The 576,716-nt window shown below is 37.4% G+C and overlaps 7 protein-coding genes and 2 long non-coding RNA genes across 10 annotated transcripts; 5 read left to right on the top strand and 4 right to left on the bottom strand.

Moving 5' to 3' along the window:
* Positions 1-40,769: 40,769 nt before the first annotated feature.
* Positions 40,770-56,429, bottom strand: LOC135083173 (uncharacterized). The gene is made up of 11 exons (XM_063977908.1): positions 56,280-56,429; positions 55,432-55,614; positions 54,853-55,005; positions 54,315-54,493; positions 53,569-53,675; positions 47,049-47,158; positions 43,980-44,051; positions 43,304-43,575; positions 41,944-42,055; positions 41,452-41,608; positions 40,770-40,927 (listed from the first exon to the last, which is right to left on the bottom strand). Exons 1-11 carry the CDS (start codon positions 56,427-56,429, stop codon positions 40,770-40,772), a joined length of 1,653 nt encoding a protein of 550 aa, XP_063833978.1.
* Positions 40,770-73,009, bottom strand: LOC135083172 (ADAMTS-like protein 3). The gene is made up of 17 exons (XM_063977907.1): positions 72,943-73,009; positions 67,663-67,787; positions 64,626-64,871; positions 60,307-60,427; positions 59,975-60,096; positions 59,398-59,479; positions 56,849-57,016; positions 56,202-56,393; positions 55,432-55,614; positions 54,853-55,005; positions 54,315-54,493; positions 53,569-53,675; positions 47,049-47,158; positions 43,304-43,557; positions 41,944-42,055; positions 41,452-41,608; positions 40,770-40,927 (listed from the first exon to the last, which is right to left on the bottom strand). Exons 3-17 carry the CDS (start codon positions 64,739-64,741, stop codon positions 40,770-40,772), a joined length of 2,214 nt encoding a protein of 737 aa, XP_063833977.1. The 5' UTR covers positions 64,742-64,871; positions 67,663-67,787; positions 72,943-73,009.
* Positions 61,707-63,108, top strand: LOC135083502 (uncharacterized oxidoreductase dhs-27-like). The gene is made up of 2 exons (XM_063978266.1): positions 61,707-62,544; positions 62,650-63,108. Exons 1-2 carry the CDS (start codon positions 61,750-61,752, stop codon positions 63,097-63,099), a joined length of 1,245 nt encoding a protein of 414 aa, XP_063834336.1. The 5' UTR covers positions 61,707-61,749; the 3' UTR covers positions 63,100-63,108.
* A 33,603-nt stretch (positions 73,010-106,612) lies between the features above and the next one.
* Positions 106,613-534,953, bottom strand: LOC135083170 (ADAMTS-like protein 3). The gene is made up of 10 exons (XM_063977905.1): positions 534,666-534,953; positions 468,650-468,687; positions 284,040-284,066; positions 204,534-204,624; positions 165,512-165,607; positions 151,774-151,917; positions 125,313-125,495; positions 124,875-124,991; positions 106,791-106,935; positions 106,613-106,731 (listed from the first exon to the last, which is right to left on the bottom strand). The coding sequence occupies exons 4-10, from the start codon at positions 204,573-204,575 to the stop codon at positions 106,613-106,615; spliced, it is 846 nt and encodes a 281-aa protein (XP_063833975.1). The 5' UTR covers positions 204,576-204,624; positions 284,040-284,066; positions 468,650-468,687; positions 534,666-534,953.
* LOC135083413 (uncharacterized) lies at positions 127,339-128,259 on the top strand. The gene is made up of 4 exons (XR_010259597.1): positions 127,339-127,469; positions 127,612-127,701; positions 127,872-127,935; positions 128,006-128,259. It is a non-coding gene; the product is annotated as an uncharacterized LOC135083413 (long non-coding RNA).
* Positions 172,105-177,370, top strand: LOC135083171 (cilia- and flagella-associated protein 298). Its single transcript, XM_063977906.1, has 4 exons — positions 172,105-172,372; positions 174,095-174,265; positions 174,835-175,078; positions 176,690-177,370. The coding sequence occupies exons 1-4, from the start codon at positions 172,166-172,168 to the stop codon at positions 176,944-176,946; spliced, it is 879 nt and encodes a 292-aa protein (XP_063833976.1). The 5' UTR covers positions 172,105-172,165; the 3' UTR covers positions 176,947-177,370.
* On the top strand, positions 263,312-267,396 carry LOC135083324 (inverted formin-2-like). The gene is made up of 3 exons (XM_063978060.1): positions 263,312-263,427; positions 265,334-266,918; positions 267,200-267,396. The coding sequence occupies exons 1-3, from the start codon at positions 263,355-263,357 to the stop codon at positions 267,297-267,299; spliced, it is 1,758 nt and encodes a 585-aa protein (XP_063834130.1). The 5' UTR covers positions 263,312-263,354; the 3' UTR covers positions 267,300-267,396.
* On the top strand, positions 356,056-356,784 carry LOC135083528 (uncharacterized). The gene is made up of 2 exons (XR_010259634.1): positions 356,056-356,107; positions 356,316-356,784. It is a non-coding gene; the product is annotated as an uncharacterized LOC135083528 (long non-coding RNA).
* Positions 520,017-524,283, bottom strand: LOC135083285 (uncharacterized). Of its 2 annotated transcripts, XM_063978026.1 has the most exons (3): positions 521,293-524,283; positions 520,629-520,715; positions 520,017-520,432 (listed from the first exon to the last, which is right to left on the bottom strand). In XM_063978026.1, coding segments are annotated over exons 1-3 (492 nt in total). In that variant the 5' UTR covers positions 521,295-524,283; the 3' UTR covers positions 520,017-520,029. The 2 variants fall into 2 exon arrangements, with proteins under 2 accessions (XP_063834096.1, XP_063834095.1); XM_063978025.1 differs by lacking the exon at positions 521,293-524,283 and having other exon boundaries at positions 520,629-521,039.
* Positions 534,954-576,716: the final 41,763 nt, after the last annotated feature.

The raw sequence follows: 576,716 nt of genomic DNA, 5'->3' as shown, positions 1-576,716 counted from the left end.
TGGGCGATCCATGTTTAGTTCTATCATAGCCATCAATATACAGGGTGACTTTTAAATCGTTGGCATCCTTTTAAACTAAGACTACTCATGGTACATAGTACATTCCCCAAATAACATACAATTCAAAAGATAAGGAGACATGTAAAGTGCCCCATAAGGGCTACCTTTTCTTTTTTTATTATTTTCTATTAAATAATAAATAAATAAATAAATTCTTTATTGAATAACTTATTGACAGTTTTTAACAATAGACTAATATTAAACTATAATAGGTAAAAGTACATACGTGCCTGAACTAAGAATTATAATTCCTGTATCTCAGGCAAAAAAGAGGCTTACATTACTTTATTAATAGAACTATTTCCAGCAAAATATATAATCTAATATGTATACATAATAATATTTAAATTAAAAATTAAAATCTACACAAGTTACATTTAAGATTCAAAATCAATACAATGTGCTACATAATATTGCTTGTTCTACATAATTTATTAAAAACATCCAACATACAGTGTCTGCGTAAACAAAAATAATAAACTGGGTCACAGTCAATGTTGCAGAAATCATACAAATTATTTATTTTTACTCTAGATATAAATGCAATTCGGGTTTGTTAAGGTAGATTTGATAAAAGGTTAGTGGGACAGCTCTGTGATTAATTATGGAGTTAACTACTAGTAGGTACTAATGGTAAAAGTTAATTTAAACAATCTAGGTAGTAAATTAGCTAATGATAAAACTGACATCAAGACAAACATAAACTCGCAGGGGGCGCTCTTAAGCGCCTTCGTAATCTATGGTGTTAATATATCTATTTTCTGCTAGCTTCTTAGCAGGGCATTCAGCGTCACCTGTCTTGTGATTGTTGGGCTTTTTGAAGTGCAAGCAGGTCGCACATTTTGAGGGCTCATCCTTTTTCTTGCAATCCTTTAATGCGTGACCCACTTCTCCGCAGTGGCCGCAAGTGATATTAGCTTCACGACAGGTCTTAGCAGCGTGTCCATACTGCTGACACTTGTAGCACCTTGTCACTAGGGTAAAGTCTCTAACAGGGCACGATGACCAGTTCACAAAAACTCTGTCATTTGCTATCAAGGTCTTCCGTATTTGAGCTGTGACTTCAATTCAATACTCAATACTCAATACTCAATAGTTTATTGCTTCCATAATGTTTACAAAAGGTGTTATTGGTAAGGTAAGATACAATTATGGACCCTGTCGGGCACTGCATTTTAGGAGAGAGGAAGATTTTTAGATTTATTGCATTAATTATTCTATGATTATTAATTATCAAATTTATTTTTAATCTGTATTTATTATTATTATACTTATTTAATATTTATTATTCATTATACTTATATTTATATTTTCATCTAAATTATTGCACTTAGGGCTACTTTTTTTGGCAGGATTTAGTTTTGGTATGTTATGTATATTATATCCTATTATATTAAAATTTATATACTTAGCATATTTATTTATTATTGTATTTACTTATTATTGTATACCTGGTATATTTATTTATTTAAATTATATTATAACACACAAAAACACACTATGTATGTGTAAAACACATTATATTATATTTTACCATACATACTTAGTTGCATTTTTATTAGAACTTGTCTTCTAAGTATTCTTTAATGTTGTAATAGCTTTTATTAATAAGGAAGAGTTTTAATTTCTTAACAAAGATATTCAGTTTTGTTTCGGTTTTGAGAAAATTGGGAAGCTTATTAAATATTTTTATAGACATTACCAACGGACCGGAAGAAAACATTGACATTTTGGAATAAGGTAAGTTTAATTTATTTCTGTGTCTAAGTTGATGGGTGGTTTGGACATGTTCTCTTTTAGTGTAGAATTCAGGGTATTTAAAGACAAATTTACATATTTCTAAGATGTAGATACACGGTAAAGTTAAAATTTTAAGTGTTCTAAAATGTGGTTTGCAAGTGTCCGTCTGTTCTATATTTACAAGTATTCTAATTAATTTCTTTTGTAGAGTAAAAATTGTAGGTGCGTCAGTGCTATTTCCCCATAATATAATTCCATAGGAGAGCCATGAATGGGCATATGCATAGTAGGTGGTTAATGCTGTGGATAAGTCTGTGGTCTTTTTAATTTCACGGAGGGCATATGAGAAACTGGATATTTTTGCTCTTACTTTTTTTATATGGGGTTTCCAACTAAGATGAGTGTCTATTGTTAATCCGAGCAATGTAAACTCGTTAACTACCTCCAACTGAGCCCCTTCAAAGGTGAAGTTTATATTTATAGGTGGCTTTTGATGTGGATGGAAAGACATTAATTTAGTTTTCTTGAAATTTATTTCTAGATTGTGTTTTTGCAGCCAGTTTACTGTTGTGGTAAGTACATTCTTCAGAGTTACATCTAGATTTAGGTTTGTTTTACATGGGAGGAGCAAGGATACATCGTCAATTACATAATTACAGGTTTCTTCAATTACATAATAGAGGACATGAACGCTTCCAGTGACGTATTTTGAAGTTTGTCGGCTAGGTTTTGATGGTATATGCATTTAAATACCTCAGTTTCATCCATGGCAGCAGGAACTCCCAGTACTATAATCCTGGGCTTCCGTTTCTTCGTCTCGTCTATGATGAGGCCAGATGTTCTTAATTGCGTTGACTGCTTTATCTTCTCGATGTCGTCTTTTGAGTTGGTGCTGATGATAACGCCGCCATCTCTAGTTTTCCGTAGACCTCTCACGTGCAATTTCATTTCTTCGGGCTTAATTATTTTTTGCACTAGGGATTTGGTTTCCTCGCTTGACTTCATTTTATCATTCGGGTAAATCGCCACAGAACTGAAGTTTTTGGGCTGAATAAAATTGACAGGACTCTTTTTAACCATGTCAGCAAAGGAAAACGCTCCCGAGATAGGTTTTGAGGTCACTTCTATGCTTTTTTTGAGGTCTTGAAGTTGCTGTGAAACGTCTTGATTTTCTTTAAGGACCTGTATGTTGCTATGAGCTTGAATGGCCTTTTGCTTTAGCGACTGGTATTGCACGGCCATTTGGGATGTTCCATGGCTCACCCTTCTGCACAGGTTACTAATCCTCAGTTTCTGGTCAGTGTTGAGCTTTCCTTCCGATGAGATTATGCACACCTCATTCAGGCACTGCTCGATGCTCTTCATCCAGTTCTGGAGTTCTGAAGTGGCCACCACTTCGAGTGGTTCCATGACGTGCTCGGCGGGGGCGGCGGGCGGCGCGCGCTGCGAGGGCGTGGGCGGAGGGCTGCGCTGCGTGAGCGCGCTCCGGTTGAAGGGACTTCCTTCCATATTATCAAGTCTATACACAAATCATTATAAGTTCAGTGTTCAATTAGAAATAAATGACACAGATAAAACACTTCCGAGTTTCGATAATGTAGGTCGCGATTTTGCTAGTGAATAGTGAAATTAAATATTTATTTTCATAGCGCTGACACGTCCGATCGAGTGAACGGCGAGAATACTAACTATATTGACGTTCATAAGTGCCACTTGTGGTCTAAACTGAATAAATATTTTTGATTTTGAATCAATACAATCTTTCTTTCTTTCTTTCAAATATGAGACAAATCTGATGAGTTAAAATTTCAAATATTAGAACTTGTACAGACGACAGCGCATCAAACTAAACACTGTGGCATCTTATTTCGATGTACTAAGTGTTATTTAGAAACAATTGGTTTAGGCTGATGTGCTGTTAACTGTACAATCGTATTAAACTCTTTTTAAGAGCACTAATACAAATAAATAGTAAAATCTCATATTCAGGGAATGTACTATGTATCATGACTAGAGTCCTGGTTTAAAAGGATGCCAACGATTTCAATGTCACCCTGTAGTTTCTGCCTCATGGTGGCACCATAGTTTTTAGTCTAAATACATAGACAATATTGGCAAAAAAACTACAATTACAAGAAACACAAATTTTGGAATATGAGCCTACAATTTAGGCGTCCTTATCGCTAGATACCCTGGGGTTCTCCACATGATGGGTATACCTACCCTTCTGGAAGGGTTCTTCCACTTCCACTGGGTGGTTACCCAGAAGGGTAGGTATACCCAACATTGATGAAACAAACGCTGGCCCTAACAGCGTATTACACTTGACAATTTCGACGGGTTCATCCAGTGTCTAAGTAGCTCAGTTGGAAGAGCAGTTGCCCGGCAAGCAAAATGTCGTGGGTTCAATTCCCGCCTTAGTCATGCGATTTTTTCAAGTTATTTATAATTTTAAAACCCTGGGGAGAGCTCAGCAGATTGTTTGAAGATACCTAGGCGGTGAAGAAATACCTAGGCACTAAGGCTGAGTTGCACCGTCTAACTTTAACCGTAACTATAACGATGACTGGTGTTTTTTATATGGAGTTTGACAGACTCTTGACGTTTATTAAAGTTAATGTTAGATGGTGCAACCCAGCCTAAAATTACAGTATAAATATTATTTGATCATAGCTCAATGTTCAAAAGCTCTTAGAAATTGTCATTATATTTTTATCGTCAATCGTCTAAATTGAAAGAAACTTATTACATAAAAATACTTATTTTAAACAGGTACCTTAATTGATTCAGGGCAGATAATATGTACCAACCTAGACTGCATCTCACTTAACACCAGGTACAATTGCGGCAAATACTTGCCTTGTTTTACATTTAAAAAAATATCTGCTCTTATAGAGCTTTTTGATACCTCCCTCATAATCTTTTAGCCCTACCAACGAGTCTCGCATAACCCTTCTACCTATTCCAATACCTGTGCCCTAAGTATTTCTCCTCGTTAATAACAAATTCCAACTTACCTGGACAGCATTCGAGAACTAGAGATGTCGTGCTCGAAATACCTCAGAAGGCAGAGCGCCTTGCATTTTTATTTTATTGATTTACTAGCGACCCGCCCCGGCACGGGGTGCTAAGTATACATAAAAACCTTCCTCTTTTATCACTGTATCTATTTAAAAAAATCACATCAAAATCCGTTGCGTAGTTTTAAAGTTCTAAGCATACATAGGGACAGACAGCAGAAAGCAACTTGTTTTATAATATGTAGTGATTCAGAGTATTCAGACACTTGTAGACTTAGAGCTCAATACTCAATACGTTTATTGCTCTTTCTTTCTTCTTTCCATGGAGACATCCTGTTTTTTTCAGGGACTGATTTTTGCAGGATTCTGTTCAGTAGTACGTGGTTTCTTATTAACATTCACACGAACATCCTGTTTGCAGTGTCCCGAAAAAAAAACGAGTTAAAACCAAAACCTAAACTTAGCAACTTTAATAAGCTGTTTAGTACGTCATATCGTTGCGTTGCTTCTAAATGAACTTATGAAGAACCATCTGAATTTGTAAGAAACAATTATTTGTGTTCACACGACAGTCCAATGGGATCCTGTTTTACTGGATCCTGCTAAACTTGATTGCCGTTAACAAGTCCTAATAACGACCACATACAAAGGCAATCCTTTCAAACGTTAAAGGCTTTTGAAGCGTGTTCTGCTGCAAATCTTAATTAGGAAGATATCCAGACAGACGAATGCATTAAGAAGAAAACAGGCCGCTAAATAATAACCCAGCACAATGGGGACGTCTGACGCCAAACCGGTTTTCCGTACAAAGAGACCCACCTTTTCACTTTAAAATGTGAAAGCCTGCACAGAGTAATACATGGCTACAGAGAAACTAAATAAAACTTATAATAATTTCAAAATGCACCTGACCCAAAAACTATACGAGTTAATCATCATCATCATGGCAGCCATAGGGGGCCCGGGGCAAACCCGGGACGAACTCTGGTTTAAAATGACATTTCCATACTAAATGTCAATTTAAACCAGGGTTCAAACTGAGTCTAACTTTTTGTAATAAGGGGGAGGATGTCCACTGTTGAACATAGGCCTCCCCAGTGATTTCCACATTTACTGGTTGATAGCGGCCTGCATCCAGCGCCTTCCCGCTATCTTTATGAGGTTGACGATAATTATACGAGTTCAAAGTAATAAATGTAAGTATTTATGCATTTTGTTTCAACATTTCGGGATCTATCAACTTCTAAAGCCTAAAATGACTAACTAAGCAAAAAAAGTTTTGTGAATATAGACAGCGTTTATAAAATTAAATATTTATTTCTTTTCAAAAAGGCCACTCACGCACGAATTCTGCAGTAAATGTACTTGAGTAATTTCCCAACTAAATGTCAATTTAAACTAGTGTTTTATTTAATTCACTTTTAACATGATGTGGTCAATTTTTCAATATTATAATTTGAACTTCTATTCACTCTCTGTTTTGCATTACTCTGTACAAATTAATGCAAGAGCCGGTTACGGGGCTCCCTCAGATCAGATTTTGCTTTCACACTGAAGACCGCCAAAGGATCGCAGACGGAACACCGTTTTAAGGAAATTAAGAAAAAACGCAACAAAATCCAGCACTCTGGATATTAACTGACCGCTTTTACGTTTAATGAGAAACAGACCAAATAGGTTGGTTTGGAAGGAGCTACTTTGCGAATTAGAGCGGATTTCATCAATAAACGAAATTAATTCAACTTAGTTTAAGAGCTGTCATTGTCGTGACAACGGATTGTTTGCAAGACGGAGGTATAGTGAAGTGTCCCAGATATGACATTGACAGAAGGGCGCTAACTATCAATAGGTACTGGATTATATCTGTTGTAGAACTACCCATTCATAAATTCAAAGCACATATTAAAAGTACCTTAATGAAAAAGGGCTACTATAAAGTCGATGATTATTTAAAAGATAAAAATGTTTGGGATACGTTACTGCCTAGCTCGCATAAATATTTATAACTTTGTACATTTTAAAGCATGTAAACCTTTGAAAAAGAGGCTGACAATAGTGACTGAGTTTCTTGCGCTGCTTCTTCTCAGCACTGGCCCATTTATTGTCCTGAAGCAGTGGTAGGGTTAATACTGGGACGTGTAAAGGTGCTTTTTTTAAGCCTATTTACAGAAATAAATGAGTTTTAATGAGTTTTTAAGAGTTTTTTTTTATAAGTCCGATTTTTGCATGTGCATGTGGATTGAGTGATCCTTGCATAAAATGTCTCTTAAAAATGACATTTTCAGGAAAGCCACCCACCCACTAACGGGTTACCTACGTGAGTGCGACAAACGTTACATCGAATTTTGTTTCTTCGAAAACCTTTCTGCGAAGTTACTATACTGCGACGCCTTGTTATATCGATGCCTTGTTACTGCGATGTTACGTTACATCGAAAAACTTTACTGCGAACGATTTTACTGCGAAGCCTTCTTTATTTGACTTAGCAGATAGATAAAAAAATGAAATTACATACATACATACATAGAATAAAGTGGGTGGTAAAAAATTATAGATGAAATAAGATTATAAATACATTACATTTTATTTACTTATTACATATATTTAACAGTTACATCTTTGATTAAATAACATAAGAATAGTAACATAAATATAAATAAATTATAAAATACGACTATAAAATCGTTCGCAGTAAAGTTTTTCGATGTAACGTAACATCGCAGTAACAAGGCATCGATATAACAAGGCGTCGCAGTATAATAACTTCGCAGAAAGGTTTTCGAAGAAACAAAATTCGATGTAACGTTTGTCGCACTCACGTAGGTAACCCTATCAATACTGTTTATAATTATGACATTTTCAGAAACGCTGGATTTTTGCCACGTTCTTGACGTTTCTGATTCAAATTCAAATTCAGAACGTTTATTTGCCAAAAACACATTAATACAGGGTGACAATATTAAAATAGGATCATGACTGTGTTTAGTCTGCTCGCATACGTGCAAAACGTTCGTTGGTTTAGATAACAATTGAGCATCAAGCTAAACTCTGGCATCTTATATTGTAATAGGTTCTATCCTATCCTACTTAATACTATAAATGTGAAAATGGTGACGATGGATGGATGTTTGTTACTATTTCACGCTTATACCATTGATCCAATTTTTGTGAAGTTTGGTATAGAGATACTTAGTTTGAGATACAGAAAAAAAATTGGATAGATTTTTTTTTATCTTGATTTTTCGCATGACACAAGCGCGATTATGCCCGCGTTACTAAATGTATCGAAGTTGGAAATATTGAATTTTTTGATAGATCCAGTTTATTACCATCAGTGTGCTTACTATGAGTTTACGTTAGGTGTGCTCGCTAGCGAGTACACATCAAAAATCTATGAAGATTTTAGATCTTGAAAGTAACCGTTAGGGGCGCTGTAAAACCTGTCATATATTTTAAATTTATGTCAGTTTTCACTTAACGTAAACTCATGGTAAGGACACAGTAACCAGTTTTTCGATTTCTTTATGGTTTAGAAATAATCGAGTGAGATCACTTATCGTTTCCACCCTGTATCACGCCTGTACATTCTGATGTGCTGTCGTCAGTACTACCTACTTCTTGTACCCATCGCCCAATGGGCGTGCTACTGACACGTCCCAACTTGCCCCAAGTTGGTCTATTAATCAATTCCCTGGCCCAACTTGCCCGGCATAGTTTGTGGGATTATGTTTAGCCATTGTTATTATGTGTGTCTGTTTTGGGTCAAATTCTTATGTCGTAGAAAGTGGGAAAAGTTCGATTTTCATTCTTGATAAAGGTGGCGGAAATTGTAGACATAGATAAAACACTTACTTTATTATACACCACACAAAGAAAGTGAAGAAATAGACAAAAGAGATTATCATTAATGAAAAATGTTGCAAAAACGGGAAAAAATTAGGCTGATTAGACTGATTAGGCTGTTTTTTTTTTGTGAGTTTGACTTTTGTTAAAATTAAACTAAGATGGTACAACTCAGGGTCTAAGGATGTTCTTTACTCTTACACGCGGGCGAAACCGCGGGCAAAAGCTATTTATCTTTAAAATGGTAATAGGTCATAGAGTGGCGTAGTACTCTAACCCCCTTACCAATAAAAAGTTAACTGTGTAACTTGAAAACTGTTTTAAAATGACATTTCCATACTAAACGTCACTTTAAAACACTGTTCAACGAGCGTGTAAGTTTTATTAGTAAGTAGGTAATTGTCTACAATTAAAATTACTTTTTATGTCATAGATTTTGTATGTCAAAGGAAACCAGTATTATTCGTCTCTAGATTTCTCCAAGAATAAGGCCAAAACAATTGCTAGCGACTGTAGATTCAAGTCACGCGTTTGGCCCCAAACACTGTTTAGAGGACAGAGGACAGAGGACAGAGGACAGAGGCCGACAGGGACTGATGGTGGACCCTAGAGTACATATTGTGTCCAAATATTGTCGAAGAATCGCAAACAGCCTTTTGCGTTTCGGTGTAATTTTACGCCCGTATTCACTTGACAAACATTACTATGAGGTCTCACAGTGCGCGTGGACCTACAGGGTCACACACGAACCAATCTAATTAACACTGTGCGTTCGATTTGCTGCTTAACTTAAGCAAGCATCGTTTGTGTCGGTGTCGTCACGTAATCATGTTGGTTTTTGAGGTTCGTTTTGGAGATTTGAAACTGCATGTTCTGCAAAGCACATAATAAATAATGACACATAACAATAAAACTCATTTTTGGTAAGCTAAATAATAAAATTATGTTTCAGATTTTATGTATCCTTAAAGTAAATAAACTAATCCAAATTGGGTTAGTAATCCAAACTAGAAAAAAATGGACTTATTTAAAAGATCGTAATAACAAAACATGTTTACTATTCTCAGGTGGGAATTGAACTCACAATCTACAAGTATATTATTTTCAAAAAGTGCTAAATTTTAACTTACTTTAGCGATTAATTGCTTGTAAACACAAAATTTATTAGCAAGTGTTTACATGCAATTTGATCATTTAAAATTAAGTTTAAAAGTTACCTACTTATTACGTGTAATCATTTAATACATTTATAATATTAATTTCATTATATTATTAGCTCAGACACTAAGTAGATATTACAGCCCACACAATAATAAATGAAATCTTCAAACGGCATAAATAAGTTGTTCAATATTATAGTAATTAGATTACGTACATTTCTCTAACCCAATTTGAATAATACTTGCCTTCCCACCTGTATGATAGATAATTCTTACTTGATATCCGAATATTAATACGGGGTATTTAGTTACGCCTAATTAATTTATATACCTACTTACCTACATAATTGTTCCGCCTTTCCAACTAAAAATAGATGGCATTATATTGTAACTAGCTTTTGCACGCCGATTTCACCCGCGTGAAATTTAGTTGCTAATGTATAAATTATAGCCTAAATTATGTTATTCTGGGTTTATATCTACCTATGCTAATATTATAAATGCGAAAGTAACTCTGTCTGTCTGTTTGTCTCGCTTTTACGCCTAATCCACTGAAGCGATTTGGATGAAATTTGGCATAGAGATATTTTGAGTCCCGGGAAAGGACATAGGATAGTTTTTTTCCCGGTTTTTGAAACAGAGACGCGCGCGATAAAGTTTTTCTGTGACAGACAAAATTCCACGCGGGCGAAGCCGCGGGCGGAAAGCTAGTAAACACTGTAAAGTTTCATCAAAATCCGTTCAGTAGTTTTTGCGTGAAAGAGTAACAAACATCCAGACATCCACACAAACTTTCGCATTTATAATATTAGTAGGATAGTAGGTTAATGAATTATTACGCGATTACATAATATAGAACCGTTTCTTGGAATTAATGATGGTTCAAAGATAATTAATTCCAAGCTTACGTAAATAAGTAGGTTATTGTTTGGTATTACTACGTGGATGCCAAGTTTTTAACCGACTTCAAAAAAGGAGGAGGTTCTATGTTCGACTGTATGTATCTAATTTTTCAATCTAGTTAAGAAACGTATAAGAACCGTTTCTGTGGTCTAGTGGGGGCAGATTTTTCTGTTCGGTTTAGTTGGTGGTAGGGCTTGTTCTAAGTCCGCCTGGCTAGCTACCACCATCTTACCTAAGTCTGTCGCCATAACAACAATGTTAACAGCATTGTTGTGTTCCGGAAGTTAGAGGTAAGATAGCCAGTTCCTCCGTGGTTGAGGATTCCGGGTGAAGCTTGCATTCACCTTCGGCCTGATCGTCACTTACCCTCAGGTGAGATACAGGCCAAGAGCTTCTTTGTTGTGGATAAAAATGAAGAAGCGTTTTCGTATAGTATCTTTTTATCTCTCGATATTTCAATGATTTTAATATAATATAGAGCAGACCGATGACTTGTAACTTTAGTCCTTAGCGAGGTTCAAACCCGTAATCACCAAGTCAGGCGGCCTAAAAAGTATTAAAATAATAATTTCCAAAGGCACCAGGCCTCGTGGAAGGCAAACTCCGCAATTTACGAGGCGCTGGCGGCCTCGCGCGGCTCGCCGGCGGATCCTACATATTCTTCGATGCGCCAAGCCAAATAGAATTTTTGGCAATATGTCTGAAGAGCTGTTAAAACCATCTTATGTATACAGGAAATAAATAAAAGTAATGGTCAAAATATTCGGATTTGATTCCCAGTGGGGGCAGAATTTTCTGTTCGGTTTGGTTGGTGGTAGGGCTTGTTCTAAGTCCGCCTGGCCTGCTACCACCATCTTACCTAAGTCTGTCGCCATAACAACAATTTTAACAGCATTGTTTTGTTCCGGCAGTTAGAGGTAAGATAGCCAGTTCCTCCGTGGTTGAGAATTCCGCGTGAAGTTCGCTTCCACCTTCGGCCTGGTCGTCACTTACCCTCAGGTGAGATACAGGCCAAGAGCTTCTTCGTTGTGGATAAAAAAAAAGAAGCGATTTCGTATAGTATCTTTTTATCTCTCGATATTTCGATGATTTTAATATAATATAGAGCAGACCGAGGACTTATAACTTTAGTCCTTAGCGAGGTTCAAACCCGTAATCACCAAGTCAGGCGGCCTAAAAAGTATTAAAATAATAATTTCCAAAGGCACCAGGCCACGTGGAAGGCAAACTCCGCAATTTACGAGGCGCTGGCGGCCTCGCGCGGCCCGCCGGCGGATCCTACATATTCTTCGCTGCGCCAAGCCAAATAAAATTTTTGGCAATATGTCTGAAGAGCTGTTAAAACCACTTTGTGTACAGGAAATAACTTGTGAAATTAACGGTCAAAATATTAACAATAATAATAATTTTTATGGTCACTTAACCCAGTGGTTCGCTTACTATACCTATTTTAATTTGCGTTATTATACTCTTGACAGACTTGTCGTGGTCGTCTTATGTTGTCTTTTGTTATGAACGGATCTTGCCTTGCGAGATCTCTCTCTGTCAACTACATAATTATTATTATGTGGGTTTATGTTAAAGTTCACATCACAGTTGGTCTATTATACTTTTACACAATTCTCCATAATCTTTTGATCCTTACGGTCGTCTGGAAGAAATATACTTCAGTGGGGGTTTTGACTTTGCTAGACATAAACGTTTGTTTGATCAGCAAAGTCGTACGAAACTCCTATTGAGTTTTTTAAAAAATACATTAAAATTTATCTGCAGGGAGAAAACACTTAAAAAAATTAATTCTATCATAACACGGTGGTTTTAACAGCTCAGTACAAATCCGCGGGCCGCGACGTCTGCATTCGCAATGCACTCGCTATTAGATTTACAGCTCGCGCCGAGTCAGCGCCCGCTACATGTATATTCTGGTATACAGGGTGTCGCGACATAGTAATGCACGGACGTAAAATATGACCACTACTTGACATTGTTGTAATGTTGGTAAAGGTACGGTGTTGTTGGTATTATCATCAGGCCATTTAATCTCCATTGCAGGAACATGACCTTTTGCCTGATGCTAGTATATTTGTCCCTGTCAACGTCAACCCTCCTTTTCTAAAGAACGCTTGGAGGACCAAGTTGAAAATATAAATACGCAATCACAAGATTATGAGCTTTATTTTCTAACACTTCGCATGGAAATCAAAACTTATACCTAGAATACTTTCGATAGATCTACAAATTATGAAATCCAATCGCAACCTACCTACCAATAGCGATTTATGGAGGCGAAATACAAGTTTCTACGAAACCTTCGTTGCGCGAAACTGACTCGCACTTGACCGGTTTTTATCATTTGAATAGGCATCTTTCTAAGTAAAGCTAAGCTTATTCATTAATTGCCAATAATCATAAAATTGTGCTTATCCTTCATTTTTGCTGTCATAAGACTTTGTCAAAAATCTAAGACACCCTGTATTCACAGAATATGCTTATGCATCGAGAGCAGAGCATTGCTAGTAAAATATCATTGAAGCGTTTTATTTATTGTATTGCTTGCTATAACAAACTATGACGTGTTGTATTTGTTGAGACAACCGAATTTTGGCCGCTTGTTTTTTAGAAGTTTTATTTTGGACTTGCGCCTAAGAGGGTATAAATAAATATGAAGGGGTTTCTAGACTATGATGTCATTCATTGGTTGTATAAGTCTAGCCACCATTGACTTTTAGTTGGCCGATAGTTGGGTGGGGCTGTTAATCAGTATGGAGTTGTATGAAAGTGCGCACATTACACCGATTTGGTACCGGCCGATTCTTCATACAAATTACAATCGCTATCGGCCGACTAAGAGTATGTAGTCTGCTGGGAGTCTAACACCCGTATTCACTAATGATGCTTGCAACGCTATGCGAAGTCGAACGCACAGCGTTGAATCATCATTCATCATCATTTCAGCCATAGGACGTCCACTGCTGAACATAGGCCTCCTCCAAATGACTTCCACATCGCACGGTTGGTAGCGGCCTGTATCCAGCGCCTTCCTGCTACCTTTATGAGGTCGTCGGTCCACCTTGCGGGTGGACGTCGCACGCTGCGTTTTCCGTTACGCGGCCTCCATTCCAGAACCTTGCTGCCCCATCGGCCGTCAGTTCTGCGTACTATGTGCCCTGCCCACTACGTTGAATAGAGCTCTGTGATTGGTTCGTGTCTGTCACTCCGCCAGTCAAGTTTTGTCTAAGAATAGGTTTTTGGGACCCTGCGCGTCCGCGTGCACTATGAGACCTCATAGTAATGTTTGTGGGGTGTTAGTTATTTTTGTAAAATAGTTCTTTGTCGAAGTAATTGCAGTATATTTTTAAAATCTCAATTTGTGATGCTGCATCGCGTTAACCTACTAACATGGAATATTCTCCCATTATTTATCGAGAAGTAGGCTACCTATTTACTTCAAGATACCCAAAAAGGCCAGCGAATACGAGAATTTTGGCAAATTTCCACCTGACTCCGAGTACAATAGGAGCAGATACAGAATGTTCTATGTAGGTTTGAAGCACCATGTTGCAATGGAGATATGTTAATAAGACTGTGATAAAATAAGTACGTTATTGCATCAGCATCAAGCTATATGTCATTTCAGCCGAAAGACATCCATAGCTGAACTAAAATCTCCCCATGTATTTCTACAACGACTGGTATTTTTATTTATCCACAACAAGGAAGATCTTGGCCTGTATCTCATCTGATGGTAAGTGACGATCAGGCCGAAGGTGGAAGCGAGCTTCACCCGGAATCCTCAACCACAGAGGAACTGGCTATCTTACCTCTAACTGCCGGAACACAATAATGCTGTTAACATTGTTGTTATGGAGACAGACTTAGGTAAATACTTCCCGTGATCTTCACTGGATCGTCGGTTCACCTGCCTATACTACGTCTTCCGACCCATGGTTGCCACTCGAGAACTTTTTTGCCCCAGCCATCAGCTCTACGAGCTTTGTACCCCGCCCACTGCGACTTAAGTTTGGCAAGTCTGCAGGCTATGTCAAGCTATAATGTATTATGCTTTATCTTAGTGTAGTTAGTAAGTATAGAATTAGAAATGGAAACGGGGAGTAGGATAGTACCATAATATTTCGTAGGTCGAATCACGAAACTGATTCACTGATTTTTATCAATTTTACAGGAGCGACATTTAAAGATAATTTTAAGTATGGAAAATGCATGCATTTTAGGCCCCTTTTAACTGTCAATACTGGCTTTCTGATAAATAATTCAGTTACGATCTTTTGTGAGGTAATACAATGCACGGTTTTTCAATAAATAATATGGTGTGTTGAACTCAATATCGTAATTTTGTTAGATAAGCCTTTTCGTGACCCACGATTTGTTTCTGTTTTGCAATGAACAGCAAACTTACTGGTATTCTCTTGTACTATTTGCTATAAGATCTGTCTTGCCTACTTAGACCGAATTCAAGTTTCTAATCCGGGCTACAATTTAATGAAACTGTTGCCTTGGCGACATTTATTTGGCTAGCAGATTGGGCTACTCCAAGATAACATGAATGCGCTACAGTTTACTTAATTTTTTCCTCTGAAGTATAAACAGAGTCGTACCTAGGTTGAACGGCTTGAACGCTGGCCGTAGCTATTTGATTTTTAATTCATAACATAGTTCAACAATCAAATGTTTTACTTGATTTAAATAAATGAAACTGACTTCGTACGCGTGGATCCCGTTTTACCACCTTAGGGATAGAGTTTCGTAAAATCCGTTCTTAGTGAGCACCTATGTTCTAAAAGGAACCCCTATGTAAAATTTGAGACTCCTAAAACTTGTATTTCTGAAATTTCGTGATGAGTGAGTCAGTCAATCAGTGACCTTTCGCTTTTATAAATGTAGATTTACACTTTATATGCTTAAGGTGTTGCTAAGGTGTTATTTATGTGCTTAAGCCTTGTAATAAATCCTCTTTTTTACTTGTGATTTGACAGATTATTTTCATAAACTCCACTAAGACTTATTTTATAAGTTAAATACGAATATTTACGAAAAAAGGTCGCCAAAACCTAAATTACATTTCCAAATAAGTTGTTCAACCCGAAAACAAATATTTTTCGTAGCAGATTTTATGATGAAACAAAAAATTTAAAGTAGGTATGGTGAAATCCTTAACTTTTTCAATTTTTACCTAGAAACATGTTCCGACCTGGCTTCCTCGTCCCTTTTAAAACAAGTACGTCCCCGTTAGTAAATTCCTCCATATATCTCCACTGCATCGCTAAAACGCCACGTCTTAATACATTACCACTCGTGACTGCATGCGAGTGGTATGTCGCAGAAGCAGTTGCATCGGCCAGTTAATGAAGTGACTAGATCGTTTATTAAATGCCGGTGTTGTATTGATTGCTTAGATCGGTCGTTGTTATAAGATCACTTAACATTGGGTTTGAATTCAATTTCAAAATAAGGTAGGCTAATTTTATGGCTTTTACTTAGCTCAGAGTAATATCTTTACTTAGTTATTTTTTATTATTAATTTGTTTAATTTACTAAGTAAAAAGTATGTATAGAGCTGATTTAGAATTAATCGCCCAGATAGACTGTGTTTTCCTATAGAGCGTAATACCAACATCGCTGATAACTGTCATAGTTGAAGTGAATTTGGATGAAAATAAAAACGGTACAAATTACCAGTTAGCACCAAAATAGCGGTTAAAGTAAAAGTTTTTGTCATAGTTAGCAGTTACAGTAACACTGGCTTTAACGGTTACAACAAAATAGGTTGCACCAGCGAATTCATCATCATTAAATCGTTAAATTCATCATCAAAGTCATCATCAATCATTGACTTGTATTTGAATTGTAACATTTATTGCGTTATAGATTTTACTACCTATTAATTTCTTAAAATGTAATTTGACCAATCCTGTATCTTTCCATTATTGTATGCCCATTGCCCATGCGGCGGAACACAGCTGATCTATTATACAAATTTTATGACCTGACTTATGTACCTGTGATTCTACAATAAACACAATTTGAAGTTGAATTTGAATTCATTACCTTTGTAAGAGGAACAAATTAGAACAATAACGACATCGCATTCAACCATCTTTACGATCAACAATCGATCTCAGCATTTAATTTATTGCCGAGTTTAACGAATGACCTAGCCAGTTAATTAAATGGCCGATTTAACCAGTTGGCAGCGACATGTATTTTGTCTTGTACAATCAGCAAAAATAACTAACAAAAAAAAATGTGCTCGAAATTATTAAAACTGTTTATTTTTATTTCTCAATTTCGTGACAGTATAATATTTTGCTCTCATAGTATACTTGGGTAAATGAACGCTAACTTATAAAAAATTAAATCAAAAGCAATAAAATTAGCTTCGTCAGTGACGTGCACTTTTTATAATTTATTTCCTGAAATAAATAAAAATAAATAAACGAACGCACAGCGTCGAATAGAGCTCTGTGATTGGTTCGTGTGTCACCCTGCGCGTCCACGCGCACTGTGAGACCTCATAGTAATGTTTGTGAATACGGGCGTAAGTGTGGCCGCCTCTACATAGCTCTTGTATTTGGATATTAGGATCCAATTTTGTATATGTCAACGTGAAATTGTGAACTCTGTCATTTTATAATATAACGCGTGAGATTGTAAACTAACAGTGGGTTAGGTTAAGTTAGATTGTAATCTAACTACGTCAGATTATAATCTGACGGAATTCACAATTAAAAAAAAAAAAAAAAAGTTTAGATTGTAATCTAACTACGTCAGATTATAATCTGACGGAATTCACAATATTACGGTGACATATACATGCAACTTCAGTTTATTTGATAAACATCAAAAAATAATTGTATGCTATACTTACCTACGGCTGGTTTTGCTGTCGCTCCATAACTGTCAGTGCTGCCCCGCAGCGTATCAGCGCCATCTAAATCGAATCCCGCGCCGAAGCGCTGTTGCAGCGCTGCGCAGCGCTTCGCAAATCCTCGTGAAGATGCAGCGGTCTTATCTTTGCGCTTGCTTTTTAGATAAGAGTTTTTAAAGGAAATGTTTTATTTATTGCCTTTAGGGTGATTTTATAATTCAATCCTCCAAATAATTTCCTCTTTATAACATTATTATAGATATTATATACCTAAATCGTATTTATTTAGTACATACAGTACAGTCGACATAGCACAGTGGACAGCATTTTATCATAAGTAATCAGAATATTTTTTTATAATTCTTTTCACAATTTCCAAAAAATAAATTACGCTCTCTTGTACTAAACATTTTAACCCTCTAATGGTAGCAAAGTTCAGTCAACTGAAAACTAACTACAATATTATTGTACTGCTACGCCGTAGAGCTCGTAGTCGGTTTCGTAGCATTGTACTACGGCTCGTAGCCGTCGTAGCCAGGGCTGCTAAACTTCGGTTTGTAAGCCCGAAAAATATTAAGGAAACTTTTGGCTTAAAAGTAATTTTAATGCTTTTTCACTTTAATAAATTAACATTTTTTTAACTAAAGGACGCAGCACACTTATTTACCCGGAAAGGGATCGTAGCGTCTTTCCGTTCTATACATAGCCAGAACGCAAGGGTGTGAAACTAATCGAGTATAGTTTGGAGATGACTTTTTTTTACTAAGCTCCTCCAAACTATACACGACCAGTACGCATATGCTGCGTACTGCTCGCGTATACTTTGTAGTGACTTAGGTCAATTATCTTACTCCAAAATATACATCGCCAGTACGCATACGGACTAATCATGTATGTATTGTAATAAGTGCGTGATTACAATTTATACGCGAGTAGTTGCATGCTAGTCATTTTGACTTATTGACCTCTCTTTCTATTACATATTAATTCATATCTGCGTGTCTACTTTAAACATTGAATCATCTTTCGACACGTATTCTGCCATATAAAAGATATTTGTTTTGGGGCTGATGTTTAATTTTCACCAATTCTCGAATAACTCTTAAATTAAGAATTATGTAGGTATGGAAATATTATTATGTCAAAATGATTTTGTTCTTGAGATAAAAGTTAATAAATAAAATAAATAATAAATAAATATCCTTAGACATTTTACACTGCGCTTCTAGTCCCAAACTAAGCAAAGCTTGTACATAATACTAAGTATTAAACATACATACTTAAATACTTTTTTTTTGTAAATGCATAGTTACTATACATAGAAAACACCCAGTCCAATACAAACAAATATGTTCATGCACACAAATGTTTGTACTGTGCGGGAATCGAACCCGCTCCCTCCGGAATAGTAGTCCGTTTCGAACCACTACACCAAACGGCCGATAATACAAACCTAGCATTTAAAGTCTCGCATAATGTATTAATAATGCACGTTTAATCGAATAAATGTAATTTTAATCAATATCAACTAAACACACTCTAGTCAAGTGTAAGTGGTGTAGTAGAAACTAATCGAGTATAGTTTGGATATGACTTTTTTTACTAAGCTCTTCCAAACTATACACGATCAGTACGCAAAATTCGTGTATAGTTTGGAGTCACAGATTTACAAACGGGCACTACAAAATATACACGAGCAGTTTCCTATGGGTGCGTTCTGGCCATGTATAGAACGGAAAGACGCGGGATCGTAACCGTAGCAACTCGAGGCGGTCAGAATTTTTTGAATGAAACACGGTATTGATCCCTTTCCGAGTTGATAAGTCTGCTATGATGTCCTTAAATTTTGTTTTCGGTAAGCACTGACCAGCTGATATTATCTGAAAATATGAGTCAAAAGTTGCTAGCGCGCAGGTAATTTGATTTCTGACCTGGCACCCCTGGTGGCCATAGCTTTAAGACACCTTTTTATTATCCGAGAGGGTGTAAAAGCGCCGTACGTTTTCACTGTATGCGGTGTAAAAAATGTTTTACTACTACAGTACGGGTATGTTCTGTCATGACAATAAAATGCAATGTGTGGAGGGATGCGAGTTAATTTACGTAGGAATATTTTTTAGTTTGAGAAGGAATATGGCGATAAAATAATTTGTAGGCTAGAAAATTTTGTGTCGGTATATGTGAGGGCAATTTGATAGGGAACTTTACTGAAGTGGCAGTAGGCGGGATACATGGCTCGTAGAATTGGTGGCCGTTGAGGCAGAAAAGTTCTCTAATATAATATTCTCTCGACTATGTACCGAAAAACGAAGTGTAATGACATCTCAATATCATCAGGGCATTTAGTGTCCTCTGTAGAAGTACCTACGACCCTCTCTAATGTACAGATGCAAATTGATATTTGGTGTACTCGTACTCCCCACACTGGCAATGGTCTTAACTAAATTATTATCACTCCTTAGACTAGGCTCAGCACCGACTTTTAGTTGGCCGAGTCCAGTTTTAATTTGTATGAAGAATCGGCCGATACCAAATCGGTGTAATGTGCGCACTTTCATACATCTCCATACTGATTAACAGCCTTTTTTTTTCGTCAGGAAATGCATGAAATTGCATACCCACTGGCCCGGGGGAACCAGTGGGTTATGTGAGGCTCTCCCTGCCAGATGGGCAGGGCCTACTCACTAAAACCTGACGGTGTCCTCCCGAAGTCTTTGGGACGGTGCTGCGAGTTATTGTCCGAGCTAGACGGCCTAGACATACTGATTAACAGCCTGTCTCAACTATCGGCCAACTAAAAGTCGGTGGTGTGCGCGTAGTCTTAATAGTGAATCTAGGGCAATCAAATGGTCATCCAACCGATGCGATATATCGGATCATAATCACAGTATCGCGTTGGTCACAGGTATCGCGTTGGTCACAGGTATCGCGTAGTTCACAGGTATCGCGTAGGTCACAGATATCGTGTAGTCCACAGAATATCGAGTGACACGTATCGGTCGCTATCGAGCGTGCGTTTGGTTGATTGATTCCCTCAGTGAATTGGTTTTAACGACTGGACCGCGGCTTGACCGATGGCGAATGCGATGTCTTTTAGTATTTGTCTATTTGCACACTTCTTTTCAGCTACTTTTAAGCTCATTAAGTTCGTAAACAGAATGTAGTTGAAAACTCGAGCATGTAAATGGGATGCTTTTCATTGGCTGATTAATATTGAGACCAGAACCTTATGACTGACACTAAAGTCCGGTCGACGAGTACGTAGAATTTCGTCCAATGACCCCGAGATACCCATTCTTTCTTATGACTCGCGCGTAATTTTATTGCTCTCGCGCTCGCACACTCACTGCAGCCGCCCGTCGCACGTTCGCGACAGCAACATAATTACGCGCGAGCGATAAAGATGGGTAGCTTGGGGTTATTGGACGAAATTCTACGTGCTCGGCGACCGTACTTTAATTGGACCATAGACTAACCAAGACTGAAATATACGAGTAGGTGTTTTCGTATTTTTACAAGTAGATAACTGTCTTCACATCCGTTACACAAATTAAAAGCTGAAAGCTATTTTTGGGACGTGTATAAGCGCCATGGAAAGGACCTAAGTGCTGAATAAGAGCTTTGACTTTGAAATCAGATTAATTAAATGTCAAAATGAGAACACTAATTTTGACCATTTCCTTTAAAGTTACAAAGAATTTAAGTATCTAATTTTCTAGGTTTGGTAAATAACTGAAGTCATTAAATTAATTATCCATTTCTATCCGCTATTCAGGAAGCGGAAGCCATACATCAAAAGCTCAGCCTTCCACCGGATGCAGTAAAACGTAGAACAGTTGGGAAGTTCCAACTATTCGATTGAGGAGATATTTTATTAGAATATTAATCAAGTTATTGGATTCACCCATTTATGTTCGACCAATCTGGTTTCAGTTCGGCACTGGATTATCTCATAAAGTTAGGATTGTAAAAGAACTAATGAATGTGGAACAGTCAAATCGAACCAATGTATACAGGGTGATATTGAAATCGTTGGCATCCTTTGAAAATAAGACTCGATTCATGATACATCACATTTGGGGAATGAAGATTACTTTGAGTATATAATATCATTATACAAGCTTTGCTTAGTTTGGGACTAGAAGCGCAGTGTAAAATGTCTAAGGATATTTATTTATTTATTAGCGGTTTTACCCTCTTAGGGGTGGAGTTTTGTAAAATCCGTTCTTAGTGAGCACTTACGTTCTAAAAGTAAACCCTTTGCAAAATTTGAGACTCCTAGCACTTGTAGTTTCTGAGATTTCGTGATGAATGAGTGAGTGAGTCTATCAGTAACCTTTCGCTTTTATAAATAAAGATGAGTAGAGTCTTATCTTAAAATGATACCAACGATTTTAATTTCATCCTATAGTCCAGTAGAATTAGCTTTTAAATCGGAAATAATTCCTACAAAAGATTTTATTGTTTTAATGGCTTCATTGGTTGCCCATTAAGATTCTCCTAAGTTTTCGACTTCGACGGAGTTGTGCTTAAGTGGTGGGGGCCCCCGAAAGAGGCATTTTTTCAGTTTTCCGGTTATACCGCGTAAAGGACTTACCCTATCAAAAAGTGGTCTTTATGACGGTTGAAGGGCACTTAATCCTGCATTGAATAAGACCAAATTCATATGTTTTGGACAAACCGTTCTCTCGCTAAAGTTCGGCAAAGTAGAAAATATACGTATAATTAATGACCCTCTCCACGTCCAATGGTTTGTTACCCACAGGCTTTAAGTCTTGAAAAGGGCCACCTCAACCAGTGTAACCCTATCAAGGCTTACGAGCTTGATGCGCTTATCCTTGTTCGTCCCAGCCGTTCCTTAACTGCGGTTGCTGCACCTCTTCCTGGCACTCACCTGAACGACTCTGTGTTACCTACTGTGGCTGCCCCTCTTCCTTGTATCCTCCTGCTTGACTACGTTGCCTAGCCGTATGCCTGGTCTAAGGTTCGACGCCAAAAATCAACAACAACAAGTTCATATTAAAACGCTGAAGAGTTTTTTGTTTGTTTGTTTGAACGCGCTAATCTTAAGAATTACTAGTTTGATTGAAATCATTATTTTTGTGTTGAATAGCTCATACATTGAGGAAGGCTATAGGATATATACAATCACTCTACGACTAATAGAGGCGAAGCAGTAAAGAAAAATGTTGCAAGCACGGAAAATAGTATTTAAACTATTTTCACGCGTACAAAGTTGATTTTGTGGCGTCGAACCTTGGACCAGGCATATAGCTAAGCAATGCAATCGTACAGGAGGGTACAAGGAAGAGAGGCAGCCACATTAGGTAACACAGAGTCGTTCAGGAGAGTGTCAGGAAGAGGTGCAGCAACCGCAGTTAAGGAACGGCTGGGACGAACAAGGATAAGCGAATCAAACTCGTGAGCCTTGTTAGGGTTACACTGGTTAATGATAGATCGCCCGGTGCTTTGTCCTGCTGGAAGCTCTTCTGGAAGGACTGGTCTTTTGTTCTAAACGTCCTGCCAGAAGATTATCGCAAGTCCTGCCCGCAGTACGCAATTTGTACGTGTTTGCTTGCTGGTCCTTCCAGCAGTACGGTGACCTTCAAATTTGAACTCATCCTCACCAGAAGTAGTAAACACTTGGTTAGTGTTTATTAAATAAAAAGTCATGTCGTAGAATCATTTTGTTTAACCAGTATTTTACTTTTCTTAATATATTATAAACTTGTTTATCTTCTTTCAACTTAACTAATAGGAACTATAATAAGGAACTTTAAATTAATTACTTTGGTACGTCACTTTGTATTAGAAATTACACCTATCACTTACAAATACACTACAAATTAAAAACAAAAACAAGAAATAAATTATAAATGTTTGATTAGGCTGGAATACTTCACATTCATTATAATATTATCGCCAAAATGTTGCCGACTCCACGCCCGGTGCGTCAAAATGTGTCGCGCGAGCGCGAACGCGCTGCCCCCGTGTATACTCGTGCGCCATCGGGCTCCGACTAACGGTTAGTCGCGTTTTTCGATCTTGGGCACTATTGGGTGAAAGAGAGAGAAACACTCTATTTTTTCGTGTAAATTTGAAATTTGTACAATGTATACTTACGAAACTGTGATCTTTTAATTTTGCGTCCTACCGGAAGTACTTTAAGTCCTGCTGGCAGGACTCCGGGCGATCTATCATTAAGGCGACCCTTTACAAGGCTTGGAAGCATGTGGGTAACAAGCCATTGGACGTGGAGAGGGTCATTAATTATACGTATATTTTCTACTTTGCCGAACTTTAGCGCGAGAACGGTTTGTCCAAAACATATGAATTTGGTCTTATTCAATGCAGGATTAAGTGCCCTTTAACCGTCATGAAGACCACTTTTCGATAGGGTAAGTCCTTTACGCGGTATAACCGGAAAACCGAAAAAACGCCGCTTTCGGGGGCCCCCACCACTTAAGCACAACTCCGTCGAAGTCGAAAACTTAGGAGAGTCTTAATGGGCAACTAATGAAGCCATTAAAGCAAAAAAATCTTTTGTAGGAATTATTTCCGATTTAATCAATTTTTGTGTTTAATTCTACTGGCCTACTATATAAAGTACAATACAAGTACAATCTGTTATTTTTAGGGTTATTTTCCTTATTTATATTAAATCTGATTTTATTTCCCTGGGATTTTTAAATAATTGGCTCTCACGGTAATTAGAGGAGGAAGTTCATTAATTTTATTGATGACATCGTGTATCTCATCCTTATTATGTAAATCAAATTAAAAAATATATTTCTTAGAAAGTAAAATGAAAAAATATTTATTCAGTTTGACTAATATTTTGGCACTCATGATGGTGAATTCTGCTGAAAACGCTGGATGCAGGCTGCCACCAACCGGCCATTGTGGAAATCATTGGGAGAGGCCTATGTTCAGCAGTGGACGTCCTATGGCTGAAATGATAATGATGATGGTAAATTGAATGAAACTTTCTGTTCAAAGTTTGTGTCCCACATTTGTTTTCCCACGGTTGTTTAATAATAGCAGAAGTCCTAAAATAACTCCAGCGATTCACAAGCATTCTGTCATTCATGGTGACATACACACCTTTATACTAACTGGTGACTGAGTTTGTTGCGGCGCTTCTTCTCAGCTCCAAATGTTGGTCTCGAAGCGCTGCCGCGCTGGTAGGTTAAATCAAAAAGATTATGAGACATGTGAAGGCTCCATAAGAGCGAAACATTAGTTTTTTTTATTAGTCTTTTATTTTAATATTTGACGATTTGTAAGCACTATTTTGAATAGTCCATGAAAATAAAGCAATTTTGACTTTCGCCCGTATTCACGAACGATGCTTGCTCTTATGCAAGCAGCAAATCGAACGCACAGCGTTGAATAGAGCTCTGCGATTGGTTCGTGTGTCACCCTGTGCGTCCACGTGCACTGTGAGACCTCATAGTAATGTTTGTGAATACGGGCGTTTGACTCAGTGCCCTCAGTGATAGTATTACACTGTAACACATCAAACTAGTAGTAGCCCTAGGGCCTCAGAATCAGGAGCGCTGTTTGAGGCGGTAATAGGTTGTATCTCGTTAGGCCGCCCACAAAGGCTCGGATACACCGGTATAAACGCATTAACGGTGCAAGTTATAAGATTAAGGTAGGTTCTTTTAGGTTTTAGGGTTCTGTAGAATCATTTTACACTTTCGATTTCACTGAAAGTTTTGACGTTGTGTGTAAAGGTAAAGGTCAAATTGCAATATTTTGCAGACATTTTTGTCATGACGTATCTTAGTGGAAGATGCGGATCTAATAAATATTTTACGAATATGATTGTGAGTCATAGGCATTTCATAAAAATAATAATGTTTTTTTAGTTTTTCTAACTATAGTCATATTTTTGCTAATTAGTTGATGACTTCAATCTACTTTTATGGATTAAACTACGCTTAAATACGATAAAAATAAATTTTGATTAACTTAACTTTTTTTTAACTGTTAATTTTATGTTTTATTGTTTCTCGTGTCCTCTGTGCCTATACGTTTTACCTTCATATAAAATAACAATACAGCTGTAATTGTACCAAGTTTCGTTAAAATCCGTCGAGTAGTTTTTGTTTCTATAAGGAACATACAGACGGACAGACAGACAGACAAAAATTTTACTGATTGTATTTTTGGCATCAGTATCGATCACTAATCACCCCCTGATAGTTATTTTAAAAATATATTTCATGTACAGAATTGACCTCTCTACAGATTTATTATAAGTACTAGCGGCCGCCCTCTATCTCGAAAACGGTTCGCCGTATAAAAAAATTTTTTGGACAAAATTTGTAGAGAATTTTGTATTCTACAATATTAATAATAAATACAAATAGCAAAAAACCCATAGGAAATGAGATATTTCCAAAAAAAGCGCAAAAAAACGATTTTTGTGACCTTTGACCTTAAAATTTAATAGTTGCTTACACCCTACCATATGTAGGTTTTGAGACAACTTTTAGGGTGTCAATATACAAGTATTTACAGACTTACAGCTGGGTATCTCGAATTCCGAGATTCTTACCTAATTTAAGCTTAAATGACTGGACTATATCTCTGCCGTCTATAAGCTAAAAGGCCGCTAAATGACATTTGGTCATTTTTCACTTTTTTAATGTAACGGTAATAAAAAAAAATTCTCTATCGATCTGTCTAGGAACGGTTATTCTATCTTTTACCGTTCTCAAGATATTTGTTTTCAAAAGGCAGCTAAATACAAAAAACAAAAACCTTACATCGCTTAAAGGTCGTTAAACGGCACAACTAGATTAGAAGGCAGCTATACTACTTTAACGTTTGGATCGATTGAACATTTTTACTATCAATGCTTAGCTATAAAACAGTTAATATTCAACAGTTAACTAAAAGGTAGCAAAAGTATTTTTGCGGCTTTTTAGCTTGGTTACGTCGGAGTATAATACCTGGCATATACTTAACTAAAAGGCGGTTATACGCTCTTACCGAACTAAAAAGCAGTTAAAATAATTTTGCGGCCTTTAAGCGTTGTAGTGTTACTACTTTTACAATTAATATACTATTATAGAAAGCCTTATTATACCGTACGTAAAGTAAAATAAATATTTTCCTCTGTGTCTTGCATAACAAAAAAGCCGTTAAATAACAAAACATCGCTAAAAAGCCGCAAACTACCCATCTCGCTTGTAAGTATAGTTCACTTTGTGATACCGGACTATTATGTATTCTGTGATACCGGACCAAATTTTAGTATGTTCTTAAGTATGTCTGTCGGAGCCCATCTGTAAAACGTCTGGTCCCGGAGAAAAGACATCGTCAAAACAGCAGCTGCAACATTTTGATAAATGCAAAGGATTCTGTTTCTATGAATCTTACATGCATGTGGGGGGTGTCAAATGATACCATAACTGTTTTATAAAGGTATGATCCGCAATATCAACTAAATAGTACAATAATGAAAATATTTCAAATTAAATGAAAATTACAGCTATAAAAACCAAATATTTTTAAATATAGCATCGAAACTATACAAGATAGACAAAAAATACATGCGGCAGACATAACAAGCTACTCATTAGCTATCCAAAGAAAAAAACTGTGACTCGATCAAATTGAAAATGTCTTAGTTACATCGTTGTTAGTAAGGCGCTCCCTCTACTTCATGCGCGTGTAGTTTGTTAGTTTTAACTACTTTCAGTGGGAAATAAGACGAGTGAATGACAATACTGTATGTTTATAAAACTTATAAGAAAAAAGAAATGCCACAGTATTGAAATGGATATAATAAAAAAAAAACATTAATAAAATCGATTTAAAATACAAAAATAAATCAGTTTTTCCTCGAAATCGACAATAAAATAAACTTGCTAGTAACCACCGTTTATATTTTGTAATAAATAATTTAAAACTTTGCTTTGGAGTACCTACCTAAGCTTATAGGAGTCTTTATTTAGTTACATAATAGGCCAGTCAATGTCGACATCAAAACATCGTAAACACGCTTTTTTACAGTATTTATGATGTTGTTAGGTCCCTTTAGAGTTTTTACCTTTATTTGCAACAATGCGCCAAAATGTAACTTTGGCGCTTTCTTCACTGTTTTGGGGAAACTACCACAAGAGAGCGTTTTGTCGATATCGTTGCTTCATATTTTACTAAATTTAATATAGTTTGCCACCGTTTGAAGTTCATTCCAATGCTCTTAGTCAATTTTTTTGGAGATACAGCAAGTCAAAGGAAATAATTTATAATACTGAATAACTCAGGCGCTTATTTCAGTTATTTTAAATATAAAAAATGTTTCCAGGTGTCTTTGTTTAATAGTTTTGTAAAGTCAATTAAATTTTCTACAATTTGAGCTTAATCTAGCATTCTAGAACCATAAAGATATGCCTTGTCAGAGATAAATTTTTTTTTCGAAAGTAAACATCTCAGCACGGTCATTTGCATAAATCATGAGAGAGAAGTTGAAGAAAATATAATTACTTTTCATTTGATTTCAATAATATGGTATTTCTAGGTTTCATAGAAACATAAGTTTGCTCAAGAATGAAAACAGTAATAATGATAAAAACAGTGTACTGAATAATGTTGGTATTATATTTAAATTTAAATTTAAGAAACATAAAATACTATCATTCACTCGTCTCCTTTCCCACTGAAATTAGTTGAAACTAATAGAGTACAGCTGTCTGGAGTAGAGAGCGCCTCACTGACAACTATGTAACTAAGACATTTTGAATTTGATTGAGTTAAAAAAAACCTGAATAGATAATGAGTTGCTCGTTATGTGTGCTTTACATATTTTCTGTCTATTATTTATATTTTCGAGACTGTTAATTGAAAATATGGACTTGAGATTTTATTTTGATAAATATTTTCGTAATTGTAATTCAGCTGAGGTTATTACACATATTACAACATTATATACCACTTAATTACATTTAATTTGATACCCCACACATGCAAATAAGGTTGTTAGAACTAGAATAAAGGCAATTTTTAAAATGTTACCCTAAGAGAATGGACTATTTTATTTTGTAATCACCATTCCCGATAGTTTTGTGGAAAAAAAGAACTTTTCTTTGCAAAAACTTAGTTTGATTTTATAAGTTAACGTTTAATTTTGCAGGATTCGAAAAATACAGATGTGGACAGTGCTAGCCTAAAAAGCAGTTATATGAAAAGGTTTAGTAATTAACTGCCTTTAAGTTATGCATAACTGTATTAAAAGTTGTTAAAAATTTTTGGAAGAGAAGTTAAGCGATATCTACTTGCCTAGAAGGCGGCTATGTGTAATTAGCCGCTTTTCTGCTATGGATATGTTAATAACTTCCTGTCTTTTCTGGCAGTTATTAATAAATCCATAACATAAAAGCAGTTATGATTCTTTAGCCGCCATTTAATTCTGCACACTTGAAGCAAGCCTTAAAATTTTACAAGGTTAGAAAGGAAAATGTACATTTATTGAATTAATTATTAATATTTTACAAAATCAACTTACTTCATGTGAAAGTTGAAAAAAATACCTTTTTTTTGGTATATGACAACATGACAAAATGTTTGTAGATACTGAGCAGCATCGGTTTGAAAATTTTGCCGCTTTTTTCTGCTCTAGCTCAAAATTAGATTTTGTCATTTAGCGGCCTTTTAGCTTATAGACGGCAGATCTCCAGGGCTGTCAAAGCTAGGCATCGATTACAAACTTAGGTATCTCCCATTTAGTTTGGTTCTAAAACTATCTCAATGCTAAACTTGATTTGACGTTTCATGGATCTAGAATCTTGGAATCATCTAGTAGAACCTGACAAAAAATATTGCATTTTTAATACATACTTAGTTATTTAGTCACCTAAAAAGAAAATAACTTGAAAAAAACTGAATTGTCTAAAGTGGGAATCGAACCCATGTTTCGCTTGCCTGGCGACTGCGCTGTATGTAAATGTAGCATGCAACTTTTGTTTTATAATCGCACAAAAATTATCATTTTTTTTTATTTTAATATTTTTTGTATCCCCATGCTAATTTCATAACCATTGGGTTGTTCAAATGTCCAATAATTTAATTTTCATTTATTTGTCTATTATTAACGAGTAGACTCATAACATATTACAAGATACATTCAAGATAGCTACAAAATTACACCAAGCAGAACTAATTCGTTCAAAACTTGTCACCGGAGCAATATTGGTATGCAATATTATTTGGTTCAACGAATTTCTAATCTGTGAGCTCCATAGACTAAAATGGGCAGACAGATCTAAGCCTTGTAGATATTGCATTTAGGATAGTCCTCCAATAAATGGAGTTGGACTATTTGGATTGAATAGATGAGAAATTGATAGATGTCTATTTTGAGGAACAGAGAAGGTGAAAATAAACATTAGTAAAAAAAACAAACAAAACTTACCTGTAAGGAAAAAATATGAGCGACATTTCCACCTGCTTTTTATGCCGGAGGTAAAGCCTTATAACCTTTCTTTTTATTTTATTTTAATTACGTTTTTATGTGGTTTGCACATAAAATAATATAATGCTGACAGTTATGTAAACACGGGTATAATGATTCTAAGAAAAAGTTGATAAATTCTTATTCAACAACATTTTTCTTAGATTTTGATCATTCAAATCAACATTTTTAATTAATGACAGACAATTTTCCTCCCTTTTCCCTTAAATTTAAATAAAGATATTGTGAATCCTAATGCTTGGTTGCACCGTCAAACTGTCAAACTCCATACAAAAAGCACTGGTTATCGTTATATTTACCGTTAAAGTTAGGTGGTGCTTGAATGAAATCTTCTTGAAGAGAGAGTGAGAGAGAGAATTATTATCTTAATGTTGCTGTTATTGTTTTTGCACGGACATAATACATATGTACCTATTAATATGGTTAGTAATCCACCATTGTACACAAATCTTAGGCTGAGTTGCACCAGCTAACTTTGACAGTAAATTTAACGATAACTGGTTTTTTGTATGGAGTTTGACTGATTTTTGTTAAAGTAAGATGGTGCAACCCAGCCTTAGAAAACAAACGAAACTGCCAAACACTTTTACTTCACCAAGAAGTTTCACCATTCTCTTCGTTCGTAGTCTGTGGGCCAATCAGCAAGATTGTTGATTAGGCCAATAAGCGCGCGCTCGACGGAGCGCGTCGCAGCGCAGCGGGCCAATCAGACGCCGCAGACGAGCCGGTATTATGAAATGGTGAAGCGATTAATAACGATAGACGTTGTGGATTTTGGTAGTACTCGTGTAAAACGAGTCAGTTGCTGAATTACGACTGTCTTTTATTTTCAAACTAGCGGCCGCCCGCGACTTCGTACGTGTGGATCCCGTTTTACCCCCTTCATCTATCTTACGCGGTTTAGATTTTTTCATACAAATGTTTTTTCCCGCTAACTCCCGTTCCCGTGGGAATTTCGCAATATCCTGTTGTAACTAAGCTTCAAGTTTACTAAGGTACCTGCATGCCAAATTTCAAGCGTGTAACTTAAGCGGTTTAGATTTTTCATACAAAAGGATTTTCCCGCTAATTCCCTGTCCCGTGGGAATTCCTAAGTATACTATAACCTGCCCAGGAGTATGAAGAATAATTGTACTAAGTTTCGTTAAAATCCGTCGAGTAGTTTTTGTTTCTATAAGGAACATACAGACAGACAGACAGACAGACAGACAGACAAAAATTCTACTGATTGCATTTTTGGCATCAGTATCGATCACTAATCACCCCCTGATAGTTATTTTGAAAATATATTTCATGTACAGAATTGACCTCTCTACAGATTTATTATAAGTATAGATTTGAATTTGACACACACCATACACATGACATTTAGGTCCACATAGGTATCAATAGATGTCTCTATATACTATTTTGATGTTTTAGTGTGTTCTCGAGGGATAAATTCTAACTCACGTAGGTAACCCTTTTTTGACACATTTTACCTGGCGGACCTTAGCTAGCTACACTAAAAAATTTGTTTTTAGTTTTCCTTTCTTTTCCTTTTGTCATTTTTTAAAGAAATTTGCAAAAGATACGGCACTTTGCACATTTCTTTCTTCCTTTCTTGCTAAATTACTTGTCAAGGAAAGATTATGAGCTTTTGTTTCATTCTGCCATTGTGACGTTGCATGCAATCTCAATTTTGCATTGCTGTATCTTTTAAATCCATTTGTGCAACACCCGAGATTGGCTCATACATACTAATGAGTGCTAGTGGCTTGGCTATGCACGCTGGAGGGATCACGACAGCAAAAGGTTTGATTTTCTTTCCTTGCAAGTGATTTTTTAAATTTTATCTACTGGAATAATATGATTCGGTGCTTCCGAGGGAACATCAAACGTTTTAACGTACCTTTCAGACATTTATAGAGGCATGTCAGACACCAAGGTTGTTGTTTTATTTAGTATATTGATTCTATTATATATTTAAATACAGATGAATAAGGTAGTAAGTTTGTAATGAAAAATAACCAAATGTTATCAAATTAGTAAAAAACAAGTCAATAATCTTTTCTTCTGGAACTTGAACCCCGGGTCGAGAAAATTCAATTCTCTATTCACTAAACGGAGTTATATGTATACAGGGTGGAAACGATAAGTGATCTCACTCGATTATTTCTAAACTATACAAGATATTGAAAAACTGGTTACTGATCCTGAAAGTGCTTCACGAGCTCTTTCAAACGGTACCAATAATAGGTTACAGAATAAACTGGAACTATCCGAAAATTCAATGTTTCCAGCTTCCATACTAAATGTATGACAACCACACAATATTAGAAGTGTAATTTATTTTTGTTAAATAATAAACTTAAAAAGTCGGTTAAAAAAACTCGTAACTTGCATCTTATTTAAAATTATTTGTGGAAAACATTAGTTTTAGGCTTTACTTGCTATAATATTATCAAGAGATGAGTGCCATGACTGTGATAGTACTAAATGTATGGAAGATGAAAACATTGAATTTTTGGATAGATCAAATTTATTCTGTAAGCTATTGTTGATACCGTTGGATAGAGCTCGTGAAGCACTTTTAGGATCAGTAATTAGTTTTGCGATATCTTGTGTAGTTTTTAATATTATGTAACTTTACCAAATGTATGGAAGCTGGAAACATTGAATTTTCGGATAGTTCCAATTTATTATGTAACCTATTATTAGTACCGTTTGAAAGAGCTCATCAAGCACTTTCAGTATCAGTAACCAGTTTTTTGATATCTTGTATAGTTTAGAAATAATCGAATGAGATCACTTATCGTTTCCACCCTGTATGTAGGAATACTATACAGTGTGAGTCACGTTAAAGTGTACATATGAAAATAGATGAAACTAGACCTATTTTATCGACAAAAAAGAGGTCAAAAAATTTTTGAGATTTTTTAAAAAAAAATTATAGAATTTTTTTTCTTCCAATTACTTTGCAACGGGGCGTCATAGCTAGCTCAGTCTGACACCCCGCTGTTTAGTACTAAGTCCCAGTTCGCCTTCTGCGATGAGGGATGTGTACCTATCTAGGATGCCTACAGGGATATTGACCAAGGAAACGCACAATCAATAACACAATGACACTTTGTATTTCTAGTTCCACAATGGTTCCTTATTCTAACTTCACTGACTCTAAGTTTATTATTACTACGAGCGAGTACTTTACAATTATAAATTAATGGCAATGAGAGGAATAGCGACACGCCCGGTTCGCGTCCCGAAACTAGTTTACGTATCCGCGAGAGGGGCGGCGCCCTGTGCGAGGTTTAGCGAGTGTTAGTTTGGATACTTATAATTAGGGGGGTAGGATGTGGTCCGATTAGCTCGAGCCAGAGACTGAAGCCTCGATAGTGAGCGCGACCACTGGGGAAAGGCGTTGGACCTACGGGGCGAGGGGGTGTGAAGTTCAGGAAGGGTGGCAGCAGGATTGCTACCGCAGGTTCGGGATGAGTATCACATGCACTACTCGGTAAGGACGAGAATAGGTAGCTATCAAGCTGTTATTTAGCATTATTACTGTTTTATTTGATCAGGATATACAGCTTAGTTTAAAAGTTATTACGTTTTCTTTACAATAAGTAATTGGAAGAAAAAAAATTTTATAAAAAATTAAAAAAAAATCTCAAAAATTTTTTGACCTCTTTTTTGTCGACAAAAATAGGTCTAGTTTCATCTATTTTCATATGTACACTTTAACGTGACTCACACTGTATTTTCAGCTACTTACCTGAATTATAGTAACACCAAAACGTAACCACGTATGAAACAAGGTAGAAAATGAAACAATTTATATTCAGTAACTTACTTTATATATTTTATATTTGAAAATCTTGGTACAATGTACAATTTCATTTAGGGTTCAACTCTCTGGGTCTTATAATATATTTGCGATATCTATTACAACAATATAGAGAGATACACGAGTAAAGGAAGAGAAAATCAGCGGTTTGAAAATTCCAAAAATCCAATACTTTGACAAATATGCCTTATTTCGTTAATTTTATAAAGCATTTATTTCAGTTTCAACAAAAATCTGTTGATCAACAAATATTTGATTAGTTATTTACCTATCCAAAAGACAAAGATTTAGTTAAACTAATAAATATTTGAGCTTATGTTGGTATATTTGTAAATATGTTAACAGACAACGTAAATATCGTTTCACAAAAAGCAAAGCTTGTTATTCATATATTCAAGAATGGCAGTTGAATTTGATATGGAACATTAATTTCAGATACATTTTGAAATCATTCGAATATTATTTATAACTATAATTTATATTCATCTTCTGAAACACCCAAGTTTTCTAATTAAATAAAGCAATATTTAGTAAGTGTTATTTAGTTATGTACTGGCCTTTGAATTTGTTATGTACACAGTGGTATGTATTAGAATCTAGCCACATCAGTCAGTCGTGTTAAGATATTTATTTGAAGCTAGCTTCAGACTATTGTATGTCACTCGATCATACATATTATTAGTTCTTGATAGCTTAAATAATATTTGGAAAACAGACTTTTCATACAGATTTTGTAAAATTTCCTTATCTATCCTTTTAACGTTTTTTTTGACAAAAAGGAGCATCTGCTTTTGTTTAAATTCAGTGCAGTAGTTTAAACAAACAACTCGAACTGTTTTTTGTTAGTATTTAGAGTTGTAGAGTTAAATAAAAGCAATAGTATCTGTATTCGGACCAAGTTAAAATGTAATATTGAGTTTTTGTCTGTGATAGGAAAATGTAATTTATTTATAACAGCGAATATTTTTTCTAATACCGTATCTTTGGACTTTGAAGTAATTAATTTAAAAAGGGAAATTGGATTCAAATTAAATGATAATAAACTGTACTCTAACATCCAAAAACAAAAGATTTATCGGTGTAGCTTGATCCTAAAATTTATGCATCTAACAATTGACAATAAATCGTGAATATAACAATAATATTTTTCTAATATTACCATAATTAATACTGCACCTCATAATTGCTATCAAATTGATATAAACCGTTAATTCAAATTTGAAATAAAATAAATTCAAATAAAATTACAATTGATTTAATTTTATGTTCTATTCCATGAATAGTTTATAACAATGCACTTTATTCTATAATGCATTTATATACAATTTATTTTCCAAGCGAACTGTATTGCTTCATAATTTAGAGATATCGTTATTTTTATTTTATTAAATTCAATTATAACTACGTTTATATAATCGAATATACATACAATTTTCTATATATATACGACTATCTACGATAGCCGGGAAAATGTGTATTTTATATGTATTTTACTAAATTGACAATTATAATTATGTATAATTTAGATTCGCGTTATTCGAATAAGTTTACATTTTCACTTAGTTTGCATTTTTGGCAATTTCACTACAACTTCTATACATTCATTGCATTTAACTATAATCTGTGCAAACTCTTTAATTTAAGTTACATATTATAAAACTAAGCAGAGCGCACTGTGCACAATTTGTTATATTATAATAATATTTTATTTACAATATATATTTATAACTTTAGTGTATAGTACAAAACATTTTACTAAATATTTTGATTCCTACTTATATTTAAATCAATTCGAGGACAATTTCCATATTTTGAGGTGTTAAATATTAGTTTCTTTTCCATTTGTATGACCTTTATATCGTAGGTCCCTTTTACATTATGTGTAACGACTAGAGCTAGATTTATAATTATATAAATACCTCCTATCTAACACTGTTTTACCATGTTGAATCTTAATACATAATGATTAAAATTAAAATTCCAATATAACCTTTATGTCAGTTAGGAGGTATTCACACTCAACCGATTTGTTTTTCTTAAATATTAAACAAAACACTCACAGATACACACACACCTCTTTATAGTAAAAATATTTTGTTTAATGTAAAAATTAAGTAAAGTTTAGATGGAATGAAAAATGCGGAATAATCAATGGAAACAGATTAATAAAGTTTTGAAATAAAAACAAACAAAAAGCTTACAGTAGCGTTTGAGTCAATTTAAACAAAAAAGTTACTTAAGAATTATGGTGCGATTAGTTTTAATTTTAAATGCCTCATTCACGATCAAACTTGATACTTCGATTGAAAAAAAAATGAAGTCTAGAAAATATTGATCTATTTCCATCAATTTCAACACAAACATAAAACAATGAAATTATTAATCTAATCCTCAGATCTTTATTGGAATCGTTTATGGTTCCCATTCAAAAATAGCTTCTATCTTGTTTTATTTAAGTTTCAAATTCAAACTTTTGCTATTGAATTATATCACGTCAAACATAAAGGTGAATGTAGACCAGAGCATTTACTTGTAACAGAACAACGAGCCGATCTATGAAATGTTCTACGAGTAGTATCAGTGTCAGTGTCGCTCTTTCATGAACTAAACATCGTAAGTACCATTTATCTGTATTGTAACATTCTTAAGGTTACATTACATATTAACGCTCTAGTATAAACTCACCTTATAATAAACGATCCCAATCCGAATTTAAAATCATCAGACACTCCAGATCACTTGAACACTATATCACGTCACGCTGCACAAAACTCAATTGCAATTCCTTAACAGTCCATTTTCCCTTGCGTCTTACCACGGAATGTATTGCAAACTCACCCTTGCACCTTTGACTTAGAGTTCATTGCGGGTAGTTTTATTCCGTGCAAGTTTTGCAACACTGCTCCTTGTAGCGCCGGAGGGCACACATGTTCATGGCGCGCACATTCTCGCAGTATCGCGATGTGTCTCGGCACACCCCGTCTAAGGAAATGAAAGGGAAAAATTAGGTAAGGTCAGCAAAAACATGTTTTTTCTTTGGTTGTAAAGAAAACAATGATGTCTCTATGAGAAATAGTAATTAAATAATAGACTCTTATGAGTCTAGGACTATTCCTGGATTAAGAGTTACATTATAAATTATATCATTAATATAAGAAGATAGAGCTAGTGAATGAGAGATCCCAAAACGTTTTCTAATCTTTGAAGTGTCTATGTTTATCCTTGTCAATGATCATTACTGTGTTTTTATTAAATTCTTAAAATTCATCATCAGAGAATTTAGTTACACGATTGAAAATTGAGTATTGAGCACGACCTTTTCTAACTGAGTAACTCCTACTACTATTTTGCCAAAATCATACGGCCAAAAAAAGTGTTTTAAAAATACTGTAAACGTTTCTGCCAACGGTACAGTTTGCGAGATTGTTCCGCGCTCCTTTCAGGCAAAATAAAGTTCGTTGAACAAAACCATTGTCCTGCTGGACAAAGGTGTTGGCCAACTCTAATGAGACTTGTATCGGAGTAATGCGCGTTGCAATCGGAGTTATTGGATCTAAAGTTTATGTGAGGATTAATAACATTTATAAAGATTATTAAGGCTTGCATGATGGATCGAAATTAATGGTTAGGCTGAATGTGAAAACGAGCTTTACCTGAAGCCTCCACCATATTGGAACTGCCTCTTTTCTTCCGTTCTCTTACCTCCATTGTCAAAACACAACAATGCTGTTAGCGTAGTTGACGGCGATAGACTTTAAGATGGTGGTAGCCAGGCTTTTAGTGGATATTCCCCATCTTTGTCAGGATGGAGTAGCGCTTTTCTCAGGGGGCCGGGAGTCCCACACACAACCCTGCTTTCCAGCAGTGGTGACGGCGCGCAAAAAATTTCCTCCACGTCAAAAAAAGGCGAATTTAGAACATACCCTGCCACTTACCAATTCTGGGTCTCAGAAAGGCCGTCTTACCACTAAACTACAAAAGCATTTAAAATGGGGGAAATGGGGAGATGGAGGGCTTAGGAGAGAAAAGAGTATTACCTTTGGTGACGCACGCGTGCACGTCACAAGCGCGTGCTACGAGCGGCCGCCGCATGCGCGCGCACGCCGCCCCCGCCCCGTGCTCCTTTCCGCGAAACTTGAACGTTCATCAGTTGGCGCCATTATAGATGCATTAAAAACAAACCTGTAAGGACTTTCTATGTGAACACCCCTTACCTTTGTTGACGCACGCGTGCACGTCACAAGCGCGTGCTACGAGCGGCTCCTTGCCGTGAAACTTGAACGCTTATCAGTGGCGCCGTTATACATACATTAAAAACAAACCTGTAAGGACTTTATATGTGAACACCCCTTACCTTTGGTAACGCACGCGTGCACGTCACAAGCGCGTGCTACTTAGCGGCCGTCGCTTGCGCGCACGTCTCATTAGAGCTTTGTCCGGCCAGGAGACAATAATTGTGCAAAGGTTGCAAACCTAAACTTGGCCAAGCAGAGAAAGAAAATGAACCATTGTGTTCACTAGCATGTGCTTAATGCCACTCGGTTCTAGTGCGGTCTGACCTTAAAGTTACCGTTATTGACGCACGCGTCAGCCGATTGCAAGCACGTTAGTCCGATACAAGTTACAAACATTTTCTTTCTTTTTTCTCTTTCGCAGTCGTGTCCACGTCGATTGTAGAGACGCATACAGCTCCTCGTTTCCTTGCTTAAGCTATTGAACAATGTTGGGAAACACACGCCCTTACCTTTATTGAAGCACGCGTGCACGTCACAAGCGCGTGCTACTAATGGCCGCCGCATGCGCGCGCACGCCGCACCCGCCCCGCGCTCCTTGCCGCGAACTTGAACGCTGGTAAGCGTTCTAAAGCCTGGTCCGTGAGTACGTAGAATTTTGTCCAATGACCCCAAGCTACCCATCCTTATCGCTCGCGCGTAATTATATTGCTGTCGCGACTGTGCGACGCGCGCCCGCAGTGAGTGTGCGAGCGCGACAGCAACCTAATTACGCGCGAGCGATAAGGATGGGTAGCTTGGGGTTATTGGACAAAATTCTACGTGCTCACGGACCAGGCTTTAGCATGAGCTTAATGCCATTCGGTTCTAGCGCGGTCTGACCTTAAAATTACCTTTATTGACGCACGCGTGCACGTCACAAGCGCGTGCTACTAATGGCCGCCGCATGCGCGCGCACGCCGCCCCCGCCCCGCGCTCCTTTCCGCGGCGGGTGCGCGCGCGCCACACGCAGCGAAGCACGCGGTGCTGGCGGCCTGGGCTGCCGCATGCGCCTACACACTGGGATAAAAACACGATTTAAATTCAAATTCAGTAAATATTATTAGCAATTTGTATATTCCATCTTTTAGGTTGCATAAAATAGGTAATAATAATAATAAATAAATCTTTGGACAATTTCACACAGCGCCAGCTAGCCCCAAAGTAAGCAACTTAATGCTTGTGTTATGGGTGCTAGCTTAACGGATATACTACTTATATACTTTTTTTTTAAATACATAAATATTATACATAGTCACACCCAGACCCGTCACAGAAATTAAAATTCATCATTTCAATTTCTGCCCGGCCGGGAATCGAACCCGGGACCTCTCGGCCTATTAGTCCGTTCTGAACCACTACACCAAACGGCCGACATAGGTAATTCATTCTTGGGGAAATGTATTACCATTTAACAAAATACCACACAACCTTGTCGAATTGCCAATAAACAAATTTAAGATACATATAAAAAATACCCTTATGTCCAAAGGGTACTACAAGGTTCGAGACTATATTGATGACAAGGATGCGTGGTCAGTTCAGTCTGCACATATTTGATGTACTCGAATTTGGTTATTCCTACCGTTAGATAATTCCTGGCAATTAGTGGTGACTGAGTTTGTTCCGGCGTTTCTTCTCAGCACTTGCCATATGTTTGTCTCGAAGCGCTGGTAGGGCCCAAAAGAAAAGGAGACATGTAAAGTGCCCCATAAGGGCTACCTTTTCTTTTTTTATTATTTTCTATAATAATATTTTGACGTTCATAAGTGCCACTTGTGGTCTAAACTGAATAAATACTTTTGATTTTGATTTTGTATTACACAAATTACTAATAGTCCCGTTAGCCTCTCGTGGTAAGCTAAATAAGCTTGTGTTACGAGTGGGCTCGCCACAATAGTCGAGCGGCGGTGGGATTCGAACTCGCGTTCCTCGGATCTCGAGTCGGCCAGTCCGACCCCTTCACCGTTCGGCTATCGTGGCTATGGCCTTTCCAGGGCACTTATACAAGTCCCAAATATAGCTTGCCCTACCACCACTTCGGGACAATATATGGGCTGGTGGTGAGAAGTGGCGGAAGAAACTCAGTCAGTTAGGTCTACTGCTCATAAAGTAAATAATTTGTAGGAAGTCAAGGAGGTAGAGATCAATCTGACAAAGGCAGCCGCAGTTCCCTTCACTCGGCTAGGTATGACCGTTTATGGTTGATATGGAAATAGTGGAGAGATGTCCATGGAGTGCACGATACTTGGCAGATAAATCCGCATGCATTTCTCATGATTCAGCCACATTATCTTCTATCTTGGTATGGCCGAAGTTGTTATGGAAATCCTTGGGGGACGCCTTTGTCCTGTAGCTTTGTATTTGGTATGGCCAAGCGCGGTTGGTTCATAAACGCACATTTTTGTTTTGTGCTTGGTATATTCCTGCTGAAGACGTTCACTATTGCATAAAAACCTCCCACCCACGGCTCCCACAAGAACTTCCAAAAATGTTTAAATATTAATAGTCATTCAAGGGCCATAGAAGTCTTTCCTTTCATAAGCTATAGTAACTTAAAAACAAACCAAGGTTGCTCAAACCCTTACCTTGCTCCAAGGCCCGACAGACCAGGCCGGCCTGCAGGGCGTGGCCTCGCGCCGGGTCTTCTCAGGCCGCGCGCTGTACTCACAGCTGGTGTCGGCCTGTATAGTCCCGTTCTCGCTCACACACTCCACTTTGCGTCTGCTTACCGCTGTTGAGAGGAATTTGATGATAGAATTCAAGATCTTGAGCTATCATTGTACCACTACAGGAGAACTACCCTCTCTAGTTACCAGAGCAAATGGAGGATTTGGCTTACATTTAGAACGTGGCCAAAGGAGGGGTTGGAACATTATAGGCCTCCCTAATGTTCGCATATTTTGCCCCTTAGTCGCCTCTTACGGCATCCACGGAAAGAGTGAGAGCAGTCCTATTCTAGCCTGCTGGAACCACTGTCTTTCATACCCTCTTCTCCATTGTGTCATACACATACCCAAAATATTCACCACGCGCAGGATTGTTTTATCTTTCTTGTATTTTTGTGCTTTTCTGTGTGTTATTTCTCTTCTCATGGACGTCGAAAAGGCAAATAAGCAAGTCCCTTTAACCAGCCTACTATAGGCCAATCCTCTTTTTGTCCAATCAATGAAAGAGGCTCGTCCTCTTGCAGTGGAAATTAAACAAATGACCTGATGATAACTATGATTCTAAGTAAAGAAATCTGCATCATCTTACCAGTTCCGCTGGCCAAGCACCGGATGGGTGACCACGCGCTAGTCCTCCAGCTGGCACAGCTATGGCTTTTGCAAGGACGCAGCACCGTAGGAGGTGTAATGCCCCGGGACGTGCACTCATCTGTCTCCACCGTGGTGGTGGAATTGGTCTTCTTGTGCTGATGGTTTGAATTAGTTCGTTATTTTTTTAATAGTCATTACAACTTGTAAAGATTCAACCACACCAACGCGTGCAGATCATTGGTCTATGATCGCGCCGTGATTGCGCTGGCGATGGCGATCTGCATGCATTGGTGTGGTTGAAATATTATGTCAAAATGTTCAGACAGCTTGCACCAAAGATAGGCTAAACTGCGAAGCAAGGGATGTGCTTACTACAGTACTACGGTTCTTTTACTATGCATAATATGTGCGAGAGACGCAAATATGAAGTTCACCACACTTCTGGCACATCTTTGGTGGAAAATCAGCCAAAGATAAGTAAATGATTTACCTGGCACACAGCCCCTCTGACTTCATGGCCAGTCTGGCCACAGGGCGCGTTGCAGGGTGACCATTCTGTGGTCATCCACTCATACTCGTGTGCGTCCAAGTACTGGTTCATCCTAGGACAGAAAAAATGTGCAAAACTTTGGCAATCAGAAATAAGTGAAAAAACTCTTAAAAATACTTTTATTTTTGCAAGTAAACTTTTAAAAAGTACTTTTATACGTCCCAGTATTAACCCTACCTACCGAATTTATTGTGAAGTATGAAGATACTTTTTCTATCGTATGTGCTCAATATTGATCAGATTTGGCCCAATCAGAATCGAATTTCAAATGGAGTTCAATTGCTTCAGAATCGAGGCTTGATATGCCCTCCGAAGTATAGAATCAAATTTCGTTTTTGCATAATAAATTGAGTCAAGCTTGTCCTCCCATATTACTCGTATATTTTATCCAAACGGGGAATCACAAAAAGTGTATTTTTGATTATTTTACGTTTCCCACATAAGAATTAAATTCTGAACTGGCAACATATACGACTCTAATTTTGATTGAATTAAATTACAGTTTTCCTTTTAATGCCACTTTAACACGGCAACCACATCTCATATTCTAACCTAAACCAAACGTACAATAATAATAAACTATAATCAGTAATACATCACGACCTTTTGTGAATTCTCCGAATTGAGCCATGGTCAGGTTATAATTACCTTTAATATCATGAAATAGAATTTCCCGGAACATGGATTATGCAAATACTAAGTAAATAAGCACTCATTACTGCCCTCAGGCAATAAAGGCTTTTGCATTAGCATATTGGTGGGAAATGACGATAGATCTGGCCATTTCGTTCGTTCGTTTCAGCCGAAAGACGTCCACTGCTAGACAAAGGCCTCCCCCAAGGATTTCCACAAAGATTTTCCGGCTCGTGATTGCCACTCAAGAACTGGCCATATATGTTGCTTTAAACTAAGTATTATCTTCTCCATTAATGATTTACAACTTTTTCTATTTTTTAACTAGATTTTTCCCGCGGCTTCTCCTGTACAAATTTCGGTCTGTTATCGCGATTTTCATCATTATCATCATCATTTCAGCCGTCCACAGCTGAACATAGGCCTCCACCATGATTTTCACATCGCCCGGTTGGTAGTGGCCAGCATCCAGCCACCTTTATCAGATCGTCGGTCCACGTTGTGGCGCAAGGTTCTGGAGTAGAGGCCACGTACCAAAAACCGCAGCATGAGACGTCCACCCATAACCCGATAGACCGACGACCTTATCGCGACTTTACCTTTCTAAAAATCGTGGTAAAATCTATCCTATGTGTTTTTTTATATCTTAAACTTTTTAATGACTTACCTGTGATCTGTAGTTGTCTCAATATCATTAACTTCTTTTAATTCCTGAGCTGTGGTATCTTCAATTGTATTTCTATTATAATCATAATTTCTATTGTAATCTTCATTGACTATAATGATATCGGAATCATCATCTTCGGGGAACACTATTTGCTTATCTTCGAGATTGATCACTCTGGTTTTGGAAGGGACGCCGTAGTTCTGATACATTATTATGGGGTCTACCATCCTCTGTCCCCTGGAGTTGCCGAAAGTCTGGAAATTCCAAAACATCTGACCATATCAATTATATGAGCTCAATTTGTCGTAAAACTTGCAATGCAATGATATCATCGAGTCCCAAGTTAATTTTGATGAAGATGAATATCCATACTACATCCATGATAGTAGGTAAAAACCGAAATATATCAGTGCGATATTAAAAAATTAAACCCCAATGTTCGGTTTTGTTCAATTACATGCGTAAAATAAATCAATTAGTAGATATCAAATCAATACACAACCAAAGGTTAAACCAAATAATATTTCATTAAACGTAAATGTCCCCAAAACGTGCTAAAATAACAGAATTAGTAAACCAATTAAACCCAAATGATGTATGGGTACAGCAACATCCCGAAAACGGCGCATACGAAGAAACGTGTAACCCAGAAGTCTCTATTTCGGAATTTCCTCACCTGGAATTGCATTACTATGTAATGTAGGCAGGGTAGCAGTCGGTTGGCACTGTTGCGCTTCGGGGGGAGTATCTGCGAGGATATAGCACTCTCCTTAGGTCCCAAGCGGCGTGCGAAGATTGTCACGTTATATTTTTTGGAAAATTTCAGGTTAGAAGGTTCTGCGGTGTGGCGTAGGTGAAGTGTCATTTTCGGTGTTGGAGCATTTTGGAATGTGGAAGATATTGTTGGTTATTTGTGTCGTTATTCTTCTGTAAACTTTTTCCTTATTTTACTATCAATATGAGCCGATTGCTAGATAGGTAATCATACATCTTATTTGTTTTTTTTTTCATTTATACAATATCTGATTGGAAAAATCTATTGTTTTATCCTCAACCTACATAGTGTGGAGTCAAGTTTGCTATTTTCTAGTGTTGAACAGGCTAAAACTTCAATATAAAATTCCCAGTCTAGAACAGGGAACGTATCTAAAGTGCATCTTTTTATGTTCAATGAAGATGCAAGTTCTAAGATAGTGACATGTTTTCTTTTAAGGTGCGTTTAGACCGAACTAGAAAGGTTTTAGGAATCGTAAGCCAGTTTGAAAATATTATATGACACAGACATTGCATGAAGAGATTATTTTGGTCCAGTTCAATTTTAATACACTGAATCATTGGGTAATAACCCAAGCTACCTACAAATAACCTTTATTATGTGAACAGAAAAAAATTATCACCGTTTTTTGGATACACGCAAGTTGTATTCAGCTCAAAAGATCTTAAAGCTTTGGTTAAAAGCTCTGGTCATAAGTTATTGACAGCTGCGGTAATAGTAATTTTTTGGCGTTACTAAATTCTAATCTCCAACAACTCACACGATATAAGAAAAACCACATTGTGTTGCTAACAAAGTTATTATATGTACGAATTCTACCTCTATTTCCCTGGTTGAAAAGGCGAATGTCTATAAAATTATTTTATTCTTATACTAAATCTTAATATTAAAAGTTTTTGGTCTACTTCTACGTTCGTGTGGTCTAAACCCACCTCAACAGTGTATGCTCTAGTTGACTAGAGAGCAGTGAAGCAATGGTTTGATCGCCAAGACAAAGACACTTAGTTCTATAGACAGAACAAACGGGTTTTGTGTAGGACAGTTCTATTGAGCTGACACAAACTATAGCGTTTCAAGAATTGGGTAGTTGACACCATTTAGCAATAATATCAGGACAAATTCTGGAAATAGGTCTCGAAATCAAAAAATAAATAAATATCCTTGGACATTTTACACTGCGCTTCTAATCCCAAACTAAGCAAAGCTTGTACTATGGGTACTAGACAACGGATATAAACATACTTCAATACTTTTTTTTGTGCGGGAATCGAACCCGCTAGGTACCTCCGGAATAGTAGTCCGTTTTGAACCACTATACCAAACGGCCAACGATAGTCTCTAGTAGATAGAATAGTCCATCAAGTTTGCAAATTGGTGACCATAATGTAGTGTGTCAAGTATCTATCCTATTTTTCGTCTATTTTTTACGATCCTTTATCTGTGCCTATAAAAGATTATGGCGATAGAACACCTTTTGGATCTATAAAAATCTGCTGTGCAAGTTTAATGATCTAATATCTCGCTACATGGGCATTTTACGACAGTTTCAATTTAGACGCTTCATGTCTGACGCCTGCCGCGCGCTTGCTATGCGTTTGCAAGACCGCACACGGTAAATCTATATCTATAAAAGCGAAAGGTCACCGATTGACTGACTCATCACGAAATCTCAGAAACTACAAGTGCTAGGAGTCTCAAATTTATCTTGAGGGTTCTTTTTAGAACGTAGGTGCTCACTAAGACGGGATTTTGCGAAATTCAACCCCTAAGGGGGTAAAACGGGATCCACGCGTACGAAGTCGCGGGCGGCCGCGGCCGCTAGTTGTATCGTATTATAACTGCGTCGGACTAAAATTGACAATTACCAATAGTTTGTGTCTTGCGAACGCACGGCAGACGCGCGGCAGGCGTCAGACACGAAGCGTCTAAATTGAAAGCGCTCTTAGACTGTCCCTTTATAAACCAATGAATGAGTTTCAAAAACTCAACTTTTTGACCCCAGTTTACATTTCTCTAACTTTATACGTCTTTGAGAAGTCCTTTTAGAAGGACATTAAAAATGTCTGCCCCAATTCTATACAGTGAAACATTGCAAGTCGTCGGGTAATTTTGCAAAGTTGAATTTAAGGCCAGTGACCGTACTTACCTTTAATTATACTTATTAATGTTTCAAGTACGGATCCCGGTAATTACACCAATAGATGGTAAGTTCAATTGTGAAATGAGCGTTGTAAACTTTACGAGCGATTTTACGTCGGCAATAAAACTGTAATAGCAAAATTTACTTTAGGTTATTTGTGATACATTAAATCTATTTCATTGTTTAGGTCTTAGGTTTACGAGGGCTGAGAAACGTTTTAGTTTAATGGATCATCTATTAATTACTTTCTTGGAGTAGGTAGGTATTTAGGGACAAGATTGAGCGGTATTTTATTACTACTTTAATGTGAAGCTCGAGTTCTTTACTCAGTGACGCATCAGCAGACAAGAAAAAGACAAATCATAATTATTATTAGCCCCATTAAAGAGTAGGTAAATAGGTAATTCTCGTTTAGAATAAATGAATAATTTGGAATAGGTAAATAGATAGATACGAACTTCTGATTTGACTCATTATGGTCTTGATTAGGTCTTTTATACTTATGACATAGATGTTCAATGTAATAAATGTGCTAATCATGATAGAAGAAAGTTCTTACGAATATTTTTTTCCTGAAATATCTAAGCGAATTGAGAAAAATATTTTATAAAATATAGGTATCTAGAGTAACTTAAATTTTTCAACAAAAATAATAAAATTAAATGGAAAAACTCTTTCATCCTATAATAACCATCACCTAGAAGTTATACCATTTCGATAAATGATAACAATCACCTTATGACGTCTGAACTAAGCATTCAAAATGCATCATCACCTACAAAATGCTCCAAAATGACGCTCCACCTATGTTCAGTGTGTAGTTCACTCACCTCATTTTCATCGTAGATATCCCTGGCTTGAGAATTATAGCTGGGAGCTGCTGTAGTGCTCGTGGTAGCTGTGTTTCCGTACAGCGCGTCTCTCACTTTGTCTATTTTACCTGTAGGAGTTAAGGCGATTAGAGTCCTCAATGACCTTGGGCGTTTGACCTTCACGCCGCGATCAACACCCGCGTACCCCGCACCAAAAACTCCGATTTGACACCGATCAAAAATACACGGGCATAGGTAGATACAGAATAGAAGCTCTTTCTTCATACATTACTGCCTATTATTTTAAACTTAAATTGATGAACCTTGATGTCGGTGTCATTTAACTCAGGCGTAAAGGTATTTAATAAAAATAACAAAATCCATGAACATTTTGTACGGGATAAAATTTTATTTTATTTTTCGTAAATTTTCTAATGCTTTTGTCGGTTCAGTCGTTCTCGAAATTTGAACAAACCCGACTTTATTACAAGCTTTTATTTAACTTGCAATTTATGATGTATGTAGGTAATTACATAAATGTTTGTTCGGGTGGAATCTTGCAAGCTGAATTAGTTGCAAGCTGAATTAGTTAGACCAAATTCCTGACGACAACTAGGCTAGATGACAAAATTTCAATTATTTGTCCGCCAGACAGATAATTAGAAAATATTAGACTCATATTTTTTATTTTCTTTCATAATTAAATAATAACAGTGCTACATCGAGTTGAAATGGCGCGATACGCCACGCTTGAGTAGAATTTTTACTCAAATGTGACGTCACGCGACATTTCAACTCAATATAATACTGTAATTATTCGATTATGGAAAAAATTAAAAAATATGAGTCTAATATTTTCTAATTATCTGTCTGACGGACTAAATAGATTTCATTACCCAGTCATCATCCCTATTGGAACGCATTAGTACCTACCTATTATTGTCTATGGCCTAAAAAAGCAAATGTTTCTGCTTTTGTCTATCACTTATGAAGAATAAACTGAAAATGTATTTGTCTTTTTATTAGAAATCCTTCAATAAGAAATCAATTGATTGAGTTCAATTTCGGATATACATGTAATTCGGGTGACAATGCAATATTGTGATGACATGGAGCTGATCTGATGGTAGAGCTGGAATGCCAGTGGCCCCATAGCAACTCCGGGAATAAACGATTCCATCGAGTTTAGGCTCGTTTGATTTGTATTTATTTATTATTATACCTAAATAATTTCATTACAATTTTCTAAAAATGCACAAACACTTAAAAATCTTGAAAACGGTGATATTTTTACTGGGGTCAAAATTGGACGTTAGGGAGACCATGGCGAGGCCTATCGATGGTTGAAGGGTTATCCATTGTTTTTGGGACACCCTGTATAAGCAAGTACCTAATGTTATGTAAGTAGGTACGCTACTTTGAAAATCATGAGTCTTCAATTCTCTAAGGGAAACTGCAGGGTCTGATGATGGAGCTGGAATGTGGCCATAGGAATAGGCTTGTTTCTTTAAAAAAGACTTTTGGTCCGTCAATTTTACATTATCAAAAAATATTGGACACAGGATATTTTTATTTTTCAATTAAACAAGTAATTACGAAGATAATGATGCAATGAAATTCCGCGTGACGACACAAATCGCCACATTTTTAAGCATGCCTTGACGTCATGTGCCTCATCTTCTGAACTTTGGTGCGCTTCATCTCTTTAAATTTTCATAAGTTTAAAAAAGTGAAAAATACATTTAGAGTTTTTTTTTGGTAAGTTCACCGACGGTCTTATTCAAACTCTTGCTACTTTCTTGCTTTATCCACGAAACATCCCTATTCTTCGAAATTATTACGATCTACAAACGGAAAATCTCTGCTACTACGCCGCAGTAAATTCCCCATCATAAATAAAAAGATTTTTTTTAAAACAAGCTCTTTTATGCTAATAATTTTGGTTTCATGACATGCTCCTAAAATTCATCACCTTATAAGAGGATTTTAGTTTTTATCTGCGAAACTTTTTAATAATATAGGTACGTTTCATGGTTTGGTAATTTAGGGAAGTTTATTTGCACTTAACATGAAAAATATGGTATCAATGTACTGAGTACCTATGCACCTTCAGTGGCAACAACAAGGTCTACTGGGTACCTATAGTCTACTAAAGGCATGAAATAGATTAATTTCACTAAAAATTAAAACCAACTCCAAAACGAATCACCAAAAGGTAGGACACCGACACTGACTCCGAAAATGGCTAATTTTGTAATCAGTATCCAAATTTTTAATAAGCTCTATAGAACAATTCAATACCACTTTATCTTAATTTTTTTGTAATGTGACAGGAGGCAAACGAGCAAACGCATCACCTGTTGGTAAATGATTACCGTCACCCATAGACACCCGCAGACCCAGGGGCGTTACAGTTGTTATTTTTAATTGTGGTATTTTCGCGAAGAAACATATTTAAAATCTAATTCTAATAAGTATGAAAAATATAAATTGTTTTCTTCACGTAAATCGATTAAGTTACAGATTCTGACTAGCTCCTAATTTGGATACTGATTGCAAAGGCCTAGTAAATAAATAACGTAATAATTTTTCTACTTGTATTTATCTAGTGCAGTTGTTTTGGAGTCAATTATAGTTTTTTTACACTAATAGATTCTATTCAGGTAGAAAATAGCGTCTGAGCGCATCATAATTCAATTGTATTGTCTGACTGCACGTACTCTATGAACAATTCTGACATAAAATCTATTGTCGAACAAAAGCTGGGTTGCACCATCTTACTTCAACTTTGACAAGCGTCAAAAGTCTGTCTAACTCCATACAAAAAACATCGGTTATCGCCAAAGCTACGGTCAAAGTTAGGTCACGTCAGGTGGTGCAACTTAGCCAAAGAAAAAATTCATTTTGATCGCTAATGTCAGTTTGTAGCGAGTGACACAACCTCCCCGTCTAAAGGCCAGCGGCCGACTGCCGCCCGCACCCCGCGAAGGCCCCCTCAACAGCAAAACGTTCGGAATTTATCAAAAGTAAAATTTATGAATGAAAGTAATGTTCGATTGAAAAACGCAACGTGTCATTTAAAGATTAAAGAATTCCCAATCTATTCGTGCAAAAATCTTTTAAATTAACATAGCCGTTTTGGAGGAGTAGGGAATTTAAGTAAAAAATCGATGTCCCGTATTTATTTTTTTAATCCAAAACAAAGAGACGTAGCGAAAATTCAAACGTCACAAATGTAGTCCTTGAACTGTTGTATAACATATATTTTTTTCAACTATTTCTGTCCAGCAGTAAAAGAGGAGTAGGCTTTACAAAATGCCCATTTGGCGCGGATTGAGGACACTAATCGCCTTAAGAATATTTGTTTTGAAAATTAAAACTTTTAGCGCACGCTAGGCGACTCGTGACGGCGACAGCTCGGCGACTAAAGCCCGTTCTCCGAGCACGTAGAATTTCGTCCAATGACCCCAAGCTACCCATCCTTATCGCTCGCGCCTAATGATGTTGCTGTTGCGCGCACACACTCACTGCGGCCGCCCGTCACACAGTCGCGACAGCAATATAATTACACGCGAGCAATAAGGATGGGTAGTTTGGGGTCATTGGACGAAATTCTACGTGCTCGGCGACCGGACTATAGACACCTATTATAGACAATTTCATTTTGGTCGTCGCGACTCCGCGACTCTGATGCCAAGGGTGCGAAGCATTGAACAAAATATATGAAATTGTCGGCCACAGCCTGTCGTCGCGTCTAAGTCGCCGAGCTGTCGTTGTTGCATCGCCTAGTGTGCACACTACACTTAATGCTGCAACGACTAAGTTCGATCGAGCGTCATTTTCAAACTACATCTCCACAATGCCGTTACCTTGTCAATGTACCTAATACTAAAGACCGGATTTTTCCTCATTCTACGCACTTTATCTCTAATTAGGACGAGCGAGAGCTCTGCAAACACTTAGGAAATACTTGTAGAGATGGGGATTTCTTTACAATATTTTCCTGTAGGATTTAAGGCAAGTTTTTAAGGAAAGTGATAAAACATTTTCTACTATCTATGTAGATATCAAGAAAACCAATGTTTTCCGAATTATGGAAAATAGTATTATATAGCCTGACCAGGAACATAAAAACCCTGGCATAGAGGCGCGTCAATTGCATTTGATAGTGCAACACTGAGTACAGTCGTACCTGTGTTAAATTGGACGTCAATACCTAAAGAACCGTTTAAGGCATATTTATGAAATTTGAAGCTGATGTATATCTTGCAAGTCTCAACATATGAGCCAAATTTGAAGTGTTAATGCACAGTAATTTTTGAATGATGAGGAGTCAAAAGTGGCTACAATTGGTTCGTCTAAATATACGCACGGTGCAGTCCCTTCCCTGGAACTAGGCTTAACATGCTCCCGCATGTCTATAGTGTTTGCTCAATGTTGATTTAGTCGATTTTCTCCTGATAGGAACATATAAGACAAAAATAAAATTTCCAATTTTACAGACCTTCTAGAGCAGATGCCGCAAAAACTATACAAGATATAGAAAAACTTGACGGTCTCGCCTGTAGCAAATTGAATAAGCTTTATTTGGTTCATAGTAGTCATGTCACTAGGACGCATAGTTTCCGAGGATTAAGCGAAAAACCGAAAAGTGGTACCTTTAAACCAACCTCACCCCGCCGGCTCAAGGGCTAAGGGCGGGGACTATTGCTATGTTCACCTCCTAACTAGGCTAAATAAAGTCCCAAGGTCAGAAATTGTGTTCTACAGTTTTCCATCTATAATGCTTTATTGACTGGACTAACACTTAGAAAGTGACAAAAAAATTTAAAATAGGTAGTTGAAACAAACCACAGCTAATTTTCATAGTGGGCTGTACTATACGATAAACATGTCAGTCAATTTGACAACCTTTGTCGGAAACATTATTCAATAAAAATATTGTCCGAACCCTTAGTATTTCTCTTCGACAAATACTTTAACACATTGTGAACCACTTTTCTTTCACGACTATAAAAAGATTTTAGCAATTTAATTCACAAAATCAATTGCACACATTTAAAATAAAGTTTGTTTACACTTTGACAGCAATAGACTGACATGCAAGGTGACATGTCAATGAAGTTTTCAGTTACTGTTGCCATTAAAAGAAATTAGTACCATTAGTTTTCCGCAACATGGCGAGGGATTTTATGTTCCTGGTCGGGCTATACAGTGTGAGTCACGTTAAAGTGTACATATGAAAAAAGATGAAATGAGACTTGTTTTTATCGACAAAAAAGAGGTCAAATTTTTTTTTAGATTTTTTTTTTATTTTTTATAGAATTTTTTTTCTTCCAATTACTTATTGTAAAGAAAACGTAATAACTTTTAAACTAAGCGGTAGATCCTGATAAAATAAAAACAGTAATAATGCTAAATAACAGGCGATACTAAAAAAAATACACAAAATACACAAAAAAGGCCAACAAATAATAAAAAATGATACTTTTCGAAAAAAAAACTGCTTAAAAATTCGTGTTTTTTTTGGTTATTTGATAAATTTCTCCAAAAAATGCCCGTATAACCGGTGGTTTTTATTACTTTTTATTGTTCTCTATCGTATTATCTTTGTAAAACCAAAAATCGCATGCCTCTATCCCTATCACAACATTTGCTATGATCGTTTGAACAAAGGCCTGCCACAACATTATTCTCCGCTACAGGTAGAGACAATTTTAATTTTAACTAAAATGCTTATGTTACTTCGAAATCTTTTGTTTTTATTTGAAATCTAACTTGTCTTTATCAAAATTACAAATCTAGAGCCATTTTCAGTTTTGTTGTTAACGAAGCGTTGAATGGCGCGCCCGGAGAGGCTTAGTTCAACCGATCATTGCAAACGTTGTGATAGGGATAGAGACATGCGATTTTTGGTTTTACGAAGGTAATACGATAGAGAATAATACAAAGTAATAAAAACCACCGGTTATAGGGGCATTTTTTTGAGAAATTTAACAAATAACCAAAAAAACACGAATTTTTAAGCAGATTTTTTTTAAAAAGTATCATTTTTTATTATTTGTTGGCCTTTTTTGTGTATTTTATGTATTTTTTTAGTATTGCCTGTTATTTAGCATTATTACTGTTTCTATTTTATCAGGATATACCGCTTAGTTTAAAAGTTATTACGTTTTCTTTACAATAAGTAATTCGAAGAAAAAAAATTCTATAAAAAATTAAAAAAAAAACTCAAAAATTTTTTGACCTCTTTTTTGTCGATAAAAATAGGTCTAGTTTCATCTATGTTCATATGTACACTTTAACGTGACTCACACTGTATAATTTTTACGCAAATAATAAATCGAAATTCACGAAGGCCAAGTTCACGTCTTTTGATCAGTTCATAGTTCATAGTGATGATGATTGTGAACGATGACTTGATGCTGAAATTCATCAGGGTGACCATTGTTTTTCCTATTTGGCTTAACAATGGAACTGGCCGTTGTCCTGGGGCTATAGTGATGATGATGATGATGTGATTGTGATCGTCACTCACCCCGGGAACGGTTCTTATAGGTCTTCTTTTGGTCCCCCGGGCGCTGCTCATGGGACTGGTCGTCGGATGCGCTGCCAATCATAGCGCGGTACCGACCATCCGCGCGGCTGCGGAGAAATACAGTTTTTAACCGACTTCAACAAAGGAGGAAGCGTCTTTATGGTTTTCAGATGTCAATAAAATAAAAATATAAACTTGCTGCCTTAGGGCGACGGTTTTAAGTACATCATCTTAATTTTATTTCATCTAGAAGAAAACATGTACGGCCGTGGCTCGACTAACAGCGTTATTTGGCGTTAAATTCTTCAGTTAGCTAAAGAGGATGATGGTTCTTCTAAAACCTTAGTTTTACTGTCTCTTTTCTAGAATAAAACTTGACGGCTGCGGTTGACCAAATCGTGAGGTTGTGTTAAAAGGGACGATCGTTTCAACCTGCTTTGATGTTATCTACTCTCTGAAAGAAAACATGTAAGGCCGAGGCTTGAACCACAGCGTGACGTTACTTGTCAGCTAAAGGGGACGAGGGTTCATCCAGCGCCTTGTGCCGTTCTATCTCCTTGCTGGACGGGAACTCGCCAGGCCGTGGCTTGACCAACAGCGTGAGGTTACACGTCAACTTACTAGTCAAAGGTCAGCTACACAACCTACCAGACAGCTAAAGGGGACAACGGCTCGTCCAGAACCTTAGTTTTATCTCCTAGAAGAAAACATCTAAGACTGTGGCTTGACCAACAGAGTGACGTTACCTGTCAGCTAAAGGGGACGACGGTTCGTCCAGCGCCTTGTGCCGTTCTATCTCCTCGCTGGACGGGAACTCGCCAGGCCGTGGCTTGACCAGCAGCGTAAGGTTGGCGCTTGACCGTCCCGCCACGCACGTGTACACGCCGTGGTCGCGGAGCGAGAGAGAGGTGATGCGGAGAGCGCCCTGGTGGGAGAGGGATGGAAAATTAATGTTATTTCCATAACTATCTTATATCCCTAGTTAGTAGTAGAGTTATAGGGTATGTAGTCCAAATCCTCCATTTTGCTCTGGTGAATTGGCATATTCCTTCAATGGAGACCTGATGATAAACTCATAAAAACTTATTTATTTTTGCAAATAGGCTTTTAAAAAGCACTTTTACACGTCCCAGTATTAACCTTACCACTGTTTCGGGACAATAAAAGGGCCAGTGAATTGTATTACCATGAATTCCATTATGTATTTTTTGCACTATAAAAGCTAAACTAAAATCAGGTAAATCTTTGCCTAAATTGTGTTTTTTATATTTATTGTGTGCTAACCTTCTTCGAAATCTTGTACTTCTTAGACTTGGTGATGATCTGATGGTCCTTCGCCCACTGAATCTTGGTCCTGTTGTAGCCCTTGACCGGACACTTGATCTTCACCTGGGTCCCGTAGAAGATCGTCGCCGAGCCCCCCACTTTTACAGTCACCTGTTGAAAAGTCAATCCTTCATTTTAATGCCGCACCAACTAGCTATGTAACAATAATATTTGGATTCAAATCATGTGACTTCTGCTGTGTGGTCTGAAAAAGATGGAGACATTTGGGATTGTTAGTTTCTTCAGCTAGCAGAAAATTCTTTTGAGTCAAAATATTGAAACGATCATGATTGATTCTCCAAATCATGATGACTGAGAAATGAGAATGACTTATATGAATGAGATAGACTTATAGGTAGAGCGAAGTAAAGAAAGTCTTGTTTACTTTGGACCTATGCCTATATTAGAGCGCCGGCATTCCAGTCTTCATGTACCCAGTAAACTAAGAACTGGTTGAGTTGTTTCTATCCTAATTCATGTGTACATAATTTGCATCTATCAAGACTCTCTTTAATCAGACCAAGAAAGCGTACATACCTTTTTCTTCTTTGGATCATGCTGTATATACGACGAGTTGGCCAAAGATATCTCTGGGGACGCAGTGTCCAGGAGACAAGGCCTTGTGTTGCAGGACTTGGTGGAGGCTGGTCGAGGGGAGCTGCAGAGAGAGGCCGGTCTCTCCACCACGTGGGACTGTGCCATCACTTGCTTGCAGTCCACCTGGTGGAAGAAGGAAACGTTATAATTAATGGTATAGATGAGAGAATCTCTAGACTTTAGAGCATTGGTTCCCAAAGTGAGGGGCGCGCGGGCCATCTGTAAGAAACCTGCAACCGCTGAGAGAATGCATTCCAGACTGCTCGATACGACCAATAAATAATCTTGATTGGAGGAGGGGGGCGGAATTTTTTGTGTGGTCGAAAGGGAGCGCCTCTCAAATAAGCTTGGGAACCAATGCTTTAGAAAATTAATGGCTGGTCTCTCTACCATACTTGCTTGTAGTCCACCTAGTAATATTATGATTTAAATTAAGATCTGGGAAGTTTTACAATGAATAAATCTAGAGTGTTCTTTTATCTCACTCTTTGACGCCGCTGCAAGTTTTGGAGCACCACTACTGTGTTCGAGACTCCCTTTGTCACCTGACAGAGGAAGTTAGGGAAATAAGACTTACCTCCCTCTGCTTAATGCCGTCTACAAGTCTTAGAGAAATTGGTCCAGCATCACCTCTGTATTCGGTCCTCCTCCTATCACCTAAAGAGGAGGAAGTTGGGGAAGAAGATCCTCCTCTTTCTGCTTTATGTTACAGTAGAAGACCGCTTAGTTCTAAGTTGTTCGAAAAGCTCCTTCGTCTGCTCATCATCATCAGCTGTAAGGACCCCCACCTCTCTCTGCTTGAGGCCGCCGCCGCAGGTCTTGGAGCACTTGGTCCACTCGCCGGTCTGCCAGCGCACGGGGCAGTCCAGCACGTTGCAGTACTGCCGGTCCGGCGGGGGAGGCTGGGGACACATGCTGTTCGGCACCACCACTGTCATGTGTTCGTGCCTTCTCTGGCACCTGGAGGAAGTTGGGGGGAGAAGACCCACCTCTCTCTTTGTTGACTCCATTGCAAGCCTTGGAGCACTTGGTCCAGCACTACCGCTGTGTTTGAGCCTCCTTTTACTATCTACAGAGGAGGAAATTGGGAGAAGAAAACCCACCTCTCTCTGCTTAACGCCACCGCACGTCTTGGAGAACCACCACTGTATTAGAGACACCTCTTGTCACCTGGAGAGAAGGACCAACTTCCTCAAAGGAAGGTCTTCTTACCCAAGGAAGAAGACCGCCCTCTTTCTGCTTTGTGTTGCTGTAGTAGACCGCTTAGTTTAAAGTTAATTGCTGAAGAAAGTTCAAAATGCTCCTTCGTCTGCTCATCATCATCACCATTATCACCATCAGCTGTAAGGAGCCCCACCTCTCTCTGTTTGAGGCCGCCGCCGCAGGTCTTGGAGCACTTGGTCCACTCGCCGGTCTGCCAGCGCACGGGGCAGTCCAGCACGTTGCAGTACTGTCGGTCCGGTGGGGGCGGCTGGGGACACATGCTGTTCGGCACCACCACTGTGTTCGTGCCTCCCCTTGTTACCTGGTGGGGAAAGTTGGGTTATTGCAGTATAAACTGGTATATGAGTAGGCTAAATAACAGTAAAAAGATCAGCTGAATTACGCCCGTATTTACAAATAATGCTTGCTTAAGTGAAACAGCAAATCGGGCGCACAGCGTTAAATAGAGCTCTGTGATTGATTCGTGTGTAACACTGTGGGTCCACGCGCAGTATGAGACGTTTGTGTCTTTATTTAGTGAGTTAAGGCTGAGTTTCACCACCTTATTTTAACCGTAACATTAACGATAACCGGTGCTTTTTGTATTCAGTTTGACAGATTTTTGACGTTTGTCAAAGTTAAAGTAAGATGATGCAACTCAGCCTAAGTTAATCTCTGCTATCAGTTTTGCAATGGTTTGAACCCAGTTTAGAAATAAATTGACACAAGTGGCACTCAATTTCCAAGTTTTTTTCTTTGAGCCGCAACTAAAAGGCATTTCGTTTATTTATTTCGTTAATCAATTTCGCAGGATCCTGGTTAGTTGTCATATTGTTAACTGAATGTAACAGCCGTAGCATTTTGAAGTTTTTGTTAGATAAGTTCTTCAGATAAGGCCATAATCTAGATTAAGGTACATATCCAGAACGTGTTTCGAGCAGCACAATCTAAACAATGTCGCATTGTATCTACAATAGCATTACATGCTTAGTACCGCTGCAATCTAATCACGCGTAGATGCTATGCAACTCATCTCGCCCCATGACGTGTTAGAAGCGAGCTATGCAAGTCACAGCATCTCATGACTCCTAATTATTAGCAGCTGTGATGCAATGTGTCAGTTTGGTTGTCAAACTTTGGTGGAGATCCTGAACGTGTTTGCAAAGCATGTAATGTTCTTACTAATATTATAATATCTGTCAGTCTGTTAGCTTCTCACGCGTAAGCCACTATACTGATTTTGATGAAATTTTGCAACTAGAGATAATCTGAGGCCCAGGGAAGAACATAGGATAGTTGTTATCCAGGTTTTTTAAAAGGTTAAAGTTGTGTGTTTGAGCAGTCCTATCACACCTTAAGAGAATGTCCGTTTCATCTAAATAGACTAATAATGTTTTAGTTGCATGAAGGCAATTCTATACTATTATGTTGACTATGTAAAAAGTTAATACAATAAACAACTTCTTAGTCTAAAATACGAATAAAATGAATACTATTCTTGCGCTGTGAGTGGCAAGTTTTGCTTACGTAAGGACGTATTCAGACTGAAAAACAAATAACGAATAAGTAGAGTAATACTCTTCTCCATACTGATCGAACTGTTTTTCTAATTCTAGAGTGAGAAAATTATTACGTTATTATTGAGTGTTGTGATAAAAAAATAAGTCACCTTATGATTTTTAATAATAGCAATAGGTATTCGAAAATTGTCGTCATAACTTGTTTTTGCCAAGACCAGGCCTGGCTCACTCCGCGCGGTACATCCGATAATTACCTACAGCGAAGCGCCCCGCCGGCTGGTATTATATCAGTCGAGTGTCACGCGCGCGCCCGTCAGGACGCTGGCGTGCGTTGTAGTATGATTACAATTCTATGATCGAAGTATTATTTAAAAATGGACATAAAGAGAAAGAAATATTGTGCGGCGTTCGGGTGTTAAAATTCGAAAAGAAATCTACCGGATTTAACTTTTTTTTTCGCTTCCCAAAGATGCTGAAAGGTATGTTGGCCATGTAGGTAATCAATAATTCTTAGGATAGTATAGGAACCTAACCTACCATGACTACTGCTCAGAATTCGTTCGTTCGTTTCAGCCAAATGACGTCCACTGCTGGACAAAGGCCTCTCCCAAGGTTTTCCATAATGAATGCATACTTACCTACATACGTACCTCATTACAAATAAGTAGATTAATTATTTTCTTACTAGACACTACTAGACAGCAACCCTAACAGCGTAAGAAGAGTTCAGAGGCACGCGATAGAAAGAGACAAAACTTGTAGGTGAATAAAATTGTAGGTACGTAGTGCTGTGCGAGCCGAATTCCACTGTATCGCGTCGTAGCAAGACTCGCATTTATTTAAATCGTCTTGCGGAGTAATCCTTCTGTACCTGTACTATTACTTATTCTGTGCCAAGACATAGGTACCTACTTGAGCTGTTAAAATATTTTCTTTAACTAGTGCTTTCGTCTAATCGAAGTACTAAGCTACAGAGTCGACTGAAAGAAAGAAAGATACATTTATTACATGCTTTTGTTGACTGTATGGTCAACAGAGGGGACACTGATATTCTTCGTGAAAAAAAAACTAGCACGCAATTTTGTTCAATCCGATTACTGATACGGTCTCAACACTGGGGCTCACACTGATCCTGCTTATATTCAACACTGGTGTGAACGCCGCCTAACATGCTAACACTCACCTCGTGTATGCACGTCACCTCCCTGGTTTGTATTCCGATGCCGCACGACTTCGTGCATTGAGAAAACTCGGTGTAGTTCCATCTACAAGTGAAATGCATTGTGTGAGAGAGCTGAGTGTTATTGAAAAATCTTGTATTGTAGGGTAGATAAATAATAATAAAAATACCTAATACGAAATAGGTACAAACAGGCCTGTGATCAGGCATTAGGTGAGTTTTAATTTGTAGGGTCTGCATTAACAGAACAACGTTGTGGCTATATGCCATGTCAATCAATCATTCAGATCTGATGCACGAATGCTAAATGGTCTTAAATTATAAAAGGCTGATAATAATTTTTAACAAGTTCTTAAATTTTCTATCGAATTTTATTTTATGCATTTTAAATTACACTCTGAACAGGTACATTCACTCATTAATCTTCTAGTTTTACAGAAACAGTATCTTTTACATTGAAGAATCTTAGAAATTAACAAAAGAAGAGACAAAAATCATGAAATCAAGTTCGGGATATTGATAAAGTTTTGAGCACGAGTCTCTACTACCCTGTACCTATACTCAATATCAGAAAGCTTACCTCGGCGGGCAGGGGTGGTCATTGCAGGTCCTCACTCTGTTCTCGGGCTTGGTCAGCGGGTCGCACATGTAGGGGGAAGCGTTCTTGCCGTCTTCGTCTCGGACGCACTGGATTATCAGCTCCTGGGTGACAAATATAGGATAGTTTGTTATGAGAAAACATTGAAGAACTAGGCAAGAAACATTGCAACTGGTATAACCTGATGGGACTGACGTAAACTCAAAAAGTTCCTTAGCTAATATACCTCTTCTTCTTCTTCCTTGAGCTCTTGGAGATATCCTGACCCAAACGTCAAACATTATCAACAACATTTTCCATTCAAAAGAACAAACCTGAACCCCACTAAGGCAAGAGGCACTGCAGCTGGTGTACCCCTTCTCCTTCCAGGAGTATGACTTGCCCGGAGACCCTGGGGCTACCCTGATGTTGCTTGATGTTCCGAAGATCAACGACCTGCTGAACAAGTTTCATTTAAAGTTTTATTAAACCATTTCAGCGTTGAAAGTTGCATCTGCTACTGATGATCTAGCGGCTAGAGATTTTGACTTGTATTGGATTCGATTTAGTGAATTTTATGCGTTGGTTAGACTAGTTTGGTTTTGACAACGCACTTGCTCTCAGCACTTGCCAAATGTTTGTCTCGAAGCGCTGGTAGGGCAAACAATAATGATACACGTAAAGATCTCGATGACTTGCATTTCGTAACATTTTTAATTTTGAATTCAGATTACGAACATGAACATGTTGTATGGCAACATGAAAAAAAGATGCGTAGGTATTGTTTGTATGACCTACATTATTATTCTCAGTCAGAAGTCTCTGGCAATTCATAAAATCGGAAATTAGGTACTGTAATACGGTAGAAAAATAAAAAAGCATAACCCTCCTTCTGGCGCAGTCAGGTAAAATTAACTAATTATTGCTAGAATTAGCTAGCTACTAATTCAATTTCGCCCTAACAGGAAACTTTTCATGAAAATACCTATATTAATATCCATGAATATGTCTGGAGTCATTCTGATACCTTTAACTTGTTTAATGTTCAGTGAACACTATAACAGATATTCGTATTATTTAGTACATATTTCATTTAATTAAGAAATCTCAAATAAATTGCACTGAGTAATATAAATTTGGTCAAATTACCACTGTATTTCTTAGTGAATATTCTCGGTAATTTACATGTCAAACAAACAACTGGACGAAGCAGCTATAAAATAACCGTTTAAAGTAAAAATAAACTTGCTAATAAAAATGCAGCAAGCTCCGCCTCGCTTCTAAAACTTAATATACAGCGCTATTATTTTTACTAATAAAGATATACACGTCATCTAATTGGCACTTTGGTGGCGCATTTTTTCTTGTTAAGCGTAATTAATGTTGCCGCGCTGAAGTGAAATAAGTTTACTAACCTTTTTGGTTAGATCAGACACTGACAAACAGAGGGCAATACTTTGAATGTCCTGGGTTCGATGCTCTAAGGTTGCCAAGAGGTTTCAGTAAATCCTTCAAGTTAATTTATTACGTAAATAAGAAAAGTCATACAAAAATAATAAATAATTTAGGTTTTACTACTTGCTAATCTGCCATTGCAATTTAATGTTATTAAAGAATCCTGTCCAAATTGATAACTTTGATTGGAAGCAGACTATCATTCACCTTGTTGACCTGACGTAATAGCTAACACTGATAATCTTATCAAATATTTATCCATATCGATAAATTACTCAAAATGGGTGTCATTTCACTGATAGTCGTGATACAAAACGCTCAAAATGTCTTTAGATGTAAATATAAGTGAGCCTGAAGAATTTGACTGTGTAGAACTTCATACTTGTCTGAAAAGTGTAGCGGAAAGATTGGGGATTGGAAATTTTGAATACCACGTGGATTACATCAGTGGAGGACGTGAGAATTTTGTGGCAAACATCTTTAGGGTCGTGATAAGAGATACAGATAAAAACGAAATTCAAAGTGTTATAGTGAAAACATTAGTGAATACAACAAGACAAGAACTGTTCCATGATATACATAAGCGAGAAGTGACTGTTTATAATGTGATTTTACCGAGGTTCAAGGAAGTGCAAGAAAAAATTGATGCTGAAAAGAGGGTATTGCTTCCTGAATGCTTGTATTCTAATGCAGATAGAAGTAAGGAAATTATAATATTAAGAGATTTGGGAGAATCGGGCTTTGTCGGCGATGACACTTTAGCAGAGTTTAAAGAATTGAATCTTAATCAAGTTCAGCTAATTTTGACTGAATTAGCTAAATTCCATGCTCTCTCTTTCGTACTAGAAAACCAAGATTATGAAAATTATTGCAAAATCAAACTCAAGTTTGAGGATATACTGTATCAAGAAAATTTTCTTTGCAAAAGCAAGCTAAGGAATTATTTCTTCGAGTCTTACGATATGTCGGTGAATTTGGTAACAGATAGTGAAGCTAGAAAAAAATTGGTGAAAGCCAGACCGAAGTTATTGGAATTGTTGAAAATGTATAATCAACCGTCGAAGCACAGTGTCTTATGCCACGGTGATTTGTGGGTTAACAACATGCTGTTTAAAAAGGTAAGTTTATCCAGAAAGAGAGAGGGAGAGAGAAATTTAAATCAATTTAAGTGGCCTTTATCAATCTATTATTGGTATTGCAGTCATAATTTTCAATTGTTTCAGGAATCAGACCACTCCAAAATCTGTTTCATAGACTTCCAAGCAATGCGGTGCGCCAGCCCAGCTACCGACATTGTGTATTTTATGTACCTCTGCACCACCTCCAAATTCAGATCTGAACATTTCAAGCAACTTCAATTTGATTACTACGACACGCTAAATTCAACTCTAAAAGATTATGACATAGATGTCAATTCAGTGTATCCTAGAGACGAATTTGAGAAGGATGTCCGAGAAAATTTGCCGTTAGGCTTGTTGATAGCGTTGGTGGAATTGAGGATACTAACTTTGACACCTGAGGATGAGGCGGTAATGAAAGGTAATGCGAACATACCTGGGTGGGATTGGATACCTGGTGAAGTTGAGTTGTACAAATATAGAGTCAATGATGTAGTTGACGAATCTGTTGAGAATGGTGTGCTAGAACTACTTATGAGTAAAGTAAATACATAAATACTGAAATTGTATTTCATTAGAGCCAAATTGTGTCGACTTTTTTATGATTGATTTAGTCAAAACGTATACAATAATGAAATCTGCAAAACAATGTCTCAAGCAAACTGTTGATACCAAAAAATTTTCACAAGGTTTTTATGAACCAAATTATAAAAACCTTTCAGTTACTAGAAGAAAAAAGACTCCAATAGTAAATAGGGTGCAATTCTCAAATCATTAGATCACTAATAGAACATAAATCTAGTGAGTGTATGGTGGGTGTCTAACGTTAAAAAGTTTTATCTAAAATTGAAAATTTTATGCTCACGCCACTTCATTTCGCTAAAGAAAAAGAAAAATATACTCGCCTGAAGTCTTTAAAATTTTAGAGCGCACTTCACCTTTGTTCCGTAAAAAGCGGAACATAAAAATATAAAATTGAGTGCAGCTAATGCAAGCTTTTAAAATGAGGGACGATTTTTGAAGGAAAATCTCTAGTTTACGACAATTTTTAAAATAAACTGAAGGTTACCTTGAAATGGCAGTGACATGGAGTTATATTTAATAAAAAGTTAAGTTGTTTTGTTTTTACGAGTATAATTTTGAGTTGAGAGAAGTTGATTTCTTTCATTGCATGATGTAAGTAAATTAATAACTATTTTTAAGTTTTATCTACACTAATATTATAAAGAGGAAAGATTTGTACCTATTTTTGTATGTTTGTAATGAATAGGCTCAAAAAGTACTGGGCCGATTTAAATAATTCTTTCACCATTCGAAAGCTACATTCTAAGAAACACACACATAAGAGGCACCTTTAAAGTGAGACCTATCCCAGCTAAATTGCAGGAGAGCCGTCTGCGGTGGTACGGACACGTCATGAGGCGACCACCCGACCATATGACCAGAAAAGTGCTAGACATCCAAACTAAGCCCCGCGGACGAGGAAGACCCCGAATTACATGGATGTCCGTAATCAATAACGACCTTAAAGAAGCCCAAGTTAACAGTAAGACAACCCAGGACCGAGCCGCCTGGAGACGCATGACGCGGAGGGCCGACCCCAAATAAAATGGGAATGGGCCAGGCAAAGTAGTATTCGAAAGCTACATTATCCACAAGTAACATAGGCTAAATTTTATTTTGGAAAAACATAGGGTTCAGGGGTCCACGCGCGCGAAGCCGCGGGCGGAAAGCTAGTTATTATTATTAAGGGACTGTTAGTAGCTCTGTAGCACTCAATTTGGTTTGAACCGCAGCGTCCTAATTATAGCTACAATGGATAGTTTTGAATTAAAATGGTTAACGGGTCCCATTCCTAGTTTCAGACTTTATGAACCGCCTCAGGCGTCTGACATGGCTGAATTGGAAATCAAGTAGATTCAAGCCTGCAAGTCCCTAAAACACTGGGAACAAATTATTTAGCGATTTTTCAATAGGTTCTTACGTACTCTGGATTGAATAGTCATTCTCTAACCACTAGACTATGGAATATTGTGTCATCTAGATAAAAACAGTCTTAGTTCAACTATTGAAAAGCTTACCTGTCGCCCCCTCGGTCGTACGAAGGCACACTGGAATCTCCAAACGAGGTCCCATACGCCATGGAACACGGTTCCATCACGCATCTCTCCGTCTCTTCCGCTGGCTTCGGCCCCATACACTTACTATCTGGAAGCTTCGCTATAGTTCTAGAAAATTCTAGAAAAATCTTGCAGTGAACTTCTTTCTTCCTCCAACCTTCACCGCACGTCACACTGCAGGGGCTCCATTCATCATCCTTGATGTAGCTATTATAAAAAATATGGATGTTACTTCTTCTATTAATAATGTTATGACAACAAAATCTATAATACTAATTGATTTATCTATTAAGATCACGCATGGATTCATGACATGCTAGGTGCTTAGGATCTAAGGAATCGAAATCCTAATTATCGAAAATCTGGCTGGTTTATGTAGAAGTATGTGCACCAGTGTTTATATGTATGTATCTACCGCCAATTCACCTGTAAACCTGTGTACAAAAGTCAACTTTATCAGAGTAATAATAAAAGCGTAATCCGATTGGAGTTTGCGAATATTTTGGAAAAAATGTAGCAGTGTCAGTGTTGGTGCCAGAAATGTTTAGTATAGGGAAACTTTCAAAGCAAAACAAATAGATGCAAGACAAGTTACAGTGTAGTAATGTGCAGAGAAGTTAAAACTTTATTGTGCAGTGCATAGAGTAGAAAATCGTATTGATGAAAGAAATGGTGTGAGTGAGAGTGTGGGGATTGATTTAAGTGACAGTTAGGGTTCCTGTGCATATTTCAAAGTCGGTGGGGGTAGTATATCTTTTACTACGGTCGTTGTATTGTAAGTGTGTCCATATCCACAAAAACAACACTCAGCTAAATTCTAAGACATCTCAGGGGTTACATTCTTAGTCACGTTCACTCAGGTTTCGGAATCTAACTTTACGACTTCTATAAAAGTTGGGATTGAGGGGGTTCGTTCAAGAATCGTCCTTAAAATCATGGGGGAAGAATCCAAAGTGGGTTTTGAGGACGATTTTGAACTATCTATAAAATAAGCTAACAAACAAAATAGCTAGCGGCGATACGTGTCAGATGGGTCGGGGTAATGTCATTCCTTGTAATAAAATGTGTGATGTTTCAGAATTCAAAAGTGAAACCTTGATCTTAGAAGGTACAATACCTTACATACAACCAGCCACACGCAAAGAATATTTTGAAATTGCTGAAAGAGACAACAACAAAATACTCTGAGCCCTTGACAGACGGAAAGAAAGGCCGTTCGCTGCGTTGAGGAGTATAGTTCTAATATACTGAACTGTCCTATCCGTGACATTGACAGCGGGGCGCCACCGTCAATACCGCATCGCTGGTTCCGATCTTTGCGATGTTGGAAACTATAATAATTTTAAACGATGGTGGCGTCCCCCTGTCAATGAGTTTGGTGGGACAGTTCAGTTTAGGTCATCTATATTATGCAACTGCATATTCGAAATTTGGAATAAATATGGTTATTATTCGAATAGTCTACAGTAATGCTCTTATTTGGCTTCTACCCATAACTGCATTAAATGTGTGCCATTTACACGATTTATAGTAGTAAAGTAAATTATTTTTGGCTGCTGAATTTCAACTATTAACCACATGAAACGTTATTTTATAATATACTCGAATTTCTTATTAAGACTTATATTTTCACATGCAGTAACATAAAATTAGTGTCGATTAAGTATGTCGTTACAATATTTATGCCTTTACATGTGGATACGACATTACTTATTAACGAATATCGAGCCTAAGTTAATTCCAAATATTTTAGTAAGTATAGGAAAAAATACTTCATTCAGGAAAGGGCGAATTGTATAAGTTGTAGACAAAATAATTATTCAAGATTAGGAATCATGCTAATTTAACAAACATAAGACAGTCGGGAAAACTGATATTCATTTGTTTAAATTCCTGAATGAATAAAAAGAACGTTGAAGAAACAATTGAACATCACAGAAACTTCGGAAGCCTGCTCAAAGCAACGGTCGGCCTGAGGCAGTTTAAAACAAACTTAAATATAACAATAATTGAAGTATTTGTTGGTAATTTGAAGTAAAGTGGTCGGTAAACAATGGAACACAAATTAACGTTCACAACTACGGTCAACTACAGTTTAAATGGGTGGAGGCAACAACTTTAAATAATATTTAAACTCACAGGGATAAATTAGTTTGTTCTTAGAATACGACATTGTACAAGAAATTTTATAATTTGGTTCGTTTATTTCTGTTTTGAAGTTGAAACTTTTATAATTACATTTTAAATTAGTGAGCCTTTAAATACCTGCTTCCTTGAATTTAATAATTAAACAGGATCACTTGGAAAATATTTTTTTATATAAAGGAAAGACTTGTCACTTGTTCTTACTTTGTGAAGTTTCTCATTAACTTTTAACTGACGTAGGTAAGTAGGTATAATTAATATAATAAGGTACGTTTAGCTATGTTACAGGTATAAAAACTCACTTCAAAGAAATATTAAGAGTATAATGGCAGAATCTCTTTTTTTAATTTTTCACTATGGAACAAACTCCTAAATATTAATATTACACTTAGCTTACCTGGAGAGATTATGAATATTAGTGTTTATTCTGTTAAAATAGGATAGGTGCTAAGTAAAGGTACAGTCAGTCAGTCAATATTTCGTGCAATTTATATGTTGGGATTGAGACAATAACTGAAGATTTGGCTGAGTTACACCATCTTATTTTAACCGTGACTATGACCATAACCAGTGTATTTTGTGTGGAGTTGACATACTTTTGACGTTTGTTAAAGTTAAATTAGATGGTGCAACCCATCTTAAAGCTTCAACCACATCGGCGATGGCGATATGCACGCGTCGGTGTGGTTGAAGTATAAGTTACTCAGATAGTGAATCTGGGTAGGTATTTGGTACTTGTTAAATAATTTAATAAAAAACTTATTAACTAAAGGTAGATACTGGGACTGTTTCTTAATAACTAGACAGTTTGCCTCCACCCTATCTACAGAAGACGTTTACACACAGTACTTACGTGGCCTCAACCGGTACGTCGGGCTCTCCTATGAGCCTCTCCGCCTTAGCCTGGGGGGGAGGGTAGGGCTGGATGAGGGGCTGCGTGTGGTACACCACCCCTGGGAGAAGGTCTTCGATGTCATCCTGGGGAAAAAAATATTTTACATTGTGGATGGTGGTGGAAAAATAGATTTTAGATTTGAAACTTTCATGTTCCATTTCAATACCATAGAGAAACACGGGTCTCAACGCGATGTTTTTTATACGAGTTACATACCTAATACACTCACGGTTTGACGTTTTTGATAACAGCCGAAACGTCAAACCGTAACATGTACCTAACTCATATAAAAATTTCGCGTTGAGACCCGTATTTCTCTTTTTTAGTTGAAATAGATGATAGTTAAAAGATTATTAAGTTTATTAACCATTTTGTAAGAAATGAAAACCTTAAAGTGTTTATTTACCTGCAAGGTTTATAACAGCTTGGCCTCATAATAAATTTTTTACGTAACTAAATATTTATTTTTTCTTACCAAAAATAAATGTTGAAGATAAAAATGTTAAGCGTTTGTAATAATATAAAAATGACAACTAAAGCACATAAACAATAAAATATTACTTTTTTGTTAATTATACAGAAGAAACAAAAGTTTTCACTTAATACCGATAATTTTCAACACCACTGCGAACAAAACAAATGACGGTATCACAATGAATTGAAGGTAATTTTCTCATAAAAGAAAAAACGTGGGCTTGCTGAAATTACTGGCCAGCAACAATGATAAAGAGTTTTTATTTTAAAACATTATTATTATTCAATTTATTTGATGTTTAAAAAAATATGCTCCAAAATAAAAAAAATCGGATAGCAACAAAATTAACATACCTACTAGGGTGGAGCGAAAATTTTTTTTTCAGATATCTGTAATGTAATAGTCAAAATTTTGTGCCTTTAGGGCTTAAATGAAGTCATGCAAAATATTAATCAATTCGGTTTAGAGTAACTGCCTCCGCATCGACACTGAATTTATAAAAAAAGTTGGTTTTAGACCTCACTTAGGCACCACATATCTCTGCAATATTTAAATAAAAATACTATTTTTTTATCACAAATCGTTTACTGATATGCTATATTTTCAATGTAAAATACACAAAAAAACCAGGCTTTGGGTTTATAATTTTAATAAGGGCGTGAGAGAGCGCGAGAAGAGAATTTTTCTGGCCCTTTTCGCGACTCGCGTCTTTGTCAGATAGTCTACTGGAAAAGCTCTGGAAACATGTGAGAAACTGCCTATCTATAAATTTGAACAAATTGAAGGACAAATGTGATCAGAAATGGCCAATTATCTGAGTACTGATCAGCAGAACTTGCATAAAATTGCTTCGGCGGTAATTAGGCGTATTCTCACAAAATCTCGCAATAATTTCTCCTGGTGAATTGTAACATGCCCGTTAGATCACACGAGCGTACCGAATACTACGTTTGTATTGTAGAAACTTAAAATCCAATAGAAATTTTGATACATCTGGCTACTATTGTGGTTAAAGTCTATGCTTCTTCCTGGTTTTTGATTAAGACAAAACCATCATGCAAAGATGGCACCCGTCATCTGTTTAAAATTATTATGGCCTCGAGAGGCCTGCCAGATACCCTATGAAAGATTAAAGAACTAGTTACCCGGAGAAAAAGCTATTACGAGTATCCTGATAGCAGTCTTCTTACGATGTCAGAGAGCTGGCCGCTCGTCGCATACTACAGTCACACAGTACGAGTCACCATTCAATACCTAGAATTTTTCAAGTACTAGTGATACACTTTAATGCTATTTTATATATTTATTTAATTTACTTAACCAAACAGCCGCTTTTGAAATATTTATTTGACTAAGAAATTCAGCACATTGTCAAATCTGGTGGTGAGAGCAAACCTTTGTTTTAAGGCTTCTCTACCTCACTCAAGCTGTTGAGGGACCTGTGAAGATTACGATCAAAGATTCTATTTCTCACTGCATCCAGAAAGTCACTAATAAGGTGCAATAAAAGTCAAGTTGGAATCGCAAAACGTGATGCCTAAATTTTGATCAAAAAAGGATTTTCAAGCATAATAATTAAAGTAATTTATCTAATTCTTGTATGTATTTCTTGTTATATTACCTTAGTAAATATCTAATCTATAAATTATCTGTCATTTAATACCTTCTTACTAATAAAAAAACTTTTTTAAAAACAAGCTTTATCCTGAAATGCAGTTGTACTAAAACGAAAAAAATAATTGTATGCTTGGTTCAAAGAATTTCGAAAGCTTGTATCGCGCATGGAATTTATTCCTCTTTTTTTCTGTTTGCGCTACAAGCTTTCGAGATTATTTGAACCAAGCATACAATTATTTTTTTCGTTTTAGTACAACTGCATTTCAGGATAAAGCTTGTTTTTAAAAAAGTTTTTTTATTATAATTTTATTTTACACTATTTAGTTGTATCTCAATCTCTGGGTCATTATTTAGCACCAAAGTGCTCGAGAAGTCGAATCCAACGAACCCAAACTCGATAAGATTCCGCCGTTTCGTTTAGGAGTTCCTATGGCCACCTCCTGACTCCATCATCAGGACCCTGGACATCATCTAGCACCCATTCTTTTTCATTGTACGTCAATGACATCCCCAAATATCCGAATACGGATTTAGCCCTCTTTGCGGACGACACCGCACTCTACAAGTCCGGACGTAATCGGAATTACGTCATCTTGGCGATCCAACGCGCAGTCACACAATTAGGCGAATGGTTCAGGAAGTGGCGTATCGAGGTAAATCCCGAAAAAAGTGCAGCAGTGTAGTTTTCTAGGGCTTTGTCTGCGAAACGTCCTCCGGTTCGCACTCGTCCTAATGTCCCCACCCATCTCACCTTATTTGAACAAATTATTATTTGGAAGAGTGAGGCCAAGTACTTAGGTGTCACCCTCGACCAGAGATTATCGTTCGCTCCGCACCTCAGACGTGTCTTGAGCCATGCGAACCACTTCACCCACCGACTCTACCACCTAGTTGGAAGGAAAAGTAAATTGTCACTTAGGAATAAGTTGACAATTTACAAAACCTGCATTCGTCCAGTGTTGACTTACGCCCAGTCCGGTGTTTGCTCACACGTCCTGCACAGTCCTTAAGAAATTCCAGACCCTCCAAAACAAATTCTTACGCCAAGCCGCGGATGCCCCGTGGTTCGTGCGTAACACGAATCTCCATAGAGATTTCGAGATCCCATCGATTGATCACTTTATGAAAGAAGCCTCTCGCCGCTACTTTGATAAAGCGATCAACCACAAGAACCCTCTTATCGTTAGCGCCGCCACGTACACACCCCAGAAAGATGTCGCTGCCCAATACCGACAACCTAGGCATGTCCTAGACGACCCGGACGATCCTATTACCGAATTTCTGAACACAGACATCACTGCCTTAAGCACGCCAACTACTCCACAACACAGTAGCTCGTTACACCGTACTCGCCGGCGAGTACGAGGCCCTGCCTTCCATTTCGGACGGTACAGACATGTACCGGGCCGGTTCTCCCCAATCCGTCCCCCGGACACGGCCTGAGCCGAGGTCCGAGCCTACCGTGGCGCCCTCAGGCCGCGTCCGTAGTCCCCCTCGATCGGGCCCACTAGAGTGAGCCCACCGTAGGCTGGACTTTGGTCCAACACCGCGGTGGGCAACCCTCTAGTTGGGTTCGCCACTGATCGGGCGCTTTATGCGCTCGATACTGCCCGATCGCGAACGTCGGTCTGCGACGAGCGCGCGTCCCTTCAAAAAAAAAATCATCTAGCACTAAACTGCTTGAAAAGACAAATCCAACGAACCCAAACTCGATGAGTTTCTGCCTTTTCGTTTAGGATTTCCTATGGCCACCTCCCAAATCCATCATCAGGACCCTGGAAATCATCTAGCACTAAACTGCTCGAAAAGACAAATCCAACGAACCCAAACTCGATGAGTTTCTGCCGTTTCGTTTAGGAGTTCCTATGGCCACCTCCTGACTCCATCATCAAGACCCTGGACATCATCTAGCACTAAATTGCTCGAAAAGAAAAATCCAACGAACCCAAACTCGATGAGTTTCTGCCGTTTCGTTTAAGAGTTCCTATGGCCACCTCCCTAACCCATCATCAGGACCCTAGACATCATCTAGCACTAAACTGCTCAAAAAGACAAATCCAACGAACCGACACTCGATGCGATTCCGCCGTTTCGTTCAGGAGTTCCTATGGCCATCTCCTGACTCCATCACCAGACCAGCTCAATGGTACCATAACATTGCATTGTCATCGTACTTACATAAGTATACCAAATTTCAGCTCAATCGGTTGAGGAGAAGTGGTCTTAAATTCAGTTGCAAGATTTGTCCCACACATACTAACAAGTGAAGTCAATATAAAGCTTGTAAAAATAGAGCGCAATATTTCACCTTAGACGACTTTCAACTGTAAATAAAATTTTAAAATTTTGAAGTCACTGCGGAGGCAGAAGATATTCATTAAATGGGATAAAAAATTACAGTTATTTATACTTTCATATAAGGCACAAATCCCCCCCTATCAGAACTTCGAAACTAAAAAAAAATTTTTTCCCATACAACCGTGCTCCACCCTAATACCTACATGAAAAAATACGTTTGAATAATATCATGTTTTAAAATTAAGTAAACCCTTAAATGCGGCTTTTGTTTCAAAATGAATAAAACATTGTATTAAATTGTCAATTTAAAGCGAATCCTGAATTATTTCGCTGGAAAACTGCTTTAAAATTGGAATATAATATTAATTCAATACATTATTTTAATCTTGGGTTTTTCATCGTCAATACTTATACCCATATATTCCGATATTTCATAGTGGACCGATGATCGGGTGAAGGCCGCGGGAAATACCTGGATGCGGGTAGCGTAGGACCGATTGTGGAAATCTTTGAGGCCTTTGTCCAGCAGTGGACATCATTTGGCTGAAACGAACGAACGAACCTATCTCCGGTGTCTGAGTTTGGAGCAGGCGCGCTTGCCATTACGTGGCTTCCACTTCAAAACCTTGCTGCCCCATCGGCCGTCAGTTCTGCGTACTATGTGCCCTGCCCATTGCCACTTCAGTTTGCTAATCCGTCGGGCTATGTCAGCGACTTACCTCTGGAGCACCTGACACTATCCTTCTGGATGAACAGCTATTCAAAACGCCTTCCGCCGTCATGGTGGTGCTGACGGGGATAGCTGGAACCACTGAGTTAGTTTTGATCAGGTCAGGATCATGACTTACCTCTGGAGCATCTGATTCTATCCTGTAGGACGGACAGCTGATGCCAGTGGAGCAAGGGCGGGATATCTCAGGCGGTCAAGCTGTAGATCCTGGCTACACAGGAGTTGCAGCGGTGGGGACGAGAGGTGGGACTAGTCCCGTTGTATAGACAGCTGATTCCAGGGGCGGAATATATTTTACCTGTTGGTGATTCTTCTGTGGGGTTTCATACCAAGACATTGCGTATATCTGGCACCTACCTCTGGTGTGTCTGATTTTATCCTGGGACGAAGAAGTAATTCCGGTCTTACAGAGTGGGTCAAGTCAGGATCAAGACTTACCTCTGGAGCATCCGACTCTATCCTGTATGATGGACAGCTGATGCCAGTAGAGCAAGGGCGGGATATCTCAGGCCTGTTGGCGGGGTCGCAGCCACCACCGGCTGGAGTGCACTCCACTCCTCGGACTTGGACTCCTTCGCCGCAGGATACTGAGCACTGGGGTGGAAAATACATAATTACGTATAACTTCCAAATAAGACACAAACTCCTCCATATACTTTTAGGCTGGGTTGCACCATCTTGCTCTAACACTGACAAACGTCAAAAATCTGACAAATTCCATACAAAAACACTAGCTATCGTTAAAGTTACGGTCAAAGTTAGGTGGTGCAACTCAGCCTTAGTAAATTAGAGAGGTCCATGCTCCTGCGGTGGGGACTAAACGAACTGATGATGATGATGATGATAATAAATGTGTGTAAAACCAAAGCAATAGCCCAATTATGTTTAAGAGATTCGAGGAACGAGGATTTGTACCCAGTCGCCACTGGAATAAAATTTGTGATGAACTCATCCGTGACACAAGCATATTTAGCTTACCACGAGGGGTTAATATATGTATTTATTATTAATCTGTATATTCTTTTGTATACCCATCGTGGTAAGCTAAGTTTTAAGCTTGTGTTACGAGTTCACCACAATATTGCAATAGTCCAGCGGTGGCGGGGATCGAACCCGCGTTCCTCGGATCACGAGTCGGCCAGTCAGACACCTTCACCGTTCGGCTATCGACGTACATAATGTAACACGTACATAATAATGTGCGGTAAAATAATTGAATACGAAATGGCCAGTAATATTATGTTGAAAATGATAATAAACCTAGTTTTAAACTACATTAAATAACCCAATTTGCAAAAATAATCTGTTTGAATATTAATTATTATTTGTATTTGAATAACTGAATATGGATGATAGTAAAATTATGTTTTGGAGCTACAAAAATATTGTGTGGGCACATTTGAATATAAAAAATGTTTATTATAAGGTTTTCTTTTCATTAGACTTGTAGCTTTAAAAGCTTTTACAAAATTCAAATACTTTCTCTGTAAGTTTGAGTAGGTATAAAATTGAAAAATGTCAGAACCAAATCGAGTTTTCAGTTTGAATGAAAATACATTACGATAATAATATAATGTATTTGAATTTCTGTTTTAATTACTTATACAGGGTGTCCCATCTTCATGGGACTGGCCAAATTTAAGGAGAACAGGTATAGACTAATAAATGGTCGCCCATCTAATAGTGGACAAAAGAATGGCCATAATAAAGTATATAACCGCTTCAAATCTATAAAAGCAAAAGGCCACTGACTGATTGACTGACTGACTCACTCACTCATCACGAAATCTCAGAAACTACAAGTGCTAGGAGTGTCAAATTTTGAATGGAGGTTCCTTTTTGAACGTAGGTGCTCACTAAGAAAGGATTTTACGAAACTCCACCCCTAAGGGGGTAAAATCGGATCCACGCGTACGAAGTCGCGGGCGGCCGCTAGTTTTAAGTATACAATACTCGACTTAAGGTCCTATGTCCCCTAGATGGGGCAGTGGGCGTCCAAAACAGTCCTCCATCGCGTTCGGTCTTGAGCTTCGCGTTTGATCGCGGTCCAAGTCTTGCCGAATATACAACAACAAGATTTGGGACCAAAACGGTGGATTTTCAAAAATGTTAAGAATAAATCATTTCTCTGAAACGGTGCCATTTTTACCAAGGTAATTTTTTTCTAGATGGTCATTCACTAGTCCATCTTCTCCTTAAGTTCAGCACGATTTTTAACGACACCTGTATATATTCGTTTCAAAACACTTAATGCACTTAAATGCTGTAAAAAACCTGAATAGCCAATTTTCCTGCTGCAGTCCAAAAAAATCGCGGTTGCAGTAAAAGTTTATTCTCGGACTTTTTCTCACAATCGCCGCTCCGAAGTAATTTTATTAGGCCAATGAATAGGTAGACTAGTTGTTGAAATTGTCTTTTACACGATTCAGCTAGTTTTAGGGGTCGGTGGGGAAATAAATTAATTAATAAAATATTGGAAGATTAATTTATTACGAGTGTTCATTTAAGTTGAATAACAATTCATTTCATTTCGCTCGTAACAATTTAATTGAAAATCGACTGAAATGAATCTAGAAGATTTGCAAAAAAAAACTGCAACAAAACAAAAGATACTTTTTTGAAAATTAAATACACATTCATTTAGTTGCTTAATTTATAACCAACTTTATGCTTCTTTATAGTCTATCTGGGACGTGTAACAGCGCTTTTAAAAGGCGTTTTGGAAAAATATTATGATGTCATTAAAAACTGAATTTATCCGATTGAATAGTTTGTTTACACAATTTTTTTACCAATTAATGACACAAATTTCTCATTATTACTCTAGTATTTTTTTTAAAGATTATAAATTTGTATTGCACAAATTACTAATAGTCCCGTTAGCCACTCGTACTAAGCTAAATATTTAATTACATACGGAACCTTCCCCATTAGCCATCGTCACACTTAACCACTCCAGCGTCTGCAAGCCTTAATGAATGGATCGCCACTGGAAGTTTTACCCTGTTCCTTTATAGTTGGCACCGGTGAGATTGAGCGTTCTTTTAATACACTTATTTCCTTAGAAAGATTTTTACATTTAGAATAGGGAATTTTTAAATGTTTCATCTCTGCACTAAGTGGAGAGCTTTGGTAGAGGTGGCTCGGTAGTGAGTAGGCACGAGTTTTTAGGCAACTTAAATTTTTGTTTGCACAAGTAAAAATTGTTTCAACAACTATTCAAATTAGCTAACAATGACTGTGGCTCAATGTTAGATTGAAGCAACAATAGTCCAGTGGTGAATGTATCAGACTGGCTGACTGGAGATCCGAGAAACGCTGGTTCAAACTCCGACGCAGCTGGACTATTGTGATGATTCCACTCGTAACACAAGCATACTTGTATTGTTTTAAACTTTCATGGTTACTAACAGAATAATTATTATTGATGGGATTGCTACCATGTACCTTTATTTCGGCATTGTTACTGTACTCAGTTACTCTGTAATCATGGTGCTTGCAACAGTGCTGAAATTAAGGTACATGGTAGCAATCCCGTCAATAATAATTTATTCTACAAACATACTTGTACAATTTGTACATAGCTTACTGCGAGGGGTTGGACATCACTGACAACACTGTTTTTTGTCGCATAACGATTCAGAATCGTTGGACTATAGCATTGACTATAGTAGAATTTTCCCATACAAATTACTAATAATCTTTATTTTTAAAAGGATAAAATTGTCAATCATAGAATAGTTTATCATAGAGACTCAGAATCATATAGATGTTAGTAAGCGTCGTTACACGCACTAGTTTGTCTATCCTTTAGTAAATACTAACAAATTGCTTGTGTGTGCTTTTCTTAAACGAAATTCCCCGAATTGGATCCAGTTAGCACAAATTGAAAGAGTACGTGTTATCACTACTAGAAGACTCGAGTACGAAAACATATCGAGGCGTAAACTTTAAAGCGTATAAAAGTATTCAGTCTGACATTGTTGAGAACCAGGTACAGAAAAGAACTTCAAGACAAACAGCGACTTATTTAGTTGTAATACGAGCGATTTTTCTACAGATATTTGGCTTTATTCTGATGCTGTTGCACGTAGACCACTTTGTGTGCGGTTTTAGAATGTTTGGGAATGTTATTTTGAATATATTTAGGTGAGGAAAAATACCTTTTAAACTAGACTTTTCTTTGTTTTCTTTAAAGGAAAAACTGAAATTCTACTTTTCAGCTAATGCTGGCCGTCTTCTTATGATACGTCTGTATTCAAACGATGCTTGCTGAAGTGAAGCAGCAAATTGAACGCACCACGTTGAATAGAGGTCTGTGATTGGTTCGTGTGTCACCCTGTGCGACCACGCGCACTGTGAGACCTCATAGTAATGTTTGTGAATACGGGTGTTACTGTACACCCCTGAACTCTACAAGCCGAAATTAAACAAACTCTACACCTTAGTTAAATTACATATGTGACACGGTCGTACCGCTATTGTCACAACAACATCGTAAGGTAGAAAATTTTGTTCATTAGGTACTTTTTAAATATGTTCTAGTAGTATATAATAACTAGTGCTTCGCTCTGCTCATCTTGGCCCCACACTGCTGTGCCCTCAGATTATTACAGCCATTTTAATATTTTTACAAGCTTAATTTCGACCGAAATGACACTATTAACAAACTCAAAAACTTCCATAATTCGTGTAACATTTCAATAAAAATATCGGTTCCCAAACTCTTAATTAGAAAACTGTACGCGAACTAAACGAAGTTGGGCGAAAAACGTTCCAATTAGCGAAGTTTGGTGTTTTTCAGTTCAGCCGGTGTCATCGTGCAGCTTGTTAGTAGTTGCTGCGGCGCGTCGGTCTGTGTGTATCTTTCGAACTGGTGTTTCTCAAACTATCTGATATAAAAACCCCAGCGGGTTTTAAAATTGCGAAATCTCATATTTTTCAAAGGATCAGTGTGGACTCTTGTTTCTTTTACGTTTGCCTATCACTTAAATGCTTATACGTATGTTAATATACGGCTTAATTTAGTTGAGTGTAAATTAAAATTACTTGGAAGATTACTTGTCGCTTTCCAGGTGAAAGGAAGGATTTACTAGTTTGTTAGGCCCTTTCCAGGGTGCTTATACACGTCCCAAACATAGCTTGGTGGAAGAAACTCAGTATAACTAAAATATCAATTTTAAAACCGTGATTAACATTCATTTTCGGCTGGTTTTAGTGTCACGCGGACCGTCCGGTGCGGACCCACTCCGCACGGCCGATCTGTATGAACTTCTAGGGAGCGTTTTAGAGTAATGCGGTCCGGAGGAACCGCTCCGCTCCCTAGCAGTTCATACAGATCGGCTGTGCGGAGCGATCCTTCACTCAGTAAACACTTTTTTTTCCAGCAATGTCTTTGTTTAAATTTTTTAAAGTTTTATTTGTAAACTGTTAAAATCTGATCTTACAGGGGGGAATAAAAATTTAGGTTGAGAACCGATGACAAAACTTGTATGAAAGACGGATTTAATGTTAAAGTTTTCTTGTAATCTGTTGTGTCAGATGTCTTGTGGTAATAGTTGTGTGGCGTTGTTGGTGTAATAATTAATTACTTACTAATTAGCTATGTATAATAAAGTATTTTGATGTAAAATGTTGCCAAGATGAGATCGTAATGCTAGATTTGTTAAAAATTATCAGATGGCTGGCCTGCATGGGGAGTGTAAACAAAATTCTCCATTTGTTTCTGGCAAATTAGAGAGGGAATACTCCTGCAGTGGAGACTAAATAACCTGATGATAATGATATTAATAAGATTTACGAAACAATACGCGAATAATCTGCCCTGATCAGCGTGAGGAGTGTAAGTCAAATCCTCCACTTGCCTCTGGCATTATAAAAAAAAAATAAAACCGACTCCAAAAAACCTACACTAAAACGTAGAAAAATAATTACTAATTACCTACTTATTTATTAGGACGAATTATTAATATTTATGTAGGTATACCATGATTGATACTTCTGGAGTCGGTGCCAAGATTATGAAACATGTAAAGTTTGCCTGCACCGACTCCAAAAGTATCAATCATGGTATACCTACATAAATATTAATAATTCGTCCTAATAAATAAGTAGGTAATTAGTAATTATTTTTCTACGTTTTAGTGTAGGTTTTTTGGAGTCGGTTTTATTTTTTTTTTATAAAATTTTACTTATTTCTTGCTTTTTAGTTAACTAATTATTACCTTGATGTTACCACTGAAGGTAGGCAGTACACTGAGACCAAAAAAAAATTGGTTCATAATCGGCGGAGATATTGCGTATAAAAAAGTTCATCCCCAATTTTCCACCCTTGGGGGTGAAATATTTTCTTCAAATTCGCATGAAACCACCCTTTTGATAATACCTATTCAACAAAAAAATAATCGTTCAAATTGGTTGATAATCGGCGGAGATATTGCGTATAAAATAGTTCATCCCCAATTTTCCACCCTTGGGGGTTGTTTTTTTTATTATTAAATTTAAATGGGACCACCCTTGAGGTATTACCTATACGCCGAAAAAAGATTTGTTCAAATCGGTTCATAATTGGCGGAGTTATCGCGTAACAAACATAGAAAAAAAAAAAAAAAAAAAAAAAAAAAAAAAAAAAAAAACATACGGGTCGAATTGAGAACCTCCTCCTTTTTGAAGTCGGTTGAAAATGAAAGATTCTGTAGTGGAAACTAAATGACTTGATGAAGATGATAATAATAATGATGATAATAAATTCTTAATCTCCTTAATCCTAATGGTAGCAATTCCGTCAGTATTTTCAACCGACTTCAAAAAAGGAGGAGGTTCTCAATTCGACCCGTATGTTTTTTTTTTTTCTATGTTTGTTACGCGATAACTCCGCCAATTATGAACCGATTTGAACAAATCTTTTTTCGGCGTATAGGTAATACCTCAAGGGTGGTCCCATTTAAATTTAATAATAGAAAAAACAACCCCCAAGGGTGGAAAATTGGGGATGAACTTTTTTATACGCAATATCTCCGCCGATTATAAATCAATTTGAACGATTATTTTTTTGTTGAATAGGTATTATCAAAAGGGTGGTTTCATGCGAATTTGAAGAAAATATTTCACCCCCAAGGGTGGAAAATTGGGGATGAACTTTTTTATACGCAATATTTTTAATTTTTAGTTTTTTTTTGTGTTCACGCATTTGAAGTCGGTTTTATTTTTTTTAAAAGTTAATTATTTTTTAAATAAATTCTTAGATCTAGGAACAATATCTACGCCCTGTGGGCTGAGTGTGAGTTTACATCAAACGCGCTCACTATTAGTGAGCGCGTTTAAAAAATGTATGAAAATCCGTCATACATTTCTAGTGAGCGCGATTGATGATAATTAACTTTTAAAAAAAATAAAACCGACTTCAAATGCGTGAACACAAAAAAAAACTAAAAATTAAAAATATTGCGTATAAAACAGTTCATCCCCAATTTTCCACCCTTGGGGGTGAAATATTTTCTTCAAATTCGCATGAAACCACCCTTTTGATAATACTTATTCAACAAAAAAATAATCAGTCAAATTGATTTATAATCGGCGGAGATATTGCGTATAAAAAAGTTCATCCCCAATTTTCCACCCTTGGGGGTTGTTTTTTCTATTATTAAATTTAAATGGGACCACCCTTGAGGTATTACCTATACGCCGAAAAAAGATTTGTTCAAATCGGTTCATAATTGGCGGAGTTATCGCGTAACAAACATAGAAAAAAAAAAAAACATACGGGTCGAATTGAGAACCTCCTCCTTTTTTGAAGTCGGTTGAAAACTCACAACTCACACTAGGCCCTCTGGTCAACGTAGGGAGTGTTGACCAAATCCTCCATTTTTGCCTCTGGTAAAGTGAAGAATCGAGCTCCTGCAGTGGTGAATTGATGATGATGATGAAACTTACCCCAGACCAAGGCCCGGCCACCCAGGTGGGGCAGTCGTGCTGGTTGCACGGCTGGGTGGACCTGGGGGCTGGAGACACGCAACCCGGCTCTGAGCTCGATCCTGTAGGACAGATGGATTAATTAATTATTTTTTTCAGTAGTCATCAAAAATATTTTGCTATAAGCTAGGCTGTAGATAATAGCTTGGAATATGGCCACCAGTCGGGCTAGGGTGGAGAGAACGTCGAGATAAAATTTTATAGAAGATTTTTAGACGACAAAAGCCCATAGGCTTGAAATCGATAAAAGATTATCATCATGTGAAACGTCACGTCATGTATACCTACCTCTATTTTGTAACACCACTATAATTGTACGTAATGTCATATCGAATAAACGATTTGAATTTGATTCATGGGGCGCATCCCGCTTTCATCCAAGGTGTAGCAGTGGGAACTCAAAAGATTAAAAAAAGTAGTAAATTGATGATCATTTTTAGTAATTGTCACCAGGTTGTTTAGAGAATTTCAGGCTTGAAATACTTAATTAATTTGCTTGTCAATTATTTCTGATCGGAACTGACTTAGTCCAATTCGGCCAAAACTAATGTTAAGCAACTCATGGATTCTGACATTTGATAGCAGCATCGAGTTTCCAAACAGCTGAATGTTGGTGCTAAATTAACCCTATCGCTCTAAAGAGTTAATTGGTTTTACTTTACACTTAGGCGTTTTATAAGGTTACTATAACGTAACTGGAGTCGCTTGCCAACAAAATGCTGGAGGTTAACTCGATTGGTGTCCGTTTGGTTGCCATGAAAGCAGACTCTATTGGATTACCTCGGACAACTTTACCCTTTAAACTATTAGTTAACTAGAGTGACGTTTTTACAAGTTGACGCAGCGTTTCAAGGTTGGTTTACAGTAAACTGACAAATGGGAAAGTTAGTTGCAAGCATCCTTTACACATTGGTCGATCTCACAGAATACGATAACAAAAAATTACACCGCAAAGTCAAAGTCAAAAGTCAAAATTTCTTTATTTGTTTAGACTAATAAATAGCTCTTACAAATCGTCATATGCTCTTAAGGAGCCTCTACATGTCTCATAATCTTTTTACCCTACCAGCGCTTCGAGACCAACATTTGGCAAGTGCTGAGAAGAAGCGCCGCAACAAACTCAGTCACCACTGTCTGCCGGTTAATATAAATAAATAGAAATAGTAGTAGTAGGTACATTCGATTCAGGAGCAGTTCACTGAATTTACCATGCATTCTTGTATGGTGTATCATAAGAATGGGTATACAAGATTGCGTGGTATATTAAACAAGGTAGTGACGTGCTAATATCTAGACTTACATATTAAGGTACTAGTAGAAATGACTCGCATACATAAATTTGAATAACTTGGATTGACCAGTCCCCGAAAGCAGCGCCTGTTCACAGACATGACGAGTGAACCAGCCATCGCTTCACTCGACCATATTAGAGGGAATGTAACGACCCGCCTCACTACGCCACCACCCCAGAGACATTTTAGTGAGAATGACAATGCCAAGTTATCTCTTAAAAAAAAAACTAATAATAAAGCTAAGTAACAGTCCAGATTGAGAAGCATGACACTATAACATTTGAGAAATTATTATTAGTTTATACAATATTACTTTTCATTTTAATTCTTTTTAGTGCGAGCATGAGAGGACCATAATCCTACTCCCAGGATGACTTATCATTAAGAAAATCTCGAGTTGTATAATAGGCTTTTTTAAGCATGTGATCTTTAACTATACCTTTAAATTTATTATACGGTAGCTCTTTATATTTATCAGGGACTTTGTTATAAAAATGGATACCTTGTCCCATAAAAGTGGCAAACACTTTATTAAGTCTAAAAGCGGGTATAGCCAATTTATTTTTATTTCTAGTGTTAATTTGGTGAATATCACTTTTCTTTTTGAATTCGTTAATATTTTGTTGAATAAATAGAATACAGTTTAAGAGGTATTGTGAAGCAGCCGTGAGAATGCCAATTTCTTTAAACAATTCTCTAAGGGACGCTCTTGCTTTCATTTTATACAAGTATCTTATCGCACGTTTTTGCAAAATAAATATTGTTTCAAAATCTGCAGCTTTGCCCCATAGCATGATTCCATATGACATTAGGCTATGAAAGTAGCTAAAGTAGACTAAGCGAGCTGTTGAAACATCGGTTAATGACCGTATCCTTTTTATTGCAAAAGCCGCTGAGCTGAGCTTTCCCGCCAGAGTTTCTATATGGGGGCCCCACTGGAGTTTTGAATCCAGGGTAATTCCCAGAAATACAGTAGAGTCTACCAGATCGATTGCATTATTATTAAGTTCTATTTGGGTACTAACTGTTTTTACGTTAGGCAAAGAGAATTTTATACATTTTGTTTTCTTTGCATTGAGTTGTAAATTATTTGTAGTGAACCAACTTAAAACTCTTGTTAGTGCATTATTTACATCGTCAAAGTTATTTTTACTTCTATCAATATTAAAAATCAAAGATGTGTCATCAGCAAATAACACGATTTCGCAAGAGTCCTTAACAAAATATGGTAGATCATTAATGTATATAAGAAACAAGAATGGACCCAGAATGGACCCCTGCGGAACTCCCATTTTCACAGGTGACCCAGAAGACAAAACACCATTTATGTCAACTTTTTGAACTCTAAAGTTTAAATAGGATTGTATTAAATCCAAAGCAGAGTCCTTCACCCCATAATAGTGCAGTTTGCGAATTAGCGTTTGATGTTCTACGCAGTCAAAAGCTTTTGAGAGATCACAGAAGACCCCTAGTGCATTTTGAGAATTCTCCCAAGCCTCGAAGATATGTTTAAGTAGTGCAACCCCGGCATCGGTGGTGGAACGACCCTTGGTAAAACCAAATTGTTCACTATGAAATAGTTTATTAGAGCCAAAGTGAATCATAAGTTGCTCCTGTATGATTTTTTCAAAAATCTTGCTTAGAGCGGGCAAGATAGAAATGGGTCTATAATTGCCAGGGTCGGTTTTGCTACCAGACTTAAATAATGGCATTAGTCTACTATGTTTCATGAGGTCGGGGAAGATGCCCTTCTCTATGCAATTATTGAATATTATCGCTAACTGTGGGGAAATTATATCAATAATGTGTTTGACTATCTTGACAGAGATGCCCCAGATATCAGTTGTACTCTTTACATTTAAAAGATTAAAAGTTTTAGTGATATCTAATGGAGTAATATGTTTAAAAGAGAAGTGCGAGTCACAGGGTGTCACGTGGGTTTTCAATATTTCTTCAGCCTCGGAGGGAGATGACTTTAAGTTGGCAGTTGTTGCTGAAGCTATATTACCAAAAAATTTGTCAAAAGCTTCCGCTACATCTTTATCTGCAGATATCAAATTATCGTGAACTTTGAGAGAAAAGTCATTATCTCTTGGTTTTAGTTTACCAGTCTCTCGGTTGATAACATTCCAAGTTTCTTTTATTTTATTACTGGCGTTCCCTATCTTGTCCCGAATATAAAAAGACTTAGCCATGAAGCAAACTTTCTTAAAAATTTTTGAATACTTTTTTACATGCTCAAGAAAAGATACACTATTATTATACTTTTTCATGCCATAAAGTTCATATAACGTATTTCGACTTTTGTATATTCCCTTAGTAGCCCAGTCACTAAACTTACATTTGGTATTTGGTTTTAATGGCTTTACCGCGATTCATAATTTCTTATACACATAGGGATCTTCTGCGATAATACACGAACAATTATATCTTTTTATTAGTAAATCTGTTTTTATTAGTATGGTGGTTTATATGTAAAGTCTCTCACTAAAGCGATGGCTTTGAGTGCTGCCTGGATGACACTCAGTATGTAAATATTGCGCTTTTAGTACGCCTGTTCTATATTGTTTAGTGTACACATGATTATAGCAAGTTTTCAGCTTGAAATACTGTTGCAAACCTCCCAAAGCTTTCACTTTGCTCGAATTGTTTAGAATAGACGCCCGCTCTCGTTCCAGAGTCCATCTTAGAGCCGTCAGTAAACCAGATTAGGTTGTCTTGTTAGGATCTTGCTCCTCTTTTTAACCGACTTCAGCTTTTTTTAAATCTGTTTTTATTTAGGGACTTTTTTCCAACATGTGTCCTCTTTTCCAGTCATCGCTTGTCGGTGTCATAATCTAAGGATCTATTAACAAGTTCTCACCAGGCTCGTAAGTGTCGGCCCGCGTGACGTTGGCGGAGCGCGCGCACAGCACGCGGCGCGTGCGCTCGCCGCCGCCGCACGACACGCTGCACGACGACCACTCGCCGACGTACCACCTGATGAAAAATTGATGATAATTACATGTCAAGGTCTTAAGAGGTTTCAATATTTTGTTTAGGCTTAAATTCAGCTTAGGGAATGCATCTGTATCTGAATTTCAGGATTGACTGTAATAGAAAATTATGCAGTGAAGGTTGAGTAGTTTCGGGGATAGTATGACTTTCTTAGGCCCGATTCGACCAAAATTTTATCCGAGAATAACTCCTGGTATAACTGGCACGTTGACAGTTTCAGTATGGAAAACATGTCAAAACTGACGATTTATTCTGAGATTAATATTTAGGTACTCTTATTTGGTCGAATCCCAAAATTTTCCCATTTAAAATAAAAATCGGAAAATCCATTTTATTAGCCTTGTCACTATCAAATCTTCTACGTGTGTTAGTTGGAATGCTATGTGTTTGCTGCTCTTAAACAGGTGAACCGATTTGGAAGAAGCTTTTTTTTTTGTAAAAGCACGTTTTCTAGCAGACATTAGACGACATGTTTATTTCAGTAATTTCTTGTTTTGATCTTCTCTTGGTCAGACTTCAGTCTTTGACGATACAAAGTTAAAGTTGTTGCAGATTTTTTGAGGGGTACAAAATATTGCATTTGCATCCATCTTGTATCGCAAATACTCACTTGTAAGGACAAGGGTGCGTGTTACACCTGACGACCGACGCCTGCGGCTTGCTCGACGCGTCGCAGAGTTGCGTCGGCGCATCCGACCCGGTCAGCCGGTCGCGGCACACTGCCAGCGACATCTTGTAGCCTGAAATAGACTCTGTGTTAGACTGGTTTGGGTTTAGTTTTGGATTCTTTGACATCTTATAGCCGAAAACAAACTTTGGGTTAGACTTGATCAGGTTTAATTGTGGCTTTTGTTGCATGTAGTGTTCATACCCAAGGGGATCCCATATTTATCTTACTTATGAGTAATGCACAGAATTATATAGATCTGGATTAGTTCTACTGAATTATGCTGTAAACAGAATTTACTATACGAGTATACTTGTAGCCGACTCTTGATAATGAACCTTTTTAAAGTTCAATTTAGTTTTTTCCTTCTGTATGTACTCGTATTACTATTATTATTAAGAAAATGAATGTAATGAGATAGTATTAAATTATGATAGGTTTACCAAACTTCAACTCTGGTTTCAAATGTATTATGCCTTCAATAATGCTTACTTCTTGCATTTTTACCATATACGAAGTATTTTCGTAAGGGGTATTATTAAAGTTTTGTACATTTTTTCACAACTCAATTCCAAAAACCATTGAAAATCACTTCAGCGCTCCAATCTCACGCTTTTTAAGCTCCAAATCTTTAAAAATAGGTGTTATACGACCATTCACCCTAAATCCAGTGCTCGAGTTGCCATTCTAAGGCTTTTGGACACTCAACAGCTATAAATAGTCTCCAATAAACGTCGCAGTCGGCCCTCGAGGGGCGACGAGTGGGCGTTTTAATAATAATAATAATATAATATAGTCTTTATTTCAGGCTTTTACATCCCATATCTTAATAATAAATTTTCAAAAAATGTAGGTTGTCACGTTGGAGACAATAATTATAATTTACCTAGTACATAAAATTTATAAAATTTAAAAGTTATTTAAAAACATGGGTAAAATTTAAAAATACGATTATTTAATAAATTAATGGATTATTGAATAATTTTTAAACTGTAAAAATGTAAAATATTGTTTTATTTCCTATTTGCGCTCCGGTGAACATCCAACCAATGTGAGAGGAATGGACTTTTATACAGGTCATTGCTGACCACAGTTAGCAGCTCGTTAGGTGAGTCACGAATCCTCTGCCAGAAAGAAGCTATGCGTTCTCTCAACAGGGCAAAGAAATCCGGAACGCCGGCCTCCGCGAACATAGCAGAAGCACTGCAACATCTCGGCAATCGCATCATAATACGAAAAGCATTATTGTACTGTACCCGAAGGGTGCCGTAGGACTTTCTCTTGTACTTGCGCCACAGCTGACAGGTGTAAAAACATGTACAAAATGCTTTAAAGAGAGTCACCTTGACATCCCTCGAGCACTTCGCGAACCTGCGCGCCAACATGTTGCAGCGCACGGCCAGCGCCCGGCGCTCCCGCTCCATGTCGGCGTCGTCGTCCAGGTGCTCGGTGAGGACGTGACCCAGATAGCGAAACTGCTTCACAACCTGAACCGGCGAGCCATTCAAATACACCGGCGGAACCCTCTCCGGACCCTTGCCAGCGCGAAAAATCATTAATTCTGATTTTTTCACATTGTATTTCATGCCGTGTGTGGAGGCGAACCTTTCACAGACGGCAAGAAGTTTACGCAGGCCACCTATTGAGGGACTGAGAAGCACCATGTCGTCGGCATAGCTGAGGTTGTTGAAACAAACACCCTGCACATGACAACCGAGTCCGGTGCCTCTCAGCTCCTCAATCAGGTCATTTACGAATAAGTTAAACAGGTCCGGCGAGGTAAGTCCACCTTGACGAACTCCGCACTCTAGTCTATAGGCACTAGAGTGCGCGTCGCCCCATCTCACACAGTTAGTTTGGTTCCCGTACCAGTATCTGAACAGGTCCACTATACGTTTAGGCACGTGCGATTGTTGCATTTTTGACCACAATAAATTATAATTTACCAGGTCAAAAGCGCGGCTTAAGTCGAGAAAGCAAGCGTATACTGAGGTATCACGGGTGTTATAATAATTAATCGCGTGCTTTAAACATAATATAGCGGAATCCGTCGCGAGGCCCGGACGAAACCCAAACTGAGCATCACTCACGCGTACATATTTCGCCAGCTCAGGCTGCATTAGCCTCTCCAAAATCTTACCTATAACTGTACCCAGGGATATAGGTCTATAGTTACTAACGCTGGACAGGTCACCGGTTTTGTTTTTTGCAATAGGTACTACTACCGTTTTCATCAGGGCGTCAGGAAGATAGCTACTATCTAAACACATGTTATATAGTTGACTAAGTAGGAGATATATCTCACTACTTGCATACATAATATGTTCCAAGCTAAGACCGTCGTGACCGGGTGACTTCCCGCGCTGCATCGCGCGCACCACCCGCGCCACCTCCGCGGGTGTAAAGGGCCCGGGCGGGAGCGCGGGCGGCGCAGGCGACGGCGCGGGACGCACGTCCGCACGCGGCGACGGCGCAGTGCCCAATGACTCCTCTACCGGGACCGGTTCCGCTTTAAAATGATTACTAAACAAGTCAGCGATAGCCACAGGATCACTGACATTGTTTACATTATTGGGAAGTCTTTGCTTATGCTCGGTAGATTTGGTCGCGCGCCAAAATTTAATAAAGTTTTTATTAGCCCTGTGCATAGTTATTATATTCATTTTTATAGACTCCTGATTTTCCTGACACCACTTTAATTTGTTCTTAAAAGATTTTCGAGTTTCACGCATATTATCGTATAAAATACCGCTCGTAGGCTTACCATACTCCAGCCATTCCCTGAAACATGTCCTAGCCCTATAGTGCAAACTACTGACGTGGTAGTTCCACCCGGTGACCTGCCCACGGCTAGTCCTACCACCGGAGCGCGAAGAGGAAATTGAAGCTTCCTGTAAAATAGAGACTATATTATTGTATAAATAATCAATATTTTTAAATATATCATTTTTGTGACTAGAAACTGACTTTAATTCATTAAAATGCTTAAAACAGTATTCCCCATACTCATTAATTTGGTCAATATTTCTACGACCCCATATTATACCCTTTCTATTATTATTATCGTATTTTGGCATATCATTACATATCACAGGCAAACCAGTCACATTACATGATACAATCAAAGGGAAGTGGTCCGACCACTGCACATCACACATAATATTCACTTTTTGCACGGTATCATAGGCAGACTGCGTAACCAGGCAGTGGTCTAACCACCTTCTGGACCCGTGGGACTCGCTGATGAATGTAAAAGTTTCCGAGTTGGTACCCAGAAATTCCACATCCGCACATGTCCACAATTGTTCCGCACAGAACGAGAGCAGTTCGCTACCAAACCTAGATCCAGGGTGTGCATTGAAATCTCCCATTATATAGGCTGCCTCAATTTCGCATTCCTCAATTATTGCACTTATATTTGCCAGGATATCCGTAAATTCAGTCAGATTTTCTTCTTCGTCGACAGGCATGTAGATGTTAAATATCAAGAAACGTCGTTCTCCATTTCCAACCTCTATAGCAGATATTCGATTTGAGGTACAGTTAATAATTTTTACCTCTTTACATACTGACGTTCGCCATAGGATAGCCAGGCCCCCATATGGTCTCCCACGCAGCACCCCAGCTCCACTATCGACCGAGGACTTAGCGAATGCTCCAAAGTCAGGGTCTATGTTCTGGACAAAGCCAAGGTCATGCTGAAGCAACCATGTTTCCTGGAGGACGACTACATCCACGATCTTACATAGCTCACGTACATATTCAACTGAACGCTTCACACTTTTACAGTTGAATGTCGCTATATTTATTGTACTATTATGCTGTGGTGTACTATTCATTATAGTTGTTTTGTAGTGCGGTTAGAAACGTAACGCTCCTTATAACGCCTGAACACCAACCCGGATGGCCAGAAATCCCCACGCAGAAACCTGTCAAGTTTACTGCTGAGAATCTCAATTTTAAACGAGTTAAACGTTGTCTCGCGGCTTTGCTTAAGCATCTGTATACTACGGCAATCCTCGCCCATATCCCGAATATGGCATTTTATATCATCCTCAGAAACATCCTTTGTAAATCTTGAGACGTAAATACAACTTGTTGATTCCGCCACTCGTATTCTGTTGCAGTTTTCTAACGTTCCTCTCATATTGGTTATTCGCTTGCTGCGTTTTTTGTGTATAACTGCCTGGAAGTCAGAATCGTCACTAATGCGTATACATTCTGAGTCTAATTTCCCTTGAGTCAACTTACACGCCGGCTGAGTCTTCACTATAATGTCCCTATAGGTAGGTATCGACGATCCCTCACCGTGCGGGCCGTGCGCTTGCGCCATAGCTGTTTCACCGCTTGCGCGGGACGGTTGTGCAGGTGTCTTTGAGTGATCGCTGTTCATAGAACTCGTACTCGGGACACCGCAACATGCCTCCTCCATTTGTGATGTCGTCATTGAGTATGTGGATGTGCGTTTGGAACTTTTTGGTGTTGACTTGGTCACTGTGTTTCTAGCTAAACGTAATTGTTTTGTCTCACTTCTACAGATTTGACCGAGTGTACTTTTGTTCTTGTGTTCTGAGAATGGGTACGATCGGTTTTTGAGAATTGTAAGTAGGTACATGACATCTGTAGGTATATTTAGACATTATTAACTGAATGTCACAAAAGTTAGTTCTCTTGGCCGTGATTTTTAAGCCTAGGCGCAGACCACCGATTTTTCATCGGCCGATAGTTTAGTCGGGCAGTTAATCAGTATGGGCATGTATGGAAGTGCGCACATTACACCGATTTGGTATCGGCAGATTCTTCGTACAAATTAGAATCGGGCCCAACTATCGGCCAACTAAAAATCGGTGGTCTGTGCCTAGGCTAAACGTGTTGATATTGTTTTTCAGAGCAGATTTTAATACATTTTATAAATTACCCACAACGAGGAAGCTACATGAAAAAAAAAGCCTGCATGAAAAAAAGGTAAGTCTGTCACTATAACAATGATGTCAGCATTGGTGTTTCCGTCAGTTGAAGGTAAGATAGGCAGTTCCTCTATAATTGAGGATTCTGGGTGAAGCTCGCTTCCACCTTGGCCTGACCATTACTTTCCATCAGGTAAAATGCAGGCCAAGAGTTTCCTCGTTATGGATAAAAAGTCCCACTTGAAAAAACATTGTGTAAACATGATCTTTACCTAAGTACTTACGCAAATTGCAATTAATCAGATTTTTCAATGCTCGGAAAATCTTTCATTTTTCCCAGCCTAAACGTTTCCTTTATAGGCTTTTGAGGTATATTAGTTTACTTAATCACCGATTAAACACCAGCGAGATGGTTCCCTTTGAATAAATAAATACATAAATATGCTAAGCGACCCTATTTCGCCCGACTGGCGTTGAACTTCGAACTTTGGGTTTTTGTGCGTGTACCGCGAAATAGCGGATTTGGTTTACAAATTAATTGAAGAATATTTGGTTTTAAGCATTATAATATTGATAGAGCTATTATGGCCTTCTAGCTTATAGCTAAGCAGTTTTTGCTTGAGTTTTATTCGTAACAGAAACGACTATTAATCATTTTCGAAATATTAAGCAGTCTTTAAGAACTATGAAGCTTAAAAACTGCGTCTCTATAACTATTAGATTTTTTCTCAAATAAATTACTTCTTCCTTCAAAGAAAGCGGGGCTCCTTGTACGTTCAACAGCACATTAGACTACATACTTAGTGTATTTTTTAGCTTTATAATGTGGTCATCTCATTTGTACTTGGCAACTGCTCATTTCACTAATAGCTGCCCTAAGTGGGATTCGAGCCTGCAACCACTGCGAGCCTTTTGGTTGTGCTACACAAAGCACAATGGTGATTTTAGTGTGTTTATAACTATTATTATGATACGATAACTGCTCAAATTGCTAATAGCGGTTAGAACTAGTTATCCCATTTTAACCCTATCTCACTCGTGTGCGTATCAAATGAGCCGTGAGTGGGTTGGGGTCAAAAGCGGAGTTCGGCGGTCGCATGCCTCGTTTCAGCTCACTCACTCAAACCACTCAAAACTAGAGTGATCACTCAATAGTTTCCTGACCGAGCAGTTGGATCAGATTTCGTTTGTGTTTAGGATCGATTGCAGTACAAATTGATTTTGTTATTTAAATTTCGATGACTCTTTTATAATGCGAACAGCTAGGGACTGGAATTCGTTGCTGCTGTCTTTCCCGAAGACATATAATCCGGGCCTTTTCAAGGCTAGAGTGAATAGGCGCTTACAGGGCAGATATGTACCATCCTAGACTGCATCCCACTTAACATCAGGTGCGATTGTGGCCAAATACCTGCCTTGTTATGCACAATAAAAATCTAAGGCTGAGTTTGGCTTTAACTTTGACAAATGTCAAAAATTTGTCAAACTCTATGCAAAAAGAACCGGTTATTGTTATAGTTACCGTTAAAGTGGTGCAACTCAGCCTAATACATTAACATGTTCTTGACATTTCTATCTATCTTTATGTTTTTTATGGAAAAGAGCTTTCATACGTGACATTAAAATAAGATATAGGCTCTTTTCTACATAAAGGATTCAGGTCGCCGTACTATTCAATTCAATTGCCAACCACTATCATACCTAATCCACAGTATTATAGGGTTAATTGTGAACGCTTAGAATCCGATTGGTTGGGTCAAATATCCATTGTTAGCGTCCGCAAACGCTAACCCTACCCTTGGATGGGGTCTGGGAAACCCGCCATTCACAGGGTTAGGGATGATACACACTGAACGCTTTTGTGGAATAAACCATTCATGGCATTAATCCCTTTTCCCATCAGTGCAACTACTGTAGTCTATCAACAGCTTAGCTGTTAATGAAATGAAAGAGTAGTCCCGGGGATGGCTAACTGTTTTAAATCCAGAAACGAATTTGGTCAGAAAGTCAGAATAATGTAGCAGGATGAGGAATAATGTAGCGGGAAGAGCCTGGATGCGGGCAGCGTAGGACCGTATTGTAGAAAACCTTGTGGGAGGCCTTTGTCCAGCAGTGGACGTCGTTTGGCTGAAACGAACGAACGAACGAACGACTGTAGCAGGTCAAAGTTTGTACTTTTAACTGCTACGTTATTGTCCATGGAGTTTTCTCTGACAATCTGATAAGGCATGAATCTTTAGTATCATGAAGATATTGATTAATTCCTCATAAACCTTTATCAGTCCATTTATTAACATATTATGGAGAAATGGCGCGTGTTGAAAGAGGCCTATATTCGGTTGATCGCATCCACATTCTGCCTTTTGCAAGTCATCACTCAGCTAGAGAACGTCCTACACTACGCGTCAATTTATTAACATTGGTAAACTGCGGTCATACTGATAGAAGAAGAAGTAAGAACTTCTAGAAGATTGCATTTTTATAGTTTGACCGAATAATTTCGGCTCATTACTCACTGCTACGTGTTTTCTCTTTGACCTCAACTATTTCTCCGCTATCACAAAATTACGTAACCAATTGACAGAACTAAAAGAACTACAATTTACAGCACCAGTGTGAGCTGAACTTTATATAATCCAATTGTTAATTCAGTGTCGGGGCCCATTGATAAATTGGAGCTGTCACACCCGGCTGTCAGGATTACACGCCGCCAGAATCATTGTTGCTGTTTTTACTGATGGATGAGGGTACTAACGGTCTTTATTACCGTGCCTAGGCAAAAATGGGCATTAAAGCTTCAAGTTCTGTATTAAAAATAAGAAGATCACTTCACGCAGCAGTGTTTGTACGTTTCAGCCAAATGACGTCCACAGTTGTACATCTTTTGATCTGCATCTCAACTAATGGAAGATGATGATCAGACTGAAGGTGGAAGCATAGATAACAAAAATATAAATAACTTAGCCAACGCTAAGAGATGTGTTAACATACCTGAATAGTTTCTTAACATTGTGCCAGAATTAAACCTGCAATTTCTGGCTTAAGGCGATTAGAGTCCTCAATGACCTTGGGCGTTTGACCTTCACGCCGCGCGAAACACCCGCGCACCCCGCACGAAAACTCCGATTTGACACCGATCAAAATTACACGGGCGTAGGTAGATACAGAATAGAAGCTCTTTTTTCATGACATTACTGCCTATTATTTTAAACATGAAATGATGAACCTTAAAGTAAAGTATTTAATAAAAATAACACAATCCATGAACATTTTGTACGGGATATATATTTTTTTTTTCGTAAATTTTCTAATGTTTTTGTTGGTTCAGCCGTTCTCGAAATTTGAACATGTAATATGTAGGTAACTTCGGGTGGAATTTTGCAAGCTGAATTTGTTAGACCAACTTCCTGACGACAACTGTAGGTATTGGAACACATAGTAGTATTGTCTGTGGTTTAAAAAAGCAAATGTTTCTTCTTTTGTCTATTGTCATTCTCTTTGTGTCACTTATGAAGAATAAACTGAAAATGTGTTTAATCTCGTCTTTTTATTAGAAATCCTTCAACAACTGATTGAGTTAAAATTTTGGATATACATGTAATTCGGATGACAATACAATATTGTGATGACATGGAGTCTATCTGATGATAGAGCTGGAATGCCAGTGCCCCATAGCAACTCCGAGATTAAACGATTCCATCGAGTTTAGGCTCGTTTGATTCGTTCGTGGCTCGTTTGTATTTATTTATTTATATAAATATAAGTAAGTAATATTATGTAAGTAAGCTACTTTAAAAATCACGAGTACCTACCTACTTCAATTCTCAAAGGCAAACAGGGTCTGATGATGGAGCTGGAATGTGGCCGTAGGAATAGGCTAGTTTCTTAAAAAAACTCTTTTAGTCCGTCAATTACACTATCAAAAAATATTGGACACGGGATATTTTCATTTGTCAACAAACAAGTAATTACGAAGTTATGATGCGATGAAATTCCGCGTGACGTCAGAAATCGCAACAATTTTAAGCACGCCTTAACGTCATGGGCCTCTTCTGAACTTTGGCGCGCTTTATCTCTTTAAATTTTCATAAGTTTAAAAAAGTGAAAAATACATTTAAAGTATTTTTTTGGTAGTAAGTTGACCGACGGACTAATTCAAACTCTTGCTTTACCCAGGAAACATCCCTATTCTTCGAAATTTTTACGAGCTACATAACGAAAAATCTTTGCTACTGTTGTTATTCCAAATAAAAATAAAAAATACGCCGCAGCAAATTCCGCATCATAAATAAAAAAATAAATTAAAAGAAAAAACCTTTTTTTAAAATCAAGTTTTTGTATGCTAATAATTTTAGTTTCATGACATGCTCCCAAAATTCATCATCTTATAAGAGGATTTCAGTTTTTATCGACGAAACTTTTTAATTATTATAGCCTATAGGTACGTTTCATGGTTGGGTAATTTAGGGAAGTTTATTTGCACTTAGTTAACATGAAAAATATGGTATCAATGTACTGTGTACCTATGCACCTTCAGTGGCAACAACAAGGTCTATTGAGTACCTAGAGTCTACTAAAGGCATGAAATAAATTAATTTTCACCAAAAATTTAAACCAACTCCAAAACGAATCACCAAAAGGTAGGCTGTCACCGACTCCGAAAATATCAATCATGATATACGGGCATTTGTAATCAGTATCCACATTTTTTAATAAGCTCTATAGAACAATTTATCAATACCACTTTATCTTATTTTTTTTAACTGTGGTATTTTCGCGAAGAAACATATTGAAAATCTAATTCTAAATGGCCCATTTGCGCCGAGCCTAAGTATGAAAAATATAAATTGTTTTCTTCACGTAAATCGATTAAGTTACTGATTCTGACTCGCTACTAATTTGGATACTGATTGCAAAGGCCTTGTAAATAAATAACGGAATATATTTTCAACTTTTACTTATCTAGTGCCGTTTTTTTTGGAGTCGATTTTTTTACACTAATAGATTCTATTTAGGTAGATAATAGCGTCCGAGCATGCCTTAATTCAATCGTATCGTCTGACTGAACGTGCTCTATGAACAACTCTGACATAAAAACTATTGTCAATCAAAGACTAGGTTGCACCATCTTATTTTAAATTTGACAAAAGTCAAAAATCTGTCAAACTCCATACAAAAAAATACCGGTTATCGCCAAAGCTACGGTCAAAGTTAGGTCACGTCAGGTGGTGCAACTCAGCCAAAGAAAAAATTCATTTTGATCGCTAATGTCAGTTTGCAGCGAGTGACACAACCTCCCCGTCTGAAGGCCAGCGGCCGACTGCCGCCCGCACCCCGCGAAGGCCCCCTCAACAGCAAAACGTTCGGAATTTATTAAAAGTAAAATTTATGAATGAAAGTAATGTTCGATTGAAAAACGCAACGTGTCATTTAAAGATTAAAGAATTCCTAATCTATTCGTGCAAAAATCTTTTAAATTAACATAGCCGTTTTGGAGGAGTAGGGAATTTAAGTAAAAAATCGATGTCTCGTATTTATTTTTTTAATCCAAAACAAAGAGACGTAGCGAAAATTCAAACGTCACAAATGTAGTCCTTGAACTGTTGTATAACATATATTTTTTTCAACTATTTCTGTCCAGCAGTAAAAGAGGAGTAGGCTTTACAAAATGCCCATTTGACGCGGATTGAGGACTCTAATCGCCTTAAGTCTTTACCAGCGCAAAATGTCACCACTGCCCTAACAAAGCATTAACTACCATTTGTTTTTAATTCACAATAGTGATTAACAGCAGCCCGCCGCGCCCGGTCCAATACATTACAGCAACATTGTTAATTGCCGGGCCTCGTAATTTATATCTAGAAATCCGACATTAGTCGAAGCGTCCGATAAATCACGGGCATTCCTTTTGTCTCCGACTAGGCGCCAAGCAACAGTTTCTCAAGGGGGCGGTGTAGACGAGCTACTGAATTTGACAACAATATGATTTTCACTTGGAAAAGTCAATTTATACGGGACTATTCCCACCTCTCGTTCCTACCGCTGCAATTCCTGTGTAGCCAGGATCTACATCTGAAGTCTACTGTTTGAAAAATGGGTAAGCTCCGATACCCAGTCCAATTAATTCTACCATGCATTGATGACCAGTGTGGGAAGTGTAGGCTAGATCCTCCATTTGCTTCTGACAAAATAAATCAATCACCAGGTCATAAGACGTGTCCACTGAAGGAGCAGGGCCCCCGCTAATTTACTAGAGCTACCACTAGCCAGGGGGGTTGGCGAGTCTTGAATCTGATGTTCACATACTCGTTTCCTAATCGTCTCTTATGACATCCATGAGAAGAGCAGGATAACCCTGTTCTACTCTGTGCTGGAACTGTGCAAAATTATTTTTTACAAGATGTTTTTTAGTATAATGAGCCCCATTATTTATACAAATAGGGTAAAAACTAACGACCTTCGAAGTTCGAATTCAAGACTGACACCGTTGGGCTATTGTTGCCCCAGCATTTGGCAACTATTTCAAAAATTCTTCGTTTACAATCGCTCGTCTGCCCACCCGTCCGCCGGCTAAATTTGCGAGGCCCAATTCTAATTAAGAACCCCTGAAAGATGAATTCCCCGATAAGAATTAGCACTTGAGGCGATGGAGTAATTTGTTTTGCTGCCCTGTAGGGCGGATTGAGACGCTGATCCATTGATGCGAGTCTATTTTGATGATGAAAGGCTGCCGAAACAAAAGCTTTTGAAAACAAGTAAATGGAAGCAAATGGTTTATTTGAATGCGTTCAGAAATGGTTGAGTATCTTTGCTTGTCAGTTGGATTCCTGAAATAACTTGAGGAGAAATAACTGTTCTTTTTCTAGCTGTCGGCGCTCTATACTCGGGTAGCAGGGTTCGTAGGTTCTTATAAATAAAAGTTCATATAGACTGGTAAGACGGTAACTGTATTGTGTAAGCGCGAGGATGGGCCTTCAAGGCGTCCGACCGGTACCGAGGTTGCGTACTGACTGACTAAACTAAACATTGGTTTTTCTCTCGACGGTCGGCGGCCTTTTCAGGTAACAATCATAAAACAAAGTGAAAATAACACGAAGATACTAACAAAACAATTAGCATGAAACACATGGCAAAGGTTGGCACAAACATAATACAAAGTAAACAACAAACAATAGAAAGACATTACAAAGGTTGGTGTTGCTTGATACACAGACACCTGCAATAATTGCATAGATCAACAATGGACCACATGTTACATCGGCGAAACACTAAAAAGATTTGAGTTAAACATTCCGACAATAAAATCCTAAAATTGCAGGTGCGTGAGAAACTAAAATTACCATGCTCTAAAATTAACACGCTATAACTAACAAAGCATTTACATCTTAAGTTTGTACAAGAAGTATTACAATTAAGTATATTTTAATTAATTGGTATGAGGCGTAAGTGGGACGTAGTCGCCACAGTACCCCCCTACCAGTGATTTAGATCACGAGAACAAAAGAGAACAAAAACAACAATCGCGATAAGTAAACTATAAGTGATATAAATAACGAAATAACAAAATTACAAAAAAGAAGTTATAATTACGTTTGATTATCACAAGCCTGCTTGGTAGTAGTCTGGAAAACGAACGCGTCTACCAGAACGGCGAGGGAAGTCACGTCCGTCAGAGGCAGGCGGTAAAGCTGCAGGTGGAGAACCTGAACTAACATTAGAACCTGTAGTTTGACCTAGACCACTTTCAAGAGTTACCTCCAATGGTATACTGCTGTCAGGATGGTTGTTTGGATGGTGTTCTGCATCTCTCAGAATATAGGCAGGTTTCAGTCTTTCGATCGATACCGTGACTTCGCGTCCACGTATATCGAGTACGAACGTTTTGTTTGTCCTGCTTATTACCTTATATGGCCCTTCGTAGGGTTGTTGCAGAGGAGCTTTAACAGCGTCATTCCTTACAAATACATGACTGGACGACAGCAAATCTTTGAAACAGAAAGTACTCTTAATGCCATGGCGCGTACCGTCGATTGGCTGTAACTTATTAAGCTGCTGTCGTAGATGGTTGACGTAATCGCTAGGCACTGGGTTGGGCGTAACACTCTTACACAAAAACTCACCTGGGAGGCGCAAGCTCTGTCCGTATAGAAGTTCAGCAGATGTAGCTTGTAAATCCTCCTTCCAGGATGCTCTAATGCCTAACAATACTGTTGGTAATACCCGCGTCCAACTCTCGTCGGCATGACATTTAATTGCGCTCTTAAGTTGCCGATGAAAGCGTTCTACCATACCATTTGAAGACGGATGATAAGCAGTGGTGCGTAGGTGGTTCGAACCTAGTAGAGCGTTCAGATCTCTAAATAGGTGCGACTCAAACTGCCTGCCTTGGTCCGTTGTGATTCTACTTGGAATGCCGAAACGTGCAAACCAATTCGAATAGAACGCGCGTGCTACTGTTTCTGCCTCTTGGTTGGGTATCGGTACCGCCTCAGGCCATCTTGAAAAGCGGTCGACGCACGTGAGACAGTATCGATATCCCTCAGAGTAAGGCATAACGATAATGTCCAAATGAACGTGGTCAAACCGAGAAGATGGTGGTGCGAAAGTGCCAGGAAGAGTGATAACGTGTCGTGACACTTTAGAACGCTGGCAGCCCAAGCACGCTCTCGTCCATTTTTTGCAGTCAGAATTCATTGAGGGCCACACGAATCGTTGTGAAACGAGTTTCGTCGTTGCACGTGCCCCGGGGTGTGAATTCTGATGAAGTATGTTAAACGCTACCTTTCTGAAAGGCTCTGTAAGGTAGGGTCTGGCGCGTTGAGTTGATACATCGCAATAGACTGGTGTGTCGCTATCTGGCAAACTAAGAAGTCGTAATTGCAATGACGAGTTATTTGAATCTAACAACGACTTAAGATGAGTGTCATTTTCCTGTGACTTCGCAAGAGATTCCCAATCAAGGCCTTTACGAACGCTCTCTATACGCGAAAGTGCGTCGGCTGGCACGTTGTCTTCGCCATTCACATGACGTATGTCTGTTGAGAATTGACCTATTAAATCCAGGTATCTAAACTGCCTGGGTGAACATTGTTGCTCTTTTTTACTAAATGCATAGGTTATCGGCTTATGGTCAGTAAAAATTACAAACTGTCGTGCTTCAACGTAATGCCTAAAATGTTTGACTGCAGCATAGATAGCGAATAGTTCGCGGTCGTACGCTGAGTACTTTTGTTCGGCAGTAGTAAGTTTTTTAGAAAAGAATGCGATAGGGTGCCAATCGTTACCTACTTTTTGTTGCAGAGCTGCTCCAATGCTATTGTTTGATGCGTCACAAAAGAGGCCTAACTCGGCGTCGTCCCGAGGATGGGCTAACAAAGCTGCCTGGGCTAGACTCTCCTTACAAACATCGAAATCTTTCCTCGCCTGATCCGTCCACGCAATTGGAGTTTTACCTTTTATGTTACCATGCAGCAGCTCGTTAAGACTAGATTGGCTAGCGGCTGCGTTAGGTATGCACCTTCTATAAAAGTTTAGCATACCTAGGAACCGTCGTAGCTGCTTTGCTGTGGTCGGAAGTGGGTACGTCCGTATTGCTTCAACCTTTTCAGGGAGCGGACGAGTACCGTCGGCTGACACTAAATAACCTAGGAATTCGATCTCTGATTGGCCAAATACACATTTCTTAGGATTAATCACTACACCATATTTTCTTAACCTATTAAATACTGTCTCTAAGTGTTTTAAATGTTCATTTTCGTCACTGGATGCAATTAAAATATCGTCTATGTAGCAGTAGCAAAAGTCTAATTCACTTAACACTTCGTCCATAAACCGCTGAAACGTTTGAGCTGCGTTGCGCAAGCCGAACGTCATGAACTTGAACTCAAATAAACCAAACGGCGTTGTGATAGCAGTCTTTGGAATGTCTTCTTCAGCGATAGGGATTTGATTGAATGCACGCACTAGATCTAATTTTGAGAACACTTTACTACCACTTAAACACTGTGCGAAGTCTTGAATGTGACGCACTGGATACTGATCGGGCACTGTTCTTGCATTCAGAGCTCGGTAGTCACCGCATGGACGATGTTTTTCTTCAGTCTCCTTTTCACTTCCGGGAATCGGTGATGAACTGGATTCTGGCGTGGAGGATGTGGTCGTCTTGGTTACCATAACTAACGGCGCTGCCCACGGGCTTTTCGATGGACGAGCGATGCCAAGTTTTACCATCGAATCAAACTCTTTCTTGGCAGCTCTAAGACGATCGGGAGCGAGCCTTCGCGGTTTGAGTGCTACGGGAGGTCCTGGCGTCACCAGTATGTGGTGTTTCGTTCCGTGCTTTACCTCCTGCATGGCTCCGTCTGGTCGTGTTATCGCAACATACTTGGACAGTAGATCGAGGTAAGGTGATGTTCCACTTAAAGTTTTCACAGTGAGTTGCTCACACTCAGCCACATGTCCATTGACCGTAAGATGAGTGATCGCGTCTACCAACCTCTTATTTTTCGCATCTACCATCAGGTTGTAGTGAGCGAGGAAATCTACACCTATAATGGGTTTCTGTACATCCGCTACCACGAAAATCCATGGGAAGTCTCTTCGAAGCCCGAGGTTCAAGGTCAGTGCGATAGTACCATACGTGGTTATTGAAGTTCCATTGGCGGCGACTAATCCATAGGCAGAAGCTTTGCAAGCCGTAGGGACTAGTGCTTTAGGGTATACGCAAAGGTCGGCCCCTGTATCAATGAGGAACGTTACATTATTGGCCTTGTCGGTAACGAAGATGCGGCGTGTAGGTGTGTGGGAAATTGCGTCACCCGCCGTTAATGACTCCCGCTGGCGTTTCCCTGCTGTGGTTTGTTGTAGGGGCATGGTTCAATGCACTTCCTCGCTTGTGCACCGTAGCGATGATGGTACCAACACAGCCAGTCCGCTGGTCTAGTTCTAGACCGTGATGGTGTTCGCGAGCGTGAGTTCGCACGACCGCGTGGCCTGCTACTTCTCACATCTACCTCGCTTACTTGTGCCTGTTGCAAGTTCTTTATGAGGAGCGACATGTTTTCTTCCAGCCGGCGTAAACGCTCATCAGTGTCGTGTGTGGAGATCGCTGCTACCGGGGGCGATGGCCTCGTGCACCGTAGCCTAACGTTTTCTGCTACGAGGTCTGCAATGTCGGCAAGTGCGTCGAGTGGCGTATCTCTCTTGGCCACGACAGCTGCTTGCATGTCGGTAGGTAGGCCCTTCGTCCAAATAACTCGCAACACGTCTTCAGGCATAGCGCTGCCAGCTAATGATTTGAGATGCCGCAGGAACTGTGACGGCGTTCGGTCACCGATCTCCTCTCCTTCCAGAAGCCTCTGAGTTTTCACTGTCTGGGATTCGCCGAACCTTTTAATTATCCTCTTCTTCAGATCTTCGTATTGCCCCACTGTGACGACTGAGAGGCCAGTTATGAGGTCTCTTACCTCTCTGAGGGCGTGAGAGTCCATCTTGCTTATTATATACAAGCACTTTTCCGTTGGGTCTGTCACCTTTGACATACTCAAGAAGCTCTCCGCGCAATCCATCCAAGATTCGGGGTCCGATGTGTTGAACTGTGCCATCTGCAGCCATGGGAAATTCTTGGCGGGCCCGTTGACATTGGTATTTTCATGAGCCATTTTAACGTTACGCTGTTTACACTCACACAATCACGAAGAATGTCAGTAAGTCTATGGATTGTCACTGCGCGAAACTATCACTGCGCGAAATTATCACTGCGCGGCGCGAACCTGAACCCTGATAAAACCCTAAGCGCACAATAAAACACGTAAGATCACGTCGGGGTCACCACTGTCGGCGCTCTATACTCGGGTAGCAGGGTTCGTAGGTTCTTATAAATAAAAGTTCATATAGACTGGTAAGACGGTAACTGTATTGTGTAAGCGCGAGGATGGGCCTTCAAGGCGTCCGACCGGTACCGAGGTTGCGTACTGACTGACTAAACTAAACATTGGTTTTTCTCTCGACGGTCGGCGGCCTTTTCAGGTAACAATCATAAAACAAAGTGAAAATAACACGAAGATACTAACAAAACAATTAGCATGAAACACATGGCAAAGGTTGGCACAAACATAATACAAAGTAAACAACAAACAATAGAAAGACATTACAAAGGTTGGTGTTGCTTGATACACAGACACCTGCAATAATTGCATAGATCAACAATGGACCACATGTTACATCGGCGAAACACTAAAAAGATTTGAGTTAAACATTCCGACAATAAAATCCTAAAATTGCAGGTGCGTGAGAAACTAAAATTACCATGCTCTAAAATTAACACGCTATAACTAACAAAGCATTTACATCTTAAGTTTGTACAAGAAGTATTACAATTAAGTATATTTTAATTAATTGGTATGAGGCGTAAGTGGGACGTAGTCGCCACATAGCCTTTTGTGGATTGCCTTTTGTTTTTGCAATCAAGTAAATAGGTCTAAGTAAATCTACCTTTCACAATAATTCTTCAGGTTCGTATAGTGAGGGACCTTCATACAACCTTTCAACCCCATTCACCCCCAAGGTTTGAAGTTTGAAAATTCCTTGCGTATTTCTCGTAGACCTAAAAAAAGCAGGTTCTCAGGTTCTATCAGATTAATCTATAGGATCTGAAGAATTATTGTGAAAGTACATCTACCAATTTTATTCAAATATAACTCGATGGTTTTATGAAATTCGAGTTTTCAAAATGCGATATCAAGTTTGCAAACGAAAGAGGAAAGTAGAATGTTATGGATTATTACTAGGGTAATTTCCCCACACCGGGGAAAAAACGCCACTTACATTTGCGAAAACTCTCATTATAATAAAAGAAACGAAATATGAAAATGTAATGCAGCACGAAGGGGCGCAATAACAATAATATAAACCTTACGAGATATACAGGGTGGTAGATACATCAGACTTTTAAAGCTTTCCTTTAAAATACGTACAGAGATACGACTTTATTTTATAAACTTTCGTCTGTTTACGTATAATTTTCACCTCGTATTTAAATTAGAAACTATACAAATTTTGATTATAACAGACTGATTTTTATTAGTTTTTTCAAAAGGAAAAAACGGAACCCTTATAGGATCACTTTTTTTTTTTTTTTAATTTGTGGCAACCAAACCTCTCTGGGAGGTTTATTTCTGCCAATGTCGAGTGAAAAATATTGACATAGTTATCAATAGAACGTGGGTGTTTCAGTTCTATTGATTTTTCATGGATTCCGTGGAGTTAAGTATGCCCGTAAGCAGGTTTCGAGACGCCACCGGGTCCAAAGCGGGTTGTTCATACGACAACCCACTCGACACTCGATGCGCGCTCAAATTCGAAGTATTTCAATGTTTTTTATAATTTATCACTTCACTGCACTTTAGAACACAAAATAACACCAAATTTGTACACTAAAGTCCATTAAATAATAAATTGAAACCATTAAAACAGATCGACCATGCTTCCCGTTCAACTACCCTCCACGGAATCTAGGATCACTTTGTTGTCCGTCTGTCCGTCCGTCTGTCAAGACCCTTTTTCTCAGGAACGCGTGGAGGTATGAAGCTGAAATTTATATCAATTACTCAGATCTACTGTCCCTTGAAGCTGTGAAAAAATCAAACTTCTAAGCCAACGCAATCAAAAGATACAGCCGTTTATGCCGCAAATTTTCGACACTTGCAAGGGAATCAAAACCTACAGGGTGCTTCCCGTGAACTCAGAATCTTGAAATTTGGTACGAAGCAACGTCTTATAGCATAGATAAAGGAAAAATTACGAAAACCATAAATTTTTAGTTACATCACATAATATATTTTTTTTTAATAATTTTAAACTTACTACCCATTTCCTCATAAACGCGTAGAGGTATTAAATTGAAATTCATACCAAATACTCAGGTCTATAATACCTTTAAGCTGTAACAAAATCAAACTTCTATGTCAACGCAATCAAAAGAAACAGCAATTTAAGCTGCATATTTTGAAACTCGCAAGTACTCGCAAGGGAATCAAAACCTAAAGGGTACTTCCAGTCGACCTAGAATCTTGAAATTTGTCATGAAGCAACGTTTTATAGCACACATAAAGGAAACATTCCGAAAACCTTAAATTTTTAGTTACATTACAAAATATATATTTTTTAATAAATATAAACTTATGAATTTCATTTTGCAATAAAAATACCATAGTTATGACTCGATTGTCGTAATGAACGAACTTTGTAAACCTTGCAGGTTTGTACGGAACCCTCGGTGCGCGAGTCCGACTCGCACTTGGCCGGTTTTTTAAACGCGGAAATATTTTCATTAGTCACCTATTTTCCATAGCAACCCATCTTAAAACATTTTAAATGAGGGAAAAATGGTAATATTACACTATAAAGAAGATCAAAGGTCGTCTTCAGTTTCAACAAAACTAATTTTGAGTTCGTCCTAGTTTCAAGATATATGCTCGAATTAAATATTGTGCCGTATTTCCAAGTCAATAACCGATTTGATTTGATTTTAATATCAAACGATTAAACATACCTAAGTGTAAGTGTTACACCCTGTATAAAAATTTCAAACTGCACTTTTTAATTCAAAACTAGCCAAGGGAAACAGCAAGAAAAATCTCGATATGGGTTTTAAATATTTAAGCTTGAAAAAGCAGAGTTAGCGGAGCAGAATAACATTATTACCGTGCTTGGTGGTTCTCCCGGAATGGCAATCGCTTGGTTTTCACTGAGGATATCGGAATTTCCCCATTTAAAAGATTTTTCAGATATAGGGTTGTGTAAGTATTTTGTAATGTTCAATAACATTTTATATACAGATCCTTTTATATATTTAGACTAGCGGCCGCTTCACCCGCGTGGAATTTTTCGGTTTTTTATGTATCCTATGACACTCAGCAATAATGTAGCTTTCTACCGGTGAAAGAATTTTTAAAATCGGTTCAGTAGATCCCGAGATTACCCCTTACAATTTAACAAATATACAAACACACAAACTTTACCTCTATAAAATTAGTATAGAAGTATAGATGACAGACGTGGGAGCTAAGAGACTCGTTTATATGAAATGAAAAAGAAATATAGAAGGAGTTTTTAGGTCTGGGTATAATACACCTATTCGTTAAATAAAAATAAGGAACGCGGTAGGTAGGTAAGTACGTTCTTTCTGGAGTCGTATTTATGTGTGAGTTTTCACTGTCAAAAACTTTTGATTGAGATTAGTGCATGAAAGGACACGTCTGTCAAATTATACCCTTAATATACTTCACTAACGCTACATTGTATAGGGTAGGTAGTTCATATTCCATTTTGCTAGGTACCTGTTTTCTAAGGTCATCCTGCCCTATCCTTGCCAAGATTAATTCGAGAGCTCATTTACTCCACTTTTCATCGATTCTGATTTTTTTACCCGACTGCGCTAGAAGAAGGGTTATTTGCTGATTTCTTTTGCTTGCTACTTTTGGACTATGTCAATTACTCGTACTTTGGCCTTTTGCACTAAGGTGTTTAGTACCGGGTTATCCCAAAAACTCACTGAAAACCAGCGCCGTGGCCTTCGTCACGGCATATGCTGAGTGGCATCTTGTTGGTGAATGGGTGGCACTGCTCAGTTTACTCTTGTTTTTATTTTTTCTTCTTCCATTATTATGTGCCACTGTCATGTCTATGTAACTGCCTTTATTTGTGTGATGATGTCCATTGTAATAAAATTAAATGTATCTTTCTTTCTTTCTTTCAAAAACTACAAATAACTTAAGCATTTTACCAACCTCCACCGCAGGTAGCCGAGCACAGCGAGCCCGGCGTGGCCAGCCAGTGGTAACGAGGGCGGGAGCACGTAGACCCGTCACCACCGCAGACGCCGGCAATTGGCAATTTTGCGACTGTATCGATGCAGCATCGCGAGTTCGCGACTTCATACGTTCGGACGCGGTATCAGAATTGCGCGTTGTGACAACTGCTGTCGCTGCGTGGAGCTTTGGTGTTTTGCGCGGTGTATAATGTGTAGTGGCTGCATTCAGCTTCTAATGCGGCTAAGTTGCCGATTGCCGATGCTAAAATTTAAGACCATTTGTGCTGTGGCTGTGGCTCTAACTAAAGTCATTTTACCAACCTCCACCGCAGGTAGCCGAGCACAGCGAGCCCGGCGTGGCCAGCCAGTGGTAACGAGGGCGGGAGCACGTAGACCCGTCTCCACCGCAGACGCCGCACTCGTCAACCCGTCGGGTCGATCCGACCCGTAAGTCGCACCCGACGCGCTGTGGACAAAAATACATGATGAGATAAGGTAAAAACAAATTAATGTGTGATGTATACGGAGCTGAGACGTGGTCGCTTACTATGGGCCTCAAAAGAAGGCTCAAGGTCAAACAAATAAGAAAAAAAATGATCGAATCAGAAATCAGGAGATACGTACGAGAACCAGTGACTGAAATAACCCACAGAATCGCTAAATTCAAGTGGCAGTGGGTGGGGCACATAGCTCGTAGAGCTGATGGCCGCTGGGGCAGGAAAGTTCTTGAGTGGCGACTACGAGTCGGAAGACGTAGCGTGTTCAGGTCTCCCACTAGGTGGACCGACGATCTGGTGAAGGTCGCGGGAGGTGCCTGGATGCGAGCGGCGCAGGATCGGTCTTCGTGGAAATCCTTAGGGGAGGCCTTTGTCCAGCAGTGGACGACTTTCGGCTGAAACGACGAAGCGGGTACAACGGGGTCCACGCGTACGAAGTCGCAAGCGGCCGCTAGTTCAAAATAAAAATCTTTATCATTATAGGTCTAGTCTACTGCATAATTATTGAATCAGTTCTCAAAGTATGGGAGCGGCAGGTCACAAAAAGGTTCTTTCTGTGCAGCTCCCTTAGGTACCTCAAGTACTGATGACTGAGTTAAGACCGTATGTACGCCTTTTCCTGGGCAAGTGCCCTAGTATAGTATAAGTATACTATACATGTCCCAAATATAGATTTCCCTACCAACACTTCGAGACAACATTGGTGCTGAAAAGAAGTGGCGGAAAAAACTCATGCCCGTTTTCACCATCAATCCCTAATTTTTAAGTGACCCCTATGACACCAACATTCCTGTTATGTATTACTATGGTAATACATAATAGGAATGTTATTATATATGGTAATACATATGGTATGTTATATACATATATGGTAATACATATAGGGGTAGGGGTCTCTTAAAAATTAGGGATTAATGGTGAAAACGGGCGTCAGTAATCTTCACTATAAGAAGATTCAAATTTATTAATCTGGTGACCTTTCGTGTATCAATGATTAATGAGGGTCATAGCACGTCATAGCTATGTCAGCAATCTGACTTGTATGTAACCCTTGATCCCTGACGTCGTACGTCCCTCTGAAGCTCCAAAACATATATTTTTCCAGCCTTTAATATCCTAACCAACTCTGAACAAAATGCTAACCAATCCATAACATTCTTCACCACTTTAGCCAAATCGGCAATGGTTGCGAATTTATGCTCCAAAATACGAAAAATCAGTTCTATCTACCGTTATAAATTACCTCTATATGTACCAATGACATAGCTCATCACTTATTCGTAGTCTCTGAAATCGAGTAGAGAGTCGCTCCGCACAAATGTGGTGAAATACCCCGATTATCATAATAAAGTAGGGTGCTCCGTCCCTTTTTGGTCCACGATCTGCCCGAAAGTGCGAAAAGGCTGGGTAGTATCGATTTTGCTTTTATTTTTATTGGCATAGTAATGTATTTTAAATGTAGGTTTCGCTGTTAAAATAAAACATTACAGTGGTTTTTGGCTCGTGAATATGTGATGGGCTTTGTCTTTTTAAGATGTTTTTAGTTCGGTCGATCTAAAACTAACTGGCTATTTCGAGGACCGCCGATATCGACCGACCTGAATGACTTTGTTGCTGCCATAAATAAATAAGTATGATACAGATAATGGGTCACTAAACTTTGCCCAATCGCCCGGAATTAATGGAGTACATTATTTATTGCTTGGTGTAGGTATATAGACCCGCTTGAGGCCACATAGAGTGAATTCAATAGCTTTTACTGTGGGTTACTCCACGTTATCCTATTGTAATTTTTAAGGTCTGAATTTTAAAGTACAGCAACGAGTTCTTTTATCATTTAGGTTGGAGTACATTTTCTGACAAACTTGATACACCACCTTAGCACCAGCATTTAGATCCATCTTAGGATGATTGAGACCGCCACAGTATAACTAGTTCTCTAAATGTCTTCAAGCTTGCAACGTCCCAGCCAAAGTGGACTACAATTTGTTATGTGAACTTCTTGGCATTCGAACTTATAACCTTCAGATTGAGAGCTCCAGCATCATCATCAGCCTTTTATAGTCGTTCAGTGCTAAATACCCGCCACTTTACCCTGTTTTCGGCTTGTCACTTCTAGCTTCTGGCAGCGACCTTAGTAAGGAGTCTCTGTGCAATGGAGGGAAGTCGAACCTTAACTTCGAACTCCTCCTATGTTCTTCTGATCAATTTTGTTGTGGGTCCAACGACAGTTTAACTTTCCCCCGGGACAAACTTGACCTTCACTGGTTGGGTTTTTATTGGCGGTCAAGCTGTAGATCCTGGCTACACAGGAGTTGCAGCGGTGGGAACGAGAGGTGGGAATAGTCCCGTTAAGTCGTCATTTTACTTAGCTGGAGGTCGTCCTACACTACACTTGTAGAGTCCTGAGGATCTAATCTTGTGATCTTAGGTTAGATGGACAATAATGATTAAATGCAACTGTAGGTAGCCATGTTAGGGCACAATGATAGGACAGCCCAGCGTAGCCCTCTTATTGCGGACTAAAGGAATTTTGTGGTAGTTACCGTAGCCAAAAGCGGCTTGGGCTATAATGACTTAATATTGAGTAAAATCATAAAGAATACAAAGTTTCCTGCCTAAATTACGAAACACGAAAAGTACAATATTTGAATTTTACAACGGCCCTAAAATTATGCCACGTTACTGGTACACCCCCGTTATGAAGTCGCGTCGAGTGTGTACCGGAGCGGCATACATCAGGCGCTCAACTTGCGCTGCCTTACGTACCGCCATAGAATATTCATGGAGAACAATGTGCTGGCTTTATGATTTTACAGATTGGGAATTTAAAATTTAGGTGCTTGGTTTCTTAGCGATACCCCGCAGACGTCAGACTTTTAGCCGGCCGATAGTTGGGTCGGGCTGTTAAGCCTAGGGCGCAGACCACCGACTTTTAGTTGGCATATAGGTAGGCCCAATTCTAATTTGTATGAAGAATCGGCCGATACCAAATCGGTGTAATGTGCGCACTTTCATACATCTCCATACTGATCAACAGCCCGACCCAACTATCGGCCAACTAAAAGTCGGTGGTCTGCGCCTAAGCTTAGTCGGCCGATAGTTGGGTCGGGCTGTTTATTTATTTATTTATTTATTTATTTGAACACCAACAAGGTTACATTGAGGCTTCACAAAAGTAACTATAAAAAATGACACTTGTTAAATGCAAACTTAATTATAGGTGAAAACATCATGCGTTAGAGACTAAAGCAACAGCAATTAGGGGTTAAAAACTGAAAATATTTAATATGGTGTTAATGAGTATGGACATGTACCTATGTAATGTAATGTGCGCATTACACCTATTTGGTTTCGGCCAATTCTTCATACAAATTGGAAGCCGACCAAACCATCGGCCGGCTCTGGTCAATATTAATTTGATTTCGTATTTTTAGATACTTTTCAATTCAATAGAGACTTACTCTGGAACTTATTATAAGTTCTTATTAAAATATTCATTAATAACTTAGAATATTTCTTTTTAGTTAGTTCTATTTAGTTAGATATTACTTTAATATCTAACTAAATACTTAGCTACTTATTTAAATTTTGTTTTCTGGACTACAATTCCCATTAAAGAACATTATGAGAAAGTTTTCCAAATATACCTAAGGTATTCATTAATAAATACTTAAATCGCCAAAGAAATATTCTAAGTTATTCATGAATATTTTAATAAGAACTTATAATAAGTTCTAGAGTAAGTCTCTATTGAATTGAAAAGTATCTAAGAATACGAAATCAAATTAGTTAATGTTGTTTGATAAAATTATGTACCTACTAATTGATTCAAAGTAAATAGTTGAAATATTGGAATGTATTTTAAAACTTTTTTGCAATTAATATGTTTAATGGAGTGCCATTCAATGAAGCAATAATGTAATTATTGTAATTTTATGCTACCATGATTTATTAGGAAAAAGACAAATAGTATAGACCTAGAAAAATCCTCGATACAATCAACCTTATTTAAACCGTAACTATAACAATAACCGGTGTTTTTGTATGGAGTTCGATAGATTTTTGACGTTTGTTCAAGTTTAAGTAAAATGGTGCAAAGCCTTAGTTTCAAAATAACTACTATAGTAGTTATAATAGGAATAGGAGAGGAGGTAGGTTCCCCTATTTAAAAAAAATCCTTGTCATTAAGTAGTTCCACAGGCCTCAGACTTCAGAATTCCATCAACTGTCCATTGTATCTTTACACTCCTGATCTCACCTGCCATCTCTTCCCACCTGCCCTCCACACTTCTAAAATAAAGTCTCCCGGTAAACTTCCCAAATTAGTATTCGTCCGCCATTCCCCGTCAGATTATGCAAACGACTCGAAAGTTACCACTTAAATAATATATAAAATTATGCAAAATATAACCAAGAAAGTCACAGGCGATTTTTGAGTTTTATCCCTTTTGAGAGCTTCCTTTGAGAGCTTCTGACGTGACTCGCCGACTCGGAATAAGTTCAAAAGTTTCTAGGGTCATCGTTATAGGCAATATTTTAAGATACCGCCGCCAAAATAGGTCTTGGAAATTCCCTGATCGGAGCTTTTGAATTCTTAAAAGGACAGCTGGTAAGTTTTTGGAAAGTTTCACGGTTTACGACAGCTTCAGATTTAGGTTTCGATCTAGGAAGAATCGTTTGCTGAAATTTTTTGAAGAACGTTAAGGATTGGACTGGAGCTTGTAAGCAAATCTCTTTTGAATGGCACCTGCTGAAAAGTAGCCTAGCTTTTAGTTTTAAATTAATATCTAGGCGATCAAAGTGGCTGCTTTCGGGGACTGGTCAATCCAAGTTGTTCCAATTTATGTATGCGAGTCATTTCTACTAGTACCTTAATATGTAAGTCTAGATATTAGCACGTCACTACCTTGTTTAATATACCACGCAATCTTGTATACCCATTCTTATGATACACCATACAAGAATGCATGGTAAATTCAGTGAACTGCTCCTGAATCGAATGTACCTACTACTACTATTTCTATTTATTTATATTAACCGGCAGACAGTGGTGACTGAGTTTGTTGCGGCGCTTCTTCTCAGCACTTGCCAAATGTTGGTCTCGAAGCGCTGGTAGGGTAAAAAGATTATGAGACATGTATAGGCTCCTTAAGAGCATATGACGATTTGTAAGAACTATTTATTAGTCTAAACAAATAAAGAAATTTTGACTTTGACTTTGACTATCCAATCATTAACAGACATTTCTTCGATCACCAGGATCTCGGAATATGTTGTGTTAGATTATTTAAAGCGATTTTATAAAGGCTTTAGCTTGCAATTGCAAATCATATTCTTTATCATCAAAACTTATGTAAATCACTTCAGTTTGCCAGTCATTTCTTCTTCATTGAATTCCTTTTATGTTCGACTGACTGTCACAATCCATCACTTCACCACCCTAGGCATCTCCCAGCCTAAATCACCCCCAAAATTGTAAGCTCTAAAGCAAATTTCCGAATAATCTACCCTCGACTCAACGAGGCATTTGCGTCAGTACCAAAAGGACGTGCTCTGGGAATCCTTCAAGCAAACAAAGACCTCTCTCTGCTGAACAAAAAAAGGTATTGAAACCTGGTAACACAATGGCGGATGCGACCTGACATCATCAGGGAATGGGGCCGCGAAATAATAAGGCTCGGTTTGGGCGCAAGATGGCGGCGGAAGCGGGATATTACTCAAAATTGATCCCAATCTCCGACGCCTGATTTGTTTCTATAGCACCATGTTTCTTTAATACCTTTTAACTGATTATACATTAGAGCTTTTGGAAGCTCTAATACTAGATTGATACTTTAGATTCCTAATTATTGGGAGTTAGGAATCTAAAATATCAATCTATTTGAAAATAAGGACCGTTTCTCCCGAGGGTCTTGTGCCAAACTGGTGGCACAAAAATGTATGCCAAAATATACTAATTTTATTATATCTTGACTAGAAAAAATCCAAAATGCAATAAATTGAAAACAACTTTTGTGTATTTAGGGCGAAGTTTAAGGCCAGGGCTCTTGGAATTATTATTTAATACTATAAACGGTATCAACTATCCTACTGTACGAACCGAAAGGCGTAGTATATGCAGGCCTCCACCGAGAGGACCGACGAAGGGGTGAAGGTTGCGAGAAACGCCTGGACGTGGGCATTTTAGAACTGATCCTTGTGAAAATTCTTCTAGGATTCTTTCGTCAAGCATTTGATGTCTTTCCGTTGAAAAGGTATAAAGAAGTTCTAAGTCTCGAGGACCGCTTAGGTGATCTTATCCATGGGTGATCAAAGGACACCAAAGAGTCGCCTGGAGTCCACTTTGATCACGTAGGTGATAAAATCCAGGTGATCAAAGTGGAATATACCATTGAAAAGGACCCAATTTAAACTCGCTCCAGTCCGTGACTTGCACCATAGCGCACAGCGTTGGTGCTCGGTGCGCCTTTGTCTAGCACGATGTTTGCTCCCGTTTTTAAAATTAAAACTATGTGGGCCGGAATTTGAGCCACGCTATTTCGTTTGCCCTTGATGAAAAATGGCTCAACTTTGAATGCCATGCAATAGCAGAAAATGTTGGATTTTGGGATTTAATCCTTCTGATCTGTCTCTTTGAGGCTCACTTTGTCAATGCTTTGTATTTGCGATGGCCTTTTGAGTTTCCCGTTTTCTGGTTTAAAATTTTCCATTCACATTGATACTTTGGAAATCTTGGCAATATTTTCAAATATTAAAGTTTTATAAATATTATAAATTTTGCAAATGAAAAAAACTGAGTAGATGATTTTTTTTTGCAACACTTAATGCAACAACATCAGATGCTACAGTGATTAGCTGGATGTACCGTCGTCTGTCGCCATTTCGCCAAACAAATTCTAAAGATTTAACTATGGATCTTAAATACTACTACCGAGTCTATTTTGGTTCCTGCAAGGATTCTACCATTATTTCGGGTTTACAAAAGACGGTGGAACTAACACGATAATTTATTTATATCCATCTTGTTAGATTTGCGTTGGTGGTGAGACGTGTAGGCGTCGATACAATGAAAATTTGGCCAAATATTACGTAGGCAGTGTAATATAAAGTTATTGTGGATAATAATATAATTTCGTAACAGTTAACTTTTTAGAGATAAGGCTTTGAAGGTCAGTGGATCACAGCATATATTGGGGTAGTTATATTTTTATAACAACCGTTATGCTCAAGGATAATTATTTATAATTAGGTACCTATTTTTTTTAGAAGTCCTATAACTTACTCGTAGTTTAGTCCCGTTAACCCCTCCATGGTAATATGCGAAATATAGTTACTTGTTTTACGAGTGGGTTCACCACAACAATCCCGCAGCCTTTCTATTATTTTTTTAAAATACATTAAGCTCTACATTCTTATATTTTAGACTAGTTAATTACTATACGACTTTTTTCTTTTTTTAACTATTTTAAAAATAAGTTTTGCAACAGCTCAATAAACTTTTGATCCCTTCGCGAGTATCATTCTCACTCGCCAAGAAATTGTATTCCAGGCGTCAAAAGTTAAGCGCTGTCAACCGCTCCAAGCAAGCCGCATCTCGGCATTTACATACCAAGTCTCGGGACATCGGGAATTTGATTATCATTTCTAAAACACAGCGATGTTTGCGAAGCTGTGGGTGGAAATTGTTTGATGCAAATTGGAACGATTGAAAGTCTTCTTGGATTTGTTAATTGTTTTGTATATCGTACTTATATAACTTTTGAGTTACACACTTGATTTACTTCGGTTGCTAATGTCCCTTGACTTCCACCTGGATTGCTATCCAAGTCAAGGGACTTTAGTAAACCGTAAACCCCACTATTGGAATGCCAGGTAACACTTTAAAAATCATGTTAAGTCGCTGGTTCATATCCGGCTCGAAGGACCAATGTAAAGAGCAGGTGTTGACTTTATCATGAAATAGTAAATAATAGTTGCTGGTGTTGCAATTATACAATTTATTGACTCGCTCACAATATACGTTAATAGCACAAAAACAAGAAGAATGTTGCTAGTAGTAAAAAAAATAAAATTTCGATGTTGCCAATATGAGTGTTCGTGACCACAACAGATGCTTTCGGTGTCACAACAACTGAGTCATTGTCATCAACACTAATAGGAAGAAGTTGTAATTCCAGAAGAAAGAAGGTAACCTAATGATGCTTGCAACTACAAGTGGATGAGTGGAACTGTCATTAGGATCTATAAGTATAGATGACCCACACTGAACTGTCCCACCAAACTCAATGACAGGGGGGCTCTACCATCGTTCAACTAAATGGTTTCCAACATGGCGAAAATCGGAAGCAGCGATCCGGTATTGACGGTGGCGCCCCACTGTCAATGTCATGGATAGGACAGTTCAGTATTTTGAAACTATAACGATGTTGACTACATGTGGCGTAGAATTTCCAAGGATTCCATTTAGCCTTAAGCTAAAGGCTTATGTCTTCTAAAATTCGACGCCAGCTTCACACCGACTCGACATCATTTTAATATTGGCTTTTTACAGAAATACAAACGCTACCTTAATTCCACCAACGCTATTTTATTAACAACCTTGTGAAATAACGAGAAATTGTTGCTAAATTTCAAATTTAAACCAAAACACAGAAGAAATAAGCCAAGTTTGTAATTATAATCAAATTTGCCAATGTCTCGCCGCGGAACTTTGACTATGCAAATTATTTAAGCTTCCAGAGGCTGTGGCTTGACTGCCAGCGATTAGAATACATTATTTGGAACTGTTGACGAGTTTGCGATAGTATGTTAGCTAAAGGAATTTGAGAGATTCGGCTGGTTCCAATATTATTTTCAACTTAATAATTATCTTACGAAAATTCTTGGTAACTAAGTATGTAGTAAGTAAGTAAGTAGTGTGAAAATGTAAATTGAATATTGGAAGGCGCTGGTATTACGAAATGCAAAAGTATTAGCAATATAATAATAGCCATAGATATTTAATGCCAATTTAATTAGATGTATAGTTTAGAAAAAGGACTGTGTTCAAACACTTGAACCGACTTTTCAAGATACATTGCGAGTCTGTTTTTCACTTGAAAACTAGTACCTACACTTATTGTAAAGGCTAAGCAAACGGGCTATCACAACCACTACATCGGCCAGCACCATACCTATTTAAAAAAATGTATGCTGTTCTTTAATTTTATATTTTTTTATTAAAAAGGAGTTCATTTCCGGTTTGAACAACACAGCTGTCAGTCAGGCCACGTCTGAAATGGCTTGATTGCCAAATGAGTGAGTAAAGATTGTTCCTGTCCTAACGAGGCAACTTTGTTTCGTGCTGGGGTTGAGTGAATTTGGTTTAGACATCTTTAGAAATGTTGGCCAAAATTTTTCACCTCAAAAAAGTATTAATATTTATTTTTTTCTAAAAGCCGCCGTTGCAACTCCTGTGTAGCCAGGATCTACAGCTTAACCGCCAATAAAAACCTAATCAGTGAAGGTCAAAGTCCCGGGGAAAACTGAAAAGATTAGTAATTTGCCCTTGTTACCCATCGTAGTAGCTAATATTGTGCTAGTAGTACGAGTGAGTCACCACAATAGTCCAGCGATGGCGGGGTTCGAGCCAGTGTTCCTCGTTCCTCAAGTCCTCAAGTCGGCCAGTTTGGCACCTACACCCTTGGGTTATGTTCGCCTCAATTGTTCCTAACATCTGCCTCAGGCTCAGTAGTACCTCTCCTCTCTTCAGAGTGTGTTTAAAGACCAGTGGGACACCTCTGCTTCATCTGCCCCCTAGACAAGTTGCACTCTTTGAACGAATCGAAAATCGAATCCGTCATGACTCCATACAAAAAAGGGCCTTTCGACCATTTTTCGACTGGTTTGCGAATTTATTGTACACCCCACAGGTGAAGCTACGTTTCAATACTTTTCTTTTTTCTGTAGGGTTAGTATCCCTAAGTATAAATTAAAATGTACTAACATTAAGGAACCTGATATCCGAAAATTATTTGAATTTGAAAAGCTTATGAAGTTTGAACTTTACCTATAGCATAATAATAACGAACTTTGTAAAGGTCAGATTAATCTTACAAAGCGCTAAAGGTCACATCTCGCAAGGAATTCTAAAGATTTTCTCTCAGTTTTCAGCAACCTGCAATGCAGAATTGGCCCGCATGCAGTTGCCCCGATTGCAAGCATCTTCATCTTGTTTGAATTTATGCGGCAACACTGTGATATCTTATAAGCACAGATCACCAGAGAAGCTAAATATTAGCTTTCTGTCTCAGCATAACTGAAGCAAGAGCGCTGCTATAATAACTTACTTCATTTATTTTTGCTAGGTCTCACAGAAAAATATTTTATCACGACCAAAATCACTTTATTTATACCAAAAGCACTGCCCTTTTAGTATTATGATCTTCAAATTTTAGTTAGGCCTTCAAGGCATGGTAAATTGGCATCTGGGTAATCTCGCTTCATCATAGAAGGCATCTGATTTTGCATCCTCCGGATGAGATTATTATCAAGAGCCCATCATCATCATCATTTCAGCCATAGGACGTCCACTGCTGAACATAGGCCTCCCCCAAAGCTTTCCATGTTGATCGATTGGTGGTGATCGAATCAGAAATGAGGAGATCCGTAGGAGAACCGGAGTGACTGACATAGCCCGCAGAATCGCTAAAATCAAGTGGCAGTGGGCGGGGCACATAGCTCGAAGAACTGATGGCCGCTGGGGCAGGAAAGTTCTTGAGTGTCGACCACGAGCTGGAAGACGTAGCGTGGGCAGGCCTCCCACTAGGTGGACCGACGATCTGGTGAAGGTCGCGGGAGGTACCTGGATGCAAGCGGCGCAGGACCGGTCTTTGTGGAAATCCTTGGGGGAGGCCTTTGTCCAGCAGTGGACGTCTTTCGGCTGAAACGAACGAACGAACGAACGATTGGTGGCGGCTTTGGTACAAATCTACACTGACTGTCTGGGTTATGGGAGCGTCACGGGACATAATATGACAGACCATACAAACATACTGATGTCTCGCTGACATAATGACGTAACAAAAATACCTTCCCATGCCACTCCCATACCCCGGATACTGTCTGAGTTAAACGCTAGACCATAGTCAATATTACAAGAGAGTTCCAATGTTCACAAGAGGGTAATAATCGATAGAATCCGCTAAAATAGAAAATCTTTCCACAAAATTTTCCTGGAATCTCCTTAACAAATATTTTGCAGTCGGGAGAGTCGCTGTTTTTTTTTTGCTTATTTCTTAGAAACTCCAGTTAATATGCATGCTTTCGCTATTTTTCTTTCAAAGAATGTTGTAACTTAATACGGCTGAGAAATATTCCATCATATTATCAAAGTGTTCTTGGAGCGTGCAATGTTAACGTGCACTCGATTATTCTTTGCATCGTTGTTATAATATTTGCTATGGATACGGGTATTTCTGAGACTGTAGTTGTTAGTTGATTAATTTTTAGTTGATTGTTTTTCTGTTATTGTTGTATCTACCTGAGTCTATTAAAAAGAAAGAAATAAAGAAAGAAACATTTATTGCCATGGACATGACAAAAGACAAAAATAAACAAAAAGGCAATTAAGACAGAGGTAACACATAAAACATACAATGGAAAAGAAAGTAAACTGAGCAGTGCCACCCTGTCGCACAGCGATGCCCATCGCAATGGGACCTCACTCAGCATATGCCATATTACACTAAAAATAATTTTGATTGTTTATTTGTATTGAATAGGCTCCAAAACTACTGGACCGTTGTCCGTTATTCACCATTATTAGAATCCTACGTGATTTTTGATGAACATAGGCAGTACAAAGTTCAGTTTTTATCTTGAATGTAACAGTAAATAGACCATGTACTGTAATATTTTTGGAGTAAATAAATATCATTTTCATTTTTACCTATATTAAGCATGCCACAAGGTGGGCCGGCGACTTCATGAAGGTAGCAGGAAGGCGCTGGAGGCAGGCCACCATCAACCGGCTATTGTGTAAGGCAAAAGCTTTTCCTATTTAAATTTATCGGATTTTGGTTAATTACACTAGATTCCCATCAATTAGAATAATTAATAATTGTCAGACGCAATCTCGGGGTATTTGTTGGTAAACAAAGAAGCACTCTGTCTTTTCAATGAGGAATCAAAACTGGTGCCACCATTTATAAATCGGCTTCGGTCGAGGCGGAGTGGAAACAACGGGACACACGAACGGTGAGATTTGCAAGCTAAAATAATAGTCTTTCAAGATTTTTACTATTTGAGCTGGTACTTAAATTGCTCCAGAAGACTAGAAGGATGTCCGAAGCAAAAAATTATACCATGTTTTCAAACCGCAAAGGACTCAAATAAGTATAGCGTCTCCCTTTTTTTAGGTAGTTAGGGAAGGGTCGTACTTCCAAAAGATAAACCTATACTACCTACTTAATAATCTGATGATGACAATCTGCTGAATTTTGGGGGAAGAAAATCGGATTGGTGAAATGTATTTTAATGTCCAAAATAAGTGTTAAATCAATTTTATTATTTGAATTCTTGGACCACCGCGGCACCGTTCAAGTTCGCAAAATCTTCTAAGAGAGATTTTTTAAAATTCATAACTATGCACTCTAGTCTAACACCTCTGGTGCGCTTCTTCTTATCAAGAAACTGTTTTGAGTAATATTTCCTGTTTGTGCAACATTTTTCTTTACTGCTTCGCGCCTATGTATGTAGGATGATATACCCCAAAGACTTCATTGATAAATGGGCTATCCAATACAAAAATAGTTTTTAAGTCGGGATTAGCTCGTCCAGGCAAACAAAAGACTTCAGCTCTTCAGCAATAATCTATCGAATCTATACTAAATAGATTCACCAGATGTTCTCCGAACTTCCCCATCAGTGTGTCCCAAAATCTCTTTAGTAGAATCCTCCGAATAGATTTGAAAAGACAGGGAGTGCCGGTAAACCGGCAAATTAATGTTCGGCAATGATAATTCGAAATCGAACTCTCGAGCGATGTAACGTGTACTCTCCAGTTTATTTAGTATTGTGAACGCCTTCTGAATTGATCTTGAGTAAAGATATGGTTAATTTATCAAACTAGTTTTAGTCCGCAGCTTCGCCCGTGTGAATTTTGATCAGTCACAGAAAGATTACGTCATAGCACACGTATCAACCCGGAATGGGATCAACTTATAAGTTTTGCAGATTTTCAGAGGTGAAACATTATTTCACTTTGAAATAAAATATTAATTTACTCAAATAAGTGTTGGTCAAAGGTAGTGTAATGTTAGTTGAAACGATATTAAAGTTTAAATAAATAACTAACTAAGCTCGCTATTAAAATATTATGTTAAACTATATTATTATATTTTCATACTTTGCATTATCTTGGCCTCTAAAAGTAAAACAATAAAAAGATAGAAAGCAGGCGCCAAAAGTCATAAAAGTAAAACTTATACATTAATCCTATATTCTGGATGATAAATGTGTCTATCCTTGAACTTTACTGCGACAACATAAGACTCAAAATCGAGTGGCAATTTTTTAAAGACGTTAGATTGAATGACAAAGTTTTATTGGGCGCGTGTCACACCGAAAAGAGCTTTTTAGTGTTCGATATTGTAAAAATTACTTTCCTGGAATGTTACATTATGTTCTATTGTTTGGTAGTTGTAACTTCTTTCTTGAGTGAAAAGTCCTAGATTTGATTCCCAGTGGAATGATGTACACATACAGTTATTCTATTTTATCCAGTCTATATGTAGTTCGTTAGGTAGCTGTTTTTGCGGACTTCAATTTATCTGATTAGAATCACGAGGAAAACACGGGAAGTACAATTGTTGCAATTCACGACGGCGAGTGAGCTTTAGGTACATGTGTGGTGGCTCGCTACTGTTCGTTTTTAATAAGTTTTGATAGACATTACAATATTGTTAAATGCATGTACACATACACACACAAGTAAAGCTCACTCGCCTTCGTGAGTTGCAAGAACTGTACTCGATCATTAAAAATTATGTGTAAATATTATAGAACTGACAACACTACGATGAAAGATAGAAAGAAAGAAAGAAAGATACATTTATTACAATGGACATCACACAAATACAGGCAATTACATAGACATGACAGTGGCACATAATAATAAAAGAAGAAAAAATAAAAACAAGAGTAAATTACTGAGCAGTGCCACCCATTCACCAACAAGATGCCCACTGCAACGGGACCCCACTCAGCATATGCCGTGACCCACGGTGACGAAGGCCACGGCGCTGGTTTCACGGCGACGATGAATTTCATAGAGCTTTGCTACGATCTACGATTGCATTGTAGTAATTCTCGTAGCAGTACAAACTACGAGACATACTGATACCGAACAATTTTAAGTATGATTTTGAATGGTTGGATTTGTCATGTTATATTTTTTTATAATATTATTATTTCATATGTTATAATATTATTTTGAAGTGACAATAGCCGACTAGACGTATACTACAAGTGCTAGGAGTCTTAAATTTTACATGGGGGTTCCTTTTAGAACGCATTTCCGCAACGTTTGTTCCGGCGTTTCTTCTCAGCACTTGCCATATGTTTGTCTCGAAGCGCTGGTAGGGCCCAAAAGATAAGGAGACATGTAAAGTGCCCCATAAGGGCTACCTTTTTCTTTTTTTATTATTTTCTATTGACGTTCATAAGTGCCACTTGTGGTCTAAACTGAATAAATATTTTTTGATTTTGATTTTGATTTTGATTTTGCAGGAGCTCACTAAGACGGGATTTTGTAAAATTTAACCCCTTAGGGGGGCGCTAGTTACTAATCTATCTATCTATCTATGTCAGCCTTTGGGTTCGCCTTCGAACATAGGCCTCCTCTTCAACCCTCCACCGACTTCTGTCCCTGGCCACACGCATCCAGTTCACTCCAGCCTGCTGCCGGATATCGTCTGTCCATCGTTTAGGCGGTCTTCCCCTGTCGCGGGTGTTGGAAATGGGCAGGGCACATTGCACGGATGAACCAGGATCGCTGGGTCAGAAAGACCCTGGAGTGGAGACCCCGCAACAACATAACTTAAAAAATAAAGTGCTAAGTAACGGTGTAACAGTCGTCCAAGCCAGCCCAAAATGGTTCAATTCTTACCCGTGTCAATACTTATATAAATCCGACAGCCTTGATTCAATTTGTCTAGGTATTCAAATCCAGCCGCTTTCCCTTTTGTTTAGTAAACTACATACGGATTTCTTTTGCCACAGAATATAAGAGAACAGACATCTTTATGTGGTTGGTGGAAATAAATCTTTATTAATTATCTTAATATATCTATACCTATATTTTTATTTTAGGTAGAAGTAAGGTCATAGCAGACTTATCAACTCTGAAAAGGATCATCACCATCATGTCCCAATCTGTTGCGGATTCGAATCCCGCCGAGGCCATGAATAAGAATGTAATTTGTACAGTTTTCTTTAGCCATCTTACTCAAAGTTCTTTGTAATTAGTTTTGATTTAGCTTGTTGGTAGAAAAAAATCGTGGATCGATATAAGTTTGAAAGAAAATCGTCCACAATATTGCAAAAAATAAAATTGCAAAACATATCAAAAATGACTTCCTGAACATGTTAAGCAAACAAAGAGTGAGTGTTATTAGTACAATAAACCCTCGGTTTTATGGTGTTTTCATAAAACACCATGATATGCAAGCAGTTTCGGCATTTACCCGGCATTTTTGCGATGTACCCGCAAAATAGTTTACTCAGATCCGAGACCGTAACTAACTATAGTATACTGCTTTATGTTGTTGTTACAGTCATTATTATGCATATGATAAACTTGCCAGGATTATAAAATAATATATAGGTCGCGCAACGAAAGTTGAAGCTATCAACACAAGCAAAGATTTTTATTTATACAGGGTGGAAACGTTAAGTGATCTCACTCGATTATTTCTAAACTATACAAGAGCTTCACAAGTTCTTTCAAACGGTACCAATAAAAGGTTACATAATAAACTGGATCTATCCAAAAATTCAATGTTTCCAGCTTCCATACATTTAGTAAAACCACATAATATTAAAAACTATACAAGATATTCAAAAACTGGTGACTGATCCTGAAAGTGCTTCACGAGCTCTATCCAACGGTACCAATAATAGGTTACAAAATTAACTGGATCTATCCTAAAATTCAGTGTTTCCAGCTTCCATACATTTAGTACAGCCACAGTCATGGCACTCGTGTCTTGATAATCGCGATTACGGCGCGATCAATACTCAATACTCAATACTCAATTCTTTATTGCATCCATAATAGGTCGCGCGACCTGTCGTTGGCCTTTGGTCGTGCCAGCGATGGCGATCTGCACGCATTGGTATGGTTGAAGCTTTAATGCGCTGCAAAATTACGAATCTCTTATGATTGCCACTATCCAATCACTAAGTATTCAAAATAATACCCAACAGAACAATTATTATAAAACGAAATTGGTCCATTCACATTCCGCTAAAACAACAATCAACTAAATGTTTCCATATTGCTCTGGCTCAACTAAAACAATTACCATGGAAACTTTTGTATTACACCACACATTGTGCACACGATTTTCAGCTTTAATGCATCGACTTACCACCCAAGGATTTTCATGGGATACGGGAGCTTTGGAATGCATTTAATTCTGAACTTTACATCTGTACATTTAAAGACGAAACAATTTTCAGGATCATGGAATTCTACACATTCCAGAAGGCGTCGGTTGCCGCTTTTGTAGTTATGTTATGAAAGGATTGCACTGAAAAGCGGTTTACCTTGCATTTATACGGGGTGATTTATCTTTTGTTAACCGTCAATAAAAGTGAGGAGATGCTTTTTAATTTATATGTGTGAATTTTATTCGCGCATAAGTTGCAGTAAAGTAATAATTAGCATAAGTTCTCGAAAAATGGAAAAGGGTTTTTCTTGAAGAATTAAATCTAGTATATTTTTGCCCATCTTTCCATTACAATCGATTATGCAAAGTATTTCAGAGAATGTTTGTTTTATGTTTTTTATGTGACAGATGATGATGATGATGATGACTATTTAGTTTCTGCATACTTTTTTCACAACTTATAGATTATTATGTGAAGTATCTCAAACATAAGTTCCATCCTAGGTTCCATCTTTCGAAAGATAAGACAAAATTGCATTCTTAAATGGCCCCCATAACGGAGTCCTCCTATTTCTTTAGTTATCCTTAAAACGTCCGACTGTGTCAGAGCAAGGAACGGACGCTTTCTAAATTACTCCATTATTTCCAGATTAATTTCCAGGTCGCCTGGAAGCCGGTCTGAATTCTTAAACTATATTACATTTCATAGTACCCCTTACAAAGTATTCGCACGAACCGTCGCGTGATTTTTTTATTTGGCGAAGAAAGAAATAGGATTTTCTTGCAAAGTTTTACCACAGTTCTACTTTATAATTATTACTTCATTTTTTCATAGTACTATAATGTTATTGTTGTAAGTATGCAAACAACGTTTGCTCTAGTATCATAATACTATGATTTACCAAACCATTATCTTTAAATCAAACATTGGACAAACCTTGGTAAGAGTGACGTGATTACGAGGCTATCCTTGGATAGGCAGGATCTACTTGTTAGCTTCGTCGCGAAATAAGCCCAAAATTAAGTGGACACATTTTCTGTTGCAATGCGCAGTCAAAATGAAAGTGACAAAGTGAAGCCACCATAGCCGAAGGGTGAAGGGGTCGGACTGGCTGACTCGTGATCCAAGGAACGCTCGACTATTGTGGTGAGCCCAATCGTGACACAAGCATATTAGCTTAGTACGAGGGGCTAACGGGACTATTAGTAATTTGTGTTCTTTCTACGGTACAATATAGGTAGAACAAACTTACCTGACACCGCCCATCTATGCACATGTCCAGGCTGCCTGGTCTGCATCTGGTGCCGTCAGACACCCTCGCTGCTAGTACAGCCACCACCACTCGGTCTTCTTCGTCCAGTGACACCGTCTGGGGAAAGACATGAAAGATACAGGCTATCCAAGTAGTCATCCTAAATCCTAATTTCCATGTCCTGCAGGGCATCTTTTTCTCGAGAAGCCATTAAGGCTTCATGGATAAGGCCAGACAGAAAATGACCTTACTTAAATTAGTGCTTTCTGAAAAAATCTGGGATCCAAATCAAACTTAGCTCTAATATCTGAAAAATGAACTATGAAAACGATCTGTTGGATATTTTTTTGCACATTTTTTTATTTTATAACATAGGCGGAACAAATAAAATAAACGATGCTTACTCAAGGATGGAAACACAAACAAATCAAAACTTACCGGCTCAATACTCTGACCAGAATGCTGAGGAGTGCCTCTGCAAGTCAACGCGCAGGGTTCAGCATCATCTCTATGAGCTGTCCAATGGAACAGCTCTCCACCATACGGGGTACTATCGTGGGCGCTGCACTGCTGTTCTCGCCAGATGTCTTCTTCAAGGAGGGATATGTTGCCACGGCATGGCTGCGGAAGAAATTCTTGGTAAGTATCACGTAAAGTAGTAAGCGACATAGCCAGCAGAATTGCTAAAATCAAGTGGCAGTGGGCGGGGCACATAGCTCGCAGAGCTGATGGCCGCTGAGGCAGAAAAGTTCTCAAATGGCGATCACGGGCTGGTAGTAGCGGCGTAAGGGGGGGCGCTGGGGGCGGGCGGTCTGCCCCCGGTGCCAAGCATCCGGGGGTGACAACAGTCGCGCAGATGAGTACTCACTGGCGCATCTGCATGGCAAATCTGCGGTCTATGTCATGATACGGGGGGGGGGTAATCGGTAGTAACCCCAAAATCCTGGGGGGTTCCAGGGGGTGCCTTTTGGACTTATGGCAACCCATGCTTCGCCGCCACTGCGGGCTGGAAGACATAGTTTGGGCAGGCGCCCCACTATGTGAACCAATGATTTGGTGAGGGTCACAGGAGGTGCCTGGATGCGGGCGGCGCAGGAACGGTCAATGTGGAAATCCTTGGGGGAGGTCTTTGTCCAGCAGTGGACGTCTTGGCTACGTAACACGCTATGTGAAGATCATTTGATACTCATGATGTGATGTTGGGCGAAAATCGAAAGTAGTCTGTAGCACTTTGGTTAGTGAAATGTAAAAATCAATTGCAAAATCCATTATAATCGCCATGGATATTATCTCATTGTATGAGCTAAATGAACAATTTTTATTTTCTTCTCTATAAAGAGAAAAGAGGATCTGTAATGCATGAAAAACTATTTTTTGCCGGTAGCTTCTTCTATGGATTTCGGTCTGTAACAAGTTATGTTCAACACATTTAATACTCTTAAAAAAGTAAGTTATATGACGGAAAAATATACTTTCTAATAATAACTTCAAACATCAGCGTTTCAACTCGCAAATGTCTTGCAAAACTCTGATTATTTACTTTTATGTCAGCGTGGTTATTCAATTCTCTGTCAATAACATCGGTATTCCAAAACATGCCTTCATTAATATATCCTTTAATATCAGAAAATCAGGAGTTTCGCATAATCCCCTTATAATGATGTGAAATGTCAGTATTACACAATACATTTCGGAGTTCGATATCATTAATGGGGCAGGTTTTATGCCCTTTGAGGCACGAGTACCGTTTCGATGCCAACAATGTGTTATTGATACTTTTTCCCTGTACAGATCCGTAATTATAACGAGTGTCTGTACGTTGATTTTCCGTTTCGGGCTATGCACATCAAAGTGGGAAATGTCTTTCTTGGAAGCCAGAAATAATGTAGATGGTACTTGTAAGTAAGCGTCTTAGTTATAAGAAAAGATTCCTTTTCCTTTCCAGCAGGATTGTCCATATTACGAAACAGTGGATTAAAAAGTACCTTTAACGAAACATTTATATTACTTAAGGGGGTGCAGCGCGGAATCTTTACAATTGACGTATTTTTCAATCACCTGTGCTCTGCGATTAGTGATTGAACTACATCAAAAGAACTTGTCTAGGGTAGCCCAATCCTTGCTTAAGGTCGCCGCCTTTTCGAAATTTTAAACAAGTACGTATAAAATTAATAAACAGTATTTTAAGAAGAGACATATCAAAATTTTATTTCTTCGAGAACTTTGTTAATTTAACGTATGAAGCAATAATTCTTATATGGAAATGTTCAGATTAATATTTTGAAGGTCGCCCCCTTCTTCATTTTCGGTATTAATGCATTAATATTGAGAATTTTTGATTTTCCTAAAAAAAACATTGCCGTGAAGAAATCACTAGGAGTTTTCAATTTTCGTAAGCTGTCAACTACTGTCAAGTGTCATCAAGTGACATTTTCGTAAATTTAGCTAAAGGAAATACAAAAGAAATTACACATTTTTTGTGTTTTTGGTGCATTTGCAATTTAAAACTTGAGGGAGGATGGGTAAGCAGAAAAAGAACCATTACCTAAATGGAAAAACAAAAGGAATTTACCGTAAAAATGCTGCTAAAATGTGGTATGTACTAGACTATATTGGATGTTATAATAATGTTGTTATTGGAGAACTTTAAGCTACATTCTGTTAGCTTTTTTAACTCGCATTACAACTAGGTACATTGTGTTAGAATTGTTTAATAAACCCTGAATTATGTTTTCAGGCAAGTAATAAAATCTAAAATTGCGAAATCTGCGGACGAATCAAATCCCTTACAGAGTAGTGCGGCCGCAGAGAGTGCAGATGTAAATAGGTACTTATCTATTCTTATATCTTCTTATGTAGTGACTTCAGTTGTTACGATAAAAATCCATTTTCACTAGAAAGTCTAGAAACTCTTGCAACCTTTATTCTGCCTCACAACATACCATATCCATTCTCTGTTCTTTCCATAATATTACTTATAAATTCATCTTGTTTCAGTCTACCAATGTCAGAAAATCCATTAATGAGCTCGGGTAATCCAGACAATGAAAACTTTCAAAATGTAAATATTTTAAACTGTACATCGTAGTAGGAAAACAAATTGATTCTATTACATAAATCTTATTTTTTAGGTTACATGTAATCTTATCGACGAGAAAGAAGAAAGAAATGAACCGAGTATAAAAGGCTATCGCATTGTTGATTTCATGTACATGTTTGAGCAATGCAAAGAACTTGCGCACCACAATTCTCCATTTGGTTGCAATTTCAGCAATTTAAAAATTACAGGAGAACAGAAAAACGGTTTTCATTCCAACTTTAACTTGGTATGTCAAATGTGTAATGCAAAATTAAAATTGGAAAATTATAAATGTCTCAAAAGCAGCAAAGAAATCACACTCAACCAGAATATCGTGAGCAGTTTTATGTCTGTAGGTATGGGATTCACTGCCCTAGAGCAAGTCACAACTTCTCTTGATATACCTTGCATGTCGGAACATCTGTATGCTAAATGTCATGCTAAGGTGTGTGAACTCTGGGAGCTAGCCAAAGAAAAAAGCATAGAGGAAGCCGCAAAGGAAGAATTTGAACTAGCTGTAAAAAATGGCGATGTTAATGCAGATGGCGTTCCCATGATAACAGTAGTAGCTGATGGATGTTGGAGTAAGAGATCATACAGAAAAAACTATACAGCTTTGTCAGGAGCTGCAGTTATAATTGGATACAGAACTAAAAAAGTTCTGTATATGGCTGTTAAAAATAAATACTGTATGATCTGTGCGAGAGCACAAAATCACAATCTTGAAGTTCCTGAGCATGTGTGCTATAAAAATTACACGGGATCATCTAGTAGTATGGAATCAATGGCCATATTAGAAGGTTTCAAAAATTCATTAAAAACTCAAGGCCTCATTTATTCCAAACTCATAGCTGATGGTGATTCCAGTACTTATAAAAATATCTTAGATGCCAAACCATATGGCGCTCTTATTGTTGAAAAGATTGAGTGCTCCAACCATCTCCTCAGAAACTTCTGTACTAAACTGGATGAATTATCAAAGAACACATGTTACCAGTTAAAATGGCGAAAATTACTCGGACAAAACATATTGCGCTTGCGACGATCTGTCAAAGGTGCCATAAATCACATTAATTCTCAAACTGATAAATCTTTTGCTGATAAAGTAATAGATTTAAAACAAGACCTTTTAAATGCACCTAATCATGTATTTGGTGATCACAGCACGTGCAAAACTTATTTTTGCAAATCCAGCTCCATGAATGATACAAATGTTTTGCCAGAAATTAAGTCAGATCCTATCTTTGCTGCTATAATGAAAATAATTTGTCGATTGATCAATAATGCCAAAAGTTTGATATACAATGTTAATAGTAACATTGCTGAGGTGTATAATAGTATCGTTGCTAAAATAGTTGGAGGAAAACGACTGAACTATTCACTTAGGCAATCTTATTCAGGACGTTGTGCTGCATCTGTTGTGTCATTTAACTCCAAAATGCCACAAACATATATTTGCAAGAAAATTCTTCATAAAAGTCCAAATCGATTAGTCAGTCGGTTAGAAAACAAACGTAATATTAAACGATTGGCAAATTTAAAACGCAGACTTAATAAAAAATCGTATTCCGTCAAAAGTAATACAGAAAGTAGCGATAAAGATTATGGCGACATGTGCCAAAGACCTGATTTAAGTGAATCAGATTACAATTTTGCCAAATCAATGCATATGGCTAAAATACAGCTTTCTGACGTGGATCGCCGTGCACTTGAGCGGCGCACTGTATTACAAGCCGATTCGGTTGAATGGCTTCAAGAGCGAAAGCTACGGCTTACTGCATCTAACTTTGGAAAAATTTGTAAAAGAGGCCTTATAAAATGTGGACCTCTCGTCAAAAATCTTTTAAACCCTAGAAGTGATCTAAGCCACATTAAAGCCATTCAGCATGGAAAGGAAAATGAACCCGTGGCTCTTAATGATTTAGGAAATATATTGAACGAACAGGAGGGATTTGGTTTCAATATTGGTAAATGTGGCCTTTTTATCGATCCAGATTTACCTTTCTTAGCTGGGAGCCCAGACGGATTGTACAAAGATGCTATTATTGAAGTCAAATGTCCTTACTCAGCAAAAGACATGACGGTAGCAGAAGGTATAAAAAAAAAGAAAATATGTTTTTGGAAAGAGGATAAAAGTGGGACTGTTACTCTTAACAAAAATCATGACTGGTTTTACCAAGCTCAGGGTCAGCTTCACGTGGCTAGGAAAAACGTTTGCTTTTTCGCAGTTTGGACTAATAAAGATATGAAAGTTGAGAAGATTCTGAGAAATGATGAATTTTGGAAGAAAAATATGGAAGAAAAGTTAGAAAAGTTTTATTTTAATTGTTTATTGCCCGAAATCATAGATTCGAGACTCGACAGAAAAATGGATATCAGGGAGCCTGATTATATATTAAAAGCACTCGAACAAAAAGCCAAAGCAAAAAAAAGACAAACTATAACAAATAACGTACAAACAACAACCAAACGTCGTAAATGTGATAGTTAAATCCTTCGCGCACTCCTAGCACTTAATAAGGCTAAGTTTAAAGAAGAATTGACGTTACCTTTCGACGAGAAGAGCAGCCCAACGAGAAGTACAGTTTTGTGGTGTCAAGTACTAATTTAATTAATCAATACAAATAAAAAAAATGATTGTAATTTTGTTTTTTATTTGAAGTAATAAAATTATAAGGTACATAATTAATTTACACCAACCACAATTTGTCAGTGCGCCTGCCTATCTATACAGGGTGGAATTTTGTAATGCCACCTGGAGGGAAAGTACTTTTAATATTGTAGATAGAATTTTTTTCTCAAAGAAAACATTCCTTTATTTTTGAAAAGAAATAGAACTGCATTCAAAGATTTCCAAAAATTTGCTTGCCACACCCGAGAATCGAACCAACTAAAATCTGTTAAAAATTACACCCTATATTTTTATTACATTGATCGTTAGGGTTAAGTATAAGGATGAAATCTCTCTAACAAACTTGATAAATCAAATGAAAGGAAAACCATGAAATCTTCATTTTTTTTAAATTATATACAGAAAATTGTATGGTATGGTAGTGAATATTCGAAAAATTTTCGAAAATCTTTGAATGCAGTTCTCTTTCTTTTCAAAAATAAAGGAATGTTTTCTTTCAGTAAAATTTTCTATCTACAGTATTAAGAGTACTTTCCCTCCAGGTGGCATTACAAAATTCCACCCTGTATAAAATGATTTTGTTGTATGTAAAATGACAATTTATCAGGTGTAACAAAAAACTAATTTTCTTGTAAACCGTCTTAATTTCAAAATTTACCAATATAACAGGATAGAGAAAAATGAGTACATCTTTATTTTTTCTTTACCATTTTGGTGCATTTTTAAAGCAATTCTATTGTACTGTGGCACGTACTACACATACCAATTTTCCAAGCAACTGGTCATCGCATTATAGTGTACGTAAATCTGGTAACACTGTTTTATGCGGAATTTACACAAACGGGTTTTTGGTTTTGATCGGCTTTGAAAACTAGTAACATCTAGCGAATTAAAAATAGTTGAAAAATACACATTTCAGGTTTGGCAGGCGTACGGACATTATTATGTAGGTATAGTAATTAGTAATTTAGGAAATTAGAATGAAAGAAAATAATTTTGTTTATAAAATAAAATTAGTGAAAATACTAATCTACATAATATTAACATTCAGTAATATAATACATTAAAATTATAATATGTTTTACTCTGTGTTGAGTCTACTCTGTAAATCAGTTTGCTTGAATGTCTGTTTAGTTCCATGCGCCACCGCATACTCGGCTCTCAAATCGTAGTTTTTCGTCCGCGCTGCACCCCCTTAAGTTATTGGGTATATCAGCGTCTTCCCATAACTTGAAATTGTAGCCATGTTTTTGTTTCATAGCTCAAACAGAAGAGTAATATCCTAGTACTATCCAACTCTACCTTTAAGTTAAAACTTGACCTTCATTGGTTGAGTTTTTATTGGCGGTCAAGCTGTAGATCCTGGCTACACAGGAGTTGCAGGGGTGGGAACGAGAGGTGGGAATAGTCCCGTTTATGTAAAGTAAAAGTTTTCACACCATCTCCATTCACTCCATAAACGTTACAGAAAACAAAACTACCCACAATTCCAAGATTTCAAACAAGACCAAACTTTTTACGGGACCGATCCAAAACTTCGTCTTGTAAGACGTAGATTTCAAATGTAATTTCAAATCAAATATAATATTCACAAACTATTTCCCTGAACAAATAAAAAATAAAACACTTCTTTCTTGAGACAATTGTCCGACCAAGTTATTCAAATTCAGAGAAAAGGGAGTTACCACTTTTGAGTTTAATCGCCTCCGAGAAAGGGGGTAGGGGGGATGTGAGAGGAATGACAATGAGACTAGTGATGTTACTATTTTGTATCGGTAGGATTACCGCTGGTATCGATATGGTATTTTGGTACTAGCTATGGCTTATTAAATTGTTATTCACGATTGATTTAGACCGGGTTTAATTAATTTTGGGTACATATTTGATTTCTTTCGTGAAATAATAATAAAATATTCTTAAAATCCTATCCTAATAATATCTAAGTATATTAACTTAGCGCTTTTGCTCTCTAATTCCCACGAAACACCTAAAATGTTTATCATAACTTTTTAAAAAAATAAAACCGACTTCAAATGCGTGAACACAAAAAAAAAACTAAAAATTAAAAATATTGCGTATAAAAAAGTTCATCCCCAATTTTCCACCCTTGGGGGTGAAATATTTTCTTTAAATTCGCATGAAACCACCCTTTTGATAATACCTATTCAACAAAAAAATAATCGTTCAAATTGATTTATAATCGGCGGAGATATTGCGTATAAAAAAGTTCATCCCCAATTTTCCACCCTTGGGGGTTGTTTTTTCTATTATTAAATTTAAATGGGACCACCCTTGAGGTATTACCTATACGCCGAAAAAAGATTTGTTCAAATCGGTTCGTAATTGGCGGAGTTATCGCGTAACAAACATAGAAAAAAAAAAAAAAAACATACGGGTCGAATTGAGAACCTCCTCCTTTTTTGAAGTCGGTTGAAAATATAAACAAAATACACAGATAAGTTAGTTCCCTAACCAATAACATTAAAAAGCTTCGTTAGCGTTCTTGTAAGGTACAAGAATAGGTTCCTAAAACCAGAGTAAATACAAATGAGTAGGTCATCTTCATAGAAATGCACGGGCGCGGTTTGTATGTGAGCGCGCCAACACGTATGCGGCGCGCACGCACAAACTGACAAAATTTAGCGGGGATTAGCGGTGAGGTGCGCCGAATTTTATCAGTGTGTGCGTGCGCGCCGCATACGTATATTGGCGTGCTCACATACAAACCGCGCTCGGTGCGTTTCTATGAAGATGACCTACTCATTTGTATTTATTCTGCTAAAACATAGTTGCTGAACATCGATATTAAACTTGTCGATAGTCACACATCACTAAATCGGTTCCTTTCTTAGTACATAGAGGGCGTATACCTCGATTTGTGTTCAAATCTCTCGATAAAGTCTGTTTAGAGTTGGGTAAGTGGGTGATATATTGAGGCAATTGTAAGCGAATATGAATGACTTTTGAATCAGGTATTCCTAAAGCTCAAACCAGTATTTTGTTATTCAAGCCTTTCTACAGTTAGTTGTTGGGATGTTTATTTATCGAAGGTTTAAGACCTGCAAGTAAAATACTGTTTTACCTTGTAAATTAGCAGTAAGTATAGTGCAAAAAACCAAATAGGTAGCAGGAAGGCGCTGGACGCAGGCCGCTACCAACCGGGCAACATGGAGAGCATTGGGGGAGGCATATGTTTAGCAGTGGACGTCTTATGGCTGAGATGATGATTACGACTGAGGCAGTAAATTATTCCATATGAAAAAATATAATCTTTACCTTATTCAGAGAATTAGACACAGTTTCCTAGTCTTCTGCCGGATTGGATTCCCATTGAAATCACTTTTATTTTCACTATCTGGTACGAAACCTCCTTGTATTGTCAACAATATTTACGAAGTAAATGAGTAAAGTGACTGACATAGCCCGCAGAATCGCTAAAATCAAGTGGCAGTGGGCGGGGCACATAGCTTGTAGAGCTGATGGCCGCTGGGGCAGGAAAGTTCTCGAGCGGCGACCACTAGCCGGAAGACGTAGTGTGGACCGACGATCTGGTGAAGGTCGCGGGAGGTGCCTGGATGCGGGCGGCACAGGACCTGTCTTTGTGGAAAACCTTGGAGGAGGCCTTTGTCCAGCAGTGGGCGTCATTCGGCTGAAACGAACGAACGAAATGATTAATCGTCTTCGTTTCTTAATTTACCGTTCCATATTTCCTTCATTCCGCTGTATTCCTTCAACTTCAAAACGATTCAATTTCTTCTCAAACACGGACTTTAAAAGAATAATTGAATACCAGCTCGTTCTAAATGTATTCAACGTTTCTGCGAAGTAACATAAAAGTGTAAGACAAGTTATCGAGTTCGAATGTGATTCTCCGTAAAGTAGTTCTTTCTTCCACAACTTATATTAGAGTAGTTCGTTGTAGAACCTTGTGTTAGATTTTGTTACTTAGTTTATACTATATGGAGTTGTTTGGTTTGTTATTTATAAACGTATTCCTTGGACGTTGCTTTATTTTCAACCGACTTCAAAAAAGGAGGAGGTTCTCAATTCGACCCGTATGTTTTTTTTTTCTATGTTTGTTACGCGATAACTCCGCCAATTATGAACCGATTTGAACAAATCTTTTTTCGGCGTATAGGTAATACCTCAAGGGTGGTCCCATTTAAATTTAATAATAGAAAAAACAACCAAGGGTGGAAAATTGGGGATGAACTTTTTTATACGCAATATCTCCGCCGATTATAAATCAATTTGAACGATTATTTTTTTGTTGAATAGGTATTATCAAAAGGGTGGTTTCATCCGAATTTGAAGAAAATATTTCACCCCCAAGGGCAGAACTTTTTTTTTAATTTTAGTGTTTTTTTGTGTTCACGCATTTGAAGTCGGTTTTATTTTTTTTTAAAAGTTAATTATTCTTTACCTGGTTGAAGACACAGCCAGCGTCTAATAGTAGTGACACCTTAAGTAGCCAAGAGTGACACCACTTTTGAATGAATGTTTGCTGACTGTACAATCGTAGTTTTCTTGCAGTCATATGGAAGACTAGCGGCCGCCCGCGACTTCGTTCGCGTGGACCTCGTTTTACCCCCTTAGTTCATAATAGCAAAATCTGTTGTAAGATATCATGTTGATAGATAGCGTTTCACGTTCCCCCCTCATGAATATTTACGAACGTCAAAAACAATAGTTTGTCCAGCGTTGTAGATTTTAACCAATGACGATAGATGGCGCTTTTTAGACACGTCTTATTTATTTATTGAAATTTATTTGTCACGTATCATCATAAATTATAGCCTATATGTTAATCTGGGTTATAAACAATAATACTGTAAAGTTTCAACAAAATCCGTTCAGTAGTTTTTGCGTGAAAGAGTAACAAACATCCAGACATCCAGACATCCACACAAACTTTCGTAATTATAATATTAGTAGGAATTAGTAGGATTTGTTGTCTCTTATTTACCTGTTACGACATGCATCGGAAGAGTGGAATAGGTCCAATTCTACTCTGTCAAACACACAGCATTTGCTCGCGGTTTTGTCCGCGTGAAATTCATCATAAAAGTAGCAGGAAGGCGTTGGGCACAGGCCGCTACAAACCGGGCAACATAGAAAGCATTGGGGGAGGCCTATGTTCAGCAGTTGACGTCCTATGGCTGAGATGATGATGATGAACAATAAAGTAGTTTTTCTGTGACCCAGTAACAAACATGCATCCATCCTCACAAACTTTCACATTTATAATATTAGGATAGTTCTGTGTAGTTAAAGGGGTGGGTGGATTAGTCAATAGAAAATTTCTTGGAATTTTTGCACCGACATTGTTTGTTTGAAAGCTAATCTTCGTAACCACGAGTATTGATCTGATTCTTAGAACTATAATTAACCCAATCTAATAGACGAAAAAAGAATTCGGTAAACGGAAATCGAAATTGGTAAAGGGGCGTAGTATCTAACTTGGCGAAGCTTTTAAGGTACTTACTTGTGTTTGATTGGATTTAGGAAATAAAAATAATCTTTCAGCAAAAAGTACTTTGTGAAGTAGAATTTTTTTCTTACAAAGGAATAGTTTCATGTAAATCTTATGTCTGTGGGCCAATATTGTTCTTTTAGGCGCAGACCACCGACTTTTACTTGGCTGATAGTTGGGTCCGGTCGGGCTGTTAATCAGTATTAGTCCAGTCATTATAGTAAGTTCACCTCGGAATTCGAGATACCCAGCTGTAAGTCTGTAAATACGTGTATATTGACACCCTAAAAGTTGTCTCAAAACCTACATATGGTAGGGTGTAAGCAACTATTAAATTTCAAGGTCAACGGTCACAAAAATCGGTTTTTTGCGCTTTTTTTAGAAATATCTCATTTCCTGTGGGTTTTTTGTTATTTGTATTTATTATCAATATTGTAGAATACTAAATTCTCTACAAATTTTGTTTAAAAACTTTTTTTATACGGTGAACCGTTTTCGAGATAGAGGGCGGAGAGCGCGCGGTCACTGCATCACTTCAGGTCTACTTAAGCGCTTTAGATTTTTCATACAAAAGGATTTTCCCGCTAATTCCTGTGGGAATTTCGGGAATTCCTTGTTGTAACTAAGCTTTGAGTTTACTAAGGTACCTACATGCCAAATTTCAAGCGTCTAACTTCCGTTAAGCGTTTAGATTTTTCATACAAAAGGATTTTCCCGCTAATTCCTGTTCCCGTGGGAATTCCTAAGTATACTATAACCTGCCCAGGTGTATGAAGAATAATTGTACCAAGTTTCGTTAAAATCCGTCTAGTAGTTTTTGTTTCTATAAGGAAAATACAGACGGACAGAATTCTATACATGAAATATATTTTCAAAATAACTATCAGGGGGTGATTAGTGATCGATACTGATGCCAAAAATGCAATCAGTAAAATTTTTGTCTGTCTGTCTGTCCGTCTGTATGTTCCTTATAGAAACAAAAACTACTAGACGGATTTTAACGAAACTTGGTACAATTATTCTTCATACACCTGGGCAGGTTATAGTTTACTTAGGAATTCCCACGGGAACAGGAATTAGCGGGAAAATCCTTTTGTATGAAAAATCTAAACGCTTAACGGAAGTTAGACGCTTGAAATTTGGCATGTAGGTACCTTAGTAAACTTAAAGCTTATTTACAACAAGTAATTACCGAAATTCCCACGGGAATTAGCGGGAAAATCCTTTTGTATGAAAAACCTAAACCACTTAAGTTGACCTGAAGTGATGCAGTGACCGCGCGCTCTCCGCCCTCTATCTCGAAAACGGTTCACCGTATAAAAAATATTTTTAAACAAAATTTGTAGAGAATTTAGTATTCTACAATATTGATAATAAACACAAATAGCAAAAAACCCATAGGAAATGAGATATTTCCAAAAAAAGCGCAAAAAACCGATTTTTGTGACCTTTGACCTTAAAATTTAATAGTTGCTTACACCCTACCATATGTAGGTTTTGAGACAACTTTTAGGGTGTCAATATACAAGTATTTACAGACTTACAGCTGGGTATCTCTAATTCCGAGATTCTTACCTAATTTAAGCTTAAATGACTGGACTATATGGACATGTATGAAAGTGCGCACATTACACCGATTTGATATCGGCCGATTCTTCATATAAATTAGAATCGGGCTCAACTATCGGCCACCTAAAAATAGGTGGTCTTCGCCTAGGTTTACGAGTATACTTTTGAAATATGTCGTCTACATTTTCATTATACCTAAGTAGGTACACTATCACATTTTCAAAATACACTACGAGTATTACCAATACAATATATACATAATACTAATATGTAAGTAACCCTGTTCCCTCGTGGTCCTACTATTTGTCCTACTAGTAGGACCACCAGGATGTCTAGTTCTTCGTGGTCCTATTATTGTTAATATGCTTATACCAGGGAATCTATAAAGCCAACTAACTCTTCCGAATTAGAGCTACTAAAGCCTGGTCCGTGAGCACGTAGAATCTCGTCCAATGACCCCAAGCTACCTATCCTTATCGCTCGCGCGTAATTATGTTGCTGTCGCGACTGTGCGACGGGCGCCCGCAGTGAGTGTGCGAGCGCGACAGCAACATAATTACGCGCGAGCGATAGGGATGGGTAGCTTGGGGTCATTGGACGAGATTCTACGTGCTCACGGACCAGGCTTTAGCTTATTTAAGCTCTTTCTGTAAAAGCCATATCAAGCTTTCCGAGCCCAAGTAAGTTTGATGTAATCACGCGCATACCCTCCATTAATAGTCCGGTTCTAACTAGTTCAAACGTCACTTCGTCATATACTCGGTCGTGGTGCCACAGTAAAGGAGAAATAGAAAAGCATCTTTGTACAAGTTCGTCCGGGTGGCCAATATATTATGTAGACTCTCGTTTGAAACCTTACCTCAGCAGGTGGCAGATCAGATGGTGTTTTGTACTAAATTATATTTAGGAACACTGGATTTAAATCATGAAAATGTCAGAAAAGGATTATGTCCCTAAATATCTTTTGACAGTCTTACTCTTCAAAAACTACTTTGTTTGTAAAATCATTCCTGTTCCACTTAAAAAACACACTGTTTTTACGCAATGAACTTCTAAAAAGGAACAGGTGAAAAAACTCTTAGGGAAACTCGGTATTTACTAAACCGGTTACTTAATTATTTGATCACTATCCTTTGTTATTGGATATTTTCTATGGATTAAGATGACTTAACAGAAAAAAATATTAACGGATAAGATTATTATGTTCTTGTTTATTCCTTCAAGCTCTTTCAAAATCAAGATGACGATAAATTACTGTTCACTTTTACTATAGCCACACATCGGAGCATATCTGTTATTACTTGTAAACAAATTTAACCGATACCGGGGTAGTGGTGTGTAATAACGATGTTCGCAACTCAATTAAAACTTATCGATTGAAGCATCGAATGATAATTGAATCGCGGCGAGTGCTGCGATTGCATTACAACTTGACGCTTTCAAAACTGCAACTGTTGCATTAGTGGGGACTAGGTTTTGTTTTCAGTTTTGCCTTTTGGAACAAACAAACTTTGTAGTCCTGTTATTTTGAAACGATGACAACTAAAGCGTACGCGCATTACAGTATTAATTAACCTATGACAGTTTTAATGATCTTTATTTTATGAATATTTTATGTTTAGAAAACTGGTTTAAAATGTATTTATGTAGGTTATTTTGTGTGTAATAGTGACTGAGTTTCTTGCGCTGCTTCTTCTCAGCACTGGCCCATTTATTGTCCCGAAGCAGTGGTAGGGTTAATACTGGAACGTGTAAAAGTGCTTTTCAAAAGCCTATTTGCAAAAATAAATGAGTTTTATGAGTTTTTAATTGTTAATCTAAAATAATTTGAAATTGATTAGGATTATTGCAGGTTTGAGAAGTTGAAAAAAGTCGTAACAAAGAAAATATGACCTCTGGACAGTACAGTTTTTTGAAGTCAGATTTTTCGCTACCCCGTGTTATTCTCATCATAGAAGACAATTAATAATTGCTTAATATTAGCATACTCACTATTATACTATGATATTAGTTTTGTCTAGCTAGAGTCATCTCATTATTTTTACCTTGAACAAGTCTGTGCGATCGGTCTAGGTTTTGAAGCAATATCATAGAACCGCTCGTCCAAATAATACAGTGTGAGTCACGTTAAAGTGTACATATGAAAATAGATGAAACTAGACCTATTTTTATCGACAAAAAAGAGGTCAAAAAATTTTTGAGTTTTTTTTTTAATTTTTTATAGAATTTTTTTTCTTCCAATTACTTATTGTAAAGAAAACATAATAACTTTTAAACTAAGCGGTATATCCCGATAAAATAAAAACAGTAATAATGCTAAATAACAGGCGATACTAAAAAAATACATAAAATACACAAAAAATGCCAACAAATAATAAAAAATGATACTTTTTGAAAAAAATCTGCTTAAAAATTCGTGTTTTTTTGGTTATTTTATAAATTTCTCCAAAAAATGCCCCTATAACCGGTGGTTTTTATTACTTTGTATTATTTTCTATCGTATTATCTTTGTAAAACCAAAAATCGCATGTCTCTATCCCTATCACAACATATGCTATGATCGTTTGAACAAAGGCCTGCCACAACATTATTCTCCGCTACAGGTAGAGACAATTTTAATTTTAACTAAAATGCTTATTTTACTTCGAAATCTTTTGTTTTTATTTGAAATCGAACTTGTCTTTATCAAAATTACAAATCTAGAGCCATTTTCAGTTTTGTTGTTAACGAAGCGTTGAATGGCGCGCCCGGAGAGGCTTAGTTCAAACGATCATTGCAAACGTTGTGATAGGGATAGAGACATGCGATTTTTCGTTTTACGAAGGTAATACGATAGAGAATAATACAATGTAATAAAAACTACCGGTTATAGGGGCATTTTTTGGAGAAATTTATCAAATAACCAAAAAAACACGAATTTTTAAGCGGATTTTTTTCAAAAAGTATATTTTTTTTATTATTTGTTGGCCTTTTTTGTGTATTTTATGTATTTTTTTAGTATTGCCTGTTATTTATCATTATTACTGTTTTTATTTTATCGGGATATACCGCTTAGTTTAAAAGTTATTATGTTTTCTTTACAATAAGTAATTGGAAGAAAAAAAATTCTATAAAAAATTAAAAAAAAATCTCAAAAATTTTTTGATCTCTTTTTTGTCGATAAAAATAGGTCTAGTTTCATCTATTTTCATATGTACACTTTAACGTGACTCACACTGTATATACTTATATACTAATATTATAAATGCGAAAGTAACTCTGTCTGTCTGTCGGTCTTTCTGTCTGTCTGTCTGTCACGCTTTCACGCCTAAACCACTGAACCGATTTTGATGAAATTTGGCATAGAGATAGTTTGAGTCCCGGGAAAGGACATAGGATAGTTTTTATCCCGGTTTTTGAAACAGGGACGCGCGCGATAGAGTTTTTCTGTGGCAGACAAAAGGCGGGCGAAACCGCGGGCGGAAAGCTAGTAACTTATAAACAAGAACCGTACGAGCATACATCGTTCAGCCTATAGTAAGCACGTCAGACTATACATTTATATTACAAGCTCACCTCTATTACAATTAGAATAAGATGCCATGCAACGCTTGATGTGCAGTCTTATGCAGCTTTTGCCATCTCGTCTCTATTACAACAGAAATAAGATACTACATATTCTGTATATGCGCTCGTTAATCATACCAAATGGAGATGCAAGCCACTCCATTTAACTGTCAAGAGGCGCATGGAGGATACAAGACACCGATGTAAGATGCAGACAGACATTATACACATAGATGAACATTTGAGACGAGCATCCAAGATGATTGAAATACCTCCTTCCACCCATAGAAACTATGAATTTATAATATATGGGCAAGCAAATAAATAAATAAAATAATGCCATATAATAATAATAGGTACTTATCAGGATACTTCCTAATTCATTGATACCTACAGGGTGGGCCAAAAATTTGTGCAAATAGTAACGCTTGATTTCGGTTTGAGGTAGGGACGCGTGGGGAATGGAAAACTTCATGGAGCGCTTCATGAAACAACATCGTGCTTTTGTGTAATTGTTTTTAAAGCTGCCACGACCAGCATGAGCAAGTACCCAATGGTCTTTAAAAAGACTTTTTATAGCGTAACGTGAGGGCTATGATTCGATCCCTACATATTTTCTTTAGAGATATTAGATATTGTTTCAAATCCCCCCCCCCCCCCCCCACATTAAAAATAAGAAACAAAAAAAATAATGTAATTACCTCTAGGTATGTTTTTGAACCTGCCGTGCAACAGTTAACAGGCTTTTCTTTATTTGTTATACAGACCTCCATTTGACAAACACGAAGTTATTAAGCGTAAACCGATTTATGTTTCGATAACTCATTGATACCTTATATTAACTTTAAACGACTGAAATTAACGATAAAAACTTTCAATATTTAACAGCAATTCAATTTTTAAACTCACCGACTTACAAAGGAAAACCACAGAATAACTAGTTCAGCCGTTTATCAGAAAATCTGTGACCATCTACCCAGTAATGCTGTTTCACTCCGCTGGAGTTGACTGCATTTATTTAATAACATTCAGTGCTCTCTCGACTTCACTGTGACCGTACAGTGCGGGACAATGAAATCGCACAAAAAATATTTTTTAAAGAACTCATTTTTAAAATGATCCATAAGTATAATACAGTTGTAGGAAATATAACAGCTGAATTATACCACAGTAACAAAATCAGTTTACTTGCCTTGTGTAAGTTACAAAAGCTGTCTTTTACCAATAATATAATCTCAAAACTAACACGTAAGTATCTATGTGATTATATTTCTGATGTTTATGTCATTTTTTGAAAAGCACAACATTAAAGTGAGGAGTTCGTTGTCTTATATTAAAACTAGCAGCGCGACTCCGTACGCGTGGATCCCGTTTTACCCCCTTAGGGGTGGAGTTTCGTAAAATCCTTTCTTAGTGGATGCCTACGTCATACATCTACTTCTACCTGCATGCCAAATTTCAGCCCGATCCGTCTAGTGGTTTGGGCTGTGCGGCGTCTTTCCGTTCTATACATGGCCAGAACGCGCCCATAGGAAACTGCTCGTGTATATTTTGTAGTGCCCGTTTGTAAATCTGTGACTCCAAACTATACACGAATTTTGCGTACTGATCGTGTATAGTTTGTAGAGATGAAACGGATAGTGGTTTGGCCGGATACCGGATACCGGATATCCGGCGAGCTGCTAGGCCGGATAGCCGGATATCCGGCGGCCGGATAGTTGGCCCATTGTCTCGTTGTATGTCGTGACGAGTTTAACGCCGCACAGATTCTTCGAACGCGATAAGTGGGTCTAGTAGACTAGACAAGTCACACTTTTCGAAAATCGAATTCGTCCGAATAGAATGTCAGATTTTGCCACTTGTCTAGGGGGCAGATCAATTTGGGCGATTTCGGTTGCCATCGTGAGTCTGTGGTTGAATAGGGAAAATTACATTAGTTTACTTGCTGCTTAATCTGACAGAACTGCATCCTGCCTGTCATTAGACCATCAGTGAAAAAAGATCGCCCATTTTAATTGGCTATATTTCGACATTAACATATACATATTTATTTATTTAGTATTTGTCATTAGAGTGAATAGCCCAGAAAAAGAAATTAGTTTTTTGAAAGGCCTTAATATGGCTTTTTTGCAACTTTTTGGACTTTAAATAAAAGCCGTCATTATTATAAGCCTTTTTATTGATATTTTACCTCAAAGATTATTGTATTTCATTTTATTATAGGAAATTGTCGTAGATTTTTAATATCCGGTATCCGGCCGGATAGTAAATTTAGGCCGGATATCCGGCCTACCGGATAGTTACCGGATATCCGTTTCATCTCTAATAGTTTGGAAGAGCTCAGTAAAAAAAGTCATATCCAAACTATACTCGATTAGTTTCTACTACACCACTTACACGTGACTAGAGTGTGTTTAGTTGATATTGATTTAGTAAAATATGGAATTATATTTAAAATTACATTTATTCGATATTATTACATAAAATATTATTATTTTACTGAATCTATAATAAATCTAGATTTTTAACACTATTGTAAGTGGTTTTTGAAATTAAATTGATTAGGTAGCATGGACCTATAAAAAAAGGCGGACGGAACTCGCGCTACAACAAAACTGTGACGCAAAATTTTGGCGTTTGTCTAATGTGTGAGTGAATTTAGGGATGCCATGTTAGCCAAAACATTTTACCCATTTATCTTAAGAAAAACATAGATGGGCAGATATGTTACTTGGAAAGGACATTGGGAACTTTAATATGAGAAAATGCCCCACGGCGGACAAAGATGAAACGTATTTTATTTCAAAGCTTTATACTTGTAGGTATATTCACTTAAAGCGCTATGTTGTGAGATATGGGAATTCTGAGATATGACGAGTCTAAGTTGAAAATATATTTGCCTAAAATGATTTGATATTTTTACATGTTATGTTGTTTGGCATTGCAGAGTAACCAATAAAAGTAAATAAAATAATATAAATAAATAAAAAATATAAATAAAATAATATAAATAAATAAAAAATATAAATAAAATAATATAAATAAATAAAATATTATAAATACTTAAATTAATATTAGACAACATCTCATATATTACTCCAACCCAAAATAAGTAGCTAAGGCATTTGTGTTATGGAAATCGGGAACGACGAACTACAACACACCCAAACCAGAGACAATGTGAAAATATCGTTTTCTATATTGTCCCGGCCGGGAATCGAACCCGGGACCTCAGGATTGGCCCGGCACACCTTGAAAACCGGTGTGTGCGCCTCTCCGCCACGGAGGTCGTCAAAAATATTACCTAAATGTAAAATAAAATAAAATATTAAAACTTCATTTTCTCAATATTCCCATATAAGAGAGAAAAAAAAAATGCACGGAAATTCATTGGATATTAGTATGTATCATCTGTGATAGGTTTCGTTTGTGTCCGCTACTTTTCGAAAAGTGGGGCAAAAAGTTCCCAATGTCATTTAGACGAAATTATATCGTGCCATTTGAAAAGGATGAAAGATGAATACGTTGAGGTAGACGCGAAATTTTCAAATTTTCTTACTTTGTTTGCAAGTCAGTGTCAGGTACGATTCACGCAGTTACAAATGATCAATCTTGTGTACCTACGTAATCATAATCTTATGTATCATCAATATTATTATCTCTGATAGATTTTAACATACCTACAACCTGTCACTGACTTGCAAAAATATAAGAAAATTTGAATTTCGCAGTTCCACGCCCTAGGGAAGGATCAAATCTGCCTACGAAAATATATCCCATTGAAACACAGTTATTATGATAAATTATTTTATTTCAATAGTATGCGTAATAAACATCTAAAAAGTCTTAAAATTATAGATTTCCCACTTATCGGGTAATTTTCCCACGTAAATAACTGAGAACACTGGCCTTTGACGTATTATTTTGTCGGGTGATTGACGTTTGATTTTAATATTTTAATGTTTATAAAATCGGGGAAATAAGTGATTAGATTATTAGTTTACCTGTGAAATGTGATTCCTTGATTTTTGTTCGTTCGATCAGAACGGTTTTTACACAATTTTACCACGCAAGACATGTCGTATTTGTGTTTTTTTTTCGCCGCGTAAATGTGTCAACTGTGTGAAGTTTGCACTCGAAGTGGTGTATCAGGGTATGAATGTGTGCGTGCCGGCCTGTACGTACAGGCGAGCTGGTATATCCTAATGTCACAGTATTTTGTTGATGAGAATCCGTCCGACTTTTTTTATAGGTCCATGTTAGGTAGATTTCAAATTAAATAACAATTATTAGTGTAATCATAAATTCATTTAAAATGAGAGAGAGTGAGAGAAGAAAGTTCAACGTGCATTATTAATACATTATGCGAGACTTTAAATGCTAGGTTTGTATTATTGGCCGTTTGGTGTAGTGGTTCGAAACGGACTACTATTCCGGAGGTAGCGGGTTCGATTCCCGCACAGTACAAACATTTGTGTGCATGAACATATTTGTTTGTATTGGACTGGGTGTTTTCTATGTATAGTAAGTATGTATTTACACAAAAAAAGTATTTAAGTATGTTTAATACTTACTTATTTTACTTATTTTATTTATTAACTTTTATTTCAAGAACAAAATCATTTTGACATATTTCCATACCTACATAATTCTTAATTTAAGAGTTATTCGAGAATAATTGGTGAAAATTAAATATCAGCCCCAAAACAAATATCTTTTCTATGGCAGAATACGTGTCGAAAGATGATTCAATGTTTAAAGTAGACACGCAGATATGAATTAATATGTAATAGAAAGAGAGGTCAATAAGACAAAATGACTAGCATGCAACTACTCGCGTATAAATTGTAATCACGCACTTATTACAATACATACATGATTAGTCCGTATGCGTACTGGCGATGTATATTTTGGAGTAAGATAATTGACCTAAGTCACTACAAAGTATACGCGAGCAGTACGCAGCATATGCGTACTGGTCGTGTATAGTTTGGAGGAGCTTAGTAAAAAAAGTCATCTCCAAACTATACTCGATTAGTTTCACACCCTTGCGTTCTGGCTATGTATAGAACGGAAAGACGCGGCTGTGCGTTGATAGAATACTATGTCAGTCAGTCAGCTTTGAGTTATATGTATTTAGATAAGTTTAGTTACTCAAAAGATTTAATAGTAGAAGGAAAATTGTTATAAAATAACCCTCCTTCTGGCGCAGTCGGGTAAATAGGTAATGCTAATGAAAGTGGTTGATAGTTTACATAAAAAGTTTTACAGTCTACTCTTAATACATTAAACTAAACATAATCTAGTACAGCTCCGAGCTAAGTTAGCCATTCCGCACAAATCCACTCAGGCACATAATATGAAATATCTAATCAAACACCGACCCAGACGTTCCTCTCGGTTCACATTATTAGTTTGCATCTTGAATTCCTAGCTAAACCATTCGATACAAACAGAGAACACAGTTTAATAATGACTGTCTCATAGGGTGGAGCGTCATTGTATGGTTAAAAAAAAAAGTTACGTAAACGAACTTGAATACCTGCTAAAAGTTGCATGAGAGCAAGATAATAACAAGGATATTTTTATTTTATTTTTAAAATGTATTTTTTAGCCCTCTACCGTCGTTTTAATTTAATTATTTTTTATTGTATGGCAATTTTCTAAAATCTCTGTATTATTAAACAGAATAATAAAAATAGAATTAATTTAAATGTGTTTTGTAAATAAAAAATAAATTTTATGAATTAAAAAGTTTTATTCGAAAAAACACTATTAGAAATAATTAAAAAATATATGGAAAAATCACAAAATTTAGATTTTTTTGAAATTTTATTTAGAACATTGCAATTCTATTGGTATTGAAAGATGCCATTATATTGCTCGTTCAATTGTTTCCAAATCCATCTTTTGCTTTAGAAACATTCACTATTTTAAAATTAATTCATATCAATGAAAGGTTAACTTCGGATTTTTGAATGCTCTAATACTCCAGGTACTTTGTTGTCTTTTCTTGCTGCCATTATTTGTCTCAAGCTCTCTGATATGCATAATTGTTTTTCATAGTAAAGTCGCGGAATGAAAAGGTTCGTCACCTTAGTGTCGGTTTTCGCTTGCACTGTAAGAGTCAAACCTGCCAACATAACAGTGCAAGAAACAGTGCTGCTAACATTTTAATAAATATGGCGTTTGCTAACGAATAAGGTTTTGCTTGTTTATTTTTCTATCCCATCAGTGCAATGCAATGGTGACATTGACCAATTGACAATAGTTTTTTTTATTTAATAGAAATAATAATGGCAGGTTGAACCAACAAGGTTTTAGTTTATCAATCATAATAATCTTCTTGACATGATTAATCGTCAAACAACTTTAATCTGAATAATTTTGAACTTTACTGACGAACAGTTAAAGATTATTTTCTCTAACTCGAGATTATTCTGTAACATAGTTTCAAAAGGTAATATGTGTTCGCGATTCGTTGAAGGAATCAATTTGAAAACTGACGAACCTTTTCATTCCGTGACTGTACATCAAAGCTAACAAAAGATGCTTATGGAGTGCAAAAAACGTGACTCTTTGAATAACTCGTTTAATAATTTTCTTAACATTTGATTCCAAGGACTAATAATGTAATCAATTTCAGTCTTGCTTTGCTTGATCTGATCTAAACTTCCTGTTGCTATTTTTCTAAATTTTTCTGATCTAGTGAAAATGCTCTTTCTAATAATGTTACTTCTCATCTTTTGGACAATTACAAGTGCTCAAATTACTAGATTTATAAGAAAACTATCTAATAGTTCTTGTATGATTTTTTTCCATTGCTGTAGTTTAGCGTTGAAGTTATCTGATTGTTTTGGTTATGGAAAGCGAATGAAATGTGAATACTTACCTATTAGAACAACACTTTAACAATTGTTTTATTCGTTGTATCGTAACAACAGGCTAAGAAGTCTTAGTTTCGACTAAAATTTGAGAAATACAACGGGCTGTTTACCTTTTTTTTATTTTATTTCCGATTATCGACCCGCCCCTGCTTCGCATAGGTAGGTACAATGTAGGTAATGTATTATACTTAAAAACCTTCCTCTTGAATCACTCTATCTAATTTAAAAAAGCAGGTGTCAGTGGTAACACTGTTTAAGGTACAAAACAAATAAGGAGATCCTAAAATAGGTCACTACGAGTGCTTAATTTCGATTTTATTTTGACTTTGGAACAATAAAATTAGACAACGCAATTACGAACTATCTACTTGATTAATATCAGTCAACTAAAGATAAAGACATAAGACAAAGGTAGAAAGAAGAAAATAGGTAACTGGACTAATTCTGATGTCAACAGTTCAAGTTGCAAAGTTACGCGCTGACTGTGAGTTTTGCTTAAAATCGGCACTTTTAATAATGTATTGTTTTAAGTTTATGACAAGCTTATAATGATATACAATTATTTTTTACGATGTGTATTATATTTAAAGTTACAAAAATATATTATTTATCAAATAAAAACTATTCTAAGGTAATTTATGATTTTTGCAATAAAGTCCTATTTTTTCATTTTTATGAAATATTCAAAAGCCAGTAGAGGGCTAAAAAATGGTCGCAATATTTTTTTATTTATTTTTCTCGTAACCGTTGCAACAAGATGCAACTTTTAAGAGGTATTCACAAACGCAAATGTAAAAAAAAATTTTTCGCTCCACCCTACAGTGTCTCAGTTCCTATATTAGCTCTGAGTTGGTTTACCGCTATTAACTTCTTTGAAGTAAAGCTGTGCTCACGCAAACTGAGGGCTTGTGTGAGTTTACATTAAACGTCGTCACTAGTGAGCGTGTTAAAAAATATATGAATCCAAATATATGCTCCTAAATCGAATGTACCTACTACTACTATTTCTATTTATTTATATTAACCGGCAGATAGTGGTGACTGAGTTTGTTGCGGCGCTTCTTCTCAGCACTTGCCAAATGTTGGTCTCGAAGCGCTGGTAGGGTAAAAAGATTATGAGACATGTAGAGGCTCCTTAAGGCCTCAGCCTCGAACTTAGCGGGCAGCGGGGCGGCGGCGGCGGCGGCGCGGGAGCGGCAGGATCTTATGCGTAAAATGAAATGGACCGGTTCTCGAAAACAGCGGCGCGGCAGCGGGGCGGCAGCGGGCAACGAGCGGGCAGCGGCGAGGGAGCGGGCATCGAGCGGGGAGCGCACTCCTTCTTTTGCCCACAATAAATCGAGCGTTAGGAATAAATTTGAATCGAAATAAAATTGTCGCCGTTGTTCAGAAATTTCGTTTGCGAATAAAAACAAATATCTCGACAACACAACCCCGAACACAACACTTCGCCGCTAAAGCGCCGCGCGAGCTGCCCGCTGGTTTCGAGAACGGGTCTGCGTTACCCGCCCCGCTCCCGCGCCGCCGCCGCCGCCGCCCCGCTGCCCGCTAAGTTCGAGGCTGAGGCCTAAGAGCAAAATGACGATTTGTAAGAACTATTTATTAGCCTAAACAAATAAAGAAATTTTGACTTTGACTTTGACTTTATGAAGATTTTAGTTCTTGAAAGTTTCCGCTAGGGGCGCTGTACAATCCGTGATATATTTAATGACACTTTTTACGTACCTAGTCGACATCGAATGCGTTTGACGTAAACTCACACTACGCCCCCTGTTTTCAAGAAACAATTCAAATCAAATCAAATTTCAGATACATATAACTTCAGAAATCCTTGTGTGAATTTATTTGCCTCTTTGCAGTAAAGAATAAGGTCTTTGTGAATTTACTTTTATGCGTCTTTTAGTCTTAAAATGAGACTGCTAAAAACAATAGAGGCGAAATAAATTATAATCAAGTCCCTTAGGGCATTACATTAGATGCCTGAAGTAAAATGATAAGAACTATATTTTACAGTCATGTTAAATTAGCTGATGGGGAAAATACCTACTGAATAATTTAAGTTTTTTTTTCAATGCACTAACTTCAATCGATGATTAATTTTTTTCACTGTAAAAGACACTACCTGTGGTCGCGATCCTCATCAGTGAGGGACCGAGAAAGAAGAAGAAGAAAATACAAATAATATAATTTGTACCACTTTTGTGGAAACGCACACTTGAAATTGAATATTCCGTAAAATGTGGAGGCAGCTTTAACTTCCCCGATCCAAAGCCACTTGGAATTAAAAGCGTTACAGTAAAAAGCTCGGGAATCCCATTATCAAGAGTGACATTGACAATGTCGTCAGTCTATCGAGCTTTTTCCCTATTCGCTTTTATCTCAAATACCGATGATTAATGAAAGTTATTTAAGAATTTATATGGTGGTAATGGATTTAGCTTTACAAAGAAAAGTTCGGGAAGAAAATTTGCATTTAATTTTTTGGGAATTAGGTCAGTTCTGATGAGAAGACGATTTTTGTTTGAAAACAGATTAAACATCCCTTTCTGCAGTAAGTAAATTAAAATAAATATTTTAGCTGACTTTTTTATCTCTTTCCATTTCATTGTTTTGTCTTTCGTCCTCTGTAGAGTCCAGCGCGAAATAAGTTCTATTTTTTAGGCTTTTTGAACATTTAAATTTTGCCCAAAATGGGAGAAAATGGGAATGTTTCAACTTCTTAAGAAGATTCAAATGTGTTTTTTAATGAAATGTAGTTCAAACTTAAGATTCCCATTTTCATTCATTTGGGGAAACCTGTCGGGGGAAAATGGGAAATTTTCGTCATCATAGCCCATAATTCTGTCCCGCAGTGTACATACGGAACCAATTATCGTGGAGCCACGAGTGCGACAGTTTGATTGCTTGCTACATTGTTACGTTCGTTTGCTAACATTTCTGCGTCCAGAATAAAAGGTTTAATTAAACGCATTTGAGAAACTGGAACACCGGAAAAATGTGACAATGTGAAAAAAATTACTCGTGACTTTTCCACAATTATTTTATATTTAAGATTTAATATTACCGTAAGTAAATACAGTTCATAAATCTTCGAGGCGGAGCATCACTCATGAAAAGTACGATTGATTTGAATTATTTAGCTTTTGAACTAGAATACGCTCTCTGTCACAGTACGAAATCCGTAAGGATAAAACTGAGGGTAAAGCTATTTTAAGAGCTATGTAGGTACATAAAAGTACTTTTCACAAGACTCTTTTTAGGGGTCCGTACCTAAAGAGTAAAACCCTGCTAATAGACAGTTGAAATTTTTAAAGATCGCCAGACGGAGCTACTGGGATACACCACGGAACTATTCCCACCTCTCGTTCCCGCCGCTGCAACTCCTGTGTATACAGGATCTACAAATTGGCCGCTAAAAACCCAACCAAGATAGGTACTAAAAACAGAATAAAATAAATATTTCGGGAGGGCTGCGACCAGCCTTCACTGTGCTGGGAGTGGTAATATTTGATATACTTTCGTTTTAGCCAAATAAGTAAGTAAGTAAAGTAAGTAAAAAATGTTTTATTTGACGATAATAATAACGTTCACTGCTAGACAAAGGCTTTCCCCAAGGATTTCTAAAACGAATGGTTCTGCGCCGCCCGCATCCAGGCACCTCCAGCGACGCCCCCAGATCGTCGGTCCACCTAGTGGGGGACTGATATACACACCTGCATGTTACAAATCTTGTACCGCACGGGTTCCCCCCTACAGCCAGCGGGGGAGGAGCAGGTCCTCAGCTGCCGGGAGACTCCTCCGTCGCAGGTCCGGGAACAGAGGGACCACTCGCTCCACTGCGACCAGCCTCCGCGGTCCTGGGAAAGAATAATAATAATAATAAATACACTTTATTGCAGACCAAAGATAAGAAAGAAATGATTTGATTAAATTCGTTCTGTTACAGATTTTCTTTGCACCATTTCTTGCACATGACATTCTCATTTTGCCCACTCATCAGTCTTTATCCATAGTCCATGATCCCTTGCGTCCAGTCTTTAACCTTATCCTACCATTCGAGCTAGACGGCTGTCTTAACCTTATAATCAGCTGTCATTTTTTTAAACCTAATCCTCTTGAGGCGCAAAACAGTTCGTTTGTTCATTCAGCCAAGTGACGTCCATTAGGACAAGGGCTTCTCCAATCTGGACAAAAGCATCTTTCTTTATGATAATATAATATTATGTTGCCGTATTGCTCTTCTATTTAAGCTTTTAGGAAGGGTTCAATATATTTTTAAAGCGAGAGCTTTACGTTTAAAATAACTTTTTAATTTGATTTAATTAACCCTTTGAGTGACTTTCCGGCCAAGCGCCATTAGCCCATTTTAAAAAAGATACAAAAATAGAAGATAAAAACCTAGCTTGTATAAAACATTAAAGGAACACCTTGCGAACAGCTAGGGACTGGAATTCGCTGCCTGCTGCTGTCTTTACCGAACACTATAATCCGGGCCTTTTCAAGGTGAGAGTGAATAGGCACTAACAGGACAGATATGTACCATCCTAGACTGCATCTCATTTAACACCAGGTGCGATTACGGTCAAATACCTGCTTTATGCATAAATGAAAACGTGTAAAACATAAAAATGGTTCTCTAACAATTCCTATTAAGATGAATGTTGTTTCTTTCTCGCATCGATCACAAAGCCTCCCTGAATGTATAATAAGGCACAATCCTTCATCCATATTTCCGCGACTCAATCCCGTCACATATCCATATGCCACTTTGTCAAAACCTCTGCGAAGCATCGATCAGCGTAAAGGCAAATGGATCACAGTTTGGATACAAATAACATTTATTTGTTATGAGATGTAGGTATCTATTTATGTAATAACCACCGATGGATTTTTTTTACAGAAAATGCTGAAAAACTGATATCAAAGTGGCAAATGAGATGCAACCATCATTATTGCATGATTACTGCTATTTTATTTATTTATCGTGTCGACAACAAACCTATACAGCGTCAGCCCAAAACTCCGCCACAAGAGTGGCGTTGTCAGTAGCCTTCATTAAATCTTCCTGCGTGCAGTTGTTTGGGCACGCAGGGCACGACATCATGTGTTTCGTCGACTGGGGAACAAAACTTAACACTGACCTGTATACACTTGACTGGATGCTGTCATAATATTTTTGTGCCTATTTGAGTTTCGCTATTTTGGCACTGTAGGCCATACTGTAGGCAAATACGATTGTCCATGGACTAAAATTAGTGAATTTCTTTTTCGCTTACTCCTATGGCTACTCCATAGGCATAATGTACGTCAAAATTAGCTATCGGGACAATCGTTGTGGCGCTTCAAATTGGCACACAAAATCAGCTGTCATTTGTATGAGACAGCCTGTTCACTACTGTCCAGTGTGTGATCTCTAGTCAGTGACTAGTGTGCATATTGCAAAGGTTACTTCAATAGTACCAAATAATCTGCTATCGTAGCACATTTGGCAGCAAACCAGTTATTATTTGCACTCATGTAACTAGCGCTACATACACGGTTACGTACGATACGTATGTTGTTAAGCGTTAGCATTGATAGCGTTGAAAAGTATTCATCTAAAAAGGTGACTGACTGACTGACTGACATAGTGATCTATCAACGCACAGCCCTAACCACTGGACGGATCGGGCTGAAATTTGGCATGCAGGTAGATGTTATGATGTAGGCATCCGCTAAGAAAGGATTTTACGAAACTCCACCCCTAAGGGGGTAAAACGGGATCCACGCGTACGAAGTCACGGGCGGCCGTTAGTTTTGTATGAAAATAGAACCATTTCATAGCACAGAGATTGGGTATTTTTTTAGCTTATAATTTAAATACTTTTTGAATCTTCAGAGATTGACAGTGAAAATCCAGTCACAATTCCGACCATTGATAGCGACAACGGTGGTGATGTGGTGTGAAGGTATGGTCGACTCGGGATCCTAGGAACGTGGGTTCGAACCCCGCCTAACCTGACTATTATGATGAACCCACTCGTAACACAAGCATTTAGTTTACCACAAGGTGTTAACGGAACTATTACTGATGAAAATGCACAACAATTTAAAAAAATAAGTCCTTGAAAGTATAGGACTCAATATAATTCTAGCACTACAGAGTAGTATATTTCGTCTCAAAATCATTCTTCTTCTTTTATATTCCTTCACAACTCCGAAACAAACGATTTTTGGCCAAATTTTATTATATTTATAACAAAATACCCTATGACGGGATTCCGTGCGTGACTGTTTTTGCATGCGACTGACCGGAATATTTAAAAGGTCGACTCTGGAGGTGTACTCTCAAACATGTTCGTATTTTTCGATAGTTTCATCCCTCTTATCTCGAGATTACATGCGACAGGTTGATGTTGTGCAGAAATATTAATTTTTATAGACCCTGCCTATTTTATGTTTGAAATGTACTCCTGTGGTCCAGTATTAATTTATATGAATTTTTATTTATAGTACGTTTTCAATTAGGAACTCATTAATTTTCATTTATTCATTTTTATAATAATTTTATATTCAATTCAAATTCAATTCAAATTCAAATTGTTTTTATTGTGAAATCACAGGTAAATACATAAGTCAGGTCATAAAATGTTTGTAATAGATCAGCTGTGTTCCGCCGCATGGGCATCCCAACTAATATTATAAATGCGAAAGTAACTCTGTCTGTCTGTCTGTCTGTTACGCTTTCCCGCTTAAACCTCGCAACCGATTTCGATGAAATTTGGCAGGGACATAGTTTGAGTCCCGGGAATGGACATAGGATAGTTTTTATCCCGGTTTTTGAAACAGGGACGCGCGCGATAAAGTTTTTCTGTGACAGACAAAATTCCACGCGGGCGAAGCCGCGGGCAGAAAGCTAGTATCATATAATAATACATTAACTTAAAATTACTTAAAAACTAAAATTTAAAAATTACCTACTAATGATAAAAAATTAGGTATTTTGTAATTATTGTTTTCGCATTAATACAACCACGAGAGCTGACAAAAAAGGTGGTGGTCGCAAGGTGGGGTAAACGGGCTCATGCACAGAGACCACGTCTTGGAAAACGTAGCGTAGGACCTGCTCAATGGACTGATGATCTCAAGAAGATTACCAACAGGGCCTGGGCAGTTAGATGATAAATACCTATAGGAGAACGTGATTTGTGGCTGTCTTTGGGAGAGGTTTACGTCCAGCAGTGGCCTGCCCTTAACAGAAATGATAAATATTATCTTGAACCGGGAATTTTGAGACACGTGACATAATTATTTCATACAGTTTATAGCAATATGGCTTTCAAATAGAGTCTAAAATTACAGAGTAGGACCCCAGGTCAGCAGGTTTTTAACGCTTTAGTTTCAGCTGAATTTTGGGATGCTATTGGGATTTGAGTTATGTGTGATATGTGAAACGGATTTAGATGAAACCAGGCGTTTTGTCAAGGGAATGTATTGCTAGTAAGAAGTATAGCCGTACCATTTTTCATCTGTGTACTTTCTTTTGTCCGTATTTTTGGGGCAATTATATCACTGTGATGGAAGAATATAATAGTTTTCTTCTATCTTGAGGTTTTAATTACAAACTTACAATCAAACTATACGCTACCATCAGGACCTGATGAGGTCAAACGAGATATTTACTACTCTGGTGTACTCTCAACACTATCAGGCCATTGAAGCGTATCTATAATAGAGATGTTTCTTGGGTAAAAAGCAAGATAAATACTCGCCACGTATTTTCCACTTATTCAAACTAATGAAAATGGAAAGAGATAAAGCGCGCCAAAGTTCAAAAGATGAGGCCCGTGACGTCAAGGCATGCTTAAAAGTGTAGCACTTTGTGACGTCACGCGGAACTTCAACGCATCATAACTTCGTAATTACTTGTCTGACAAATAAAAATACACGTGTCCAATATTTTTTTGATAATGTTATTGACAGACTAAAATAATAAAAGCGTAGTATTGAGAATGTAGCAACTACTCTATAACGTTGTCAATATTCATATAAAAACATTCCTAAATCTAAGTTAAACTGTATCCAAACGCATTCGCACTAAAGCGCCAATTTCCGTTTTTTTGCGATACAAAGAGAAACAAGCAACCATTTAGGAACGTTTTCTCACAAAATAAGTTACGGTAACGAGAAACAATGTTACAAAGAAAAGGTGTGTTATGTTATAAATATAACATACAAAAAGGTGTTTCTCAAAACGAATGTTCGGTGCGATTTTTGCTACATATTTTGCCTTTCTTGATTTACAGATGCTGTTGCGTGCATGTCTCTGAAGAAAATAACTAGTTCTATTTATCAAAAGCACAAATTGAAATACCTACGTTTCCAGGTCGCTAACAGTGAGGTTGATTGGTTCTTCATAGAAACTTTTGTCTTCATCCTTTAAAACTTTTATTTTTGATGCAATATAAGTATTTGTATAGTTAGTACCTACTGTATGTTTAAACTTGTTTATCAGTGAATTAAGTAAATAAGTATCAACTTTGTCTCTTTTTCTGACATAAGGTGACCATCATCATCATCACTTCAGCCATAAGACGTCCACTGCTGAACATAGTATAGGCCTCCCCCAATGATTTCCACATCGTTTAGTTGGTAGCGGCTTGCATCCAGCGCCTTTCTGCTACCTTTATGAGGTCGACGGTCCACCTTATTACTTAGTTCATAAAAATATATCTACATACTCATAAGTTATAAATAGACAAAGTCAAAATATAATGGACGAAAATACCTTGGTGACTAATAAATCCAAAGAGAAATTGGAGCCATTACCATTTGCGACAAAAAATCCGTCTCCAAACATGAATTCAAGCTCAATGCTGAATCAAAACTCACAAACCCATTCAGGTGTTCCACCATACATTCTTTTAACTGACACCTACCACTTTATAGATCGAGCTCAGAGAAAATGGCGGTGGAAATACGTGACACTAAATAAATAACGGCCTGAGTGAGATTTTGTGGAGGCTGTCATTTTTAGGGGTCCGTGGGACAACGTGAATTTGTGCTCTGAGCTTTCCACCTGGTTATTATGGTGGTTTTGATGAATGGTTTTTAAAATGGGCTGAAAAAGCTAGCATAGGAAGAAAAGGCTCTTCGCCCTTTGGAAAAGAACATAGCATCACCATTCTGATGGACAGACGTCCTGATTAAACACATTAGAACTTGTATTTCATATTTGGGTCTTTGGGAACTCATTTAATTCAATCTGACATAGATAGTACTCTTAAATTCTTTGTTTCCTATAGGTCGTCTAAGTGCCTAGTACTGAGCACTGATTTTGATTTGATATCAGGTATTAATGATCGCTTATGTAGGGCGTTATCGTTCAAAATTTGCAATACTTTGCGGTGTTGTTCTTAGAAAAAGTCAATATTCTACACCCCCCCCCCCCCCCCATCATAAGTCCAGTTTAGTATACATTTATAGCGGAGGACTAAGGCACCCCAGTTGCGATGCAAGGATGCCCTGGTGTGCCTCCCAGGATATTTTGGTACCCATTTGAAGATGTAAGATCCATCATACCATACCATCTTAAAATAAAAATGTTGCAAGGTAAAATTCTAAAATTGTTACTAAGTAAATAAATACACGCTTCTGCATACGGAATATCCACACCAAGATGCTTTGCGCACTTCACAGTCACATTTGACTGAGAATTTTGTCGCAGTTACATGCAAAGCAAGTCGTCCACATGTTGCGTTCTTCTGGCGTGCGTTTAATGCCACAGACTTGCAGATTCGAAACAGAGAGAATACAGGTACGAAAACCTTTGATAGGTGTAATTCCTTGATAGGTGTTAAAGTAGAGCCTATTTGCAGTCATTTAAGTCATATGACACCATGTCCGAAACTTGTTCATTTCTGAATTATTCAAGATTTAAGTATTTTTTAAAAGATCTCAAATTTTTATTTACCCTTGTAATGAAGAATACGGAATAATGTTAACTTTTCCTACAATTAGTTTTGTATTTCACTAAATATCTAAAAAAATATTTTACTAAAGAAATACCTACCTGTATTTTTGAAAATTAAAAAAATTTAAAAATTAAAATTAAATTTATAAAATTCATAAAATTCATTTATTTTTGCAAATAGGCTTTAAAAAAGCGCTTTTACACGTCCCAATATTAACCCTACCACTGCTTCGGGACAATAAATGGGCCAGTGCTGAGAAGAAGCAGCGCAAGAAACTCAGTCACTATTGTCAGCCTCCTTTTCAAGGTTTTACAGTCTTTAAAATATACAAATTATAGTCATAAGTATTAATGCGAGCTAGGTAGTTAAACATTCCAAACATTTTTATCCTTTATATAATCATCAACTTTATAGTAGCCCTTTTTCATTAAGGTGCTTTTGATATGTGCTTTAAATTTATGAATGGGCAATTCTACAACAGTTTGTGGTAATTTATTGAAAAGTTTAATACATTTCCCCATAAATGAATTACCAATCTTGTGCAGTCTGAAATTTGGAACGGAAAGTTTATTTTTGTTTCTTGTATTGAACTTGTGTAAATCACTCTTTCTAGTAAATTGCTCTATATTTTTGCGAACATATAAAAGGTTTTCATAAATGAACTGTGAAGCTACTGTCAGTATATTAATCTCCTTAAAGAATTCTCTCAAGGAAAATCGGGGTCCAAGGTTATAAATGGCCCGCACTGCTCTTTTCTGCAGAACGAACACAGTTTCAATGTCCGCAGCTGAGTATACTTAAACTTTCTTCTTTCAAAAATAATTATTATTTATACAGCTTATTTCTCTCCTACTTGGTGATCATTATCAAAAGCAATTTATACGTGTTGGAAAAGATGGGGAAGAGTTAAAAAAGGGTTTTTAGGAATTGACTCCACGTCAATTCTAATGGCCGTTTACATGATAACGATACATTAAGCACAAAGTTTTCAAATTAAGAAGCTTTACAGATTACCTAGAATAATCTCAAGATTAGCGTTATTCTTAGCCCTTCCTTGCCTTATGCTATCTTAAAAATCGCAGGTCTGTGTCACCGGCACCACACATCCACGCTGTACATTATATTGTATTATTTGTAACGCACATTCACATTTCATGTTCAACCCATTTTCCCCATTGTCGTGTACGTCTCCCTTTATTATAGGCATTGTTGGAAATTTCCCCGCTTTATGGAAATATTTTTGCGTAACGGAGACTATTTTTTTCCATTTTCCCCTTTTCATAACGGAGATACGGAGCTGTGAACAACCGATGAATGAGAGTAATCGAATACGTCGATAATGATGTTCGATTGAATGTGTTTAGGGAATAGGATTGTTGAATAAACCCATCAAATGTTGAACGTAATAAATCAAAACCCCCGCCTTAACAACTTTATGTAAAATTTTGCCAAGACAATTATGGGTAACACTTTGAAAAAATTATCAGATCTTATATAGAGTCAAGCTTCTAATGCTACACGATATGACTCTATAAGCCCTAACTTCACAAACTCAACACCTTTAGTCAAAATAATGTGACTTGACCGTTTAGATAGCGTATTGGTAGATTTGTCAAATAACACTCTATCACGCGGCGTTCCATTGACCATAAGAATGTAATCCAGCAATTCCAGCATTCATCTTCATATTCATTTTTGTCTCAACTAGGAAAAACTTCCACATTATTTGATGATTTTGCCAAAAATACTGACTCAATGTGGAAAGCTAGGGACTGGTATTCGCTGCCTGCTGCTGTCTTTCCCGAAGACTGTAATCCGGGCCTTTTCAAGGGGTGTGTAATGTATGATATAACTACATATCATATAATACTTAGAGGATATAACATCAAATTATATAAAATCATTTAATATAATAATTATTTACTATAAAAAACGAATAATATAATTTTAAAACGAATAATTTTCAGACAAATAACTATTAACTGATATAAAATGGTTTGATATAATGAATATTTTCTATAAAACTGACAATGTATAAAATTTAAAACAAATAACATTCAAATCATATAAAAATAAAGTGTCGAACAATCAAATGAGATAAAATTCTTTTCCTATAAAACTTAAATCATATAACAATAATAATTTTATATAAAGTTCAATTGTTATAATAAGCATTGCATGCAGCAAGCAAGCAAGCAAACAAGCAAGCTAGCAAACGAGCAAGCAAGCAAGCAAGCAAGCAAGCAAGCAAGCAAGCTAGCATGCAAGCAAGCAAGCAGGCAAGCAAGCTAGCAAGCAAGCAAGCTAGCAAGCAGGCAAGCAAGCAGGCAAGCAAGCAAGCAAGCAGGCAAGCAAGCAAGCAAGCAAGCAGGCAAGCAAGCAAGCAAGCAGGCAAGCAAGCAAGCAGGCATGCAGCATGCAAATTTGACTAAAAACTTGAGACTTCTGTCACGGCTCCGGCACTGCGGGGCTCTGGCGGTCCCTCGCGTGCTAATCGTCGCAGATGGCTTTCGCTCGACACCGCGTCTTCGGCTTGTTGGCCGGCTTCGCCGGCCAGCCTCAGCCGCGGCGCCTCGCTTCCAGCCACCTGCTCCTCAGCCCGCGGGCCGCCTCGCCCCTCCGTGCCTACGCGCTTCTAAATTACACTCTAGGGGTAGGGCAGACAAGACTACGTGGAGTCGGTTTTACGGCGATTCGTTTTTGTCACTAAAGTCATTTATAAGTCAAGCTAAAGAAGAACATACTAAAAGTTATATCTATCAGAAATTATATCAATTAAAGAGTATACCAAATAGTCGTTATAACAAATAATATTTATTTTATGTAATGGTTATATGAAATATTATTTATATTAAACAAAATTACATCAAATGAGTCTTAGATTAAGTAAGGTTTATATCAAATGTCTTTATGCGTTTTAATTGGTATCTGAAATGACATTATTAGAAATGATTTATTATATGAAGTAAACATTATATGTTAAAAAATTATATCAAGTGTTATTATAACATACGTTTATTATACAATATGAACGTTATTGAAATGAATTTATATCATATAAACTTATATAAACTGTCACGCACCCCTTTTCAAGGCGAGAGTGAATAGGCACTTACAGGGCAGATATGTACCATCCTAGACTGCATCTCACTTAATACCAGGTGCGATTGTGGAGGACAAATACCTCCCTTGTTAGGCATAAAAAAATAACATTATTGGATGCGACTTATAACTAAGATACAAGTAATTCTATGAGTACGTTGTCAATAGCCAAGTCGTCCCACATATCTCCACAGAATTTAATTAAAAGGCTTCATTTCAAAAAACGAATGATCACGCCAATAAAACCCAACAAGATTATATTATCAAGACCCAATACGAGCAATTCAATTCGGCGGCGCTAAACAGCCCAATAAAACAGCGCGTCCGACATACCTACATTCGAATTTACAATCAAACGTAGCCTGTGTTGAAGCCGGGATGTGGTGTAAGGCACAAGAACTTCGCTTCGAAATAACTGTATAACATCATCATTCCAGTCACAGGACGTCCACTAAACATAGGCCTCCCCCAATGACTTCCACATCACACGGTTGGTAACGGCCTGCATCCAGCGCCTTCCTACGCCTACTTACGGTAGAACCTAATAACATGAAACAATCTAATTGCACCAGCCCCCGCAGATTAGCGTATCATCTGAATCATCTCTACATTGTCGATATTCCACCAGCTCGCTTTTATAATGCGAACAGCTAGAGACTCAAATTCGCTGCTTACTGCTATTTTTCTCGACAGCTTAGTCCGGCCCTCTTCAAGGCGAGAGTGAATAGGCATTTAGTGGGCAGATAAATACCACTCTAGACTGCATCTCACACATCGGGTCTCATTCTGCTTAGAAAAAACATTATGGGCCTAAAATTTCTTGTGGTTAGATCCATGCCAGTCAGTCAGAATTTTGCTAGATCTAAGTGAAACTAGTACACCCAGAAATTTCTAAAACAATGGACACTAAACTTAAGGAAAAAACTAGCTGGCCCAGCCAACTTCAGCGAACTACGAGTATATATGACAGCTGAATATCCTAAAACTTGCAACAAAACTTATCAGAAGTAGAAGCAAGTTTGTGAATCTTCAAGTCATCGCTCTCTCTTGTGTTTGGCCCCCCCGCGTGCCACTATGAAACAACAACAGCATATGCTAATTCGTACCGAGGCCAACTCCAATTTGTCAACTGTGGCCTGCTATACCCGCTTTAATCCCGTAACCCTTAACCCAAAGGGGTAAGGTTCAAAATAGCAATCCCCATCACGTCGGCGTCAAAGAAAAGCATGATTGTGGATGTTCCAGGCTTTCCCTTAGTTTTTTTGGCGTTTGGTTTTACCTTTTACATTGGAACTGGCTTTGTAATGGATTGACTTTTACCAATATGATTGAGCTTAAGTGCTGTTTATGTCTGCTTTAGTTTCTTCTTCTTTTTTGATGATGTTGGCAATACACGTCGAGGTCGAAAAAAAAATGAGACCAAGTAATGATTTAATGAAGGATGATAGACCCCTTCCCACCCTTTGAGTCTCGTTATGATGCTTTACTGAGACCTCATATGGACTACTTGAGAGAACCCGAAGAATCACGATGCACTGTTTTGTTTCATTTGCCCCACACACACTCATGCACGTTCATCAACACATAATGGTTATGGTAGGTATCTACTTAGTACTAGTATTTTCACAATAGCCAATTTATCAATACAAACAAATGCAGGTAATGGAATTTTGAGCCAAATTGTATCTCGCAAGGTGCAAATGCTTGTGTAATGAGTTTGTGTAATAATCATGACTTACATTTAACATTATTCACATTAACTAATCCACTGTCTCGTCGCCATTAATACCGACTTGTAAAACTGACAAATTGTATGATTATTTGTGAAAATTCCAAGTATAAAGCCGCAAATTAATGTTCTTTAAAACAGACACAATATGACATCACCAGCTGTGGCGTTCTAACGTAGTTTTAATCAATCTGAACTCGTATTTATAAAAGCGAAAGGTCACACACTCATTATGAAATTTCAGCAACTACAAGTGCTAGGAGTCTCAAATTTTCCATGAGGGTTCCTTTTAGAACGTAGGTGCTCACTAAGACGGGATTTTACGAAACTCCACACTAAGGGGATAAAACGGGATCCACGCGTACGAAGTCGCGGGTGGCCAGTACTTAATAGGTTATGCAGTCATCATCATCATCATCATCATCATCATTTCAGCCATAGGATGTCCACTGCTGAACATGGGCCTCCCCCAATGCTTTCCACGTTGATCGATTGGTAGCGGCCTGCGTCCAGCGCTTGTGCAGTAACAGATCTTAAGTATTAACATGAGTCCCTTATAACCTGCCAATGGGACTAATAGGAGCAAATTAATCATTTTTACAACGGACCCAACATCAGGTGAACATTATGGCGTTTTTACGGAGTTGTAATGGGAGCTATTTTGCTACAATATACATCGATGTGCTTATAGGGATGTTATGGATATGTAGTTTCAGTTATGGATACGGTTACGGATATAGGAATAATATTATACCGGTTTCGGTTACGGTTACGGATATTTAAAATCTTTGGACAAATCTTTGGACAATTTCACACAGCGCCAGCTAGCCCCAAAGTAAGCAACTTAATGCTTGTGTTATGGGTACTACTAGCTTAACGGATATACTACTTATATACTTTTTTTTTAAATACATAAATATTATACATAGTCACACCCAGACCCGTCACAGAAATTAAAATTTGTTTATTTCGGATATCTCAAAGTTTCGGTTACGGTTACGGATATCTGTGCTTTAGAATGCAAATAGTTGTCCAACAAGGTTCATTCAAAATAATGATACTAGATGGCATTATAAAGATAAATCAGGCTGTTATGCCTTTACATATTATTATAATGCTATACAGAAAAACAATTTAAACTGCCTACACCCGAAACTATCCGAAACTTTTGAATCGGTTAGGGTTCCGGATTTTTTATTTATTTAGGATATCCGAAAGTTTCGGTTACGGTTACGGATATACATAACATCCCCGGGTCTTACTGTACATCGAATTGATCTCTGTAACACAAGACACATGTGTCACCACAACAACTCATGCTGGGAGTTGAAATTCAAGCGGCTGTTGAGCACTTCAATCACTCTGACGTCACAGGGTGTCGAATGACGACTGTGACAAATTACACCCGATCCGAGGGCGATTTACATAGAGAGGTTGTAACATAGTTGATAGTAAAGGCACATTCCGCCTCTGTGGTCTAGTGGTAAGACCACCTGCTTCAGACGCAGAGGTCCCGGGTTCGATTCCCAGTGGGGGAAGATTTTTCTGTTCGGTTTGGTTGGTGGTAGGCTTGTTCTAAGTCCGCCTGGCTAGCTACCACCATCTTACCTAAGTCTGTCGCCATAACAACAATGTTAACGGTATTGTTGTGTTCCGGCAGTTAGAGGTAAGATAGCCAGTTCCTCCGTGGTTGAGAATTCCGGGTGAAGCTGATCGTCACTTACCATCAGCTTCCTCGTTGTGGATAAAAAAATCAATGGGATATTCAAGAAGTTATGATAGTTTGAGTGATATCAAAATAAAAAGCTGTCATAAATAATGGAGATTATGGTAAAACGGAGGGTTATTCCCAAAGGTCCACAGCTCTCTTGTTTCCAAAAAGTGTAACTTCATACTTTGATTCCCAATGGGTCCACGACATTAAAAACAGGGGTTTACAGCTTATTCCTTGTTAGATGGTTACCTCTTTAGTAATATTTGCACAATAAAAGGAAGATTGAACATAAAAGAAACGATGTTGACTAGATTTCTAGAAAGAGTAAATAGTGAGATAGTACTTACGTTACTCAAAAGTGGGATTTTATAAGTATACCAGTTTTTGCTCCAAGTTTTGTTCTCGTTAAACTTTGGAATCCCTTTCGGGTCGGTTTTAAGGGTCATCATCATCATCTCATTTCAGCCACAGGACGTCCACTGCTGAACATAGGCCTCCCTCAATGATTTCCATAACGATCGGTTGGTAGCAGCCTGCATCCAGTGCCTTTCTGATTATACTCAGCATTATTACAGTTGTGTGTTAATAGATCATTCATCCAGTATAAATGACTTTGATACCTCATCATCATCATCATTTCAGCCTTAGGGCGTCCACTGCTAAACATAGGCCTTCCCCAATGATTTTCATGTTGATCGATTGATAGCGGCCTGCGTCCAGCGCCTTCCTGCTACATTTATGATGTCGTCGGTCCACCTTGATACCTACTTATAAAAAAATAAATAAAGGCCTATTCAGACCTAAGCGGTATTCGCTACCGTCTGCGGCAGAGAAAACGCTTTAGCCGCGGTACTTGATACTAAATACCTGAGCGAAACCCGCGCGGTATGTACCTCTACCTACAGCGGCAGCGAATATCGCTCAGGTTTGAATAGGCCTTAAAGCAGTCATACCTTCCCATGGTGCGTGGTGTTGTCATGCGTCTCGATTAGCTCCGGGTCTTCGGTAGAAACATCATGACCGTGCCTGTGCGAGGCAGCTGTCAGGACCTGGAACAACGAAGACAATGTTTGAATTCTAAATATTTTTGTTGCAAAGTCACCCCTATTACAATCACGTAAGATGGCACAGTGTGGATGTTGATGTACCATCGTCTGTAATTTCTAAGCTATTTTAACATACTCCTTGACAGGCGTTTGAGGAGTCACAAGCACCCTTACAAGTGCCAATTTGAAGTTTTACGAAAAAGGGCGTTGTTATCATGTCAAACAGGAAACAACGTATACTCGTATGTGTTGATTTTTATTTTTAGAACAGCTGTGGGCGCTGTGGCCTATTTGCACGCCTCATATAAATGAAAAAATTTAAGAAAAAAATCTACGCGGTTTTATCGATGGAAGACATATCTTCCAGACAACCTTAGGAGACGACAGTTCTTCATAAAAGTCATTTATGCAGGTAGGCTTTTAAAAGCACTTTTACACCATTAAAGTAATATTACTACATTATAAGTCAATGTTTTACACGTCCCAATATTAACCCTACTACTGCTTCAGCAGGACCCTACCAGTGCTGAGAAGAAGCAGCGTAAGAAACACAGTCACTAAGTATTGTCACTATTGCTTGTCTCATTCATCATCATTTACTTGTAAGAAAAGCGCTTATTAGAATACGTCATTGGTAGGTACGTATAAATGATGGATAATGCGTTAAAGAGTGAATTTATCGTTTATAAGTTCGTAGCTAAAGAGAGTATATAGCGCAATGTCAAAACGTTTTCTCATAGCTAGAGCGAGCGTAAACTGCATCAACAAAACTTATCCCAAATAGCTCTTTTTTAAAAACTCATTTATAGATGTTTATTTACAGTGACCTCCGAACTCTGATCCGAACCATTTTAAGCAAGTAGGTAGGTATGCGGCAGTGCACTGGCTTCAAGCCAAACTTAGTGCATGAGATAATGCAGTATTTCGTCCAGATTATTAGATAAGAAATGGAACGTGCTAGGTGTGGAGATGACAGCACCGATAGCGAATAATATTTTGAACTATAACAGTTTATAGGACTATTCCCACTTATTCTGTTCCCGTTGCAACTCCTGTATAGCCAGGATCTACAGCTTGACCGCCAATAAAAACCCAACCAGTGAAGGCCAAATTTGTCCCAGGGGAAAGTTAAACTGTCGTTGGACCCGTAACTTTCTTTCCCGTAACGTACTTTCGATTCGACGCGAATACTATAGTAAGTATCGAGTATGGGACAAAAATATGACAATAGCGACTGAGTGTCTTTCGCTGCTTCTTCTCTGCACTGGCCCATTTATTGTCCCGAAGCAGTGGTAGAGTTTATACTGGGACGTGTAAAAATGCTTTTTACAAGCCTATTTGCAAAATAAATGAGTTTCATGACTTTTATGCGAATATTAGGCATCCCCAACCTGCCTAACCAGCGTGGAGAGTGTGGCCCAAATCATCTATTTGCCTCTGGTGCAAAAGAAAGTTCTGCTCTTGTATTTTAGACTAAAAATAATGATTCTGAAGTATTCATGGGCATGTCTATTTTCATGTAGAAATGCATCTCTTGGTAATCGTAATCAATGCATTTAATTATTAATAGTAAAACAAAAAGCTAGGTATCATTCGTAAAAATAATATTCATTCCATATTTCGTTATTCGGCAAATACAAAGTTTACTGCACAACAAAAACCGATAAGCCTATCGCCGCTCACACGGTTGCACCTAGGGTTGTCATCTACAAAATTGGCAAAATCTGAAATAGTAGTTTAGCTATTAATTTAGTAGAAAAAGAACATGATATTTCACTTGAAATAAGTTAACTATTCAGAATGACCTACAGCGTCACCCAGTTGGAAAGTCCAACATTGGGTAAAATAGGTTAAGCCAATGTTTTTAAGACAATGTAAATATCATTAATATTATTACTACAGCAATTGTTTATTTTGTAATCCTCGTTTGTAAACAAAGAAAATTTCACAAAACTTAAATAACTGAAACTTGAGATTACTGAGCTGAGACGTTTCTATCTCTGTTTGAGTCTACTTTATTCCTTACTGCCTTTATTCCATTTCAATAGATAAGTCATTATTATAAATAGGGACGGTTCAGCTAGACGTCTGGCCAGCGTGAGATTTCATTCTCATCCTCTGGTAAATTAGAGAGCGACCCTCTCTCCGCCTACAGTGACTTAATGGTGATCTGGTAATGATGATGAAGTTAGACTACGTCTAAAGTCCGGAGACTACCGGACAAAACCGAACGAATGCGGACGCACAGCAACACTAACACCACAGCTCTCGCAGCGCACGTGCACTGATTAAATTAAAGAGGGTCGTCTGGAACTGCAGTGTCTAAATGATCAGGTAATGATGATGAAGTTAAACTACGTCTAAAGACCGGACACTACCGGACAAAACCGGACGAATTCGGACACACAGCAGCCCTAGCACCACAGCTCTCGCAGCGCACGTGCACTGATTAAATTAAAGAGAGTCGTCTGGAACTGCAGTGTCTAAATGATCAGGTTAATGATTAGATTAACGCAAGGTTAAAGTCCGGACAATACCGGACGATTTCGGACATACAGCAGCCCTAGCACCACAGCTTTCGCAGCGCACGTGCACTGATTCAATTCGCCCGATAGGGGGCGCCGCGATACGTGTGCGGACTTGCATGATAACCAGTTAATTTGTTTGGTTTCATGCAATATGCTGGGTGTTTTTGACATTGTTTTCTTCTGGTATTGCATTGATCTAATATATTATGAAACTGAAACCATTCAAAACTCAGCCAAAATTATACTATTAGCATGTACATAATAAGGTAGATGTTAAAGTGCTACAGTTCTAGGGACGAAGCTCATACAAAATGTCGGGTTGCTCTTTTTCACTTTGATTGGTATTCGCTGGGTGCGAAGTACTAGGTGGGGGGGACATAATCTATCGCAGCGCTCATGGTGGTCAAAAGTAGAAATAATGTAAGCTCTGTCATCAGATGTATCTGTCAATGGCAAAGCGATTCTACATAATACATTTTAATATCATTAATTAATCGCATGAAAAGGGTCCTACTGGGAACTTAAATAAAAGAGTGGACTGTATTTCGATAGGGCTGTTTTAATAGCCGTTTACAATTTGGAAATAACTTAACTATACAACGTGGTAGTACAAAAATGAGTCACAGTAGTTGTTGTGCACAGATGTTTGCCTTATGATGAGAGCGTGAATTATTGAACTCTGCCCTTGTTTTGTTCTTAATTCTTCTACATCTCGGACTTGTCCAGCCAATACCAACAACTTTCCTTTAAATACGGTTTGTGGTTGGAATTTGATATTGTAACTCTCACAAACCCGGTCTTCAAAACGATACTCATTTCGATCTGAAAACGATATTTAATTTATTACTAGCGATACAGAAACATTTAAATATATTTACTGTTATATAATGAAACCGTTAAAGTAGCTTTTTCTTTTTGTTTTACTGTAAAACTACAACTATAAATGAAGTAAACAAACCCTGACACAATCAAAATTAAACACACTTTTTAGACTTACCTCATTTGATTTGAATGACCAAAATGATTTCAAAACCTTTTTTCCACCCAAATCGTGGTATCACAACAATTTATTAGTTGAAAATATTTGTTATTTTTTCATTTCGATATTTTTTCACAAATATACGACCTAAATGTCAATGTGACAGAACCCACAAAGTTGTGGACGCTAGTTGGCGCTGTAATCGTGCACGGAGCCATTGAAATTCAAACAATGAATAAGTAGCCCCAATATAAATATTTGAGACTGCATCCAGTTTTAACCCTATAGATGTATAATGATTCAAAAAATTAATAATCATAATTAGAACCTTAAAATCTTGAGATAATAGTTCAAAACAGTGAATGGAGGTTAAGCTTTCTTAACTGTAATACACAGAGTGGAAAAGTTGTATACAATATAACTATTATATCCAACTTTTCCACTCTGATATTCTAAAGTATAACTACTACTGCATTTCAAAGATATTAAAACGTCTTTATAAACTACTAGCGGCCGCCCGCGACTTCGTATGCGTGGATCCCGTTTCACCCCCTTAGAGTTTCGTAAAATCCTTTCTTAGCGGATGCCTATGTCATAACATCTACCTGCATGACAAAATTTCAGCTCGATCCGTCCAGTGGTTTGGGCTGTGCGTTGATAGATCACTATGTCAGTCAGTCAGTCAGTCAGTCACCTTTGAGTTATAGATTCATGCACCTATAGTCACAGTACCAGTATAATAACTATTATAACTACCTAGACGTAATTAAAATGTTGTTTACGAAAGAGGTTATCGACTTCCCCGCACATTATCCACGTCAGTGACCATCAAAAATATCTCCCCCATCCGTCAATCTGTATTTATATACTTTATCGGAGCCACCCTACACTGGACACTGTCTAATGTGCCGGGAGACCCATCCAACCGTGAAATGTGCATGACCCAAATAGGGTAACCAAGTTTTGTAAACAAAATGGGATAGCCGGGACAACTTTGACGAATGGTCAAAGTTTGTTCCCGTAAACTTATGAAAGGGTACCGTTCGTGAGTTTGTTTATTCCCTAGACAAATTTTAAGGAATAAAAAGGTTTTAGGCCGTTTGACTTGTAGCTGTGACGGGGAAGGTTACGGAATGTTAATGTTAATATGCGAATATACAACTGTAATCGGCTTCACCTGTTAAAATCTGTATAGAATAGTTAATGGCGCCCACTTTTATGATAATTTCATATAGAATTTACTCAATTAGTGCACTGCTAGTTGGGCCTGCACTGGAGGGAAGTCGAACCTTAACTTCGAATTCCTCCGATGTTCTTCTGATTAATTTCGTTGCGGGTCCAATGACAGTTTACCTTTCCCCCGGGACAAACTTGACCTTCACTGGTTGGGTTTTTATTTGAGGTAGATCCTGGCTACACTGTAGTTGCAGCAAGAATCACTTGTTAAATAAGTAACTTTAGGCATCATTATGTGGTTACAATTTTGTTGTTTGATCGTATTCTAATTTGTTTGAAGGCTTAAGATGTCTTCTAGTATTTTTTTACTTAATATTGACCTCAGTGTAAAACACAAGGTTAGTAATATTTCTTCATTGACAAGTTTATTGGCAAGAGAATCAAATGCAATTCATAAGACAGGCCTGTACCTGTAATACCTAGAGAAGGACAAACGAGTGGAGTGACTGGAGTGATTACAATACCACAACACTCACTCACTTCTAAAAGTTTATCCATGACTTCACAAATTGATGGAAACCCCGTTCTTCGATTTAAGCGATAGCCGACGACCGATTTGACCCACTCGTCCTGAGATAAGCAAGGATATAGTACTGTCAAAAAGATTGAATTGTAAGCATGTTACGAGATAACGCAGTTTTGTAAGGTCCACGCTAGGGCCGAATTTAGGAGAGGGCAAGATGCTACAGTCCCGGGGCCTCCACAAAAGAGGGGCCCCTACAATAGAGTCTTCGAAAAAAGAATCAAATCATTTAATTTGCGAAAATGGTTTTTTTTTACATCAGTACCTAGTTGTTACAATTTTTCAAGTAGGTGTCTCCATCTTCCATCTTATGGTATGCAAAATAACTGTATATTGGTAATTTTCATTCACTAACAAAATAGAATTCACATAAGAAATTCAAATACATACTGGAAAACACTAGTGGACAACCTTTTCTTTATTTAAATAGTGACTGAGTTTCTTACGCTGCTTCTTCTCAGCACTGCACTGGCCCATTTATTGTCCCGAAGCAGTGGTAGGGTTAATACTGACACTTGTAAAAGTGATTTTTAAAAGAAGTGTACCTGGAAAAATAAAATGAGTTTTATAAGTTTTTTTCTCGTTTTACCTCCATTCCTTTATTGCCCCGATGCCCCCAGACCTCTAAATCCGGCCCTGGTCCACGTCATGTGATTTATGTCTGGCCTTTCTCAAACAATGTACAAATTCACCTCTATGCTTAAAGGTTACTTCAGTTTTTATGTGGCTAACAATATTTCAAAGAATTACTTATTAATGACTAGCTTTTTCCCACGGCTTCGCCTGCGTGGATTTATAAATAAATCGTAATAAAGTAATTATACAGCCTATTCTGATGTAGGTATAGATACAATTTTCAATTATTTTTCCATTTCCACCAGAAAATAATAAATGAATGCAAAAAATATTTTACTATTCTGATTTTGATTTTCAACTGCCCTCTCCCTGAGTTGTTTGCTGAGGTTGTTTGATAGAGATCGGTTCCTAGTATTAAGACAGCCTAAATTCTGTTATTTCGATAGGTAATTTTTGATTCGTCTGTTGTGTGGTGTAATCTCTAAGTAACTTTTTATCTATCTAGGTATCTTAACATTTTTGTATCGTATTTTCAAAAACACAAGCGTTTTCTATTTCACAAAGGTAATCAAAACTCAACCTGCAACACATAAAACGTCAGACGCTCTCAAAAACGTTTTTCATCGTTGTCACGTCAACCGTCACTCGCCGTCTCCATAGCAACGCTTGTTCAATAATCGCTTTAGCATCGGACGCGAAAATTGCATTTCCTTGCAAAAATGGTCATTCTGCTAGTCAAAAGGGGCGATGAGAATCAGTTTCTATACGAAACAGACGTGAATTACGAAGTGGACGATGTGGTGAAGGATATAACGGCGATTTTTAATGGGAGACTCAAAGTAACCAGGTTAGGATATGAGATGGAAGAGCTGCAGAAACATGGGACGTTTCTGCCGCCTGAAATGCAGGGTCTGAACGAGGATCAGGTACGTCTGTGTAGAAAATAGCATCTATTAAAAATTTATAAGGATGTCATAATGTATTTTACTCAACCGCGGATCCACCGTTGTGGGCACTGTGGGCATGCCCACAACCCTAATTTGTTTGTTTTAATTATGATCTATTGATAAGATTGATAGACTGATGATAAAAACGGCTGACTGATGAGCCTTAAAAAAATCGAGCGTGATTGAGCGTGAGTGAGTTCGTACTCCAATCCAACTCTCACTTTGCCAAATTTTTGGTGCCTGTGCCCACAACCTTTTTTGAGGGCTGGATCCGCGCCTGATTTTACTTGTATAATGCCTGGTCCGTGAGGGGTAACTGGACAAAATTCTACGTGCTCACGGACCAGGCTTTAGTTAATGAGAACGTTTGTTTCTTTCTACCGCAAGACGTCTACTGCTTGACAAAAGTTCCAAGGATTTCCACAAAGACCGGTCCTGCGCTGCCCGTATCCAGATCCTACGATCTTCACCAGATCATGGGTCCACCGAATGGTACCTGGCTACACTTCATCACCAACATCCTATTTGGAATAATAAGTGCTATTTTAAGAGATGTAGTAGTAACAATTAATAATAAGTACACCTACGCACAATTATTATGACAAGCAATAGGTAAAAAAATGGTTATTTCTTTCGGAATGTTATTTTGAAGCTAATAAAGCATTTTCTTCCTGTGTTCTATTTTTATGGGACCTAATTGAGAATAACATTGGGTGGTAAAGATAATAATTACGCTCATTTTCTTGAATCTTGGTTCCCACTCATAAAAATAATTATTTTAGTCTTATACGAAAAAAAAAACATTGTTATATTTTTTTTTCCTACAGTCCCTGTCCGATACTTACCCAAGGGATTTGATTTGATGCTAAAATACTAGTTCTACTAGGTATCCTACTAATATTATAAAGGCGAAAGTTTGGATGTCTGGATGTCTGGATGTCATGATGTCTGGATGTTTGTTACTCTTTCACGCAAATACTACTGACCGGATTTTGATGAAACTACAGTATTATTGTTTCTAACGGCTACCTAAGTAAACTCCGACAAACTTTACTTCGACATTACGTTACTCCGACATTTCTGAATATCGACATGACTTTACTTCGACACTACACTACTCCGACAAAGGATATTCGCCTTTGTCTAAGTAGTGTAGTGTAGAAGTAAAGTCATGTCGATATTCAGTAGTGTCGGAGTAACGTAATGTCGAAGTAACGTTTGTCGGAGTTCAGTTTTTGAGCCGTTTCTAACCCAGAATAACATATAGGCTATAATTTATGACGATCTGTGACAGACTAAATTTCACGCGGGTGAAGCCGCGGGCAAAAGCTAGTTTATAATAATTTACTTCTCAATTTGAACTTTTCTATGAAGTGAGTGTTTAAGTTTTCGGTGTTAACACTCTTATAGTCGTACAAAAAGTTGTTGTATTTCTGCATTAATCTCAACCTCTTCAAAATACCTTCAATAAAGAAAAGTTCCTTCCCTGCCTTAACCAGCTCTATACTTTTATACTTTTATGTTTGTCTATACTTTTGTATTTTGTTCCTCATCATCATCATCATCTCAGCCACAGGACGTCCACTGCTGAACATAGGTCTCCCCCAATGCTTTCCATGTTGCCCATTGGTAGCGGCCTACGTCCAGCGTCTTCCTGCTTGAATTTTGTTATTTTCAATAAATGATTCCTTATCTTTCCAGATTAAAGAGCTAAAGCTGGAAGACCCTTGGGCCACGCGGTGCGCACCGCCAGGGGCTGTGTTTGAGAAGGATGACATGGGCAGACGCTGTGGACTCGCCCCACCGCCCAATATGCAAGAAGTGATGAAAAAAGCTGTCGAGACTGCTAAGGAGTATATCAGCAAGAAGCATGTGAGTTAGAATTATATAAATTACATATTTTTTTAGTGAAAACGATAGTTTAAAGAATGTATGATAGGAAATAATAGGAAAGTTAGACGCCCAATGAACCTGGTGGTTCACGATGCCAAGGACTTAGAGCTTGCCCAAACAAAGGTTTCGACAACTCAGGACAGTCTGTCTTGGCGTCGTAGAACGAGAAGAGCCGACCCCAAATAATGGGAAATTGCTAGGACAAAGAAGATAGTTTGAAGAAGAATAATTGGGTCGTGAATCTAGCTATGACGTCATGACCAAAAATAAGCTCAGTTGCAGAGATTTCTTTTAATTTCTCCCTCTCCCTCTCTGTTAGTTTTCTTATTACCTAGTTAATGACAATGTCACACGAGTCCTGCAGATATGATCTACGGTTGACCGATTACCTAGAAGAAGCATAATTATTATTTACGACTGTCTTGAAGATTTGCCGTATGATTTAGGGAATACGGCAGGTTATTTCATCCTATATCTATTCTTTATAGAACCCTACAGCCTCTGTGTGGTACAGATGATAACCATCATGTTTTCAAAAAAAATTTCAGGTGGACCTTCGCAAATGTCTCACCCAGAAGGACGTGTCCAAAGCTCTAGACGAGCTCCGTGGCGCTACCAAGATAGTCTTCCCTGCTGGTCTACCTCCCCACGACCCTGTGAGGATGGAGCTAGACAATGTCGAAGATCTTAGCGGGACCCAGGCTGCTTTGGAGGTCATAGATCCGAACAGGGCCTGCCTTTGGGCCTGTGGGAAGAAACTGCTGAGTGGGAATAAACTGAGCGACCATTTAGGTAGGTTTACAAAGTGTAATGTATTAACTGGACTATTTTAAACATGTAACCTTAAAGGATTTGCCACATAGGATGCGTTCTGCTGTCAACGGTCATGTCGAAGTGAACGCAGCTTGCATCATGTTATGTATGAACAAAATTGTCATTAGCCATGAAACTATCAGCAGGTCAGTTGGAGACCGGCAAATCTTAATGATATTTTCAAAGGAAATAATTGCGATAGAAAATGTGTTACATGACTTAATTTTAAAAATAGGTATGTGCCAAAAAGGGGTATAAACAGAAAGGTTGTTTAATAGCAATCCTTTTTCTAGTCTCTAGACAAAATATCTACTTTAAGGTATTTTCATTAGTAAAATTCCATTTACCAGGCACAGCCCAATCATCAATATTATAAGCCTCTCATCTCCAGAGAAAAGACCAGAGCCATTAAATTAAAAGCCTCCAGTTTTTAACTACTCCAAAAATCAATCCACTCTCAAAAAGTTTCCGAAGTCCGGACCACTTAGCGAATTCATTACTTTGAAGTGTCATCCGAGATTTGTTTGTGTCCATTTTTGACTGCGAACACTCCAACTCTGAACATCCAAAAGTAAACAGTTCTGAGGTACAGTCGACCGGCCCATCAGAGTACACATTTTCGTTGCAAAGTAACACCTATTACAAGGAATTTAAGCTGTTGTTACCTTGACGTGCTCTCGTCTGTACGAAGATTGAAGTTCGTCTCTTTTGATTCGGAGCGAGTTTTAACGGAAAGCGTTTCTTTGTTGCCACCTGTATTGAAAGTGGATTGGCCGGCTTTGGAATAAGGAAAAGACGTTTTGTTTGCTCTCTGAATAATGCCTTTTGGGGTGAGAATTGCGTAAAAGTTATGCCTTAGAAAATAATGTGTAAGGCAGGAAATAAAGAAAATGTATTGTTCATTTCTTGAGTTGAGGAGTACTTTTAGTGATTGTGAGTATATTACTAAACTGGTAAATTATTAAATATCTAGCAGCCGCTCGCGACTTCGTACGCGTGGTTCCCGTTTTACCCCCTTAGGGGTGGAGTTTCGTAAAATCCTATCTTAGCGGATGCCTACGTCATAACATCTACCTGCATGCCAAATTTCAGCCCGATCCGTCCGTCAGAATGTGAGACAGTCACCTTTGAGTTGTCCCTTTATATTTAGAAGATAATATTAATGAACCAGCAAGGAAATCCTTGGGGATGCCTTTGTTAAGTCGTGGACGTCATTTCGCTCAAACGAACAGCTAAGTTTTAATACATGAACTATGTAGACTTATGAAACGTCAAACATCCAATTAGCCAAGACCTAGTATCAATATAAGACTAATGCCAGTTTTTACCATCAATCCCTAATTTTTAAGTGACCCCTGTGGTAACACATAACAGGAATTTTGTTTCCATAAGGTTCACCAACCGGCCATTGTGGAAATCATTGGGGGAGGCCTATGTTCAGCAGTGAAAGTCCTATGGCTGAAATGATGAAGATGATGATGATGAGGGGTCATTTAAAAATTAGGGATTGATGGTGAGTCTAGGAAAGAGGTAAAAACTACCTCTCAGGGTCAATAACTAATCATAACATAATCAACTCCATCTTTCCAGGAAAGAACAACAAAACCAAAGTGACAGTGAAGCTCTGCTCCTCCTCCGAAGGTGCACCAGGCAGAGAACCTGTCATGACAGAAGACGAACGAAAGCAGCTGATGCTCCACGCTTACAGAAAGCAGGAGGAGTGGAAGAAGCTGGAGCAGGACGATGATGACAGCTACCTCAACTCCAAGTGGGCTGATGGGCAGAACATGAAGAGGCAGTTCCATGGACTCAATGATATTAACTGGAAACCAGTGATTAGGAAGTAATTAAGGGTTGGGATTTCTCGATTTTTTTTATAGTAGAAGCAATTGAAGTAGGTACCTAGGTAATTTCGCGTTAGCTTTTCTGGATAAAAATAGGGTAAACTGCCAATCATTGGACTTAATTTTTGAATTAAAAATAGCATTTCAAATTCAACAACTAAGAAATTCGGATTAATATAAAAGGGCGTTAAGTTGCAATTTGCATTTGTATGTAAGTAACATTAAACAATTTGAAGATGTTTAGGGGTATTTTGGCCAATGACTGGAAGTTAAACCCTATGGATGTGATATGATATATTTCATGATGGAACCTATAAATTTTATTCTTCTAGAGGACGTATCTAGGATGATACAGCTCAATTTGATTGTTTACAAGTAAAGCTCAAATCTTCCTTCAAAGTTTTCTTCTTTGTCGCTTTAGCGTATCTTTTGCATTCTACTGGACATTTTATTGGTGTCTCACTAAGTTTTCATCATGTATGTTATTATAATGTTTAGTTAATAAATATACTAACTATAAATCAGTGTGTCATTGCCATTATAATTAGTTGACCAAGTTCGTTAGAGAACTATTGTTGCGGATTAATTAGACGAACACTGTCAGTGCTTTTGTGTTAGTTTAATTAGACCAGAGGATATGCTTGGGTATGCAACTATGTGGATGGGAATAACTTTATAATTGGCAGTTATGAGATCTTGAATTACTATTAATTAAAAAAGGCATGTTTCATTCTACTAAATCCAAAAAATCTGTGTCTGCTAGTCAGAAATAGTCAATTTGGCATTCGGGTGTTCAGCTTTCTTGTTAAAAATACAGCATTGCAGAAAACAATATCAATGTGAGTGTACATTAGGCAAACGAGTACGTGCACATTTTGAAATATTTACTTATTCCAACTTTAGTTCTAAGAGTAACTCTGGCTAAAAACGAATGCAATGAAATTCGCAAACCATCTTGCAACCAACCAAAAATAGGGCACTCAGTAGTGATTAACTTTGTAACTTTATGGACATTGTTATGAAGAGGTGACAAATTTAATATTATTTTATTGATTTTTAAGCCAAAGTTGCCCTCTAGAGCTAAAGTAACCCGCATGATTTGCTGTCGCCTGTCCTACGATGATTTTAGGGGCCAAGCTATTGCTCTAATGGTTTTGCACTTAGTTTTTAAGCAAATAACCATCAACAGACTTTCAATACTGTGTTCTTGGACAAAGAAGATCTTGGATTCTTTATTGCAAATATGAATACAGCCCTCTGTCCCCTAGAGGCTTGAACCCTTTCAGAGCGACGCATTGTCCGTCTCGCTTCACGCGTCAAAGGCGTTATTAGCGCATGATCTATCGCTGTCTCATACGTCTGGACATACAGATGTTGTCTTCAGCAAGCAACTGTGTGAGGATTATTTTTAAAACTACTATCGTTTTAGAAGCGGTCGTAATGGATATCCTTGAGGAAGGCCTTTGAACTGCAGTGGACGGACTTTTGATTTTTTTACTGAAGACCCAGGTCAGGTCAAGTTATAAGTCAAAAAAAGCTCAGGTCACAACCCTCGTCAGCTATTCATGACTTTCATGAGCTACACTTTGGATCTGTTATAGCTCAAGCGGCCTAACGGTAGAATCAGCTCTAGTGTAGTAAGTAGTTATTATCATTTTAGTAAGGTTGGTTTTGGACACCCCTTAAATAAATAATAATATTATTATTACTCATTTAACACCAGGTGCGATTGAAAAGTTTGGTTCTCTGAAAATTTACGGAGGGGTTAAATCGGGGCCTTCATAATCGTATGGACGAGTAGGTAAAAAGGACATTCCCACCACTGCAACTTCTGTTGACCGCCAATAAAAACCCAACCAGTGAATTTCAAGTTTGTCGTGGGGGAATGTTGAACTGTCATTGGATTCGCATCGAAATTAATCAGAAGAGCATTGGAAGAGTTCGAAGTTAAGGTTAGATGACGAGTAGGTAGTCAAATTACGCTCAATGCGTTTCATTCGCAACAGCCGTGTGTCTCAAACAACATCAGCAAAAGTCATACGTCATTCTTATGATTTCTTTTCTGTTTGATCATCCCTTTATCCATACGATCCATCATATTTGTCTTCAGCGCCGAAAGGATATTTATTTCGAGTCTAGACTCAAAACTTCTATTTTATGTGATTTATCCTATTCCTTCTCTGTATTTTATTGCGAGGATTTAGAAAAGTTTTTGGGGATGGATGGCAATCATGTTTTTTACTGTGGGGTGTTTGACTCAAGGCAGCGAAAATATTGTGAAACATTTATTGTTGTGAAGGCCAGTTTTTTATTTTTCGTTGGTTCGTTTCAGCCAAATGACATACACTGCTGGACAAAGGCCTCCCCCAAGGATTTTCACAATGACTGGTCCTGCGCTGCCCGCATCCAGGTTTCTGCGACCTTCACTAGTTACACAGACACATCGTCTCTTATGTAGAAATAATGAAAATTTAAATGTGTCTGTGACCTTTTTTCTTGCCTGCGTCACCTTTAATAGAAAGTGATTTTTTTGCCTTCAATATTGATTTTTGTCACGTTTAGTTACATTCTAGCGGCCGCCCGCGACTTCGTAGGTACGCGAGGATCCCGTTTTACCCCCTTAGGGGTTGAATTTTGCAAAATCTCGTCTTAGTGAGAACCTAAGTTCTAAAAGGAACCCCCATGCAAAATTTGAGACTCGGAGCACGTGTAATTTCTGAATTTGGTGATGAGTGAGTGACCTTTCACTTTTATAGATAAGTATAGATAAAGATTGATTTAAATTATCAATCTGCCTATCAAAGTAATAGCTCTAAGCACTCTATAAGTCCTCTTTGAGAGCTGTTTTTAAACCAATGTGACAACTGTTGTCCCCACACTTACATCACTAGATACATCTGACGTCACGTTACAATGACGCCGCTGCATTGATAACACACAATACACAGCACCATTATGTTTGTACTGACTGAATATCAGACCATACATGTTTGTTGTAATATAACACCTATTACAAACGGCATAAGATGCCTCAGTGTAAAGCTTGATGTGCGTTGTTTGTATCTATCGCAACTGGATCGGGGCCGAGTGCACGCGTACCCGGATTATTTGCATTGTCTGTTGATTGATTGTTGATTGTCTAAACAATAGTTTACTGTAACTAATTAGCACTGTAAACTTTTGAAGAGTCATATTTTGTTATGATAAGCAGCTGTAGTTTAAAAGTGACTATATTTTTTTACTTTTCAGTAATGCCCTTTTGAATATTTTTTGCTAAGTATGTAAATTATCGTTGAAATGAGAGCAGCATTATGTGACAGTTAGTCCAGTCAATGAATGCCTTAACGACGGTGTAGAGAGAAATCCGTGGAACACAATTTCTGACCTCGGGACTTTATTTAGCCTAGTTAGGTGGTGAACATAGCAAAAGTCCCCGCCCTTAGCCCTTGAGCCGGCGGGGAGAGGGGGGTTTAAAGGTACCACTTTTCGGTTTTTCGCTTAATCCTCGGAAACTATGCGTCCTAGTGACATGACTACTATGAACCAAAAAAAGCTTATTCAATTTGCTACAGGTGAGACCGTCAAGTTTTTCTATATCTTGTATAGTTTTTGCGGCATCTGCTCTAGAAGGTCTGTAAAATTGGAAAATTTATTTTTGTCTTACATGTTCCCATCAGGAGAAAATCGACTAAATCAACATTGAGCAATCATTCTAGACATGCGGGAGCATGTTAAGCCTAGTACCAGGGAGGGGACTGCACCGTGCGTATATTTAGACGAACCACTTTGAGCCACTTTTGACTCCTCATCATTCAAAAACTACTGTGCATTAATACTTCAAATTTGGCTCATGTATTGAGACTTGCAAGATATACATCAGCTTCAAATTTCATAAATATACCTCAAACGGTTATTTAGGTATTGACGTTCAAAAATCGATATTTAGAGCACTACTATCTATCTATCACATGTGAAATGTTAAAATTTACCGGTTTTTTATTTGTTCCTTTGTATTTCCATAACTACCTTTCTGGATGCCAAGTTTGAACCTTCGAGGTCATCTGGAAGTGGTTAGAATTTGGTCTATAGGTCAGACATGTAGATTTTTGGACGTCAATATCTAAAGAACCGTTTGAGGCATATTTATGAAATTTGAAACTGATGTATATCTTGCAAGTCTCAACACATGAGCCAAATTTGAAGTGTTAATGCACAGTAGTTTTTGAGTGATGAGGAGTCAAAAGTGGCTCAAAGTGATTCGTCTAAATATACGCACGGTGTAGTCCCCTCGCTGGAACTAGGCTTAACTTGCTCCCACATGTCTAGAATGATTTCTCAATGTTGATTTAGTCGATTTTCTCCTGATGGGAACATGTAAGACAAAAATAAAATTTCCAATATTACAGACCTTCTAGAGCAGATGCCGCGAAAACTATACAATTTATAGAAAAACTTGACTATCTCATCTGTAGCAAATTGAATATGCTTTTTTTGGTTCAAAGTAGTCATGTCACTAGGACGCATAGTTTCCGAGGATTAAGCGAAAAACCGAAAAGTGGCACCTTTAAACCCCCCTCTCCCCGCCGGCTCAAGGGCTAAGGACGGGGACTTTTGCTATGTTCACCTCCTAACTAATCTAAATAAAGTCCTGAAGTCAGAAATTGTGTTCTACAGTTTTCCATCTATAATGCTTTATTGACTGGACTAAGTCGGAGTGTTTCCGTTTCCCATTCCCAACCACTAAAAAGTGATAATAACCAACAGATTTACCAATTCAATGGGCCTTTTATTAAACAAGTAGTCTTTGTTGCCACATGTAAAAACTTTACTTTGTCGCAACCTTAGCACTAAATTGCTTCCATACCTACAGCATCTCTAGGTAAAAAGTTTTTGTGACAGTTCTAATCCTGGGTCATTTCTTTATTCACTGATCCCCGTGAAGCGAACATGAAATTTAATCAACGAATGTTATTTTTTCTATACATAATTTCAGTGATTAAAAAAAGACCATCGCTTATGGCACGATTACTGTAAACTGTAAACAAAAAACTCAAGCTCAACTCAATTCTCTCAAAAGGCGTAAGCACTCGCAATCGTTGCAGCGTTGGTAAGTAGATATTATCGCATCTCCTGAGAACAATCTCAAGTTCTGAACGTGGCAGCACGCCAAGCTGACTACGCAAAAGTTAACAGAATCCAGGAAAAGTCGAATAGATAGGATTGAATTGATGTTTGGCACTGTCTCCGCTATATTTTCAGATAGCCAAGTGTTAGTTTTGTATTTCCAGACAGAAATGTTGGATGCACTTTTTATGTTTTCGTAACGCTATAGAAACTTGCAATGGGACTGTAGTTGTAAGTGCCTGCTTAACGAAGAATAATTTAGCTCTAATCTTCTGATCCTTTAGCAATGTTTTTGTTTTTAATTCTACTCTTGTGTATTTATTACAATTTCATCCAATGTGAATTGTAGAAGACCATGACTATTTTTGCCCGCTAGTTCCCAACGAGTCACACTTAAACGAGTAACACTGTTACTTAACTAAAATAGAGAACACTGTTACTCGTTAGGAAAAATGTATCCTGTGTTTTCTTAAAGTAAACTTTAGATTGCTTTAGTATTTTAATTTTTAATATATTTTGTACATTCTTTCTTTATCCCTTTCAGCACGAGAGAAAAATTTGACGATTTCTAAAAAATCGCGTTAGTTTCTGGGGTCTTTAGGATCTTAGTAAATAGAGAAAAATAGCGAAAAAAATTAGGGGGTGACGTTAACCCCCCTAAACCCCCCCGCACGATCGTATCAATCCGTCATGAACCTATGAATAGCTATTTCATTACAATTACAATTTAAACTAATTAAAAAAAGACATTTTAGAAATAAGGAGCTTTATTATTCTTCATAAAGACATGATATCGTAATTAGATACTAATTTCTGCAAAAAAATTCAAATATAGCTCATGGCCCTAACCTAGAACTCTGTCAAAACCTGAATTTTGGGGGTAGTAGCATCTTAAAATTAAACATGAGCTTTCGTTTTTAGTAATAACTTATGTTTTTTAATCCCAGATGTCGAGGCTATTATTCAATAACACATGGGGTTACATATTTTCATAAAAGGGATCATTTTGGTTCATCTATTGGTACTAGAATCCTGGTATCCACTCGATATTTTCACTGGTGGCTGTATTTTCTACAGCGGATTTGTACTATTTGGTGGTTATGTGTCTCGGAGACATTCTTGAGTTTATTCTAGAGTAAATTTGAATTTCAGGCCTTTAAAAGATTCGAAAGGTTTCCATTACTTACATTACCAAAAATTCAAACATCGTCCCGACATGCACGCTCGTGCTGTAGAACTTTAGGAGTACCTGGTACTCGGCTTCATCTAACTTTTTATAAAATTAAAGCGAATTATATTTTTTAAGGATATAATTTAAATTAATACGCACAAAGTTCATTGAAATCCACAAAAGAAGTAATTTAAATAAATTAATACTTTTAACGCCTCCCGTAGTCAGGTACACGTCCATCTTTGTCACTCAACACAGCACCGACTGAACGCCATTGAAAGTTTTTGTATGAAAAATAGCAAATATATCGAACCGTACGATCGATCGGAAGCGTCTTGGCGCGGTAAAATTGATTTACCAATTCACTAGATTTTTTCAAAGTCGAACGCACTTTCGTATTATTCTGTGCTGAAAGGGTTATAAAGAAATCTCTTATATCCTGATATTCAAGTTACTTTAAGTGTGTGAATCAGTAACAGTGTGACTGGATGAGAATTTTATAACCAACGAGTAACCGTTTTACTTTTTACTCGTTTTGTTTTCCTACATTATGTAGGAATATTCTAACAAGTTATTTATAGAAAAAGATTCAACCATTGAACATCTATATCGGTCTATTTGCACGCCCATCCACGCACATCCGAAGCGTGGGTTGCTTCATTCATACCATACTTATTTCAGTATTTTCAGAAGTCTAAAGCTCGATTCACACATATCAGTGAAGCGACAGTTCCGTCACAGTGTCCGCTCAGTTCAGTATCAGTGCTACAGTGTTGCGTCAGTGAAATATTTTGAATATTTTAAAATGTCGGAGAGCTGTTTCAATATTCTTGTTCAGAAACTATGAAGTAAGTTATTTTGTTTTTGATGCCGCTGCGGCGTCCGTGATCCGACAAAAAATATCGTCGTCAACAAATACGTCCGTGATTGCCGGTGTCGGCACTGACACTGAGAGCACTGTGTCGTCACTGACACTGACAAGTGGGGATGCGTTCATAGAAACTGTATGAAAGAATATTTTCGCACTGTGCCGGTACTGAGCCTGAACTGTGACTTCACTGATATGTGTGAATCGGCTTTCTCTGAAACAATTGAAAGGTATAATTAAAACGACCTACTTCAAGTTACTTCTCTCTAATCACGGTTTATACTTAGTTAGATTGATCTGCGACTGTTTGAATTTGGCTCTTTGTTTCATTAGGAGCTAGAATTAAATGTTGTGGTTCACTAATGAGTGTATTATTAGATTGATCCACTTTTGATTGAAGTTCTATTATTCGGTAATTTCGCTACTTTACTATGATTTCATCAAAGAGAACGAGCAGCAGCGCTCTCTGACAAACATCAATCTTTAAACTGCGATCTCCAACCGCCTGCCAAGCGTGGGGATTATGGCAAAACCCTCCACTATAGTGGAGGAGGCTCATAGTCCAGCAGTGGACTGTAAAGGGCTGTTGATGATGATGATGATGACTATGATTTTAAGCCCATATTCTTCTTCTTCTTCTTTTCAGCCAAATGACGTCCACTGCTGGACAAAGGCCTCCCCCAAGGTTTTCCACAATGAACGGTCCTGCGCTGCCCGCATCCATGCTCTTCCCGCGACCTTTACCAGATCGTCGGTCCACCTAGTAGGAGGCCTGCCCACGCTACGTCTTCCAGCCCGTGGTCGCCACTCGAGAACTTTCCTGCCCCAACGGCCATCGTCTCTACGAGCTATGTGCCCCGCCCACTGCCACTTGATTTTAGCAATTCTGCGAGCTATGTCGGTTACTTTGGTTCTCCTGCGGATCTCCTCATTTCTGATTCGATCACGCAGGGAAACTCCGAGCATAGCCCGCTCCATCGCCCTTTGGGTGACCTTGAGCCTTCTTATGAGGCCCATAGTAAGCGACCACGTCTCAGATCCGTATACCATCACTGGCAACACGCATTGGTCAAATACTTTCGACTTAAGACACTGCGGTATTTCGGACGTGAGTATATGGCGAAGCTTCCCGAACGCTGCCCATCCGAGTTGGATTCGACGATTGACCTCTTTCTCGAAGTTGGACCTACCTAACTGGACTGTTTGTCCCAGGATACATAATTGTCGACAACTTCGAGTGTAGAGTCTCCAACCTTCAGAGGAGTGGGTGCAACACGGACATTAGACATGATTTTTGTCTTGTCCATGTTCATTCTGAGGCCCACTTGTTGAGAGGCTCTACTGAGGCCATCGAGCATTGTGCCTAGATCCTCCAAGGTCTCAGCCATGACTACGATATCGTCCGCGAATCGAAGGTGGGTGATGTACTCGCCGTTGATATTTATGCCAAATCCGTTCCAGTCCAGAAGCTTGAAGACATCTTCCAGGGCGGTGGTAAACAGTTTTGGAGATATGACGTCTCCCTGTCTTACCCCTCGCTGCAACTGGATAGGTTTCGAGTCCCGATCCTGGAGGCGGACCGACATTGTGGCGTTTTTGTACAAACCCCTCAACACTTCGATATATCGATAGTCAATTTGGCACCTTTGGAGAGACTGTAGCACTGCCCAGGTCTCGACCGAATCGAAGGCTTTTTCATAATCCACAAACGCCAGGCAAAGTGGTTGATTATACTCCTCGGTCTTCTGTATAATCTGCCTTAGCGTATGTATGTGGTCTATGGTAATAAAGCCTTTTCGGAAACCGGCTTGTTCGGGAGGCTGGAAGTCGTCGAGCCTGCGAGCGAGACGATTCGTAATGACTCTCGAAAACAGCTTGTAGACATGGCTCAGAAGTGAGATGGGTCTATAATTCTTCAACAAGGTTTTGTCACCTTTTTTGAAGAAGAGTACCACCACACTTCTGTGCCATGTCGTAGGCGTTTTTCCTTCGAGGATGACGGAATTGAACAGCTTCTGAAGAGCCCTTAGTACCGGCGTTCCGCCTGCCTTCAAAAGCTCAGCCGTGATTCCATCATCACCCGGTGCCTTGTTGTTCTTCAGCTGTTTGAGAGCCATTCTAATCTCGTACAGACTGACGTCCGGGATATCTTCGGTATAGTGTCGGGTCAGTCTAGCTCTTGGGTCTTCGGCTAGATTTGTGACAGGTGCGCGTACAGTCGTGTATAATTGTCCGTAGAACTTCTCAACCTCTTCCAATATCTCCGGCCCCGACGAAATGGCTCTGCCATCCTCTGTCTTCAGCTTAGTCAGTTGACTTTGGCCAACAGACAGATCTCTTGCGAACACTTTAGAGCCTTTGTTTCGCTCAATCGCCTCTTTAATACGGTCTGTATTAAATTGGCGTAGGTCGCGAGTCAAAGACTTGGAGATCTGTCTGTTAAGGCGCCGATACTGAGCAGCATCTTCAGAGGACTGCAAAACCAAGTTCCGTCTCTCTTCCATGAGTTGATTGGTGAGGTCAGAAGCCCATATTATTGTGGCTAAATTGTATTGAATTGAAAGAAAATCTACTTTCAGCTAACTCAACTGTCTCAACAATGCTATTTCTAACGTTTTAGTTGTTAGTGTTGTAACAGCCCATTCATACGCCGAAATTACATTCTAATAATTTGAATTCAAACCCGGTCAACATGCGACCCAAAACACTGCGAACTCCAAGACATATTCATAGCAACATATTACCCTTCTGACGGGACAAAGGTCTGTAATATGTGGGTATAACTCTGTAAAGGTTTTGCCACACTGCTTGCGTTCTGCGGTCTGCGGTCTGCGGGCAGGTCAATGTGAACGCAGCCCACATCATGTATGACCACTAGAAATCAAAATCAAAATCAAAAGTATTTATTCAGTTTAGACCACAAGTGTCACTTATGAACGTCAAAATATTAGTATAGAAAATAATAAAAAAAGAAAAGGTAGCCCTTATGGGGCACTTTACATTAGGGTGTCCCGTCGTTGTATGGGAAAAATTTTTTTTTGAGCTACTGTTACGCAAGAGGTGTCAAAAGTTGCGTTTTGACATATAGATTACGATTAGCATTAAATTTAATCAGATATCTGTCATCTTGAGGCCTCTACCTGACCTTAAAAAAATTTAAAATTGCTATTTTAGGGGTTCCTAACATAAACTATAAATAATACAAAAATAGCGTTTTTATGAAATTTGAGGGAACACAATGAGTCACAGCAAGGTTTAAAATAGTTTAAAAACCAATAAATCCATAAATACTTTAAAAACAGAATTGGCTTTTTGACCAGAATTAGGCATTTACGCGCGCGATTTAAATGTATTCCTAATTAATCCATGGGTCAGCCAAGATATCGATTTAATTTGAGGATACTCAATTCCCTTCTCACAGCAGGTTAATAATTTTATTACGCTATTATAAAACAATGATTGGCATCTCTAAGTGGAAGCTAACAAAAATGGCAGTCAATTTTATAAAATCAAACATAACTTGAAAACTATTCATCCGATTTCATTACTTTTTAATTTAAATCAAAGCTCTACGTGTGCGCTTGATATTTTGTAGTATAAATTGTATCGATAAAATCAACCTTTAGTCAGTAATTAAAGGAAAATTGATTTTTTTAACATTGTTGTGATACTACTTTTTAAATCATTTTTTTACAAAATGTCTTATACTCTACTAAAAGTTTTACACGAGCCAAAGAAGTGTATTAAATTGTCTTTAATTTGATATATAACATGTATGCGTTTCATAACTAAAAATATTTTTTTACTTCCGTTGAAGTTCACCATTGATAAAAAACTGCGTACAGAACAAAAACTTCAGCTAGAAAGTGTATGTAACGTACATAAATGTTATTTATATTTAATAGTATGCTAAAACTATTTAACATGTCGATTAGTATTCTGTTTAAATATAATATTTTAAAGATTTTTGGCTAGGTAGTTTTTACCTGAAAAAAATCAAAAAGTATATTACTACCATATGTTTGCTAATTTTTTGTTAAATTTATGCTAAAAGTATGTAATATTATAACAAAAAAGTGCGGTGCGATACCTTACAGCAATAAAACCTCAACAGAAATAATACCAACAGCCTCGCCGAAGAAGTAGAAAATTTGAGAAAAACAAGTCAAAATATGAATTCTGCTAGTTCGAACCAAACCTATTCCTCACTGGAAACAGTCTGTCATTGCCTGCAAATCATATCTTAGGGTTCCACTGCCACTGTTATTACAAAATAAAATGAAATAATTGTGAAAAAAATATAATAGATGACAAACAGTGAAAGGCTGATTAAGTGATTTTTTGAGACATAAAAATGCCGGTAGAGCCCTTGAGACATTATTTTATATTTTTTTAATTATTTTTACGGTAATCTACATCTTATGACGCAACTTTTGAGGGGTCTTGTGTAGCGAAATTATAAAAAAAGATATTTCGGGACACCCTACTTTACATGTCTCCTTATCTTTTGGGCCCTACCAGCGCTTCGAGACAAACATATGGCAAGTGCTGAGAAGAAACGCCGGAACAAACTCAGTAAACTAAGAGCTAGTGAACGCCAGACCTGCGTCGTTTTATAAAAGCTGAAAGTTAGTCAGCGTATGCTCCCAATAGTATAGGTTAGAATGTTGGTGCATCATGAAGTTTGGGTCATGGTGGCTTTGGGAGCTACCCTAAAAAAACTGTCTGGCAAGGAGTTGGAACTGTCAAAACTGTCTGGTTGATGAGGAAACTTCTTCTGATTATTGCCCAAATATTGTACAGAAAAATCAGCTTTTATGGCAGATTGCCTAGTCACGATCGCTGACCGATTGCCCTGACCGACAATGTTGTTCATAGAATACATGATGCGGGCTGCGTTCACTGTGATCTGACCGCAGACCACAGTCATAACGCATCCAGTGTGGCGAATCCTTAATATGTGTATAAGCAAAGTTATTCGCAGACAGAGAGACGCCCAATGGCGGTCACAAATTTGGTCCGGCGAATAATTATATCACAGTAAGTATATCTACGTGATATTTGGGACGTGCCAAGAAATAGTGGCGCGTTCGTTTGGGAGAGTTACTTGACCATGAGTTTTGTATTAAAAGTTTTAGCAAATAATTTTCTTCTGCTGAAATGTCCAGAGCTCTGGATGATGGTATGAAGATAGTGTATTTTCTATTTTGACCATTTTAAACCAGGTTTCTGGAATCGCACATTTTTTTCCGTCTTTTTTGGTTTCCAAGCATTATTATTTCTTACGTTATTAGTTCCTAATTATGAAACGAGACTCAAAATTATATTAAATTCTAAGCTTTAATTTGAATAATATTGTCAAGTCACATACTTTCTATTCTTCCATGAAGGTTTATTTTCTGAAGAAAACTTCTTAATATTGCCCCAGTTATCTACGTCTTACTCTGCTGTGTGCTCGTTCAAATTGTAGTTTTAAAGTTAAAATCTGTTTTTTCCTAATAACTTTAAAACTACAATTTGAACGAATTTTGCTGTTAGTAGACTTTTTGCTCACGATGGACTAATTATCTGCTATACTCTCGACTCTCTAAAGCACAACATTTATGAAAATTTTGCTGTACAATCAACAGCACATCAGACTATCTATTTTGTTGGAAAACCACCCCAATCACAAATAAATAAGAATCACAAACACAACGTTTATACACCCTAAAAAGGTTGCCCCAATTCAAACGCAGCTCAACCTCAGCTATTGGCATCACGTGCGCGCCGCTGACTGCAGATTTTTCCCCCTTTTATAAGATAATTTTTCCCCCTTTTATAAGATACTAGCTGACCCGGCGAACTTTGTTCCGCCTTAATGGCAATAAATAAGCAGACTTTTTTTTATTTCGAACGGGATAAAAAGTATCCTATGTCCTTCTCCTGGCTCTAAACTACCTCCCTGACAATTTTCAGCTAAATCGGTTCAGCCGTTCTTGAGTTATAAGTGGAGTAACTAACACGACTTTCTTTTATATATATATATAAGATTGATAATTTCTCTCGACCGTACACAGCTCTGTATTAGATAGCTATCTTAAATAACCGAATTGATAGGAAACTTTGGCGGTTAGATCTAGATATTAGACGAAGTTGGCCGATGGGAGTGGGTGATGTATGGGTGCGATATTGAGCTGATCTATGGCATGTTTGGTCCATTATAAGTTGGTGGTTTATTGGTATGTTATGGCCAGAATCGTGACTAAAAGGCAGGACAGGCCTTTCGCTGGTGGTGAAGCGAGACACAGTATAAGTCAGTTGTTACCGCGGTCTCCGTGAGGATTTAGGTTCCATGACTTCAAAAAAACTGTTATTGTAGGTTTAAATGATAAAGATAGGTTTTTGATAGAAAATCGTGGGCACAGATGTAGAATAGAGAAACACAGGAGGTCCAGGATATTCCGATTTTCCATGACGTGGTTAATGAATTTTCATATTTACCTACTACTAAGTACAGTATTTGGGATCATTAGCACTATCACACCTCAGAGCTTCTATTGTGATAAAAAAGTATATAAGTTTCAATCACTACTTGTGACTTAAAATACCTACCTTAAAAAATTATGTCAGGCGTACATATTTTTTAAACTACTTTTCGTAAAGGTTTTCCTATTTACATGCTGGAAGTGATATTATGTGCATCCTCGTAATCAGAAGGTTTGATATAAAAATAGCTGGTCCCGGCAAACTTCTTATCATCGTACGTAATAATCGTATTCGTGTTCATCAGAAATAATCTAGAATTTTTCAAATCGGTCCAATAGTTTTGGAGCCTATTTAATACAAACAAACAAATATTTCCTCTTTATAATTAGTGTAGATGTAAAAGTGTAGATAACACCAGAAACCTCTACTCGTGTAAAGCGTGCATCATTATCATTATACACCTAATATACGTGTAATTACAGTCGTGTTTTTGAAAAATCACCTGAAATGACCTGTACCGTCAGAAAAATAAAGTCCCACCATTATTTTTTACCCAGCTGCGCCAAAAGGAGGGTTATGTTTTCATTAAAATTCTTCGGGTTTATATGAAAAGTATTTTTCACTTCAAAGGGGCAAAAAATGTTATTCGTAGCAGATTAACTTCTTACAATGGGAAATGAGGAAACTTTTTTACCCAATTCTCTGACCTACATTTAAGGCAAAAGATACACACAGTAAGTCAAGGAATTAAAACTTTTCAAAAAGTTTTATCCGTTAAAATGATAGACAGAGTTAGGTATAGGAACATTTGATCGCAATTTTCTTATTACCCAAGCAGTATTTTATTACTACACCTAATACGTTTACCTACATCATAGTTAAATTTTAATTGCTCCTAATTTCCAATACACAAATACCTAATATTAGTTTTTACTTGGATAAACGGTAAGGCCGGCTTCACACGTCTGGTTGGTTTTAACGCCACTTGTCAAACTTAATGAACCAGAGAGGAAAATAGCTTTCACGGGACTGTTCCCACCTCTCGTTTCCACCGCTGCAACTCCTGTCTAGACAGGATCTACAGCTTGACTGTCAATAAAAACCCAACCGGTGAAGGTCAAGTTTGTTCCTGGGGAAAGTTAACTGTTATTGGACCCGCAACGAAATTAATCAGAAGAACAAAGAAGGAGTTCAAAGAAAATAGCTTGTCCTAACGTTGGTGCCAATTTTTTTGATCAACGCATTGCACGAATGTCATTGGCACAAACATTGAGGCCAACGTATGAAGCCAGCCTAAAACAAATATTTTCCTCCCAAATTTTTGACTCAGCCCATCCGTTATTTAAACAATCATTGATCACTCATACGTCATTGATATTCTAATACATAATGATATTTCGCGCGTTTTTGCAGACCGTAGGTACTACATCAATATTCATCGGTGTCAGGTAGATTTATTAAAGTCATATCATTATTATGGACAGGTGATATAAACGTGGAGTATGTGATGTCTTTATAAATGCTTTTTTCGGCTACTGTTTGGGATTTTAAGGGATTCGATTTTCAAGGTTCTAATGGTTTTTATTTGCTTCGTAACGTCAAGCACCATGATGTGAGCAAGTAGACAATTCTAGGTTCGTTCGTTTCAGCTGAAAGACGTCCACTGCTGGACAAAGGCCTCCCTCAAGGTTTTCCACAAAGACCGGTCCTGCGCCGGTAAGTGTAAGTACTATAACTTATTTATCTATCATTAGGAAGTCCAATATTTGTGTTTTTGGAGTAGGAAGTAACTAAAAGTAAACATAGGATAACAAAAGATACCTACCTAATTTTATTTTACATTTTACAGTGCGCCATCTAAAAACTACGCAACATTTATAATAATGATGCACTATACGAAGCACGTGAACTCTGCCAAACAAAAATTTAAGCTTTTTCTAAATGCAAATTCCTTAAAATCCAGCGACAAAATTAACAAGCCGGTTTGATAGAAAAGCTTTTAATAAATTTAAAATAGTTCTCGCTAAAAATTTTTACTAGAATTGTTTGGAAACTAATCTGAAATAACACTGAATTTCAGGCTCAATTCAGGCTGTATAAAGCTCAGAGAATATACTGAATAAATACTTCAAGTGGTTGGCTTAATCCACAACAATGAGAAATACCGAATAATACTCGATTGAGTATTCGGGCCAATATTTGTTGAAACTGAAACGGAACTGAAAATAAAACACATCCTGAATTATTCAGTCAATAATACGAGTAGTATGAGGATCTTTTCAAGAAAATTGAAGCGAGCTTATACACACTATCAATACTCTTGAAATTTCATGTGGTGTCCTATAATGGACTGACTGACTGACTGACTGACTGACATAGTGATCTATTAACGTACAGCCCAAACCACTGGATGGATCGGGCTGAAATTTGGCATGCAGGTAGATGTTATGACGTAGGCAGGCATCCGCTAAGAAAGGATTTTATGAAACTCCACCGCTAAGGGGGTAAAACGGGATCCACGCGTACGAAGTCGCGGGCGGCCGCTAGTTTAAAATACAAAGCGTCAATATGATTATTTTGAAAATAATCAGGTGACTATAGAATCCATAAGACTCTATGACACAAACTCTCATCGGTCTCACCTATAAGGAAGAAAGAAAGTTATTTGTTTGTTTGTATTGAAAAGGCTCCAAAATTTATATTCTATTGCCTTATTATTAGTGCAGATGATAACCGTCATGATAGACTGAACACAGACACTCATAATTCATACTTACAAATCATTTTAAGCACACAGCGCACCACACAATTTACTTCGCTCCGCACTCATACAGTTGAGTACGTTTTAATTCTTATTTGTGTTCAATCAGAGTCGCGATATGAAATGGATCCGTCGTGTGTGTTCTTTGCAAACATTGGTTTGATACGAAAACCGAATAAATGCTCGGTTGTTTCGATTTTTCAACGAAACAAATATGGCGGAGTTAATTTATTCAGGCACTTGCTTTTTCCCGAGAGTTTGTCGACGTAGGTTTCGGAACATAAATAAAATTTTAGCCTGTGTGAAAAAAATATAAAAAATTACGCAATTTGATGCATAAGACACTCAATTTTAGTGTTAGAGCGCTTTCACATTTAGGCGATTTAGCAGGGCGACAAACGCGCGACAGACGCTCTGCCGATAATATTATACTATGTGACCACGGATGCATGCCTTAACATTATAAAAACGCCGCTGCCGCGCTGCAGTCGGGCTGCTAACGCCCTAATGTGAAAGCGCTCTTAAGCTAAACACATTTGTTTTGTCTCCTGTCATCCGCTTTGCACTGGAGAGAAGTTGAACTTTAACTTCGAACTTCTCCTATGTTCTTCTGATTAAATTCGTTACGGGTCCTATGACTAACTTTCCCCCGGGACATATTTGACTTTTACTGGTTGGGTTTTTTATTGGCGGACAAACTTGACCCTCACTGGTTGGGTTTTTATTGGCTACACAGGAGTTGCAGTGGTGGGAACAAGAGATGGAAATAGTCCCGTACACACATCATAAAGTTGTGTACCTACCTAGTTTTTGAACGAAATAATGAAAAGATGTTTATTAATCTGCCTGCAAATTGAAATAGCTACTATCTACTTAACGCTTAGAAAACTGTCATTTCTACTTATAAACTTAAATAATTATTAATTACTTAGGACTGGTACATATAAAAAACATTTCACCCTCGCTAAACTGCCAACTCATTTCAGCAAACTAAAATAATTACACAATTTCGAAGCCAGATTAAAAAATCTCCCGCCAGTGCAATGTAGCAGAAGTTGCGCACTAATTAAAAGTTTTGTTTGCTAACAGAATAACGTGTTGCCAAGTGTGAATGTCGTTCGTGGAGATAAGAGGAACAAGAAAATGTTACACAAGGTTATTATTCCTGACAGGATTGCTACCATGTACCTTAATATCGGAAACTCAAAATTAAGGTTCAATTAATTAAATAATAATTATGTTAGTGACCATGAAAGTTTAAAACAATATATTATTACACAAGGAACATTGAAATACGAAAATTCCCAAATTCCTTTACCATTTTTTGGAAAAAATAATAATTTAAGATTTCATGCTTCCTTTATTTGATTTACTTATCAAGTTTGTTAGAGTTTCATCCTTATAATGAACCATAACAACCGATGCAATAAAAATACAGGGTGTCATTTTAACAGATTTTAGTCTTTTAACGCTAAGTAGCGTTATGCATTGCTAAAAAAATACAGAAGTTTTTATCCCTTTAATTTTTTTCTAGTACACCATACTAATTGAAATAATTAAGTGAAACTATTTTTTTTTTAAATAGAAAACTCTAGTAACATTTTCTACCCATTTCTTTTGTAGTAATAGTACTCCAGTATAATTTCTTACACTTTGAATCAAGTTCTACAATGTATCACGTAAAATTAACCCTCAAAGATGGTGCACATTACATGGCCAAGTGAAACATATAAATCAGGACAAAGTTGCCTGCAGTCGGCGACTTAAGCGCCCCCAGACGAACCTCGGTAACGACGAAAATTGAGTTTGTGTAAGCTTTTCTTGCAGTGATGGCGCAAGTCATGGGATTGCACGGTTAAAAAAACAAGACAGTTTTTTTTATTATTTGGACGCATGTGTTACTTGAAAATCATGTAAAAAGTTAAAAAATAGTGTAAGAAAAGTATGAAAACTATGCATTTGTAATTAAATCATAAAAAACAGGATCTATAAGCAAGGAACTGCGGTTCAATTTTTAAATTGAGCTAACCGTATCATGTGGGGTATCGTATGAAAGAGCTCCATTGGCACAAGCTTATACTTAGACATTTTTAATTCTTTTAGTTTTTTTAATTTTTTTTTGTAGTTATTGAAATAAAGATTGTGCGGAACCCTCGATGTGCGAGTCTGACTCCCACTTGGCCGGTATTTGAAATTGAAACCTTCTTACGTCTTCTTCTATGAACATGATACATGAACCCTAAATGATCTTCTGCCTTGAACCACCATGGGAGCACGGCAGCTCATGATTACACTCGTAGGTGGCTGCAATCACGGCGTAGTTCATTTGTTTACCACTTACACGGACAATAACAAACACGTCGCATTAGTGTCTTTAGATATTATGTAAGGGAGACCGAGGTGTGTTGTAACAGAGCTGCAGAGGAGAGTTGTGACACTGTCGATTTTTTAGAACTTATTAACCACTAGCGAGCTCGTAACAGTACGTGTTTTTAGTGGAAGTCTGTAGCTAACAAATGTGCGCTTCTGTCTGTAGCTAACAAGGGTTTATAGAAAAACGTAGCAAAAAATCTGCCGCAATTTTTAACGCTAAGGCCCAGAACACGGTGAAACGCAATTGCAACGAAACTGCAACTTCTAGTTACTTTTGAGTTGCATCTAAGTTTCTGCCATATATTCCGTTGAGAGACCACACATGACGCGATAAGTTTGAAACCGGTTTGAAATGGTTAAAGCCCGATCTGTGAGCATGTAGAATTTTGTCCAATGACCCCAAGCTACCCATCCTTATCGCTAGCGCGTAATAATATATTGCTGTCGCGACTGTGCGACGGGCGCCTGCAGTGAGTTTGCGAACGCGACAGCAACATAATTACGCGCGAGCGATAAGGATGGGTGGCTTGGGGTCATTGGACAAAATTCTACGTGCTCGCGGACCAGACTATAGATGTTTGAAACTTAGATGCAACTTGCAATTGCGTTTCACCGTGTGTTCTGGCCTAAGTATAGCGCCATCATACCATTTTTTTTATCAATACGAATCTTTTCTGTTTATCTAAATACTACCTGGCGGAGAATTATGCCACGCAGTATTAAATAGGCCTTATGTACCAGTTAGCATTATAATATGCACAGTAAAATATAATTCATAAAAGTTTAGGGTGTTTCATTTCAATTCAAGACAGTAAATTTTTCAAATGGATATCAACACTAAACATGAAATGATTTTTCTATAACAAGCTTATACTCTTTTATCGTCGGTGTTAACAAATATCATAAAGAATTGAGGAATGAAAAAGATCCTAGTTTTCTTCAAATTTCATTTCGTTCTGAAAATTTAGCATCAAAATCAAGTGATACGAACCATAAAAATCTGTTTCTCTCATATCACGTACGAAATTCTTATTACCTCTGATATTTTATAGTTGTCCTAGACGTCAGGCAGCTTTTATGTCTGTCTGTCTACGCCGATAAAGCTAGATGTCATTCGTTCTTTATTGCTGAGCGATTCCATACGTCATTTGTCAATAGTTATTGGATTGTTTAGATGTATTGATGCTTTTTGATATGATGCCACGGTAGTTTATGTTTGCGACTTTGCTCTCTTAAATTTTAGTTCTACAAATAAATAACGTAAAGCAAGTAGCTCAGAATTAATTCTGTTGAAGAATTGTAGTTATGTCAAATGTATTGTTTTTAGTTCGTTCTCTGTAGCTGTGCCTTATCTCATGGCCCAATTATTGTCCTGAAGCAGTAGTAGGGTTAATACTGGGACTTGTAAAAGTGCTTTTTAAAGTCTACTTGCATAAATAAATGAGTTTCATGAGTTTTTTTAACATTAAATAAAAAGTAATATAAACTTGTGTACTTGTGTTCGCTGCAAAATTTGAGGAATTTTGGATTTCCGTTGCCTTTTGGTTCGAACCCCACAGAAAAACTTATGTAGGCCCATAATAGAGTCTGCGCACTTTACTTACTTGCGCCGGAAGACGTAGTGTGGGCAGGCCACCCACTAGGTGGACCGACGATCTGATGAAGGTCGCGGGAAGTGCCTGGATGCGGGCAGCGCAGGGCCGGTCGTTGTGGAAATCCTTGAGGATGGCATTTGTCCAGTAGTAAAGCCTGGTCCGTGAGCACGTAGAATCCCGTCCAATGACCCCAAGCTACCCATCCCTATCACTCGCGCGTAATTATGTTGCTGTCGCGACTGTGCGACGGGCGCCCGCAGTGAGTGTGCGAGTGCGACATCTACGTTCTACGTGCTCACGGACCAGGCTTTAGACGTCATTATTTTGGCTGAAATGAAGGAACTTTATACGTGTAAAAATGGAGGACTTGATGTGTTGCTATTCTCTACCAACCAGTCAAACATTGATTAGGCAGAGAAAGGACATCTCTTACTTCAGCGACAAACACGATACAAAAATAACCGATCTATATCAAACTTTGCTATTTCAATGTCGATTTCTGGAATCTCTATAATAACATGCACCGCATTTCACAAGTTTCCCGACAAGTGCAGCCTTCGCCGGATATTGCTAGCATTTTAGAATGTCATTAGAAACGTTGGAGTACACAATACGGCTAGCACGAAAAACTTTCGAGTTCGAATCGTTTGCGTATTCGAATCGCCATCAAAAGATTTAATACAAAAACTACAGCCCTTGTGAACGTGTCGTAAAGTGAACTTAGTATGAGAAATGGTTGAACGAAACTTATTTTGAGAATCAAAATTGTCACTTTATCGTTTAATTCGAAGGTTGAGTATCGAATTTTGTCGAATACGCAAACGATTCGAAGACGAAACTTGTTCATGCTAGAGGTACAGATTGAAAGCGCTTTTTTATTTCGGGACGCATACGTTTTCGCTAAGGATACAGCTTTTGTGGTTTAGGATCATTCGATTTCGCCGGAGCTATTTTGAAGAAAACCAAGTATATTGAAGGATATTGAGTCTTATAGAGATGCCGCAACGTCAACGCCCGTAAGACTTCTCTCTTAGGTGCATATTACAGAATGAAACTTAAAACTAGACGACTTAATTCATTTTCAAGTCTTGAGTTGTTGAGTCTTTTTATTTGTTAACTTCAATATTTAGACCAATCACAGATCAGAATGTATGACAGTTTTGAGCGTTATTTTGTACTTAATAGTTACGTGGAAAAAATGGTGTGCAGTTCTCGGAAGAATAGCAAGAGGTTTCGTTGAAATCGGAAATAAACTAACGAAAAATTATCAACTACCTACAACCAAGTTTTACAATAATAGGTATTGTTTTATTAAACTTTCATGGTCACCCGCAAGTTTCTTCAGTTACTCCTGCCGTAATGCCGAAATATCGGAAACTTAAAATTAAGGTACATGGTAGCAATCCCGTCAGTAATAATAATCAAGATTTACAATTTAACACTTAAATTTCTCTACCTATAAATCGAAGAAACTATCATTACCTGTGAATTAGGAAACTACCACACGAATTAAATACCCAAGTATTATAATGGCCTCATTCTAAGAATACCAGGTTGACCTTTTACCCAACCTTGCCACGAATTTCCACCTGGTATTTCCCGGAAAAAGCTAGATTTTCCGCAAATAATGCATTAGCCATAGTTCCGTGGCTGGTTTAATTAAGACGTAATGGGATGTACGCCCTGCAACACTGCGGAATGGCCTGCAGTACCTACTGACAAAATTGCCACAATGCGGGGAGAACAGTCAGGCCATTTGTTTAGAAGATTTAGAGGCAGAAGTAAAAAGCGAGCTTTAGAAATAATAGTAGAGATGACGCTCTACCTAAAAATATTAAATAATGACATGTCATTTAGTACTAACAAAATGTACTGTATCATAACTAAAACTGTATCAAAATCCGTTGCGTAGTTTTAAACTTATAAGCATAGGGACAGATAGTGGAAATTTTGATTTTGGAGTGTGGTGATTTTGTTTTATACTATGAAAATGTAGTGGTATAGATTTAGTATAAGAATATAGTGCCAGAGATTATTTCCTACAAAGCAACTCGCTTACAAATATCCTTAAAATATTTTTTAATAATTTTACGTCATGCATTCATATCATTCAAAACTATAACAGCTAAAAACCATCATTGTCTCTGGTAGAGCTTAATATAAAATTAGTTTACTGTTCCTTTTGGGCTTTGGAACTACAACGCAACATTAACGTAGTGGTGAAACATATTTTTAATACGTTGCTTAGTTTCTCAGGTTTAGTTTTTGTTACAACATTTTAGAAATTATCCAGAATAAACAATCCCAGCTGCGTGCCCTATTACAGCCACAGGGTCCCATTAGCACTATATAGTATCATCTATGTAATATTAATGTATTTTGATGTACTGTGTTTATAACGAGTATGTAGGTCCTTCCCTACCTTTTTAACAAAGGGAACGCGTGGTAATTAACTTGCTTCTGAAAGTATTGTAACTTCCTACTTTTTTCTATTTTTAAACCGGCAGACAGTGGTGACTGAGTTTGTTGCGGCGCTTCTTCTCAGCACTTGCCAAATGTTTGTCCAGCAGGGTACATGTTTAGATCTAAGACACTACAATTTAACATCCAATGTACTACATGATGCAATGAATAAATGAATTTGAATTTGAATTTGACTCCTTGAGAGAATTTGACGATTTGTAACTAATTCAATTGGTCTGTGCAAATAAAGATAATTTTGAATTTGATTTTAGATTTTTTATACTCATTACATTCTACTGCGGAGGGATTTAAACTTAGGCGTCCAATGCAATGGTTAATTTCAGAATGGTTCAAAACCTTTTTTTTTTGCAAACACTAACAAACAAACGCTTAACCCATTCTCCCGATTTTCTTCCCTAAAAGCATACCCCGGCTGAAAATGCAAAAATATGGGAACGTAAGGCAATCAATGGCGAAGGTTTGCTCTCGACGTCTTCTTTGTAACCCAATATTTGAGAGCAATCACGGCGTGTTTAAACTGGATTTGCATTTTTGTGAGGGACATAACTTATTCAATGCTATTTTTTAACTGGATTTAGGAATATTGGTCTTAAGGGGTTTTGTCGAGCGGTGCAATTGACGTCACAATTTTAGTAACCCTAGGGTTTCACATCGCTTTGTTTAATACACATCGCATCATTTGAATGTGCTCATTATCCACTGCGGTGTCAGTACTCAACGTTCGAATAATCATTAGTACTACGCAAGCAATGTAAACTATTTACAATAATATGATGACGCTGCTGTCATTATTGCTGTCACTAGCGATATGTTCTGTTTTTTGGGCATATTTCTGCGACACTGGCCCCGTCCTCTTGTCACATCATCTTCCAAAGTAATGTGATTTTTGAAACAGACTCAATCAACATTAGAAAAGGTGCTTATTAATAAATCGATTATTAATCGATTAATCAGTGTTGCTGTATTGATAAATTCGAGCTATACCATATTGATCTCCATCAACTGTTGAACTATTTAATTGGTGCGACCTCTATTAACATAGCACGCAGACCTGATGGCCAATGGGGCAGAAAAGTTCTCGAGTGGCGACCACGGGCCGGAAGACGTAGTGTGGGCCCCCCACTAGGTGGACCGACGATCTGGTAAAGGTCGCAGGAGCTGCCTGGATGCGGGCGACGCAAGACCGTTCGTTTTGGAAATCCTTGGGGGAGACCTTTGTCCAGCAGTGGACGTCATTAGGCTGAAACGAACGAAGTTGATTCACGGCGTTTCTATGCCTAATCCTGAAACTCTATATCAAAAGAATCTAACGTCCGTATTCAGAAACGATGCTTGCTTAAGTGAAGCAGCAAATCGAACGCACAGCGTTGAATAGAGCTCTGTGATTGGTTCGTGTGTCACCCTGTGCGCACTGTGAGACCTCATAGTAATGTTTGTGAATACGGGCGTAACTCTGTACTCGATCTTATAGGTAACTTTTATAAATAAAGAAATTTCATCCCACTTTATTTACCCACATTCAAATGCCCAACTAAATAACTAAAGCTCGACGAAACAGTCTCCGAAAGTCACTTGAAACTTCTCGTTTTCAATACTCCGGCCTCTCAGATAACACTCGTAGGACAAACAAAAAACAAAACTTTTTAAGTCCAACAAACTTGGACAAAGGTGCTTGAGAAGTTACGAGATTATCGCGAATAACAATGTGTTAATATCAGCGAGAAAGAACTTGGATTATGGTTTCTTGCTGGGGAATAGTTGGCACGTTGGGGGATTGGACTTGTTTACTTACTTACATAATATACTTGGTAACTTAGATACAACAATATTTACCGAAAAATCTAGTTTACTTCTTCAATAAAAAGTTTTATAGTCACTTAAAATATAATTTGTGACGAATTTAAGTTAGTGCTTTCACACAGTTACATTCTTAATTAACTTAATAAGTTTTAAACTCACTACAGTTAGTTTTTTTTGGATAATTTTTTTAGGTACTCTCAACTAAATTTCGGAGTTTTCAAGACTATAACTTTTTATTTTTATTTGAGTCTTAAGTTGATTTTGAGATCGATTTCTTTACAGAATAGCGATTGTCGAGATAATCTCAAAAAATATACTATGCTTTTTGAGAGTCATGTCTTCACATTCCCTTAGAGCACTGCTGATCATTCAATATTCGAAAAACCCAGAAAGTAAGTAGGTACGTATCGAATTATAATAGTGCTTATACCACTACTAGCCTCAAAGTCAAACAGTTTTAAAGATCAATAAACAGCAATTTTAACTCTATTTCCACATCATTAGTTTATTTGAGCGCGCGTCCAAATATACCTACAGCGTTTAGTTTTAGTCATGCTTTCACAAATATTGTCGGCTCAAATTGAAATACTGGCCGTGTTCGCCATTTGCATGCTAAACGCATTAATGGCCTAATTTGGACACTTCAAGGAGTTGCTAATTATGTGCAATTAGTTCGGGAGTAGCTGTTGCCTGTTGGACCGACGAAAGGGAGAGCAAATGGCTTGAATGGACAATTGGACATTTTTTTTTATGTGTTAGGAGGCAAACGAGCAGACAGATCACCTGATGGTAAGTGATTACCGTCGCCCATTACTAAGTATCGGCGTAGTACTAGTTAAGTAATGAAATAAAATAGTTTATTCAGTACATACATAGGCCCTTTCCAGGGCACTTAATTTTATTAAACTAGCCTAACTAATTTATTAAATTAAACTTTTATTTTATTGCCCGCGGCTTCACCCGCGTGAAATTTTGTTTATCACAGATCGTCATAAATTATAGCCTATATGTTATTCTGGGTTATAAAAAATAACACTGTAAAGGTTCATCAAAATCCGTTTAGTAGTTTTTATGTGAAAGAGTAACAAACATCCAGATATCCAGACATCCAAACTTTCGCATTTATATTAAGTGCTAATACTAGAATAAATTGTATTCTGTGGTACTTATAGGCAAATTAATGAATAGTGTACTTTGGTTTTCTCTAAATCTATACTAATATTGTAAGGCTGAAGAGTTAGTTTGTTTGATTGAACGCGCTAATCTCTAGAAATAATATTTTTGTGTTGGATAGTCCATTTATCGAGGAAGGCTTTAGGCAATATAACATCATCCTACATCCAATAGAGGCGGAGCCAATTTTGTTGTGATTCACAACCGTTTTAAAATTTAGATGTGAAGTGTGAAGTGTAAGTTCAGAGCTTAGGAATGTAGTTGTTACTTTTCTAAGTATTTAACAAGCAATACCTACCTTTTTTGTATCATACCCAAAAGATAGTTTAAATTTAAAATTGCTAATTTAATAGAGCGATACCCCGCCTCTACTGTCACACTGTGCAGTATACTGCATTAAATTATGTCGCTCACACTTTGCGCCAACCCCACCGTTAATTTTGCATAATTTTCACTTTATTAATGTAAGTTTTCGACTACAGTGTTATTAGTGATGTATAATGAGTTATAATAACTGGATAGAAGCTTTATTAGTCGCCGCTAGAAATCATGAAGTTAATATTCAAGCAACATACATGTTATAGAGCAACAATTACGAGCTGTCAAACGAAACAGATTTTAGGATGTCACTAGATGTCATTTGTGTGACCGTTTTCAGGATTATTTCACTGTTTTGTACAATAATCAATCACTGAACCAGTCACCACGTTTCTGAAGCATTATTTCTCATAAAAATCCACGATTTCACTCACGTAAAATTTGAAAAAATGTCCGAGCTTAAATTTTTAGCGTGCCAATGAGTGCTAACGAACTGTCAAGTTGTTGCAAAAAACGTTTCTATTACGTCGCATCACGCATCTCTTTTTATCACACAGTGTTGCTGCTAGTGACATCTCGTTCGCTCAGTTCTTTGTTGCTCTATTTTTCTAGGTATATTAACTTTATGCTAGAAACCTGGAAAGTTAAGGTAGAAAATAATTAAGGTCTTCATTATGTAAAACATACTTTTTCAGCAAAAATTTGATATTTTCACTAATGAGCAACTTTGGGAAGTTTCGGTGAGAAATTATCTTTAAGCAATGTTTAGTTTAGACTTTTAGGTGATGAAAATTAGTGTTTACGTTAAAGAATTAGGTCATAATGATGTGTTAATTTATGATAAGAAGATAATGATCTTGGTTTGAAATAGGCAAATATGTTGCAAAATTCATGTCAGCCTAGATTGTTCATAATTACAGGTCAGAATTTTGGTACATATTCTGTTTCCTATGTATTTCTGTTATTTATAAGTCTTCAGTAACTTTATATCGATTAATTTAGGCGTTTTATCATTTGCTTTTATATGATGACAGACGGCTATTTGCCAATGACGATGTGCCAAGAAGATGGCGCCATGATTGGGTAGCAGTCATTGGTTATGGCTATAATGATTCTGGGAGAGGCCTTTACCCAGCAGTGGGATGGTGTAGCTTAATTTTTAAAAAAATCGGACTATTTGGACTAACGCCTGCCTTTACTGGTTGAGTTGGGGTCTATTTATTGACCCCCAACAAAACTCAACTGACTGACTGTAGATTCTGGCTACACAGGAGTTGCTTCGGTGGAAACAAGATGTTTAGTTCCATTATTGTTATTTTCGTAGTGGCATTTGATAAGACATCGTAGTAACCCAATTTACCACTCGTGAATATAATATGTAGTTTCCCAGTGTCTTGGAACCACTCTAAGAATAAAAGCAACTTAAAAATTATGCAATAACTATAAAAGACTTACCACAGAAGCGAATAACAAACTCAAAAGGAGTTTCGCCGCCATGCTGTCAGAAGTTCCTCGTTGTCATATTAGCAGGCTAAGTCGACTTCATCTGGAACAATCGAGAATAGTGCTTATTACAAATACTGTAATGAGTATTATAATACTTTAGTAACGTAAAGTAAGATATAAGTCATTTATAAAGGTCTGTACACATCAAGCCCGCCGAGGGCCGCGGCGGCTTGGTGTAGGTAGGTGTCTTTAATTTAAAAGAATCATGTTGACAATTTGTGCTTTCTATCACTTTTGACAACATGTCAAAAGTCGACTATTTATGTATGAGTCTTCCAGCGACTTGACCCATTTTTAGCTTGGTCCACGGGCCAAGTCAAACATTTTTTCTTTCGACAACGGATCCTCTACTCTAAGATTCTAGAGTTTGTTGATTTGGTATTTAATTTATTAATAAAACATTGGCAGTTGCCGGAAGAAAAAATATTTAAAAATTCACTCCTTCAAATCATAGCTTTCTGAATGTATTTTTAGCCTATAGATGTTAGTCCTACCTATATTTCATTAGTCCACCCCAAATAATAGTATGAACATAATTTAGATATCCAGTACCTAAATGCCGAAAATGTCCGAAAATATCTTCATAAAAATACCTCGAAAAACTTAAGAATCGAATCGAAATCTGTATTACCATAACAGCTTTACCAAAACCCTAAAAACTGAGAACCCAAAACAAAAAGCATTTCCACTATCCTTTTCTTGGCTGGATTTTTGCGAACCCACAACCAAATAGGTTGTTTGCACTCAACAAAAAACACAGAGGAATAATAAAAAGTTTACCGACAGCTATTCCAATCCGGCGCCAATATACATACATTTTAGTCCTACAATAAAGTATTTTCACCCTAAAGGTCCGGCCAAATCAACGCGATCACACGCGATCAGCCGGCGTGCAGCGATGGCGACCAATGCATTTAAGGCTTGGTATTTCTGCTAAAGTAGGTATTTCGCGCTGTCAAAATCTGCGCGCGCAATTCTTCGCCGAAGACAGCGCGCCAAAGAGCTCCCGCCACAATTTCCAGCTACACAGTATAGAAATACGCAGTTGGTTAGGTTAGGTTGACTTCCTTCCCTTCAAGCGTCACACTCACAACACTTTCTAATACAAATCATATCCAAGTGATACAAATTAAAACACCTTACAGACTTTTTGGGAATATATTCTAGAATCGAATAAATATAAAATATAACTGCAGAAGTAAACACGGTTCAAAGTGGCCGTGGCGTCGCCCGACCTTCTGGAAGTTCTGCGCCGGCTTAAAGAATTTCAAGATTACGTCACCCGACTTATCGGTAGGCCCTTGGGAGCTTGAGCGATTGGAAAAACATTTTATGATAAGTTACTCTTAGTAGCGATTATTTAGAGCTTGGATAATAAAGTATAGTTATTGCAATTCACGAAGCTTTGCATGTGGTTAATAACATTAATCAGTACACGCATCAATTTTGTTCAGTCTCTTTGTTTATTAATAAATAAAAATATCATACTAAAATTGCAGAAACATATTTGTTTGTACTGGTCTGGGTGTTTTCTTTCTATAATATGTATGACGTATGTACGTTCTGTATCGAAAATTACTATGAGCATCACACGCGGTTACCTGCGTACCTCTGTGCACTCATGGGAGTTTAAGCAGAGGTCCCTAGAGTTTGACTTTGAGCTTTGTTTATAGTCATTACGAAGCAGACTGATGGAAAACTGCACTGTCTTGAATTCAAAAGGGTAATTTGATTTGAGATTGAGACATTTCAATTTGAGATTTCACTTGACATTGAACACAATCTGACATGGAGTTTTCAAACACTTGTAAAAATAAAAAGTAATTAAATCAAAGGCACTAAGTAGTATTGATATCAACTTCGAAGAAAATGACTGCCAAAATTACTTTCTACCCGTTCCACACGTCTTTCATGAATTATATTAAGGAATTGTTAAGCTAAATTTCAAGTAGATTGAACCAAGGAATCACTTTGTCCCATACAAACTTTGCCCCCTTTTTTCACCCCCTTCATTTCATGACCCCATTTCGGAAAATCTTTTCTTATGAGATGCCTACGAGTACGTCATACAAAGAACACACCTTCAAACTTTTAGGTCTCTACGATATCCGTCAGTCATTTTTTCGACTTTAATAATTATGCTCTTACATAATAATAAATAAACTAGCTTTCCGCCCGCCGCTTCGCCCGCGTGGAATTTTTCGGTTTTTATATAACCTATTACACTCAGATATAATGTGGCTTTCTATTGGTGAAAGATTTTTTAAAATCGGTTTAGTAGATCCCGATTACCCCTTACAATTTAACAAATATACAAACACACAAACTTTACCTCTTTATAATATTAGATATAGATAGATAATTTGAAACCCTATTTTGTGTTATTCTTTTTTTTATTTTAAATATTTCACAATCATAACTAATATTTACTGTAAGTAAATGCTAAATAGTAAATCTAATATGTTGGATTGTGAAATATCCTACAATTTTTTTTTATTTTTTATTTAATGGCAACCAAACCTCTCTGGGAGGTTTATTTCTGCCAATGTCGAGTGAAAATTGACATAGTTATCAATAGAACGTGGGTGTTTCAGTTCTATTGATTTTTCATGGATTCCGTGGAGTTAAGTATGCCCGTAAGCAGGTTTCAAGACGCCACCGGGTCCAAAGCGGGTTGTTCATACGACAACCCACTCGACACTCGATGCGAGTATTTCAATGTTTTTTATAATTTATCACTTCACTGCACTTTAGAACACAAAATAACACCAAAATTGTACACTAAAGTCCATTAAATAATAAATTGAAACCATTAAAACAGATCGACCATGCTTCCCGTTCAACTACCCTCCACGGAATCCTACAAATATTATAAAGGCGAAAGTTTGGATGTCTGGATGTCATGATGTCTGGATGTTTGTTACTCTTTCACGCAAAAACTACTGAACGGATTTTGTTGAAACTTTACAGTATTATTGTTTATAACCCAGATTAACATTATGACGATATGTGGCAAATAAATTTCAATAAATAAATAAGACGTGTCTAAAAAGCGCCATCTATCTTCATTGGTTAAAATCCGGTATGACGTTCGTAAATATTCATTCGGGGGAAGCCGTGAAACGCCATCTTTCAACAACGAGGTAAAACATCATATCTAACGGGGGTAAAACGAAGTCGCGGGCGGCCGCTAGTTTATAATAGGTAGCTTTCCCTCCGCAACCTTATTGGTATTCCATGTATGTGTTTTTTAACTGATTTCTGTTAAAACTTTCATGTAAAATTTGTCCAGTTATAACTCTATTTACATCTGCATCTGTAAGCAAGGATTCATGTTCTCCAGCCCAGATGCCGAGTAAACAGAATCGTCTTTCAGTGACGTGCAGCTGCCCCTATATTTGACCTAATTTTTTTTATTATTTATTTGTGTCAGTGTGCTCATCTAAAGAGTGTAAGACGATTGTATGTAGGTACTATTAAAATGTAATTTTAACTCATTGGTTTTGTCTCATATTTGAGGAATGTACTATGTATCATGAGTAGTCTTAGTTTAAAAGGATGCCAACGATTTAAATTTCAATAGGTAGACAAAATTCATAATTCTTAATTATCTAAAATTTTAGCTTTCTCCAGTAACACTGATATTATTATACTGTGACTCATCAAAGTCATCATTGTCAAAAATATTGACAAATCGCGAACTGTCACGACCAAAAAACTGACACGCGTCCGTCCTCCGTAAGCGCCACCGCGCGACTGATTGAGATTGTCCAAGCCGTCATGGGCGATTTTTTCCACATTTTTTAACATAGTAACTAAATAAGACGCAATATAAAAATTTCATCCGTTAAAAGCCCTCAAGTTATTTCTGAACTTTAGTTTAGTAAAAGATTCAGAATCTCAAATCGCTTATTTAAAAAATAAAACCATAAATAGAAAACGAATAGAGGTAACTTTGGGAATTTATTCTATCGAGTCAACTTCATCAAATCGTGTTTCCATCCGTTAATAGCCCTAGAAAATATCCTCAACTATGCCCAAAAAAAATCTTAGCCTTTAATTTTACTGTTTAGTACCTCAAAAATGAAAAATGAAAACCTCATTTTCGCCATTTTCTCTGCTACCCGGCCTTAAGGCGGTTATCACACTGCGCCGCGCTCCGCCGCGCAGCGCGTGATTTTCAAATAAAAATTCACGCGCGCGGACGCGTTGTCAGTGTGAAGTGCCGCGCGTGTTTTCTATACAAACTGAGGTACTTACATACAATTATTAAATCTGTCGCCCCGCGCTCCGCGGCGGAGCGTTGTGCAGTGTGATAACCGCCAAAGTCTGATCACCATCGCTGCACGCCGGCTGATCGCTTGTGATCGCGTTGGTTTGACTGAACCTTAAGGCTCGGCCAAACCAACGCGATCGGCGTGCAGCTGCGATCGCGATCAGTCGAGAGTATTCCCACCTCTAGTTCCCACCGCTGCAACTCCTGTGTAGCCAGGATCTACAGCTTGACCGCCAATAAAAACCCTACCAGTGAAGGCCAAGTTTGTCTCGGGGGAAAGGTAAACTGTCATTGGACGCGCAACGAAATTAATCAGAAGAACATAGGAGGAGCTCGAAGTTAAGGTTCGATTTGCAATCGCGATCAGATGACGTGTATGGATTTGTAGCGATGAGTTCACATCAAAGCGTCCTGTCATTGGTCGTGGCGATCTATGCACGCGCAGTGATCGCCATCGCCATCGCTATCGCCGCAACGCGTTGGTTTGGCCGTAGCTTAACCTAGTTTCCTATCAAAGAGTGTGAGCGCAGAAGGCTGCGGCTTTGAAAGTTGCTAAAATGCCTATTTTATTGCTCTTTTGTGTAGGCGTATTGGACGAGCAAACGCTTGTTAAAGTTGGTGAAGTTTAACGTCGTCGAAGAATAATTAAAGCTGAAAGAGGTTTGGTTGATACCTGATCAGAGTAGATTACAGAAGAGAAAATCTTACTAACGTAACGTAATCTCGATTTCCTTATTACCTACGACTATTTAGCATAATACAATGATAGCTCACATGATTTTAAAATGAAATTGTAGAGAAGGAATTGGTTTATTTCATTTAATTACATAACCATGAAGTCATTGCCACAGTGTAGTGTAGAGATAATTCTACTAGTCCTCAACCTAAGTATCTGGCCAGATAAGGAGTGTATGCCAAATCCTCCATTTCCTTATCATCATTTCAGCTACAGGACCCACAAGGTAGACAGAAGACCTTACTCGTATAAATATTTCAGAATAGCGCTGAATGCAGGGCGCTACCAACCTGCTAAGATTTCCAGATGGAAATCATTGGGGGAGACTTGCTTCAGTGAAGCAGCAAATCGGACGCACAGCGTTGAATAGAGCTCTGTGATTGCTTCGTGTGTAACCCTGTGCGTCCACGAGCACTGTGAGACTCAAAGTAATGTTTGTGAATACGGGTGTAAATTCAGTTACCTTGTTAATTACAGGCATATACACTTTACCTTTTTGTTGCAAAAGCTCAATACAACTGCATAAAGTTCCACAGCTTAATTTGCCATTTGAACCTACTTACTATGCTTTCAGCACCCCGTTACAATCTTATCTAATCGGCAGATCGCTCATGGCCGCCCCAAATAACTCCGAACACAGGTTTTGGTGGACTAAATGAGGAATAAACAACGGAAAAATGATTCTGTTACACAGTTCTGGGGGAAAAGTACTTAATAATTTTCATTACTAATTGAAGCAATGAAAAGTGGATTTTAAAATTATTTCATGACTGTATGTGAATATAAATAATCGTAATTTACCAAGTTATTAAAATTTGATGTGAAATAAATTGTTAAATTTTTCTGGTAGAGCAGAAACAGAACGTTTTTGAACTATCAAGAAAATCATCAGAGTTTGATTATAAATTATAATATTACCTATTTATTAGCCTTTCTGTAATACCTACAAAGGCAATATTTCCACTTTTAATATCTCTTTTAAAAGGTATTTATAGCAAATCGAACTTGGATCGTTCGCATGTCACATCGGCATAAGTCTGTAATATGTGTAAACGAATGGCACGTATTTACAAAGTATGTCTTGGTTGGTGTATGGCGCAAAGTTAAACGAGTTTTGTAATGTTATTCGACTGCATCGTTCGTTCGTTCGTTTCAGCCAAATGACGTCCACTGCTGGACAAACCCCCTAGGCTTTCCACAAGAACGGTCCTGCGCTGCCCACATCCAGGCTCTTCCTGCGACCTTTACTAGATCGTCGGTCCGGACTGCATATCGAATCAGAAATGAGGAGCTCCGCAGAGGAACCAAGTGACCGACTAGCCCGCAGAATCGCGGGGCAGAAAAGTTCTCGAGTAGCGACTAGACGTAGTGTGGGCAGGCCCCCACTAGGGGGACCGACGATCTGGTGAAGGTCGCGGGAGGTATCTGGATGCGAGTGGCGCAAGACCAGTCATTTTCCAAAACGACTTTTTCGCTTTTGGAAAATATTATGTAGATGATGATCACAAATTGAAATGGGAAACTTGAGCTGCATTTTAAAATATCGGGGCTTATTCATCATCATCATCATCATTTCAGCCATAGGACGTCCACTGCTGAACATAGGCCTCCCCCAATGATTTCTACAATGGCCGGTTGGTAGCGGCCTGCATCCGGCGCCTTCCCGCTACCTTTATGAGGTCGTCGGTCCACCTTGTGGGTGGACGTCCTATGCTGCGCTTTCCGGTACGTGGCCTCCACTCCAGAGTCTTGCTGCTTATTACAAGAAGTTAAACACTTAACATTTTGGTCTAAAATTCAATTTAAAGTGCAATTTAATGAGCCGACATCAACTTTAAGGTCTGTCAAGCAATTTACTCATTCATGCTGCAAAAATAATCTTTAAATCCCCAGCATTTGTCGCACCATACAAAAACCATTAATCCGCGTCCCATGGACTCGGACTGATTGATTGATTGAAATCTAAACAAAAGTGTTATTGACTGCCTAAAAATAGAGCTACAAAATTGTTTTTGTTGTTTTGTTTTTATCCCAAAACCTTTGGGCAAACAAAGGTACAAAATATCCTTTTGTTTATATTTTAACGTTCTATTTTAAGGTATTTTTTTGTTTTTAACAAAATAATAGTCTAGGCGCAGACCACCGACTTTTAGTTGGCCGATTTTTGGCACCCCAGTGTGCAAAATAAATAGAAAACATATATTTTATTACGAGTATTTAATTATTATCAGACTAGGAATCTAGGACATTTGCTTCTCACAAATAAGTCATCGGTCCACCGAGCGAGTCAACAATGCTTAAAAGTTATTTATTTTCTGCAATTTTTTTTTGCATTTAAAAAGTGCTTTCACAAGTCCGAGTATTACTTGAACACTACAACTGCTTCGGAACAATAAATGGACCAGTCAGTCCAACTTTACTAATGGTTTACTAAATCCTTAGCCAAGCTCGATCATCAGTTCATCACACAGACCACACACTTGACTGTCTTGCATTTTATATGTGACTATAACAAGCGATCGGGTCACGCGAGGTTACCACCACCACAGCCAAACTTGACGGCTTTCCAATATTTTCGATGTACACTGCTACTTTTATTCCTACATCACAATCGAAGCTAGATGCACACCCGTTGATGGATGCGAAAAATTCTAATTTGTCGTTTAAATAAACACAGTATCACGATTCAACCCCATTGAAAGAAAGCATCGATTTATTTTCCCGTTTTATTTATCCTTCGTGTAACATGCCCTGAAATGAGTTAGAGCCCGCATGAAAATGATGGTAATTCTGAAAATATAGAAAAAGGTATTCGGTACTTGGACGAGTCACGAAATGCGCTTTTGAATCCAAGTTTAGTTTACTATAGCGGCCGCCCACGATTTCGTACGCGTGGATCCCGTTTTACCTCCTTCGGGGTTGAATTTTGCAAAATCCCGTCTCAGTGAGCGCCTACGTTCTGAAAGGAACGCTCATGCAAAATTTAAGACTCCGAGCACTTGTAGTTTCTGTTTCTAAGTGAGTCAGTTAGTCAATCAGTCAGTGACCGTTCGCTTTTATAGATATTAGATTTTCCATCTCAAAACCTTCACTTATCATAAATGTTAACCTATTGACAACCTGTCTCTTACATTTTTAAAGAAGCGAGTGCGTTCTTTCTTTGTTTTAGACAACACAATAATTTAGATATTCCCCGCGACTCGTGCGCATAATCAAGTGTGTGCATGACACGTGTTACCCGAGCTACTGCGAAACAATCTGTGTGTACGTGCTGCTGTCTTGGGGTTAGGATTGGTGTCTAGTGATGCTTTGCTATATTTTATGAGTGTAAGCTATAGACAAAAACGATTGAGGTAGTTTTACAATTTGAATGCAATATGTGTAATTTAAAAAGTTTATATTATTTTTACATGAACTCATTTATTGGGAAAAAAGTTAATAAAGATATCGTAATGATGTGCACTAATTTCAGAGCTATTGTAAGTCTTATTAGTACTTTACAGAAATATTAAAAGTCTTGAGGCTTTGTACTAAGATTCGTGACCTTAAACCCCTCCAGTCATTGAAATAGAGTCCCAAAATTAGGATCAGAAGTAGAGTAAAAATAATTTAAATTAATAATTAGCTACCAAAAGACATTCCTCTAAATAAAAATTAAATAGGTAAGACCGTTGATAATAACAATATACCTACTGGAACATTATCTTGTGCATAGCAAAGCCCCAGTGGACGTGGAGCTTTATCGTCACTTTTTACAGCAAGTAGAGGCAAGATACTGGCTGTAACGGGCACGGCGACGGAATTCAGGATTAGCAGCCAGCCTACTTATACGAGTTTTCGGCAGTTTGAACTGGTTCGAACCGGTTTGAACCAGTTCCGAGCAGTTTGTGAGTATTTATTTGTTTAGGACTTGTTTGCTTTCCTGACAATACTTTAAAAATATTGCATACCTATTAATATTTATCTGTTTACCAATGTTTTCACGCCTAGTTCATAGAACAATTTGCAACAAAATTTAGCAAAATTAGTTATAATTTCAAAGTATTAATTGGACTCTGATTGGATTTATAATAACCTATAACTTCTAAATATTGGAAAGTTCGTATTTTTAGATCTTTTAATTGCTGCTTAGGGCGTCTGATATAATTAGTATAAAGATTATAAAGTTTTCATTATTCAAAAGTTCAAGTAGTCCGTCATAAAATATCCAAGTAAGAGCAAGAATGTTAAGAAGTTATAATGTTAGTAGCTAAAGTTTGACGTTAAAATGTGTCAGAGTTTTCAGGCCATTATTATACCTAAAATGGTATTTCGCACACACGGTGCAGTTTAAATATCATTTAAGAATTTCCACGAAAATAGAGGGCATAGTTCTCTCCATATTTCAAATGGTACGTCGCACGCACCATTGGACGGGTCTCTTGTAACTGGGGTTACCATTCCTTCTAATTTCTGTGGATATGTCTCATCTAATTTATGCTTTCCATCCAGATTTTAAATGGTTTTTAATTACCTATCATCATCATCATCATTTCAGCCATAGGACGTCCACTGCTGAACATAGGCCTCCCTCAATTATTTCCACAATGGCCGGTTGGTGGTGGCCTGCATCCAGCGCCTTCCCGCTACCTTTATGAGGTCGTCGATCCACCTTGTGGGTGGACGTCCTACGCTGCGCTTTGCGGTACGTGGCCTCCACTCCAGAACCTTGCTGCCCCATTGGCCGTTTTTTTGTGTACAATGTTGCCAAGACGAACCGTTATAGCTCGCAATTTGAAAAAGTTATCAGCAGACGTCATGTAGAGCCAAAATTGTAACTTCACACGCCCTAACCCGAGGCTGTTGGAGCTGCCAATGAAAATGCATCACGTACCAATTAACATGGCAATAAATTATCTTGTCCACCGAATTTTTACTCAATTCTTTATTGCATTTCACAGTGTAGATATAAGGTCTTATTTAACTGTTCTCAAATGTCCATGACGTCTCTATCAGATTTTCCGAATTGATGGAAACCCTACTTGCACCCAAATCTGTACGACAGAGCTTTATTGATGTGGGTCCGTAGTCCGAAGGCCTGCTTTAGTGTTTCGCTGGCTATTGATGGATAGCGCTGTTTTGCTTTAGGGATTACAGTCACGGCGAAATGTTGATTCGAAAACTAAACGTCTTGAGAATAAAAAGGTTTGTCTGGAAAAATTGGATTTATTATCTGTGATTCGCGGCCAAATACCCGTGGCTCGTGGCTGTGAAGTTAAGAGTGACAGGTGTCAATTTGGGTGAGACGTTAGAATAAAATTGTGAGTTATTCGCGCCAATATTTTTTGTGATACTTATTATTTACAACTAAGGACATTAATTATATCAAATCAAATACATACTTTTATTGCATTATACATAATAATATAGATCACATATTAATTTTAAATAAACAACTTGAAAAAATCGAACTGCCAAAGGCGGGACTCGAACCCACGTCCTTCCGCTTGCGATTTTTTCAATTTGTTTATTTAAAATTTAATTTGAGAAGCGACTCTATTCGTTAAGAAATTTTAATAACAGTAACATTTTTTCAGCTAAATCATGGCATATCGGCGTGCAACAGATTTTCATGACTGCTAGGTAAGATACTTTTAAAGATATAGAAGATTTTCTAACCGACCCTTTATTGTGGTCCAGTGTATTTTCGTTGCAAAAAAGTAATTACAATTACCTACATAATCCGCTTATAGTATTAGCTGATTTGCCGTTGTCCGTAAGCTTAATTAATTTCAGGAAGCAAAACATTATGTCGAATATACGGGTGAGAAATAGTCCGTATTCACAAACGACGCTTGCTTAAGTGAAGTAGCAAATCGAACGCACAGCGTTGGATAGAGCTCTGTGACTGGTTCGTGTGTCACCCTGTGCGTCCACCGGCACTGTGAGACCTCATAGTAACGTTTGTGAATACGGGCGTATGTCGAATACGGGTGAGAAAAGTCAATTACACAAATAACAAAACAAATGTGCCGCTAAAATATTCTTCTAAAGTGTACCGAGAAGGCTCATCGTCAAACCCATTCCGAATTTGCCTAAATAATTCCAGGAAAACTCCGAAAGTGCCATTCATGACTTACATTCCTGAAATTGCCTCAATCCGTTGACGAATTCCGAGGCGATGGCTGAAATATGGCTGGTTTGGTATCATTGTCCTACTAATATTAGAAATGTGAAAGTTTGTTGGGATGGATGAATTTATGGGTGTTTGTTATCCTTTCACGTAAAAACTATTCAACGGATTTTGATGAAAGTTTGCCGCGATCATCACAAGCAGAGTAAATACAAATGAGTAGGTCATCTTCATAGAAACGCACGGGCGCGGTTTGTATGTGAAAGCGCCAATATACGTATGCGGCGCGCACGCACACACAGACAAAATTCGGCGCAAGCAGTACTAGCTCACCGCTAATCCCCGCTAAATTTTGTCAGTGTGTGCGTGCGCGCCGCATACGTGTTGGCGCGCTCACATACAAACCGCGCTCGGTGCGTTTCTATGAAGATGACCTACTCATTTGTATTTACTCTGTCACAAGTAATCGGTCTTTCTGAGTAGCATACTGAATTTCAAGCGGGAAAACCGTGGCAAAACCAAGCAAGTACTATCGAAGACTAAGTGGGATTTTACAAAGAGAGATAATAAACTATGATTTTTTCTCATGATGTCAATATTTTCCAATCGCATGAATTCTTCTACTTATAAAAATATATTTTTGAACGTTCAAAAATGTATCCGAACTAGGTAGGACATAAAAGGAAAAATGTCTTTTGAAATCAATAAACAAAAGAAAAGATAGTGGGTGTGTCACATTATGTACTGCCTTATAGGCTAAAAATACTGTTAACTTACATCCGTATTCACAAACGATGCTTGCTTAAAGTGAAGCAGCAAATCGAATGCACAGCATGTTGTTTCATGTGTCCCTGTACGTCCACGCGCACTGTGAGACCTTATAGTAATGTTTGTAATGGGCATTAAAGTCTAAACTTAAGTATTAAAAATCCACCTAAATCTAGTAAATCAAAAGTAAACAACAATAAAATGTCGCTACCACTAAAACCCGCGAATCGAATGCGATATCGAATTCCGTTAGAGCTCAGGCCGAAGATCTCATCTTACCAATTTAGGATTTGGCACGGAGGATTTCTATCGGGATGTATGTGGAATCTATTTCTTATCTAGAAAAGGTACACTATCTAAATCTTGGAATATAAAGATTATCTACGGCTAAAAGTGGTATCGATTTAATATCAAAGAAGATAGATCCAAAGGAAATAATGATTCATTCCTTGATGTACTCGCACAAAAAGGTCGTTTACTATGAGCCTCATAAGAAGGCTCAAGGTCACCCAAAGGGCGATGAAGCGTGCTATACTTAGAGTTTCCCTGCGTGATCGAATCAGAAATGAGGAGATCCACAGGAGAACCAAAGTGACTGACATAGCCCGCAGAATCTGGCAGAAAAATCAAGCGGGTCACATAGTTCGTAGCTCTACAGTTCTACACCGCTGTGGCAGAAAAGTTCTCGAGTGGCGACCACGAGCCGGAAGACGTAGTGTGGGCATGACTCCCACTAGGTGGATCGACGATCTGGTGAAGGTCGTGGGAGGTGCCTGGATGCGAGCGGCGCAGGACCGGTCTTTGTGGAAAACCTTTTACCCTCAAGGTTTTCCACAATGACCTGTCTTGCGCTGCTCGCATCCAGGTGCTAACCGCGACCTTCACCAGATCGTCGGTCTACTTAGTATGAGAACTGCCCAGTCCCACACTGCATCTTACTTTTGAGTACTCACTAGTACCTACCTACTTATATTTCTGCCATTGCAAAAAACGGACGTTTACCGCAGATATTTACCACAATTCCCATTTGAGTGACGACATTAAAGTCACAGTCCCCATAAAGTGACATAACTGCTGTACTTATGTTAGAAGTATTTAATGGCCGTCATTATACCGCAGTCGACTGAAACTGTCCCTGATAAATATACAGGGTCTCTGAGAAGATAGCGTATTTTTAAAACTTAAAAATATATGGCCTCAGGTGGGAATCGAACCCTCGTAACTCCTCTGACTATCATATATTGTGAGAGTGAGATCTTTGGAAACATTGTTTTAGTTCATTTTAAGTTAATTAAAAATAACTGTAAATAAATCATTTAAATTTATTTTTATTTATTTATTGACAAAGATCTACCAACAACACATCTTTACACAAACAAGTAATGCATGCAATGATGACAAGACCAAAAAATTGTGTCACAATAAATAGTCCTACCTCATGATAATTATGGCCAAAACATAACTTATACAGCTATTTCTGATTTCTTCCTAGAAATCTTGCGATTCTTGAGATTTCCTAATCTCATCGCAAGGAAAACTTTCCGAGCTTTTAAGCTATTTTTTAAAACATTATAGAAAAGTAGCCCAAGCGATAGGTTCCCATGGAAATCTATACTATCTATACTAATTTTATAAAGGCGAAGGTAACTCTGTCTGTCTTGCTTTCACGCCTAAATGACTGGACCGATTTTGAAGAAATTTGGCACAGAGATAGTTTGAGTCCCGGGAAAGGACAAAGGATAGTTTTTATCCCGGTTTTTAAAACAGGGACGCGCGCGATAAAACTTTTCTGTGACAGACAAAATTACACGCGGGTGAAGCCGCGGGCGGAAAGCTAGTAACCCATATTTTAAAGGTCTAAATGTAAAAAAAACTATATTTTTTTAACTCTGAAAAGTCAAACTAACTTCACATTAATTAACAGAATTTTATGATCTTTGCTATGTTCACATAATATTTTTGCAGTAGGTAAAATGTGTCTATATTTTTTCCATGACGTCACGTCTTTCACTAGCCTGTGTAAAGGGAATAATTTATTAACATGACGTCACTAAGCTGAAACTGTAAAGTAAAATTTAAATTTGAAGTGGCTTTAGCTCGTACACTAAATTTACAATTTCAAGAAGAAAATCAAGGTATAATTTTGTTACTAGAAACGGTAATAAAATATCATCTTTCTTAGAGGTATTAAAATTTATTTTAAGAAGATATTTAAGTATTAAAGGGATCGCAATAATAACTATTTGTGCCTAAAAATCCTAGTTTTTTGGGAAAAATTGAAAAACCTATGATTTTTTATCATATACAGGGTGTTAGGTAAATGGGTATATGAGCCGACACTAGCCCATGTTAACATGGGCATATAAATGGTATGGTGAAGTCAGAAATTTGATATCATCATTTTAATTTTTTTAATTTACATACAAAATAAATTTCATAAAATCCGATTTGTATGAAAAATAAAATAATTAAAATGAAGATATCAATTTTCTGACTATACCATACCATTTATATGACCTTGTTAACATGGGCTAGTGTCGACTCATATACCCATTTACCTAACACCCTTTATAATCATAGGTTTTTAAATTTTGTTATAACATAAATTATAAAATAGGATTTTAAGGTTAAATAAACATTAAAATAATTTATAGATAAAAACGTGAAAACGTGACATTAATAGTGCCTACTTTTTCTTTTCCTATTTTTCATCATACAAAATAAATATAAAAAAACAAGTGCTCATTATGTAGTTAGCACTTTACGGTAGTATAAGAAACAGACGTGCTTAGTTAATAGCTCTGCCTAGTTAACGGCTAGTTAAACGGCTGAACACGCGTGCTGTCTACAGCTGTCCATCACATGCACTTCTATGACACCGCCGCTGACATAACATGACAGTCATTACAAACAATGTTCATGCTCGGACATAGAGTAGCTGACGTGCAGATACGCAACATGAAAGAAGATTATAGATTTTTACCTATTTTTATAGTTGTCATTTACGTCAAATAAAGAGTGAAAACGATCATCTTAAGTACGCTTTTATTAGAGGTAAACTTTGTAAGTTCGTTTGTAGGAAGTAATTTCTGGGACTGTTGGACTACTAATCTTCATTTTTAATACATTATACCTGATTGACATATTGTTACGAGTAAGAGGTAGGTATATTTAAGTGGCAGGCTGAAAGCCGTGAGCAATTAAAGATGTCATAAGTTTAATTAAAGATGTAATTTAGAGATGAAAGTTTTCATTCTTTGTGAGATGCAAATTATAAAAGAAATATACGAGTATTTAAAATTACGACGACAATGTTTTCTGTTTAGGCGGCACCTGTCTTTGTCATTAAACTAAAGAGCTGTAGCATATTGTCTAAATATTTTTTTCATGCTGAAAGTTTTTTTTGTCACATCTAAACCTCGTTTCATGCCTAAAGTTTCCTCTGTACCCTACACCTTCTATGGCCAGTGTCGCTCACTGTCCACAGAGCACTGGATGGTGGCCAAACGATCGGCCCATTGATTACAGGTCTTATACAACCGCAGGAGATGTTTATTGGGCGGTTTGGACCTATTTAGCTTGGAACTTGGAAGTAAAGCTGTATGTCGTATAAGAGCGTTTTTGCCAGATCGTCAGTTCACCTAGTAGGAGGCCTGCCCACGCTACGTCTTCCAGCCGGTGAACGCCACTCGAGAACTTTTCTGCCCTAACGGCCATCGTCTCTACGAGCTATATGCCCCGCCCACTGCCACGTGATTTTAGCAATTCCGCGAGCTATGTCGGTCACTTTGGTTCTCCTGCGAAGAAACTGGATGCGGGCAGCGCAGGTCCGTTCAATTCGTTATGGAAAGCCTTAGGGTATGCTTTGTTCAGCAGTGAACGTCATTTGGCTGAAAGGAACGAAGAGCGTTTTAACATAAAATACACTCGACGTCCAATAAATCGCACCTCCCGCGACAAGCATTTTCAAACGTATGCATCCCCACTTCCCACCAATATTGGTACCATTTAAAAGCCTAGTTCTAACCTTCATTTCATTAAAGGAAAGGTTTTTACCCCAAAAATGTGTCTTTAGAAGCCAGAGTCACTTCTTCAAAAAATAGGTAGTTACGCTAGAGCCTACTTTTATGGCTATAAAACTGTTAAGTTGGGTATAATTGCTATCCATCTGTTAAAGAGGACACGTGAAATCATTATTTGGTTTTATAACCATAAAAATTGGTCTAATTGATCCCATAGGTGGGCCCAAAGTGAGGTATTTTTTCAAGTCACATTTATGGTATATGTTAATCATTTATTAAGAAATTAAATGTGTTTTTCTTTAAGGATATTTATTGGGCTTTCAAATAACACCAATATTGTTGGGGTACCATGATTGTGTCAGAAGAAAATCGTTAAAGTTCGCGTCGCGGAAGGTGCGGTTTATTTGATGTTGAGTATATAAGCAACTTAAGCAGCGCGACAAACGCGCGACAGACGCGATGGCGATAATTTCACACTATGTATATGACAGCAGATGCGCAGGCATCTGTGTGGCAGGCAGATGTGAAGGCAGCTTCACATTATAAAAACGCCGCTGCACATCGTGGTTCTGACGCCTTAATGTGAAAGCGGTGTTACTTAAGTTCAGTAGTTAAGAGTGGTTTCATCAAACATCTTTAACTTCACTAAAAGGGACGATTTAAGCCAATTACTCTTGAATGTCACTATGAAGACTCAAAGTCAAAGTCAACACTACTAGTGTCCCCAAAAGCTTTTACGTTACTAACATAAAAAGTTCTAGTAAAATTACAGGAAAGCTAGAATGACTATTACAGTAGGCGCACACCGTTGATTTTTTGTCGGCCGATAGTTTAGTCGGGCAGTTGATCAGTATGGGCATGTATGGGAGTGCGCACACTACGCCGATTCGATTTGGCCGATTCTTCATACAAATTAAAATAGGGCACAACTATCGGCCAACTAAAAATCAACGGTGTGCGCCTACTCTTAATAATGATCCTTTCAAAACAAATGACTGAGAATCTCATTTGCCAAAAACATTTGCCGTCTTTGTAATGTTGTCCAAACACGTTGGCCCCAATATTTGTCCCAAAGCCACTCGTCTAATGTGCATCTGGAATGGTATTGGCACCAACGTTGGCGCCAACATTTGTAGTCTTTGTAACACTGAAACAATAACAAAGAATACCAACAAACAATGGCGAGCAAATCGCATCACTTCGTCGGAAACGCCTTTAATTAAAGTAATGAATAAAACGGTCCAGAAATGGAAGTGCTCGAGACTTGTAGGGTTCTGTATGTCTAACAAAAAAGCTAAGGTAAGGTCTAAGAATTAACTTCTTGTAGGGGATATCGAAATTTTAACCCATAGCGATTTCCATTTTAGAATTTTTAGGAACATTAAAATATTTTTTAATATCCCTGTAATTTGGGAAGTGAAGGTTGAATGGTTTGCGATACACGATTTATTTCCTCACGAGGTTTTTTTATAACAGTGGTATTCTGTGTAGGTACTGAATCTTCTTGAAATCTTTTGCATTTTAAAAAATCTTATCATACTTTCCTTATTTTTACCAAAAATAACTAAAATAAATGCGTATAATATTGAATAAAAACCGTTTAACAATATTATCTTATTTCTATTGCTTCAATGTAAATACTCATCACCCCATTTCTCAAGACTTTTGCGTACTTTCGATGTCTTTTTATTTTTTAGCAAATTCTCCACTCTTCCTACGGAACCCCGCAAAGTAGAATGGCCCCAGTTTCGCAGCATCCCAGCAATGTACAAGTTTTACCTCTCTCCACCTTTTTCTTCGCCGTTTCGTTTCGATTGATCGCTGTACAGCTTCTAATTGAACGCTTTAGTGCCGGCCATTGTAGGTCGTAATGAGGATTGGATTTGAGAAAAGGCTTTCTTTCATGTACTACTAATATTATAATGTTTGTGAGAATTTTTGGTAATCTTTCAAAAAGTACTAAACGAATTTTTAAGGAATTTTACAGAATCATTGTTGATAAATACGACGACGCTGTGGACTGACAACCTCAAAAAGGTAGCAGGAAAGCGCGGGATACAAGAGGCCGCTACCATTCAGCAGTGGACGTCCTGTGACTGAAATGATGATGATGATGTTAATAGTTTATATTAGAATAACATAATCATAGGCTATAAAAATAAAAATAATTCACGATCTGTAATAAATTTAATATCACACGGGTGAAGTCGCAGGAAAAAGCTATTCTTTTAGGCAATGAAAATAGGCCCACGAACATGTGTCAAAAATATCACACCAGCAAGTAGAAATGCATTCTTTATGTTGATAATAACAAAACATTCCTAGGTAAAACTTTCTCAAAAAAAACTTCGAAAAAACCTCAATAAGTTTTCATAACTGAAGTATCAAAAATGTAAAATAAAATCTTTGAAAATGTCACGTTTTGATAGCTCATAAAAACATGAGTGAATAGATTGGTGGTGTCAAATTACCCAATTTAGGAAACCCTATAAAGACCGTGTACCTAATTCACAATGTGCGTGTAAAACGACAAGCAAAGGCTAGTAAGGCTGAGTTGCACCACCTAACTTTGACCGTAACTTTAACGATAACCGGTGTATTTTGTACTAGCTTTCCGCCCGCAGCTTCGCCCGCGTGGAATTTTGTCTGTCACAGAAACACTTTATCGCGCGCGTCCCTGTTTTAAAAACCGGGATAAAAACTATCCTATGTCCTTTCCCGGGACTCAAACTATCTCTATGCCAAAGGATGATGGGCACAAATGTATGGAAAGTGGTACCCGCTCCAATAGCCATAACCAATATATATTTCAAGAGGCCTTTAGATGTAGGAAAATGTCTTCTATGGGGCCAGTTCTAATTCACGTTTTGAAAGCAGTAATTCCAATAAGTATTATATGAAAGTATAACACAATCATCCATGTATACGAGTATGTACTATGACTAGAATCTATTAATATAACTAAAATAAACATTGAAAAGGAAAGGATTATACCTACGATGAACTACCCAAGCCATTAGCCCTTTATTCGCTTTCAGCATCATCATCATGATCATTTAGCCATAGGACGTCTAGTTGAACATAGGCCTCCCCCAATGATTTCCACAATGGCCGGTTGGTGGCGGCCTGCATCCAGCGCCTTCCCGCTACCTTTATGAGGTCGTCGGTCTATCTTGTGGGTGGACTTATTGGGTCTTGTGGGTTTATTCGCTTTAGCAAACTCCAACCCCTTTATTAATAAAAGTTACACCCTAGTTGAACTCTGGCTTAAATTGTCATTTGGTATGGAAATGTCATTTTAGTCCAAGGTTCATCCTAGGTATAACTTTTTATTAATAAGGGGGTAGTAGTTCTTCAAATATAAACATTTATTTCACAATTATCCCTATCAATAATTAAAGAGTTAAGGAAGGATGCTGGAGCAGTAAACCCTTCATGCCTCGCATAACCTAAGTACCATACGATGGACACGTATGATACTAATTCGGTTACACAAAAAGTATGTTTATCTTCGAACGCAACCAGATCTGAGGCTGGTGGCCATAGTAAAAGTTGTTCGTCTTGGTAAGACCTTTCAAACGACACTAGAAGCATATCTATTGGAGCCGGGTACCATTTTGCCCATTGTCCTTTAATCAAAATCGGTTCAGTGGTTTAGGCGTGAAAGCAAGACAGACAGACAGACAGACAGACAGAGTTACTTTCGCATTTATAATAATAGTTTAAAGTATAGATGGAGTTTGACAGCTTTTTGACGTTCGTCAAAGTTAAAGTAAGATGATGCAACCCAGCCTAAGCTTACAAACGTGCGGGACAGCGACTAATAAAATAGTGACTAAATGCAAATGTTAGTGAGTCTGTCTGTAAAGTTATGTGAATTTAAATTGCTCATTTGACTTGCCGATTACATACATCACGTGCAAACGGGCTGATTTATGGTGTGGTGCAATGGAAATGGAAAGAGTAAGCTCGGTTAAAAGCTCGTAGAATTGCCAAAGCTCCGTGACAGTGGGCGGGGCACATAGTTTTTGGAACTAATGGCCGTTTGGGCAGAAAAGTTCAGGAGGCCACAAATTGGTGGACCCAGGATCTGGTGAAGGTCACCTGGATGCGAGCAGTGCAGGGCCAGTGGTTGTGGAAATCCAGGGGGTAACTCTTTGCGCATACCTACTGGCCGATGGGGACGATCTGTGGGTTATGTGGGATTCGCTCCGCTAGAAAGGCAGAGCCTAGCCACTAAAACCCGACAGTGTCCACCGGAGCCCAATGAAATGGTGCCGTGAGTTTTAGTTTTACCCTAACTTGGACATTCTCCTTTCTGGCTTCGAGAGAACCACCAATCCTCTCTTTCGTTTGTTTTTAAGGAGGTATTCTCCTCGCGCCCCTTGAGATACAGCTCTATCAGTATTTTCGTATTTGCGGATGACTTATTGCTAAATTGGAAGAAACATGATGGGCATGACTGATATGATTTGTAATTTGACGTCCACTGCTGAACATAGGCCTTGGACAACGACTTCCACAATGGCCGGTTGGTGGCGGCCTGTATCCAGCGCCTTACCGCTTTATGAGGTCGTCGGTCCACCTTGTGTGTGGACGTTCTACGCACCGGAACGATTTCGTATTGGAATTTCACCTCTATCATTAATTATTTCAAATTCATCTCAAATTAAAAAGTACTAGTATTGTACCTTCATTGTGGCCCCGGTTTGCGGGATTATTACCACATTTATCTGTTGACCAAGTGATTTATATTTAAGTTTAGTAATGGAAGCCGCGAACGTCGCTTGTTTTTCAATCTGCTGTAAATAATTGTTCAATTTGAATAGATGACAGGCAATTTGTCATGAAATTCTTCTAACTCACTTTCACTCACTCCTGAATTGGGGATAATGTAGAATTTTAATAGTGAAAGAATTTTCCAAATAGGTTTCGGAGTCTATTCAAGACAAACAAACATAATAAAATATTATTATTGTAGACCGAGCTAATGTTGATAATCAAGTTTTTTAGTAAAGAATAACAAGAAAAATACATTACCAATGGTTGTCTAAGACTAATACGAATCTTTAGAACTCAAATAAACAAGACTAACAAAATTCGACGAATTCGACAAAGCTAAAACATTTCTCTCATATTTCTCCCAGACTGTAGAAATTATCTATTTATCATGTTTCAAAGGCAAGACACAAAATAAACTCCAGTCGTCAAACACTAAAGGAATCTGCGCCATAAAGACTCCATCCCACGACAATCCAGTTTTGCTGGATCCATTGATGCAGGAGCTGGACTGTCTTATAAACACACATGTGTATTTAAAACTTGAATTACAAATTCTGTTTTTGGACACTGCCAAACGGGTTGTTTGTGTGTAATATTAAATTAAAACTCGTATACATTATACATACTACTAAACGACTCATAATGAAGCTCAGAAATGAGGAGATCCATAAACGAACTAAAGTCGCTGAAATAGCCTGATGGATTGGCAAGATGAAGGGGCAATGGGCAGGGTAGTACGCAGTACTGACGGCTGATGGGGCAGCAAGGTCTGGAGTGGAGGCCACGTACCAGAAAACGCAGCATAAGACGTCCATCTACAAGGTGAACTGACGCCTTAATAAAGGTAGCAGAAAGGAGTTGGATACATGCTACTACCAACCGTGCGATGTGGAAGTCATTGAGGGAGGCCTATGTGCAGAAATGGACACCTGTGGCTGAAATGATCATGATAATGACTAATAAACGGGATCCTGTAAAAAATTGGATATCTCCTTGAGAACAAGCCCTTAGTGTAGACAGAGCTAATGTTAATAACCAAGTCTTTGCAGAAATAAGAAGAAAACACATATCACCTTTCAAAGGCAAGACACAAAATAAGCTCCCATTCGTCTAACACCAAAGAAATGTTCCATAAATTCCATAATACAACGTTCTTTCAATACGGGATGATATTAGAAGGCGTATGCCTCGCTTTCAATAGAACTCCACAAAATGGCTCTGAATAATGAATAATGAAGTACGGCAAGATTAATGGAAAATCACGGCAGCTCAGCAATTTAGTTTAGTTCTAGAAAATAAGGCGGGGATCGGTGCGGGAGCGGGCGAGAGATTGGTCCATGGTTTCTTCAACAGGCATGTGAACACTTTTGTTTCTCGCTTTTCTTTCTTCTTCTTGTCGTGTCGACAACAAACCTATACAGTGTCAGCCCAAAACTCCGTTACAAGAGTGGCGTTGTCCGCTACAAGAATAGCATTCATTAAATTTTCCTGCGTGCAGTTGTTTGGGCACGCACGGCACAACATCATGTGCTTCGTCGACTGGGGAACAAAACCACACTTGCACTCCAAGTTTGAGCCATCGAAAAATCTGAACAGATAAAATTTATTTCCTAATCTTTAGACGTCTCACAGTGTGTTATGGGACTGTATAAACGGACATTCTCATTGATTTGATGAAACGTATAGAGCTCAGTTATACAAACATGATAGTAAAACTCCCGTTTGAAAATTCCAAGTAGTTTTCGCGGTATAAAAATTCAAAGTTACCTATTTTTTTACTTCAAAATTATAAAATCGAACAAAGACCTATAAAATTGTACGTCCGGCTCGAAGACCATAAAATTGTGTACGAGCGATAAATCCGAAGATTCGTAAATTCTACTCACACAGCGGTTGCGGGGTAATATTCACCATAGGTCGTGGTATTTTTATACTTCAGAAAAGAGATCAAAGAAAGGGAAGATTGCTGCTTTCTACTACTACGAACAGACAGCGCACTCACCCGTTCTGCAATCCACCAGCACCAGCAGTTTCAGGGGGGCGAACCGCGGTTCCCAATCTCTTGTCTGCCCTCGAAGATGGAAGATGATGAAGGACCAGCCTTGACTCCGTAGATCAAGACAGCGGGTGCATATAACGCGCACTTCACAAACACGCAATATTTCAGTTCTCAGCGTCGGCTGAACAGTTCCAGCTTATAGTACAGTACAGCGGTGTGGACTTCAACGATAGAAGGTTCCAGCAAGAAGAGGCGGTAACTCCGATGCGGCGCGACGGCGTCCGGAGTGAGCCACGTCAATTCGTAGACTAGTGTAGAAAGCAGCGAATAATAGCGGGGTAAAATTATTAGACAGAAGCGGGTAGGTAGGAAAAAAGAAAAAATATGAATGCCCACATTGGCATGAACAGATGGAGTGGTTCACATACATCCAAATGCAGCTATACTTACAAGGCGTTACAGACTTTCGAAGTGTTTTTTTTAGTTTGTTTTCAGTTTTTTGTAAAAGATGTTTATTTTTTATTTTTCAAATAAGGAATAGCTTAAGGTTTTGTAGTAATTTTCATTTAAATAACTAATTTCTACTAACAAATAAACCATGTTTTAATTTACTAAAAAGCTGGCAATGTGCACTTAAAGATACATACTATATTTCCAAAACTACATACCTAAGATTTTTTTTCGTATTTTTTACATGATTTTTACTCGTCATAAATCCAATATTTATAGTGCAAATCACAAATATTAACCAAAACCGTCGTTGCCAAGTATAGGGTTAAAAAATATTCTTTCTTCATGCAAATAATATATGCTTACATGCAAGAACTGTCCCGCATTCTGTCGCCATTGTGTTTTGTCTGCCGACAAAACACAATGGCGGTTAAGTGACTCCCGCTAGAAGATGGCGACTTCCGCTTCCGGCGCGGACAATGAGTATAGCCTACCGCGATTAGTGCGTTCATGTCTGAACTTTCGAGGTAGGGGAGCTTTTATACATATGGCGTAGAGAGAAAGGTATATGAAACACTAGCGGCCGCCCGCGACTTCGTACGCGTGGATCCCGTTTCGTAAAATCCTTTCTTAGCGGATGCCTACGTCATAACATCTACCTGCATGCCAATTTCAGCCCGATCCGTCCAGTGGTTTGGGCTGTGCGTTGATAGTTCACTATGTCAATCAGTCAGTCACCTTTGAGTTATAATATATTTAGAAGATAGATGAATGAAAGGTTAAAATCCTAGAAAATACTGTCCATAGAAATACGTATACGGTAAACTATAGCAAACTAAGCCTACACTAGGTAGGTACTTTAAATCATCATCATAATTTCAGCCACAGGACGTCTGCTAAACATCGACCTCCCCCAATGGGTGGCAGCGGCCTGCATCCAGAGCCTTCCTGCTACCTTTATGAGGTCATAGGTCCACCTTGTACCTACTACACTATAGGTAAAGTCGTGATTTTCCGAATGCCTGCAGTAGAAACTAATAGACACGACGATTGCTATAATAATTATTATTACTGACGGGGTCACGTGACGATGTCGCTTGCAACAGTGCCGAAATATCGGAAACTCAAAATTAGGGTACATGGTAGCAACCCCGTCAGTAATAATTATGTTAGTGACCATGAAAGTTTAAAACAATGACGATTACTAAATGTGTCGTCGCGGCATTGACTACTATTATTGTTTTGACTAAGTTTTCAGACGTATGTACCTATAACGTTTCTATTAGGGAATAACTGATAGCATTATTATGACAAAGATAGATTATAACAACTCCCTTTTCGGTATAAATCTATTGTTCGCGTATGCAAGAAACTTTTCACCATAAAATAAGGCAATTAAGCCATATAGAGTCAGGTCATAGGTCGTCTCGTGCGGACCCGATCTATTGTAACGCGATACTATAATGGTCTTTATTGGCTATTGTTAAGAAACAGGCATTTTTATTGATTTCCAAAGCTGCGATGCCCTATTACGAAAGAAGTTTTCGATAAACCTCATTTAACGTCTCTCTCACTCATTTGTGAATGAAAGAGACGGTTATAGTTAGTCGAAATAGTTTTTCAGAATACAATGTAAGGTGTTGATGTCAAGTATAGTGTGTTGGAACGTCAATCAAAACGAATGATGATGATGAATTGATTTTCAAGACGTTTTTATACATAATTATTATTATGTTTAGTAAATATGCTTAAAATGTGACTTTGTAACGCAGGGTGTCGGCACCTAACTGAGAAATTGAGTTAATCGATTTTATAAACAAACGGTTGTGAGTCAAATGCTAATTTTATTTGGTCTCGTATCTAATCTTATTAACATTGTACAGATCATAAGATCATACGACATCTTAGTTTCTCATAGATGATTTTTCTCATGACTCATTTTCATACATTTGTTGATATGATTACTTACCTATTTCTCTTGTGTAAGAACTTATACCAATAGATACAAGTAATACAAATCTCAGAAAACTAATTACCTACCAAGACTTCCAATAATTAATTCGCGTTGTATAAACGTAGTTTCTGATTTCTTCCCAACGTTATTCAAAGTCAGACCTTTCCAGCAAATGTTAGTATCAAATTACTAATATCCTAGGAACGAAATTAATTTATTCCAGCAGCTCACATTCGCTTATTTGGAATAATCTGTAGTCAAAGGAATTTCTGCTCCCAGTTCGATAAAGCTCTTTGGTGATTTAGTGTTCAGTAGCATACATTTTAGAATTTGGCGTGCCATTTTCAGTACGTAATATTTCGATTTGATATTTAATTAATTAATAGGTATCTTATAAACAAAGTGCCACTATTACACCAAATCGTCTTAGACCCATATAATGAGAATGCTTTCATGTCGTCGGGTCATCGAGTCTTTCAGGTATCCTACACTACGTTTGCAGATAAATGGTCTCTACTATGAAAATGGCTGCCGAAAGACCTCGTCATAACTCGTAGGTTTATGAATGACATTTTTTTCTGCAAGTTACTGGGAGGATGCGCCTCCTTAGGTCACCACTGGTACAACTGGACATAATACATCATCATCATCTTCTCTAATTTACCAGAGCCAAATGGAGCATTTGGCCTGCAGTCGCCTCTTACGACATCCACAGGCAGAACGATCAGGGCGTATGGATCCGGCAGGGTAGAATAGGACTTAATCATCATCATCATCATTTCAGCCATAAGACGTCCACTGCTGAACATAGGCCACCCCCAATGTTTTCCATGTTAATCGATTGGTAGCCTGCGTCCAGCGGTTCCCTGCTACCTTTATGATGTCGTCGGTCCACCTTATGGGTGGACGTCCCTCGCTGCGTTTTTCGGTACGCGGCCTCCATTCCAGAACCTTGCTGCCCCATCGACCGTCAGTGTACTATGTGCTACATAATACATAGAACAAAGTGAATACTATAATATAAGTAAATGTAACCTCAGAACAAACTCCATATTTTAATCTTGGAAGTTCCCGGCATAGGAAATTTCCCGGTTACCTACACACTGGTTTATGGTGCGATCGTGACTTGGCACTCGCTAACAAGGATGTTCGGGCGCGGGTTCACTGCTTGAGCGGAGCGGGGTTGATTAAAACTCCTAATTGTCACTGAGTAAATTTTAAGTATGTATCAAATCCTTTTCTCGCTAATTTTCTTTCAAGCCAACATTACGACAAAAAGTGATATAATGTCAAGTAGGTAATCATCTCTGTCCGTCAAGCCAATTTTATATTGTCTAAGAGTGAGAGTTATGAGTCTGACGCCCGTATTTACAAACACTACTATGAGGTCTCACAGTGCGCGTGGACGCACAGGGTGACATACGAACCAATCACAGAGCTCTATTCAACGCTGTGCGTTCGATTTGCTGCTTCATTTATGCAAGCATCGTTTGTGAATACGGGCGTGAGTTCACTTTTAATGTACTTTACCTACTCACAAAATTATTGACGGTGTCAATTGACGCAGCCTATAGTTATTTTGCAACGAATTGCGAAAAAGCCAAGTTCAAGTGGCAGTAAGTAGGGCTCAGCTATAAGCTTGTAGGACCAATGATGGCCCGTGGGCCAGAAACGCTCAGTTCTCATTATAGTGATGACTAGGTGGACTATAGACCTGGTCAAGTTTAAAGGGAGTGCCTATATCCACGCAGTTTAGAACCAGTCGCAATAATTCCTGGAAGAGAGGCCTTTGACTAGTAGACGCACAGTATGTTATGAGACTGTATAATCGGACATTCTCATTTATTTGATGAACCGTATAGAGCTCAGTTATACAAACATGATAGTAAAACTCCCGTTTGAAAATTCCAAGTAGTTTTCGCGGTATAAAAATTCAAAGTTACCTATTTTTTTACTTCAAAATTATGCAAAAATATTCTCACTCGTTAACTTATAACATTTAATTCAGAATTGTTATAATACTTCATAGAGCTCTTAAAACTACACGTAATAAGCGTATTAAGTGCTTCGTAAACGCATTCAGTTAATTAGGAAAAATGATTTTAGTGATTTTTGTTTTTATTTTTTTTCTCAATTATACCTTAATATATGCAAACATTTTTAATTGCAAGATATAGTCTGATATTTAATCTAATTGCATAAAAAAAATCCGCTTTAAATTCCGTGATATATTTGAGGAAAATCAAATTGAAAATATGCGCCATATAGAATTGTAAATTTCCCATCACTTTTTAATAGCAATATTTCTTTTGGATGTTTAAAATCATCAGCTCGATTGTACCAAATTATTGTATTGACATTCGATTTACATAGGTTTCAAATCGATGAGAAAATTATTAAAGGTAGGATAAATTCGACTTCCTAGATTTGTTTACATACTTTTTTTAGTTAGTTACTTACATACAACTTAAGTTAATATAAGAGTGTTAAAAAAGAAAAAACCGGCCAAGTGCGAGTCGGACTCGCGCACCGAGGGTTCCGTACAAACCTGCAAGGTTTACAAAGTTCGTTCATTACGACAATCGAGTCATAACTATGGTATTTTTATTGCAAAATGAAATTCATAACATTACAATGGGGAAAGATGGAGGAGCATAAATTTAAGACAAAGATCTCTTTATCGTTTGTCATTGCTGTAACTAAAATTATGTGTATTGTGTTTAGGCACAGTATGGTAGCAGCAATAAAACTAGGTTTTTGATGAAATTAGAGTAAATCTATTCAGAGATACTTTTACAGTGTGAGAGTTGGATGGCAAGTGAACTACCTACATTATACATGAATAAAAATCTATGGACGCGCCTATGTGTCGACACATACACTTTCACGAGATCGTTGTTTTGCTATTAGAAACCGCACAGGCACGCGCCTGAACATATTCCCGGCCGTTGAAAGCGTGCTTTCAACCACGTAGTTCTTCCGCTGTAGGTAGAGGGCAAATGCGGGTCAAAGCTCGACGTACGGTTCCTCTTGCAGTATGAATATCAGCTACTCGTGCTATATCGTCCTGTCCAGGAATGAGACGTAGAATTCTGCCCAGTCTCCATTCCATCGGAGGAGCATTGTCTTCTGAGATCAGCACCATGTCTCCAACATTGAGCTTTGACTTGTCGGTGCGCCATTTAGTTCTTTGCTGAAGCTCAGACAAATATTCTTTCTGCCAGCGATGCCAAAAGTGTTGTCGTATTCTTGCTAGTCTCTCATATCGGGTTAGCTGATTTTCATTGCAGTCTTGTAGAGCTGGCGAGGGCAGCGCTGACATTGGTCTACCAATAAGAAAATGTCCGGGTGTGAGAGGGAGGAGGTCGTTTGGTGAAGAGGATAATGGGCACAAAGGACGGCTGTTGAGAATCGCCTCTACTTGAGCAAATAAAGTAGATATCTCCTCAAATGTTACATTACTATTGCCGATTACTCTACGCAAATGATGTTTTGCCGATTTGACACCTGCCTCCCAGATGCCGCCGAAATGAGGAGCATAGGCGGGTATAAACACGAATTGAATACCTTGTTCACTTGCAAAATCAGTTATAGTTTCTTTACTTTCCTTAATAAAACTACTTATTTCTTTAGAAGCAGCTACAAAGTTGCGACCATTGTCGCTAAATATTTCCGCTGGCCTGCCGCGACGCGCTATGAACCTACGCAAGGTCATAATAAAAGCATCGCTCGTTAAGTCGCTGACGGCCTCCAGGTGTATACATTTAAAGCGCAAACACACAAAGAGACATAGATAGCATTTAATTAAACGCGCTCCACGCCCCTTTCGATTTGTTATAAAAAATGGGCCAGCGTAGTCCACCCCAACAGACAAACATGGGAAATCTGGATTGATGCGTTGAGAAGGTAGGTTTCCCATTATAGGCTGCATTGTCTTGCCTCTAAATCGACGACATACTACGCACTTAGAGACGGTGCGTCGTGCTAGCAATCGTCCATTGACAGGCCACACGGTTTGTCTTACTTGTGCTAAAAGTAATTGAGGGCCGCTATGAAAATTAATTAAGTGCTCTCTTGCAAAATATAATTTAGTAAGTGGATGTGAAGCATGTAACAAGATTGGATGCTTCTTTTCATAGTCGCAGTCTGCAGCAAACAGGCGACCACCGACGCGTATCAATCCGTCATCAGATAAGAAAGGTGAAAGTGATAAAATCTTGCTTTTATTAGATAAAGGTTGGCCTTTGTTTAATAACTCGTGTTCCAATGAAAAAGATTGTCTTTGTGCCATAGCGCACAGAGAATGAAATGATTCGCGCAGTTCGTCCGCAGAGAGCGTGCCTACACGTTTATTTTTAGGATGCCTAGCATTGTGTAAAAATCTCAAAACAAATGCAAATGACCTGCGAAGTCTGTTAAAAGATGAAAATTCCTCACATTTAATTAATGGTTCACTAAGTAGTGCAGAATTTGTTTTAATTTCAATTAATTCCTCATTATCATTCGTAACCAATGGCAATGGCTATCCTGTTCTTCCCTGACGCAAGAATTCGGGACCTGACCACCATAGATCCATAGAAAGTAGTTGCCTCGCGTCGACGCCCCTCGATATTAAGTCGGCAGGGTTTATTGAAGTGGGCACGTAACGCCAGGACGCTGGGGAGGTAAGTTCTACGATTTCACCTACGCGATTAGCTACGAATGTTTTTAATTTAGACAAGTCGGTGTTTATCCAACTCAGAACTACGCTGGAATCACACCAATGTACTATATTCTTCGGCTTGTACCTAATAGAACTTAATACCGCATTACATAGTTTAGCAGAAAGTAAAGCAGCGCACAGTTCGAGGCGTGGTATCGTGGTAGGTTTTGCGGGAGCCACCTTTGACTTAGCGCACAATAATCTGGCCGTGACGTCACCATTATGACTACGCGATACTAAGTATGTAGATGCACGCGCCGTACGCAGACTGTGAGGCGTCGCTAAATGAATGCAACTCGGCCTCGCTTGCACAATCAGCTAAAATCCACCTTGGAATGTGTAATTTGTGAATTGATTTTAAACTGTCGCTAAATTTAACCCAATCGGTTTTTATTTCATTATTAACCGGCACGTCCCAGCCTGATTTTAGCTGCCAAAGCTTTTGTAACAGCATCTTGGGTTGTATAATAACTGGACTCAGTAGCCCCAAAGGATCAAACAATTTAAAAGAACTTGACATTATTGACCTTTTAGTTATTGGTTCTTCTAACTGGCTGTCTTGAAAAGTTTTTACTGGAAAGTGAAAGGTGTCAGTCGATGGTGTCCACCCAAGACCGAGAGTACTAGTAGACTCGCTAATTATTAAATTGTCTTGTTGGTTCATGTCTACATTTTTGAAAATTGACGGATGGTTAGTTTTATACTTCCTTAAATTAAAACAACCCGAGAGCAAAGCATCAGAAACTGAATTTTGAATATATTTTAGTGTGTTTTCATCATCCGCCCCTGTGATCAAGTCATCAACATAAAAATCGTTCTTAATTATCTCTTTAATGAGCTCATCATTCTGTTCTTTGGCTAATTGTACCAGGCAGCGAGTGCTTAAGTAACTTGCACTTGCGGTGCCGTATGTAAGTGTATTTAACATTAAAGTTTCTATTGGTTTGCTCTCGTCTTCTCTCCACAAAATTAATTGTAAGCCACGATCTTGCTCAGACACCATTACCTGCCGATACATTTTCTCTATATCCCCAGTTAACAGATATTTATATTGCCTAGCGCGTATTAATATGGAGAACAGAGAGTTTTGTACGTTTGGGCCTACTACCAGTAAATCATTTAGCGAATAGCCTGACGTAGTTGCGGCTGAGCCGTCAAACACTACGCGTAGTTTCGTTGACTCGCTTTCTTGTTTTAATACCGCGTGATGACACAGGTAGTAAGCTGGCTCAGGAGGAATGTTACAGCGAGATAAATGGCCGAGCTCAGCGTACTCTCTAATGAATTTAAAATATTCGATTTTTAACGTTGGATTCCGATTTAATCGTTTTTCTAAATAGCCAAAACGTTTTCTCGCTAATCTATATGAGTCACCTAGACAATCTGGCGTATCCTTCAGGGGAAGCTTGACCTGAAATCTACCCTGATCGTCTCTTTTAGTGTGATTCATAAAATGATCTTCACACATTCGTTCATTCTCACTAATTACTATTTTGTTCGGAACCTCTTCTAAATCGCTAAACTTTTTTATGTAATTTTCGAATTCTTGATTTAATGAGCACGATAACGCTGCATGAGTAGAAAGTGTTGTCTTGACGTTGCAAGATAATTCTGAATTTAGTGGGCCTGATATTACCCAGCCTAGTTTAGAACCTAGGAGTTTTGGTTTGTTAGCGCCTAGTGACCTCTGTTCGTTGCTTAAAATGTCCCAAAATATGTCGGCTCCTATGAGCATGTCTACGGGACCGGGTACATTAAACGAAGGGTCCGCTAACTGAATGTTTGTTGGCAATCTTAGAGATGAAATATTGATAGGCGCCTTTGGCAAGCTGCCTGTTAATTTTTTTAATATCAAGCAAGATAATTTTCGATTAAAGTTGCTATGTAATGACTTTATTTGAATGTTACAAGTTTCGACCACGTTATGTGTGGCATTGTTGCCAATCCCAATGACCTTTAATGAGTCAATTGGCTTTGAATTTAATGATAATTTAGTTTTCAACGACTCCGTAATAAAAGTTGACTGGCTACCGCAATCTAAAAGCGCGCGAACTTTGACCTTTTGATGGTTCAATGGATTCGAGACTTCTATCATTGCAGTTGATAATAATACTTGCATTTTGCATTGCTTTGAGAAGTTTACTATAGACTCAAAAGGCTCATCTTCACTTTCATCAATAGCTACGTGATGATTTATGGATGAAGATGGGCGATGAAGTAAGCTATTGTGCTTACGCTTGCACTCCCGACACGGTCCCAGGCGACACTCCGCCGCGGGGTGCCCTTGCCTAAGACAATTTAGGCATAATTTGTATTTATTTACGTCTTGCATTCTTGCATCCACTCCCTTTGACTTGAACGTTGGACAATCGTAAATCTTATGATTTTCATTACAAATTATGCAATATAATTTTGTGGTAAAATTACCTGAGTTGTTGTTATTGTTAGTGCGAACACTACTAGCAAATGATTTTGTGTAAGAATTTTGACCTGATCTTTGATTGTAATTATTGCGTACAGGCTGCGCTTGGGGCTTAATTATATTAGAACTGTCTGATTTACTGCGAGACATAGCCTCTAGCACATCTGCCCTGTCAATCATGAACTTAAAAAACTGATCTAAAGTCGGAACATCACTGTCTAAACCATTCCTAAACTCTTCCCACTTTAGCAACGTAGTGCTGTCTAGCTTTGAGGACAGCATAAAAATAATGAGGATGTCCCATTTGTCTGTGGGTTGTCCTAAGCTTGCCAATGCTCTTAAATTTTTGGTTACATGATCAACTAAAAATCTTAATGACTTTTCAGACTCCCGAGGTAGTTGCCTAATGTTAAACAAAGAATTCAAATGTTGATTTATCAAAATCCGTTTATTATCAAAGCGATTGCATAATAACTTCCATGCCTCAATGTAATTTGCGCTTGAAATTTCCAGATTTGATATTATTCTGGCTGCATCACCTTCTAAATAAGACATGAGATAATGATACTTATTGATATTTGGAATGCGCTCATTTTTATGTATTAGGCTCTCGAAGGTGTCGCGAAACTCAAGCCAGCGGAAATATTCGCCATTGAATTTAGCTATCTGAATTTGTGGTAATTTAAAACCGAATTCTTGCTGACCTACGCAACAAGAATTATCTAAAATCGAACTACGTCGCTGATTGCTTTCAACTTGCATTGAATATCTTTGTAACAACTCCTTTGCGGTGGCTATGCTCAAAATTATGTCCTGTTCAATATCATAACGTTCCTCAATTTCGTTTGATATATTGGCCGAATTTAAAACATCTAACTCATTTTGCAAGTCATCAAATCGAATTGACAGTGTTTCAAACTTTGCGAGCCTGAGATTCAATTCAGTCAATTGGATATTACTCAATTCACTTTCCAATGCAATGGTACTGAGGTAATTTTTAAACTTGGTTATTTGTCCTTTAATAGATGATCGTTTTACGCTTAATTCCTTATACGATTTTTCTGCATTTGCACTTTCTTTCGACATAATGACTGCAAAGATTCAAACACCGTCAACAACAAAAAAAATAAAATAATGTGTTTATTTGCTCACGTTCCTCACTTCGGTGCACTGCGATGTCTGCACAGCTGATTTGTCGCGTTATTTCAATGCCAAGGTCAATCTCGGTGCAATAATTTCGCCGGTGGCAGGTGTGTCGTGGCACGCTATGGGCGTTTATTGCCTGGAAATTTCGGCATAAAAATTTAAAATATGACGTTATTTAGCACTAAATTATGTTGGGACACTATATGGGAACACTGTGAACTTAAAATTTTAAATTAATTTAATAAATATGTATCGATTACGTTTGAAAATTAACTGCTGACACGACAATGTAAAATTTGCACAAGTTATTTTGAGTTTACTATTAAAATTACTGCTCGATCTTTAGACTTAATTTGCACAAATAAATTTAAATCTAACAGCACACGGAATTAGGTAAATTTGGAACGACAGGAATGAAGGAAGGACACTTAACTTTCTTGGAGGCCGTTGTACTTGTGGTTGTACGTTGTGATACTTTTAGATGTATCGCTGCACGCACTAATTCTCGCTGAATGATAATTTGCAGTTGATTTGACCCTTGAATAATTGTCCTCTTGTTAAAGTTGCTCCTGTTCCTTCGATTGTCTGGTACCAAAGTCCTCTTCGTGGCACTCGGATTTTCGATGCGTGAAATTTTCGTTATTTCCGTTAATTTTGCGGATTCTTCTTGTTCCCCTCATGGGCCACCATGTATTGTGTTTAGGCACAGTATGGTAGCAGCAATAAAACTAGGTTTTTGATGAAATTAGAGTAAATCTATTCAGAGATACTTTTACAGTGTGAGAGTTGGATGGCAAGTGAACTACCTACATTATACATGAATAAAAATCTATGGACGCGCCTATGTGTCGACACATACACTTTCACGAGATCGTTGTTTTGCTATTAGAAACCGCACAGGCACGCGCCTGAACATTATGTTTACAATCACAATTTTTTTGGTGGTATAACTACTTAAAATTTTAAGCTTTTCGGAATTTTTCTGTTACCTGTGCTGTAAGCTATTGCTTCTTACCAAATTTCGAGATTCTATGTCAACGGGAAGTGGTCTTTAGGTTTTAATTACCTTGCGTGTAGTTGCGAGTTTCAAAATATGCGGTATCAATGGTTGTACTTTTGCGTTTTGCGTTTTTGCGTTGACTTACAATTTTTTTTTCACGGGTTAAAGGCAATTAGATCTAAGTATTTGATATGAATTTCAACTTGATAGCTCTACGCGTTCATGAGGAAAAAAGTAATAAGTTTATATTTATTAAAAAATATATATTTTGTAATGTAACTAAAAATTTAAGGTTTTCGGAATTTTTCCTTTATGTGTGCTATAAAACGTTGCTTCATACCAAATTTCAAGATTCTAGGTCGACTGGAAGTACCCTTTAGGTTTTGATTCCCTTGCGAGTACTTGCGAGTTTCAAAATATGCAGCTTAAATTGCTGTTTCTTTTGATTGCGTTGACATAGAAGTTTGATTTTGTTACAGCTTATATATACATGCCGTGTGGTGACGGCAGAGTAGAATACATTTGTCACCAACCCCTACGCTTCCCGCGGGTGTCGTAAGAGGCGACTTAGGGACTACACATCAAACAGAGAATGGGCAGCAGCGCTCTCTGAAAAACATCAATCTTTTAAACTGCGATCTCCAACCCGCCTGCCTAGCGTGGAGATTATGGCAAAACCCTCCACTATAGTGGAGGAGGCTCATAGTCCAGCAGTGGACTGTAAAGGGCTGTTGATGACTCAGGTCTATAATACCTTTAAGCTGTAACAAAATCAAACTTCTATGTCAACGCAATCAAAAGAAACAGCAATTTAAGCTGCATATTTTGAAACTCGCAAGTACTCGCAAGGGAATCAAAACCTAAAGGGTACTTCCAGTCGACCTAGAATCTTGAAATTTGGTATGAAGCAACGTTTTATAGCACACATAAAGGAAAAATTCCGAAAACCTTAAATTTTTAGTTACATTACAAAATATATATTTTTTAATAAATATAAACTTATTACTTTTTTCCTCATGAACGCGTAGAGCTATCAAGTTGAAATTCATATCAAATACTTAGATCTAATTGCCTTTAACCCGTGAAAAAAAAATTGTAAGTCAACGCAAAAACGCAAAACGCAAAAGTACAACCATTGATACCGCATATTTTGAAACTCGCAACTACACGCAAGGGAATTAAAACCTAAAGACCACTTCCCGTTGACATAGAATCTCGAAATTTGGTAAGAAGCAATAGCTTACAGCACAGGTAACAGAAAAATTCCGAAAAGCTTAAAATTTTAAGTAGTTATACCACCAAAAAAATTGTGATTGTAAACATAATTTTAGTTACAGCAATGACAAACGATAAAGAGATCTTTGTCTTAAATTTATGCTCCTCCATCTTTCCCCATTGTAATGTTATGAATTTCATTTTGCAATAAAAATACCATAGTTATGACTCGATTGTCGTAATGAACGAACTTTGTAAACCTTGCAGGTTTGTACGGAACCCTCGGTGCGCGAGTCCGACTCGCACTTGGCCGGTTTTTTCTTTTTTAACACTCTTATATTAACTTAAGTTGTATGTAAGTAACTAACTAAAAAAAGTATGTAAACAAATCTAGGAAGTCGAATTTATCCTACCTTTAATAATTTTCTCATCGATTTGAAACCTATGTAAATCGAATGTCAATACAATAATTTGGTACAATCGAGCTGATGATTTTAAACATCCAAAAGAAATATTGCTATTAAAAAGTGATGGGAAATTTACAATTCTATATGGCGCATATTTTCAATTTGATTTTCCTCAAATATATCACGGAATTTAAAGCGGATTTTTTTTATGCAATTAGATTAAATATCAGACTATATCTTGCAATTAAAAATGTTTGCATATATTAAGGTATAATTGAGAAAAAAAATAAAAACAAAAATCACTAAAATCATTTTTCCTAATTAACTGAATGCGTTTACGAAGCACTTAATACGCTTATTACGTGTAGTTTTAAGAGCTCTATGAAGTATTATAACAATTCTGAATTAAATGTTATAAGTTAACGAGTGAGAATATTTTTGCATAATTTTGAAGTAAAAAAATAGGTAACTTTGAATTTTTATACCGCGAAAACTACTTGGAATTTTCAAACGGGAGTTTTACTATCATGTTTGTATAACTGAGCTCTATACGGTTCATCAAATAAATGAGAATGTCCGATTATACAGTCTCATAACATACTGTGCGTCTACTAGTCAAAGGCCTCTCTTCCAGGAATTATTGCGACTGGTTCTAAACTGCGTGGATATAGGCACTCCCTTTAAACTTGACCAGGTCTATAGTCCACCTAGTCATCACTATAATGAGAACTGAGCGTTTCTGGCCCACGGGCCATCATTGGTCCTACAAGCTTATAGCTGAGCCCTACTTACTGCCACTTGAACTTGGCTTTTTCGCAATTCGTTGCAAAATAACTATAGGCTGCGTCAATTGACACCGTCAATAATTTTGTGAGTAGGTAAAGTACATTAAAAGTGAACTCACGCCCGTATTCACAAACGATGCTTGCATAAATGAAGCAGCAAATCGAACGCACAGCGTTGAATAGAGCTCTGTGATTGGTTCGTATGTCACCCTGTGCGTCCACGCGCACTGTGAGACCTCATAGTAGTGTTTGTAAATACGGGCGTCAGACTCATAACTCTCACTCTTAGACAATATAAAATTGGCTTGACGGACAGAGATGATTACCTACTTGACATTATATCACTTTTTGTCGTAATGTTGGCTTGAAAGAAAATTAGCGAGAAAAGGATTTGATACATACTTAAAATTTACTCAGTGACAATTAGGAGTTTTAATCAACCCCGCTCCGCTCAAGCAGTGAACCCGCGCCCGAACATCCTTGTTAGCGAGTGCCAAGTCACGATCGCACCATAAACCAGTGTGTAGGTAACCGGGAAATTTCCTATGCCGGGAACTTCCAAGATTAAAATATGGAGTTTGTTCTGAGGTTACATTTACTTATATTATAGTATTCACTTTGTTCTATGTATTATGTAGCACATAGTACACTGACGGTCGATGGGGCAGCAAGGTTCTGGAATGGAGGCCGCGTACCGAAAAACGCAGCGAGGGACGTCCACCCATAAGGTGGACCGACGACATCATAAAGGTAGCAGGGAACCGCTGGACGCAGGCTACCAATCGATTAACATGGAAAACATTGGGGGTGGCCTATGTTCAGCAGTGGACGTCTTATGGCTGAAATGATGATGATGATGATTAAGTCCTATTCTACCCTGCCGGATCCATACGCCCTGATCGTTCTGCCTGTGGATGTCGTAAGAGGCGACTGCAGGCCAAATGCTCCATTTGGCTCTGGTAAATTAGAGAAGATGATGATGATGTATTATGTCCAGTTGTACCAGTGGTGACCTAAGGAGGCGCATCCTCCCAGTAACTTGCAGAAAAAAATGTCATTCATAAACCTACGAGGTATGACGAGGTCTTTTGGCAGCCATTTTCATAATAGAGACCATTTATCTGCAAACGTAGTGTAGGATACCTGAAAGACTCGAAGTCCCGACTACCTGAAAGCGTTCTCATTATATGGGTCTAAGACGATTTGGTGTAATAGTGGCACTTTGTTTATAAGATACCTATTAATTAAATTAATTAAATATCAAATCGAAATATTACGTACTGAAAATGGCACGCCAAATTCTAAAATGTATGCTACTGAATACTAAATCACCAAAGAGCTTTATCGAACTGGGAGCAGAAATTCCTTTGACTACAGATTATTCCAAATAAGCGAATGTGAGCTGATGGAATAAATTAATTTCGTTTCTAGCATATTAGTAATTTGATACTAACATTTGCTGGAAAGGCCTGACTTTGAATAACGTTAGGAAGAAATCAGAAACTAAGTTTATACAACACGAATTAATTATTGGAAGTCTTGGTAGGTAATTAGTTTTCTGTGATTTGTATTACTCGTGCTTATAGCTATATTGATAGCTTAGAAATATTATGAGAAGTACGTTAATTAGCCTGTACAAAATGGGTTCGTTCGTTCGTTCGTTTCAGCCGAAAGACGTCCACGGCTGGACAAAAGCCTCCCCCAAGGATTTCCACAAAGACCGGTCCTGCGCCGCTCGCATCCAGGCGCCTCCCGCGACCTTCACCAGATCGTCAGTCCACCTAGTGGGAGGCCTGCCTACGCTACGTCTTCCGGCTCGGGTAATATGAAAAATCAAATTAAATCACAAAATGGGTAATATGAAAAATCGCTTATAAACAAATTAACCCATTTAGACCTACCGTACCACATAGGGTACGGTATCTTTTTGAAAATATTTTGAAGTACCTAACTGTTGTTATTTTGTAAAAATTAATGTGACAGTAAGCTTAAAGTGATTATTTTACATAATAATATTTAAAAATACGTTTTAACAAGTGGTTTCGGATATATTTTTGAAATTCCTCAACAGAAAACTAAAAAAATATTTACATTGTATTAAAGAAGGCATATTTCTTATTATTTAGGGTAAATTATATTATTTATCAATTTTATTTAAAAAATAGAGTATAATAGATATCATGACTATAAACAAATTATTATTGAAATTATTTTGATGCCATTTTTTCTAGTCTAAAATAGGTGTACCGTATAAGGTACAGTAGGTCTATGCATAAGCAAATCATGCAAGAAAATATAATTATATTTTTATTATTTTTCTTTGTTTAGACTATTGATGCTTCACTATATTGCCACAACTCTTGAAAAAATTGATAATTTTAGCAAACATAAAGCAATCTTGTTATTTTTCTACTGCTTCTTGTCAGATGGCCACTAATAATGATCAGACTGACGAAGATTTAGGCGATAAAGATAGTGTCAATGTAAATAATAACCCTCAAAGTTTTCTTTGATGGTTTTTCTAAATTTCCGTCGTCGTATTGTTAAATGCGGTTATTGATAGTAATAAACATGAGAAGTCAGAAGAAGCCAGGTCTTCTTCAGCTATCCTCACTAACTTCGGAGAAGGTAGGAAAAAAGAACCAAATGTGGTTAGTGCTACAGAAAACGTCTTACAAAGTATGCCAAGTGTGATAATGGTGACTATGTAATTTTATTTTAATTTTAAATCATACAAAAATACTTAAAAACCTCCTTTGAACAACTAGAATATTTTGCATGCATATAGACCTACTGTACCCTATATGGTACGGGCTCCCCACGGCCCCCTTTTTGTGGATTATTTTTTAAAATATTTTTTTCATGTTTTTTATGCTTCCCTTTGTAAGTTCTTGCTGAAAAATCAATTTTTATTCACAAAAATATTTATCGGTCTAAATGGGTTAATATGTAGCTCTTCTTCTCTGTACAATATGCTAAGATTAGGAAAAATGGAGATTAATTATTTATTGTTATTTTAATAAATATTTTACAGATCATGTACCCAACCCGAAAAATTATTGAGAAGGATGAGACGTCATAGAATGAATACGGAATAACTCGTACCGACGCACTGCGTTACAAAGACATTTGAAATAATATTCATTACACATTCATGTATAAAAACGTCTTGAAAATCAAGTCATCATCATCATTCACTGATTGACGTTCAACGTCAAAGTCAAAGTCTAAGTCAAAATTTCTTTATTTGTTTAGTCTAATAATTAATAGTTCTTACAAATCGTCATTTTGCTCTTAAGGAGCCTCTACATGTCTCATAATCTTTTTACCCTACCAGCGCTTCGAGACCAACATTTGGCAAGTGCTGAGAAGAAGCGCCGCAACAAACTCAGTCACCACTGTCTGCCGGTTAATATAAATAAATAGAAATAGTAGTAGTAGGTACATTCGATTCAGGAGCAGTTCACTGAATTTACCATGCATGTTCCAACACACTATACTTACTTGACATCAACACCTTACATTGTATTCTGAAAAATTGAAACCGACTATAACCGTCTCTATCATTCACAAATGAGTGAGAGAGACAGTAAATGTATTTTTATCGAAAATATATTTCGTAATAGGGCATCGCAGCTTTGGAAATCAATAAAAATGCCTGTTTCTTAACAATAGCCAATAAAGACCATTATAGTATCGCGTTACAATAGATCGGGTCCGCACGAGACGACCTATGACCTGACTCTATATGGCTTAATTGACTTATTTTATGGTGAAAAGTTTCTTGCATACGCGAACAATAGGTTTATACCGAAAAGGGAGTTGTTATAATCTATCTTTGTCATAATAATGTTATCAGTTATTTCATACAGACACGTTATACATACGTCTGAAAATATTAGTTGAAATAATAGTAGTAGTCGATGCCGCGACGATAAATTTTGTAATCGTCATGTCTATTAGTATCTACTGCAGTAATAAAATTAATGCAAGGTGGACCGACAACCTTATAGGTAGCAAGAAGGCGCTGAATATAGGCCGCTGCCGAGATTGCTGATGTTTAGCAGACGTCCTGTGGCTAAAAAATACACTCGAATTGAGAACCTCCTCCTTTTTTTGAAGTCGGTTAATTATAATGATGATGATGATGGCAAGTTCATGTATGGGCTTAGTTTTTTATTGTTTTCCGTTTCCGCATTTCTGTAGACAACCTTTTCTAGGATTTTTTGATACATCTTTCAAAAAATTCATCTAAATATATAAAAGGAGAAACTGACTGACTGACTGACTGACTGACATATCAACGCACAGCCTAAGCGGCTAAACGTAGGCACTTGAAATTTAGAAGGGACGTTGCTTAGGTACCGTAGAGGTGCACTAAGAAAGGAATTGCCGAAATTCCCACGGGAACGGGAGTTAGTGGGAAAAAACATTTGTATGAAAAAATCTAAACCGCGTAAGATAGATGAAGGGGGTAACACGGGATCCACGCGTACGAAGTCGCAGGCGGCCGCTAGTGTTTCAAATTACATACATACTCGTACCTACCTATGCCATATGCATAAAAGCTCCCCTACCTCGAAAGTTCAGACATGAACGCACTAATCGCGGTAGGCTGTACTCATTGTCCGCTACCGGAAGCGGAAGTCGCCATCTTCTAGCGGGAGTCACTTAACCGCCATTGTGTTTTGTCGGCGACAGAATGCGGGACAGTTCTTGCGTGTAGGCATATATTATTTGCATGAAGAAAGTATATTTTTTAAACTCATATTAGAAAGAAGGAAAAAAACTTAGCACCTTTGGCGATTATTTATACACTATGACTGTGAATTTCCAGTTGATATTTTTATGTAGCAAATAACATAAAGATTACCTTTAAAACCTTATTTTTATAATCTAAATATATGTAACTCAAAGGTGACTGATTGACATAGTGATTTATCAACGCAAGCCCAAACCACTGGACGGCGGGCTGAAATTTGGCATGCAGGTAGATGTTATGACGTGCATCCGCTAAGAAAGGATTTTACGAAACTCCTCCCCTGAGGGGGTAAAACGGAATCCAAGCGTACGAAGTCGCGGGGGGCCGCTAGTCTAAAATATTAAAAGAAAGGATAAATTCATTAAATTTCAAATGTATAAAATATACACAAAGCAGGTACCTAGAGCCTATTCTAAAAATATATATTTTTTTGTACAAAAAACCCAATACATAAACAAATTTGAACAAACAGAAATTCCATTACGAAACATCAAACGGCTCGGGCGTTGAAATAAAATTGTTTAAATAATTATAATACCACTCTGCATGTTCGGACAGAACCTTTAGGGGTACAGTCGGACAAATAAAATGCATTGCGTTTACAAAAAAAAAAACAGTCAAATAAAAACTTCAAAAAATACAAAACAATAAAATCAAATCTATAATGGCACTTTGATCATCTATTTTTTATAAAAACACTGAAAAACTACTGAGAAATTGCCGTGGAATTGAAATATTATTATTCTTACACCTTAAACAGTGTTCATTGAAATAATAAACTTCCTAAATTAACAACTCTCGAAACTGACTCAAATGGAGGACTCCTGACTCTTTTGAATTAGGTAATGCATACTACAACAGTCATTAAAATGTTTCCTTTGAAGAATATATTTTTTTAAGTTTTCTCTTCTTATTACAGCTAGGTGCAAAAATGAAATCAGTGATAATTTCATTCAATAGAAAGTTAAAAAAAACCTTAAAGATACAGTATTTGTATGGGACCATCATAAAAATTCAATATTTTTGTGTAAATTTTATTTGTTTTATTTTTGTGTCCGACTATACCGTATGTAGATTTGGGAGCAAACGAATCGATATCTTCCAAAGAATCTACCAATTAAATCGAGACGGGCAAACGAGCTGTCATAGACCTATGAATGCATAGATCTTTCACAATTAATAGAAATTCAAATTGTTTATTTGTATTTGGAACTTTTAGAGCACATGAAAAAAAAAGATAGCATTAGGATAAAGTTTTGCCAAATTAATAAAAAGTAGGTAGCATAAAAGGGATTGCTACAATGTAACTTAATTTGTTAGTGACCATGAAAGTTTAAAACAATTATTTCATTACTTTAGATTTCACAGGCTTCAGAAATATTTCACAAATGGACCAGTACCTAAACAGCCTACTTTGTTAATTGTTAGTTAAGATTTTATTATTGTCAGAAATCAAACTTTCTAAAACTTTATCACGAACCGGTGACATTGTCCCTATGTTGTAACCACCTTAGTTTGATCTAATAGGTAAGTTCATAACAGTCTATCAGGAACTTTATAAGTTGTGAAAGAGTCTCTAAAGGAGAGTCCAGACTATACCATATTTGTACCTAAGGCCCAGTTTCCACCAAAGCGGAGCGGAGCAAAGCGGAGAATTGTCAGGCCGTCAATTTTTTTTATATAATTTGACAGTGGCGGCGACGCGGCGCGGTGTAGAGCAGTGCGGAGCGGAGAAGAGAAGTGAAATAAAATAAATCTCCGCTCCACTCTACTCCGCCTTAGACCTGGTCCAGGAGAGCGAATTCTCCGCGAAATACTAGCAGCCAATACATTGCGTCCACAAGACACGCGCGAGTTGTAAATTCGCGCGTAATTCTCGATATACATAGGTACGCTCGTGTTCGCGCGAAGACATTCGCGGCGAATTCGCCCTCCTGGACAAGATCTTAGTGGAAACCGGTTCTTAGGAATGGAAACAAATGAAAAGCTAAACAATTAATTAAGAAAGGTGCCGCCTCTAAGCGTTTTCACTCTGTAGACAACATACATCAAACGAAGCAAGAACTCTGGACGCTAATTAAAATAGATGACCCATTTACATAGTTATTGGGATTTACTGCGACGGCTTTGTTGTACTAAACGGTGTCTCACGCTTTACGTTTTTATTTTTAGGGTCCAGTGCTTGGAGAAATAAAGGTACACTAGATCCAAAAGTATTTTTTAAACACTGCCTTTCCTCGTCGTTGGCATATCAAATTGTCAGTAATATAGGCGAGGTATCTATAATCGTCGATAAGATTTTGGTACAACGCGCATCCTAGCCCGGCTGGTAAGCTAAATATCTACAAGTATGCTTGTTTAAGGAGGCCTGCCCACGCTACGTCTTCCAGCCCGTGGTCGCCACTCGAGAACTTTTCTGCCCCAACGGCCATCGTCTCTACGAGCTATGTGCCCCGCCCACTGCCACTTGACACTTGCCCACTCTTACTAGGTGGACCGACGATCTGGTGAAGGTCGCGAGAAGAGCCTGGATGCGGGCAGCGCAGGACCGTTCATTGTGGAAAACCTTAGAGGAGGCCTTTGTCCAGCAGTTGACGTTAAATGGCTGAAACGAACGAAGCTTGTTTAAGAAGTGCGTTCTTCACAGGTAGTAGCGATCAACATTAAACAAGTGTTCTCTCGCTCCGCTTTGCACTGGAGGAAAATCGAACCTTAACTTCGAACTCCTATATTCTTCTGTTTAATTTCGTTGCGGGTCCAATGACAGTTTAATATTCCCCCGGGACAAACTAGATCTTCACTTTCTGGGTTTTTATTGGCGGTCAAGCTGTAGATCCTGGCTACACAGGAGTTGCAGCGGTGGGAAAGAGAGGTGGGAATAGTATTTTTTAACCTGTTAACCTCTCCAGGTAAGTGTATGCTTGTTTTAGAACTGTCACCACTACTTAGTCCAGCAATCAACGGGTTAGTAGTAGTTTCGCACGATTTTCCTTCGCACGAATGTGCGAAACGTCCCCTTTCAATATTAATATTTTTTTTTAGTAGGCGTTTCGCCCGGATGTATCAAAAGTATTAAAAAAGTATTAAAAACGGGTGCGAATCGACCCCTTTGAGAACTAGTAATCGCATACTACTAGTTCAAAAGAGAGTCGATTCGCACGCGATTTGAATACGTTTAATACATCCGGGCGAATGGCCTACTAAAAAAAAAAATTATTGAAAGGGGACGTTTCGCACATTAATCGTGCGAAACTACTACTAACCCCAATCAACGGGTATCGAGCAACTTAAACTATGCTACTATTGTCAGCTATAAAGTCAAGAGCCCAATATTGAAGTATCATTAATTTACTTGAACATTAATCATCGAAATGAAATAATTTAAGTGGACCCAATTAACGTTCGCTTATTGTTGACCGATAAAAGTCCTGTTTTATTTATAACGATGGCCCTTTGTGTTTTAATTAGCGCCCTTATCCTGACAAGTTTGGGGAGTGATCAATAAAAGTCATTAAGGCAAGGACAAGTGAACAATGTTGTATGGGTTCCTAACTTAATTAACTCAATTATTATGAAAAAATAAACAAAATTATGAACTTAATTCTCTAAAGCTTCGCCCTCGTAAAATTCAGTTTCTTATAGATTTTTTATAAAATATAACCTATGACACTCAGCGATAATGTGGCTTTTATTGGTGAAAGAATTTTTAAAATCGGTTCAGTAGATCCCGACATTACCCCTTACAATTTAACCCGGCGCCAATGACGTGAAAATAATTTCAAAGACGATGACCCCGGGTCATATTGACCCTAATTTCATCGATCACTTTTTAGGAAATTGAACAAGTAATCTTAATTTTAATTACTGTCCATGTATATAGGGTTCATTACTGAGCTAATAAAACAAAAATAAAACGAATACATTACATAAATCATTTTTTTGCAAATTTTAAACAAAACATGAAAAAATCGTGTATAGAAACACAATGAGTCTATATTTTTGGTTTTTGATAAAGATTTTTAGTATTCAACAATGTTAAATAGTGAAAAAGAGATAAAAAACATTTTTTTATGCAGATACAATGAGATAAGTCTTCTACTTCATCATTCAGAGCCATGGAACTGCTGCAACTGGTGCAGTATGTAATCAAATGGTCTGGGCATGTAAATGCGGCAAGACGCACTTGCCGGTGTCGTACTAATGCATGGTCGAGATTAACCAAAGACTGAGTCCACATCACTTGCGTCTTTTCACTTTTGTTGTCATTTTTACGTTCTGGCTATTACAGCCTGAAATTTTTCACTTTCGGAATCCGACTCTTCTAGCAACGTTTCATTCTTGCTGGGTCATTTAACAAAGACATTTTGACTAAAAACTTAAAAAAGAACAACATAAACTAGCACTTAACACAAAATAAGTGAATAAAAGTAAGTCACAAAATCACCGCGCCACCAATGACGCCGGGTCATAATGACCCGTTTTAATTTGAAGCCTGTGTATCTTGCTACGCAAGCGGAGTCACACTGAGCTAACTAACGGAATGGACTTAGGGAGGTTGTATCTCCAGCTAAACGAACGCTCGAACCACAAAATGGACGCAAAAAAAAATTATGAACGTTTGAAAATGCCTCGGGTCAATATGACCCAGCGTCATTGACGCCGGGTTAACAAATATACAAAGCACACAAACTTTACCTTAAATTATAAGCTTATAAAAGTTTTATTAAAATCCGTGCGGTAGATTATGCGTGGAAGAGTAACAAACACAAACGTCATCGTCACAAACTTTTTACATTGTATTTTAACGCCATGGATGGACAGGGTCACACACGAACCAATCACAAAGCTTATTCAACGCGTGCCTTCGATTTGCTGCTTCACTTAAGCAAGCATCGTTTGTGAATAGAATGAAGGAGAGAATAGGTTAAGTTTCACTTGAAGAATGAGTAATTTGTGACAAAATATTCTGTATTTGAAGAAGTCATTTTTATTTCTTAATCAGTAGGTAGGTTTTGTAAGACAAAATATTAAATTAATTAGGTCTTCCCAGAAACAAATTAGATCAACTTTCAAGATAGAACAAAATTGGTGCTTTTATCTGGAACTGGACGAGACTACAAACTTATTTATCAAACCAGAGCTTTCAAAGCTTCTCCGAGCTTTGGTCTGTTTGAAGATAGCTGACGTTATCATTGACACAGCTAAGTACATAAATTGTTTTATAGATTTTAGAGGTATCTACACAGTTTAGATACAGATAAAAGAACCATTGAATGAGTTTAAATAACATACACTTGTTTTGTTTTGTGTCAATAATTATACAATGGTTAATTAGTTACATCGTAAAGGTAGCAGGAAGGCGCTGGACGCAGACCGCTAACAACCTGCCAACATGGAAAGCATTGGGGAGGAGTACTAACGCCCGTATTTACAAACAATGCTTCCATAAGTGAAGCAGCAAATCGACCCCACAGCATTGAATAGTTTGGTGGCCGTCGTCGGCCGTTTGGTGTAGTGGTTCAGAACGGACTACTATGCCGAGAGGTCCCGGGTTCGATTCCCGGCCGGGCAGAAATTGAAGTGATGAATTTTAATTTCTGTGACGGGTCTGGGTGTTACTATGTATAATATGTATGTATTTAAAAAAAAGTATATAAGTAATAATATCCGTTAAGCTAGCACCCATAACACAAGCATTAAAAGTTGCTTACTTTGGGGCTAGCTGGCGCTGTGTGAAATTGTCCAAAGATTTATTTATTTATTATTTATTTATTTATAATAGAGCTCTGTGATTGGTTCGCGTGTCACCCTGTGCGTTCACGGGCACCGTGAGACCTCATAGTAATGTTTGTGAATAGGGCGTAAATATTGTTTCTATCTTTTAGCAAATAATTACTACTACACATATAAATAAATCGATCAACATGGAAAGCATTGGGGGAGGCCTATGTTCAGCAGTGGACGTCCTATGGCTGAAATGATGATGATGATGATGATATAAATAAATACTACATTCAGACTACTCGTAAATTGGACACCGCTGTCGCGTTTTAAATAAGTGTCATTAAACAGATTAATTTTATTTTCGGGCATAAAATCTAAAATCACAAAGCACCAATTTTAAAACACATGAAACGCCTGTCACAATGAATTTATAGCAATTTTAAACTCTTTATTCTACTAATAACCTTTCACTTTTTGAGTTAGGGAGTCCCTTTGACTAGTTCACAGCGTTTATTAAAGTTAAGCCCTCCGTTGACGGTTCAGGGCAAACTTCGCTGTTCAAATATTGTTTCGCTATTTTAAGCTTGGAACGAAATATTAAAGAGAATTTAATTTTACACGAATATTTTAGGGCAAGACTGTTTTGGCTGATAATGATGATTGCAATGTCAATTTGGAGATATTTTAAGGTAATATTGAAGTGAGTGGAGTGGAAAAGAAGATTAAAATTTTTAACTATAATATGGCAGAGCTAACTTAAAACTAAAACAGAAAACAGTATTGTTAATATTATATGATGACTCTTTTATAATGCGAACAGCTAGGGACTGGAATTATCTGCCTGCTGCTGTCTTTCCCGAAGACTATAATCCGGGCCTTTTCAAGGCGAGAGTGAATAGGCACTTACAGGACAGATATGTACCTACCATCCTAGACTGCATTCCAATTAACACCAGGTGCGATTGTGGTCAAATACCTGAATTGTTATGCATAAAAAAAAATAAACGAGATGTGAAAAGTTACAGGTCGATAAATAATGAAACTGCTACCAATAGTAATTTACCTGTTTTATGTGTACTCACTTTAACATCGCCATTAAAAAAACGCTTTGTAAGAACCGAACGCGAACATAAATTATACTAAACGCTACCAGTTCTACACCTAAACAATTAGCTCTTAACCCCCCAACTTAGGGTTTATTTTCGCGAAGCAGGCATAGATAATTTCGTGTTAATGACTGTTCGGAATATGTGACGTGCTCTAAATCTTCGTTTGGATTGTGACGTTTATGTTGGACAAGTAATTAAGAGGGTAACCGACAACGTGGGAAGTGGGGTATGTTTTCCGAGGCGTACGAGGCATAATGCGTCTTTTTTGTTGAAAAAATAAAGACTATTAATGTGTTGAGCTACTTAACAACACTTGCGATGGAGAATACGTACTGTTTGACAGCTAAATTCACTTAAAAAAAATATGTGAAAAAATGTGACATGCACAATTTTATTTTTCTTTCGTATGGGGTGAAAATGAGAAGAGTAATTTTGCAAGTATGTGGTAAAAAAAGGTATTTTTTCCGATGACAAGAGTATGTTTTCCCCTTCAATTGAATGAAAAAAAAATCATTGTATTTAATCGTGGTTAAGTTTCAGGTGTGCAGTCAAATATTTGTTTTGTGCCAGCCAATGCAATGTTCACTCATGAAAAACTTATTATATTCGGTAAGAAACAATGTACCTATTCTTTTTCTAATATTAAAAAAGCTTTACAGTGGTAAGTTAACAGACCTCTTTCTTATTTATTACAAAACTTAGATTACCCTCAAAACTGAATTCCATAACATCGGATCCCACAATCAACTAAAAAGTGCAAATAGCCAAGTAATCCAATCGAAATGTGTGGATCGCATGTCTAAGGTACATTTCCAAGACGATGTACTACATTAGGAGGTATTGTTTGCAGTCCATTGTACTGTGCCACTATAGGCGCCTAAGTTCTGTGCGGACGAACGTAGCGAATGCACAGGGCAAGGGAGCAGTAGGCCTAATTCACGTATTTTGACAGTCAAGATATCGCTGACGTTCAGAAGTCGTTCCATTGAAAAACAGTTCTAAATTCGTATTCACAAAGGTCAATTTTATAGAACAACTACTCGATAGGATCGCAACTCAGCGATTTGTGGTCATTGACGTCTTGTTACGTCATCATCATCATCATTTCAGCCATAGGACGTCCACTGATGAACATAGGCCTCCCCCAATGCTTTCCATGTTGATCGATTGGTAGCGGCCTGCCATGAATTCCATATTGATAGATTTGTTACGTCGCGGCGGCGTCGTTCCATTGAAAAACAGTTCTAAATCCGTATTCAAAAGGGACATTTCGGTAGAACGATTACTCGATAGGATCGCATTTAACGATTTGTTGTCGTTGAAGTTTTGTTACGTGAATGAGGCTACAGTAGGCCCTGGATGAATGTCCAGTGGCCTAATTCACGTATCAATACTTCAACGACATGCAAGCGATTTGATCGCTGGTGTCACTTTTTCGTATTCACTTATTAATCGCCCGCTTTTGTTTCGATTTCGTTTTTATGCGTATTCGATCGTGCCTCCGCGGTATTCACCTATTACCTATTTTGAAGTTTGGTTTATAATCGGATGCCGGTGAAAACGTCAAAAATGACAAATCGCTGAGTTGCGATCCTATCGAGTAATCGTTCTATGATGTCACGTGAATACGGATATAAGACAGTTTTTCAATAGGATGACTTCTAAACGTCAACGACATTTTGACTTGAGCTGCGTTAGGACAACTCCTGACTCCGTTTCATTGGGCTCCGGTGGACACCGTCGGGTTTTAGTGGGTAGTCCCGCCTTTAGCCTAACATGAATCGTAAGGCAATTAAACGAACCAAAACAAAAACGAAATCTAAACAGCTTTTCGTACAACTACATTAACACCCCCCCTCTATCAGTCCGAACCGTATCTACTTGTTAACCAAAGCTGCTGACGGTACGATACGATCTGATTTATCTATACACTGATATAAACCACGTACGAATAGCAGGAAATGTACAGTCAGCAAAAAACGACTAACAACACAGCCAATTATGTTGTAAGGAAGACGTTGGTTGAATAAATAATTTTGAACAGAAGAAAACGGTTTGGTTAGGATTTTGTCACCGGTTGCTTAAACTCGTTAATCTCAGAAACTACTGGTCCGATTTGAAAAAATATTTTCGTGTTGGATAGCTTTATCAATAGGAGCGGAGCGGTAAAGAAGAATGTTGCAAAAACAGGTAATATTATTCAAACTATTTTCACGCGTACGAAGTCGCGGGCACAGAATAGATAGTCTATAGTATAAAAATGAATCGCAAAATGTGTTGGTAAGCGCGTAACTCAACAACGTCTGAAGCTATTTAACCAATTCTTTTTTTTAAACGTTCGTTGAAGTCCAAGGATAGTTTTTACGGCAAGAAAAATTCTAATAATTTCCGGGAAACCCCTAAAAACAGCCCTTTTTTCACGCGCGGGCGAAGTCGCGGGCGGAATGCTAGTTTTAAATAAAAATAACATCAACTTTAACAATTACGTTGCAGTCACTTTATGACATATAAAACACTAAGCAATTTAAAGAAATAATGTTTTCTACCAACTTTAAGAGCCATTAAATATAATTATTCAAGCTCACAATTCAAAAGCTTCAACACTCAACTTATTACAGTTCTACAAAGGTTAAAAATAACCGTGGCATGATTTAAATAACCGCTGTTATAATTATGAGAAAAGAATTGCATTTTAGGGCTGCGTCTAAGTTGAGGGATCGAATCCCACGGCGAGCAAAATTAAATGATAGTGTACTAAGCACTACTATTAGTATGATCATAGTTTAATGTAATTATTGGAAAAAATATAACTTAACTAGCTGTTGCCCGCGGCTTCACCCGCGTGAAATTCAGTGTGTCACAGATCGTCGTAAATTATAGCCTATATATTGTTCTGGGTTATAAACAATAATACTGTAAATTTTCATCAAAATCCGTTCAGTAGTTTTTGCGTGAAAGATTAACAAACATCCAGACATTCAGATATCCAGACATCCAAACTTTCGCATTTATAATATTCGTAGGATTTGTATTTGTCGATCTACAAATATTATAAAGAAGAAAGTTATGATTGCTTGTTTGTTTGTTTGTATTGAATAGGCTCCTAAACCACTGGCTTGATTTGAAAAATTTCTTCACCATTAGAATAACTACTTTATTTTTGATGATTATTAAATGGTGGTGGTACGAAATTCGCCGGGTCAACTAACAGAAATAAATACCGCCGGGATAATACTTATGATTTTACAGAATAAGGAATTTACTCCATTAAAATAAGTTTAAAAAAAAGAAGAACCCAATTTAAAGCCTTCAACAATCTTATTAAACTCCACAATCGTTAAAAATAACTGAAGAATGATTTAAAATAACCGCCTTCATAATTAACGGTAAAGTTCAGGGTTGGCAATTCGAGTCCTGACGATGGCACATTAAGCTTTACACTGATGCATTTTATGTGGTCGAAATAAGTGTGTTTTTGCAATAACAATGTATAGGCTGATGTGCTGCTGTAAATTTTTAAATAACTTGTCGATTTTAATACTTGTTGCAAATTGTATTGTAGTCATTTGTTGTATTTTTAATGGACTCATATTTTGTGTACCAATTAGGAACATTGACAGGTTATAATAATAACTCTTTATTTGCACAAGAAAAGTAAATTGAGTTGTATAGAAAACTTTAAAGGGGAGTAGATGCTATCAGGGGCTTTTTTAAAATAAAGCCTGTTATTTTGAAAATTATTATAACTTGAAAACGTGGGTTCAATTCCCGCCTTAGGCAGTTCGATTTTTTCAAGTTACTTATTTATAATTTCCAAACTAGTATGAGATGCAACTCTTAATGCTAAAAATTAAATAACTAAGCCTGTTATTACTTTCTTTTATTTCGTGACATAATTATGTTCTATTTTTTGCCAGCACTATGGATTTTTACCGACAATTTTATCAATCGTTCTTAGACAAATTACTTATTGAATAAATAGAGTAAGTCCTATCTTAAATTCGTTCTGTAATACGAATCTTATTACAGAACAAAGCTGTTCAATTTCAAGTTATACATCGAGGTCTTATAATGTTTGAATTTCCATAATTTAAAGCAATCATAAAGAAAAAATCTATGGTTCAAATCAAGTTTTAAGTTTTTTTTGTGTTCACCTCAAAATCAAAAATATTTATTCAATTTAGACCACAAGTGGCACTTATGAACGTCAAAAGCAGTTGGTAGCATATTATTTTTATCGATTAATCAATTTAATACCTCAAATACTAAGGGTCACAAAATTCAATAACGCCGTGCAAAAAACCCTTTACAAAGCCTTATCTACACTCACATCGCCAGCCCTGAGCCCAATAATCGAGCGTGAAGAATATTAAGGCTCTCACAATCAAAACAGCCCGAAAGGACGAGGAATCATCCTGTAATGTGTCGCGACGGGGGGCAATGGTACGCCATAGAGATGCGACTTGTCGTGGAAAATATTTTACAAATTAATGTCATCATCATTTCAGCCATAGGACGTCCACTATATTTCCCGGTTGGTAGCGGCATGCATCCAGCGCCATCCTACTCCTTTGTGAGGATTGTGTACATAGTCACGCCGTAAATAGCCTGCTGTTTGTTGCGCATCCCTAGTGATACAGACACTGACAGATACAGACAGCGATAATCACGCGGTTACAAGGCAGTTGCAAGACATTTTTATCTAACCGTAACTGTACGGTTACTACCTCAGTGCTTCGCCAATGAGAACCACTCAGTAATCGAGCGGTTATTACTCGTATCTGAACCAGGTCTAATAAATGTTTGCGATTAAAAAGCAATAATAAAAAAAAAACGAAAATAACTCTATCGCCAACCCTGAGCCCAATAATCAAGCGTGAAGGATATTAAGGCGCTTCTCACAATCAAAACAGCCCGAAAGGACGAAGAATCATACTTTAATGTGTCGCGGCGGGGGGTGACGCGATGATAGGTCAAGGAGAGAGGGCGCCATGGAGATTAGACTTGTCGCGGAAAGCAGCGTAATAATTCATCATCATCAGGCTTTCTCCTGCAGGGACACGAACGTACCGATTTTACTAGAAGCAAATAGAAGAATGCACGAATAAATGGATCTTATTGCTTTGTACTGTACAAACCACAATATTTAAAATGCGAAAGTTCTAACTCTATTTGTTTTTAGATGCATTTTTGCGCCTAAAGTTGTACCAAATTGATGAACTTTGGCAATAAATAGAGACAAAGTTTCAATGGATAACAAATAAATTTAAGTAATATTTTAAAGGTTAAAGTGTTTTTAGGGAAAGTGGGTATGATGGATATTCTTGTAACAAAATAAAAACGCGGACGAAGTCACGATTAGAAGCTTTGTTAAATAATAGGTACACAAGAATGTTTACAACAAAACACGTCATGAAATTAATTGCTAAAATATCTACCAGAAAAGTAGTTATCTAGAAATCAGCAAATTCTAAATAATCGCAACTCTGTAGCGCTCGTCGCTGACACGCGCTGCGCCCAGCGGGGCGTCACACCCTTAAGTGTTGAAACGTACAAATCGCCGACGGAGGCGCCTTAAATCGCTTGTAAACGACCGGCTTGTTTGTCTGTTTTGTTTTTAAAGTTCTTCTCATATGGAGTTATGGTATTTCGTTATGAATTAATTTATGATGCGGTTATGCGTTCAAAATAATGGAAAAAGATTTTTTTTTCGGCCGTTTGGTGTAGTGGTTCAGAACGGACTACTAAGCCGAGAGGTCCCGGGTTCGATTCCCGGCCGGGCAGAAATTGAAATGATGAATTTTAATTTCTGTGACCGGTCTGGGTGTTACTATGTATAATATGTATGTATTTAAAAAAAAAGTATATAAAAGTAGTATATCCGTTAAGCTAGCACCCATAACACAAGCATATGAATTGCTTACTTTGGGGCTAGATGGCGCGCATGGCGCTGTGTGAGATTGTCCAAAGATATTTATTATTATTTATTTATTTTTTAAGAAAATAAATAGAATTTAGTTAATTTTAATTAGGTAGGTACTAGTTAATGCACTACGTGACTGTATTTACAAACTAACTAGTTATTTTAAGTTATATGATACACAATCAAATAATACGAGTAAGTACTTGTATTTCCGTTCGAGGCATAACTTGAAAAATGAATCTAATTTTTTTTATGCGCCTGGGATAAAAAAATACCCCACGATGTTATTTAAGGGTTAAATGTAAATATAGGTACACCAAAAAATACTTATGTTTACGCGTTTTCAGCTGATGGTAATGCTATGAAAAGTTTTCATAAAAATCCGCTCAATATTTTAACAAACATACATTACATAAAATTCCTAAAGCCTAGACTGTGTAACACTAAATTAGATTTCAAAGATGTCCTAAAACAATTTAGTCCTAAACCCAGATTAGTTCTTGTCAAAGAGAAAGGTCCAAAACTCGGATAGTCCCTTATCTATACTCCTATAATTTATACAGGGTGTTGATTTCAATCCTTTCCATATTTAGGGAGTTCATTAAGACAGTAGCTTATTCTGATCACGAATCAGTAAAAAAATTGACTTCGAAAAAAAAATTAAAACGAATTATAACTTAAGTTAGTCGAAGAAAAATTACTATTTACACTACCTACTTTACGTGGCTTCCTTCAGAGGCTATCCGACATGATAAGCGAGCGATCCGCGTATCTGGATGGTGCCGCAGTGTAAACTTATTTCATTATTGCGAGCCACAGTTCAATTGATGTCGCACGAAAAATATTCGCTAAGCATTCCTCTTTCGATTGTAATTTTTTTTTGTGGATAATGCGTTTATGTAAGTCATAATAGATCACCTAAATAAATATGGCGAGGATTGAAATCAACATCCTGTATAAGTACCTACTAATATAAAGCTGAAGGTTTGTTTGGTTGAACGCGCTAATCTCAGGAACTATTGGTCCCATTTGAAAAAATCTTTTCGTGATTGATAGCCTATATCGAGGAAGGCTTTAGGCTATCTATACTAATAAGTATTATAAATGTGAAAGTAACTCTGTCTGTCTGTCTTACTTTCACGCCTAAACTACTGAACCGATTTTGATGAAATTTGGCATAGAGATAGTTTGAGTCCCGGGAAAGGACATAGAATAGTTTTTATCCCGGTTTTTGAAACAGGGATGCGCGCGATTAATTTTTTCTTTGACTGACAAAATTCTACGCGGGCGAAGCCGCGGGCGGAAAGCTAGTAATAATATAACATTACCCTACACCCAATAGTGGTGGAGCAGTAAAGAAAAATGTTGCAAAAACAGGAAATATTATTCAAACTATTTTCACGCGTAGGAAGTCGCGGGCACAGCCAGTCTAGAAATACCTAGTAACGAATGCCACACAATCTAAGTATCTATCTATCTAAAGGCTTATCTAAACGTATTAGTTAGATCGAATGTCCCTCGATCGTTTGATAGCATAGATCGTGTTCCATCACGTTTGCTAATTTCAATGGACAGTGGTTCTCAAACATTCTTCTGTTTTTATCATTTTATTTTTAAATCAATATTACTCGTAGTCACTCTCTGGTTCTCCTACGGATCTCCTCATTTCTGATTCGATCACGCAGGGAAACTCCGAGCATAGCACGCTCCATCGCTCTTTGGGTGACCTTGAGCCTTCTTATGAGGCCCGCAGAATCGAGTGGCAGTGGGCAGGGCACATAGCTCGTAGAGCTGACGGCCGCTGGGGCAGAAAAGTTCTTGAGTGGCAACCACGAGCCGGAAGCCGTAGCGTAGGCAGGCCTCCCACTAGGTGGACCGACGATCTGGTGAAGGTCGCGGGAGGCGCATGGATGCGAGCGGCGCAGGACCGGTCTTTGTGAAAATCCTTGGGGGAGGCCTTTGTCCAGCAGTGGACGTCTTTCGGTTGAAACGAACGAACGATTACTCGTAGTTATTTGTATTGCACAATTTACTTATAGCGCCGTTAGCCCCTCGTACTAAGCTTGTGTTACGAATGGGCTCACCGCATAGCTTGCAACTCACGAACTCGCTAGTGAGCATTACTTTTGTGCGTGTACATGCACATAACGACAGTGTAATGTCTATGAAAACTTTTGAAAAACGAAAAGTAGCGAGCCACCACACATGTAAAGATCACTCGCCTTCGTGAATCGCAACAACTTATAATCAAACTAATGAAGGAGAAATCTCAACTCACCAACTCCTAAACCTTAGAGCACCATAATAAATATGGAAGGTATATTTTAATTACCGCCTTGTAGTCTTCCCCATTATTACAAAACAGTATTTAATTGCCAAAAACCATTGATTTCTTAATAATCATAATTATTATTTTACCCAGAACATGTTCAAACAACCAAGCTCTGGAATAGACGAACAAAATGGAGGGCATTGAACAAGTTTCCAGCGATCTATAGAAGCCGAGTTCTTTTGTCAGGCATTATTATTATTGGGAAGTTTGCCGGACAGGTAGTGAGGAGAAACGGATTTTTTATCGATATCGATACAAACAGAAATTCTTGAAACAAATGATGTTTTTTTATGCAAGAAAAGGCAGGTATTTGACCGCAATCGCACCTGGTGTTAAGTGAGATGCATTCTAGGATGGTAGGTAACTTTTGGAGAAATTATGACGCTATACTATGAATGTAATTACAGCTACAAGTCATTATATTGCAAAGTATAATTAATATCGTTCAAATAATGGTGTGATAAAGTCCTATCGATAAATTAAGACGACAAATGTATGGGTTTATCCAGGAAAAACGGTAAAATGTCTCGATAAAAGTTTATCGTGAGCGCTACAGTGAACTTTTACTGAAACTTAACTTAGCACTAAAACAGTTAAACCGACATCAGACTCGCTTAAAGTGTGCCTGAACAAACTATAAGTTAATCGATGATGTCCTTTTAAAACTAACCGATATTAGCTACACGTCATCTCACGTTAAAATTAGGTGAATAGAACCAAAATAGTATGATCGATTGTCCTCCTTTTTTCAATCGGTTAACCACTAGGTACGTCACTATTCACCTTACAAAGCTCCAATTGAGTTATTGAGAGGTTATTGTGGGCTCCACAATACCTGTGCCAGTTGTAAGGTTTTACCCGGGCCTGCTGTACCACGGTTGTGCCTTTCATAGGTCTGTGACCGACCACTTCGTTATCAACTGGAATATTTTTAGTTTGTATATTATTATAGTGATATTCTATGATAGTATACAAACGTTGGGGCAGAAAAGTTCTCGAGTGACGACGGGCTGGTAGACGTAGCGTGGGCAGGCCTCCTACTAGGTGGACCGACGATCTGGTGAAGGTCGCGGGAAGAGCCTGGATGCGGGCAGCGCAGGACCATTCATTGTGGAAAACCTTGGGAGCCCTTTGTCCAAAAGTGGACGTCATTTCGCTGAAACGAACGAACGAACGAATTAGTTAGTACTCACCGGGAAACTTTAAAGAAATAAAATGGTTTGTAAACTAACGAGGTCAAACGTGCAACATTTTTGTGAAAGACTGCATCAACTTCTATTATGTCTATAATGCTCTTATTTATTTGTCGCAAGTCGGTACACAACGCTCTATTCCACTATTTCCACTGCAATACACGTCGATCCACTTTTCAAGTTGTTGTACTTTATGGGTCCCGGAAAAATAGCTTTCCAGGATACTCAGTAATGGGCTTATTTATAGCCTTATTGTTTTGAACTCTGGGTAAAGGAGCATTTAATAATTTTTCTGTGTAGTGAATTTAGACGTCATTGTTTTTAGATTCATATTGAGGCTTATTGTTTTGTGTTCGAATGTTATTAAGTTATTTTTAACACAAATATGTAAAGTTCTTAAGTCTCAAAATTATTTCTTAAAAATTAAGTATTGCTCAAATAAATAGTTAATATCTACTAATCAATGATAGTTAAGTGTCAAAAAATTGTCTATTTTTATTTAATTCATTCTTGTGGCGGAGTTTTGGGCTGACGCTGTGTAGGTTTGTGACATTATTTTTATGAAGCTCTCAGTTCTATTAACCTACTCGTACTGTTTTCCTTTTCTTAAGACGATTTGAAGAGACTGACGTATCTATCTTAATTAGATAGAAAGAATCAGTTCTTTATGCACTCAGAATCAGAAATCTCTAAGTACCTAGTTTAATAATGCCGCCTGAATAGCGTGCTCTCAGAAGCACAAACACAATTTTCGCCTGAAAATTATTCAGGAACACGTAACCAATATATCCTCCATTTCAATTAATAGGGAAAGTAGTAAACAGTTTGAGAATCTGTATCAAATAGCGAACGTCGTCAAAACCAAAACAATAAATTCCAAACACTGTCATTTTCAGTGCCAGTCAGTCTGTCCGCGGAAGCGACGCGTGCGCATCTTATGTGCCTTACAAAATGGACGAGATACGCAGGATTTTGGTCTTTATTCTGTGTGGGATAAGTGCTGTTACCGCGTTGTCTGGCAAGGGTATGTATTTATTGCTTAGATTGTGAAATGTGCAATGTTGAATGTATGTAGAGGTATAATTTGTAATAATGTCTACTTCAATTAACTAACAAACTAAACTCATGGGGTTATAACACTCTTCCATATCTATCTACTTACTTATCTACTTTAGGATAGCTGAGTCTTTAAAGCCTATGTAATATGATATGAGAGAAATCTTTATTTCAGAATATTTGGACACTAATGTCTGTACTAAATCATTTTTTATGTAAAATATTATTCTCTTTCTAATCTTAATCTTCTTATTCTAATACATTATTTAACTGAAAGTTAGAATTATGTCTCTAATCAACACACTTTCCTTTAAAGAATCTTTTGTAAATTCTGAAAGTAGTAATTTGAACATTAAAATAATAAGGCTTATAAGAATTTGCCTCGATCAGTTCCGTGTACGAGGTTAACAAATTCTTAAGCACTCATATTTCATTAATCCAAGAAAATGGTTGTTTTGAATTACCGATACATAAGAAGCATGTTTTTATATGGGAATCAAAACAGTGTACCTATAATCATGAAGTTTAATTAATTTGGTAATAATATTTTTACTTTAGGAGTTTTCTGACCAAAAAATTTTAATGATAAATTTTAATACTAATAACCATACTTATAGCCATACCATACATGTAATACTTATAGCTCTGAATAAATATTACAGGTATGAATATTAGAAAAAAATGGAGTAGGTAAGCTTGCCCAGAAATGCCTATTCATTTATAGCTCTTAGGATTTCAGTTCAGGGATATAGAGACTGGCATAGAACCCTATTTCATATCTGTGCAGATTATTTGAATAGTGTAATTGGTACTACCGTTCTATTCATGAATAAATAAATAAATAAATAAATAAATGAAAATTATGGCAGCACATAGTCTCATGAAATACATAATAAATAACTTTGTTTCAGTACCAAAGTTTCTTATAAATAAAAACAAAGGTTGACTTATTGTTAGTGCATTTGCACCTGTGTCAGAAGGAGCCACTCTACCGTTACTACAAAATGGTTGCTACGAACAATTGATACATGCTAAAGTTTAATACATACATAGTTCCACCCTTATCCCTTCTCGTTACTTTCTTCAAGAACCGTTATTCCTAAAAAAGATATGACAGGGTTATATTTCCAATCAATATCTTTCAATAACATGTCCATAATCAGCTATTTTTCAACACTTAGTGCTAATGAAAATGAATGACGCGAGCCATTGTGTTCAACAATACCGTTAGTATGCCATTGTGTCACTCCAATGTGTTTGTTGCCGTTTTCACTTTTCATAATAAAAACACCATCGATCCTAATCAATTGAGGCATTTTGTGAATGTCTTTTGAGGGTAGTTCATTGACAACAAATGAGTATGCCTCAATTTGTGTGTGTTTGAATATTTTTAGGGCGCTATCTAGAAAGTTTTGGGAAATGACAGACAAAGAATAAAAGTTTAATTTTTTGGTTAATGTGCGGGAATTTAATAAAGATATTATAATTCATTACAATTTTTATTCTCTTCTATCCGATGTAAAAAAAAGAATGACCAGGTGTAAATAATATTTAAATAATAGTAATTTTTAAATAAAAAATAACAATGAATACCACCTAAAATAATTATAATCATGATTTATAAAGAACTAAAGTTTAACTTGGTGATTTTCCAACTGATAATAATGTTTAGATATTAAGTGCTTATGTGCAAGCGAACAGAGACACAAATGTAGATTTTGAATTAGTTATCACGTTTTTCTCTCTGTGACAACATTTTCCACTCGAAAACTAGCTAATTGTACTTTGCCATTACTCTTAATAACAAAAACAGATGATAATTCAAAACAACGAGCGCCGCAGCACGAACTAATTAATGTGCATTAAAATTTCAGCTTACTACTGCAGAGATCCGGACACCGGGAAATTTCACCCAGCAAACAGTACGTGGCCCTCCACAACGTTTTGCGGGAACTACACGTGCAAATTAAGAAAGAAGGTGACACCGAAGGTCCATTTGAGAGAACTTAACCTCACTAAAATCAACCTAACTCAAAATTCCGAAGCTAGAAACGTAGACGCAGATGCCGATGGACAATTCTCCGCTAGTAACATCACCCCGCAAATTCTAATACCTGTCAACGCCCCTGATAATGGCATTGAAAAGACTCGTTTTAAATCACAACTCCAAGATGAGCTAAACAACATCCAAGAAAGACTGAAACAAAAGATCGACTTAGAAGGAGGTGACAGATTCCTGACAGAAACCGAAATTAAAACTATATCAGATATGCTGCATAACGTCAAAAAGAGTGACTTGGAAGCTATTGTCGATATTTACAATCTAGCGCAAGATATTTACAAAGAAATGGACAAGATGACGTCAGAGAATATAATAGAAGAGACGATGAGGTTTGCGCAAAATTTCAAAGCTAGATCTAACAGTGGACATAGTTCATATTGGTATGACCCTGTCAATAAATATCATAAGCCAGACATGGAGCACCAAGGGTCAAATACTGTACCCACAACAGTCCAACCTCAACCTGTAGCCAATCCCAGCACGTACTTCTCAGGTCCTCTATCAAGAACTGATTTTGGGAAGCTTCCATATTACTATCCACTATCCAGCTTTCAAAGACAGGCTTCTTATATTCATCCCGCTTACAGCCCTCAAGCACAGCCTCAGCCAGTTTACCCATCTTATATTCCACAGCCCCACCCCCAACCCCCACCACCATATGTGAAACCTCCGTGCAGTAACAAAAATGTGGCAGCAGGGTACCCACCTCCGTTACCTCCCCAATATTACCCGCCACCACAAAACTTACCCCCAGTAAATTATCCACCACCTCAGAGCTACCCACCCCCACCACAAAACTATGGTGGGGTACTAAAACGACCTTTTACAGTTGAGACTCAAAAACAGATCCAACCCTCAATGTTGCTTCCATATCCATTCTCATACATCCCACATAACGTAAGCTCTTACCCTTTCAATATTAATTACGCTGAAAACCCATGGGCTCGATTTGATGTCAACAACAAGAATAATGTACCATCAAAGACTACCAATGAACAGACTCCAGACAACACCATAGCTGATACAGACACAAAACCTGATAAAGAACAAACAAAACCCAAAACTGACTTCAAAGCAAAAACAGAGGAGGAAAAAGCTAACATTTTAGATAGCAAATTACTTGAAAGCTTGTTGAATGGTAAGCTTCATAATAAAAAGCCAGAATGGCAGACCGATCCGTTACCAGCAAAGGTTTTGGAGGAAGTGAGAGCGCATTTTGAAGAGAAAGCAAAATTATTCAAACCTTTTTCGCTAAGGAAAAAGGTGAAGTTGGAAAGAGTGGGTAAAGTTGTGAAATTGGATGAGTTACATAGAGAGAGAAGGAGCATAGATACTGGTGCCAAAGAAGAAAGAATAGAAATTGAAGAAGATTATGAGGCGTTTATAGAGAAAACCACGTAAGTGTTCATCGTTAATTTCGTATAATATTTAATTTTATTAGAAAAATGATAGTACCTACTTCGAATGATAAATTATTATTGCAATTTCTTACTTTTTTAACCACTTATACGCTTCGTCTTATTACACACTTTCATTTTAAGTTTTACGTGTAAATATTTACCTACCAAATCTAGAATTGCATTAGTAGGACCTTCAAACATTTTTGGACAGTAGTTCCTATTTCTCTTATTATTTTGTCAAGAGCTGAAAACAATAATAACTATTTTTTTATTTCCAGCTGTCAATCGGACAACGACCCCGGCTTCTTTAGGATGGGCAACCTTTCTGAGCCCTACCCAGCCTGCTGCCCACAAAGGATAGACAATAACAGCCGATAGGGTCTACTGGACCATATTAGTGGTAACATTGTACAAAGCTCAAGTAATTTAGGGTTAAACTAAGCTATTAGATTTGACTAATAGGGCAAGAGCAAGAAAGTATAGTTTGTTTTTTTGTTTGGTTTGAACGTCAAAGTTAACCCTTAAGCAGGTTCGTTTTTATTAATTTTGGACTATAAAGTAATACTCCATAAAATTGCATTGTTTGATGCTTAAAATTATTACTGAAAACATTTTGTGATTTATATTCATAAATCAGTGGTAGCAGTTTTGAGAAACCTTGGATTCAGTAAATACCTCGGATAATTCATAAACGTAACCCCCTTCTACAGTCGGTTAGTTACTTATAGTCTAAACCTAAACAACCTGTACTACATGTAGGTTTATTAATACTTATCTACTAATGCAAGTAATTAATAAAACCATTAATGTTATGGTTTAAAATTAATGAGATAAAAATATTAAACTGTGATAGAAACATTTGCTAGTGAGTTATGCAGATGCCATCTCTCAAATAAAATCAATTCCTTGTGAGTAACCAAGTCGTAGACTTATTAAAAACTAGATGTAAATATTTTATACTTTGTGATATAAATAAACGAGAATAGCAATTTTATCGTGTTTTTTTCATGTTCTATCTAAAGTAAACTAGTTAATTATTCGTAATAATTGTGTGCTATATTAAGTAAGGTTATTTGAACCTCTTCCAGTCTGACACTAGAATTGAGATCTTAGTGTTTGTAAATCCCTAAGAAAAGATCCCAAAAAGAAGAACTGATTTTTATCTAAAATTATAAACGCCTTATCTTTGATCAGACAAAATGAAGACTTTTAATTTTGAAGTTTGAGTAATTTAAAATGTTATTAAGTTTTGCCTGATATCTATCAAACAATTCAATGCTAATCTTCATTGACTTCTAAAATTTCATGATTTTTAAAAATGTAGACTGTAGTTATTGATTTATGTTCAAATAACGTTTATTTGAATAAAACCACTTAACATTGCATACGACCATTGTAAAACAAGTTTGTTAAAAATGCATTAGAACAGCTCCAATTAAGTCCCACGGTGTAGATAACACCTAATTTAAAATTAATCACCAAAAAACCGACCTAATAAATCAGATAGCACCACTCGCCCCCACATGGCGATTGAGAAATGCGCTTTGAAGATTTTTTGATTCAAAAAAGAAAAAATGGGAATTTATGACGCGGCGTGTAAAGGGTTAAGGTGATTTCCTGGAATATTTGTTTTTGTATGCATTTTGTTGATGAGATCCGTGTGTTTTGGAGCTAAAATTATAAGTAAGTGTATTTTAAGTTGAGAACAATACAAGATTGTTAGAGCGGTTTCGTATATTTTTATGTTCGATCCGAATCCTTAAAAATACGATCCGGACTAGTACATAGTTCTATGGTAGTTAAAAGACTATTAAACAATAATGAAAGTTTAAAAGCATCAAAAATCTACATTATAAAAGAAAATGTCACCGATTGACTGACTCACTCACTCGTTACGAAATCTCAGAAAGTTAAAGTGCTAGGAGTCTCAAATTTTGCATGGGGGTTCCCTTTAGAACGTAGTTGCTCACTAAGAATGGATTTTAAGTAACTCCACCCCTAATGCGGTAAAACGGGATCCACGCGTACGAAGTCGCGGGCGGCCGCTAGTTATGGATACCTATTATGATATTATGATGAAAAACACAACAAAAGATAGTCGTAGGACGGATTTGGATTGGAATTAATTATAGCAATCCAGCCTTAGCTGGTGATAATAACCATCCTAGTAACATAGCTCAATCAGATTGTTGGCTTAGTACTCTCCATAGCATAGAATCGTATTTCTTAGAATCACGAGAAACTGGAAAGAAACCTACTTTAAAGTAAGTAATCCTTCAAAGAACGCTACAAGCACGATCTTCCACTTCGTCGACTCAAATCACTGCTAGTTATCTTATTAAAGTCGTCAGACCATCGAGCATTTATTGTCAGTTCCAGGTACAGTTAGGGACTGGAATTCGCTGCCTGCTGCTGTCTTTCCTGAAGACTATAATCCGGGCCTTTTCAAGGCGAGACGGAATAGGCACTTACAGGGCAGATATGTACCATCCTAGACTGCATCCCACTTAACATCAGGTGCGAGTGTGGTCAAATAACTGCCTTGTTATGCGTAAAAAAATCTCTACGATTCAAAGAATCATCTTATTATTTACATTATAGAAAGCATTACCAAATTCACCCAAGCCTTTCATTAGCAAACGATATCCCATCGCAATGATCGCAGCCCACTTATCAAATTAGAGCACCTACCGTCGCCATTCGACGGTCGAACCCATAAAACAGCCATTGTTCTAATGGGGCAACCCCATAAAAGTCGTTACATTTTGTTAGGGCAAAAACAGTCCTAACACGCCGTTGTAGGCAACTTAGAGCTGTAGACACCGCAGGAAACAATTTATTTTTAATCTCATCTACACTGGACAGCAAAAAAGCGTCGGTTAGAGAATCTTTAATATTTTCAAAAGTAGCTGACATAACTTTCATTTAAAACGAGCATGTAAGTAAATTAATAAACGTATGTACTTATATTATCATCTGATGATGACTAATGGATCACTTAGGTATGTCTTAGTATAGTGCCTTTGGTAAATACAAATAGATTTAACACAGAAGCATCATCTTTGTGACATCATTATTAAAGCTTTTTAATTTGTCTTACGATTTTTTTCCTCGGTCCCTCATTGATGAAGTTCGCGACCACACATAGACTGCGGTCATAAGCTGTGTGGACCGCACGATGCAAACTCCCGCACACCATCTTCCTCACCGCGTATGACCATCTCGTCGGTGCCCTGCCTCGAGCACGTCTGCCTTCCATTTGTCCCAATATATTTTGTTTCTTCAGACAATGCCTTGGAGATCTCTTACTATAAATTAAGCTAATTAAATCTACTTCATGCAGCGTCTGAAACACAAGTGGTCTGTTCTCCAAAACGCCCCAAACACGAGGCTCACTTAAAAAAGCATTTAACTTGGCGCGTCTCTAACTTATCGCGCTCCTCCAGACAAGAACAACGCTATACCACTTCCTTTGCGTGCGAAAGAGAGGGTGGATTGCGTCAGAAATATTTAAATTAAGTTCTCCCTTAATGTTGGACATTATTTTTTTATCGGCGCCTCCAAATAAAGATATGTCGAGCGCCGGTCTTCACTCGGAAATGGGTTTCCTTTGAGTTGCTGAGATTGTGGAATTTTTCCCTTTTTTAGAAGCGTTGTCGCCGAAATGAGTAACGTTTTGGAGGAAATTGAGCTCTTTTGGATTAAGTTTGGGATTTTGATTGAATGTTTTAGAGATGACTGGATGTCCCGTGATTTAGTGCGCATAATCCCGTTTTTTCTACTCCTTTGTCTAGTCCACCAAGATCTCTCACTTACATTGGCTAGACACAGAGTTAATACAAATGAGTAGGTCATCTTCATAGAAACGCACCGAACGCGGTTTGTATGTGAGCGCGCCAATACGTATGCGGCGCGCACGCACACACTGACAAAATTGTATTTACTCTGCTAGACAGGTCAGGATATCTTATGATTTTACAAATCCTTCATTACAAAATGAAATTAAGTGTATAAATTTAAAGTTTGGTAATGATCTAGCAAACGGTACACCTTACTCATAATAACTAGTGGGCAAAAAATGTGCAGCTAAAAAAATTCAAACCTATATTTTTGAGGAACAACTTGACTGGTCCAAAAAAATAACTATGTAATCTCTATTTATATAACTAGGAGTGTCTTTTCTTCGTCATGTCCCATTGTAAAATACTATTTATTAGTTCTTTAAAAAAGTGTCTTAAAATTGTCTTTTTACTAACTATTTTTTATAATGTGTATTTATTTACAAAAAAAAAGTATTTAAGTATGTTTATATTCGTTGTCTAGTACTCATAGTACAAGCTTTGCTTAGTTTGGGACTAGCAGCGTAGTGTAAAAATGTCCAAGGATATTTATTTATTTATTTATAATGTAGTATCTCAATATTGACTTCCAACATTTTTGATCACCCACAGATACAGGTCAAAACATAATAATCCGTGTTTTTATCAAACCCCCAACTATCATGTCCCCAAAACCAAAGATTATTGTCGCCAGTTATCTTTATCCTCAGTCCACTTTTTATATTACACCCATTTCATGCTTAATCCGACCTTTTAGGGTACGTTTCGTATATTTGTTTTTTGACATTAAGGGATTAACATCCTTGGAGGAGACTGGGGCATAGCTCAATAAGAACAGCAAGAACAATCTTGCATGGTGCTAGCATTGCAGAGGATTTTAACCCTTTCAAGCCCTGGGAATGGAGACAATAGTAATCAAATTTTATGTGGTCATAAGCCACCGCTTGGGGTTTGATGGGCTAAGAAGAAAATCATTCATAATAATATAAATAAATAATAATAAATATCCTTAGACATTTTACACTGCGCTTCTAGTCCCAAACTAAGCAAAGCTTGTACTATGGGTACTAGACAACGGATATAAACATATTTAAATACTTTTTTTTTTGTAAATACATACTTATCCCAATCCCAACTAATATTATAAATGCGAAAGTAACTCTGTCTGTCTGTCTGTCTGTCTGTCTGTCTGTTACGCTTTCCCGCTTAAACCTCGCAACCGATTTTGATGAAATTTGGCATAGAGATAGTTTGAGTCCCGGGAAAGAACATAGGATAGTTTTTATCCCGGTTTTTGAAACAGGGACGCGCGCGATGAAGTTTTTCTGTGACAGACAAAATTCCACGCGGGCGAAGACGCGGGCGGAAAGCTAGTTATACATAGAAAACACCCATAATAACAAAGCAGAATGGCAAAAAAAGCAGATTTTATTGTCATGTCATAATCTTACACACAAATATGTACTTCCCCATTAATATTGTATTATTTTGAACAGGTATTGAGTAGAATGTCTGGAAGTAAACTGTCATTTTTAATTTGCCTTCAAAGGCTGAGTTGCACCAACTTACTTTAACCGTAGTAACTATAAAAATAAACGGTGTTTTAAGTATTATGGAGTTTGCCAGACTTGACGTTTGGTATAGTTAAAGTAAGATGGTGCAACTTAGCCCTAAGTTAAAGCTTGTTAAAATTCAAAGCCCCACTAACTTTACATTAGGACAATTAACTAGGGCAGGGCTAACTCAAGTAGCACAAGAAACTCCGTGATTTGTAGTGTCTGACCTACTTGAGCTGTGGCCAAGTGAAATATTTGTCCAACTTCATTGATAATTCTTGAGCAGGGTCTCTCTACCTGTCCTTGATCCTTGATAGGGTTAAGTTGTTCCCTTTTTTGTACTACCCGTGTTTTGTCGGACGAAACTATGCGTGAACACAATGATTCTGTTGTGACAGTATAACGACAGTTTGATAGTATGTCATTATTTAAGTGTGTAGTAATGAATTTCACAAGGGAAATTGAGCTTTTTTGCTTTGATTTTTTGTTTTTCTGCACATAGATATCCCAATCAAAAAAAAAATGGGTGATTTGCATTGTTGGGTCTTTTTAAAATACATTTCAGTGAATATCTATTTATTTTGCACTTTAATGTAATATTATCTATACAGGGTGTTGATTTCAATACTCGCCATATTTATTTAGGTGATATATTATGACTTACATAAACGCATTATCCACCAAAAAATAAATTACAAACGAAAGTGGAATTTTTAGCGAATATTTTCCGTGCAACATCAACTGTACTATGGCTCGCAATAATGCAATATACGTTTACTGTGGCACGGGCACCCATCGAGCTACGCGGATCGCTCGCTTATCATGTTGGATAGTCTACTGAAGGATACGTAAAGTTGGTAGTGTAAATAGGTATTTTTCTTTGACTAACTAAAGTTAAAGTTCGTTTTAAATTAGTTTGCTGTTTCCTATGTGTGTGTGAGTGTATTGGAGCCCTTTCCGCCACTACCTACCGCGACGGCGGGAGTATTTTCTACACAAAATTACCAGATTATTCACTTTCTACATTAAAAAGGAATGTCCTTTAAGTTTAGAGTTAGGTACTTACCGATGCGACTTCAGATGCGTTTCCACGTGCCCTCCCGTAACAGTAAACCATGTTTACGTATCTACTCACGAGCACTGTACGTATGGTTAGGCATAATTATTCCTAACACTCACTCACTATTACCACACTCACTATCACACGTCCACACACTAACTACTCAAAACCGCACGAGAAAACAATCAAAAATCGCAAATTTGCACATTCGATGACCGAAGATCTTTGTTAACTAAAGATCCGTCCTATCATAATTAATGCTCTTATAGCAAGCTTCCAAAATACTCAAATGCAAATGATTTGTAGTAGCTCAATCGTTATTATTAAAACGATAAGAATATCAATACATTTTGATAGTTATTTCGTGTAAGTAATGAAATTAAGTTCATTTAAAATAATCACGAACATGATGATGAATTATTTTATGTAAGTTATGAAGAATGGAAATTTAACCTGAACCTAACTAACAGCCTAACAGTCGTTCAGGGAATTTAAATTAAACGCCGATAGAAATTAAATTACGTTATTATTTTAAATCAAATTTTTACAGAGATAGAACACGGTAGTAAGAAGTTTATGTACTAGAAAACATTTATCAAGCAGAGAGGAAGAGAAAAGTTGATGTTACAAGGCAAGAAATAAAGAAATAGCGATTGAGTACTAGGAATTCTAAATACGAGCTAGATTTCGCGGAGCGTGCGCGCAGCCTCTCAACGTGGGAAGCGAAATCGGACTGATGAATGGAGAAAATCGATGATCCACGATTGAGCGCCGATGACGCCCGAAACACGAAGATGAGCGAAGTATGTATTGTGCGAGCCCGATATCCGTGCGGCGCGGTATTATTGTATTTAAATGAAAGAAGTGCTAAATGATAGAAATTTTGTTTAGATACTGAAATCAATCGAGTATAAAAACAAAATCTTGTCTTATCTCCTATCGAAAGTGAAGGAACAAGAGTTTGCCAGTGTGTTATTTCTAGGTGTTCAGTTTGCGGTAAGTTAAGTTTTATTTTAATAATTACTATCGTAAAGACGTAAAAGTTATTAAGGTAGAGAGCTAGAAATGTAAGGAATAACGAACCTGTATGAAAGAGCATTATTGCCATCTGTTTACAGTACTTTTGAATGATAAGTAGGTACCTACAAGCTTATCACACACATAAAAGCATGGTTTAATTTAAAAAAAAATGTAGCTTCTGTAAAAATTTTTATTTTGCGGAAGGAAGCAAATTCGTGTAAAAGGTTTTTTTATTAAAGACCTACTTAATTAATTAGTTTTTAGAACAAAAAATAAACTCGTAACGTGATAAGGTGTAAGTAACTAATTTACTCATTACATTTTTAGGGTAGATTTGGATTAAGCTCCGTCCAGTAGTCGTCGTTGAACTCACAGCTGATTGTGGCTGATAGTTGACTGACTCATGGGCGAGCGCGGGTAGTGGGGCGCGGGACGGGGGGCGCAGCGTTTGCCCGGGTCACCGGGTGAGCGCCGCGCGCCGTTTGCGTTGGGGGACTATTCTGCACTGTAGTGGTCGATTATGGAAATCGTAGATATTTAAAATATAATTTAAAAAATTTTTGAAGTCAGTTTTTTTGCTGATTCGTGATCAGAATAAGCTACTTAATCAACTCCCTAAATATGGCGGGTATTGAAATCAACACCCTGTATAAATAAAAATGAATTGATGTTCGTTAGTCTGATTAAAACTCGAGAACGGCTGGGCCGATTGAGCTGATTTCGGTTTTAAAATGTCTGTCGTAGTCCAGGGTAGGTCTACTAAACGGTGAGCAAATACGCGTGCGATATTGTTCTTCTGTGACAGACAAAATTCCACGCGGGCGAAGCCGCGGGCGGATAGCTAGTGTGAGATAAAAATGTGAAATAGCTGCCAAAACAGAAGTAATATAAACATTTTAAACTGTGGTACAGGGTTTCATAACGAAAGAGTTTACCTATGCATTGCGTATTCTCTCTCATGGCTAAATTAAATCAATATACTCCAAGTCAGCGGGTTAAAAAAGCATTGAATTTAATATGGTTCTTAAAACTAATGCCACAACTACAATATTACCAAATGAGAACTTCTAATCATCAAATAACTTTAGTCCTTATGTCACCCAAATAAGGTGTTCTTAATTCCATCTGTGACCGACTTAATAGTAAGTAACATCAAAAGATATCGTTTTACACGCCGTAACTGTAACACTTGGAACGGTTACAATGGCTTAATTTTGTAACTACGTAAATCATTCCGTCGATGATAGTTCGGGAGCTAGTTACGTAATATCTCTAAGTACTACATAATATGCTTCTTCTTGGAACTGAACCACTTATTATCCTGAAGCAGTGATAAGGAGAAGTAGTGGAAATTATATTGAGACGCGCAAAAGCGCTTTTCAAAAGCAGAAAATAAACTATGTACTTTTATCTCGTTTTGTTTCTTTTCAATTTCTACCGTCTTGAATAGTGCAATAAGAATTTATAAGAAACCCTATCTACTTTAATTGCACTATGGACTAAAAATATTAAGATATATTTTTTATTATTAAGGTCAAACTGATTGTCCTCTAGGTTTTTTTAAGGTTGTCTGAAAGAGATCGATATCTGGCGATAAGACTGCCTAAATTATGTATTTTTTCTTACTTTTAGCATTTTAGTGACCGCCTCCCGGACTATAGATTGAAAACCGGTGAGGATTACGGAAGCGTAATGAAATTCCAGCCTCAGCTATATTGTACAGCGAGAATCTACAGCTTGACTGCGTGAGTAAAGTGCATGTTTTTCATTTGTTTTTAGAAACTTTAAGAATTTTAGTCACGGCCTCCCGGACTATCAATTGAAAACCCGTGAGGGTCACACGGAAGCGTAATGAAATGCTAGTCTCAGTAATTGTGCCTATTATATCTTGTTAGTGTGTAGCCAGAATCAACAGCTCGTGCAAAGTGCATGATATTTATTTCGTTTTTTGAAACATTAAGCATTTTAGTCACGGCCTCCCGGACTATCAATTGAAAACCGGTGAGGGTCACACGGAAGCGTAATGAAATTCCAGCCTCAGTAATTGTGCCTATTATATCTTGTTAAAATCTATTGTATTCACAAACAATGAATTATGTTTGGGCATAATTCACGTGGCTTTGTGTTCGGTTCATTAAACGTTAGAAAATATTTTATTTATAGTCGGTACTATAAGTCGGTTATTGTCTATGACTATGACTCTTGTCGTTGAGCGTGCACAGTCTAGTTGGTCCAGTTGTTTTGTTTATGATTACAGATAAGATATCTTTTAGTTTTTTAACTAAACATGGACGGACGTCATAGGGTATCCTACTACATCAGAGAAAGGTTGTGTCATGGCCTACTTATATCAGAAAAAAGTCGTGTCGTGGGTTCGATTCCCACCTTAGGCAGTCCGAGGCTTTCGATTAGGTATCAAAACTCCACATAATGTATTCTGCGATAACAATTACAATTTTGCACACTTTTTATAGGTACATACATTGCAGTGATTAAATTCATTTCAAATATTATTATGATGGGAAGTGTACCAGAAGATGCCAGAAGCATCAATAGGCAGTGGTTTTCGCTTCCCATCGTTTAACCCTCACAAAAACTGGAAACAATTAAACCTTCACATAAAATCTAAGACATACGGGACCCAACAATCCACACGCAGAATAAACAGGAATGCGACGGGTGAGGAAACCAAATTATCATAAATCCAACAGGACAAGACTTGTTCAAACAGGGAGCAACGTGTTCACGTTTCATCGTACAGGAAAGGGCGGGTCTAAAGGACGGAGCACACTTATCAACCCGGAAAGGGATCGTAGCCGTATCAACTCGAGGCGGTCAGTATTTTTTCTATGAATCTCCATACTGCAACGCACACTTCGCCTCGCCTCGCGGTTGACAGTTCGCGAAAGGCGATATGATGATGATCCCTTTCCGAGTTGATACGTCTGCTATGACCTTTATCAACCCGGAAAGGGATCGTAACCGTATCAACTAGAGGCGGTCGGTATTCTTTGATGAAACTCCATACTGCAACGTCGTATCCGCACCATAACGTAAACGCCTCACCTCGCGGTTCCCAGCGCGCAAAAGGCAACGACAGCTCGCGAAAGCCGATACAGTGATCCCTTTCCGTGTTGATAAGTCTGCTATGAACCTTATAGTGAGAAGTTTTGGTAGTTACAGTGTTTAGCAAGCGACTACACATGTCAGGTATTAAAATGCTAATGTAGCTATCTAAATAGGTAGACAAACGTTTGTGTTAAACGCTGAGCCAATTTTGATGACTTTGAATAATTAACACAATAATTACATGCATATAAGCAACAAATACCTATTATATGCAACATGGGCAGATCATGGATGAAAATAATAATACCTAAACAGGTAATTAACTCCACTTCATTTATAAATACCTACTTAACTAACGCAACGTGTTTGAAAAAAAAAACGTTTTTTTTAATGATTTTTTGGAAATCATTTATTGAAGTTTCTTTGAGGTAGCGACGTTTTATTGAAGACATTGAAGAAGATTTTTGAAGTTTTATGGACTTTAACATTCCTTTATGATTATTATAAGTTCATCCATATATTTTAATCGTCCGTAACTTTCATGTAAAATTATTTTATTACCTACATAGATTGATAGAAAACGCGCTATGGCTGCAAAAATCAGTACGTTAATTATTATCATGTAAAATTAATTACCTTACTAATTTAACAGGAACTTGTAACATGCTACCAAATCGTCTGTTACAGATTAACACTCGTGTAACACGCTGACAGGCGCCCAACTAACTGCGTAAGCACCTGTATCATTATAGGAAGCCTTTGACATCGTACAGTTCATATGCAGTAGTCCTACTTCAAAATGTACACCTAATATTAATCATGAGGTCAATTTACTCTCCACTGCAAAAGTACGAACTTCTCTAGTTTAGTAATGGCAAATGAAGAATTTGGCCTACACCCCCCACTACCGCGCTAGCCAGACAAGTTGGGGACTCACTAGGTGGACCGACGATCTGATAAAGATCGCAGGAAGAACTTGGAAGCGGGCAGCGCAGGACCATTCGTTATAGAAATCCTTGCTAGGCTTTTGTCTAGCCGTGGACGTAATTTGATTGAAATGAATAACATCTGACTGTCTACTACAGCCGGGCTAGGATGCGCGCCGTGATAAAATCTTATCGATGATTTTAGACGACAAATGTATGGTCTTATCGCGTAAAATCGATAAAATTACGTGATAAACGTTTATCGTGGCGCGCATCCTAGGTCTACAGGACGACACTTCTTTTAAAAAGTTATATCTGGAACTATTCAGTAATATACTAGTACAATACGAGTACATACCACCTCTGTAACATTATGGATGCAATAAAGAATTGAGTATTGAGTACAATATACAAATTAAATCAGCTTATAGTTACATTAATCTTGAGTGCCATATCTTTCTGTGATAGACCATGCATATTTAATATTACTTGGATAAAAACTAGATATCGCTTGAATCGCAGACCTACTATGTCTTATTACACTGTGACAGAACCTTGTGAGAAACTGACGGATGTTTAGTGTATAATTACTTAACTAAGTAAGAGAATATCAGAATAACATGCACACAACATAGCAATTCAACCTAACAAGGGATTTCCTTGAAAACAAGCTTTTATTTAGATAAATAGCGGCCGCCCGCGACTTCTTACACGTGGATCCAGTTTTACCCCCTTAGGGGTGGAGTTTCGTAAAATCCCTTCATAGCGAATAACTACGTCATAACATCTACCTGCATGCCAAATTTCAGCCCGATCCGTCCACTAGTTTCGGCTGTGCGTTGATAGATCACTATGTCAGTCAGTCAGTCAGTCAGTCAGCTTATTCTCTATTAAATTAAGTGCTAAATTAGAGAGGGTCGTGAAACTGCAGTGGAGACTAAAATACCTGATGCTGAAGATCGGCCGACTTTTAGTTGGCCGATAGTTTGGCCCGATTCTAATTTGTATGAAGAATCATTCCTAAATCGGTGTAGTGTGCGCACTTCCATACATGTTCATACTGATCAACAGCCCGATTCAACTATCGGCCAAATAAAGTCGGTGGTCTGCGCCTAGTCTTATGGCATTAGGTTCGGCTTTAAGTGCTTACCAATTTATGAGGCGATAAAGAATAAATAAATAAATCATAGTGTCCTAAAATCCCCAATATTGCTTTCTAGTGTCTGTAATCTGCAAACTAAACTAGTGACACCGAGTTTATCCGAAAATCCTGTCCTAAGCCGGCCCTTCTCGTATAAATATTTGTTTGATCCCATATCGTTAACTTAGAGACCTTTTTACGTCAGCTATCCATTTATTTGAATATCAACCTTGATTCTTTGAAATAAAAGCGATAAGTTATGATCTTTTGAGACACAGAATCTTATTCGGATATCAGTATGCTAGATTTTTCTGAAACAATCGTGGTTTATAGTTATTCGCTTTTTTTATTTATTCTGTTCTGTGTTTTCATTGTAATCGTTATTCGATAGATGGAAGATAATTTTTATTTCTGTATTTTCTTTATAATATCCGATACTTATTATGAGAAATAACATAACATAAGTTACTTTTCTTACAGAAAATAATTGAAGGTTCGCGCAATATTTATTTGCATTTGGAATTTATCTTTTTTCCTAGTCAATTCCATCACTTTTTTATAATTATTTGTTTCAGACTATGCATATTACCTACCTACTCTGTTACTGATAAACTTTTCTATTTTATTGAGAGCTTTACTAACTTTCAAAAGCAATAACTTTTTCTATGAATCAGTAAGTAAATATCCAGGTCAAAACGATCGTATTCAAACATTGCCCATTAGAATAAAAATAAAAGAGACACTTGGACTTTTGTTTTTATCTATCTAGTCCGACATGGGAGGTATCGAGTTTTTCATTTTTAGGTAAGAATACCGAACTTCTCGTATCGTAACGTAATATCTATATTATAATCTGTATCTAGACACGCGGCAGGTGTTCAGCCAAGTTAAAGTAACAGAACTGGCGATTACCTATTTTCATCATGTGCCAAGTTTCATACGCGGTCTCCATATTACAACGAATCTCCTTGTTGATCGATTTGATCTGGAACTATTAGAATTGTGTTTTATTACAATAGACACTTTTGAAATTTTACAGACAATGCAACGGCCAAACTAACTACATACTGTGGCATCTTTTCTAGTTTTAAGACGCACTATTTTGTAATAACATCACTATTAATCTTCTTTTATCAACCTGCTACAAAAATTAAACTTATCACCACTTCTTGAGTTACAAATCGATCACAGAAACCTTTAATAAATCATAAAGAAGGATCTCTATATTTCTCTAACTAATGACAAAGTAGCATTAACATGACACTCGATAAGTTCAGTAGCTGATAGTTATAATGGTGGAACATAACGCGTACGAGGCATTACGTGAAAGTAGTTAAGGTGGGCACACAATTGGGCAGTTAGTTGTAACGAACAAAGTCTGACAAAACGAATGTAAGTAGTGTTACGACGGGTTATGTAGTGAAATAATTTTATATTTATTTTTAAATATATTGTATTTTAAAGATGGATTTAGAAAATACTGAAATATAAGTAGGGCTTTTCAAAAGTTATAAACACATTATAACCTACACATTATTTGCTTCGTTTGTACAAAATATTGCATTCATCAGTGTTGATTTACACGTTACGTACCTAGGTATTACATACATTTACTTATTCTTTTACATGTCATGTTTTGTCTTTGGCTAGAGCAGTGGTTCTTAACCGGTGGTCCGCGGACCACTGGTGGTCCCTGGAGGCATTCTAAGTGGTCCACGAAGACATCGCAACAAACAAATGACGTAACGTGATGAGTCGAGTCAACACAACGCAAACGGCGCACAGTGGGCGAGAAATTGACCTCCCCTTTCATAGGATTTTGAATAAAAATAAGTAGTCCCTGACAAGACAGAAATTTGGTAAAATGGTCCCTCGTGACTTAAAGGTTAAGAACCACTGGGCTAGAGCATGTTTAATTACTTTGGAAATCTACTGAACTGACTTGAACCCTCGACCTTTCGCTTGCCACGTGACTTTTCTAACATCATTAGTTATTTTGTTCTAAATTCTAATGTCTTAATGTCTTTCATTCATGAACGTATCAGTAGAAAGAAACTACGTTACAAGATGTTGCTCATAATGTGCGTCTACCTTTACTTCTAAGTATGACTAATATTAAGGCTTACACATACCAGGATTTTGTTGGAGTCATACATTGTGATAAACGGATAAACATAAAATATTTTAATGTAATGTTTTCACCACTTACTCTAAAACGTAAAAAAGAAAGTTCTGTTTAACGTTTGTTGTAGTCAATATTATTATTGTCATTGAGATTATTTTGAAGTGGTAAGATTTTTGTTTAATTTACGAGATATTTTCAGAAACTACTATGTAACTATCTTTTAAATAGGTAGGTAACGTAAATTATTAAGAACATTGATTCAGAAAATTTTGTTGCTGTACTCGATATTTGATACTGCTTAAGTTTGGTATTGTCAAGTAGAGTCACACATACTTATTATTCTTTCTAGATGTCCACCATTTATTCAGTTACCTAATAATAATCTATGTACGTACGTGTATTATCACTATTATCAGTCTACGATTATACCTTTTTGTTTCCATTAAAAAACTGTCAGTTAGCAGAGAGCACTAAATCTAAAAGATGTAGATTTTCATTTTTATGTAGATTAAGCAAGCATTCAAGGAAAAGATTTTTAAAAACTCCTATTTCACCAGAGACGAATGAGACACGGGCTTTTTTAATAATAAAAACATACAGAGAAATTGAAAACCTCCTCCTTTTGAAGTCGATTAAAAAAATCAAATCGCTGTTTTAATGGCCCCACCCGCTTCCTCTAATGACCGCTCGCTCCTCACACGCTTTGTGTAGTCGAGTGCCGGATTCAGGTCAACACCTTTTTGTGGCCTCACTCGGCGCGGTGATTATGTAGTTGAGTCATTTTCACGCTGCAGTTTAGGCCTGTGAGGCCGCATTTTTGTTGTTTCTTACAGTTTTTAGGCGATAAGCAAAACGCAATCGAACGTGATACAATTTCTAAGATCTTGAGGTCAATGGGAGTTGGAAGAGTGTCTTGATAAGAGGAGGAGGAGCACTGTAGGAGCACGACCCTAATTACTAGAGGAAAATGAAAATAGCGTACACTCTTCATGCTGGCCAGTTAGGTTGGCAAGCCTGGTGTTCCCATTTATTCCATAGGCGCCTTGAACATCCACCAGAAAAATTGGGATGGTCCTATTCTACTCTGGCTGCTACCCAACCCGTCTGGCCAGCGTCAAATCCTCCACTTGCCTCTTGCCACTTGGTTTTGAGAGGGTCGTGTTCCTACACTAAAGATAAATGACCTGACTCTTTTTAGACAAGCCATCCTTTCAAGCGCAATCTATGTCACCTAAATAATACAAAATTACATCGTACTTACACCCAGTATCAAATTACAGGTACGTACCAAGGACGGGGTCTCAGTGACGCAATTAAAAATGCAGCGCGGCCTAATGAGGCTGAGCTTGTAAATTATTCACCGAGCCCGCCCCTGCCTGGAGTATCACACCTGATAAATATTGAGGGGCGGGACAGCTAAGGGTTGGATTTACGTAACATGCTAATTCTGATCAGAGTAAGAGTGAACATTGTAGTCTGATGTTGGATTTTATCAGTCGCTTTTACTAATAGTTCTTTGCATCATGTGAGATGGACAATACTAGCCATAATAGCTATTGCTCGCGGTTTTGAAATTTGAAATATTTTGGTCAGTCATAAAATGAAGAACAAGACGTTAGGTACGTTTTCAAAAACTTTTCTCCTGGTTCTAGAACTATTTTTTTTATACTAAATTTAATTTTTTGAGCGTGAAGAAAGATTCGAGAGGGTCAGACTGTATGACTCGATATCCGAGGAACGCGGGGTCAATACCTACCGCCACTCGATTATTGTGGTGAATCCACTCGTAACATAAGCATTTTAGCTTACCACAAGGGGTTAACGGCCGCCAATGGTGCCTTACAAACTTTTCAAAGTAAAATCTTGAACTGCAAACTTAATCAAAGTAACTAAAATAGGCCTTCTACTGCCTAGGCTGGAACTGCTGAAAGTCCAGACCAGTTATGTCAATATTGTCCGACCTACAAAGCTCCAAATAACTGCCGCAAACTGAAATAAAGCCTTCGGCGAGCTTTCGATTTTCTCCTCACCTCAGTCGAAATTTAAACGGAAAATGACTCGTCTATTTTTAAAATTTTCGTTTGAAAAACTACGCCAGAGTTTCGGAATAACAAACGAACTAGGATTTAACGGGATTCTCGAACACTATAAGTAAGTATCTATTGTTTAATTAAAACTTTCATGGTAACGAACACTTAGGTTATTGTAGGTACTGACTGATTTAAGCGCTTTACCTTTAAATATGATTGGCTTTCTACTACGAAACGGCCTTTTATAAAGTCCTTTGAGTAATTACTTGTAGACATAAATTGAATGCTTAATTATTCCTTATACTAAGTAGTAAGTACTTCTTAAAAGATACTTTGTTATAAAGTTACTTACATTCTCATCAGTCTCCGAACACCCAAACTGAAACAAAAACAAACCATTAAAACAATTTGAAGTTGTGTCGATATTTTATTAAGCATTCGTTTCAGACAAATGACGTCCACTGCTGGACAAAGGCCTTCCCCAAGGATTTCCATAGCGACCGGTGATGCGCTGCCCATATTCAGGTACTTCACGCGACCTTCACTAGTTCGTCAGTCCACCTAGTGGGGGGCCCGCTAACACTACGTCTTCCTGTCCGAGAACTTTTCTGCCCAAGCGGCCATCAGCTCTACAAGTTATGTGTGTGTATTATGTGTGTGTTTATTAAGTACTAGCGGCCACCCGCGACTTCGTACGCGTGGATCCCGTTATACCCCCTTAGGAGTTGAATGTTGCAAAATCCCGTTTTAGTGAGCACCTACGTTCTAAAAAGAACCCCCATGCAACATTTGAAACTCCTAGCACTTGTAGTTTCTGAGATTTTGTGATAAGTGAGTGAGTCAGTCACCTTTCGCTTTTACAGATATAGATTATCACGCAAGAAAGTAGGTACACTACTTTTCATTTATTAATTCATTCTTCAACGTCAGTTTTAGAATACCTACGTTTTAATCTGACAAATCTATCCCCAAAGACAAAATAAAGTCCACGCCTACCAAATCGCATAGGCAGAGGCTAGCAAAAAGATAAATAGAAGGATTGATTAAAGGGCAACTATTAGACCCTAGTTTATATTCAGTCCGGCCCTGTTCTTAGGGTCCACCACAAAGACTGGACCTTTTCATTTCAATTAAACAAAGCCTCCATTAAGATGCCCAGGCCCTTAATTGGGTCGCCCTAATTATGATTCAATTGAAGGTGTCAACCGATTTGATATTTCCTTGCAGAAAAAATTGGATTTCCGCGAAATTAATTTTAAATCGCCCCCAAATTAATAGAGAGTGGACCCTCGTGCTTATCATAATTTACACCGTAGCGTAATAAAAACAATAAAACGGTTTTGTTCCCCAGAACTTATCACTGTATCCCTACTATACTGTACTGTACTACGAGTATCCCGGAAAAGGGTATTTTCTCTCTCCTGTAGCTTTATACTATTTGTAATTAAATAGACGATTTTTTCTTATACTATACCAGCAGAGCAACATCAGCTCCGTTATAAAATAACCACAAAACTTGCACAAACATCATAAAGAAAATCCATACCGTTCGGCGCGGTGTGAATGAGGCCTCTTTAATTTGTAATTCGTTGTTCGTTTGAGGTCGGGTCTGGAGGACCCACATTACACCAAACGCCCCTCCGGCCACACGACGCGAAATAATTACCCCGCTAGTGATGCTAATTGATCGATTTATCGATAATCGAGAGACGCGTTAGGACTGTCGTTAGGTAATTGATAACGTGGTAATTGGTTTCGAGTAGTGTAAGCGAATCGATGCGTTTACCTTTCGAAGACTGGACATTTGCTGGAATCAGGTAGAGTTTGGCGATAAAGAGCTATAGCAGGAATATCTTTTGGATAAATTCGACTCAAAATAAACGATACCTAGGTTTAAAACAAGCTGAACATAGCTTTTATGAATAGAAAGATAGATTTTAATCTGACACGTTCCATTTCAAACTAACTTAGAATAGAGCCGCCAGTCTGCTTGTGACCACGGCTGCAGAATAGTAGCAGAGTAAATACAAATGAGTAGGTCATCTTCATAGAAACGCATCGGTCTTTGTGGAAATCCTTGGGGGGAGGCCTTTGTCCAGCAGTGGACGTCTTTTGGCTGAAACGAACGAACGATTGATGTAGTTTTTTCATTCAATATAGTCTGCGCTTGGCATCAATCACACTTAATTTTAAGAGGTGATGAGATATAAGATGCATGCATTTTTATTATTAACTAGCTGACCCGGCGAACTTCGTACCGCCTTAGCGTAGAGATTTTCTTAATATTTTTTTCCGTAAGAACCATCCTTGGACTTCCACAAACATTTAAAAAAAAGAATTATCGAAATCGGTTCAGCCGTTCACACGTGATGCCGTGACAACGCGAAACGGGTTTCATTTTTATATATATAGAATACAAAGTCTATAGACTTGGTATATCGAGCCGGAGAATTTATAAAAACTCCGGCTCGATATTTTAAAATCGTATGTCACATCACTAGTGAGGCCCAGTCTTCGTTTTACGACATTAATTTTTGGGGACGATTGTAGTTGGCCAGTTATTACGAGGGTAGGTATAAAGTATAAAGTGGAAGGCTAATGGTCAGCAGAAGGCTGTAAGTTATCGCTACCTTTAATTTATGCAAATAGTGCTATTATATCAAAAAAGCTGTGAGCAATAGAAGGTCAAATTGAAAATGTAAGATTTTATTTACCTACTAGATCATTGGTTCCCAAAGTGGGGGGAATTCGTACAAATTATCCTAGATACATCCCCTCCCAACCTACGGCATTAAGCCCAACCCTCGATTACGTATTCTTCTCCAATCAGCCACCGTATGGTCCATTTTGCGAGACGTATTTTCAATCAAATCACAGAATTTCAATCTGCCCAATATTCTTCTGATTAATTTCGTAGCAGGTTCGATGACAGTTTAACTTTCCCCCGGGACAAACTTGGCCTTCACTGGTTAGATTTTTGGCCGTCAAGCTGTAGATCCTGGCTACACAGGAGTTGTAGCGGTGGGAACAAGAGCTGAGAAGATGTTTCCAGTTATTCGTATACCGGTTACAGTCCAAAAACTAAGCTAATTTAGTTCAGCTTGCGATTTAAGCTACACCAACTGTATTCACAAACATTACTATGAGGTCTCACAGTGCGCGTGGACGTACAGGATCACACACGAACCAATCACATAGCTCTATTCAACGTTGTGCGATCGATTTCCTGCTTCACTTAAGCAAGCATAGTTTGTGAATACGGGTCATTGGCCTCGTCCAAATCTGCTCTAAAAACAGCATGCCTTATTAATACTCCAGGTGAGAATTTAATAAACCTAATAACGTTAGTACAGTCTTATCCAAAAAGTCAGTCTGATTCGATCTAATTAAAACCTTAAAAGCACTTATGAATCCCTAACGAAGCTGTCTCGGAGCGGAAATTTTACGCTGCCACAATAGAAACTGGTCGGATAAGGCTTGCTACTATTTTTAAATAATAGCTATCAAGGCATCATAGGTGGACCGACGACATCGTACAGGTAGCAGGAAAGTGCTGGACGCAGGCCGCTACCAATCGGGTAACAAGGAAAGCATTGGGGGAGGCCTATGTTCAGCAGTGGACGTCCTATGGCTGAGATGATGATGATGATAATGAAATGGAGGATTTGGGCTGCACTCCCCACGCCTAAAAGGCCTGATGTTCACATGTTTATGCCTTGATCGCCTTATCTACGAGAAGAGTAGATGCAACCCTATGCATTAAGCAGTTTTCTGCCAGTACCACTGGGTTACTCAGCGTCAAATAGTTTAGCTATTAGATAGCTATTCCTCCTCCGGGGATTCTTAGCACCCCCCGCCCCGTCGTCACCCCAACCGCTACCGTAATCAGGAACAATTGGGCTACCGGAGACTGGGGGCCTGGTTTTAGCTCTGCCGTTCATCAGGAGGGGGGGGGGGGGGAGTTGCCAATACTCGCCACGCTTGGCAGGCGGATTGGCGAGCGCAGTTTTTTTTATAAGGTTTCTGCTAACCGTGCGATGTGGAAGTCATTGGGGGAGGCCTATGTTCAGAAGTGGACGTCTTATGCCTGAAATGATGATGATGACCAAAAGTGGCCAAACAGTTGATAACACAACCTTATTCCAATTTTATCGTAACAAAGACATGTTGCGAGCTTATTGGCTACTTAGGATATTTGGTCAAATAAACAAGTTCTAGTAATGAGGTTCTACTTCTTTCACCTGTATTAGGTACAGAAAGTCTACGTGTTTCAGGTAGAGCAGCATTATCTTGGATTAAAATAAATTTATTATCATCCCCTGTATAAATGGATTTGGGTTATTCAATTCTTCGTGCTTCGATCATATTTGTTCAATAGATTTTGTTTCACGGCTTTTAGATTTGTATGTATTGTTTACAATGAAAAATGCGTTTTAGATTTTTCGATTCCAATTCATGTAAACAGATGGTGGTGAATTTTATATCAGCATAATGGATCGTTTCATCCTCGTAGACGCGCCCCACCAATTTTTGGTCGAGGGAAGCGCCGGGTGCGGGGAGTTTGATCTGAGCAATCCGAGCGTCATTATTGTACTGTGCGTGTGCATTCATGGATAAATCAGCGTGTGCCGATAACACTCAAACATTAGCGGAAGAATGGCGGGGCGCATCTTCGTGGATGAAACGATCTATATCCCTTTTCGCCGAAGAACTATTTCAATTTACAATTATTGTAGTCTTCTCAGAACCTTCCATACCTTTGAGTATCTGAATGATTGACAGACAACGTCTATCTTAATAAAGTCTTACAGGCATATCTCAAGATCTGATAACTGGAGGAAATGTGTCTTAGGGCCGTATTCCACTAAAGCTGAGACGAGAAATGCGTAGCGAAAAACGTTGACAGACAGCTCGCAAAAAGCGATACGGTGTTGATCCCTTTCCGAGTTGATAAGTCTGCTATCTTCTTCTTGGCGTGTCGACAACAAACCTACACAGCGTCAGCAAAACTCCGACACAAGAGTGGCGTTGTCAGTAGCCTTCATTAAATCTTCCTGCGTTCAGTTGTTTGGGCATGCAGGGCACGACATTGTGCTTCGTCGACTGGGGAACAAAACCACACTTGCACTCCAAGTTTGAGCCATCCAAGAATCCCCACCTGAACAGATTGTCCTTACTACGACCGACCTGCGTCCAAAGTCTATTTAAAGATTTCCATGTAGGCCAGGGGAACTCAATAAGTCTGCTATGAGCTTAATACAACACACATGTTTATATCCGAACACACAAAATAACAATTGTTGGTACACAGACAAATTAATTAGACCAGCACAATACGCTTTAGGGCATTGTTCTGATCGCCGTGTTCTGTCCTGGCCGTGAGTTATAACCTATTATGGCCGTGTAAGGCTGCTGGGAATAGCTCTAGGCACAACCTGTATTTAGATGTCATGGATAAACAGGTCTGAGGTCTCAATTTTAGACTTATACGAAACGATACGCCTCAAAACCAGATTTGAACACGACATTGGGTCTGTCGACCCAGTAAGGTAACTCTTTTGTAACAATTATTATTTTATTTGTTTGATGATTAGTTTATAAGCTGTCATAGGCATCTGGAAAAAAAAGCTTTAGGAAACACGGCCCGGTTTCAACCAAAGTGGAGCGGAGCAAATAAGTGTGTTGAATACCCGATCAGATTTCTTTATTTCCACTTCTCGTCTCCGCTCTAGCTCCGCATAGCTCCGCAAATTCTATAGCAAAATTGACGGCCCGACACATCTCCACCTTGATGGAAACCTGGCCTTACCACAATACTGTAGGTAGACAAACTAATTATTTTTCGTTTCTCAATTTGAGCCTAGGATAATACAAATCCAAAGTGCATTTCCACTTTTGACTCAGTCATCAACTTTAAGAACAAACAATTCAAGCTGTGAAGAAGTCACAGTCTACAAATCGATCAACCGATCGCACTAGCAACACTGGCACTAAAATCTCCCCAAAGACGAGCGACTAAACGGTTTTGATTTCCCCATTCGATGCCATACGAGGGATCCCAATCATCGGTACACTTGCTGCAATATCGGGATATTGAATCAACGAGCAACCGAGCACCCGAGCACTTCGCTTTGTGAGCGAGCGTTGTTTAAGCGGTGTAACCCGAGTGCCGATTTCAGCTCTCTTCAGTCTGGAATGTGTGCAAATGCTAGTTCAATTTTGCCCGGGGCAAACTTGGCCCTCACTGGTTTGGGCGGTCAAGCTGTAGATCCTGGCTACACAGGAGTTGCGAGGAACGAGGTGGGAATATGCCCGTATCAAAACTTAATGAAATGTCTTCTAAATCTGACAATGTCAATAATTTTTACTAATATCTCTGTAGCTGTGCCTTAAATAAATAAATAAATAAATAAATATGAGGGTTCTGCACAGTTCAGAGTAAACTTAATGCTTAGGTATTCATTATCACTTTTATGGTCACTAGCATTAGAATAGCTCTTTATCTCCAGGATTGCTTCCATGTTACCTTTTTATTTACGAGCCTCAGATATTTCGGCACTATTGCAAGTGCCATGATCAGGAGTAAGTAACTCTGAAAATCTGGCGGGTGAGATATTATTGGCAGACATAATACGTCTACCCTCTTTTTGTAGTCTTTTATCGTAAAAGAAACTATTGTAATGCTCAATTAAATTATGCCAATATAATGATAAGTAATAGCTGATATTTTTACAATAAACGCAAACTTAACTAAACAAAGAAAAAATAAAAAATAAAACTTATTGCTTACTCAAAAATAAAGACGTGTCGACTACAAACATTGCTACGCTAAATAGTCACCATCTTGTTTTTGGTATCTGATATTGATTCAACATTTTCTATTTTAGTGGTAAAAGTATTAGTGTTGTGGCTTGACAGACCTTTAATTATCGATAGTCGATATTTACCACCGTCTAGCCCAGTAAAATCGATTTACTAATTTTAATTACCTGGGCTGTTACTACTTTGATGTGAAACATAATCACTGACAGAAAAGCTATTCATTAAGGCTACTGGCAGACAGAATAAACATAAATGATATTATTTACACATGGTAAGTATTGAAATACATTCGTGGAATGATTTTAATTTTATATACGCCTTTACTTACTGCCTACACGTATTTATTTAAAAGGAACGTTATTACATACTGTTAGGCACCATTTTTTTCTAAATTTTAGGGTTTGAGGCATTTATAGTTACTACGAGTATATTTCTCAATTTTTGGTTGGAGTATTTTCATGCGAAAGTGTGTCCCCTCTTCTTCATGACGATCGGTCAAAAGAGAGATGCAGGTTATGGCGCGAGAGAGCTGATCTCCCCTGCCCTTTTGTCCCTATCCTCGTAGCGCCCACGGATTTTTTGGATCCTCTTTAACTACGACCCGACCGTCCTTCTTATAGGACTTATAGTTATAGTCCTATCAGCCCAAGATTTTGAGTTGAAATTCGTATGTGTTAGAGTTACCGGTTTGAAGTGAAACTTTCAGGGTATAATTATGATTATATTATTAGCATGTGTTTTTAAATTCAATTATTTGTCTACCTTTTGTTCTTTACAAAGGCCATCGGGCCACAAATTCTAGATTAAAAGGAAGTATTAAGTGATGTAAAATTAAATAATAAAAAAAATTAGTAGTGTAAAGAGTATTAAATTAATAATAATAATAAATATAATAAATATTTTTGAACAATTTCACACATAACGCTATCTAGCCCCATAGTAAGCAATTAATATGCTTGTGTTATGGGTGCTCGCTAAACGGATATACTACATTATATACGTTTTAAATACATACATATTATACTAGTAACACCCAGACCCAGCACAGAAATTAAAATTCATCATTTCAATTTCTGCCCGGCTGGGAATCGAATCCGGGCATAGTAGTCCCTTTTAGAACTACTACACCAAACGGCCGACAAATAATTAATTAATTAAATTAATTATTAGTGAAAGATAAGTTGCATTTTTATATTAGTAATATTCCATAAACCAATATAACACAAAGCCACAAACTAAAAATATTATGATATTTTTAGTACTAGCTTCGACCCAACCGCCTTCACAAAGTACATATTATTTCAAACCAAGATTTCGCAGAATTTCTGCCCTAAAAATGCAAAGTAATTATGTATCTCTATTTAAGTAATACCTATTCGTTAGCAACTTTTTGCATAAAAACATACTCGACAACCACGGATTATCATAAAAAAATGCGATTTACTAACTACGTGTTAGTGAGCCGTCCATACCGCCGGCCATTTTTCAAAAAATCCCATCTGTCAATTGTGACAGCCAATGGTAGCATACCGGAAACTGTTCCCTAATATTTCGTTCAGAAATCGAATTAAATTATTTCTTTAAGCCGCGAAATTTCAAAAATCTAGACAAAGTTTAATAATATGGCCTTCTGAAAGGCGCATGGGCGGTAATTGAAAGTTAGTTGAAAAAAGTTCTGGGCTGTAGTCGCCATGTTTATTTTGGGTTATCAAAAGGCGCGTGGGCGCTACGAGGCTATGTCTGAGAGTTCTCCACCTGGACATGAGCTCCCCTGGCTTACCTGCAATACAATCTGTTCAGGTGGGGATTCTTGGATGGCTCAAACTCGAGTGCAGGTGCGGTTTTGTTCCCCAGTCGATGAAGCACATGATGTCGTGCCCTGAGTGCCCGAGCAACTGCACGTAGGAGGATTTAATGAATGCTGTTGACAACGCCACTCTTGTAGCGGAGCTTTTTGGTTGACACTGTGTAGGTTTGTTGTCGACACGATAAGAAGAAGAATGCGAAAGTAACTCCTTTTTTTAAAGAGGACCTAATTAAAGAATTATGAAATATAAGCTAAATGTATGTCAGATTCCCTGTGTTTGACCAAAATTAACACGAGCTACCTAAACCGCAGGCAGAAAATAATCCCTACAGTATAATCATTAGTTCCAAAACCGCCCTTAATCACGTACATACCTAGTACCTATATCTATATACCTATTACCTATACCTGACCAAGATCAATCCAGAAACTTCGTGACATTAATAAAGACCAGCTGTTTCGACCCTAATTATCAAAAGGAATAAATGAATTAATTCCGTAATTACGGAAAGCCGAAGGCGTTTGGGGAACGTATTACCGAAGATATTACATGTAATATTGATGGAGGGCAATTAAGTTACGGAATTGTGTATCCAATCAGGGTATGTACAAGCTCGTGTGATTGAGTAATTGGGTATAGAGAGAGAGTACCTAGAGTTAACTTAGTTCAGAGCAAAATACTTTATTAGTCTATATCTACTCGTATAAAATTTTCTGTGACTGAAATTTTGAATGGGGGTTCCTTTTAGAACGTAGGTGCTCACGGGATTTTTCAAAATTCAACCCCTAAGAGGGTAAAACGGGATTCACACGAGTAAACTAAAAAGTAGAAGAATAACTACTTTGTTTATTTAATTAGGCCAATTAATATGACCATGATTGATATTCTCGGAGTCGAACAAAGAAAGAATCGTTTAAATCGAATCAGAATCGTAATCAGTGTACATACACACATACATGGATATACATAATTACGGTTAAAGTAAGGTGGTGCAAATCAGCGTATACAAGAGTATCATTTCAAGATTTAGGGCTAAATAATTATGTATCATCATCATCTCAGCCATAGGACGTCCACTGCTGAACATAGGCCTTTTTTTTCTTTTTTTTTTTTCGACTGGAAAATGCATGAAACTGCATACTCACCAGCCCGGGGGAGCCAATGAGTTATGTGGGGCTCTCCTCGCCTGAAGGGCAAGGCCTACCCATTAAAAACCAGTCGGGTCCCTCTAGTAGCGCTTAGTGGGGCAGCATACGAGTCCCCCAATGCTTTCCATGTTGCCCGGTTGGTAGCGGCCTGCGTCCAGCGCCTTCCTGCTACCTTTATGATGTCATTCATCCACCTCGTGGGTGGTGAACGTTTTCCAGTACGCAGCCTCCACTCCAGAACCTTGCTGCTCCATCGGCCATCAGTTCTGCGTACTATGTGCCCTGCCCATTGCCACTTCAGCTTGCTAATCCGTCGGGCTATGTCAGATAATATTTTCAGATCAGTGTTAAATAATTATGCTGGTAACATATTTGTTGCAGCTTGATTCAATTCCAAAACCAAATAAATCTATAGAGGAACCACCAGGCCAATCAGCTGCCAAGCTAATCTACTCGTACTGAGAGAAAACGTTTACGTATTTGCGACAAATCAAAATCCCAAGGAAAAAGCAAACAAAACAAGCCCCGCATTAATAACCCAAGCTTTCCTTACAATTAGACCCGTTAATTAAGACCTGCGATTTCATTAAATGGATTCGTAAACAATTATTTTTGTTTAGCACCTTTATACGAAGCAAATTAATTCGGGCAAAAAGGGTGCGCGAAAATAAAATGTTTAGCTTCCCTGTTTCTTTTCTTTCCTACACAACACAGTTAAAAATGAATCTTAACCTTTAACCTTAAGGTTGGTATTTCTTTGTATGTTATAACTCATTTACGTCATTGTACTCGCGCGACCGCTATAAACAAAGCCTTAACCAGAGCAGGAATACAATGAGGATTTTACCTAATTTTCATGAGCATAGAGTCTAATTTCGTTATACGTTTAGCGTTAATAGGAACACAGTCAGATGTAGTCAACGCGCGGTAAGAATACTAATTGTAACGTAGATTTCCTGAGATTATTTTGTTAGAATGTTTTAGTAGTTTCAGCGGAGTTGTGGGAAAAATATCGCTGCGGGGGAAATCTTATTTATTTTCATTATAATAAAACTAGAATATGAACGGAGTATTTACCTAGTTGTGGATATCGTTCGTTCGTTCGTTTCAGCCAAATGACGTCCACTGCTGGACAAAGGCCTCCCCCAAGGTTTTCTACAATGAACGGTCCTGCGCTGCCCGCATCCAGGCTCTTCCCGCGACCTTTACCAGATCGTCGGTCCACCTAGTAGGAGGCCTGCCCACGCTACGTCTTCCAGCCCGTGGTCGCCACTCGAGAACTTTCCTGCCCCAACGGCCATCGTCTCTACGAGCTATGTGCCCCGCCCACTGCCACTTGATTTTAGCAATTCTGCGAGCTATGTCGGTTACTTATGGATAGGTATGTGCCGGTCTAATCAAGGAACTACCAGACGTTTGAGCAGCTCATAAAGTATGACGTTTAGGTCTTAACTGATGGAGTCTTCTTCAGGAACGATAGCTGTCAATATGACAGTTCGTGTATAATGTCACTGTACATTCACTGATTCACGCATACATTAAATGCCTAATCATAAAATTTGTTTATTCATTTATTTTTATTACCATTAAATTGATGAAAGTACTTTTTCAAACTTTTCCCAGTATATTGTAAAAGATTAACCCTGCCACTGCTTCGGGATAAATATGTAGGAAAGAACTAAACCGAATAGTGCGAGAAACTCAGCCACTATTAAATTGTCAGCCTTTTTTTTTTCAAAAATGTTCTGGTGTTAGCTACGCAGTTCCAATTCCACACATTTTTTTATCAGATATGAGTCCTAAAGAAGCGCAACCTACTAATTTGTGTAAAGTTTATCCCATCAAAAACAATACTTGTCAAAAAAACCAAGTCTCGCAACTCAGTTGTTCTACGGTAAAAAGTTGTGAGATCCATGTAATACCAAGTCCAGGCCAGGAAATCTTTAACGTTTTACATAAATATATTGACTTGGCCATCGCACTAAATAATTTAATTTACACGTGTTTTCATGCGATGGCCAAGTCAATATATTTATGTAAAACGTTAAAGATTTCCTGGCCTGGACTTGGTATTACATGGATCTCACAACTTTTTACCGTAGAACAACTGAGTTGCGAGACTTGGTTTTTTTGACAAGTATTGTTTTTGATGGGATCTCATTTCTTTTTGTATTTTGTAGACAGCAGTTATGTATCTAGAAAACTGGACCGAAATTGAAAAATTTTACTCGACTTGGCGGTTGCACTACCGTGCCCCCAAATATCATTTCTTTTTGTATTTTGTAGACAGCAGTTATGTATCTAGAAAACTGGACCGAAATTGAAAAATTTTACTCGACTTGGCGGTTGCACTACCGTGCCCCCAAATATTTTAGTTTTTCCTTGATTCATACACCAAACACTACTTATATTCCAAATTTGAAGCTTCTAGGTCTGCTAGAAGTGCCTTAGAGTTTTGATGATCGGTGAGTCAGTGAGTCAGTGAGTCAGTCAGTGAGTGACAAAATTAAGTAACTTTGACCCGTTATAATTCTTAAACTACTGGTTCAAATTGAATGAAATTTTAAATATACCGTGTCTTTACAATGCCTGCATAGCTAATGAAAATTCAGCCTTCTAGTTTTATCCACAACGAAGTTACAGGCGGTCGAAAATGGCCTGAATTGCTTCGAGAAAAGGATGGTACGGCCGTGCCGCTTTTTTGCTCGACTTGGTGGGGGCACTGCCGTGCCCCCAGATTATATTCATAATACTCAACTGTATGTTTTCCTAATAAAGTAAAAAAATAAACCAATAATAACATTAATTTTTATTGTATTGTACGTATTCACAACACAGCTTTCAATCCCCAAACAAGGTATTTAACGAAACGAATTTTTCAAACAGTTTCAATGGATACAAATTACTGGAAGCACTTTGATCCGGAGACGCCCGGCAAATAAGCAACACGATTTACCTTGCAAATTAATTAAGCGAACAGCTCATTACAACAGCCTAACTTGATAAGCCTGTCTCTTACCACTAAAGGCTGATTTACATGTGTTAAGTAGATAAAGTACTTGGCTTGTCACTTGACACGTTTTGACAAGCAGTTTCATAGTAAACAAGAGCTTGACGTTTGGAATTAAGTTAAAATTTAGTTACGAGGCAATATTTTGATCACTTAAAATTGAGTTAAAATTTAGTTACCTACTTAACTAATTAACACGTGTAAACCAGCGATAAGGCCACCTCTCGTTCCCACAGCTGCAACTCCTGTGTAGTCAGGATCAGCAGTAGCAGGATCCGCCAATAAAAGTCAACCAGCGAAGGTTAAGTTGGTCCCGGAGGAAAGTTAAATTGTCATTGGAAGTGAATAAGCATCTTCAAAGTAAGGTCGCGTCAGTATAGTTCACATCACTATAAATCGCATTTGCACTTTCGGGTCAAATTGCTATGGAGCTTTATGGCATTTCAGCGTCATAGCACAGAAAAATATAAAACACTAAAAAAAAATTTTGGTACTGCTTACACAAATGAGTGACTTGCGAACTGAGTGTCAAGGTCAACCTTCCTGTTAATTCCACACGCATGTCTGTACTGGCTGTTTTACATTTCCTATGGCATTGCTGGATAGATCAAGGGCCGTGTAGCGAATAGCAATTAACGAAGAAATATTAAGATCAACTTACGGAAGCGAGAAATCCTAAAATTGAATGAAGGTGGAAGTGCTTCTTACAATTTTCATTAAATTCAATTACAGAGAAAGGGAATTTTTAATTAAAATACCTACATTCAGTTTGAAAATACAAACAGTAATTGTCAAAAAATAAAAAAAGAAATAAAAAAATGTGTGCGACATTGTTATAGTTAACTCAAAACTTGCAATGATCAAGTTAATGTGCATCAATACATTACATGACGGCCGATGGTGCAGCAAGGGTCTGGAGTGGAGCCCGCGTACCGGAAAACGCAGCGTGAGACGTCCACCCACAAGGAGGACCGACGACATCGTAAAGGTAGCAGGAAGGCGCTGGACGCATGCCGCTACCAACCGGGCAACATTGAAAACATTGGGGGAGGCCTGTGTTCAGCAGTGAACGTCCTATGGCTGAAATGATGATGATGATGATGACGATGAATACATCGCATAAAGGTAACAATGTCATAAATAAAATCGAGTAAATTCAACATAAACTGGCGGACTTGTCGTCAAAAGCACTTCAGCAACAACTTCAAGAAATATCTTAAAGAATGAACATCAAAAGTTAAGATTTAAAACCAGACAATGAAGGATGATAATGCGATTGTTCTGGCAACAAGGAGCTAATTTTACTAAGTAAATGAATCAAAATCAACGTCTTTGTAGTCCCAGAATGCATTTCCGACGCCGTCACAAATAGTGTTGTGGAACACTTGAAGTGTTTTATTAATGGGAATTAATCTTAAGTCCTTAGTCTTATAATAATGGGACTAGAGGTTGGTATGAAGACTCAATTATTTTTAAAGGCTCGAGTCTCTGTCTCGCTTAAATGTTTGAGTTAAAAAAAAATTAAGCACTCTTAATATAAAGGCTAAGGGCTGATTTTTCAATCGTCAGATAACCTTTAACCGAAGAATAAGTTTGACACATTGACATGCAGTTTCAATATGGGAATATGTCAAAATGACAAGTTTATTCTTCAGGTAAAAGTTGTCAGTTTTCAGTCTGACGATTGAAAAATCAGCCCTCCAAGGACTAAAAAGGATTATAGGACTCAGTCAGTTAAGTTATGCAAAATGCCTGCGTCGAGCGTTCCTGCTACCTTTATGATGTCGTCGTCCACCTTGTGGCTGGACGTCTCACGCTGCGTTCTCCGGTACGCGGCCTCCACTCCAGAACCTTGCTGCCCCATCGGCCGTCAGCTCTCTATGTTATGTGAGTAATTTAAAAGGCTTAATAAAATACTGAAGAGTTGAAATCTTTAACAGCACTAGTAACAAATAAATTATTTTTAAACAACACCGCGGTCTCAACTGGAGATAAAGCGTGATTAATTACTGGAGAATAATTAGCGGAGTCAGTTAGGTATTCTGCATTGTTTGTTCGCGGTAATTTGTTACTGTTTGTTCTTAAAAGTAATAATTAATGTACTTAAATTAGTCGAAGAAGAATCACCTTATCTTCAAATACGCAAAAATCAGATCATTTACGGCCGAATACTGAAACACTACTCAAATCTGTCACTCAGCTGACGGGCTCCTAAATTTAAGTATCCTTCAATTTTAAATGGTATTCTCAAACGCTACTCAACGGATTTGAAGCCGTGATCAGCTAACGGCCGAATACTGAAACGCCATTTAAATATTTGACGGCTTCTCAAATTGTTAAGCAGCTCCTAAACTTACATTTCGCATACTCAAAACAATATCTGAGTAGTTCTCAATTTTTAAGCACCTCTCAAATTAAGTTGCACTCAAACGCCACTCAAATGAATTTTCGCATACTGAAACGCCATTCAACGCTAAGCATTACTCAAACAACTGTCAAATCGTCTTGAGCAGCCGTTAAATTTGAGAGTGCTTGCGCGGTATCTTAAATCCTATTCTTATACCTAAATCGACCTAAATAGTGGTAAATAATGTCTGTGTCATCGTTATCATTTCTTTCGAGCCTCGAGGAGATACCTAGATCTAATCGCAGGAACGCAATAAAGCTGAACGCTATTGAAAAATATTAATGACATGCAATTCCGAGCGAGGTTCCGCGTCTCAAAAGAAACGGTGTTGTTTCTGGATTCATAATTTGGAAGCTCTTTGAAACCCCTCACCAAACGCCATACAACCAGTGGACCAAATACTTATTATAACCCTACGGTTCTACGCAACGGGAAGTTATGAACGTGTACTAGGTGATAATCTTCCACATCGAACAGCCAACTGTGCATCGTATAGTGACCAGCGTGCCGCGCGAGCAAATTCGCCCAGTCTGGACGCACTATTACATAAACATGCCTATTTCTGAGGAATATGGGGACATCGCAAATGGATTTAAGCTATAGCAGCATTTCCAAGAGTTGTTGATTTGTCAATTTGATGCTCTGTCAACAATGATAAATGTCAATTGTGGTTACGTTTCGGTCCACGATCGCCACTTAATAGATTTCAACAATAAAAAGTATCACCTTTAAAATTATCTTTTTAATTAAATAAAAATGCAAGCATTATTTTTTTATATAATAAAACGAGATTTAGATATAATAGAAACTAAAAATAAACGGTTCTATGTTAAGTTGATTGAGTATATTTCCATAAAAGACAATACATAACCAAACGATGCTGCGTGTAATGGATAAAAAACGTAAAGTCATCATTTGTGTAAATGAAAACATACTTTTTTTGGTAAATGTTGCCATTATGTAAACATTTGAGAGCTGCTTAGCTGATCACGGCTTCAAATCCGTTGAGTGGCGTTTGAGAATACCATTTAAAATTGAAGGATACTTAAATTTAGGAGCCCGTCAGCTGAGTGAAAGATTTGAGTAGTGTTTCAGTATTCGGCCGTAAGCAGCTCTCAAATGTTTACATAATGGCAACATTTACCAAAAAAAGTATGTTTTCATTTACACAAATGATAACTTTACGTCTTTTATCCATTACACGCAGCATCGTTTGGTTATGTATTGTCTTTTATGGAAATATACTCAATCAACTTAACATAGAACAGTTTATTTTTAGTTTCTATTATATACAAATCTCGTTTTATCATATAAAAATAATAATGCTTGCATTTTTATTTAATTAAAAAAATAATTTTAAATATGATACTTTTTATTGTTGAAATCTATTATGTGGCGATCGTGGACCGAAACGTAACCACAATTGACATTTATCATCGTTGACTGACAGAGCATCAAATTGACAAATCAACAACTCTTGGAAATGCTGCTATGCGATATCCCCTAATCCTCAGAAATAGGCATGTTTATGTAAAGCGATTTCATAGCAGCTATTTTGGTTGTTACTTCGTGCACTATACGATGCACAGTTGGCTGTTAGATGTGGAAGATATCACCTAGTACACGTTCATAACTTCCCGTTGCGTAGAACAGTAGGGTTATAATAAGTATTTGGTCCATTGGTTGTATGGCATTTGGTGAGGGGTTTCAAAGAGCTTCCAAATTATGAATCCAGAAACAACACCGTTTCTTTAGAGACGCGGAACCTCGCTCGGAATTGCTTGTCATTATAATAATATTTTTCAATAGCGTTCAGCCTTATTGCGTTCCTGCGATTAGATCTAGGTATTTCCTCGAGGCTCGAAAGAAATGATAACGATGACACACATTATTTACCACTATTTAGGTCGTTTTAGGTATAACAATAGGATTTAAGATACCGCGCAAGCACTCTCAAATTTAACAGCTGCTTAAGACGATTTGACAATTGTTTGAGTAGTGCTTAGCGTTGAATGGCGTTTCAGTATGCGAAAATTCATTTAAGTGGCGTTTGAGTGCAACTTAATTTGAGAGGTGCTTAAAAATTGAGAACTGCTCAGATATTGTTTTGAGTATGCGAAATGTAAGTTTAGGAGCTGCTTAACTATTTGAGAAGCCGTCAAATATTTAAATGGCGTTTCAGTATTCGGCCGTTAGTCTCTTACTTAATCTTTGTAGAGTTTATCCTTCATCATTTACTGCAGCAGGTTATTTTGTCTCCACTGTTAGATGACTACCATCTCTAATTTCGTTCATTTTTTCGTTTCAGCCAAATGCCGTCCACTGCTGGACAAAGGCCTCACCCAAGGATTTTCATAACGACCAGTCATGCGCTGCCCGCATCCAGGCTCTTCCCGCGACCTTCACCGGATCATCGGTCCTCCTAGTCGGAGGCCTGCCCACACTATGTCTTCCAGCCCGTGGTCGCCACTCGAGAACTTTCCTGCCCCAACGGCCATCATCTCTACGAGCTATGTGCCCCGCCCACAACCACTTGATTATAGCCATGGCAAACATGCATGTTTTCCAGAATGACCGGCGACCTAGCATCCAGCGCCTTCTTTTATGAGGTCGTCTGTCCATCTTGTAAGACGTCCCACCACAGCGTACGGCTTATTCTACAAATTATATTCTTGAACTAAATAACTAGTTTATAATACATTTTTGTAAGTAATTAAAACAACTTCATCCACTAATTATACCTTAATCACTTAAAAACGACACAACTAAGCAAAACGTAATAACTTAAAATAACAACATATTCTGGCCATTTTAAAGCAGAAACAAGTTGAGACATTTCCCAGCGAAGTGGCAGTCTGGAACCAAAATAAATATTTGCATCACAAATATTTACGGGACTCCCCGAATGCATAGGGAGGGAACAGGAACGTCGCTGGGAACGGCAATTTCTAAATGAGGGAATTTTATCTGGAACCAAATATCAAAACTGAAAACTATATACCTGATAGCAATGGTTTCAGCAGGAATGACCTGAAGTTGCAAGTGTTGAATTGTTCTTGATAGTAATAAATTAAATGTTAACTCAATTAATATGAACATTAGGTATGCGTCAAATAAGTATGTGCTTATGGTTTTTTTTTTTGCAATTTTTATAGCTGCGTCTCATAAATTTTTTGATTGACTCGATTGAGACGATGACATTATTGTAACTGACATCATACAATCATGTTTTGAGTATCTTAACAAGTCATTATTAAATCAAGCTTTAATTGATCGATTGTTTTTCCCAAGTGTTTGTCAATGACATTCAAACATTTCCTGTGCTTCTTTTTGTATACTACATTACACTTTGTATACCTAGAGCCAAGAGCTTCCCCGTTTTGTTAAAAATAATAATATAATGGAACCTGCTCCCAAAACAGAATTATTCAATAAAGCGATACTTATGCCCGTTTTCACCATCAATTACTAATTTTTAAGTGACCCCTTTGTTAACACATAACAGAAATTTTGTTTTCATAGGGGTCACTAAAAATTAGGGATTGAAGGTAAAAACGGACGTAAGTTACAATGAGATCCTATTTTTATTTTTTTGTAAATTGAAATTATTCGGCTGATTCATTGTAGCTGTGACAGTAATAGTCGTTTCAATTCCGCATCCGCCATAGCCAGAGCTAGTGAAAATCTAAAATATTTACATCCCTGTCCAAGTTTGAGATGTGAAAAGATGCAAAACCTGAATTATGCATACATTTTTGCCGTCGAGTTCCTGGAGTATCTTCGAACGGACGTATTTCATGCTTAACTCTTTTTATAAGTTTAAAAAGAATCGTCTATGAGAATTTTACTACTATTTTTAACCGACTTCAAAAAGGCGTTTTTATGTAGGTATGTATGCTTACAGATTACTCCGCACAATTTTTTTTCACAGTTAGTTTTATTATTTTCTTAAAGTTATTAGGGCTGAAAAAGGAGGCGTCGGTCAACTATGTGGACCGACTATCTGGTAAAGGTCGCGGGAAGAGCCTGGATTTTCATTGTGAAAAACCTTGGGGGAGACCTTTGTCCAGCAGTGGACGTCATTTGGCTGAAACGACGAAAAAGGAGAATAAATTTTGATTTACATCTTCCTCACTGTGGACCGATTTTCAAATTTATTTTTTTGTTCGATAGGGTACACTTCTGAGGTGGTCCAACTGTCACCAAGTCAGAATCTGATCTTACGTCTAACTCAGTCAATGCCTGAGGTACGGGAGTGGCAAAAGAGGGTTTTTTGAGACGTCAAACATACTCGAAATGTCAATGTCACTCCTACCGTGCCATTCCCATACCTCACGACACTGACTGAATTGACCGCTAACCTATAGACACGTAAAGCTGTGTGCTTACCATGAGTTTACGTTAGATGTGCTCGCTAGTGACTGCGTAAAAAATTGACATTAAAATAATTGTATGACAAGCGCCCCTAGCGGCTACTTGCAAGAACTAAAATCTTCATATTTTGTGTAAATTTTTTTGATGCACTCGCTTGCAAGCACAACTAACTTAAACTCATGGTAAGCACACTGTTCGCTGTGGCGTTCTTACGCCCGTATTCACAAACGATGCTTGCTTAAGTGAAGCAGCAAATCGAACGCACAGCGTTGAATAGAGCTCTGTGATTGGTTCATATGTCATCCTGTACGTTCACGTGCACTGTGAGACCTCATAGTAATGTTTGTGAAAACGAGCGATTTAGCGAGCACACCTAACGTAAGGTCATGGCGAGCACACTATTCGCTGTAGCGTTCTTACGCCCGTATTCACAAACGATGCTTGCTTAATTGAAGCAGCAATCGAACGCAGCGTTGAATAGAGCTCTTTGATTGGCTCGTATGCACCCTGTGCGTCCACGCGTACCTACTATAAGACCTTATAGTTATGTTTGTGAATACGGGCGTTAATCTTCTCAAAACTTCTATAGCTTTCCATACAAAACTATATTGTTTTCTTACCATAGCCAACGCATCTTAGCCGTGTAATCATGTAAATGCTCGGACTGTTTATCGTACAAAATGACACTCGCTCCTAAGAAATAAGATAAGTTTTACGCAGCCAATAAAGAGTAACGATTGCAATCTATTATCATGGCCGCCTTCGCGTAGTTCTGTTTATTTTCCTTTTATATTTTCATTTGCAAAGTGGCTGTTATGATAACAGTTTGAGTAATTTGCTTGGACAAGAAATGACATGAATTACATAACCTACAGTTGAATGAATAGACTTATTTTTACTATATGAAGGGACAACCTTCCTGTCACATTCTATACATCATGGTGAACAACTTTCATCCTAGAGAACTTTTAGAAATATGCATTTTTTATTATTCTATACAAATTCAATCAGTTGTTTGACAACTTTGTATGGGAAGACGAGTTATTTTTATTTTTATTCCGAGGAAGAAATTGTCCTTGTATGTACCGTTTTATTATTACAAGGTATTATTTTAACTCTTACCCTTATTATTCCCATGGAAATCTTGTGAACTGCTAAGGTTCCCTAGCATAGTTTCGAAGAAAACAATGATCGTAAAGAGATCTACAGAACAACTGATAGGTGGTGTAAAAGGGTTGTTAAAAGACCACGTCTCAGCAAACGTAGCGTAGAAGGCTCTACTGATTGATGTACCGATGAAATCAAGACGATTCTATTTCATTTGTGCATGTTAACATTATTTTGACGTCGCCTAGTTTTTTTTTATCCACAACAAGGAAGCTTTTGGACTGTATCTCACCTGATGGTAAGTGATGATCAGGCTGAAGGTGGAAGCGAGCTTCACCCGGAATCCTGGAATCGAAATTTCTCTCTCTCTCTCTCCCTCGCTTTTATTCTCACCAGACCTTAGGCCTAAAGCCTGGTTTCCACCAAAGCAGAGAAGAGAGGAGATGTGAGTTTGAAATAATCAGATTTTCCAACCCAAGCTGAGCAAAGAGGTGCTTTTTTAAGTAGCACAAATCAAAAACAATGAAATTTAATTGGTTATTCAAACACATCTCCTCTCCTTCCACTTTAATGGAAAACGGACCTTACTACCCTCAGTTTTCTATCGCAATAAATCCAACGTCAAACGCAGCTGCGTCGGTGCTAAATTAATTTCCTTGCATTCTAATCAATGTCCGAAAGTTCGTTCTTACATTTGGACGGAAAAACCTGTCAAGAAGTTAATGAGATGCTAAAAATGTTAACAAAAATATTGTAAGAATGTTATTTCAGGAAATCGTTATTTTTTGTTTTAAATATATTTTTTAAATGTTTTGCCTATTTTATCTATGTTACAAAAATTCAAAATATTTCTTTAATTCATAAAGGACAATGGGCAAAATGGTACCCGGCTCCAATAGATATGTGTCTAGTATCGTTTGAAAGGTCTTACCAAGATGAACAACTTTTACTATGGCCACCAGCCTCAGATCTGGTTGCGTTCGAAGATAAAGATACTTTTTGTATAACCTAAGTATCATACAATATGGAAGGCAGATGCGCTCGGGGCAGGGCACCGACGAGATGGTCGGACGCGGTGAGGAAGACGATGGGCGGGAGTTTGCATCGTGCGGTCCACACAGCATATGACCGCAGTCTGTGGAGGAACACTATCTGTGGTCGCGATCCTCATCAGTGAGGGACCGAGGAAGAAGAAGAAGTATCATACGTGTCCATCGTATGGTCTTAGGTTATGCGAGGCAGGAAGGGTTTACTGCTCCAGCATCCTTCCTTAACTCTATAATTATTGATGGGGATAATTGTGAAATAAATATTTTTATTTAAAGAAGTACTACCCCCTTATTAATAAAAAGTTACACCTAGGAAGAACCTTGGATTAAAATGACATTTCCATACCAAATGACAATTTAAGCCAGAGTTCAACTAGGGTGTAACTTAATTTTATTAATAAAGGGGTTAGAGTTTTATTACTTCTTAAGGGTTTTATTATAAGTTGCTAAAGCGAATAAACCCACAAGACCCAATAAGTCCACCCAGAAGATGGACCGACGACCTCATAAAGGTAGCGGGAAGGCGCTGGATGCAGGCCGCCACCAACCGGCCATTGTGGAAATCATTGGGGGAGGCCTATGTTCAACTGGACGTCCTATGGCTAAAATGATCATGATGATGATGATGAAAGCGAATAAAGGGCTAATAGCTTGGGTAGTTCATCGTAGGTATAATCCTTTCCTTTTCAATGCTTCTTTTAGTTATATTAATAGATTGTAGTCATAATACATACTCGTATACATGGATGATTGTGTTATACTTTCATTATAATACTTAGTGGAATTACTGCTTTCAAAACGTGAATTAGAACTGGCCCCATAGCAGACATTTTCCTACATCTAAAGGCCTTTTAAAATATATATTGGTTATGGCTATTGGAGCGGGTACCACTTTCCATACATTTGTGCCCATCATCCTTTATTAGTTCTGTTTTCACGCCTAAACGGGTAAGTAATCCTATTCCATAAATTATGACTTCAAGGTAGGACCTAGGAAAAAGATAATATTATCGTTTTCTGTTTGTAAAAAAGACCTGAAACACGACTGAAAGTTTGTGGAACCCACCATCAAGTACCTAGATAAAATCATACTTATGCTTTTGGTACTAAATATAAATCACTTTGGTCTAGACCTTTTTAGACTCAGAAAGCAAGCAAAACCCCAAACAGCCATTAAAATGATATACCAAGCGTTTTCATCCCCTCTCAACCCTTCAACCATGGGTCTTATACTTTAGTGGGTGCTACAGTTTTACTGTTACTTTTATTGCAATGAGATTCTGGGTAGTAGCGCTGCTAATTGATGGCCTGCGTAGGGTTAATGAGGTGTGGCCCTCTGGAGGGTAGTGGGAGACCAACGACAAAAGAAATAAGCAAACGCATAAAGGATTTGGCACACTGGATGCGGTATACGGTCAGGTCGAAGTGAACGCAGCCCGCATTATGTATTAATAACATTTTCAAAAAACGTTTGGTTACTGCTTAGGCAAAAAAATGACTTATTGTACATTAAGGCTGAGTTGCACCACCAAACTTTGACCGTAACTTTAACCACAGAATAATAATAAGTACAGAAGTTTTACTTCGCGAAGGTATTTAAAAAAATGTATGCTTCAATGTCATTAACAATATGGTGTAATTTAGCCTGTCTCAAGGGTCAAGCACCATTTTGTTGACAAACGTCAGTGATCGGCACTGCGCCGAAGCTATATGGCTGACTTCGGTAAAATGATGTGACGTGAGGTGCCAAACTGCGGAAAATGGCGGAGGAAATACATGATTTAGCATGAATTATTATCATGAATAATATTAACTACTTCTTTACCTCTCAGTGTCTTGAGGCAACTTAAAAAAGTACATTCTGTGTTTTTATTACATATTATTTAGGCAGTTCAATTCTGCACAGTATTTAGTACACCATTTTCTTTATTTTCTTCCATCATACACAAGAATACGCGTGCGTGAGTCAATGTTCGCTCGTATTTGAGGCGTGGTGAGGCCTTGTCGAATAGTATCCTGTAGGTGGGGTCATCGTTCGTGTTTTGTTTTCGATGTAAACTCGCGGAGATGAACAGGCCTGCTTTAACGATAACCGGTGATTTTTGTATGGAGTTTGACAGATTTTTGACGTTTGTTACAGACAAAGTAAGATGGTGCAACCCAGTCTAAGTGTTGACCTATAGTAACCAAAGCAGGTATAGCTCACTACAAAAGTTTGTTTTTACACAACATTTTGTTCCTCGCAACCAAAGATGGTAATTATTCTACTGACGACAATATGCTCTAAAAAAAAGCAAACTGCTCTGAAAAAAAAACTGCATATTGGAGGTTACTACCTCCAGCCACCTTTTTTCACAGCATTTTGTATTGATGCGATCTGACAGTGCGGGTTACAAGTAATAAACGCAAATTGAGTGCAAGCTGCTTTTAATTGACCTGACCGCAGACCGCATCCAGTGTGACAAATGCCTTAATGTTAGATACATTTGGATGTCGACGTAAGTAAATACAGCTATTTTATTTAAGGACGTCCTTGAGATCGTATTGGTGAAATACTGCGGTACTATTTTCTGTAGAGTACCAGAAAATCGAGAAAGTACAGCTTACAGAAATAACTACCGCATTTTTGCACTGTATTTAAAAATGCTTTTTATAGTTTTCTTTTATAGTAGGTACAGCATTAGACAAGTCACTACTTTGATAGTAAGAGAAAAGAGGTATAATATGATGTCAAGTTATTTAGTAAAAAGTCCTCACTATCCAGGCTTGAATTTATAATCAAGTTTTGTGTGTCGTTACACTGCGTACTTTAGGTTAGAGTCGTATTTGTAGCTAATAAAAATGTAGTACCTACATTTATTGCGTTGTGACATTACATCACATACCACAAATAATGCAATTACACACAAAGTCACAAAAATTGTTCAAAGCATTATCAAAATAAACAACCAACTCCCCGGTCCATCAAAACAAACGGAATCCCCCCAATAAACTTAAATAGACCCATCAATAAAAATGCCATTCTACTAATAACATTTTGACACCGAGGCGAAACGGTCCCGCCCAAAGCCGGGGAAGTACCGTCCCAAAAAAAATCATATTAAAAAAATAACCAAAGTACAAATCTCTAGCAATCTTGGTACAGGACAGTTTACGAGGCTCCTGCTATCCCTTTATATCCCCACCCTGATTGCCTCGCCCTTCGGGTACAGTCTGCAAAACGAACACGAATTTATGTGGTTTTTTCCAGAACCTTCCCGTTATAAATGAAAATGAATTACAGGTTTACATTCTACTGGTGGAACTACGGTCAGATAATGTTGTTTCGGGCCATATTTTATTTAGATTTAGGGAGGTTTAGTTGTGAGATCAACCGGTTTCGTTCTAGAAAAGCTTAGTCAATAAAGGTATTTGTTTTATTTGGAAGCATTTACAGGATTTCGATCATGATAGATTCTAAACATTTAAAATACGTAAAAAAAGGTTGCCTGGGTAAAAATCGCTTGAATAATAAGTCCGTCAGGTAACTTATCAAAAAATACCTGCTCTATCAAATTAATGAAAATTAACAGAGAAAACGCGCGACAAAGCTCTAAAGTAAAGACTCGTGACGTCACTTCACCCGTTGCAAAAATTGTAGCACTGCATGACATCACGCGGAACGTCATCGCGCCATGACTTTGTAAATACTTTTATTGATGGACAAATACAAACATCATGCCGTGAGTACATAATGTAACTCATTCAAAAACGTCGCGTTAAGACCCGTGTCTTTCTATTTAAGTTGAAATGGAACGCGAAAGCTTAAAATATTAAAAACTAGCTTTCCGCCCGCGGCATCGCCCGCGTGGAATTTTGTCTTTCACAGAAAAACTTTATCACGCGCGTTCCTGTTTCAAAAACCGGGATAAAAACTATCATATGTCCTTTTCCGGGAATCAAACTATCTCTATGCCAAATTTCATCGAAATCGGTTCAGTGGTTTTGGCGTGAAAGAGAGACAAACAATATTATAAATGCGAAAGTAACTGTAGTAGTGTAATCTGTCTAATATTAGTATAGATATTAGTATAGATATACGTGTCCAAGATTTGACGATTAAAATGAAATCATCACATTTGCTGACCGTACCCATATAATCTCGGTGAAGTGTGCCCTCGCTCCCCGAGCATTTTCGCCAATAATGCGCTCGTGTGAACCCGCGCGTCGCGCTAGTGTTGCCATTCAAATGGAAAAATTGTATCTTTGTACGAACAGCATTTAATTTTCTTTATGAATAAACTGTGATATTGATTTCGACAACACCAAATAATGAAGTCCCAAGAGGAGTTATCAGCTGAAACCGATCTTGGGTAAGCATCTGATCTCTGAGATAAAGAAATAGAGTATTATAATATTCATAGAGTATTAAATTATGTAGGTAGTTCATTATTCAAGACTGGAGAAGAAAACTTGAAACAGCCAATACTAAATAACTACTTTTTAATAAAAAAAAAAATTCGTACTTAAAATACTTACAACAGCAATATTTAATTCAACAAAGCAAAGATTTAGCATCGGCGATCGGCGATTTCGCGACTGTATCGATGCAGCATTGCGATACCGCAACTTCATAGCAATAGTGACTGAGTTTCTTGCGCTGCTTCTTCTCAGCACTAGCCCATTTATTGTCCCGAAGCAGTGGTAGGGTTAATACAGGACGTGTAAAAGTGCTTTTTAAAAGCCTATATGCAAAAATAAATGAGTTTTATTAGTTTTCATGCATTCGGACGCGGTATCCTAACCGCGTGTTTTAGCGACTAATTTCGCTGCATCGAGCTTCAAAAAAGCGACTATTTGATCGCCGAAGCTAAAAGTAGCGTGTGTACTATGACTCTACAAGAATTCAAGTTATCTATTTTATCCCAACTAATATTATAAATGCGAAAGTAACTCTGTCTGTCTGTCTGTCTGTCTGTCTGTCTGTCTGTCTGTCTGTCTGTCTGTTACGCTTTCCCGCTTAAACCTCGCAACCGATTTTGATGAAATTTGGCATAGAGATAGTTTGAGTCCCGGGAAAGAACATAGGATAGTTTTTATCCCGGTTTTTGAAACAGGGACGCGCGCGATAAAGTTTTTCTGTGACAGACAAAATTCCACGCGGGCGAAGCCGCGGGCGGAAAGCTAGTGAATTCATAAACCGTACAGTTATCTCAAAATTAAATCATTTCGAATTCATAACATAACATAATATCTTACGCAAACAAACCTACCAGTTTTTCTATCATCGGATGGTATTACACTCGCAATAACTTTATATTTAAATCAACCGATGTAAAGTTTTACAACCGAGTTTGTTGGCCAGCAAACGATGATATACAACTGGGTGATTATCGCAGTAATGCCAGATCTAATGTAAAATATTGCAGCTCTTTATTTTCAATGCCGACTCTAAACTCTATAAATTATTTTAATTTTTATGTTTGGTGCAAGTTAAGAGAGGTGAGTGAAAGTTTTGATGATTTAAAACAGTCACTCGTGTGAGCTGTGACATGTAGTATTTTGTCGTTTAGTACGCTTATGAAAAAGAGCTGTTGTGAGGTAGGAAATAACTTAATATCCCTTTAAGTACTAGTGAATCGAGACACAATAGAAATCAATTGTTACCGCGGTCTCGTGCGACCGCTTATAGTCCAGTCAAATTAGACATGAACCCTGCAATAATTCGCATACAGCTGAAAATGGGTAAGAATGTTCGGAGCACTATTAGGAATTAACTGTGAAAAGTCCCCATCAATCCGACATGTGCTAAAAAAAAAATTCAAGGTCAAACTTAAAAAATACGGGTTTTTGAGATTTTCAGCCAAACGGTAAGTTTTATCACAAAACTATGTATGACAAGGTTTAAGACCATACAATTATCTATCAAAATTGTCTATACACTTTCTCCTAAGAGTTAGCGTTTCTGAGATTCGATGATCCGAAGAGTCAAGTTTTAAGTTTGACCTTGATATTTTTTAGCACATGTCGGATCGATGGGGACTTTTCACAGTTAATTCATAATGGTGCTCCGAACATTCGTACCAATTTTCAGCTGTATGCGAATTATTGCAGGGTTCATGTCTAATTTGACTGGACTATTAGTGTTCCACAGGATATTAGATAAAATGTGCGGAATGAGACTAACTAGCACACACCATAACACAATTTTGTAAAGTTTGGAATAGAGGTTGTCAACAATAACTGAGTTTCTTGGACTGCTTCTCGAGGTAAATGCAAAAAAAAAATAGTAGTAAGGAGCTCCAAATAAAAGCTTATATTATCTTTTATTTAATAATTGGTCCCGCTACCTCCCACAACTTGTGCGTCCAGGGATAATAATGCGATAGTACCATAAATTATAGAATTTTGGAGTTACACCGGACAAAGTTTGTCCGTGGTGGACACGAATAAGTGTTTATTTGAATATGTGAAGTATAATGTTGCATTATGATTTCGTGGCTCATGCTGAGTCGAGTATTAATAAAGACTTTGTAATTATATCACTGATGAACTTCTAATTGCTGAGAGTGTAAGACTGAATAAGTATTTAGTGGAAAGAAACTTATTAAGAGCTTTTTGAAATAAGGCTTGGTCTCAAACGCTGTAAGCCGCGTTGTAGCCTTGACAGGGGACTATTCTCACCTCTTGTTCCAGCCAGAATCTGCAGCTTGACCGCTAATAAAAACCATAGCTTAGATAGTCAATCGTTTTATTCTACCTACGTACATTTGAGAACTCATAGTTGAAGCAAAAGAAGGACTTCAAATCGATTTTTGAACAAAAAATTAATTCCAAGTGTTAATTGATTTTCATCACATTAATAACAAGTAGGTATTTACTTGTATAACAGCAAATAAATGTCACTGAATCTATTTTTCTCTGATCAACGCTTTAGTCTTTGAAGGAATATTCTTAACATTTTAGTAGAATCACGTGCCGTTGTTGTACAAACAATAAACAGCACATCAAGTTTAAATACAGTGGCTTTATTCCATTGTAATAAAGACTATTTTGCATCAAATTTGTATAGTTTGATTTGCTTTGATTTAACGAAATAACCTCAATCAAAGGTAGGCTATATTGTAAGGCAAAACCTATTTGTAAGACTAATTGGGTCTGTAGTTTCTGGAAGGAACTGATTGAAATTTCCAATAAACCTCCGTACTTGTAATATGATTGTTATCGGCACAAGTAAGTACGAACCAGGGATGTTATGGATATCCGTAACCGAAACTTTCGGATATCCGAAATAAAAAAATATCCCTTACCGTAACCGATTCAAAAGTTTCGGATAGTTACTGATGTTGGCAGTTTAAATTATTTTTTTGTATAGAATTATATGTAAAGGCATAACAGCCTGATTTACCTTTAAATTGCCATCTAGTATCAATTTTTACTTACTTTTTATTCGATGTAAAGTGTGCGGCCATGAATGAACCGTGTTGGACAACTATTGCAAATTGCATTCTAAAGCACAGATATCCGTAACCGTAATCGAAACTTTCGGATATCCGAAATATAAAAATATCCGTAACGGTAACCGAAACCGGTAGGTATAATATTATTCCTATATCCGTAACCGTATCCATAACCGAAACTACATATCCATAACATCCCTATAAGAACTATGTGAGATGGGGAGGCTTATAGTTTGTAAGTACTGCTCTGATTGTTAGAGCTAGATAATGATGGTAACTTTGTAATTTGATGTGACAATAGATCAAATTAACGTGAAGGATGTTGACTATGTCCAATTATGTATCTAGTATTTGTATTGAACTCTTTATAAGTAAGGTTTTGTGCAGTTGTTTGTTTCCCTAAATATTATATTATTTTTGCAAGTAGACTTTTAAAAAGCACTTTTACACGTCCCAGTATTAACCCTACCACTGCTTCGGGACAATAAATGGGCCAGTTGCAGTGTGCATTCTTCTCCACACTACAACTGGCCCATTTATTGTATACTAGCTTTCCGCCCGCGGCTTCGCCAGCGTGGAATTTTGTCTGTCACAGAAAAACAATATCGCGCGCGTATTTGCTCACCGTTTAGACCTACCCTGGACTACGACAAACATTTTAAAACTAAAATCAGCTCAATCGGCCCAGCCGTTCTCAAGTTTTAATCAGACTAATGAACATCAATTCATTTTTATTTATATAGATAGATATAGATTACACAGGTTTTAGACCTTATCACATAGGTAATAAGATTTAACGGGTTCAGTAAAAATAAATATTTACTACCCGACTGCGCCAGAAGGAGGGTTATTTAATTATTTTATGTAGGTAGAGACAATAGCATTTATACCTCCAGATTCAGTACTGCAAAACTGTACTGCTGTGTGAACACATAATAAGTGTGTTAGAAATTCTAATTTCAAATTCGAACGGATCGGGTTTTTTGCGGGACACTGGAAATAGGATGTTCGTGTGAACGTTAATATTAAAACAGTTCCTGCAAAAACGGAAACAGTCCTAATTTTTTTCTGCCCTAAGCTATAAATCGTAATTCGCTTTGTTTAACTCTGAAGGTTAAACTCCGGGTCCATTTTTGTCCCGCGGTCAGACAAGTCGTTATTCGTCCCGCAGTAGAGGGTTAACCGCAGCACTTTAATGGTCTTGTACACCCGTGCACAGGTTATTACGGGCATGGCTAGACATCTGTTGAACAAAACAAACATAGTGTACAGTGTGGATGGACTTTAACAAAGGAGGTTCTTACTTATAGGTTAAAAGATTGTTTGAGTTCTGCGGTAACAGAACTCTGTCCATTATCAACCGATTTGAAAAATATTTATTTGTTTAGTAAGTTTGAAATTTTGATAATAGTCACTGAGTTTCTTGCGCTGCTTCTTCTTAGCATTGGCCCATTTATTGTCCCGAAGCAGTGGTAGGGTTAATACTGGGACGTGTAAAAGTGTTTTAAAAGCCTATTTGCAAAAATAAATTATTTTTATGAGTTTTATGAGATCGGTAAAAAAATTGCGTATTTTGTTTCACACTAATTAATATTACCAATAAACTATAGAAACTTTCAGGGATAAAAACAAGGTTCAACAAGTTGAACTGTAAAAAAGAAATAAAAAATATTCAAAACGACTCTACAAGGGCACTAAATCGTAGAAAAAATGCGTTTTTTATTAGAAAATTATAATAATCCCTCATTGCTTTTACCGTATTTTCGTGTCTCTATCACTTTCACCCATTGCAACATCTCGTTTTGCATGAAAGGGATGGATGTATCCCAAAGTACGTATAACTTTGTAGGGTATCTTCGATACGTTAAGGATAAAGAAAAAATGTAAATATGCCTTTTAGGAAGCGTGTACACAAACACGACAATTTTTACGATGGGTGTATAGCGAAGAGATTGGGTGCGAGGGAAGTGGGTGTTGAAGTGTTGTTTTATCGAAGAACGTTCTGAATATCATAGCAAAGCTGTGATGTTTTCACAATATTTTTTCGCGCAAAAATGTTTTATGAGGACCCGAAAATAAAAATAAAGAGCGAAGATCAGGGAGATGATAAAAATCCTTTTTTTGTCATCGAAATTGCTTGAATATTATTCGAGTTAATGGTAACTTAGTTTAAAATTATCTTAAATATGTTTTTTATGCAATCCAATTTTATAACATATTTTTTAATATGCAAGTAACTGCCCTTACGATTAAGCTAACTTTGGGGTCTCGAAATTTTATTTTTCAAGTTTAAAATCTAAAGATCAAATCACCGTTTTGAAAGTAGTAGATCGCAAAAGTTTAAAATGTCATATTTTATAAGTAAATCTTTTACATAGCACTAGCTTTCCGCCCGCGGCTTCGCCCGCGTGGTATTTCGTTTGTTAAATTTTCCTGAATTTTCTTTGCAATAAACCTCACGGAGCCCAAGACCTTTCCAACGAATGCAAAACCGTGGAAATCGGTTCGTGCGTTCTGGAGTTATAGCGTCAGGGAGGAAAACCTGACTAATTTTTATACAGTGTGAGTCACGTTAAAGTGTACATATGAAAATAGATGAAACTAGACCTATTTTTATCGACAAAAAAGAGGTCAAAATTTTTTTGAGATTTTTTTTTAATTTTTTATAGATTTTTTTTTCTTCCAATTACTTCTTGTAAAGAAAACGTAATAACTTTTAAACTAAGCGGTATATCCTGATAAAATAAAAACAGCAATAATGCTAAATAACAGGCGATACTAAAAAAATACATAAAATACACAAAAAATGTCAACAAATAATAAAAAAATATACTTTTTGAAAAAAATCTGCTTTTAAATTCGTGTTTTTTTTGGTTATTTGATAAATTTCTCCAAAAAATGCCCCTGTAACAGGTGGTTTTTATTACTTTGTATTATTCTCTATTGTATTACCTTCGTAAAACCAAAAATCGCATGTCTCTATCCCTATCACAACGTTTGCTATGATCGTTTGAACAAAGGCCTGCCACAACATTATTCTCCGCTACAGGTAGTGACAATTTAAATTTTAACTAAAATGCTTATTTTACTTCGAAATCTTTTGTTTTTATTTGAAATCTAACTTGTCTTTATCAAAATTACAAATGTAGAGCCATTTTCAGTTTCGTTGTTAACGAAGCGTTGAATGGCGCGCCCGGAGAGGCTTAGTTCAAACGATCATTGCAAACGTTGTGATAGGGATAGAGACATGCGATTTTTGGTTTTACGAAGGTAATACAATAGAGAATAATACAAAGTAATAAAAACCACCGGTTATAGGGGCATTTTTTGGAGAAATTTATCAAATAACCAAAAAAACACGAATTTAAAAGCAGTTTTTTTTTTCAAAAAGTATCATTTTTTATTATTTGTTGGCCTTTTTTGTCTATTTTATGTATTTTTTTAGTATTGCCTGTTATTTAGCATTATTATTGTTTTTATTTTATCAGGATATACCGCTTAGTTTAAAAGTTATTACGTTTTCTTTACAATAACTAATTGGGAGAAAAAAAAATCTATAAAAAATTTAAAAAAAATCTCAAAAAATTTTTTACCTCTTTTTTGTCGATAAAAATAGGTCTAGTTTCATTTATTTTCATATGTACACTTTAACGTGACTCACACTGTATAGTAGATTACCATTATGGTTCGTCGACCAATTTTTTTTTTTTTTTTTTTTCATTTAAAGCAGACGATTGATTTAATCCTTCAGTCTTTTAACTTGGTTATATTTACCACTGTTTCAAGAAAAACACTTTGCATTTCGCTCATCACAGTAAACCGCGTTCTCTCTATCACAATCATTTCATCTTCACCGCAAAAAGCACCGAATTCCCTCAGCAAAAATTAACCCGACTAATACAGCGTCGTAAAAGAAATGTCATCACCGGAATGGACGGTGGAGGCACCATAACCCGATCCTATTACTGTACCTATGATTACTGGGAGCGAATAACTCGGCGAGCGGGGTCAGATTTGCGGTGCGAGTTTGGAGCAGAAAGCGGGGAACGTGTTAATACTCGTATGGTTAAGTCTAGGGCCTACCTTTAACCGTAACTTTACAGTTATCAATAACCGGTGTGTTCCCTGTGTTTTGTATGGAGTTTGGCATATTTTTCATGTTTGTTAAATTTAAAGTATTAAGATGTTGCAGCCCAACCTTAGAGTGGTTTTGCACTACGTCCGATCGTAATATGATCCTAATGCGTCAAAATAAGTACGGATCTAGAAAACTATTGTGAAATCGGACTCCGGATTTCAATCGGACGTAGTTAAAAACCGCTCTAGTCTCTATCAGGATATTCAGTGGGTAAAAAAGTACTTATTTTAGTAGGTTAGCACAAATAAAGTAAACAGAAGTGTTACCGTTGCACTATCGTCAAAATAAGACTGTCAAACTCCATACAAAAACACCGGTTAAAATCATAATTACAGTTAAAGATAAGGAGAAGCAACACAGCCTTAATGTTTGTCCATATAACGTTTTTCTCCTCATTCAGTGATTAAAATATTTAGCATCATAAACCCTCCTGTTGTCATTTTTTTCTCTCTTACCCAACACCAATTAAAAAACTGCAAGGTAAAAGTAAACCTAATCATTCCCTCATAATCATCCAACACCCGCTTCCTCTCTTCCCTTACCCCACCCCGTGATTTGATGGCTTTTACTAGATTGAATGTTATTACAGTGATTTCGCCACACCTTCAGCGGAATGCTCCTACTTCTAATGTAATATTAATACCTTCAGGCGAAAAACCCACCGGTAACTGTTAGCACCTAGTTGGCAGATATTGAGATCGGAAAGGCAGTGATTCTTTTAAAACGTAATGAGGGTAGGCCGGCTGTTGCCTTTTTGAACGTGGCTCGCCGCGGAGTAAGTGCGTGTACATTTTTAATGCCGTTGCTTTTTTTAGGGTTATTATTAGGTGTTTCGGCGAATGGCAGTCCAAAACTGGACGTAGGTCTCTCCAAAGCGGTTTACACACTAATCTTGCCTACCCGCTGACATGAGTCGTCGACTTTTGACATGTTGTCAAAAGTCTGTCGGCGGGTTTGGTGCGCAGAGTCTATAAGGAAAGCTACAAAATACTAATAAAAAATTTAGACTCTATAAAGCTACGTCAAGTGCATAGGGATCGTAACCGTATCAACTGGAGGCGGTCAGTATTCTTTGTATGAAACTCTATACTGCAACGCACACTTATCCGCACCGTAACGTAAACGCCTCGCCTCCAGGTTGATAGTGCGAAAGGCGATGACAGCTCGCAAAAGGCGATACGGTGTTGAACTCTTTCCGAATTGATAAATCTGCTATGACCTTTATTCTACTCTGTCGGAACTCTACAGCTATTTTGATTTAGTTCTCATCATCATCAGATAATTTAGTCTCTGCTGCAGGAGCACGAACCTTTCTAATTTACCAAAAGCAAATGTAGGATTAGGATTTAAATTTATTTGTAATCTATTAATAGCCTCCCAATAACTCCAGCTAATCCCAACGCGGCATTTCTAGTAGATAAAGGTGACACAACACAAACACGTGTAGAATCTAATAAATTCAAACCCGGAAACTTTACGTATTCAACATTTTTACCAATAAAAATACATCATCCGTAATTAATTACGTAACACAGCCGAGATCTGATAAGTAAAACGTTTTATCTCAACCAATTGACATAGTGCGATAGTCCGCTCTTAAATGCGACTGAAATAGGCGGTTTGCTATAAAGTATTTTAGGTTTGTGCGACAGTGAGAGAGAAGCATTAGAGATGGTCTAAAGAGCAGGCTGAATATAGCCCATACCAGACTATTCCCACCTCTCGTTCCCACCACTGCCTTTTGTGTAGCCAGGATCTACAGCTTGACTGCCAATATAAACCCAACCAGTGAAGGTCAAGTTTATATAGCCCATACGCTTATTTTATTGATAACATCATCATCATCACTTCAGCTACAGGACGTCCACAGCTGAACATAGGCCTCCCACAATGATTTCCATAATGACCGGTTGGTAGCGGCCTGCATCCAGCTTCCTGCTACATTTATGAGGACGTCTCATGCTGCGTTTTTTGGTACCATTGGCCGTCAGTTCTGCGTACTACGTGCCCTGCCATTGTTAAAGTTTCATTAAATTCCATGCAATATCTTTTTCGTGAAAGAGTAACAAAATATGTACATCCTCACAATTTTCTTAATAAGTTAGACATTCACATAATATATTTATAAAAGCGAAATACCACTCATGGATTATCGAATTTGGCAGATCGGTTCCTTAAAAGGTGCAGACATCCGCTAAGTTTTAATCCAATTTTACGAAACTCCATCCCTATGGGGGTAAAACGGGGTCTACGCGTATGAAGTCGTGGGCGGCCGCTAGTATCTCATAATCTATACTAATATTATAAAGAGGTAAAGTTTGTGTGTTTGTATATTTGTTAAATTGTAAGGGGTAATCTTGGGATCTACTGAACCGATTTTAAAATTCTTTCACCAATAGAAAGCCACATTTTTGCTGAGTGTCATAGGTTATATAAAATTCCACGCGGGCGAAGCCAGGGGCGAAAAGCTAGTAGTATAAATAGGCAGAGCTATACTATACTTTACTGTGTCCAATCCCAACATATACAGATAGCATCGTCGGTTCAACGCCCACGCGTGATAAGCATTTCCCATGCCCAATCAATTCGACGTCATTGAGGTAAATCAGTGTGCGTCCATTTTCTAATGTCGAACGCTTTGTGCTATCGAGCGGTGTAGAAATAGTGTCATCTGGATTGATGAGATTTTTAGAATCCTATATTTGTATTGAATGAAATTAGTTCTTTTTACCCTACTGCACAACGCAAAGGCTTATTCGAATTTTATTGTTGCTAAAGAGCAGATTTTTCAACCGTTAGATTATAAATTATATTTTTACTGAAGTATAATACTGACATTTTGTCATACTTATTTCTTATAAGTTATTCAAAATTCAAAGATTTTCAAAATTTTCAAGTGGTTGAAGCTGCGGGCAAAAGCTTGTTTATTAATTATCTTACGACTTTAATTAATTTACTTTGCAACCAATATAGGTTTTCTCAAATTACTCTATAGTAATTTGTAGTCTCTACATACAAATTAGGTATACTAGCTCCAAATAATATTACCTACAAGTAAATCTAAATTGAAACCAGTAATGTACCGTTTTGAAATCTATATCACAAGTAAAGGCAATCGTATAAGGAAATATCCGATAATATACTACTTTTTATGGTTTTTATGTGACATCTGAACGGTCGCGTCTCACGATTCCACAGTAATAATAGTTTGAAAGCGTTTTAACAAAAGATCGGGGTTCAGTTCCCTTTAGGGACATAATAGACGTTTTTGTAAATTGAATTTATTTATGTCATACTTTGATACAGATTCGGGAACGTATTTAGATTGGTCATTCATATCAATATATGGTTTTTTAACATCGGATATGTTATTTTATTCGGTTTTTGGAGAATTAGTAGAACTAAAATTCTCTCAGGTTCAGATTCAGTCAATATGTGCTATTTTAAAACTTTACTCCATATTTTTTAAGAATATTAGCAGTTTGTCGATGAAGCACATGATGTCGTGCCCTGAGTGCCCGAGCAACTGCACGCAGGAGGATTTAATGAATGCTGCTGACAACGCCACTATTGCAGCTGAGTTTTTTGCTGACACTGTAGGTTTGTTGTCGACACGATAAGAAGAAGAAGCAGTTTGTAAATACGACCCCCCGTGTTAGGCTAATATGCTTCCATTGTATTTTTATTTTATTTAAAATCTTCATGAAAACACCTAGGTACTCGACATATTTTAATGACAATGACTATCTAATAAACAAACATCTATGAACCTTCATAAATCGCTTTCATTTGCTTTATAATATTACTTTAGATAGAGAGATATTGTAAACATATAAGTAGCTTCTCTAAATCCACGGGCACGAATCTAAACTACCCGACCGTAAAATCCCGAGCAGTCCCAAAGCAAAATTTATTGAAAAAGAAATATACAAACCCTTTCAGGTAAAAACGCCTTGAGACAGAACATTAAATAAATCACGAGCCGTATCCCACTACTTATTTATAAATATTTATTGCAAATGACCTATTTTTCTAAATATGCCTTTGACATTTTACCTACTAGAGGAATTTCAACCTTAAGTTTATTGCTATAAAGACCTCTTTACGTTGTTACAGAGTAATGGGTTACACGTATGATTGATCACGTACGTTAATAAGGGTATGTACAGAAGGCAACTGAAGTAAAACGTTTGAGATCGTTATTTTCAAAGTCAGAAAGACGTGTTTGGATAGCTTTGTTGCTGACTGTTCAGGGATGAACCTTGAACTAAGTAGCAACTATGAATTCAATAAAACATTTACGCTATGTCTATAATAGACTAAGAACTAGTGAACGCCAGACCTACGTCATTTTATAAAAGCTGAAACTTTGTCAGCTTATGCTTCCAATATAGGACAGAATGTTGGTGAATCATGAAGTTTGGGTCATCGTGGCTTTGGCAGCTATCCTAAACTGTCTGGCAAGGAGTTAGAACTGTCAAAACTGTCTGGCTGATGAGGAAACTACTTCTAATTATTGTCCTAATCTACACTAATATTATATAGAGGAAAACTTTTTTTGTTTGGTTGTAATGAATAGGCTCAAAAACTACTGGACAGTTTTTAAAAATTCTTTCACCATTCGAAAGCTACATTATCCACGAGTAACATAGGCTAAATTTTATTTGGGAAAAAAATAGGGTTCCATAAATTATGTAGATAATGTAGTCGACGCGCGCGAAGCCGCGGGCGGAAAGCTAGTATTTTATATAAAAATCAGCTTTTATGGTATAGTGTAAGCCTAACTTTTACGGTGGCTTTTTGTGTTTATTCAATAGACTGTAATTCTACTTACGTTCTATCCTATATTGGGAGCATAGCATACGCTGACAAACTTTCAGCTTTTATAAAATGACGTAGGTCTGGCGTTCACTAGCTCTTAGTCTATAATGTATAATGTAGGTGATTATTGATTTGTTTTGTTTAGTAAGCTCGCTGTGGTTTATTTTACCAAAGAAAATATCAAATATTGATATGACTCCTTGACGTTATGTTCATACAATAGCCCTTGATAGTTTAGTGAAAAGAAAATTGGACTCTTTCAATCCGTATGTCCCAGGTTGGATGCTAAAAGAGAGTCACAATCACGAGTTTTTCTAAATAATTATGTAAGTGTAAGTACTGAATAGTTTTTTAGATTTCACAACTTTAACCTGTAGGGTAATTCAAGTGCAATCTGTCATTTCAATCTATTCTATTTGTCATTTAGCTTGTTTAATCTGTGCTGAATAAAGTGCACAATATTTAAGCAGGATATGGTTGCACGCGGATTTTTAGAGAGTTAAATCTTTTGGCCAATAGAAAACGTCATAATAGTTATTATATGAACTGGGATTGGTCAATGACTTTTGAAATTAAAATCCGATGGCCTGAAAAAATCGGTTTTCCAACAAACGTCAGTTACGCGCAAGGAGGTTTAGCTATTTATCCATCGAAGTTAATAAGGGAGAAGACATAAGACTAATTTTATTATTTGCCTGCCGCGACCCGGTTTTTACGAACAATGACGATGACGAACGATGAACCAGTAACGAGGAGCACACTTAGCAATGCTTCCAGGTTGCGCCTCGGTATCAATTAAGTAACATTTTCCGTTAAGTTTACTTTATGGCCAACTAAAGGACTTTTGCCGTCTCCATGGACAAACTCGAAGTATGATAACTACAGTCATTGTCAAAATTTTGCACTGCCATTGCCGCTGGATACCATATATCGCTACTATATTCATAGATAATAGACTTTCAGTTAATCGTCAAAATTGACATTGTTTTTTAAATAACAACAAATGGTATGAATTTTTTAAATGTGATATTTTTATAAAGGTAAGTCCCCAAAACAACATTTGATAGCCTATTTTCTTTCGTTGGCATCTAAGTTCCTGTTTTCTACATATATGTTACTACTACCTATTGGATAAGTAACTAAGAACTTTGTCGTTTATTCCATGTGAACAAAATCTCTAAAAGCCCATTTGTATTAATATTCTTACTAAACACTGCTGAAAAAGGACTAAACTTCTGAGCTATGAACGTATAATCCAGTAGCATTAAGTAGGTAGGTACGTATAGCGACGTTGGAACTTGATATAGAAGTTAGCTGTTTTATATTTTTTTTCACAGCAGAAATCTTTATCTTTGATCTTAATATCTGATCGTACGTATTGTCTTTTAAAATATTACATTTGCCTAAATAAAAATAACCGACCTGCTGCTTATGTAAATTATAATTATTTATAACCCTACTTACAATGCATAACAATCATAATTAGGTATTATAACCCTACTTAACAATGCATAACAATCATAAGATAGTTTGGCGTATAAGTAGGTAGGTAGGTACTATCTAGGCCGAAGGTGGAAGCGATCGACCCGGAAATATTCTCAACCATCTCAACTATCATAATATGTATTTAGAACAGTCCCTCCTTACCAATGATATTATAGATAATACCATTGCTCCTTACCATCAATGCAATCGAGCAGACAAAGGACATTGATAAAAATCGCCCTAAGATTTTCAAAGACTTAGTATGTACCATAATTTTATGTATATTTTATTTATTTACTTGCAAGTGTCCAAACCTATCGGACAAGTTGCAGTTCGAAAAAATATTTTAAAAGTATTTAAACGAAATCAAAGTCACCGACATATTGACAGAGCAGAGACAGAGATGCGCTTTTTTAATTCGATTTAAGTAAATAATGGTATGATCGATTAGACTAGAGTCTAATCATTAGACCTTTAGACGGGCGCAGATCCGCCGCGCCCGCAGCGCTTCAGTGGATTATTGCATTTTATGTATTGGCTCCGTGCACGATTACAGCGCCAACTAGCGTCCACAACTTTGTGGGTTCTGTCACATTGACATTTAGGTCGTATATTTGTGAAAAAATATCGAAATGAAAAAATAACAAATATTTTCAACTAATAAATTGTTGTGATACCACGATTTGGGTGGAAAAAAGGTTTTGAAATCATTTTGGTCATTCAAATCAAATGAGGTAAGTCCAAAAAGTGTGTTTAATTTTGATTGTGTCAGGGTTTGTTTACTTCATTTATAGTTGTAGTTTTACAGTAAAACAAAAAGAAAAAGCTACTTTAACGGTTTCATTATATAACAGTAAATATATTTAAATGTTTCTGTATCGCTAGTAATAAATTAAATATCGTTTTCAGATCGAAATGAGTATCGTTTTGAAGACCGGGTTTGTGAGAGTTACAATATCAAATTCCAACCACAAACCGTATTTAAAGGAAAGTTGTTGGTATTGGCTGGACAAGTCCGAGATGTAGAAGAATTAAGAACAAAACAAGGGCAGAGTTCAATAATTCACGCTCTCATCATAAGGCAAACATCTGTGCACAACAACTACTGTGACTCATTTTTGTACTACCACGTTGTATAGTTTAGTTATTTCCAAATTGTAAACGGCTATTAAAACAGCCCTATCGAAATACAGTCCACTCTTTTATTTAAGTTCCCAGTAGGACCCTTTTCATGCGATTAATTAATGATATTAAAATGTATTATGTAGAATCGCTTTGCCATTGACAGGTACATCTGATGACAGAGCTTACATTATTTCTACTTTTGACCACCATGAGCGCTGCGATAGATTATGTCCCCCCCACCTAGTACTTCGCACCCAGCGAATATTTAATCACATTTATTTACCTACATTTACATATTTACTCTTTTCTTTAAGTGTAGACACTGTTTATGTATAAGTCCACTATTGCATGCCGTGGCAACCTATAATTAAGGCAGCACTTAGATTAAGTTAAATACGTTGTAAATATTGATTGTCTTCCAGTGTATGTCTTGTTGGTTGTCCTATTAAATAAATAAAATAAATATTTATAGCAACACAATGTTTAAAAATAAAATTTTTCAAAAACGATCAATTTAATCGATTATGTCTATTCTAAATGGACATCCCTATTTGTTAGTCAAATTATTGTCATTCACTCGCATCACCTTTTCTCTCTCACTCACTCTTGCTGTGTTGCTGTCTTGCTTGATCCTTCTTTGTGATTCGTTTGTGTTTTAGCTTTTATTTTCGGAACTTTATTAACTACAAACTTGGCTATTCAAACGGACTCTGATTGATTGCAATAACGACATACTCAGCCTGGGATTTACTGTTTTTGTGTGGCTCGGCCAAGGCTCGGCTGGTGGTTCTATGGTGTTAGAAAATGAGCAACTTAATTATACACAACAATGGGCAGCACCTCGATCGGTAAGTACCTACATTTTGCTCTGCAATCTTATGAATAAGTACTAGCCTTGCCAAACTTCTGAATTGCCATTCTCATGGCGGGTTGTCTTGAAATGAATGTTCCGCTATTATCTGTGGTTCAACCCTGGACAGTGTGGACAGCCAGGCCCGATTCGATTGTAAGAAACTAGTCGATGGTACAGCGCAATGGAGGCATGAGCGAAACAACAATTATGTTGACAATCCAGCTGGTTTTGGTGTAAATCTAAGGAATTATTTACTTTGACACTATCTCCCTGCTCTCAATGAAAGCTTGTTTTGTTTTGTTTTTTGGAACTAAGACTACTAGATTATTATTTTTTGTAACTAAGTTTGTAACACGTCATAATTAATTATTATAACAACAATGCTTATTTATTAAAGCTGTTTAACCCTACCCTCTGACCCAAAATTCTACTAACAGCACATAATATTGAATTATCATTTTTTTTATGGTTTGCGGCTCAAGATCTTATATGCACAACATGATGGACCCAAGCCCAAGATACAACACAAATGCATCTACTTCAAATCTTAGCAGAAAATGTGTGCTTTGCAGTAGAACACTAGAGCCTAGAACACGTTCACATCAGCTCATGTCCCTGAGAACTAACACTCAACATCATATTAACATCAGGAACATAATTGTGGAACGACTAACTCCATTAGAGGTAATGCACGCTAAAGTCCTTATTTAATAAAATGTTATTGGCTATACAATCAGTCTAATTCTTGTAAAGTTATTGGTTTCTGTAAATTAATACTAAAATAAAATAATTTAAGTGCGGGACATTAAAAAACTGATAATTTTTTTAAACTTATTTCTAATTATTATTATTTTTAAACAGGTTACTGCAAATGACTACATCTGTGGGGCTTGTCACTCATTATTGCAAAGAGATACCACACCTACTTCACAAGACTCTCCAGATATGCCAACCGGTGCCCCGGTAGGTCACCAACAAGTTTGTGTTGGATGTGGTTGTTCATTATTGCAAACTTGAAGTCATTGTTTGGATACAGAGAATAATCAAGATATATTAAACATTGTTCGAAATTGGATTCAACCCAGAGAGGTAAGAGCCCTGCCAGTTTTATAATACATAAAAATAATTATGCCGGTTTATTATAATAATAAAAAAGGTTTTTTCCGAATCAGCCTTCCCATCCTTCAACTCCTTCCATTGCTTTCAATCTGCCACTACTCTCATCCATACAGGTTATACAGGGTGGAAACGATAAGTGATCTCACTCGATTATTTCTAAACTACACAAGATATCGAAAAACTGGTTACTCATCCTGAAAGTGCTTCACGAGCTCTTTCTAACGGTATCAGTAAATAGTTACAGAATTAACTGGATCTATCCGAAAATTCAATGTTTTCAGCCTCCATACTAAATGTATGCCAGCCACACAATATTAAAAGTGTTATAGATCACTTATCGTTTCCACCCTGTATAATACAAATAGACTTATATTATTAAAATATTGCAATATTATTACTTACATAATATTAAACATAATTTTTACTATTATAAAGCCAGTTAAAAATTCCCTGAGCCAAATAAACTCAGTAAAGTTTTATTTATACTTCCTGCATAACAACAGACTACTCTTTTAAACTACCACTATTCTCACTCTCAATCCTCGTTCCTCATTCATCCCTTTCGTTTCCTCCATAGACCAATCATTCCTCATCATTCAGCGTTCAAATCATAAATTATCTTTCATCACTCATCTTACTATTCCGTTACACACAAAAGTCGTTAATCCTATACAGTGTGAGTCACGTTAAAGTGTACATATGAAAATAGATGAAACTAGACCTATTTTTATCGACAAAAAAGAGGTCAAAAAATTTTTGAGATTTTTTTTAAATTTTTTATAGAATTTTTTTTCTTCCAATAACTTATTGTAAAGAAAACGTAATAACTTTTAAACTAAGAGGTATATCCTGATAAAATAAAAACAGTAATATTACTAAATAACAGGCGATACTAAAAAAATACATAAAATACACAAAAAAGGCCAACAAATAATAAAAAATGATATTTTTTGAAAAAAATCTGCTTTTAAATTCGTGTTTTTTTGGTTATTTGATAAATTTCTCCAAAAAATGCCCCTATAACCGGTGGTTTTTATTACTTTGTATTATTCTCTATCGTATTACCTTCGTAAAACCAAAAATCGCATGTCTCTATCCCTATCACAACGTTTGCAATGATCGTTTGAACTAAGCCTCTCCGGGCGCGCCATTCAACGCTTCGTTAACAACGAAACTGAAAATGGCTCTAGATTTGTAATTTTGATAAAGACAAGTTAGATTTCAAATAAAAACAAAAGATTTCGAAGTAAAATAAGCATTTTAGTTAAAATTAAAATTGTCTCTACCTGTAGCGGAGAATAATGTTGTGGCAGGCCTTTGTTCAAACGATCATAGCAAATGTTGTGATAGGGATAGAGACATGCGATTTTTGGTTTTACAAAGATAATACGATAGAGAATAATACAAAGTAATAAAAACTACCTGTTATAGGGGCATTTTTTGGAGAAATTTATCAAATAACCAAAAAAACACGAATTTACAATCAGATTTTTTTCAAAAAGTATCATTTTGTTATTATTTGTTGGCCTTTTTTGTGTATTTTATGTATTTTTTTAGTATCGCCTGTTATTTAGCATTATTACTGTTTTTATTTTATCAGGATATACCTCTTAGTTTAAAAGTTATTACGTTTTCTTTACATTAAGTAATTGAAAGAAAAAAAATTCTATAAAAAATTTAAAAAAAATCTCAAAAATTTTTTGACCTCTTTTTTGTCGATAAAAATAGGTCTAGTTTCATCTTTTTTCATATGTACACTTTAACGTGACTCACACTGTATAAATATTGCTCTTCTTATTGTTGAACTGTGAATCTGATGTTTTATTTTATTTTCAGATTCGTCCTTCAGATCTTCTTTGCCATAGATACTATCAGAGAGCACGAATTACTACAGTTGGTGCTTATTTAATGAAGCTGAGGACCGGTGATTCAGATGACAGAATAGCTACATTACTTGGCATTTCAAGGAGTACTCTTACAAAATATGTAATGAAAGCACGCAGTATGATAGAGGAACATTTCGTACCAGCACATTTAGGGTTACAACATATTAGTAGAGAGGAAGTAGCCCAAAGAAACCTTTATGTTCCAGTCTCTTTTCGGGAAGCCAGGAAACGATTTACCACAAAGAAAGGCTATTGTCATCATGGATGGTACATACATACATTTATGTGCAAAAAAGTAGCAATTATGCATACCAAAAAAAAAACTTATTCCCTATACAAATATCGGAATCTCGTTAAACCATTTATGGTACTTTGTTGTGATGGCGACATCATTGATGTATTGGGCCCATATTTAATAGAAAATGTAGAACATGACCATTAATAAATAATAAGTACCTACATACGTATTTTCATTTATACCTACATAACTGCCTACTTACCCTTGGGTCGGAATAAAGATATTTTTGGATTTAAATGTAAGTAAAATATATTAACTTCTTTTTAAAAAATGTTTGGCTTTTCCGTAGGCATTCCTATTTTTCCAATACGCAAAGTTCTATTTGCTGCTATTCATACGGTTTGACAAAGGGGTTCTTTATCGATCTACGATTTAAAGTGTAATTAAGACGTCTCTCCTACATATCTATACCTACTTATAATAAATCTGTAGAGAGGTCAATTCTGTACATGAAATATAATTTTCAAAATAACTATCAGGGGGTGATACTGATGCCAAAAATGCAATCAGTAAAATTTTTGTCTGTCTGTCTGTCCGTCTGTATGTTCCTTATAGAAACAAAAACTACTCGACGGATTTTAACGAAACTTGGTACAATTATTCTTCATACTCCTGGGCAGGTTATAGTATACTTAGGAATTCTCACGGGACCAGGAATTAGCGGGAAAATCCTTTTGTATGAAAAATCTAAACCGCTTAAGTTAGACGCTTTAAATTTCGCACGTAGGTACTTTAGTAAACTAATTCCCACGGGAACGGGAATTCGCATTATTATACATATAATTCTTGACAATAAATAGTTTTATTAGCAACTAGCGGCCGCCCGCGACTTCGTACGCGTGGATCCCGTTTTACCCCCTTCATCTATCTTACGCGGTTTAGATTTTTTCGTTCAAATGTTTTTTCCCGTTCACGTGGGAATTTTGCAATATCCTGTTGTAACTAAGCTTTAAGTTTATTAAGATACCTACATGTCAAATTTCAAGCGTCTAACTAAAGCGGTTTAGATTTTTCATACAAAAGGATTTTCCCGCTAATTCCTGTTCCCGTGGGAATTCCTAAGTATACTATAACCTGCCCAGGAGTATGAAGAATAATTGTACCAAGTTTCGTTAAAATCCGTCGAGTAGTTTTTGTTTCTATAAGGAACATACAGACAGACAGACAGACAAAAATTTTATTGATTGCATTTTTGGCATCAGTATCACCCCCTGATAGTTATTTTGAAAATATATTTCATGTACAGAGTTGACATCTCTACAGATTTATTATAAGTACCTATAGAAGATAGAAAATGGAAATGTACTTCTGTTATGCTAATAACCTCAAAATCTGAAGCATTTTTCCTATTGTAACGAATCTCCCGCTTATCCGTGCTTTAAGTATCTACACTAATATTATAAAGAGGAAAACTTTGTTTGTTTGGTTGTAATGAATAGACTCAAAAACTATTGGACCGTTTTTATTAAATTCTTTCACCATTCGAAAGCTACATTATCCACGAGTAACAGGCTAAATTTTATTTTGGAAAATAATAGGGTTCCGTAAAATATGTAGGTACCTAATGTAGGCCACGCGCGCGAAGCCGCGAGCGAAAAGCTAGTGGAGTATAAGGTGACAATCGTTAAGTAATTTCACATATAAAAATCATTATTTCATTGCTTGGGGGTCTTGGGGCGAACGATGTATGGACGCAGAACAATATCCTTTATTTTCAAATTTAAGCAAAAAGCATTCTGTGGTTATAAAATACCTATGCTTATTTGCACCTAGTTTATCAATCACCATGTTAATTCCATGCTTTCTATCCAGTCGACTGCTCTAACGACAAGGGTGGGCAGTCGTTGAGATGACAGCGCGAAAATCGTCGGCATCCACTAATTATGACCCTTATGTACCACTATATTGACAAAGTTCTCCGTCTTCGTACGCGATATTGGAAATTTGGCATCTACCATCGGCTGATCTGACATTAGGCGTAGTCTGGCTTTGATATTCAATTTTCAACTGTATTACCTTGACAATCAGTTCAAAATTGATTACTAGAAAATTATTTGACAGACGATTTCTACTCTCGACAAATGCATTTGAATTAGCCCACTGGTTGCGATACGTGCAATAAACTTTCTGTGATTATACTGAATGAATAACTTATATGCAAACAAAGCCGGGTGCAGAAGTAGTTAGTTTGGATCTGGATCTTACCTGAAACAAACAAATAATATTTTGGTTAGTGATTTAATCATTAAGTTTTTGTCTAAGGTGTGATTTGAACTAAACGATTTTCATTAATCTTACTAAACGTGACTAATAAATACAATGTTTCTTATAGTGACAGCCGAAATTGCTACCTTTAATAAACCAAATCATTTTAATAACAATCAAATTTTCTGTTTGATCTATTGGTTAACTGGTAGACATTACATACGGCATTTAGTTCGCCTTTTGTACTTCAATGTTTTGTGCACAATAAATATTTAAAATAGATAATACCTACTGTAAAACGTGGCATTTCTTAAATAAATCTTTAACGGTATAAATCACACTGGACAATTCTGTCAACAAAGCAAACAGTGACCATAAACACCTATCCAAAAAAGATAATATAAATAAAATAACAGTTATTCAAGATTATAATCTGTTACCAAAAAGGCACCGCAAAGTTCAGTACTTTATCATTTAAAACACACAAATAGAGACATAGCAGGTTTTTCACACCGACCAATGCAAACATGCATTTTAGCTTATTGTACTACCATTTTAATGCAGAATATACCATATTACTCACGGTATAGAGTCGTTTTAACTTTGGCTAAAACATAACCGAAGCTCGCATAGTTGAAATTATAATGGGAAAGTTATTGGAATTCCAACTCAGTTTGGTAAGTGTTACAGTGTAAAATTGTTTGCGATAGTTGAGTTTTTGAAATTATAATTGCCGTAGGGTTCGCCGGTGAAATGTTTGAATATCGAAAGTAATCAAATCACTTTGTTACAATTTCCGGGAAATTTCAAGTCCATTATTAATTTTCAATAGCAACTTTTACCTTCTAAAACCTTTATTTGAACTGCTTGGTAAGTATAAAATATAGGTAGCTAGGGATAGTTCTTGAGTGGCGACCACGAGCCGGAAGACGTAGTGTGGGCAGGCCTCCCACTAGGTGGACCGACGATCTGGTGAAGGTCGCGGGAGGTGCCTGGATGCAAGCGGCGCAGGACCGGTCTTTGTAGAAATCCTTGGGGGAGGCCTTTGTCCAGCAGTGGACGTCTTTCGGCTGAAACGAACGAACGAACGATAGGAAGTTATATTTTTCTGAACTTTATGTAGGCGCTCCTAATAAGTACAGAAAAAAATGTTTTTCTCCGTAAAATTGTGAATTTCGTCATCTAACCTAACCCACTGTTAATAGTTTACAATCAAGTTTTTTGTGACAGACCGAAATACAGGACAAAGCTGGAGACACAAACTAGTCTAAACATAAGTAAAGCTTACATTGTATCAGAGAAATAAAACGTTCCAGTCTAATACAAACACAACTCCCTAGGCACTAGGTGACATTTATTGAAACTAGCTCTGTTTCTTAGTATTTATTTTGCAAGTTATTCTTACATGTTATATAAACTACAAAACGATGTTACATACTACGTTCGAGAGCTTTTGTGAATACGCGATGGATTCTGGAGAAGTCTGATTTCCATTTTGTAATAGGAGAAAAATACTGAAGATGTTATGTAAATACCTAAAGTATTTAAAGATTTTCTCTGTACCTACATGCAGCTATGCGAATGCACACTCTACGTAAAAACCCTTTTTAAAAGCAGAAATTAAAATAATATTATTTTATGACAGCACGTTGCTCACCAAACATTCTATGATTTTAATAAAGCAGTTCTGTCACTGATCCTGAAAGTGCTTCATGAGCTCTATCAAACGGTATTAATAATAGGTTACAGAATTAACTGGTTCTATCCGAAAATTCAATGTTTCCAGCTTCCATACATTTGGTAAAGTCACATTATTTTAAAAACTATACATGATATCGTAAACCTGATTACTGGTTCTAAAAGTGCTTCACAAGTTCTATCCAATGGTATCAATAATGTTACAGAATAAACTGGATCTAACCAAAAAATCTATGTTTCCTTCTTCCATACATTTAGTACTACCATAGTCATGACACTCATCTCTTGATAATAAAGCCTAAAGTAAAGCCTGAAACCAATGTTTTTCATGAATAATTTTAAATAAGAATACAATTTACGAGGTTATTTTAAGAGTTTATTATTAAAAAAAAATTACACTTCTAATATTGTGTGGCTGGCATACATTTAGTATGGAAGCTGGAAACATTGAATTTTCAGATAGATCCAGTTTATTCTGTAACCTATTATTAGTACCGTTTGAAAGAGCTCATGAAGCACTTTCAGGATCAGTAACCAGTTTTTCAATATCTTGTATAGTTTAGAAATAATTGAAACTTCGAATACCTAACGTTGTGACGCACGAGTGTCTAGCCGCCTCTAAATATAGTTTTCCTATCTTTTATTATTAAAAAGACAAGAAAAAACTTTGCACAAAGTATACGGAATCAACTAAAACTTTTCTCGAAACACACAGTGACAATAGAAACAGTTGTCCAAACAATGTGGGCGTGTTAACTCAGCTGCTTGTTACATCTTACTTCACGAGTATTAACATACTTGTCACATAACTTGCACACTTTTATTCACTATCATTGTAATTAGGACATCGAGGAAATTCCGACAGAAGCTTTATCTCTGAGTTACATTTTAACGTTTTTCAAAAGCTTAGGCGATTATCACACTGCACCGCGCTCCGCCGCGGTCCGCGTGGCGACATATAACGAATCCCGCGCGCAGACGCGTTGTCAGTGTGTTGTGCCGCGCGTGTTTTCTATACAAACTGAGGTACTTGCATATAATGATTAAATCTGTCGTCCCGCGTACCGCGGCGGAGCGCGGTGCAGTGTGATAATCGCCTTAGTGTCTTAATTAAGATTGTGTTTACAGGCAGAGTTAGAAAAGGGCATGGTCTGAAAGTCCTGAAGTTCAATGATAAATTAACATTCTTGCCATCTTTTGTAACTGTATCTTTGAAAAAAATTTAGAATCAGATCAAATGATTTAAGAAAAGAAAGGATTCTTCTATTATTTTGTGATAGACTTCAATCTCATAGTTGTCAGTTACTTGCGTATTTTGATCAGTTATAAATAAAGCCCTATGTTCACTATCTCCTACACCCGACCTCCTAAATTTGATACGGATTACGGATTAAGGATTGTTAAAAAAAAGAAAGAATCGTAACATAACAAATAGGAGATTTACAAATTGCTGTCTTTCCCGAAAACTATAATCCGGGCCTCTTCAAGGCGAGAGTGAATAGGCACTTACAGGGCAGATATGTACCATCCTAGACTGCATCCCACTTAACATCAGGTGCGATTGTGGTCAAATACCTGCCTTGTCATGCATAAAAAAAAGATAAAATCAAAAGAGAAAACATACTTATACACTATTTACGTCATTTAACTTTCAGTTAGCGAACTATAAAAAGCTCCCAAAGCTCCGACAAATCATTTGACGCCCGGAAACCAATTAGCGAACTTCCCTAAATGATCCGCGTCAGTTAGCTATAATTAGACAGCAATTACTTGACGCTCCGTCATCGAGAAGGCTTCCGTTAACTATACTTTAATGTAACATGACACAGTAGACCCATTCGTCAATGTTAGGAGATAATATTTCTTCCGCCACCTTTGGAATCAGCTAGGGACTGGAATTCGCTGCCTGCTGCTGTCTTTCCTCAACACTATAATCCGGATCTTATCAAGGCGAGAGTAAATAGGCACTAACAGGGCAGATAATATGTTCCATTCTAGACTGCATCTCACTTAACATCACATGCGATTGCGGTCAAATACCTGCCTTATTATGCATTAAAAAAAAGACTAAAGCACACGATGCGTAGCGGCGGTTGTGCGACGTTGCAGCGGTGTCGCTGCGCCGTCTTCATCATCATCATCATCATCATTTCAGCCACAGGACGTCCACTGCTGAACATAGGCCTCCCCCAATGACTTCCACATCGCACGGTTGGTAGCGGCCAGCATCCAGCGCCTTCCTGCTACCTTTATCAGGTCGTCAGTCCACCTTGTGGGTGGACATCGGTGGGTGGTGGCGCCGTCTTAGGTACATAGAAATCTGTGGCGTGCACTCAGCACAAGCCGATAAGTTCATTTGTTCGTTCGTTTCAGCCGAAAGACGTCCACTGCTGGACAAAGGCCTCCCCCAAGGATTTCCATAAAGACAGGCCCTTCATCGCTCGCATCCAGGCACCTCCCGCGACCCTCACCAGTTCGTCGGTCCACCTAGTGGGAGGCCACGCTACGTCTTCCGGCTCGTGGCCGATAAGTATGTTGTCCAAAATATATGGTAGGGCATGCTATATGGAAGCTTAAAAGCTTCGGGGAAGGGTAAAAGGCACACAACCTATTGAATACATCGAATTGTCTATATGTAATCTTGATAGTGTTTTAAATCAAATTAAAATTCTTCATTATTATGTAGGCCTTTTTAATTATGGCTTTCCCTACCATAACTGCAGGACAAACTATAGGCTGGTGCTGTGAAGAAACTCAGTAAACTTTAAACGTTTACTTGGACTACAACAAGTGAGTATACTGATCTTACTTACGTTGTGTAGACGTTACCCAATACCGTTAGCCTGTGCTTAGGTGTTTATTGGATTAATGTACTTTAACCAGAGTTAGTGAGGTTTGCTCTTGTGGTTAGTTCAAACGCCATTGTGTCTGGTGAACGCCCTTTGGTTGTTTGTATCATGATAAGATTGTATTTCTGTACTGAGTGGACATTGGACATGCTATTTCAAACATGAGTAGAATAGTACAAGACTTATAATATCTTCTTAACATAATATCAATTTATCAATACTTATAGCCGCGATTGCTGAACGGTAAAAGGGTCGGACTGGCTGATTCGACATCCGAGGAATGCGGGTTCGAACCCCGCTGCCGCTGGACTATTGTAGTGAGGCCACTCGTAAGTTAATTAACTTAGGTCCAGAAAATTACTTTTTAATATGACAAACGCGACGCTACGCCACAAGACGCGACGGAACGCTACACAATGCGGCTAATGCTCACGTTATGGAGTTATTCCTCGCAATCTGGTATGCAGCCGCAAGCAAGGAATGCTGGTATGATCGTGCTCGTCACGTGAACGCTGCATGGTTCAGATTCAAATCTAGTTACCTATTTTAACTAGGTACAATGAGCGTCAAATATTCGTCACTCTAAAAATTAAATTAGCCAAATTGGAATAAGTTTATGTGGTCTAATTGACCGTTTTGGGTGTTACGAAAAGTTTGATGCTGACTGTAATACTACTGTACTACGTATCTGATATTATGGCTTTATCAAATCAAATATATTTTCTTTATTTGTATTATTTCAGCTTCATAAGTGGTATTACAGAGGTTTGGTACCCGATAAGAGTTAAAAATGGGAACAAAAACAGCCGTATGCGTTTCACGGAAATCATAAAATATTATAGACGGTAAATAAAGAATTTATTGATATTATTCGTGAAAAATTGGAATTTTCCAGTATTTTGCTGAAATATATAAATACTATAAATATCCTTGGACATTTTTTTACACTGGGCCTCTAGTCCTAAATTAAGCAAAGCTTGTACTATGGGAATACCCTTGTCTAGTAAGTACCTATTGGAAGGTCTAGGGAATATTGTCTAGTAAGACAACGAAAGGGCATCATTTCTCCATTAAAATAATATGTCTAGCCAAGTGCCCACACACTATAGCAGTTTTGTTATACTTCATAGTCTAACAACGTAATAACGAAACTCTTTCAATTTCACAGTTCCAAGCCCGACAATTCCTAAGAAATAAGAACATGTCCAGGCGAAAACAGCGGGTATTCCAGTGTTCCAGTATTTCAGCAGACATGCTCAGCTCACGCCACATTTCAACGCGAAGTGAAAATAACTCGACCACTAGCCAGACATTACTTAGATGAATGTTGCTAGGGGAACTTAGTTTACACGGTGCGGGAATTCTAGCCACTTTTATGAGGGGCGATGTTAAGAGGTAATCTAAATGATTAATGAAATAATTGGACATTACATCCACTGCACTTGGATTAAGGATGTTTACAAAAGGACGTCCATTGCTTGACAAAAACCTTCCCAGAGATTTTTAAAACGACCGGTTCTGCGCTGCCTGCACCCAGGTGTTTCCCGCGACTCTCACTAGACCGTTGGTCCACCGAGTAGGAGGCCTGCCCATACAGTCTTCGGAAAGTTTATTAATTAGTACACTTATGCTTAAACCGCACCAAAGCGTGCAGATTGCCATGCTGGCGCGATCATAGGGAAATGACAGGTCGCGTGAACTGTCATGGGTCGCACACTACATGTGAATAATTTCGCGACATAACTTATTTCAAAGAATTTCTCTGAAGAGTTAGGTATCCTTAGTTCGTAGAATCCTAAATGATCGCATGAGACCGCGGTAACATTTCATCTCTGTTTTCTCGATTCACTGCTACTTCATCATCATCATTTCAGCCATAGAACGTCCACTGCTGAACATGGCCTATGTCCCCCAATGATTTCCACGATGGCCGGTTGGTGGCGGCCTGCATTCAGCGCCTTCCTGTTACCTTTATGCGATCGTCGGTCCACCTTGTCCACATGTACTTGAAGGGTTAAAACTTACACACAAAAACATACAATTACGACTCCTTTTGCAACAGCTTTAAACTAAATAATATTTGAACATCTAAGTACAAAATCGCATCATGTAAACGTGCGAAATAATCTCGCACAGCCCTTAATAACCGCGTGTATTTACTCCAAAACAAACAAACAAACATTAATATAACGAATATGGAATCCATTTGGCGCGTACAAACCGACGTCTAGCTCTAGTAATATTTAATTAAGAGTTAGATTAGAATCTGATTTACTTAGATGTATACGACGCGTGGAGAATATTCAATATAAGTTATGTAATCCATTTGAGTCAATTCTGTTTACTTGTAGACTATAATTTTGCAAAAGGTTTGGTTTCTTTAAAGCTTTTTTCAGAAAATTGAAAATTTCAAATGAGTGAGAACAAGAAAAGAAAAGAATGAAATGCATAAAAGATATTGCACAATTTGGGCTGTCTTATCCCTATGAATCACCGACTAGATCATTGGTTCTCAAACTTATTTGAGACGCGCACCCTTTCAACCATACAAAAAATTTCATGGTACCTTCCTTCCCTTTCAAGGTCTTTGCGCCTCCCCTGGGGGGCGCGCCCCCCACTTTGGGTCGATGGACGAGATGGTAAGACGCGGCGAGGAAGACGGTCGGCGGGAGTTTGCATCGTGCGGTCCACACAGCTTATGACCGCAGTCTGTGGAGGAACACTATCTGTGGGCGCGATCCTCATCAGTGAGGGACCGAGGAAGAAGAAGAAGAATCCCTATGAATCTATCTCTTCCAGTCAAGCTAGAAGACCGAATTCGAATAAGTATTTCGGGGAGTTTTCATGGTAACGAAGTAATTTTTTCATCAATATTTTTATAATTTCACAATGCCTATCGTTTAACAAAACTGAATAATCAGCAGTCTTCTTTCAAATTGGTGTGTAAGGCGATTATCACACTGCGCCGCGCTCCGCCACGGTACGCGGGACGACAGATTTAATCATTGTATGCAAGTACCTCACTTTGTATGGAAAACACGCGCGGCACAACACACTGACAATGCGTCTGCGCGCGGGATGAAATCACGCGGACCGGGGCAGAGCGCGCGCAGTGTGATAATCGCCTAATTTAGTCAAAACTTAACTATGCCAAATTTTGAAAAGCTTTATCTTGTATTCATAATGATTAAATTATTAAAATTATACGTCTTAACAATCAAGAGTTACCAAATAACTTAACAATCATCAGTTAAATTAATAAAAACATTACCTAATCAGGAAGCCATGCAAATTGGTTGAAGGTAGGAACAAAAGCTCCGCTTAAGCGTAATTCACTAAAAAGCTTGGACTGTTAAAGGGAAGTGATAAAGTAAAGCGGAATCCACATTAACGTCCGAAACGCCGGCTAACGACCCGGGGTGTGCAGACGGGCGGGTTTTTAGACGCGCGTTTTCACATTGGCATTTTGAAAATAATGTTTTAATGACTAAGGCTGAGTTGCACCACCTAACTTTGCCGTAACTTTGACGATAACCGGTGCTTTTGTATGGATTTTGACAGATTTTTGAAGTTTGTCAAAGTTAAAGTAAGATGGTGCAACCCACCCTAAGGATTTTGAACCCAAAATTAAATGATCTGGTCTAAAATATTAGTAAGCTTTCTTTAAATATACTTACATACTTATTTACAGACTAATAATAATAGAGGCGTTTTGTAGTAATTCAATTAACAAGTTACTCGATAAATGAAGGAAAGAAAAAAATTAAAAGTCAGCGTCTCCTCGAAGGGATGCGCAATACCTAATCTTAGTGACACTGAGGACGTCATGCCCTTTCGAACATGTCACGATAAATAAATGCTGAGCGGGAGCTTGTTGTCCCAGTTATAATCTCCTTTTTTGTCATCCTAGCTACTATTATAAACGTTTTCTGTGTCAATAAATTATTTATATTATATTCAAGAAATAATATCCAATATCAACGCTCGTCTGCCCCAGCCACTTAACGAGTCGGTGTTTGTAAACGAACGACACGGGCCGAACGTCGAATGTTTGTCGACGGAAGAAATGTCGTGTTAGTGTGGCGTAACATCGACGGATGCCTTGGATTGTCGAGTGTTCTATATTGCGAACGAGTGTATACAGGGTGGAAACGATAAGTGATCTCACTCGATTATTTCAAAACTAACAAGATATAAAAAAACTAGTAACTGATCCTGAAAGTGTTTCATGAGATCTATCAAACGGTATCAATAACAACTGTCTACAGCATTTTTGCGCACGGGTTATGCATAGCTTATTTTTATTGCTTTAATATCTAGAAATAAGAATAACAACAAAAAAATTTTCTGAATTTGCTTTTATGTGTAAAAAATAGAAAAATTTATATCAATGAATGTATGAAACATGAACATAGAGATGATTTAATATGTTGCCAAATATTTTTTTTTCTTTCTTTCTTTCATTCTTTCTAATTATTAAAACATACCAAACATCCATTTAAGATTCATTCTCACAAGAGAAAATTTAAAATAGAGTCCAAATATTTATTAAAAATGAAAAGTTCTAATTTCCTGTCATGTTCCATAGAAGATTTTTCTCATAAAAATCTAACCCTATCATGCTTACAGTTTACCTACTGGCCTTGGTAACGTCGTCTCTTAAATCCCACTATATTTTGATGAAAGCGTGCCTCTTGTTCTTGCGAATAAGCCCCCATTATTATCTATAAATATATCCCAATTAGAATGTGACGTGCATCTTTAGAGACATTCTAGTATGAAGATGAAAAATTCAAATCGCTATAACTCTTTAAAAAGCAAATATTTTCGATTTGTAATCGCACTTTTTTATATAAATTTGCTTATATAATCAGAATATAATAAGTAAAATCCATGCGCAAAAAAAAAAAATTTTTTTGTTGACCGGTGTAATAGGTTACAGAATCCGAAAATTCAATGTTTCCAGCTTCCATACATTTAGAACAGCCGCATAATATTAAAAACTATACAATATATCGTAAAACTGTAACCTATTATTGGTACCGTTTGAAAGAGCTCGTGAAGCACTTTCAGGAACAGTAACCAGTTTTTCGATATCTTGTATAATTAAATTTAGGAATAGTCGAGTAAGATCACTTATCGTTTTTATCCTGTATAGGTAAGCTTTACACTTTTATAGAAAGAAAGAGGTTCTTAAAAATCGGCTTTAGTGCAAGAATAGTACTTGACAGCAAAGAATGTACACTAAATACACTAATATCACAAGTGCAAAAGAAAACAGGTATATTTACAATGTGTGTTTGTCATATCTTTAAGATAAGATTATTTGTAGAACGAATAGAGTAAACGCTACAGTGGAGACAATGTCATGGTTAACGTAGAGGACAATCACCTGCTCGATGGACAGACAACTTTTAAAAGTTAGCAGATTAGTAGCGGTTGGATGTTTTCAATATTTTGCTTAAATAAGCAAAATATCAAAAACGCACAAATATGCGGGAGACAGTGTTTTACACGTATAGGGCTCTTTGAGGGAAGCTTATTTTATTAAGTAGACTAACTTTAAACTCATAAGGATGCTAATAAATTATTTGCTAAACCAACGAGTACTAAAGTAAAAAAATAGCAATAATATCCAGTGTCGGATTAAGACTATACTTGATGCGAATTTGCGATAAATAGTTTTATGTAATTTTTTGGCTCTTTTTAATGCCTTCATGATGCCCCAATTAATTAATTTGGGTTAATACGGCACTGAGAATAGGTATGTAGAGCGACCCCGATCGATGGACTTTTTTTAAAAACTACAAGCAAAAGCAATTAGGAGTATTATTTGGATTGAATTGGTTTAAAAATGCAAGCCATTAATTTTTCACAAACCTTCCATTTCTATCCAAAGTTTCAAATATTCATTCTACCATCACCTCAGTGATAACAAATATCAACAGTTGTCCCTTTCCTCGAGTATACATCACACTCGCAACAAACTGTCAAAACTAGCATCCAACACGATGGTAGCTTCAACTAACATAGCACATAGCACGCCAACTGACGGATAATGACAATATGGACATGACGAGTAAATTCTAAGAAAGGGTCACGTAGATTTGATTAAATTGACAACTGACTGATGAGAGAGTCTACTTGAAGTAGCGATTCATAGTACTTGTAATACTAACTTACTAGTTGAGCGACTATTCTAGTTCAATCAACTCCTAGTAGACTTATCACTGCGGTTATCGATCTATTGTGACAACTAGTATAAAGAATAAATAAAGTATAAATGGCAAAATAGCTCTCTGTCTTTAATACGCTTAAACCACTAAACTGACTTTTTTGACACCCAGGAAAAAGCAGGATAATTTTTATCCCGGTTTTTGAACGCAAACGATAAAGTATTTTTGTGGCAAACCGACATTCACGCGGGCAAGGCCGCGGATACAAGATAGTATAAGATTAAGAAGGATTCACTTATTACCTACCAGTTTTAACTTCCTTCATCTTTGTATTTTTCCCAGAACATTGTATTAATGCAAATGCTCACAAGGAAATACAACAAGGAAAGATATAAAACGCTAAGTGAAGGAACAAGGAGCGATCCTCAACTCATTGAGAATTTCAGCAGCAACCAAGAGGGACTAATATCCTCTGAATTTACGCTATTATCACAACTTATCCTCCGAGGCCCACCGGCAACAAAAATTAATACAAAAGTTGCGTCCGTTTCACAGAAAAGTTGACCTGACTATCAACAAAGTTACAATTTAATTCCGCGTAATATTTTGCAGGTTGGCGTTAAAGGGCTAGGGCAGACAATGTTATTTTTAACATCTGCGACTTTGCAACTGTATCGATGCAGCATTGCGATTTCACGACTTCTTGCGTTCGGACGCTAAGAATCGTGCGTTTTAGCGACTCTGTCGATGCAGCATCGCAATTTCATATGCTCGAACGCGGTATCAGAATCGCGCGTTTTAGCAACTCTATCGATGTAACATCGCGATTTCGCAACTTCATGCGTTACGCCGTATCAGAATCGCGTATTTTAGCAACTCTGTACGCTGTAACATCGCGACATGGCGACTTCAAGCGTTCGGACGCGTTATTAGAATCGCGCGTTTTAGTGACTCTATCGATGCAGCATACCAATTTCACAACTTCATGCGATCGGACGCGGTATGGGAACCATGCGGCTTAGCGACTCTATCGATACATCATCGCGATTTGGCGACTTCATGCGTTCGGATGCAATATCAGAATCGCGCATTTTAGCGACTCTATCGATACAGCATCGCGATTTGGCGACTTCATGCGTTCTGACATGGTAGCGGAATCGCGCGTTGTAGCGACTCTATCGATGCATCATCGCGATTTGGCGACTTCATGCGTTCGGACGCGGTATCAGAATCACACGTTTTAGCGACTGTCACTGCGTCGAACTTCCGAAAAGCAACTCAATCGCCGCGTTTGGAGTTTTTAAGCGTGCGATGCAAAATGTGTGGTCGCTGCATTCAGCTTCTTAAAAACGGCTAAATATCCGATCGTCGATGCTAATAATTAACTTTTAAAAAAAATAAAACCGACTTCAAATGCGTGAACACAAAAAAAAAAACTAAAAATTAAAAATATTGCGTATAAAAAAGTTCATCCCCAATTTTCCACCCTTGGGGGTGAAATATTTTCTTCAAATTCGCATGAAACCACCCTTTTGATAATACCTATTCAACAAAAAAATAATCGTTCAAATTGATTTATAATCAGCGGAGATATTGCGTATAAAAAAGTTCATCCCCAATTTTCCACCCTTGGGGGTTGTTTTTTCTATTATTAAATTTAAATGGGACCACCCTTGAGGTATTACCTATACGCCGAAAAAAAATTTGTTCAAATCGGTTCATAATTGGCGGAGTTATCGCGTAACAAACATAGAAAAAAAAAAAAACATACGGGTCGAATTGAGAACCTCCTCCTTTTTTGAAGTCGGTTGAAAATAGAGTGTGTTGAGGCTCTAAATAAAAGTGAATTCCATTTCACATAAAAGTTGACCCGACTATCAACAAAGTTACAATTTCACTCCACAATATTTTACACGTTGGCATTAAATTCACTGGACTATTTTCATCATATAAAATAAAGTTTCTGGCGAATTTATTCACCTTCGTAAAATGCAATGTGAATCCAACTCCACCAAATAAAGTAGGTCGTTCCCCGCTCGGTAATAAACCCATAAAACTAGTGCCGAGATTACCTCTCTATTTGGCTAGCTTATCTCTGACTTGCAAGGAAATGGTCATAGATCATGACGCGCAGAGGCGACACGATTTGTGCCTTTGAATTTAAATAGGAATGAGAAAAGCAAAGTAAAAATGTATACTATTTGTAGTTTAGTAATAAATAATTTTAAATAAATAAATCCCGTGTTTCTTTCATACCTGGCTTAATACCGCATTGTAGTATATTGTAGATGGCGTAAAAGATGTTGGTGGTTCAAATCCCACTGGGAGCAAATGTTTGTGTGATATAAATGAGTGAAAACCGGCCCTGTTCTTTACTCCTATAACCACTTTTGGACTACTGGACATCCAACCTGTGACTGTAACCACTTTTGTTGGTTAGGCTATTTTTCCCCGTAAAAAAGGGTAACATGGAAAGCATTGGGGGAGGCCTATGTTCAGCAGTGGACGTCCTATGGCTGAGATGATGATGATGATGATGAAAAAAAGGGTTGCATCTTATTTTAACTTTATCAAACGTCAAAATTTGTCAAACTACATACAAAAAAAAACACCGGTTATCGTTAGAGTTGCGGTTTAACACCTTTGCTGCGGCAGTAACTTTCTAATACTTTCCATTCCTTCGGTACAAGGTCAGTAAACCTGGTATTAAAACTTACATTGTGGCGGCACAAGGCTTAAAGACCTTGTAATATTTAAGATATATTAATTTTATTTTTGGCTTCATGTTAATAGATATTGTGTTTTTTTTCTTTGAATATTAATAATAATGCATTTATTGACATACACCTGAAGGCGTTCGTGAATAACTTGTTTAGTATAAAAATTATAGCTATATTCAAAATACAAGGCTTATGCACCCTGTGCCGCACTGAAGTAGGAAAGTCTGGTGGGTATTCTAGGGATGTGAAATACAAATATCGATAGTTTAAATTAAGTTTTAATAAAAATTTAAAAAGTAACAAACAAAGATGTTTTAATAATGTAGTCTAAACATTTTACAAATAAGACATACGTGCATAAATACTTAAATAAGCTATATTTAAAGAAAACATATTATTTAATAACATTTAGTTACAACTTCAAATGTTTGTCACGAAAAACATTATTTAAATTAGCAACAAATCGTGTAGCAAATTAAATTATAATCAATTTGCAGTTTTGATTTTGTTTGTTTCTCTTGACACCATGTCGACATGTGCGTTTCTTTCGCGCAACACTGGCTGCGCGAAGCTAGCGTGGGGTGCGGTACCAGGTGCGCAGGGTACAAGGTGCTTCGACCTGGTTTCGCATTGTGAAGACATTTTATTACTTCCGTGCGGTACCAGGTCTAAAAACCTGGTATTAAGGTAGGTACATCATTGGCTTCTATTTTAAGAATACATCATAGATATATATTCATCACTTTCCTACACCGGACCCAATTGAAGTTATGCCTTTCGCACGACAAGGAAGACTATAATTTTCTTAGCCGCACGGTAAGCGAGACGTACACAAGGTCTATAGACCTGGTTTCGCACTCAACGTGTTAAGTTAAGTGGTGCTACTCAGATACTCCTTACCCTTAGATTACTTAACTACTTCTTTTTGAAAAATACTAATTTATTGCTAAACTATAAACCAATATTTTTACACTCTCCCAAACACGTCAGATGTGCCGTGTACGACATTTGAAGTTATGGCCTCATGTCGTAAACGGTTTACGTACGCAACAAGGCGTAACAAGTAATGGAATTCGTATATACTTTTTACGGCCAAATCAATGGGGCAAATATTAGGTCGAAGGTTGTGAGTGCTTTTAACGAATCAGTTAATTCGGTTATTTTGTTTAACTTTTCTTATGGAAGTTTACATTATTTCAGCCACAGGATGACTTAAACATCGCCTGATTGGTAGCGGCCTGCATCCAGCGCCTTCCTGCTACCTTTGTGAGGTCGTCAGTCCACCTTGTGGTTCAACGTCTCACGCTACGTTTTCCGGTACGTGGCCTCCACTCCAGAACCTCTCTATCCCATCTACCGTCAGTTCTGCGTAATTATATTTATTTACTAGCGGCCGCCCGCGACTTCGTACGCGTGGACCCCGTTTTATCCCTTTAGGGGTATAGTTTCTTAAAATCCTCTTAGTAAGCACCTACGATCTAAAAGGAACCCCCATGCAAAATTTGAGACTCCTAGCACTTGTAGTTTCTGAGATTTCGTGATGAGTGAGTCAGTCAATCAGTGACCTTTCGCTTTTATAGATATAGATTTAGAATAACCAAAAGCAAGACAGTTTTACGTAGGCATAAAACACTTCCTACGTCACTTCTGCATCCTTACTCTATGGCAAAGAGACAGCGTGTCAAATTAAACAAATCCCGCCGGAGTTATGACAATATTTGTTTATGCACCGCCCGTGAGAGGGCTGCCAGCTTAGAATAGATACTGCAGGCATTTGACATTTCTGGAATAGGAATTTAGCTTTATAAATAGTTCAGAGCTATATTTTCTAAGTTTAAGACTTTCGGACCAAGAGGAGGAGAGAGCTTGCATCTGGGTGTGTCATTTTACATTTCTACATGATCAGCTTACGTTTGGTTTTAGGCGATTGAGATTTTTTGTTAATATTCGGACCTAATAGTAAATTACACTTTGGTAGGTGAGTATTTATTTTTGTTATGCAGAACAAGGCAGGTATTTGACCGCAATCGCACCTAATGTTTAGTGAGATGCAGTCTAGGATGGTACATAATAAGTAGTAGGGGAGCGGAACCGAATATTGGATACGTGCGCAATACTGGATACTCCAATTACTGAAAAAGTAACAACGCTATCTTCATGAAATATTTAAAACCAGTTGGTCAATGCAATGTTAGGGATAGTTTCCTAAACGGCATCGCTATATTTCTCTTTACTTGGCAATCAAATTTTAAAGTGCGATTTTCTTTCGTCGTTTTATTTTTGTTATTGACTTCAGGAGGCAATAAAACTATGATAAGTGATGTTTTTATTTTAGTGATAGTACATAATAGCCAGGTATAAAGTTATTGAAGCATATTAAATGCGTTTTCTAGATAATTGGAATAGGTTTAAAATTTCATAACGGTTTTTTGTAAAAATAGGTAGTTACCTCAATATTGGATACCTAGCTATACCCAATACTGGGTATCCAGTATAAGGGTACCTAAATAAATTGTAGCATTTATTATTCTTCTGACAGTGTGACATGCATAAAATGCTATTATTAATAAGGAAATGAGATATTTAAAAGCATCCAAAGCTTTTCGCGGGGCTCGATCAACATTGGAAAGCTGTGAAAAACCGATGTATAACAATAGACCAGTTAATTAAAACGAAGCTAAGACGAGAAGCTACTTTTTATCCTAAAATGGAAAAGGAGCTTATTAACTACTGTTTACTGGGTCAACAGTTGTTATGGCTTGAGAGCTTTCGACGTTCGCAAATTAGCTTTATAACTACCTTACCTAAGTCTGTGGCCATAACAACAATGTTAACAGCATTGTTGTGTTCCGGCAGTTAGAGGCAAGATAGCCAGTTCCTCCGTGGTTGAGGATTCCGGGTGAAGCTCGCTTCCACCTTCGGCCTGATCATCACACAGGTGAGATACAGGCCAAGAGCTTCCTCGTTGTGGATAAAAAAAAAATTAAAAAAAACTAGCAATAAATAACAAAATAATTCAGTTACCTAATAAACGAGCTACCGCGACCATCATCATCATCATCATCTCAGCCATAGGACGTCCACTGCCGAAAATAAGCCTCCATATTAAATTGTTATCCTAATATGGGATATCCGATATTAGGAAGATACAGTATCCAGTATTAGGGTACACAAAATTTCATGATTGATTTGTGCCATTTTGGATAAATATTTATTTTTAAAAATAAATAAAAGAGTTAAGACATAATTTGGTTTACTAACTTAAAGTATAATGATACGCAATAATTTTAAGTGCAACTAGTGAATAAATTTTTGAATTTGTATGAGTTTTTTTTTAAGTTTTCAAAAAATATCCAGTATTTGGTACTTCTCCCCTACGTCGCCTCGTTCAAAAATATTTTTGAAAACGAGTACTTAGTAACGATCATTTATTTTTTAAGCCAATGACAAGAAATTAGGCTGACAAAAATGAGTTTTTTTTTGCTACCTCTTCTCAGATTGGCCCACCTTCAATTTCTGCAGCAGGGACGTGTAAAACCACTATCAAAAAAGAGTTTTTTGCAGATTACATTTACATGACTATTATGACAATTTACTTCTGGCCCAGTCAATACAATCATCAAGCACCAAATTACCCGATTCAAAGTTACTGGCGTAACTTAACCCTTTAATACACAATGCCGCCACTCAAACCCGTCCCATTTGAACTGGCCTACAAACAGCTATCGCCCATACAATGGTTCCGCTCCGTCATTCCGCCGCGTTGGAATTATTCACACCTAAGTGTTTTTGGCAGGTTGAATGGCCTTTTTGGATGAATTAGATGTGAATGAGGGCGAATGTATGAAATATTGTATGGGACTGTCACGGGTAAAAGATGAGTTATCGTTTTAAATGTACAGTTGTTACATTATACTACACTTTTTTGTGCTAAATAGCATCTTTTAGATGGGTATATGCTGAACAAGTGACTTCAGCGTCCCCTTGGCGTTGCTACGAAGTCACTCTTATGTCACAACATGCTAATTTCTGATATTTAATTGCCGTAAACGAACTAAAGTCGCTGACATAGCCCGACTGATTAGCAAGCTGAAGTGGCAGTGGGCAGGGCACATAGTATGCAGAACTGACGGCCAATGGGGCAGCAAGGTTATGGAATGGAGGCCGCGTACCGGAAAACGCAGCGTGGGACGTCCACCCACAAGGTGGACCGACGACCTGATAAGCGGGAAGGCGCTGGATGCAGGCCGTTACCAACCGTGCGATGTGGAAGTCATTGGGGGAGGCCTATGTTCAGCAGTGGACGTCCTATGGCTGAAATGATGATGATGATGAATTGTCTTTAATATAATACTAGCTGACCCGGCGAACTTCGTACTGCCTTTGTTCATCAGGAATAATGTAGGATTCTCATGGTGAAAGATTTCAAGCAATCATATCCTTTAACTATGGACGTCGGGTCTCAGAGGCCCACCCCCCTTGTCAATTTCTCGGTTTAAACACCTTCCCGCCACGTGCTGCTCTCGACCATCTCAGTAGCTTCAGTTTTAACTGTGTTTGGACCGAGGAGGCATAAAATCGCATCTTCCGGCACTTATTACGTGAGTAATAACCATCCAAAATTTTATCGGGGTCTGGGAGACCCGATGACTATAATTTCCATACAAACATATTTGTATGGATGTGATTTGTCAACTATGTTTTTTTTATATTATATCATTATAATTGTTGTAAATTGTTCTAGTTTAAGAATACATACTGGCAGAAAGTATCGCACCCCCCCTGGAATAAGTATGCAAGTCCACTTGTGCGATATTTTTTTTATTGCACTAAAAAATCAAGAAGGAGGTAATACATATTGTCAATTTTTTTCATAATTTTTCTCTTAAAAATGAAGAAATTATGTACAAATATGTAAAATATTGCAACATTAAAATATCTAAATTTCCATAGCAAAAACGAAGTAAATACATTTGCACTTAATTGTTTACTAAAGTTCCGTATGAATAATAGCATATTAATAGTTACGTACATCTTCCACGAAGACTTTAAAAAATGTTTTCGCGTATCTATTGTTGCATACTTATTTTAGGATATTATTTGGTGGGTATCGTGGTGCAAGTTTAGTTGCTTAGTTTTTCCACGAAACTTTTGTGCACATTACGCTGGTAATTTTGTGCAAGTCTAGATGCCTAATTCTTCCACGAAACTTTTATTCGAATAATAATATATAACAATTGATACGTTATTTTCTACGTAGATTATCTTTGTGCAAGTCTAGTTGCCTAATTATTTTACGAAACTTTTGGCGATGTTGTGTTTTATACCGATATTGATACATTTATTTAGATGTAATTTAGTCATTAACAAAGCACACATTAACTTAGTTTCAGTCATTTAAGTATCCGAACCACTACTTCTTGCACTAAATACCCTTGTAAGACTATCAGATCCTGTGTGTTTATCAAAAAAACATACCAATTACCAATGATGGTTGTAGTGTACCTAAATGTGCACACTGGCTCACCGTCACACCAAGCGTCTCACTGCGGCACGTCCGTACTCGCCGGCGTCTGCCGTACGACTGACTCGTCCCACTCGTAACGACGTCACGTGACTGCCTATCACTTGTGTACGTGAGACAGCGTATTGTATCTATCTAGTACGTAGATACAAACACTACATCCCTTCCTTGTTAATAAATTTTAATGAAAGTTTTTGTCAAGTAAATGTAAGGTTAATTATTGTAATAGAAGTATGGAAAAGATCGCTATACAGCGATAACACCGACTGAATTATTGTACTCATACGTCTCACTCTCTTTTTTTTTTTTTTTTTTATATCTATTATATATTACTTTAATAAACATCCAATTTCAGTTACGTTCAATTAATGCAAATAAGTTAATTTGAATTTAGTAAACAACAAGGCTACCTAACAGATCCGGGTTACATCCCATTTAAAGGATATCAGTTGCCTGAAAAAAAAATACATCCAATTTAGTGGATATCATGGGTACATCCAATTTAATGGACATCATGGTACATCCAATTTATTGGATATCAGGGTACATCCAATTTAATGGATATCAGGGTACGTCCAATTTAATGGATATCAAGGGTACATCCAATTGAATGGATATCAGGGTACATCCAATTTAATGGATATCAGATATCAGGGTACGTCCAATTTAATGGATATCAGGTTACATCCAAATGAATGAATATCAGAGTACATTTAATTAAATAGATATCAGGGGTACGTCCAATTTAATGAATATCAGGGTACAGTCACCCTTCAACGAATCGCGAGCACATATTACCTTTTGAAACTATGTTACAGAATAATCTCGAGTTAGTGAAAATAATCTTTAACTGTTCGTCAGTAAAGTTCAAAATTATTCAGATCAAAGTTGTTTGACGATTTATCTTGTCAAGAAGATTATTATGATAAACTAAAACCTTCTTGTTGGTTCAACCTGCCATTATTATTTCTATTAAATAAAAAAAACTATTGTCAATTGGCCAATGTCATCATTGCATTGCACTGATGGGATAGAAAAATATACAAGCAAAACCTTATTCGTTAGCAAACGTCATATTTATTTAAATGTTAGCAGCACTGTTTCTTGCACGGTTATGTTGGCAGGTTTGACTCTTACAGTACCTAGTGCAAGCGAAAACCGACACTAAGGTGACGAACCTTTTCATTCCGCGACTGTACATACAATTGAATGGATATCGGGGGTACGTCCAATTTAATTGATATCAGTGTACATCAAATTTAATGGATATCAGTGAAACCTACCAAGTCTATGTAAGACCACTTATGTACCTGGAATTACGCAAATAAAGAAATTTGATTTGATTTGATCCAATTGAATGGATATCAGGGTACATCCAATTTAATGGATATCACGGGTACATCCAATTGAATGGATATCAGGGTACATCCAATTTAATGGATATCAGTGTACATCCAATTGAATGGATATCAGGGTACATCCAATTTAATGGATATCACGGGTACATCCAATTGAATGGATATCAGGGTACATCCAATTTAATGGATATCAGGGTTTATCCAATTTAATGGATATCACGGGTGCATCCAATTTAACGGATATCAGTATATATCCAATTTAATGAGCATCAAGCGATGATCTCTTCTCTTGTCGGCGTCAGGAGTGAAAGTCAGTTCGATCCATCCTGCTATGATCATTATGGCTCTGCGGAAACGCGTCCAACGGTGATGTGCCGATTCGCCTCCAGGTGCCGCGCCCGTATTCCAGTTTAGTGCACGCGCTCACGACTGTCTGCACACGGCCATCCTGCGCGACATGCGTCCTCGTATGTTCCTTTGAAAAACTAAGAATAACAGTCAGTATCAGTCACAATTCCTAATAATTGCTACATTGAAGTCACTAAGACCATGTGGTAAATCATCATTACCAAAAATTACTTCAAAAATTGAATGAGTCCCAGGTATCACAATCGCGGTCCACATTTTGCTACCCTACCTCGGGAGGCCTAAGTCAATCAACCAATGACTTTATGATCTTAGCTACACACTGCCAGATCCTACTGCACCACCATTGAAAAAGTAAGTTACACACGAAATACCACTGTTACATTACTGGTGCTCACAATAACCAACGCCACAAAGGCCAATGCCACAAAGGCGAGTGCCACACAGGCGAGTACCACACAGTCGAGTGCCACACAGGCGAGTGCCACGCAGGCGAGTGCCACACAGGCGAGTGCCACACAGGCGATTGCCACACAGGCGAGTGCCACACAGGCGAGTGCCACACAGGCGATTGCCACACAGGCGAGTGCCACACAGGCGAGTGCCACACAGGCGATTGCCACACAGGCGAGTGCCACACAGGCGAGTGCCACACAGGCGATTGCCACACAGGCGAGTGCCACAAAGGCGAGTGCCACACAGGCGATTAACTCAGAGGCCAGAAGTATCTCACCTCAGAACATCTCCCTTTTCGCTCGCAGCTTGGTTGGCTTCCCATCAGACAGCGTAGATATCTTCGTTCACTTTGTATGCTTCATTCGATTCTCTTCAATCCTGACTCTCCATCTTATTTAAAAGATAAATTTCAGTACTTCCACTCCACTCACGATAGAAATCTTCGCTCGGCCTTCCGGCCAAATTACGCAAACCTTCTTCCAAATTTACTTTCAAAAGGGCTCTGCGCAAATATTTCAAGGAATGACCTTTTTCTCCATTTTCTCGCTATCTCAGACATGAGTGATGTGTACATTTATAATATTATTATATTTATGTATTTATGTGTATGTCTATTATATTTATTTGTATTATGTTATTTATTTTAATGTAATCTTATGTAAGGTTTATTATCAAAAATGTAAATTTTTTGCACCGCCTTACTCTTTCTACACGACCCGTGGTTGACTGGCAGAGAATGCCATCCAGCATTAAGTCCGCCACAGTGCATTGTTAGTTTGTGTGCTGAAGTTTAAATAAATAAATAAATATAGCACTACCGAATTCCAACTGGCTACTCAGGGCAAACACCACCCTCTACCAGAATACATTCACAATATTCTAGTACAGTCTCCCCTCTTAAGACCTTACTACTCAGCAAGATCCGACTAAACCACCTAGGAGTACCGTAGGTACTATTGCACCACACTATCCGGAGATACCACAGGCAAACACTTATTTCCACCGAGCTACGCTACGGCATCCTGGTACAGTCTCCAACCCAACGAATTGAGAACATCCAATCCAACTATTCTTCACTTACTATTTCAAAGGTACTGGGCCCTCAGGCATCTTCCTATCACGGTCATGTTGCATACTCAATACACGCTTGTTATTAGGAATCCCAAACACAAACTACGTTCTCCAAATCGCCTGCCAAGCGTGAAGACTTATGACAAAACCTTGCACCAAAGTGGAAGAGGCTGCTGGTCTATACCAGCAGCGGACCTCAAAGGTCTGTTGATGATGATGATAAGAGGATATAAATTATTGAATCGTTGTAAATCCGCAGGTGCTCTTTACGCTCATTATTCTAGCGCTTAAGCAATGTTTATAGCTAATGTTTTATCAGTTTATTTCTAGTATAAATCATTTAATTGATAATTACCATATTTATCAGTAAATGAATTATAATTCCTAACGAAAATAACGTTCTTCTTAAACCAGAAACCGTGAGGAACTTCAAAGATTTAAAACTATCATATTTTACTTGTGTATAATCTTGTAGTTGTATTGTAATTTACTAACGTAGATTCTAAGAACTTTGTTACTAATACTTTTATGGCCCATGCTTGAAATAAATAACTTTTATTTTATTTATTCAAGGGTATTTGAAACTTTATCAATGAATCTCAAAATTATGCCTGATTTCGGGATTCAATTCAAGCTTATTTAAGAAAATATTATTATGCGTAAAACATTATTTTTTCTTAAATATTTCAAACTTAAAAGGAATGTACAAGTACCAGAATATCAAGTAGTAAATATGCTGTAAACCATTTTCATTTATGAAATAAAACATTTCATTTTTCATTTTCACTTTTTATTCCCAATTCAACATTCAACAAATTATATGCAAGATAAGTAAACATTTTATTCTTTAGGTACTCATCAGATTTTAGAGCGCTGACAACTAAAACTATTGCATTTATTTTCACTCCACTAATACTTTTCCTTTTTTTTTTTTTTCATAGTATTCCCATTGAATTACATTTAAAGAACATTGAATAATTAATTGAACTAATTTAATTTACATTTAACATTTACAGTAAACATTATAGTTACCGCTTTATCCAATTTAATGAAAACACTTTTTTTTTCACACACATACAATTTCACGACTTGCTCAAATTGCCTAAGGTGGTACATGTCATACACACCAGGCTGTCGGGTGACTAATCCAACTACGAGCCACTTAGACATCGGGCAACTCGTCCTTATAAGTGTTCTACGGCTAGCGTTGTTCCATCAAATATTCTCAACACAATGCCGGTGACCCCATACTAAATTACACGGTCATTAATTCAATGAATTAATTAAACAACGATAAAGGTGGTCAATATACGCACATTTCATTGCTAAAAATGTGTTAAGTATGATTTTTGTCAGATTAAAATTGCCCTATGTTTGTATTGCCCTATGGCACCAGATGTCTTTTGTAAACTTTGTTTTGAGTAGTTAAATATACTGCCGCTATCGTAAAATGCCTCCAAAAACAAATCGTTTTCTATTAAATGCCCAAAAAAAAAACGAATAATATTAGTAAATAAACATCAAGGAACCCTGGCGGAACCGCCACCAACAAGCCCGGCCCAAACTCAATTGATGAACAGAATCTGTCACTATGGATATCCTCAGGGGAAACATTCATCCAGCAGACAACGTCCTCTGGCTAAAACGCAAGTTCTACCCTGCTGGGACTGCGCTCTTGTAGAAAGATCTTAGATTCGATTGCTTACCTTGAATATTCAAAACGATTACAAATTACCATCTGTTCCATCCGATCGATTTTCATTGTTTTATTTGCAGCACAATAAGAGCAATGAATGCTATATGAAATGGTGACAATCCATTAGTAGGCCTTCAATGAAGCGCTTCATGCACTCCACCCGTGAAGTCACGGTGAGAGCCAGTGACAACAACACTTATTTCTGTGTCCACATGACGATAACATTTCTGAGGTAACCAGATCAGTCATGCGGCTTAGACTAGATTTATGTATGTGAAAACAAGACTGGCGAGCCAGACTCCACCATCATTGTTTAAATTACTACTTAAGAACTATAAAGGGACTCCCTTTTCACCAATTCTTCCACCTGTACCGGACCCCGTTGACCAATTGCTGGATCCACTTTTAATTGTGCAATATAATACCACAAATATACCACCGCAGAACGTTATTCGATTCTTTCTTTTTATAAATACCGAATGCTGGGACGCCGTCGACATTAACAGCGTTTAATTTCATGTGAGTAGGTATGTCTATTCTCATACATAAAGTACTAAGTTATACCACAGTTATACGTTAAAAATCTAGACAAACTGAGTGGGTGGAAGTAGTTTATGTTATAAACAACATTAAAATTCGTAGATACGCTTTACCATAGGTCTGATTACTTCTCTTTTTAATTATTTTTATTTTATTTTGTTTTAGCCGATTTCTGCTGAACACTTATTTATTTCTAATATCACTACTTATTATCACCAATCACTTTATTGCTATTTTCAAGCTGATAATAAGTATTTCTAATAAAATCTGATTTTATAATGATAAAAACCAAAATGTTTTCGCCTGCTAACTTGACTATTCTCATACAACAAAATAATTATGCCCTTTCCAAAGCAGAATAATCGTTATTTTATCCATAACTCGATAAAATCAGACACATTACTGAACTTTAATTATTATGGCAGGTTTGTTACAAATTAATTATTATTTCAAAAATATGTATTTTACTGACCTTTTATTTTCCTTATTTTTCAAAAAATGTGTATTTATCCTCGTCGCCACTTGTAGTGTACCTAAATGTGCACACTGGCTCACCGTCACACCAAGCGTCTCACTGCGGCACGTCCGTACTCGCCGGCGTCTGCCGTACGACTGACTCGTCCCACTCGTAACGACGTCACGTGACTGCCTATCACTTGTGTACGTGAGACAGCGCATTGTATCTATCTAGTACGTAGATACAAACACTACAATGGTGGTAAAATAATCGGTCTTTATGAGTACAAGATCCATTTTAAATTCTGTCTCTCTCTTCAGTGGACCGTTATCGTAGTAATCGTGATAAATATTCATCTTTCCAGAGCCGCATGAGTTCATTTATCAGCTTCTGCGTGTATTGCCAGTGTGACAAGGTATGTATCTTTACGTCTTTCAAAGCAGTAAGCAACAATCGGTGCGTCCCTAATTATAAAATGACACAAGTTTGTATGTATTTTAAGGAATATTGTCATCAAAAGGACATAATGGTCAGACGTTTAACGGTCAGAAAAATGCAACAACCTGATACAAAACTATTGCCATCTTTTCGTATGTATGATGAGCAGTCAGTATTCTTTTCAGGTGGTACTTGATCGACCGGACGCCAGCTTTCCGCAGACCTCCGCAGATTGGACTTGCCACTGGAATGTAGTGCCATTAAGTGCCTTCTATTTCGTAGTGTTGACCCTATTTGTCCAGTAAATTGCATTATTATTCCAGACCTTATGAAACTCCTGGCTCAGACAAAGTTTCTATCCTGGTTGCTTCACAGGTCCGGTCACTCTTCAACAAAGCGTATAAAAGCACCTATAAGTTTTGGACCAAATAAAAATTGTTCTTTCTTTCTTTAAAGGTTCAGCCAAACCAACGCAATCACACGCGATCAGCCGGCGTGCAGTGATGGCGATCAGACAAAATGCATCGATCGCCATCGCTGCACGCCGGCTGATCGAGCGTGAACCTTATAGGATTCGGAAGTAATGTCACCAACGAGTTCAATGTGGGTAACTTTTGTAGTCATGCAGACAATAAATATCACTATGTTATAGGCTTCTATAGTTTTGTTCCCTTGGACATCAAAATTTGAAAGGGACTTTCAATTTGCTTCATCCAGTTTACTCAAAGCAGCACATAGCTCAAGACGAAGTAAAAGAAAAACAGGTTTCAGAGAGCACTTGAGTTTTTTAGCAATTAATTTCATTTCAAACCCTTCATCTAGTTCAAGGCTGCTCAACCTTTTGAAGAGTCGGGCCAAACGGTGGATTCAGTCGTTAACGACGGATCACCTACATTTTTGACAGCTAACTTCAGAGAGATCTTAAAGTTTGTACTGTGCTCGGCGGGTTTTTTTATTTGGTGCTATTTTTTTTTTCAAACTGTACATGCGCGGGTCACTTAAAATTCTTTTGGGGGCCACACTGTGTCCCGCGGGCCTGGAGTTGAGCAGCCTTGATCTAGTTGATCTTATGTGAACGGCTGCAGTATAATGCACTCACAGAGGCATCGCTAAATGACATTGGGAACTTTTTGCCCCACTTTTCGAAAAGTAGCGGACACAAACGAAACCTATCACAGATGATACATACTAATATCCAATGAATTTCCGTGCATTTTTTTTTCTCTCTTATATGGGAATATTGAGAAAATGAAGTTTTAATATTTTATTTTATTTTACACTTAGGTAACATTTTTGACGACCTCCGTGGCGGAGAGGCGCACACACCGGTTTTCAAGTTGTGCCGGGCCAATCCTGAGGTCCCGGGTTCGATTTCCGGCCGGGACAATATAGAAAACGATCTTTTCACATTGTCTCTGGTTTTGGTGTGTTGTGGTTCGTCGTTCCCGATTTCCATAACACAAATGCCTTAGCTACTTATTTTGGGTTGGAGTAATATATGAGATGTTGTCTAATATTAATTTAAGTATTTATAATATTTTATTTATTTATATTATTTTATTTATATTTTTTATTTATTTATATTATTTTATTTACTTTTATTGGTTACTCTGCAATGCCAAATAACATAACATGTAAAAATATCAAATCATTTTAGACAAATATATTTTCAACTTAGACTCGTCATATCTCAGAATTCCCATATCTCACAACATAGCGCTTTAAGTGAATATACCTACAAGTATAAAGCTTTGAAATAAAATACGTTTCATCTTTGTCCGCCGTGGGGCATTTTCTCATATTAAAGTTCCCAATGTCCTTTATTATAATTATTGTATTTTTACTCGGCCTGCATCTGGCCTTCCAGCTACCTTTATCAGGTCGTTGGACCACCTTGTCGGTGGATGTCCCAACGCTGCGTTTTACGGTACCTGGCCTCCGCTACATAACCTTGCTGGCCCATCGGCCGTTAGTTCTGCGTACTATGTGCTTCCAACCGTGCGATGTGGAAGTCATTGGGGGAGGCCTATGTTCAGCAGTGGACGTCCTGTAGCTGAAATGATGATGCTGACGTATTTTTTCTCTCTACCTATACCAATCTATATCTGTATTTTGTCAATATGAATCAAAATAATGCCGTATCTTAATCCAATCTTTTTTTAATGAGTTACTTATCTTTCTATCCTTATTATTTTTTTATCAGCCAAAGTTTTTGTTTGGAAACAAATAAATACTTTCTATTCTATTTTCCATTAGAATCTTAGCCATGACTGTACTTGGAGCTAAGCTCCAGCCAAGGGGATCAAAAAGTTTGATCAGATGTATCAGATAAAATATTACGTTTCATCATTGGTTTTGCAATTTGTGGTATATTCACATTGTATTTAAATCTGTCCTCAAATTCCATTCAATATATTCAAATTTAGCACTAGCTGATCTTTTGTTGACTTCATAAACTCAACGCAGAACTAGGTAGCAAAAGGTACATATTTGACCGCAGTTGCATGTGATGTTAAGTGAGATGCAGTATAAGATTGTGGATATCTACCTATAAGGTCTGGATTATAGTGTTCAGGAGAGAGCAGCAGGCAGCGACCTGTTCGCATTATAGTATTGAAGTGTAACCTGGTGGATGGTCATATCAGATGTATTATTATCTGCTCTGTAAGTTCTCATTAAATTATAGCATTATAGCTTCAATTGACCAGTCCGCTCCTGATAAAAGGTCATTGATATAAAAATGTTGTTTTATTATTTTATAGAAATCGGTACTCTTCGGTAATTCGGTCTCCAAATAATGCACTGGTAATCCGAATCATTTTTTGTCACATAAATCTGAAGATCATCTTCATAATGTCATCTATGAAGCAAACACGTTTCATCTCATTATAATATTTCTCGGGTTTTCTTGCAGCTGAGAACTGCTTGTGGGTTGGTTCACAAGCAGTTCGTTATTCAGTGAAATATAAATCGAACCTTAACACGAAGCATCAAATACAATCGTGCGCGAGTTGTCTCCGTATTATTCCAGACGACCGCATGATGAGGTAAGTATACTGTCATTCTTATTTCTTTTTCTTTTTCAGGTAGGTAACTTGTTTTATAAAAAAAATTCTGTGTGTTCGTTAATATTTTTCAGGTCTGGTGATTTCTGCAACTTTCTTTCTAACTGAACGGACCTCTGTGTGGTTATGTTTTGAGTTTTTTTAAGGGAAAGGAGGCAAACGAGCAGACGAATCACCTGATGGTAAGTGATTACCCGCCGCCCATAGACACCCGCTCCTCGGTGAGTTACAGGTGCGTTGATTGTCTTTAAGGTGTTAGAGTCTCCTCTTGAAAGATTGTAGATCGTATTGGTCCGCAAATACTGCAAACGGCAGTTCATTCCTCGGTTTGGTGTCTGCAAATGGTGATTGTGGATTTTCTGTTTTAAATGGTACTTTACAAAATATCTATCTACCGCTTCCGTAAAAAAAAATGTCCTGAAGCAGTGGTTGGGTTAATACTGGGGAGTGTAAAACTATAAAAGTGCTTTATAAAAGCCTACTTGCAAAAATAAATGAGTTTTATGTCCGTTTTCACCATTAATCCCAAATTTTTAAGTGACCCCTATAAAAATAAAATTCCTGTTATGTATCACCATAGAGGTCACTTACAAATTAGGGATTGATGGTGAAAACGGGCATTAGTCCTTTTGATAGCTCGTCTCTCCCTAAAAATGCAATTTCCGAAAATTATAATATAGTTATGCAAAAATATTGTAACTTTTTGATTTTGAATAAAGCTATAATTTTAAATACTACCATAAGTAATGTAATTTTTCACAAGGTAAAAGTACGTTATCCTTTTTACGAATTTATATCAATACAAATAGTTCGAGGAAAAACTACGTAAACTACACTTACACGTTGAATGCACGACTAAATCTGAACGCCAATAAGTGGTTATCTGCAATAATACCAAACAGCATGTATTCCTTTACATGTCAACAATGCAATATTCATAATTACAACAACAAGTGTTAAAATATGTTTCGCGGAATAAGTACGCAACGCTCTTTTTTAAGTTTTTCTCAAAACCTATTAAGTGTATTTTAAATATAAATACATAGGCCCCTCACAGACATTTTTAGCTATCTTTTGATGTATAACACATATTTTTAATAATGGTAATAAATTTTTAGGACAGTTTTTTACGCTCCTGAAAAGTTGGCATTTTTCACTTGCGTACTTATTCCAGGAAGGGTGCGGTATCTGAGTACATCAGCTATATTATTAGCCCAGCTATCTAAGTAACATTCCAGAAGTAAGGTTTTACTTGTAGACGATCCTTCTTTTGAGTTTAGATGTCTTAGAAGGCACCATTGCTGCAGATTCCGATTCTGAATGATGTACATTTTGCCCATCAAAGCTCTCAAAGAAAGATGACACATGCCTGTAGAGATAATTTGTCTTTAGTGTTCTAGGCCACTGTTTATAATTTTAGTAAGTTTAACCCTTGTCAAAATTTTTACTTTATGTCTTTCAGAAATTCTGTTTATGTTTTTATGTTACACAGTTATTAATTAGCAAGGAAAAAAATATTAGTTTGATTTATTATTAATCGACTGTAATCAAGGAGCCTATATGTGATGCCAAGTCAATTAACACTGAAAAATGTCTGTTTTTTAAATTTGCAAAAAAAAATATTTAATAATGATTAAAAATTGATTACATTTACTACTAGATCCTTTATTAATAGTTATTAGATATATATCAACTCTTTGATAAATTCAAATTGGTTTAGATATGAAATTATGAAGAATTTTAGATAGGGGTCTGTGAGACCCGACGTCCATGGGAGTGTGATTATTTTTTCACATCCATAGTTAAAGGATATCTTTCATGTTATAAAGATGTATTGTGATTTACATTGATCCAGACTAATCCAAAAATACTTAAGTTTCAACAAACTACTCCAATTTAACCTTCTTTAATTTACTGTCCAGAAAAACACTTTCTAAATAACCGAAGTGCACTCGCAAAGTTAATAGCAGTGTTAACAGCTCAAGTAGCAGCATTTACTTAACCAATATTTGTATGGAACAAACTTACGGGACTTAATAGTAGCTAAGTTATACTTAAGCGCTTTAAATATAGATTTTGTTCTTTATAAAGAAAACATCTGGTAAAAGAAATTGACCTTCATTGGTTGGGTTTTTTGGTGGTCAAGCTGTAGATCCTGGCTACACAGAAATTGCAGCGATGGGAACGAGAGGTGGGAATAGTTCCGTACCTATCAAAAATAAATTGAAAAATTATAATACAAATATTTGATACTTTATACTGTTTGTATCAAAGAAAATAAAGTAAAAATTTAGTTTGGAAAAGCTTTTTAAAAGTAACATTAAGGTGCCTCAATATCCAAATGTTTTGTCGTTTTGCATGGCTTTGAGACAAACATTTCACGAGTTTAGTGTTGAGAAGAAGCGCGACAACTCAGTTACACAAAAAATGAATGTTTTATTTGAAGAAGGAATTTTAGAATTTTGATTTTTACTCCTTTTTACGAGTAAGACTTATTCAATGGAATTTTTGGCAAGACATAATCGTCAAAATAAGTAGCTGAAAAAATCTTGTTAATTATTATAAACTCACAAAATAAAGTAAAATTATGGTGTTTAATACCTACTTTAGATTTTATAATAGAGATAAAGTCACTTAGCAGGTTTTAACAAATAATACAAACATATTCACATTATTAGTACCACAAGTCGTGCCAAGTGCTAAAGTATAAATTGTCGCGATAAACGTTTTATCTGTGAATTAAAACATAACTATCCCATTAGAAGTGCTCGTGATACGGTTATCGCAAAAAGCCCGGAATTGCAAAAGCTTGTATCTACAACTGAACGATATTATTATCTAGTGTATCAAATTGTTGATTTTGCAAAATCAACTACGTCGATTTATTTATTTGGTTTCCTTTGATCACCCATGGATAAGATTGCCTAGGTGATCAAAGGACACCAAAGTGTCGCCCGGAGTCGTGGGTGATCAAATTCAGGTGATCAAAGTGGAATAGACTATTCATGTTGTTATTATTGAATATAGGGGAATCTACCACTTCAAAGTGCCAACCCAATAAAATGTGTATTTCATCAGCATTTATTTTACTTATTTTAGCCTAGGCGCAGACCACCGATTTTTAGTGATAGATAGTTGGGTCGGTCTCCCAACAGAGAGAGATGGCGTGAGAACGTGCGGAGAGCTGTATCGGCCTCTACAACCGATGTGAACAACGCCTCAACGTGACCACGACCGCTCTGCCAAGAGCGAAACGAATAAGAAGAAGTTGGGTCGGGCTGTTAATCAGTATGGAGATGTATGAAAGTGCGCACATTACACCGATTTGCTATCAGCCGATTCTTCATACAAATTAAAATCGGACCCAACTATCGGCCAACTAAAAATCGGTAGTCTGCGCGTATAGACTTATTTTACAAGGAAAACAATACAGTTCATTATTAGGTATCGTATACAAATGCTTAGACATTTCTGGGAACCACTCCAAATCTATTGGATAATGCGTACTTTTTGGGAATCGAGTTCGGGATTTCCTGGATCGAAGTCCCAACCCTTTTAGATATTATTAGTGTTAATAATGTATTAATTTAAAAAATAAAACAATAGGGAGCTTACTCTTTGTCTTACCATTTTTAATCTGGTTTATGATGATTATTAAATATTTTAATTAAAAACTGCCAGAATAAATTAGAAATATGCTGTTAAACATTATTTATTCATAGCAAAATAATTACAAAATAATCGGTTGGCAAATAGGATTAAAATCCAATATTTCAGGCCTCTATTTGTATTGAAAATTTCATCGAAATTTTGTCAAAACCTTTTCGCTATTATTTCGTACGCTTTAATTATGTAAAGTGTTTTATTTTTCAAACGTTATTGGAAACTTAGTGGAGTTCCATTTTGTAAATTAAAATTTCAAATTGAATTGACAATATTATTGAGCTTTGCGTTAAACAAAACAAACATTTTAAAGCAGATTGAGGCAAAATCCATACTAATTATAAATGCGAACGTAGTTTTCTTGTCTGTTTATCTCATCATCATCTGATGATAATGATTCATCATCATCATCATTTCAGCCACAGGACTTCCTCTGCTGAACATAGACCTTCCCCAATGATTTCCACGTGGCCCGGTCGGTAGCGGCCTGCATCCAGCGCCTTTCTGCTACCTTCATGAGGTCGTCTTAAGACGATATAATATCAGTTTATGTTACCAATGATGACATATTAAATGGCTCCGAAATGTGGCCTCTCACTATAGGGTAAAAGATAAGTTCACAAATACAGTTCTACGTTGCTTACGCACGTAAACAATAATTACCCGACTGCGCCAGAAGGAGGGTTATGTTTTTTTACTATACAAATTCCCACGTAGTTGGAGCTATCGTGTTTAATCGTATTTACGCTGGAACTAGCAAGAAAATAATTATGTCAGATGCAGGTGACAGGCATCGATTGACGTAACCGGAGTTAAGGGAAGTACTGCCTATTAAAAGGCATTCATTTATTGAATACTACTACTTGGCCCGTAGAGTGGCTAAAATTATGCTGATGGCTACTGGGGCAGAAAAGTTCTCGAGTAGCTACCACGGGCCGGAAGACGTAGTGTGGGCGCCCCCTACTAGATGGGCCGACGAGCTGGTTAAGGTTACAGTAAGTGCCTGGAAGTGGGCAGCGTAGCACCGGTTGTTATGGAAATCCTCGGGCGGGCTTTTATCCAGCAGTAGACGTTATTTGGCTAAAACGACCGAACGTAAATATTATACCTTTGCTAGCTAAAAGAAAAAAAAATATCACAATCAGGTAAGTTCTTACAGTTAATAATACTTTTAGTTGTTGACCATTTTTTGTATTATAACAAGATAAATTATTATCATCCGTTAAATTACTTCCCATGTAATATTTTAATCATCCTGCAGAAAATCTGGTACTATTTCTATAACACAAAATGTCAAAACCTTCCCCCAACCAAGATCATAATTGAAATTTCAGGCTGCTCATTCAACAAACACAATTTGGCTTAATAAGCCCCGTATTTTACAATAAGGAATCACCTAACCAAACGGGGGCCTTATTGAGCAATCACCTCTAGCTTATGAAGGAACTGTTTGCCCAAAACATCCTGCAAAATTATTAAGGCTATATTTTCAGACGCTCCCCCTTAAGGCCGTTTATAAATTGTGGCTTCCGATAAATGCCAGGGTATTTCTGGGGGTGGGGGAGGGATTTAACTTTTTAAATCGTGAAATTTACTAGAACATCCGGGGTTATGGGAGATCGCTTATTTAGAGGAAATAGCTGCTTTTTGGTGGGAATTTTTTGATGGTAGTACAAAAAAAAATTGAAAAGGAAAAGGACAACGATCTAAAGTCATAACGGACACATGAAAAACCTGGCGCGAAAATTAAAGCACATTAATGGAAGACTTATGTCCGTTTTCACCATCAATCCCTAATCTTTAAGTGACCCCTATGGTAAAACATAACAGGAATTTTGTTTTCATAGGGGTCACTTAAAAATTAGGGATTGATGGTGAAAAAGGGGATTATTAAGGTCATAGCAGACTTATCAACTCGGAAAGGGCTCAACACCTTATCGGCTTTTGCGAGCTGTCGTCATCTTTTGCGCGCTGTCAATCGCGAGGCGAGGCGTTTACGTTACGGAAACTGCATAGTGCAACGCACACTTATCCAGTGTGTGTTACAGTGTGGTTTCATACAAAGAATACTGAGCTTCGAGTTGATACGGTTACGATCCCTTTCCGGATTGATCAGTGTGCTACGTTGTTTAGTTGTAAAATTAAACTAGATACCTTTACCATTTGTTCGACCTAAAAACAACTCATGTAATTTTCTTAAATAATATATAATATTAAAATTGTATTTATGAGTCATATTATAAGGAACTATTGACTATCAACAAATGCAAACTTCAGAAATTGCAATAAAATGGTCCCCATCTTTCCTAGTCCCATCATTTTTGTTAAAAAAAATTGAACATGCATTCGCAAAATCTCCAAACTTTCAAGTTCCCTAAAATGACTCACCTGTGTCATTCCAACAGGATGTGCCATAAATCGCGGGGATTCCCCTCCGGTTCCCCTTAACACCGTTAAGGCGACTTTTGCAAATCCTTACACGGCGTGTAAGTTATCCGTTTTTACACGGGACTAAGGCGCTGAGTGACTAGAGCGATGGGAATAAGATCAGTACGTCAATAAATTGACGTAATGATGACGTAACATCCCTCGCTGTACGAGGTGGGGTGTGACACACCCCAGTCCTTTAAAAATAACCACAATTTTAAAAATTTGCAAGTGCTGAATTTGAAATTCTCAGTAGCTGGAATTATGACACTGCTGCTTCGATCAGCGTTGCAAAATCAGTCCAGCGGTGACTACCAACTGAGTTACATGCCTTTAAAGTGCGTGTGGGTGTCACACACCCCACCTAGTACGGGGCGTTGTTAAAAAGTTTTAAAAAAAATCTAACAGTTTTGGTGTAATTTATATATTTTTAGCTTTGTCAATTGAATAAAATTCAATACAAATATTATTTTTCGTGATTTTTACGGTATCTGAAACTTTCAAGCACTTTTAGTCAAATGAGATGACTTTTAGTGCGAATCTGGAAGTTTAGAACTGAGATCCGAAGATGTATGTGAACATACACTTATGGGCTACAATTTATACTTGGCGATACAATTTATGGGCTACTGAAATGGAATAACATATTTTATAAATAAATAAAATTGTTACGCTCCCATTTTATGCATTGAGCATACTCATTTTCTTTCATGAGAATTGTGGTAAATTGAAAACCGATGATCAAAACAAATTTATACCCTTCCAGTTTTTAATTTACTTTTAAATTATAAGTAAATACTTGTACTTTGTTAAATAAAAACGGTTGTCATAATTAAAGGCACTAATTAAAAATTATACATAGGAAACTGATTCCTAAATTACAAGAACAACGGAAATTGTGTCTTTTTGTTTTTTTATGATAAAAATGTTATAATACATATTTTCAGCTCAGAGCATTTCTTAAACCTAATTAGCATACGTAAATAATCAATATTAAATATTAAATTCCACCTAAAAAAATGTTGAATTAAAATTTTATCACTTTGTATATTGGGGTGTGTCATACCCCACCTGGTACGGGACGTAACTTTTAGTCACCTCGTACACGGAGGGTTAATATTTGGGAAACACAATTTTAAACGAAAATTGAAGCAAATTGGCTATATTTTGATCCACACATAATTAGAGGAAATATTTTATTTATTTTACTTTTGTTTGTTTCGAAATTGATAAGATAAGATAATTTATTTATTTGCTTAAAACAAGCATAATTGAATATCGGTGTTACGTGTTGAAATGTTGTTTGATTGTTGGACCGATTTTTAAAATTCACCATTTGAATCCTAAATTATTTCTAAATTAGTTCTCACAGTGCCCCATCTAGGGGACATAGGACCATAAATGGAAATGGAATCTCACAGTGCATGTGGACGCACAGGGTGATACACGAACCAATCACAGAGCTCTATTTAACGCTGTGCGTTCAATTTGCTGCTTCACTTAAGCAAGCATCGTTTGTGAATACGGGCGTATTATTTCAGTGGCGGCTATTTCAGTGACTTACAATTTACAAACCACTAATTGTCATTAATATTGTACCACCTTTTCTAGTCGATGACAAATTCTCTCACATATTCGGTACATTGTATATGTATACGTGACAATGTTAACACCTATGTTAAACAAGGCAGGGCACATAGTGCGCAGAACTGACGGCCGATGGGGCAGCAAGGTTCTGGAATGGAGGCCGCGTACCGGAAGGCGCAGCGTGGGACGTCCACCTACAAGGTGGACCGACGACATCGTAAAGGTGGCAGGGAGGCGCTGGATGCAGGCCGCTACCAATCGATCAATGTGGAAAGCATTAGGGGAGGCCTATGTTCAGCAGTGGACGTCCTATGGCTGACATGATGATGATGATGATGTTAAACAAAACAATGCCCAGTAACGATGATCAGCCGTTTTGTAACCAAATTCTATACTACCCACGTCTTCCCACGTATGTTCTGGTTTATGTTAAAAATGACACTAGATTATTGCTGATTGTCTATTTTACAAAGCAAACAGTCATTACTCATTAAATTCTAACTAGTCTATAAGCATCCTTCACAACACCGCCAACATTATACACAGGCAGAAAACGTCTGAATTTTGTTCGCCGATTAACGCAGATTTGTGTTCCAAGTTTGTCATTCTCCTTTTAATTTGTCTCAATTCCACAAACCAAGAGATTTAGCTTGATATACGTCCCTACTAAGTTGTAAAAATGTTAGGGCCCTTTCTCACGGTGACATCCCGTTTTGCTGGAACTGTTTTTGCAGAATCCTGTTTATAATGTATGTTTTTTATACTAAGGCTGAGTTGCACCAACTTATTTTAACCGTAACTATAACAATAACCGTTATTTTTGGTATGGAGTTTGACAGATTTTTGACGATTGTTAAACATCTTCACACGAGCATCCCGTTTGCAATATCCCGCAAAAAACCGTTTTGTTCAATCTTCAAATTCTGTTTTGTCATTAAACTGAACCAGTAAAGAACAGGATCCAGTTTATTATCAAACTAGCGGCCGCCCGCGACTTCGTACGCGTGGATCCCGTTTTACCCTCTTAGGGGTGGAGTTTCATAAAATCCTTTCTTAGCGGATGCCTACGTCATAACATCTACTCTACATGCATGCCAAATTTCAGCCCGAACCGTCCAGTGGTTTGGGCTGTGCGTTGATAGATCACTATATCAGTCAGTCACCTTTGAGTTATTATATTTAGATAAAGATAATGTTTAATAGACCTGTTCTCACCAGCAACTTCCTGCATACATTTTTGCAAACAAAACCGCACCCCAAAAGACCGTACCTGCAAAAGGAAAAACACGGGATACTGCCGTGGTAACACACAAGTCCAGTTTTGCGGGATCCAGCAAACTGGATTGTCATGGGAAAGGACCCTTATGGTTTTTAAGAAGAGAGCGAGTTTACGAAGTTGTTCTACAGTTATTTATCGTACTTCTGTGTTGGTGCTGCACTTAGCGTGATATAAGGGGTGTCTGAAGCGAGATCTTGAAATGTAAACTTGTACGTCGTTATTTATGAAGTAAATGTACTGTTTAGGATAATTAATAAAATAGAGTTGCAAGGGAAGTGAGCGAGCTTTATAACTCTCTTCAGATAAGTTACAGTATATTAACCGGCAGACAGTGGTGACTGAGTTTGTTGCGGCGCTTCTTCTCAGCACTTGCCAAATGTTGGTCTCGAAGCACTGGTAGGGTAAAAAGATTATGAGACATGTAGACTTAAGAGCAAAATGACGATTTGTAAGAACTATTTATTAGTCTAAACAAATAGAGTAATTTTGACTTTGACTTTGACTACATCATTCATTTTACTATCTATACTTAATATTATAAATGCGAAAGTAACTCTGTCTGTCTGTATGTCTGTCTTGCTTTCACGCCTAAACCACTGAACCGATTTTGATGAAATTTGGCCTAAAGATAGTTTGAGTCCCGAGAAAGGACATAGGATAGTTTTTATCCCGGTTTTTGAAACAGGGTCGCGCGCGATAAAGTTTTTCTGTGACAAACAAAATGCAGGCGAATCCGCGGGCGGAATACTAGTACTATATAAAACTGTTGCCAGATTCTTAAGTATTGTTACCACGCAATATTGATCACGATCTTAAGGCTCGTTCTCACGGCAAACAAGTTTTGGGCCGTCCTTTGTTACTGGATTATCGAACGGATCGGTTTTTTGCGGGTCACTGCAAACGGGATGCTCGTGTAAACCTAATCCTGCGAATAACATTTCCTGGAAAAATCGATATGACTCTGTGGGAACAAGTTTTACTGGAAGAGTGCAGATGCAATCCTTGATGAAGCTAGCTTATTCTTCATCAAGGATTGCATTTCATTTCAGAAGATACTATACACACTTGTGATATGAAACCTTGGGTGCATGAACCCATGCTTGTCTTGCATGAATTTGACTAACACGGGCTATGTTTGGGAAATAGAAAACAGAGATGATTAGCTTAATATCTCTTGTGTGACCCGCAAAAAACAGATCCGTTCGATAATCCAGTAATACAAATCTGGATTGCCGTGAGAACGAGGCCTAAGATCGTGATCAATATCCATTGCTCCAAATATCTACACGAGCTACTAAAAGCTGAAAAAATAAAATAACATCTCCGTTACTTCCAGCTCACAAAAGGTCGCCAACATGATTAATGACTCAAAGCAAAAATTTCACATTTCATTAGCTCAGATAGAAGTTCCAACATCGCTCATGTGGTAATTAGGCCCAGACGGACCCGGGCAAAAATGTAACGAACCGTGCCTTGTGTAACTTGGCAACGCGTGGGGTAATGCATGAGATTCAGAGTATAAAAAATATAATAATTATCATCCTTGGATTTTTATAGCGTCATGAAGTAATCATAAACTAAAGTAGGTATAATATGGGATTTTAGCCCATCAAACCCAATTGACTCTTTTTCATCAAATATTTAAGGGTCATTTCGCAATGAAGAATCACTTTTTATATGACATTGCAAGCTTGAATCATTTATCAATCATCCTAATCTAGTCTTATACAGTGATTGTTCAATTTTTGTGTCTAAAACTGAACCCAAGTCCCCTTCTATTGCAAAAAGTTGGAAGAATCCAACTTCTAAACGAGATGGTTGAACTCTGGTTTAAATTGACATATAGTCAACATTTAAAACCAGTGTTCGTCCCGGGTTTAACTTTTTTGTAATAAGGCACCAAGCAAGATGTCCAACTGTATAACCACATGACTCCGGAAGGGCAAAAATAGCAGTAAAAAACATTTTGAGCTATCATGCATGCACACCTTCATAAAAATATTAATACAAAAGGTCAAGCCCATACCTTACCCCACAGTTTCCGCTGAAGACTGTAATATTTCTGAGGCAAATGAAATAAACTGTGCACGGTAAACGATGATTAGGTACGTGACCTATCGCATAATTGACTTGCGGACGCGGTACAAGCTTATTTATTAAGTTTTTCGGGTTGGTACACTATTTCTTTAGTGGTACATCGACTTATAGTGAGTCAAGTTTGTGACATTATGATTTGCACATTTTGTTGTGTATTAGTGTTTAGATGAATATTTTAAAGTAATAGTGGATTATTTACCATTAATTAGTGAACGTACATGAGTGAAGGTAAATGTGCCAGAATTCGGCAATACCAAATCTCTAATGAAACAATTTTTTTAGTCTGTCGTTCATAAAATTACTTGAACCCGTTTCATTACAGATTAAAAGAAAGATTGATTACTTACGACTTGACACTGGTAAAATGTGCAAACCATAACTCTAAGCTTATGACCGCAGTCTGTGGAGGAACATTATCTGTGGTCGCGATCCTCATCAGTGAGGGACCGAGGAAGAAGAATTATTAATGCCATAAAGAAAAGAAACTAAAAATTAGAGCACCAACATAAACATCAGTCACAGTGCATTACAAGCACTAAATACCTGTTATTCCTTCAAGAAATGTAACCCCAGTCAGCTTGCCAGATAGTGAGGGTATGACGAACGACTCCCCGGAGAAACGATATTTGGCTTGCGCCCGCTCTGTGCCTGTGAAATCTTATTATGAGGGTATTATTTGACCTACAAACAGCAGAATGTTATTTTATTAGCATATAAAAAGAGCCTGAAATGAACCTTATTGCATAATTTATTTTAGCAATGAATAAACAGAGGATTTTTAAAAGTTAGTTTTAGTATTGTACCAAATACTATAATATTTGGCACAATACTAAAACTGACTATTGGTCGTTCTTGAAATCCTTGGGGAGTAACTTGTCCAGCGGAAAGTTACTCCCCAAGGATTTCAAGAACTCCATTCCAACCAAAAGTGGAAGACTTTTGGTTGAAACGGAGTAAATGGAGTACCTATCGTGTAGTATACTAAAACTGAAGCTTTGATGGAAAGACTATAAGTTTTGGAAGTGGAGTTTAATTTCTTAATATTTTTGATCGACATTTGGATTGCGAGATTTTCTAGGAAATTAACGCGAGTAGGTTACGAAATTACGGTTAAAAGCTAGGCAGAATCAAGGCAAAAAATAAAAACAAAACCTCAGTCTGTCGCCATAGCGATCATTAACTTAACAGCATTGTTGTGTTTTAGGAAGTAAAATTTTTGCTTCTGGGTGAATCTCGTTTCATCTTGTTGCTAAAAATAATTCATGATATTTTTAATCAGATGCATAAAGGTAAAGCTCTGCTGCCTGCGAATATAAACAATATTCCATATCTTAGTGGTCAATTTACAACCAAAGCAACCATGTTTGCTTTTCAAAGTATAAAGAAACACCCAGTGTATTTACCAATTCGAGCAGGACATGTTTCACATTAACCAAGCAATGGGATAATGAACTTACATCGGATAATTTAGTCCATTTCAAACATTAACGCCCACAAAAATACAAACGTGGACAGAGATACAACTGGGACGTATACCAGTAGCACCACCCGATATACTGTAGCCCTTGCTAAAGCTGACATTACTTTTTTTACGTAATAGCAACTTTTAGAACGACATTGCATGCTTATCCGAATAGGTTTAAACTCAGTAATTTATTTGTGTAAAATACACATAATATCTGATACTATGAAGTCAAGTTAAAAGTCACTTTAATACCTTTTTTTAGCTATCTGACTCCCGCTTTTCGATAGAAGAAAGTCGATATTATATTTCTAACCCCTCTATAATCCTTCTGATTAAAATTATTGCAGGTGCCAAGTAAGCTACCCCTCAGTACTATTTAATCTTCATCGGTTGGTTTTATTGGAGGCAAAACTATCGCTCGTAGCTAAACAAGAGTAACTGTATCGTATCATTTCAGCCAAATGACATCCACAGCTGGACAAATGCCACCCCAAGGCTTTCCACAATTTACAGTAGTGGGAAAGAAAGGCGTACTAATGCCCGTTTTCACCATCAATCCCTAATTTTTAAGTGACCCCTATGGTAACACATAACAGGAACTTTGTTTTCATAGAGGTCACTTAAAAATTAATTGGTGAAAATGAGCATAAGTCCTACTATAACCGACTCTATTACGCCTAAGGACCATCCAAGTGTTTGTCAAAGCGTATTTGAATACAAATTCGGTTTTGAAATTTAAATAGGCGTTGAAGAGCTAAAACAAACTGACCACGGGAAGTATCCGAATGCCGGACATTTTGGGGAGGTGTCGGGCATTCTACAAGAAAAGTATGCTCTTAAGTTATTGAGATACGAGTAGTTTGGCTTGACACGTGAGAGATAAGTTTTGGAATGTCGAAAGGTTTTTGACCAATATTATCAAATTTCTTGTGACTGTTATCAAATTGTGAAAAATCTAAAACGTTAAATTAAAATAACGCTACCATTATAGCCAATGAGCTGCTGTCATAGTGACATTGACGTAATGTCAATGTCACACTAGAAACGTCAGAATAGAGGGACGTGCGCCAGTTTTAGCCCGTATTCACAAACATTATTATAAGGTCTCCAAGTGCGCGTGGACGCACAGGGTGACATACGAACCAATCACAGAGGTCTCTTCAACGCTGTGCGTTCGATTTGCTGCTTCCCATAAGCGAGTATCGTTTGTGAATACGGGCGTTAGACTATCGCCCGTATTCACAAACATTACTATGAGTTCTCACAGCGCATGTGGACGCACAGGGTGACACACGAACCAATGACAGAGCTCTATTTGACGCTGTGCGTTCAATTTGCTGCTTCATTTGCTATTTCAGTGGCGGCTATTTCAGTGACTTACAATTTACAAACCACTAATTTTCATTATATTGTACCACCTACGCCCTTTCCCATCTAGTTGATGACATATTCTCTCACATATTCGGTACATTGTATATTATACGTGACAATGTTAACACCTATGTTAAACAAAACAATGCCCAGTAACGATGATCAGCCGTTTTGTAACCAAATTCTATACTACCCACGTCTTCCCACGTATGTTCTGGTTTATGTTAAAAATGACACCAGATTAATAATTGCTGATTGTCTATTTTACAAAGCAAACAGTCATTACTCATTACTTGACTGTCATTAACCTAACCAGCAATACAATATGAAAAAAGCATTGTTTCATTTAACAAGGATGTTTGGACTAAATAAAAATTATTTTCGTTCTTTCTTTGTTTCTAATAATTCTCTCCTATCCACCATCATTGTCATCTGAAGGTCTTATGCCCGTTTTCACCATCAATCCCTAATTATTAAGTGACCCCTATGGTAACACATAACAGAATTTACATAGGAGTCACTTAAAAATTAGGGATTGATGGTGAAAACGGGCATTAGTCCCTACTGCAGGAGCAGAACCCTCTCTAATATGTTTAGAGGTAGGTAAATAGACGGTTTGCCCAAGACCTGGAGAGACATAATGTTCGTATGTTTGTCCCTTAAAGACGAAGCACACTTTTCAACCCGAAAACGAAACGTAACCGTATCATAAACTCCGTACTATGCACCGTAACGTAAACCCCTCACCTCGTGGTTGACAGCGCAGCGAAAGGTGATACGGTGTTGATCCCTTACCGGGTTGATAGTGTGCTCTTTAGTTGCCACTTACTACATCCATGGGAAGGATGTGGAAGATGAACAAATACAAGAAGGTTAAATACAATTTTATTTGTTTCTGACGATTATCGAACAACCGCTGGAATTATAGCCAAGTCCTCACTGCGCCAAATCGATTGTCTTCTAATAATAGCAATAAACAGTTCTAAAATACTATACCGTTAAATAGCGTGCAGCTGAGCTATTCCGATATTTTTACCAGCACTATTATCATTTAAAGTAGACACGTGGTTCGGAAAATAAAATGCATACTGCAAAGTGTTGCCGTAGCTAAAAGAAATCAGTACAAACACTAGGAAGTCCCACGCTGCGTTTTCAAGTACGTGGCCTCCACTCCAGAACTTTGCTGCCCCATCGGCCGTCAATTTTGCGTACTATATGCCCTGCCCATTGCCACTTCAGCTTGCTAATCCGTTGGGTTATGTCAGCGACTTTAGTTCGTTTACGGATCTCCTCGTTTCTGATTCGATCTCGTAAGGAAACACCCTTTCTATAGCACGCTGTAGTAGCAGCAATATGAAAAAGCTATTTATCTTTTTCAGTCAAGACTAAGGCTAATGTAGGCAAGTAGGCTTTACTTTTATGCCTTACCCTTTTGATGACCTACTAAAAGAACCAAAGCAATTCGCAATCACTGTTCCAAATGTAGTATCTTCTCTCCTCGAGCTATGGCCTACCAAAGGCGGAGAATTTAATTTAAATTTAAAACAAACAATAAAAGTAACGAGCTGGTGTCAGAGACACCTACACGCCGGCTTCTAATTAAAATAGTATCTGGAGACTTTATAGGGCTGCCAGATAATGGAAGGGTAAAAAACAAGTGACAGCCGAGAATCGTGAGGTTAGGGCTTCTACATTCTACATCTATCTATACTAATATTATAAATGCGAAAGTAGCTCTGTCTGTCTGTCTGTCTTGCTTTCACGCCTAAACCACTGAACCGATTTTGATGAAATTTGGCATAGAGATAGGTTGAGTCCCGGGAAAGAACATAGGATAGTTTTTATCTCGGTTTTTGAAACAGGGACGCGCGCGATAAAGTTTTTCTGTGACAGACAAAATTCCACGCGGGCGAATTAATTATTTATTTATTAGATTATTATTATTAGTAATTTGATGAAAGATAAAATGCTAGTGTGTCATTCAGAACAAAATTAAAGTGATGATGATTAAATGGCAAAAAGTTGTAAGAACATTATAAAGTAGCCTGCCGCATTATTTAGGTACGTACATTAAATAATAAATCAAAATACCATTATTTTGAACTGTGCAAGAAACATCATTTAATCATGATCAGAATTCAGAAGTGTACATTACCGGTACCTGTGAATTTAAGATTAAAAAGTCCACAAACAAAAGTTTTGACACTCAAATACCATGTAAACTAAAAAAAAGCACAGCCCTACTTCCATCCTTATCAACCCTCAATCGGCTACCGATGTTACAACACCGGTATTTTTACGCGGGCGTTTTTGTACCAAAAACGTACCGGTATTGGACCAAAAAGTACCGATAACAGGAAACTGTACAATACGGACCGATCGACAATATTTTTATTTCACACTGCATTCTGTTTTCGTTTTAGGCGATCATTTTGAATGCAACGACGGTCGTGCAGGCTTTATTTATCGGTGCTACAGAAGTGTGATCTTTTTGATAACACAGTGTGGGTTGTTTTTTTTAACTTTAGTGTAAAGAGTTTATTGAAATGTAACAAAAAGAATTAAAAAGGACCATACTATCATACAGGGTGGAAACGATAAGTGATCTCACTCGATTTCCACCCTGCATAATTATGTGATCCGTCTGCTCATTTGCCTCCTGTAACATAAAAATATACTATCATAATAAGGCTATTTTATTACCTTTATATATTTTTTTACGCTAGAAAAGGAAACACTTATTTAAGTTTTAACATCCTAGCTACAGAATAGAGTACTAAACTTATTGGTAAGCACTTGCTTCGATTAAAATTATACCTATTTTCTACAAAAAAATGTTATCACGTTTATTCCGTGACAAAACAGCACTGAATTACAATATCGTCGTCTTGGGAATGCCGATTCGCAAATAAAAATTATTCATCAAGTGTCAGCGATCAGTTTATTTAATTGCCCTGTCTCCGCTGAGAGTTGAACTGGCGACAATTAGCGCGTGACGTCACTCATGCGAGGCATACTCTATCCTAGTACTCCCTTGAGCCTTCAAACTGTATGGTGCAAGTTTAAAGAGGCAGAAATAGAACAGAAATAAATACGATCTTGTTTTGTTTATTTACGAAAATGTACTGTAAATTAGACTTGGGTTGCTTCTTTTCCACACTCGCCCACTTATAGCCCCGAAGCAGTGAAAGGTTAGTGCAAAAAAATTGCTTTCCCCTATTTAACCCACTTCAAACTTTATTTAAGTCACAATCAAATCAATTTCAGCTGGTGAACAGAACTTACAGATGCAATTTAGGTAATCACTCACTTATACACACCAATATTATACACGCGGAGGTAACTCTATGGCGGTTATCACAGTGCGCCGCGCTCCGCCGCGGAGCGCGTGATTTCATATAAAAAATCACGCGCGCGGACGCGTTGTCAGTGTGAAGTGCCGCGCGTGTTTTCCATACAAACTGAGGTACTTGCATACAATTATTAAATCTGTCGCCCCGCGCTAAGTGTTATAACTAAGTGTGATAACCGCCTATCTGTTATTTTCACATTTGGTATAGTGACAGTTTGACGCTCAGAAAAAAAAACTTTTTATCCCGGTTTTTTTTTGGACTGTCCCGCGGATTTATTGCCGCGGTGATTCTGCCAATGTCAATTGTTCAAGGAGACACATACTTTATAGTCCACTTTAGATGATGCTGCAGTCTTTTGCCTTTTTTAAAATACCCAAAACCACTACAACAACAATGGAAAACTGTTCGATTATGTCTTTCTGTGACAGGCTGAAATTAACCCTTTCGAAGCCGCGAGCAAAAACACCTACGAGTGTACCCCCCATTATCACCCCGCTCGTAACTCGGAGGCGGTCAACGCAAATAACGGCCATCACTCAAGTTGCTGCTCCCTTATCTGTCAAAATCGTAGCGTTACGCCAACTGCGCTCGCCTGGAGATTTACGCGAAGCAGTTTGGAACACGCTGGGAATGTGACGATACTTTAAATAAAATTTAAATAAATACGTTTATAGCCTCTTCGTAAATTATCAGATTTTTGACATAATACTGATTCGTTGATAATACAGGAAGGCGCTGTACGCAGGCCGCTACCAACCGGGCAACATGGAAAGCATTGGGGGAGGCCTATGTTCAGCAGTGGACGTCCTATGGCTGAGATAATGATAATGATGATGATGATGATACTTCAGTGTTAACAAAAAACAGCTTAGTAGTGCCATGGTTTAAACTTAATTTCACAAAACCTTTTGTCATACATGTTAAGCATCAAAAAAGAGACATGGTCGTGCTCTTAAAAAAGGAATACCGCGGTTTAAAATTAATAGCGTCTCCATCTACTGGGCAAAATCTGGACTACGCTTACAATCTAGAGCTAGATTCTTTAAGTATACCTACCTATTGAAGAAAGTTTTTAGGTTCCTAAATTAAACTGAGGTCATATGGACCGTTTTTCATTTTATAAAAACTAAGTGGATTTTCCAAACCTATAGTATAGACTATATTAACCAAGTCTGCAAATGAGTTCAGACCAGCAATTTGCCTGCCCCGAGGTGTGGCCATGCCTTTTTATTATCCTACCCTCATATCGCGAATGTGGGATTTTTTATTAGAAATGAAACGGACACGTATGAAGGGTCATTTCAAAATTGGATGACTGTGATTCTATTTATGAACATGGGACTGAAAGTTAATAGAAAAAGATTTAGGCTGAGTTGCACCATCTTACTTTAACTTTGGCAAACGTCAACAATCTGTCAAAATCCATACAAAAAGTACCGGTTATCGTCAAAGTTACGGTCAAAGTTAGGTGGTGCAACTCAGCCTTAGGCATTTATTATTCTGTGATTGAGGCTGTGTTGCACCATGTTACTTTAACTTTAACTAACATCAAACTTCTATCAATCTCCATACAAAAAATACCGGTTATTGTTTTAGTTACTGTTAAAATAAGATGGTGCAACTCGCCCTTATAAATAAAAAAAAATAATCAAGGTTGGTAAATAATGAAACAGTTTGACAAATTAAAATTGACTCTTCCAAAAGTTGAAGTCGGTTAAAATTTAATCAATCCCACCCAGGCCATATTAACGAGGTGTCGATCCTTAATAAAACGTTTGACGCCACGAAGGAACATATTATTTTATTAAGTCAGCAGTATAAACATACATTCATATACAGGGTGTCCCGTAATGCAACGTCAAGCCGGAACTGGGTGTTGAGGCAAGTTATGCTGGTTATCAGAAAAATATAAAAACAAATCTATGTGGCATGTTGTCAAAATAATAGGCATTTAAAAAAAAAAACAAAAAATTCTACTCCCGGTGACGGTCTTTTTACTCGTGTTGCCACAAATCTTCACTTTTTCCAAATTTTTTTTTTGTTATGTAACCCTGAATAATGCTTCTCTAAATTGTTATCAAAATTACAAAACCAGCTGCTCCAACTTGGATGAAAAAAATACATTATTCAAAAAAAAATTTCCAAAATAAAAATTCGGCCTAGTTTAAACTGACTGTACTGAAAAAAAATTGTACTAAGCGAGTGTGGCAAGTGACGTCATAATTTGGCGTCAAAATTGTTGCTGTAATTGTCGACAATTTTTGTTTTTTTAGAAATAATCCCGTTTTTAACTTTATCTACCTTGGTTAAAAATTGTTATTCTAATGTGCCCAAAATTCAAGGGATGTTATGGATATCCGTAACCGTAACCGAAACTATCGGATATCCGAAATAAAAAAATATCCATAACCGTAACCGAAACTGATTCAAAAGTTACGGATAGTTTCGGATAAAGGCGGAGTCTAAGGGTACAATAATTCCAAACTGCAAAACTCTATGAAATCTGCAGTATACACGCCGCAGCTGCAATGCCGCGCTGCCGATTTCATAGAGTTTTGCAGTTTGCGGTCTGCGGCCCGTCTTGGAATTGTACCTTAAATCTTAATATTTGTTACCAACTTGTCTGGCATTCCCTGGCACCATCTAATATGCCAGCCTGTTTTACCTTTATCATACATAGGTGTCGTCTTAGTTGGTACATAAAGTAAGCTATGTGGGTCACGCAGCATCTTGCTATTTGAATTATACCGACATTTTTGAAATTCTAATAATTCCGTAACCGAAATTATCCGAAACTTTCGGATAATCTGAAATGATTTCATATCCGTGACCGTAACCGAAACCGGTATAATATTATTCTAATATCCGTAACCGTATCCATAACCGAAACTTCATATCCTTATTATCCCTGTTACCAAGTACAAGTGCAGGCAGAGCAGGTAGTAACGGCGCGCACGCACGGGTGACTTTTGTCACAGTATGTCAACTACTAATTACTGTCATGGTGACAAAAGTTTCTGTGACTGACTGTACGGTAGTCAGTCACAGAAACTTGAATTTTGGGCACATTAGAATAATAATTTTGAACCAAGGTAGATAAAGTTAAAAATGGGATTATTTCCAAAAAAAACAAAAATTGTCGACAATTACAGCAGGAATTTACCAAGTGTTATACCATTTTAGAATCCTTACTAAATGCGCCAAATTATGACGTCACTTGCCATACTCGCGTAGTACAATTTTTTTTCAGTACAGTCAGGTTAAACTGGGCAAAATTTTTATTTTGAAATTTTTTTTGGGAATAATGTATTTTTTTCATCCAAGCTGGAGCAGCTGGTTTTGTAATTTTGATAACAATTTAGAGAAGCATTATTCAAGGTTACATAACAAAAAAAAATTTGGAAAAAGTGAAGATTTGTGGCAACACGAGTAAAAAGACCGTCACCGGGAGTAGAATTTTTTGTTTTTTTTAAATGCCTATTATTATGACAAAATGCCACATAGATTTTTTTTTATATTTTTCTGATAACCAGCATAACTTGCCTCAACACCCAGTTCCGGCTTGACGTTACATTACGGGACACCCTGTATAATATACTGCTTAAATAATAACCCTTTCTTTTGCTGGTAAACATAAGAATAAAATCTTGAAGTATCTAAGAGACACAATTTATTACCTCTGGCTGCACTTATAAAGTGCACAAGTCGTACACAGGTAGCCACTTACCCAAAATGCTGGTCCGTGATTATCCTCTAACCCCCCATATTGTGGTCACATTTCACCCTAAACGAAGGCAAATGATAGGGAGAGGTAATTTGCATCCGCCTCGAACCGGTATGCGGCAGTCGTTACCGGTTGTTATCGGATTTTACCGCATTTTACCGGATTACTACTCGGTGTTTTGTATTAGAATTGATATTATTGCTTCCTTTCAAAGAGTAAATTTTGCAGAGAAAATAAGCGGTCGACGCGGTTTTGAACTGCATTAAAATTTGCTTTTTTAAAATAGGTTAAGAGTTTCGCTCTGGGACTTAGAATACTGTTATATTGTGGTGTTATAAACTCAGTTTTACGATCGGGTTAGTTATACTGTGCTATTAAGCAGTGGTCACACGTACGACTTTAATCTGGAAAAGGTTTACACAGCACTTTATGACACCGACATGAAAATAGGTGGAGGTTTTTTGAGTACCTAATACAATGAGTATTAAACAAGTTGATAGAGCCTTCAAATAGAACAATCTGATGACTTCATCCTAAATTAGGTTACAAAGTCATATGATATTTAAATCGAGCTCTATCTACACCAAAAGTCACTTAATGTGATTTAATTGCAAGTAAGAAAGAAAGAAAGATACATTTATTACAATGGACATCACACAAATACAGGCAATTAATAGACATGAGAGTGGCACATAATAATGGAAGAAGAAAAAATAAAAACAAGAGTAAACTGAGCAGTGCCACCCATTCACCAATAAGATGCCCAGGTCTGCTGCTGACGTCATTAATGGTTTTGGGAATCCAACTAACTAATGGGGACTCACCAAACCAGCCAGCAACCTTCAACCAGCCGTCCCGTCACAGGGAGCCGGCACTCCTGAGCCCTCCTTGGGTGGCTTGATAGGTTGTGAGCTTGTGCCAATGCGATGCAGAGCAAATATACGGCAGGGTACTCACCTGCCATGAAGCACGTAACGTAGCATGTAACGCAACCAACCTTCAAGTGAGTACGGCTCGTCCACGGTCATCGCGTATCTGGCTGCGAGCTCCTGAATCCTAATGCGAGCCTCCTTTGTGCGAGTGGCTTTGTGTGGCAGTCGCACCGCCACTCGGCGGGTCGCTGCGATCTCTCTGCGAGCCACGTGCGAGCAGCACGCAGCGGGCTCGTGCCTATGTACTCACTTGTATCTGATACATTACATGCTACACGGCTAGATGAGTACCCTGCTTACTGTGAAGTCAAATTGACAGGCAGGCTGACGTTCTTCCGAATGAAGTCCACTGTCACTTGCCAGCTAGAGCTAGGGTTTATGAAATGAGGTTTTTATGTGGTGAAAGAAATTGCCATAAAGTGGCGCGAACAGAACTATCAGAAGAAACTTGCCCAAATTTTCTTCTATTGTTTTTAAAATTTGTGACGTCCATTCGCATCCCCATTGTCCAAAGCCTGCCTGCCACCCCCAAAATGACTAATGCCACGTTGATCCGAACCTAAGCCATCTGCGGTAAACAACCCCCCAAATGAGTAATCTACCAAAAAGCCGGGAACACTTTGACATATTGTGTCGGGAACAATAGGATTTTTCATACAAATAGCTTTTGTCCAATAACACGGGGAAACGCTATTTTGTAAACAGCCTCTGGCACAGTGCAGGTGAAAGTAGTAGCTACGAGTATAGCGACTATAGATCGTTTCATCCACGAAGATGCGTCCCACCATTCTTCCGCTAATGTTTGAGTGTTATCGGTACACGCTAAATTATCCATGAGTACATACGCACACTACAATAATGACGCTCGGATTGCTCGGATCAAACAATCTCTATGCCAAATTTCATCAAAATCGGTTCAGTGGTATAGGCGTGAAAGCAGGACAGACAGACAGACAGAGTTACTTTCGCATTTATAATATTAGTATGCAAACCGCCTCTGTGGTCTAGTGGTAAGACCACCTGCTTCAGACGCAGAGGTCCCGGGTTCGATTCCCAGTGGGGGCAGATTTTTCTGTTCGGTTTGGTTGGTGGTAGGGCTTGTTCTAAGTCTGCCTGCCTAGCTACCACCATCTTACCTAAGTCTGTCGCCATAACAACAATGTTAACAGCATTGTTGTGTTCCGGCAGTTAGAGGTAAGATAGCCAGTTCCTCCGTGGTTGAGGATTCCGGGTGAAGCTCGCTTCCACCTTCGGCCTAATCATCACTTACCATCAGGTGAGATACTGGCCAAGAACTTCCTCGTTGTGGATAAAAAAAAACAAAAGTTTTTCAAATTACGTCGGAACTCGGAACGTTACACAAACGTTAGGAAAACATGGAATATGTAGAATATGTAACCAAACGATTTAGAAGCCACTCATTCCTATTTTGCATCTAGTCTAGGACGATGACATTGTTATTGAGAAATTCAGATAAAATATAAAAGTATGAATGCAAGCGAAATGGCGGCTTTAACCTACTGCTTCCACATTCACTGTGGCAGGGTTGAAAAAATCGTCCGCAATTCACGCAAATCGTAAATTTCTGAAACAGAAAAATAGCAAGTTATTTGTAGTAAAACATTTCGAAAGGCTCTTCTTTGAAATTTCTCGGTTCTGATTTGTTCTTGGCCTTTTTCGAGCTGTGGACGTTTATAGGAGGATGGTTTCAATCAGCTTAATTGATTGAATGGTTTATTTCTGGATTCGTGGAAAAAGCACTGCTCATTGAACAGGCTATTGAGGTATTTTATTTTCGTAAAAACTGCCACATCATAAAAAAACATATTTGTAAGAGCTTTTATTAGGTTTCGTATCCAAAAGGGATTATGTCTTACTGTCTCTTTAAGTATCAGTTGAAATTGAAATTTTAAAAGTGCAATGGAAAACTGATTCCCAAATAATTTTTAATTTTGATGCCTTGTCTTTAGATTTCAAAACTGTGCACATTTTAACTGATTTAGTTTTAACTAGCGGCCGCCCGCAACTTCGTACGCGTGGATCCCGTTTTACCCCCTTCATCTATCTTACGCGGTTTAGATTTTTTCATACAAATGTTTTTTCCCGCTAACTCTCGTTCCCGTGGGAATTTTGCAATATCATGTTGTAACTAAGCTTTAAGTTTACTACGGTACCTGCATGCCAAATTTCAAGCGTCTAACTTAAGCGGTTTAGATTTTTCATACAAAAGGATTTTTCCGCTAATTCCCGTTGCCGTGGGAATTCCTAAGTATACTATAACCTGCCCAGGAGTTTGAAGAATAATTGTACCAAGTTTCGTTAAAATCCGTCAAGTAGTTTTTGTTCCTATAGGAACCTCTAGGAACATACAGACAGACAGACGGACAGACAGACAGACAGACAGACAGACAAAAATTTTACTGATTGCATTTTTGGCATCAGTATCGATCACTAATCACCCCCTGATAGTTATTTTGAAAATATATTTCATGTACAGAATTGACCTCTCTACAGATTTATTATAAGTATAGATGAAATTTCTGGTTTCAAACCACTTATTATAACTAGTTATGACTATGGGGTACACAATATTTATTATGCGCTTCTTTGACCAGTCAGATAACTTTACTAAATGCTACTTAAGTAAAATGATTCTAATAAAACCATAATAAAAATCATCAGCGGAAATCAAGAGGAAATTCGTTCACATAAAACCACTCGGCTGACATAATAATTTAACATATCTATGCAAATTGATAATACACACTACTTAACGTAATTTCTCTATAATAAAAACCGGTATGCTTTCCTCGAAGTCAAAATTTTCTCTGGTGATCCCCTGTCGTTCAAAAAAATGACTTATGTCGATAGAAATAAGAATGTTTGAAATGCTGTGGTATTGGATAAATATGAAACATAGCAAATAATAGAACAAGAAAATTATTGGAGAACATATTTATTCACATAGTTCCCACAGTTGTGTTCCCAAATAGTGATGTAGCTAAGTTAGCTGTCGAAAAACTATCGATATGATCGATTTGTAAGATACATCCATTTTATAATTATAAAGTACCTAACTATAAGTAGTTAGTACTTTCAATTCAAATACAAAATTGTAAAAGATTCAGGATACTAATCATGAATTTCTGGTGCTTATTTTTGAGGCAATGGTAGGGTTCAAGTTGTATTGAATGACATTATTACAATGAAAGTAATGACTTTTAAAATATTTTTGTTAGTACAGCAAATGATATAAAAATGTTTTTTGCGCGCAATGCTATAAATATCTCAAGCGAAGGTATGGATAGTTAACTTTTTGGCTTATTCGTGACAGTATTAATTACCAAAATGATTTTACGTACGAAACTATGCAAACAAAGTTGAAGTACACGATAGCCTTTCACTGAATGCAGCTAGAATTTTTCCTGAATAAAATTAATTACAAAACTTTTTTCATGCAGTCGTACCTAATATCGAAAATTTTATCATTAAGCATCGACAAAACTATCGACATCTTCCCAACACTACACGTTCCCAATATGTTGGTAAACACTTGGCATTCCTTACACAACGAGGTATAGTCTCAATATAAAATAAAATTGAAAATATCTCCGCTCCTCTGATAAATTCAATATATTCACTTATTTTAAAGTCGAAGATCGAGTATTGAAACAATATCTCGGTTCTAGAAGACTACTATGAAATTTTATTTGGTTCAACTTTGTATTTTATATAACTGCAAGTTTGTTTCGTTAGAGCTGTATTTGTTATTATTCTAGTCTAAAATTAGTCCGATTTTTTTGGGGATCAGTTTCTTAATTTTTTTCATCGGAATTATAAATTAACTAGCGGCCGCCCGCGACTTCTTACTCGTGGATCCCGTTTTACTCCCTAAGAGTGAGTCAGTCAGTCAATCAGTGAGCTTTCGCTTTTATAGATATGATGGCGTTTTGCATGTTTCTTCTGCTATATCAACAAACAATAAAAATGAAAAGACAAGGAGAGCTCAAAAAGCTTGAAAGCAGAAGCAAAAAAAAATAGATTAAAATATGAATGTGATATTTATCTTCTTAGATAGTATGGAACCGTGGTAAAAATCTTGACTCGCACTTGGTAGCTTTTAAACTTATTTTATTATCACATCAATCAACTTATTAACCAATATAATTTCATTGTCATTAAATTATTTTACTTTATGAATGCTGACAAATTACAATCTGATGAAACCCATTTCAATATACGTATTTCGTTCCGGCTCTTACAAACAATCACACTATTAAATAACAATATTTTAAAGCTGTTCCCGAAAAATAAACACACCCTCAGGACTCTGATTCCCTCAATAAAATCGAATAACGGCCATACACAAACAAACCCAGTGAACACAACTTGTTTAATATGCGAGCTTAAAGCTGTATTCTCAATCAGAAGTCTCATGGGAGATATTTTTTCTGAACATAGCGCCAGTGTTCGTTAATATTATTGGTTATTGGAAAAATGATTTTAAATGAAGTTACGAGAAAATCTTTTTGCTTATTAATATACTAAGCTTTCGGTCGCTTTGCCGGCTTGAATATCAGTGTTCCGCTTCCAAAATACGCCATAAAACTATATTTTAAAGAATATTAGTAATTACATAGTAGAAAATACGAGATTGAACGACTTGTCGTGCAGGGAGGGGAAGGTTGAAGGCACAAGAGCGCGCGGCAGGTCACCCATCTGGTCAAAACCGCACACAATGGTCCACTCCACGAGTGCACACGAAAGGCTGCAGTGCGGGAGGAATGGCGACGGATTGTGAGGCTTGCCACCAAACCAGGTGTGACGACCACGGGCACTCTGCCAAGAGTGTAGCGACGAAGAAGAATTAGTAATTTTTGCAATGCAGAGTCCCGTTAGCCCCTTAACTAAGCTAAATATGCTTGTATCACGAGTGGGCTCACCACAATAGTCCAGCGGCGGGGTTAAAACTCACGTTCCTCTGATGTAGAGTCGGCTAGTCCGACCCTTTCATCATTCGGCTATCGTGACTTCCTCCTTAATTACTGTTCCCTCCTACAAAACTCTTTTAAAATATTTATTTATGGTCCATATTTGAAGCCACGATAGCCGAACGGTGAAGGGGTCGGACTGTCCGACTCATGATCCGGGGAACTTGAGTTCGGTCCCCGCCGCCACTCGACTATTGTGGTGAACTCACTCATGACACAAGCATATTTAGCTTAGTGAGGGGCTAACGGGACTATTAGTAATTGCACAAATTACTAATTAGTCCCGTTAGCAAATTAATTACCCTTTTTTTAAATACAAGAAACATATTCAAAATCCAATCGGACACAAATCATTATTCTTTCATTATATGACTTGATACATCAAAATCGCATATTAAACAGATATTCTTTTAATTCTCTTCATTAAAAATACTTTATAACCAAAGATGATTTTTATTGCCCCGCAAAGATCGCGTCAGTCCCCTAATACTACACATTATGGTTTATTTGGCCATAAAAAATATTGCACGATTAATTTAAGCTCTTTAATATGTATAAACAATCCGAAAGCTGGTACAATATAAATATTTATGTAACTAGGTATTAATTTAACGTAATTTAATGCAGTAGAACCTTTACTTTTAGAGTTGACTATGTTATGAAAATTCTAAAATGGCCACTAACAATCATCTATGTCGGCGGCGAAAAACTACACACTCAATAACCCTCCTTCTAGCGCAGTCGGGTAAAAATAGTAATCGCATGTCTTTCAATAGAAAGACCGGATAATTATTAATTAGGTACTTCACAAATTACTATCTGCCTAGAAGGTCACACTTATCTTGAAATGCCATAGCTAAGTTTCTTTAAAAGCAATCTTTAGTCCCTAGTTGTACACAATAGGAACGAACAAGACGCTTTTTTCGTCACATAATTATTTTATGAAATAAATTAAACGACGCTCAGTCCAACTATAAAAGCATTCTACAATAATTAAAATTGATTGTACTACGTCGATTGTACCGAAAAACGCAGCGAGAGACGTCCACCCACAAGATGGACCGACGACATCATAAAGGTAGCAGGAAGGCGCTGGACGCAGGCCGCTACCAACCGGGCAACATGGAAAGCATTGGGGGAAGCCTATGTTCAGCAGTGGACGTCCTATGGCTGAGATGATGATGACGATGATGACGTACAACGTCATAATAATATTGCATTATATTGCAGTAAGGTTAATACTCCACCATTTTCTACTGTGGTATCAACGCTATAAAGAAAAGGGCTTTTAAAATATCGGATTGCGAGAAAAAACATTTCAATTAATTATACAGTCTATTAATCTATATTTATTGTGCAATTAGCCGTTTTATGGTGGCGTCGGCCGTTGACAAAATGGAGCGGCTCAAATGTTATAGGTAAGTTTATAAAGTTCATAAAAAGGGTTAAATTGACCAAACAGAAAGTTTTCTACTTGTGATCAGTCTTTAATGCCTTTCAGTGGGAAATCTGTGAAATGATTAGTAAAAATTATTTCATTTTTAATTCTTTTCTTGTTCCTATACATCTGACGTAGACCGGGAGACGTAGTGTGGGCAGGCCCCCCCACTAGGTGGACCGATGATGTGGTGAAGGTCGTGAGAGGTGCCTGGATGCGGGTGGCGCAAGACCGGTCTTTGTGGAAATCCTTGGGGAAGGCCTTTGTCCAGCAGTGGACGATATAAGGCTGAAACGACTACAACATCTAAAAACTTACTTTGCTAAGTAACTTCATCATCATCAACAGCCCTTTACAGTCCACTGCTGGACTATGAGCCTCCTCCACTATAGTGGAGGGTTTTGCCATAATCTCCACGCTTGGCAGGCGGGTTGGAGATCGCAGTTTAAAAGATTGATGTTTTTCAGAGAGCGCTGCTGCCCATTCTCTGTTTGATGTGTAGTCCCTAAGTCGCCTCTTACGACACCCGCGGGAAGAGTAGGGGTTGGTGACAAATGTATTCTACTCTGCCGTCACCACACGCTAAGTAACTTACTTTGTTAATTTGATAAGTAATTATTCTTTGTTATCAATTAGTGGCGTTTATATTCGAATAAACAGAATTACCACGAAATATGTAAAAGTTCAATAGAAGCTAAAATACAGGCAAAAGAAGTAACGAAATATAAATGTTTGTTTCGCTTTGACTCAATTAACCTTTTCAAAGCCAACACTGAAAGCCAACAGACATATAAAATGCGTAGCATCTTTAATACTTACAGACTTAATAAAACTTAAAATTCACGCGCAAAACTTATTATTTTCTATGAAAAGAATTCGCAATTCATCACTGTCATCTCAAATGTAATTTAAAACTTAAACCACGTTTTTTCATAAAGTAGGTATTTTAATAATTGCATCAAACTTTATAGCTGTGACAGCGAAACGAATGAGATCTGTTTTTTATGCAAATATTATTTATTAATTACCCACCAGCTGGAGACAGGTGGTTAATTATTGGGCATTTGGTTACAGATTAATTGTTCTTTATATCAACACGACGGAAAAATTGTAAAAGAGAGTGTTAACTCACTACACGTGGTCGTAAGAATTTTAAGGTACTTTTTGCTACAAACTTATTAAACAACGCCAATCTAATTATTTTATAAGATCTAAAAGTTGCACAGCGTGCTATGGAGAGGGCTATGCTTGGTGTTTCTTTGCGAGAACGAATCAGAAATGAGGAGATCCGTAAACGAACTAAAGTCGCTGACATAGACCGACGGATTAGCAAACTGAAGTGGCAATGGGCAGGGCACATAGTACGCAGAACTGACGGCCGATGGGGCAGCAAGGTTCTGGAATGGAGGCCACGTACCAGAAAACGCAGCGTGGGATGTCCACCTACAAGGTGGACCGACGACATCGTAAAGGTAGCAGGGAAGCGCTGGACGCAGGTCGCTACCAATCGATCAACATGGAAAGCATTGGGGGAGGCCTATGTTCAGCAGTGGACGTCCTTTAGCTGATATGATGATGATGATGATGAATCTAATTATTTTATAAGGCTTTTTCCGGCTTTCCTTTTCTATGATATGCATGTTTTATACCTATAAGCCTTCCTCTTGAGTCACTCTATCTATTAAAAAACCGCATCAAAATCCGTTGCGTATTTCTTAGCATACATAGGGACAGACAGCGGAAAGAGACTTTGTTTTAAAAGGTATTGTGGTAGTACCACAATACCTTTTAGAACTGTCATGTCGGTTCTTCAAGGTGGTATGGTAATTTGGGACATGTTTATGTGCCCTGAAAAAGGCACTGCATAGTTAGAAATAATTACAAATAAAAAATACACAGTATCCAGCACTTGTACCGGGAATAGTGCCCAAACACTGTCAGAATTGCCCCGGGATGGCCATAAATTATAACTTATGTTTTGTTGCCAAAACTAGAATCTAAAAATGTGAAACAGGGCTTTGTACTAGGTAAGTATGTGTAATTTCTTTAGGGTTACACAAAAAAATAAGTATTACTCAGCTTCAAGGTTCCCTAGGTACAAACTTGGTTGGGTTTTATCGGTCAAGCTACTAAATCTAGCCAGGATTGCAACAGTTGCAGCTGTGGGAACGAGAGGTGGGAACACTTCTTTTAAGGTCATAGCAGACTTTCAACTCTGAAAGGGATCAAGACCGTAGGTATAGTCTTTCGCAAACTGTCGTCACTTTTCACGCTCTGTCATCCGCGAGGCGAGGAGTTTACGTTACGCTGCGGATAAGTATGCGTTGCAGTATGGATGTTCATACAAAAAATACTGACCGCCTCGAGTTGATACGGTTACGATCCCTTACCGGGTTGATAAGTCTATTTATACAAGCGGCCGTTTTACCCCATTAGGGGTGGAGTTTCGTAAAATCCATTCTTATTGAGCACCTACATTCTAAACGGAACCTCCATGCAAAATTTGAGACTCCTAGCACTTGTAGTTTCTGAGATTTCGTGATAGTAAGTGAGTGAGTCAGTCAATCAGTGTCCTTCGTTTTTATAAATATTGATTTTAGACCAAAAACTACAGGTGGGTACTATACTCCCATTTTACGTAATTAGGGGTATATCTATTTAGTCTTGGAGTGTCATAATGTTTTAGTTGCCACCTACACTAATCTCCCTAGATCCCCCCACGCTTCTTTACCCGGGTATACCTCCGTCTTATCCTGCTAATCCTCCAAGACGTGTGGAACTTGATATTTTAATCACTGTGACATCTACTTTCGACCTATTTGTCCCGTAATCTCGTTACGTGGGTGGTTTTTTTCCACCATATAGTGTGGGTAAGCTGAGATGTCCAGGGGACATGTTATGGCAATCAAAAAGATGCCGAAAGACGTGTAAGGTGAAGGGATTCCTTCCATTCGCATAATGTTTTACTACTAATTATACTTTGGCATAAAGACATTTTTTTCGCATAAAATTATTTTTCCGTAATCAATTAATTTAACTTGGATATTATAGTCTTGAAATAGGCGGTCCCTATTTATTTTTAACATACAAAATAAAAATAGTCCAGCGGTCGACAGGGGTCGAATTAGCAAATTCTGGAATCGACGGTTCTGGACGGTGGATACTTTTGAGACAGATGGTATCAGTTTATGTCAGACAGGACCAGTCGTTGTCCTCGGGGGAGGCCTTTGTCTAATGGACATCCTTTGGCCGAAACGAACAAACATTTATATCCGTCAGCTATTATAGGTATAGTGGCTTAACTCAGTGCCTCAGATACGGAATCAGCACTGGAGGGTTTTTGGAACGTCAAATGTCAGAGAGACTTCAGATCTCTTTCAAATTCATATGTCACCCCTCCCATACCGCTCCAATAACTCAGGTACTTATTAAGTTAAGCGCTAGAAACTCTACTTTGTTTGGTCCTAGACAGAAACAATAGTTATCTATTTGTACCCCACACCAGTAAACACACGCCTGGGGCGATATTTCAAAAATTTTCAATTCCCCAACTTGGAAACCATTTGTCTTGAGCAATTGTCGGTACCCCGCACGTGCATCCCAACAACGCGTGATTTGTGGCCTCCGTGAGCCAAATACCGATGGGTGCTGGTAAATAGTAGGGGAACATATTAAAATGATGAAGAATAAACCCGAGAAACTAAGAAAAAAGAAGGTGTAGAAATAATAGTATTGGCTATAACCAGACCATAGAAAACCCTAATCAATTTGGGTCTTATATTTATGTCCAAAGACCGATCTACATATTTGGTGTATTAGATCCAACTTGGTGTTAATATGACCAAATTGACCAATGTGTAATACCGGTCTAATACACACACGAAAATGATGCTGAAATATATCTTAGGACTTTAGAGCTCTTTCACATTAGGCGTTTGAACAGAGTTAATTTACATTTTTATCCCAACACCGTTGTCATTCCGTGTGAAGTCATGCAAACGGACGACTAACGTCCGGCTTAACGACTTTTTGCTTATTTCAAAGAGCCCTAAGATAGATTAAGTCATATTTTTAGCAGTCACTTTGATAAATGTACAGTACCTACTGCAATGTGTGGATTGTAGCCTTCGTGTCACGTGCCATACCAAAGGACTTGTCCCTACTGAGAAGTGATAAGGAAGCTTATTAAAAACCACTTGCGGCATGAAAACGAGGGGAGCGACTCCCGATTGCAGAGAATGGAAAAGATTAAGAAGAAGCATCTGAATGCGTTAAAAATATCTGAATTATTGAGCTTTCTTCTTTCGTGTGGACTTCTTGGAAGTAACTGAGCCTAAACGATTAGGTTTTATTGGCTGTAATTCTTTCATGTGGACTATTGGACATTAAATTTAGGATTTGCTTAAGAAAAAACATTATATGGCTTACAAAAGTAATGCACATTTAATTGCGTGAAAATATTAAGAAAGTGTTTATTTTAGTAAATATGTAAGTCAAAATGAGTTCATTTTTTAGACCTGTTTTTCAAGACACCGACTCATCCAAAAAGTATCTTACTTCCTACTAATATTATACTCGTAAATGCGAAAATTTGGATGTATGGATGTCTGGATGTTTGTTACTCTTTGACGCAAAAACTACCTAACGGATTTTAATGAAACTTTATAGGCCAGTAGAATTAAACACAAAAATTGATTAAATCGGAAATAATTCCTACAAAAGATTTTTTTGCTTTAATGGCTTCATTGGTTGCCCATTAAGACTCTCCTAAGTTTTCGACTTCGACGGAGTTGTGCTTAAGTGGTGGGGGCCCCCGAAAGGGGCGTTTTTTCGGTTTTCCGGTTATACCGCGTAAAGGACTTACCCTATCGAAAAGTGGTCTTCATGACGGTTAAAGGGCACTTAATCCTGCATTGAATAAGACCAAATTCATATGTTTTGGACAAACCGTTCTCGTGCTAAAGTTCGGCAAAGTAGAAAATATACGTATAATTAATGACCCTCTCCACGTCCAATGGCTTGTTACCCACATGCTTCCAAGCCTTGTAAAGGGTCGCCTTAACCAGTGTAACCCTAACAAGGCTCACGAGTTTGATTCGCTTATCCTTGTTCGTCCCAGCCGTTCCTTAACTGCGGTTGCTGCACCTCTTCCTGGCACTCTCCTGAATGACTCTGTGTTACCTAATGTGGCTGCCCCTCTTCCTTGTACCCTCCTGTACGATTTAATTGCTTAGCCATATGCCTGGTCCAAGGTTCGACGCCACAAAATCAACTTCGTACGAGTGAAAATAGTTTAAATACTATTTCCCGTGCTTGCAACATTTTTCTTTACTGCTTCGCCTCTATTAGTCGTAGAGTGATTGTATATATCCTATAGCCTTCTTCAATGTATGAGCTATTCAACACAAAAATAATGATTTCAATCAAACTAGTAATTCTTAAGATTAGCGCGTTCAAACAAACAAACAAAAAACTCTTCAGCGTTTTAATATGAACTTGTTGTTGTTGATTTTTGGCGTCGAACCTTAGACCAGGCATACGGCTAGGCAACGTAGTCATGCAGGAGGATACAAGGAAGAGGGGCAGCCACAGTAGGTAACACAGAGTCGTTCAGGTGAGTGCCAGGAAGAGGTGCAGCAACCGCAGTTAAGGAACGTCTGGGACGAACAAGGATAGGCGCATCAAGCTCGTAAGCCTTGATAGGGTTATACTGGTTGAGGTGGCCCTTTTCAAGACTTGGAAGCCTGTGGGTAACAAACCATTGGACGTGGAGAGGGTCATTAATTATACGTATATTTTCTACTTTGCCGAACTTTAGCGTGAGAACGGTTTGTCCAAAACATATGAATTTGGTCTTATTCAATGCAGGATTAAGTGCCCTTCAACCGTCATGAAGACCACTTTTTGATAGGGTAAGTCCTTTACGCGGTATAACCGGAAAACCGAAAAAATGCCTCTTTCGGGGGCCCCCACCACTTAAGCACAACTCCGTCGAAGTCGAAAACTTAGGAGAGTCTTAATGGGCAACCAAAGAAGCCATTAAAACAATAAAATCTTTTGTAGGAATTATTTCCGATTTAAAAGCTAATTCTACTGGACTATACTCAACATCAAATAAACCGCACCTTCCGCGACGCGAACTTTAACGATTTTCTTCTGACACAATCATGGTGCCCCAACAATATTGGTGTTATTTGAAAGCCCAATAAATATCCTTAAAGAAAAACACATTTAATTTCTAAATAAATGATTATCATATACCATAAATGTGACTTGAAAAAATACCTCACTTTGGGCCCACCTGTGGGATCAATTAGACCAATTTTTATGGTTATAAAACCAAATAAGGATCTCACGTGTCCTCTTTAACAGATGGATAGCGATTAATCCCAACTTAACAGTTTTATAGCCATAAAAGTTGGCTTTAGCGTAACTACCTATTTTTTGAAGAAGTGACTCTGGATCCTTCTAAAGACACATTTTTGGGGTAAAAACCTTTCCTTTAATGAAATGAAGGTTAGAACTAGGCTTTTAAATGGTGCCAATATTGGTGGGAAGTGGGGATGCATACGTTTGAAAATGCTTGTCGCGGGAGGTGCGATTTATTTGATGTCGAGTGTATTATAGTATTTTTGTTTATAACCTAGAATAACACATAGACTATAAATTATGACGATATGTGACAAACTAAACTTTACGCGGGTGAAGCCGCGGGCAAAAGCTAATCAAAATAAATCAACAAAGCTCCACAAGTTTCTTAATACAAAACTGGCACATAATACAATTATTCAGTTTTATTACACATAAAAAACTTACAAAAGGCGAACTATAATTTTCTCTCCCGGTCAACTTTTGGTCCAAACAGAAATGACATAATGACATCCGAATGACACCATCACGTCACTCGACACACCATAAAACCGAGCCAATTAACAATTTCCAATAATTAAATTATCCCAAGTACGTCCGAAGTTAATCTATGTTAATTTCGTCAAGTTGATTATCAGTCGTTTTAATACAAATAGCTTCAAATTAATTAATGGGCGCTCTGATTGGCACGCGACTAATCTCGTGGATGCGATGAGCCACAGATCGTTGGTGAACAGCCAGTTCTGGGGACCTGTATGCCTAAGATGCGCGCCGTGATAACTTTTATCGACGTCAAAATGTATGGGGAAAATCGATAAAATGGCCAAAATCACTTGACACCAGCGTTCTTTTGTATGTTTATTTATTAGTCCAGGAGGACTCCCTAAAATATCACCATTATCAGGTAATTTGGTCTCCATACAGTTGGAGGACGACCCTCTTTATTTACTAGACAAAAATATATGTTTTGTTCTACACTCTCCACGATGCAAGGGGGGCAGGAGAGGGCCCTTCTGTAAATTATACCTACCTTATGTTACCTTATTATGTTAATGTCTTAAGTGTCTAAGAGCGAGGGATTTTGCCTTAAAATCAGTGTTTCCAGCATTTTGATACGCCCATGTCAGGTGCGAAAGTAGGTCTAATAAAATCACATTTTACTGTTGAAATAATTTAGTACTAGCCCCAAAGCTACGCTGAATCACAAGTTCGACAAGTGCATCCAGAGCCTGTATCTTGACAACACGAAGTCATGTCATGTCACAATAAATAACAAGTGCAAAAATACTCATTGCAAAGTGGCTTTACTGTTCTAACCTGACCTGTGGCATTGATTAAGAGTTACGGCGTTATATGTCCATCATTAGTTAATTTTACTGCCACGGATATAATTAATTGTATAATTAAAGCGCCATTTTGACACTGTTCCCACGGACTTGTAACATCGGAAAACTCAAAACAAAACTACAAATAAATTAATATGAAATGCTTCAAATAAATAAAGGGCTACAGATGAAACACGTTACTTCTTTTGTGCAAAAATGTACAGTCGCGGAATGAAAAGGTTCGTCACCTTAGTGTCGGTTTTCGCTTGCACTAGGTACTGTAAGAGTCAAACCTGCCAACATAACCGTGCAAGAAACAGTGCTGCTAACATTTAAATAAATATGACGTTTGTTAACGAATAAGGTTTTGCTTGTTTATTTTTCTATCCCATCAGTGCAATGTTACAAAATGTATTTTTTTTAATTTAATAGATAATGGCAGGTTGAACCAACAAGAAGGTTTTAGTTTATCAATCATAATAATCTTCTTGACAAGTTAAATCGTCAAACAACTTTGATCTGAATAATTTTGAACTTTACTGACAGACAGCTAAAGATTATTTTCTCTAACTCGAGAATATTCTGTAACATAGTTTCAAAAGGTAATATGTGCTCGCGATTCCTTGAAGGAATCAATTTGAAAACTGACGAACCTTTTCATTCCGCGACTGTACAAGTATGAATACGTAGTCAACACACAAGTAGACGGAGTTATTTTATTAGATGGTTATTATGCATTGAAACGCTACTGACTGGCATTATAAGGTATACATACTTACTCATACTTTGACTTCGTTGTGGTGTTATTGTGCTTACCTGGAAAAAAAAAACAAAATTATTTACTAAAATTGAAGTAAGAAAATAATAATTTAAGAAAATACTTATTTTTGGGATATTGTGACATCACAGTAATGACACTACAATGGCTCTGATGTATTGCCACAATTTATCACCCCGTATCATTAGTACAGGAACGTATTATGACACGCTCAGATCATATCGTACAAAGTTTGAAATCTTGTAACTTGTAGGAGTAACTTGTGTGATTTAATACGTTTTTACAGCCAGAATCATCTATTTCTTCCGAAAATATTGCTCATAATAAAATACACCCTGAAGATGAGCGGTCAACGTGATTATACGGTCCATGGACATAACCTCATTGGCCACACACTGGCCGGGCTAACGTGGGCTCCAATAATTGTGAAATCAACCCTGAAGGCTCAGCTCGGCCTGCCTCAATGTTTGGCAAGTTTTGATTTTCCAAAATCCGTAAGTGAAAGTTTTCAAGCTTAGGTATATTGCAAAAATATCAGAGATAGAATATATGGAACATTTTTAATGCTTCTGAAAGGCAAGTAAGTAAACAACGTGTAACACGTTTTCAGGGTAAATATTATTATGTACTTACCTATTTGAAGGAGAAAGGGGAAAAACATGGAGTGTCACATTTTATATAACTTAAAAAGGCTATGCAATTTAATAGTAAAAATGTGAAAGAACAAAACGTTAGACCAAACTTTGCTGTAACATGTCTTGTAGACTCAAGGAGAAAATGAATTCATGAAATGAAAATACAATGTGCGCGCACACGGCGCGCTGTCATCCAGCGGGAGCGGGGCGCGGGAGGCGGAGCATCGACCGCCGCACGCGCCGCGCCGCCCGTCGCTTCGGTCTATTTGCCGCCGCTCCGGCACCCGACCGCACGCGTCCACCCAGTTTCTTTGTAATCACAATTTCATTGTTTAACAAGTACATAAATGTCATGTTTTAAAAGAGTACTTCGTATCATTTACTTCTCCCGAACATTTTGGCGCCCCCGGGTGGGCGCGTGTCATCTCTTTTTCGCAAAACCGGTCGAGTCACGTCCACGCCACGCGGTCTCGGAACATCACGTCACGCCTGAAGAAGTTTCATCTCGCCACGCCGCAGCGAAATTCATCGGGCAAGCATCATCTATCGCATCTGCATCGAGAATTTTCGAGAATCTGGCGCTCAAGACGAAGACACCAGTTGCCACGCCGCCACCATTGAGGTCAAAGGTCACTGCGCAGCGTGCTTCAGCTTTCCAAGGGGAGTGCCGTGAGCTTACCTTATCATTTCCTTCTTTTTCCTTCTTGATTTGATAACGTAAAGGCAATAGCTCTTCATTTTAGTGTTTTTTTCTTTGAAAATTCTTCGTACCTGTTGAACCATCGTAAATTTATTCATACATCGTCTTTTACGTCGTAAAGATATTAAAATATTTTGCATCATCGTACATTTTGCACCATCGTTAATATTGCATCCCTCTATTTTGTACCATCGTAACCGCTATCTGACTTCTTTGCTGGTTAACACTGCCACGTGTTTTCATTGCAGCGCCTTCTTACAGATAGCTACATCATTGTGTTAATAATTTGCATCTTTTTTACAGCATTACAGCATCATTTACTACATATTCCCCCAACTTCTTAAATATTCTACCTAGAATTTGCGCTAATTACCTTCTTAATTTCAAAGCGTATTTATTCAAAGCCCTCAATTTTTGCCTACTTCTTTCTGCCACTCAAACTAAGTCATTCACAGTACATATTTTTGCCTTCGATTAAGTATTTGCATTACATTTTCCTTTCAAATTAATTATAATTTCAGTCTGCACGATCAATCTTCCTCATATCTATTGCACCGCTTGCTTACGTTCACACTGCAAACATTTTTCTTCATACAATTCCAGTGAAAGTGGCCTTGGGATTGTGCCCGGGCCCGAACGCATACGCGCCACGCGCCACGCGGCCGCCGCGTGCACCGAGCGCGCCCAGGCCTGCGGGACGCCGCGGTCTCGCGTGCCGTTCCTGCAAACCGGACCCGCTGCCGCGCGTCGCTTGCAGCTGGCCGCATCATTAGGAAAAATAAGGAGCGTAAGCCGTTCGCAATTTATTATTTGCAATTTAACTTCCTCAACATTTGACCGACTTCTTACATCTTTCATTTTGTTAATTCATTGACTATTATCTCGTGCAAAGTTCAAGTAATTTAATTTAAAATGTCGAATCCAGATTCTAAATCGACACTTTCTCCGCGGCCCGCTTCTCCGCGACCTATTTCATCTTTAGACGAACTATCAGAACTTAAGGTTAAACGCAGTTCCATTAAAGGTCAAATCACCAAATTTCACAATAGTTTGAAAGCATTAGATAAACTTCAATTAACTTCAATTCAAGTCAATGAGTTAACGCTGAAGTTGGATAAATTTATGGGAATTTTAGACAAGTTTGAGATCATGCAATCTCGTATAGAAGTTCTGAATGGTGCCGAGCTCGTGAATGAACTTGCTGAGAGGGACAGTATAGAAGAAAGTCTTCATCTTGTCATTGCCACAGCTCAAGATTTAATTGAAGCCTCGAAGCCTAAGGAAAGTTTTCATGATGCTGCTCAAGGTTCTCAAACTTGTACTCACAATCACAATTGTAAGAATTCAATGAGTTTTAAATTGCCTATGATTCAAATTCATAAATTTGATGGAGCCTATTTTAAGTGGTTTGAGTTTCGTGACACTTATGAATCTCTTATTCATAAAAATGAGAGTATTCAGCCCATTCATAAATTTCATTATCTTTGCTCCTATCTTGAAGGTGAGGCCGCGCGCGTAATTTCAAACTTAGAGGTGTCAGATCAAAACTATGCTCAAGCTTGGGAACTCTTGTGCGAGCGATATAACAATGAACGCCAATTAATTACTAACCATCTTAACAGTTTATTTAATATTGAACCTTTACAGCGAGAGTCTGATAAATCATTGAGATATCTCAGTGATCATGTCACCAAAAATTTACGAGCGTTAAAAACGCTCGGTCAACCCACCGACCAGTGGGACACGATCATCATTCATCTAGTAACAACAAAGTTAGATCAAATTTCGAGTATAAAATGGGAAGAATATCGAAACAATCTTAAGGCATTGCCTACATTAAATGATTTCAAGGCCTTTCTAAAGAGTCGTGCAGACGTTTTAGAAACATTATTTAGAGCCAAGAGAGATAAAAATTCGAAACCTCAGGTTAAGTGTGAAAGTAATACCAAATCTTTCGTAATTTCAGCTAACAAGGATGGTCAGCGGCCGTGCGTCGTGTGCCAGGGTAAACATCGCATATTCGACTGCAAGGTTTTCAACAGTCTGTCAACCGATGAGAAATGGGCCCAAACTGCAAAACACAAGCTCTGCTACAACTGTTTGCGTCCTGATCACGATGCGGCGCACTGCCGACTGGGAGGTTGTCGCGTATGTAAGAGACGACACAATACAATTTTACACAAACACACCACAACAAACCCCACGCATTCAGGGACTAATCATGTGAAAGGCACACCATTAGTAAATACCTCTATACAATCTTCGTCAAATAAAGAGTCCTCAGTTACTGAGAATTGTGAGCAACTAGCCTCCACTTCTTCTAGCGTCATGTCAGCTCTTTTATCTTCAGAGATATTATTATCGACTGCCTTAATTGAAATTTTTAATCCGCAAAGCAACAAGGTAGAAACAGTTCGCGCACTTTTGGATAGTGGAAGTCAGTCTTCTTTTATAACAAATAGATTAAAATCACGTCTTCAACTGACTTCTCAATCATCTAATACTACTAATGTACTTGGCATTGGGGATACATCCGTTAATATCGTTCCAGAACGCTGCTCTGCGGTCATACGATCTAGGCAGGGTACATTCGTTCGCAATCTTGACTTCTTAGTACTTCCTCATATAACTGAAAAACTTCCTAAAAAACGCATCTTAATTGATCATCTTAATGTACCATCATATATTGAATTAGCAGATCCTTCCTTTTACAAGCCATCGTCTATAGATGTCCTTTTGGGGGCTGATGTCTTTTGGGAACTCATAGGTTCAGAACAACGCCCTCTAGGGGATAACTTACCCTTCTTACATAATTCACAGTTGGGCTGGTTGATAGCAGGCCCCATCTGTAACCAGAGATCAAAACCCACTGAAACTACTTCTTGTAATTTTGTTATTAATGAAAATGAATTAGAATCGCAACTAACTAAGTTCTGGGAGTATGAAGACTTTCCAACTCACATTAAAGCAAAACCTTTTTTATCAGATAGTGAAAGGCATTTCACTGATAACACATTCCGATTAAATAATGGTAGGTTCTGTGTTAGGTTGCCACTTATAGACACTCCGGATTGCCTTGGCGATTCATACTTCCCAGCGAAGAAGCGATTTCTTAGTCTAGAAAAACGTCTTAATCAGAATCATAATTTGAAACAAATGTATTCTGCCTTCATACAAGAATATCTCGAATTAGGCCATCTTTCTGAGGCTATAGTCGAGAAGCCTCACGTCTCCTACTTTTTACCACACCATGCCGTGTTTAAAGATAGCAGCGAGTCGACAAAATTGCGTGTTGTCTTTGATGCATCGGCTCGCACATCTTCCGGCTTTTCAATAAACGACCTACAAATGGTAGGCCCAAACATTCAGGACTCTTTGTTCAACATCTTACTGCGCTTTCGTCATTATCAATTTGTCTTGTCAGGTGATATAGAAAAACAATATAGGCAAGTTGTAATGAATGAATTAGATCGTGATCTACAGTTAATTCTCTGGCGGGAAAACGAGTCCCTGCCTATTAAAACTCTCAGATTAAACACAGTAACATATGAATTCTCCAGTGCCAGCTTCCTTGCAGCCAGATGTTTGTGGCAACTTGGCGAAGAGACGGCCGACAACAACATCAAAACCATAATTCAAAATGATTTTTACTGTGACGACTTACTCACTGGGACTGATACAGAGAGTGATTTACTAATTATAAAAAACTCCGTATCAAAATCCCTAATGGCAGGTGGCTTCAATCTTAGAAAGTACAGATCCAATTCACAAGCAATAATTGAAACTGAAACGCAGAACATAGACAATAGTAACTTAACTTTGAGTCAATCACTTCATACATTGGGTTTAGTGTGGAATCCAAGTCAAGACACACTTCATTTTGATATAGATGATAATAGCGCCTCGGACATTGTAACTAAACGCTCAATTCTATCCGCAACTTTTAAAATTTTCGATCCGTTAGGTCTTTTAACTTTGTGTACAGTAAAGCCCAAAATCTTGTTGCAAAAGCTTTGGGCACATAAATTAGATTGGGACGAGCCCGTTCCCATTGACATTCAACGTGCTTGGGCACACTTCATAGATAATTTAAAATGTTTGAAACATCTCATAGTGCCTAGGAATATTTTTCATGATAAAACTTCATACATTGAACTTCACAGTTTCAGTGATGCTTCTCAAGCAGCTTACGGCGCTTGTATCTACATCAAGTCCATCTCTTTATTTGGTAAACAAACCATAAATCTCCTTTGTGCCAAGTCACGTGTCGCCCCCACGAAGTCCACCACCATACCCCGCTTGGAGCTGTCAGCAGCGATGCTGGGAACGCGCCTCGCTGCAACGGTAAACTCAGCCTTTCGAAAGCCCATAGCTCGCTGTATTTATTGGAGTGATTCAAGTGTAGCCCTAGCGTGGATAAACACTTGTCCATCCAAACTAAAAACATACGTCGCAAATCGAGTTGCAATTATTCAAGAGCTTACTGACAGCTCTTCATGGCGTTATGTCCCCACAGCTCAGAACCCAGCTGATCTCGCATCACGAGGCACAGACCCGCAACACGTTCAATCGGAAAAATTATGGTGGCACGGGCCCACATTTTTGTTGCAGCCAGAGGAGAGCTGGCCCACTCTTAACAAAGACATAAAAATAAAGAACTTGCCTGAACTCAAGCAGATCTCATCACTTCACACATTAGACTCCGTCACTTCATCTGATTCAATTATAGATTTTGAAAAATACTCAAACTTCAATAAACTGAAACGTATTGTTGCGTATGTAAATCGTTTCATTAACGTTAGATGTAAAAGGCAAAACATAACAGGACCATTGAGTGTAAATGAGCTAGAAAATTCATTAACCATTTTAGTAAAACTTTCTCAGCAGAAGTCATTTGCTAAAGAGTTAGATATATTGCATCATGATAAGAAATTAAGTCCTAAATCACATATGACTTCACTTGCACCATTTATTGACTCTCAGGGAATCCTGAGAGTAGGGGGCAGGCTAGGTAAATCTACATACGATTTCTCTAAACGACATCCTATACTTTTGTGCGCAAAACATCCACTTACAAAATTAATCTTCACACATGAACACTTACGTCTCTTACATGCGGGACCACAGCTTATGTTGGCATCGGTTCGCGAGCAGTTTTGGCCCATTGGTGGTAGGGACCTGGCGCGACGCACGGCTCGCAGATGTGTCACTTGCACTCGCCACTATGGTAAGACGATGACTAACATTATGGGCAACTTACCCTCCCCACGGGTAACCACTGATTTCCCATTTTCTTCTGTATCTGTTGATTTTGCTGGGCCTTTCCTCATAACTGATCGGCGGGGACGTGGGTGTAAAATTACAAAATGCTATTTGTGTCTTTTTATTTGTCTCAGATTTAAATGTGTACACTTAGAAGCTGTTAGTGAACTATCTAAAGAATCTTTTATATTGTCTCTACGCCGCTTCATTTCACGTAGGGGTAAGCCTAGAGAGATTTATTGTGACAATGGCAGGAACTTTGTCGCAGCTGCCAAGGAAATTAATGACTTTTTTAAGCACCATGCAGTCTCTTTACAAGAATTTGCATCTGATCATGATATTCAATTTAAATTTTCACCGGCTTACGCTCCTAATTTTAACGGCTATGTAGAGAGTGGCATTAAATCCGCAAAATTTCATATAAAGCGCATATTAGGGAACACACATATGACATTTGAAGAGTTATCGTCATTATTTTGTCAAATCGAGGCCATCCTCAATAGTCGTCCCATTTCCCCTCTCTCCTCATCTCCCAATGACTACGCAGCGCTCACACCAGGGCACTTTCTCCTTGGCAGGCCACTGATGTCGCTTCCGGCTCCGGACCTGCGAGACGTCAGCACGACAAGGCTGGACCGATTTCGACGAATTGAGCAAGTCAGACAGCACTTTTGGCAGCGTTGGCAAACTGAGTACATCACCGAACTACAGCAACGTTTAAAGTGGAGAGTACGTTGCAAGGACCTACAGCAGGGAGACCTCGTAATACTGAAGGAGGACAACCTTCCCCCACTATTGTGGCGCCTGGGACGAGTCACAACGCTACATCCAGGCTCAGATGGAGTGCCTCGCGTTGCTGACATCGCCACCTCAAGAGGAGTCGTCAGGCGCGCACTCAACCGCATCTGTCTGCTTCATGATGCCTCTCCTGAAAATCTTGAAAGCTAGCTTTCAAGGGGGGCCAGTATGTGCGCGCACACGGCGCGCTGTCATCCAGCGGGAGCGGGGCGCGGGAGGCGGAGCATCGACCGCCGCACGCGCCGCGCCGCCCGTCGCTTCGGTCTATTTGCCGCCGCTCCGGCACCCGACCGCACGCGTCCACCCAGTTTCTTTGTAATCACAATTTCATTGTTTAACAAGTACATAAATGTCATGTTTTAAAAGAGTACTTCGTATCATTTACTTCTCCCGAACAACAATAATTTAGTAATTTCTCAGTTCATTATATTTGTGACATCACTTAATTTTCTTCTGAGTACCTAATTAATTTAGGTATGCAAAGGGCTAAGCAAAAAAGAACGATCTCACCAAAAAGAAATAGTAATCTAGAAATCACAAAAATTTTAGCTTGACATATTTTTTTTGTATTTTTAGCACCTAGAAATCAGTAGAAAATAGTACTTATCGTCGACATGTCGTCGTCTCTTACGTCTACTTTAATATGGACAATTTCGCCACAAAAATTGACAGTCTAATATGCTGTCGTACCTTCCGAAATAAAAATTCTCAACCGATTCTGTCATTCGACGTGAGGTCATAAAACGGTCAATTTGTCGCGGGGCCATAAACCTAAACATAATTTGTGCGACACCGCGGGGCGTCTGTCACACGGCGTCTGACGACACGCCTGTCAATGGTGTTTTAATGATTAGAGATGGTGGTCCACCGATGGGAATGGTAGAAAAATAGCTTAGCTAGATATGGTGGACAGGGTCCACTAGGATCTCAGAAGGGAACATGAACTTAAATGCTTAAATGATTGGTAATACGGTTGTTTCCTATCTTTTGTCTTAGAATTTGTCAATTTTAACTTACCAAACTTAAAATTTGCATGAAATTTATTGTCATAAACTTAAAATTAAATAATTTCTTCAAACGTGTGCGACCTTAGTAGCTGTTTATTGGTTATTTTCGTGTATAACGGTGCTGGTTGTGCATTTATTTAAGATATATCTGTAAGACTTTTTGTAAAACCGTTTGTACAATTGTTTGTTGTCCCTAATAAAATAAAATAAAAATAAAAACATCCTAGACTGCATCCCACTTAACATCAGGTGCGATTGTGGCCAAATATGCATAATGTATGTATGGAATTTTTCATACTGATTGTTTTAAACATTTAAACATATGAAAATATACTGAATGTTTCAGAAAGAAATTCCTTTGTATTTACATTTAGAAGTATAGTATTGAATATACTTCAACAAACTACAAATCGTTCGTTTTCAGTTTGAAACCATTTTAATCCAATCATAATCGTTTTAGGATTATCTACTTTGATGGACCTTACAACCTATTTGATCTGCCTTACTCTACTTTTTGGCCCAAAAACTGACTTGTAGAGAATGCCATGTGGCATGTTTTCCTTTTGTGCCCTGTTCAATGTGTAACTAAGTTTTAAAAATAAAGATTGATTTATAAAAAGAAAATACCAGACTACAATACTGCTTACAACTTGCTGGTTCAGCTAAAACAATGAAAGCACCTTTTAAGCATTTAAGGTGTTGTATAGATACAATAAGTTCACACTTAGCATACAAACTAAAAAAGACATCACACAGGCAAAGCCACAGGAAAACATAGACAACTCTTCAAAACCAAACCCATAAAATTGTCGCCTCTACAACGTCAGAATAAGCCAATCTCCCGCGGAGCGACGAGACGATGAAAACCCCAGAATCTGTTTTAATCGATTCTTTATTCGATCATAAATTAGAAAAGCCATTAAATTATTGCCTATTCGACCCAGTTTCCATTTAAATTTACAAATTAAGCAATCTTATATAAGGGCACGCGATTTGTTTTCGAATTTTAACGCAAATGCCGATGTTGCCAAAGGCATTTTGACGTAAATAACGCGAAAAATTACAAATGAAACGATTAATTTTCGAATGTTAACGGCTTCATTAGGAGAACTAAGTATTTTTTTATATTATGTATTAAACGAAGATTTTTGAGGGGTAATCACTTACCATCAGGTGATCCGTTTGCTCGTTTGCCTCCTATCACATAAAAAAAAAAAAAAAAAAAAAAAAAAAAAATCAGCTAGAGCTAGTAAGAAAAATAACGTCCTTTTAGCGATAAATGCTACCACTGCTAAAAAAATTAATTGGAAAACGTCACTTGAAGTTATCAAACGTGTCATCGCCGAAAACATGTTATAGTTTTCGGCGTTGCCATGGCGATCGTCATTTTGATAACAATTACATTTCTAATAAGGGCAATTTTTTTTTAAAGATTATTAGCAATTTTATTGCACAAATTACTAATAGTACTGTTAGCCCCTCGTCTTAAGCTAAATAAGCTTGTGTTACGAGTGGGCTCACCACAATAGTCGAGCGGCGGTGGGATTCGAACCCGCGTTCCTCGGATCTCGAGTCGGCTACTCCGTCCGACCCCTTCACAGTTTGGCTATCGTGGCTATAAATATATTTATTTATATTTATTTTTTTAAGCTGCCTAACGCAGCCAGTATTACTATTAATAAGGTGTAGTAAGGTTTCGAAGTTTAAAAGACGCGTTATTAATTTTAAATCATGATTATTCTTGGAAGAGTTTCATAAAGCCACTATAAAATCTCAGACTACATTTATTAGAACATTATTTTTTAACTTAAAAGTCAAGAAACTCATTAAATTACGACTAACTATGATTTAATGAAACTTTATTTCTAGTTAGCGTTCAGTATTTTTGAAAATTTTGTTTTCACTCTCAAGTTAATTTGTATTTATAATTTTTAGCTGTTTATTGTAATATAACGTTTTCTGCTTAGTTTTGGGACTGGGTAATTATTATGATATTTTTAATTTAAGAACTCTAGTAACTTGAAATAATTATGTACGTTTAACTTTTAACTAACATGAACTAAGGCTGAGTTGCACCACCTAACTTTCACAGTAACTTTAACGATAACCGGTGTTTTTTGTATGGAGTTTGACAGATTTTGACGTTTGTCAGAGATAAAGTAAGATGGTACAACCCAGCCTTAGTTTGACAGAATATAACTCTTAACTAAGAAACAACACAGGCTTAAATCAACTGCCGATACTCTAACTGTCACTGATTTGTTGACAAACCCATAACTTAAAGGGAAACAAGCGCGCAATAATCATTAAAAACCCATACCATTCACCCAAATATGTCACTTCGGCCAACAGTTACACAACATGTTTTATATTCTCATAATCAATAACAGACGGCTTAATACTGGAGTTAAATTAATACGTCCACATCTCATACATTATGTATGAGTGTGATGTATGGAAGCCCCCGTACTATGAACGCCAAATATTTTCAAGCGAAAATGCTCTCTCGTCAAACGGTATGAATAATTTTTTTTTTGCTTGAACGCGCTAATCTCAGGAACTACTTGTCCAATTTGAAAAATTATTTTTGTGTTGGATAGCCCATTTATCGAAGAAGGCTTTAGGCTGTATAATATCACCCTACAGCTAATAGTGACGGAGCAGTAAAGAAAAATGTTGCAAAAACAGGAAATATTATTTAATGCGTACAAAATCACCTGCACATCTAGTAAAAAATATAAAAAGGTATGAATACCTAATTTTGTGATACAGTGGTAGAGGTTGGTGTGACTGTGGAATAACTTTTGGTAATGATTGATTTTCTGGAATTTGGTGGTTCATTTAAACATTTATTTTGGGTCGGCGCTATTATTTTCGTGTCATGGCCCTTACTAAATCACGCTCATGGTGTTTATGATATAATATTACACCAAATAAGTTAATATCGTTTGCCTACAATTTGCAGTCTCAAAAATAAAGATTTTTTTTTTATCCTCTATATAGCTCTTGGCCTGTAACTCACCTGATGGCAAGTGACGATCAGGCCGAAGGTGGAAGCGAGCTTCACCCGGAATCCTCAACCACGGAGGAACTGGCTATCTTACCTCTAACTCTTTATCACAAGAAATCTAATAATAAAAAAATTGCTAACCATCAAGTGGACCAAATAACCATTAATTTGTCAACTTTCTGTAAAAACTACTATCAAATCAAATCAAATCAAAAAATATTTATTGAGTTTAGACCACAAGTGGCACTTATGATCACCATCTTTCTTTAACTATAATAAACGTAAAAGTCTATCAAACCCCATACAAAAACAGCGGTTATAGTTAAAGTTTAAATGATGAACTCAGCCTTAGCACTTAACTCAGTCAATGCCTGAGGTATGGAAGCGGCACAGGAGGGCGATTATGTGACGTCAAACGTTTTCAGATTTGTATGCCCTATCACGTCATAACATTTCAATATCACCACTCCCATGCCGCTCTCTCAGGCACACAGTTAATCGCTAGAACTATTCGAAAGCTTTGTACCTTAAAAATTTAAATCTTCACCCCTAAAATGTGCATTTTCCATCTAGCAAATACTAAATCTAGCATAAAATTCAAAATTCCGGTTTAAGCCTAGACTTGCCTTTTTTCCCAGCACGTTTGCGAATTGCAAGCATTTCGCGCTTGGCTCTTAGGGTTCTTTGGGAATTTGGTAAAACCAAGTCAAATTGCATAATGAGTAAGCAATACAATATTCTATTTATAATGTTTTTTATAGGTAAGTGTACATACCATCTACTTAATACACTGAAACTAATAGTTTTACTGTTTTTTAAGCTTTTACAAAACAAACCTTTTTTTTAATTTTAATAGGAACTTGAGACACCTTTTAAGAGAAAAGTTTAGTAAAAATATGTTTTAGCTAAATAACTAATTTCTTTTATTAATTCGTCACAAAATAAATCCATGTAACTACCAAGTTTCAGTTTTCTAGATTCAGATATTTTTTCCTTAGTTTTAAATTGATGCCTGCTGTACATCCTGTCTATCCTGATGCTGTCCATCAGTATTGAACCACTATTTTATAACCACATATAGATAATCATCTGTCCATACTCATCCAACAAAGGCTTATTGCCCTCGCATCTAAAAGCATTCTTCGACCATCGCTCCAAATATAGAACCGAACCTTTCCGCCGCCCAACTCGGGCTTGCCGTCCGCCCTCGCGCTTTTGACATGCGCCTGACCGCCCAATTTACTAATGGAGCCTGCAAAGAGATACATTCTGATATAGTGAAGGTAGGTGCAGTAGAATTTTGCTCTAACATCTGCATCACAATATTACTTTTTGTGGAATGAACTTACGGAAATGCTTTGGTTAAAATTTAAGTTAGCACACGCCTGCTTTCCAATTTATTACAATACTAGCTTTCCGCCCGCGGCGTCGCCCGCGTTGAATTTTGTCTGTCACAGAAAAACGTTGTCACGCGCGTCCCTGTTTCAAAAATCGGGATAAAAACTATCCTATGTCCTTTCCCGGGACTCAAACTATCGCTATGCCAAATTCCATCAAAATCGGTTCAGTGGTTTAGGCGTGAAAGCAAGACAGACTGAGTCACTTTCGCATTTATAATATAGGTACGTATAGAAGTATAGATAGTATAGATTTTATAATCTTTTTGAAAATATTTGCTTAGAGTTCTGATGTAATGAATAAAATTTATAAATGTTTTTGTAATTATTTTACTAAACCTGTTGATATTTAACTGAACATATTATTTTGATTGTCTGAAATAGAGTCAGTTGCACTAGACACTACTGAATTTTTTGTTGCAAATTCTAAAATCGAAAATTGTTTACGATGTCGCAATATTATCTTTTTGTGCAGTCGACAAATGACAAAATTAAAAATATAGAATCTTAACTTGGAATAACCTTTCTGCTTCTACATACTGTGTGGCAAAATCGGACAGCCTGTATTTTTATGCATAAAATATACACCAAAAGTGTGCTAGGAATTTTTGGACAACCCGGGTTAGAGTGACCATGGTGACTTTCGTTGATGATGATGAAAGTGGTGACCCAAGCATTTAAGGAAACGTTTGATTAAATAATAAATTCTGAACATAGCGGGCAGAACGTGCTAGCCATAGCAACAGTAAGAATTTCATATTTCCTAGATTTTCACGAGCATTTTTGTTTAGATCTCTATATTTTTGGGAAAATATCTCAATCAAAATACGACATAAAGCAGTTAAATGACTACAATTTAAAATGGTACAGATAATTTCAATTGAAGAAGTAACCAGCCAAAACAAAATTAATGCCTTACAGCATTCTTTACTAGTCAACCAATAAAGTTTTCAGTTAGCTACTTTTTCAAATGGCCACAAGGTGGACCGATGGCCACATAAAGATAACCTGCTGGATACAGGCCGCTACCAACCGATAAATATGGAAATCATTGGGGGAGGCCTATATTTAGCAGTGGACGTCCTATGGCTGACAAAATAGTGATGATGAAAGATAATAAATGTGGGCGAAAACAAATTCTTCTAATAGGTATAAACAACCAAAGTTGACTAAAACCAAATGTTTGTATATGTTATGAATGACTACGCATTAATGGTAAGTTTTCTATGCCCTTAAAATTATACTTTCAATAACTCTAAATTGTCCACGCCCTGACACGCTCCATTACTTTGACATACGATGAAAATGGCCACTACTAGTGTAAGCTAGTGTTGTTAACGATAATGAAATTAAATATCGATAGTCGATAGATTTAATTACAAAACAATGAGGACATGATACCTAAGCCCCTTATAAAAGTTATACCATAGTGAACCCTGTAAAGTGACTTTTAGTATGTAAATATTACTTTAAAACAGAGTTCAACTAGGGTGTAACTTATTATTAATAAAGGGGTAAGATTTTATCCATATTTTCTTGTGTCTATGGAATTAAAATATTTGTTATCATGAGTACATGATTACCTACAAGTATTCAGTTAAATGTTTCTTACAAACGACATAATGAGAAAATGGCTTATAAAGCTTTAAAATATGACATAATTTTTATAAAAATAAGTAAAATATGATCCGATTTTTCAGTACAATGTACGACTTATCCAAACTCTGGGCACAATTTATTTATTTAAAGTCACATCGAAACTATTAAAAGACTAATCGATATTAAATTGTCGATAGCTCTACAACACTAGGTTAAATATTTGCATCTCTCGCCCGTTAAAAACACGATCCACACCAAAACCATAACGTTACGATCACCTTTAACCCTAATCTTATTAATAGCAGTTAACTTTAACTTTCTACACGACGTTAACTTTATAAATTGCATCTACAAACCAACCAGTTTAACTTGAAACTTCAAAACCGTTTGTTCCAAAGAAGTTGTTCCGAAATTTTGAATTTACGGAGGTCTAACAAAAATGGTGAGTTTTAAGTTATTTGTTTACTATAGTGTTAATTTGTTTACTGTAAATACTAATATTTCAAAAGCAAATAAGGAATACATTTGAGCGTGTGTGATTTTAACTTATGACTTATGAAAGACTAGCGGCCGCCCGCGACTTCGTACGCGTGGATCTCGTTTTACCCCCTTAGGGGTGGAGTTTCGTAAAATCCTTTCTTAGCGGATGCCTACGTCATAACATCTACCTACATGCCTTTCAGCCCGATCCGTCCAGTGGTTTGGGCTGTGCGTTGATAGATCACTATGTCAGTCAGTCAGTCACCTTTGAGTTATTATATTTAGATGCCACAAAGTTGGTACTTATGGCGAATTTAATGCCATTTGACATTGTCTGCCAGTTAGCTTTAAACAAACTGCGTTTGCGGATTCAAATCTTGGTAGTGGCAAATATTAGTATGATAATATTAAGTTATGTAACAGAGTTATCCTTGGGGAAGGATTTTCTAAATATTAATTCTCAATACATTATTATTTTACGTATCATTGTTTTACTACAGTGTGTATTTTTACATCAAACAATGAAATATTAATTTCACCTCATTATAATATTTTCATTAAGAAAACAAATGTGTTCGGTTACTATTTCAGATTTAATTAAAATTATTGACGCGAGAATAATTATATTATCATATTCCTTTTCAATTGCGATTATTCATCAGTCTATTATTATTAATAACGGAAAATAATAATGTCTGTTTGTTTATTCATTACGTGATAACCTCTGAATAATTATTATAATAAAAATAATAAAGTAGCTTTTTCTTGCGGCTTCACCTGCATAGATATAATTAAATAGTGTTATCAATTGTAGCCTATAAAGGTAATTCTGATACATAAACTATAATATCGTAAAGCTTCATCAAAATACCTTCAGTAATTCTATCCATCCTCACAAACTTTCACATTTATAATATAAAAATAGATATTGTTAAAACAGCATTGTTGTGTTCCAGCAGTTGGAGGTAAGATATCCAGTTCCTCTGTGGTTGAGGATTCCGAGTGAAGCTCGCTTCCCCTTCTCTTCCACCTTCGGCCTGATCATCACTTTCCATCAGGTGAGATGCAGGTAAGAGCTCCCCGTTTTGGCAAAAAAAATTGTGTCTATTTTAGACCATCATCATCATTATTTTCAGCCATAGGACGTCCACTGCTGAACATAGGCCTCCCCCAATGGTTTCCATGTTGCCCGGTTGGTAACGGCCTCGTTCAGCGCCTTCCTGCTATCTTTATGATGTCGTCGGTCCACCTTGTGGGTATGTGTGTGGTATTTTAGACCATATTTTTTCTCAAAACGCGCAACATTATGACATAGGTAATTATTATACTCGTAACTTTCACTGACAGACCAAAATTATAATCGACCTACAATTTATTTATGTCAAATAATATTTATTCAAACAAATGGGGCTATTTTGAAGTAATCCCAAAATAACCAAAACAATATCGAACACGAAAACACAACCTATAATTTCTTCCAAATAATGTCATTGTACACACTCAAGTATTCCGGGCGTTTCCAAGATTGAAATCAAAGCCTGTTCTGTGTATTACCGAAGCTAAACTGTTGAATATTTCAGCGGCACTACAATTACCTGGACAAGGACCCGATAATAGCCGAAACTCCAAAACTTTCGGCATCAATAAATAATTAGGAACTACGAATAGTGACGTTCGATTCGTAGAAAGTTTAGAATAGACGGAATTGGTTGCGATTTATTCGAAACGCTTCGATTAATCGTTTTAAAGTAGAATAATTAACACTGTGCGATTTAGGAATAACTAGCTTTCGCACAAGGCTGCGCTTGTGTGAAATTCAGTTTGTCACAGATTTTAAAAATAGTAATATTTCATTTTGTACTCTCAGGTATAATGCTTTAAAGTTTCATCAATCCAACCGAATTGAGAACCACCTCCTTTTGTTGAAGTCGGTTAAACTTGTCGGACTAAAAATAGTCCATTCCAAGAAATTATATCAACTTGCTCCATCAACCTGTACCCAAAACCACATCTGGCCAGCACAGAATCGCTCAAAATTAAAACGACTTTCGGCGGTTTATGCAAATGAATCGATTAAAATGCTATTTTGACTCGATCGATTGACGAATTGACGATTATCACACGTCCATAATTACGTGGTTCATAATTCAATTTGGTACGAAATGATGGATCGAGTTCTTGATGTGACGTGAGATTGGCATACTGGTTTTTGTTTTAGATGATTAAATAGCGACTAAACTTAATTATAACTTAGTATACAGGGTGTCAGTGTCAGGTAGGCAATTCATCTAGGCGTTTATTTCCAGAAGAGAAGAATAGGGGTGTTTCCTGGGTTAAAAAGCAAGAGTTTTAATTAGTCCGTCAGTTAACTTATCAAAAAATACTCGACACCTATTTTTCACTTTTTCAAACTAATGAAAATTTAAAGAGATACAGCGCGCCAAAGTTCAAAAGAAGAGGCCCGTGACGTCAATGAGTGCTTAAAATTGCAGCACTTTGTGTCGTCGCGCGGAACTTCAATGCACCATAACTTTGTAATTATGTGTTTGATTGACAATTAAAAATATACGTGTCCAATATTTTTTGATAAAATTTACGGACTAAAAAAATTTTTTTAGGAAACTAGCCTATTAGAAACACCCACTCTTCCCATGGATGTCCTAAGAGACAGGTTTTAACACGGTACGCGGATAGGTAATATTAAAATATTACCTGTATTTGCCTGACGTTTCGACCGGGTTGCACCGGCCATGGTAATTAGGTATTATTACCTAACAAGTAAAAAACAAAAGAAACCACATGTTATTATTACAATAGACATCTTGTTTCGTTCGAACAAAACTCCCGTCAAATAATTATGTTCAACATAACTCATAATATGAAAAACAACATTTAAATAAAATATCCTGATTTATTTATAACAAAATCTTAATCATAATAAGTTTTTTGTATAGTAATGACACAAAATCACATTAATAACTGCTGGATTCTGATTAGAATTCGTATTAAAGCACGTTTATGTGTTGGGTTCATTATCATACATACATAATGTATGTGTTAGTAATATAGCGACTATATGAAACTCGCGCCAACAAGCAAGTTAATGCCTTGAGCTACATAAACTATATTTTTCACAGTGTCTTCTTATGTTTCGTCTCCATCTACTTTATTATTTATTATAGAGATACTAAAATATTGAAGCACTCAAAATTACTTCATATTTTAATTATGTATTATGTTTTTAATACAACAGTATTTATAAGAGAGAGTCCGGTAATTTGGACCTGGCGGTACAATATACCGAACTCTCCCCTATTTAACTAAATCTTCATCAATTTTTCGATTCTTGAACCCACTACATTTCGCTTGCCGGGCCATTGGATTTGATCACTAAGCTACAAAAAGAATCTTACACCATAATCCAGCATCATTTACTATAGGTAAAATACTAGCTAGCTCCTGGCCTATTTACTCTTTGCGTTTGCCGCCTCACTGCCCATCAAGAGTGAGGAGGTAATCGCGGGGACATGCTCCTTCCATGCTATTGGGCTCGCAACAGGCCGTTCATAATCAAATAGACATGTTTGATTATCTTTTTTGCCTTCCCACGTTGTTATAAAGAAAAGTAAGTATATTTCTTTGACGATGATCTAGGTTTTTTTTATTCTTCCGATATAAGATTTGGTTTTTATTTCAACGTCGATCTAGATTTTGGTATATTTAGTTAGCTGAAAGAATGAAACTGTAGAATATACCGTCCGACTATACTAACACAACAGTGTCTGTAACCCTGATAGACAGATATCATATTCCAAAACTTTTTTGTTGTTGTGTAATGTAACTGACAATAAAATTAAAGAACATTTTACCAACGCCTAAAGCGGTTAATTAAACAATCAATTTTTAATCGGGTCCTCACCGACAAACAATTACAAATCAATTTCCTTTCTAAGTTTCTCAAGGAATACACACTGTTTACCAGTTCGGACAACTTGTTCAATAGCGTCCGAACGTGTACAAACAGGAATGAAACTGCCCTAATTCTTGCCTAGTCGACTACTGAGCGAAATGCCCCGGGCGTTTGTACTATCGTACAGCTCATCGATTAAATCTGAGACATACGGCTGAGATGAGTAGCAAGCAAACATTTTGAAAGATTTTATTGAAAAATAAATGTTACGATCTTTTTAAACATAATGGGGACTGGGCCCATCTTCAATGATGGAAAGTGATGATCAAGCCAATGAGATGGTGGAAGCGAGCTTCACTGAAATCCTCCACCCACTCCAAATCACAGAGTAATTTGCTTACCTACTCACTGAATTGGAGATAAAATCACATAGGATTTGTATAGCTCTACAAACTACTACTATTTGTCACAAGGCAGGTATTTGACAGCAATCTCACCTGATATTAAGTGAGATGCAGTCTAGGATTGTACATAATTTGCCCTGTCAGTGCCGATTCACTCTCGTCTTGAAAAGGCCCGGATTATAGGGTTCGAGAAAGACAGCAGCAGGCAGCGAATTCCAGTCCCTAGCTGTTCGTATTATAAATATCGAAAAGCTCAGTGCGAACTGGTGGAATGTCGACAATGTAGGGTCATACGTTTATCATTATGCTTGCAGTGGCTCCTTAATTTGAGAAAAATGTGCTCGCCATTCATCCTCCCCGTGTGTAGTCCGTGCGGTTAAATTTTTCCATCTCAATACGCATGTTTACTGCCACTGTTCCGGGGTTTGTTTTATATTGTGTTTCATTCTGTGTTTTATTCTGTGTTTTATTTTGTGTTTTACGAGGCACGTCTCTTTCGCTGCTGTTCGTCGAGATTTTTGAGGTAAATATTAGAGCTGCTTAATATATTATACAGGCTATGAGGTTTTTACTGGATATAAAGTTAGTTTTGTTTTTGAAATTGAAAACGAAGGAGATACGTAAGGAGTGGTTTTCTTGAAAGAATGTGTAGTTAGTGACTGTCAATCACACTATTAATATAAAGGCGAAAGTTTGTGAGTGTGTATGTTTGTTACTTCTTCACGTCAAAACGGCTAGAGCGATTTTAATAAAATTTGGTATGGAGTTAGCCGACACCCTGGATTAACACATAGGCTACGTTTTACCGCGGGTAACACCGCGGGGCACAGCTTGTTAGTACATAATAAATAATTCTAGACGTATTGAGTGTTTTGTTATTTCGATGCTTTTGTCTATCTCTTTCATTTATAAATGACTTTTGTTATAAGATCATTAATTTGTGAAGATTTCTTCCAATACATGCTATTCTGACTTGTAAGCTATACATTGAAAAAGTACTTAGCAACAGAGTTAAAATACACTAATTAACCGTTTATTTAACCAACATTTGAAAATCAAACCCTTGAGAACGTAGGAAAGATATTACCTATTTCTGAAGAGGCATATAATTAAAAGCAATAATAATCAATGGTGTACACCTTGTAGTCAGCAATTAGGTAACTACACAACAAAATAGCATTTATGAGTAAAAAAATAAAGGTGAACGAGGTCGCCTCGTTGAAGGTTGTTCAATCGATTGTTTTATTGAGGTCGAATAAAAAGTACTAATAAAAGTTCAGTTGCCGAGATATTTATGGGCGTAGGTTGTAAGGATTCTCTGACAGTGCTTATACATGCGTTAGTAAAGCTATTGGTGCTATAGTTGTGCAGGAATATATATTGCTTAAGACTAGGCGCAGACCAGCGATTTTTAGTTGGCCGATAGTTAGGCCCGATTATAATTTGTATGAAGAATCGGCCGATACCAAATCGGTGTAATGTGCGCATTTTCATACATGCCCATACTGATTAACAGCCCGACTAAACTATCGGCCGACAAAAAATCGGTGGTCTGCGCCTAGGCTAAATGTTACTCGTAGCTGTCACGGAAAAGGTATTTTTATTTCTTATTCTTATTCTTATTCTTAGAGGGTCTTCACGAATCTCTTAAACTTCTGTTCTTCTGTAGTAGGGAATTTTGTTTTCATAGGGGTCACTTAAAAATGAGGGATTGATGGTGAAAACGGGTATGACTCTTTTAGGCTTAACGTGCTCTTAATTAAACCTGCAAAGACCTTGTAAATAAAACAAGAATAAGTTACACAAAGTATTTTTTCACTAATTGAAAATAGAACTCAACACGCCTGGGTCAAAAAAAAATCACAGAGGTAAGTATTTCATCTCAGACGAAGGTGAAAGGTGCTTTACTAGTAATTAATTAAGTTAAATTAGTACTTACTTTCAGCGTCACATTGATAAGAAAAATCACACAGTACGAGTATGTTCGCAGAAAATTGTGCATAGAATCTCCACGCTCATAGATGAAGAAGAAGACTCAACAATTGCTACAACTATAGTCAACTTAGCATTTCGCCAGCTACCCTCATTCCAACTCATACTTACAGCTAAAGCCCAATAATCTCCGGCCCGAAACAAACTTAGCGAAATTTTAATAACAACAGTCAGAAATGGCGTGTTTTTCAATTCATAGAGAAAGAATTTGTATCGCCCGAATGGCCGAAGTTACCACTTAAAACTGGAATTCTGGGAGTTGGGTACCCAAACTTTCGCAATAAAAGTGCTGGGGTGGGTCCTCAGTGTCAGCGGTTGGCGAGCGCCCAAAACGGTCGGGTCAAGTGGGTAGTCAAATGGTATGTGAAAGTTGTATTTCAGTTGATGAAAATTTGCGAGTACTGATTGGCGGGTACCCAAAAATAGTTTTGTGGGTCGAGTGATCGACAAAAACTATTGCTGCTGCTGTTCCGATTCCAGAAAATTCTCCAAATTTTCGTGTGTCTTCTAGCTCTCTGTACTTTTTATTTGTCAGAAAGACTCTTTTATTTTCTATCGCAATCCTAGGAAAACAAAGAAAGGAAATCATAAAAATAGTCATATAAATCCATATAGCATTCGTGGCTCATAAAGCCTCCAAACTTCGACTTGATACTTCAAGTTTTGAATTTTTATACATTATTGATTGCTGAAGTTTTGTCTGTGGTATATTTAGTGTTTTAAAAGATTAATCTAATCCAGGTGGAATAAGACCTTCAATCTTTATTTCATCTGTGTAGCCAGAATCTACAGTTTGACCGCCAGTAACAACTCAACTAAGACAGACTTAGACAAAGTACAAGTACAGGCTTTTAAAAAGTACTTTTACACGTCCCAGTATTAACCCTACCACTGCTTCGCGACAATAAATGGGCCAGTGCTGAGAAGAAGCAGCGCAAGAAACTCAGTCACTATTGTCAGCTTCCTTTGCAAGGGTTTACAGTCTTTGAAATATCCATAGTCATATTGATGCGAGCTAGGAAGTTAAGCATTCCAAACATTTTTATTTAATCATCAACTTTATAGTAACCCTTTTTCATTAAAGGTGCTTTTGATATGTGCTTTAAAAATTTATGAATGGGCAATTATACAAAAGCTTGTGGGGTATTTTTTTCTTTACTTTGGCAATATAATATCCTCACCCCGCCATCACCGAGGCCCCACCTCACCCCAGTGCCGCTGCGGCCGTTGGCTGAACGATCACCGCCATTTATCCTGCTCAACACCAATTGTCTTCCAGACTGAACACTGAACAGTAATATGTGACGAGAGGCGAAATTGGTGAAATTTGTCAGCAGTTCCAGCCAAATGCTTGGGTTTTGCTGTCAAAGATATTAGAACAGACATTGTGGAGTACGCAGTGTGTATACCAATAACTTCTTTGCGTTGAGTCAAATACGTTGTAGTTAAATTAACCGATCTATCTAGAAATCATTAGGGGAGGCCTATGTTCAGCAGTGACCGTCCTGTGGCTGAAATGATGATGAGAAAGATGAATATACTCAATCAGTCCTAGATTTATTATTCTAACTTAATGCGGTTTTTGCAGAGCAGAATAAGACCACCTATTTTCTTTCCGTGGATGTCGTAAAAGTGACTAAGGAACAAATAAGCGAACATCAGACCTCCCCAATTCAATTCGTCTGCATAGCGTAGGGTGTAGGAGTGTTCCTCGTAGACGAAAATCCTCCATTTGCCTTTGGTAAATTGAGAGTCGTGCTCTTGCAGTGGAGGCTAATGCCCGCGCGTATTCACAAACATTACTTTAAGGTCTCACAGTGTGCGTGGAAGAACAGGGGGACACATGAGCCAATCACAGAGCTCTATTCAACGCTGTGCTTTCGATTTGCTGCTTCACTTAAGCAATCATCGTTTGTGAATACGGGCGTAAATCAGCTGATGATGAATTTCTGGTTTTGTCTCTGTATTAGGGACACATTAAAGCGATTCCTCCTAAGTATTATTTTGTGTACAGGCTCTTGATTGCTTCAATCCATAAGACAGATACCCTTGATGCATGGCAACTTAATTTGAACTAAGCACACGTAGATAATAAGATAGTTATTACTGTAACTGTTAAAGAAAATCTAGATATACATGTATCTCAAAGGTGACTGACTGACTGACATAGTGATCTATCAACGCACAGCCCAAACCACTGGACGGATCGGGCTGAAATTTTGCATGCAGGTAGATGTTATGACGTAGGCATCCGCTAAGAAAGGATTTTACGAAACTCCACCCCTAAGGGGGTTAAATGGGATCCACGCGTACGAAGTCGCGGGCGACCGATAGTTTGAAATAAATGCACGTAGATAATAAGATAGTTATTACTGTAACTGTTAAAGAAATAACGCGTTTATCTCACCTCCAATCAGCCAAGAAAACGATACAAACCGTAATATTTCTATAGCAATGAGCACTCCCATTACAAAAGTACGACACACGCGGCCCTATATCTCTTACAGTAAGTGCCCTTCGTGATATATTGGAAATATTCCACCGAAACTCTTTCTTTTGTATAAAAAGATTTCTTTTATCACATTCCGTTATTGCCTTGTGTCGCGGTTGAGGGAGAAAATCAGGTTTTTGACAACTGGGTCATATTTTTTCATGGGCTTTACTGAATTTATTGAAAAAGCCTGGCGTGGTGATTCTGGCGGGGTTAAAGTTCCCACTTTTGAGTTTTTGCTAATATCTTTAAAATGGTGCTTCACAGAGAAAAAATATCTACAACGCGATGAAAGCTAATACAATTTTCTAGATCTTTTGTTTAACTCTTTTTTCAAATCCCTACCCGTTTTCGAACTACACGTCCGGAAAGTGAACATTTTGAGTCGTACGCACGCAAACTTCTCAGCATTCCAGTCACCTTTTAAAAAGAAAAATTAGCCAAGTAAAATACCTATCTAACGATACCCCGCACGATGGGGTAGAAGATGAAAAAAAAATTAATCCCCATTTTACATGTAGGGGAGATACACTAAAAAAAATTTTTTTCTAAATTTTATTTTACGATTTTGTCGGCGTAATTAATGTACATACCTCTAGTGCCAATAATTTCCAAGCAAAAACCTCGGACAGACAGACATATCGAAACTATAAGGGTTCCTTGTCAGAACTACGGAACCCTAAAAAGGATAGACGAAAAAGATATTCCCACAAATCAGCCAATGCCCCAAATTCCAAACATGGACAAGTGACTGCCACGCAGCTATGAAATAAAGCTTTCCGTGACTACCGCCATTACGACAGAACAAAAATAAGCACTAATACGTAACTGTTGACCTAACTTCAGTTACAACAAACTTAGTACTGCCGCAGACTAGGTTACAATGTAATGTTTAGGAGGTACTTATCAGTTATTACTAATTGGATATTTGATATCATCGACCAACAAATAAATATTTGCTACTAAATTATAAGCGAACCATATTGTCATCTATACGTACACCGTGTCCCAAAATTCAACAATATCCCGGCGCTATAGGATGGACATGGTCATGACTACTTTAGAAAAATAAGAAAAAAATCTATATCATTGTTTTTTCTTTTCTTAAGGTTTAGAAAAACTTACTAGTAAAACTTTAGGAAAAATAAGAAAACGAATCAATCTTAAATTATTTTTTCTTATTTTCCTAGTCATGACCATGTCCAACCTATGGCGCCGGCTTATCGTTGAATTTTGGGACAGTATGTATAAAAGCGAAGGGTCACTGACTGACTCACTCATCACGAAATCTCAGTAATTACAAGTGCTAGGAGTCTCGAATTTTGCTTGGGGGTTCGTTTTCAGAACGTAAGTGCTTACTAAGAACGTCATTAGGTACCATAAAATAATGTCATTAATAATACTGATAGTGGTGGTTGTAATGAAGAAATGATGATGAATAATGATATGATCCAAGTTTAGAATGACATTACCGAAGGAAAGAATGACAATAATATTATTGATGTCATCATTACCGAGAACTTTTCTGTCAGCTATGTGCCCCGCCCACTGCCACTTGATTTTAACAATTCGGCGGACTATGTCGGTCACTTTGGTTCTTCTGCGGATCTCCTTAATTCTGAATCGATCAAGCAGTGAAACTCCGAGCATATCCTGCCCGCTCCATCGTTTTTTGGATTATTTGCCTCGTGAACAAGTTTGTACCGGCCCTTAGTCTGCAAATTCAGTTAAGCATCAAGTAATCATAGGTTATTAGAGTTTTACTTAACACTAAATAATACACTACGATTGTATTAGAAGTGGAAGTGTGTTACAACGAGATTCCGATAAGAAAACTTAATAGTCTGGAGGAAAAAGTAGTATTTTTATAAAGAGGGTATTAGGTCATCTGATAGTAACTAATCACTACCTCTTGACATTCGCAATATAAACGGTAGAAAAGGTGACAATCTTGACAGATCGCTTCACGGAGCGAAGTAGTTAAGTACAAAATAAGCCAAAGAAAGCGAACGCACTAGGTGGACCGATGATTTGGTGAAGGTCGAGGGAAGTATTTAGATGCGGGCAGCGCAGGAACGATGGTTATAGAAATCTTTGGGGGAGGCCTTTGTCCAGCAGTGGACGTCATTTGGCTGAAACGAACGAATGGACGAACATGAACATGTTTTGGGATTTGTTATTGTTTGTTGAAGACGTGTATCAATAAACCATTGGAGAAGAAAAATAAATAAATAAAAATAAATATAACGTTTCTGAACATTATTGAAGAGTAGAAACCCGTAGTTGTAGTGCTTAAACTACTTGATAGAAACTGGAAACTAATGTTTATATGCCAACTCGTGCTACACAGTTCTCGTTAACATAATGTATGCTCTTGTACATACATACGAATGTTTGATTCAAATGTACGTTTTAACGAGTTACAAATTAATTACACATGCAAGATTGGACAAGTTGTTATTACGACTTGTTTACTACGATGGGGTATGAGAGAAGTTGCTCGTACTTACGGTTAAAGACTTTTATTTTCCTAAAAGATTATTTTTATGCAGAACAAGGCAGGTATTTGACCGCAATCGCACCTGATGTTAAGTGAAATTCAGTCTAGTATGTTCATACCTGCTACCTAACTGGTGCTTTTTTGAAATTTTTAAAAACGGGATGTTCGTGTGTATGTTAATATTAGAACAAGTAGGTATGCTACTAAACGGGACCCTGTTAAAAACAGTTCCTGCAAAAAACAGGATGTCCCCATGGAAGCAAGCTCTTAGGGCGTTTAGAGTACATACATAGTTATTTACATCCAAAATGGAACCTAACAATTACATTAAGATGGACTGTTTTTATCTTGATACCAACCGACCTTGAGACCGTCTAAACTCGGATGGATATCTTAAAGATTTTCTTAAAAATGAAGCTTCAGAAAAATTCCAATTTAAAAAATAAATCATGTTAGAGCCAAACTGTTTAATATGCAAATCGGGTAACACTCCGCAAACTCGATCATAGGGTGACTAGTGGAAATTTTATCAGTTTGGAAATTCACAAAGAAGTTTGCCAATAAAAGTGTGGAGATGACCTTTACATTGTAACTTTAAAAAGATTGAGCAGAATAAGTAGGTACTTGACTCTGGTTAAATCTTTTATTTTGGTAAAGTATGAAGATTAGGCGTCTCAAAAACACGTACTATTTATGTACGTATCTGTGTATTTTTACCCGACTGCACCAGAAGGAGGGTTATGTTTTTCGAGTGTATGTATGTATGCATGTATGTTTCTTTGGCACGGCCTACGGCCTAAACGGCTTAACGTTTAATGTAGAGTTACATTGTACACAAAAAGTACTTGTAGTTTTTTTATTAACTCGTTCGTTTCTGCCGAATGACGTCCACTGCTGGACTAAGGCCTCCCCAAGGATTTCCACACCGACCGTTCCTACACCGTCCGCATCCAGGCACCTCCCGCGACATTCACCAGATCGTCGGTCCACCTAGTTTTGTTAACTCGTAGAAACATTTTGTAACACAGATACGTTTTATTTACCCCATTAAATCCAACACAAAGAACTTAATTGTTTAGAACATTTTTTTAAACGAACTGAAAGTGAGGATATCCATAAATGATTGTATTTTAAAAGCTCACCCGTAGCCGTCAGCAAAGGGTATCCTCGCATATTTTTGCTAACCTTTTCATATTTTATTATTTTTAGGGTTCCATACTTACTTCAAAAGGAAAAAACGGAACCCATAAAGGATCAACGGATGGAAAACGCAGCGTGGGACGTCCACCCACAAGGTGGACCGACGACATCATAAAGGTAGCAGAGAAGCGCTGGACGCAGGCTACTACCAATCGATCAACATGGAAAGCATTGGGGTAGGCCTATGTTCAGCAGTGGACGTCCTATGGCTCAAACGATGATGATGATGATGAAAGGATCACTTTGTTCGTCTGTCTGTACCTTTTTCTCAGGAACGCGTAGAGGTATCAAGCTGATATTCATAGAAAATACTCAGGTCTACTGTCGCTTGGAGCTGTGAAAAAACCAAACTTCTAAGTGAATAAATCATCTTTTAATCTTTAATCTTTTTTAAAAGCCAACGTAATCAAAAGACAAAGCCGTTGCAAATTTTCGACGTTCGCATGGGTATCAAAATCTACAGAGTACTTCTCGTGAACTGAAAATCTGGAAATTAAAATTTGGTACGAAGCAACGTCTTTTTACGCACAGACAAAGGAAAAATTGAGAATTTACTTATAAACTACAGGTTTGTACGGAACCCTCGGTGCGCGAGTCCGGATCGCACCTTACTATATTTGAATATGAATATTTTCCGTACCCAGGTTCTGCCTTTTTGACGCGTTTCCTATTCCGAATAAAAACAAAAGTTAAAATTGCAGGAGTAATTTTTTTTTTGCCATTTTACAATCCTTCCTCTACCGTGTGTTTAACACTGACAACTCTGACATCATTTAATTATTTTTTTTTTGTAAAATAAGTATGTAAGTATGTGTCATCAACACTTCTACACTAATATTATAAAGAGGAAAACTTTGTTTGTTTGTTTGGTTGTAATGAATAGGTTTAAAAACTACTGAACCGTTTTTAAAAATTCTTTCACCATTCGAAAGCTACATTATCCACGAGTAACATAGGCTAAATTTTCTTTTGGAAAAAAATAGGGTTCCGTAAAATATGTAGATAATGTAGACCACGCGCGCGAAGCCGCGGGCGGAAAGCTAGTACTGAATAAACATGTTTTCTTTCTTTCTTTCTTTCAATACTAACCTACCTAGAAAAAGTAACATTTGTGACAGCTTTAATTTCGAAATCGCTTCACAGAGCGATGTGATGTAACTACGTATACAAATAGATGTCAGAGCGAAGTGAATTCGGAATTACAACTGTCACTTTTGTAACTTTGTCTAGGGGGCTGGTGATCGTGCATGGTACCTACATGGACTGATACAGGGCAGTAGACATCTCATCATCATCATCATCATCTCAGCCATAGGACGTCCACTGTTGAACATAGGCCTCCCCCAATGCTTTCCATGTTGATTGTTGTTGAGTAGACATCTGTCATGGCCTAAATCATCCTCCAAGATAATCTCTCTCAGAATCTTTTCAGAGCATCAGTTTGTTATCTGGTTAAGTCACGACAATTTATAGTGGGCACAATTTCACAAAATTTTACACTAGTACTTACTTAGGTCATGTTCTAACAACATCTTTTATTTTCAACGAAACATTTACAGAACTGTAGAAAAGTTTTTAGTGATGCCCCTTCGTTAGCGCGGCTATCGATGTATCATCATTATTAGTGGGTACGCCTATTATTTTACGATGTAGCTTATACCGACTTTTTCCTTTCGATTTTCTCAAACCAAACAAGAGAAAGAAAACTAGATCAAAATATATTCTAGAAATCCATCATTTTGGAGTAAGTGCCATAGAATAGGTCAATATTATGATTAATGTAATGTACGGACGCAAAGGCACCTCCAACAAAACACGGTGGCATCAGTAGTATTTGCAATGAAAAATGTTTTTCTTTACTGCAAACGAGACGACTCTAATCACTGAGCTACAGAAACAAAACAAACACTGGTTAGTTATTGCAGCCCGCCTAGACAAAACGCACTTTTTGATCGAATCGAAAATCGAATCCGTCAAAACTCCATACAAAAAAGGGGCTTTTCGACCACTTTGCGACTGGTTTGCGATTATAATTTGCACTTTGTCTAGACCCACTGAACTGTTCGCAAAATGAAAATAAAACAAAAAAATTACGCCATCTCAGGAAATGGATTTTCTCAAGTGAAAAATCATGTTCGTTATCACAGTGCATTCTATTATTTAAGTTGAATAGAATATCGACAATTTAAAATTTCCTCTCGAGTAGCATCACTATTTTCCATTCCGTTGCTTTTTATGGAACAGACAAAATCTAGCTCAGAATTTTCAGGGAATGCTTGTTACATTTCAGAGAACTCTATTACAAAAAGGTCGATCCAGATCGTTTGCATTTCGGCTGAAATTGCTGAAGTATGTTCAAGTTTGTAAGGGTTCTTAAAAATGCTTGTTTGTTTTTAAATATTACGTTTGAGAGGTCTCAGAAACTATTGATACACTGGTTATGATGATGACTTCTCTATAGGCCCATCATAGAGTACCTAAAACCATTTCAGTCATTATCTTCATGAGGTCATTTTTTATCATTTTTAGATATAAAAAATTAGTCCCTGAAATCACACCTTTTGTAGAATAAGCGAGAAAATACGAGAAAAGATTGTAGCGCAGACTGTTTTGTTAAAAAGATTATATGACAGTGAATGTTTGTTGTAATAAGTTTTAAATTAACTTTTAAAAATTTTGCGTTGCTTCTGGAATACATTGAACAGTTCTCGAGTGGCGTAGTGTAGGCAAGTCTCCTCCCACTCGGTGGACCGTCGATTTAGAAAAAATGTTGCGGGAAGCACCTGGATGTGGATGGCGCTGAATCTGTCTTTTAGGAAGGCTTTTGCCCAGCAATGGGCGTCATTTCGTTAAAACTAATAAATGAACGAACAAATTCTAAGAATACTAAGGTTTCCCGAAAACTATTTTGTTTGAAAAAAAGCCCTTGTTTGAGACCCTTATCTAATAAAGGCCCATATAAATTCCAAATACAGCCTATCGACAGTTCTGTCTGAATGCCTACTTCAACTTCTTTCTACCCTCAAGTAAGTCTAAACATCCTAAGTATTAATCTGCCAATTAGTTTTAGACCTTAGGCACTGATTACAAGATTCCAATTCATTCCACTACGAACACACTTAAAGCAAATTACCTCAGGGCAAAACGAAGGTGATTTTAAGACTGATTTTCGACCGTATACCTGTTGAAATAGGGATGAAATTGATTAGCTTGGATAGGGATGTGCTTAGACCGACCTTGTCCCGTTTTGAAATTGTCCCACTTTTGATTATATTTTTTGAAACAACTTCGTTAAGCGTTGTTGCTCAAAGTAGGTAAAAAGGGTTAATGTAGAAAGTTTTCATTGTTTTTGGGAATATTTTGATATTTTCTGTTTGGCTCTCTTCCTTTTGTTCTATAATTTATAGATTACATCACCTCATTGCATTAATTAACTCTTTAAGATCATCAAATTAACAAGTTATCTGTATGGCTATCCATATAATCCTATAGTACTACATAAAAAAGTAGGTATACGCTTCGTAAGATTTTTCTCAATTACTTCAGGTTCATTTCCAATTAAAGTCAACGAAACCCACAATGAATTTTGATTATTCAGAACACTATTATACACTATAGATGCTATTGTTTAGTATGTTGTCGTTTTTCGGTTAGTATATTCGGTACACCTACCACGATGAGGTTTTTATTAAGTATGCCAAACCAGAAGGGTAGGCCTTCTGGTAGGAAGAGCCTCATTTAATCCAATAATTCTCTCGCGGCTAATAGGCAATTTCATACATTTCATTAAAATTATAGGCCGTGGTTACAATACTAATGGGACAAAAATAAATTAAGGCGCACCGAACATAGACATCCCACTAGGTGGACCGACGATCTGGTGAAGGTCGCGGGAGGTGCCTGAATGCGAGCGGCGCAGAACCGGTCTTTGTAGAAATCCTTGCGAGAGGTCTTTGTCCAGCAGTGGACGTCTTTCGGCTGAATGGAACGAAAATACCTAGACATCGGGACAGGTCCGTCCCATTCGTCCCACGCACGTCTCTACGAGAAGTCTTGAGATGAAGAGCCTATTGATTTTCACTCGCTTTCCCAATTTTATTAGAATCGAGGGTTTTTGATACAATGGCTCTATGCCGGCGTACCGTTAGAGAGCGCTCGAGTTGGCTAGCTTTTATTTTGCGAAACTCCGTTAAAATCATTTTAAAATGAAGAGCACTTGAAGCTGCAGATATTTTGAAATTTTCTCGGATACCCGCGAGAATTGCCCAAATTCCAAGGAAACAAAATTGTTCCAACATTAAGGCTGAGTTGCACCACCTAACTTTGACCGTAACTTCAACGATAACCGGTGTTTTTTGTATGGAGTTTGACAGATTTTTGACGTTTGTCTAAGTTAAAGTAAGATGGTGCAACCGAGCCTATGATGTATAGAAGTAAAATACAAATAAAAATAATATTGGTTTCCCATAAAATAAGTAGCCGGTGAGCGCTAATACAATACAAACAAGTCTAAACATAATATCTGGATGTTTTCTATCCACACTTTATTTAATTTTCTAAAGCGGAACGGTTTATTAATTGTCTGTTTAGTTGAATACGCGAATCTTAGGAACTACTAGTTCAAATTGGTTTTTCTTTATTGAGCAAGGCTATTGGCTATTATTTAACATCACGCTACGAACAATAAGTAGGAGTAGAGTATCAACTAAAAATGTTGCAAAAACGGGAAAAAATAATCATACGATTTTCACGTGTACTTCGTAGTCGCAGACACAGCTAGTGTACAGCAGAGTTGCACCACCTTATTTTAACCGTGACTATAACTATAACCGGCGTTTTTTGTATCAAGTTTAACAGACTTGTTACGTTTGTTAAAGTTGAAACAATATGGGGCAACCCAGCCCAAGTAGGTATAATAAAATTACGTTAGTATCAAATTTTAATACTCACCACTGTAGATTAATACCATAATACCTTTTAAACTGTCAAATGTTTTTCTAGACCAAATTTTTCCTTCCTGAATCTCTCTCCCAAAATTGTCTGCCTAATTAGAGAAGGCACTTAGCTGAAAGTCGTGCGCATAGCAGGATCCTGCACTTTAGAACTTGCTCTAATAAGCCCCAATTATGGCAATCCACTTACTCATATTAATGTAATAGGCCATTAAATGTATGCTTTCGACAAATTGAATTAAGGAGGAGCGTGTAAGTAGAGGGTATTATGATTTTGATGAAAGACAGCTCTTTTCAAGAACATTCATAATGGAAAACTTCTTATTATAGATCGTTTCATCCACGAAGACGCGCCCCACCATTCTTCCGCTAATGTTTCAGCTTTATCGGTACACGCTAAATTATCCATGAGTGCACACGCACACTACAATAATGACGCTCGGATTGCTCACGCTCAGATCAAACTCCCCGCACCCCGCGCTTCCCTGAACCAAAATTTGGTGGGGCGCGTCTTCGTAGATGAAACGATCTGTTGTAACCAAATACTTTTATCTCATCATCATCATTTCAGCCGAATGACGTCTACTGCTGGACAAAGACCTCCCCCAAGGATTTCCACAAAGACTGGTCCTGCGCCGCCCGCATCCACACACCTCCCGCGACCTTCACTAGATCGTCGGTCCACCTAGTGAGAGACCTGCCCACACTACGTCTTCCGGCTCGTGGTCGCCACTCGAGAACTTTTCTGCCCCAGCGGCCATCAGCTCTGTGAGCTATGTGCTCCGCCCAATGCCACTTGTTATGGGGCTATGTCATTTACTTTAGTTCTCTTGCGGATCTCCTCGTTTCTGATTCGATCACGCAGGGAAACTCTGAGCATAGCACGCTCCATCGCCCTTTGGGTGACATTGAGCCAAATAAAAACTAATAAATATGTATACGATGACATTGTGTTATGAAAGAGATGCTTAGTACGAAACTTGTGACTGACCTGATATTATTGTCTTACATGTTGAGACATATTTCAGTTTATGTATCAGCCAAAAAGTCTTACCTGAAACAAAAAAACAACAAATTAATTCCATGCAAATCAAACTTTGTAAATAATATTTTAAAATTTTTTCATAAGGTCCTCATTTAAGCTCTCACATCCCTTCAATCTAAAGAAGATTTTCCACAATTTACAATATACTAATAGGTACTAAAGTCTACAGTAAATATTCCGTGATTTTTGTGTGAGTTTATTCATTTCCATTTTCTTCGGATCCCTGAAAGATCTTGATACTTATCGCTATATTCCGAGAGCTGGGCATGTTGTATCTTGATCACGCTGCCAATCGGAAAGACTCGAGATCTTAAAGGAAAAATAAAGTGAATAACCACTATTCAGGTTTTAGTACGTAAAATTCTTGGTATTTTACTATCGCATTTTTACTTATTTAGATAGTCGTTACAATCTGCCTGTGCTCAGGCTTTCGAAAGCAATAATAAGTATAACTTTCACAAAAAAGAAGAAAATAAGCTGTTATCTGAGCACGCCGCCAACATAGTTATAGTGAATGGCGGCAGATGGACGGGCCTTCAAGTCATCGCGCTTCGCGTCGAGTTCAGTCGTACGCTGCACCTCGAACTCGTGGACTTGCGTCTTCACAATCTCCCGCCATTCTGGACGTTGTGCTGCCAAACCTTCCCACAGAGAGTAACAAAGAAAAAGTGTGTACCTATATCCATTGCCATTCCCATAATTACAAGCTTTGCTTACCTACTTTGAAACTAGCTGTGGCGGAGTATAAAATTACATCCGTGTCCTATCTGGCAGCCGAACCCTGTATGACCAGTTTAAACGAATAAGTGTTTCGGCGGGGTCGTAGCACTAAATTAATTAATCTATGCAAAGAACTTTGAATCCGCGACTCTCGGAACTCCAAAAATATCCTGAAGAGATCAAAGAGTTTACATTCACCATCGGAAACGAGTTGGGAACTGCTGGCCACAATTGAAAACTACTTGTCCCGGAGGACACAACGGGGGCGGGAAACTTTTAAATTTCGTTTCACGAAACTTCAGCTGAAGGAAAATCGGTTTTTCAAATTTTTGATGCATTTATCATAGAAATAGAAATAATGTATAGTGGAGTTAGATTTTTCAAACGATCATATGCGTTTGGAATCGCAAATCAAACAGAAACAAACAACATCGTAGAATATTATTGTTGTTTAGTTCGTTTCAATCAAATCAAAATCAAAAGAAGTCCACTGCTGGACAAAATGTTGACCCAATGATTTATGGAACGACTGGTCTTGTGCTGCCCGCTAAGTAACTGTTTCTTTATTTAATTTTGTTTTTATTTTTTTGTGTTAGTAAACTTACTACTGACAAGAAACTGTACTTTTGCTCCCTCCCTTCAAACCGTAGTTGGCTACATTATCAATCCTTGAATAATCCACCATGCCCAGCAGTTGATTTAATTCTTACACTGGCAATATCATCGTTTTTTCAATACAAAGATGTTTATACAAAACTTTATCTGCCATCTGTTTGTGGTATTTCATTACGGGTTAAATGCACTCTACATTTTCATCCCAAACAATTAGGGGTTCCGAAATCCAAATTAGAGAGCTATCTTATCGCAGCCAACGTAAACTCTACGTACAAAAACCGTGTTATCTTTTGTAGAGAGCTTAACGGGATTACAACTATAATAAGAACGGTATACAGTAGGTTCTATTAGAGGCTGGTAGATTTGTTCTCATAAATAAAACACTGAATACTCAATTTTCACACTATATGGCCTTATTTTAAATACAATTTATCACATTCACATAGCATCAAAAGGGGACTCGTCTCCGCGCGTCCCTCTATTCTCACGTTTGATCCTAGTTTGACATTGACGTATTGTCAATGTCACACTATGACAACAGCTCATTGGCCACAAGATTTTAGAATTTTCACAATTAACAGTTCTTTCTTGTTTATGACATGACTTGTAAACGTAGAAGACACACCCAAAAAAAAAGTTTACTTGGCGCAACAGTGGTTCATCTCGAAAATTTTATTATTTCGATCGGGGAAAAATCATAGAGTTCTAAAGGATACAGAAGCAAGAATTCTTGCTCCATTTGGAAATAATTAAAAAGCTTGAAGATAATGACGAACTTTTAACAGTCCAGTGTATTTTGAAGCTACTGCATCTCTTTCTAATAATTACAACGCAAATTGTCGCCTCTAATTAACTAAAAGCCCTAAGGCCTCCCCAATTTCAGTTATGCTTGAAGTTTCCTACTAACACGTAAACATAATATCCCAACCTTTGGAAAGGTCACATCTTGGATATGATACCAGTATATTAGTAATATTAGATAGCGAAAGGAAATAAAAATGATATATGGAGCTAAATTCTGTGCCTCTTTGAATGGCAGACAGCGTTTACAGAACAAATCAAACCTAGAAAAAAAGTGATTTTTCTACGTAAATTCAATCAGAGAAATAAAAACAAACTTTAAAAAAGAAATTATAAGTAGAGATTATACTAAAGACAAACGTCATGATTTGAATGCTTTAACTACCTGCTTGCATCAATTATTTTAAACCTTTTAAAATTTGTTGAAAATAGTAGTGACTGATGAGTTCCTCGCAAATAATCTTTCTTTTCGGATCCACAATAATTGAGTGTGACTCATCTAAAAATCTAAACCAAAGCTATCTAACTACTGAAATTTGGCATGCAGGTAGATGTTATAACGTAGGCATCCGCTAAGAAAGGATTTTACGGAACCCCCTAAGGGGTAAAACAGGATCCACGCGTACGAAGTCGCGGATGGCTGCTAGTTAAAAATAAGACCCTTACGTCCTTTACAATTTGGTTGCCTAACCCACATTTTAATGAAAAGCACGTGTAAGCTCAAACAAGTATAACGGGATGTCGCAACTAATCAACTTAATCAATTAAAATCTAGGCCAGGCCAATCTTCAGGCCTTGCCAAATTACAGTAATAGCATAACTTGCTTACGACATGCACGGTACATTAAGCTCAACAATGCGGCATCTTATAAAGTTGTAAAAATGAGACTTTTCTAACATTTTCTATTTGTTTATACAGGATGTCCCAAAAGAGTGTGCCAAACTAATGGATGAATGATAGATAGATGATCATCTTCTAGTCTATCATCTCCTTAAGTTTAGCATGCTGTATAATGCACCTTGTATAATGTCTGATAGATTTTAAACAATCGTAAAATTGTTCTGAGAAAAATATGGTAGATCAACCTCACTGACCCGTCTGGCCAGCGTGAGTTTAGGCCAAATGCTCCATTTGTTTCTGGTAAATTACAGAGGGTCGTGCTCCTGCAGTGAAGAATAAATGACCTGATGATCAGGGTAGGAGAATTAAGCGAAAAACAGTTCTATTTTCGGCTCTACGAACACATTTTTACATCATAATATACATTAACTTACTCGGTTCATAAGGCATATCTCAGCCGTCAGCGAAAATATTTACTTTTCTGTGAACGCACGCTGAAATATTCATGGTTCCAACGAGTAATATTAATAATTTTGGCAATGACCTGTTAGTTTAATTTACATGCATCGCCCCTGAACCCGACGAGCGTATTTTTGTCTAAAAATCACCAGACAATAAAAACATCAAGGCAATATTATAAACGAGTGAATGCTCCAACGCGCTCACCTTATTTCGTTAGCAAAAACACGACTGACGGGATACATCAGAAAAAGGATGGATATTACATTTTTAGAGAGGATTATGATAAAAATCCTGCTTAATTGGACGTAACATAAACGCGAAAGCCTTAGCTTACGTTATAAATCGCGAGCTCTATTATTTGGATGACGCTAATGATCTGAATCTGAACGCGTGGGTAGGTATCAAAAACATTTCGGAGAAAAGCACGTATCTTTAGATTCGCTCTATTTTTCAGAATTGCTTATTTGCTTCCAGTACCAACATGACTTTTTGTAATAATATAAGGAACAACGACCTTCATTGGCCTGCTTTTGCTTTGCAAAAAAGAAGGAGGGATGATTCCTTTATTCGCATAATATCAGATTCTCAAAATATCAGATTCTTAAAATATTAGATTATCAAAATAGCAGAATCTCAATATAACCGAAATAGGACACTCAACGTGAAAAATATATTTGTATTACCTATACAGGATGTCCAGAAAGTAGAGGTGAAGCCGAAATGATCATGTTGTCTACTTTAAATAAATATGAAGAATGCTTATTACCCGACTACGGCAAAGCAAAAGGAGGGTTATGATTTTGACATGCTATGTATGTATGTATGTATGTATGTATGTTCATCTGTTCCCTCATAACTTCTAAACTACATAACAGAATTCAACGAATGACATTATCATTAAAGCGTCTTAATTGTCCGCTGGTTTATAGGCTATTATGGGGTTTCACAAAATCTAATGTGGCGCCCTCTGGTGGACAAAACATACAGAGTAAAGTAAAAAAATAAAGTTAAGATAAATATGCCGTGTTTGGTATCATTTGAAAGCGCTTGACTTTTAAATCTATTGGTTTTTTTTTGTTTTCAATAAGTGTTTGTCTCATATTTAAAAATAAATTTGATTTAAAAAATAAATGTTGTCTTGATTGTACTTTGGCTATATTGAGAATCTGCTATTTTGATAATCTGATATTTTAAGAATCTGATATTTTGAGAATCTGATATTATGCGAATAAAGGAAAGAGATTCTAGTACAGCAGTGGCCTAACATGGAAGTGTCTTAAATGGTAGTGAACTATGAAATAAAGACCTCTAGCAGAATAGAAATATTTGTACTGTGACTAATTTGGCTAAACAGCAAATTTTGGCGCTCAATATAATTATGTTATAGTTTTAAGATCATTATCAACAGCCAGCTCCTTCGGTACCTAGAGGCCCACCAGTTGCTAAGTGACCGACAGTACGGTTTCCGTGGAGGTCGCTCGGCTGGTGATCTTCTGGTCTACTTGACACATTGTTGGGCACAGGCGATCGAGACTAAGGGGGAAGCATTGGCGGTCAGTTTGGATATGGCGAAGGCCTTCGATCGGGTTTGGCACAAAGCGCTTCTTTCGAAGCTCCCTTCCTATGGGCTTCCCGAGAAATTATGCGGATGGGTCGCCAGCTTTTTAGCAGACAGAAGCATTAAGGTCGTTGTCGACAGTAAATGCTCAGACTCTATGTCTGTGAATGCTGGTGTCCCCCAAGGCTGTGTGCTATCGCCTACGCTCTTCCTTCTGCATATCAATGATATGCTGCAAATTAGCGGCATTCATTGCTATGCGGACGACAGCACGGTTGATGCCGCTTATACCGGCCGCGCAAATATCTCTCGGGAGAACGTCATTGAGAGCCGTAACAAACTTGTGTCCGACATTGAAACCTCCTTGAAGGAGGTCTCAGACTGGGGTCGACGCAATTTGGTCCAATTTAACCCTACAAAGACACAAGTTTGCGCGTTCACCGCCAAAAAGTTGCCGTTTGTCGTATCCCGCTGTTTCGAGAGCACTCCCCTAACTGCCTCAGCCAATATCGGAATCCTTGGTGTCGACATATCGAGCGAAGTCCAGTTCCGTGGTCATTTAGAGGGTAAGGCTAAATTAGCCTCGAAGAAGCTTGGTGTGCTCAATAGATCGAGACGGTATTTCACTCCAGCCCATCGTCTGCAACTTTACAAGGCGCAGGTTCGGCCTCATATGGAATACTGTTCTCATCTTTGGGCAGGTGCACCCCAGTACCAGCTTCTCCCTCTGGACCGCATTGAACGGAGAGCAGCTCGAATCGTTGACTGCCAGGACATTTCGGATCGGCTTGACCCCTTGGCGCTGCGTAGAGATGTATCCTCACTGTGCATATTCTATCGCATGTATCACGGGGAGTGCTCCGAAGAATTATCCGGACTTATTCCTGCCGCCACTTTTCGCCACCGATCTACCCGACAGCACTTCCACCCCCAGCACTTAGATGGTTGGCAGTCCACAACAGTACGTTTCTCTAGAAACTTTCTGCCCCGTACAACCAAACTGTGGAATGGACTGTCGTCTGCGGTGTTTCCGGACGGATACGACCTGCAAGCTTTCAAGAGGAGAGCGTATCTTTACCTTAAAGGCCGGCAACGCACCTGTAACGCCCCTGGGTCTGCGGGTGTCTATGGGCGACGGTAATCACTTACCATCAGGTGATCCGTTTGCTCGTTTGCCTCCTATCACATAAAAAAAAAAAAAAAAAAAAAAAAAAAAAATTTTCTTTACCCAAAATTGAACAAGTCAATATTTGAATTTGAATGAGAGACTATTCCCATTTATCCATAGAGCTATTCCAACCTGTTGTTATGGCTATTTACCGAAGGTAGCCTAACCAAAGGGTTGGCGCTATCATCTACCCATCTGTCGTTACTATAACTACAATTCCAGTAGAGCCAGGATCTTCAGTTTGACTGCATTTAGTCTAAGGCTGAGATGCACCTTCTAAGTTTGACCGTAACTTTGACGATAACCGGTGATTTTTGCTTTGAGTTTGACAGATTTTTGACGTTTGTTAAAGTTAAAGTAACATGGTGCAACCCAGCCTAAAACTATTAAAGGTTGAGCAGTCCCAGGGAATTGCTGACAATCTGACTGACATGTTTACATGTAAAGCAATTCCTAGAACGGCGTATCGTTACCAACTAAACTGTAACTTTCCCCAATTCACTTCTGCTTTACTTTAACACACATAACTTTGAAGGACTTGCCAAAATACGTCCCACAGTAAAGCCATCTAATTAGAAAATCCCAAATGTAAAATTCCCAGAACAATTTGAACAACTAGAACAGATTCTAGAATCTAATTATGCTACAAGATGTTTCACGCAAACCCTGCGGAGTTTCCAAACAGAATTAGTTTAACTGGAGATATAATTAAAGTAAGTTAATCGAGTAGATAAATTTGTCGCTTGAGTTGATTGCAGGTCCTCATCAACGTTTCACGGGGGAAAAACAGCACTATGAATATATTTTGAAGGGACAACTTTCACGTTTCATCCTTTTAATAAAAATTCATTAGGTACTTTACTGACAATTTAGCAACACTTATTTTGAACTAACAAAGGGATGGTTATTTATTGCCGTAGATATAAGTTAAAAATGTTAATGACGTTCACTTCCGATGAGTCACGTAGCCAGCAAGTCAAGTTACCACTAAACTTTCCTCGCCAACTCCAATTTTCTCAATAGGTTTTTGTAATCTAAAAGGATATCTTTAAAACGAAAAATGATAATCAGATGAATTTGAAAATGAAATTAATAAAGTTAATGTGGCGAAGGCATGGCAAGCTGAATACTGTAACTTCTTACTTGAACATTTGTAACTTGTACTTAGGTTGATTTTAAAAAAATATGGTGACAATAAAATCCATAAAGGTAAACTATAATTAGAAGACGGTTTGTGCGTAGGAGGTATATTTCCAAAAACCATTAAAAGCTTTGAAATTGCCCTTAATGATTAAACAATTAAACGTTCCATAGAAAACCAACCACCTTTCTATGAAAACAACAAACCTGAAACCAGCTATCTGAACAAGAATTTCCCAGAAAGGTGTAATAAAATTATCCCAAATCACATTAAAATGATTACCAAACGGTTTCATTTACCGCTTTTAACGGCAGATGGAAATTCATACGAGGATCCTCGCAATACCGGCTACCATAATACACTGGATATCGAAACCTTTAAGGATTTGACACACTGGTTGCGGTCTGCGGTCAGGTCAAAGTGAAACAGCCAGCATCTTCATCATCATCATCATTTCAGCCACAGGACGTCCACTGCTGAACATAGGCCTCCCCCAATGACTTCCATGTTGGTAGCGGCCTCCATCCAGCACCTTCTTGCTACCTTTATGATGTCTTCAGTCCACCTTGTGGGTGGACGTCCGACGCTGCGTTTTCCGGTCCGCGGCCGCCACTCCAGAACCTTGGCAGCCCGCATCATGTAGGAACAACTTTATAGTCAGGGCAACGATCTGCGGTCCGGGCAAGGCAATCTGTCAGCGGTGGTGACAAAGCAATCTGTCAGTGGTGCGGTTTGCGTTCTTTGCTCGTACCCACACGGTCAGATCGCATCAATTCAAAATGTGTAGAGACCGACAATGTTGTTACATTCATACATTATGCAGGCTGCGTTCACTTTGGCCTGACCGCAGACCGCATCTAGTGTGGCACACCCTTAACCCACTGGATATCGAAACCTTTACTGTAATATTCAAATTATTCCGCGCCACCGTTCTTTATTAAAACGTGGAAGGGTATGAAAATGAAATTTATATTTTATCCCGAACAACTGGGAAAATATCAGAGTCGAAAAAGGTACTGGATTCAGTGATCGTGCCAGATAGGGCGAGGTGAAAGGGCGTTCACTATTCATGATTTTTAGGGTTCCGCACCCAGTGGGACCCTACTTAGCTTCACTGTTATTCTATCTATCCGTCTATCAGCAGGCTGTGTCATAAACTGTAGAAAATGCCTAAAATTTTCACAGAATGTGTATTTTTATTGCCGCTATAAAAATGTAATCCTACTAATATTATAAATGCGAAAATTTGGATGTCTGGATGTTTGTTACTCTTTCACGCAAAAACTAGTGAACGGATTTTGACGAAACTTTACAGTATTATTCTTTATAACACAGAATAACATATAGGCTATAATTTATGACGATCTGTGACAAACAAAATTTCACGCGGGTGAAGGCGCGGGCAAAAGCTAGTAAAGAAATAAAAATGACGGGTAGGTCCCATACAATTGACGTGCATTTTTGGACGTTTTTGTAAGCTTTTTATAATGGCTGGTAGCATGAAATGTTCATAGACTATGTATTACAATGTTCTCTATAACAATAAGTTTTAACAATCTTTAAAGCGTAAAAGTAAAGTGTAGTAAGTATGTTAGTAAATATACAAGAAATGTACAATTTTTTAACTTTTTTTCTGTGCGAAGTCTTCAATAATGATAATACGGAACCCATCATTTAAGTCTTAGTCGTCCTTGGCATTTGGCTGGACGGTGAACTTGCGAGACAATTCATTAGTGTACAACGTTTATTTATCACCCAAGGTCATTGTTCTCTTTTGATACGGAGATAGCAGCAGGAGATTTTGTACAGACATAGTACAGTAATCAGAGTACAATAAGTAAGCACCAAAAGTGGCCATAAAGTTGGCATCACAAGCAACCTTATTCCAATTGTAACAAGGTGTTGCGAACTTTTTGACGCATGTGATAGGAGGCAAACGAGCAGACGGATCACCTGATGACTGTACTGCGTTCGATTCCCAAAATGATGCAAAATTATGCGATGACTGCAAGTTTTGAAGCTAAGCCATAATGTAAGAAGCGGCATATTATGTAGGTACTATCGGCCGCCCGCGACTTCATACGCGTGGACTCCATTTTACCCCCTTAGAGGTTTCATTTTGGAACCTCCCATCTTAGTGAGCACATACGTTCTAAATTTATGGAACCCCCATGCAAAATTTGAGACTCCTAGCACTTGTCCATTCTGAGATTTCGTGATGAGTGAGTCAGTCAGTGACCTTTTGAAAGAAAGAAAGAAAGAAAAAATGTTTATTCAGTATCATCGACAATACTTTTGCTTTTATAGATATAGATTACTGAAACAAATAGAGAAAAATAGTCTAAAGAATACTTATCAAGGAAATAGCATTATGCATTTTTCCCCTATCCAAATAAATAAGGGTCCAACTCAATTCATAAAATTTTCGAGTTGAGCCACTTTTGCCCCAACCTATATCTTGTATGGAAGGATCACAATCCACAATCCGCCGTGCATTTTAACCCCAACCGATATTAGGGTGGCATCCATGAATTTTGATGAGGTATACATAAAGTTTTTGTGTCAAATTTTTACCACCGATTTTTATTTTTACCCTCTCAGGTATTCACTTGATAATGTAATCATCATCATGATAATGCCGTACTGCAGCTGAATAATTCAAATGTTATGAAATACTTCGACTGATTTGACTATCAGTAGTGTAGTGAAAAATAAATCAAGGATTCGAAGACAAATTCAGAAACTAGTAAAGAAATAAGAATCGTTTTTGTTCTGCCTCAAGTTGTTGAAAAGTAGTTGTAAATATTTCAACATAATTTTCTTTTAAATATACCATTTAAAGAACTTCAATGCCTGCCGTCACGAATTAATATTATGTCAGTTACAGACAACAATGAATCAATATCCTCTGGTCAAATACCCGTCGTCTGCAAAACGATGACAAATTGAAAATTTCCAATTTCTGTAAAGATTCTCTGAATCCGAAAATATAATCTTTCTTTACCTTATCTAAGTAGGTGTCCAAGTCATTTCAACGAATTTTCCCAGACACTATTATGACCTATAATAAGAAATCCCGAAGGATTTCTGATCCCAAATTGTTCTGAAAATTCTACTTTCGCTTGTCTAGGTTTTTGTCATGGGCTTAGGTATCATTACCTTCTGCCAATAGACACAAGGTTTTCCAAATAGTGATACAAAATCTGACATCAATAGCTGCGTCCTTGCCTACAAACTTAGCCATGTCAATCTACAGTTAGCGTCAAATAGTTTGTGACACCCAAAGTAGCCAAAAAGTTTGCAATGGTCTTTATTATAAGGAGGGCTATCGTTTTTATACCTAACAGTTGGCACCCCTGGCGATTGACAGGACCTTACTCTACAGTGGCGCCATCCTGATGAGTGCAAATGCGATAGTCTTCCTACCACTTTAGCGCTCACAAGTTGGCGCCACTGTCTTCGCTACTAGCAAGTGACAGGACCATACTCTACAGTGGCGCTAACTGGTGAGCGCTAAAACGATAGCCCTCATTGGAATAAGGTTGTGTTGTCAATTTTTTGACCACTTTGGGTGTCACGAACTATTTGACACTGCCTCTACCTCAGACCTCATACAGCTATGCTGTTTTTTTAATTTTACTTATTGAATGCTTTCAATAAATATTGGTTTAGCACAGAAAATTGATTTCAAAATGTTTTAACCGCCTCTGTGGTCTAGTGGTAAGACCACCTGCTTCACACGCAGAGGTCCCGGGTTCGATTCCCAGTGGATTTTTCTGTTCGGTTTGGTTGGTGGTAGGGCTTGTTCTAAGTCCGCCTGGCTAGCTGCCACCATCTTACCTAAGTCTGTCGCCATAACAACAATGTTAACAGCATTGTTGTGTTCCGGCAGTTAGAGGTAAGATAGCCAGTTTCTCCGTGGTTGAGGATTCCGGGTGAAGCTCGCTTCCACCTTCAGCCTGATCGTTACTTACCATCAGAGATACTGGCCAAAAGCTTCCTCGTTGTGGATTTAAAAAAAAATGTTACATCAAGTAATAACTGTGGCTTTCTGTGCATTGCGATTCACCATTTTTGAATGGAATAAAGTATGTTCTCTATTTATAGTACTAATAAATCAACAGACAAGATATTTTATCAAAATATCGACTTTACCTATCTAAAATTTAAGGTTGAAGATAGAAGGTTTATTTTTACAGACTCTATATCAAAATAAAACTTCAGAACGGTGAAAATATTAAAAATGAAGAAAATAGGATCATTAGATTTTAAATTAAGAGTGTCTATTACAGTTGCCGCGAATACTCGCTATTATTCGGTATTCGGCATTACTCGACATTTTTTTGATATTCGTCGAATACCGAATAATAGCTAGTATTATTCGGCATTCGGCGAATAGTCGTCTAAAATAAACTTTTAGTGAACAAAAAAACTAATGAGTTAAAAATAATCAAATTTTTATTATTTTCCCTAATAAAACAATACACAATCAATATCAATTATTGTTTGTAAATGTACATGTGCCTATCATATTCATGAAATTAAATTAGTTAGGCTTTTTAATTAATATTTAAAATCCAACAGAGGCAGATTGTGATGCAAAAAACCATTTTTTTGTGCACATTCGGGAGCAAGTCAGTTTCGTTTTTCCTAGTAAATTAAACCTGCCTCGGAAAATAGTCTGAATCAACAGAGCTTGCTGGTGTGATTAAGTATCGTTTAGCAAGCTTACTTAATATAGGAAATCTATTCTTATTGGTACCTACTCAAAGTCTACCATTCATATGGGTTTATTTTTCTGTCAGCCTTTGCTAATGCGATGTAGTGGGCGATTTCTTCAGCAGTGGCATTCTTGGGGTGCTCTTCAGTAGTTTGCTCTATAGATGATTCTTCAAAACATGCCCAAAATTTACTATGTAGGTATTAACATGAAACAGATTTCTTTAACTTTATTGTTTTCTTTTCTCACAACCTTAGAAGAAATTAGAAATAATTTTAATGTTTTTATGTCGAATAGTAATGTCGAGTTATTCGACTATTCGCCAAAGTGAATGGCGATTAATCGGTATTCGACTATTCGCTATAACCACTATTCGCGGCAACTCTAGTGTCTATCATTGTAAATCAATGTAAAATAATAAAATTACCAAAAAGTGTTACAGTTACAGGGTATTTGGTAAAAACATGTTTCTTTAAAAAGATAAAATGAATCTGTGTAAAACACAGTTGTCCAATGATTTCCAACTGACAATTAATTGGAAAGCTGTCATCTGTCGACATTGGACATTCAAAATGGCCGCTAATCGACGTAAATCCCTTTCAATCGGAATTTCCGTAATCAGACTTTCAGGGGCTGCATTAAAAGGTATTATTATAAACGTTCATAATACAGATGAATGATTAAAAATTATTCTGGGAAAATGTTGCTATTTTCCCTTTATACGTTGGAAAATAAAATCCGTAATATTTACACTTCCGAAATGAAACCGATTAGATAGTAAAAACTTTACTTTTAAAGGTTTGGAAAGTATCTAAGTAGTGTATGCAAACAGAAGAAAGAAGAATTTAAGTAACAAGAAAAATTGAATTCTTCCTTTTGATAGTCTAGCTCAGTGGTTCTTAACCGGTGGTCCGCGGACCACTGGTGGTCCCTGGAGGCATTCCAAGTGGTCCGCGAAGACATCGTAATAAACAAGTCACGTGAGGTGATGAGTCGAGGCAACACAACGCAAACGGCGCACAGTGGGCGAGAAATCGACCTCCCCTTTAATAGGATTTTGAAAAAAAAAGTGGTCCCTGACAAGACAGAAATTTGGTAAAATCGTCCCTCGTGACTTAAAGGTTAAGAACCACTGGTCTAGCTAGTCTATTAAAACTACCAATAGATGTCACTGTACGTCTTTGCATCGCGATATTACTAGAATTTCAAAATTCACCATACGTACGAATTAGTATCATAGCATTTGGTAATAATTTTGTTTATTACAAGCTTGCAAAGTGTTATAACTTATAAAAATACATCTACAACTATCAAAATAGTTTATCACGAGAACAAGCCCAATGTTTACACACCAGCAACCCGAGCTAGAAAAATGTGTGCTGGAGTGGAAACAGAATCATTTGGCGATTTCCACTCGCCTGAACCACTCGAAAAGGGTTTTTATGAATAACATAACCCCGTTTTATATTAACCTGTCGGGGGTTGAATAATGCTACGTCAATCTCGTAGCTTTGGGTTGGTTTGGATATTTGTGTTTTGGGGGATAACATTAGTGCATTGGTATCCTCAATTGATTCTGTTTTTTGCGCTATAGCTGGATAAAGAGGAAGACTCACACTTTTCTAGCTTAAAATGCGGGAGTAAAATAGCTATTTAATTTGTTTAAATGTTACATTATCGATGATTCCATTATGGATCCATCACTTTCCATCAAAATAACCATTAGTTTCAGAGCATATTCAATGCAGACAAACAGTCAAATCTTTCCTCTTAATAATATTAACTGAAAAAGTGATGAAATATTATTAGCATTAAGTGCACATGAATTTTAAAATATTATGGTCTGTCAGGGCACAGTCTTAGAGACTTAAACTTTAAATCATTAATTGCGAGATTACAACTTTCTAAAATGACTAATAAAGCAAAGTTCGTTCATCAAAGACTTTATAGACTTCATCTAATTAATCAATAACCTCAGAGAAATTAGTTTGTTTTAAACTCGAACTTAATTCGGTATTCGATCAAGCGATCAAATCCGATTAGTATTCCGATCGAAGCGTAATCTCTTCGATTCATAGCCCAGGTGACTTGTAAAAACAAATTAAGGGTCCGAAGAATTTTTAATTTTTTCATGGAACTTAGGGTAAGGCCACGTAGGGAAAGATCGAGCAGAAAACGGCTGGAACCGAGACCCATGTTAAACGACTACTACTAAATACCTACTTAAAACCATATTTTAAATTCATCATCATCATCATTTCAGCCATAGGACGTCCACTGCTGAACATAGGCCTCCCCTAATGCTTTCCACGTTGATCTATTGGTAGCAGCCTGCATCCAGCGCATTTTTTTAAATTCATTTAAAAAAATGTGAGGCGGTATGAAAGCTTCCACTATAACCATCCTGAACATTGTAAACTTCAACTTGCTGTCAACCAGCGCAATCTAAGTAACCTACGCGTCCTTATCGGACGTTGCGAAAAAAAACAAATACCATCCTTATTTTAACAAGGAAAAAGGTCTTTCTCAAGACCCATTGATTTCTTTCGGAATTCCTTGTTAGCGGACCGAGGGGACTTTATTAGAGACTGAATTATCGTCCAGGACACGCGGGGGGAATTTTTATTCAGCTACAAATGGATTCGGGATCAGATGGCAAGTTGGATATTTGAGGGTTTGGTTATGAAGCGGATTAAGGCTGAGAGAACTATCGTTAATTGGTATTAAATGAAATTAAAAACAATCAAATGCAACTAAAAACTATTTTCGTAAATCATAATTATGGTTTAACTATGCAAAAATAAATATTTATACGATCACCTTTGTCAACTCATTTTTTTAACTTAGGTAACTATTCAATTATTTTTATTTTTCAAGTAAATACTATTCATAAAAGTTAAATGTGATGCTAAATCTTTAGGGACTAAATTACTTTACAAACTCTTTAATAATTTTACGGAAGCTTTTTATCACTTTAACATTATGCTTAATGATTAATATTCAACTCAAAAATCTAGAAGAAGCTCTAGAAATCTTTATGTAATGTACATTATTAACCACTCCATTTCCAAGTAATATAAGTGTGTTTGCATTACAAACGAGAATAGTTAATTACTTTGCTGTACAATTCCAAATTATAATTAACGTCAAGCAAGTAATTAGTCTTAAAACAAACTCTTTATTGTTTCGTTTACGAATATTTTATTCAACGCACAACTCTACGACAAGGTTCAGTCGCTACAAATGAGTGCCTGAATCGGCTTTAACTCTACATAGGCTTGCTGTACAGATCGTTTCATCCACGAAGACGCGCCCCACCAATTTTTGGTTGAAGGAAGCGCGGGGTGCGAGGAGTTTGATCCGAGCAATCTGAGCATCATTATTGTAGTGTGCGTGTGCGCTCATTGGTAATTTAGCGTGTACCGATAACACTCAAACATTAGTGGAAGAATGGTGGGGCGCGTCTTCGTGGATGAAACGATCTATAAAACGTGCGATGTGCTACGTAGCGCAGGCCATATAGCACAAGTGGGTGGTCGCACTACAACTACTATAATGTTTTTGTGAAAAATAATGGTTAATTTAATTGTGGTGAACTTACCTACTCGTAAAACAGGCATAATTAGCTAACACATTTTCCCCAATCCAATTCAACAAGGATACAACTCAATTTATAAAATTTTCGAGTTGAACTACTTTTCCCCAACTAGGTACTAATACAGTAAACATTATTTTCTTGGATTTCTTCTCCGAATTGAACATTGCCACCATATAATAAAGATTGTGAAACCGTCTAAAATAAACTTTTTATTGTTTTATTTACCCCAAACATAAAATACGTTAAATACGTCAAAATTAACCATTTTATTTATTTTAACAAAACCGTTTTATTTTTACCAGTTTTTAAACAACAATATTATAATTTTCCCTTTTCATCAATCGTTTGAAATAATCAAGGAAACAAGCGGTAAACAACGAAGGGCTCATTTAGATTGATTCATAAACCCTTTGAGGGCTGTTATGGTTTTTATAATTAAAACAAGGCAAAACATAGGAAACGTTTTTGGCGGCGTAATCGCGGCTTGTTTACCAAAGTGCGTTCGGGTGGGACTGGGTGGGGCCTCAGTTGCAGCGTTGCAACTTTATTATCGGAGCATTTAACGATTTAGACTCGCTATTAGACAAGCTTATCAATTTGCAATGGAGGAAATAAACCTTAATGTCGAACTCCTCCTATGTTCTTCTGATTAATTTCGTTGCGGGTCCAATGACAGTTTAACTTTCCCCCGGGACAAACTTGACCTTCATTGGTTGGGTTTTTTATGGCGGTCAAGCTGTAGATCCTGGCTACACAGGAGTTGCAGCGGTGGGAACGAGAGGTGGGAATAGTCCCGTAAGCTCATCAATTTGTCATCTAAAACTTTCGATAAGATTTTATCGTGTGGCGCATAATATGGACATTTTTTAAGCAGAACAAGGCAAGGTGATGTAATCTAGGATGGTACACATCGGCCATGTAAGTGCCTATAACCAATAATGTAAGGACATTGTAATTATTTTCCGTAATATCCCATACGCATAGAGCTTGTTAAATTAGAAGCCAAGATTTTTTAATCACTTTGTCATCCATAATTTTATTCATCTCACTTATACCTAATAATCAGCCTAACTTGTAGATAGGTATGATAAAATACCTGCCCAAAGTACCTATCACCTAAAAAATATGTTAGAATTTAAGTTATCCTGAAAATTAATAGGCCAACGATGTCGGTATCGGACTGGCCGATTTGAGGGTCAGTGGTATGCTGGATTATAATTGTAGTGAACCCGCAAGCACCTATCTACTTACCTACCTAATTCACTGATATATTGTCAAAAAAATATCGCTCGTATTGCTATCCCTAAGTTATATTGACAAAAAAATATCGCTCGTATTGCTAAGCGCTCCATCAATGTCAATCATAACGTCATTATTCACATCAGCTAATCGCCATCATCAGAGCCCCACCCTGCTGTGTCACGCTGTGTCGGCAATGGTACAGTCAGCTAAATTCCGTTTTGTCCGGTACACTCAGCGAAATTATGTTTTTGCGGAACCTTCGCTTGGGGCCGTCTTAATAGATGTTTGTACGAAACAAACATGTGTTTTGTGTATGTGAGGGGTGGTGGATGAAAGTACATAATTACCTACGACAGAAGAAGTGTATACATAAGTACACGTGTAGTAAGTAAATATGTTATTTATTACTCGCTAATGACTATGCAAAGAGTTTTCTGAAACTAATAATAATTGTCATTTATTTTAAGAGCTGTGGATTTTGTCATAAAGTCTCTACATTAAAAACAATGTAAATCTGTATTACTGATATTATAAATGCAAAGATAACCCTGGCTGTGTAAATACATACGGATAGATCGAATTTTGTAAAGTTAAATAGGTACTAAATAAAGTCGCATGTAGCATGTAGTCGGGTCTCAGAAACAAATATATACCATTCGAAAAAACTAAGAAAAACTGTATATTTAACTCGATTTACGTATTTTGTCAGTTACCACAATGGAACCTGCATCTGACGATATTTATTTGTGAGAAAAGGTCGATAAAGCTTTTCTGTTCCATGCGGGCAAAACGTACAATTAAATAATAATTATATTGCCTGACAATAAGACCTTGTATTCGCTCGTGTAGCTAGACAACTAAGAATTTGTATCAGGTAAAATACTTAGAAGTAATTTCAGCCATTACCTCCGAACTGTCGAAGGGTTTCCAGACCAGGATTAATATTTGAAGCCTCCACTATGCCGGTATAATTCCGAACCAATAGCTCCTCGGCATCCAATCACTTCTTGAAAGGGGAACTAAATTGCAAAACGTTATTAGAATGGCTTTGAAATATTTCAGTAATGCTCACTATGAAATATATTGAAGTTTAATAACGAATAATGATGGATTCTTCGTACAATAAAGCCCAATTAATTGTCTCGATTAGGATAATTAGCGAGAAAGCAACTTAATTGCTTTCGAATGAAATGAATTCGTTTGAACTGATAGCAATTAATTGCAAAAATAAGGCACGTAGATGCTACTCCATATAAGATTTCGTGGAAGACGATCATACATTCCTTTTATTTACCATGTCCTGGAAAAACAAATAACAGCTAGGGACTGGAATTCGCTGCCTGCTGCTGTCTTTCCCGAAGACTATAATCCGGGCCTTTTCAAGGCGAGAGTGAATAGGCACTTACAGGGCAGATATGTACCATCCTAGACTGCATCTCACTTAACACCAGGTGCGATTGTGGTCAAATACCTGCCTTGTTAACATAAAAAAAAAGAATGATACTGCGTGAAGCCATCGTAAAGAAATAGATTGACATAGTCTCATGCATGGTTTGATAAACCTCGATGAACAGACAATCATATCAAGGTAATAGGCATTGACTGAACTTAGAACAAATTAATCTTCTGTCCACCCTAAATTCAATAAAATTGCTTGGACACAGGGTCAAATTCATCCCCCAACATATCGCGCAGCGCTTTATTGTTACAATTCGTTGTTAGACTGAATTTTCTCTCAAATTCATGTTGCTATTGAAATATTTTTTGCATTCAACTCCTAATCTCAAACTAGCTGACCTGGCGAACTTCGTACCGTCTATGTTCATCAGGGATAATGTAGTATTCTAATGGTGAAGGATTTTCCAAATTTTTCAGTCCACTTATGAATGTAACGTTTTGTTGTGCATTTTTTGTGATTTTAAGTTGCTCGCACTCTGCATAACTTTCGATTAACTTATAAGGTTTATCTGTGGAAACTGATTAGGCTACTGTACTGTTTTTGTTTTTAAGTTCACATGTATCAATTCATGCTGTTTGTTTCTTTAATAAAGAAAAAAAATCGGTCCAGTAGTTTCCTTATTACCTACCTACAAACCTTATTCAATACAAACAAACAATCAAATCTATCCTGTTTATAATTATCAAGACCGTTATTTATTACATAGATCCTCCATAGTATGTACTGTTCCTTTTTCCTAACATATCCAAGTGCGAATTCAAACCTGTCCATGCAACATTCTTTCAAGAAATCGCCGATATGAAATCGTTTGTACTCAACTCGACAGTAACCTACTAGTCGCAATTCTTATCACGGAACAAATCTAGCAGATCCCCCCTCCCCCACATTATGGCGGTCGTTATTTACCCCCCACCAAACGGGTACATCCTCAATCTTGTCCACGTTACCCGCTTTGTGGCGATTGATTTCTTTCTCGTGTAAGTGTGGCGAGAAACATGTGAGGATGTACGTGACTGAGTGACAAGCTCGTGAGATGTTTGATGACAGTTTTCTTACAAAATTGGTGTCACACATCTCACTATACTTCATTAACAATCGTCCTCATTAGTGAGCGCGTATAAAAAATACATGAAAATTTTAGTCCTTGAAAGTTTCCGCTAGGGGCGCTGTACAATCCGTCATACATTTAATGTCATTTTCTACGCGCTGACTAGTGACGACTTTTGATGTAAACTTACACTAAGCCCTCAGAGCATTCTCGGTAGTTACTAGTAGGATGTCCCCAAAGTGGTGGTAGAGCAAGCCTACCTACTTAGGACGTGTATGAATGAGCGAGAGACCTTGAAAAGAGTCTACGTACTAGTAAAGAATCATAACACAGGTCTGCAATGGTTTTCCTCTTTGAAATCTGAGTAACGTTTTCTATAGTTTCTGATGTGCTGATAACGAGAAAAATAATAAAAAAAATCCATCACATCAGGATTTTTTGATATTGAATATTTAAGATTTTGCTCAAAAATGTATGAGCGCTTACATTCTAAAATTTATAAAATGTCATTAAATTACTTCAGCTTAATTTTTATTGCATTTAATAAGTGTAAGGGGACATAGAAATTAATGCAAATAAGTAATTTGTTAATTACTACATAATGAGTATAAGTAATTCGCATTAAACATGTCGAAAAAGGGGTATTTTGGCTTAATTTTGTAATAAGCTCATGCATACATAATAATTAGGTAATATTACCTAATTAATGTAAATATTATTAGGAAAGGGTGTAATAAAGATAAACCAAAGGGTTTTTGTATTAGTGCCCGCACTGATTTAGAAAATTAACAGTTGAATTGCGGCCTAAACTTTAAAATATCATCGCGAAGTTGTTTAAATTCTCCGAATAGTTTTTTGTAATATTTGCGGGAAATTTATGGTGATAAAACAACGAAACAGTATTACAGACCTTGTGAAAAATATTTACAAGAGTTATTTTGGATACGTTTTAAGTAACCAAGACAAAACTTGAACTCCTCATAAAACTTGTACGACTTGTTTATTAGAACTTCGCAAGTGGTCAAAAGGACAGAAAAATTGCTTTAAAATCGTTTCGCCTATGCTATGGATATGCCTATGCTTCGATTATAAAGAAATAGTGGCCAAAATGATTACAAATTTTGGTGTAATGGGTTGTAATATGAGCATTGAACTTCATTTCCTTAATTCGCACATTGATTACTTCCCAGAAGTCAATCAGTCAGTTAACGAAAAACAAGGCAAAATATTTTACTAAGATTAGAAAGAGCTTGAAGTCCGGTATCAAGGAAGATGGAATACTAGCATGATGGCGGACTATTGTTGGTTATTGAAGCTCGACGATCCAAACCGGAAATTTAAGCGAAAATCGCACAACCGATGCTTCCAGGAAAAAAGGACTAGGTTCTACAAATAAAATTTACATGTGATTTAGACCAGTAATAAGTTGTTATTATATTTTAGTAGTTTTTTAAGTTAAAAGTAATGTACTTCTTTAAATATATATTTTTTATGTGAAAATTTGAGATTTTTTTCCTATTTTCTATTTGTACCTTTTTTGAAAAATCTGGAGGTGATGGAGAAAAACTAAGTACATATTCGTAATCAGCGCACCAAAATACCTTAGAATCAGCTATCAAATTCCAGAGAGGAAGTTATGACGCTCATTTTGCAGGCCTGTGATTTGAGCCAGTGTCAAAAACAAAAGTTTTGCAGAAAATCATTTAAGTGAATAATATTTAAAACAGTTATATTAAGACTACCTGTGTAGATAATGTAACGAAAACTCTTTTAATCAGGCTTAGTTCAATCCAGAAACAATCAGCAACGCGACGATCTACAAACAATTTCGCGAACTAAAAGCGCACAGCGCCATCTCTTATCAAAATAACGTAATCAACTTGTACTTTCTGTTCAGTGCTTGACATATAGCGCCATCTCTTATCAAAATAACGTAATCAACTTGTATTTTCTGTTTAGTGCTTGACACAATATAGCGCCATCTCTTATCAAAATGACGTAATCAACATGTATTTTCTGTTCAGTGCTTGACACATCTATCGTAGGGGATACAAAATATTTGATTGGCAGTCGCCGTTCAAGGAAAATGTCCGGGGAAATTATCTACCCTATACCGCAACAATGGCCGTCTCCCCGAATTATTGTGGCACGATGAGACGGCATATATTATTATCTTGGTTTGGATTATTTTTTTCACTACCAAAAGCCTAAGGAGAAGAATTTGTTTGGAAACGATGTAACCTCCCTTGTTAACGAATGATAATATGAACATTATCATAATGTAGTAATGTATAAAATCATTAGGGGAGGCCTATGTTCAGCAGTGGACGTCCTATGGCTGAAATGATGATGATGATCATAATGTAAAGCCATTTTATAACGCCCCGTGCGTAGAGAAGGATTTGCCCTTTCTGTTAAATCTTAGTTATGAAACAGAGTTTCAGTTAATTAGTTTTTAAAACTAAAAATTACTTCAACAAAAGTGTAAGCTTTTAATTTAATCAGTCATCATAGATAGGTATTTCAATGGACGTTTAAACGTCCCATACTCCGATCTATGTTTAAGTTCTGCAAAGTTGGGCCTTGTAATGCTACTTCAAATTCGGACTTTATTTGATAAATCAAATTTTAATAATGGTTTAGTGAATCACCCAGGTGAACAAAGTGGATCTTTTAGTGTCCTCATTTCACCTCGGAACCTTTTCACCCAGTTTCATTTTCCAGGAGAATCGACTAAAGCATTCGCTTTTGTTCACTAGGAATTAATTCACCCAGGTGAACAGATTTTTCATTGATCAAGTGGACAAGCCAATTCGAAATAATTATCTGTTTTTTCACAAGTATCGAAAAACGCAGCGTAGGACGTCCACTCACAAGGTGGACCGACGACATCATAAAGGTAGCAGGAAAGCGCTGGACGCAGGCCGCTACCAACCGGGTAACATGGAAAGCATTGGGGGAGGCCTATGTTCAGCAGTGGACGTCCTATGGCTGAGATGATGATGATGATGATGATCTCTGTTCTCGTGACTGACTGTTAATAAACAGGACAGATTTGATTGTTTGTTTCCATAAAACACCCTGCATTTCAGTCAAGGTCGCCAAACATCGCAAATCAGACCGCAATAAGTGGTCCACGTCCCATGCCTCTAGGGAGCCGTTGGGCGCGCGGTGTAGCGAATATTACATACTTTTGCTATACTTTTCCACTGTATCAAGGATAATATTGTGGTGTCTTGGGTAGTTGTAATAAACAAGCTTCTGCAACAAAATATTGCTTTACTTTTGCACTAAGCTGGCTATAGACCGACGACATCGTAAAGGTAGCAAGGAAGCGCTGGACGCAGGCCGCTACCAATCGACCAACGTGGAATGCATTGGGGGAGGCCTATGTTCAGCAGTGGACGTTCTATGGCTGAAATGATGATGATGAAACAGCTGGCTGATCAACGTTAACGCTTTGGTATCTAAGGTAGTATTAGGTGACATTTTCAACAATAATTATAGTCTTGCTGCACATAGTGGAAGATTAGAAGTTCCTATGGCACATTTAGAGTAAAAAAATTTCAGGGTTTCTACTCAAAAACATAACCACTCGGTTAGGCACCCTAATCAACAAAGCATGAAGTCTGCTATCAGTCTGGACAAGTAAAGAGTGGGAAGCCCTCCAGCAAGATAAACCAATGACCTCTACCGACCCTTACTTATGGGCCAAACATCGCAAATCATACCGCAATAAGTGATCCACGTCTCCTGTCTCTAGGGAGCCGTTGGGCGCGCGGTGTAGCAAATATTACATACTTTTGCTATACTTTTCCACTGTATCAAGGATTATAATGTGTTGTCTTGGGTAGTTGTAATAAACAAGCTTTTGCAACAAAATATTGTTTTACTTTTGCACTAAGCAGCTGGCTATGGACCGACGACATCGTAAAGGTAGCAGGGGAGCGCTGGACGCAGGCTGCTACCAATCGACCAACGTGGAATGCATTGGGGGAGGCCTATGTTCAGCAGTGGACGTTCTATGGCTGAAATGATGATGATGAAACAGCTGGCTGATCAAGGTTAACGCTTTGGTATCTAAGGAAGTATTAGGTGAGATTTAAAACAAAATTGTAGTCCTTCTGCACTTATTGGAACATTTTAACTTCTGCCCTGTACCTATGGTACGTACACCAGGATAGATCTGGTCGAAATACTCTGACCCATAGAACAAGAAGAGTGGCTAGACGTCTCTTATCTTTTAAGACAAGCGTAGTGTATGAAACTCTTCAGCAAAATAGCGATGTCATAATATACAAGTACCTGGTTCAGATCGGAAAACAATAGTTGATGTTCAGACCAAAAGATCAGGGGAGGCTCCAGCAGTAGACTGAAGTAGACTTTTGATGATGTAGGTATCAGACAAATTAGAAACTACACTACTCCATGATTGGAAAGTAGGAACCAGAGTAATTCAAAGGCGTAAAAAAAGACTCAGTGCCCTAAAAGATTTTGACTGCATTTTCATAAACAGGAACCTAATGTCAAAGGTAATACAGACATAGTCCGGGCTAACAGCTAGTCCAAAACATTTCTATTAAATCCTCCGTCTAACTGTACTGTGACAATATTGCGACCATGTCCGTCCGCTCTGGGGAGCGATTGGCGCGTGCGGTGTTGTGGATACACTTTTGCTCTGCGATATGCGTACATAAACCGTGATGACAAGGATATATTGGTGCACATAGCGAGGGGAACGAAAATAATATGACAGTTTGGGGACTATAACCATTTTATTGAGTTTTATTTATTTATTTATTTTATTTTATTTTATTTTATTTATTAGGACAACCAACAAGACAAACACGCATACATGAAATTACTATAACTAAATTTATTGCATTTTAATGTCCTAAAAGTGTTTTTTTATAATCGCATTGGAAAATTATTGCATTATTCTCACAAAGTAGGTATAATTGCTTTAAGAAAGAGGTTGCCTGAATGATTACGTAATTCTAAAAAGGTGGAGAAGACCTCAAAAGGTAGAAGGAATGCGCCGGATGCAGGCCACTGCCAACAGGTCAAAATGGAAATCATTGAGAAAAGCCTATGTTCAGCTGTGGACATGATTAGGAACTTACTCGTCAAGTATAAATAAAGTTAGAATTGATCAAGCGTGTTTTAACCGCACATTTTGGTTCTAATTTGTCAATCAATGCAAAAGATTAGTCAAATCTTAATTTTGTTTCAGTTTGCCAAACCTTATTTTTGTTCCAATTGATCAAGTCAATGAAAAGTCCTGTGGCTGAAATGATGATGATGATGACGAAAATAGTTCTAGATTGATTATTAGTATGTACCTATAATTTAACAATGTAATGACGTGAACAAGTGACAGAAACAAAACAAAATTCGAACAAAAGAAATTGTCCATCCAAAATTTCTATGCCCCACAATTTACAAATTAGCCAAATTACAATTCAAATTCCTCATTACTGTGCCAAAATACCGGCCCACATAAACCGGAATGTACATAAAAATGTAAATCGTACACCAAAACATAATGAAGAACATTCACGAGCGAATATTTCTTTTCCGGGAAAAAATTAAACATTGTCAGAAGTAAAAATAACATCTCATTACAAGAATTACTGATATCCTCCCCCTCGAGGAAAACATGGTGAAATGCATTTTCCTAGGGAGATATGACAACTGATAAGGCGGGACTTTTTCACAAGGACTGTCTTAATAAATGGGGGAAAGGTCTATTTAGAAGCGGACGCGGTAAACAAGGTTATTTTGGATTTTTTTTGTGATTTTTACTTCGTCGTTTCAGACAGAAACTCCACTGCTGGATAAAGGTCTCACCTTGGTAATCTTGCGCTGCTGGCATTAAAATGCTTCCCGCAACCTTCACCAGATCAACGGTCCACCGAAGCAGGCCGCCTGGCTATCCAAGTTGCTGTTGTTAATGCTCGCCGTGATAAACTTCTATCGATGATTTTAGACAGGTGAGTTTTTTTTTGCAATGGTGAAGAAGAACACATTAAAAATGTTTTCTATTTCAAGCTTGGACACAAAATCTTATAACTTAACCCCGACGCCCTCTACCGAGAAATTGTCAACATAAACACGTTCCTTCGGATTCTGCTAAAGGGATAACGCAATTTGCGCGCGTCGTTATGCCGTTCGGTTCCCGCGCGGGACATGTATCGTTGTATATCTCATTGTTTGCAGCCTTGGAGCTATTGATCTATTTATATGGCGTATATTTGGCAAATATACTTGTATATATATAACATGGCGCAAACTTGGCGGCGCACTTTCATCTAGGGGACATAGGACCTTAAGTAAGTAGTAAGCATATTATTCCGTGGAATACTCCCAAAGTTTGCATACAAATAAGTTAATTGCAATCCAAATAACGTTCCAATTCATCGTTTTGGATCTAAAGATACTTAACTTTCCCCTCGGACAAACTTCTTGATCCTGGCTACACAAGAGCTACAATAGAAACTACCAATATATCAAATCTATAAATTACTCAGTAGAAGATATTTTTGGAGTCTTTGTGACATTTTTTTATGCATGACAAGGCGGGTATTTGGCCGCAATCGCACCTGGTGTTAAGTGAGATGCAGTCTGGTATCTGCCCTGTAAGTGCCTATTCACTCTCGCCTTGAAAGTCCCGGATTATAGTGTTTAGGAAAGACAGCAGCAGGCAGCGTATTCCAGTCCTGTTCGCATTATAACAAAGCAAAATTACTACTCAGTAGAGTTTATTTGGAGTCACCAAAACCCACCATGCGAAGCCTGGGCACAAACTTATGCTATGCATGTACTCGCATGAGTAAATACTTCGGTACTTCCCTACTCCAGAACTAAGACAGAACTACTCCTACTACAGCCTTTGATGGTGGATCGTGTTTATTTTCATACAGGGTGTCTTGAAAATTAAAGACAATACTGATAGCCGTCAAAAATCACACAATGTCTATAAAAATTAAAAGTCCCATCTTCGAAACACGAGATCTAGATTTTTTTATCAATTTTGGTTTAATTTTATATCCTATGAATTACCATTTCTATTTGTGACTTTTTAAAGTTTCGAAATGAGCAACACCTACAGCAATTAATTTTAATATCTCCATAATCCAAAATAGATCTACGACTTTCGTAGGCTTTAAGCTTTAGGCAATCCCTACTGAAAAGTGATTAGTGAGAAGATGCGGTGCAAGAAACTGCATTTACTTAGCCTTAATTTATGGGACACCCTGTATTCAGGACGTTGCTCGGATGGAATTTCAGAAGACCCGATCGTGTCATGATGACCCTGTTAGGGTGTTAACATAAAGTTTTCTGCCGGTAAGTTTGTTGAAGCACTTGAAGATCAAGAGAATACAATTATTTATTTGTGCCAGATAAATTATTACAATATAAACTGCACACTGAATGCAAACTACTGCAGTGATGAAGAAAGATTGACTTCAGTGAACTTACGATACCTCCAATGCAATATTTCTTCTCTAAATCCCAGCATTTTCTTATCGACACTGCAATCCAGGATGCAGACAGATGCAGAGGTGGAAATAAATTCAGGAAAATGTGGAGATATTGATAAAACTGACAAGGTTGACGTGATTTCAAATAAAGGTCAATCTGTCACTTCTGCCAGCCAGTTATTTACTGAAGTTGAAAGAATAAGTTCGGAATTACCTATGACGAATGTGAATGTCATAGACATCTATACTAATATTATAAATGCGAATGTAACCCTGTCTGTCTGTTTGTCTGTCTGCCTGTCTGTCTGTCTGCCTCACTTTCACGCCTAAACCACTAAACCGATTTTGATGAAAACAGGCATAGAGATAGTTTGAGTCCCGGGGAAGGACATAGGATAGTTTTTATCCCGATTTTTGAAACAGGGACGCGCGCAATATTCTATGACAGACAAAATTCGACGCGGGCGAAGCCGCGGGCGGAAAGCTAGTAGAGGAATATAGGAACATAGAATATAAAATAATTTAAACAATTAGATTTTTGTTAAAATGCTCTTTCTTTGATTATTTTGTCTCAGCGCAACCTTTTTTTGTCCAGTAGATATTTTCACCAATTTTATCACAAGTTCGACGCACAAAAAACCCTTGCAAAGGGAATCCGTGCAATTTTTTACCTGCCCAATAATATACAGGTGTAAAACCTGTCGACTAGATGTTAACCCTCTATCGCCGTAACCCTAACACAATTTACGATGGGCCTATTGGACCGTCGAATAAAATCGATTGTAGCACCCGCCCGAAGGGTTAACTATGGTATCATAATTTGATAGCAAATTGAAGGGATCTAATAACAAAGGGATTATTATTAACCAGCTTTCTGTCCAAGGTTTTACCTATTCTGTATTCTGAGGGTATTTGGACATAATTTAATGACAGATCGTAAATGAATCTTCTGCAGGACTGTTTGCTTTTGAAGTCAGCTCTTCTAAAGTAACATATACACTAGTCTGCAAAACTAAGTATCGCTTTTAAAATTGCAATAACTTTACAGAAAACATACTTTCGCGATATACGTTTGATGAAACGTTTTTTTATTTTAAATGTCAAACACTAGGTACTTGTATAGTTTAGAAAACAAATGAATTTCAAAAGTATGATACTTAGTTTTGCAGGCCAGTGTATTTTAATTTTCTGCGATCTGGAGCGTAAACTAGGGCTACCCTGCAATCCTACATATTATGTAGTTCTGAACTTCTGATATAGGTATAAGTAGGTGTTTTTATGCCAAAAAAGTTATTTAACAACATTTTGTTTTACTAGTCTAGAATATACAGTTGGATCTAATCAAAACCAACCAGTGTGCTTACCATGAGTTTACGTTAGATGTGCTCGCTAGCGAGTACGTCAAAAAAATCTATGAAGATTTTATTTCTTGAAAGTAGCCGCTAGGGGCGTTACACAAATATGTCATACATTTAATGTCATTTTTTTACGCAGTCGCTAGCGAGTTAGCACACCTAACGTACCTATACTCATGGTAAGCAAGCACACAGAACTTTAAATGACACGAGGGTAACTTTTAGATCGTATTTATCAGCCAATAAGAATTATTCTCTAGTGATTCTCAGCAACAGTTCTGAAGTGTCTTTAGGCTACTTTTCACTAACGATTATCACAATCTGCCTCCGGTCGACAGCTGAGCCCTCCCAAGGGCATCTCATTACTTTCCATAAAAAAGTAATCAACACAATTCGTTGTAATCTCCATGCGAAAATTTCTAATTTACCTTCAAAGCAAAGAGGCACGTACTTAATCATTCTAAAAACGAAACCAATAAAAAATTTGCAATAAAGCAATCCCCAGTTGTAATACAAGATTAATGAGACATCAGAACGCCATGTTTAAAAAGACAAACTTTTTAGGGTTCCGCTTCGTTTTGATCGAACCGACACCTAAATATAAATAAAGCAACACTGAGAATAAAAGAGATTTTACAATATTATTGTACTAAGTAATACTAGGACGAATAAAAGAGCTTTTTAAAAGCCTACTTGCAAAATAAATGAATTTGAATTTAATGGATAGATTGGCTTGCAATTTATTTCTCACTGACATCATTTCATTTAATAATATTTGAATGAAATAACACACGTGGAAAACCTTGGGGGAGGCCTTTGTCCAGCAGTGGACGTCATTTGGCTGAAACGACGACGACGAAATAACACTAAGAAAATGCTTACATGTTCCCCACACGTTATAAGAATATTTCAATCTATGATGAACTATTGAGTTACAGAATACATAACTGACCCAATTCCCAACAAAACTTGTAATTATTTCCAATAATTAGGAATAAACAAAACCAAAGTTTACTAAACTAAGCAAAACTTGAACTTCACGACTGAATAGCAAATCAACTTCAAGAAACACCTGGTAGCATCAGAATTCCTAAGAAAACTTAGTAAACATAAAACAAAGTTTATCTTTTGGCCTAATAAAACACAGAAATCTTAGCGTAGGCGCACACTAGGCGACACGCGACAGCGACAGGCAACTTAGACGCGACGACCGACAGGCTGACGACAATTTCATATATTTTGTTCAAAGCTTCGCACACTTAGCGTCAGAGTCGCGGAGTCGCGACGACAAGCTAATCTATATCTTCTATAAATATATAAAAGGAGAAACTGACTGACTGACAGACCAACGCACAGCCTAAGCGGCTAAACGTAGGCACTAGAAATTTGTAAGGGACGTAGCTTAGGTACCGTAATAGAGGTGCACTAAGAAAGGAATTCCCGAAATTCCCCCGGGAACGGGAAATAGCGGGAAAATCCTTTTGTATGAAAAATCTAAACCGCTTAAGTTAGCAAAATTCCCACGGGAACGAGAGTTAGCGGGAAAAAACATTTGTATGAAAAAATCTAAACCGCGTAAGATAGATGAAGGGGGTAAAACTGGATCCACGCGTACGAAGTCGCGGGCGGCCGCTAGTAAATTTATAAAAGCGAAAAGACACCGACTGATTGACTGACTGACTCACTCACTCATCACGAAATCTCAAAAACTATAAGTGCTAGGAGTCTCAAATGTTTGCATGGTGGTTCCTTTTAGAACGTAGGTGCTCACTAAGACTGTTTTTGCAAAATTCAACCCCTAAAGGGGTAAAACGGGATCCACGCGTACGAAGTCGCGAGCGGTCGCTACTCGCTAGTATAATATGAAATTGACTAGATTATGCGTCTAGTCGCCGAGCTGTCGCTGTCGCGTGTCGCCTAGTGTGCGCCTATACTTGAATTAATTACGTATCTTTTGCTAATTAAGCTAAGAATCTCTCAATGAGAAGCTAGGTCTCACAGGACAAAAAGTTTCTAAGTATGCCTTTCAGAATAATTGAAAGGGGCTTGATCTTTGGAGTTTCTCTGAAATTACGTTAAAATGCCTATTAAAATTTGTTTAATTAAACCTTTTCAGGATTCTGGAAATTTTAGTATATCAGTAACAAGAGGCTTCTTTCTCTTTATAGGTTTCCTTCCTCCAAATATGAAGGAATAAACTTTTGTACCTTCTGAAAATTATCGGGAAATTCTTAACGCGTAATATTATTAAACAAACGTTATTTACACCTACTATAATTATTGATATTGAATGTACCTACTCAGAATAAATTAATTTTGGATTTTCATTTATCATAAAAAATCTTAGAAAACCTTTTTCACCGTCTAATTTTTGTCACCCGCTCAAGAACAAAAACTTTCTAATAGTCAAAGATTAACTAATATAGTAGTTTTACTAGATCCTATTATTTTATTATACGGAACCCCTAAAAAGTTGTTTTCATTTGTTTCGTCGTTCGCGAGAGTGCCACAATCGCGCGAACTTTCGACATCGAATTTTTTCGTCTCCAAAACGCAATCCATTATCTCAGCAGACTCTTTATTATACGAAACTTATTTGTCCGAGTAAAGTCACGAAAAACTGGGTTTATTTCGCATTCCTTGTAAAGAAAATGTAAAAGAGATTTGGATTTAAATTACACGTTTAATCTTATATTTTTGTGGATCTTGTTCAAGTCCTGAAATAACTTAGTTGAATTATTAACTAGACTTCAGATGGCTGGTACTTGGCGTGGTATTTTCTTAAGAAATTTTTATCATACATTTCAATTCATACCCTTAAGATCCAGTATATAAGATAATATAATATAAGATAATATAGGCTACTTTTATTGTAAAAGTAGCCTATATTATCTTAGTACATCTAATTTATTTAGTGCTTTATCTGTAGGTTACATCTATCTCTATACCAAACTTATCCAATTGCTCGATCCAAAAAAGAACAAATTAATTTGGTTTAGAAAACGTATCATACAAACAGAATGACGAATTACTTTTACATTCATAACACTAACTAGCATGGACATTGGACATTAATTATGCTTCACAGGATTATGAGTGGATAATTCGAGCACACGAGTATTATAATGATAATAATATTATCCACATAACGACTAGTGGTTTGAAGATGCAAAGCTTATGAATCTCTAGAGCACACTCTCCATAGAGTCTATAAAACCCGAATACCGGTATAATATTACGAGTAAATGTGTATTCAACTTTGTGAGGATGGATAGATGGATGTTTGTTATTCTTTCATGCAAAAGCTATTAAACTTTGATGGAATTTTAACTAGAGATAGTTTATTATGATCCAGGGAAAGACTTTGGACAGTTTTTATGCAGATTTTTAAAGGAATACATGTGCGATAATGTATCTATTTCAAAAGCCTATTTGCAGAAAATAAATTACTTTTTCTGACTTGTGTAACTAACAGAAATTAATGTGGGGAACCATGGTCAAAAGTTAGATCATTGAACAACTTGAAACAACGATTCGTTCGTTTCAGCCAAATTACGTCCACTGCTGGACAAAGGCCTCCTCCAAGGATTTCCATAATGGTCCTGCGCTGCCCGCATCCAGGCTTTTCCCGCAACCTTTACTAAATCGTCGGTCCACATGTCTTCCGGCCCGTGATCGCCATTCGAGAACTTTTCTGCCCCAGCGGCCATCAGTGCCATGAGTTTACGTTAGGTGTGCTCGTTAGCAACTGCGTCAAAAAAATCTATGAAGATTTTAGTTCTTGAAAGTAGCCGCTGTACAATTTGTAATTTATTTAATGTCATTTTTTTACGTAGTCGCTAGCGAGCACATCTAACGTAAATTAATTGCAAGCACGCAGCCGCGTGCTCTACGAACTATGTGTCCCGCCACTTGACTTTCTCATTTCTGATTCGATCACGCAGGGAAATTATCACATTCCAAAAGAACAAACGCTTATATCTCAATACAGTCAGGGCAATTACAGGAGAGCTCCTCAAAATAATGGCCGACGTCAAACTACAGCGAAGTTTCCCGATAAAACACCCTTGTTTGTTGGCGTAACTGAGAGAAAAAATAACAAGCGGACCGCCGCTTAGCTGTCATGTTTTCAGTGTGGTTAGGGTGGCCATAGTTTGGGTTGTGTAAGCAGACAAACAAATCAAATAAAAGATAAGATTCTCATGATGAGATTTTCGTCGTAAATCTTTGATATAAAATCCAAGCCTTTTGATTGATTCTTTAAAATTAATTAATTTCATTGTCTCGATAAGATCCATTTAATCAAACCTTGCCGACTTTGCTTAATTAATCAAAACCGATTAAAGTAAAATACACTACTGCAAAGTCGTTCTTCTACTTCTACTACATTTACGATTGTCTGTTCTTATCATCAATTTTAAACTGAATGGAATTGACTCTTTTCTTCGCAGTCCTGCTATTTTTTGCCAGTGCATGCAGTGACAGTTTAAATTTGCCAGTCCAATACAATATGTTGGGTTTTATTGCAGGTCAAGATTGTATCTAGATCGTAGCTACACAGACATAATAATTTTGAGTTTTATTGGCAGCCAATCTGTGGATTCTGGAAGTTAGGTAGAGACGTGAAAAGTAAGAAGAGAACATAACTGCATTCATATAATAGAGATGAAATCTAATCCGGGACTATCACTATATTCTGGACATTTTCAAGGCGAGAGTGAATAGGCACTTACAGGGCAGGTATGTACCATCCTAGGTGCGATTGCAGTCAAATACCTGCTTCATCTATACATATAATAAATCTGTAGAGAGATCAATTCTGTACATGAAATATATTTTCATAATAACTATCAGGGGGTGATTAGTGATCGATACTGATGCCAAAAATGCAATCAGTAAAATTTTTGCCTGTCTGTCTGTCTGTCTGTACCTATGTTCATTATAGAAACAAAGACTACTCGACGGATTTTTTTATACTCCTGGGCAGGTTATAGTATACTTAGGAATTCCCACGGGAACGGGAATTAGCGGGAAAATCCTTTTGTATGAAAAATCTAAACCGCTTAAGTTAGACTCTTGAAATTTGGCATGCAGGTACCTTAGTAAACTTAAAGCTTAGTTACAACAGGATATTGCAAAATTCCCACGGGAACGGGAATTAGCGGGAAAAAACATTTGTATGAAAAAATCTAAACCGCGCGTAAGATAGATGAAGGGGGTAAAACGGGATCCACGCGTACGAAGTCGCGGGCGGCCGCTAGTTGTGCATAAAAAAACTTATCCGCCCAAATAAAATAAAAATAATACCGATATGGCCATGGCCACCCTACTGTTGCGTAACGAAAGGTCCGAGTTTCCAGCTCGTTTTTGCTGTTCCGGCCATTATTTAAGGGTACGTAAGCACAATTGCTAATAATTCGCTACAAGGAAGTATTAGCAAAAATGTGTAATAAGTGTATTACCCAAATAAACAGACGATTTACAGCCTTACGATAAATCTTTTTGAGGTAAAAGGAGTAGAAAATAAAATAATACAATCATCATCATCAGATCATTCAGTCTGCAGGAGCACGATCCTCTAAATTGAGGGTTTGGTCCACACCAGTGGTTCTTAATCTTTAAGTCACGAGGGACCATTTTACCGAATTTACTGTCTTGTCAGGGACCACTTATATATTTTTTAAATCCTATGAAAGGGCAGGTCGATTTCTCGCCCACTGTACGCCGTTTGCGTTGTGTTGACTCGACTCATCACGTCACTTCACTTGTTAATTACGATGTCTTCGTAGACCACTTGGAATGCCTCCAGGGACCACCAGTGGTCCGCGGACCACCGGTTACGAACCACTGGTCTACACTCACCACGCTGGCCAGACTGATTGGAGAAGCCTGATATTCGCATATTTGTCTCATATGCCCATTTTCACCATCAATCCCTAATTTTTAGGTGACCTCTCAATTTGACTCATATCTATCAGACTTTATCAGAAATAGTGAAAACATATTCTAAAATCAGAAATTCTAGAAGCTCATACTTTATACACAAACTATGAACAGCCTATCCAAACAAATTGGTCTGAAACTAATCAAACGTTATTTTAACAACAGAATCTGGATTTAGATAGTACCATTATTATTTTCAGCTTAAAATCCAACAAAATCTATACTACAAAGAGTTTCTTTGTTTGTTTGAACGCGGTTATCGCAGGATCTACCGATCCGATTTGAAAAATTATTTTTGTGTTAGATAGCCCATTTATCGAGGAAGGCTTTAAGTTATATAACACCACCCTACAGCCAATAGGGGCAGAGCAGTAAAGAAAAATGTTGCGAAAGGGAAATATTATTCAAACTATTTTCACGCGTACGAAGTCGCGGACAAAGCTATTTATTTATACACCAGAATAACATATAGGCTGTAATTTATAATGATCCGTGACAAATTAAATGTCGGACGAAGCCGTGGACAAAAGCTAGTTACAATGTTTTAAAGTGAGTCGTTTGTTTTCAAAGCGTTTAATACCTTAAGTGTGGGTAATAAACAAAAACAAAATCATCAATTACGAAGCACTTCGAGTAATTTAAAGCCCTCTTCTTCGCCCTCCTGCCCTAGTATGACTCATTGAAATTCCCTGGTTTGTTTGGGTTTTACTTACTTATATATTGTGACCGTAAATTAAATAATAAATATCATATTACTTAGTGGTTCGTTTATATTTTACTAGCTTTTCGGCTGCGGCTTCGCCCGCGTGTTTGTCTGTTAAAAACGAGGATAAAAACTATCATATGTCCTTTCCCGGGACTCAAACTATTACTATGCCAAATTTCATCAAAATCGGTTCAGTGGTTTAGGCGTGAAAGCGACACAGACAAACAGACAAAGTTACTTTCGGATTTATAATATCAGTAGGGATTTTAAGTTATCTTTGGACAATTTCACACAGCGCCATCCATTCCCAAAGCAACTAATATGCTTGTATTTCTATAAATGAATTTTATAGAAAAACAGTTACAAATTACATAAATAGTTTATCAATTACCTTTTTGTTATTGGTCAGCAAATCTAACTACCAACGTGGCTAGGCGGTCTTAAGGCTAAAAAGCGATCCCTTCTAAACAACCTGAGGAGTTAAGATCTGTGTGAAATAAAACTTAAAGACTATTAACCGTGCCAGAGTTCTTTTTATCATGGTCGATATTTTATTTTTATTTCACTACGTTTTATCACACAAAAAACACCAGTTTTTAACACTAAAGTATTCTGAAATAACAAACGTAATTTCTAAAACAGAGTATAGCTAGAAACATTTTCTTTTTACTATCAAAAACAATAAATGTTACAGACAGACACCCACTCACTTTGTTTTGTAGATAATGTAATCGATCCTGCCGCCCTCTGTAGGTCAGGTCCAATATCTGTTCAATTTGATACCAATTAACAATTTGACGGCTGTTCCAAAAGTACTTTAATTTAATTTTGTCAACATTCATTTAATGTTTTCCCTTGCGTTTACTTTGATGCAGGTTCAATAGAGATAATCTATTTTAATAAACATTATTTTAATTAATTGAATAGAAGATACCTCAATGATTATTGTCCATAGCTTACTTTAAGTCTGTTTATTTGTCTGTAACATCTTTTCTTTTCTTGATCCTGCGCTGCCAGCATACAGGCATTTACCAGATCGTCTGTCCACCTAGTAGGATGCCTGCCCAAACCACGTCTTCCAGCCCGGTCTTCCAGTCTTACCACTAAAGTCCGGTCGCCGAGCAGATAGAATTTCGTCCAATGACCCATACAATTACACGCGAGCGATAAGGATGGGTAGCTTTCGGTCATTGGGCGGAATTCTCTCTGCTCGGCGACCGGACTTTATCATACATGTTATTGAAGAATTAAAATTCTAAGGAGAATAATATTGTTACAAATTGTAAGGAAAACGAAGCACCCTGTATTACAAACATTGTACCTCCGATAGCTAATAAATTCAAGGGAAGATCTCTCCGGAATACTTAATCGTGGCAATACTATAAACTCGACTGAAACGACTACGTCAGCGCAAGGTGGAGTAGGTTAACCTTTAGTTGTACGATGAATTAGCAGATTTGAAACTAAAAAAGATGTCACAGTATGGCTGGTTTTAGAGTCACGCTGACGTACGCTGACCGTCAGCGCTGACAGCCGAAATGTATGAAGCGTAGGCGCCGAGCGATCAGCGTCACTCAGGAACGTTCCCTTCAATGACATAGGTACATATTGATCTGTCAGCGCCGACAATCAGCGAGCGGTCAGCGCGATTCTAAAACCAGCCTATTTAGCTTGACGACAGCACCCATTTTTGTTGTAAATGTCCTTCTATCACAACTGCATGAGAGCCCACAGTATTTACCTTGACGCGCCGTCGTCTGTACAATATCAAAAAAAATACCACCAGATTATTACAATCTTTTCGTACTACCCGTGTTTTACGTTTAAATTTTTTCATATTTGATCGTCAATATCTTCTTGATTTTTTTTCTTTTCATTACTGATTGACCAAAATATTTTGTTTCTTTTATTCAAAGTATTTACGGATTATTTACTACCCTCCTGTGCGACTTCATAAGCGCAATCATTGGTGCTTACTAAAAACGTTAAATTATCAGGAATCTGAATATGACAGCTAACTCAACGAGCATTCTATTTAGTGCCAATCTTATGTAAAGTTATATGTAAATTAAGCCATGTAATTAGAATTAGAGAACCTACTGTTTAAAGTTTACTTATGTACAGACATTCAGCGTTTCGTTAATAACTCAGAGCTTGATTAATTTCGAAGGGATACCTACTTCTGTATGAATTAGAAGCACATAGTTGTTGCTGTATATAAATACGCGTGTATTACAGTTTATTATTATAGTTAAGCAGTTTATACGCCAGTAGGAAAACAGTTCCCACCATATTTTGAACTTTATTTCCTTGTCTTAAGGTCCACAACCAATGAAAAATTATCACTTGTTATGCCCGTTAAAAGCTTAAACAACACTAACAATACAACACACACATGCTATAAAATCTAGAGTCGCAAGCTATGAAGTAATACACTACTGCGAGCTAATATACAGATAGCGCCATCTATTGGCGGCGCCAATTTTATTTCTCGCAATTCAACAAATATCAGACGATATCATAAAGGTAGCAGGAAGGCGCTGGACGCAGGCCGCTACCAACCGGGCAACATGGAAAGCGTTGGGGGAGGCCTATGTTCAGCAGTGGACGTCCTATGGCTGAGATGATGATGATAATTCAAATATCTATAATTTAATATAAAACTATCAAGAAACAAAGCTATGTAGGTAATTCGTAAATATCACGTTATGTCTATAGTTTAAATAAAACCTTGGATTTTTTAAACTTTTGAAAATACAATCGATGCCATAAATTCTTCATAAAAGTAAATAAGACGAAGAACTCCAGTTCCACTCTTTCATTTCAAGTTAATAACTCATTCGCTTGAACTGCTCGCTACGACGGTGTAATGGTGTGCACTTTGAGTCTTTAGCTTGTTAAAGAATGCGACAGAGTTAGTTTGTTATAGCTCACCTGAAGCTCAGAGAGCTTCGAACTAATATTGGCTAAAAGAGTGATAGACAATAGCAGAAAATGTTAAACAAACTCCAATGAAGTAAGTAGGCACTATTAAAGCCTAAACGCATTAATGTATTTTTACCCGACTACGGCAAAGCAAAAGGAGGGTTATGATTTTGACAGGCGTAGTCACACGTTACATATACCTACCTACCGTAGCACTTTGACAACGTGTGACTGCGGTTTTCCAAACATGAAAATTACTATGCAACTACATTAGCAACTTTATTCAGTTCAGTATTCTCAAAATGTATTTGTATAAATCTTGTTTTATACTTTCAGCGTCGTTTTTTGTCGTAGTTGGGTTTTAGTTTTTTTTTGTATTAATATCATCATCAACTTCAAGTCATTTAGTCTCCACTGCAGAAGCATGGCCCCCTGTAATTTAATAAATTGAAATGGAGGATTTGGCCCACACTCCCCACGCTGTCCAAACGGCTTGGAGAGGCCTGAAGATCGATATTAGCCTATGTTCAGCAGAGGACGTCCTATGGCTGAGATGATGATGATGATGATGACATCCACGGAAAAAGGTAATATCTCTTTGTAATCGTTTATCTAGGCTTTATCAGTAACAATAAATAACATAGAAATTCGTCTCAAAATGAAATCTATAATTTTTTTACGTCAAAAAGGTACATTTACGTGATAATCCCAAATCAACCAAGTCACTATTATCCCTCTATCTTCAACTAAGTATCCATCGGAATCCATTTAAACGAGGCCCCCAAATTATCCCTCAGATAAAAAGGCACCGCCACTCAATCTTTCCAACTTTACAACTCATTCCGCGGAATTGCCCAATCTCGCTGCAAAAGTCGACAATGGCGCCTTGTAAAGGACGAAGCACACTTATCAACCCGGAAACGGATCGCAACGGTATCAACTCGAGGCGGTCAGTATTCTTTGTATGAAACTCCGTACTGGTACTGCAACGCGCACTTATCCGCACCGTAACATAAACGCCTCGCCTCACAGATGACAGCGCGGCGAAAAGCTAAACGGTTTTAGTCCCACGATTCTGAAACGTCAAGTGGCAAAAATCATAAACTAACAACCCAGTACAAGCCTAGACGCAGACCACCGACTTTTAGTTGGCCGATAGTTAGTCCCGATTCTAATTTGTATGAAGAATTGGCCGATACCAAATCGGTGTAATGTGCGCACTTTCATACATCTCCATACTGATTAACAGGCCGATCCAACAATCGGTCAACTAAAAATCTGTGGTCTGGCCTAGGCTAAGCGCCCTCTTGTAAATTACATAATTTTATCGTTGTCCGACGTGGCAAAAATCAGAACTAATAATACAGTACTCTTGACACTGTCATAGCTGAGTCGTTTCATTGTTGGACTTTTATACGCAATACGGTACCGGGTTGATAAGTGTGCTATGCCCTAAAGTCGACAATGGCGCCCAACTTGTAACTTACCTCCGGATTAATGTACGCTGGGGCACCGAAGCGTTAACCTGAAAACAATAAAGCAAGTTTTAGGATTGTGCCTTTTTTGTAATAATATAACGTCAAAATTAAAGTATTCAGTGATTCTTTTTTTTTGGGTTTTTTTTAACGTTTCTGCTTTTTGAAACGGTATAAGCTCTATGTGAATGCCTAAGATGAAGTTGTATTGTAAAGCTTTAGTTGATCAAAATCGTTCGGAATGTATTTGGAAACATCATAATTAATATTGTAGCCAAAAAATAGAATATAACTTTAATACCTAAAATGCTCTTTAGTTTATTAAATAACAATGTGAAATTTTCACCTGAAAAATTCATAAAATTTACATTCAAAATGTTATGCTCCCGTTCATGGCATATTGTTTTTGACCAATTTTATGGAAAAATATAATACAATTTTATGCGATGAATCTTCACCAGTTATTTATCTCAAAATCACCTTCCCAAATTATTCTATTCAGCCTGAAAAACCTTAAATCAAGCCAAATACTCTTATATTGACCTTCGTAACATACCAAGGCGTTCTCTAATAAAACCGTTGATTCTCAAAGCCGTAATAAAATCTTCCGAGATTGCTTCCCGTATCCAAAGGCGCTACACTTATCGCTACTAAAGTAATATGAAAATTTTCTGAAGAAAGCCTTTTATATGAGGCAAGTTGGAGCGAGGTCTTGGTGTGGGCTCAGTAGCTGCAGGGGGCTATTTTGTAAGTATACATTGATTTTACATAGTAGCATTATATGGATTTAATTTTAATTTAGTTGAAATAAATTAGAAACCTGCCCGCTAGAAAATTGACCCCGTAAATGTAATAGACATCAAAAATATTTCTTTTGGATCACTCTTTGTTTTGATGAAAACCACATTAAAATCCGTTGCCTTAAATTTAATAAGAGTTAACCTACTCGTAAGTTAAATTTTGTATTATTCTCATATTTTTTACGTGTTTAAGAACATGTATCTACTATGATGATATTATATGATTTCCATGTAGGCTTTCAATTTACAAATCGCGTTTTTTATAACCAAAACCTACCGTGTCTAAACTTTATTGAAACACCGAGGTTAGCAAGATTTCTTCAGGTGCCCACTCAAACAAAAAGTCACTTATTTATATTTCGCTAAGTGAAATATTTCTGTTTTACTTTCGTATAAATCAATTTTGCGGCTATTGACTTCAAGTCGTTCTTTTGCCTATTATTACATTAAAGTTTGTAATTACAATGAAATCTCCAGTCGTGATTGCTAATCAGTAATATTGATTCAGTATCTGCAATGATGTTGGAATCAATATAAATGTTTTTGAAAGAAGAAACGCGCGCAATAAAGTCTTCTAGAGGGCAAAATTCACGTGGAGCAAAAACTAGCTCAAAAATATTTATCTATCGTTGAAATTATGCACCTCTCTGTTATTAATAAACTCCAGTAACAAAATCCTCCCAGACTTTTCAAGGCGAGAGTGAATAGGCACTTACAAGGCAGGTATGTAGGTACCGTCCTAGTCAGCATCTCACTTAACATCAGATGCGATTGCGGTCAACCTGCCTTGTTCTACACAAAAAAAAAAATAACTCGCTGTGACTGAGGCCCCACCCTATTCCGCAAACTTGGCAAGTTAGTACACATTGCTTTGTCCCCATGCTCGGCGGTTGTGCGCAAATTGGTTCGATTGTTTAATACTTCTGAAAGGAACGTGTTTCAGCCACGTATGTCATTGACACAAAACTGCTTTTGATAGCTGCTACCTTGTTAATTTGTATCGTCGTAGTAATATTTAATTACTACGACGATACAAATTAACTAGGTTTAAAATTATAAGCCTTGTAGACTAAGAGCTAGTGAACGCCAGATCTACGTCATTTTAAAACCACCAGCTATAAAAGTTGAAAGTTTGTCAGCATATACCTACTCCCAATATAGGATAGAATGTTGGTGAATCATGAAGTTTGGGTCATCGTGGCTTTGGCAGCTATCCTAAAAAAACTGTCTGGCAAAGAGTTGGATTTTATGGAAATCCTTGGGGGAGGCCTTTGTCCAGCAGTCGACGTCTTTCGGCTGAAATTAACGAACGTGGTCATAATCTACTCAGCCGGAACCACACGGTTAAATAACGGAAAATAACTGAATTAACACTAAAAAAATGTTTCTTACATAAAAAAGTTACTTGTGAACTGAGTGCTAACCTATAACCAAACCAGGTTTAGCTCACTACAAAATAGTTAGTTTAATTTACACAAGATTTTGTTCCTTATAACCATAGTACCTAGTTGGTAGTAACCTCCAGTTCACAAGTCACTATTTTTGTGTAAGCAGTTCGTTCGTTCGTTTCAGCCAAATGACGTCCACTGCTGGACAAAGGCCTCCCCAAAGGTTTTCCACAATGAACGGTCCTGCGCTGCCCGCATCCAGGCTCTTCCCGCGACCTTTACCAGATCGTCGGTCCACCTAGTAGGAGGACTGCCCACGCTACGTCTTCCAGCCCGTGGTCGCCACTCGAGAACTTTCCTGCCCCAACGGCCAACGTCTCTACGAGCTATGTGCCCCGCCCACTGCCACTTGATTTTAGCAATTCTGCGAGCTATTTCGGTTACTTTGGTTTGTGTAAGCAGTAACCAAACCATTTTTTTTTCAGTGTATCCGCTGCAACTGAGGCCCCACCCGCCCTCGGAAACTTGTTGTAGCTTACAACGCATTGCTTTGTCTCTTGCGCGGCGGTTTGTCCGCGAATTGGAACCCCAACTTTCGCCAACTCTGATTTTGTTTCTAAGCTTTGGCTGTAAACAAAGATTGGAAATATTAATTAATTAGAGAAAACAAGCGGTTACAGACGGAGTTGGAGTAAACTGTTTTGGTTATGGTTTACGTCTAAATGGGTTTTTGTTTATTAATATAACTCGTTACTTAAGAAGCTAGTATTAAGCTAGTACCAGCGATCTGGTAAGAAACTGTTTTGTGAATTTAAGATACTAGCGATTTAGTAAGTAGCTGTTATGTAGATTTAAGTTACTCACTAAGGCGAGTGAGCTTTACTTGTACGTGTAGGTACATGGACATATCGATAATGTAATGTCTATCAAAACTTTTGAAAAAGAACAGTAGCGAGCCACCAAACATGTAAAGTTCACTCGCCTTCGTGAATTGCAAGTTGCAACAACTATACGTGTATTAACTACCTACTATTAATGAACATGATAAATCTGAAATTCAACTAATAAAATTGTAAAAAGCAAAAATGACATTTTCCTATAGAAATAAATAACCGACTCGGTCGGGAATCGATCCCACAACCTTTGTGTAGTCTATAGAACAGAGAGAAGAATAAAGAGGACACATTTTTGATCGCACCTATGAGTGATTCTTTAAAAATGTCAGTACGGGCTGATGGTCCATGATTAAATAAGGATATTTTGTGGTTGTATTATTATTGCTTTTAAGGATTTTTTGTGGTTGTATTTATTATTATTTGGTTGTAGTATTGCTGCTGAGATAAAAATAAAACTACACCAAAACCGAGACAACAGAGAGATAAATGTAAACTTCACAAGTAGATAATGACTTCTTATTTCATACCAAATTAGTTATAAATAACAATAGTTGAAATAAGAAACATATCTGTACTATCTACTATTGAGCTTAATATATCCATTACAATCCTTATTCACAATACAATTCCAACACCCTTCAGTTATACTCACAAATAATAAATAGTAAATAGGCATACATTTTCCGTGTAAAAGGGACTCTTCCGTGAATAGGCGCTTACAAATTCAAAACTAAAGCGCCTATTTCAAAAGGTGTCGCTCCGTACGCGGACTGTGTGATATCGTGTATTCACATCTTCTATGTACTCAAATATACATTTTTATTGCAAAATATTATACATAAGCAATACATAGACCGACGACATCATAAAAGTAGCAGGAAAGCGCTGGACGCAGGCCGCTACCAACCATTGTAACATGGTAACATGGAAAGCATTGGGGGAGGCCTATGTTCAGCAGTGGACGTCCTATGGCTGAGATGATGATGATGATGAATACATAAGCTGCCATAATAATATGTGCTGTCGTCTCTACATCTTTAGTACAACAAAACATACTTTAAACAATAACAATGGTGCAATATCTTTAAGGACTGATTTTTTTAACCGTCGGATATCTTTTATAGGAAAGTCAATTATTGAAAAATCTGCCCTTAGTACGATAAATAGGTATATCCGTGGATATTTTACATAGCGCTTGATATCTAGTCCCAAACTAAGCATGGCTTATACGTACTATGTACCTGCCAAAGGATATAAACTACTTTTTTTTTTTTTTTTTTTTTTTTTTTTTTCAAATCAAATCAAATCAAATTAGTTTATTGCAATTGTAGGTACATATCATACATTGATGGATCTTAAATTTAAACGTAAAATTGTTCAGCTACAATTTGCCAAGCAGATGGCGTGCAATATACATATAAATGGTTACTTAATACTAATTAACTAATTTACTTAAAACCTGTTCATTTTATAATTTTACATGCAAACATTACTTATCATTCTTTAGTTGCTACTAAATACTTTTTCTTTTGTTGCAAGGATTTTCTTATTAAGGGTGGATTCGACCAAACAAGAGTAATATTAATCTCAGAATAAATCGTCAGTTTTGACAATTTCCCATACTGAAACTGTCAATGTGCCAGTTATACCAGGAGTAATTCTCTGATAAAAATTTGGTCAAATAGGGCCTAAGGAAAATACAATACTTACTCATATTTTAGATGTTTAAGCGCTTGAAAAAACTACAGCATTTCCAAAACTTTTACGCGTAGATTAGCAAGATATCTCAAAACCCATTGTCCCGTTCTAACAGCAATGTAACAAGCATTATGGCAACAAATTAATTAAATTCAAACTGTCTGCCACGCATAATGTTTTGTCAACATACCCCCCTAAAACGTACCCCACTCCAGAGCATATTTACCCACTGTCCGCGGTAGACAGGGGCAAAGCGGCCGAGTGTAAACGCAAACACATCCGAGTTGACAACTTGTTCGGCCCTCCCCTTCGCTTGACCTTCTAATCTTAAAACATCATAATGTGTGGTGTTATTAGAGTGTTTACAACTACATGATCACTTGTCTGGAGTTCCTGATTAGGCTATGATGTTTTCCACGTTTAGAATTTAACGCCCGTATTGATAAACATTACTATGAGGTCTCACATTGCACGTGGACGCACAGGGTAACACACAAACCATGAATCACAGAGCTCTATTCAACGCTGTGCGTTCGATTTACTGCTTCACTTAAGACTTAAGCAAACGTCGTTTGTGAATACGGGCGTAAGTCACCAGTTATCAGCAAATTTTCTGATTTATACAGCGTTGTAAAGATCTTGTGCGTGGAAGTCCTACTCTGAGCTTTCCGGTACGTAGCCTCCACTTCAGAACCTTGCTGCTTCATTGGCCGTCAGTTCTGCGTATATGTGCCCTTCCCTCATAAAGGTAGCAGGAAGGCGCTGGATGCAGGCCGCTACCAAGTACCAACCGGCCATTATGGAAATCATTGGGGAATGCTATGTTCAGCAGTGGACATCCTATTCTTATAGGAAGAATAAGTTTGGCACATTGACAGTTTCAGTACAGGAAATGTGTCAATATGATACATAAGTTTATTCTTCAGTTATAGGCCAGTAGAATTAAATACAAAAATTCATGATATCAGAAATAATTCCTACAAAAGATTTTATTGCTTTAATGGCTTCGTTATCGGACGATTGAAATCAGCCCCAGATAAAATAATTTCTGTTCAAACCCAAGAAAGGGGCATTGGACATCCTTACATCATTTTTGTTAAATCCCAAGAAGTTAAAACTAAAGTCCTTTCTAGAATGTACCGATCCTCTAGAATCCGCAGTCGACTAGCACCGTTAAATCAAAACTAACTTTTTAATTCCTCGCTTTACACTTTAGGAAGGCTGAATGGTTTTAATTTCCTTAGGTGAAGTTGGACTAAAAGTTTCTAAGCGCGAAGCAAAAGGAAGCGAAATGAAGAATAGCTTAATAGTTTAGTGAGAGCTTTGACGTGGTTTTGAATTGATACGAGTATAATGTTTTTAATAAAGAATAAGTTGATAAGTTGGATAATAATGTTAATGGATTCCGAAGTATTTCCAACACTCAAGTGTTTCTCGGGACGTTTTATGTCTAGACATCCGTTTAAATTGCTTTGTCTTTTCCATTGTATAACTGTGTTAGGGACATCCCGTTTTTTGCAGGTACTGTTTTTTGCAGGATCCCGTTTAGTAGTTAAAGTGTTTACTATTAACATTCACAAAACAGCTTCTCTCAAACAGATAAAAAGAAAGGTATGGTTAGCTCACAAAAGTTCTCAGAGCTTTTAGGCTCTCTTACTGGTAGTTATTAATATAATAATGTAAAAACCTACAAAAAGCGAAAAAATCAATGTCAAAGGTCACAAAATGACAAATTAAATTACAAACACCTTCCCTCGCCCTCACCAGGACGAACCTCATTACAATATGTTCCTCCCACCTTAGACTCGGTTATTCCAAAGTTGCGAGCACAACTTCAATTTATCTATAGTTAGTTAATCAAAACCAAGTTTCGAGACTTGGCTAACAATGTAACTGTTGCCGAGGGGTCAGAGTCGTTTCGCCAGGGCTGTCAGCGACAGATATGTCAGATTAAATGATGTCTTGGAGCTGTTTGGTTTGGGATTCGGGAAATGTCAAAGTTATTGAATGTTTTGGAAACGACAACTGGAAGTTACATTGTAGAAAATTAATTGATTTACATTTAGACTGATAGATGTAAGTAAATTATAATTATTAATGTGATGAAGATCGCGAGAAACATCTTGATGCGGACAACGCACGACCGGTCGTTGTGAAAATGCTTGGAGATGACTTTTGTCAAGCAGTAGATGTCATTTAACTAAAACAAAAGAAGTAAATTATAGATTCTCTCCCTTTGATAGGAGTTTTCTTTTTCGTCAGGAAATGCATGGAACTGCTTACCCACTGGTCCGGGAACCAGTCGGTTTTATGAGGCTCTCCCTGCCAGATGGGCAGGGCCTACTCGCTAAAACTTGTCAGTGTCATCCAAAGTCTTTGGGAGGGATTTGCGAGTTATTGTCCGAGCTAGACGGCCTAGACATTCTTTCGCCTAAGTCTGTGGCTCGCTGTTTGAGCAAGCGATGACTGGCTTCAGGGGAGTAGTCGTCCCACGTCCTTCTGCAAGGAGTTGGTTGACACGATCGAGTCATTCATTTTCTTTGCTTCGCTTAGTTGAAAAAGGAATATTTTCTCAAATTGACGCTTGTATGTTATAGTCGCTCATATAAACTGCCGTTGACATCAATTCTCATTGTGTAATTAGGTTTTGACACCGTTACAAGTCTGGTTCCGTGACAAGTGTCAACCCTACCACCGACCGCGACTACAAATTTAGTTATACGCATTAATATGGAACTGTTGTACTTTATGTTGATTCGGAGATACGGCATCGATTTGTGTTAACTCCGTCGTTTAAATACCATGGAACCGATGTGTTAGATATGCGAATGTTGCTCCACTTTGATATAAGATCAACCGCCTCTGTAGTCTAGTGGTAAGACCACCTGCTTCAGACGCAGAGGTCCCGATTTCGATTCTCAGTGGGGGCAGATTTTTCTGTTCGGTTTAGTTGGTGGTAGGGCTTGTTCTAAGTCCGCCTGGCTAGCTACCACCATCTTACCTAAGTCTGTCGCCATAACAATAATTTTAACAGCATTATTGTGTTCCGGCAGTTAGAGGTAAGATAGCCAGTTCCTCCGTGGTAGAGGATTCCGGGTGAAGCTCGCTGATCCTCACTTACCATCAGGTGAGATACAGGCCAAGAGCTTCCTCGTTGTGGATAAAAAAAAGATAGCACGTGTATATGACCGATTTGGCTATGCTAAAGGTCACGGGTTCTATCCCCAAACAGAACATCACATATTGCTCTATCAAAAAAGCATTCGAGTATGTTATTTGTCAAAAGTAATGAAATTAACTACGTCGTTTCAAGTTTCACATCAATACTTCTTTTCTTACTGATAAAAGTGAAAAATATTCTTGCTACATCATTGCTTAGTTCCTATTGGGCTTGCAGCCATGCGAACATGGCTAGCTACCACCATTTTACCCAAGTCTGTCGGCATTACGACAATCTTAACAGCATGTCGTTTCAATTGTAGAAGGAAAGATAGCAAGTTTCTCTAGGTAGTTTAGGATTCCGGAAGAAGCTCGCTTCCTTTCGGCTTGATCATCACTTTCTGCCTGGTGAGTTGCAGGCCAAGAGCATCCCCATGTTGGTTAAAATAATAATAAAGACCTAAGATTCAATCCTAATATAAAGAAACATTCTTGCCGCTTACATAGTTGAACTTATTTACTAGACAGCTTAGAACGGGCAAAAATAGCAAAAGCCCCTCAAAAATTCCTTCCATTATATTTTCAAATTTCGCTCCAACCCGTAAGCGTTGTTTGAAATTGGGTTTGCAAAAGGATTTGGGGTATAAGGCAATGAATCAAAGTTGATCGTCGTAATATCAATTATAATAAAACATTACAGCCCATATTTGGCGGCGCGGAGGCTTATTACTGGGTTTAAATTCATCATGAGTATTTGGACTGAAAGATCCTTCGTGGAAGCCTTCTGGAAATTGGATTGGATTCGGGAAATTTTGGATTTCATTCGTTGGAATATTCGAAATTGAAATATTAGCGCAAGCAATTATTTTTGTTGAAATATGAGTTATAAATGTTAACGTTCATTAAAGTTTATATGTTTTTAAATTGCATATCCTGTAACTTTCAGTGTGTGTAATGTAACAATGAAAAATCTATTTATAATAATCGCAAGCTCGTTTAGATAACATTATTGTTTATGTTTACATAATTAGGTGCGTATATTATGTGCTTTTGGTTTATTGGAAAACGTCGTAAGAGATATCTACCATTTACAATAATATTTCTTTTAGACTACATAAGACTTCTAACATTTAAACACAGCATGCAAAGAGGCAGGTGAACATAAAACTTGAATATAGGCAAATATTTTTAACATTTGCCTATATTCAAGTTTTATGTCTCCATAGACAAATATTTTTAAAACAACCTTTCTTCTTCCTACTGAGACTGCTATAGGTACCTATATTTCCCATAGTTTTATTCCATCACTCCGTTACTTCAACACGTCAATAAAACCGTTTTCTGCTAATAATCAGCGTGCCTACCATGAGTTTACGTTAGGTGAGCTCGCTAGCGAATACGTCAAAAAATTCTATGAAGATTTTATTTCTTGAAAGTAGCCGCTAGGGGCGCTGCACAATATGTCATACATTTAAATGTCATTTTTTTACGCAGTCGCTAGCGAGCACACCTAACGTAAACTCATGGTAGGCACACTGTTGAATTTCGCATGCAGCTCAGATATTTGACACGTCATCAAACCTCTATGACAAGACGATTATGGCAAGTAGATAGAAAGTTATGTAGGTACCCCTAGGTACTATTCATTTCTAATTGTACAAATGACTTTGAAATTTCTTTCTAAGATCCACAAAGAATGCTCAGGATTCATTGTTTAAAATCTTTACATCATAAGATCTGAATGGTATCATATTTAAGTAGGTAGCCCCATAAGGGCTACCTTTTCTTTTTTTTATTATTTACTATATTTTGACGTTCATAAGTGCCACTTGTGGTCTAAACTGAATAAATACTTTTGATGTTGATTGATTTTGATTTAGGCTACTTGCAGCGTCTCTACAACTCATTTCTACATCATCATCAGGTCATTTAGTATTCACTAGAGAAACACGACCCTCTCCAATTTATCAGAGGCAAATGGAGGATTTGACCTACACTCCTCACACTGGCCAGACGATTTGAAGAGGCAGAAAATGCAGCGTGGGACGTCCACCCACAAGGACCGACGACATCATAAAGGTAGCAGGAAGGCGCTGGACGCAGGCCGCTACCAACCGGGCTGCATGGAAAGCATTGGGGGAGGGCTATGTTCAGCAGTGGACATCCTATGGCTGAGATGATGATGATATTAAAATAAATTTCTCCTTTCCTCACTCATTTCTAATAGTAATAATATGTATGCTAGGAAAAACCCCATGTAACCTGATTTATAACTTTTTAAAACCTGTCTCTGATAAGACAAAGCTATAAAAGCGTTATCTCTCCAAAAGCACATCATGAGTTCATTGATTAAGCAAATTTATATTCTAGTGGCCGTGAGCTTCGTTGTCATAAAAACAAACAACCTAGCGACCTTGTCCTAACTTTAGGACAGTGGTTCTAAAACATTCTTGTATCTAACAAGCCAATTTTTCCGTTGGGGGATTAGAACTCAATTCCATTTACTATGTATGCGTTGTTTCTTTGGGGATGATAACATATTGTTGAATCAATTACAGTAAAAGATAGGTGACGCTACATTTGAATCACGACATATTTTGGACACAATATTAATAGAACCACTCATGTGAGCAAATCGAGCAAGAAAATGTATCTTTTTATTTCATTGACAACAGCCTTTTCTAGCCGAGTTCAACCATAAATGTGATCAACTAAAAACGGATTTAGTATGTTCGATTTTTTTAAGTTATTTATAATTGTCAAAGTATGTAGGTACCTATCTTTCATTATTGCAAAAATAAAAATGTTACCACCGCATAACAATAAATATATTTTTACCTTGACTTATTTAGGAAAATAACCCTCTTTCTGGCGCAGTCGGGTAAAAGAGCAGAAAGAGCATACATGCTACTAAAAAACTCAAATTTTGAACTTGGATGCAAACTCAATCATGGGTCAGCATCATAATAAAAACTTTGGGAACCACTGCATAAAACTCCGTCGCACTGCGGTCAAAATCTCTGGCAAATGTAAATTTATAATTTTTGCATAATCCCCAGAATTCAACGAAAGCCGCGGAATTTTTTTCCGGAAAGCCATACTTGAAAAATGACCCACTAAGCTCCATTTTATCCTTTACGGCTATTTCAGTTACAAAATAATGTGAGATTGAATTCCCGTGCTCGGGAATTAAAAGGGCCACAGGGTAAAAAGATAACACTCTTAACTGGGTGACGTGGAAGGTCACCAAGGTTATCTCGCACCAGCTGCAGGTCTTCATCAACCGCTGCCTTCGCCGAATTCTCGGCATATACTGGCCCGAGAAAATCTCCAACGTCGAGCTATTGGAACGCTGCTACGAAATTCCGATCGACCAGCAGATCAAGCGCCGCAAGTGGAACTGGATTGGCCACACTCTCCGAAGGGACCCCGATCACATCCCTAAGCAGGCTCTGGATTGGAATCCCCAAGGAAAACGCAAACGTGGTCGACCCAGGCAAACTTGGCGGCGCACTGTAGCGGACGAGGCGAAGAAGATCGGCAAGACCTGGAGCGAGATCAAGCGAGAAGCTCAAGACCGAACGAGATGGAGGACTGTTGTGGACGCCCTCTGCCCCATCTAGGGGACATAGGACCATAAGTCAAGTCTTAACTGGGGCTAAGTAAGAGCTTAAAGTATTTCAAGTTGCTCCGTGGGAAGTTTAAAGTTGCTGTTAATTTGTTAGGTTTAGTAATTTAAGGAAGAAAGCGTCCTCAATTTATTATAATTTAATAAGGTTAACAAATTGTAGATTATTTTCAGTGTGTATGTTTTCAAAACTTGCTTTTGACCGCGGCTTGTCGGTTTTGATTGCGATCTATCACAGGAAAAGTTTCTTCCCCGTTATTCCCCTTTAGGGGTTGAATTTTATAAAATCATTTAATTGCAATTATTCCTTTTGTATCTTTCTGTTCTTATTTCTAATCTTATTCCTTTGACCGACAGACAGTGGTGACTGAGTTTGTTGCGGCGCTTCTTCTCAGCACTTGCCAAATGTTGGTCTCGAAGCGTTGGTAGGGTAAAAAGATTATGAGACATGTAGAGGCTCCTTAAGAGCAAAATGACGATTTGTAAGAAATATTTATTAGTCTAAACAAATAAAGAAATTTTGACCTTGACCTGACTTGACCTTATCATATTCTTGCTAAGTACGTACGACTTCATATCTAACTATACATGTTTGTTGCAAAATAACCGTTATCCCAACTACATAAGATGCCACAGTATTAAACTTGATGCGCTGTCGTCTGTACAATAAAGGTATTTGTACCAAAATACTTAACGAAATATTTCAATTCCAACTTATTCCGCAGAAATTATTCCGAAAGGTAATATAATTCCAATTCCAATTCGTGGTCTTTCCACAAAATTACCCTGAACAGGAAGCGAATTATACAATTTGAGTAAACGATCTCCTGTCTATTTAGATTATGAAATTAAAAACTTCCCTTTTCAACGGGAGCGGTGGCTGACACAGTGTAGAATAAACAGCTGAAAGTTAAATAACAATGAAACTTTTAAAACTTGACTTACTTTTGGGTCAAGTTAAATATTGGAAAAGTGCCTCATCGAGCTATAAACAGTGTGACTTCTTATAATGTGATTATATGGGAGTTATAACAAATATCTATAAAAGCGAAAGGTCAATGACTGACTGACTGACTCACTCACTCACTCATCACGAAATCTCAGAAACTACAAGTGCTAGGAGTCTCAAATTTTGCATGATAAAAGGAACCCCCTTTTAGACCGTAGGTGCTCACTAAGACGTTCCTTATAGGGTGTAGACATCCGCTAAGAACGAATTTTACGAAACTCCACCCTTATATGGGTAAAACGGGATCCACGCGTACGAAGTAGCGGGCGGCCGCTAGTATCTTATAAATTTTCATGCAGGTCACTGAAAAACTGTCTAATAGATATGAAAAAAGTTAATTGTTACTTAAATCTTCAAGATTAGGTAATTACTTATGTAGATGACTTATTTTATGTTTGAACTGAACATAAACAAAAATTACGCACGCAATTAAATATTTCTAGGTAAATACGGTAATAAACAAGACAGAATAATTCTGTAATTATTATCTCTTATTCTTGACCTGTTATTGAGAAGTACATCTTATCATCTGTTTTGCACTCTCGGCTAACACAGATACCTACTTCGTCTGCAATTAAGTTGTTTATATTGACATTTATGGCAGAACAATTCGATAAAAATTTCATGTATGTACCTTGTTCGTGCTGCTACATTATAGTCTTTTTTATTTTTATAGTAGGCTTTTATAAGCACTTTTACACGTCCCAATATTAATTCTACCACTTATCTCTCTCATCAAGCCCTATAGCCTCCAACGCAACTATACACCCAATAGAAGTTAATATTCTCTTAATTATGTTCTTCTTGTTGTATCGACAATAGGTTAACAGTGTCAGCCCAAAACTCCGCTACAAGAGTGGCGTTGTCAGTAGCTAACTTTAAATCTTCCTGCGTGCAGTTGTTTGGGCACTCAGGGCACGACATCATGTGCTAAATTAATGTTTGACTTGACGATGCATTACGGTACTCTCATTTGCAAAAGTTAATGTCACTTTTGTGCCAATTTTCGGCGATTTTTGTCCTCTACGGACAAAAGTACAAAAGTCCCTCGTCTGCACAGGCCTTTGTTTCAACGCAGTTATTGTTCTAGGCGAGAATGAGTGGCAATAACTAATTTGTTTTCCATAATATTTCTATCGCGCACCTAAGTGCTGGAGAAATTAAAATGCGTTGTTTGTTTGCAATAAAAAGCTCTACAATTAAAAGGCGTGTTCGAGTTTTCTTTGTTTGTGGTTTTATTTGGAAGTCTGTTTGGAATTAAAGAGGGTATTCATAATAATTACTTGCTTTAAGCATCATTACCTACATATTTGGAAGATCGGACAGTCAATCCGTAGTTAGAACAACCGATTGTCTCACGAGAAGCTGTTTTTCGAAAGCAGTTTTTAGCTTTTATTTTAGAACAACATATTTTTAACGATTAGTTTATATTTTGTTAATATTTAACCATTAGAAACAAAACTTGACAATTGGTTGAGTTAACTGCGGATCAAAAAACTTACTTGTGTATTATTAAAAAGTTTCCCTGAAGTTATATTTATTTTTATCTCACACATGTCTATTTCCATTTATTGACAGGCCAATTGGACTGTTGGGTCAGCTAGAAATAAACGGCATTCTGTTGTTTTATTCCCCCGAGTAAAGAACAACACAAAAACTCGTAACATTATAAATGCTAAACAGAATTATATTATTATGCGTGGGCTACAAAATAAACTTCAAATGTTCCGTAATAACTTATTAAGTAAAAAAAGAAATACATCATTAGTTTTCCGATAATGGCCGGTATTCATTCCAAGAAATGAAGGCAGGCCACATAGAGTCTAGCAATTCTGTGTTATTAATTCCTAAATAGAATTTGCGAGGAGCGTGGGTGGGGAATCCCTTATAATTATATTTGTTAAAAGACGAGATCTTGAAGTATTTGTGTATTGTAACAACCTTAGCTTTTGTTGTTTAGACACAGTGACTTTCAATATTGATATCAATTAGGTTGTTAAGCGAAATACACATTTTTTTGACGGCCCCGACAAGTTTCAACACGCGCTGGTCAGCGCTGGATGCTGCCATATAAAATGCCATTAAATTTGCTTCCTTTGTGAACGAACGGACCAGCGCTGACAAGTGCCGGTAAGCGCTTATAAGTTTCCAGCTTTCTTTCTGTATAAGGCCTAAGGTCAATTACTGATAATGGTGATTTAAAAAAGAAGATAGAAGATGATTCGGCGTTTGTTTTTCATTCCAAAATACAAACACATTGTGCTTATTCCAGCAATAAAACTGACTGCAAGTTTGATTACTATGCGCGGTACTGTGCCGAGTACGGCAGTTAGAGCAACACCAATTTTCATAAAAACTTATAGCTCACTAATTGCACGATGTTTTTAATTGAAACGGGCGCTCGCTCAGTTCTAATGCTTTTGTTGGCCGAAAGCTTATTGTTCTGTGTTATACGTATAGACTACTAAAAGCTCTACTTCTGGGGATATACTTTTATTTATCATTTTATACTTTTCATATTTTCCAACCTGTCTAGTCAGTGTGGAGAGTATACAGGGTGGAATTTTGTAATGCCACCTGAAGGGAAAGTACTCTTAATATTGTATATAAAAATGTTTTCTCAAAGAAAACATTCCTTTATTTTTAAAAAGAAATAGAACTGCATTCAAAGATTTCCAAAAATATGCTTGCCACACCCGGGAATCGAACCAACCAAAATCTGAATCACACCCTGTATTTTTATTACATCGATCAACTCTCTAACAAACTTGATAAATCAAATGTAAGGAAAACCATGAAATCTTAAATAGTTTTAATTATGTACAGAAAATTGTATGGTATGGTAGTGAATTTTCTAAAATTTTTCTAAAATCTTTGAATGCAGTTCTCTTTCTTTTCCAAAATAAAGGAATGTTTTCTTTCAGTATTTTTTTCTATCTGCAGTATTAAGAGAACTTTCCCTCCAGGTGGCATTACAAAATTCCACCCTGTATGTCAAATCCTTCCTCTGGTAAATTAGAGAGGCTCGTGCTCCTGCAGTGAAAACTAAATGACCAGCCGATGATGATGACATTTTTGATCATCTTCTATGCTGATGTGAAAGTTAAAGATTTTTACTTTTCACCAATGCGGAGTGGAGTGGGGAAATGTTTTGAATAACCAATTATATTATTGGTAACATTTTTCTCCGCAGTTATAAAGGACTAACTTTCCGCCCGCGGCTTCGCCCGCGTGGAATTTTGTCTGTCACAGAAAAATTTAATCGCGCGCGTCCCTGTTTCAAAAACAGGGATAAAAACTATCCTAATTTCCTTTCCCGGGACTCAAACTATCTCTCTGCCAAATTTCATCAAAATCGGTTCAGTGGTTTAGGCGTGAAAGTAAGACAGAGTTACTTTCGCATTTATAATAATTAGTATAGCTAACAGTGGTAACTAAATGGCGCACGCGCAAATGTAACATCCACCTACCCTCGTTTTAAACACTCGTTTGTTCCGCGCTACAAGCAAAGTTATTTCAGCCGTAATAAAAGTGAGTATAAAATCAGCCCATTTTACCCTCTATTGAATATGGAGATTGCTAGTTCACCAAAAATACCAATTACGTCACTAAGATAGGCAGATTACTATTATTTATAGATGATCCTAAAAAAAAGCCTTATTTTCTTGTTCAAAAAATATCAGACGCTAAATTTAATCCTTCGTAAGTTCCTACAAAAAATGTAATAAGCGACTTTTTCTCAAATTGAGAATTACTACGCACTAAGATAATCACATTTATTTTTATGTTAATGCTAAAAGCTTTCTAACGCGTTGACAACAGTAGGAATGAGCAGTAGGTTTGTAATAAACAAGTACATAGTACCAATAAAAACAGTGAACACGAGCCATATAATCTTTTGGCCGTCGTAGCATGTAAGAAATCTTTGTATAAACCGCTTTTTCATTGCCACTGCTAGTGTGAAATCAGCCTTTCTTCTCCTCAAGCCAAGTCAACTTTCCCCCGGGGCAAACTTGACCTTCACTGGTTGGGTTTTTGTTGGCCGTCAAGCTGTAGATCCTGGCTACACAGGAGTCAGAACGAGAGGTATGAATAGTCCCGTTCTCCTCAAGTCATATTCTTCGTTGTGAGATGAAAAAGGAATTTCACTGTAAAAAAGTGTGTCAAAAATATTAATAACTTCACAAGTAACTTTTGATAAAAATCGTGATTCTCAGGACCACGTCCTAGCCATCAAAAGAGAAGAAATTTTATTTCTTCTTGCTTGTAGTGTTTGTAAAGTTTTGTTTTTGTTTTTACTATAATTCTAGGCTTTATTTTAACTGTTTATTTTTGAACTACTGACATTCATGTTCACTGTGTACCTTCCGAGATGAAATTATTTTAGAATCCGAATGAAATAAGCCTTGCTAATTATTATAACTCCGCTTTCAGTATTGTCGCTGTGTTCTTTCAGACTTGTTATTAAGATTTCAGAGAAAGTTAATTTTCTTGTGTTTTAACGTTGGTTTTGGTAAAATTATGGACGTTTCTTGAAATCTCTTATCTCGTTTTTCATTTGATTACCTTTTCTAAAGTTCGTTAACGCTTTCCTTTGTTTTAGTTTACAACAGGGTAATTAAACACTACTTAGTCAATTTACAAACTTTTTATGATCTTGATCTGTCAAAATGTGACCAATTTGTATGGCAAAGAAGATAGTGCGTCATCAGTTCGCAAACTCAATGAGAGCATCGTATTTGCCCTTATCCGTTGGCACTACTGTATAGTAAGGTCCTGTCATTCGCTAGTGACTAATACAGTGGTACCAACTGGTCAACGCTGAAACAGTCTGTAGGACAAAATATCGTAATTGAACTCCTTAAAGAGGTGGCATTGAAAAGGCACGGATTATAATGTCAGGAAATAGCAGTAGTCAGCGAATTCCAGTCCCTAGCTGTTCGCATTATAAAAGAGTTACTCATTTACCATCATCACTATCGCTCTTTAAATGTAAAATAACCAATTTCGTTTATTAGTATGGGGCGCAAAGTAATTCAGAGTTTAATGAAAATCTCGTGCAGTTTTTCCAAGTTTTATATCCTGTTCTAGTTCTTTCCAGAGAATTTAATGCTGTCGGCTTTATTGCATTCAGAAGGATTTCTTGTGTTATTTCTATGTAAATCGTTTCATGTGCAGTTAAGTTTACTTTATTAAAAACCTAGTTAGGTTTAACTCATTTCATACCTGTCCTAGCTTTGACCGCGGTTTCACCTGCGTGAATTTCGGGGTCAGTCACAAAAATTAATCGTCTACAAAAGTCCCCTTTTCAAAAAAGCTTCATTGTGCGCGTGCCCCTCTTTAAAACCGGAATAAAAACTATCCTGTATCCCTATGTCACAATCTATCACTACACCGAATATGCTTTATTCGTTCGTTAATGTCAGCCAAATGACTTCCACTGCTGGACAAAGGCCTCTCCCAAGGCTTTCCATAACGACCGGTCCTGCACGGCCCGCATCCGAATAGGTATGCTTTCCACGAGGGATGAACGGGACCAATTCTTTTCTAAAAAGTCATTAAAATTGGTTATCAGGTCTTAGACTATTATGATAACAAAGAGACAGAGTTAGGTACGTACGTGATATAGCTCGTTTCATCCACGAAGACGCGCCCCACCAATTTTTGGTCGAGGGAAGCGCGGGGTGCGGGGAGTTTGATCCGAGCAATCCGAGCGTCATTATTGTAGTGTGCATGTGCACTCATGGATGATTTAGCGTGTACCGATAACACTCAAACATTAGCGGAAGAATGGTGGGGCGCGTCTTCGTGGATGAAACGATCCATAATGATCTAAATATATAAAAGGAGAAACTGACTCACTGACATATCAACGCACAGCCTAAACGGCTAAACGTAGGCACTTGAAATTTGGAAGGGACGTAGCTTAGGTACCATAGAGGTGTACTAAGAAAGGAATTCCCGAAATTCTCACGGGAACGGGAATTAGCGGGAAAATCCTTTTGTATGAAAAATCTAAACCGCTAAGTTAGACGCTTGAAAGGACAATGGGCAAAATGGTACCCGGCTCCAATAGATACGTGTCTAGTATCGTTTGAAAGGTCTTACCAAGATGAACAACTTTTACTATGACCACCAGCCTCAGATCTGGTTGTGTACGAAGATATACATACTTTTTTGCATAATGGTACCCGGCTCCAATAGTTATATTTGTAGTGTCATTTGAAAGGTCTTACCAAGACGAACAACATTTACTATGGCCACCAGCCTCAGATCTGGTTGCGTTCGAAGATAAAGATACTTTTTGTGTAACCTAAGTATCATACAGTATGAAGGGGGATGCGCTCGGGGCAGGGCATCGACGAGATGGTCGGACGCGGCGAGGAAGACGGTGGGCGGGAGTTTGCATCGTGCGGTCCACACAGCTTATGACCGCAGTCTGTGGAGGAACACTATCTGTGGTCGCGATCCTCATCAGTGAGGGACCGAGGAAGAAGAAGAAGAAGTATCATACGTGTCCATCGTATGGTACTTGGGTTATGCGAGGCAGGAAGGGTTTACTGCTCCAGCATCCTTCCTTAACTCTATAATTATTGATGGGGATAATTGTGAAATAAATATTTTTATTTAAAGAAGTACTACCCCCTTATTAATAAAAAGTTACACCTAGGAAGAACCTTGGATTAAAATGACATTTCCATACTAAATGACAATTTAAGCCAGAGTTCAACTAGGGTGTCACTTTTATTTTAATAAAGGGGTTCAAGTTTTATTACTTCTTAAGGGTTTTATTATGGGTTGCTAAAGCGAATAAACCCACAAGACCCAATAAGTCCACCCACAAGATCGACCGACGACCTCATAAAGGTAGCGGGAAGGCACTGGATGCAGGCCGCCACCAACCGGCCATTGTGGAAATCATTGGGGGAGGCCTATGTTCAACTGGACGTCCTATGGCTAAAATGATCATGATGATGATGATGAAAGCGAATAAAGGGCTAATAGCTTGGGTAGTTCATCGTAGGTATAATCCTTTCCTTTTCAATGCTTCTTTTAGTTATATTAATAGATTGTAGTCATAATAAATACTCGTATACATGGATGATTGTGTTATACTTTCATTATAATACTTAGTGGAATTACTGCTTTCAAAACGTGAATTAGAACTGGCCCCATAGCAGACATTTTCCTACATCTAAAGGCCTTTTAAAATATATATTGGTTATGGCTATTGGAGCGGGTACCACTTTCCATACATTTGTGCCCATCATCCTTTGGCATGCAGGTACCTTAGTAAACTCAAAGCTTAGTTGCAACAGGATATTGCAAAATTCCCACGGGAACGGAAGTTAGCGGGAAAAAACATTTGTATGAAAAAATCTAAACCGCGTAAGATAGATGAAGGTAAAACGGGATCCACGCGTACGAAGTCGCGGGCAGTCGCTAGTAGTAGTATGATCATCTATCTACGTCCAACCCTTCAGTCGTCTCACCTGGGTCACTCTGGCCTTATCAGTTAATCCACACGTGTGCATTATGTTACATTATACATACATGTATATGAAGGTACATGGCAGCGGCTTCGTAATGGAAGGTTCACAGAAATTCCGACCACCTCGGTCAGTGGTAGAGACGTGTAGTTGGACATCGATATCGACAAACGAATCGAAAATATAATTAAAAGCAAATATTAAAAGCACTTTAATGAAAAAGGGCTACTATAAAGTTCATGATTAGTTATAAAAGATAAAAATGCTTGGAATGTCTAACTGCCTAGCTCGCATCAATACTTATGACTATAATTTGTATATTTTAAAGACTGTAAATCTTTGAAAAAGAGGCTGACAATAGCTCTGGCCCATTTATTGTCCCGAAGCAGTGGTAGAGTTAAGGCCGGGTAGCAGAGAAAATGGCGAAAATGAGGTTTTCATTTTTCATTTTTGAGGTACTAAACAGTAAAATTAAAGGCTAAGATTTTTATTGGGCATAGTTGAGGATATTTTCTAGGGCTATTAACGGATGGAAACACGATTTGATGAAGTTGACTCGATAGAATAAATTCCCAAAGTTACCTCTATTCGTTTTCTATTTATGGTTTTATTTTTAAAATAAGCGATTTGAGATTCTAAATCTTTTACTAAACTAAAGTTCAGAAATAACTTGAGGGCTTTTAACGGATGAAATTTTTATATTGCGTCTTATTTAGTTACTATGTTAGAAAATGTGGAAAAAATCGTCCATGACGGCTTGGACAATCTCAATCAGTCGCGCGGTGGCGCTTACGGAGGACGGACGCGTGTCAGTTTTTTGGCCGTGACAGTTCGCGATTTGTCAATATTTTTGACAATGATGACTTTGATGAGTCACAGTATAATAATATCAGTGTTACTGGAGAAAGCTTAAATTTTTGATAATTAAAAATTATCAATTTTGTCTACCTATTGAAATTTAAATCGTTCGCATCCTTTTAAACGAAGACTCTACTCATGATACATAGTACATTCCTCAAATATGAGACAAAACCAATGAGTTAAAATTACATTTTAATAGTACCTACATACAATCGTCTTACACTCTTTAGAAGAGCACACTGACACAAATAAATAATAAAAAATACTGTCTAAGGTCTGTAGCTAAAGGTCTAAGCTGTAAAATAGAAGAATCTTCTAGCCAAAAAGATGGCAGATGCAGCAGATGTCAACGGATTTAAAACTGGAGTTCATATGACTCCTTGTAGACTTGATTCTCTAGAGCGTCCCTTCCTCCACCATGCGTAAGAATGTTTCAAAAATACTGTCTAAGGTCTGTAGCTAAAGGTCTAAGCTGCAAGATAGAAGAATCTTCTAGCCAAAAAGATGGCAGATGCAGCAGATGTCAACGGATTTAAAACTGGAGTTCATGTGACTCCTTGTATACTTGAGTGTCTAGAGCGTCCCTTCCTCCACCATGCGTAAGAATTTTCAAAAAAATACTGTCTAAGGTCTGTAGCTAAAGGTCTACGCTGCAAGATGGAAGAATCTTCTACCCAAAAAGATGGCAGATGCAGCAGATGTCAACGGATTTAAAAATTTAAAAATGGAGTTGATGTGACTCCTTGTAGACTTGAGTGTCTAGAGCGTCCCTTCCTCCACCATGCGTAAGAATTTTCACAAAAATACTGTCTAAGGTCTGTAGCTAAAGGTCTAAGCCGTAAGATAGAAGAAACTTATAGCCAAAAACATGGCAGATGCAGCAGATATTAACGGATTTAAAACTGGAGTTCATGTGTATCCTTGTAGTTTTGAGTCTCTAGAGCAGTGGTTCTTAACCTTTAAGTCATGAGGGACCATTTTACCAAATTTCTGTCTTGTCAGGGACCACCTCATAATCGGTCAAAACCAGTTTGACTGAAAAAATCAGTTAAAAGTGGTTTTGACCAAGGTGTGCAAGTGCACATCATGGACCACTTGGAATGCCTCCAGGGACCACTAGTGGTCCGCGGACCACCGGTTAAGAACCACTGCTCTAGAGCGTCCCTTCCTCCACCATGCGTAAGAATGTTTCAAAAATACTGTCTAAGGTCTGTAGCTAAAGGTCTAAGCTGCAAGATAAAAGAATCTTCTAGCCAATAACTTTAAAACTATAATTTGAACGAATTTTGCTATTAGTGGACAAATTTCTGCTCACGATGGACTAATTATCTGCTATACTCTCGACTCTCTAAAGCACAACATTTATAAACATTTTGCTGCGGTAATGCACTCCAGGTAACAGTGTGTGATGCTCATTGCTCATAGTGATTTTCGATACAGAGCCCCGTACATACGTTATACATAAATTATGGAAAGAAAACACCCAGACCAATACAAACAAATATGTATGCAATTTTAGTATGATACATTTATTAATAAACAAAAAGACTGAACAAAATTGATGCGTGTACTGATTAACGTAATTAACCACATGCAAAGCTTTGTGAATTGCAACAACTATAATTTATTATCCAAGCTCTAAATAATCGCTACTACGAGTAACTATTCATAAAATGTTTTTCCAATCGCTCAAGCTCCCGAGGATCTACCGATAGATCGGGTGACGTAATCTTGAAATTCTTTTAGCCGGCGCGGAACTTCCGGAAGGTCGGGTGACGCCACGCCTCTTTGAACCGTGTTTACTTTGGCAGTTATATTCTATATTTATTCGATTCTAAAATATATTCCCAAAAATTTTGAAAGTTGTTTTAATTTGTATCACTTGGATAATAATATGATTTGTATTAGAAAGTGCTGTGAGTGTGACGCTTGAACGGAAGGAAGTCAACCTAACCTAACCAACTGCGTATTTCTATACTGTGTAGCCGCGAGAGCTCTTTGGCGCGCTGTCTTCGGCGAAGTATTGCGCGCGCAGATTTTGACAGCGCGAAATACCTACTTTAGCAGAAATACCAAGCCTTAATACTGGGACGTGTAAAAGTGCTTTTTAAAAACGTATTTGCAAAAATAAATGAGTTTTATGAGTTTTAAAATTAGATTCAATTAGGTACCTGTTTTACAGCCAATCTTGGATTGAACAAGTGTAGTGAACTGTCTGAACCGAAAAAAGTATTTCTGTACTCAAACCACTTTTTGCATGGGAAAACTATACTTATAAACAAAGAACACCTATTTTAAGTAGCAATGAATGTTGGTAGATTAGCCCAAATAGACGTAGCAGACAATTAAATGATAATATTATCGTTTTTTAGAACAAAATCTATATCACATCAAAATACGAGTACCATAAGTGACTGAGAACAGTACCTCTGGGCTTGCTGGCTTAGGCTGATAAGGCCCTACAAAAAAAATATAAACCATATCGACAGCAGCACAGCACTAAAGCTTTTCCTTTTAATAAAGACCCCTTCCATTTTCCAAACGTAATGCCATATTTAAATTATTTGCGAGTTAATGTAGCGAAGACGCCGCTTTCGGAGTTAATAAAATTATATTTAATTTTCATTTCGACTTTTCGCAGCAAAAATACGTTAAGGCCGGGTAGCAGAGAAAATGGCGAAAATGAGGTTTTCATTTTTCATTTTTGAGGTACTAAACAGTAAAATTAAAGGCTAAGATTTTTATTGGGCATAGTTGAGGATATTTTCTAGGGCTATTAACGGATGGAAACACGATTTGATGAAGTTGACTCGATAGAATAAATTCCCAAAGTTACCTCTATTCGTTTTCTATTTATGGTTTTATTTTTAAATTAAGCGATTTGAGATTCTAAATCTTTTACTAAACTAAAGTTCAGAAATAACTTGAGGGCTTTTAACGGATGAAATTTTTATATTGCGTCTTATTTAGTTACAATGTTAAAAAATGTGGAAAAAATCGTCCATGACGGCTTGAACAATCTCAATCAGTCGCGCGGTGGCGCTTACGGAGGACGGACGCGTGTCAGTTTTTTGGCCGTGACAGTTCGCGATTTGTCAATATTTTTGACAATGATGACTTTGATGAGTCACAGTATAATAATATCAGTGTTACTGGAGAAAGCTTAAATTTTTGATAATTAAGAATTATCAATTTTGTCTACCTATTGAAATTTAAATCGTTCGCATCCTTTTAAACGAAGACTCTACTCATGATACATAGTACATTCCTCAAATATGAGACAAAACCAATGAGTTAAAATTTCATTTTAATAGTACCTACATACAATCGTCTTACACTCTTTAGAAGAGCACACTGACACAAATAAATAATAAAAAATACTGTCTAAGGTCTGTAGCTAAAGGTCTAAGCTGTAAGATAGAAGAATCTTCTAGCCAAAAAGATGGCAGATGCAGCAGATATCAACGGATTTAAAACTGGAGTTCATATGACTCCTTGTAGACTTGAGTCTCTAGAGCGTCCCTTTCTCCACCATGCGTAAGAATGTTTCAAAAATACTGTCTAAGGTCTGTAGCTAAAGGTCTAAGCTGCAAGATAGAAGAATCTTCTAGCCAAAAAGATGGCAGATGCAGCAGATGTCAACGGATTTAAAACTGGAGTTCATGTGACTCCTTGTAGACTTGAGTGTCTAGAGCGTCCCTTCCTCCACCATGCGTAAGAATTTTCACAAAAATACTGTCTAAGGTCTGTAGCTAAAGGTCTACGCTGCAAGATGGAAGAATCTTCTAACCAAAAAGATGGCAGATGCAGCAGATGTCAACGGATTTAAAACTGGAGTTGATGTATGGAACGGTCGCTTTTTTGTAACCTTTATAATTTGGTCGGCTTATAGAAGAATTCCTGATATTTTTTTGCAGTTCGATAACTTTATTATAAGTCGTAATATAAAGCTGAAATTAACAGGATAGCTTATTCAAGGAACATTTTAATTTGTTCATTGTATGCCATGTTCCCTTGTTATAAGGGAATCGCGTATTCGGCCACGAAAGTAAGACTGTTAAAATAAATTAGATTTCTTGAAATCTCTCTTTTGCGCAAAGCCACATCATTTATATTTACTGTGGTTATAAAGGTGTACCAAGGGTACATGCTACACCTTTTTATTCGATTGTAAGAGTACTGGTTTACTCACAAATCCGTTTTATCTGAATTTCGAAATCTTTTAATTACACTGGTGTTTATCATTCAAATCAATGACTAATGTTTGAACTAATTTAGACATATCAAGGTCTATCATTGGTATTGTTTTCAAACTTCTGCGTTGAGCTATTTACGAGATCTGGGACATCACAAAACATCACCCCAGCAAAATTCTAAATAACTTGAGAACCGGAACACGAACAAATTTTGCTATTCGTGGACAAATTACTACGCAACAAGAGCTATCTATCCATGTATTTGGTTCTGGGATAGAACGACTTTAAAAAAAAAAATTTGCCAGGGTAATGTTTGAAACGTTACCCCAGCAAAATCTGTTTTTTCCTAATAACTTTAAAACTATAATTTGAACGAATTTTGCTATTAGTGGACAAATTTCTGCTCACGATGGACTAATTATCTGCTATACTCTCGACTCTCTAAAGCACAACATTTATAAAAAATTTGCTGCGGTAATGCACTCCAGGTAACCGTGTGTGATGCTCATTGCTCATAGTGATTTTTGATACAGAGCCCCGTACATACGTTATACATAAATTATGGAAAGAAAACACCCAGACCAATACAAACAAATATGTATGCAATTTTAGTATGATATTTTTATTTATTAATAAACAAAAAGACTGAACAAAATTGATGCGTGTACTGATTAATGTAATTAACCTCATGCAAAGTTTCGTGAATTGCAACAACTATAATTTATTATCCAAGCTCTAAATAATCGCTACTACGAGTAACTGATCATAAAATGTTTTTCCAATCGTTCAAGCTCCCGAGGATCTACCGATAGGTCGGGTGACGTAATCTTGAAATTCTTTTAGCCGGCGCGGAACTTCCGGAAGGTCGGGTGACGCCACGCCTCTTTGAACCGTGTTAACTTTGGCAGTTATATTCTAAAGGACAATGGGCAAAATGGTACCCGGCTCCAATAGATATGCTTCTAGTGTCATTTGAAAGGTCTTACCAAGACGAACAACTTTTACTATGACCACCAGCCTCAGATCTGGTTGTGTTCGAAGATAAACATACTTTTTTGCAGAATAGTACCCGGCTCCAATAGTTATGTTTGTAGTGTCATTCGAAAGGTATTACCAAGACGAACAACATTTACTATGGTCACCAGCCTCAGATCTGGTTGCGTTCGAAGATAAACATACTTTTTGTGTAGTCGAAGTATCACACGTGTCCATCGTATGGTACTTAGGTTATGCGAGGCATGAAGGGTTTACTGCTCCAGCATCCTTCCTTAACTCTATAATTATTTAAAGGGATAATTGTGAAATAAATATTTTTATTTGAAGAAGTACTACCCCTTATTAATAAAAAGTTATACCTAGGATGAACCATGGATTAAAATGTCATTTCCATACCAAATGACAATTTAAGCCAGAGTTCAATTAGGGTGTAACTTAATTTTATTAATAAAGAGGTTAGAATTTTATTACTTCTTAAGGATTTTATTATGGGTTGCTAAAGTGAATAAACCCACAAGACCCAATAAGTCCACCCACAAGATGGACCGACGACTCCTTAAAGGTAAAGGGAATACGCTGGATGCAGGCTGCAACCAACCGGCCATTGTGGAAATCATTGGGGGAGGCCTATGTTCAACTGGATGTGCTATGGCTAAAATGATCATGATGATGATGATGAAAGAAAATCAAGGGCTAATAGCTTGGGTAGTTCGTCGTAGGTATAATCCTTTCTTTTTCAATGCTTCTTTTAGTTATATTAATAGATTGTAGTCATAGTACATACTCGTATACATGGATGATTGTGTTATACTTTCTTATAATACTTAGTGGAATTACTGCTTTCAAAACGTGAATTAGAACTGGCCCCATAGCAGATATTTTCCTACATCTAAAGGCCTTTTGAAATATATATTGGTTATGGCTATTGGAGCGGGTACCACTTTCCATACATTTGTGCCCATCATCCTTTATTCGATTCTAAAATATATTCCCAAAAATTTTGAAAGTTGTTTTAATTTGTATCACTTGGATATGATTTGTATTAGAAAGTGCTATGAGTGTGACGCTTGAACGGAAGGAAGTCAACCTAACCTAACCAACTGCGTATTTCTAAACTGCGTATTTCTATACTGTGTAGCCGCGAGAGCTCTTTGGCGCGCTGTCTTCGGCGAAGTATTGCGCGCGCAGATTTTGACAGCGCGAAATACCTACTTTAGCAGAAATACCAAGCCTTAAGTAATTCTTACCTTACCTTTGTTCTTTGGAATGGCTGAAGGCGATAGGAAAATGGGAAATATTAAGCAAACGTATAAAGGTGAAGTAGTAAAATAAAGTAACGAGTACCTAAACGGCTAATAAGTTGCGAACAAATGAAATATATTTTTCGTTCATATCAAACAAAATTTGCAGCAGAAAAAGGAAAAGACACATGAGTTAAAAAACTTCACCTGTAGTTGCCGGTCCGAATTCCACTGGAGGCATTATTATTGCGAGCAAGATAATTATTTCTTGAAGGATACGACTTTCTGTCATGAAAAAATTAATTAAAGCCAAAGCACACGATGCGTTGCGGCGCCGCACCGCAATGATTTCGCCGTATAGCATGGCGCGGCGCTTGTGTGCCCGCCACAGATATTTCTATGTAAGACGACGCAGCGACACCGCTCCGGCGTCGCACCGCCGCCGCAACGCATAATTGGTGAAAAAATTACGGAAACTAAGTAAATTAATACGTATACGACTAAATGGCTATTCCAGTTAAAAACAAAACTAAATTTTTAAGTCTTAAGCTTAAACCCCAAGACTATTTCAAATTCTACACAAGAATAAAATGAAAAAATCAACTGAAAACAGACTTTAAAGACTTAACAGCGAAATACGAGAAAAAGCCGAAACCTAAACTATTTTACAGCTAAACTTAATCTTGAAAACCTCTCAAGTTTCAAATGGAATAATTCCACAATCAATTCGATCAGAATTCGTTTTCATCTGGAATCTTTCGGCCAACTCTTCGTGGATGTCGAATAAAACTCTTATCTCCGGCTAACCTGGAACGGTGAGGGTGACCAGCCGTTTAAAAAGAAATTGGACATGGCAAAGACCTTTAAAAATGCATGATATCCTGGGAACACTAGTAGACATCTATCATCACGACTACAATCGTGTGTGTGGTGGCACAATAAACTTCGAACATAAGATCGAGGCAGGTATTTGACCACAATCGCACCTGATGTTGAGTGGGAGCAGTCTTGGATGAGTGTCTATTCACTCTCGCCTTGAAAAGGCCCGGATTGTATTCTTCGGAAAAGACAGCATAAATTAACTAACATGTTTGTCTGAAAAATAAACTTTGAATAATCTTGTCAATCTGATTAAGTTATGTCAGTCTTCTAATGGCGTTTTATTATGGCGGCTGATTCAAATGATGATTAAAACAATTTGCTAGTTTTAGCATACGAACTGCAAAAGATAAAAGTGAATAGTCTTGCAATACAAAACAAACTCATAAAATATCGCCATGTTGCGGAAAACTAATGGTACCAATTTCTTTTAATGGCAACAATAACTGAAAACTTCATTGACATGTCACCTTGCATGTCAGTCTATTGTTGTCAAAGTGTAAATTTGAAATGTGTGCAATTGATTTTGTGAATTAAATTGCTAAAATATTTTTATAGTCGTGAAAGAAAAGTGGTTCACAATGTGTTAATGTATTTGTCGAAGAGAAATACTAAGGATTCGGACAATATTTTCATTGAATAATGTTTCCGACAAAGGTTGTCAAATTGACTGACATGTTTATCGTATAGTACAGTCCACTATGAAAATTAGCTGAAATCTGTTTCAACTACCTATTTTAAAGTTTTTTGTCACTTTCTAAGTTTTGAATTTTATAGAATTGGGAAAGAAGTACCGAGTTTGAAGCGTTCATGAGCAGACATTGCAGTTGAATATTCAAGTTCTGAATTTGATTATTGATGAATAATAAAATAAATCCTACTAGCTCGATTGATGGTTTCATTTAATTTATTTAAACCAGGTTACCTTTAATCATATTTTTTCGTTAATTTATGAAAATATCAAATTAGCCCGTAATCCTGAATCCTGATACATAAATTTAGCCTATTAATTTAACACAGTACGACTGTACTCAGTGTTGCACTATCAAATGCAATTGACGCGCCTCTATGCCAGGGTTTTTATGTTCCTGGTCAGGCTATACCACGATAATATCAAAAGGTTTAACACGCGTATTCACAAACGATGCTTGCCTAAGTGAAGCAGCAAATCGAATGCACAACGTTGATAGAGCTCAGTGATTGGTTCATGTCTGACCCTGTGCGTCCACGCGCACTGTGAGATCTCATAGTAATGTTTGTGAATACGGGCGTAAGATGATTCATCCTTACTTTTCTTTACTATCCATCTGGTGAGAGACGGTCAAACGCGGGCTTTGTTCCCTACAAGTAAAAAAATCTAACAAAAAAATCTGTCCACAATTTTATATTAGGTTCCTTGGAAACCCCACCGTGCCCTAGGGATGAAGGGTTAATATTTTATATACGCGCTTAAAATTCATCCCCAGTGTCATATTGCAAGTTCACTTTGAGCCTTTATTTTTGGCCTGAATTAATGAAGCTGTGTAGGACCTCTTTTAGATGAAATGCTGTGTGTGAAATTATTTTCTACCTCGATGGTGCTTTTTTGCGCTGGCAGCACTGGGTGTAAAACAAGGTTGGGCTTTCTTTGGCGTTTGCTTTTGTGTTGCCAGATTGCTTATGGTAATAGATATACCTACTTCCTACTTAATATTATAAATGCGAAAGTTTGGATGTCTGGATGTTTGTTACTATTTCACGCAAAAACTACTGAACGGATTTTGGTGAAACTTTACAGTATTATTGTTTACTAGCTTTCCGCCCGCGGCTTCGCCCGCGTGAAATTTTGTCTGTCACAGAAAAACTTTATCGCGCGCGTCCCTGTTTCAAAAACCGGGATAAAAACTATCCTATGTTCTTTCCCGGGACTCAAACTATCTCTATGCCAAATTTCATCAAAATCGGTTGCGAGGTTTAAGCGGGAAAGCGTAACAGACAGACAGACAGACAGAGTTACTTTCGCATTTATAATATTAGTTGGGATAACCTAGAATAACATATAGGCTATAATTTATGACGATCTGTGATATACTAAATTTCATGTGGGTGAAGCCGCGGGCAAAAGCTAGTTGTCTATAAATCCCGTTCGTTCTTTCGTTTCAGCCGAAAGACGTCCACTGCTGGACAAAGGCCTCCCCCAAGGATTTCCACAAAGACCGGTCCTGCGCCGCCCGCATCCAGGCACCTCCTGCGACCTCCACCAGATCGTTTGTCCACCTAGTACCTAGAAGGCCTGCCCACACTACGTCTTCCGGCCCGAAATCCTTGGGGGAGGCCTTTGTCCAGCAGTGGACATCATTTGGCTGAAACGAAGTTTTACGAACGAAGAATTTAATGAAAACTTCGTTCATAATGAAACGTCGAAGATGTATGTACCTACCGTACCTTTTAGTATCGGAGTAGCAACATTATTATTCTCTAGCAGCATTAGATATTATGTACTTAGCAATTAAACAACAGAAACTAATTTACTTAAACACAAACTCCGAATACTAAGAAATCAATCTACATTTAATTATCTAGTGAATAAATTTGTATCTAATCTTATTATGATAATAATATTTCCAAGTACTCGCATTGAAGATCTAATTAATTTTATTACATTGTTGCTAAGAATTACAATTTATTCGTTGTCTTTTAGAATAAGACTTATGTACTTTAATATTGTCAATTAAGATAAAACTTAGTTGGGTACTTCTCATTTACACTCAAATTTGATGGTCACACAATAATAGTTCATAAACGGTATAAGTTAGAACAATACCTTTGAAATCAGGTGATAAAATATCTATTTAGCTACATACAAAATAAATTTTATCGTAATAGAAGCAAAAATAATACGAAAAAATCACATGAAACGATAAAAAACGGGGTCATTTTTCGCGTTCTCATCGTGTCACACCTTCGGTTGCAATGAAACATTTGGTTACTGCATTCACAATTTTCATTCAATTTGTGTGTAGCATATACTAAAATCATCGTAATTAAATATACTTTCCACACAATAGTCAAAAAAATATCTTCTTATAATTATTTTGAATTGAGAAAGCGAAATACGTTGGTCACACGATTTTAGGTACCTAAAATTTTGAGTAATAATACAAGATTGCCGTTAAACCGAACACCAGGAACCAATCACAGTGTTCTATTCGGTTAACGTCAGTAACGCTTCGACCATTGGGGAGGTGAGATAGGTCGATCGTCGCTCCGTAAAAAAAATACGTAGCTTTTTGTGATTGTCCATAGACATACCGTCGCTTGCTTGAACAATATTTTCTACCTCTAAAATTTAAACAATTTAATTGAAACTTTGCCATTGAAAACTCAACATGTTAGACTTGTTTGGGTGAAAACAAATAATTTTATAATTATTTCAATTGGTATCTTTTCTTTATTTTTATTGAATTTTTCTCATTTAAGTTTATTGGTTAATAAGTAATAAGTCAAAGAAGAACGGTCACGCCCCATACAAAAAAAACCCAGACCCGACAGAAACGAGACATACCTCAGTTTTTTTGTCATGTCTTAATTAGTTAAATTATATATTTTTTATATTCGAAATCTATGTATAACACCAAAATATTACCCTTTGTTTTTGTTCAGGCGTTATACAAAAACTAATACAAAATGCCTATTTATCACCAAAATTGGTAAATGTATGTACCTAAATGTCTATTACAGCTGCTATGGAATGTATCTAGGTGACCTGGAGATACAGCCGGATTATACAGGGTGGTTATACATATGGAACGATAAGTGATCTCACTCGATTATTTCTAAACTATACAAGATATCGAAAAACTAGTTACTGATTCTGAAAGTGCTTCATGAGCTCTTTCAATCGGCACCAATAATAGGTTACAGATTATGGAAGCTGGTAACATTGAATTTTTGGATTTTGTAACTTCTCGTTTCCACCCTGTATAATCCGGCTGTATCTCCAAGTCACCTAGATACATTCCATAGCAGCTATTTAGGTACATACATTTACCAATTTTGGTGATAAATAGGCATTTTGTATTAGTTTTTGTATGACGCCTGAACAAAAACAAAGGTTAATATTTTGGTGTTATACATAGATTTCGAATATAAAAAATATATAATTTAACTAATTAAGACATGACAAAAAAACTGAGGTATGTCTCGTTTCTGTCGGGTCTGGGTCACAGATGACCGTTCTTCTTTAACAGTAATATGCATTTATATCGTGGCCAAATCGTGAAATTGATCACGTTATGATGATGTGACCAATTATTTTATAAAATGGTGTTATTTCAAGAATCGTTGAACCGATTTAGAAGAAATTTAGTAGGAACACAATAATTTGTGATCATGGCAAGGACATGAAGGGTTTGGATGCCAAAGATGCCAAACTCTCTCTTTGATGACATTACGGTAAAAAGTTACAAATAACAACACCAACTACAAAGTACTTCTGCTTAAAAACTTGAAATCAAACCGCCCTTTCGCCACTGTAACGCATTGTAACGTTTTTCAAGACCTCCTCTCCCCCCAGATTGCATTACGTAACACTAGAACGCCCCCTTAGCAACAAATACCACTTCTCACTTTAAAAAAACGCTATTTTTGTTTTCACCCACCAGAATGGGTGATAATGGGTAAAAACCGGGTTTTTACCCAAATCACCCAGTTTTAACCCAATCGGGTGAAATGGGGTTTTACCCACTACCCATCTCTAGGTACTGGTAATCCGTTTTTTGCTTCTTTAGCATTTCAGAATGCCACCAGTGTCACCCTTAAAAGCAATTGCGTAGAATCTTGTAACTTAGTAGGTGACCTAATCGGTAAAATTTTATCTTGTATTTAAGTAGGTACCTATTTATATTTTGTTATTGCTATTTATCTATGAAAATAAGACAAAATATATGTTTTATAAACACTTAAGAGTCATTTACAGTAGTAAAGTTTGAAAAAAATATTGCTGTGAAGTACAGAATCACTTTCGTGGCATCAAAAAATTCAAAACGTTAAATCTTCCAAACGAGACTCACTATTTGACTGATTTACTGAGAATACAATCTTCACATCAAGCGCTACAATTTTTGTTTACAAAAAGTTGAAACAAGTTAGAAATAAAATTCGCCACGAAGGTGACGATGAGAACCGTGGCGATGAGAAATACCCAGTTACTTTATTGTCAATTAAAATAACTTCGTGAGACTTAGAAAAGTTGTTTAAGACGTCTGAAGATTATTTAATTTGAAATTATAAAATCCTATTGGTTATTTTTGTTACCTATAGATAAAAACAAATTCACTGCTAATTTGTCACTTTCTCACGCATATTATCGCAGAATCAATTTTTAGTAGTTTTGATAAAAGGATACTCTTAATAATTTTGTTTATGGGGTGAAAAAACAAACAACGACAATGAAACGAACAAGTTCAAAATCTTAGCAAAATCAACTACAGAATACCTATATTAGGTACTCGTAGTAAAAAATATACACGTTCATAAAAAAATAGATTTGTATTCTTAAATTAAGTAATGCTCTTTAAAATCTCTACTGAAAGTAGGTACATAGATGAATATTAATATTTTAAATGGGATATTATCATAAGATAATCAGAAAAAGATATTTATGTAGATATTGAGCGTGAAATTTAGTAAAAACCGTGGAATCAGGCAATCTAAAGGAGCAATAAAATATAAACAAGGCCGGAGCATCCGAATGTTTATAAACCCATTAGAGAATATTAACGGTCACACTTAATTAACAATAATATTTATTATCTCAGAAAACGCGATAACATGAAAACTATTTGAATTTTTAGCAGACTATCCGACTTTGATTTTTAATAAAATTTAACTAAATTCAATCTTAAACCATTAAAGATAACGTCTCAAGTTTGCGACGAAAGTTTTACGTCCAAATGTATATGCCTGTATAATGAATTTGAAATTGAAAGTTTTAGTGCTATCTCGTTCTCGAGAACGAGAACCTCTCTAGAGGTTCGTTTTATTACTGGTTTTATGCATTATTTTATCAATTTTTACGATGAGCTATCTGATCGGAACTTCTGTAATCTATCGTTGAAATATTCATTCAATTAAAACGCGGATCGGTTTGTGACTACTGTTTTTACAATCAGTTTTGGTACCATTTGCTTTTCTGTCTCCCACTAATGGAAACCACGTAGTTAGTAATTCTAATTATTTGTTACAAGTATAATGGAGTGCCATCATGATAAAAAAAAGATGAACTTTGATACAGTCATGGTGTATGAATGAGAAACAACGTCTCAGCAAAAGCACAAAAAGTAACGTAAGAAGACGCCCTCAAGAACATAGCTGACCACGACTGAAAAAGTTGGAGATCGCTCTTTTGTGGCATTCCTTGTTGTATGCAGAACAAAGCAGGTAAGTATTTGACGGCAATCACACCTGATATTAAGTCTTGGATGGTACATATTATCTGCCTCTTGCCTTCACTCTTGCCTTGAAGAGGCCTGGATTATGTATTCGGGAAAGACAGCAACGGGACTATTCCCACCTCTCGTTCCAACTGCTGCAACTCCTGTGTAGCCAGGATCTACAGCTTAACCACCAATAAAAACCTAACCAGTGAAGGTCAAGTTTGCACCGGGGGTAAGTTAAACTGTCATTGGACCCGCAACGAAATTAATCAGAAGAACATAGGAGGAGTTCGAAGTTAAGGTTCGACTTCCCTCCATTGCAAAGCGGATGACAGGTGACAACAAAGATTTAATAACCATTAAGAAAAGATATGCACCACGGACAAAATATCAATTAGCAAAGAGCAATTAGCTACTTGCCAATAATATTTTTCACAAAATCGCTTAAAAGCACGGAAATCGTGTTCGGGAAAGATAGCAGCTACGTCCAGCTGTGGACTGTCATTATAGCTAATAATGATGATGATAATAATGATTCATCCACTCCTACCTAAAGAGTCTCTGAGGAAGCTCTGATTTTCTAACAACGTGTGGCCAAGTATGTGACAGACGACCGACGACATCATAAAGGTAACAGGAAGGCGCTGGACGCAGGCAGCTACCAACCGGGCAACATGGAAATCATTGGGCTGTGATGATAATGATGATGTGGCAGATATTCTTTAATGACTTCATTCAATGTACGTACACTGGCGATCACAAATGACAACATAAGTGTATATTTTAGTGTAGAACATAACAATACTACATTTATATTCCCCAGTGCGTAAATAATAAACTAGCATTTACTTAAACCACCATTTCTTGCTCCGTCAGTGAAACGTATTCCAGCTGTGTTAATTGTTCCCTATCACGCGAACATGAACTGTATAGTATAGGAATAGAATAATAGACATCAGACTGTATATTTTTGTTGGAAACTGGTACGTATTACAACTATTTAGGGTACATAGTGTAGTGCTTGAGCTGCCGTCTTTATGTACCCTAAGTACCTTCATTTGTGATATAAAAGAGATGAGGATGAAAAGAAGTAAATAGGTTATTTAGGAAGATAGCTCTTAAGGGACAAGGCTATAAGAAAGATAAATAATTGTTTTTTCTTTTGAACTGAAATGGTAGGGCTTGGCTAAATCGTCATCATATAAGTAATTTAGTCACTGCAGGTGCGTGACCCTCTCTAATTTATCAGAGGAAAATGGAGGATTTTGTCTACACGCCCCACGCTGGCTAGACAGATTGAGGAGGCCTGAGGGCCTAGTGTGAGTTAACATCAAACGCGCTCACTAGTGAGCGCGACAAAAAGTGACATTAAATGTATGACGGATTGTACAGCGCCCCTAGCGGGAAACGTTCAAAAAACTAAAACTTCTATACATTTTTTAAACGCGCTCACTAGTGAGCGCGTTTGATGTAAACTCACACTCAGTCCACTGATATTCGTGACTTAAGTGGCTATGGGCAGGCCTCCCACTAGGTGGACCGACGATTTGGTGAAGTTTGCTGGGTGCAGACAGTGCAGGACAATTGTGGAAATCTTTGGGCTCCCACAAGGCCTGGCCTTTGTCCAGGACGCGTACTATACATTTGGCTGAAACGAACGATATTAAATAAAAATGCTAGGACAGAATAACTTAAAGTACTTACAGGTAAAAAGGAAAATTAAATGATATTATAAACATTGCTAACCCAATTTTAGCTAAGACAGGTGACAGCTGCCAATCCCTCAAACTTACAGCATACGCCAGCCTCTGAATATTCCATTTGGATGCTCAGTAATAAGAGGAGTGCTCCATAAATATCCCATGAAAATATTCGTTTCATTTCACACAATGAAAGCCGCGACTTAAGATATCAAAGCCATGGGAATAAAATAATAAGGTTCAGAAGCATATTATTAGTATCACATCAGGGTAAAATGTAAAAAAATAGCTCCTGTCCTATTGGAAGTACATAAAATGCCTGATAGTGTTGTTGATTGTACTATCATTAGTACAATGCTTTACAGAAGCGACAATAGCGACTGGTGAACTGTGAAAGTGTCAAAATGGCTGACATGAAATCTGAGGAACCCTGGTTTGAACCTCACCTCTGCTGAACTATTGTGGTGAACCCACTTGTAACTAGAATATTTAGCTTAGATTTCGAGGGGTTAACTTCTTAAAAAAAAAAAAAGATACAGCTGCTGGCTTTAAAAAAGAAGTATTGCTAGGCTAGGCTTGAGTTTGAATCAATTTGGGCATCGATCCTAATTAAATTTTAAATTCTTCATAGGCACTCAGTTTACTTTAACACGCTCCTATTATAATATGATCTACCACCACTTATCGTCAACATATCTGGCACTAAGAAGCGGCTGAATGAACTCATCACCTTCATCAGCCTCTTCATCATCATCATCATTTCAGTCTCAGGAGGACCTAGGTCTCCCCCAAATGTTTCCATTTTGACTGATTGGTAGCGGCCTGCATCCATCGCCTTCCTATTTTATGAGATCGTCGGTCCACCTTAAGCGTAGTAAAATTAAAGATGAACCGATGCTTCTCCCCCTTCCTACAGTACACCAGGAAAGAACATTACACTTTTATCTTGGTAATGAAACATTCTCTGAGATAGTGACAAAAGTAAACAATATTATTATGTCAAGACAATGACTGCAGGTCTTGGACAAAGAGGTTTCGTGCTTCACGTTTTATGATGCATTTTCGAAATGGAGGTGACATTACTATATGGAGACACATTACTATGAGATCTCACCGTACGTGTCGACGCACACGGTCACACACGAACCACTCACAGAGCTCTGTTCAACGCTGTGCGTTCGATTTCGATTCGTTTCTAATTTAGCAGAGGCAAATGGAGGATTTGGTCTACACTCCCCACGCTGGCCAGACGGGTAGGAGTCAGAATAAATATAAACAAAAAATGTTCCTATTTACGCTTATGTAAGTAACCTAATTTGGCAAAATTTCAAGAAAGCCTGAATTCATGCCAAAACAAAATTCAAATTGGCCGTCTTCTGATAAGTATTTTAATATAAGTTACTAGTCAAGTCAACAACAAGCTGTAATAATAATTTATGAGTCAATAATAATTAATAATATTATTGTAAGAGTCCCTGCAGACTATTTATCGGCCAATAGTTTAGTTGACTCTAATTTGTATGAGAAATCAATGCACCTACTTTTTTATGTAAGACAAGGCAGGTATTTGACCACAATCGCTCCTGGTGTTAAGGGAGATGCAGTCTAGGATGGTACATATCTGCCCTGTAAGTGCCTATTCACTCTCGCCTTGAAAACGCCCGGATTATAGTGTTCAGGAAAGACAGCAGCAGGCAGCGAATTCTAGTCCCTAGCTGTTCATCATCATCATCATTTCAGATAGGACGTCCTATGCAGGACCAACCTAATGCTTCCCATGTTGCCCGGTTGGTAGCGGCCTGCATCCAGCGCTTTCCTACTACTTTATCAGGTGGGTGGACGTCCTACGCTGCGTTCGCATTATGATTATTATCTACTTAATGTGCGTACTTTCATACTGATTAAAACAACCCGACTAAACTATCGGTCGATAAAAGCCTGTAAGTCTGCGGGGACTTTGAGATTGACTGAAACGTAATATTGTATACCTGGAGCTAAATGTTCTATTTCATAAACTATCATATTTTGAGTTAAGTAGGTAGGTAGGCGTACCTACTAGAATAATGTCGAAGAAACTTGGTAGGTTAGGTAGCTAAAATTAGGGGAATACCTAAATAACTAGTTCGTTTGTAATTAGAATCGTACTATCGTCTTCATGATCTAGTGGTTAGAGTAGTACCTATGTTGGAATCAATTTGAATGTCTGATATAAACTTTAACCTAGTTTTCTTAGCTGTTTTAATGAAACTCTGAAAAAGTTCCAATTCAAAATAATTGACACAACCTTGAATCAAACCCGGTCTTTCCCACGCAAGTGAACTATCACGCCACTACCGTATTTATATTAATGTTCAAATAATGGACAAAACGTCAATAGTTTGTTATTTATCTCGTTATTGTATGTATTATCCAGAACAAAAAAAAGAAATACAGAAGCTTAGAAAAAAGCTCGCCAGAGTTGAGAGTTGCAAGGAAAATAATCTTGCAAGTTGCAAGGAAATTAGGCAGAGTTGTATCACTTTGACTTTAACCGGTGTTTTTGTATGGAGTATGACAGATTTTTGACGATGGTTATAGTTAAAGTAAGATGGTGCAACCCAGGGTAGGATTTTCTGTTTTTTTAGGCAGTTGACAAAGTCAAACTAGTGACAACGTTGTAAATTGACATTGGATGTAATGAAGCCTTACAAAGCGCTTATTTATAAAGACTAATTTTAATCTAGGTGTTTTTAATTTAAGCTGTACCTTACACATAAGCCCCTCATCAGCAAACACAAAACAGTGTGCTACATCTATACTTATAATAAATCTGTAGAGAGATCAATTCTGTACATGAAATATATTTTCAAAATAACTATCAGGGGGTGATTAGTGATCGATACTACTGATGCCAAAAATGCAATCAGTAAAATTTTTGTCAGTCTGTCTGTCTGACGGATTTTAACCTAACTTGGTACAATAATTCTTCATACTCCTGGGCAGGTTATAGTATAAGTAGTGTGTTATTGGGCGTTCTAACTCACATTCGTTCGGTCGCAGTTTGCGACCTCACTCTGTGCGTTAGATCGCCCAATAACACGATCGTAAGTAAACCATGCACGATGAATATGAACCTTTTTCGAACTACATCTTTTAACCATCGACGTGAGTATATTGTCCTCAGTTCTTTGAAACCCATCGATCACAACAGTCAAGTTAAAAATTCTGTTATGAAATTTCTGAAACAAAAAGAATCACTTAAATTGGAATGCGTCTGTCCTGAAGCATCGAACGAGCTTAAGCGTCACGGGAAATTATTGCCAAATACTATACGTAGTATCGTGTGCGGTCCATCGAACTGTGGGAAGACCAATTTAGTTATTAGTTTATTGTTACATAAGGATGGACCACGTTTTCGTAACCTGTATGTGTATTCTAAGTCTTTATACCAACCCAAGTACGTATTTTTAGAAAAAGTATTGGACAAGGTTGCAGGCACATCTTATAACAAGTATAATCATAATAGTGAAATTTTGAGTCCCCACGAAGCATTTCCTGAGTCGATTATCATATTTGACGATGTTGCTTGTGAAAATCAAAACAATATACGCGATTATTTCGCCATGGGTCGGCATAAAAACATTGATTGTTTTTATATGAATCAAACTTATACTAAAATACCTAAGCAACTGGTAAGAGATAATGCAAATCTTATCATATTGTTTAAGCAAGATGATATAAATCTAAGACACGTTTACGACGAACATGTTGGGTCTGACATGTCATGGTCACAGTTTCGTGAAATGTGCTCAACTGTATGGAGTAAACCTTACAGTTATGTGGTTATCAATAAAGATTGTGAACGAAACAAAGGCTGTTATCGAATGAAGTTTGATACATTCATAGTAATGGACTAAACTTTTTATAAGTATAGATGTTAAGTTATCAAACATTCAGTTTAATTGGAGAAGTCAAACAGAGCAGGAATCTCAATAATGGAACGAAACTTAAAGGAACAAATAGTAAAATCTGCTGCAGCTGTAAAAAGAAAAGTAGAAATGATTAAAGATGTAAAAAATTCAAATGATATGGCTTTGGACACGATATTTAAACCTATCATTGACCCGCTGAAACTACTAACAAACCAAACTGATGAAAAACGTCTTATAAATGAAGGATCGGAGCAAAACTCAGAAGCTAAAAGAACTAAATACAGTGAAAGTGAAGCATCAAATACTTCTGCTGAAGATTATGAAGAAAGCGACGATGATGAAGAGGATTTAGATAATATAGATGTTTGCAAAACATCTAATAAAACCCTTACTACATCGCCCTCGGTGGATTATGATGTACATGAAAACTCATTTAAATCTCTTCAATCGTCACCGAGTACCAATAACGATTCTTTATCATGGTCGGTGTCATCTGAAGTGATGAGTGATGTACCTTATGGTATTAGAAATTTAAAGGGAAAGCTGATGCTCGGTAATACGCGTGTTCATGATGATGACCGCATTTTGAAAATTGGAAACCGTAGCCTAAAAAAGACTCCAGGCTTAAAAGAATTGTTGTACAAAAAAATCCCAGATTTAAAAATTATTACGAATGAGGACTTACAAAATTATAAATTAGTACTTATAGATACCAATGCACACAAACGAAACTGTGATCCATCAAAGCCAATAAACAGTAACAAGGGATTTAAATATATGAACGTGATCAAACCTTTGTTTAAGTTCTCTAGAAGTCACACAAGTAGTGTAGAAAGTCTCCCACGAGGTGAAGGTGTCGATATTTTGAAAGAAGTTAAGAAGGATACTGATTTGGTTTATTGGGATGATCCAAATGAATTAGTGGAAAGGTTAAAATTACTATTTGGATCATGGGCAGCTGGTAACACTGGAGTACAAAATGAAATTTATTCAATAATAGAGGAATTGCATGAAGCTGGTATCATAAAAGATATAAAATATATAAAGCTTCCAACAGGAGGGTTTGGCAGTACCATTACACTACAGAAGCCGAGCAGACGGCAATGAATATAGATAAATTTGGTCATCACGTTCATAAGCGTTTACGACTGTCTGAGTTTACTAATATTCTTACAGATGACACATTAGTAAGATCAGATACAGGCGACTTTGATTTAAAATCATCGAGATTAAAAGGACTACCAACTCCTAAAAACGATGACGAGGCTGTAAATAAAGAGTATGTGGATAAATGTGTTCAAGATTTAAAAAATGAATTGAAAACCATTCAAAGTAATATTAAGAAGTATCTCAATAATTTGGAAAAATTAACAACTAATAATTTATCTACATTTTATTACACGAAAGAAGAAATCGATCGGATGATTGCAGCAAAATCTATCAAGAATGAGTAAACAAGATATAGTCAACGAGCTACACAAAGCAGCGAGAAGAAATTTCATCCGTCGACATACGATTATTAAAGGGATAGATGATTTATGGCAAGCTGACCTTATGGATTTTAAAAAATATTCATCATTTAATAAAGGATATAAATATGTTCTAGTTGTTATTGACGCTTTTTCAAAATACGTATGGGTTAGACCGTTGAAATCTAAATCCAAACAAAGTGTTACGAATGCAATGAGAAGTATATTTACCGAATCAACACGAAAGCCTAGAAATTTGCAAACAGATCTGGGTACAGAGTTTTATAACGATTGTTTTAAACAGTTAACAAAAAGTTATAACATAAATCATTATTCCACATACTCTATTAAAAAGGCGGCAATTGTAGAACGAGTAATAAGGACGATAAAATCACATCTCTACAAAATATTTAGTTTATGCGGTCGTTATCAATGGTTTAAAAATAATTTAGATGCAGTTGTACTGCAGTACAATAACACTTTGCATCGGGTTACAAAATTCAAACCAATAAATGTTAATGATTCCAATGAGATTGTTGTTAGATCTAATATTATTAAAAGCCAAAAGCCACAAACGCGTAAACGATCAACTTTTCAAGTTGGCGACTTTGTTCGTATTAGTAAATTCAAAGGAGATTTTTATAAAGGTTACACACCTAATTGGTCTACCGAAATTTTTCGTATCATAAAAATCAAACAAACAAATCCACAAACGTATCAAATTGAAGATAAACACAATCAAATTATTCTTGGTTCTTTTTACGGATATGAATTACAAAAAACGAAGCTGCCTGATCTTTATCTTATCGAAAAAGTTATAAAAAGGAAAGGAAACAAACTTTTTGTTAAATGGTTAGGCTTAAGTGATAAGGAAAACAGTTGGGTTGACAAAAGTGAATGTGTATATAAATAAAACATAAATTCCTCTATAACTCACTTTGTGATAATCGATGAAGGGAGGCAGTGGTATAATTAATACATTGATAGATCATTTACCGTTTGAGTTACACTTACCTGGATATCAATTTTGTGGTCCTGGAACTAAACTTCAGAAACGATTACTTCGAGGCGAGCGTGGGATTAACAAATTGGACGAGGCTTGTATGCACCACGATATTGCTTATTTGAATAAAGATTCTGGTGCTCGACAAAAGGCTGACTTAGAATTGTTAAATATGGCTAAAAAAAGGTTAAAATCAAAAGATGTTGGAAGAGGAGAAAAAATTGCTTCATGGATAGTTAAAAATGCGATGAAAGCAAAAATCAGAGCCGGTCGAGGTATAACGTCATTTAAGAAAGGGGTAAAGAAAATAAAAACAGAATTAAAAAAAATTAAATCTAAAGATAATCACTCTGCTATAAAATATGCTTATGCAGCTGCAAAAAAACTTTTCGCTAACAAAAAAGGAATACGATTACCTCGATGTATTCCTCTTCCAAAATGTGGTGGACTTTTACCACTTATTCCTATTTTTGCGGGGTTATCGGCTTTAGGTTCTCTTGCTGGAGGAGCAGCTGGTATAGCAAAAGCTGTTAATGATTCTAAAGCCGCACAAAAGAGTCTAATGGAATCAGAAAGGCATAACAGAATGATGGAAGCAGTAGCCCTTGGAAAAGGACTGTATATAAAACCTCATAAAAAAGGAGCTGGTTTATATCTCAATCCCTCAAAAAACTGATTAAGCGGCTACCTAGACGTGCGCTCACTAACTTGGATATATTAGAACATGCTAGTGATATTCCATTCTTTCGTGGTGTATTCATGAGAGATACATTACCTGCAAAACCTAAGAAGATAGAATGTGCAATCATGAATTTGGATAGTAATAAAAATCCTGGTACACATTGGGTAGCCTTTGTAAAGCAAAATGATTATGTTGAATATTATGACAGTTTTGGTAATTTAAAACCACCATTAGAATTAGTCAAATATTTTAGTAACTTATCTATAAACTATAATTATGTACGACATCAAGCCTTTGGTACAATAAACTGTGGTCATTTGTGTCTGAAATTTTTAAGAAATTATTGGAAAAAACATTTATATAATGAAAATTATAAATAAACGTGTCAGTATAATAATGTCTTTCACTGTGTCTATAACCGGAACAGGAGCCTCCTTAACAACAAATTATTCACCGACTTTAGAGCTTCGAGAGGACTACGAATGCGGTCTTTTATATTTTTCAACCTTCAATTCAATTCCCAACATAGATGAAAGAAACAACAAGTTTTACTATGGTGAAAATGAGATCATCGAAATTCCTGAAGGGTCTTACGAGCTTCAGGATATTTGTGATTACTTAAAAAATAACATCAAGAACACTACATTAAAACTTACTTGTAATAATAACACATTGAAAACAAATATTTTTTGTTCTAAAGACGTTCATTTTCATAAAAGTAGCTCAATTGGTAAAATTTTAGGTTTTGGAATGCAAACAATAAATGCAAATATAAGTACTGAATCAAAGTATCCTGTGAGCATTCTATCAACAACCATTGTGAGGATCGAATGCGATGTAGTCAGTGGTTCATTTGTGAACGGGAAAGCAAGCCATATAATTTATGAATTCGTGCCTAATGTACCACCTGGTTATCGAATAATTGAAATACCTAAAAATTTAATTTACTTTCCTGTCAATCAAAGTTCTATAAGCGCTATCAATATCAGGCTGTTGGATGCTGAAAACAAAGAGATAAACTTACGAGGTGAAGAAGTACAACTTTATTTACATTTCAGAAAAAAATGATTAACTTCAATAAAAATCCTTCTACATTGCGCACTCCACTCAGTTTTAAAAGAACATTCCACAAAGACAGACCGCTTCAGCTTAAAAAGAAGCTAACAAAGACCAATAAAGAATTTCTCAAATTAATTGGTTTAATAAAATGAATATTTTAAATATATCTCAACAAACATCATACGATAACAGCATTGAAAGTTTCGAGTATCATTCCTACAAACCATACGTGACAAGTTTCAACAAGAATGATGAAATACGAATACCTATCAACCAACAAGACTTGTACGTGTTACCTTCACTTAGTAGTCTATATATCGAAGGTAAAGTAGTTGTGTATAACAGCACCACCAAAGAAAAAGTATCAAATGTGCACTTCGTTAATAATCCAGGCTTATTCCTCTTCCAAGACATAAGATATGAACTTAATGGAGTCGAAATTGATAAAATTAAAAATGCTGGTATTACTACAACAATGAAATCTTACCTATCCTTAAATGAAAATGAATCCAAATGTGGTCGAGTTTGGGGGTGGTCAACCGCAGGAACCAACAATACAAGTGGTGGAGCATTTTCTGCATCTATACCATTAAATAGAATACTGGGATTTGCAGAGGATTATGAAAAAATTATCATTAACTGTAAACACGAGTTAGTGTTACTGAGAAGTAATACTAACCTTAATGCGGTCAAGTTAAATGCAGGTGAAGTTGTAGATGACATAATAATCAATAAAATTATTTGGCGCGTTCCACACATCAAAGTTTCAGACCGTGAGAGGATTAACCTATTGAAACACTTGGAGAAAGATCGAGCTATTCCATTAGTGTTTCGTAATTGGGATCTGTATGAATATCCATTACTACCTAAAACACGTAAGCACACTTGGTCTATAAAAACTTCATCGCAAATAGAAAAACCACGATTTGTTGTAATTGCCTTACAAACCAATCGCAAACATAATGCTGTGTTGTCAATGGCGGAGTTTGATCATTGTCACGTACGAGATGTAAGAGTCTTTTTAAATTCAACATATTATCCGTATGAAGGACTAAATGTCAGTTTTTCAGAGGAAAAAATTGCTTTATTATACGAACAGTATTCAAGATTTCAGCAGTCGTATCACGGACGCCGGTCGGAGCCGTTGTTGAGCTTGAAAGAATTCAGAGACGTAGCTCCCTTATTTGTTATCGACTGTTCAAGACAACACGAAACTTTAAAAGGTTCGATCGACGTAAGAGTTGAAATTGAAACAGACCAAGAGATACCAGATCAGACAGCTGCTTATTGCTTGATTCTAAACGATTGTATATTTGAATACAAACCTCTGAGTAATATCGTCAAGAAAATATCATGAATAGCAATAATATAATCGTAGATCTGCAAGGATTTAAAAATAGCGAAAATGAATTTATAATAAAAGAATTTGCTATAGCTACTCAAGAGCATACTCACATATTTTTGATTAAGCCTCCATACCCGTTCTCTTCATTGACTGCTGAAGAAAAAAAGCAAGTTTGCTGGATCGAAAAAAAACAGAGGCTATCGGTGGAATGAAGGATATATTGACTATAGAGAATTTCAAAGACTTATCGTACCTTATTTAAAAGGCAAATATATCTTAGTAAAAGGAGAAGAAAAGATAAAATGGGTGCATAATTTATGTAATCAAAATGACGTTTTAGATGTAACTTGTTTAGGCGCTCCAAATTTAAGTACTCTTTACAAACTTTATTGTTTTGATAACCCTACATTATTTAACTGTTTTACTCATAAGAAATATTGTGCATTAAAGAATGTGATGTGTATAAAGAAATGGTGTGTTGAAAAAAATGTAGCAGTATAATATTAACTTTAATTAAATTCTTTAAATTATGTATATTGACAATTTAAATAAAGTAATTATTTCTTGATAAAAATGTTGTTTAATTTAACGGGAATACAAAATAAGAAGACACTTTACATCTGACTGTAGAACTATATTTACACAAAAAACACTTATAATAAAAATACAAAAATCTTATTACTTACATTACACTAAAACTACACTTATAAAAACACTAAAAATACAAAAAAAACTTATTACTTACATTACACTAAAACTAACACTTGAAAAAAAAAACACTAAAAGTTATCACCACAAAGTTTTTTTGATATTTTTTGCACTAGATTGTCGGTGAGGTCCATGATCTCATCGTATGAATCCTGGACCACGTATTGTGCGCTTAGCAGCACATTATCCTCTTGATCTTCGATTTCTGAGGATGAAGCCGAACCCATTTCACTTAAGTCAACTACTTCTATTTTGATGAGCCTCTTTCCTTTCTGGTTTTTTGTTATCACATAGGATTTCGTCGGTCCTAGTCTTCTTTTTGAAACGCCTTTTTGATGTTTAGGCTTTTTCACTTTTCTTTGAAGACAGGCGTGCGCGTGTAGTCTTGAACTCAGCTCTGGAAACTCTTGTGTAAATCCCTCTAGCGGATCTTGAGCGTATTGGGACAACATGATGTCAGGAGATTGAGCCATTATCTATAACAAAATAAAGTTTCATTAGTAAAAATATTTTTAATGTAAAACAAAGTGTAACGCAAACTACTAAATGAATACTTACAAAAATAGAAGCTATCGTCCAACTTCCGTCAGAGAAAATGTGTGAATGGTAAAAAAAATAATCGAACTGAGGAATCAATCACATTTTGCTGAGTTTATAATTAATATTGTCGTCACTGACGACCTACATAATACTCAGCACGTGTTCATAAACATGACATCAGTATTGTCGATTATTTTTTGCGTGAATTTTATAAATAATACAAAATATTAATATAATATGTAATTTATTTAATAATAAAAATAAAAATATTAAAACTTATCTTTTAAAATTAACTATTAATTATATTCTAAATTACATTTTAACCTAAACTTTATATAATTTTATTATGACCCCAAGCCCAGGTTGACACTTTGTCTGATTGAATTAAACGTTTGTCATCGGAATTGGACAATGCTATTTTATTAACATTTTGTGTAAAAATCTCATGCTTGATACATCTGAACAAAATGTTTTTTTTCCGTATCACTGTGTTATGAAGCAAAGCTGATCTATAGTCAGACGATGACAAGTCTCTGACTACATTTTTCTTAACGCCTTTTGCTTTCTTAATAAGTGATGATTCTGTTTTTATGCAATACAATTTAGACCGCAAACCTACGAATTCAGTCATTATTTCACCTCCTAGCTCGTCTTTAAACAAGCCAGGAATTTTTTTGTTTTTTATCGGTAAACCAAAAATATTATCTACACTATAATTACTAGTATCAAAGTAACTTAAGAAATTATTCTTTAAATCATTATAAAAATCTGATGTTTCAATTTTGTACACAAAACTATCAGTATCTGTGTAACATAACTTTACTTTATCCCCATAGTGAGGTTTTATAATTGAATAATGAAATTGGTACATATGGCTTTTCGAGAGCTCTAATACAGCAAAACCGATGTAAATTGGTTTGTCTAAAAAAATTCTCTCAGGTTTCATTTGGACAGCCACAAAATTTTCTGAAAAAATTGTAGCACTATGAAAGTTTGGTCTTGCAATTAATTTGTCTGCTGAAATAAACTTTTTTGTTTTATTGGTTTCGTCAGACCACCTATTAACCAATCTCACATCTACTCTTTTTTCGATGTCTTCCAATGTTTTACCAAACACGGAATTATTCAACAGTTTAAATAAATCTTGTTGAAATGGAGTTACCGCTTTTTTCCGTAGTTCAGTATTCAAATTAATATATTCACCTAAAAAGGTACTTTGTCTGAATGTCAATACACGATGAATTTTGTCTAACACAAGACCATTTTTAATGCAGGTTTTTAAATGAACGTAATGAATCACATACTCATATTTTGAATACAAGTTAGGAATTAGTTTAGGAGTTTTACCACCAGGTGGTATGAATTTTTCTGCACAGAAGGGGTAATCGTTATGAAGATCATGTAATTCCTCAGGATAAATTAAATCCACTTCGAGAATAAAACCAAAGCTTGCATCGTCTGCTATGTTCATGATATTTAGTTGGTCTATTTCATTTTGATCTAGCAGTCTAAAATCGGAAACAGGCAGAGGTTGGCACATACTGTGGCCATACAAATTATTGCAGTCGATGTAAACGAGAAACGAATCGGGTTCGGTATGATCATGATACGGCATGTATTTATTATTAGCTTGGACATATCTTGTAGGACACAAACAAATTCCTCCGCGTATTCCTTTCTGTATGAATCGTATAATTTCTAAGTCAGTTAACAATTCTAATTGAACACCTGTTTTAAGCAGCATAGCGTCAAATGATAAACTCGGAGCAGTTAAATAAAAGGCTGGATCTAAAAGATAGTTCGACTTGCAAACTTTTCTAAAATTTTCGAATATATCCGCTAACAATAATACATCTGTTTTTAGATAAAGGTCAGTGTAACGTCCCATGTCTTTTATTTTGAATGTAGACCAAACTTCTTGTGCATGAGCATAATCTGCTTCGCTTATGGCTTCATCAATCAAAGAATTATAAAAACTTTCTTTTGGGGGGAGCTGTTTTTCAGAAAACGAATCCCAACTTTTCATGTAATCATAAGGATAAACTCCTTTACGAGTTAATAATTCAAATTGTTTTTCATTAGGATAGCTATTTTTCAAATGAGCAAAATCAGTTTTATGCAAACCTTTTGCCAACTTTTCTAAGCTTGTTCCTAAGAACTGAAATGAATCAACAAATCGTATTTGAGCATATTTTTCGTTCTTTAATTTTAAAAATTTCGTAAAAGAAATGTAATTTTCTTTATTCCTCGGTATAACCTTTACAGGTCCGGAACTCTCAGCTAATTCTTTTATAAATAAATGACTATCATAACCAGCTAAGTTATGGAAAAATACAGGTACTAACTTAGGAACACTGTACCGTAAATTACAGTATTGATGCGCAGCGCCTCTATATCGTCCGGTAAGGTGACAATGGTCTCTAACTTTGTCAATTATCAATAATTGATTACAAATATGACAAACATCGGCTCTAGCAAAATCCTTAGCATTATGATTATTAAATTCCATCTTTACTTCATTATTTAAGATTTCATAAATTTTTCGAATATCTTCATAAAGTTTACTGAGAAATGTAGGTACACAGTCGGAACCTCGATACTGAACAAACCGATTTAAACTTTTGTCAAAAGAGCAAACTATAAAATAGGCAAAAGCTGCTGGGATGTGACGTTGACGAGGAGAAGTGTAACTTGTACTTGGATTTGGCTCACAACCTTGTATTGGTTCTAAGAGTGTTTCAAAATCAGCGTATACGACAAAGGGAACATCTTGCTTCCGCTCAAAATTTTTAAATTGCAGATATGTTCCCTTATCAGGTAATACTGTACAGACGCCACCGCATACATGATCGTTAAGACTATTTTCAGTGGTAAAAAATAGTAAACAATCATCACAAAAATATAATTTGCCGTGATGTTTAGTGATTTGGCTTCGAACAAGTCGAGACAAGTTTTTTATCAAAACGAAATGACTTTGACTCTCACCATCAAGTAAAAGTAAATTGATTTTAGTTCTATCAGATGATTTGAAATCTGATCTGTAAATAGGACCAACTACAGTACGGTTATTTTTTAATGAATAAACGTTTATACTTATATTCGAATTATTGATTTCGAAATTATGTATATCATTAAATGTTACGGGAAAGGACATGTCTTTAATGTTAAGTATCTTTTTATAATGCGGATAGGAAGAAGTCCTTTCGCTGTTCTTTTTAACAGGATAAAGTGCAGCGACTACGCTCCACAAAAAGCAATGTTTATCCTTATTTCGAATATTAATACATGCTTTTTTCTTTTTAATCACTAAAGGTAGGTCAACATAAGTTGATCCAGACCCTCTTAAAGGATCGAATTTGTTAACGTTAACGTCTAAAGATATGCTACTTAAGAAAGTCCAGCCACTGTCACGCTCTTCAAATTCTTCTACCTTTTTTTTAATAGTACTTACAAGTGTTAAAAACATTTTATCGTAATTAAAATTGCGATGAACGATAAAATTCTTAGTAGTAAAGGACTTTGTTTCCCGAACATTGTTCTTAAATAAAAGAAAACTAGCATAATATTCAAAGTTTACCTTTACGCTTATATGTTTCTTCAAAGCGATCTGCAAAATATTATTAACTTTAGAATAGATACTTTGTAAAAATGTATCAGGTAAGGCGTTCTCAAATTCCTCTGTAGCAACTATTCTATAAGAAGCGATTCGACCACGGAAAGCTGTTGCAAATTCAACAACACCATCAACGTTAGCCTTCTGAGTCGAAACACTATTCCTATGTCTATTACTTCTTAGATGCCCTACCCACTGTCTGTTCCCTACTTGTAATGAACAATCAGAACAAAAAGGCATTTTATAATACTTACTTACTTACTTACAGTAGGTAGTAAAATTAAATTATATTTACCTAGCACTCGAGTAAAATGTTAAAATTATTAAGTATTACACACTACACTACTCGTTTACAGAAGCAGTAAATATTCATTGGTTTAAGAGCCCAATTCTATAAATTAATAAATGTTACTGAAGAAAAATGTGTGTGAGTGTTTTAAGTGTGTGAGCGTCTGTCAATTAACTATATTGCGTGAGCTCGAGTTAGACCAGAACACGGCTAGCAGACCTCGACAAAACCTATTTTACTTGTGCTCAAAACCAATGAAGACTTACCGAGTATTTTTTTAACCAAAATACCTTATTACCTTAACCTTTACCTTGAAAACCTGTCCTACCTCTCAAAAATTACCTTTTACCTTAGGGCTTGGGGTCGATACATAAAAATACTATAACTAAATAAAACATAACACTAAACCGAACACATTACTTTTTATTACTATAAAATATGGGCTTGCTATCAGCGAACAAGGAGGACTTGGTCTTCTGCAAGAACTTCTGCAGACAAGCCCACTCCGGCTGGTCTCGGTCGAGCTGCGCCTTCAGCGTCACGAGAGCCTTGGTGTAGCGCAGCTCAGGCGACGTCGTCAGCGCGTCCTCGGTGGTGTACACGCGCGTCTCCACGTAGTACGGTCCGTCGAGGAGCGTGCGGCGCACCACACAGCCGTTAGCAACGCGGTTGCTGATGCTGCTGTCAAGCTGCTTATTGCGAGCTGGCGAGCGTCGCGCGTTCTCAGCAGCCACACTTTCTTCGTCTTCCGACAGCAAGCCCAGTATATCCAACGTCTCTTGGAGCTTCCCGTGTCTGGGTTTCTTAGAAGAACCAGCTCTGTAACATAAACAAGCTGTATTAATATACACATTTACGTACATTTACGTTGCAAAATAGTCTCGTTCACAACTACATAAGAACCTCTCATCGTTTGTTCAAATGAATCTACATTTAAAAACAAAACAAGTACAAAAAAACACATAATAATGAAAGGTGTGTGTGTATATTTGTGCTTATATCTACACTTGCTTACCTGATAGACTCTTTGGATCTACTCGCAGACTTTCGCTTCGTCTTTGGTTTGCGTTCAGGTTCGAAAAAATCTAACTCTGAATCAGACCTGCAGAAAAAAAAACATTTGTAATGCACAAATACCATACTGAGAAAGTCAGAATTCCTCACATACATCGTAAAATCACTGGAATTGCAAACATCACTGATTTATGCTTTACTAGCTTTTGCCTGTGGCTTCACCCGCGTGGAATTCAGTTTATCACAGATCGTCATTAACTATTAACGCCAAGAGTAACAAACATACATACATCTAAACATCCACACAAAGTTTCGCATTATTTGTGATCAGTTCTTTGGTATACCAGTGATTATGTTTATCTGTAATAAGGCTTGCAGACCATGAGCTAAGCTAAGTTAGTTTAGTTTGGCTCGCATAGCTGACACAGTTTTCCTTACTTGTGTGCAAACTGCACAAACACTATTGGAAACTGCGTCAGCTATGCGAGCCACACTAAACTAACTTAGCTTAGCTCATGGTCTGCAAGCCTTATTACAGATAAACATAATCACTGGTATACCAAAGAACTGATCACAAATTTAGGCTAAGTCCTAATCGCAGTACTAACATAACAACAAATCACAGTAAAGATAGTCAACATAAAAAATAGATAATATGTACTCACATGTTGAACACTCACAATTTTATTTACGTCACTGATGATGATGATTCCTCGGAGATATGACTTTACGGGAGCCGATTCTAATGCAGGAGCACTTCGAAATACAGAATGAAGCTCTTGGTGCGAACCTCCAAATTTAAAGGGAAATTATCGTTAATTCAGCAATAAGTTTAGGTTCAACGAAAACGATTGGTGTACCTAGTGGTAAATGTCAGAGATCGGAGGTTCGATTCCCGCTCAATATTTTTTTTTAACGTGAACATTCGAGCAAATGAACCAATAATATGTTTATTAATTTATAAGAGTCGACTTTTTTCATGCTTATAATACAATAACATAACTTACTCTTTATAGGTACAGATGACTTTGAAATCGTTAGCATCCTTTTAAATAAGATTCATGATACATAGTAGGTACATTCCTCAAATATGAGACAAATCCAATGAGTTAAAATTTCAATATTGAAAATCTTGTACAGACAACACATCATTTCATATTTCGATGTATTGTTATTTTGCAATAAAATTAATAGGCTGATGTGCTGTTGACAGTACAATAGTTTTAAACTTTTTATAAGAGCACACTAACAGAAATACACAGTAAAAATTGACAAAAAATCTCATTAGATTTGTCTCAAATTTAGGAGTGCACTATGTATCATAAGTAATACATAGAGTTTAAATACATAGAATTATAATATTAAAAACATGCTTTTGATTTGAAAGTCATCCTGTATAAAAAACATTATTATCATTTTCTGCAGTCGGATAAAACTGTTTGCGTATTTCGTTCTCGCCAGGCCTTATGCTTAAGCACACTCAGCTATTTACGAAAACTAGGTCGATGACGCAAATACTTGCATGAAAATAATGCACCTCGGCAAAAACAAATTAATTATTATATTTTGTATGTTATATTTTATGATTTCTATCATAATTTGATTTATTAAAGTACGTACTTATCTTATTACATATTGCATACTTTCGGGAACATTTTAACACTTTAAATATTTGAAAAATAAAAGAACATCAAACGTAAAATCATAACATTATTTAATCACTGTTATCTTGATTTACTTTTTAAATGCAGTATTAATTTAAATCGGCTATTTGTTTTTTAATACTACTTATTTTGTTAATCGGAATAATCCTTAATCTGAGAGTTAATTTTACAATTTAACTTAGGTATTTCTTGAACTACCTTTAGCATTCAAACGTACCTACTATGATGACTTTTGCTCGTATTTTGTAATTTATTGGTTTACTAAATAATTAAATATTTTCACTTAGTATGGAATTATTTATTTATTATTCAATAATTAAAATAAATTAAATCAATTATTCTCTACATCTAATGCTGTATAATACTTTGGCGTCTTACTTTGTACTTATATTAATGAGTAACTCGTAAATAAAAATATTATAAATAGCTTTTAGCCGCGGCTTCACCCGCGTGAAATTTAGTTTGTCACAGATCGTCATAAATTATAGTCTATACCTATAATTCTGGGTTAAACAATAATACTGTAAAGTTTCATCAAAATCCGTTCAGTATTTTTTGCGTGAAAGAGTATAACAAACATTTTAACATCTAGACATTACATACAAACTTCGCATTTATAATATTAGTGAGATATGAGGTTGATACAAAGACATCAATTTATTGTCTCGAGCAAAAAAAGTTAATTGAATTGTTAAGGAATCGAACCTTTCACCCACAGCGTAAAAATGAAAACTCACAGCACCACTGCACCATTGATCTTCTGTATTTAAAAAGTCATACGCTTAGAGGTATTTTACCTTTTAAATAAATGTTACAACATAATAAATAAATTTATGAAAAAAAGCTATACCTAGCTGTGTTTTATAATATGATCATTCATAACACCTAGATGTTTGTTTGTTTGCTCTGTTAATTAAATTAGTACCTACATTTACTATTAGATATTAATTGAAAGAGAAATCATACTTTCTTATTTTGTATTCAAAATCAAAAATTTCGTCAATTTATTTCATTTCATTAATTACTTTAAACAGTCAGGAATCGGTGCATTAGGTATGAGTATCGATCAGGTGTCACGTTACGATATCCGCTGCTTGCGCAACGAACGCCGCGCCAGCCGCGCGCCGCCTGATCATGACAATTTACTTTATTAACCTAAATTTAATTTTGAAGAATTTTATTGTGTCTAAGTTACAGCAGCTAGTCACCTATTTAATTTGTAAAAAAAAATGATTTTCAAATGCATTCAAGTATTAGATTCAAATAATGTATTAAACTACTAGCTTTGCCAGCGGCTTCACCCACGTGAAATTCATTTTATCACATAAATTATAGCCTACTGGGTTATAAACAGTAATGTACTGTAAAGTTTTATCAAAATCCGTTCAGTAGTTTTTGCGTGAAAAATAACAATCTTCGATACATGAATCCAAAGAAACCTTCGAGATTATAATATTAGTAGGATTCGCGAGCAGACTTTATTATGACTGCGTACTTAGGTATTCATCTCCTTTTAGATGCTGGATTCATTATATCTCAATCTTTGTAGTTTTTAGAATTTTTAGGTATCAAATTTCATTCATTGATTTATTATTTCGTTCAAATACAGGTACGGTAGGTAAAAACTATGCTAAGATATCATATTGCAAGTTCCGGCGCGCGTGCACATCGAGGTTGCGCAGTCTTACCTATTGACAGTGATAATCGTAATCATGAGCTAAATTTTACAGCTGGGTTTTATGTTTGTATTTATCTAAAATAATAAATTCTTCCAACGAACCTCACCAATTACCAAGTTCCAAATGACTAGTCTCATGACTCAGACCAGCAAGTGCCAATAATACTCACGTCGATGGTTAAAAGATGTAGTTCGAAAAAAGGTTCATATTCATCGTGCATGGTTTACTTACGATCGTGTTATTGGGCGATCTAACGCACAGAGTGAGGTCGCAAACTGCGACCGAACGAATGTGAGTTAGAACGCCCAATAACACACTACTAGTATACTTAGGAATTCCCACGGGAACGGGAATTAGCGGGAAAATCCTTTTGTATGAAAAATCTAAACCGCTTAAGTTAGACGCTTGAAATTTGGCATGCAGGTACCTTAGTAAACTTAAAGCTTAGTCACAACAGGATATTGCTAAATTCCCACGGGGACGGGAGTTAGCGGGAAAAAACATTTGTATGAAAAAATCTAAACCGCGTAAGATAGATGAAGGGGGTAAAACGGGATCCACGCGTACGAAGTCGCGAGCGGCCGCTAGTCTATACTAATATTATAAATGCGAAAGTAACTCTGTCTGTCTGTCTGTCTACACCACTACTACTACGCCTAAACCACTGAACAGATTTTGATGAAAGGCATAGAGATAGTTTGAGTCCTAGGAAAGGACATAGGATAGTTTTTATCCCGGTTTTTGAAAGAGGGACGCGCTCGATAAAGTTTTTCTGTGACAGAGAAAATTCCACGCGGGCGAAGCCGCGGGCGGAAAGCTAGTCTCTAAAATAATAATACTGTTTGTAGCGAAATGAAAATAGACGGCAGGTCATCGGGGGTGGCGGGTAAAGTTCTATAAATAAGTTGAAGCGAAAGGTTCTCTTTCATGTTTTTAATAGAAACTTTCTACCTATAAGGTATAAAAAATATTTTTAGAAATTTGATAAGAATTGTTGTAATCTGAATCTTTCAGATTATCTAAGATATTTATGATTTTATATAACCTAAATAAACAACTTGAAAAAATTTACCTGCCTAAGGCTAAGGCGGGACTCGAGCCTACATCTAGACCTAAAATCTCTTAACTTCCCCAACCAGTCTGGTCAGCATGAGGAGTGTAGTCCAAACCTTCATTTTTGTCTCTGGTAAAGCAGAGATAACTTTACTCCTGAAGAGGAGACTTCACCTGATGATGATGACGATGTTGATATCGCTTCAAATTCTAACCCCCTTACTAGTAAAAAGTTACACACTCGTTGAACAGTAGTTTAAAGTGACATTTCCATACTAAATGTTATTTTAAACAAGCTTTCAACGATTGAATATTTTTTATTAAAGGGGCTTAGACTTTAACAAATAGGATGTAAGGAGGCATAAAAGGTCATTATTATGAAAGATAAAAGAGAAATTACAAGTACTGTCAAATCAAAAGACAATATGTGACAGATCTAAGTCTATACTATACAAGCAAACCCGCAGGCAGAAATTAGTAACTATTCTATGACAGATCTAGTTCTATTTAAGCAAAGTCACGGGCAGAAAAAGAAGCTATCTAAATATCATATCAAATATCAATATCAAACTCAAACGTGATTGACTGACTGACATATTGATCTATCAACGCACAACCCAAACCACTGGACGGATCGGGCTAAAATTAAACATGCAGGTAGATGTTATGACGTAGGCATCCGCTAAGAAAGGATTTTACGAAACTACTCCAGTGGGTAAAACGGGATCCACGCGTACGAAGTCGCGGGCGGCCGCTAGTCAACTATAAAGATGCCATCCTGCCCAATAGAATCAAATTACTTCCAGCCTTCGACATGACCCAGTTTCCGACGATTAATTCGATTAGAACTGACACGTTACAATTAACAATTATGCTGATGTGTATTAAGGTGGGATTTGCATAATAAATATCTGTATACAGGTCACAGTGGAAGTTTACTTAGTAGGTCACCTTTGACGGAATCATATAAAACTGTAACTACTAACCATGATTGGTACTATGTTTTTATACCATTTTGACAAGCTCTACAAAATTAAACATAGCATGCCTGGTCAGATAGTTTTTGGGCTGGCATGATAGTTCATTTCTAGTTGGGAGTATGAACTCTGTGGGCTGAGTGTGCGTTTACATCAAACGCGCTCACGTTTACAAAATGTATGAAAATTTTAGTTTTTGAAAGTTTCCCGCTAGGGGCGCTGTACAATCCGTCATACATTTAATGTCATTTTTTGACGCGCTCACTAGTGAGCACACTCAAACCCCTGAATTAATGTGATGGATGAGTAGTCATCGAAATATATCGCCACAAATAAGACTTTAAACCACTAGAACGAATGTCCAAAAGGACATGGCAGTATTGGGACTCCACAAACAAGACGTTTGAGATAGAATTGCATGCATGATTGGGAAAGCTGACACCGCCTATCGGGGTAAGACAAGGCAAAAGAAGAAGATACTAGAGAGATTCATCAACTTTTTTAGGGTTTTTAATCACAATAGAGAGTACATAGAATCTTATCTCATTTTGGATTTCCTGACCATCTATTATAGCAATACTTTTTCCAAGTTTGCAATAAAACATACTCCGTTACGAATACCTATGTTATAAATGATGTCATGATACAATAGTAAAAAGATGTTCGTCAGTGAAGCTACTGATCTTATTTATCTTTTACTGTGGCATAGATCTGCCCTTCATTTGAGGTTCGTTATCATAATGCGGTATAAAATGCACAACTACCTGCCAAACAAATAAGGTTATGCGGTTCGGCAGTTTCGCAAATGAAAGTGAGGTTTGTATGGAAATTGTTCTACGTTAACCCTTAGGGGAATTAATGATTTTGTTTGCCACCAGAGCGGCGCCACGTAGGCGGGGTGGTTCTTGTTATTTTAGTTATTTTTTATTTTGACATTGACTCAACATTTTTTGGAATAGACTGCATGGCTTATGATCTTTGCCAGCTTTTGTAAGTGACGATTTAAAAAGAGTAATAGGAACAGAAAAAAAGGCGAAATTGTTGAACAGATAAAAAGATTTGCAAATTTTTTCGGACATTTTTAGTTAGACCCAAAAACATGAAGTATGTTTACTTATTTTGGATAAGCCTATTAATAAAAAAAATGATTTGGAAAGCATTCTAAGCTCACAGCTTAGCAGTTAAAATTTTGACATTACTTAGGTTTGTTCAGCCAATACGATTTCCTACCGCAGCAGAAATTAAACAAGGCATTTTCAAACGAATGAAACAGAAATGTTATCAGACAGATTCGATTCGTAAAGAAGACCCTTCCGCTAAAAATATAACAATTTCTATTTTTAGAATAAAATAATACAGAATACCTGAAAATAAGTATCACCAGCATTTGAAGTTTAGTACATTCGACGCTATCGGGACTCTCAAAGGACGGCCTAACTTTTTGCGGCCATTTTGTTAAAAAAAACTGTCAAATGTATTGTAAATTATTCAGTAGCGTAGGAAAATCACCATGGAGGGCTATTTCCAGCAACGTGCGGCACATCAAAGTTTATTATTAGAGCCCCGAAAACGATACGAGAATGGAACCGAAAAAACATTTTAGGGACAAGACCGATTTTAGATGAATGGGTAAAAAAGGATTATTCTTGAACATGAGTCTCGAATAAACGCTGTGAAGAATGACCCATTTATGGGGTAAGTTTTATTGATTCTACATAGTTTGACATTGACAACTTAATGTCATGTTGAATGAAACCGAATTAAGGACCTCCTCATTTTTGAAGACGGTTAAAAACAACATTTCAATCAAATGTTTATGAATTAGTAGCCACAGAAAATGAAATCCATGGATACAGGCTAAATATCAATAACATAGTCTACTATACATAAAATTTGACACACATAAATGAATACTAATTTCAGGTAAAATGAAACATCAGTAAAACTGAAATCATAATAAATGTTGAAGTATTATAATTAGCTCGCCCTATCTATAAAATATGTAATCACGAACACGCGCTAAATAATCATAAAACTTAAAAACTCTTAAAACTCATTTATTTCTGTAAATAGGCTTTAAAAAGCACTTTTACACGTCCCAGTATTAACCCTACCACTGCTTCGGGACAATAAATGGGCCAGTGCTGAGAAGAAGCAGCGCAAGAAACTCACTCACTATTGTCAGCCTCTCAGACACTATTTTCAGCCTCATAGCCCAGTAATACGCGGGACACAAATAAATTGACAAAAAGTCGTAATAACTAAATGGGCCTGTGAAGTTAAAATAAAGCCTGTTATCTATAAAAGATCTAACCACGAATACGTTGAAAGCTTACAACGTAGGTGGGTTTAAACGGCACACAAATCAATTGATAAAAAATCAAAATAAAAGTTTGTGAAATTAGTCAATTAGCTTGCTCTATCTAGAAAATCAAACCACGAGTCTGCTATACACAATGCTCTAGACCAGGGGTGGCCAACCGTTCGATCGCAAATATTAGTTCAGTCGATCGTGGTAAGGCAAAAAATACTACATGATTGTGTACTAAACTAAATATCCTTGGACTAATAAATAAATAAATATCCTTGGACATTTTACACTGCGCTTCTAGTTTCCAAACTAAGCAAAGCTTGTACTATGGGTACTAGACAACGGATATAAACATAGGTACTTAAATACTTATTTTTTTGTAAATACATACATTTTATGCATAGAAAACACCCAGTCCAATACAAACAAATAATTATGTTCATGCACACAAATGTTTGTACTGTGCGGGAACCCGCAACCTCCGGAATAGTAGTCCGTTTCGAACCACTACACCAAACGGCCGACTATGCTGTTTAATTTAAGATTTCAAGAAGTTTGTAAGTGATAGATCGCCCAGGGTTTCGTTAGTAAACAGTAGATCTTATGTTTAATCAAGTTGGCCACCCCTGCTCTAGACAAATCAATAGGAACCTAATTTCATGTGAAATGAAAATGTTTTCCCTAAATTATAGTATAATTAGCTTTGACTATCTATAAAAGATCTAACCACGAAGCGAACACGCTACTGACACCGAATACCTATAGTCATCGGGACACTAATCAATAACGGGCAGGTCCAACTTAAACATCGCTTTCTCCCATCAATACACAAAAGGCCGTTTAGTTACTTATTCACCCGTAAAGGGGGCTAAGTGCAAATAGCGCTATTTGTAATGCCCATTGATAATGAACTCATCGTCTGATAACGACTGCGAGCACGCGACGGAGAACTTTGTATTTACAAGGTTTTATTGAAAGGCATTAATGTTATTTAGAGCTATTTACTGCAAAGAATGCGTTCGTTTATCAAATTAAGGGTGAAAGAACGACGAAAACGCTTTAAAAGAAACTTATTTTAGTGCTTTTTTTGTTTTACTTACATACAACACAATTTTGATAATAGATGGCGCTATACGGTTTTAGATAAGTAGATAAATTATAATATGCATGTAACAATGTGATGATCAGAGTTCGACCAAAGATGGAAGAGAGCTTCACCCGCAGAACTGTCTGTTTTGCCTTTAACTACCGAAACAACGATGCTGTTAACATCGTTAGACTTGAGGTTTTTCACTGCATTTTTGCGGGATTCTACATTACTGTATCCCGCAAAACTGGACTGTCATGTGAACTCACAAGTGCGTATTTCAAATTTCAAATTCGAACGCATCGGTTTTTTGCGGGACACTGCAAGCGAGATGTTCGTGTGAATGTTAGTATTAAACCATGTATCCTAAACGGGACTGCAAAACACAGTTCCTGCAAAAAACGGGATGTCGAATTCAAATTATTTATTACATGACACTGGATGCAGGCCGCCACCAAAAGGCCATGTTCAGCAGTGGACGTCCTATGGCTGAAATGATGATGATTACAATGACATGACACAATCATGGGTAAGGGTCTCCATGGGAAAGAGCTTTCATGGCTTAGATAAGCCTCGATGTATGATAGTATGATATCAAACATACCCACTTTAAAGTCATACAACAGATTTATTACAGTCCAAACGATAAAACTGTATCCTAGATTACATTGTTGTACAACAAACTATGAAGTTACGAACACAATATTAAGAAAAGTTGAGAGCTACTGAGCTAGAGCATGCGAAAGTTTTATTAATACCCGCGGCGGGGGTCATAGCGAATGAATGGAATGGGTGTGGAAACGGCTGGACGAAACCTTTTAAAAAAATTATTCCCATAATAAAATAAATAAATATTAAGGCTAAATTGCGCACCACCTTAATTTTAACCGTATAATATAACGAAAAGTGATGTTTTTGTACGGAGTTTGACAGACTTCTGACGTAACTTTACTTACATTATAGTTCTTGCAACTCACGAAGGCGAGTGAGCTTTACTAGTGTGTGTACATGTACGTACATGCACATGACGATAGTGTATGTTTGTCAAAACATTTGAAAAATGAACAATAGCGTCCCACCACACATGTAAAGCTCACTCGCCTTCGTGAGTTGCAAGAACTAGGTATATACCTACATTAAGAGAGATGCCACTGTGGTTAGTTTAGATGTGCCGTCATTTGTTTAAACTTACTTCATAAATATCTCGAATTTTCGATTTCCTTTTTTATACTGGCCACTTTCACATTTTAAACAAAAAATATTTTCACAAACAATAACACAGCACTTTTTTCGATTGAACGACACAGTAGGCAAAGGCATCAATAGTTATACCACCCAGTTATGAGCAGGCAGGTGACAAACGAGCGCTTTTGCATAATAAAGGACGAATAAATTTAAATAAATGGAAAACGGTATAGATACAAAATGAAATATTTTAATCGCAGAAATCCGGTTTCAAAATGATGACAATCGTTTACAGACTTTAGATTTAGGCTTTTGTTTAACTTAAAGAAACTTACAATTCTTTTTACGATTTATAAGTTCGTAATAATCTTCGTTTCTTAGTAATGAGATATTCAATAATTCCATCTCAAAAGATTTACATTTACTTATATTATTATCAATGAAGACTGACTTAAAAAGGAAGAGATATTTTATTCTAATAATGTCAAATTGTTAAGTTTTAAGGTCAAATCACTCACTCACTCAGTATTGTCGTATGACTCACGGTCACGGCCGTATTCACAAACAAAACGATGCTTGCTTAAGTGAAGCAGCAAATCGAACGCACAGCGTTAAATAGAGCTCTGTGATAGGTTCGTGTGCCCTGTGCGTCCACGCGCACTGTGAGACCTCAAACATTACTGTTTGTGAATACGGGCGTCAGATACTGAATACATGTATTATCATGATGTTTGTTCCGCAAATAAAATAATTTGAATTGAATCATTCAGAAAAGGACTTTTCTTTATCTAGCCGTGGAAATAAATAAATAACATTTTACTTTTAGTTGTAACAAGAACCACAATAATATTATGATATTTATCTACCTACTAAAAACACAAAAATATTGGCACCCAACGAGTGGTGGACAAATATTTTTTTAGGTAGTAAGAATAAATAAAAATACAGGTGTGCGATAAAATCTTTCTGTAAGCGCTTGTTCCCATGGGGACATCCTGTTTGCAGGAGGACATGAACATCCCGTTTGCAGTGTCCCGCAAAAAACCGATCCGTTTGAATTTGTAATTCGAATTTCAAACACACTTATGTGTTCACACAACAGTCCAGTGGGTCTAGACAAAGTGCAAATTATAATCGCAAACCAGTCGAAAAGTGGTCGAAAAGCCCCTTTTTTGTATGGAGATTTGACGGATTCGATTTTCGATTCGATCAAAAAGTGCGTTTTGTCTAGGGGGGCAGTTCTGCGGGTCCTGCCTTACTGAATCCCGCAAAACTGGATTCCAATGGGAAAATGGCCTAATAAATAAAATATACACGCGAGCTGTAAAGTCTTTGTGTAATTAATTAAAATTATGAAATAACGGACTACAGCTAATTAAAAATAAAGAGTAAAACATAAATAAAATACACCTATTGGCGCCCAAACAACAAATTTTATATTTTTTAATTATTTTTGAGCAAAGGCATAGCATTTAACAGCCGTTTAGCAGCTCAAAAGGTTTTTTTACCTGAAGTTTTATTAAAATGCTAACTCTGTGATCAGGGCAGATATTTTTGATGCTCTATTGAGTTGGATACTAGTGTTGTGAATAATTCGTTTAGGAATTGAAAAGATTTTTTTACAACTTATTGAATCAATTTATATGAGGGATTTTCTTGATTCTATTTCTGTTGAACTTAGGCCCGATTCGACCAAACTTTTATCCGAGAATAACTCCTGGTATAACTGGAACATTGACAGTTTCAGTATGGGAAATATGTCAAAACTGACGATTTATTCTGAGATTAATATTTACTCTTGTCTGGTCGAATCCACCCTTAAAGGTATACCTATCTACGTCAATTTTGTGAACAATTTGTAGTTAAATTCAGAATGAAAGGGTTATTTTATTATCTGTAATACAATTTACGTAGATAAATTATTATAATGCTTAATGTTATCATATTACGTACATTATTATAATTTGTGCTGATATTAAATAAACACCAATTTCGGTTTGCGTTTATTTTATGTAATTCTGATATAATTATACAAGTTTACGCCTACAGCAGTGTCCGCGTGAATTTTGGTAATAATAATATTTTATCGTGCTCTTATCGATTTGATAAACCAGGATAAAAACTGTCCTATATCTTTCTCTGGATCTCAAACGATCTCAATGTCATTTTTCATCTACTAGTTTCAGTGATTCCAAAATAAATGTCAAATGAAAGTAATGGTGAAAAAATTATCAGAGGGTTTAGTGTGAGTTTACATCAAACGTCGTCACTAGCGAGCGCAATCAAAAATACATGAAGATTTTAGTTCTTAAAAGTTTCAGCTAGGGGCGCTGTACAATCCGTCATACATTTAATGTCACTTTTTTACGCAGTCGACATCGAATGCGTTTGACGTAAACTCACTATGCCCCCAGATCTCATGTAGAGCCAAACTTACTTCTAATTCTACACGCCCTCTTCACAAACTCTATACCTTAGTCCAGTGGTTCTTAATAAGTGGTAATGTGCACTTGCACACCTTGGTCAAAACCACTTTTAACTGATTTTTGCAGTCTAACTGGTTTTGGCCGATTATGAGGTGGTCCCTGACAAGACAGTTTGGTAAAATGGTACCTCATGACTTAACGGTTAAGAACCACTGCCTTAGTCGAAATAATGTGGTCGAAACATGGCCGAATTAACAATTTAAGGCGATCTCTTCCACAAAACCTAGAGGCATAGAAACAATTTATAAAACCTAAAGGACTGTTGACAGGGTGGGATTTATCCAATTAGAATTGTGGCACTACTTCAACCAATATTACTAAGGTGGACTTACGTCCGTATTCACAAACAGTACTATGAGGTCTTACAGAACGCGTGAACGCACAGGGTCACACACGAACACAGGGTCACATCACAGAGCTCTATTCAACACAGTGCGTTCGATTTGCTGCTTCACTTAAGAAAGCATCGTTTGTGAATAAAGCGTTAATTCCTGTCTTCGTAATTCGTATCCTAAATTCGTACAACTCGAATTAAATTAATTCGAATTAATTCGTGCACTCGTTACAACACTATCCTTCAGAAGCGGTCCCTTATAAGATTTATTGAAATCGGTCCAGTGCTCCTCCAATAGCACAGGAGGGTCCGATGTCGTTATAGAATGTTTTACACCGATTTAAATGGGATATCCAGTGAAAATAACGGATAACGATTATTTTGAATCGTCGATTTAGCGTTATTTCGAAAGTTAAAAAAAAAATTTTTTAGGTGTTGATGATGACAATTTAGGTGATGAACATGGAATACCACGGTTTTTACTATTTAAAAAGAGCCTTGCTATTTCGCTACCGATATTCGTTACCTACATTCTGAGCATGTTAAACTTTGGGTTGCAAAATAGCACATTACTAAGTAAAATGACAAGTTTTTAAAACTTTATAAAAAAACAGTAGATTATTAATAAGAAAGTTACATTACATCCCCCTAAAAGTAGATATTTTTATTAGAGTGTAGGTACGTGTATTACAAAGTCAAATACAAGTACACTCCTAAAACATAATTACATGCCTACCGACACTTAATTAAACTCAGAACAAAACATTTCGTTTGATTAATAAAATAGAGGGTAGAATCTTTGAAATTACTGGAACAAAACAATTACCCGTACCAAAAACTCTTCAAATCTTTTATTATTCTATTGAAATCTTTACCAAAGTTGCTTTAATAAGTAGGTAAGAAACTTCTATACGTAAGTTAAATTGCTGGGTAAAGTTGTATAAAGTATTAATATCTCATTATACGCTGAACGAGAGACGTCATTATTTTTTAAAAACTCGAAGTTGCTTCAACTATGACCCCACTTTTCTTTCAATGAGAACTTTTTATAAACTGCCAGGCTTGCCCGCGGACTTTTATTTTTCTTATTTCCTTTGCGGTACGAAAGAGGTTTAGTTTTTCTTCCGAGGATTTATTATTTCCAGTTTTCTACCGTGCGATTGTGATGTTTCGGTAATTTTATTTGAGTACCCTCATTAATATCAATTTATTTACGGTTACTATCGGAACATTTTAGTTTCTAAATTAGGTTAAATACTTACCGATGGACAGAAGAATCCTGGAAAATCAGCCAAAGCACTTCACGTCACAACACAAAAAAATCAACTGAATAACACGATTTTCCTTTTCAATTCACTATTCGACTCACTCACACAACACAAGTACTTTAAAAACCAATCCACAGAAAAGTAATTTAGAATGGCACAAAAAGAACCTGCATTCCTTTTTCAAATTTAAAAGTATTCGAATTCGAACGCGACGGCGGATTTGAATTCCGAACGCTCGTGTCGGGAGCGCGCAAAGGCATCGACAGACGCAGCCTTCCCGTACGGGCGCGTCTACACGAATGGCTTTTGCGCATGGTTCAGGCGGCGTGCCGAAACGGCTTACGTCGCAATGCGTTATTATACTCATCTTAAGCTCTGTTGTCGCCGATAACAGATTAATCAAGTTCTCTTTTCAAATCAAATGCGTTTAAAATGTATTCCTTTGCGTTTAAAAAATAATACAATATTAGGTACTTTTATAGGGACCAGATAATACTTGAACGTAAGCAAAATAAATTATTGCCTAACGAAAATGTCTTAGTAAAAAATATGTAAAATAAAACCAACAATAAATATTAATTCAGATATTTTGAAATGTTTTAGTTGGTTTAATATAAATAAAGCCTCATTATTGTCTACCTTACTAATGGGTGTTGAAGCTAAATGGATTTAAGCTGTGTTATTAATGTTTTGAAATTAAATATTAATACTATAACTGAAAGCTTGCTAATTGTATTATACGGTTTGTCGTTAATTTGTCCGTGGTTTAGTTAAAAAGCTCTCTTGGAATTGTAAAATACAGATCCGTCTCAAGATATTCTTTAGAATAGAAAAAGATACTAAAATTAAAGTCGACTATTAAAAAGTTTTTGTGAATTTTAATATTCAACGACATTTGTAGAGTCGTTAATGTTATTTATTTTGAAGTGCGTTAAGTGTAAGCCCATTTATTTCCCCTGAAAGTTTTATTGCTCTGAATTAAATTATGTTGCGTTGCAAGCAATCTGTAAAAATAAAATTATGACATTAAAAGTACCTTACTGACAGACAATGAAAAATTTTGTAATTTTCACGATTTAAAAGAATATTTTAATAAAGAAATATACTGGATTTGTTTTTCTTATCGACTATGTTTCAAATACATTAGGTTTAGGCATACGTTTAAAAAGGTTAAATAATAAATTATGTGCAAGACAAAAAAATATATGGAATTAAAAAAGTGCCTAACTGATAGAGAAGAAAAAAACACGATTCGAAAATAAACTTTTAATTTGCACACTTAAATTATACTTTTGAAAGACTGAATTTCTAATTAAAATACTAAATTAATTATTAAGTAATGAAATGCGAAGCAATGAATTTTAATTTCGTTTACGTTTCATGTGACAGATTTGATTTAAATCGTTAGTAAGGTTGAATTACGAACGACGCTACATAAAAATCTAGTTAATATTATAAATGCGAAAGTGACTCTGTCTGTCTGTCTTGCTTTCACGCCTAAACCAATGAACCGATTTTGATGAAATTTGGCGTAAAGATAGTTTGTGTCCCGGGAAAAGACATAGGATAGTTTTTATCCCGGTTTTTTAAACAGGGACGCGCGCGATAATTTTTTTCTTTGACAGACAAAATTCCACGTGGGCGAAGCCGCGGGCGGAAAGCTAGTAAATAATTAGAGGACTTATTGACAAAGAAATATCTTAAAAATATCTGGACTATAGCTGTACAACACTTCAGCGTCCCAGTATGACATTGACAAGAGGGCACTACTTTAAAATTTAAATACTGGATTAGAGTTCCGATTTTTGTCATGCTGGACAACAGTCAATAAAGTACATATCCCTTCTAATTATGACATTTACAAGAGGGCGCTACTATCAATACTGGGTTCATCATCATCATCAACAGCCCTTTACAGCCCACTGCTGGACTATGAGCCTTTTCCTACTGAGTTAGTAATTCCGACTTTTGCCACTTGACAATTGAAGGGGTGAGTGGACAAACTGAAGAATCGACTTTTTTGCATGAACATAGGTTTTAAGTGATGATAAAATCGACTAATGAGCTCAAAACACGCAATTTTGTTACGTGTCAAACCTTAACAAAGGTGTTATCTGACAAGCATTCATACATTTCAGGATTCAAATGTGGTATGAGCGGATTAACATTTTTAAACACTCAGAACTCATTTTGTTAGTTAAGACCTTTGTCCACTCACCACTTCAATTATGTTGTTAGTATACTACTATTTTATGGAAGCTGAAATGTCATTTTACTTTCTTCGAAATACTTATCTTGAAATATTCGTCCGTCTATCCAGCACGTAATTGATTTCTTTCCAATCAAGAATGCGATGTACAGCCAATGAATAAAACTTATGTTGCACAGATTCTCTTGGACGGCGCTGCATAGTAATAATATGTTAATTTTAACGTTGCGTCTTAGCGTAGTGCGAGGACGCTCTCTATCGATGTTAAACTGTTACGTCTCTAGTGTATAGATCGAGTCATCCACGAAGACGCGGCCTAACATTTTTGCGCTAATGTTTGAGTGTTATCGGTACACGCTAAATTAAATTATCCATGAGTGCACACACACACTACAACAATGACGCTCGAATTGCTCGGATCAAACTCACCTCGCGCTTCCTTCGATCAAACTTGGTGGGGCGCGTCTTCGTGGATGGCACGATCTATACAGTAGTTAGATAATTAGATGGTGTGATCAAGAGTCGAACGTCTGTTTTACAAATCAACACTGAAAATTGGATCTAATCTTTATCATAGATTCTGCCTTGTAGTTGGTCTGAAAACTTAAACTACACAAATCGTACACTTAATTGTTTTTAATTAACCTCAGTATTAAAGCTCTTACGGAGACATCCCGGTTTTTGCAGGATTCCGTTTATAGTCTGGTCCGTGAGCACGTAGAATTTTTCCAATGACCCCAAGCTACCCATCTTTATCACTCGCGCGTAATTATGTTACTATCGCGCTCGCACACTCACTGCGGGTGCCAGTCGCACAGTCGCGACAGCAATATAATTACGCGCGAGCGATAAGGATGGGTAGCTAGGGGTCATTGGACAAAATTCTACGTGCTCACGGACCGGGCTTTAGTAGTATACGTATACGTGTTTTAACATCTCGTTTGCAGGGTCCCGCATAAAACCGCTCCGTTCAAAATTTTAATTTAAATCCTGCATTACTGGATTACTGTGGGAAAGGGCTCTCAGTTTCATTCAATTTAAAATAGTTGTATTTTGTTCGTAGTTCTGTTTTCCTTATATTGTTGATTGCGCTTATCTAATTCATTGAAATTACACCTGCCAATTGTACAAACTGTGTGCATAAGAATTTTTCAATGATGATCTTATCGACATGTCGAAACGTTATCGATTTTCGTTTCGACAGCACTAGATGCGAGGAAGCGCGTTTAAAAGGAAATGTATATCTTTTATTAATTACGAACTTTAAAATTGCAAACACAGATGGAATAAAGATAACGTTGTATGTCTATCTTAAAATATGACAATTACTGCTTGCAAGTGATTGTACATTAACTTCAGAGATATTTCTGATCAACATAATTCTTCTTCTTGTTCTTAGGCCCAGTTTTTTGATTCGTAGATAAAATAACCAATATTCAAATGACAAGTGGTAAAATATCAGAAAAAAATGTTTAAAAAATGTTATATTCTAGCTCGCCTTACGATATCTCGCCGCCGTAACATCGACTTTATAACGTGTCCTATGGTGCAGGGCAAAGTGGAGGGCATCAGAAGACGCGGACTTTCGCCAATGCGATGGACAGACCTGATCAAAACTGCTGTAGGCGATTCCCTGCACGAGTGCACGATCACCAACAGGGGAAAATGGCGAAGTCATCATGCTCCTGCAATGGAGACTGACCTGATTTCTCTGAAGAAAGAAACCATCTACAGTTAAATACCGTATCCAAACTCCCATTGAAACAAAATTATTACCCAAAGTGTTAATTCAATAAAAATTATATCGATCTAACCTATGCTATGTTTATATTCCAATAATAATATTTTTACATACAGTCCATTTGTTCAAACTCATCGATTCACTAATAAAATCATTCGATGTTGCTCGTCCATTTATATTCTAATGTGTCTACATTTTGTCTGTCTGTGCGTTGTTAACGGTAACCTGTGAGCGACACTGTTATGCCATAGCATAGAAAGACCAAGTAGGTCTTGTATGTCGAAAAACCATTATTTTTTACAGTGCTTCCGAAACTTTTTTTGCTGTGACGCCCTTGGGACTTTTTCCATTATTGTGCGACGCAATTGGTCTACGGGGCAATTGGTCTATTGGCCGATGGGGCAGCAAGGTTCTGGAGTGGAGACCCACAAGGTGGACCGACCACGACCTCATAAAGGTAGCACGAAGGCGTTGGATGCAGGCCGCTACCAACCAGTCATTATGGAAATCATTGGGGGATGAGTATGTTCATCAGATATTCTCCTATGGGCTATGGCTGATATGATGATGATGATGAATATGTAAGGATAGATATCCCACAGTGATCTTTAAACGGCTCTATATTTTTTATTTCGCTTATAAAAACAAGTACCATGTCTTCAAACATCTGGGACTGTGTTAAAATTGTAAAGACAGAACCACTTGCTGCGTTCTCCCTGCTGCCGGACTTGTGGACTCCTTTCTCCTCTTGCATCTCCGTCAGCAGGGGTACGCCGTGACAACCTCTGTTGTTGGGCCCTCTGGCCCCCGCTGAAAATCAGTTTCAAGACAAGCCCTGGCGGTCTTGATGTACGCTGAGCGGGTGCCTTTTTGTCAGAGGGGCACAAGCAGTTAATTGTCCACTTGTTTATTTCTCTCTGTTTTAATCTATGTCTTACCTGCTTGTATACCTTTCTTGCAAATAAAAAGTTTTCTATTCTATTCTATTCACTTATTTTTCGTCTGGAAATGCTTTGCGCATATCCACTGGCCGATGGGAACTGTGGGGGTTATGTGGGACTCAAGAGGACAGGGCCTACCCACTAACCCGACGAACCCCCGACTTTTCATATATTTTCATAAAAGTTACTTAAACCTTTGTTTGTCACCTGTCATCCGCTTTGCACGGAGGGAAGTCGAACCTTACCTTCGAACTCCTCCTATGTTCTTCTGATTAATAATTCGTTGCGAGTCCAATGACGGTTTAACTTTCCCCCGGGACAAATTTGACCTTTACTGGTTGGGTTTTTATTGGCGGTCAAGCTGTAGATCCTGATTACACAGGAGTTGCAGCGGTGGGAAAGAGAGCTGGGAATAGTCCCGTAACCCGGCGGTGTTCTCCGGGGCCGTTAAAACGGAGCCGCCAGTTATTGTCCTTAAATTGGCCTTTTTCAACCGCCTCTGTGGTCTAGTGGTAAGACCACCTGCTTCAGTCGCAGAGGTCCCGGATTCGATTCCCAGTGGGGGCAGATTTTACTGTTCGGTTTGGTTGGTGGTAGGGCTTGTTCTAAGTCCGCCTGGCTAGCTACCACCATCTTGCCTAAGTCTGTCGCCATAACAACAATGTTAACAGCATTGTTGTGTTCGAGCAGTTAGAGGTAAGATAGCCAGTTCCTCCGTAGTTGAGGATTCCGGGTGAAGCTCGCTTCCACCTTCGGTCTGATCGTCACTTACCATCTGGCGAGATACAGGCCAAGAGCTTCCTCGTTGTGGATAAAAAAAAATTCTGAGAGTTAGAACCCACTGCCCCTGCCTGCATTGCCTACCTTGTTATACATAACCAGTGAGATTGTTAATGTCCCCAAGTTCGTAGGTGATGTTTTTTGTACGTCTTTATAATAAACTAACGTCTGTCAGTTGTTTCTAAGCTTCTTAAGTTTCTCACTTTCTTTCGCGTTTGAATTCACAATGCAGTGTGGTTTGAGTTTGAACTCTGTCGACCTGAGTTTTCGTTAGGTATTTTCGCGAGCGACTACGTCAAAAAATCTATGAAGATTTTATTTCGTAAAAGTAGCCGCTAGGTGCGCTGTACAATTTGTCATACAATTAATGTTATTTTTTAACGCAGTTGCTAGCGAGCACACCTAACGTAAACTCATGGTAAACATACTGATGGATATCAAAACAATGTGGAAAATATTAAGGTTACAATGTTTCTTTTTAGGGTTCCGTAGCCAAATGGCAAAAAACGGAACCCTTATAGATTCGTCATGATTGTCTGTCTGTCTGTCCGTCCGTCTGTCCGTCCGTATGTCACAGCCATTTTTTTCCGAAACTATAAGAGCTATACGGTTGAAACTTGGTAAGTAGATGTATTCTGTGAACCGCATTAAGATTTTGATGCAAAAATAAAAAAATAATAATAAATATTGGGGGCTCCCCATACTTAGAACTGAAACTCAAAAAAATTTTTTTTCATCAAACACATACGTGTGGGGTGTCTATGGATAGGTTACTAACCGAATAGTTTGCGTGACAGACGCTTCCAAAGTGGAAAAAAGTTGGTCCCCTCCCCTCCCCCTCTAACTTCTAAAATAAGAAAATGAAAAATCTATAAAAACATATGATGTACATTACTATAAAAACTACCAACGAAAATTGTTTTGAACGAGATCTAGTAAGTAGTTTTTTTAATACCTCGTAAATCGTAAACCGCTTATTACCGCGTAATCATTCATACAAATAAGTTAAATTAAAAAAAAAAAAAATTTCATAAATCAATGGTACGGAACCCTTAGTGCGTGAGTCCGACACGCACATGGCCGGTTTTTTTATTATAAAAGTTATTTAGGTACTAAATGATTCTTATTATGACAGCATTTTTTTATCCCTTTTTAACCGACTTCAAAAAGGATGAGGTTCTATGTTCGGCTGTATGTACCTATTTTTATACTTACCTACCTATGTTTATCTTAAAAAACATTCTCATTTCAATGGTCATAACTGCCGCACAATTTATAAACGCAGTAAGTAACACGTGAACAGTTTCGAGAAAAACGCGATCAAAGTTGAAATTTTATTTTGAAGTGTCTACAATTAGTTACGCAAATATTTGTAAAAAAAAATATATGGGCTTATAGAGCTAAACTCAAAGTTTATTTTGATATGAGGTTTTTGTATTTTAATTAATATTTTGTATTTAAAATTATTAAAAAACTGTTTATGTTATGGATTAACTAAGTTTTCGTTCGATACTTACTACCCATGAATGCAGTATGATTGTTCCTTACTGCGTTTATCAGTAGTTTTCGTTACTTACGGTACATGTGTTAAATGATTGATTTAAATTTTAGTTCATACAACGTAATATATGCGCCGTATCTTTACAACTTACTGCATTTATGAGTGGGAGTGTGAATCAAAATAATTTATCAAAACTTTAAATGTGCAGTAATAATACGATTATACTGCGCTTATCATAAGCCAATAACGCTTTCATGTTGAACTTTCCCAAATAACCAAGGGGTAAATGAAACAAGTATTACAAAATAATTGCTGAGATCGCTTGTTATTAAATCAAAAATTAAGATATGGTAATGGCACCCACTTTTAGATCTTAAATATACCAATCTAATCAAATAAAGACTCGGTCGTTCGTTTCAGCCGAAAGACGTCCACTGCTGGACAACGGCCTCCCCCAAGGATTTCCACAAAGACCGGTCCTGTGCCGCTCGCATACAGGCACCTGACGCGACCTTCACCAGATCATCGGTCCACCTAGTGTGAGGCTTGCCCAAGCAAGCTGCGTCTTCCAGCTCATGGTCGCCACTCAAGAACTTTCCTGCCCCAGCGGCCATCAGACAACTTATAGTGTCTCCAACCTTCAGAGGAATGGGTACAGCACGGCATTTGACATGATTTTTGTCTTGTCCATTAAAGACCCATTTGTTAAGAGGCTCTATTGAGGCAATCGAGGATTGAGCTTAGATCCTCCACGTTCTCAGCCATGAACGATATCGTCCGCGAATCAAAGATGGGTGATGTACTCGCTGAAGATATTTATGCCCAATCCGCTCCAGTCCAGAAGCTTGAAAACATCTTCCAGAGTGGTAGTGAACAGTTTTAGAAATATGACATCTCCCTGTCTGACCCCTCGCTGCAACTGAAGTCCTGATCCCGGAGACGGACTGACATTGTGGCCTATTCGTACAAGCCCTTCAACGATTATACCTATCTATAATAAAGGCACCGTTGGAGAGACTGTAGCTTGAAGAGAGAAGTCTTTCTCATAGACCACAAATGCCAGACAAAGTTGCTGATTATTCTCCTCAGTTTTCTGCCATATATAAGTATGTGGTCTATCATACTAAAGCCTTATCGGAAACCGATTTGTTCGGGAGGCTAGATGTCGCGTGAAACCAAACATGATGACTCTCAAAAACAGAAGTGAGATGGGTATAAAATAAATTCTTCAACAAGGTTTTGTTGCCTTTTTTGAAGAAGAGTATCACCACACGTCTGTGCCATGCCGTAGGCGTTTTTCCCTCAAGGATGACGGAATCGAATAGCTTCTAAAGAGCCTTTAGTACCGGCGTTCCGCCTGATTTCAGAAGCTCAGCCGTGATTCCATCATCGCCCGGTGCCTTGTTGTTTTTCAGCTGTTTGAGAGCCATTCTAATCTCGTACAGACACGTCCGGGATATCTTCGGTATAGTGTCGGGTCAATCTAGCTCTTGGGTCTTCGGCTAGATTTGTCATTTGGACAGGTTTTCAACTTCTTCCAATAATGTAAGAGTCAGCCACTGCGTTCATAACATGTTAACACCTAGGCAGCACTCTGACAATCCTTAGTATGTACGCAGTATAATTGTAATTACTGCATTAATATTAAGTACAAGTCATTTGTTTTTCCTATGGAAACATAATATCAGTGTGTGTTTAAGTGGAATTACTGCACATATACTATGTGCAAGGTGAACTTAACAATTGTAGAAACATAATAAGAATGATGTAATTGGCACATACTGCACTATTACTGTGTAGCAAATTAAGTAAGCGCGAGTATTCACGTAATATTAAGTTATTATGTGCTCTTACTGCTAACATAGTATGTGAAGAAACCTAAAATATGCTCTTTACTGCGTTTATGATAATATGTATCTTCCGTTCTAAGATAGATAGAAAAAAACGGGTCTTTGATTCTTATACTGCCGCACAATTTATAAACGCAGTAAGTAACACGTGAACAGTTTCGAGAAAAACGCGATCAAAGTTGAAATTTTATTTTGGGGTGTCTACAATTAATTACGCAAATATTTGTAAAAAAAAATATATGGGCTTATAGAGCTAAACTCAGAGTTTATTTTGATATGAGGTTTTTGTATTTTAATTAATATTTTGTATTTAAAATTATTAAAAAACTGTTTATGTTATGGATTAACTAAGTTTTCGTTCGATACTTACTACCCATGAATGCAGTATGATTGTTCCTTACTGCGTTTATCAGTAGTTTTCGTTACTTACGGTACATGTGTTAAATGATTGATTTAAATTTTAGTTCTTACAACGTAATATATGCGCCGTATCTTTACAACTTACTGCATTTATGAGTGGGAGTGTGAATCAAAATAATTAATCAAAACTTTAAATGCGCAGTAATAATACAATTATACTGCGCTTATCATAAGCCAATAACGCTTTCATGTTGAACTTTCCCAAATGACCAAGGGGTAAATGAAACAAGTATTACAAAATAATTGCTGAGATCGCTTGTTATTAAATCAAAAATTAAGATATGGCACCCACTTTTAGATCTTAAATATACCAATCTAATAAAATAAAGACTCGGTCGTTCGTTTCAGCCGAAAGAAGTCCACTGCTGCACAACGGCCTCCCCCAAGGATTTCCACAAAGACCGGTTCTGTGCCGCTCGCATACAGGCACCTGACGCGACCTTCACCAGATCATCGGTCCACCTAGTGTGAGGCTTGCCCAAGCTGCGTCTTCCAGCTCATGGTCGCCACTCAAGAACTTTCCTGCCCCAGCGGCCATCAGACAACTTATATGTCTCCAACCTTCAGAGGAGTGGGTACAGCACGGCATTTGACATGATTTTTGTCTTATCCATTAAAGACCCATTTGTTGAGAGGCTCTATTGAGGCAATCGAGGATTGAGCTTAGATCCTCCACGTTCTCAGCCATGACTACGATATCGTCCGCGAATCAAAGATGAGTGATGTACTCGCTGATGATATTTATGCCCAATCCGCTCCAGTCCAGAAGCTTGAAAACATCTTCCAGAGTGGTAGTGAACAGTTTTAGAAATATGACATCTCCCTGTCTGACCCCTCGCTGCAACTGAAGTCCTGATCCCGGAGACGGACTGACATTGTGGCCTATTCGTACAAGCCCTTCAACGATTATATCTATTGTAAATTTGGCACCGTTGGAGAGACTGTAGCTTGAAGAGAGAAGTCTTTCTCATAGACCACAAATGCCAGACAAAGTTGCTGATTATTCTCCTCAGTTTTCTGCCATACATAAGTATGTGGTCTATCATACTAAAGCCTTATCGGAAACCGATTTGTTCGGGAGGCTAGATGTCGCGTGAAACCATTCATGATGGCTCTCAAAAACAGAATCAGAAGTGAGATGGGTATAAAATAAATTCTTTAACAAGGTTTTGTTACCTTTTTTGAAGAAGAGTATCACCACACTTCTGTGCCATGCCGTAGGCGTTTTTCCCTCAAGGATGACGGAATCGAATAGCTTCTAAAGAGCCTTTAGTACCGGCGTTCCGCCTGATTTCAGAAGCTCAGCTGTTATTCCATCATCGCCCGGTGCCTTGTTGTTTTTCAGCTGTTTGAGAGCCATTCTAATCTCGTACAGACACGTCCGGGATATCTTCGGTATAATGTCGGGTCAATCTAGCTCTTGGGTCTTCGGCTAGATTTGTCATTTGGACAGGTTTTCAACTTCTTCCAATAACGTAAGAGTCAGCCACTGCGTTCATAACATGTTAACACCTAGGCAGCACTCTGACAATCCTAAGTATGTACGCAGTATAATTGTAATTACTGCATTAATATTAAGTACAAGTCATCTGTTTTTCCTATGGAAACATAATATCAGTGTGTGTTTAAGTGGAATTACTGCACATATACTATGTGCAAGGTGAACTTAACAATTGTAGAAACATAATAAGAATGATGTAATTGGCACATACTGCACTATTACTGTGTAGCAAATTAAGTAAGCGCGAGTATTCACGTAATATTAAGTTATTATGTGCTCTTACTGCTAACATAGTATGTGAAGAAACCTACAATCTGCTCTTTACTGCGTTTATGATAACATGTATCTTCCGTTCTAAGATAGATAGAAAAAAACGGGTCTTTGATTCTTATAGATCGCGATGTCAGGATTCAGAATATTCAAAACAATCATAAATGCAGTAAGTGGTACTTACTGCGTTTATAAATTGTGCGGCAGTATAGATCGCGATGTCAGGATTCAGAATATTCAAAACAATCATAAATGCAGTAAGTGGTACTTACTGCGTTTATAAATTGTGCGGCAGATAAGTAAAGTAGGTACCTATTTGTACATTACTAAGTTACAAATACTTTTTAGTACAATTCTTTAGGCGATAAAGTTATTTTATTCCTTTCAAATAAAATCTTTCTAAGTACCTACATCTATGTCTACGAATCTATGGTGACATAGAAAGTGACATAGAAAAATATACTCTAATCTTTAAAACTCAAAGTGCAAAATAAATAAATAAATAAATAAATAAATAAATAAATAATAGCTTTATTTCTATTAAGTAGTACAGACTTAACATTTTCAGCGGCTTCTGCACTAAGCTCACGCTTGTATCGCAGCTGCCAAATAATAACACAACTCTAAAAGTAAATTACAGTAGCAGTCGGACAAACAGTTTTACTTTTAAGCTAGTGGCAAAATGATATGTAAGGTAATATTAAACAGTCAATTAAATACTATTTTGATAACAATTACATTATAGGAAAATGAAATTTAGAATTTTTTACATTTTTAAACAAAATTGGAATGTACGGTTTTAATTAAAAATCTTAATTAAAATTTGGAATAGGAAGGTGTGTGCGTGTGTGTGTGTGTGTGTGTGTGTGTGTGTGTGTGTGTGTGTGTGTGTGTGTGTGTGTGTGTGTGTGTGTGCGCGCGCGCGCGCGCGCGTTTGTGTGTGCCTGTACGTGTGCGTGTGTGGTGTGTATGTGTGTGTGTGCGTGTCAAAGGAGGATTAGGTTAGAATATCTTCGGTCTCAGCATAATTTTGTGTTTTTAACCAAGTTTCAATCAAACGTTTGGCCTCATACGTAGTAGATCCCTTTATATTTACTTTTCGACAGATGGCATTATATATCCGGGGTAAGAGATTCTGCGGTTGACGTTTTGCGAAGGAGGTTTGAACTGTTGGAACGGGATATTTATAAACACGTCTTTTCAACATTTGTTCGTAGTCTGGCGATTTTAGAGCGATACTGTGTGTCGCGGTTGCAGCTCTTAGAATGTAAAGTTGTCTGACGCGTAGAACGTTACATTCCCTGTAAAGATTGTCAGTGCTGAACCTAAATGTTTTGCGCAGCATTACTTTAAGGACTGCACGTTGTGCCCTTTCAAGTTCAATAAATGCAGATTTTGTTGCACCTCCCCAAACTCTAATACAGTACATTATAAGTGACTGGCACAAGGATTTATATACCAGTAATAGCGTTTGCACTGGGGCTGAGTGTCTTAATGACTTCATTACAAATATCGTTTTACGAATGCGTGCTGACAAGCTGGAAATATGTTGTTTATACGATAGGTTCTCATCAATTGTTACACCCAGATATTTGATGTGCCCCAAACGTTCGATAGAATGGCAATTGCAACTTGCGGGAGTTATCATCGACCTTTTGCAACTGTGTAGGACAAGTCTATATTGAGGTGATGGTTGGGATGCACGGGTTTTATGAAATGCTAAGTACTTGGTTTTTGTTTTATTTAGCGTCAGTAGATTATTTTCCAACCACTCGATGACAGTCTCCATGCCCTGTTCAGCTCTTCTGTAGACCTCTTCCCACGACGGGCCTTTAAAAAGGATAACCGTGTCATCTGCATAACAGACAATATCCGATTTTACTATTTGCAGTTCGAAAATGTTACTCATGTAAATGAGGAACAGCGTGGGACCCAAGATGCTACCTTGTGGCACTCCAAAGTTCACTATTATTATCTAATCTGCGCCATATAATAGCGTTAAAATATTCATAGGTGATGAATGAAGATAAAATAAAATCGCGTTATCTTTATGCGATTTAAATTAAATGTAAAACCGTATTAAACTAGTTTTAGTATTTGGGATCAAGGTGTAAGGGCAGCGTCGTAAATCTGATTTTATGGTGTTGTTTGTCTTTGGCTGTCTCTTTTTATTCACCATCTGATATATCATGGTGCCCATGGTGGATCCTTGTGTTACGTCATTATCAATTAGTAGCGGCCGGCCGCGATTTCGTACACGTGGATCCCGTTTACCCCCTTAGGGGTTGAATTTTGCAAAATCCCGTCTTAGTGAGCACCTACGTTCTAAAAGGAACCCCCATGCAAAATGTCAGACTCCTAGCACTTGTAGTTTCTGAAATTTCGTGATGGGTCAGTCAGTCAGTGACCTTTCGCTTTTATAGATATAGATAAGGTGACTGAGTTTCTTGCGCCGCGCTAAACTAAAGCCCATTGGGCCATTTGTAGTTCCGAAGCAGTGGTAGGGTTAAAGTAATACCGGGACGTGTGAAAGCGCTTTTTAAAAGCCTATTTGCAGTCAATAACTTTTTAGTAAATGTCTCAGTGGTTCAGTGACGTGTTTATTGGAGGTTCTAGCTAGGTTTGATTCCTAGAGAAATCACCCACATCAACATCATTATCATCATCATTTCAACAGGACTGCCACTGCTGAACATAATATGATTTCTTGCCTTTGCTCAGTGGCCTGCATCCAGCGCCTTCTTGTTCCTTTTATAAGGTCGTCTGTCCACCTTGTGTATTAGGAGTGAAGGCCACGTACTGACAAGCACAGCCAAGACTATAAGTGGTTGATTTTCAAAATGGTAGGTCGCCTCGTTGAAAGCTCAATTCAACCTGATTATTGTGCACTAGTGTACGCGTGAAAATCACAAATTCTCGCTTTTATAATATTAGTAGCAAGTAAGATAAACTAACTCACAACAGTAGAATAGATGAAACTGATTGAACATCGTCAAATTGAGTCGACAAAGTAAAAAATCCTCGCCAACTATCCCTTTAATATCACGCTCAAGTCTAACCGCAACTTTCTTCAAAGATTACCAAGGAAACTACCATAACAAGATCATTGTACCGACAGCACATCAAGCTTCACACTGTAGCATCTAATCTTGTTGTAATAAGAGCTATTTTGCAATAAAAATGTAGAGTCTGACGTGCTTTCATCGCAAAAAGTCGCGGACATCTCTCACTGGTGCGTTTTTTGCGGACCCTACCCCGTGTCCGAAAGTGTGGTTAGCAAAAAACTACGGCTCTGACGTAACGAATTGCCCGTTTGTGAACTGTACCACTTGATGGGCAGGGCCGGACGGAGGGAGGGATGGGGCACCTCATGATATTTCAAGCCAAAATACAAGAAATGGAGGAATGTGGCTCTTAAAATTTATCGTATTTGAAAGAGAGAAAATGTAATTTTTATTTCTCATATTTTTTCCTGGCATTATTGAAGCCTACAAGGCTTATCTTTTTGAAAAATGTCTAAAAATATTAGGGGCTTAGTTGAAACAAGACGCAACTTTGCTTTATGTTAGGTCAAGACTTGTTTATTGCATACAAAGCCAAAAGTTAAAGGCTGTAAAATCATCCCTAAGTAAGACGATACTTTCAAGGTATATAATAGTAGTTATTCAAAAGGACAGTAGGTGCTCTTATTAATAAAATTAAAAACTCACCATAATTTAGGTAAACTTTACATTATAGTGTTTTCTTAACAGACCGGTTGAAAATTGTAGTTAGAAGCTATTAATTTTTAAAACAGGAGTTTAACCATGATTATCAATGACATAGTTGTATAAATTAGCTCACATACCTCACACTAAAAACTTGCAAGTAAAATTAGCATAATTAAATACCCAAAAATAAAGGGGTAGAACCCAGGACTCCCTAACTCCGTCCCTGGTAGCCCCGGGCTGTTTTTCTTCAGCCATTACCGAACATCAGGACTGACGTGGGAAATTGGACGATGATTGGCCGCACGTGGGCATCAAGGTCAGCCCACCGTTGGGCAAGTTTCGTTAACGGGATTAATGGGAAAGATGTAAGATGTAAGTAAGATGGTCAAGGCAGGCACCGGAAGACTGTGGTGACTGAGTTTGTTGCGGCGCTTCTTCTCAGCACTTGCCAAATGTTTGTCTTGAAGCGCTGGTAGGGAAAAAAAAGAATGAGACATGTATAGGCTCCTTAAGAGCATTTGACGATTTGTAAGTACTAATTTAATTAGTCTACAGTTACACTTGAAGTTAGATTTGAAGCGCCTGAAAGAGTAGCGTAGGTCAAATTCGTAAAAGTCTTAAGTAAAATTTTAACCCTACCACTGCTGTTAATTTAGCCAAAGGGAGAGTTGACTGTCTACCAGCTTCTCTTGACCAGGTCATTTTATCCACATCGAGTCTTCCAGTGACTGGGCCCACCTCTAAGATTCTAAAGTAGATTTTTATTGATTTGGTGTATAATTTATTAATAAAACATTAAAGGTGGGTCCAGTCACTGGAAGAAAAAGGTATTTAAACATTCAAACCAGCGACTTGGCCCGTGGGCCATGCTAAAATTGGGCCAAGTCATAATGAAAGACTCACGATCGAAACTCTTTCTCTTCATGCATGGTTTGAAATAACTACTAATATTATAAATGCGAAAAAAATGCTATCAGATCTTGGGATTTACAAAATTTTCCAATACACAATGGTGCAACGCAATGTACTCGTAAATAAAAATATGATTTTTTCAAAGACGAGCAATAATTTATTCGTTTCCATTTGGTTTTAAAAATACAGACAGTCCGACGAAACCACAAGTACTTTTATCTCCGAGCCACTTTTAAAACTTTTAATAAATTCTCAACTTTTACGAAGTACTTACCTTGTTTTACACTTATTTTATATTAAAATTTCGTGTAATGTTACCTAGTCTTGCCTTTAGCCTCAATAAGGTCAAATATAGGGCAAAAGGGCGCGTATTAGGAGATTATTCAACAGTGGACGTCCTGTGGCTGAAATGATGAATGATGATAAAACAAAAATGTAAAGCCTATGAAAATTGTTGCAATGTTCGTGGGCTGGCATTCGTCTCATGTCTTAATTCACAAACGTTTGTCAAACGATGCTTGCTTAAGTGAAGCGCATAGCGTTGCGAAGTCAGACGCACAGCGTTAAATAGAGCTCTGTAATTGTTTCGTCACTCCGCCACACAAGTATTGTCTATGAATAGGTTTTTGAGACCATAACCTAAACCCTCTTAATGTTTGTGAATACGGGTGTAAGCTAGGTAAGTCGTAACTTTTTTAAAGATATTCAAAAAAATCGTCGGCATAAGATTGCAACTTAAAATCTTTTGTCCTCATTCGGTAGCTATTTCGCTGTGTGAGTGAGATTTTTGCAGATTATTTAGATTTAATAAAGGTATCAAAAACAAAAGACTGTATTTAATCAAGAAGGCGAGAAAACTGGCTGCTTCTAATTTCAAAAACCTGAAAGCTTTTGAATGTGAAACCAGCCAGCGCTATCACCAAAATACAAACTCAATTTATTTTGATGTCATTTTGCGTTCGGCCTTCTTACTCCTTGGCGTCAAATTCAAATTCTTTATTTTTCACACTACAATGAGGGCTATCGCTTTAGCGCTCACCAGTTAGCGCCACTGTAGAGTAAGGTCCTGTCACTTGCTAGTAGCGAAGACAGTGGCGCCAACTTGTGAGCGCTAAAGTGGTAGGAGGACTATCGCATTTGCACTCATCAAGATGGCGCCACTGTAGAGTAAGGTCCTGTCAATCGCCAGGGGTGCCAACTGTTAAGTATAAAAACGATAGCCCTCATTTATTATTGGTCCATACCAAAGCTTAAAACAATTATTTTTTTTCGTGGATTTCTCAAAGCTAGTGCAGGACATTCGAAACATTTTTTAATATGTTCTTCTGCATTCCAAACTCTTTGTTCGCACGTCCGCGCATTGTTCCATTCGGCCAGTTCGTTTATTTTAAAACGTTTGACACAGACCGCTCGAATACAAATTCAAATATAGAACGAGAGGAATTGCGTTCAAAACCGTTATACTCTAGGGCAAAGGGCAGTGTGTTGTTGTGCCAGCCTCTAAAATTAATATAAAAAATCCGCCATACAAAATATAGGTACTCACGAAACGCTATAGCGTTTCGTTTAGTTTTCTTTAAAGGCAGTTCCCCTGTATTTGAGGATTCCGGGTGAATCTCGCTTCCACCTACGTCTTAATCACCACTTTTCAACAGTTGAGATGCAGGCCAAAAGCTTCACCGCTGTATTTATAAAAGTTTACAATACATAGTGTAGATACTACGAACTTCTCTTATGTTCTTCTGACTAACTTCGTTGCGGTTGACAGTTTAACATCACCCGGGACAAAATAGGGTTTTTATTGGCGGTCAAGCCACAGCTTCAACCTGTGTAGCCAAGATCTGTAAATCTTCATGTTGAAGCGGTGGGAACGAGAGGTGAGAATAGTCCCTTGAAAGTACTTTTACTTACTAGGGTTCTCTTTTCTCAAAACTATGGAACCCTGCCCAAGAAAAACCCAGCAATATCCTTAGAACGAGATGAAACGTTGCCAAATCTCGTCACATTTTTGACAAATCAGGCAATTCCTATTCCTTATAATGGCCGCCAATCCGCATGCCGCGCCGGCGGGAAAATTCTTTTGTTTTGCGACTGACCGATGCGTTTATTTTTTTGAATCCATAATTTACTCGTTTGGGACAAGTGCTTTTGCCAATGCTAGGAAATTTGTAGGTTTTATCAAAGTTGTGAAGTGAGATTATAATTTGACTACTAGATGGATTCTGATGAAAACTGACTAAAGCCACAGTAGATAAATACTGTGCTAAAGCTAAAGAATATCACATGGGCTATAATTAGTTTACATTGAAAGGCATAAACAGGGCAGATATTTTATGTTCCATCCTAGACTGCATCTTACTTAACACCAGGTGGGATTGCGGTCAAATCTGCTTTGTCTTGCATAAAAAAAGCGGCGTGATCTGCTGGTGTTACTTTATTTTTCAAAATCAAAGTCAAAGTCACTTTGACTTGACTTTACTTTTAATCACTTATTAGAAAATTTATCTAATTACAAAACAAATTAAGATTAGGAAATGAAACATTTACATAACAGAAGTTTTCAAGACTAGCATTAACCATTTATATGGGAATATAAGTAGTTTCCATCATATTTTGAACTTTATTCCCTTGTCTAAAGGTCCATAAACAATGAAAAATTTAGACCTAGTTAAATGCTCAAATAATGTGTTTCACCCCCTACAACAAATCACTTTGAAATATTTTATTTTAACTGTCACAAAAACGACAACTAATAAATAAATTCGACGAAATCAAATAAAATACCACTTCAAAGCATTATCATAATGTTTATTTACATTCCAAAACAAACCCAAATTAGTATTTATTAAAATCTGCGGTTGTTCTAGTACGCACTTGTTAACATTTTCCTATAATTATCGTTTCAACGAATTCAGGATTTGTGTTACAGACCACAATAGTTAATGCTTTGTAAATGTATACAGCTATGTGATTACGCCATTTGATATTATTGAGGTTAAAATTATCTAACTCTATTTAATTGGTAAGTTTAAACAGAAAACCCATCTATACTAATATTATAAAGCTGAAGAGTTTGTTTGTTTGTTAACTTGAACGCGCTAATCTCAGGAACTACCGGTCCGATTTGAAAAATTCTTTCAGTGTTAGATAGTGATAGGTAATAGGTGCAGAGAAAAAATTAAAAATGTTGCTAATACGGGTTTTCATGCGTGCGAAGTCGCGGGCACAGCTAGTTGGGATATATTTTAGTTTCAGGAAGTACCTGGATGCGGGCAGAACAGAACCGGTCGTTATGGAAATCCTTGGGGGAGGCCTTTGTCCAGCAGTGGACGGCATTTGCCTAAAACGCAAATACGTATCGATTAGGCGTTTTTATGATTAAACTTCAAAATATTTGATTACTTTCTGAGAAAGAAACTAAAAAAAATTACTTATTAGCGTTTGCTCGCTTCGCTAAGGGGCGATTCATCACTACTTAGGTCATAGAGGTACGGGACTATTCCCACCTCTCGTTCCCACCGCTGCAACTTCTCTGTAGCCAGGATCTACAGCTTGACCGCTGACAACCCAACCAGTAAAGGTCAAGTTTGTGCCGGAAAATTAAACTATCATTGGACCCGTAGGTCATAAAAATAGGGGAAGGTGCTGGATGCGGGGCACATAACGCGTAGAGCTGATGGCCGTTGTGGCAGAAAAGTTCTCGAGTGGCGACCACGAGCTGGAAGACATGGTGTGAGGGACTAAGGTGAACCCGACGATCTGGTGAAGGTCTCAGGAAGTACCTAAAAAATAAAAATAATAAAAATAATAAAATCTTTATTTCATTACCAGCGGAATTGCTTATAATTAATAGTGATCGATGCCTCCTTTTAAGCTTAAAGAAGCCTGTGCCAGGAGACATCGCTCTTCCTTGGAATATTATGTGTGCGTAAATACAATTCAATAGGTACTTATACAAAAATAAAAGTAAGCACTAATACTACATAATATCAACTAGGTATACTAAGTAACATATCTGTAGTAACAAAGTAAGGGGGATGGCGCGCGCGGAGTGAGTGAGTGTATGTGTGAGTGAGTGTATGTGTGTGTGTGTGTGTGTGTGTGTGTGAGTGTGTGTATGTGTGAGTACCTGGATATGGGCAGCACAGAACCGGTCGTTATGGAAGTCCTTGGGGGAGGCCTTTGTCCAGCAGTGGACGTCCTTTGGCTAAAACGAACGAACATCTAACATAAAATACGACAGCTTTTACTTTAACATGCTGTGTACCAAAAAAACCTTAACCTATCAGAAATTGTCTGCTTTACCTTTTCAAGCTTAGGAAACCACGGAACCGATTTTGAAAATAGTTTGAGAATCAATTACGGGATAGTTTGTACCTATCCCACTCTTGGAGGGGAGTATATGCCCGTTGAAGTCTTTCTGTAATAGAACGAAATTTACTCAGACAAAGTCGTGGGCAAAAGGTAGTATAAACAATAATAAACATATAAATAGTATATTATTTATTGTGTTTTGTAGAATTCCAACATTGTCGATAAAATTAACTTAGCAGTCGTTTCAGCACATTAGTCTGGTCTGGCTCCTAAGTTTGGTGATTTAGTCCTTATTTCGGGGCTATAACAATAAATTAAGTACAGTCCACAGATTATCAGACCATATTATTTTTATTGCAAAATGACTCTTATTACAATGATATAAGAAGCTAGAGTTTAGCTTGATATACCGCTACATGTACTTTAAGTGTATGTGTATGCTTCATGTCTGATTAAGGCGACAGTCTACAAAACTGCCGACTAAGTTTCTTTATTATCTTCCTTTTTGGCTATTCCAAACAAATACCTAACTATTTATTATAGTAAACATCCATTCTGGTTATATAGGAATTTCAATGGCACTAACTTTTGCCTCCAATGAGATTCGAGCTCGGAACAGCTGTTGCTAGTTTCGGGTTGATACTTCAATAATCTAAAATGTCTAGTAATTTTTAGATTTTAGTGATTAAGGCGGAACATTTAGTCATTGGTCATATCCATAATATGGATATATCCCAGAACCAATTTACTTAGATGAAACTTGGCATATAGTTTGAGTCCCAGAGAAATTATAATAACAGAATAGTTTTTAAAATGGGACTAAATTCACACGAGCGATCTGCGAGCAAAACCTGAAATTAAACTTAAAATAGCTTTCTTAAGCTAAAACTACGTAAAGCTTACAGGAACTTAAAAGCATTTAATATCGGGTGGACGCATATTTCAGAACAACTACAACTTGAACTTAATTTCTGTACTTTTGTTTGATTTGAACACAATTTACTTCGCCGCAGCACAGACGGTGCTTTGGATAAGCAAAGCCTCCAGTGAGAGCTAAGCGATTCTTTGAAATTGTTGCAAATAATGTAACCGAAAAATGGATGGGGTCTATTTAACCACTAAGGGTTTTTTTTTTCGGACGGACTGTGCTGATAGCCGTGAGCGGCTTTCTCAGCTTCACCGGGCAATACGTCAGCGCAGATGGCTCTCAACCTCAAAATTTAAGCAACGAGCCTAAGGGCGTACAAGCCTCGGACTTAACCACTAAGTATGGAAATTACTAGATAAAAAAGGCAGGTCTCTCGCTCGATAGACCGGAGGAGGTATTCCTCGAAGCGCACCCATTTTAAAGCGCACCCAATAAAGCGTACCTAAACTTTTCTTCCAAGCGCACCTATGTTATGTTGCCCTGGTACTTTTTACTCTTCAAAACGGGTTCGAACCCGCGTTCCCCGGATCAAGATTCGGCCAATTCGACCCTTTCACCGTTCGGCTATCGTGGCTTCATTTGCTAGTTGACCCATCAACTCTGTAGCGTAGCGCACCTTGTAGAACTTACCACTTTTTCAATAGTTTACTTTGAGCATCGGAATAAGAACCGCAGGACCGTTTATCGTCTAGTCTTGTGGACGTTTACATAAAACGAATACTAATAATAGGTATAGCTCAGCATAGATTCGCTTCCACTGCACCCGGTCCCAACCACAGGGCATGGTGGGGCATGGCATTAAAACAATTTCAACAGTCGGCAAAAAACTTGAAGGGACAAAAACTCATTTCGTCACTAACAAAATGGAGTCCGTTTAATTCGGGTTTTATTAAAAACCAACTTTTCCAATCTGTAACGTGAGTGATGGCATTGAGGGCTTTCGCAATCGCAAATAAGAAAGAAAGAAAGAAAAGAGCTTTTGCCCGCGACTTCGCCCGTATAAATTTCATTATGATACAGTAAGCCTTTCTAATTGATGAAAAAAATTGTGACTTAAATGGCGATTCATCACTACTTAGGTCATAGAGGTACGAGACTATTCCCACCTCTCGTTCCCACCGCTGCAACTTCTCTGTAGCCAGGATCTACAGCTTAACCGTCAATAGAAACCCGTGAAGGTCAAGTTTGTCCCGGGAAGTTAAACTATCATTGGACCCGTAGGTCATAAAAGTAGAGGAAGGTGCTTGATGCACGCCGCTACCAACCAGCCATTGTGGAAATCATTAGGGGAGGCCTATGTTCAGCAGTGGACGTCCTATGACTAAAATGATGAGGAAAAAAAGAAAAATCAAACAATAAAGTTGAAGATACAATGACCATAGACACAGAATCCAAAACCCAAAGAGTCTTCAACCAAATTAACTGTCATCAGCGGATTAACTCAATCAAAAACGGATCAACAACAGATTTATTCCTTTATTGATACTTTACTTAATATCAGGATAGTAACAGTTATATGACCGTCTATCAGCCTCAACCCATTACGACACAAACAAAAAACAATAAAAAAAACTTTTATTGGCCGCAACGAGCTCTAAAAGAGGGTTTTAAATTAAAACACTGCCGGACAAGATAATCGGCTCATGTCGTATTTCACTTAAAAATATTGTAGACGATTCGCTTCCGAAATTGGAGAGGAAAATTTTAACGGGCACATTGCATTGCATTATGTGTTTTCTCAAACCTACTATTAAGTATTTGTTTATAATAGGATGTAAAAAAATTGTCTAAAATGAAGACAATTACTTAATAAATAAATAAAGTCGCTTCAATTAGCCAATCGTTTTCAAATTAACTTGGTATTTATTCAAATCTTAGGTAATTTATGCCTTTATTTTAAATTAAAAACTAATATTTTAGTTTCTAAAAATCACATTTGAACATTCCTCAGCAAACATTACATCAAAAGTTTATTTAAAGTTAGTAGTACCAACTCTTTGCTCGCAATTGTACAAAGGATAAAACCCTAAATCGGGCGCGGCCATAAAAAGCGGCGGGTAATCACAGAATCGGTCGCCGGGACCGGCTAATTATTTACTTGCCGGCTAACAGTTCATTACCGACCCATTATGACGCGCGAAAATGGTGCATCGAGTAGGAAAGGGTTAAATAACCTTTTTCAGCTTGAGCTGTGAAAACGCCCATCTTGTTATTTTTTTAGTCTTCTCTTAAAGGCCTATAAAGTGATTGTATCATTTTTTGATATCTACTTTCTCCTGAAAATGCAAAAAATCCTTCAATAGTCCTTTGGCATCTTTTTCACCGAGACAACATTTCAGCGCAACCAATCACCGCTAACAACAATATGTTAGATCTACAAAATCAATTAAAAGCCTTAGGTCATCATCATCATCATCATTTCAGCCATAGGACGTCCACTGCTGAACATAGGCCTCCCCCAATGCTTTCCACGTTGATCGATTGGTAGCAGCCTGCGTCCAGCGCTTCCCTGCTACCTTAGGTAAGCCTTAGGTATAGGGAAATATCTATTACTAAATGTGAAGTGTAATAGACCATTGGTTTCGTTAAGCCAATTGTGTTGGTTATGAATCGTTATTCATAACCAACACAACGAATCAGAAAATATTCAATATTGATTTTTTTTTTTCATTTTTGTCCCGTGGCAGCAGGAGGGTTATGTGAAAAACTGTTCATTACATTACACGTGTGTTAATGTTGTGCTATTTAGGGTGTATTCGACCAAACAAGAGTAAATATTAATCTCAGAATAAACTTGTCATTTTGACATATTTCCCATACTGAAAATGTCAATGTGCCAGTTATACCAGCAGTTATTCTGGGATTAAAGTTTGGTCGAATCGGGCCTTACACTGAAACATTCTTTATACCTGTCAAATTCATCCTGCTTCACTTTTCCCAACAACATTCTAAACAAAGCGAGCGTTTCGCGTCTGATACCAATAATTTACGTGGCGATTAATAAATCTTTTACACTTTACGACACTATGTTACATTACGCGAACGTATAAACCTGCCAGCGTTGAGCGAGATTGATGGTGAGATGGACACCAATCAGATAGGAACATGATGAGCTAATAGGGGGTTAAAAGCCTTAACTTTTTAAGAACGTGTGAGCTCTTTAATGATTCTTTTTTTATCCACAACGAGGAAGCTCTTGGCCTGTATCTCACCTGATGGTAAGTGCCGATCAGGCCGAAGGTGGAAGCGAGCTTCACCCGGAATCCTCAACCACAGAGGGACTGGCTATCTTACCTCTAACTGCCGAAACACAACAATGCTCTTAACATTGTTGTTATGGCGACAGACTTAGGTAAGATGGTGGTAGCTAGCCAGGCGGACTTAGAACAAGCCCTACCACCAACCAAACCGAACAGAAAAATCTGCCCCCACTGGGAATCGAACCCGGGACCTCTGCGTCTGAAGCAGGTGATCTTACTACTAGACCACAGAGGCGGTTAAATATAAATATTTTACTTCTAAGGCTGAGGTGCACCACCTAACTTTGACCGTAACTTTAACCAGTAGCGGCGTAAGGGGGGGGCGGTGGGGGCGGTCCGCCCCGGGTGCCAAGCATCAGGGGGTGACAAAGTCGCGCAGATTAGTACTCACTGACGCATCTGCATGGCAAGGACGGTCATGATGTCATGACAGGGGGGGTGCCATTCTGGGGTGCCGTGCCTTAGGCTATAATTTATATTATGACGGGGGGGGGGGGGGGGGTGCCGCCCCGGGTGCCAACCTATGCTACGCCGCCACTGACTTTAACGATAGGTAACCGTTGTTTTTTGTATGGAGTTTGACAGCTTTTTGACGTTTGTCAAAGTTAAAGTAAGATGGTGCAACCGTGCAATCCAGCCTGAGTATTCCGAGAAGCCGATTGAAAAACTTTAGAAAACTTTATTTGACACAAAAAGAAAAAAAAACAGAACAAAGGGATTGCCAAAATATCTATTGTACCTATTTTGCTTTACCACTAGAAAAGCTGTCCTATGATGGAAAGCATTCACATCCTTTGTTAAACGCAGTGTGGGATTTCTACCCACAAGGTGGACCGACCATCTCATAAAGGTAGCAGGAAGGCCCTGGATGCAGGCCGCTACCAACCGGGCGATGTGAAAATCAGTGGGGGAAGCCTATGTTCAGCTGTGAACTCGTGACTGAAATGATGATAATGATGACTGCGAATGGTGCTTTATAAGCCTTTGGAATACCCTCTTGGTAAATATGGGAATCGAACACAACCCCTAACTCTCTTGTTATTTTAATTCTGCCCTTATAGAGTTAAAAAAACCTATCCGTTAAACAAACTTTAATGAAGAACTAAGAAACCAAATACAGGGTAATATAACAAATAAACAACCAAATGCATTCGTAGATGCGTCGAAGTGCATCTTAATGCATGCGATACGGGTCCTGTAGGCTATAAAATTTTATATTGCTCTATAAACTTTATACAGGGTGGAAGATTGTCTAATTCGTTTTAGATACGCTATGTTTTCGTTTGACAAGATGATAATATTAAATTTTAAATAAACTGTAAATTCTTTATAACGTCACTCGATTTAACGACAAATTCCTTATAACGTCGAATTTTATTGACTTGGTTTACCTTATTTACTACCAGCTCTTTAGTGTCACTCCATTTACCGACCACTATCTATAACATCTAAAAAATACTGACACTGCACCAGTACGTATCGCAAACGATGCCTGCTCAAGTGAAGCAGCAAATCGAACGCACAGCGTTGAAAAACTCACATAAAAAGACTCATAAAACTCATTTATTTTTGCAAATAGGCTTTTAAAAAGCACTTTTATACGTCCCAATATTAACCCTACCACAGTTAAGGGACATACGCCCGTATTCACAAACATTACTATGAGGTCTCACAGTGCGCGTGGACGCATTCGATTTTCTGCATCACTTAAGCAGGCATCGTTTGTGTACTTAAGTAAATAAATAACGTAACAATCCGACTCGAGTCCAATTTATTTAGACTAGACTTTACATACATAAACAAATATAAAAATAGAGCAAATTTGTGCTAGTAAGTCTATTAATTAGTAAGTAGGTTTTAATTTACTAGGTACCTTTTATATTCAGATCAAATAAAATTGTCCAGCAAATAAGTTACTTACGTCCTAAATTATTTTTCCAATGGCAAAAAGCTTCAGTACTAACATCATTAAGCTGATGCCAGTCTTCAAAGTAAAAGAAAATACCTATCTTAGATTCCAATTCAGCAAAAGAAGATCCCATTTGCAATATTAATAGAGATACCTAGAAAAAGCTCCCTTAAAGCGAATAGACTAATGAAACCACCCTGTATGTGGGTAGGACGTAAAATGGCCGCGTAATGAAATTGGATCGGTATTTTTTCCTGCACGATCGGCCAGAGACAAGCACGTCCTCTTTGCTCTATGGCGCAAGGCATAGACAATGAGAGTTCTAGAGGATAAGGAATTTATGTTTCGGATCTTTCCTCATCCTGCATCCTCATCATGGACCGATGACCTCTGATGAAGAGAACTGGCAGCAGCTGGATGAAAAAGCGGCAGATCGTCTTTGGGGGAAAATTTAGTGGTACTGAACTGCAATGGTGATGACTTGCCCCTCGAGTCATGAAATGCTGCTGCCAGTTTTCTTTTGAGGTAACGTCATCGGTCCATCGAGCAGTGGAGACAATGCATCGTTAGCTAATTAGCTATCTCTTCTGCTTCAAGCATTTACCTATTGACTTGACGTGTTATACTGAAAGAAAGAGAAAGAACAAACTGCTGCTATTGCATGGTAATTCCAAACCAAATAGGGAACAAAATGTCTCTTTTGAAAAACGAGGCCAATTTAAAGGTCAACTATTCACAATTTCGCGCATTCGTCGCTTTTTGCAGGCTTTTAGGTTTCAAATTCAAATTCAATAGGTTCAGCGGTTGCTGTGCAGTTTTCGTACATTTGCATCAGAACGTAACCGGACGGTTACAATGAGAACCACCCAGCTTCTGATTAATTTCGATGCGGGTCCAATGACAGTTTAACTTTCCCCCGGGACAAAATTGGCCTACACTGGTTGGGTTTTTATTGGCTATCAAGCTGTATATCCTGGCTACACAGGGGTTGCAGCGGTGGAAACGAGAGGTGGGAATAGTCCCGTTTATACCACCCAGAAATCGTGTGGATTTCGCGCCTTTCTGAACACTCTGAAACAAGCTCTACACTCTATCGACGGAAAGGTTTCCCCGCTCATGACTTGGGCCTCTGCCACCTCTACCGCGCAGCCCCCATACTTTAGTTAAAACCTAACTGATTTCTTAACACAAATATTTACATTTAAATGCCTTTTATAGCCACAACGCACGTCAACTTTGTAGTTCGTGTGAACTGGGCAAGAGAAAACACGTCTCTATCAATTTGTATGTATATTATAGGAATCGATTTGTTTGGGATCGCTGATTTTTTATCAATGTAGATGTAATCTAGCTTTGGCTTGGATAAAAGACCTTTGAGTTTAGAGAGAGAAAAGGTCTTTTTGTTGTCAGCCCTAATAAAACTACTTAATTTTTAGTCAGCTGCAAAATTATCTTCCTAGTAGCTTTCAAACTCCATTAAATAAAACAGTGATGTCATAAATTCTTTTCGCCAAACAGAATCGTCCGGTAGATACGTGTAGTAGATAATATTACGGTAATAGTTTTTATTATTTAACAAGTTGTATTCAAAATCGGTTCATCAACATCAAACAGATAACGTCCCTCTCTTCACGTCAAGGGTTGAAATCATCATCATCATCATCTCAGCCATAGGACAAGACATGTTCTGCTGAATGTTCAGTCCTCCCCCAATACTTTCCAAGTTGCCCGGTTGGTAGCGGCCTGCGTCCAGCGCCTTCCTGCTACCTTTATGATGTCGTCGGTCCACCTTGTGGGTGCTACGCTGCGTTTTCCGCGAGGGTTAAAAATGACATATTAATTGATTGATGTGTCAAAAACCCAATTCTAAAGTTTCAAAATACCTCCACAGTAGTATTTCCAATGCAAACAAAGTCGGGACCAATGTGTAGTATGAATAAAACTGCCGTTCTCTGAAAGTTCGTAAGTTGCCGAACTCCTGTTGCCAGCTGACAAACTTTCCGGTTAATTGTCCGCTAACTGTTTCGGTTGTCTGACCGCTAACAGTTTAGCAGTCCATTTGAGTTCGCCGATGGAATTTGGGAATCTTTCAGAACCTATACTTTCTGAGATCCAGATCTTTCAATTTGCAGTTTAACTAAGAAGTTATCTACTCGCAAGTTAGCAATTAAGGCAATAAACTTTCAATCTTTTTCGCCTCAAAACCATCCTGTATAAATTAATAAATGTTCTATAACACCTTTAGCCCCGTATTCACAAACATTACTATGAGGTCTCACAGTGAGCGTAGAACTGGACGTATAGAGTGACACACGAACCAATCATAGAGTCCTTTTCAACGCATTGCGTTCGATTTGCTGCTTTACTTAAGCAAGCATCGTTTGTGAATACGGGGGTAAATCCGTACTACTATATCTTGTAGGAACTTCTCACATATACATACAACCCATAGGTATATCCATATCATACATAAAAGGAGTTAACTCATAAACACAAGCGCAAGAGCCATTTGCAAGTTTAATAGCTTTTCGGTAATTGCTTTAAATGCCAAACAATAACTTAAACTGTTAAATTAACCGAACATACCAAGAAACGTAATTGAACTCTCTAGAACGGTGTTTAACCTACAAGCACTTGGGGATCAATCTTTCAAAATCACCTATTAATTATCATTTACATAGACCTCAATCATTAAAAACGACACAAAGCAACTAAGTACATTATAATGAAACAGCGTCCTACAACTTCAGTACTTCTTTCTTAAGAACAAAAAAAACGACTGTGTGAGGTAGGAATCTAACCCACGACCTTTCAATCGCCATGCGTCTGCTCTGATCGCTGAGTTTCAGAGACATTGGCAGAATTTTAAGAATTTAGTTGTAATGCAACTACGTGACTATTCCCACCTCTCGTTCCCACCACTGCAACTCCTGTGTAGCCAGGATCTACAGCTTGACGGCAAATAAAAACCCAACCAAATCAAGTTTGTCCCGGGAGAAGTTGTCTAAAGCTGACAAAGGTGACTGAGATTCTTCCGCCACTTCTTCTCAGCACCAGCCCATATGTTGTCCCGAAGTGATGGTAGGGCATGCTATATTTTGGACTTATACAAGTCCCCTGGAAAGGGCCTTAGTAGATACTAAATAAATTTTCGATTTGATTTAAAACTGTCATTAAATCTTTGAGGTGCAACTCCTGATCCCTTTTTTTTAAATTATTTCATGTTACTAAGGAAACTGATTTTTTGTGTAGGCAGAAACTAATTAATTTAAGTCACATCAGATCTGGCAGTCTTGTGAAATCTCTGGATCAAAAACTAATTATTTCTTCGAAATCTATCAGCTTAAACAATCAAGGTGTAATCGAAAAACCTACGCACTTTCGAATCTGTCCGAAGTTTTTTATTTTCACGTCGAAGTCCCGAATCTTTTCGGTTGATTAAAAAATTAATCCGATTATTCTGTACGTGTTTTGGAATACTTAATCTGTGGTCTGATAAGTCTATTTTGTGGTTCCCACGTGAGATTATTGACATAGGAGAGACAAAACAGCCACTATACTTGGATGAAGTTAAAATAAAGAAAAATCACATAGGTACATGTCCGTAAGATAAAATAAAACTTAATTAATGTATCACGTCTCCTAATGGTTGCTTCCAGGCAATTTATTAATTGGGCTAGTTTTTAAACAGACGTTGAAAACAAAACATAATTTTTGTTACGAGGGCGTTTAATCGCGCCATAATTTGTTCCGACCGCTAGGTGTGACAACACACATTTTCAACCGACTTCAAAAAAGGAGGAGGTTCTCAATTCGACCCGTATGTTTTTTTTTTCTATGTTTGTTACGCGATAACTCCGCTAATTATGAACCGATTTGAACAAATCTTTTTTCGGCGTATAGGTAATACCTCAAGGGTGGTCCCATTTAAATTTAATAATAGAAAAAACAACCCCCAAGGGTGGAAAATTGGGGATGAACTTTTTTATACGCAATATCTCCGCCGATTATAAATCAATTTGAACGATTATTTTTTTGTTGAATAGGCATTATCAAAAGGGTGGTTTCATGCGAATTTGAAGAAAATATTTCACCCCCAAGGGTGGAAAATTGGGGATGAACTTTTTTATACGCAATATTTTTCATTTTTAGTTTTTTTTTGTGTTCACGCATTTGAAGTCGGTTTTATTTTTTTTAAAAGTTAATTATATTGTTAATTAATGTTTTTATTTTTCAATCGGTTTCGTCAATTTGACTTGTTTGTAAACTTCTATGGACTAGAATTGGATTACCAAATGCAAAGAACTGCTTAATCTTAGCTGTTACAACGACCGGTCTTGCGCTGCCCGCATCCAGGCGCTTCCTGCGACCTTCATCTTCAGATCTTCAGTCAGTTGTAGACCGTTCTATTTGGTCTACGCCAGGGCTATGTAGACATAAGGGCTTTCTAATAACATAAGAAGCGCTTATTTGTTTGTAAGGCTTAAAATCCTTACATTTTTATATCTTGCTCTATACTAAGATTATGACGGCATTATCAACATTATAGTGTTAGTTGCAATAACATTTTAACCTTTGACTTCCCTTTTTGACAATCAAACCAGGGATGTTATGGATATCCATAACCGTAACCGAACCTTTCGGATATCCGAAAAAAATATATCTGTAACCGTAACCATAACCGATTCAAAGGTTTCGGATAGTTTCGGATGTAGGCAGAGTTTGAAGAAGGTACATGAGTTTTTTCCCATAAGATAAAAGCTTTTTTGTGAAACTAAAAGAAGGTGACAGATACTAAAGAAATCTCTTCTGTACCCATTTTATTCGTAAGGTATGAACTGTGTTGGACAACTAATCTAATCAACTAATCCGAAATAAAAAAATATCCGTAACCGAAACCGGTATAATATTATTCCAATATCCGTAACCGAAACTACAATATCCATAACATCCCTAAATCAAACATTGAACTCATCATCACCTGGACTGTATGCTACAGTTACATTAAAACATTTTTATTATTTTTGTACATACGTAGAAAAGTTTCGCAAACAATTTTGCACCTGTAACTGTCAGTTCTCTATCCAACGTTACGGTTAACTGACACGGGTTTAAAAATTCTACAGCAAAAATAAGCTAAATATTACTCGTTCAAAATATTCGTGAATTCATAAATATAAATAATAATCTTTCAGTTAAAATCATTCGTGATAGCAATTCATAGAGGAAATTATAAACACAATGATTTATGTTTCTCCAACCTATTTTTTTTTAAGGGGAAATTTTTTTTCTCTAACCTTGATTCAACCCTAAAGAAGAATAATCGCATTTAAGATTTTTACTGGTCGAATTGCAATATTTGCACCAATTACACGTTTGGTCCCTTTATAATACCTACAGCAGATAATGTCTAAAGTTTAATATAGGTACAATTAAATATGAAAAAACTTTGAGACCATAATGTCATCCTATTACTACTCATATAAACTGTGCCTTCACTTCAGTCAAGTTAACATTATTATACTAATTTAACACAACAATTTAATAAATTATCAAAATCTCTCGTTTAAGAGTCTACCGTAGTTTACTCCCACTTGCTTCTTCTTTTTTTCCCTAGCCCTTTTTCTCATTATTTGGGGTCGACTCTCCTTGTTCTGAGGCGCCAGGACAGTCTGTCCTGGGTTTTCGAAATGTTTGTCTGGGCACGCTCTAATTCCTTGACCACCGTGAACCGCCAGTCCCACTTGCACTATGTGATTTTAGGGCGTTTTGAAGACGTGTATCGTTAATCTCTCTGGATGAAATAGAGTAACTAAGTTCATATTCAAATCTAAATCTCAAATAATCAATAGCAGTTTAATCTTGTTTATATGATAACTGAAAGCTTAACTTGCATGGTTGTCCTAAAAGTAACGCATAATAACCCATGTTCGCAAATAAAAATGATTTGATTTGATTTAACATACGCAGGACCCTTAACAAATTGGATTTCACCCAACAAGAACAACCTTACAGTGTGTGCTGTATTATCAAGTAATTGAACGTTTAACAAAAAATCAATTTGGGACCATGAACGCGCATTACGGTTCGAATTTTGATGGTGCGTTGATAATGGCGCTAACTACCAATTTTCGTAATTGTTGTAAAGGATTACTTTTACACGCCCGTTAAAAGAAGGGTAAGAAGGTAAGTATTATTTTTGTATACTTATTATGAAATACCTACTTAATCATATCAATAGACCGGTAATATTTTTTAAACTTTCGTGGACAACTACCTAGTTCTTGTATTCACTATTCAAGTCATAAACCACGTGTACTACTAAACAGATTCCTGCAAAAAACGGGATGTCACCGTGGGAACAAGCCCTTACACTAGGTTTTTTCCGTAGGTACTTTGCCTAAGCCCTTTTCGCGATAATTTTTCGTCAGATGTAAACAGAGTGTACCTATAGTAATTAATTAAAAAATCTGTACAATTTTAAGTTTATCCTCCCAAAACTCCTTTCAGAATTTTAAAACATTTCACAAAGTAGTTTCGACTAAGTACCTACCTATTAGTACAATATTATTACTTGTTTAGGTATCTATCTAACTGTTTATTTCGTCCATCTTTATGTCCCTCTAATGAATAATCGCGTGATTAAATTTAAACCATTGCTTAGCTAAACAAGCCGAGCGAGGGATTTTTGACGCCGCCGAGTAAGCCCCACTCTCATTTCACTTTTTTACATACGAAATTAATTCTCATGGTATGGTGTAGAGACAGCAAAAGAAACTATGCATATTGTCATTTTATAGACCAAAAACTTTCTCTCTCTCTTTTTAAAGTTTTGAGAAACTGATTGCTAATGATATTCAGAGACCACCATTAGGTAATTAAAGTTAAACGCTAACTAAGTCAGAGATTAAGATTCTATTGGTTAAAAAAAGGATTTCTTTTTAAAATTTTCTTATCACTTCGATTGAACATCTAAAGAAGAATTCTTCTTTTACTCAAAAACATGTGAAGATGAAAATAAACGTAGGTACCTTATGGTTCTGGATCAAGAGACTTGTTAATTAACTGAAAAGTGAAAACAGTTATTTATTTATTTGATCACCAACAACCATATCTGGGCACCGTTAATCAAATAGTTAACTTCGTTAATCGTTAAACCGTTACTAAAAAACTTAACTTCGTTAAACGTTAAAACGTTACATTTCGGATGATTTAACGCAAGTTAATGTTAATCGTTAATCCGTTAACACGTGATAATAAAACGAAAAAAAAATTGTATGCAAAGTTCAAATAATTTCGAAAGCTTGTATCGCGCATGGAATTTATTACTATTTTATGTTTGCGCTACAAGCTTTCGAAATTATTTGAACCTTGCATAAGTACAATTATTTTTTTCGTTTTTGTAGGTACAACTGCATTTCAGAATAAAAGCTTTTATTATAATTTTATTATACACTTTAGTTGTATCTCAATCTCAGAGCCTTGGTACAATTACAATACAATTTAGCACCAAAGGGCTCGAAAAGACAAATCCAACAAACCCAAACTCGATAAGTTTCCACCGTTTCGTTTAGAAATTCCTATGGCCACCTCTTGACTCCATCATCAGGACCCTGGACATCATCTAGTACTAAAGTGCTCAAAATGACAAATCCAACGAACCCAAATTCGATGCGTTTCCGCCGTTTCATTTAGGAGTTTCTATGGCGACCTCCTGACTCCATCATCAGACTAGCTCAATGGTACCATAACATTGCATTTTTATCGTACTTACATAACTATACCCACCCAGCTCATTCGGTTGAGGAAAACTGGTCTTAAATTCAGTTGTAAATAAATAAAAAAAATGCATTTTTTATATCGTTGCGTTGGTAATCTTGTTACAAAAACTATTTTGGGTTCTGGAAGTTCTGGAAGCCCGAACGTACTTGTCAGAACGCGTTTTTCAGCGTGTCTGCTGTATCTTTTTGGTAAATAGTAGGTACTGGATTAACGATTAACGGACTTAGGATAATTTAACGGAAGTTAACGAGTCCGTTAACATTTTTTAAAGTTAACTTAAAAGTTAATCCGTTAATGGAAATGTTAACTTCGTTAATTAACGATTAACGGATTAACGAGTTAATGCCCAGCTATGCCAACAACAACCAACATGGTTACATTGTAGCGTTCACAAGAATAAATATAGAAAGAAAGAAAGAAAAATAGTTTATTTGGTTCAAACAACGTTTTACACAATTTAAATTACATACATAATTTATTGAACCAAAATAAATCTATATACAATATGTAACAAAAACACCGTCCGATCCGAAAGGGTCATAAAGTAGCTTTAACAACATTACCAAAACAAGTATCAAAATTACGTAATTAATAAAAACATTTTTTTTATCGATTTTTAAAGTCAATAAGTTTAGCAATGATTTACCCTACAACGGGGAAATTTTCAAAAAGCGTTAACACTCTGTCGGCGCGCGGCTTTTTTTAAGACGCTGGGGGTCATGACCTTATGACGTCGCTACGCGTGCCGGCGCATCTCTACCCCTCCCGCGTACCCTCTACACTGCAGTTCGGATTGCCATGTAAGCTATTTTATTTTTGTAAATTTTGTATTTATTTTTCATGGGGTATTTTTTTTATAATATTTTATGAAAATTATTACACAAATGGAATCTTAACTCGATACCTATTAACACCTTAATGGATCGGACGGTGTTTCCGTTACATATTGTATATAAAAGAAAGTCGTGTTAGTTACTCCACTTATAACTCAAGAACGGCTGAACCGATTTAGCTGAAAATTGTCAGGGAGGTAGTTTAGAGCCAGGAGAAGGACATAGGATACTTTTTATCCCGTTCGAAATTAAAAAAAAAGTCTGCTCATTTATTGCCATTAAGGCGGAACAAAGTTCGCCGGGTCAGCTAGTATATTATAAAAGCACATTGAGAAGGAAAAGTAGAAGAGAAAAAGATTTAGTTAGAATTGAGGAATACATAAAATACGGAACCCTCAGTCAACAAATTCGGTCGCTTTTGTCCCTTTTTTATCTTTTCCCGTACCCACTAGAAACAAAGCTACTTCTCTGCCGACCGTCCATCAAGTCGTCTGGCTTTAGCCGCGTAGCTTTAATTGTTTGGAACGACTCGCCGGATTAACCGAAAAAAGGAAAAAATCTCGCCGAATTATAAGCGAATGCCTTAAAAAGTAATGGCTTCAGCGCATTATTCAAATTTTAATGTTTTCCCATTTATTGTTCGAAATTAAGTAAGGATTATGAATTTGGCTTAATCAACAAAGATTATTTTTGTTAAATACCTACAAAAATGGTTATTGTCATTTCGCTATGTTTTTTTTTGTTAAATAGTTATTCGAGGGGATATCCAGTGCATTTGTAATTATATGAAAATAACTCTACATTCTACAAGAATACTCTCTTCCACGATCTTTTCTTACTTTATTTCTTACAACTAGGTATTCTGCGACATTTGGGTGTGTTTTGATCAAACTTAATGAAGGTAGATCGTGTGGCTCCTCCGGAGTAGGTGTGGCTTTCCCTGGATGTGGTAAAAAGTGACTTGACAAATTTGCGATCATCAAGCCTCTCCAACACGTCTGATCGGCCAGCACAGCGTGGGAAGTGGGTCATCATCATCATCATTTCAGCCACAGGACGTCCAATGCTGATCATAGGCCTCCCCCAATGACTTCCACATCGCCCGTTTGGTAGCGGCCTGCATCCAGCGCCTCTCCATTTCTCTCTGGTGAATATGAGAGGGTCGTGCTCCTACAGCGGATACTTATGCCCGTTTTCACCATCAAACCCTATTTTTTATGTGACCCCTATGGTAACACATTATATGAATTTTGTTTTCATAAGGGTCATTTAAAAATTAGGGATTGATGGTGAAAACGGGCATTAGTGACCTATGATGATGATATGAACGATGGGAGTCCATAAGTTAACTCCAGGAGCTCGGTATCACTCAGCGTTTACCAACCGTAGTACAGTCGCGCATACTGCAATACTTCGGACATGTCTCAAGGCGGGATGACAACTCCATAGAACGACTGGTCGTCCAAGGAAAAGTCGAAGGAACCCCATCGCGTGCCAGGTCACCAATGCGCTGGACCGACGAAGTGAAATCGGCAGTGGGAGACGGCGTATGTAACTGCACCAGACAGTCTGCCAGCAGAGAGAGATGGCGGGAGATCGTGCGGAGAGTTGTATCCGCCTCTACAACCGATGTGAACAACGCCTCAACGTGACCACGACCGCTCTGCCAAGAGCGAAACGAATAAGAAGAAGAAGAATTCTTAAGTTCCTAAGATAAAATCGTAGTTAAGAAGTAAACAAAAATACTTAGCAGAAACTATCTTCAGTCACTTAACCTTAAGTTTATTTACTAAACTTATAAATCACCAGTCTATTATCCGCCCAGAAGCCGCAGTATATCCTAATAAAAAGTCAAATCGAGTCTGTTCTATATATATCACACGTAAATCTGTTTTTATCCTCTAAGTAAGATGTCCTTTTTGTCCTGTGTGTACGTGGCTTTGGAGAATTTATGGACTTGCATCTTATGGTCGAGGGTGTTTAAATAAAAATCGGTTTGTAGCGAGAAAAATAAGGGTCAGTTTCATTTACCGGTACTTCAGATATTTATCTAAGGGCAGATTTTTCAATCGTCAGATATCTTTTAACTGAAGAATAAACTTGTCATTTTGACATATTTCCCATACTGAAACGGTCAATATGCCAAACTTATTCTTCAGTTAAAAGTTAACTGACAATTGAAAAATCAGCCCTAAGTAAAGTAAGTAGGTACTTTAATAAGGGTGGATTAGACCAAACAAAAGTAAATATTAATCTCAGAATAAATCGTTAGTTTTGACATATTTCCTATAAAATACTGAAACTGCCAATGTGCCAGTTACTATTCCAGGGGTTTCTCTTCACTTCTAGTTAGTGTAAGTCGTGTCTGAAATTTACCCCGAATAGCTTATTCAGATTTATACTGCTAACTTTTGCCCCCGAATTCGGTCTATCAAAAACAATATCGCTTCGTACTACTCTTCGTACTCTTTTCAAACCGGGATAAAATCCAGCCTATATTCCTTGGGTCCCAAACTATCTCTACCTTTCATCTAAACTAAGAGAGTTCATTGTTGCTTTCGCATTTATAATATTAGTACAGAAATACGTTAGTGTTACAGGTGGAAATATCCCAGTGACAACGGCTTAATTGTAAAAACCGTAGCCACTGGACAGGCTAATATTGGTTAAAACAATAGGAATAAATCATGCGCTGTCAAAGCGAAATTATTTATTGGGTCGCACCCAAAGTCCTTGAAACGACAAGGACTGTTTGTATTATTATTTGTATAATGTAATTATTTTAGTGAGAATTTAAGTGATTAGTATTTTGTTAATTATAATGGTCAATAGTAAAATGAAATTATTTTTTTATTACGACCAAATAAAAACAATCTTATTCTAATGGCCCAAAATAGTCTCTGGTCTCCACTGCAGAAAATCATCATCTTCATTTCAGTCACAGGACGTCCACTGCTGAACATTGGCCTCCCCCAATGATTTTCATATTGCCTAGTTGGTAGCGACCTGCATCCAGCACCTTTATGATGTCGTGGGGGGCCTGCCCATACTACATCTTCCGGCTCGTGGTCGCCTCTAAAGAACTTCTGCCCCAGCAGCCATCACCTCTACGAGCGATGTGCCTCGCCCACTGCCACTTGATTTCAGCAATTCTGCGGGCTATGTCGGTCATTTTGGTTCTCCTATTAATAGATCTCCTCATGTCTGATTCAATCACGCAGGGAATCTCCGAACATAGATCCGAGGTCCTATTCCACTTTGTCGGAACCACGCAGCTATGGGATGACCTTTATCATCATCATCAACTGAACAGACCTTTACAGTCCACTGCTGGACTATAAGCCTCCTCCACTATAGTGGAGGGTTTTGCCATAATCCCCACGCTTGGCAGGCGGGTGGGAGATCGCAGTTTAAAAGATTGATGTTTTTCAGAGCGCGCTGCTGCTGCCCGATGACCTTGATACTTAAACACAATATAGGTAACCCTGCACGTAACTTAACACCTTGTGTAGTTTACAAGGGAAGTTCTAAACTATACCTAACTGCTCAAGTACCTTACATTGTTGGCAAGGGTCGCACAGGCAGGCAAAGTAAGTAGTTCGGACGCCCGAAAGTTGTACTTTTTTGAACAGGTATCGGATACTGGACCACTTAGCAGTATTGTCTTATTGCTCGAATACCTGGGGGAGAGCTGGAGTCGATAATATCGATATCGATAGATGTGTTACCTTATAACAAAAAATACTCCCAAAAAGTTGTTTCTTCCTTTCTACCTTTAGGAATTAGTAGCTACATATTCTGCAAGAACAGAATACATACAGCCGAACATAGAACCTCCTCCTTTTTATGTCGGTTAATAAATAAATTATAATAATAATATAAGAAGTACCTTTGGTTGCAGTCGGCCGTTCGGTGTAGTGGTTCGAAACGGACTACTATTCCGGATGTAGCGGGTTCGATTCCCGCACAGTACAAACATTTGTGTGCATGAACATATTTGTTTGTATTGGACTGGGTGTTTTCTATGTATAATAAGTATGTATTTACAAAAAAAAAGTAATTAAGTATGTTTATATCCGTTGTCTAGCACCCATAGTACAAGCTTTGCTTAGTTTGGGACTAGAAGCGCAGTGTAAAATGTCTAAGGATATTTATTTATTTATTATTACTAATATATTCAATACATAACTATCTTTGATTATTTAATAATTCACTGCGGAACAAAAAAAAATAAAAAATCTGCGGCATCTATTTCGTTAATGGATTTTGTAAACACTTGTATTAGACATAAATGGTGTGTATTTACTTTCTTTGGATTGACTCTGGTTCTTGAGATAAACGAGACGCAAGAAAACAATGAAAAAAATTAAACGACCCTCCCTAAACGTATATTAATTTGATTATACCCACAAAGTTTTATTTTCTACTCATGTATTAGTGTAGTTGTAGTTACAACAATTTAGTAATCAGCTACTAGACCTTGAAATTATCAGTTTGTGTCTTTTAAATTAATTTTTAAAGAGCTTTTTGTCTCAAAAAATATAAATTAATTATGAAAACCTTGCGTTTACAACCCCAACAGTTTTTGTTAATATTTGGCTTCTAAACTTACAAAAGCAAAGAAATAAGATGATGGAGGTAGTGATAAAAACCTACCAAGCATACTTTGGTATAAAACTTCCATAAAAGAATAAATATTGGAGGTCCAATCGTCTGCAAGCCTTGTGTAGACTCTTTGCCATACTGGAGTCAAGCTGGACGTAAAGGACTTCAATTTGGAAGGCCAAAGATATGAACTGAGCTTTCTAATCACTAAAATGATCAAAAGTCCTGAAACGTCCGTTTGAATACGGAAAAAATAAATTCGATTGACCGCAAATCCGTACTCTTATATTTATAAACCACATAACAAAAATTTAATCTGAAGCATGGCTAAGCTTTGTTTTAGTAGTCAAACAATATTTGGGGAGTCATAGAGCACCAGACTTTTCAGAATTGGTTGCTAAATTGTTTTAAAAATTTTACACATAAGGAGCTAATTTGAGTATTAAATTATTTTCTTTACAATAACCATTTGGACAGGTTCTCCCATAATCTGGGTGATTACAGTGAGGAATAAGCAGAACGGTTCTACCGGAACATCAGGACAGTGGAAGAATGATATCCACGGTCAACGGGACCGCCAGATGATGGCTGATTACTGTTGCCATAATTATGGAATTTTCCTGACCAAAACCATAACATAAAAGCTTACAGAAAAAGCTTTTTGTAGTTTTTTTTTCTATTATTTGATGAAGAGCAAATATATTTTAAATTTTTATATCGTTCTTAAATAGGATCTTAGTGTAAATATTTTTTTTATACAGATTGGTATTTTTATTTTGGTTTTTTTCATATAAATAGTTAATAGTATTTATCTCAAGATCTAGAGTCAATTTGACAAATATAATATTTTTCTAGTATTCAGCACACTAGTCGCATACAGAATTGACTCTAAACTACCATGCCGCAAAATGACTGTTCCCCAGTGATTATCTGTTCCCGAGTAGCTCTTAATTTAACACTTTAATCAACAAACTTTAAAAATCTACTCTCTTTAAGTACACCCTGAAATATTCAAGACTACCTAGTTCCACTAGTCAGCCACATCTTATTAACTTGATCAGGAAAAAATAGGAAGTGTACTTCGGCGCGCAACATTTTAGTCTTAACTTTCAGCTTGAAATTCAGAAGCAGTGTTGTTTAATGTTCAAGCTATCGACACGTTGACCGCCCATCACTAGTCATACATAAGGTATGCGCCAGATGCGAGTTCCCACGGCCGATGCAGGCTGTATTTTCGGCCATTTTTCCTCCTTTATCACGAGTTTACATGCGATATTCCATTCCAAAAGTGAAATGGAAATTCCAAAAAGCTGGAGCGCTCAATCATTGCTGGAAAATTAACATTGCAATGCGTTTCAGTCGGATGACGAAAATGATTTCATTTAAAGTCATTGATTACCTTTTAAATTTTCGCAGCGGTTTTCGTTCGTACGATATGCATTGTAAAATAATAAAATATGTTAAGGTAACACTCCCTTATGAAATCTTTGATTTTGATTGAAGTGCTACAAACTCGCTTACACCTAAGTTATTCTAAAGAAACCGCGAAGTAAAACGTGACAGCGTAAACTCTTAATCAAATCCAGAACTAATTCTAATAACGATAGTGGAAATAATAAGGTAGCAAATCAAAAGCGAACCAGCCAAATCACACTTTGAGGTAATTAGTGAAGTTAGGCCAGGTAGAGTTAGGGTGTGTAGAGTTAGAATCATCATCATCATCATCATCATTTCAGCCACAGGACGTCCACTGCTGAACTTAGGCCTCTCCCAATGACTTCCACATCGCACGGTTGGTAGCGGCCTGCATCCAGCGCCTTCCTGCTACCTTTATCAGGTCGTCGGTCCACCTTGTGGGTGGACGTCCCACGCTGCGTTTTCCGGTACGCGCCCTCCATTCCAGAACCTTGCTGCCCCATCGGCCGTCAGTTCTGCGTACTATGTACCCTGCCCACTGCCACTTCAGCTTGCTAATCCATCAGGCTATGTCAGCGACTTTAGTTCGTTTACGGATCTCCTCATTTCTGATTCGATCTCGTAAAGAAACACCGATCATAGCCCTCTCCATAATAGCACGCTGTGCAACTTTGAGCTTCTGTATAAGGCCTATAGTGAGAGGCCACGTTTCCGAGCCATAAGTCATCACAGGTAACACACATTGGTTGTAGACTTTCGTCTTCAGGCACTGAGGTATTTTGGACGAAAAAATGGTGTAGTTTCCCGAACGCTGCCCAGCCGAGTTGGATTCGACGATTGACAATTTTGATCTCGTCTTGGCAATATTTTTTGTTGGGATATAAAGAAGAGTCATAAAAAATACTTTGACTAACGTATTTTTTTTATTCAAATTAATGACGTAATGTAGTTTTATATTATGCTTACCTACAAGTTTTTATGAAAACAGTTCACAATTAGTTTTTAAATTCGTTCACCAATCTATTCTATTTAAAGGCTTTTAGTTTCAACGATCTGGCTAACTGTCTTTTAGGCATTTATTCTATCGAACTACTTACTAGCCGGTCAATTACCTGTCTGATTTAACCACTTCCCCGCTATACCCAGAACATTATATTTTGCTA

The sequence above is a fragment of the Ostrinia nubilalis genome, chromosome 23 (assembly GCF_963855985.1).
Source record: "Ostrinia nubilalis chromosome 23, ilOstNubi1.1, whole genome shotgun sequence".
Taxonomy (NCBI): Eukaryota; Metazoa; Arthropoda; class Insecta; order Lepidoptera; family Crambidae; genus Ostrinia; species Ostrinia nubilalis.
This window is presented reverse-complemented; position numbering and strand designations above follow the sequence as displayed.

What these genes read in the sequence shown, in the direction of transcription:
- LOC135083173 (XM_063977908.1), bottom strand. Translation starts at nt 56,429, where the DNA reads ATGACAGTGGTGGTGCCGAACAGCATGTGTCCCCAGCCTCCCCCGCCG. An exon ending in ATGATCCAAAGAAGAAAAAG is followed by an intron (nt 55,006 to 55,431) that starts GTATGTACGCTT and finishes ACTTTTCAACAG; the next exon opens with GTGACTGTAAAAGTGGGGGG. An exon ending in ATATCTACGATGAAAATGAG is followed by an intron (nt 44,052 to 47,048) that starts GTGAGTGAACTA and finishes ATATCCTCGCAG; the next exon opens with ATACTCCCCCCGAAGCGCAA.
- LOC135083502 (XM_063978266.1), top strand. Translation starts at nt 61,750, where the DNA reads ATGTCTTTAGATGTAAATATAAGTGAGCCTGAAGAATTTGACTGTGTA. An exon ending in ACAACATGCTGTTTAAAAAG is followed by an intron (nt 62,545 to 62,649) that starts GTAAGTTTATCC and finishes CAATTGTTTCAG; the next exon opens with GAATCAGACCACTCCAAAAT.
- LOC135083172 (XM_063977907.1), bottom strand. Translation starts at nt 64,741, where the DNA reads ATGGGGCCGAAGCCAGCGGAAGAGACGGAGAGATGCGTGATGGAACCG. An exon ending in TACGACCGAGGGGGCGACAG is followed by an intron (nt 60,428 to 64,625) that starts GTAAGCTTTTCA and finishes CTTGTTCAGCAG; the next exon opens with GTCGTTGATCTTCGGAACAT. An exon ending in GCGGCCTCAAACAGAGAGAG is followed by an intron (nt 56,394 to 56,848) that starts GTGGGGCTCCTT and finishes ATGTGTCCCCAG; the next exon opens with CCTCCCCCGCCGGACCGGCA.
- LOC135083171 (XM_063977906.1), top strand. Translation starts at nt 172,166, where the DNA reads ATGGTCATTCTGCTAGTCAAAAGGGGCGATGAGAATCAGTTTCTATAC. An exon ending in AGGGTCTGAACGAGGATCAG is followed by an intron (nt 172,373 to 174,094) that starts GTACGTCTGTGT and finishes TTATCTTTCCAG; the next exon opens with ATTAAAGAGCTAAAGCTGGA. An exon ending in TAAACTGAGCGACCATTTAG is followed by an intron (nt 175,079 to 176,689) that starts GTAGGTTTACAA and finishes CCATCTTTCCAG; the next exon opens with GAAAGAACAACAAAACCAAA.
- LOC135083170 (XM_063977905.1), bottom strand. Translation starts at nt 204,575, where the DNA reads ATGGCGGCGAAACTCCTTTTGAGTTTGTTATTCGCTTCTGTG. An exon ending in ACACCACGCACCATGGGAAG is followed by an intron (nt 151,918 to 165,511) that starts GTATGACTGCTT and finishes ATTCTTTCCCAG; the next exon opens with GACCGCGGAGGCTGGTCGCA. An exon ending in ACAAGATTTGTAACATGCAG is followed by an intron (nt 125,496 to 151,773) that starts GTGTGTATATCA and finishes TTTCTTCCGCAG; the next exon opens with CCATGCCGTGGCAACATATC.
- LOC135083324 (XM_063978060.1), top strand. Translation starts at nt 263,355, where the DNA reads ATGGACGAGATACGCAGGATTTTGGTCTTTATTCTGTGTGGGATAAGT. An exon ending in TACCGCGTTGTCTGGCAAGG is followed by an intron (nt 263,428 to 265,333) that starts GTATGTATTTAT and finishes TTAAAATTTCAG; the next exon opens with CTTACTACTGCAGAGATCCG. An exon ending in GCGTTTATAGAGAAAACCAC is followed by an intron (nt 266,919 to 267,199) that starts GTAAGTGTTCAT and finishes TTTTATTTCCAG; the next exon opens with CTGTCAATCGGACAACGACC.
- LOC135083285 (XM_063978025.1), bottom strand. Translation starts at nt 520,783, where the DNA reads ATGTATGTGAGGAATTCTGACTTTCTCAGTATGGTATTTGTGCATTAC. An exon ending in AGATCCAAAGAGTCTATCAG is followed by an intron (nt 520,433 to 520,628) that starts GTAAGCAAGTGT and finishes TTTATGTTACAG; the next exon opens with AGCTGGTTCTTCTAAGAAAC.